Genomic DNA, 576,716 nt, shown 5'->3' on the forward strand with positions numbered 1-576,716 from the left:
CCAAAGTAGAATTGCAATCCATATTAGGGATGTTGAATTTTGCAGTGCACATTATCCCACAAGGACGGACCTTCATTTCCTGCATGCTAAGTCTGTTACCATCAGCACCTGAACAAAATAGCATGATTTTCTTAGATCAACAGGCAATGGCAGACTTAGAAATGTGGGAGTCATTTCTAGACAACTGGAATGGAATATCATTTTTTATTCCAAAAGTATGTGTCACGATGCCGGCTGGCAGGTGGTGGATCCTCTGTGCCAGAGAGGGATTGGCGTGGACCGTGCTAGAGGATCGGTTCTAAGTCACTACTGGTTTTCACCAGAGCCCGCCGCAAAGCGGGATGGTCTTGCTGCGGCGGTAGTGACCAGGTCGTATCCCCTAGCAACGGCTCAACCTCTCTGGCTGCTGAAGATAGGCGCGGTACAAGGGAGTAGACAGAAGCAAGGTCGGACGTAGCAGAAGGTCGGGGCAGGCAGCAAGGATCGTAGTCAGGGGCAACGGCAGAAGGTCTGGAATCACAGGCAAGGAACACACAAGGAACGCTTTCACTGGCACTAGGGCAACAAGATCCGGCGAGGGAGTGAAGGGGAAGTGAGGTGATATAGGGAAGTGCACAGGTGTAAACACTAATTGGAACCACTGCACCAATCAGCGGTGCAGTGGCCCTTTAAATCGCAAAGACCCGGCGCGCGCGCGCCCTAGGGAGCGGGGCCGCGCGCGCCGGGACAGAACTGACGGGGAGCGAGTAAGGTACGGGAGCCGGGGTGCGCATCGCGAGCGGGCGCTACCCGCATCGCGAATCGCATCCCGGCCGGAGGTGGTAACGCAGCGCCCCGGGTCCGTGGAACCGACCGGGGCGCTGCAGTGAGGGAAGTGTAGCGAGCGCTCCGGGGAGGAGCGGGGACCCGGAGCGCTCGGCGTAACAGTACCCCCCCCCTTGGGTCTCCCCCTCTTCTTGGGGCCTGAGAACCTGAGGATCAGACTTTTGTCCAGGATATTGTCCTCAGGTTCCCAGGACCTCTCTTCTGGACCACAACCCTCCCAATCCACTAAAAAAAAAGTTCTTCCCCTGACCTTTTTAGAGGCCAAAATCTCTTTGACAGAGAAGATGTCCGAGGAGCCGGAAACAGGAGTGGGAGGAACAGATTTAGGAGAAAAACGGTTGAGGATGAGAGGTTTAAGAAGAGAGACGTGAAAGGCATTAGGGATACGAAGAGAAGGAGGAAGAAGAAGTTTGTAAGAGACAGGATTAATTTGACACAAAACTTTAAAAGGACCAAGATAGCGTGGTCCCAACTTATAGCTCGGGACACGGAAACGGACATATTTAGCGGAGAGCCATACCTTGTCTCCAGGGGAAAAAATGGGAGGAGCTCTTCTTTTCTTATCTGCGAATCTCTTCATGCGAGAAGAAGCCTGTAAGAGAGAATTTTGGGTCTCTTTCCATATGGTGGAAAGATCACGAGAAATTTCATCCACAGCGGGCAGACCAGAGGGCAAGGGGGTAGGGAGGGGGGGAAGAGGGTGACGGCCGTACACCACGAAAAACGGAGATTTGGAGGAAGATTCAGAGATTCTGAAATTATACGAGAATTCGGCCCAAGGTAGAAGATCTGCCCAGTCATCCTGGCGGGAGGAAACAAAATGTCGTAAATAGTCACCCAAGATCTGGTTAATTCTCTCTACTTGTCCATTGGATTGAGGATGGTATGCAGAAGAAAAATTTAATTTAATCTTGAGTTGTTTACAGAGAGCCCTCCAGAATTTAGACACAAATTGGACGCCTCTATCCGAGACGATCTGTGTAGGCAACCCGTGAAGACGAAAAATGTGTACAAAAAATTGTTTAGCCAACTGAGGCGCTGAAGGAAGACCAGGAAGAGGGATGAAATGTGCCATTTTGGAGAATCGATCAACGACCACCCAAATAACAGTGTTGCCATGGGATGGGGGTAAGTCAGTAATAAAATCCATACCAATCAGAGACCAAGGTTGTTCGGGGACAGGTAGAGGATGAAGAAAACCAGCGGGCTTCTGGCGAGGAGTCTTATCCCGGGCACAGATAGTGCAGGCTCGCACAAAGTCCACCACATCAGTCTCTAGAGTCGGCCACCAATAGAAGCGAGAGATGAGTTGCACAGATTTCTTGATGCCCGCATGACCTGCGAGATGGGAGGAGTGACCCCATTTGAGGATCCCAAGGCGTTGGCGTGGAGAAACAAAGGTCTTTCCTGGAGGAGTTTGCCTGATGGAGGCTGGAGAAGTGGAAATCAGGCAGTCAGGAGGAATGATGTGTTGAGGAGAGAGTTCAATTTCAGAGGCATCTGAGGAACGAGAGAGAGCATCGGCCCTAATGTTCTTATCAGCAGGCCGAAAGTGAATTTCAAAATTAAATCGGGCAAAGAACAGAGACCACCTGGCCTGACGAGGATTCAGCCGTTGGGCAGACTGGAGGTAGGAGAGGTTCTTGTGATCGGTGTAAATAATAACTGGAAATCTTGATCCCTCCAGCAGATGCCTCCATTCCTCAAGTGCTAATTTAATGGCTAGAAGCTCTCGATCCCCGATGGAGTAGTTCCTCTCCGCCGGAGAGAAGGTCCTGGAAAAAAAACCACAAGTAACAGCATGCCCGGAAGAGTTTTTTTGTAGAAGGACAGCTCCAGCTCCCACTGAGGAGGCATCAACCTCCAATAGGAAGGGTTTAGATGGGTCAGGTCTGGAGAGCACGGGAGCCGAAGAAAAGGCAGACTTGAGTCGTTTAAAGGCGTCTTCCGCTTGAGGAGGCCAAGACTTGGGATCGGCATTTTTTTTTGTTAAAGCCACAATAGGAGCCACAATGGTAGAAAAATGTGGAATAAATTGCCTGTAATAATTGGCGAACCCCAAAAAACGTTGGATGGCACGGAGTCCGGAGGGGCGTGGCCAATCTAAGACGGCAGAGAGTTTATCTGGGTCCATTTGTAGTCCCTGGCCAGAGACCAAGTATCCTAGAAAAGGAAGAGATTGGCATTCAAACAGACATTTCTCTATTTTGGCATAGAGTTGATTATCACGAAGTCTCTGAAGAACCATACGGACATGCTGGCGGTGTTCTTCAAGATTGGCAGAAAAAATCAGGATATCGTCCAGATATACAACAACACAGGAGTATAGGAGATCACGAAAAATTTCATTAACAAAGTCTTGGAAGACGGCAGGGGCGTTGCATAGACCAAAGGGCATGACCAGATACTCAAAGTGTCCATCTCTGGTGTTAAATGCCGTTTTCCATTCATCCCCCTCTCTGATGCGGATGAGATTATAAGCACCTCTTAAGTCCAGTTTGGTAAAAATATGGGCACCTTGGAGACGATCAAAGAGTTCAGAGATGAGGGGTAGGGGGTAGCGGTTCTTAACCGTGATTTTATTAAGACCGCGGTAGTCAATGCAAGGACGTAGAGAGCCATCTTTTTTGGACACAAAGAAAAATCCGGCTCCGGCAGGAGAGGAGGATTTACGGATAAAGCCCTTTTTTAAATTTTCTTGGACGTATTCAGACATGGCAAGAGTCTCTGGGACGGACAGAGGATAGATTCTGCCCCGGGGTGGAGTAGTGCCCGGGAGGAGGTCAATGGGACAATCATAAGGCCTGTGAGGAGGTAGAGTCTCAGCTTGTTTTTTGCAAAAAACGTCCGCAAAGTCCATATAGGCCTTAGGGAGACCGGTTACATGAGGAAGCACAGGGACACGGCAAGGTTTACTGGGAACCGGTTTTAAGCAGTCCTTGGAACAAGAGGGCCCCCAACTCTTGATCTCCCCAGTGGACCAATCCAGGATTGGGGAATGGAGTTGAAGCCAGGGAAGTCCAAGAAGGATTTCAGAAGTGCAATTGGGGAGGACCAACAGTTCAATCCTCTCGTGATGAGATCCGATGCACATTAGAAGGGGCTCCGTGCGGAAACGTATAGTACAGTCCAATCTTTCATTGTTTACACAATTGATGTAGAGGGGTCTGGCGAGACTGGTCACCGGGATGTTGAACCTGTTGACGAGAGAGGCTAAGATAAAATTTCCTGCAGATCCAGAGTCCAAGAAGGCCACAGCAGAGAAGGAGAAGGCAGAGGCAGACATCCGCACAGGTACAGTAAGACGTGGAGAAGCAGAGTAGACATCAAGGACTGTCTCACTTTTGTGCGGAGTCAGCGGACGTCTTTCCAGGCGGGGAGGACGGATAGGACAATCCTTCAGGAAGTGTTCGGTACTAGCACAGTACAGGCAGAGATTCTCCATGCGGCGTCGTGTCCTCTCTTGGGGTGTCAGGCAAGACCGGTCGACCTGCATAGCCTCCACGGCGGGAGGCACAGGAACAGATTGCAGGGGACCAGAGGAGAGAGGAGCCGGGGAGAAGAAACGCCTCGTGCGAACAGAGTCCATATCCTGGCGGAGCTCCTGACGCCGTTCGGAAAAACGCATGTCAATGCGAGTGGCAAGATGGATGAGTTCATGTAGGTTAGCAGGGATTTCTCGTGCGGCCAGAACATCTTTAATGTTGCTGGATAGGCCTTTTTTAAAGGTCGCGCAGAGTGCCTCATTATTCCAGGATAATTCTGAAGCAAGGGTACGGAACTGTACGGCATACTCGCCAACGGAAGAATTACCCTGGACCAGGTTCAACAGGGCAGTCTCAGCAGAAGAGGCTCGGGCAGGTTCCTCAAAGACACTTCGAATTTCCGAGAAGAAGGAGTGTACAGAGGCAGTGACGGGGTCATTGCGGTCCCAGAGCGGTGTGGCCCAAGCCAGGGCTTTTCCAGACAGCAGGCTGACTACGAAAGCCACCTTAGACCTTTCAGTGGGGAACTGGTCCGACATCATCTCCAAGTGTAATGAACATTGGGAAAGAAAGCCACGGCAAAACTTAGAGTCCCCATCAAATTTATCCGGCAAGGATAGTCGTATTCCAGAAGCGGCCACTCGCTGCGGAGGAGGTACAGGAGCTGGCGGAGGAGATGATTGCTGGAGCTGTGGTAGTAACTGTTGTAGCATAACGGTCAGTTGAGACAGCTGTTGGCCTTGTTGCGCAATCTGTTGTGACTGCTGGGCGACCACCGTGGTGAGGTCAGCGACAACTGGCAGAGGAACTTCAGCGGGATCCATGGCCGGATCTACTGTCACGATGCCGGCTGGCAGGTGGTGGATCCTCTGTGCCAGAGAGGGATTGGCGTGGACCGTGCTAGAGGATCGGTTCTAAGTCACTACTGGTTTTCACCAGAGCCCGCCGCAAAGCGGGATGGTCTTGCTGCGGCGGTAGTGACCAGGTCGTATCCCCTAGCAACGGCTCAACCTCTCTGGCTGCTGAAGATAGGCGCGGTACAAGGGAGTAGACAGAAGCAAGGTCGGACGTAGCAGAAGGTCGGGGCAGGCAGCAAGGATCGTAGTCAGGGGCAACGGCAGAAGGTCTGGAATCACAGGCAAGGAACACACAAGGAACGCTTTCACTGGCACTAGGGCAACAAGATCCGGCGAGGGAGTGAAGGGGAAGTGAGGTGATATAGGGAAGTGCACAGGTGTAAACACTAATTGGAACCACTGCACCAATCAGCGGTGCAGTGGCCCTTTAAATCGCAAAGACCCGGCGCGCGCGCGCCCTAGGGAGCGGGGCCGCGCGCGCCGGGACAGAACTGACGGGGAGCGAGTAAGGTACGGGAGCCGGGGTGCGCATCGCGAGCGGGCGCTACCCGCATCGCGAATCGCATCCCGGCCGGAGGTGGTAACGCAGCGCCCCGGGTCCGTGGAACCGACCGGGGCGCTGCAGTGAGGGAAGTGTAGCGAGCGCTCCGGGGAGGAGCGGGGACCCGGAGCGCTCGGCGTAACAGTATGTGATCAGTCACCCATGGTTTTCTCGGACGCAGCCTCTACACTGGGTTTCGTAGCAATATGGGGCACGCATTGGTTTTCTAGTCCTTGGCCACCAGAAATATTGCAGTTGGAAGGTTTCAGACAAAACTCTGCACTGTTTGAATTGTACCCCATAGTGGCTGCAGCTCAGTTGTGGGGTCAAGTGTGGCAGAAATTTACAGTACGATTTGTTTCTGATAACATGGCTACCGTAGAAATTCTTTTAAAAGGTAGATCTAGATGCACGATAATCATGTCACTAGCGAGACGCTTAGTGTGGATATCACTACAATATTCCTTTAATGTCACATGTGCCCATATCAGTGGAATTCAAAATATTGCTGCCGACGCATTATCTAGACAAACTTTTCACGTTTCTTTCAGATCATCCCAGAGGCCAATATCATGGGAGCTCAGGTTCCCCCATACCATTCTCTGATCCTGAACTAAATGAACACTTCCATGCGGCACAACATCTGATCACTAACTCATTATCGATTAATACCCGGAGAATTTATGATGTAGCTTGGAATTCATTAAAAAAAATTCAAGCTAATCATCCTGAAGGGAAGAGGCATTCAATTTCTTTCATACTGGCATATATAGGGTTTTGCCACTCTACAATGCACCTTACTTACAATACCATAAAGAGTTACTTAGCAGGCATTCAGCATAAATTATCCTTAACTCTGCCTAACAGTCATTCATTGTTTTCTTCTCATCTAATTAAGGCAGCATTGAAGAGTGTTCAGAAAGGTGAGGTTCCACGAAACACAGTAAGGCAACCTATTTCAGGGGAACATTTTAGGAAATGATCAGATGTTCTAGACACATCCCCATTTGGCTTCCACGATAGTCTATCTTTGAAGGTAGCCATATATCTGGCATATTATGGTTTCTAACGACCTGGGGAATTTACTGCCAGGACCATTAACGGACCTTACCTGAAGGTTAAACAATTATCGAAGGTAGCAGAGTATTATGAATTATCGTTGATTAATACGAAAACGTCTCGGCCAGGAAAGATTGTGACCGTACGGTATTTTGCTACATCTCATAAGTGGTGTCCAATTAAAGTGTTTGATACATTGATGAATGTAGGTTCAGGTCGTAGCCCTGAGGCACCTCTATTCATTTTAAAGCATGAAGCATTAACCACATCACTGTTTATTAAATATCTTCGTATTCTCATTAGACCTTTAGGAGGTGATCCATGCGCCCTTTCAGGGCACTCTTTCAGAATTCGTGCCGCTACAGCCGCTTCCCAGAACGGAGTCCCAGCACATGTTATCAAGAAAAAGGGACAATGGAAATCTGGGTGCTACATGAGATATATTCCGAACCCTCGCAAAGAGATGGCAAATGCATTTCAATCTTTAGTTATGTAAAATGTTGTAATAAACAAATCTTTGTTTACATACCGGTTTTGCCCTCTTTTTTCAGGTATATCCGATACACGGCAGTTATGGCACAATTCAGACTGCATAGTTAGGATAAGGGGTTTGGGAATTATGGTTTGCTATAGGGGAGGTAGGTACGCACAACGAGTCATGCGCTCTGACCACAAGTGGTAAGGCAGACGTAGTCTGCCTGAGTTTGTGGGAGGAGCAGGATGACTAAGAACCCACGGAAGCTACCACCATGACGCGCGGGTTCTTCATTCCTGCCCGCCCTCCCCAAAACATTTACTCACTTACAGGGTATGCCCTCTTTTTTCAGGTATATCCTATACACGGCAGTTATGGCACAATTCAGACTGTATAGTTAGGATAAGGGGTTTGGGAATTATGGTTTGCTATAGGGGAGGTAGGTACGCACAACGAGTCATGAGCTCTGACCACAAGTTCATTTAAACTGTGTGGCATCAGAGTGCACAATTTGTATATCCAAAAGTTTTCTCTTCTTTTTAACCCCTTAAGGACCAAGGACATACCGGTACATCCTGGGTCCTTTCCCTTTCTATAACATGGGGCCACAGCAGGACCGGGACCCGTGGCTAATAATTCAAAGTTGAACGCCGTGTCTAAAGTGAAAGTAAACCAATGCCGATTAGCTCAGGGAGCTGTTCGGGATTGCCATGGTGAAATCACGGCATCCTGAACAGCTCTAGGACAGCAGGAGGGTCCTCTTACCTGCCTCCTGTTATCAGATCACCGAATGACTGCTCAGTGCCTGAGATCCAGGCATGAGCAGTCAAGCAGCAGAATCATTGATCAATGGTTTCCTATGAGAAACCATTGATCAATGTAAAAGATCAGTGTGTGCAGTGTTATAGCCGCCTATGGGAGCTATAACATTGCAAAAAAAAAAAAAAAAAAGTGAAAAAGTTAATAAAGATCATTTAACCCCTTCCCTAATAAAAGTTTGAATCACCCCCATTTTCCCATTCAAAAAAAACCAGTGTAAATAAAATAAAAATTAACATATGTGGCATCACCGCATGCAGAAATTTCCAAATTATAAAAATATATCAGTTAAACCGCACGGTCAATGGCGTATGCACAAAAAAATCCAAAGTCCAAAATAGTGTATTTTTGGTCACTTTTCAAAAAGTCCGATCAATACAAAAATGGTACAGCTAAAAACTTCAGATCACAGTGCAAAATGAGCCCTCATACCACCCCATACGCGAAAAAATAAAAAAGTTATAGGGGTCAGAAAATGACAATTTTAAATGTATAAATTTTCCTGCATGTATTTATGATTTTTTCCAGAAGTACGACAAAATCAAACCTATATAAGTAGGGTATCATCTTAATCTTATGGACCTATAGAAGATAAGGTGTAATTTTTAGCAAAAAAATTTACAGCGTAGAAACGGAAGCCCCCAAAAGTTACAAAATTGTGTTTTTTCTACAATTTTGTTGCACAATGATTTTTTTTCCCATTTCGTCATAGATTTTTGGGTAAAATGACTGAAGTCATGACAAAGTAGAATTGGTGGTGCAAAAAATAAGCCATCATATGGATTTTTAGGTGCAAAATTGATAGAGTTATAATTTTTTAAAGGTAAGGAGGAAAAATGAAAGTGCAAAAACGGAAAAACCCCTGGTCCTTAAGGGGTTAAAGTGGAAAAGCAATGGGGGTCGTCTTTGGATATTCCTTCTATGGGTGTGATGATAATGCCCCCAAAGTTGGAATTGTGGACCTCTATCAAATGTCGGGAGACACTGTATAGCCGAAATCCTAGGTTTGTATTGCTCCTATGCTTGTTTACCCTGTCCCTGAGGCACTGTTTTGTACGACCAATGTACTGCAGGCTGAAGGGACATTGGAGCAAATATATAACAAACTTAGAGTTACAGTTTAGAAAAGATTTGATGGGAAAGGATTCATTAGTGATCCTAGATGTGAAATTCTTGGTTCTGTTGGAAATATTCTCACACCACTTGCACCTAGAGGTACCACATTTGTAACTTCCAGCATCTAAAAATGTTTTTAGAGTTTTGTGGACTCTCAGCTTACTGGGAGCAACTTTCTCAGCATGCAGTTTCTTCTGAATGTTATGCCTGGTCGAGTTGGTAGCACCTTATTAAGAAAGGGGTCTTGTAATAGAATCTGCCAGTGTTTTTTGAGGATCCTTTTAATATCTTTGTTTTCTCTGCAGAAACTAGTGATAACGTTGATGGACCAATCTTTGTTGTTTGCAGCTTTTATTCTTCTGGTGCTCGTGTCATGTTTCCCTGGTAACAGACATTCCTCTTGAGTTAGCTTACTTGCTTTCCCGTATGATGCGTTAATAAGACTCTTTGGATACTTCTTGGCGCGAAACCTATCCTTCAAAATTTTACTCTGTTCTTGGAAGTCAGTATGTAATGAAAAATTGCATCTAATGCACTTGAACTGGCCAAACAGTACATTAGTAATCCATTTTTTATAGTGAGCGCTAGTAAAATCAAGATAGCTATTGCTATCTACAGTTTTAAAAAAAAAGTTTCTGTTTGTAATTTGTTCGGCTCCCCATGGAAGATGATCACGGTCAAAAAATTCTGCATGGTTTTTAAAAACTGATTGTGTAAAACTTAGGTTATTTAAATTATTATATTCATTTATTTATTATATCCATTTACGATACTCACTTATCCCTCGATTTGATTATTATCTTTTTCTTCACTATTTCTCGGCAGGACTTTTATCTATTTGCCCACAACTGTCCACTGATACAATTTTATATATAATTTATGTATGTTTTTATTACGTAACTCTTACATGTATATTCATTCTCAATATGTAACATATATGTATATTCATTCTTTCCCATACTCTATCTACAAAGTAATTCGATACCAGCCACCACACACAGGTAAGTGGAGTATATTAGTAACTAGACTAACTTTTCTGCCCCTGTCTTGCATTGCAGCTCAGCTACAAGAAAAAAAGGCTTATACATAGTATAAAGGCTGTTCAATCTGAATGAAATGAAATTTCAATGGCAACTATGCTACTCAATAAACTAAATTTGTTTGCTCAATGTCAGGAGTCTGTATTCACACTCAGAAATGCACATTGCCAAAATCAGGTCCTTCACCTTGCACACAGTCTATAGAAATATCCCTATTCTGATTTAAAGAACAGGCTATTTACCTCACATCACCCATATTGTACCCCCTAACTGCCAAAGATCAGCCACAGTACTGGGAATCCTTTAAAATAATCTTAATTAGAAGTTCCACTGAGTGATGCTAAAGTGGTAGAGTTTGAATGTCATGAAGTAAATACCCCAATCATGGTTGCAGATCAGGGATTATATGGGATTATAAGAAATCTGTCATCAGTGTTTCCTGCACTAACCTGTCGGTATAGACAGGTAGTGCAGGTGACACTGATGACAACGGTACTTACCTTGTCCTGTGCAGTTGTTCTTCGGTAATCTTCTCCGGTATCTTCAGCTCTGGGCCTGACTTTGAGCATGGGCGGAGCTTAGTGAGGTCACTGTTTGCTAGCAGCGGGACCCAGCAGAGAGTAGCAGTGGTGACATCACTAAGCTCCGCCCATGCCCCAAGCTGGGCCCAGAGCTGAAGCTACCGGAAAAGATTGCCGAAGAACAACAGCACGGAATGGGACAAGGTAAGTACTGTTGTCATCAGTGTCACCTGCACAACCTGTCTGTACCGACAGGTTAGTGCAGGTGAAACTAATGACAGATTTCCTCTAAAGGGGTTATCCATTATTTTAGTACATACCTGCCAGGCTACCTTTTTGTGAACTGGGTATTTTTTGTTGGAATTTGGTCTCTTAAACTACACATCCCATAGTTCCATGCTTATAATTTGAAGTTACATTCCTACCTCCCACACAGCCACCCCTCCCATTGCAGCACATATGAGCTGCATCCATTTAAAAGAAGAGTGTTTTCTAACCAGGGTGCCTACAGATGTTGCTAAATGATCTCTCTCCCACCCAGCGGTCGCTCCACCCATTGAAGCAGACAGGCTCCCTTGCACACCTGACTAGTGATGTCACATCTCAATGCACTGTAACCTGGGAAAAACCAAGACCTGAGTCATTTTGTATGCTGTTAAAAATAAATATTGGAGCAAAAATCACAGAAAAATTGAGAGACCACACAGGTACAGACACTATATTATGAACTACACTAACTTTACAGCCCCTGTAGCATAGCTTTCACGCTGTGTTCAGTCATTCAGTTTACAATGAAATCTGCAGCAGAAAATCCTGTGCATCAAATCTGTGCAGAATACTGTACGTATGAATAGACCATTAACCTTCTGGGACCATGAATACAAATACCGAAAAAAGGACGTATAAAATACAGGGTTGTCCACTCCCTACTTATAAAAGTCAGGAGGTAGCAGCAAAGGAATCACCGAAGGGTAACCTCAGTTCCATACAATAGTTTAGGCAATTAAAACAAAACCTTTAACGCAATACTGGTTAAAGATCAATTCAAAACTATCAACACATATTTATTACAACAGAAAACAACTCAAAACTGTCCCGCAACCCAAATAACCATGGAATACAGATCAAAGAGTGTCAAGTTAGTCTCAAAATGCTAGATGCCAACTCTATGTATAGAGTAGATTTAAAGACAAAGGGGGAGATTTTTCAAAACCTGTCGAGAGGAAAAGTTGCTGAGTTGCCCATAGCAACCAATCAGATTGCTTCTTTCATTATACAGAAATGAAAGAAGCGATCTCAACTTTTCCTCTGGACAGGTTTTGATAAATATGCCCCAAATAGGTGTATACCCACAGATGAGGGTTAACGGATATAGTCAAGAAAAGAGGGGGATATTGTGCCCCCTTATGCTAATGACACCCCTACTGCTATCCCTACACCGCTCCTTAACAGGATGGCCTCAACCACAGTGACGTTCCCTTGCGAGGGAAATGAGGGAGAGAAAAAAACAAACCAAGACCAAAGAAAGAATAGATTTATAACAGCATTAGAACTTGTCTATGTTCTGACAACTGACACTCCAAGACTGTGCATCCAAACCACCAGCAAAAATTATACACACAAAACGATATATTAAAAATCAGATATAGCATGCGCTATTAAATACCCTGAAACTCCCTTGAAAAAATAGATAACACAACAGGTCACCACAAGATTAAAAAAAAGTATTATTATTATTATAGAAAAAAAAGTAAAAATACCAGCAAGATATATGGTGCCTATAGTTATGGTTCACACAATGTGCATATAATCATAAATCAAGTAGTTTCGTCATCCAATTATTATGACAATCAAGTCCTTAGAGGTACAGTTCCAATATATCAGAGTCCGATGCATTTCGCCCATATAATACAACCGGTTCATCAGGCAAGAAAATAAACAGATGAATATTCACTTAATAAGATATCCATATCCTAGGTAAAATTATTGAATCAGACCTAATAACAGCAATACATGATAACACAGAATGTCATAATATATATATATATATATATATATATATATATATATATATATATATATATAGAGTCAGGATAGGACAAAGGCTTACAATACATGATTGGTAGGATAAATATACTAAAGATGACTTTGTTGCCTAAACTACTTTATTTAATTCAAACATTACCGATCCATATCCCTTTACCGTTTTGGCGGGCTCTGCAGGGGCGTTTCGGCTCTTTTGTCTGGGCGTCGGGTCGACCTCGGATTCAGCAAGAAACACTTATTCGCCCGAAGGAGGCTGGTGGTGTTGGCCTACCCGATTGTCGCTCATATTATATGGTGGCTATGCATGCTCGTCTGCTGGATATTATACATAACTCAGCTTCTAAACTTTGGGTGCGTATTGCGCCAATGTCTCCTCCCTCTGGCTGGCCTTCCTTGGTCTTGTGCTCCATCCCCACCCTCCTTGTCCCTTCTATCATTCACCACCCGTCAGATGTTTTCGGCTCTTTATTGCTCTCCCTCTAGAGGGTTTTTAGGGGATCCCACTGGTTCCATGCTGCCCATCACAGACCACCCGGATTTTCCTCTGGGTGCTGCTTCCTGTTGCTTTTTAGGGGGGTTAAATCTGACCCCTCCGTTTTTACCATGTAATTTCGGCCAATGGCCTGCTACCACTTTCGGATATCCGCCCTGATGGTAATCCCTGACCCTGTGGTCCTTTTGAGTACATCCAGTTGCGGCATTTCTATTCCTCGGTGGCTCACTCAACCCGCTTACACCGTGAGTTGATTCCTTTTGAACGGCTCTGCCTTGCCCCTCCTCTACCTCCTCATACTATTGGCTTTCTGTATAGACTATTGCTTTCTCGCTACACTTCTATTTTGCCCTCTTTCTGCACCACTTGGGAGGCAGAGCTGCATGCTTTAGTTTACCACTGTGCAGTGGCAGAAATGTTTCTTTCTCTGCCATAAGTCTTTTATAGCTAGCAGATCGAAAGAAACAAACTATAAGATCCTTTCTCGCTGGTACCGAACTCCGGAGCAGTTACAACGATTGTTCCTGTCAGTATCTGAAGCCTTCTGGCGATGTGGCCTCTCTGTAGGCACGATGTTGCACATTTGGTTGGATTGTCCCACCTTGCGTCCGTTCTGGACCTCTATACGTTCCATTGCACATAGGGTCACTGGTGTGGCTGTTCTGGACTCCCCTGAAGCGGCTTTGCTGTTTCTGTTTGACATTTCAGCCTCTTCGTATAAAAAATTCCCTCTTACGTTATTTTCTGCAGGCCGCTAAGTCGGTCATCCCTCGTAAATGGAAATCACCTGCACCTCCTACTGTTGCGGAATGGCTAGCGGAAGTTAATTACTTCCAGCATATTCTCTGACCCCTGCAGAGAATGATCGCTACATTAAAATATGGTCTGACTGGTCATCTTTTCAATCAACTCCTGAGTACCGGGCCCCATTAACCTCAGCGTCCTCTGTGGACCCTTAATTTCGCCCTAGACCTGCCTTCTCTTTCCTTGATATCCTTTCCCACCCCCCTCCTGTCCTCTGCCTTGGTCTTCTCCTTTTTTGTTTGTTGGTCTGTCATGCTCCTTAGTTTTATTTCTCTTATCTCCCCCCTCTTTTCTCTCTTATTTCTCTACTTTACTTCCTTTATTCTCTGGCTACCTTTAGTCTGTTTTAGCATTTCTGCCGACATAGTTATGTCATGTTAAGCTCTGCTACCAGGCGTGAAATTTTTTTCATATGCTTTTTTTTTGTTTGTTCTCTAGGGTTGTACATGGACATGTACTTGCACTGTTTCCATTTCGAGGTGTATGTTATTTTATTATTGAAAACTTTTAAAACTTTTCAATTTGAAAAAAAAAAAAAAAAAACAAAACAACACTCCCCCCAACTGGAACCCCCCCCCCCCCCCCCCTCCCTACATTCCCCTTCTGTCTCTGGATTAAAAAACAAAAACTCACCTATCTGCCCCTCTGCCCCCCCCCCCCCCCCCAAACTCCCTACAAAAATGGAATATTGCACTAGTTAATTCTTTGTGCATCCAGCTTGTAATAGAGATAAGTGCAGTATGTACATGTAGCAGAGACGGATGTATAATCTACATATAACAATGATAAATGTGTAGTATATATGTGACAGACATAAGAAGGATAAACAATATACTCATAACAAGGATGAGAATGTAGTATGAATGTATCAAAAGTGAGTGTACAATACACAGTCATGGCCGTAAATGTTGGCACCCCTGAAAGGTTTCAAAAAAATGAAGTATTTCTCACAGAAAAGGATTGCAGTAACACATGTTTTGCTATACACATGTTTATTCCCTTTGTGTGTATTGGAACTAAACCAAAAAAGGGAGGAAAAAAAGCTAATTGGACATAATGTAACACTAAATTGTGGATAAATAAGATTGTTTCAAGCATGTGATGCTCCTTTAAACTCACCTGAGGCAAGTAACAGGTGTGGGCAATATAAAAATCACACCTGAAAGCAGATAAAAAGGAGAGAAGTTCACTTAGTCTTTGAATTGTCTGTCACACTAAGCATGAACAACAGAAAGAGGAGAAGAGAACTGTCTGAGGACTTGAGAACCAGAATTGTGGAAAAATATCAACAATCTCAATGTTACAAGTCCATCTCCAGAGATCTAGATTCTCCTTTGTCCACAGTACACAACATCATCAAGAAGTTTGCAACCCATGGCATTGTAGCTAATCTCCCTGGGCGTGGACGGAAGAGAAAAATTGATGAAAGGTGGAAATGCAGGATAGTCCGGATGGTGGATAAGCAGCCCCAAACAAGTTCCAAAGATATTCAAGCTGTCCTGCAGCAGGGAGCATCAGTGTCAGCGCGAACTATCCGTCAACATTTAAATGAAATTAAAAGCTATGGCAGGAGACCCAGGAGGACCCCACTGCTGACACAGACATGAAAAAGCAAGCCTATATTTTGCCAAAATGAACTTGAGTAAGCCAAAATCCTTCTGGGAAATCGTCTTGTGGACAGATGAGACCAAGATAGAGCATTTTGGTAAAGCACATCATTCTACTGTTTACCGAAAATGGAATGAGGCCTACAAAGAAGAGAATACAGTACGTACTGTCAGGGACCGACCGGGGGGACAGGGAGTGAGATCCCTAAACTGACCCTAAAACATCTCTCCCTGCCTACTTGCCCACTCACCCTAAACGGTGAGTCGACAACTGGGAGCCGGTCCCTTCCTGCGCTAAAGTCCCTTCCTGCACTAAAGTGCAGTGGCGTAAAAACAAATAATAAACATAGTCGGTCACAAGCCAGAAACCTACTAGACAATACAAATACTAACAGGGCAGAATATAGTGAATTAACGAACAGTTCACTAAACCAGATATCAGATAAACGGCAGACATGATAAAATGAACAAGACTAGGCATGATAGGGGTATACAGCATAATCCAGGAGATGAAGGGGATGGCGGAAGAACTGAGAGCCAAATTACAACTCAACAGGTAAGTTACTAAGAACTATCACAAGCAGGTACAAGTACAAAGGATCGGATCAACCAAACAGGATAGAAAGACACTGTTCACACTGGGACACAGAACCAAGATACCAAACAGGAATATAAAATACAGGAGCACAGGTGAAAAGCAAGACTCAGACAGTGTGAACACCGACAAAGCAGAACAGACATAATACTAAAACCGACTAATATAACACAGACTAAAATCTACAATAAACAAGACTATTTAACCATGGCTAAAACTCAGATAATATCACAAGATAAGGTACGAGCTCGAGCAGACATGGAAGTGTATTGCACACACAGACATTCTCGACTGAGGTTTTCACTCAATAACCAGCCCAGACTGCAGAGAAGTCTGGCTTGAAATAGACACACCCTAGTTATCATTCGTCCAGAGCATTAACCATTCCCTATCCAGGAGGAATAGCCAACTGCTCTGAACAAACTAGTGTGTGAATGCACACCTGAATAGAAAAATGCAAAAACAAATAAACAGACATTACACATACAGTGAAATATGGTGGAGGTTCAATGATGTTTTGGGGTTGTTTTGCTGCCTCTGGCACTGGGTGCCTTGAATGTGTCAAAGGCATCAGGAAATCTGAGGATTACCAATGGATTTTGGGCGCACTGTAAAGCCCAGTGTCAGAAAGCTGGGTTTCCGTCTGGGGTCTTGGGTCTTCCAACAGGACAATGAACCCAAACATAGGTCAATGAGCACCCAGAAATGGATGGCAACAAAGCGCTGGAGAGTTCTGAAGGGGTCAGCAATAAGTCCAGATCTAAATCCTATTGAACACCTGTGGAGAGATCTTAAAATTGCTGTTGGGAAAAGGCGCCCTTCCAATAAGAGAGACCTGGAGCAGTTTGCAAAGGAAGAGTGGTCTAACATTCCTGCTGAGAGGTGTAAGAAGCTTATTGATGGTTATAGGAAGTGACTGATTTAATTTTTTTTTTTCCAAATTGTGTGCAACCAAATATTAACCCCATAACGACCCAGCCAATTTTAAGTGTAGGACCTGGCCATTTTTTGCACATCTGACCACTGTCACTTTAAGCATTAATTTCATTCTGATTCCGAGATGGTTTTTTCGTGACATATTCTACATTATGTTAGTGGTAAAATTTTGTCGATACTTGCATCATTTCTTGGTGAAAAATTCAAAAATTTTATGAAAAATTTGAAGCTCTCTTTTTTATGAAGTTTTTATGAAAACTTTGAAGCTCTCTGCTTATAAGGAAAATGAATATTCCAAATAAATTATATATTGATTCACATATACAATATGTCTAATTTATGTTTGCATCATAAAGTTGACATGTTTTTACTTTTGGAAGACATCAGAGGGCTTCAACGTATAACAGCAATTTTCCAATTTTTCACAAAATTTTCAAAATCGAAATTTTTCAGGGACCAGTTCAGTTTTGAAGTGGATTTGAAGGGCCTTCATATTAGAAATACACCATACATGACCCCATTATACAACCTGCACCGCTCAAAGTATTCAAAGTGACATTCAAAAGGTTTGTTAACCCTTTAGGTGTTTCACAGGAATAGCAGCAAATTGAAGGAGAAAATTCTAAGTCTTTCATTCAATCATTTTACACTGGCATGTTCTTGTAGACCCATTTTTTTTTATTTTTACAAGGGGTAAAAGGAGAGACATCTTCCTAAAATGTGTAACCCAATTTCTCTTGAGTAAGGAAATACTTCATATGTGTATGTCAAGTGTTTGGCGGGTGCACTAGAGGGCTCAGAAGGGAAGGAGCAACAGTGGGATTTTGGAGAGTGAGTTTTTCTGAAATGGTTTTTGGGGGGCATGTCACATTTAAGAAGCCCCTATGGTGTCAGAACAGAAAAGAAAAAAAAAAAACACACACACACCTGGCATACTACTTTTGGAAACGACACCCCTCAAGGAACGTAACAAGGGGTCCAGTGAGCCTTAACACCCCACAGGTGTTTGACAACTTTTCGTTAAAGTAGGATGTATAAATGTTTTTGTTTTGTTTTTTTTCACAAAAATGCTAGTTTTCCCCCAAATTTAATTTTTTTACAAGGGGTAATAGGAGAAAATTTGTAACCCCATCTCTTCTGAGTATGGTAATACCCCATGTGTGGACATCAAGTGCTCTGCTGGCGCACTACAATGCTCAGAAGAGAAGGAGTCACATTTGGCTTTTGGAAAGCAAATTTTGCTGAAATGGTTTTTAAGGGGCATGTCACATTTTGGAAGCCCTATGCTGCCAGAACAGCAAAAAAAGAAAAACACATGGCATACTATTTTGGAAACTATACCCCTCAAGGAACGTAACAAGGGGTACAGTGAGCCTTAACACCTCACAAAGTTGGATGTGTAAATGAAAAAAAAAATTCAGTAAAATGCAGTTTTTTCCCCCAAATTTTACATTTTTACAAGGGGTAATAGGAGAAAATGACCCTCAAAATTTGTAATCCCATTTCTTCTGAGTATGGAAATACCCCATGTGTGGACGTCAAGTGTTCTGCTGGCGCACTACAATGCTCAGAAATGGAGGAGCGCCATTGAGCTTTTGGAAAGAAAATTTGTTTGGAATGGAAGTCAGTGGCCATGTGCGTTTACAAATCCCCCCGTGGTGCCAGAACAGTGGACCCCCCCACATGTGACCCCATTTTGGAAACTACACCCTTCACAGAATATAATTAGAGGTGCAGTGAGTATTTACACCCCACTGGCGTTTGACAGATCTTTGAAACAGTGGGCTGTGCAAATGAAAAATTACATTTTTCATTTTCATGAACAACTGTTCCAAAAATCTGTCAGACACCTGTGGGGCCCTTGTGAAAATGAAAAATTTAGGGTAACACCAAAATTTTAGTGAAAAATGTTTCTTTTTTTTCCAATCCAACTTTGAAGAATTTTCATTAAAGGGGTACTCTGACGCTTAGACATCTTATCCCCTATCCAAAGGATAGAGGATAGGATGCCTGATCACGGGGGTCCCGGCTCCGGCCCCGTGATCGACAGTAATCAGACCCGGAGCGATCACGCTCCGGAGACTGATTATAAACGGGGTGCGGGACCCCTGCGATCAGGTATCTTATCCCCTATCCTTTGGATAGGGGATAAGATGTCTAAGCGCTGGTGTACCCCTTTTAACACCTGTGGGGTGTTAAGGCTCACTATACCCCTTGTTACGTTCCATGAGGGGTGTAATTTCCAAAATGGGGTCACATGGGGATATTTATTTTTTTGCGTTTTTGTCAGAACCGCTGTAAAATCAGCCACCTCTGTGCAAATCACCAATTTAGACTTCAAATGTACATAGTGCACTCTCACTCCTGAGCCTTGTTGTGCACCCGCAGAGCATTTTTCACCTACATATGGGGTATTTCCATACTCAGGAGAAATTGCGATACAAATTTTGGGGGTCTTTTTTTCCTTTTACCGCTTGTGAAAATAAAAAGTATGGGTAAACACCAGCATATTAGTGTAAATTTTTTTTTTTTTTTTACACTAAAAGGCTGGTGTAGCCCCCAACCTTTCCTTTTCATAAGGGGTAAAAGGAGAAAAAGCCCCCCCCCCAAAATGTGTAGTGCAATTTCTCCCAAGTACGGAGATACCCCATATGTGTCCCTAAACTGTTTCCCTGAAATACGACAGGGTTCCGAAGTGAGAGAGTGCCATGCGCATTTGAGGACTAAATTAGGGATTGCATAGGGGTGCCTCCAGGGTGCCTCCAGCTGTTGCTAAACTCCCAGCATGCCTGGACAGTCAATGGCTGTCCGGAAATGCTGGGAGTTGTTGTTTTGCAACAGCTGGAGGCTCCATTTTGAAAACACTGCCGTACAATACGTTTTTCATTTTTATTGGAGGGGGGGGACAGTGTAAGGGGGTGAATATGTTGTGTTTTACCCTTTATTATGTGTTAGTGTAGTGTAGTGTTTTTAGGGTACATTTTCAGTGGCGGAGGTTTACAGTGAGTTTCCCGCTAGGAGTTTGCACTGCGGCGAAGAATTTGCCGCAGCTCAAACTTCAAGCAGGAAACTTACTGTAAACTCCCCCATGTGAATGTACTCTGTACATTCACATGGGGGCAAACATCCAGCTGTTTCAAAACTACAACTCCCAGCATGTACTGACAGACTGTGCATGCTGGGAATTGTACTTTTGCAACAGCTGGAGGCACACTGGTTTGAAAACCTTAAGTTAGGTTATGTTACCTAACTCAGTATTTTCCAACCAGTGTGCCTCAAGCTGTTGCAAAACTACAACTCCCAGCATGTACTGATCGCCGTAGAGCATGCTGGGAGATGTAGTTATGCAACTGCTGGAGGTACGCAACTACAACTCCCAGCATGCCGAGACAGCTGTTTGCTGTTTGGGCATGCTGGGATTTGCAGTTTTGCAACATCTGGAGGGCTACAGTTTAGAGACCACTGCACAGTGATCTCCAAACTGTGGCCCTCCAGATGTTGCAAAGCTACAAATCCCAGCATACCCAGACATGCCCCGCCCCCGATCTGCTATTGTTTGTTGCTTCTAGACGACCAATAGCAGGGATAGGAGGGGTGGCACCCCTGCCACCTCACTCCTATCCCTTCAGGGGGATCGTGGGTGTCTTGGTCAACCCCGATCCCCCTTATTTTCTGGTTCACCATAGACCTGTATTACCCGGAATAGCCGCAAATCGCCGACATGGGGGGGGGGGGTCTGATGACCTCCCTGGGTATTTGCGCGGGATGCCTGCTGATCGATATCAGCAGTCACCCCAGTTTGGTCCCCGCCCCCTGCGCAACGGGGACCGAAATTCCCACAGGCGTACATTTAAGTCCTGGGTCCTTAAGTACCAGGGTGTCAGCGTACGCCCTGGGTCCTTATCTGGTTAAAGGTGCCAATAATTTCGTCCAGACCATTTTTGAAGAGCCAAGAACGGGGCCGGCGCCACCTATAGGATAGGCACCTGCCTAGAGCACCGCTCCTCAAGAAGGTGCCGCCTAAGGCTACAGTATTTATGTGAAGCTGCAAATAAGTAAATTACTGTGTGACAGTGCCTGTGCCAGTGCCAAGCAGCCGGCAGCCACATAGAGGAGCGCAGGGCAGCATTGCTACTGCACCTGCATGCTTCTAAAATGTATTGATGTGATTGATAGTTTGCCTCTGATGTTTTAGGTCCGGTGGGAAAAACGCATACGGGGCAAAAATGAGCCTACCGGAGTCAGTGTTTAACTCCGGTTGGCACATTGAAATGTATGGCATACGGCAGGGATACAGGAGCGCAAGGTTTTAGCTCCCCCCAGCCGTATGCGGTCCCGTATTGGTAAAAACGTGATGTGAACCCAGTGCAGCCGGAAGCCGGATATTGGAGCGCAGCTCGCTTGCATGCTCCTACAATGTGACAGTGCGCTCCCAGCAGCCAGAGAGAAGAGCAGCACTGCTGGTGCTGCACGCGCCTCCTCCACACAGCACAGGCACCCTTATCACTCACCTCCAAGGCCACAGCCAGACTGAGATCCAATGGTTCCAGTTCCCCCTCCCCCTCCTTGTGAAGTAAATGCAGCTCTAATTGATGGAAGAACTTCTCCTCTAGAGCACTCACTGTTATCAGCCTGTCAGCTGCCTGCATGGAGCCTGTTCAGCTTAACCCTCTCCTGGCTGTCTGGAATACAGACACAGTGACCAAGTTTGTGTAAGTACAGTACAGTCACTGATACTGCCCTTGTATGTCTTCATATAGAGGGGGCGAGTATACTGTGGCACAGAAGGCTTCTGAAAACAATGGCTGATGGTAATACTAGTTTTGTAAAAGTCAGGGCCTTTGTGTTTAACAGCTGAGTATTGTAGTTCTTCAGGACAGGACTGTGTTTCTCAGCATTTCAGAGGGTAAATTCTGTGTTTTACCTGTGCTGCCTGTACCCCCTTCAAGTTTGACCCTTGGAGGGGGGGGGGGAGCAGTTAGCACAGACAAATGGACCACAATGGGAGTTGTAGTCCCCACAGTATTTATCCTCTGAAATACAAAGTTACCCAATGACTGCTGTCGAACTAAGGGTACGTCCATATTTACGTATTATTCTGCAGAGTATTTGCAGTGGATTTGTTACCCATTGACTAGCAGAATAAGCTGCGGAAAATCTGCTGCAGAATATGCACCCATGAACTTAATAAATAAATAATAAATAAAGCAGAATGATGGCTTGTGCAAAATAGTCTATACATGAAGTAAAAAAAAAAAATTTTAAAATTATACCTCATAAAATTTAAATTACTTCCTTTTTTCCAATTTTTTTAATAAAAAATACAAAACTACAAAAATAAAAGAATATGGGAATGTCCAGTTTATTAAAATATAACATTATTGATCGCACAAAATATCTGTCAAATTTTTTTTGTTATATCCCATCCTACAAAAATAGTACAGATAAAATCTACAGATGCCAGCGCAGATAATGACCGTCATACAACTCCCATAATAATTTTCCTTGTCTGCAGTGTGGTATTGTTCAGTTCTGGTATGGTGGTATTCAGTTCTGGTATGGTGGAGTTATTCAGTCATGGTATGGTGGTATTGTTCAGTTCTGGTATGGTGGAGTTATTCAGTCATGGTATGGTGGTATTGTTCAGTTCTGGTATGGTGGAGTTATTCAGTCGTATGAAGTATCCAAGCAAGATACAGCTCACTCCTGCTGTGCGCACACCTGTGTCTCGGACCCGCCAGCACCGCCCCGGCTTCCACAATAGATCCAACACAAATGAATGTCCAGCACTAGGTATGCGAATAAATCTTTTCGTTTATTGAAGTTGCACAGGACAAACAGGTTCTATGACTAAGCGCATCTAAGCGCGAAACGCGTCAGAAAGACTACTTGTACCTGTTTGTCCTGTGCAACTTCAATAAACGAAAAGATTTATTCGCATACCTAGTGCTGGACATTCGTTTGTGTTGGAGTTATTCAGTCATGGTATGGTGGTATTGTTCAGTCATGGTATGGTGGTATTGTTCAGTCATGGTATGGTGGTATTGTTCAGTTCTGGTATGGTGCTGTTATTCAGTCATGGTATGGTGGTATTCAGTTCTGGTATGTTGGAGTTATTCAGTCATGGTATGGTGGTATTCAGTTCTGGTATGTTGGAGTTATTCAGTCATGGTATGGTGGTATTGTTCAGTTCTGGTATGGCGGTGTTATTCAGTCATGGTATGGTGGTATTGTTCAGTTCTTGTATGGTGGAGTTATTCAGTCATGGTATGGTGGTATTGTTCAGTTCTAGTATGGCGGTGTTATTCAGTCATGGTATGGTGGTATTGTTCAGTTCTGGTATGGCGGTGTTATTCAGTCATGGTATGGTGGTATTGTTCAGTTCTGGTATGGCGGGGTTATTCAGTCATAGTTACATAGTTAGTACGGTCGAAAAAAGACATATGTCCATCAAGTTCAACCAGGGAATTAAGGGGTAGGGGTGTGGCGCGATATTGGGGAAGGGATGGGATTTTATATTTCTTCATAAGCATTAATGTTATTTTGTTCCAGGAATGTATCTAATCCTGTTTTAAAGCTGTTAATTGTTCCTGCTGTGACCAGTTCCTGAGGTAGACCGTTCTATAAATTCACAGTCCTCACGGTAAAGAAGGCGTGTCGCCCCTTGAGACTAAACTTTTTTTAGTGCCCCCTCGTCCTTTGGGGGGGTTTAACCTGGAACAGTTTTTCTCCATATTTTTTGTATGGGCCATTAATATACTTATATACGTTTATCATATCCCCCCTTAAACGTCTCTTCTCAAGACTAAACAATTGTAACTCCTTTAATCGCTCCTCATAGCTAAGATGTTCCATGCCCCATATTAGTTTAGTCGCGCGTCTCTGCACCCTTTCCAACTCCGCAGTGTCCCTTTTATGGACAGGTGCCCAAAACTGAACAGCATATTCCAGGTGAGGCCGTACCAATACTTTATAAAGGGGAAGTATTATGTCCCTGTCCCTTGAGTCCATGCCTCTTTTTATACATGACAATATCCTGCCGGCCTTGGAAGCAGCAGCCTGACATTGCATGCTATTTTGTAGTCTGTGATCTACAAGTACACCCAGATCCTTCTCTACCAGTGACTCTGACAGTTTAATCCCCCCTAAGACATACGATGCATGCAGGTTATTAGTACTCAGATGCATTACTTTACATTTATCCACATTGAACCTCATTTGCCAAGTGGATGCCCAGACACTTAGTCTATCCAAGTCATCTTGTAACTTATGCACATCCTCTATAGACTGTACCGTGCGACAAAGCTTGGTGTCATCTGCAAAGATAGAAACAGAGCTGTTAATACCATCCTCTATATCATTGATAAATAAATTAAACAACAGCGCGCCCAGTACTGAACCTTGGGGTACACCACTAATAACCGGGGACCAATCAGAGTACGAATCATTGACCACCACTCTCTGGGTACGATCCATAAGCCAGTGTTCAATCCAGTTACAAACTAAAATTTCCAAACCCAAAGACCTTAACTTACCTGTCAGACGTCTATGAGGGACAGTATCAAATGCTTTAGCAAAATCCAGAAACACTATATCCACAGCCATTCCTCTGTCAAGGCTTCTACTCACCTCTTCATAAAAGCAAATTAGATTGGTTTGACAACTTCTATCCTTAGTAAACCCATGCTGGTTATCACTTATAATACAATTATCCCCTATGTATTCCTATATGTAATCCCTTATAAGTCCTTCAAACAATTTACTCACAATGCACATTAAACTTACCGGTCTATAGTTTCCTGGGGAAGACCTAGAGCCCTTCTTGAAGATTGGTACCACATTCGCCTTGCGCCAGTCGCTTGGCACAATACCAGACACCAGAGAATCTCTAAATATCATGAACAGGGGTACAGATATTACTGAACTTACCTCTCTAAGAACTCTTGGGTGCAATCCATCTGGCCCTGGAGATTTGCTTACATTTATATCACTTAACTTACCTTGTACCATCTCTACATTAAGCCAGTTCAGTACATTATATGATGTGTTACCAGCACTGACCTGGCCAATGTCAGCTCCTTTTTCCATAGTGTATACAGAACTAAAGAACCCATTCAGTAGCTCCACCTTCTTTTGATCGCCTGTGACAACCTCCCCATTATCATTATTAAGGGCTCCTACATGTTCTGTCCTTGTTTTTTTTGCATTTATATATGTAAAAAAATATTTAGGATTAGTTTTGCTTTCTTTGGCCACCTGTCTGTCGTTTTGAATTTTTGCTGTTTTTATTACATTTTACAGATTTTATTAAGCTCTTTGTACTGTTTAAATGTTATCGCTGACCCATCAGATTTGTATTTTTTGAAGGCTATTTTTTTGTTGTTTATTGCTCTTTTAACATCATTTGTCAGCCATGTAGGATTTAGTTTTAATCGTTTATATTTGTTCCCCTTTGGTATATATTTAGCTGTATAGTTATTTAAAGTTGATTTAAAGATGTCCCATTTCCCTTCTGTATCAGTATTTGACAACACCTCCCCCCAGTCTATGTCCTGTAGTGCAGCCCTCAGCCCAGGGAAGTTTGCCTTTTTAAAGTTATATGTTTTTGCCTTCCCCACCTGTCTTTGTTTTCTACATTTTAAGTCAAAAGTAACTATATTGTGGTCGCTATTACCAAGGTTTTCCCGCACAGTTACATTACCAATCAGCTCTGCGTTGTTGGAAATGATCAGATCCAACAAGGCATCACTTCTTGTTGGGTCCTCCACAAACTGGCCCATAAAATTATCCTGCAATAAATTTAGGAATTGACGCCCCTTTGTAGTTTTAGCCAACCCCGGACCCCAATCTATATCTGGATAGTTAAAATCTCCCATTATTACCACTGTACCTGCCCGGGCGGCCCTCTCTATTTGTTTATGAAGCCGAACTTCTCTTCAGTGATATTAGGGGGTCTGTAGATTACCCCAAATTTTATTTTTTCAGTATTTCCCTCCTTTTGTAATTCTACCCACAGTGATTCCACCTCCTCAAAATCATCACACACTATGGCATCGTTCACACTGACTTTCATACCACTTCTTACATACAGACAGACTCCACCACCTTTTCTTTTCATTCTATCCTTGCGAAACAATGTAAACCCCTGCAGATTGACAGCCCAGTCATGCGAGGAGTCCAGCCATGTCTCAGTGACCCCAACTATATCAATATGTTCCTCTAGTATCAAGGCCTCAAGCTCCCCCATTTTATTTGCTAGGCTTCTGGCATTTGTGAACATACACTTTACATTTCCATCCTTTATGTTATTGGGGTTAATGGGATTCAAGGGTGCAAGTTTTATTTTCCTATGAAGCCTATTCCTATTAACTATTCTAACCCCTCCCTCCGCTCCACCCCCAGGTACATTTATAATTATAATTCCCACCTCTCTATCTACACTATCTTCCCCATCTTTGATGTAGGTTCCCTCCCCCCAAGTCCCTAGTTTAAACACTCCTCCACCCTTCTAGCCATCTTCTCCCCAAGCAAAGCTGCACCCTCCCCATTGAGGTGCAGCCCGTCCCTACGGTAGAGCCGGTAACCGACAGCGAAGTCAGCCCAGTTCTCCATGAACCCAAACCCTTCCTTCCTACACCAGCTTCTGAGCCACTTATTTACCTCCCTGATCTCCCGCTGCCTCTCTGGTGTGGTTCGTGGTACTGGTAGTATTTCAGAAAATTCTACCTTGGAGGTCCTTGCCTTAAGCTTGCGGCCTAAGTCCCTGAAATCATTTTTAAGGACACTCCACCTACCTCTTACTTTGTCATTGGTGCCAATATGTACCATGACTGCTGGGTCCTCTCCAGCCCCGCCCAGCAACCTGTCAACCCGATCCGCGATGTGCCGAACTCATGCGCCAGGCAGACAACACACTGTTCGGCGATCCCGGTCTTTGTGACAGATTGCCCTGTCTGTCCCCCTAATAATTGAGTCCCCCACCACTAGTACCTGTCTGGCCTGCCCTGTACTCCTCCCTCCCTCCTTACTGGAGCAGACACCCCCCTGGCGGTCAGAGGCGGTATCCTGCTGCAGTTCTGCTAGCTCTGTAATGGCATCCCCCTCATCTGCCAAGCGGGCAAACTTGTTGGGGTGTGCCAGTTCAGGACTAGCCTCCCTTACACTTTTTCCCCTACCCCTCTTTCTAACTGTAACCCAGCTAACTGCCTGACTGTCCTGCAACTCCGTCCCACTGTCCTCCCCCACCTCTATTCCCGAGAGTGCCTGCTCAGTGAGCACGAGACTCCTCTACATGTTGTTAATGCTTCTCATTGTTGCCAGTCGCCCCTCTAGATGCAGGATCTGGGCTTCCAAACGGACAACTAGCACACATCTCGCACAACAATATGCACCCTCAAACTGTTGTTCAAGGATTGCATACATTGAACAGGATGTACATTGGACTGCATTTTCCAACATGGAGGCCATCTAGTTATGGGGATTTCACAAATGTATTAGGAAAAAACAGACAGTCAAAATTACACTTAAATTTTTTTGTAGACCTTGTGGGTTCAGACATTAACACTCACAGCGATCTCAACCTCCTGCTTTCAAACTCCTGTTTTTGTAACTCCTCTTTCACGCCCCCTCTTACACAGCAACACTCAGAAAGAGCAAGCTCCCAATAAGAGTCCCAAGCTAAGATTTATACACCTGTGCCCAATCTACTCCTCCTCCCCCTAGAGGTGGAACAGAGAAAAAAAAATTAAAAAGGGTGTTTAAACTCTAACAGTTATCCCACTATGTGCAAAAGAGAAAGACTTACCCAAAATATGAATGTGGACTATAGGCAGTCGCACCCACTCCACAGATTCACTCCGCACAACAGATAATCACAGTTTGTGTAACTCCTCTTTCACGCCCCCTCTTACACAGCAACACTCAGAAGAGCAAGCTCCCAATAAGAGTCCCAAGCTAAGATTTATACACCTGTGCCCAATCTACTCCTCCTCCCCCTAGAGGTGGAACAGAGAAAAAAAAATTAAAAAGGGTGTTTAAACTCTAACAGTTATCCCACTATGTGCAAAAGAGAAAGACTTACCCAAAATATGAATGTGGACTATAGGCAGTCGCACCCACTCCACAGATTCACTCCGCACAACAGATAATCACAGTTTGTGTAACTCCTCTTTCACGCCCCCTCTTACACAGCAACACTCAGAAGAGCAAGCTCTCAATAAGAGTCCCAAGCTAAGATTTATACACCTGTGCCCAATCTACTCCTCCTCCCCCTAGAGGTGGAACAGAGAAAAAAAAATTAAAAAGGGTGTTTAAACTCTAACAGTTATCCCACTATGTGCAAAAGAGAAAGACTTACCCAAAATATGATTGTGGACTATAGGCAGTCACACCCACTCCACAGATTCACTCCGCACATTAGATAATCACAGTTTGTGTAACTCCTCTTTCACGCCCCCTCTTACACAGCAACACTCAGAAGAGCAAGTCATGGTATGGTGGTATTGTTCAGTTCTGGTATGGCGGGGTTATTCAGTCATGGTATGGTGGTATTGTTCAGTTCTGGTATGGCGGTGTTATTCAGTCATGGTATGGTGGTATTCAGTTCTGGTATGGTGGAGTTATTCAGTCATGGTATGGTGGTATTGTTCAGTTCTGGTATGGTGGAGTTATTCAGTCATGGTATGGTGGTATTGTTCAGTTCTGGTATGGAGGTTTTATTCAGTCATGGTATGGTGGTATTGTTCAGTTCTGGTATGGCGGTGTTATTCAGTCATGGTATGGTGGTATTGTTCAGTTCTGGTATGGCGGGGTTATTCAGTCATGATATGGTGGTATTGTTCAGTTCTGGTATGGTAGTATTGTTCAGTTCTGGTATGGTAGTATTGTTCAGTTCTGGTATGGTGGAGTTATTCAGTCATGGTATGGTGGTATTGTTCAGTTCTGGTATGGTGGAGTTATTCAGTCATGGTATGGTGGTACTGTTCAGTTCTGGTATGGCGGTGTTATTCAGTCATGGTATGGTGGTATTATTCAGTTCTGGTATGGCGGTGTTATTCAGTCATGGTATGGTGGTATTGTTCATTTCTGGTATGGCGGTGTTATTCAGTCATGGTATGGTGGTATTGTTCAGTTCTGGTATGGCGGTGTTATTCAGTCATGGTATGGTGGTATTGTTTAGTTCTGGTATGGCGGTGTTATTCAGTCATGGTATGGTGGTATTGTTCAGTTCTGGTATGGCGGTGTTATTCAGTCATGGTATGGTGGTATTGTTCAGTTCTGGTATGGCGGTGTTATTCAGTCATGGTATGGTGGTATTGTTCAGTTCTGGTATGGCGGTGTTATTCAGTCATGGTATGGTGGTATTGTTCATTTCTGGTATGGTGGAGTTATTCAGTCATGCTATGGTGGTATTGTTCAGTTCTGGTATGGCGGTGTTATTCAGTCATGGTATGGTGGTATTGTTCAGTTCTGGTATGGCGGTGTTATTCAGTCATGGTATGGTGGTATTGTTTAGTTCTGGTATGGCGGTGTTATTCAGTCATGGTATGGTGGTATTGTTCAGTTCTGGTATGGCGGTGTTATTCAGTCATGGTATGGTGGTATTGTTCAGTTCTGGTATGGCGGTGTTATTCAGTCATGGTATGGTGGTATTGTTCAGGTCTGTTATGGTGATATTATTCAAAATCAAATGTGGGAATGCAGCCGAAGATCATGTTCACGCACCAGACAAAATTAAGCATTTTTTGACCAAGGGGTATGGCCAAGGAGGGGACCCAAGGGGGGCAGCAAAATTAGGTTTTGCCTAGGGTAGCAAAAATCTTTCCACCAACCCTGGCTAAGAATATAGAATATGTGTAGCAGAAAGAGGTAAATATTATGCGCATAACAAATGTAGATGTGTAGCTTACATGTAGCAAAGCAACATGTGTAATGTGCATATAGCAAAATATAGTGTCTATAGCTGTGGTTAATGTATAATATCCATAAAAAATAAATGCACATTTAGTAGAGAAAAGTGAATAAAATACCTAAAACAAACATGAACATAAGCCGACATAACTGAGCTAAGCAAGTAGTGTACATATTGCAACAATGGGTCCCCAGAAAACCAGTTTTATAACACATCCAGAGACAGGGGCCTCTAACTTATGGGATAGTTAATTACAGGGAGTCTCTTCATTATGGATTACAAATGGATAGTGATATTACTTTACAGAACGTATCCCCCATAGCATTTTAAAACCTCCATATTGTCCAGGTTCTTATTTTTCAGACAAAGCCATTCATAGCCCTTGAAAGGTTACTCCACTGCTCAGCGTTTGGAACAAACTGTTCCAATCCATGGAGCCGTGTCGGGAGCTCGTGACGTCATAGCCCCACCCCCTCATGATGTCACACCCCACCCCCCTCAATGCAAGTCTATGGGAGGGGGCGTGACAACTGTCACGCCCCCTCCCATAGACTTGCATTGAGGGGGTGGGGCTTGACATCATGAGGGGGCAGGTATGATGTCATGAGGGGCGGGGCTATGACATCACACTCTACCGGCATAGGCTCCAGCATTCGGAACAGTTTGTTCCAAACGCTGAGCACCCCTTTAATGAGCCAGTACTGTCCAGGGCTATAAAGCAAGGGAGTTATGCAACACACTTGAGGATGAGGAACTCCATAGACATAGTCTCTGGCATTAAAGGAGTAGTCCAGTGGTGATTCAGTGGTGAGCAACTTATCCCCTATCCTAAGGATAGGGGATAAGTTGCAGATCGCGGGGGGTCCGACCGCTGGGGCCCCCTGCGATCTCCTGTACGGAGCCCCGACAGCCCGCGGGAAGGGGGCGTGTCGACCTCCGCACGAGGCGGCGGCCGACACGCCCCCTCAATACAACTCTATGGCAGAGCCGAAGCGCTGCCTTCGGCAATCTCCGGCTCTGCCATAGAGATGTATTGAGGGGGCGTGTCGGCCGCCGCCTCGTGCGGGGGTCGACACCCGCTATCTCGGCGGAGAGCCGGGGCCCCGTACAGAGAGATCGCGGGGGGCCCCAGCGGTCGGACCCCCCGCGATCTCAAACTTATCCCCTATCCTTAGGATAGGGGATAAGTTTTTCACCACTGGACTACCCCTTTAATATCAGGTTTCACACCATAAAAGATGTCAGTAAGATAAAAAGAATGTTCCATCTCCTCCCGGACAGTGTTAGGGTGTATGCACACTACGTTTCTTAAGATACGGGACCGTATACGGCTGGGGAGAGGGGGGCGGAGAGTCGGGGGCGGGGCAACCGCACGCTGCCGTATGCGGTCCCATATCTAATGTATTTCAATGAGCGGCCGAAGTGAAACGCTGCTTCCGGTTGGCTCGGTTTTCCCCCGTATACGGTTTCCCAACCGGACCTAAAAACGCTGTTGACTACATTTGTAGGTCCGGTCGGGAAACCGTATACGGGCCAAAACGGAGCCGACCGGAGGCAGCGTTTCACTCCGGTCACTCATTGAAATACATTAGATACGGGATCACATATGGCAGCGTGCAGTTGCTCCGCCCCCTCTCCCCAGCCGTATACGGTCCCGTATCTTAAGAAATGTGGTGTGCATGCACCCAGTTGTCTCCCAGGCTTCAACCTCTCACTGTACTGTAGCCCTGCAGAGTAGTGGCATTGAATCAGCGTCTCTCTCTGCACAAGGCTGATAGGGATCCAGCTGGGTGGAGGAATCTTCCTGTGCATAGTGTCCCAGAGCCTACAGCTGTGAGGTTAACCACCATGCTGCTGGCCAGAGCAGACTCTTCACAGTTTGCATAGTCAGGAACCCTGCCATTCCACCTTTCATCATAGCCAACTGTCACCTAGACTACTGCAGCAGAGGGGGGCTCCCTTCACAGCCGGGATTCTCCTCACCAAAGAAGCTCCAAGTCCTCACAGAGGGAGACTACGTTACTCGACTCCACAGGACTCGGGGGTTACTCAGAAGCTTGTTCAAAGCCTGAGACACCGGAGCAGCCAACAGACAGAGTGACAGAGCGACGGCTAGCACGTCATGCCGTCCAGGTGATCTATCGTCCAACTCTGAGGTTCTTAATAAAATCCTCAAAGAGGGGAAGAAGGCGGCCTGAACCAAAGAACGTACTTGCAGCCAGGCAATATGCCATGAAACTTTGGCGTGTAGGGGTTTGACATGCTGTGGGACCGAGAAACCAGGGTATCCCTAAAGTAATCGCCCTCGTCATTACTGTCAACCCTCTGGATGAAGGATAAGGCTTAACTTTCAACTTCTAATTGCTTATCCATCATCCGGAGGGTTCAACGGCCACGACGCTTGCTTCCTTGGGAGGAGGGAGGTTCAGATTGCTGTGCTGATGGCTGTTTCTCTGATTCCCCTGGAGTAGCTTCAGACCCAGCTTCCATGGAGTTTCAGGAACAGCAGACGTACTGGCAATAGGCTCTTTGGGGTGTACATGTTGGGGCTGCTCAGATCTGGCTGGTTGCCGAGTGGCTTAGAAATTTCCACTTGTGCTGTAGAAAGCAATCAAAGAAATAATAATAAAAAATTAGGTAAAAACAAGCAGGAAAAGATTAAATATGATACTTACGGATGAAATTTCTTGGTCAGGACAAGAAAACGCTGTAGATCTTTATGGGGGATTTTTGGTCTTTTGGACAGTGAAGATCCACTTGTCTCCTAATTTCTGTAGGTTTTCATGAAATAGTACCTGGTGAACGCTGGTGGTTGTAGTTCTGCAACATATGGCTGGCCACAGTTTATTGAGCACTATCCGGCGGTCGCCAAACTGTGGCCAGCCTTATATTGGAAAACTACAACTCCCAGCATGCACAGACAGTGAATAGCATCTAACCATCAATTGATTTTTTTTTTATTTACTGTAAGAACTAAAAGAAAAAAGTAATACTTATATCATCTTGCACACGTTGGCTTATTCTTTCAGTTGTTGTACATGGCGTGTGCAGCTTCCTCCCAGGCAGATACATAGGCGGTTGCTGTGATTGGCATCTGATTTATCCCAAAATAATGGACGAGACTGAATCAAGAAATGAAGAGGAAAAATGTAATATACAAAAGATGACCATTTACCAAAAAATGTATAAATAAATAAAGGACAAGGTTATAGCAAAACAACAAGACCCAGCATGTCCATGAAGGCTAGGGGAATGCAGCCATGTTGAAAGTTGAAGTTTTGCAACAGCTGGAGGCACACTAGTTTGATATATAGGGGCTTATAGGGGAGGGGGATAAGGTATTAGCACATTGATAAAATGTGAATACTAAACTAAAACTTACCTGTTATCAGGTCATCCAGGTCCACACGCATTTTTGCAGCAGCCCTTTTCTTAGACATGGAGGTCTTTATTATGGTTCTGAGGGTCCCAAAATGGCCGATTACCCCTCCCTCCGTGAATTCCCGTGATGGTAAAACAGCAAATGATGTGATTTACTCGTCAATTATTCAGTGTGAACATACCCTTAAGTGATTAAAAAAAAACTAAACAAAAAAAAAACTTTAAGTAAGAATTGTAGTGGGGTATAAATATTACTATATGTTAAGCTTGGAATGACATAATAATTTAGTGTTTATTATTGATATAGCTGACTGTTTATAAATACATAACCTAAACGTTACAGCTGTGTCTGTTTCTATGTGTAACTGTAATGTAATGTTGCTGTAGCATTTTCCCGTGATTCTAGTTATAGACACCAGGGGGAGCTCTTCCATGGCTTCAGTAACTGTTTGTGTGCCTGATTTCACTGACTCTGCACTGTAGCCGCTCTGAGGTTCGCCTGCTGCTGCACACAACTCATTAACCCCAATCCCTTCAGAGAGCCAGCGGCAGCCAATCAGCAGCGAGCTGGGAGGGGCCATGACGAGACACACGGGGGGTAGCAGTTCTACATTGGGTTGCGCAGCTTTGCAGGTGTGACAGCGAGGAGACAGGACCTGTGTGATCTGCCGTCTACCCCCCTGCACACTTGTCTGTTAGACCCGGCCGGAGTGTGCACGGATCTCGCTGCCCGCTGTCACTTTCAGTCACTTGTGTGAGGAGGTCTGGACGGTGCATCCCTCAGGTTAGTCCAATGGTTCCCACGTATGTAGCTCACTTACCCCCCACTTACCCCCTGCACACACTATGGGGGTTGCAATGATTTGCTGCCCCTCTCCGGTTTGCATTGCATCACTGCAGATGGAGGTGTCCCGGTGCTGCCAGGCAGAGGTACTGCAGCCCAGACAGTGCACCTTCACCAGCAGCTTGTCTCTTCTGCATAGCATCCTCCATGGAGAGCCAGTGCCCAGCATAGGACATTCTGATGGGGGGCAGCATAGGACATTCTGATGGGGGGCAGCATAGGACATTCTGATGGGGGGCAGCATAGGACATTCTGATGGGGGGCAGCATAGGACATTCTGATGGGGGAGAGGCATAGGACATTCTGATGGGGGGCAGCATAGAACATTCTGATGGGGGGCAGCATAGGACATTCTGATGGGGGGCAGCATAGGACATTCTGATGGGGGGCAGCATAGGACATTCTGATGGGGGAGAGGCATAGGACATTCTGATGGGGGGCAGCATAGGACATTCTGATGGGGGGCAGCATAGGACATTCTGATGGGGGAGAGGCATAGGACATTCTGATGGGGAGAGGCATAGGACATTCTGATGGGGGAGCAGCATAGGACATTCTGATGGGGGGCAGCATAGGACATTCTGATGGGGGGCAGCATAGGACATTCTGATGGGGGGCAGCATAGGACATTCTGATGGGGAGAGGCATAGGACATTCTGATGGGGGAGCAGCATAGGACATTCTGATGGGGGGCAGCATAGGACATTCTGATGGGGGGCAGCATAGGACATTCTGATGGGGGGCAGCATAGGACATTCTGATGGGGGGCAGCATAGGACATTCTGATGGGGGGGGCAGCATAGGACATTCTGATGGGGGGCAGCATAGGACATTCTGATGGGGGGCAGCATAGGACATTCTGATGGGGGGCAGCATAGGACATTCTGATGGGGGAGAGGCATAGGACATTCTGATGGGGGGCAGCATAGGACATTCTGATGGGGGGCAGCATAGGACATTCTGATGGGGGAGAGGCATAGGACATTCTGATGGGGGAGAGGCATAGGACATTCTGATGGGGGAGAGGCATAGGACATTCTGATGGGGGAGAGGCATAGGACATTCTGATGGGGGAGAGGCATAGGACATTCTGATGGGGGAGAGGCATAGGACATTCTGATGGGGGAGAGGCATAGGACATTCTGATGGGGGAGAGGCATAGGACATTCTGATGGGGGGCAGCATAGGACATTCTGATGGGGAGCAGCATAGGACATTCTGATGGGGGAGAGGCATAGGACATTCTGATGGGGGAGAGGCATAGGGCATTCTGATGGGGGGCAGCATAGGACATTCTGATGGGGGAGAGGCATAGGACATTCTGATGGGGGGCAGCATAGGACATTCTGATGGGGGCAGCATAGGACATTCTGATGGGGGAGAGGCATAGGACATTCTGATGGGGGAGAGGCATAGGACATTCTGATGGGGGAGAGGCATAGGACATTCTGATGGGGGAGAGGCATAGGACATTCTGATGGGGGAGAGGCATAGGACATTCTGATGGGGGAGAGGCATAGGACATTCTGATGGGGGAGAGGCATAGGACATTCTGATGGGGGAGAGGCATAGGACATTCTGATGGGGGAGAGGCATAGGACATTCTGATGGGGGGCAGCATAGGACATTCTGATGGGGAGAGGCATAGGACATTCTGATGGGGAGCAGCATAGGACATTCTGATGGGGGAGAGGCATAGGACATTCTGATGGGGGCAGCATAGGACATTCTGATGGGGAAGAGGCATAGGACATTCTGATGGGGGCAGCATAGGACATTCTGATGGGGGAGAGGCATAGGACATTCTGATGGGGGCAGCATAGGACATTCTGATGGGGAGCAGCATAGGACATTCTGATGGGGGGGGGCAGCATAGGACATTCTGATGGGGGGGGGCAGCATAGGACATTCTGATGGGGAGAGGCATAGGACATTCTGATGGGGGCAGCATAGGACATTCTGATGGGGAGCAGCATAGGACATTCTGATGGGGGCGGCAGCATAGGACATTCTGATGGGGGGGGCAGCATAGGACATTCTGATGGGGAGCAGCATAGGACATTCTGATGGGGGCGGCAGCATAGGACATTCTGATGGGGGCGGCAGCATAGGACATTCTGATGGGGGGGCAGCATAGGACATTCTGATGGGGAGAGGCATAGGACATTCTGATGGGGAGCAGCATAGGACATTCTGATGGGGGAGCAGCATAGGACATTCTGATGGGGGGGCAGCATAAGACATTCTGATGGGGAGAGGCATAGGACATTCTGATGGGGGAGAGGCATAGGACATTCTGATGGGGGGCAGCATAGGACATTCTGATGGGGGAGCAGCATAGGACATTCTGATGGGGGAGCAGCATAGGACATTCTGATGGGGGAGCAGCATAGGACATTCTGATGGGGGGCAGCATAGGACATTCTGATGGGGGGGGGGTAGCATAGGACATTCTGATGGGGGGGGCAGCATAGGACATTCTGATGGGGAGAGGCATAGGACATTCTGATGGGGGACAGCATAGGACATTCTGATGGGGGGCAGCATAGGACATTCTGATGGGGGAGAGGCATAGGACATTCTGATGGGGGGGCAGCATAGGACATTCTGATGGGGGGGCAGCATAGGACATTCTGATGGGGGAGAGGCATAGGACATTTTGATGGGGAGCAGCATAGGACATTTTGATGGGGAGCAGCATAGGACATTTTGATGGGGGAGCAGCATAGGACATTCTGATGGGGGACAGCATAGGACATTCTGATGGGGGGCAGCATAGGACATTCTGATGGGGGGCAGCATAGGACATTCTGATGGGGGTCAGCATAGAACATTCTGATGGGGGAGCAGCATAGGACATTCTGATGGGGGGCAGCATAGGACATTCTGATGGGGGAGAGGCATAGGACATTTTGATGAGAACTGGTAGCACTATCCCAGTCAGGGCTCCAATGACATTCCTGACATGCCAAGTTTCCTGATCTGGACCCTGCACTACATGGATCTTTCATGTTGCACCCTATAAGAGCAAACTTTTACCATATGTGACTGGATGGAAAAACCGAGTCAGCATAAATTAGTGCAAACTCCTGCCAGCATGACATTGATCACCATAGCAAGGCCGCACAATCTGTTATGTTCATATGTGTTATATGAATAAACTGACTTTAGTCTGATGTCTACGAGGGCTGTAAGATATCTCCCTGGGATATGTCCTAAGCCTGTATAATCCTGCTTACAGTATAGGGCTGTGACCATATAGAAGTGCCCTTTTATTTCCTGTGCATTCATCACTGTAAGAATACTGCAGTTGGAAGCCTGAATAATGGGCAATCCCTTCAAATGTATTATCTGCCTCCATTGTTATGTGAAATGATGCAGTAATGACCACCCATCCATTATCCTCACTTAGCCCCCCCCCCAAATAATAAAAAATAAAAATCACCTACCACCTGCCTGCACATAATACCACCCACCTTCACACAGTATTAATACACCGTGGTTTCTAAAGCCAACTACTTTTTGGTGTTTTACCTGTAGGGGTTTATTTTAACCCCCCCTTGGCATCGTTCAGGACATCATCTATAGATCTATGCAGACCTATCTATAAGTTCTCAGGCTGTCCCCAACCTATGAAGCACCAGGTATTACACCTGCATTGCCATTTCACTCCCATCCTCCGCAGACCAGCTCGCCCAGTGTACCATTACAGCACACAAGTCCACGCACACATTTAGATGGTACTTTGCATGCCTGTCATGTTAACCAGAGCCTCTGTGATGAGAAAGCAGCAGCAGATGACATTTTTCCTTTCTCTCCGGAGGGCTAAATGTTGATCAGGGACATATTTCATTATCATATGTTCATAGTTTACATTGGGATAAAAATGTCAATAGAGGGAAGTTGATACTGGGATGAGTGGATTTGGTGCATAGCAATGTAATAGCTCACAGCTTTATGTGTCACTTGTTACCTATGGATGGCAACTTATAGATAGAGATGGGAATTCTACTATTTGCTGATTCACTGCTAGAATGTGATGGGTATATGATCCATTCACTCTATGTATAGTGATCCCTATGATCACTTCTGGATCTGGGAAACTTGATTTAGTGAATCGATTGCTGTGACGGGGTTCATACCTTGGAGATTCAGAACAGTTAATTCTGCATAGGTATCTATAGAAGAGCTCTGGTGCAGCCACACAGGGATGCTTGTTGTCCATATCACCAGAATTTCGGGCTGCATTATTACCTGGACTCTCATTAATATGGACATGTGTATATGTGTATATGGGCATGGGTATGTGTATATGTATATGGGCATGGGTAAAGGGCAGTGATCAGAAAATGCTCAGACACCTACAGTTCCTGCTATCAAGTGTAACCACCATCATGAGCTCCACATTAAAGGGGTTGTCCAGAATTAGAAAACCGCTCCTTTATTTTTTATTTTTTTTGTAAAACCGGCCCTATTCCTGTCCAAAGGTTGTGTGTATTACAGTGTTTTCCAACCAGGGTGCCTCCAGCTGTTACAAAGCTACAACTCCCAGCATGCCCGGACAGCAGAAGTTATAGTTTTGCAACAGCTGGAGGCACCCTGGTTGGGAAACACTGGTGTAGTACTACAGCTCAGTCCTACTAACTTTAAGGCTAGGTTCACACTGCAGAATCTCCGGGCAGAAAATTTCCGCCCGGAGATTCCGAGTGCGGCCAGCACCGACTGAATCTGTTAGCGCCAGGACCGCGCGGACACTGCAGTCTCCAATAGACTGCAATGTTTTCCGCGAGTATTTCTGCCTGAAGAATGAGCAACGCCATTCTTCAGGCAGAAATTTTCAAGCAGATTTTCCCGTCACAAATTACACTTCACAAATTCCGACGTGTGAATTTGTGAACGGAAAACCCATTCACTATCTTATACATTTTAGTAAGAGGAATTTCTGCCTGCAATGTCAAAGCGGAATTGCAGCCGGAAATTCCGTAGTGTGGACCTAGCCTAAAGAAACTGAGTTGCAATACCAGACACAACCTGTGGACCGGAGTGGTGCTGTTTCTGTATAAAAGAAGCAGCGCTTTTCTAATACTGGACCTTCCCTTTAAAGGTGTACTTCCGTGGAAAACTTTTTTTTTTTTTTTTTTTTAAATCAACTGGTGCCAGAAAGTTAAACAGATTTGTAAATTACTTCTATTTAAAAAAATCTTAATCCTTCCAGTACTTTTTAGGGGCTGTATACTACAGAGGAAATGCTTTACTTTTTAGATTTCTCTGATGTCACAACCACAATGCTCTCTGCTGACATCTCTGTCCATTTTAGGAACTGTCCAGAGCAGGAGAAAATCCCCATAGCAAATATAGGCTGCTCAGGACGGTTCCTAAAATGGACAGCAGAGGTCAGCAGAGAGCACTGTGGTCATGACATCAGAAAAATCTAAAAAGTAAAGCATTTCCTCTGTAGTATATAGGCCCTAAAAAGTACTGGAAGGATTAAGATTTTTTAATAGAAGTAATTTACAAATCTGTTTAACTTTCTGGCAACAGTTGATTTAAAAAAAAAAATATACGTTTTCCACGGGAGTACCCCTTTAATTCTGACATCTTCCTGATCAGGTTCTTAGAAACCATGCAATGTGCTCAATGCTTCTGTTTTTACCCTAATGTATTTTGGGGTAAAAATTTAAGGGGTACTCCGGTGAAAACCTTTTTTTTTTTTTTTTTTAAATCAACTGGTGCCAGAAAGTTAAACAGATTTGTAAATAACTTCTATTAAAAAATCTTAATCCTTCCTTTACTTATTAGCTGCTGAATACTACATAGGGAATTATTTTCTTTTTGGAACTCAGCACTCTCTGCTGACATGAGCACAGTGCTCTCTGCTGTCATATCTGTCCATTTTAGGAACTGTGCAGAACAGCATATGTTTGCTATGGGGATTTCCTTTTACTCTGATCAGTTCCTAAAAATGGACAGAGATGTCAGCAGAGAGCACTGTGCTCATGATGTCAGCAGAGAGCTCTGTGTTTCAAACGGAAAATAATTTCCACTGTAGTATTCAGCAGCTAATAAGTACAGGAAGAATTAAGATTTTTTTAATAGAAGTAATTTACAAATCTGTTTAACGTTCTGGCACCAGTTGATTTAAAAAAATAAATAAATAAATAACAAAGTTTTTCACCGGAGTACCCCTTTAAGTTTTCCTTAATTTTTTTTGGGTTGCAACTAGAGATGAGCGAACTTACAGTAAATTCGATTCGTCACAAACTTTTCGGCAGTTGAGGACTTATCCTGCATAAATTAGTTCAGCTTTCAGGTGCTCCGGTGGGCTGGAAAAGATGGATACAGTCCTAGGAAAGAGTCTCCTAGGACTGTATCCACCTTTTCCAGCCCACGGGAGCACCTGAAAGCTGAACTCATTTATGCAGGATAAGTCCTCAATTACCGCGCCGAGAAGTTTGTGACTAGAGATGAGCGAATTTACAGTAAATTCGATTCGTCACGAACTTCTCGGCTTGGCAGTTGATGACTTTTCCTGCATAAATTAGTTCAGCTTTCCGGTGCTCCGGTGGGCTGGAAAAGGTGGATACAGTCCTAGGAGACTCTTTCCTAGGAATGTATCCACCTTTTCCAGCCCACCGGAGCACCTGAAGGCTGAACTAATTCACGCAGGAAAAGTCATCAACTGCCGAGCCGAGAAGTTCGTGACGAATCGAATTTACTGTAAGTTCGCTCATCTCTATTCGTGACGAATCGAATTTACTGTAAGTTCGCTCATCTCTAGTTGCAACTATAAAAGTGTTCATAAAAAATGGAGGAATTAGCAGGGAAGAAGATGGTATAGAATGTCAATGGGTTTCTAATATTGGGCTCTCTTTCCTATCATAGCACAGGCGAGTACGGTGTTTCCCAACTGGGTGCCTCCAGCTGGTGCAAAACTACAACTCCCAGCATGCCCGGACAGCCTTCGGCTGTCCGGGCATGCTGGGAGTTGTAGTTTTGCAACAGCTGGAGGCACCCAGTTGGGAAACAATGGGCTAGTAGGTTCCTATGTGTGTTCTCTGTGCCCCACCACACGGTTCTGCAGCATAATATGAGGCTATGTATAATGCCTCAGCTCCTGCAGTCCAAGTTCATGTCACCAGGAGCTAGTGTAAAGATGCACAAGGATGGGGGGATGGGGCTTCTAGCAAAGATTAACCAGCTCAGGCCCCTAGCACATACTGAAGCTTACCATCCAAGCTGTGCTGAGCTAAAGATATTCAAGGAGTCGATTTGTGGTGCTTGAGCATTGATGACTAATGGAAAGATCACAGTGCAAAGTTTATATCTGGCGCTGCAAAAATGAGGAATTGGCTTAAAGAAGAACAACCAGCTATCGTGTTAACCCTTGCTTTCATACAGACCTTTGGAAGAGCGGTATACATATGTTTTACCTTATGTGAGTATAAGAAATGATATGTGCATAAAGCCATGATCTGATGATGCCTTTGATCTGGTGGAATCTGATTTACGATTCCATTTTATCATCCCCAGATTAAAATACTTTAATCTGAAATACATTAACAAAGTCACAATGACGTGTATTCCCATTGTAAATCGAAATGAGTTACACTGTTGTCCGGTCACGGTCAGTAAGTGAAATATGGGGGAACTCTATGAATTGTAACAGCCATGAATGGGTAGACATGTGTTAAATTTTATTTAATTTAATTTTTTTTAAATTTTTTTTATAAGGCTTTTTTTTTTTTTTATGTGGCGTATAATCTCTCGGTGCAGATGTCCTTTTGCCTTGTTTCCCATTTACGGTTTATGGCATAAATCTGCTTTGAAATACAGAGATGTGCTGATGTGCAGTGATGTCATGGAGTAAGACGAATAACCATCAGTACATTTGCTTTCCCTTTAAAGGGGTACTCCGGTGAAAACCTTTTTTCTTTTAAATCAACTGGTGGCAGAAAGATAAACATATTTGTAAATTACTTCTATTAAAAAATCTTAATCCTTCCAGTACTTATTAGCTGCTGAAAGCTACAGAGGAAATTCCTTTCTTTTTGGAACACTAATGACATCACGAGCACAGTGCTCTCTGCTGACATCTCTGTCCATTTTAGCAACCATGCATAGCAGGTGTATGCTAAGGGCAGCATGGTGGCTCAGTGGTTGGCACTGCTGCCTTGCCGTGCTGGGGACTTGGGTTCAAATCCCACTAAGGACAACAATAAATAAAGCGTTATTATTATTATAATAACGTCTGCATAGAGAACTGTGGTCGTGATGTCATCAGAGAGCATTCCAAAAAGAAAAGAATTTCCTCTGTAGTATTCAGCAGCTAATAAGTACAGGAAGGATTAAGATTTTTTATAGAAGTAATTTACCAATATGTTTAACTTTCTGCCACCAGTTGATTTAAAAGAAAAAAGGTTTTCAACGGAGTACCCCTTTAAGGTTACCTTTAAGAAGAATTTAAAAGCAGATAACATGATCAGGCTTAAACCAGCCTGATACAGTGCAATAGGCATCAATTGAGAAACGCGTTGAGCACTTCCCATGATAAGAAACGGGATATTGTGCAGATGTTTTGCAATGTGTTAAGAGAATCTTGCAGTTTTTTAATCCTTCCCTTTTTTTTATGTATATAAAAAGTTGAACAATTGGATTTGCACTGTATGGGCAGCTGCCATGGTACATGTGTATGACTAATGGGACTTATGAAGCCCAGACAAGCTGACTAATAGGGATTTTTTTTTTCTACAGAAAAGGCTACTTTCACATCTGCGTTTGGGGCCTTTATTGCAGATTCTTTCCAAATTACTGGAAAAAAGTAGCTAGAAGTATTTTTTTCCCAGTAAACCTGACATAAACTATTAAAGGGGTACTCCAAAGTAAGGATCAACCGATTATCGGTTTGGCCGATATTATTGGCCGATATTCATGATTTTGGACATTGTCAGTATCGGCAATTACCTTGCCGATAATGCCCGGGGCAGAGACCACCACCGCCACCGCCACCGCCGCTGCCCCATTGCCTCCCCCATCCCCAGTTTTATAATTACCTGTTCCCGGGGTCCGCACTACTTCTGGCTCCTGCGCGCTCTGCAGCGCAATGGCGAGTGATGTCCTCAGCGTGATGTCACCGCGCACAGTGACAGCTCAGGACGCCGCCAGAAGTAGCGTGGCCCCTGGGAACAGGTAATTATAAAACCAGGGATTTGGAGGCAATGGGGAAGCGTTGGTGGTTGGACTAGGGAGGACCCCAGGACAGGCAGGGGGAGAGAAGCGGCAGCGGTCTCTGGCCTCGCAAATGCCGCTTCAGTTCATTGATTTAAAGCGCCCGCTTTAAATCATTGATCTGCAGGGGGAGGGGGGGAGTAGTCGATAATTTATACGGGAATATTGGTATAAGTTATCGGCTATAGGCCTGAAAGGTCGCAGATTATCGGTATCGGCCCTAAAAAATCCATATCGGTTAATCCCTACTCCAAAGGATAAGGGATAAGATGTCTGATTGTGGGGGTCCTGCCGCTGGGGACCCCCGCAATCTTCCTGCCGCACCTGGCATTCGTTTAGAGCATCAAGTGCAGCGCCAGAGGCTCGTGACAGCTCACCCGCACCGCGCTTGTGATGTCACGGCCACGCCCCCTCAATGCAGGACTATGGGAGGGGTGGGATGGCTCTCTCGCCCCCTCCAATAGACTTGCATTGAGGGGGCATGGCTGGGACAAAACAAGCGGTTCGTTACCGTGAGGTCACGAGCCGCTGCCCCGCATTGAAGTCATCCGGCATGAAGCAAAATTCGCTCCGTGCACTGGATGTTTGGGATGATGCAGCCAAGATCACAAGGGTCCCCAGTGGCGGGACCCCATGATCAGACATCTAGATGGGGCCCATCAAACAAGCATATCCACCAGCTGCGTTTCTTTGTTCTTCTGCGCCCCATGTTGGAGCAAGTGAATGGAAAGACAATGGAGACTCCAATGCAGATGTGAATGTAGCCTAAGACCACAAACCTTTAATAAAATACAGTATTGCATCCTATTAAACTGATGCAATGTCTGATGTATTGGTCTCCATAAGAACAACTTATATTATTGACTCGGTAAATGAGGCTGGAGTCCACAGATGTTGGGATTTATTGTTTATAATTTTGTATCCTTTCCTACGCCAATACTGTAGCAATATTTTTGCCTTTGTTATATTTGAAAATATAAAACATAAATGCTTGTTGTCTATTGTATTTTGTGATTCATAGTATATTTAACTCCTTTATTTTTGGAGGATGTGAGTAAAGAAGATCATCAGGCCCTATAGTATTACTAAAATCACATGCCTGTGGCTGAGACTTCCCCATGCAGTAGTAGAAATTGAAACTTAAGTTTCATAAAATCAGCAGAATGTTGCAGTTCTGTCCGCTAGGAATGAAACCTCAGTAACATCCTGTGTAGAACTATTCTACTGCTGTTATTTTTCATATGAGAGACTTGGCACTACAGTTGAAACGGCTGTATAAGATGCATAAAATGTATTTGATCGAGTAACCAAGGTAACGGCGGTGGGGGAGGGGGGTTCAGATTTCAGTAAATTAAATGTTAAACAACTTTCTAATATACATTCTGTATCAATTCTTCATGGTTTTCAAGGTTTCTCTTAAATAACAAAGGGACTTGTGGAATTGCAATCTGTCCAGGTCACATGATGTTTTCTGAAATCAAAATACACCTATATAGACAAATGATTTGCTTTAGGTTTTGCATTATTATGCACAGTGTACATTTAACCTAATGGACATAATATGCGCTGGGATAATTTACTATGCAGAGTCCATCACCTTTGAGCCAGGTCCCCTCATCTTAAAGGGGTTCTCCCACCCTAGACATCTTATCCCCTATCCAAAGGATAGGGGATAAGATGTCTGATCTCGGGGGTCCCGCCGCTGGGGACCCCCGCAGTATCGCATGCGGCACCCATCTGTTTTTTGTGCGGAAGCGCTGGAGGGTCTGAGTCGCGACTGCGGGAATGGAAGTCAGTGATGTCAGGACTCCGCCCCTGTGTGACGTCACACCCGTCCCCTCAATGCAAGTCTATGGGAGGGGGCGAGAAAGTTAAACAGATTTGTAAATTAGTTCTATTAAAAACTCTTAATCCTTACAGTACTTATTAGCTGCTGAATACAACAGAGGAAATTATTTTCTTTTTGGAACACAGAGCTCTCTGCTGAATCACGAGCACAGTGCTCTCTGCTGACATCCCTGTCCATTTTAGGAACTGTCCAAAGTAGGAGAAAATCCCCATAGCAAACATATACTGCATAGACTTACATTGAGGGGGCGGGACGTGACGTCACTGGGTGGGGCATGAAGTCACGAGGGGTGGGCATGAACACGGAAGGCCGCACCCAGCGTTCGGAACTCAATGTTCCAGACCCTGGGGAGCGGAGTAACCCTTTAAACTAAGGCCCTAGTTACTGTTTGTGACCAGTTCTAATGAATGAATATTTTGTGATCTTTTCTGTAGAATTCTGACTATATTTCTCTCTTTTTTTCCATAAACCACCATTTGGAATTATGTTCTTCCATCATTTGCTGCGGCTTTGCCCTTCCTGTGGGGACATAATGTTTTTGGTAAGTGCCTAACCTTTTTCTTAAGTATTTAACATAGGGTTCATTTCATTTAGTGTTTGTTGTCAGAAAACTGTATTAAAGCTTTTACTGATAATTATGTTATCATAAATTAGATTATTAAACTGTCAGTGTAGCCAACATCATTTTATTTTAATTTAATCTCTTGTGTGATGTCATAGCCAGATATTTAGTTGGCTGAACTAAATGAATTCTATTACCTCATTGGGCTTTAAATGTTCTTTCTGTCTTTTTGACGTTAAAGGGGTACTCCGCTGTTCAGCGTTTGGAATTTATATATCTGTAGTGATGTTTTACGTTTTTATGAAGACAAGGTGCTACCCCTTAAATGGTGATATGTCAGCTCTATCGGACACATGTCTGTTTTAATAAATACTTGGATTCCTAATGTTCCTAAAACGAATGCTTTGCGTTGTTCCCCAGTTAGTCTTCCAGACACTTATGAATAAATTGACAACTGGGTGTTACCAGTTGGGGGTGTATACTTTCTAACCGTGTCTTTCCAATCACTCAAAGCATCATACTGTGTAGCGACACCTGCTGTTGATAGAAGGAATGGCAACACCTAATTGTCAATATATACATTTTTTTCAGAAGAAAGATGTAATATAAATTTTCAAAGAATAAGGAATCAGAATAAAAGTAGTAATACAAGTGTTTTACTATGACATGTTAGGAGATGGGACAGGCCCTCTTTAAGTAAGATTTATCACAAGGGAACAAGTTCTTTTTAAGGTTTTGCCTCTTTTGGAAAACATAATTTTAAAGACATCTCTGGGATGAACAATCATTTGGTCACTGATACCAGAACACCATTCAGTCTCTATTTGCATAAACTTAGTAAAGGATCTCTCTCTATATTTAGGGTGCGTTCCCACCTGGCGTATACGCAGCGTATTTCACGCTATGCAAAATTTACGGCAGCAGCGGGAAATACGCTGCGTATTCCTTGCTCACTATACACACAGGGCTTTCCGATGGCAGCCCTATGTGTGCAGTGAGTTTTGGTGGCGGAGCCACACGTCACAGTCACGCCGGCACACGGCCCCGCCTCCAAAACTCACTACACACATAGGGCTGCCGTCGGAAAGCCCTGTGTGTATAGTGAGCAAGGAATACGCAGCGTATTTCCTGCTGCTGCTGTAAATTTTGCATAGCCTGAAATATGCTGCGTATACGCCAGGTGGGAACGCACCCTTAGATTGATGAGAGGTGGAAGCTTTTTTTTTTTTTTTTTTTTTTTTTTAAGGGGAGGATTCCCAGGATAATCTGTGACAGAAATTGGCATCTTGATATTGGCATCTTGATATCTTTTGTCCAATTTAATATTAATGGTAAGACTACTACCTGCTGACCTAGAAAACTGCAGGCTGGATTTTCCTATTAATATTGACGCTTGTGCTCCCCTGACTTGGAATATCACTTCCTGGGCCTTTTTTAGGCTGTATGTAATCTGTGACTCCCTTTTGTGTTATACTGCATGAATAATGGCATTTTTATGGTGATAGATGCTGGAACAGATGTTGCACTAAGGGTAGACCCCATATCCCCCTGTATACTGTTTACTTTATGCACAAGGACTGGATGTTATAGGGTTTGTGGAGAAGAAAATGATCAACAACCTTGCAACTTAATTTAGCTAGAGAATGAGGCCCAAAATGTCTGGGGCACATGTTTCATAAATACAACTTGGGCCTTGTGACAGATCATCTCTATAGGAATCATTGTGGATCAGTTAATAGTAATTTCCTGACTGATCTGAACTCTGAACATGTAGTAAGAAATATGATAGTATTATCGTCAGAGGTGAAAGTTTTACACTTTTACAATCGATAAGTTGTTGCATGTTTCTTCCATTTATTGCACTGATACGTTCATGTAGTGTGGAGATTTACAATGTGTTTATTCTTCAGTGATAACAGCAATAATTGCATTAATCGCTTACATCAAATGAATTAGTGAAATGCCTTGTAGTGTTTTTTTTTTGGCTTACGTGTGCCTATCATTGCCAGAAGTAGGGAATGCTGAACACAGTCTCCCTACCAGTCCTTTTTTATAGATTTCAGACTCATGCAGGAGTCCTAAATCTCAGACTGCAGCCGGGACACAGACAAGCACAGCACTGCTCCCTGGCAGTGAAAGTTATTCTGCATACATTAATCTATAATCTATCAAAAGTTTTTTTGATGAAAGGTACCCTTTAAGCCAAAGACGTGAAAGTTAAGCTGTTTTTATTTTATTATGTTGATTTCCTGATTTTAAGTCTTTTTTTGCTTTCAAATGTGCGCATAGTATCCCAGACAAAGATCTATAGGGGAAATGTATCAAAATCTGTCCAGAGGAAATGTTGCCCAGAGCAACCAATCAACTCGCTTCTTAAATTTTTAACAAGACCTCTGTAAAATGAAAGAAGCGATCTGATTGGTTGTTATGGGCAACTTTTCCTTTATACAGTTTCTCATAAATCTCCCCCTATGTGTTCATTCCATGTGGGCCAAAATATATTATGCTATGTTTACCATGTTTAGAAGAATTTATGCCAACAGACGGCTAAATGAATCGTACCATACTATTAATTGTGTGCAAAACTGTTAATACTGTACAACATCTGTAATAAAGCCCTTGCATAAATCCTGTAGACATCACAGAATTTGCCATTTATAACATTGGTTGCATATGTTACCTATGACATTTATTGACTTAACATATCATAAAAAATGTGTACATAATAATAATAATTTCCTTTGGCTTGTTTATGTAGGCACTTAATTCAAGTGTCTACATTCTACTGCATTTGTAAGACCCCATGCTGCACCTTTATTTCAGGTTTCTTACTCTCTTTGTGTGTGTGTGTGTGTGTGTGATCTTGTTTGCTTGTAAGGCTATTGCCATTGCACTCTGTCCCGTTCTGGGTCTGGCTCTTTTTATTGCTCCGAAATGGGTCGGAACACAACTTTCTCCCCCAGGTCCCAATGGATCCCATTGACTTAAATGGGGTCTGTCCAAGAATTGTTAGTGCATGCATAATTTTTTTCTCCTATAGATACAAAGAAAGGACAGAAGACTGCACTCACCATCCAGGTGTCTTCCACGCTTGTTATGCATTGCTAGCTTTCAATAAAGCAGACACCTGGATGGTGAGTGCCGCCTTCTGTCCTTTCTTTGTATCTATATATGATCTGATTGTTCAGACTGATTGTTCCACTATACTGCCATCGTTACGACAGAATGACCTACAGAGCTCCATTTAGTGGAGCCGGACAGCTATATGAACGAGACCTTAAGTTTTGTACTTTTATTGGTCTCTCTTTCTATGATCATTGGTATTTACTCATGAATTAATAAATGTTGTTTTATATTCACATAATTACTTTAGCAGGTTTTGTGTTTTTTGTTCTCTGGTCAATATGCAAGACATTTTTGCACATTTTCTAATTGGGGGCCTATATATATATATATATATATATATATATATATATATATATATCACATCATTTGAAGGAATTTTACAGTAATTATGGATAGTTGTAGGGCCTTTCCCGTTTGTTTGATGCATTTATCCCTATTCATACTATAAACCACAGAAAAATTGGAGTCATTTAAGATAAGAAAATAGACACTTTATTGTTTAAGTTTAAAACAGGGAATCAAATACATGGGGGAAAAAACTCACACAGGGGTGGGGGGGGGGGGATAGGACAAAAATGGGTGCCACTACCTGCCATCACAAGTAAACATAGACATTTTGTGCAAAGAGGCATAAATATGTAGTGCACACTAGTAAACAGACATAAGTCTTGTGGTACATAAAGAGCCGCATATAATACTGACCTATTGCGAATAAAAAGTGCAGAAGTGCAGCAGGAGTGGCGCCACTCTTGCTGCATTTCTGCACTTTCTATTTGCAATAGGTCGGTATTATATGCTGCTCTTTATGTACCACAAGACTTATGTCTGTTTACTAGTGTGCACTACATATTTATGCCTCTTTGCACTGAATGTCTATGCATACTTGTGTTGGCAGGTAGTGGCGCCCATTTTTGTCCTATTCCCCCCCCCCCACCCCCGTGTGAGTTTTTTCCCCCATGTATTTGATTGTTTTAAACTTAAACAATAAAGTGTCTATTTTTTAATCTTAAATGACTCCAATTTTTCTGTGGTTTATATTACAAGGTGGTCATGTATGAAGTCCTCAGTGTGCTAGATTCTAACCTTTTATAGGGGAATACAATTACCCCCTCCACCCAATATAATATATATTTTTATTTGGCAGAACCTCCAGCCATTGTGCTATTTTCTAACCATCCCGAATGATACTGCACTCTGCCTTCTATTTCTGTGTGGACTGCTGTGGTCTCCACTGGATTTATGTGGAGTTGTTGTTCCATTATATTACAGCAGGCTCCGGCCAGGCAGCGTTGTAAAATAGCGTAGCACATGTTGGCTGTAAGCAAGTAGATAAGTCACTGGGGTTTTATATATATTTTTTACACTAATAAAACTAGCAAAGATTACATTTCTTGTTTCGGATAGTAACTCACACTTTGCATGAACGGAGCCGTAGTTGTCCGTTTCTAATATGAGGAAATGCACTTAAATCATCTTCATTATCCATATGTTTAAGAGGTGATATTTATTCCGCATTACAGTCTTCCACACAAACAGCATCAATCTCAGTGAAATGTTGGTTTATTTGGCGCAGTAAAGTGCTGGCTGAAGAGAGCTGTAATAAAGTAAGATCGAATAGTCTTTTGTGATTTTACACATTAGTAGTGTTTTCTGCTATAACATATACTGAGCCTGGTGCTTTCCAGCTGCTACAGAACTACAATGCCCATTATGCTGTCACATCTAAAGATTTCCAAATGCAGGGAAGATTCAGGCCGCCCTTTCCCGTTGTCATATGTCGAACATTTCTGTGACCTGTTTATTTGCAGTGATGTCTAGGAGTGACATTTTGACATGTCAATGATAACTTAACATTGCGCAATGTTTTCTGATTGCCAGGAAGCAAACTTTTACCTGAATATTTCCCATCACTGTCGTAAGTCTCTGGCAAGGAAAAAAGATCTGTGTCTGAGGGAGACATATGGATGTGACATGATTTGTGAGAGAGCTAAAAGGGCAGCTGCCATCTGCTCTAATATAATCCAGCAAAAAAAAAAAAAAAAAATTATAAAAAAAAATTTAAGTAAAATTCTACTGAATTTGCAGGATAGGAAAAGTAAAGTCAAGCTTGTAGGGAAATCAATGAACCAGACAGAGGATGAAAGGAGAAATGAATTAACAATTATTTATCTAGTATTAATAGCTGACATATATTATACATTATGTTTCATTAAGCATCAGAGGGTGTTTTATTTAAAGGGGTTATCCAGGAAAAAACTTTTTATTTTATATATCAACTGGCTCCAGAAAGTTAAACAGATTTGTAAATTACTTCTATTAAAAAATCTTAATCCTTTCAGTACTTATGAGCTTCTGAAGTTAAGGTTGTTCTTTTCTGTCTAAGTGCTCTCTGATGACACCTGTCTCGGGAACCGCCCAGTTTAGAAGCAAATCCCCATAGCAAACCTCTTCTAAACTGGGCGTTTCCCGAGACACGTGTCATCAGAGAGCACTTAGGCAGAAAAGAACAACCTTAACTTCACAAGCTCATAAGTACTGAAAGGGTTAAGATTTTTTAATAGAAGTGATTTACAAATCTGTTTAACTTTCTGGAGCCAGTTGATATACATATATATATATATATATATATATATATATATATATATATATAAGTTTTTTTCCTGGAATACCACTTTAATTTGTAACCATTGTAAAAAAAAATTTTAAAAATTACATTTAAAATAATAAGGCTCTGTTCAGATGGCTTCCGATGGTGACTATTGACAAATCCATTATCCAACAATTGACAGTCTTTGTTTTAATAAAAAAAATTCCCTGATTTTAGTAAAAATGGTGGTGAGGGCTTTCATAATAATCAGAGGGGTAATATGAAGGTCTGCGGTCCTATCACGTGCTATAATATTAGTGTCTTCTTTTGTGGCATGGGGACTCTGAGCTCTCTCAGGGCCCAGGTATGACTACTACCAAAGCTCCTAATGCTATAACATCTTAATTAAAAGAATATGGGGGGGTATTTATCAAAGGATTTATGTGTTTTTTTCACGTAACTTTGGCTCAACACTTTGGCGCAGTGTCTTTTTGCGCCAAAGTTTGGCGCATCTTCTCCACTGTCATTTTTACAACTTTCTCAAAATCACACGGTCCTGTGTGTGATTTTAACTTCAGTCAGTAATTCATCATTTGCGCCAATCGATCTTTGGCGCAATTTTGCGCCTTTTAGGGTTTGTTTTTTTTTTGGCGCAAATCACCGCCAAGTAATTTTTCACATGGAAAACACACTTAGCAATGTCAGAAAATGTAAAGGCGTCAAAATACATTAAAAAGGGCTGCTCAATACTATCCTGCGACATAGTTGTCTCTGAGGAACCTTCACCCTCCGTTGAGCCAGCATTGGACATGGCCGCACAGGTTCAGGAAAGGTAAGCACTAAAGCAGTGGTCTCCAACCTGCGGACCTCCAGATGTTGCAAAGCTACAACTCCCAGCATGCCCGGACAGCCGTTGGCTGTCCGGGCATGCTGGGAATTGTAGTTTTGCAACATCTGGAGGTCCGCAGGTTGAAGACCACTGCACTAAAGTAACATAAAAAAAAAAAAAAAACTACTCAAGTTGAAAATAAAATTCATTTCACATGGTGACTATAAACCCCACAAAAGAAAATAACTCACATCGCTTGCTGATATACTGCAGGAGGGACACCGAAATGGCTGCTCTACAGGGTAAAATACGCGTCCTCTGTGGGGGTAAGTTCTGTGTAAAAGGCGCCGAACAGCTGATTTCAACATTTCAGCCAAAATTACTAACAACTTGCATTCATATCTCTACAATTATGAATTTGGCTAAGTCCAGGTCAGCTGCCTCTTTTTATGTCTCTGCTCAGTAGGGAGCATTATGACCTTTTCCTAGACCTGTTCTACAAAATAGGGTCAGCGGGGGGTATTTATCAATTTTGCCTGTTGACAGTTTCTTTTTACCCTTTTTTTTCACTTTGGTTTTCGTGGACATGCACCAAATTTATCATTTTTGGCTGAAATGTTGAAATCAGCTGTTCGGCGCCTTTTACACAGAACTTACCACCGCAGAGGACGCGTATTTTACCCTGTAGAGCAGCCATTTCGGAGCCCCTCCTGCAGTATATCAGTAAGCGACATGAGTTATTTTCTTTTGTGGGGTTTATAGTCGCCATGTGAAATGGATTTTATTTTCAACTTGAGTAGTTTTTTTTTTTTGTTACTTTAGTGCAGTGGTCTTCAACCTGCAGACCTCCAGATGTTGCAAAACTACAATTCCCAGCATACCCGGACAGCCAACGGCATGCTGGGAGTTGTAGTTTTGCAACATCTGGAGGTCTGCAGGTTGGAGACCACTGCTTTAGTGCTTACCTTTCCTGAACCTGTGCGGCCATGTCCAATGCTGGCTCAACGGAGGGTGAAGGTCCCTCAGAGACAACTATGTCGCAGGATAGTATTGAGCAGCCCTGGAGGCGTCGCTGCTTTCACAAAAAAATAATTTTTAAAGTATTTTGACGCCTTTACATTTTCTGACATTGCTAAGTGTGTTTTCCACGTGCAAAATTTCTTGGCGGGGATTTGTGCCAAAATTGCACCAAAGATCGATTACTGATGAATTACTGACCAAAGTTAAAATCACACACAGGACCGTCCGGCCACAGCATTTTATTGTAACTTTTATAGTTTTAATATCAGTAATAAATATCCTCTGCTACGGACGCCTGCGGTGAACATTACCCATCTATACACCGGAGCTTGGATTGATCCGGTGCAAAGAACCCGTGATAAGCGGACGTGGAGGGGGGTACCAAGTTTTAAAGTTTTTGGTCCCCCCAAAGAGGAGTGAGTAATAACAAGTGTACACCCTGAGTCCTTTTAAATTACCTATTGAAGTGCTATCTCTTGAGCACTAGCCCTATTTTTTCTTGTTTTCTTTGTATGTACTGAGGTGTAACAGTCACTCAGGGTTTTTGGAGCTGCGCCCTCCTCAGGGATTAGGGATCTTGTATGAGAAGAGATAGGAGTTACTTTTGATATGCTTACTTGGCTGACGGTGCTGTGGAGAGCCGCCTAACCTTATGGTGACCCTCCATCGCACCAGGTAAGTCAACCCCTGACCCTAACTGGTTTTTATTGTATGATTCTGGATGAGCGCTGCAGGGTTTTTTACATTTTTTTTTAATTGTTTCTCACACAGGACCGTGTGATTTTGAGAAAGTTGTAAAAAATGACAGTGGAGAAGATGCGCCAAACTTTGGCGCAAAAATACACTGCGCCAAAGTATTACGCCAAAGTTACGTGAAAAAAAACCCACATAAATCCTTTGATAAATACCCCCCAGTGTGATTGCCAGTTCTTGCTGCTGCCTGCTTCCTCTGCTGTGTCAACCCTTCAGAAAATGCCTACTCAGTCAGAAGTGACTTACCCAAGTGAGCATTTCCTGCAGAGTTGACTAGTCAGAAGACGCGTGGAGTGGAAACCACTTGAATGGCCGCTGGGAGGGGGGTGGAGATCAAGGCGGGTGAACTTGAATTCTTTTTCATTTTTTTAAGCAACCAATCTCCATTCAAAAAATAGAATATTCCTTGCCGGAATATCCCTGTTGAAAAGGACTGGGTTATTCAAGCAGCATATTATTAGGGAATTCTGGGAATGGAATTACACGTCAGCCTGCTTTATAAGAACAGTGCAGAAGTGCTGCTGAAGGGATGAACGCTCGCTACCAGGTTCCCTCACAGCAGATCTCTCCGTTTCTCTTTGATGCGAAAATATCTGTTATAAATATCTAATCCAGAAAGGGATTGTCTAAAGCAGTCAACCTTAATAACATAATGGACCTGCTGGGAAGTATTATTTATGCAGATCACTGAGATGTATTAGGTCCATTTATAAGCCAGATCTTCTATCATTCTTATTTATATTCACTGGATGTCATTGTCTCCTCATAGTTTGTGTGTAAATCTCACACAATGCTTGAATTATCCATTACTAAATCTATTTTCTTGACTTTGTGAAAGGTGAATGTCTTGCACTGTTCAAAGGTTAGAGTAATAATCAGCAATCTGTTAGCTAACAGATGAAATTTGTTTAGCCAGGATTTTCGAGCTGGCTGTAAGCAAGTTTATTGCCTAATATCCTCTTGATGTGATAAAAGCTTTGCTGGCTAAAGGATTTCTGATTTGGGGCAAGGGTTAAGTTTAAATGCTGCAGAAGTGGCAGACTTTGCTTTTAGAGATAAGTAAGGTAGTTTTTATTTTTTATTTTTACTGACGTCCTTATTTGGTAGCGCTATGCCAAAAGTTTTCTTTATCATCTTTTCTCTGGTGCCACTTGATCATGCCGGCTATTTTTAGGCAGGAGGTTACTTGTAGGGGAGCTGTCCTGCATTATAATAGTGTGTCAAAAATACTTCTGCTACCTCTACAAAATAATGATTCCAAACAGCCACAAGAGGTAATTCATCTGTCTATGGCAGTGTTTCTTTTTTTTCCCCCGTCTTCAGAGATGTCTCTCATTAAAAGGGTATTCCAGGAATGTGTTTTATTTGACTATTCTACAGGGGCTGTAAACTTAGTGTAGTTCATAATATAGTGTCTGTACCTGTGTGTGACGGTTTTTCTCACAATTCTTCTGTGAATTTCACCCCAATATTTATTTTTAACAGCATACAAAATGACTGTTGTCTCAGATTTTTCCCAGGTTGCAATGCGGCCGAGACCTGACTCACTAGTCAGCTGATGGGTGGAGGGATCGCTTGGTGGGAGAGAGATTAATCTGCAGCTAATGTAACAGCTGTATGCACCCTGATTGAAAACCACAGGTCTTTTGAATGGATGCAGCTCCATTTATGTTTCAATGGGTGGGGTGGGTGATGTGTGGGAGGGGGGGAAATTGAATTATGGGATTTGTAGTCAAAAAAAGAAAACTCAAGCAGGAAATACCAGATCACAAAAAGCTAGCCACAGTGTTATGGTAATCTCACAACATAGCCATGTATATCCAAGACAAGCACAGATCCTTCCTAAGCATGTCTATTACTTCCTACCAGGTACATACTAAAATCACCTTATGGTGGATAACCCCTTTAATTTAAAGAAGCACTCTAGTAATTTATTTAGTTCTTTATGTAACTAGTCATAAAGTATAAATAATTTAGCTAGTATTACCTTTTTAGTAATGCCATTCCATGAAAACTCATGTAATCCTTTCCTTCACTAAGATCATGTTATTTTTACAGCAGCCCCTTGGAAATGACATATTCTTCTGTGCTCTGTGGGGTCATCATCTCGGTTGTTGTATAATAAAACTGCATGGCCTGTTTCTCACAAACAAGATTTCCATAGCTATACTTTATGGTATCTTTTCTTTTCTATATTATTCTAAAAAGCTGAGTTATGACTGTGTCCTCCCAGGCAGCCAGAGACAATACTGGATTTTGCTACCCATGTGTAGCTGTGCTGATGCATCATGGGATTGATAGCAGAGCACACAGCAGACCGAAATATGAAAGTGAAGATGTTAGCTGATCGAAAGTCACATGACCCAGCTGTAGTAATGAAATGGATGCATGCCTCTGAGCTGGGATGAAACAGATGACACTGCAGATATAGTAGTGTTATGGGCAAAAGAGAAAAAAAAAACAAAGTGATTCTTTACTGGCATAAATAGGTGTATGAAGTAATTTTACAGAAAAACTATGGAGTCATTTTTGTTACATTATGTTCTGCTTTGTCAATCATCCTCATGTGTGACCTTGTAGGATGTCACATAGACTCACTGCACAGAGCCCTGCTTGTCCACCCTCACTTCTGTATTTGAACTTCTCATAGAGAAACACAGGCAATAGCTGCCGGGAAAAAAATATACATATTTTTTAACTAATGTATATTACAAATATACATATAATGGTATTATCTACATTATATAAAACGTTTTTGTTCATGACAAGTGCACTTCAAAGTAAGTCAATGATGTATTTTTCTTATAACCAGAGTTTTATATGCTAACTGGCCCAACAACCACTCCTTCTTATCAATTAATAGAATAGACACAATAAGTGATAGGGTAAGTGGATCTCAGCTCCTTCCTTTGCCAAAACTTAGAAGATGGTTCAGTAGTTTAGGAGCAGGGATGCTGTAACTCGCCAATAGCAATAAACAGTTGAGAGTATAATTGGAAAAGCGATAATGTCATTTTCATAGAAGAAGCAGAAAATTAGTAGATGCACTAAAATGGATTTATTTAATTTGTCTAACATAACACCTCTGCAGTGCCACAATGTGGGAAGTGGATTATCAATTCCATTTCCCAGGTGACAAACTTGGCAGCTTATAGCCATGTCTCATCATTCATCGTATGCCTTATTATTCAAACTGATATAAAAGTAATAAAACTGTCCAGACAAATTTGACTTAAGAGACTAAGAGAAAATGAAAAAGTACATTTCTATCTCCAGTCTATGTCATTGCAACCCGAAAGCTGAATCCATAGGCAGGTATCCAACTTTGGTTTACTTGTATATGGGTATAACGGGGCATTATATAGAAATTCTCTTAGATTAGGTAGCATAAGAACAAGACGTTATTAAAGATGTCATATCATGACCTGTAGACATTCTACCTTGAGGGCCTATCCTTAAAGGGGTTCTCCGGTGCTTACACATCTTATTCCCTATCCAGGTCTGATTACTGTCGATCACGGGGCCGGGCCGATGGCGTGTGACGTCATGCCTCTGCCACCGTGTGACCTCACACTCCGACCCTCAATGCAAGTCTATGGGAGGGGGCGTGACAGCTATCACGCCCCCTCCCATAGGCTTGCATTGAGGGGCGGAGCGTGACATCACACAGGGGGCGGAGTCGTGACGTCACACGCCGTCGGCCCTGTGGTCGCCACTAATCAGACCCGGAGCGAACACGCTCCGGGGACTGACTACAAACGGGGTGCCGAGTGCAAGATCACGCGGGACTCCCGCGATCAGGCATCTTATCCCCTATCATTTGGATAGGGGATATGATGTCTAAGCACCGGAGAACCCCTTTAAGAGTATTCATTTGGGATGTCATCCTTAAAAAGAACCTGTGGCCAACCCCCAAATATTGAGATTTTACAATCATTACATAGCTTTTTACAATTTCTTGATATCACCTCCCATTCCCGAGATATGAGGGTTTATAGCTTGTCTGACAATTTAGGGAATCAGTCATATGGGCGTGACCTAATTTTAATAAAGGGAATAAAATTCAGGTGATGGATGGAATTATACAGTATGAAGGTGTGAATATCTTACTTTGAGAGGCATGTATGCCTAATACACACCCCTGACTGTATAATCCCACCTTATATTTACTCTCATATCTCAGGAATGGAAGGGTATATTAAGAAATTGTAAAATGGTGTTTAATCATGAAACCCTATGCTATTAAATAATGATGCAATCTCGTTCTTTTTGTGTTGGCCACAAGTCCTCTTTAAATGCTACATAGTAAAGACTGTCTATGTACTCGGCTACATACTGTATATTGTCACATGTGTTGTTGCAGAAGAATCGTGCATTACCATATTTTTCGCCATATAAGACGCTCCGGCATATAAGACGCACCCAATTTTAAAGGGTGAAAATCTAGAAAAAAAAGATTCTGAACCTTCAACCTGCGGACCTCCAGATGTTGCAAAACTACAACTCCCAGCAAGCCCGGACAGCCATTGGCTGTCCGGGCATGCCGGGAGTTGTAGTTTTGCAACATCTGGAGTTCCGCAGGTTGAAGACCACTGATATAGGAGGTAATACTCACGTGTCCCCGCCGCTCCGGACCCGTCACCGCTGTCCTGGATGTCGCCCTCCATTTCTGTCTCCTCGTCCCTGGGGTGTCCCCGTCGCTCCGGAATGTCTCTGCTGCCGGGTATCCTCAATCACCTTTGCCGCCATCACATCGCTGCGCACGCCGCTACGCACGCCGCTACGCACGCCGCTCCTATTGGATGACGGAATGGCGTGCTCGACGAAGTGATGACGACGAAGGAGAGTGCCGGCCATGCAGGGGATCCCGGCACGGAGCAGACACAGAGGAGGCAGGTAAGGTCCCTCCCGGTGTCCTGTAAGCTGTTCGGGACGCCGCGATTTCACCGCGGCAGTCCCGAACAGCCCGACTGAGCAGCCGGGTTAGTGTCACTTTCGCTTCAGACACGGCAGTCAGCTTTGATCGCCGTGTCTGAAGGGTTAATACAGGGCATCACCGTGATCGGTGATGTCCTGTATTAGCCGCGGGTCCCGGCCGTTGATGGGCGCAGGGACCGCTGTGATAGGACAGGTTTTAATGTGTATTTGCCGTATAAGACGGACCAATTCCCCCCCCCCCCCCCCCCACAGTTTTGGGGAAGAAAAAGTGCGTCTTATACAGCGAAAAATACAGTACTGATGAGGACTCTTCCTAGGTTTTTCAGAGGCCAGCCAAAGGACACGTGACCTAAAAGCTATTTAAATTCATATCCTCATATCTTTTTCACTGTAAGTAACTGATAAAATGTCCTTCTGAGAAAAACATCTCTCCTTACAATTTCTCAGCTAATAAATATTTTAGCAGTTTTTTTGTAGTTATCTAATGTGTCAGAGTAATATCATGATATAACTCAAATTCTCTGACCTTGATGGTTACTAAGGAAAGATTATTGGAGTCAACAGGGAGTCATAAGTTGAAGTGATTCCCAGTATGGAAAAAAATGTTATTTAGAGCGGGAGGAGGCCATTTGTGCACCATTAAAGCTGTCTGCCCTTTATATAATGTAAATAATAATCAGAGTATTTGGGGATAGTAAGAATTATGCATTGTTGATGTAGAGTTGTGTATTTTGACTAAAATAACGGATAAATCAGGTACCTTGGGGCTGTCGGTAACACATAAAGATGAAATTCTGCATTCTTTACTTGTCAATTTTAGCTATGTGCATATTTAAGTTTAGAACCAGTTCATAATCCATTATTCATTTTAATGTATTTGCAAGTAAGAGGGACACATTATGTGTATCTGCCAACACAATTTGCTATGATTGCTACTAATGCAGTAATTCCTGGCAAACATAGATAGGTTGCTTGAAGGTCAACATTGTGTTGCCTACGTAGCTCAATGAAATGATATGCTACAACTGTACTATTTTAAGGTGGTGCATATTTTTTTTGTTAGCCTGTGTCAATTGGTAAATAAAGAAAACCCCAATAAGTAAATACTGTACTTTCTACAATCATCAAAAAGGGCAAGCTTACCAAAAAGTCCACTAGGGATTGGATTTTTATCAGCCAAATGGTGGTAATCTCAAGGATTGACCATCAGCAACTTCTTCCCGCCCTACCTATATTGATTGATAGATGTCTCCCTATGTGCAAGTATAGAAAGATCAGTCAAGGTTAATATGGCTGGGAAAAGCTGTCTTGGACCACCCCAATGACTTAAAGGGGTACTCCGCCACTAGACCCCACCCCTACGATAGACATGAATGGAGGGGGTGTGGTATGATGTCACAAACATGACCATCAGAAGCCGACGTTCTGAACATAAATGTTCAGATCACCAGGATGCCAGGCCGGAGATCACGGGGGTCCAATGATAGGGGATGTCTAGGGGTGGAGTACCCATTTAAACCATGTTCACAGATGGTGTTTTAACTTTGACTCCTCTGAATGCTGCAGTGTTAGAGTAAATGAATAAAACATCATTGGACTAAACAAGCATGCTGTCTGTGGTTCCCTTTTTAAGGTCTAAAAGAATTATATTTAACCCCTTAAGGACCCAGCCCATTTGGGCCTTAACTATCTTATATTTTCATCCACAGATTAGTATGAGGGCTTGTTTTTTGCGTGACCAGTTGTCCTTTGTAATGAAATCACTCATTTTACCATAAAATGTATGGCGCAACCAAAACATTTTTTTTTTGTGTTGGGAAATTGATAAGAAAACTGCAATTTAGCAAATTTTGGAAGGTTTTGTTTTCATGCTGTACACTTTTACGGTAATATAGACATGTTTTCTTCTGTGGGTCAATACGATTAATATGATACCCATGATTACATACTTTTCTATTATTATACAGCTTATAAAAATCGCAAACTTTTTAATCAAATTAGTGCGTTTTAAAATCCCTCTATTTTGCTGACCTATATTTTTTTCATTTTTCCATATAAGCGGCAGTATGAGGGCTCATTTTTTGCACCGTAATCTATACTTTTTTTTAATACCATATTTGCATATATAAAACTTTTAATACTTTTTAATATCAATTTTTTGGGGAATAAAATGTTATAAAAAAAAAAAAAAAAAGCAATTTTGGTCTTTATTATTGATTTTATATTTTATGTTCACGCCATTCACTGTATGGGATAATTAACATTATATTTTAATAGTTCAGATATTTATGCACGCGGCGATACCAAATATGTTTATAAAAAAAAAATGTTTTTTTACACTTTTAAATGGGGGTAAAATGGGGAAAAACTGATCATTTACATTTTTATTGGGGGAGGGGATTTTTCAAATTTTTTTACTTTTATTTTTTACTTTTTATTATAACACTTTAATAGTCCCCATAGGGGACTATTTATAGCAATCATTTGATTGCTAATACTGTTCAGTGCTATGCATAGGGCATCTCAAGTAAGCTTATCCTAGGGCAGCAGGGGGCCCACAACAACAAATACCAGCCATTGCCACTATTGCCTCTTGAAAACGCTGTGGTAGCGGCGAAACATGTAGAGGCTGGCAATAGAGTTGCTTTTTAAGTGATACCTGACTGGCCAAATATAGTGCCGTCACTGCAGGACCATATACGTTCTAGAGGGAGTGATTACTCCCAACACCATTATATTTGTATTTACTGGCCAGTTGGTGATCAGTTTTAATAAATTTTCTGTTGGAAATCAATAAATTTAACATTTAACTTGACACAATAAAAGTGAAGGGTTGTATATCTAAAGGTTTTTTTTTACCCCGGGCTACCGCCCAGGGGTTTGAATATTTGATGCATAGGGCATAGCACTGATCAGTGTTATCGGTCGTCTTCTGTTCCACGGGTCTTCTGCTCGATCACAGACCAGAGCAGAAGAACCGTGGAAGGCAGCGGAAGCAGGTGAGGGAGGGGACCTCTGTCTGCTGTTCTGGATGACCGGATCACCGTAGATGCCGTGATCTGTATTGATCACAGTATCTGAGAGGTTAATGGCGGACATCTGCGCTATCACGGATGTCCGCCATTACCGGCAGGTCCCTGGCTGCTATCAGCAGTTCGTTCCGATGCTCGCGGTTATGTATAGGACCTAAATGTACGTCCTGGTGGGTTAAGTACCACCGTACCAGGGCGTACATTTACATCCTGCATAATTAAAGCAGTACTCTGGTGGAAAACTTTTTTTTTTTTTTATTAACTGGTGCCAGAAAGTTAAACAGATTGTTAAATTACTTCTATTAAAACATCTTAAACCTTCCAGTACTTATTAGCTGCTGAATACTACAGAGAAAATACTTTTCCTTTTGAAACACAGAGCTCTCTGCTGAATCATGAGCACAGTGCTCTCTGCTGACATTTCTGTCCATTTTAGGAACTGTCCAGAGCAGTATATGTTTGCTATGGGGATTTTCTGCTAATCTGGATAGTTCTGAAAATAGACAGAGATGTCAGCAGAGAGCACTGTGCTCTTGATGTCAGCAGAGAGCTCTGTGTTCCAAAAAGAAAATAAATTCCTCTGTAGTAGTCAGCAGCTAATAAGTACTGGAAGGATTAAGATTTTTTTTTATAGGTAATTTCCAAATCTGTTTAACTTTCTGGCACCAGTTGATTAAAAAAGAAATAATAAGTTTTCCACCGGAGTGCTCTTTTAAAGAGGACCTGAAATGGGATCAGAGCACCCTAAGCTATTCATTGACAGGAAAATCTCAATATTTTTGGGTAGGCCACAGGTTCACATTTCCCCATGTCCTCTATTTAAAGTGTGTCTAAACTTTAAAACAACTTCAGACAAGTCATAAAGACATGTTATAAGTTGTGATCAGTTTGGGTCTGGCTGCTACGACTGCCAGGAAAACGGCACTAGAAATTCACTGCTCATTACATGGCGCCTCTTACAATAACAAAAGAATGATAATAAACAGAACACAACTAAACTACTGGTGTGAAAAGCAAACGTTCTCCTGAGAACCATTAATGGTGGTGTGTATGTGCGCGTTTGTGGGTGAGGGGGGGGGGGGGGTCGCTATCAAATTTAAAAAATGCCCAGCAAATCTAATCTGCTGCATTGGTACTCAACCTAATATCATAGCTAATTTTGTGGACATTCTTACCAAGAAATCACATTACCCATTAGTGGACTAGGTTGTATGGTGTTAACAGTGTCAAGTCTTTCTGACAGTAAATAGACATAATTACAGATATCGAATTATTACACATGCATAATAATAGACAGGATAAGTGAAAGAAATGTGAATAAATATAAGATTTTATATGAATACAAACTGTGATTCCCTTCACATCAGAAGTTCTAACTACTCTAAGGATTAATAAAGGAAGGAGGTACAAAGGGCAGAGTGTGATAAGATTTAGTTCGATCATCTGTCTAGACAATGGGATGTGTAGCCTGGTTTGACTTGCAGATTATCCCATGCAAATACGTCTGCCTAGGTGGAATGCGAGATGGTCTTCACTTAGATGACAGATTCAATACTAGGAAATAATGCCAAAGATTAATGGATCCAGTAAAGAATAACATTATATGGTTATGGACTCTGAAGTAAAATTGGGGGAATCCTTTATTTTCTGCACCCTTTCCATACTAACTGCTCTAGTGCTGGTGAGACTATATATCACAATTAGTAAAATGCATAGAATAGTGATCTTGTGTGTTTACAAGTAATACAAAGGTAATTTTTTAAAGGGGTACTCCCGTGGAAATTTTTTTCTCAAATTAACAGATTTGTAAATTATAATGAATAAAGAAATACGTAGATGCACTCACCGCTCGGCGGAGACAGCTGCGTGGCGGGGTCCGGTTCACGGGGAGCTGGATCTAAGCATGGGCGCAGGAAATGTGGCGCTCAGAGGCTACACTGGCAGTTTCGCATGTAAGTGCGTGCTTCTTCCTGCCGGAAGAAGCACGCACTTATGTGCGAAACTGCCGGCGTAGCCTCCGAGCGCCACACTTCCTGCACCGATGCTGAGATCCAGCTCCCCGTGAAGCAGACCCCGCCACGCAGCTTTCTCCGCCGAGCGGTGAGTGCATCTACGTATTTCTTCGTTATCGTTGATAATTCATGCTTGTGTGTATGCACCCCCCAGGAGACCCACAGTTAGGTACCGGCACCTAGCCGCATTCCAGTGCAGGTTAAGTTCCTTTAGTGTGCTCTCCCTTTTCTCGCCTTATTTTTATTTAGATTTGTAAATTACTTCTATTAAAAATTCTTAATCCTTCCAATACATTTTATGGGCTGTATACTACAGAGGAAATGCTTTTCTTTTTGGATTTCTCTGATGTCACAACCACACGCCAGGTAGGTGTGTTTGTGTGGGTGTCTGTGTGGGTGTCTGTGTGTTGGGGGGGAGGGCTATGCTACCTAATGCGGGGAAACTGCTACCTAATGTGGGGAATATATGCCATCTAATTTGGGGAAACTGCTACCTATTGCGGGGAAACTATGCTATCTAATGTGGGGAATCAATGCTACCTAATGTGGGGAAACTGCGGTACCTAATGTGAGGGAATCTATGCTACATAATGTGGGGAAACTGCGCTACCTAATGTGGGGAATCTATGCTACCTAATGTGGGGAATCTAGTCTACCTAATGTGGGGAATCTATGCTACCTAATGTGGGCAATCTATGCTACCTAATGTGGGGAAACTGTGCTACATAATGTGGGGAAACTGCGCTACCTAATGTGGGGAATATATGCTACCTAATGTGGGGAATCTATGCTACCTAATGTGGGGAATATATGCTACCTAATGTGGGGAATCTATGCTACCTAATGTGGGGAAACTGTGCTACCTAATGTGGGGAAATTGTGCTACCTAATGTGGGGAAACTGCGCTACCTAATGTGGGGAAACTGTGCAACCTAATATGGGGAAACTGCGCTACCTAATGTGAGGGAATCTATGCTACCTAATGTGTGGAAACTATGCTACCTAATGTGGGGAAACTATGCTACCTAATGTGGGGAAACTATGCTACCTAATGATGGCAAACTATGCTACCTAATGTGGGGAATCTATGCTACCTAATGTATGGAATCTATGCAACCTAATGTGGGGAATATATGCTACCTAATGTGGGGAATCTATGCTACCTAATGTGGGGAAACTGTGCTACCTAATGTGGGGAAATTGTGCTACCTAATGTGGGGAAACTGCGCTACCTAATGTGGGGAAACTGTGCAACCTAATATGGGGAAACTGCGCTACCTAATGTGAGGGAATCTATGCTACCTAATGTGTGGAAACTATGCTACCTAATGTGGGGAAACTATGCTACCTAATGTGGGGAAACTATGCTACCTAATGATGGCAAACTATGCTACCTAATGTGGGGAATCTATGCTACCTAATGTATGGAATCTATGCAACCTAATGTGGGGAATATATGCTACCTAATGTGGGCAAACTGCGCTACCTAATGTGAGGAAATATATGCTACCTAATGTGGGGAAACTAGCTAGCAGTGTTTCCCCACATTAGGTAGCAGTGTTTCCCCACATTAGGTAGCATAGATTCCCCACATTAGGTAGCATAGATTCCCTCACATTAGGTAGCGCAGTTTCCCCACATTAGGTAGCATAGATTCCCTCACATTAGGTAGCATAGATTCCCTCCCATTAGGTAGCACAGTTTCCCCACATTATTTAGCACAGTTAGCCCACATTAGGTAGCATAGACTCCCCACATTAGGTAGCATAATGTGGGCAAACTGTGCTACCTAATAAATGATTAATAATTGGGGGGGCCCCCCCTGAGCAAGTGACATATGGGGGTCCACCTGAGTAAGTGACATATGAAGTGGGGGGGGAGTTCCTGAACAATTGATGTATCCTCGATCTGTGGTTCTGTTCGGCTGTTATCTTTTTTTAATCTGGCAGCAGGCTTGGTGCACAGACAGAGCTTCAACAGCACTCTGACATCTCTGCTGCTGGTCCCCCAAGCTCGCTGGCACATCAGTGTGTTCCTGTCCTGTATCAAGCCCACTGCTTAGAGAAGACAATGGTTGGACTGGACCACTGATCGGGGGTAGGTAAGTATTGTTATAATCAGTGTCATCCAATACTACCTGCATGTACCAACAAATTAGTTCTGGTGACACTGATGACCATGACATGATTTTTTTTTTACTATTTGATGTAATGGCATATTGCAAAGATAAGCCATCATTTCCTAATCAGTGGGGGGGGGGGGTCTACTACATGAACTGGCATCGATCTTCAGAGTAGCCTGCAGAGTTAAATATCATATTCATTTGTAGAGATAATTAATTTACAATATGTTAGAGGTATAGCACCACCTGGTGTTCAAAGTGTATAGCAAGTTGTACATCCACCTAATGTGTCAGTCTATCCCCAGCAATGCATAGCATGGAGGGATATAGATAAGCAAAAAAGAAGAGATGGTTGTATATAAGCTTGAAATACTGAAAATGTGCGAACGCTGGGGTAGTGGAGTACCCCTTTAAAAGGAGTTATGCAGGAGTAAAGAGCTTAGCTGTATTACAACTCCATTCATTTCCAATAGATCCAATCCAATAGCTCTGTGTTGCAATAAGACAATCAGAGGACAAAATTATGTATGTTTCTGGAAGTAAGCAGCTAGGCTTTTCTTATCTTGGATAACCTCTGAACTGAAGTCCCTTCATTGATGTTTCATGCACAGTGATGTTCCCTACCACCTGCTATGCAGAGAACTAAAAGACTTCAATGGACCTGAATTAGAGTCTTTTTAAAAATCAAAAGGGCTATCCAGGAATATAAAAACAGAAGTATTTTCTTTCAAAAACCACACCCTGTCTGTCTCCAGTTTGGGTGCAGTATTACAACTTAGCTCCATTCACTTCAAGCAAACTGAACTGCAGAACCACACCCAACCTGGAGACAGACAGGGCGTGTTTTTTTAAAGAAATGATCTATGTTTTTTCTATTCCTGGATAACCCCTTTAAAGTGGGTATCAGGTTAATAAAAATGTATTCACTATCCTATCTGACCTTTAGGACTCCCCACGATCTCCAGAACGGGACTCATCTCTTACATTGAGCGCTCTAACCCCCACCTTCCGAGATGAACTGGTCTCTACACAGTGACGACCCTCTGGTGTGGTCCCAGAGACTGATAATAAAGTCATGGCATATTATTTTCTGAGACCGTACAGGGCATCCACTCTTACTCTAAATTTCGATAATGATTGTGGATCAATATTGCTTTTTTCCTTTTCTTTTGTTCTTGGCCATAGTTATATGGGAACCTAATGATCACAGGGTTAACAAAGCGCTTGTAATTTTATAGGTTTTGAGTTCTTGCTGAGTGATGTGGCCTTCAATAAAGAATGGAGCAGGTGTTATCTGAAAGCCACATGGCATTTTTCCCCATCATCAAAACTTGGCAGCTATGCATAGATCCATGCATATGTAGATACATACTTGTGTGTATGAATGGTTGATTATGTGTGTATGTTGTTTACATGTACAAAGGTATAGTATTAAGAAAGGATCTGGAAAGAGTAGGTCCAGGTGCAGCAAATTACAGTACAATATAAGTGAATAGGCTTTCCACAAAGAAATAAGAGTATAATGAATTTTCAAATCCACAGCACTGCCATTCTGTTGTGGAAATGTTGCATGCTATTACGGCATGGGGTGAAATCCAAGACAAAATCCATAGAAAATGCATAGAGTGAAATCCAAGACAAAAGCCATAGGAATACTCAGATTTCTTAACAGACACATACAAATCCAAAGTAGAAATTATCCATCTCTTCTGGACCCAGCTAAAAGCAGAAATGCCTTTTGGCAAAGCTTTACATTTGTCTCTGCCAGGTCCAAAATCTGTTTTGGGATTCAAAATAAAGATAGGGAGAAGACTTGGTTACCAGGTACGTGTGTCTATACATACCTCATTGAACGTAAGTGTGGTCTTTGATTACGTCAGGGGCTTTATTGAAGGCCACCATAAGGAGTCAGCCAGGTACAATAGTTATGTTGTGATTCTATTTTCATTTATTTTATTCATTAACTTTGTCAGTTTATTTAATTAATTCATCAATTAGTAATTAGGTTTTGAGCCTTGGCTCGTCCAGCCAAATCACGGACATAATGTCCTGTCCAAACCTTGAGATAATTATTTAACATCTTTTCCCTCTCTGGCTGCTGTCCTCCCCACAGTGTGCAGATTTTGACAGGTGGCGTATAGTATTTCTCTACTTATTAAAGAAGTATCTTGGGACAGTCTACACTATTAATATAATGGCTAATACAATTTTCTGCTGCCATGGATTCATTTTGCCGTGCCATCCTTTTAATCATCTGAGTCGACTGGAAATGATTACTGAGATGCCGTATTTAATGTCATTTGTTATTAAAGTTCTAGAGTGTTCTCGCAATAATTGTTTAAACAATAAATGTGTTGATTCTGCTCTCTTCCAGTTATCTTCTGCTTTATGTTAGCCTCGTAATTAGCGATTGTTTGATCGTCTTTGCGGCTTCAAACTTACAATAGGTTCAGTCTATGGAAACAAATAGCATAAAACGTCTGAAAACAGAGACAAGGAATAAGGATGTAAATATGTTCAAATATTGTGGAGTTTAGTGTTTAATTAGTGAGAATGACAGATGGAAGGGAAAACTACTCATCAAGCCTGGAACGCAGGACTTTAGAGGGTTCCCTTTTGGTTCTGCTCTCTTAAATAGCATTGAAATAATGTCTAAAAGGCAATGTCTGGTCAAATAAAAAAAACTCTTAATGGTGTAAAATTTAAAAAAATTAAAAATAATGTAGAAGCAATATACCTTATCTATGCCCGTCAATTTTATTGTAAAGCTTCCCAGGTCCCCGCTGGTACTTAATACTCGATCCCACTCAACACTAACTTGTGACTACTGTAGCTGACCACTGTATTAGGTCACCATTGTGGACTGGTAGGGAACTAGGAAGTTTTGGAACTGGAGTCAGAATAGGCTGCAGGTCATCAGTATCAATGGATTTTATAGCTTGTTTTTTATTTTTTTTTCATTTTATTTTTTTCCCTCACACTTTCTTGTATGAAGAAAAGCTGTGGTCAGAGGTTAACTAGCACTCAGTAGGAAAAAAAAATGCTATACCTACAATGCTTTTTAGTTTTTTTTGCCATGTTTTTCCTCACTCTGATGTGCTTTAGGGGGTCAGTGGCTCTTGAAAATGCAGCATGTAGCAAGTTTCTTTTTCAGCCAGTTTGTTGCATTTTTCTGTTTCTCTCCTATAGACATATACAGTGATCCCTCAACTTACAATGGCCTCAACATACAATAGTTTCAACATACAATGTTTTTTTTATGGACCATTGTAAGTTGAAACCAGGCTCAACATACAATACTACAGACCGTCCAGATCTGTGAGACATGTCACAACTGGAGGAACTGACCAATCAGAATGGGCATTTTACTGGTAAATCACCTGTATTACTGAAGTGCATGCACTGACTGGCTGTCTGGTAGCGCCCCCTACAGTACAGGGAGGAACTACATGTTTTGTACTACTCCTTACCTGTGCCAGGGTTAGCTGCTCCTTTGGACACCAAGTAAGGGCGGCTCCATTTGGGACACTGTGTGTACTGTATAGGACCCTGAAGAAAATCCTGTCCTCTACAAAAACCATTGTTCCCCAACCAGGGTGCCTCCAGCTGTTGCAAAACTACAACTCCCAGCAAGCCCGGACAGCCGTTGGCTGTCCGGGCATGCTGGGAGTTGTAGTTTTGCAACAGCTGGAGGCACCCTGGTTGGGAATCACTGACATAGACAGAGATATACAGCTCCCAGTAGCTCTTTCTTACTTTTATATGTAAGGACTTGTTTTATCTATATTAGTTATCTACTTATTTTTCTTTAATTCTCACTTTTTCCTATTTTTGATGACATTTTGGGGCTTCAGAACCAATTACCAGGTTTCCATTGAGTTATGGTCTCAACATACAATGGTTTCAACATACAATGATCGTCCTGGAACCAATTAATATTGTAACTTGAGGGACCACTGTATATATGTGTGTGTGTATACTGTATAGCCTTCCAGGAAAAAAGCAACAGCTACCAAAAAGCCATATATTAAACGTTAAGCTGCATTAAATAGAAACAAAAAATGCCTAAAGCACAAAATAAAACTTATAGTTTTATCAATGAATGAAGGTATGAAGGGGTTACCAAAAACAATATCAATTCTGTGTATTTTATTCAATTAGTGAGGAAGTAAATGGTGTAGGGAGGTCCACTAAAAGGTGCACTTTGGGATAAATGGACTTACGGTAGCATCTAGTAAAACACCTGCTTACACCATCTGCTTGCCCTATCTAGTGTATGTAATGTTGGAATCTTGTTGGAAATGTGAGCTTTTTCATTATTTGCTTTTGTATCCCTTTCAATGCTTTTATTCTCCTTGGAGTAAAGTGTCAAAGAGGCGTTCTCAAGCCCCTTAAAAATGCTTTGTTGCTCCCCCTCCCATCCTTCTTCCCGCTTGATTGACAGCATGGGGTCAGCTTCCAGTTTACAGTCAGGGATGGGGTTGGGAGAGCGATTTAGCCTGCAGTACTTTAGCCTCTTTGACACTTTACACTAAGGAATAAAATAATTTTCTATATTAATGAAGCACAGACATATGAAAGGTAGCATGTGTCTCCTTGTCCTAACAGCTATATAACCGTAAGCAATTTTGAATGTGACGGTAAAAGATTACCTTTAAAGGGGTATTCCGCCCCTAGACATCTTATCCCCTATCCAAAGGATAGGGGATAAGATGTCAGATCGCCGCAGACCCGCTGCTGGGGACCCCTGGGATCCCCGCTGCGGCACCGCGCTACTGCACGTAATGATGGGTGGTACAGGGGCCGGAGCATTGTTACGTCACGGCTCCGCCCCTCGTGATGTCACGGTCCGCCCCTTTCAATACAAGTCTATGGGAGGGGGCGTGGCGGTCGTCACGCCCCCTCCCATAGACTTGCATTAAGGGGACAGGCCGTGATGTCACGAGGGGCAGCGCCATGACGTCACGCTGCTCCGTCCCCCCGTATCGCCCGTCATTACGCACAGAGCGAACTCGCTCTGTGCTGTAATGATAGCGGGGTGCCGCAACGGGGATCCCGGGGGTCCCCAGCAGCGGGACCACGGCGATCTGACATCTTATCCCCTATCCTTTGGATAGGGGATAAGATGTCTAGGGGCGGAGTACCCCTTTAATGGGAACCAAGCATTATATTTGAACATATATATATATATATATATATATATATATATATATAAAACTTTGGCAACGTGTTATATATGGTAAAATCCTTATCCTCACCATCTTGGAGAATGTTTCTGCTCCTAGGGCGTTTCTACCCTCTGGCTGGTCACGCCCCCTCGGTGTGACTGACAGCCCACGTCATCGCTCTGCTCCGTCTGTTTAGGGAGCAAAGCGGTGATGCGGGCCATCAATCATGCCGAGGGGGCATCACTCCAATCGGAGCAGTGGCACTAGGTAAGCATAGCTTTCCACCCAGGGAACTACTTATGGTGCGGCAGGGGAATCTTACAAACTTTATATCCTCACCATCCCTCCGGGCAGAAACGTTCCCCAGGGGTGATGGTTGCCAAGTGTTAAATATGGTAAATTCAAATGCTTGGTTCCCCTTAAAGGGTCTTAGTCAGACTCCCTTAACCTTCCTTCATGTGACAAGAGGCTGGTTAGGTATCATATTTTTTATTAATGTTTGAGTAGCCAAAAAAGCAGCTTCCTTGATTCAAATTATCTAGACGGATTGTTTGAAGACCTGGATTATGACAGTGGTGATTTTGAAGTGATATATGTTCCTCGTCCCATCTAGCGATTTCTTTGATGTACAGTCAAGGCCATAAATGTTGTCACCTCTGAAAATTTTCAAGAAAATGAAGTATTTCTCACAGAAAAGGATTGCAGTAACACATGTTTTGCTATAAACATATTTATTCCCTTTGTGTGTATTGGAACTATACCAAAAAAGGGAGGAAAAAAAGCAAATTGGACAAAATGTCACACCAAACTCCAAAAATGGGCTGGACAAAATTATTGGCACCCTTTCAAAATTGTGGAAAAATAAGATTATTTCAAGCATGTGATGCTCCTTTAAACTCACCTGGGGCAAGTAACAGGGGTGGGCAATATAAAAATCCCACCTGAAAGCAGATAAAAAGGAGAGAAGTTCACTTAATCTTTGCATTGTGTGTCTAGGCATGGACAACAGAAAGAGGAGAACTGTCTGAGGACTTGAAAATTAAAATTGTGGAAAAATATTTTTTCCAAAGCGTGTACAACCAAATATTAAGGGTGCCAATAATTTTGTCCAGACCATTTTTGGAGTTTGGTGTGACATTGGAATTTGGTGTGTTGCTTTTTTTCCTCCCTTTATTGGTTTAGTTCCAATACACACAAAGGGAATAGCAAAACATGTGTTAATGTAATCCTTCTCTGTGAGAAATACTTAATTTTCTTGAAAAATTTCAGGGGTGTCAACATTTACGGCCATGACTATATGTCCCTGGAGTCTGTCTGGCTTCATGTACTTATCCTTTTTGTTAACATCCAGGTATCCTGGGTCTCATACAGAGAAACATTTGGCCTTAGTGTCTACTTGCAAATACATATAATTATCTTTTAAAATGAAACAAATTTTATGGTGAAATACTAGTGCAAAACTATTAATACTCCCTTGACTTCTCTGGGAGGTCACTGACAACTGAGCTTATTGAGTACTAGTGGTTTAGTAGCTACATTTTTACTAGTAAGTTATATGCATCTTATCCCCATATCCTTTGGATAGGGGATAAGATGTATTTTGCCGGAATACCCCTTTAAGTGGAGTTGTTTTGCTCCATGTCCATGAATTTCTGCAAAACACAGTCATATGAATAGCACAGTCACAGAAATATCTGTAACAAATCTGCCACATTTGAATATCCTGTACCATTAGTTTTTTCGTTCTTTGTCTCCATTTATTATGAATAACAAAGGAGTTTATCTTAATAATTTCAGACTATTGTCCCAAAAGATAATGCTGAAAAGCTAACTATAATGTGGCATTTTATAGTCTTTTCTCAATGTTAGTTCAAGCATGAAAAGATTCAGATATTTGTATTACTGACCGTCCCTTGTTTCCTAACCATGAAATGTAGTTTTCAAGTGTTTGTTTTATGTTATTTACTGGCTGTTCTTCGTAATGTTGCTCAAAATAAAAGCCTTAGGGCAATGTCACTAGTGAGGCTTATCCACATGGCACATGGTATATTACCAATACAGCGATCAGCTTTTGTTCATATTTTGTATCTTCATCTTTTGTGGCTCTGAATAATGTGCTTTTGAATAGGTAGGAACATTGCAAAGCAAACAATTAGAAAAAATATTGGTAAAGGGAGCTGTTTCCTATATGACCATTCAATTTAAAGCTGTTTATGAGTATGTTCACGCGTACAGTATCTGCTACATATTTCCTATAGACGATGTTGCTACCCATTGACTTCAATGAATCTGATCTCTATGAGGGAGATTTATCAAGCTCTGTAGTAGATTTTTTTTTTGCCTAAAAAAGTGGCACGTACTTGAACACATGCGACTTTTCTATACATGCTGCGACTTTTTGATTTTTGCTTATTCCAAAGCACATTTCTGAAATTTGCTCATGTAGTAATTTTAAAAAAATGTTTTTTTAACTTTGCAGTGGTCATGTATTTATCAAATGCGATAGTCAATATTTATGAAGAAAAAAAGTTGCATCTCTATTTAAAAGTCGCAAATGTATTCCAGGTCCAACCTGGCTTACAGAAAGTGCATACATGTGCAGAATAGGACATTAACACCCACTTTAACAACTGTTCTTGTTCTGCATCATGAAACAAAACTACAAAATTAATGGTAATTACAGCATTGAAAAAATAAATTATATAACTAATAACTATTAATTTTAGCTGGCATACCGACAAAATTTAAAAATGAATGTTGTGTTCAAATAATTGTGTAAGAATTTTTACAGACTACGTAAATAACCCATATGTGGCACAAAAATGTTTCCTTAAAAAAAAAAAGAAACCTCCATAGTAATACAGCTTCATGCATATTTTGGGGTGGGTAACGTACCCAGACGTTTTTTTTTTTATAATGTGGCTTCACTATTGTTTATGTGCCTGTTGGTGCTGCGTTGTTTTCCTTCCTGACGTAAACTCCGGCCTCAGTGCAGCGACACAAGACTCCGCCCACCAACGTCACAAAATGCGGGCTCAAAATTAAGCAAAAATCCCTCCAGAGTACGGCTATTCATGGTGTGACCTAGTATGTTTTTAATATTTTTTAATTTGTGAGGAGGGTTGATGGATTGTTGCGGGATAGTTGGAATGCAGCTATTTAGTGTCAGGCAGGGTGTCACCCGCTGCGGTACGCCCCCCCCCCACTCCCCGTCACTCTCTAGCAACGCTACTGGTAATAAAGGGTAGATAAAGAACTTCGGCTATTAACTTAAGGTAAACTTTTCTGCTTTAAAAAATGCTTTTGTAAGCGGGTTTCCCACGTTTTGCTTCCGTGCGATTTGCTTATCAAGTTCGTGTGACTATTTGATAAATAGGTCGCATCTAAGCAAAAGTAAGTAAAAAAAAATTGTCATATAAAAGCCATACTTTTGAAAAGAATGATAAATCTCCTTCTATATGATTACTTCATAGTGGTATTATGTGTTTATATTGATACATTCTTGCATAGAGGTAGCGCTAACAGCGTGCGGCACCAATCGTTGTGCCGCGCGCTGTTAACCACTTCAGACGCGGTGATCAAAGTTGACCGCCGCGTCTGAAAACGAATGTAAACGGTTCCCGGCAGCTCAGTCGGGCTGATCGGGACATCGCAATAAAATCACGATGTTCCGATCAGCTGGGACGCAGCTCTCTCCACGGCGTCCGATCGGGGATTGATTGCTCCAAGCCTGAGCTACAGGCCCCTATCTGACTGATCCCTGCAAAGCTATGGCTTTGCAGGGATCAGCATAGGAGATCAGTGTGTGCAGTGCTATAGGTCCCTATAGGAGCTATAACGCTGAAAAAAAAGTGAAAAAAAAAAAGTTAACAAAGGTCATTTAACCCCTTACCTATTAAAAGTTTGAATCACCACCCTTTTCCCATAAAAAAAAAACAGTGTAAATAAAAATAAACATATGTGGTATCACCACGTGCTAAAATGTCTGAACTATACAAATATATTGTTAATTAAATTGCACGGTCAATGGCGTGCGCGCAAAAAAATTCCAAAGTCCAAAATAGTGTATTTTTGGTCACCTTTTTATATCATGAAAAAATGAATAAAAAGGGATCAAAAAGTCCAATCAATACAAAAATGGTACCGATAAAAACTTCAGAACACAGCGCACAAATTGAGTCCTCATACCGGCCCGTACACGGAAAAATAAAAAAGTTATAGGGGTTAGAAGATGAGAATTTTTAACATATAAATTTTCCTGCATGTAGTTAGGATTTTTTTCCGAAGTACGACAATATCCAACTTATATAAGTAGGGTATCATTTTAACTGTATGGACCTACAGAATAAAGATAAGGTATTATTATTACCGAAAAATGCACTGCGTAGAAACGGAAGCCCCCAAAAGTTACAAAATGAAATTTTTTTCTTCAATTTTGTCGCACAATGATTTTTTCTTCCGTTTCGCCGTGGATTTTTTTGTGAAATGACTAATGTGACTGCAAAATAGAATTGGTGGCGCAAAAAATAAGCCATCATATGGATTTTTAGGTGCAAAATTGAAAGCGTTATGATTTTTAGAAGGTGATGAGGAAAAAAAGAAAATGCAAAAATGGAAAAACGCGGAGTCCTTAAGGGGTTAAGTCCCAATGCCATCCTTATGAGGGATGCAATTCTAAGAGAATCCTTTACCGATTTGCTCATAAGTTTCATTAGGACCCAAAGATGCTGTTTTGCCGCAAGGGGGATAAGACTTGCCTGTCGGCTTCAGCTGGCAATAACAAGTGATTCTTAAATGGCTGTGAGATCCCAATCAGTAACAGTCCAAAAAAATGTCACAGGAATCAGGAAGAACAATACAGCAGCAGGGACCGGACACCAGGAAAACTGCAGTGGCGGTAGATCGTGGAAGGTGAGTATAGCTGCTTTTTTAATTTTTAGTGCAAACCGAGTGATGTAAGTTTAGAAGCAAATTTTTTTAACATTACATCTGTAGACAATTATAAAAATGCATGTTCTGTTCAGAAAGAAGTGCCTAGGATTTACAAAAGAATAAATATTACACAAAATGTATAAAAGCAGTAAATAATAATTGAAATGTTGTAAGAATTCACTGACCGTTAATATAATTAGATGTAACTTACAATTTTGATTTAAGTTTAGACCAGGAGGTGCTCGGGTGTGCACTAAATAGGTAGCAACCAGTAGATGGTACTAGAGAGCCAGTTTTCATCCATAGAGGATAAATATTTTGCATACTTCTTCCCACAAGGCATTGCCCCAATGACTCCTTTACTAGCTGGATATCTACAAGGAGAATCGGTACCTCCTGGCTGGTGGATACAGCAATATATTGCAATTCAGGCCTTAAAAATGATTCAGCTAGAAATGTATTTGTGAAATGGCAGAATGCAGACTTGGCAGAGCTCAGGAAGCGCATACTACTGGCAAATGCTTCTGATTTACTGTAATAGCTTGTGTGGCAGACTGATTGTTTATTCTGCAAGTAGCATGACCCAGTGGCTGCTTTCTGAACATAAGCTACTTTTGCTTTATCTAGTAGATCCGTTAACTTGTCAAGAGCAGTGGCTCAGTTTAATGCAATGTTTTCTTGCTTCTAACAACTGCTTTTCATGTTGGTTTAGCCCTGATTAGTACATATGACATTTCATTTTGACACGAATGTTATCTAAAGCTTCAGATATTTTCCTGGCTAAAGCTTCAGCTATAGCTTTGATCATTTTTGTGTCATACCAGGTGTTTGAATAAAATAAAATAAAAATCTCACATAATACCACAAGGTATTTTAAACTGCTCTGTACATTTTAAGGCTTAAGTTCTCTTTAGTTCTCTTCATTGACAAAAAAAATAATGTACCAAAAAGGAGTTGTTGGAATCAAATGAAAATGTGTATGTGTGAATGTAATGATAATATATGTGATATATTAGAAAAGAAAAGGAAATGTTTATTGAGGAAAACTGAACAATTAAAAGGAATACCCTGTCAGGCGCCTCTAGATATGGTTGGGTATTGGGGCGTACATGTTCTGGATGGCGTCCTGCAGCATATTTGTCCACAGATGTTTCAGCTGGACCTGTAGATCCTTTGTAGGTTGCCAAAGCTGGCTCACCAGAAATGCTCAATTGGTGATAATTATGGTGTCTGGGCAGACCTAGAAAGTGTTTCAATATGGCAGACATTCCTGGGAAGTACTTACTGTGTGTGGATGAGCATTATCCTGCTGAAAAATGCCAGTTGTAAGCCATACCATGAGAGGCAACACGTGACTGCAGGATGCCCTGCACGTATTGCTGAGATGTTAGTGTCTCTCGTATCACTACCAGGGGTCACTGACTGTCATGTGTGAGGGATTCCTAAATAATTCTACAAACGGTTGGGGCAGTATGTGGCTCCACAGCATTGTCAGAATTGAAACGCTCACCACAAGGCCTTCTACTCAAACCAGACAGTTGTCTGATCTTAAAGAGAACCTGGATTGATTGTTAAAGGGGTACTCAGGCCCTAAGACATCTTATCCTCTATCCAAAGGATAGGCGATAAGATGCCTGATCACGGGGGTCCCGCCACTGGGGACCCCCGCAATCTCTCCTGCAGCGCCCACCTGTGTGAGCTGCACGCAGTGCTGGAGGCTTCAAGTCTGAAGCCTCACGACCACAGGGCTGGAGTATTGTGACTGCGCTGAGTGGAGCTAACAGGTGGGTGCTGCATGTAAGATATAGGGGGTCCCCAGCAGGACCCCCGCGATCAGATATCTTATCCCCTAGGGGATAAGATGTCTTATGGGCGGAGTACCCTTTTAAAGATGTTAAGGTTCCAGTCTGATGCAGTCCAGGTTTCTCATTCACAACACTGCTTCAGACAAAAGCATAGCTGGCTGGCGGTCAATGGTAGAACACGTAATAGGCGCTGTGACACCAAATTTCCTTGTGCTAATTGCATGGAAAAGAGACAGCCGGAGCATGTTCACCGTATGTACTTTCCCTCAGTAACCACTGCTCCTAACACCTCCTAACAGTCTGGTCAGAATGGCCTTGATAATGGGAAGTTCATCAAACCATTCTGCTTCTTCCAGTCCAGTGATGTTCCGCCTCTCAAAGTCTGTCAAAATGTCTTTGAGTGTGTCATAGAGGAATGTCTACAGTCAACAATCTCTGATCAAGAGGTACACTACCAAAAAGGCAGCAAGGGAAGCGCTCTCACCACTCTCACATACTGCATGCTGGGCTCTGCAGCAATCTAACATTTCTATTATAGCACGTTATTTGTATCAGTGTCTTAGAGGAAATTTCATAAAGAATACACCCTTTATTGATGCTTGTTTACTCCATCATACATGGCCTTCATCTGGTAGTCCAGTGCCTGTCTGACCTTACCTTTCAGTGCAGAATATTAATGAAGTAGAGGAGCTGAGCGTGTTGGCTCCCCGCCACTAATGCACCAGCAGCGCAATAAAAATGCAGTTGTAACGGGCAGAACTTTGTACTTACAGCACATACAAATGTAAGTGACCCTTCCTTTTACAGCTATTCACCTGCACTATCACCTAGTATATTGGGTTCAGTGCGGGTGAATAGATGTCAGATTCTCTTTAAGGGTCTCTTCACACGTACATTATTCTGTGCAGATTTGATGTGCAGATTTGATGCGCAGGATTTTCTGCTGCAGATTTACATAGTTACATAGTTAGTACGGTTCAAAAAAGACATACGTCCATCAAGTCCAACCAGGGAATTGAAGGGTAGGGGTGTGGTGCGATATTGGGGAAGGGATGGGATTTTATATTTCTTCATAAGCATTAATGTTATTTTGTTTCAGGAATGTATCTAACCCTGTTTTAAAGCTGTTAAATTTTCCTGCTGTGACCAGTTCCTGAGGTAGACTGTTCCATAAGTTCACAGTTGTCATAGTAAAGAAGGCGTGTAGCCCCTTGAGACTAAACTTTTTCTTCTCCAGACGGAGGGAGTGCCCCCTCGTCCTTTGGGGGGGGGGGGGTTTGGGTTTAACCTGGAACAGTTTTTCTCCATATTTTTTGTATGGGCCATTAATATACTTATATACATATCCCCCCTTAAACATCTCTTCTCAAGACTAAACAATTGTAACTCCTTTAATCGCTCCTCATAGCTAAGATGTTCCATGCCCCATATTAGTTTAGTCGTGCGTCTCTGCACCCTTTCCAGCTCCATAGTGTCCCTTTTATGGACTGGTGCCCAAAACTGAACAGCATATTCCAGGTGAGGCCGGGCCAATGCTTTATAAAGGGGGAGTACCAATGCTTTATAAACTGAATGACTTGAAATCTTGCGCAACAAATCTGCACAGAATACTGTACGCGTGAATAGGCCCTAACGCAACTCCTTTTTAGGTAGAAGGCAGCCTTTTCTGGAATGATATTTCCCCTGCAGTAGTTACTGTCTGGATGTGATGTAAATGTAATATTACATTCTGGCCCTTTAGAACGACCTTGTGATTCGTGGACAGGCTGCCTTCTGCTCTTGCCCTTATAGAGGAGATCCGAGCATCTATCGCTATAACATCTGTATGTCCTAAGTGAGAATATGGAAAATCTGTTGTTCTTATTAGACAACCTCTTTAAATAAAGATGTTACCTATAGACCTGAACTATCTAAAGATTTATCTCTAAAACTGAAATGTTAAATCATTTGTGGCTGGGGAATGAACACTTCTGAAACTAGTATGAACAGACATAGTAGACGTCTTTGTGAGCGGCTTAGATGCTTTCTTGAAGCAAAATGACATAAATGCTTATGTAAATGCAGAACAATTCTTTGTGAAATGTTGATGCAGTCTCATCTCTAGGCAAAGTCAAGCTTAGAATGCATATGTTCTTTGCCTTCCTCTAGATTCTTTCTTCCATTCTACCCAACTGCACGTTTTCTTCTGATATCATGTGACCATGTACTGTGTGCTTGTCCGTCATTATAGAATAAGGAAAACCTATTTTAGCATGGATGACAGAACAAGTTTTTCAGTAAATAACAATTTTAAATACCAAGGCATGGAAAGGAACAGACAGCCACATTATTAACAAATATAAATATACACATTTACATACACAGTAGATACCATGGTTTAGATAACCAATATAATAGCAGATATATCAAATATTGATGGAACAATTGTTGCAATTCTAAATCCTCCTTTTATTCCTTGTCCTAAAAAAAATTCGGACAGACGTCTAGCCATTATCTGGATCCAATCTTTATTTTCAAAAGGTTATATGTATTGTCGACCTCTTTACTACTTTTGTTATCCATAACATTTCAGCATTTTCATTGGTGCTCATTTCAAAGGGGTACTCCACCCCTAGACATCTTATCCCCTATCCGAAGGATAGGGGATAAGATGTCTGATCGCGGGGGTCCCGCTGCTGGGGACCCCCTCTCAATATAGCATGCGGCACCCACCTGTTTCCGGAAGCGCTGGAGGGTCTAGGTACCGACCACGGTAACGGAAGATCGTGACGTCACGACTCCGCCCCTGTGTGACGTCACACCCGCCCCCTCAATGCAAGTCTATGGGAGTGGGCGTGACGGCCGTCACGCCCCCTCCCATAGACTTGCATTGAGGGGGCGGGCGGGACGTCACACAGGGGCTGCGATGGCGCTCCCAAGGAAGTAACCCGAAGTCGTGGGTATTGGTATAAATAAATACATTATTTATTTATACCAATACCCACAACTTCGAGTTACTTCCTTGGGAGCGCCATCGCAGCTTTTTTCCTATATTTCTGCATTCTCCATACGAACCCACCCCTGGGCTCCGTCCACACGCTGCAGGGCTGCATACCAAGCTACCATCACCGGCAAAGGATACGCTACCACCTACCCGGGTACCTACCTACATCGGCTAAGAGACCTACACCGCACCAGGAGCCACCTCCGCTTTTTTCCTCCATATACTGCTCTGTCACACAGGGGCGGAGTCGTGACGTCAAGATCTTCCGTTACCGTGGTCGGTGCCCAGACCCTCCAGCGCTTCCGGAGCAGAAACAGGTGAGTGCCGCATGCTATATTGAGGGGTTGAGGGGTTCCCCAGCGGCGGGACCCCCGCGATCAGACATCTTATCCCCTATCCTTTGGATAGGGGATAAGATGTCTAGGGGTGGAGTACCCCTTTAAGAGCCTTCACACAGCCCAACTATTGGGCAGGTAGTGGACTGGATCAGTCATGCAGCCCTTTACTGCCATCATTTGTTGGTCGCACATGCCCTATTACATGGGTGGCCGGGCGAGCACCTCATGAACAATGTTTTTTTGTTTTTAACCTGCTAAAACGATGCGTTAGAAGGCTCCATTTGGTTTTCCAATACTTTAGTGAATAAATATGTTATTAATATAAATGTTATCTAATTACACATAATATACTTACAGCGACCGCCCCCTGCTGCAGGATCTGAATGTCAATGTATTGAGGACTTTTGTGATAAGTGGCTGCAGGCGTTTTATGCCATTTCCAAAATACATTTTTTAGTAAGCCTATGCATAATCTATTCTAATACCAGAAATCATGCACAGAGATAAATAAGAGCTAAGCCTCCTTTGTCAGGTTCTGTAACAGATTTCTTATGGTGCTGATGTAGTGGCGCAATGTACTTGCATCTCTAAAGCTTTTTACTGTGAACCTTAATCAATACCATTTTTTCACACCAATTAAAGTAAATTTATAGTAACATCTTGTAATATTAATCACTAAGTGATCTATTTTTGGTGACTGTGGTCAGTAGAGGCCTTACTGGCAGCATCTGCTTAGTGTAGGTTCTGCACAAAGATGATGTGTAATCTTGTGTTGCATAGTAATGAATCTATTGATTTAGACACCACGCATGCATACTGTTGTATATGGCAGCACAGTTTAGGGTCTACCCTATGGGATTTGTCGCTTAAAGGGCTTCTTTAATGTAAGAAAATGCTTTAAAAAAAAAAGCACATTTTATTCCTTGCTGTGTTTAGTATTGTTACCTGTTTTAACCCCCTGAGGATGCAGCGATTTTTCATTTTTGCATTGTCATTTTTTCCTCCTTGCCTTTTAACTCTTTCAGGACTCAGCATTTTTCTGTTTTTGCACTTTAGTTTTTTCCTTCACACATTCTAAAAATCATAAAGCTTCCAGTTTTCCAGCAACAGACCTATATGAGGGCTTGTTTTATGCGCTACCAATTTTTCTTTGTAATGACATCAGTCATTTCACCACAAAATCTATGGCGAAACCAAAAGAAAAATGACTTGTGCAACAAAATTGGAAAAAAAAAATGCCATTTTGTCATTTCTAGCGGCTTACGTTTCTATGCAGTGCTCTTTTCGGTAAAAATGACACCTTATATTTATTATGTAGGTCCATACGGTTACAAGGGTACCTAATTTAGGTAGGTTTTATTTTATTATACTACTTAAAATTATACCGACATGCACAAAATTAGTATGCTTAAAATTGTCATCTTCTGACCCCTATAGCTTTTTTATTTTTCTGCATATGGGGATGTATGATGGCAAATTTTTTGCGCCGTAGTCTGTAGTTTTGATCGGTACCATTTTTGTTTTGATGGGACTTTTTGATCACTTTTTATACATTTTTTTTAGGGTATACAAAATGACCAAAAATACATGTATACGCCATTGACCTTGTGGTTTATTTAACACAATATTTTTAAAGTTCGGACATTTACGCACGCGGCGATAACACTTATGTTTCTTTTTGTTTTACATATTTTTAAATTTTTTTTAATGGGGAAAAGGGGGTGATTCAAACTTTTATTAGGGAAGGGGTTAAATCCTATTTATTAAATTTTTTCTATACCATTTTTTAGCCCCCATAGGGGACTATTATATGCAATCTTCTGCCATAGCATAGCATTGATCAGTGTTATTGGCGCTCTGCTGCTCCATCCTGATGAGCAGGTATGGAGCAGCAGATCGCCGATCGGATGGCAAGGAGGAAGGTAAGTGCCCTCCCCCCGTCCTCTCAGCTGTTCGGGATGCCGCAATTTCACCATTATATGTTATCTCGAACAGCCCGACTGAGCTGCAGGAAGCGGTTTTACTTTCACTTGAGACACGGCGATCAACTTTGATCACCGCATCTAAGGGGTTAATGCCGGGCATCACCACGATCGATTATGTCCACCATTAGACACGGATAGCCCTGCGTCCTTAAGAAATTAATAGTCATAAGTCTTTCAATTTTTCACCAAAATGGCCAATTGTACAGTGGTGCCAAAAGTTACAGTAATAATTGTTTCAAGGATCACCATTGAATGTTGAAACCATTGTATGTTGAAACCATGACTATTGAAATCTGAAAATTGATCCAAAAATAGAAAAAAGTGAGGATTAAAAAAAAATTTGTAGATAACTAACACAGATAAAGCAAGTCCTTACATATAAAAGTAAGAAAAATCTGCTTTAAGCAACAGGAGCTTCTTTAGGGTCCTGTACAGTACACACAGTGTCCGAAAAAGTAAAATGGAGCCGCCCTCACCTTGTGTACAAAGGAGCAGCTAACCCTGGCACAGGTCAGGAGGATACAGAACATGTAGTACCTCCCTCTACTGTAGGAGACAGCCAGTCAGTACATGCACTTCAGTAATACAGATGTTTTACCAGTGAAATGCCCATTTTGATTGGTCAGTTCTTCCAGCCTTGACACGTCTTGCAGATCTGGACTGTCCATACATTGTATATTGAGTCTGGTTTCACGTTACAATGGTCCAGAAAAGACCATTGTTCGTTGAAAATATTGTAACCTGAGGCCATTGTTAGTTGAGGGACCACTGTACTTTGTAACAACATCACAAATTTTATCAAAAAATCTACAGTGAAGCCAAAAAATATTTGTGGGGTGAAATTTAAACAAACCCCACAATTTTGCAACTTTTGGGGGGTTTTGTTACTATGCAGTGCACTTGACGGTTAAGATTGTTATATATTTATTTGTGTTTAAAAAAAGCTGCCACTAGGTGTCTCCAAACATGTCCAGAGCACATTTCCTCCCATCTCTTGAACAGACTTTGGATACCTGCTGGCCTGGCAGAAGTCCAAAATCAGTAAATGCAGTCTGGATTGCTGAGGGGGTGTGTGTGCAACCTTAGCCAATCATAGCTCATCTCACACACTGAACTGCTCAGGGCTGTCTTTAGTAGAGTGAGGGAGGAAGTTCTCCACTGTATGGCTTCGGATGATGTCACACCTGCTGGGAAACGCCCCTTCCCAGTCTATGTGCAGAAAATACAGAGCAATATCAAGGTAGAAAACTAAAAAACTAATAAAAATAAAGATAGGGGGTGGTTTATCATGATGGGGGCAGTGAACTGGGAGGATTATAAAATGTAACAAGATCATGAGAGGTACTTTAATGCTGGGCATCGGCGACACCCTATTAGAGAAACTGTCAGCTAGTTCACCCAATAGACTGGATTATAGTGCGGGTGAATAGCTGTAAAAAGAGCAATTATTGATGTATCTAGGTGCAGTATTTCCCAAGTTGTGCCCGTTTCTAAATCTGCTGCCATTGCGCATCTTTGCCCAGTGGAGGCAGGAAGCTGGCTCGCCCAGCTCTCCTTCCCCATCAATATTCACTCGCCAGCCCGCTCTCTTCCCTGACGTGATGTGAGAGCCTGGGGGGGGGGGGGGGATTTTAAGGCTTGAGCGCAGACACCCCTGCCACAACAAGCAGACCACCCCTCCCCCAAGCAAGCTCTCACATCAGGGAAGGGGGTAAGCCGGGGAGTGAATATTGATGAGGCAGGGGAGCAATGCACAACACCAGCGGATTTACACGTGGGCACAACTGAGGAAATGCTGCATGTGAGTAATCCCTCTTTTTACAGCTATTCACCTGCTCTAGAACTCAGTATATTGGGTTTAGTGTGGGAAAACTAGCTGTCAGTTTCTCCTAATAGAACTTTCTGATTAGAGATCATGGGCACAGTTAGAGAGAGATGTGTCCAGGCGTTGTACAAGATATATACTCAAAAAGTTGATACCAAAGTAAATTTGTCAAGCAGTGATATCTAAGATCTTCTCATTGGGACTGCTCGGAAACATGTAGTATATTATAAAACTAGTGTATGGTTAAGTTTATAGTTTTGGTTAAGCTATAGATCCCCTTTAAAGGAAAGCTGCAGCATTGAAAATGCAGTCCAATGTGTGGGTGACATGTTATAGAATGAGAGAAGCTGAGCAGATTGAAATATACATTTGTGATTATAGATTCTGAGGATCTACTAATTTATTTACAAGAATAGGGAAGAGTCTGCACCGTATGCCATCTATCTTTGCACTTGATGAAGCCGACTGCCACCCTAAAACACAATCAACATTCAGGAAGGAATCACAGCAAAGTCAGGAGGCCCAGATAGTGAAATAGTGCTGAAGTTTTATTCCTCAAAGTCATAAATGCGGCATTTCTACAAATACGGTGCCTTTGTCAAGCAGAATTTGGTGGCATAAAACTTCAGCACTATTTCACTATCTGGGTCTCCTGACTTTGCTTTGATTCTTTCCTACACAAATGGGTTGATTTACTAAGAGTGGAGTGTAGTTTTCTGTGTGGGTTTTAACCTTAGTAAATATGTCTGGGACAAGCCCCTTGTGTCATGGCCATGTCCCTTTTGTTGGGGACACACCCGTTTCCCCAAGCAGACATGCCCCTTTTAAGGATTATTTTTTTTAAATGGAGTTATGGTCGGGTTTGAAGCGTTTTTTGGGTGAAAATTTTGGCACACATAACGTCCGCCTAAATTCAGCCACAAATCCCAACAAAAAAACATTGGAAACCCATTAGTTAATAACCCCCATTGTAATGTATTTGTTTTTCTGCTCTTTCTGTCCAGTAGTTGGCCCTAATCAGTTATTTTCCACTGTCTTCGTATGCATTATCATACAAGGAGAGCTGTCAATCACAAAGTAGGACCTGCTATTGGACACTAAGCCTAGAATGAACAGATATTTAGATAAATAAATTGTTAGGTACAGTAACCCAAATATAGATAGATAGATATATCAATCTCAAGAATAAATTGTATTTGTGTATCGGCGCACATAAAAGGAACACACATATGGGAACAAACTTACTAATGCAGTTGGTTTATTAGTATCTGGATGAAATAAGAAGATATTGAGGAGTGAGCTGGTGTTGGTTTCGTTCACTAGGCAGAAAAAATAAATAAAGGAACGGTTTTTAAGTAAATACTCCAGATACTATATCTATGTCATAGAATTGTGTTGATTTGGTAAATACTGTAGCAGGTAGACTTACTTCTATCTTTAGAGTTGAGCTATGATGCAGATAGATGCCGACCCCCCGCCTCGATGACCGTAATTGGCGGAAAACTTCTGTCTCACTCACTGCATATATTTATAAGATAATCGTGATTGAGTGATTCGATTGTAATACAATCTGCTTGCATATGCACTGTAATAGTAAAGTAAAAATCTACATATGGTACCATGTAATAGACACTATGAGTGGTTGAAGGTACCTGTGATCTGAAAGCTGGTTTGCATGGATAGATCCACGGGGCGTTGTTTGTCCTGAGTTGCGGTGAAAAGTACCAGTGTGCACGATACAATCCACGGGGTGTATCGTGCACACTGGTACTTTTCACCGCAACTCAGGACAAACAACGCCCCGTGGATCTATCCATGCAAACCAGCTTTCAGATCACAGGTACCTTCAACCACTCATAGTGTCTATTACATGGTACCATATGTAGTTCAGAAGCAAGAGTACGGAATTGTATGGCGTACTCGCCAACGGAAGAATTACCCTGGACCAGGTTCAGCAGGGCAGTCTCAGCAGAAGAGGCTCGGGCAGGTTCCTCAAAGACACTTCGAATTTCCGAGAAGAAGGAGTGTACAGAGGCAGTGACGGGGTCATTGCGGTCCCAGAGCGGTGTGGCCCATGACAGGGCTTTTCCAGACAGAAGGCTGACTACGAAAGCCACCTTAGACCTTTCAGTAGGAAACTGGTCCGACATCATCTCCAAGTGCAGGGAACATTGCGAAAGAAAGCCACGGCAAAACTTAGAGTCCCCATCAAATTTGTCCGGCAAGGACAAGCGGAGGCTAGGAGTGGCCACTCGCTGCGGAAGGGGTGCAGGAGCTGGCGGAGGAGATGGTTGCTGCTGTAGCAGAGGCAGAAGTTGCGACTGAAGATGCTGCACCGTGGTGGACACTTCCGACAGCTGGTGGGTTAGATGGGCGATCTGTCGGGATTGCTGGGCGACCACCGTGGTGAGATCAGAGATATAAGGCAGGGGAACCTCAGCGGGATCCATGGCCGGATCTACTGTCACGATCCCGGCTGGTAGGAGGTGGATCCTCTGTGCCAGAGAGGGATTGGCGTGGACCGTGCTAGTGGACCGGTTCTAAGGCACTACTGGTTTTCACCAGAGCCCGCCGCAAAGCGGGATGGTCTTGCTGCGGCGGTAGTGACCAGGTCGTATCCACTAGCAACGGCTCAACCTCTCTGACTGCTGAAGATAGGCGCGGTACAAGGGAGTAGACAAAGCAAGGTCGGACGTAGCAGAAGGTCGGGGCAGGCAGCAAGAATCGTAGTCAATAAGGCAAGCAGGAGGTCAAGTACACGGTATGGATAAACACAGTAACGCTTTCACTAGGCTCTAGGCAACAAGATCCGGCAGGGGAGTGCAGGGGCAGAGGTAGGATATAGTCTGGGAGCAGGTGGAAGCCAATTAAGCTAATTGGGCCAGGCACCAATCATTGGTGCACTGGCCCTTTAAGTCTCAGAGAGCTGGCGCGCGCGCGCCCTAGAGAGCGGAGCCGCGCGCGCCAGCACATGACAGCAGGGGACCGGGACGGGTAAGTGACCTGGGATGCGATTCGCGAGCGGGCGCGTCCCGCTGTGCGAATCGCATCCCCGACGGCCATGACAGTGCAGCGCTCCCGGTCAGCGGGACCGACCGGAGCGCTGCGGAGAGAGAGACGCCGTAAGCGCTCCGGGGAGGAGCGGGGACCCGGAGCGCTAGGCGTAACAGTCACTATTCATGTTACCAGATACATTCAATACATTTCATCCAATACATTAATATTCAGGAACAATTGCAGTAATCTGCCTGTCATTTAATGACAAAACTACAAATAATTAAAATTATTAGGTTTGACATTTGACTTCCGACTATGCCAAGTGTGACCTAGCACATAATAACCATCCTTGTCTACCATAAATTACCAGCTTGTTATACTTCACAATCTCAATCACAGTTCAATCATAGAAACCTCATATTTATATATTCTGGTTAAAAATCACTGAGAAAAAATATATAATATTCATGATTAATCTTATTTAGTAAAATATGAACTTGGAAACTTGGTCCTTGGAAACCTGTATGCATACAAAATACTTAGTGAAGCCCTTAAATCTTTTCATGTTACAACACTGTAGAAAGGAAATTACACTGTTACAATGTAAAGTAATAAGTCCACAGTGTCCAACAATGTTTAAAGGTATTCCAGGAAAACAACTTTTTTTTATATATCAATTGGCTCCAGAAAGTTACAGATTTGTAAATTACTTATATTAAAAAATCTTAATCCTTCCAATAATTATCAGCTGCTGAAGTTGAGTTGTTCTTTTCTGTCTGTCAACAGTGCTCTCTGCTGACATCTCTGCTTGTTTCAGTAACTGCACAGAGTAGAAGAGGTTTGCTATGGGGATTTCCTTCTACTCTGGTCCCGAGACAGGTATCATCAGAGAGCTCTTTGACAGAAAAGAACAACTCCTGGATAACCCCTTTAACCACTTAGGGACCTAGGGCGTACAGGTACGCCCTGGTACTTAAGGACCACGGGCGTACCTGGACGCCCGTGGGAATTCTGGTCCCCACCACTCACCATGCGGGGATCGGGATGCCTGCTGAAATCATTGAGCAGGCACCCCGTGCAAACCCCATCCATTCAGACCGGCGATCTGAGGCAATTGCAGGTCATACGGGTCTCCAGTGACCCGGAAAATAAGGGGGATCGGGGTTGTCAGAAGAAATGGGGTTACAAATTTTGAGGGGCATTTTCTCCTATTACCCCTTGTAAAAATGTAAAATTTGGGGAAAAAACTGCATTTTAATGACTTTAAAAAAATCATCAAACACCTGTGGGGTGTTAAGGCTCACTGTACCCCTTGTTACATTCCTTGAGGGGTGTAGTTTCCAAAATTGTTTGCCATGTGTTTTTTTTTTGCTGTTCTGGATAGCATAGGGGCTTTCTAAATGCGACATGCCCCACAAAAACCATTTCAGCAAAATATGCTTTCCAAAAGCCAAATGTGACTCCTTCTCTTCTGAGCATTGTAGTTCCCCGCAGAGCATTTTACATCCTAACATGGGGTATTTCCATACTCTGAAGAGATGTGGTTACAAATTTTGGGGGGCATTTTCCCCATTACCCTTTGTAAAAATGGTAAATTTGGGGAAAAAATGGCACTTTAGTGAAACAATTTATTTTTTCATTTACACATCCGACTTCAACAAAAAGTCATCAAACACCTGTGGAGTGTTAAGGCTCACTGGACCCCTTGTTAAGTGCCTTGAGGGGTGTAGTTTCCAAAATAGTATGCCATTTTTTTGCTGTTATGGCACCATAGAGGCTTCCTAAATGTGACATGCCCCCCCAAAAACCATTTCAGCAAAATTCACTCTCCAAAATCCCATTGTTGCTCCTTCCCTTCTGAGCCCTCTACTGCGCCCGCCAAACACTTTACATACACATCAGGTATTTCCTTACTCGAGAGAAATTGGGCTACATATTTTGGGGGGCTTTTTCTCCCTTGTAAAAATTCACCCCTTGTAAAAATTCAAAAACTGGGTCTACAAGAACATGAGTGTAAAAAATAAAGATTTTGAATTTTCTCCTTCACTTTGCTGCTATTCCTGTGAAACATCTAAAGGGTTAACACACTTACTGAATGTCATTTTGAATACTTTGAGGGGTGCAGTTTTATAATGGGGTAATTTGTGGGGTATTTCTAATATGAAGGCCCTTCAAATCCACTTAAAAACTGAACTGGTCCCTGAAAAAGGCAGATTTTGAAAATTTTGTGAAAATTTTGAAAATTGCTGCTGAACTTTGAAGCCCTCTGATGTCTTCCAGCAGTAAAAGCATGGCAACTTTATGATGCCAACATAAAGTAGACATATTGTATATGTGAATCAATATAAATTTATTTGGAATGTCTATTTTCCTTACAAGCAGAGAGCTTCAAAGTTAAAAAAAAAAAGCTAAATTTTCTAATTTTCTCATAGGAAACCATTGATCAATGATTCTGCCACTTGATTGCTCATGCCTGGATCTCAGGCACTGAGCAGTCATTCGGCGATCGGACACTAGGAGACAGATAAGGGGACCCTCCTCGTGTCCTATAACTGTTCAGGATGCCGCGATTTTCACAGCCCTCTGAGCTAACCGGCATTAGTTTAGTTTCACTTTAGACGCGGCGATCAACTTTGAATGCCACATCTAAAGGGTTAATAGCACGCAGTGCCGCGCGCCATTAGCCACGGGTCCCGGCCGTTGCTAGGTGCCGGGCCCGACCCGCTAGAACAGTAGCCAACTCATGACGTGCCGGGCCGGTACGTCATGGGTCCTTAAGAGGTTAATGTTGTGTCCCCTCAAAATAACTTAACACACTGCCATAAGTGTCTAAACAGGTCTTAGGTGTAAATGGGGAGCAGGCTGAGGGGGGGGGGGGTTGTCCAGCCTCATCCAATCATAGCTCCTCTCCCACTTAACTGCCATATGCTGTTGGTTGGACACACCCCTCAGCACTCCAGGCTGTACTTCCTGCATTTGGGCTTCAGTCCAAAGTCTGTGGATGAGATGGGGGAAAATGTGTTCCTGAGCTTTTTTTTAAGCACAAATAAAACATAGAAAACTTCATTTTTTTTTCAAACAAAGTATATTAGAAATATGTTTTATGTACCATTAGGAGTGCAATAGCTGAGGGTAAAGGAAATGGACTGGCTAAGCGTGTCTCAAGACCTAAACCCTATTGAGCAACTGTGGGGAATCTTAAAATGGAAGGTGGGGGAGGGTAAGGTCTCTAACATCCACCAGCTCCTTCATGTTGTCATGGAGGAGTAAAGCTGTGGTGAACTCCATGCCCAAGAGGCTTAAGTCAGTGCTGGATAATAATGGTGGTCACACAAAATATTAACAATTTGGGCCCAATTCGGACATTTCCAAGGGGTGTACTCACTTTTGTTTCTGTATTGAGTTATTTTGAAGGGGACACGACATTTAACACTGTTATACAGGCTGTGCACTCACTCGTGTACATTGTAGCAGATTGTCATTACTTTAGTGTTGTCTCATGAAAAGATAATAAAATAATATAAAAAATGAGGGGTGTATGCACAAGCAATGAGTATGATACCAGGGATTGATACAGTATAACCAATACTATTTAGGCTACATATCAAAAATTTGTTGACTTGCATCATGTGATGGCAGGACAGAAACAGACGCAACACCAATTTTCACTGGAGCTTTTATGGGGTAGTGTGTTTATTTGGGCAGACTTCTAAACATAGGAAGTCTTGCACAATGTGTTCTCAGTTATAAAAAAAAAAAGTATGCAAATTATCTCTCCTCGAAAAGCTACCTCAAGATAGGGTGCTTACTTCCTTTTGGAGGAGAGCGAATGTGCAGGAGGTTCAAGTCCATCTGAAAAAAAAAACGGATAAAGAGATAAACATTAGAAAGTTAATTTGCAAAAAGGTTTTGTATCATTGGATCATTGGCCCATTAATTTAATAAAACAGTATTGTTAAAGTCACAATAACATGTCTTGTTGTAAAATGCATTTTGTGAATGTGATAGGCAGAGCTATGTGTAATTGCCCATGTGCGCGGGGTCATTAATGTAGGATCTGGTTGCTCTTTAAAGAAGGGCAAAAAACATAGAGGTCTGCTTGTTTGTATTTACTGGAGCTGCTTGCGCAATTATTTAATACTGATCAATCATTAGACAGTGATTTCCCACAGAGCAGTAGGCGCTGTCCTGGTGGGAAAATAGAGAACTGTTTGGATATGTTTTCTGAAATTGATTTAGCAATTTTCCCTTTCAGCCCCTCCAATTCTGTTATTCCCTGATTTAGAAATTTTAGGGAGATGCCTTTTTCTGTTGATGTTTTTTACTTACAATTCAAGTTGTTTATAAGCCAGGCCAGCAGCATAGCGCCTACACATCTCGTAAATATCTTGAATTTTAGGGTGAAAGATTAAAAAAATCTCTGATATCAAGGCATATGCCATTTCATGTCTTGTATCATTAAGCCAAGCAAAATTGCAAGGTGGTTTCTATCACACAGGTTTTTTTTTTTATCCTTTATTATATCCATTTTCTTTGAAAATAATATTGGTATTTGTTTCTACTTATCAACTTGTTAATGGTTGGAGAAAGCATTAAAGGGGTACTCTGGTGGAAAACTAATTTTTGCTAATCAACTGGTGCCAGAAAGTTAAACAGATATGGTGGGTGTTTTTCCACCATGGATGTGTTTCAACCAGTTACGTAATTAAGTTAATGCAGATGAGTATTTATTTTTAGGCTTTGTTAACACTTCAGTTATTTTTTGTCAGTTTTCCATTGCTCTTTTGACAGCCAGGATAGCTAAGCATGCTGCACTATTCTATCCAGTTAAAAACAAAAAAATAAAAATAAAATAAAAATTATTATGGTACATTACAAATCAATAGGGAGTGGAAAATACTGGGATGATAACGCATATAACAGATCAGTTTTGATCTGTTTCATGGATTTATCATGGCAATGGTTGTATTGTCTAACATATAAGAATCCAATAGAATGAAATAAAAATAAATGGTATCAATGTAAACAAGTACTTTATAATTGTGTTTGCTTTGTGTATTGGTAAGATATTTGCTCTGCTTGCAAAAGTGCTAACATCTCATATATTATGCCATTTATTATGGGCTACAAGTGCGGGTTTCATGATTTCTAAAATAGTGATGTTTTAGGTAATAAGCTTGTTCTTTTATTGATGGCTTTATTTTATTTGCTTATAATTATTGCTGTTGACACACTTCTGGTTATGTTTTTATTACAACATTTCCTTAGATAGATACGCCCAAAAGTATTATGTAATCTAAGCACAGATGTGTCAAAAATTGTCAGCGCTTCCTATAGCAGCCATTGATATTCCAGTTCTCAAATGTCAAAACTATTAAAATATAATGTTAAACTGCATGGTCAATGGCGTAAATGTAAAAAAAAATAAAAAAAATACCAGAATTATTACTGAAAAATATTAATTAAAAGCTATCAAAAAGTTCTACCAAGACAAAAATGCAAGAGAAGCAGAATAGCAGCTCACCCCATCCCATTCAGTACACCAGTGTCTTGGACACGCCAGCAAGGGCTTTACAGAAGAAATCCAAGCAAAGCACAATTATCCGGCATCAAGGTGTTAAATATAACATCATGCTTTTATTAATGGATCATCATTCCGGTAGGACAAGTACCAAATAAGAAACACTGATGCGTATCACACAGAAATGCTCTTTCATGCGTGAAACGTGTCAGAGTTCCTTATTCTGTATTTGTCCTACCTGTATGAAGATTCATTAATAAAGCATGACCTTCAACATCACCTTCATGATGATTCAACACCTTGATGCCGGATAATTGTGGTTTCCATCAAAACAAAAATGGTACTGGTAACAACTACAGATCATGGCGCAAAAAGTGAACCCTGTATACAGAAAAATAAGAGTTATATAATGTCATTTTTTTTAAAGTACTAAAACGAAAAACTATATAAATCGGATATCCTTTTAATTGTATGGACCTACAGAAAGAAGGAAATGTGTCATTTTCCCCAAAAAGTGCACTGCTTAGAAACGTAAGCCCCCAAAAGTTGCAAAATTGCCTTAAATTTTTTAACATTTTTCCCCCCAAATATATTTTTTATGGTTTTACTGTAGATTTTGTGGTAAAATGACTGATGTTATTGAAGTACAATTGCTAGCACAAATAACAAGCCAGTCTGTAGGTAAAAAAATATTTAATTGTTATGACTATTAGAAGGCAAGAAGAAAAAAACACCAAAAAAGCGCAAAAGTACTATGTAACATAGTTAGTATGGTTAAAAAAAATGTCATGCCCACCCGCCCGACCCCAAACCCCTCCTCTCTGTTTTGCTGTGACCAATTTCTGAGGCAGACTGTTCTACAGATTCATATTTTCTGTACTTGAAGCTTATAAACCCATGCACACTTTTCATATACATACATATTTGCCATTTGTGTGCTCGGCTGTTTTGAGAATACAAATTCTTGTCCTTATGTATATGTCTTCGGCAAAGTAGAAATAACACATCTTGTAACAACAGGGAACTTACTTAGGGAAGAAGTGACAACAAAATAATAGATAATTAAAGGATAATAGTCCCCTGTAACAAACATATCTATGCCAAGACAAAGCTTCTTTCGCAAACTACATGTTTAGCAAAGTTCAGGCATTCATTTTCATAGTGGGAGACTGTTATTCTGACACATAGCTCTTCTTTATTGACACAGTTTTCAGCAATAACAAAGAACAATAAAATTGTATGTCCAATTAAGAAAAACCTCTTTACAGAAAAGCATCTTGCAGATGTAATTGTTACATAAGTGATGTTTATTTCCGATGAGATAATGCTGCAGCAAGCAGTGTAGGGATGCAGGGCCTAGAGTTATTAAAATATTGCTGATATTCAAATAAATCTAGGCCTCATAGGCAGCTATGACAATGGCGATTACAACCTACCGCACCATCATTAGATCTTCTGTGCGCAAGAACAGGTGTTTTTTATATCCATTATAAATGGTACATTGCTAGTGTTTTTCAGCTAGGAATACTGACATTTTGGTAAGAAGTAATATACTCTATGCATATTCCACATATTTCTTTTTCGGCTCAACATTTAATGTCAATAAAAGTACAATACAAAATTATACTAATTCTATTACACTAAATGACCTCTGAACACTCATGAAGCTGCATGTATTTCCCTTGGATAAACTTCAATTCAATCAGTTTCACTTGTCTGGACGTTAAGGCAGGAAAAGGAGTAGGAATAAAAGAAAAAGATGAATGCACATATAAGCTCTCCAAAATGAAGACCGATATAATGTAAAGCAGTGGTCCTCAAACTTTTTTACCTTGAGAAACACATTTAGCACTGAGAGGTGATTGTTAGCCACATTCAGTGCAAAAGATTGTAGAAGCCATATAACTGAAATAAAAGAGGAAACTACTGGAAATGGTTCGATGTCACAATACAGTGAATTTAGGAGACTTACAGGATCCGGATGAGGACTACTTAGAGTGGAGCGCCCAGGACACTGCAAAGGGAGGGTCCATTGTCAGAACACTTGAACATTTACTCCTCACCTATCTAATCTGCTTTTTTTTTTTTTTTTTTTTTTATAGCCTCTGCAAAAAAAATTTTTGTAACTATTTATAGGTACATCTGCCTGATCTGGCATTGGACATAGAGAGTCGCTGGTGCACACATGCTCTGATCTCCCTATACCTCAATGAGCACTTCCCTCTTTCTACTGCTAATATCTCTTCCTATACACCCAATAATTCTGCTAGCATTTCCTGCTGCTCTATGACATGGTCTACCTACCTTTAAAGGAGAACTATGGGATTGAAAAATGTATCCCCTATCCTAAGGATAGGGGATAAGTTTCAGATCGCGGGGGGTCCGACCGCTGGGGCCAGCCACGATCTCCCGTACGGGGCCCCGGCTCTCTGCATAGAGAGCACATGTCGACCACCGCACGAAGCGGTGGCTGACACGCGCCCTCCATTTACTGCTATGGGAGAGCCGAAGCGCTGCCTTCGGCAATTTCCGGTTCTCCCATAGCAGTGTATGGAGGGGGCGTGTCGGCCGCTGCTTCTTGCGGTGGTCAACACGCCCTCTCTAACCAGAGAGCCGGGGCCCCGTATGTGAGATCGCGGGGGGCCCCAGCGGTTGGACCCCCCGCGATCTGAAACTTATCCCCTATCCTTAGGATAGGGGATACATTTTTCAATCCCATAGTTCTCCTTTAAGGCTATGTTCACACCTCAGAATTTCCATGCGGAATTCTGCATTGGAATTCTACACAGTGATTCCGAAGCAGCAGAGTCCCGTTGAATTCAACAGGATTCTGTTGCGCTGTGCACACAGCGGAATTTCCATGCCAGATGTTTCTGGTATGGAAATTCTTATTTCCGTGTTCGCAGAAAGAATGAACCTGTTTATTCTTTCTGCGGACTTCACACGGAATGCATAGCCATCTATGAGATGCATATTATGCCAGCACCTGCAGTCTCCGGAATGTACGCACTGAGATTTTCCGTGTGGACATTCCAAAGTGTGAACATAGTCTAATGCGGAATTCTGCACGGAGATTCTGCTGTTGAATTCAAAGGCATTCCTCCTGTTAAGGTTGGGTCTAAAATCCAAAGACTGATGTATTTTGGGAGAAAAGAGCAACTTCTACTCCAACTACATTCCACTCTCCCCTGGAGCCTGAAGTCCAGTGATGAACCACCCGTGGAAGCTCTATTAGGCTATATTCACACGCTGGAATCTCCGCACAGAAAATCTCAATGCAGACATGCCGATGTGAAGACTACACAGGAATGCGCCGTCTCATAGATGCATGCTATGCATTCTTTACAGAGTCTGCAGAAAGAATAAACATATTTATTCTTTCTGCGGACACGTAAAACGGAATTTCTATTCCGGAAACATCTGCCACGGAAATTCCGGCAGCGGAATTCTGCTGTGCACATTGAATTCAATGGGACTCTGCTGCAGCGGAATCTCAGTGCCGAATTCCAATGCAGAATTTGGCACAGAAATTCAGACGTGTGAATATGGTCTCAGAGTGGGTTCAGAGCTTCCAGGTGAAGGCTCCCAGAGTGAGAAGACACAGACAGGACCAGGGCTGTGGGAGCTATTAGTAGTTAGAGACACTGGCCCTCATTTACTTAGAAAATCGGGTTGTAAGTCTATGTTGCTTTCTTACCCGACTGCTTTTTTCCCCTGGTATTTATTATTATGTCGCATCCTGTTTGTCGCACGTGCGTTTTGTTGGTTTTGGTTTCCAACTCCTCTGAGCTGTCCGGAAAAAATCCACAACAATTCAACAAATTCGGGTTGGAAACCTTTATAAATACGTGGGAAAGCTCAGAAGTGTCGGGTTACGCCCCTTTTTCGGGTTTGGGAGAATCCACATCGGGTCCGTCTGGAAAAAATGTTGCATCGTGTCGCAGACTGGCGCATGATGTCTGCGACATGGCGCAGACAAAGATGCGACAAAAAAACCTGACAAAAGAAGTCGGGTTTAGAATAGTAAATGAGGGCCACTGTGGTTGATTTCTCAAAACCTGTGCATAGGAAACGTTGCCCAGTTACCCATAGCAACCAATCCGATTGCTTCTTTCATTTTGCAGAAGCCTTGTTACTAATGAAAGAAGCGATCTGATTGGTTGCTATGGGCAACTTATCCTCTGGACACACTGAATGTGGAATTTCTGCAAGTCCCATTTAGATAAATAACTTTCTGCAACAAATCTGTGAATATATCCTTAGTAGGATAGGAATTAATTTAAAACCTGAAGATTATTAGCTACTTCACAGTGAACACTGCGCTCGGTAGTCTATTCACAAGTCATATTCCAAATTATTTGACAGATTCTGAAAGCAGAGTTACCCTATTTTAGTTCTTTACAGAAAGTGTTGGGTCAAATTATTTGAGAATCAAGAAAACCAGATAGGGGTCTCAATTTCGAATTTATTTCTCAAGAGACAAACAAGGTAGCTGCAGCTTCAAGCCGATTTGTCATATTTCTCATCATTATTCGCAGGATTTTAAGAGGTGTTTCATTACATAGAGTTAATAATCTGAGAGCAGTATGCAAGAAGATGTGTCAGATAATAAGAATTTGGACTTGTGAGGGCCTCATGTCTGACATGTACAGCAGGACCCAGAGGCAGCACTCTAGTACTCTGAAGACTAGAAGCTTTGATGAGGAGGTATCTAATGCGATCTTTGCTATTGGCAAAATTCTAAAATGCTGCAACTTTGGTGCCAGCTAGCAACAGAGTTTTGTAGTTTGCTGCTATCAGCATTCGAATAAATGAAGTACAACACCCAGAGTGGTATTCATCTATATGAACACATATTAGTACAAAATAATATTATCTAGTTTGATGACCATAGTTACTTAAAGTGTAGATGTAATTATCACTATATCCTCAGTACATCATCAGATTGTACCACAAACTTACAGTCCATTAAATTACTGCAAGTTTAATGGCATTCTTCAGAAATTAGAGGGGAATGGTTTTATATTTTTCGGCCTCAATTCGACAATGTCCGTCCATTGCATCAAGCTGAAACTTTCAACCACAGCTGTTTCTGTCTGTAGATGTTTTGCTGGTCTTTGCAAAAATGTATTAGCACACACCAACAATCATTCCCCCATTCCAGCTTTGTCAGGCAGGGGCAGTCCAAGGATTTTCATCTACACAAGCGAAGGGCATTTTAGCGACCTCCCCTCCCACCCCCCCCCCCCCCCCCCCCCCCACAATTTGGTGGATGACCCCAGTAGGTAGGTAGGGAATACTTCAGGTAGATAGGTAGGGAATCCCCAGGTAGGTAGGGAAGCACACAGTACTTAGGTAGGCATTGCATCCACCCAGCAGTTAGGTCTGTATTGCAGCCCCTCAGTTGTTAGGTAGGTATTGCAGCCTCTCCATTAGTTTGGGCTTGGGGTTCAGAGTTTTCTGCCCCTCCACTGCCTGCGCCCTAAGGCAGCTGCTTGGGGGCATTCTAGTTACTTGAGCTAAGCTGCAGTAACCTAGTACAGCTACTACACATTGAACCCAGATTGATCAATTTGCCTAAAACCAAAACTGCTAGTTTTGCTTATAACAACCAATTATAGCCCAGTTTTTATATTGCTAAAATGGAAGCTGAGCTGTGATTGGTTGTCAAGGGCAAAACCAGACAGTTTTGGTTACAAGAAAATTGAGAAATCTGGGCTATTAATGTGTTAAAGGGTTAGTCCAGCCCTAATATATCTTATCCCCTATCCAATGTCTGATCGCGGGGGTCCAGCTGCTGGGGACCCCTGCAATCTGTCATTGCACACCCACCTTTGTGAGCTCTCTGCAGTGCCTGAGGCTCTGAGTGTGCAACGTGACAACCACGGGGCCGGAGTATCGTGACGTCACGACTCCACCCCCGTGTGACGTCACACCTTGCCCCCTCAATGCAAGTCTAGACCCCTCCCATAGACTTGCATTGAGGGGGCGGAGCATGACGTCACACGGGACGGAGTCGTGATGTCATGATACTCCGGCCCCGTGGTCATCACGCTGCACACTCAGAGCCTCCAGCGCTGCAGAGAGCTCGCAAAGGTGGGTGCGCAATGACAGATTGAGGGGGGTACCCAGCAGCGGGATCCCCTCAATCAGAAATCTTATCACCTATCCTTTGGATAGGGGATAAGATGAATTAGGGCTGGAGTACCCCTTTAAGCTGCCTTCTTCCTTTTCTTTTACAGTGTATCCAAGCAATGCAGTTCTGGCAAACAGTTCATTGATGGCGAGATATTGATGGCCTTTCCTAAGGAGTTAAAGAAAAATGGGAGAGCGCTCCATAGCGTAAAACCGCCAGTGTAAGGTTCAAAATAGATTAGGAGGAACTCTTACCAGAGGTGGTTGTGTGAGCTCACACACAACAATGGTCAGCGTGAGTGAGTGTTAGGCCCGGTCTGCAGCCTCCCCAACCATAAGAGCAATATCGGGTGAAGACTTCCAGAAAGCGGTGGGTTTCAGCGGCGCTGACCAGGATAGGACACGTCAGGTGAGCGAAGAAGGGTTTTATTAAAACAATGCAATTCGTTTCACCGCGCATGCACGGTTCATCAGGCAATGAAACCATGCATGCGTGGTGAAACGTGTTGCATTGTTTAAATAAAACCCTTCTTCACTCACCTGACGTGTCCTATCCTAGTCACCGCCGCTGAAACCCACCGCTTTCTGGAAGTCTTTACCCGATTTTCCTAAGGCGTGGCCATCGGTCAAAAATTCCAAAAAACGTTAACCTATTTTTTTTCAACCTAATTTGATGAAATAATGACTATGCCAAACCTAGTCTTGCCTTATACACTGTTTCTTTCTGTATTTTTTTTATGGGAATTTCAAAGTATTCTTTCAGCTGTTGTTGTGTGATGTTACTTCAGTTAAGGTGGCATTTGTTTGATTAATGTTGGTATTGATCTTGTTTGCTTCTTGTACATACTGTAGCATAGTACAGAATGTCTGTGATTTTTGAAGTTAATCTCTGATTTAAGTTTTTGTTATAAGGTCACAAGTGCTATGTCAAAGCAGACATCCGCAAAAGCTAGTTCATCACACATGACAATGAGTTCAGTATACTCAAATATCCTTAAGAGGTACCAGATATCGCTCCCATAGAGACAGTTTTTTGTGATGTGCTGGTGAGTTATAAATGTCCTCTCATGTCTTTATAACCCAGCATCTATGTGAAGTATTCAGGTAAAGGGAATCTATTCAATACAAGTAAGGTTTATCTATTAAAAGGAACAATTTGTGTATGGCAGAACACAGTTAGGCTAGGTTCAGACTACAGAATCTCCGGGCAGAAAATTTTTGCCCGGAGATTCCGAGTGTGGCCGGCGCTGACTGAATCTGTCGGTGCTAGGACCGTGCGGACACTGCAGTCTCCCATAGACTGCAATGTGTTCTGTGCGGATTTCCGCCTGAAGAAAGAGCAACCCCTTTCTTCAGGCGGAAATTTCCAAGCGGATTTTCCGTTCACAAATTCCGAAGTGTGAATTTGTGAACAGAAACCCATTCACTACACTATACATTTTAGCAAGCTGAATTTCTGCCTGCAATTTCAGAGAGGAATTGCAGGCAGAAATTCCGCAGTCTGAACCTAGCCTTATTGTAAGTACTTTAAAACAATTCAGGATTTACTTGAATATTTCAGATACTCCCTTTTCCCTTCATATTTTACATTGGCATGTTATGAAGGATGTGATACTGCCCTATCATGTTCTATATGGTGATCCGGCAGTATTTTGTTATAATATATAAAAAGATATAAAGCTGGTTCTAAGGAGTTGGAAAACACATACATCATATCCTTACTTGGTGATATTACTGTATAAATGCTGTATAATTTTATTTGCTATATCTGCTGTCAAGAGTTATAAAGAGCACACATTTTCATTACATTGCAGAAACCTTATCAGCATTTTGCACAATCCTCTTTATCATATGTCTAAATTCCATTATGCAGAAACTGTTTCATTTGCATCCTTAAAAACCATTTAGTTAGAAAAGAAAAAAAACTAAATTGTCTGTGTAGTTTATGTTCAGCCATTTTTGAGGTATCTACAGTGCAGGTTTGTACATGTTATTGAAAATGTTTGGGACAAACCACACTGGACGTTCCGGGGCTGCTGTTAGATGTTGCCAATCTGGATAAGGCCAAGATAAATAAGAACAATTGGGAGATCTCCATTTTTTGGTTGAACCATAGTTTTATGCACATGGCAGGGATCTGTGCCTTAATCCTTGTGAAACCAGACATTAGCCCTATAGTTTCCTAGTACAGAGTTATGGGTATAGTTTGACTCCCCTAATATGACATCCCAAGGAATATGAGATCTAAATTCATATATAACAGTATTTTTCCATATATTTTGGTGTTGTATTATGCTACATACAACTGTGATCTTGTTTTGAGCCATAATATGCTCATATCCATGAGGCCTGACATATTTTGCCATGACATTTTAGTGGGATGAAACACTGCTATCTCTTAAGCCCAGTTTGTAACTACAACAGAAACTTTTTTCCTCATATATTCTAATGTCACCTTTTTTTAAGCTAATTTTGACCCTTCATTTGAAGCCTCATAGAGCATGAATGAGGCACTGGTCGCACGTACATGCTGCTGCTCCATTTATAAGCAGGACAACATACGCCATGTTCTCAGTATTGGTGGTGTTCAGGGCATTGCCAGGATCTAAATAGATCTGGGGCTGGAGCCCTAAGGCATGTTTAGCCCCTTCCAAAAAATATATTACGGACAACATCGCTTTAAAACACAAACGAGGATACACCCCCTCATCAGTATTCTTTCCATGGATGTTACTTTATCATGAAACATGTAACTATACAGCAGCCCTGCCTCAAATAAATTGTACAGCCCACACAACAGCATGCCTTCATTATACAATCCTGCACTTATTAACAGCACTATACAAGGGCCATATAATCTGCAGAGGATGATGCCCCAATTAGTGTACTATTTGGCAATAATGTTGTCATCTGTAATGCCCCAACTGTGCCCCACCCACTCATTATAATGACCAAACTGTGCCCCACCCATTTCTCAAGTAATACCCTAACAGTACCCCCTTTCATTAATAATGCCCCCCCTGTGCACCTGTGTAATGCCTCCACTGTGCCCACATTCATGTAATATATTCACAGTGTTCTCATTCACTGATAGAAAGCTGAATTTACACTCTCCCCATGGTCCTGTCACAACTCAGAACTGCTATGTAACTTTATTCCATTCGTGGCAGTTGGTGCTAGGACCGCTCGGACGTGCGCCGCCTTCATTGACTGCAATACATGTCCGAGCAGATTCTGCTGAAAGAATGAACATGTTCATGAGTCCGAAACTTGAATTTCTGCGGCAAAGCAGCAGCAGAAATTCTGCTGTCTGCATGGTGCAAAAGAATCAGATTGAAAACAAGGCAGCATCGGAATTTTTTTGGATTCTGCTTGGAAATTCTGCTCTGCGAATGGGGCCCTAAGTACTGTTGTTTCCTATTTTATCCTGTGTTCTCATTTCCTGTTCCGTGTCTAATTCTTATTCCTCGTTCATGTTTTCCTTATTTTTTGCATTTGGAAATCATTAACCCCTTAAGGATGAGCACCGTAAATGTACGGCGCTGCTAAGATGTCCTTAGCGCACAGCGCCGTACATTTACGGCGCTGCGTTCCTTGATCACCGCGTTTCCGGACACGGTGATCGGGCCAGGATGGCTGCTGTTATCTAACAGCAGCCACCCCAGCATATCACCCAGGGTGGCCCTGAGACCCCCCCCCCCCTGATTTGTCAATCAATTCTGACTGGCAAATCACAGCTTTTCCGGGTCAATCGGGTCACTGGTGACCTGGAAAATAATGGTGATTGGTGCAGTCAGAGACGGCATCAATCACCCTTGCCCACCAGGAGTGAGGTGGCATCGGTGCCACCTCACGATCCCTGTGATTGATCATCCGACATTGGCTGACCAATTATGGGTCTTGCGGGGCACTTGATCGACGGCAGAGTCACTTTACGGGCCGAGTCCAGTGCGGCAGTGGGGTCCGGAGCGATGGCGGCAGGATCTGGCAGCAGCAGGAGGTGAGTCTGTGTGCCTCCTGCTGTTGATTCGCAACAACTCTCAGCATGCACAGCCAAAGGGCTTGCTGGGAGTTGTAGTTATGCACAGCTGGAGGCACAACTACAACTCTCAACAGGCCCTTTGGCTGTCTGTACATGCTGAGAGTTTAAGTTTTGCAATAGCTGAAGGCACACTGGTTGCAAAACATTGGGTTAGGGTTTGTTACCTCACTCAGTGTTTCGCAACCAGTGTACCTCAAGCTGTTGCAAAACTACAACTTCCAGCATGGATGGACAAAGCGTGCATGCTGGGAATTGTAGTTTTTCAACAGCTGGAGGTACACTGGTGCAGAAACACTGAGTTAGGTAACAGACTACCACAGTGTTTCCCAATCAGTGTGCCTCCAGCTGTTACATAACTACAACTCCCGGCATCCACGGTCTGTCAGTGCATGCTGGGAGTTGTAGTTTTGCAACAGCTGGAGGTTTGCCCCCCATGTGAATGTACAGGGTGCATTCACACGGGCGGGGGGTTTACAGTGAGTTTCCCACTCCAAGTTTGAGTTGTGGCAAATTTTCCACCGCAGCTCAAACCCCCAGCGGGAAACTCACTGTGAACCCCCGCCCGTGTGACTGTGTCCTTTAAACACTACACTACTTAAATTAAAAATCAGAACACTACATATACACATTCTTACACTGTACTCCCCTGTAAGAATGAAAAATGCCTCATATGGCGCTGTTTCCAAAATAGAGCCTCCAGTTGTTGCAGAACAACAACTCTCATTATTGCCGGACAGCCATTGATGGTCAAGGCATGCTGAGAGATTTGCAACAGCTGGAGGCACCCTGTTTGGGGAACACTACCGTAGGGTATTTTTGGTGGAGGAGGCAAACACCATGCTTGCATCTGGGTCCGTCCCTATGCAAATCCCTAATTTAGACCTGAAATGCGCATGGCGTTCTCTCACATACTCGGGAGAAATTGCGTTACAAATTTTGGGGAGCGTTTTCTCCTTTAACCCTTTATAATAAGGTAAAGTTAGGGTTTACACCAGCATGTTAGTGTAAAAAACATTAAATTTTTTACACTAACATGCTGATGTTGCCCCATTATTGTCATTTTCACAAGAGGTAAGAGGAAAAAAATACCCACAAAATTTGTAATGCAATTTCTCCTGAGTATGTAAATAACCCATATGTGGACGTAAAGTGCTCTGCGGGTGCACAATAGGGCTCAGGAGTGAGAGCGCACTATGCACATTTGAGGCCTAAACTGGTGATTTGCGCAGGGGTGGTAGATAGTTACAGCGGTTCTAACAAATGCAAAATAAAAACACGCACATGTGACCCCATTTTGGAAACTACACCCCTCACAGAATGTAACAAGGAGTATAATGAGCCTTAACACCCCACAGGTGTTTGAAAAATTTTAAGTTGGACGTGAAAAATTTGGGTTTTTTTCACTAAAATGCTGGTGTTACCCCAAATTTTTTATTTCCACAAGGGCTAATAGTAGAAAAAGCCACTCAAAATGTGTAACCCCATTTCTTCTGAGTAAGGAAATACCTCATATGTGGATGTAAAGTGCTCTGCTGGCGAACTACAAGGCTCAGAAGAGAAGGAGCGCCATTGGGCTTTTGGAGAGAGAATTTGGCTGGAATCGAGGGCCATGTGCGTTTACAAAGCCCCCATGCTGCCAGAACAGTGGACCCCCTCACATGTGACCCCATTTTGGAAACTACACCCCTCACGGAATGTAATAAGAGGTGCAGTGAGTATGTACAGGCCACAGGTGTCTGACAGATTTTTTTGAACAGTGGTCCGTGAAAATGAAAAATTTTATTTTTCATTTGCACAGCCCACTGTTACAAAGATCTGTCAAATACCAGTGGGGGTGTAAATGCTCACTGCACCCCTTATTACATTCCATGAGAGTTGTAGTTTCCAAAATGGGGGTCACATGGGGGGGGCACTGTTTAGGCAGCATGAGGGCTTTGTAAACGCACGTGGCCCCCGACTTCTATTCCTACCAAATTCTCTCTCCAAAAGCCCAATGGAGCTGCTTCTCTTCTGAGCCCTGTAATGCACCTGCAGAGCACTTAACATGCACATATGTGGTATCTCCATACTAAGAAGAAATGGTGTTACTAATTTTGTGGGGCTTTTTCTCCTAATACCCCTTGTAAAAATGAAAAATTTGGGGTAACACCAGCATTTTAGTGAAAATTTTTTTTTTTCATTTTCATGTCCAACTTTAGCAAAAATGTGTCAAACACCTGTGGGGTGTTAAGGCTCACTGTACCCCCTGTTATGTTCCTTAAATAGTTTCCCAAATAGTGTGCCATGTTTTTTTTTTTTTTGCTGTTCTGGCACCATGGGGGAATTTTAAATGAGACTTGCCCCCCCAAAAAAACATTTCAGCTAAATTCGCTCTACAAAAGCCCAATGTCACTCCTTCCCTTCTGAGCCCCCTAGTGCACCCACAGAGCACTTTACATCCACATATGAGGTATTTCCTTACTCAAGAGAAATAGGTTTACAAATTTTGGGTGACATTTTTTTGAGGGTAACACCAGCATTTTAGTGAAAAAAAATCTAATTTTTAATTTTCACGTCCCACTTTAACAAAAGTTCGTCAATCACCTGTAGGGTGTTAAGGCTCACTATACCCCTTGTTACATTCCTTAAGGGGTGTACTTTCCCAAACATGTGGGGTTTTTTGTTGCTGTTCTGGTACCATGGGGGCTTCCTAAATGTGACATGCCCCCCAAAAATCATTTCAGCAAAATTCGCTCTCCAAAATACCATTGTTGCTCCTTCCCTTCTGAGCCCTGTAGTGCGCCAGTAGAGCACTTTACATTCACATATAGAGTATTTCCTTACTCGAGAGAAATTAGGTTACAAATTTTGGTGGGCTTTTTCTCCTTTTACCCCTTGTAAAAATGTAAAAAAAAAAGGGTCTACAAGAGCATGTTAGTGTAAAAAATGAAGATTTTGAATTATCTCCTCCACTTTACTGCTATTCCTGTGAAACACCTAAAGGGTAAACAAACTTTCTGAATGTCATTTTGAATACTTTAAAGGAAAACTGTCATATGTTTTGTCCCGCACTATCCACAGGTATCTGTGGATAGTGCGGGAGACGCTGAACATATTGAGTCCTACCTTGCCCGGATCCGCTGCGCCATTCACCCGTTATAGCTGGCTTTCGGTATATTCAAATTAGCTGCTAACTGGCATGGGTGGGGTTACTGCCTTCAACTGGCACTGTGACGTAACCGCCGCCAGGCCCGGCTAATGAATATTCATACGTTGTCTTACACTCTCCGTCTCATCTCGGCCGAGTCCTGGACGATACTGCGCATGCGCGGGATTTCCTACTATACCCGGAAGCTGTCTTCAGCGTTGCTTCAAATATATACCGAATACCGAATATACCGAAAACCAGCTATAACGGGCGAACGGCGCAGCGGATCCTGGCAAGGTAGGACTCAAAATGTTCAGCGTCTCCCGCACTATCCACAGATACCCATGGATAGTGCGGGACAAAACATAAGACAGTTTTACTTTAAGGGTTGCAGTTTTTATAATGGGGTACACTATGGGGTATTTCTAACATAAAGACCCTCAAATTCACTTTGAATCTGAACTGGTACCTGAAAAATTCCGATTTTGAAATTTTCGTGAAAAAATTGGAAAATTGCTGCTAAACTTTGAAGCCCTTTTAATGTCTTCAAAAAGTAAAAACATGTCAATTTTATGATGCAAACACAAACTAGACATATTTTATATGGCATGTCCAATTTCCTTACAAGCAGAGAGCTTCAAAGTTCGAAAAATGCAAAATTTTAACATTTTTCATTACATTTGGGAATTTTTCACCAAGAAATTATGCAAGTATTGATGAAAATTTGCCACTAACATAAAGTAGAATATATCACGGAAAAACTGTCTCTGAATCAAATCAATAAGTTAAAGAATCCCAGAGTTATAAATGCACAAAGTGACACAGGTCAGATTTGCAAAACACAAACGTGTCCTTAAGGTCAAAATGGGCTGGGTTCTTAAGGGGTTAAAGGAGATCTGCAGCGGTATATAACTTATCCCCTATCCACAGGATAGGGGATAAGTGTTTGATCGTGGGGAATCCGACTGCTAGGACTCCTGCGATCTCCTGTACGGGGCCCCGGCTCTCCTCGTGCAGGAGGCATGTTGGCCGTAGCATGTCCCGCGGCTGACACGCCCCTTCTATGTATCTCTATGGGAGTGCGGAGATGCAGCGTTCGTGCATCCCCATCTCTCCCATAGAGCTGAAAGGAGGAGACATGTCTGTTGACCTCTTAGTTCGGCGACTTTTCCGGTGCCTTCTGCCTTATTTCTTTTGTATTGTTTACACTAGGGCTGGAGCAGGAATATTACAGGGGCAGCTATGTTTGCTTTCTTGTTTGTTTAGGGTAGGGCAAGATAGAGGGAATAATAAAGAAAGTTAGTCCGTCCAGTGTTGTCCATTTAAGTCACCTGTCAAACTATTATCTCTAGTTCCAGTCACCTTCTAAATACATAACTAAGGGTGTATGCACACTACGTTTCTTAAGATACGGGACCGTATACGGCTGGGGAGAGGGGGGCGGAGAGTCGGGGGCGGGGCAACTGCACGCTGCCATATGCGGTCCCGTATCTAATGTATTTTAATGAGCGACTGGAGTGAAACGCTGCCTCTGGTCGGCTTCTTGTTGCCCCGTATACGGTTTCCCGACTGGACCTACAAACGTAGTCAACAGCGTTTTTAGGTCCGGTCGAGAAACCGTATACGGGGCCAAACGGAGCCGACCGGAGGCAGCGTTTCACTCCTGTCGCTCATTGAAATACATTAGATACAGGACCACATACAGCAGCGTGCGGTTGCCCCGCCCCCGACTCTCCGCCCCCCTCTCCCCAGCCGTATACAGTCCCGTATCTTAAGAAACGTAGTGTGCATGCACCCTAATAGAGATATGAACTAGGGCCACGTGAGTGAGGCTTCATGGTGTGGCTGGGCAGCCTCAGCAGCCTGGCTAAGGGTACATTCACACCATGTTTTTGCCATTCAGTTCCCGTCTCAGGTTTTTGATGAAAAACGGATTCCTCAAAACCTGACTAAACTGTATCAAAATGTGTGTACAAATTTTAACCCGTATACAGTTAAAAACTGTATACGGTTTGAAAAATTATGTCCGGTTGCATCCGTTTTTTAAGAAAAAACTGTATACATTTTTAACTTTTCACTCCATTATGAATAAAGTTTCACTTGTTTGATTGAAATTCCAAGAAAAAAAAACCTGTGAAGATTCAAAAACTGTATGGTGCAAACCGGATGGAACTGTATGCACATACGGTTCCTATTGACTCCCATGTTTAAAAAAAAGTATGCGGTTTAATACATTTTTTCACCCGGACCAAAAACCATACTAGGCTATGGTTTTGGGTACGGGGGAAAAAAACGGACAAAACCGTACAGGATGCACAACGGATACAACCAGATGCATACGGTTTTCAATGGAGAGTCAATGCATACGTTTTCCAATACAGTTCCATACTGTTTTCACATTGAAAACGTATACGGGAACTGTATTGCAAAAACGTGGTGTGAATGCAGCCTAAGAGCCACAAACAGAAATGCCATTTATGCTGCACTGCTTAGCTGTGTAAGGCTGGGTTCACACCACGTTTTGTTAAATACGGTTCCCGTATACGGCTGGGAGGAGGGGGGGGGGCTTAATCTCGGCGCCCGCACTCAGCCGTATTCGGGAACCGTATTTAATGCATGTCTATGAGCCGACCGGAGTGAACCGCAGCCTCCGGTCGGCTTAGTTTTTGGCCGTATGCGGTTTCCCGACCGCAGGCAAAAACGTGGTCGACCGCGTTTTTGCCTACGGTCGGGAAACCGCATACAGCCGAAAATGAAGCCGACCGACGGCTGCGGTTCACTCCGGTCGGCTCATAGACAAACATTAAATACGGTTCCCGAATACGGCTTAGTGCGGGCACCGCGATTAAGCCCCGCCCCCCTCCTCCCAGCCGTATACGGAAACCGTATTTAACAAAACGTGGTGTGAACCCAGCCTGATCGTTGTAAACAGATACAATGTACATTATACAGGTTAGGGGAGTTAGTACTGTTTGGGCTACCTTCCCTTATCCCTGTCTAATAACTAAATAAATGTCCATTACACATCATCAGTGTATTGGCATTCAATTTATGAAACTATCAGACTGCAAAATATCATTCATCTATGACATATTTTGCAGTCGGATATTGCATAATCTGACTGCAAAATACTGCATAAAGTTCCGGCTGACATTTCTCTGGGACTGCTAAGGTAATCTAAGTAAGGTCATTTGCAATTACCAGAAACCTTTGTATAGAAAATGATATCTGCAATGCAAAGATAATGGCTCATATGGCGGAAGGGGAACATGTTGATCATTAGATATTATGCGACAGGCAGGTTTTATATCTTTTAATAGTCTGACTTTTCAGCTAAATTTATCATGTATATAAATATATAAATAATCATGGCTACAAATCTGTGTAAACAATAGAGATCTAAAGACGGGTAATAATATACAGTGGTCCCTCAACATATGATGGTAATCCGTTCCAAACGGACGATTGTTTATTGAAACCATTGTATGTTGAGGGATCAGTGCAATGTAAAGTATAGGACAGTGGTCTACAACCTGCCGACCTCCAGATGTTGCAAAAGTACAACACCCAGCATGCCCGGACAGCCGTTGGCTGTCCGTGCATGCTGGGTGTTGTAGTTTTGCAACATCTGGAGGTCCGCAGGCTGTAGACCACTGTTAGAGGAAGTTGTACTCACCTGTCCCCTCCGCTCCGGACCGTCACCGCTCGTCACCGCTGCCCTGGATGTCGCCGCGTCCCTGGGGTGTCCCTGACGTTCCGGTATGGCCTCTTCTTCCCCGGAATCCGCGCTCTCTGTCGCCGCCATCACGTCGCTACGCACACCGCTCCTATTGGATGACGGGACGGCGTGCGCGGCGACGTGATGACGACGATGGAGAGAGCCGATGATGCAGGGGATCCCGAAGAGGACGCTCCGGAGCCCCAAGGACAGGTAAGTGATCGTCAGCGGACCACACGGGGCACCGTAAACGGCTATCCAGTGGCAGCTGAAGCAGTCTGCACTGCCGGATAGCCGTTTATGCGATGGCCCCGACATACAAAAGCATCGTATGTTGATGCTGCCTTCAACATGCGATGGCCTCTGAGAGGCCATCACATGTTGAAATTATCGTATGTCGGGGCCATCATAGGTCGAGGGGTCACTGTATTTAATAGAGTGAATGGACTCCCAGCTTATTTAGCAGATATTAGATGTGTGAATTCATAATGGCAAATGTATACTCATGACCGATTTGCTCACAACTGGCAGGCTAGCTATATTGTATTCTGACACAAAAACATGTCTATAGTATGTGTTGTTTTCTGTTAGTGTATGTGTTACACAATGATCACCCCTTTACATGTAAGTGTATCCATGCTGTAATATGTATGATGTCTAAGTCAGAAATTATGAATAGTATCGTACTGTATATTGACCTATCCATTAAAGGGGAACCATAGGCAATAATGATAAGTATAGATGTAAGTCAGTAGATTACATTTGCGGAGTCGGTGAGCTTAGATCACCACCCTCCATTGAAGAGAGCATTAGTATCCCTGACATGTTTGCATTGCACAGCACATTAGCATTGACTGTAATGCTTGTGAATGAACAGTGCCCCAAAGCTAAAGGGAGGGGGTTGAATAGTGTGCAGAGTACACAACAGTAGTATATACATACATTCTGTGCTGTCGGTTGCTAAGCAGCTAGTGCTGAGATTTTAGGATGTTCCCACGGTATACTTCTACTTTAGACCAGTGTTTACCAACCAGAGTGCTTCCAGCTTTGCAGAACTACAACTCCCAGCCTTCGGCTGTCCGGGAATGCTGGGAGTTGGAGGTCTGCAACAGCTGGAAGCACCATGGTTTGGAAACACTAGACAATGCAGTTTCCTGACATATAAAGCTTTGGTTTCTCTAATCTTAGATTCATTTTATGTCCCTTACTGCAGCACTTACTGTAACTATACCCATGGGCACATGGGAGCTGGCACCATTTATTGCGTGTTGTGCACATATTGGCGGAACTTTTCACATTCGTATCGGGGATTGTGATTTTGATGGTTTTGCTTTTTTTTTTTTTTTTAAAGGGAAACAATGGATCTCCGTTGTGAAATCCATTTTTACATACCATCATAGATGCAGGAAAAGAGATTTTAAAGTGGTGTTCTCATTATCATAAATTTTCTAGAACATCCGACTGCTGGGACCCCCACTCATCCTGGGACCCCTATTCTCTAAGGGGATTCAGAACATTGTCAAGCACTGAGATAAAATGAGTGCTGGCCGTGCGTGCATGCTCCCATTCTCTTCGTTCGGAGGACATTTGTTCTCAGAATGTCTGGGAGTCCCAGTGGTCGGACCCCCAATGATTGTTATTGCCTATCCTGTAGACAGGGATCTAACTTCCAAAAAGAAAATAATTTCCTAGGTAGTATTCACCAGCTAATAAGTACTGGAAGGATTAAGATTTTTTAATAGAAGTCATTTGCAAATCTAAAAACAAAGAGATCAGTCCTCAGTGCCCCACCCACAACTATGAGTGTGTAGTGGATATCTGGTATAAATACTAGTAAAGCCAGTTACGAATCAATGTCTTGTTTAATATACAATATTAAAATATTATTCTAAAATATCTCTAAACTGCATAGAAAAACCTGTAAAAAAAATAAGTATGTTGCCAAAAAATGAAGTCCTGTAATGAATTATCCTGTGAAAGTAAAGTCCTGAAACATATATTGCAAAAAAAAATCCAAAATGTACAATGTGGAATCCAATTAGTGTATCCTGAAAAAGAAAAATGAGTCTTTTCAATGATTCCTAATTATTGCAAATCCTGTAAGTAAATAATAATGTGTCCGGTTTTGAATCTCTAAAAAATTGATACAATATAATTTTTCCCAGCAGACACTGTATCTTTAGTTGTAAATATGTCTCTGTGAATATCCTGTTGGAAAGAAGTTTTGGCACACTGTGCCACTCGCCGCCCTTTAGTCAGATGATCACAGGGACTCGATGTATATCTCCCCGGGGTGGTGACTTTATGACTGGAGGTGGCGACAACCAGTAGTGGAGTCAGGCCCCTTATCACAGTCTACTACCGCTGCCGACAGAAGATATCAATGCTGGCTTCGGCGTGGAGCTGAATACCACCCGATGTAAGCGGCGTGTAGAGGCAGCAGCGTGTGATGTAATCGGTCAGCTGACCTCAGTTACACTCAATCCCGGTATGTCCCGTAAGTTGGAGTTTACCCTGACTTCGGACGGGAGGTTGTAGAGTGGCTGAAAGATCCGGACGTTCGGACGTCCTTCTGGTGGAGATGGTTATAGTCCTTATTTACTAGTTGTCCCGGACAGTATATAAATTAACTGGCATTCGTTCCAATATAGTCCCTTTATATCATATAATGCAAAAAATGTAATCGGGTGTGAACTTGTAGCAATACCAAACGCGTTTCGGGGTATCTGTGGATGATATCCTGACCCCTTCCTCAGTGGTGCATACAAAGAACTGAATCTCTGAAGCTCCACGCCGAAGCGAGCATTGATATCTTCTGTCGGCAGCAGTAGTAGACTGTGATAAGGGGCCTGACTCCACTACTGGTTGTCGCCACCTCCAGTCATAAAGTCACCACCCCGGGGAAATATACATCGAGTCCCTGTGATCATCTGACTAAAGGGCGGTGAGTGGCACAGTGTGCCAAAACTTCTTTCCAACAGGATATTCACAGAGACATATTTACAACTAAAGATACAGTGTCTGCTGGGAAAAATTATATTGTATCAATTTTTTAGAGATTCAAAACCGGACACATTATTATTTACTTACAGGATTTGCAACAATTAGGAATCATTGAAAAGACTCATTTTCTTTTTCAGGATACACCAATTGGATTCCACATTGTACATTTTGGATTTATTTTGCAATATATGTTTCAGGACTTTACTTTCACAGGATAATTCATTACAGGACTTCATTTTTTGGCAACATACTTATTTTTTACAGGTTTTTCTATGCAGTTTCTTTGCAGGTTTTGCACATGATTTTTATGTAACTATCTGTACAGGGGTGAACCGCAGTATTATATTAGAATACCATTTTTATCATTTGTGAAGAATTGTGTTAGTATATTCTCTCAAGTGAGCCTTATACCGCAAGGGCCCTGCGGAGGCAGAACTTTAGAGATATTTTAGAATTATATTTTAATATTGTATACTAAACAATACATTGATTCGTAACTGGCTTTACTAGTATTTATACCAGATATCCACTGCACACTCATAGTTGTGGGTGGGACACTGAGGACTGATCTTTGTTTTTACATTTTCATTTATCTATATTCCTTGAGTGAAGGAATTCAGTTAACCTCGTGTCCCTTAGTGTGAGCTCCACATACCATTTTTCCTTCCTTCCTCATTTACAAATCTGTTCAACTTTCTGGCACCAGTTGATTAAAAAAAATAATAAAATTCCACCAGAGTACCCCTTTAAGGCTAAGTTGTTGCTGTTGTGCTCCAACAAGCTGGAGCACAACTGACACCATAGGGACCCAACGGATCCCATTGACTTAAACGGGGTCCGTAGGATGTCCGGCATTGGCATAGCCCCTTAGCCACATCCACAAGACCTGTCTGTCCGGCAGCAGCGGAGTCTGTATGAGGACCTGGGGACAGCGCGGTGGGACAGCATGGTGGCATCAACATGCCGTGACTGTCCCACCCCTGCCTTGCCGCCGCATTGAGTGGAGGGGCAGGACACGTACGAGTCCAGGAAGCCCTGCCCCTCTCCTTCCTGGACTCAATGCCGTGACTACCCGCTCATCCACCTGACCACCCGCTCGTCTGCCCGGCCATTCAGTGTGGACCTTTTCCTTCCCTCTGGCCAACCGATCCCGCTAACCCGCCAGGTATGACTGCACAATGTAAATGTATGGCGCTGCAGCGCTGTTCATTTACTGCATGGCTATGAAGTTAACGCAGGAGCTCCTGTGCTCACTTCATAGTAGTTGCACAAAGTGACATCCTCAAACACCTTAAGCCAGTGGTTTCCAACCATGGTGCCTTCAGCCATTGTTAAACTACAACTCTCAGCATGCCTGGACAGACCAAGGTTGTTTGGGAATGCTGGGAGTTGTAGTTTTGCAACAGCTGGAGGCGCCATGGTTGGTAAACACTGGCTTACAGTAAATGTCTTAACTTATAGAAAAATAAATACGGTATATAAATATAATGTGTTATTATCATCAAACATTTTGTAATGATTAACATCAGATCCGCCGATGACCCGAACATATAGGGTGCCTCCAGCTGTCTTCTCCCCTGTGTGCTGCTTGCAGCAGCAATCTGCCGCTACAATCAGCCACACAGGGACCATCGTGGAGCAGCTCATAGTGGCAGATTGCTGCTGCAAGCAGGACATGGGGAAAACAGCTGGAGGCACACTATAGGGTCAGGTCATAACATACACTGCTGATGCGTTATGTGTGACCCTACTCTAAGGGTACGTTCACACGTGTATTTTCTGCTGCAAATCTGCTTCTGCAGATTTTATTACCCATTGAAGTCAATGGGCAGCAAAATCTGCAGAAGCAGATCTGCAGCAGAAAATACACACATGTGGCGCACCTATGCTATGGCGAACCCTGTCCCCGCTAGGAGCGCACACCTGGTGGGGCGCAGGCCGCCAACAGTCCTTGGTTTCAGGAGCGCAGGGGGGCCCCAAGGCATTTTTTTTGCATTGGGGCCCTGTGGTTTCTAGCTACGCCCCCCCCTGATGTCCAGTATTTTAGGGGAGTTGATTGGACATACAGGGGGACATTTATCAAAACCTGTCCAGAGGAAAAGTTGCTGAGTTGCCCATAGCAACCAATCAGATCCCTTCTTTCATTTTTAAAAAGGCCTGTGAAAAATGAAAGAAGGGATCTGATTGGTTGCTATGGGCAACTCAGAAACTTTTTATCTGGACAGGTTTTGATAAAACTCCCCCACAGTATTTTTTTCTCTGTTCAACTCCCGTACTTCCGATGGACTGAATGGCAGTGCTTCCTTTACCGGAGCACAATGGCTGTGGCCTTAGGCCCTGTTCACATCTGTATTGAAGCTCTGTTGGCAGAATACATTGAGCAGAGAAAAAAAATACTGCAGATCAGTTTTTTCCCCCCCGCTCAGATCCTACAAAACAATGGACAACAGACGGAAAATCATACAGCGCCCATTCAAGACAATGGGATCCATTGTTGTCAATTTTGCTACAGACTGTCTATCTTTGGTTTTAAATGCCAGGAACGGACTCTGACACAAATGTGGACTAAGGCTAGGTTCACACTGCCTTTGTGCTCAGGGTCCGATTGGCCCTGTTTTTTATTTATTTATTTTTTGCGCCAAACGATTCGGAGCACATCTGACATCACTGGTTCCGACAGATCCTATTAACTTGAATAGGGTGAGTCAGTGTCCGGTATTTTACAGTATTTGGTCAAAAATTTTTTACATGCATCTGTCAGGCCCAAGGCCTGATTATTAAAATCCTATATGTGTATTATAATTATAACTGTGTGATGTATTATCCAAGCCATGGGTGAGAGGTCATTCAGACTGTGGGCTTGTGTATTGCATTTTATTGGGGGTCTGGCTGTTTGTTTACATCTGCTTTGAAGTTAAAGGCTTTTTTGAAGTCATGCACTCTGGTCCCATCATATAATCAAACAGATAAGGGGCCAGGAAGAGAGAAGACCCCCAGGTGAGATCAGAGGGGAGGGGGAATGGAGTATCCCTTCCAAAAAGGCAGATATATAATATTTAACAATGCTAGACTCAGGGTGTTCAAGGCTGTGCCCCAAGCTGACAAGACCATCCTAAGAACAGCACTCTCACTCTCATGGACTGCTATATCATCATGCTGTAAGAACGTCATCTTTTGTTTTCTGAACTTGTCTTGCTAAACTCTTTTATATATTGTTATACCTGTATGTCATTTGTTTCTGTATTTATATATATATATATATATATATATATATATATAGCACTGTGATACCTTTTATCAGATTAAATGTTTAATTAATCAGCTCTGGTCTTTGATCTCTAAACATATGAGCTCACCTTTCTGAAGGAGGCTCTGGTAAAACACGTTTATCTAAGGGTTAATTTGGTGACTTGCTGGGACTAGTAGTGGATACCCAGAGGTCTGGCGGCTTTAACCCTTGCACCATCACACTCTCTCTAGCGTCTTGGCAGGACCGATAGGGTGTGATCGGGACAGAATCCTCCTGTCTTGCAATGGAGCTCTCTTTAGGAGAGCCAGCCTGCAGTGTGAACAAGGCCTTAGCCCTACCTGAGACAGAATTGTCACGAGACACCAGCAGCCCCTGACAGACTCCACTGACTTCTATTGGGGGGTGTCTGGTTTTATTCTGTCATTTGTCTTGTTGATGGGAAGAGCAGTGCTGCATGCCGTGTAGTCCTTCCTGTCACATATGACGGAATCTGCAGCAAACGCACATGTGAACACAGCCTTATCAGATAAGTTTGTATATATATATATATATATATATATATATATATACACATTGGTAGAACTGCAGACTATACAATAATTGTGTGTCTTCAGTAACGCGCTGTACAATTATGGCGATGATAATAATGCTTGGTTTCTATCTATATCATTATTATAACCTATGGAGAAATATGACTGGAGACTTGGTGCAGAACAGGCCATGCCAATGGGCAGCAGGGCGGTACATGGTTACTCATCAGAGCAAAGTCAATACCCATTGAAGTTCTCCATTGCAATGCCCTGCTGCCACCATTCTGCCCAGGGTGAGCCGCCTCCTCACTGCAGCCAGATGCTGTGTAGCAGGGGGAGGCGGAGGGATATCTAGGATGTGGAGCACTGCAGGCATTGCCGTCCATCTCGCCATGACTGGCCCCCTGTGATGGTAAGGGACCCGGGCGGCTCCGTTGTTTCCCTCAGAGACGGTGTCATCTGTAGGGACAGCTCGTCTCCTGGCTCCTTGTCATTGCGGTAATTGGTGGGCTTTCCGTCCGGTGGGCGGGGCTGCCCGCGCCGCGTGGGCTCCCATTGGCCGCCGCCTGCAGTAGAGGGGGCGCGCGGTGTGCGGAGGGGGATCCGCCGCTGCTGCAGCTGCTGCTGTGCTGTGTGCTGGGCCGGGCAGCTGACGCGTGGCTGCGCTCTGTGCTCATCCGATTATTCCTGCGGGCTCACCCGGGCGGCTGTGGTGCTGAAAGCGAGGTAGGTGCCGTGCCATGCGTCCGTGCCCAGGCTGCAGCCGGAGGAGCGGGCTCTTCCTGCGGCTCCATGTTTGACTTTCTGCAGGGTAATGTGAGGTGAGGGGGCGCTGCAGAATGGCATGGGGGCTGCCCTGTTCGCCTAGCATATGCCGCTCTCACTTTCCAGCTCTGCTGCTATCGGGTTACCTCCTGGCTGCGGGAGAGAAATCACATCATGAGGTGAAGGGGGGGGTTGAGCGCCAGTGGTGTCTGTGGGGTGCACTTTACCTGCCCTCCACATTGGGGGAGGGGCGCTGCTGCTCCCCCTTATATGTATGGAGCCCTACTGGTCACTGAGCTCCATCCAGCTGGTGATCATCCCCAGCAGCAGCCCCTGGCTTCTGCAATGCGGTGGGTGTGGTGATGTAGTAAAGTGGAGATGTGGACCTCTGCAGTGCCAGGCTTCTTCACTAGGGAACCTTGAGGTCCCTTCCAGGGTCTTGGCTGCTCCCCTCCTCACAGTGAGTACAGGACATATGGCTTTCATTATGCACAGCTGGATGGAGGAGACTGCAGTGTGAATGGGGGTGCAGGGAGCCGAGCACTGCAGCTCAAGTCAAGAACTTTACCCATCATAGGACAGGCGGAAAATGGGGTAGATATAATATATACTGTAATATATATATACCAACTTAACCCAACACTGGACTGGTGGATACAGGGTATATATAATATACCAACTTTACCCAACACTGGACTGGCAGAAAATGGGGTATATATATATATATATATATATATATAATTATACCGGTGCCAACTTAACCCAACACTGGACTGGTGGATACAGGGTATATATAATATATACGAACTTTACCCAACACTGGACCGGTGGATAGGGGTATATATAATATGCCAACTTTACCCGACGCTATACTGGTGGACATGGGGTGTGGGTGTGTGTGAGATATATAATAATATATATATATATATATATATATATATATATATATATATATAAAATTACCAACTTTACCCAACACTGGACTTGTCGATACAGTTTGTGTGTGTGTATGTATATGTATGTGTATATATATATTATATATATATATATATATATATATTAGCAGTGTTTCCCAGCCTGTGTCTCTCCAGCTGTTGCAAAACTGCAACTCCCAGAATTTCTCCAGCTGTTGCAAAACTACAGCTCCCAGCATGCCCGGACAGCCTTCGGCTGTCCGGGCATACTGGGAGTTGTAGTTTTGCAACAGCTGGAGCTATGCACAATCATAGAGAATGGTCTACTTTCCCATTCTGGATATTCATCATTCCATTGTTTTGGTCTCCATCCTAATTGTTCCTCTATGATCCAGTATAGAGTGGGTCCCTTCTCGTTGTAGAGACGATGCTGTGGTACTTGCAAGTTCACCGAGCAGCCTGTAGGGTTGGGCTTTGCTCCCCAGTGTTACCCTATGGCATGATTTAACAGAACGCTCTATTGGCCTGTGCAGATCCTTGGAGCATACCCTCATTCCTGCTGACCTTTGCAGCCCCTCCCCAGCTCTTATGGTCTCCTGGGAACACTAGACCCTCTTTTAACTCCTTCAGCCCTGCTTGGCTATGTAGGAACTATAGACTTGGATGCAGACCACACGCTTGATGTGTCGATTGTAGGATTGATATGATTACATTTACTTTTATGGAAATACATTGCTGACAGAACTATTAGGAACATGCAAATATGAGAATGCAGGAGCGGTTTTGTTCGATGTAGATTTGCATATAAAACAATGTATCAGAAATCTATATACTTATCTAAAAAAAAAAACAATTCAATGCAGCGCTCCAAAATAAAGTGAAAAAAAAATAAACAAAATTTATTCCATCATAATGTGCAAAAACAGCCTGCAACATTATGATGGAATACATTTTGGTTATTTTTTTTCACCTTATTTTGGCGTGCTGCATTGAATTGTTCCCAACCTTTTCCTGCACGCTCAACTTGGCTTATATTGCCTGGAGTTCTGAATTTTCAGAGTGCTGCTATTTTTAGATATCTTATCTCGTCTTAGTGCCTATATATCTTTATTTATATAGCGCACACAGATTCCGCAGCGCTGTACACTCAAATTGGTCACTGCACCATCGGGGCTCACAATATAAACCTATGAGTATGTTCTGACTTCTATCTAGTTGTATATTTGATAATGGATGTATATTATTGTTTATTCCTGCACATATTACGATTTCTTTTAGCTTTGGCACGTCGCCCCAGAGAGTTGTTTATTACAGTTGCAGGTTGGGATGGTCCAGTAACCACACCCTGTGAACAGTGTCCTATTGTTTTATGGGTGTTTTTTTATTTTTTAATTGTCAAATTTTCTTACATGCTTATTACAGTGCTCAAAAAAGTAAAGGGAACACTAAGATAACACATCCTAGATCTGAATGAATGAACTAACTGTATGAAATACTTTCGTCTTTACATAGTTGAATGTGCTGACAACAAAATCACACAAACATTAGATTTCCATTGATAATTTATCAACCCATGGAGGTCTGGATATGGAGTCACACTCAAAATCAAAGGGGAAAACCACACTACAGGCTGATCCAACTTTGATGTAATGTCCTTAAAACAAGTCAGAATCAGGCTCAGTAGTGTGTGTGGCCTCCACATGCCCGTATGACCTCCCTACAATGCCTGGGCATGCTCCTGATGAGGTGGCGGATGGTCTCCTGAGGGATGTCCTCCCAGACCTGGACTAAAGCATCCGCCAACCCCTGGACAGTCTGTGGTGCAAGGTGGTGGTGGATGGAGCGAGACATGATGTCCCATTCAGGTCTGGGGAATGGGCGGGCCAGTCCATCAATGCCTTCCTCTTCCAGGAACTGCTGACACACTCCTGCCACATGAGGTCTAGCATTGTCTTGCATTAGGAGGAACCCAGGGCCAACCGCACCAGCATATGGTCTCCCAAGGGGTCAGAGGATCTCATCTTGGTACCAAATGGCAGTCAGGCTACCTCTGGCAAGCACATGTAGGGCTGTGCAGCCCCCCAAAGAAATGCCACCCCACACCATTACTGACCCAGCGCCAAACCGGTCATGCTGGAGGATGTTGCAGACAGCAGAACATTCTCCACGGCGTCTCCAGACTCTGTCACGTTTGTCACATGTGCTCAGTGTGAACCTGCTTTCATCTGTGAAGAGCACCGGGCACCAGTGGTGAATTTGCCAATCTTGGTGTTCTCTGGCAAATGCCAAACATCCAGCACGGTGTTGGCCTGTAAGCACAACCCCCACCTGTGGATGTTGGGCCCTCATACCACCCTCATGGAGTCTGTTTCTGACCCTTTGAGTGGACACATGCACATTTTGCAGGGCTCTGGCAGTGCTCCTCCTTGCACAAAGGTGGAGGTAGCGGCTGCTGAGTTGTTGCCCTCCTACGGCCTCCTCCACGTCTCCTGATGTACTGGCCTGTCTCCTGGTAGCGCCTCCATGCTCTGGACACTACACTGACAGACACAGCAAACCTTCTTGCCACAGCTCGCGTTGATGTGCCATCCTAGATGAGCTGCACTACCTGAGCCACTTGTGTGGGTTGTAGACTCTGTCTCATGTTACCACTAGAGTGAAAGCACTGCCAGCATTCAAAAGTGACCAAAACATCAGCCAGGAAGCATAGGAACTGAGAAGTGGTCTGTGGTCACCACCGGCAGAACCACTCCTTTATTGGGGATGTCTTGCTAATTGCCTATAATTTCCTCCTGTTGTCTGTTCCATTTGCACAACAGCATGTGAAATTGATTGTCAATCAGTGTTTCTTCCTGAGTGGACAGTGTGATTGACTTGGAGTTACATTGTGTTGTTTAAGTGTTCCCTTTATGTTTTTGAGCAGTGTATGTAACATGCACAGCGCAAGCGCTGTATTATCAGATGACTCTGCACAATGTATGCAGGCAGGGGTGCGTTGCCGTTGTGCTGGTAGGAGTACTTGACCATGTAGTGTGACATCATTACAGCACTGGGAGTGAAGGGTGGGGCACCCAGTGACTGTCTGGCTCTTCTGTATGATTTCACATCGCCAATTAAGTGAATATGACTGGTCCCATAGTGGGTAGAGCAGGGAAGGGTTTTCTACAGAAGACGGCATCTTTTCTGCATGAGTGAATAAAAGGTCGCAGTCAGTGCGTCTCCATAGTCATATCTTATTCTATCATATTTTTTTTTCTTCTTCCAGCGTTGAATATTTATAATACAACATGGAAACATTTGATAGTTTTCATTTCCACAATATTTGTTTTATTGAAATGTTAAACACTAACAACACTTCCTACACAAACCTTTTAAACCTTTGTATCTACAAGCAAATAGTCATCTGTAAATAGAAGTTCTTGAAAGGAGTTGCTAAACCCATCCCTTAAACCTGTGTTTTCCAAACGGTGTGCCTCCAGCTGTTGCAAAACTGCAAATCCCAGCATGCCCGGACAGCCGAAGGCTGCCCGGGCATGCTGGGAGTTGTAGTTTTGCAACAGCTGGAGGCACACTGTTTGGAAAACACTTATTAAGACAATGCAGTTTCCTTACATATTTAACTATGTTTCCTCTATGTCATTTACTGCAGCACATACTGTTACTATATCCATGTGCCTATGGCTGTCTGGGCATGCTGGGAGTTGTAGTTTTGCAACAGCTGGAGGCACTCTGTTTGGAAAACACTTCTTAAGACAATGCAGTTTCCTTACATATTTAACTATGTTTCCTCTATGTCATTTACTGCAGCACATACTGTTACTATATCCATGTGCCTATGGCTGTCTGGGCATGCTGGGAGTTGTAGTTTTGCAACAGCTGGAGGCACCCTAGTTGATAAATACTGCTTAACACAATGCAGTTTCCTTACACTTATAACTATGGTTGCTCTATGTCACTTACTGCAGCACATACTGTTACTATATCCATGTGCCTATGGCTGTCTGGGCATGCTGGGAGTTGTAGTTTTGCAACAGCTGGAAGCACACTGTTTGGAAAACCCATCCCTTACACCAATGTTGCAGCATTAATAAGTTGATATATCAAATTAAGTGATCTTTGAAAGCCCCAATAGTGGCTGGCTATAATGGTGGTCTGTAGATTGTGACATTTTTGAGAAACACGAATGAATAAAAAAAAACAAAACCATAATATTTATCCATTTATCAAAGAAAAGATTTAGAATTTTCCTATTCCATTCGGCTGCTCTGGTATATTGAATGTTGCTTTTGTGCCACAATGTATTGCAGCGACTGTCACAAAACTGCGGTAAAGTGTTTATTTTTATTTTTTCTTGTTTACTATCACTGTGAATTTTGCAGTAGTTCTAGCTACACTTGAATATACCCTTATTTCTCTCCCCTCGACCACCTCCCCCCTTAATTATATCACTTATGTATTCAGAGTCTTGTATCAATTTCTGCTCTTCATATAGAACCTTTTTTAAAAATATTTGTTTGATTCCGAACTGAATTGTGGTCATACGATGTTTTAGTAGTAAGTTATTAGTAAGTATTTGTATCGTGTGGTAGATAAATATATAAGTAATATTATGGTTGATAGCCTAGGGCAGTGTTTCCCAACCAGTGTGCCTCCAGCCTTTGCAAAACTACAACTCCCAGCATGCCCGGACAGCCTTCGGCTGTCCGGGCATGCTGGGAGTTGTATTTTTGCAACAGCTGGAGGCACACTGGTTGGGAAACACTGGCTTAGGGCACCACTCGCATTGCACCATTCAGTGTTTTGACGGATTTTCTGACTAAACAAAGTGTAGCATGCGGCACTATTGATCCGTATAAAATTAAATAAATAAATCAATGAAATTGCCCTTGTCTTAGACTAAAACAAGGGGACGGATGGATGCGGGGTAAGTTTCTAATGCACGCAGGGGGGCATTTGTGTTCATAATTGTAACAGTGTGTCTTCAAAGTTCCTTATATACAGTTTATAGTCTTCTTCTTACATTAATGAGACATGGAAAGCTGATAGGGATTTGGTGGACTGTACTGGTTTCTTGAGTAACGTTTTCCTTGTGTTCCAAAATATTGGGGTGTATTTATTAAAATGAACCTGTCATCTCTTCTGACCCTGTACAACCTGTTAGTATCGTTCTGGGGTGTGTCCATAATCTGTCCAGTGTGCTGCCTGTGAGGGTGCTCTTACATGTAGCACTAGTGGCCACAACTAGTGCTTGCGATTCAGTGATAACTCGAGGCGCGATCTGGAGTTTCAAATGGAAAGACAAGATCCTGCCCGCAATTGTCAGAATTGCCAATGCTAGCCAGTAGTGCTTTTGCTTGTGTAAAGAAATGCCCTATTGATAACGGGATTGCTAACATCTAGTTGTTAATGTATTCCTAATTTTCAGGGAGGAATATTTGGAATGGCACAATGCAGAGTGTAAGAAACATGCTCCATAATGCTTATTTCATACAAGTGCTAAAATGAAATGATCCGGAGTGGGGGACAGCTGCTTTTAATACTGATACCCTATAAAAGTCATTATCTTTGCCCCATGTGGAATACGCCCTGTAGATGAATCAGACACTGGCTGCAAAGTGCCATACTTCTAAATTTCGGGCACAGCTAGGAAGCATCAATTGCTTTTTCTGACACATTTGTATGTATAAAGTGTAGTGGTGCAGTGACTCCATTAACTCATTAAGGACCAAGCCCATTTTAGGCTGCTTTCACACTACAAAGTTCACCTGTTAATAAACGGACGTTATAATGTATTGTTAACAGGCGTTTAATAACGGGTGAAGTAACGGATGCTAACGGCTGAATAATGTCTGTCCAAATAACGGGCATATTCATCCGTTAAGACCCATTATAACATCTGTCATGTACGGACGTTTTAACACCTTTGCCTACAGACTCCCACAGCCAAGACTACTACTACTCCCATCATGGAACAGACTTGTTTCCATGATGGGAGTAGTAGTTCTCCGGCTGCGGGAGTCTGCCTGTGGCTGGGGAGGTTACATTAGTGTTTGTACTACTACCCCCATCATGGAACAGTCTGTTCCATGATGGGGGTAGTAGTACAGGGGCTGAGTGATTGATCGCACTGGGCCTCACTTCTGACATCCGATCAGAAGTTATTAAGCAGGGGAGCGGGCGGCATGCTCCGCAACCCTGCGATGTACACAATGTATTTTTTACTTTAATTTTAAATTCCCCGCCGGGAGCCCTGAATGGCCGGTACTGAAGAGCCATTCAGGGATCCCAGAGGTTTTTTTTTTTTAAATGGACAATGCGGGGGGACATATGTTTATTAAAAGTGTTATGGGGGGGGGGGGTGTGGGGGTGGCATAGAGCTCTATATATCTAGCCCCCCAACGCATTAATAAAAATATGACCCTTGCCAGCGCATTTATATGTATATATCTATACCCCCCTCCAGCACATAATGTGACCCCGCCGGCGCATTTGTCTTAAAGGGGTATTCCAGGCAAAAACTTTTTTTTATCTATCAACTGGCTCCAGAAAGTTAAACAGATTTGTAAATTACTTCTATAAAAAAATCTTAATCCTTCCAATAGTTATTAGCTTCTGAAGTTTTCTGTCTAACTGCTCAATGATGATGTCACGGGAGCTGTGCATGATGGGAAAATATCCCCATAGGAGCTGGACAGCTCCCGGGACGTGAGTCATCAGAAAGCAGTTAGACAGAAAACAGCAACTCAACTTCAGAAGCTAATAACTATTGGAAGGATTAAGATTTTTTAATAGAAGTAATTTACAAATCTGTTTAACTTTCCGGAGCCAGTTGATATATAAAAAAAAGTTTTTGCCTGGAATACCCCTTTAATTTTCCATTGCAGCGCTATATGTGAATGGTATATCTATCAGAACGCATCGAGCAGCCGCCCGGCCGATGATGCTGACAGATATACTATTGATTCATAGTGCGCAGGCTGCATATGTATATAGTTGTGCTGGGGGGGGGGCAGACATATAGCGTTATCTGCCCCCCACATCGCATCTATATAAATATGCAGCCGCCGCTCTATGAAGAAGTATATCTGTCAGCATCATCGGCCAGGCGGCTGCTGGATGCGCTGCTGACAGATATCACATATAGTGCTGCACAAATGCGCAATTTGTGACAAGTATATCCGTTAGCAGCGCATCCAGCAGCCGATGATACTGACAGATATACTATTCATTCATAGAGCGGCGGCTGCATATGTATATAGAAGCGCTGTGGGGGGCAGATAACGCTATATGTCTGCCCCTCAGCACCTCTATATACATAAGAGTACAAAAGAATCCCGGCACACCAGTCTTTGATGCAAATAGTTTTCTTTTTTATTAAGGCATAAGTTAACGCAGCACGCGTTCCGGCCTATACAGCCTTTTTCAACTGCATAATAATACAATGAACAGTGGCGCTATTTAAAGGCACGCCTTTAAATAACGCCACTGTTCATTGTATTATGCAGTTGAAAAAGGCTGTATAGGCCGGAACGCGTGCTGCGTTAACTTATGCCTTAATAAAAAGGAAAACTATTTGCATCAAAGACTGGTGTGCCGGGATTCTTTTGTACTCTTACTGGATCTCTTATCCCTGGCACCCACACCGATCCAAGTGCCGACCGAACATACTTGGAACCTCTATATACATATGCTGTTGGCGGCGCTATGAATGAATAGTATATCTATCAGGATCATCTGGCCAGCGGCTGCTGGATGCGTTCTGATAGATATACCATTCACATATAGCACTGCAATGGAAAATTTAGACAAATGCACCGGCGGGGGTCATTTTTATTAATGCACTGGCGGGGGTATATATTTTTATAAATGGGCTGGCGGGATGCATATTATAAATGCGCTGGGGGGGGCTAGATATATAGAGCTCTATGCCCTCCCCCCCCCCCCCCTGCAGCACTATATATCTTGCCCCCCCCACAACACTTTTAATATACATATGTCCCCTCACATTGTACATTTTAAAAACCCTGCGGGAGCCCTGATTGGTTTCTCAGTACCGGCCACTCGGATCCCAGCGGGGAATTTAAAGATGAAAGTAAAAAATAAATCGTGATCGCAGGGTTGCGGACCATCCCGCCTGCTCCCCTGCTTAATAAATTTTGATTGCATCGGGTGTCAAAAGTGAGACCCGGTGCGATCAATCCCTCAGCCCCTGTACTACAACCCCCATCATGGAACAGACTGTTCCATGATGGGGGTAGTAGTACAAACACTAATGTAACCTCCCCAGCCACAAGTCTGTTCCATGATGGGAGTAGTAGTAGTCCCTCAGCACTGCAGGAGTCTGCTGATGTCAACTCTTCTGCGCATGCTCAGAAGTAATAACAGATATTTTAAAACAGGGTGCAAACGGATGACATAAAGGCTCATCCGTTTGCCATAGACTTCAATGTTAAAAATAACGTCCGTTAATTTACCTGTTTCTTGTGACTGGCAAAAAACGTGTGATAACGGGTAAACAAAAAACCCATTGACTTCAATGGGGTTGTTTAAAGGGCGTTAATAATTATTTTTCAGACGTACATTTATTAAAGGGTGAACTTCATAGTGTGAAAGCAGCCTTAGCCTTAAGAAACAGGCCAATTTTCGTTTTTGCATTTTTGTTTTTTCCTCCTTCCCTTCTAAAAATCATAACACTTTCAATTTAGCACCTACAGACCCAAATAAGGCCTTCTTTTTGCATCACCAATTGTAATTTGTAATAACCTCTTTTACTTTTTGGTAAAAATTACACCTTATCTTTATTCTGTAGGTTCATACAGTCCAATTACAATGATACCCAATTTATGTAGGTTTAATTTTTTTTATTTTACTACTTTAACCCCTTAAGGACCACTGTCGTAAGAGTACGCCCTGATATCCTGGTACTTAAGTCTACACCCATTGATGCACCTCTCTTTCTGCCCATTTCCCAGCAGAAGATCTCAGAATCATCTTAAACACTAATAAACATCTGCATTTCATTCACTTACCCTTCAGGACATTACTGTATAGACTAAATTTAAATAATCATTTACCTCTTGGGGATGAAGAGCGTACAGGTACGCCCTTGCTCCCTGGTACTTAAATGGGCACTGTCAAAACAAAAACTTTTGATATGTTGTAATGCATGCAAAACCAATAGGTTTTGCAATTGCTTTCATTAGAAAATATTTCATACTGAAAAATCCAGTCAAACAACTGCCCCCCCTGCCTGCTTGGACACATACTAGTCCTGCTGTGTCCATGTGTCATCACCTATGTCATGACCCACTTCCTTGATTGACAGCTGTGAGCGCAGGGCTCACAGCTGGAGGGAAAAATCCCCCCCCCCCCACTGTCAGCTTGTGTCCGGCTACTGTCAATGAGGACAAGCTGGGAGTTGTAGTTTTGCTAATGCTAGGGGAGATGTGAGCAGACAGCATACTGAGGGAGGGGGCGGAGACCTGCACAGTGAGGCCACACCCCTCCCTTTGAGAGGAATTCAAACTAGTGAGCTAAATTTAAAGTGAAAAATAAATAAATAAAGGTGCTAGACACATAAAAATTAGATGTACTTGGTAAGGATTAGGTACTGAGTGATATATTTAAAAAAGTTTATATTTTTTTGTTGGATCTGACGGGTATGCTTTAAGGTCCAAGGGAATACCTGTATGCTCGTGGAAATTCCAGTCCCTGCCGCTCGCCAGGCAGGGACTGGACCAGGATGCCTGCTGAAATCCTTCAGAAGGCACCCCGTGGAAACATTGCCCCCATGTCAGCGATCACTGCATATCTCTGGTCAATACAGACCGGTGATTTGCGGCGATATTGGGTGTCCGTTGACCCGGAAAAAAGGGTGAAAATTACCCTTACCCAGCAGGAGTGAGGTGGCATGGGTGCCACCTCACGATCACTTGACCAATCACTACCCTGCTGCCCGACCAAGCACTACCCTGCTGGGTGGTGATCGGCACGGGGGTCCCCTCAGGAGCGGTGGCAGCAGCAGCGGCGGTGAAAGGGGCAGCATACAGCAAGGGGGGAGGCCTGTTCACCTCTTGCTGTTGCTTAGCAACAACTCTCAGCATGCACAGCCAAAGGGCATGCTGGGAGTTGTAGTTTTGCAACAGCTGGAGTCCCAACTACAACTCCCAGCATACCCTTATGTAATCTGTGCATGCTGGGGGTTGTAGTTATGCAACATCTGGAGGCACATTTTATTTTCCATGAAAAATTGTGCCTTCAGCTGTTGCATAACTACAACTCCCAGCATACACAGACAGACGAAGGGCATGCTGGGAGTTGTAGCAGTGTGCCTCCAGCTGTTGCATAACTACAAGTCCCAGCATGCCCTTCAGCTGTCACTGCATGCTGAGAGTTGTAGTTTTTGCAACAGCTCAAACTCTGAGAGAGAAACTTGCTGTAAACACCCGCCCATGTGAATATACCCTAAAAACACTACACTACACTAAACTACACTTACACATAACAAAGGGTAAAACACTACATATACACCTACATAGTTACCCCCCTCCCCCCCCCCCCCTCACCCCCTGAAATAAAAAATGTCTCGTACAACACTGTTTCTAAAACTGCGCGTACAGCTGTTGCAAAACAACTCCCAATATTGCCGGACAGCCATTGACTGTCCAGGTATGCTGAGAGTTTGCAACAGCTGGAGGTACCCTGTTTGGGAAACACTGCTGTAGGGTTAGTCTAATTCTTGTATCCGGGTCCGTTCCTATTAGGGATCGACCGAAATTGTTTTTTTTTTCTAGGGCCGATAACCAATAATCTGTGGCCTTCCAGGTTGATAGCCGATAACTTATACCGATATTCCGGTATAAATTATCGGCTATATACCGCCCAGCACTAGACCATTGTTCTGGTAGTATGGGGGCTTTGTCAACGCACATGGCCCCCGACTTCCATTCCGAACAAATTCTCTCTCCAAAAGCCCAATGGCACTCCTTCTCTTCTGAGCATTGTAGTTCGCCCGCAGAGCACTTTACATCCACATATGGGGTATTTCCATACTCAGAAGAAACGTGGTTAAAATTTTGGGAGGCGCTTTATCCTATTACCCCTTGTGAAAATGAAAATTTTGGGGTAACACCAGCATTTCAGTGAAAAAAATCAAACTTTTCATTTTCATGTTCAACTTTAGCAGAAATTTGTCATACACCTTTGGGGTGTTAAGACTCACTGTACCTCTTGTTACATTCCTTAATGGGTGTTGTTTCTCAAATAGTATGCCATGTGGGGCTTTTTTTTTTTTTTTGCTGTTCTGGCACCATAGGGGCTTCCTAAATGCGACATGCCCCCATTTCAGCCATTTCAGCCAAATTTGCTTTCCAAAAGCCAAATTTGGCTCCTTTTCTTCTTGGCATTGTAGTGCGCCAGCAAAGCATTTTACATCCACACATGGGGTTTTTCCATACTCAGAAGAAATGGGGTTACAGCATTTTCTCCTATTACCTCTTGTAAAAATGGTTAATTTAGTGAAAAAAGTTATTTTTGTAAAAAAAAATTTTTTTCATTTACACATCTGACTTTACTGAAAAGTCCTCAAACACCGGTGAGGTGTTAAGGCTCACTGTACCCTTTTTTACGTGCCATGAGGGGGGTAGTTTCCAAAATAGTATCCCATGTGTTTTTTATTTTTATTTTTTTATTTTTGATGTTGTGGCACCATAGGGGCTTCCTAAATGTGACATGCCCCCCAAAAACCATTTTGGTTAAATTCACTTTCCAAAATCCCATTGTCGCTCCTTCGCTTCTGAGCCCTCTAGTGCACCCATAGAGCACTTAACGTTCACATATGAGGTATTTCATTAATCGAGAGAAATTGGGTTACACATTTTGGGGGGGCTTTTTTTTTTTTTTTTTTTTTTACACCATGTAAAAATTCAAAAACTAGGTCTAAAAGTACATGTTGTTGGTGTAAAAAAAAAATTGAGATTTCTCCTTCACTTTGCTGCTATTCCTTTGAAACACCTAAAGGGTTAACACACTTTCTGAATGTAATTTTTAATACTTTAAGGGGTGCAATTTTTATAATAGGGTCATTTATGGGGTATTTCTAATATGAAGACACCTCAAATCCACTTCAAAACTGAAGAGGTCCCTGAAAAATTCGGAAACTTTTGTGAAAAATTGGAAAATTGCTGCTGAACTTTGAAGCCCTCTGGTGTCTTCCAAAAGTAAAAAATGTCAACTTTATGATGTAAATATAAAGTAGACATATTGTATATGTGAATCAATATATAATGTATTTGGAATGTCTATTTTCCTTACAAGAGCTTCAAAGTCAGAAGAATGCAACATTTTCAAATTTTTTTATGAAATTTTTAATTTTTTCACCAAGAAATTATGCAAGTATCGACGAAAATTTACCACTATGTTAAAGTAGAATATGTCACGAAAAAACATTCTCTGAATCATATTCATAAGTAAAAGCATTCCAGAGTTTTTTAATTCTTAAAGTGACAGTGGTCAGATGTGCAAAAAATGCTCTGGTCCTTAAGATGAAAATAGGCTTGGTCCTTAAAGGATAAAAAAAAAATTATAACTTCATGCACCAAAATTTGTATGTTTAAGATTGTCCTCTTCAGACCCCTAAAACTAGCCATCACGCCCTCTCCCGTAGGCTTGCATTGCAGGGCGGAGCGTGACGTCACACAGGGGCCGAGGTGTGATGTCACACGCCGCTGGCCCTGTAGTTGCCCGTAATCGGACCTAGAGCCAACACACTCCGGGGACTGATTACAAACGGGGTGCCGTGTGCATGATCACGGGCGTCCCCAGCTGCAGGACTCCCGCGATCAGGCATCTTATCCCCTATCCTTTGGATAAGGGATAAGATGTGTAAGCAACGGAGAACCCCTTTAACCTGCTGTATCATATGCAAACATTTTTTTTTATTACAGTGCCTATTAGGGATCGACTGATTATCGGTATGGCCGATATTATCGGCCGATAATCACGATTTTGGGCATTATCGGTATCGGCAATTTCCTTGCCGATAATGCCTCACCCCCCCCACCCCACCCCCATTGCCTCCCCCATCCCTGGTTTTATAATTACCTGTTCCCGGGGCCCACGCTACTTCTTGCTCCTGCGTTGCGCTGTGCGCAATGACGAGTGACGTGACGTGCACGACGTGACGTCACCGTCAGTGCGCACAGTGACGGCTCAGGAGGACGCCACCGGAGCCAGATGTAGAGTGGACCCAGGGAACAGGTAATTATAAAACCAGGAATGGGGGAGGCAATGCGGTCGCGGTGGGTCGGGGGGGCGGTCGCGGTGCGGTGGGTCGGCGGTCGCGGTGCGCCGCGCCGTGGTGGGAACGGTGGCGGTGATAGGTCTCAGGACCCCCGGACAGGCAGGGGGAGAGAAGCGGGTGGCGGCGGTGGTCTATGGCACCGCAAAAGCCACTGCAGTGCATTGATTTAAAGCGCCCGCTTTAAATCAATGATCTGCAGTGGTGTCGCGGGGGTATAAATAGCCGATAACTTATACCGGAATATCGGTATAAGTTATCGGCTATCGGCCTTAACCTCCACCGATTATCGGTATCGGCCCTAAAAAAACGATATCGGTCGATTCCCTAGTACCTATTTAAGTTCACTTTTGCCAAACAATTCTGCCAAGGCCTTGGAGCCACACCCTCTTTCCCAAACTAGATTCCCAAGATCTAGATAAAGTCCTGTAGGAGGGAGAAGGGGTACGAGTCCCTGGGGGGCTAGAGCCCACGCTCTGAGCATAGCCTCCGACTTTCCGAAGTTTATGTTTGCTCCTGAAGCCTGGTTGAATTCCTTGCGGGTCTGAATGAGGGCTGTCACCAAATGCTAGTCAGTGCAGAAGACTGTCGCCTCGTCCATGTACAGCGAACACTTAGCCACTTGACAGTTTGGTCCCGGTACAATGATCGCTCTGACCTCTGGATTTTACCGAATAGACTCTGTGAATAGTTCTATAACACAAAGAAAATGGGCAGCCCTTCCCCAACACTGTGCTGAAAATGTCTAAGTAAATGAGGTCATTATAAGTGCAAAACATTTTCCCCAGCCTGAACCTCCACAGCACCTTGCAATGAACACATGTGAAACACTATCAAATGCCTTTTCCTGATCTAGACTGACCAGGGCCGCAAACACAAGGCCGTCTTTGACGTAATGCATGGTGTCCCTGATGAGGATGAGGCTGTCTCCAATCCTGTGGCCAGGAATGCTGCATGTTTGATGCTGGTGGATGATCTGTCCGATGACTACCATCAGCATTCTGCCCTCTGCCATCAACTCCCTGTATGGCTCCAACAGGAGCTGGCCAATGAGGTCCCACAATGCTACATAGAGACTGTCACTGCCTGGGGTCCTGAATGACCTAAGATAGGCCTCCACCATCAAGGGAGCATCCATCTCCTCTTAACCTGAAGGACCAAGAGTGTTAGTGATACCTGACAGGAACTTATTGGTGGTCTGCAGTAGAGGTCGCTGTAGTAGTCTAAGGACAGTCTCATTGTGCAGCCTTGTCAGAGGTGTGTGGCAGGCGTGGCTCCATTAGTGGGCATAGGCTGAGTATTTGTTGCCCATGTAAACACTGCATTGCCTGCTGTTGTTCACCAATTGACTATTGGGAATCATAATGTACATTTATATAGTTCACTTAGATCGGGGTAATACAGATTTTTACAATTACACATCCTTTTATACTTTGTAATTGTCATTGCTGTGTTTTTTCTTAGCACTGAATGCTTATAAAAATAATACTGTTACAATATGGGTACAAGATATGTGCATACTTTGATCCTTTCTTTGGTGGAATTGAGATGTTCCCCATGTATTCATTTGTAATCTGCTGATGTGTGCCTTTTCATTATACTCCATGAACCTTTCGATATACTGTATGTTTAGCATTCATCTCAAGGCTTCATGGTCTGACCCTTTAGACTGTGTAACAATGGATCTGTGTTTTAGGTTTAATGAACAAATACAAGTCAACCAGTAGTAAAGAAAAAACCCAGTGCCATACCCAACCAGTTTATGAATGCAGGATTTGAAGTGTCGCTTAGTATTAGTAAGTGTGTGTAACATTGCAAGTGACACCCGTGCTCAGTGAACACAATGGATTACATTTCTTTCTCCCTTTCTCGCCAGTAATGACAGACTTAGTATTCCACTCCGCTGTAAGTTTCGTTGTCCTTTGTACAGAATTTGCTGGAAAAAACAACAATTCATTGCAAATGATCTCTGCTACGGATCCGTTACAGTACTTGGTTTAACAACCATAGTGAGACAAAGAGTTGCTCCAAGGCATTCTTTGAGCCATTAAGGAGAAAAGTTTAGCTTTCCAGCAACAAATAATAGACTTGGAACATGACTGCACCATTAAAATCGTGACATGAAATCTGATAGCTTGTGGCTTTTTCAATTTGGCTGTCCCCAGTATATGGTAAAGGCAACTACTATGCTGTGTCTTTACTAGAGGGAAGGAACAGCAAATGTTAAGTTCATCAGGGTAGCGGAGGTCATCTGTCAGACTTTGCATGAAGTATTTGTCTTCTGGATACAAAGTTAAAATGGTAAGGCCACATGATGATGACTAGATGAAAGTGTGTTTGTTATCTTGCCTACAGCGGTCAAATGAATAGGGACTGTAAGGTCACTGCTTATACAGTGCATGACATTGAATTCTTTTACAATCTTAAGAATTAAAGTGGTATTCCAGGAAAAAAATCTTAACTACTGGAAGGATTATCAGCTGCTGAAGTTGTGGTGTTCTTTTCTGTCTGACAACAGTGCTCTCTGCTGACACCTCTGGTTGTCTCAAGAACTGTCCAGAGTAGGAGCAAATCCCCGTAGCAAACCTCTAATGCTTTGGACAGTTCCTGAGACAAGCAGATGTTTCAGCAGAGAGCACTGTTGTCAGAAAGAAAACAACAACTCAACTACACCAGCTGATAACTACTGGAAGGATTAAGATTTTTAATAGAAGTAATTTACAAATCTGTTTAATTTTCTGGAGCCAGTTGATATATTTTCTGGAGCCAGTTGATATAAAAAAAACATTTTTTTTTCTTGGAATACCCCTTTAAGTTCTATATGAATAGGCTAAAAGACTCAATTTTGCAGGTCTCTTGTCTGTATACTTAGCATCTATCATTGTGATTAGCCTGTATTCACACTGAACAAGCACTTACCATGTTTCTCCAAAAATAAGACCGGGTCTTCTATTAATTTTAGTCACAAAAAAACTCACTAGGGCTTATTTTCAGGGTATGGTATATGTACATTGAACAACATGGCGGTTCCACAGTATTTAAAGGGGTATTCCAGGCCAAAACTTTTTTTTATCTATCAACTGGCTCCGTAAAGTTAAACAGATTTGTAAATTACTTCTATTAAAAAAATCTTAATCCTTCCAATAGTTATTAGCTTCTGAAGTTGAGTTGCTGTTTTCTATCTAACTGTTTTCTGATGACTCACGTCCCGGGAGCTGTGCAGCTCCTATGGGGATATTTTCCCATTATGCACAGCTCCCGGGACGTCACATCATCACTGAGCAGTTAGACAGAAAACTTCAGAAGCTAATAACTATTGGAAGGATTAAGATTTTTTTAATAGAAGTAATTTACAAATCTGTTTAACTTTCCGGAGCCAGTTGATATATAAAAAAAAGTTTTTGCCTGGAATACCCCTTTAACGGTATTTACACCCCCCCCCCCCCATTATCATCATGTGATGGGCGCAGCTCTGCCCCCCATTGTCCCCCGCCCCCCCCCCCCCCCACCCCGGTTTATCAGCCCCATGTGGCACCCCACATCGGGGGAGTAATCGTATGTCACCCGCGGGCGCAGCTTCTCTCCCCCCCCCCCCCCCCCTGCCAAATAATTATCAGCCGCTGCGTTGTACTTTTGTATTCCTGTGCCCGGGCTGCAAATATTAAAAAACAAACTTTAACTTACATTCGTCCTCCGTTCCCCCGTTGCTAAGGAACCGGCCTCATGGTCCCTCCGCAGTTCTTGCTGCTTCCTGGTGTTGGGACGTCACGGAGCCTTCAGCCTATCACCGGCCGCAGCGATGTCCCGCCTCTGCCGATGATAGGCTGAGCCCACTGTCATGCAAGGAGCCGGCCGGTGATAGGCTGAAGGCTCTGTGACGTTCCCATCCCCAGGACCGCAGCGAGAACAGCGGAGGACAGTGAGGCCGGTTCCTTAGCAACGGGGGTACGGAGGACGAAGGTAAGTTAAAGTTTATTTAATATTTGCAGCCCGAGCATTGTCTAGGTCAGTGGTCTTCAACCTGCAGACCTCCCAGATGTTGCAAGCATCTGGAGGTCCGCAGGCTGGAGACCACTGGTCTTAGTCTTATTTTCGGGGTAGGGCTTATATTGCAGCCCACCCCGATAATCCAGCTAGGGCTTATTTTCGGGGTAGGGTGTAGTTTAGGGGAAACACGGTACTGCAGGCAGTCATAAAACAGTAAAATAATGCTAGGTAGAAAATGATAACTGGCAGACCAAACATTGCTCTATTACAATGTCTGAGTTGGATGCATAATGACGTGTTATAAACTGAGTTATTTTCTGTTTTAGTCTATGCATTTTTAATCTGTATGTTTTGTCTCTTTCCACTGCATTTCATTTAATTATTTAGCATATGCCTTTACAAGTTATTCTGTTATCTTGTGTCTAACGTCTGGATTATTAAAGTCAATGGATACCCTTTAAAAACTTCTACTGTACCCCTTATGGTGCTGTGGTGCCTTGGTAATTAGTCCCCAAAGTCAGAGTCCCTAGGACTGTCGGGGTTCGCTTCCCTAATTAACCCCTAGTCACCCCTTAGTAACTTGATATTTGAAAAGCACCCCTAAATCCAGCGGATCTGTGCAACGGAATCTTTCTAAAACTAAACTGAGCTTATCTGATCTCAACCAACTGTCAATCGCTGCTCAAATGCAAATAGACTTTGTTCATGGACTGTTATTGCTATTGTCTGCTTCAGAAAATCTTCAGTAAAAGTTTCTGCAAGTTTCAGTTGACAGTGGTTGTGGACAATCCATTTATTACGCATTCACCTATCGTTCTTGGGAAGGGTAGCGATAGGCCCAGCACTATTACAGTATTTAACCCTCATCCTGGCGTCACGAGTGACAAGGGTTAACAGCGCCCTTTATAATTCAGGAAAAGCAACACCCCAACTACCCTATACCCCCACCAAGGCACAAATTCTCTCCAAATCTGTATTCAAAATTACTTTCATTTGCTTCTACAGTCTCTATTACCAAAATGTGAGGCCGTCTGAGAGGCACCATACCTCTGGTCAATATGAAACATATACACCAAACAAAAAGACCAGGGTACTTATTGGTAGACATGATAAAAAATACATAAAACTTATACTGAGAGGTAGATGAGTTGTACAGGTAGAAAAGTGGAGGATGAGAGGGATAACATCAACTATAGCTGCACTGGTATTACCATGTCAATACAGCAAGTCATCTAGATAAGCAAAAAACAAATGCTAATAGAAATATATATATATATATATATATATATATATATATATATATATATATAATAAAGGTACTGTAACTAGAACTGACAAGCTTAGATAAATATATAAACAACAAAGTACAAGATTCAGCAGTAGCAATAAATGGTCATGTACCTGTAAGGACTCCTCTCACCTCCTCCCCAAACACACGTTTTGGCACCAATGCTTCGTCAGGGTGTGTGTCTTGTGAGTATGTGAATAGAGATTATATATATATATATATATATATATATATATATATATATATATATGCGACCAATCACATTGCATGTAGATACATCAACAATTATTATCCCCATCTGTGCGCTGTATGTACAAATTACCTAGGGATGCAAACACTGCATGGTAGCTGACATCATACCTGTGCACCGAAGCGCTCATATGGCTTGCGTCCTACGTCGTGGGTGCCCGCAATGCTGGAAATCCGCTTGCGGCGGATCAGGCCATGTGATCACCGTCACATAATCTGCCACGTGAGCGGACATCTAGTGACGTCCGATCTCGCGATAATGCGCATCGACATGCAGTGATCATATGATCGCGATCATGTGGTATAGGTCTTGTGGGTGTACACAAAGCATCCGTTGCTAGGTGACACCTGCATATAGGCTCACGCAGGCGCAGTAGAGCATTAAACAGTACATATGGAGTGAATAGATAGAAAAAGAACACCCTTGCAGGTAAGTGAGCAATGTGAAGTGTCAACAACTGAAAATTTATAGAGCTATAACAGGGATGTGGAAATCCTATCGCCCGACGCCCGGGACAAGTAGTTTTGGACGCCGGGCAGGTGAATTGTTTATAGATTTAGCCCTCTATTGGGCTAGCAGGGACAGACCGACTTCCCCCGTATTTTTCTTTAATGGCGCTCAGGGTGTATGGAGGGGGCAGCGGCTTAGAGAACCCCTGCCCCCCTCCCCCCCCAAGTCTGCTCTTAGCCCCTGAGGTGCCGGTGTGAGGTGAGATTTCCGAACCAGCCGGTGCTGTGCAGTCTGTCCTCCTTCACACACAGAAATACTCCCCAGCCCCGTGCAGTGCGTCCTCTCCTCTTCCCCCCCCCCCCCGCTCTGTGTTTTCCCCGTGCAAACTTGCAGCCTCCCCGTGGTAGATTAGGTCCTGGGGAGACAGAGCAGGGGGAGGGGGATGGAGCTGTGTGCGGGGGAGGAGCTGTGTACCGAGCTGTGTTCGTCCTCGCTCTCCCCTGCTTCTTGTGTAATGTAGAGCGGGGGGTGTGAAGCTCAGGTGAGGAGGCCGAGCATGCAGGCGGCGGGAAGGGTGGTTGTATATGTATGTAATGTATGATTAGGGGGGGGTGTATCAGCGGCGGATGTATGTATGATGTGTGTATGATGTCTGTGTATATATGACGTGTGTATGGTGTATATGTATGTGATGTCTGTATATATGATGTGTGTATGTCTGTATATATGATGTGTGTATGATGTCTGTATATATGATGTGTGTATGATGTCTGTATGTATGGTGTGTGTGTATGTAATGTATGATGGGGTGATAGCGGCGGGTGTATGTATGATGTGTGTATGTAATGTATGATGGGGGATAGCGACGGGTGTATGTATGATGTGTGCATGTATATGGTGTATATGTATGGTTTGAGTGTGTGTATGATGTGTGTTTATGTAATGTATGATGGGGGGGGGGGCAGCAGCGGGTGTATGTATGATGTGTCTATGTATGTAATGTATAATATAGGGGTCAGTGGCCGGTGTATGTATATGTGCATGTATGATGTATGTATGTAATGTATAATATAGGGGTCAGTGGCCTGTGTATGTTTGTATGTATGCATGTATGTTTTGTACAGGGGCGGACTGACAAGTGCTGCCGCCAGTTGTGCTAATTTTTTTTTTTTTTAGTGGCTTCTGGCCACCCACACTAAATTGCACCCCCAGAATCCCGCCCCCTTCATACTCTCCCACCGACCAAGATCCCCCACGGATGCACGCAAACACACCCAAACCAAAACTACAACTCCCAGCATGTTGCACCATAACCGAAACTGTAGAACTATAAAGTGCAACATTCTGGGAGTTGTAGTTTTGGTTCAGATCAGCTGCATAGCCATAGGCTGCATCAGGGCATGCTGGGTGTTGTAGTTTTGGTTCGGATCAGCTGCATAGCCATAGGCTGCATCAGGGCATGCTGGGTGTTGTAGTTACTAACTGCAATTCCCAGTATTCCTTGACACAGCCTATGGCTCTGCAGCTGACACGACCCAAAACTACAACTCCCAGCATGTTACACAATAACCTTAACTGTACTACTATACAGTGCCACATGCTGCAACACCCACACAACCATAGGCTGTATCAGGGCATGCTGGGTGTTGTAGTTATCTAGTAACTAAATGCAACGTAATGACACATAAATTAGAGTAAATAAATAAAATGCAGCACATAAACTGAAGAAGCAGAACACCCCCCCCCGCCCCCAGTAACACAGCGCTGTTCAGTGTTTTCCAATCAAAAGACTCCATGTATAAGTCCCTATGAAGACTGAAAAATAGTGATTAAAATATTTTTAAAAGTGCGTAAATATGTGAATAAGCCCCTTTCCTAATAAAAGTTCTGATAATAAATGGTTCCGATAAAAACTACAGATCACGGCACATAAGATTACCCTCATACATCCCTGTATATGGAAAAATTGGAGTTATATGGGTCAGATGGGTGGGGCTTGCCTCGGGTGTAAAAGGAGCTACAGCCCGGCATGTTGTGATCGCCGTGGCCGCTATTAAACCATTAGATCACCGCTGTCTAAGTTGACAGCAGTGTCTAAAGGAATCTTATATCCATCCCTGGTGGTCTAGTTGGGGGGGGATCAGACTATTTTGGTTGAAATTATTTCATCTACCAGGACAAGTGGATTTCCTTGAGGGACAAGTAGATTGTGTTCCGCTTTAGTCCCTTGGACAAGTAGTTTTTTTTTTTTTTTTTTTTTTATTTCCACACCCCTGTATAAACGTACATAAATCACACTTGCCACCACCGAAAGGAGACTCTCTATATAAAATGCAAACTGAAAATATAAGATCAAAAAATATGCACACAGAAAAAATAAAAGATGAAATGATAAAAAAAACACTAATTGCAAATATTATATGTAAGTGAAAATAACAGATGACACTAAATGTCAATGATACTGAATAAAAAAATCTAAATGAAAGACCGTGTATTAATAAACCTATCATATATTCTCATATATTATGTATAAGTGAAGATGACAGATGACACTAGTTGTCAATGATGGTAAATTAAAAATCCAAACCATGTATTAACATATCATATATATTATCTCATGTACAGTGATATGAGTGAATGTGAGTGAGTGTGTAATAAAGTAAAGATAAATATGTGGAGCAGTACGTGCAGTACATACAGTCATGGCCGTGAATGTTGACACCCCTAAAATTTTTCAAGAAAATGAAGTATTTCTCACAGAAAAGGATTGCAATAACGCATGTTTTGCTATACACGTGTTTATTCCCGTTGTATGTATTGGAACTAATCCAAAAATGGTCTGGACCAAATTATTGGTACCCTTTCAAAATTGTGGAAAAATAAAGTTTTCAAGTATGTGATGCTCCTTTAAACTCACCTGGGGCAAGTTACAGGTGTGGGCAATATAAAAATCCCACCTGAAAGCAGATATAAAGGAGAGAAGTTCTCTTAGTCTTTGGATTGTGTGTCTGTGTGTGCCACACTAAGCATTGACAACAAAAAAAGAGAACTGTCTGAGGACTTAAGAACCAAAATTGTGGAAAAATATCAACAAAGTCCATCTCCAAAGATATAGATTTGCCTTTGTCCACAGTGCACAACATTATCAAGAAGTTTGCAACCCATGGCACTATAGCTAATCTCCCTGGGCGTGGACGGAAGAGAGAAATTTTTGAAAGGTGTCAAAGCAGGATAGTCCGGATGGTGGATACGCAGTCCCAAACAAGTTCCAAAAATATTCAATCTGTCCTGCAGGCTCAGAGAGCATTAGTATCAGCGCAAACTCTCTGTCGAAATAGAATGGAATGCTATAGCAGGAGACCCAGGAGGACCCCACTGCTGACAAAAAGACATAAAAAAGCAAGACTACATTTTGCCAAAATGAACTTGAGTAAGCCAAAATCCTTCTGGAAAAACATCTTGTGCACAGATGAGACCAAGATAGAGCTTTTTGGTAAAGCACATCATTCTACTGTTTACCGTAAACAGAATGAGGCCTACAAAGAAAAGAACACAGTACCTAGAGTGAAATAAGGTGGAGGTTCAATGATGTTTTGGGGTTGTTTTGCTCCACTGGATGCCTTGAATGTGTGCAAGGCATCATGAAATCTGAGGATTACCAACGGATTTTGGGTCGCACTGTACAGCCCAGTGTCAGAAAGCTGGGCTTGCATCCGAGATCTTGGGTCTTCCAGCAGGAAAATTACCCCAAACATATGTCAAAAAGCCCCCAGAAATGGATGGCAACAAAGCGCTGGAGAGTTCTGAAGAGGCCAACAATGAGTCCAGATCTAAATCCCATTGAACACCTGTGGAGAGATCTTAAAATTGCTGTTGGGAAAAGGCGCCCTTCCAATAAGAGAGACCTGGAGCAGTTTGCAAAGGAAGAGTGGTCCAACATTCCGGCTGAGAGGTGTAAGAAGCTTATTGATGGTTGTAGGAAGCAACTGATTTCAGTTATTTTGTCCAAACGGTGTGCAACCAAATATTAAGTTAAGGGTGCCAATAATTTTGTCCAGCCCATTTTTGGATTGACATTCTGTCCAATTTGCTTTTTTTTCCCTCCCTTTTTTTTTGGTTTAGTTCCAATACACACAAAGTGAATAAACATGTGTATAGCAAAACATTGTTACTGCAATCCTTTTTTGTGAGAAATACTGCATTTTCTTATAAAATTTCAGGGGTGTCAACATGTAGATCCATTACTGTATATCTATTCACATACTCTCAAGACACCCCCCCTGACGAAGCATTGGTGCGAAAATGCGATTTCGGGGAGGAGGTGAGAGGAGCCCTTACAGGGTGCATGACCATTTATTGCTACTGCTGAATCTTGTACTTTGTTGTTTATATTTATCTAAGCTTGTCAGTTCTAGTTACAGTACCTTTATACTCTATATATATATATATATATATATATATATATATATATATATATATATATATATATATTTGTATGCACATGGTAATACCAGTGCATCTATATTGGATGTTATCATCCCTTTCGTCCTCCACTTTTCTATCTGTACAACCCATCTACCTCTCAGTATAAATTTTTTTTTTTTTTTTTTTATGTCTACTAATAAAGATTGATAATTTTTGGAAAATATATACCCTGGTCTTTTTGTTTGGTTTAAGTCTCTAATATGTGTCAAATGAGCTTTATTTTCTTCATGATTTGTACACAGCCTATATGACTCTCCCCTGCATACTACCTTTCATGTGCTTTTCCATCTTTCTCCAGCCTTTTTGAGCTGTCCCCCCAAGGATTCTCTCCCCCATATCCCCTCTCTGAGCTGGTGTGTAACTCGCACCCCCTCCTTTTGTTGTTATTTCTGAGAGCAAAAAGTCTGATGTAGCAGCTAAATGGAAGAAAATATTAAAGAAGACTGTTTGGAAAGTTGCTTTATTTTGCATTTAGGAAATAAAAACGATAGAAGAAAAAAATCAGTGCATAGTCTTTATGTTTTTATCTGTAATTACCAGTTGTATACATAGACTACACTACTAAAAAAAATTTGCTGGAAGACATTATTCGTGGTCCTCGCAAGCTATTTCTAATGAAACATTATTTAAAAAAAGACCATTTGTAATGCTGCAAATAATACACATGCATTGTCTTTTTCATATAGTGGGAGTATTTGGAGTCTTGTACAAGAATACATATGTATTTTTTTTTTTATTGCTTTTTTTTTTGCACTTCTGACTTCCCGACTAGGTTTCTATTAGTGGAAATGAACAGAGTCCTACTTACTACATCAAGATCGCAAGCCATAGTTCATGGCATCCTTGTGTATTGCATGAGATCTTTTTTTGGATTCCTGTTTTTGAATAAACTGCACAGAGGAAAGAGCAATAAAATTCCTCTGTGGGCATAAAGTGGATTTGGTACTTATTTACATGTGTACTGTAGCTATGTTTTTCATTTGGCAGCTTATTCTTTAGGGATGTTAAGGGCTGGAAAAGCATTGTGTACTTAGCTCCTCTATTGGTTTTCATTATTTTGTTGAGATGGTTCTGAATCCGTATTGTGGTTAACAATTATTTTATTATTAATCTCCAGTGCAATGGATGCTAAAACGGTGGATTATATTAAAGGGTATAAGGCACCAGATAAACCCTTCAATTTCTTTATATGCCATCTATATAATGCTTTAATGAGGAGCATAAAACGCATTATTCACTTTTCAAACAGACTGTTTGCCTAAGAGGCACCGCTAATCTTAATAAACTCTATGAAGGTTAGTATTACCAGGCCCGCAAAAGGGTGATAGGAATTATATTTAGACTATAGTAAGCAAAACTGAAGCAAAAATCTAAGCAAAAGAGGCATAACTCTACAGAGATGTCATGAGGCCATTTCTACTGGACCAGTGGAGAGATGAGGAATGGAAAAAGTTTTTTTGTTTTTTCTTACCGTCCCGTGCCCAATCTAATTTTTTTCATTTGCCCAGAAAACTCCTTTAAATGGTGGCTCTTGTTTCAAACCACACTCATCCATTTAAAAGTCTGTGATTCCTAACCTATTTGTATATCACTTATTTTACCAAAAATGACTCCTTACTCCAGAATAAATGCTCTGAAGTCTATGCCACTAGATGTCTTATTTCTGTGCAATCTGCTGATAACCATTTGCTGTTGGGTTCAGTCTGACTTAGCCTGGACTGTGTAAATGCAAACTGGGCCTGTCTGCCTCCTCAAGAGGGTTCACATTGTCTCTGAAAGGTAAATCATGGCTTTTTTTTCCCTTTGTCTTTTGACCACCTATACACTTCTGGACAGTTATCTCTTGTGGTCCTACTACTGTATGTGCAAAGTTCACCCCTCCTAAATGTGAACTCCCATCTCCCCTTAGCTTGTTGTCTTCATGCTCAGCAGCGGTTCAGTGCTTAGTATAACCCCTATCCTGCTTTTCTAGCGTGGAAATTCTGCGGGGTGTGTGTGGTGCAGCAGAGTCCATTTGAAAATAATGGAACTCCAAGCGAAATTTCCGGGCAGTTTTTCCGCAGGGTTTCTCTTTCAACTTTTGCTGTGTGAATGAGGCCTTGCATAGGAAATCCTATTGTAATGATATAGCAAAATGATCCATTGTTAGCAAGTAGACAGTATCAAAAATGTGACAGAATAAGTCAGCTGTAATACTTTGCTGTAGCTAAAGGGGAAGAGATTGTAATGGGCCAGTGTTAAAATTTCTGCAATGAAGTGTATTTACCTATGCATTTCATTTGTATTGTACACTAGTGGTGTAGGCGAAGTGCCCTCAAGGGGAAGGTTATCGCAGAATTTCTTTTACTATGTTTACACCTTGATTTCCTTCCAAGGTTTGACCATGTCTGTAACTTACAGCCAGTTTTATTAAGAACGAGCTAGTTTTTGTGTGTTATCTGTCACAGTTGTGCTGCAGATTTGGCACAGGTTTTCCCCAATTTGTCTTCAGCATAGAAAGGAAAGCATGAACAAAGTATGGTTGCTGATTTACATGTACTACCATTAAAGGGGTACTCCACTGTAAAAATTTTTATTTTTTAATAAACTGGTGTCAGAAAGTTAAACAGATTTGTAAATTACCTCTATTAAAATATCTTAACCATTCCAGTACTTATCAGCTGCTGTATTCTACAGAGGAAGTTCTTTTTCTTTTTGAATTTATTTTCTGTCTGACCACTGTGCTCTCTGCTGACACCTCAGTTACACATCCGACTTTAAAGAAAAGTCGTCAAACACCTGTGGGGTGTTAAGGCTCACTGTACCCCTTTTTTTTTTTTTTGCTGTTATGGAACCATAGGGGCTTCCTAAATGTGACATGCCCCCCAAAAACCATTTCAGCAAAATTCGCTCTCCAAAATCTTCTTGTCGCTCCTTCCCTTCTGAGCCCTCTAGTGCACCCACAGAGCACTTGACATCCACATATGAGGTATTTCCTTACTTGAGAGAGATGTGGTTACACATTTTGGGTGTATTTCTCTCATTTTACCCCTTGTAGAATTTAAAAAAATTGCTCTGAAAGAGCATGCGAGTGTAAAAAATGAAGATTTTGAATTTTCTCCTTCACTTTACTGCTATTCCTGTGAAACACCTAAAGGGTTAAAAAAAACTTTCTGAATGTCATTTTGAAAGAAAGTTTTTATAATGGGGTAATTCATGAGGTATTTCTAACATGAAAGCCCCTCAAATCCACTTCAAACTGAACTGGTCCCTGAAAATATCCGATTTTTAAACTTTTGTGAACAATTGGAAAATTGCTTCTGAACTTTAAAGCCCTCTGATGTCTTCCAAAAGAAAAAAAAAATTCAACTTTATGATGCCAACCTAAAGTAGACATATTGTATATATGAATCAATATATAATTTATTTTGAATATCTATTTTCATTACAAGCAGAGAGTTTCAAAGTTAGAAAAAAATGCAATTTTCATGAAATTTGGGGATTTTTCACCAAGAAAGGATGCAAGTATTGATGAAAATTTACCGCTATGTTAAAGTAGAAAATGTCACGATAAGACAATCTCTGAATCAGAATAAACGGTAAAAGCATCTCGGAGTTATTAATGCATGAAGTGACAGTGGTCAGAATTGCAAAAAAGGGCTCAGTCCTTTAACCCCTTAAGGACTCAGGGTTTTTCCGTTTTTGCACTTTCGTTTTTTCCTCCTTACCTTTTAAAAATCATAACCCTTTCAATTTTCCACCTAAAAATCCATATTATGGCTTATTTTTTGCGTCGCCAATTCTACTTTGCAGTGACATTAGTCATTTTACCCAAAAATGCACGGCGAAACGGAAAAAAAAATCATTGTGCGACAAAATCGAAGAAAAAACTGCATTTTGTAACTTTTGGGGGCTTCCGTTTCTACACAGTGCATATTTCGGTAAAAATGACACCTTATCTTTATTCTGTAGGTCCATACGGTTAAAATGATACCCTACTTATATAGGTTTGATTTTGTCGCACTTCTGGAAAAAATCATAACTACATGCAGGAAAATTTATAAGTTTAAAAATGTCATCTTCTGACCCCTATAACTTTTTTATTTTTCCACGTACAGGGCGGTATGAGAACTCATTTTTTGCGCCGTGATCTGAAGTTTTTATCGGCATGATTTTTGTTTTGATCGGACTTTTTGATCACTTTTTATTCATTTTTTAATTGTATAAAAAGTGACCAAAATACGCTTTTTTGGACTTTGGAGTTTTTTTGCGTGTACGCCATTGACCGTGCGGTTTAATTAATGATATATTTTTTATAGTTCGGACATTTACGCACGCGGTGATACCATATATGTTTATTTTTTATTTTTTTTCTGGGAAAAGGGGAGTGATTCAAACTTTTATTAGGGAAGGGGTTAAATGACCTTTATTAACACTTTTTTTTTTTTTTTTTTTACATTTTTTTTGTAGTGTTATAGGTCCCATAGGGACCTATAACACTGCACACACTGATCTTTCATCCTGATCACAGGCGTGTATTAACATGCCTGTGATCAGTGTTATCGGCGCTTGACTGCTCCTGCCTGGATCTCAGGCACGGAGCAGTCATTCGCCGATCGGACACCGAGGAGGCAGGTAAGGGCCCTCCCGGTGTCCGCGGCGGTCCCGAACAGCCCGACTGACTAGCCGGGTCACTTTCGCTTTAGAAGCGGCAGTCAGCTTTGACCGCCGCTTCTAAAGGGTTAATACCGCACATCGCCGCGGGCGGCGATGTGTGGTATTAGCCGCGGGTCCCGGCTGTTGATGAGCGCCGGGACCGACACGATATGATGCGGGATCGCGGCGCGATCCCGCTTCATATCGCGGGAGCCGGCGCAGGACGTAAATATATGTCCTGCGTCGTTAAGGGGTTAAAGGGGTACTACGGTGCTTAGACATCTTATCCCCTATCCAAAGGATAGGGGATAAGATGCCTGATCGCGGGAGTCCCGCAGCTGGGGACGCCCAGGATCATGCACGGGGCACCCAGTTTGTAATCAGTCCCCGGAGCGTGTTCGCTCCGGGTCTGATTACGGTCGACCGCAGGGCCGGCGGCATGTGACGTCACGCCTCCGCCCCCGTGTGACACCACGCTCCACCCCTCATTGCAAGCTTACGGGAGGGGGTGTGATAGCTATAACGCCCCCTCCCGTAAGCTTGCATTGAGGGGCGGAGTGTGACGTCACACAGGGGCGGGGGCGTGACGTCACACGCCGCTGGCCCTGCGGTCGCCGGTAATCAGACCCGGAGCGAACACGCTCCGGGGACCGATTACAAACGGGGTGCTGCGTGCATGATCCTGGGCATCCCCAGCTGTGGGACTCCCGCGATCAGGCATCTTATCCCCTATTCTTTGGATAGGGGATAAGATGTCTAAGCACCGGAGTACCCCTTTAAGGTGAGAAAGGGCACCGTCCTTAAGTGGTTAAAAAATAAAATAAATTTCAGTGGAGTACCTCTTTTAAAGTAGTTCAATGAACCTTTACTTGGACTGTTTTTTTAAGTTCATGACATCTTAAAATATTTTGAGAATTCCACGCATGCTCAGTTTTGTAGCATTTCTAGTGACTAAGAACTATCGTATAGTTTGTTTTTTTTCTGGGGTTTTTTTATGCTAAGAAAACATCAAAAGGTAAAAACATCTGGCCATTTGTGTTGCAGTTTACATATGCAGTAACTTTTGCTGTTAGTCTGTGTTTTTTCCCCAAATCCTTTTTTTCCCCCCTCAAACTCTGTGTGCAAAAATAATGTGACACTTGGCTGAGAGGGGCATGAAGGGGTTGTTGTTGCACTGTGCACTAGAACTTGAAACAACATTTGCCTGCTAATGGGCAAAACATTTAATGGTAATCTCTGCCATCTCAGAGCTCTCTGTTATCTGTGTTATAGTGTAAATATGTGGCTTAAAAACCCTGGCAAAAATCATGGAATTACCACATCTAACTCAGGTGAAGTCTTCTCTTGATTGTTGACTTTGACACACATACACCTACCTCCTGGAGAGTGTTCTTGATCTGGCCAACTGTTGTGAAGGGGGTTTTCTTCACCAGGGAAAGAATTCTTCGCTCATCCTCCACAGTTGTTTTCCTTGGTCTTCCGGGTCTTTTGGTGTTGCTGAGCTCACTGGTGTGTTCCTTCTTTTTAAGAATGTTCCAAACAGTTGTTTTGGCCATGCCTAATGTTTTGGCTATCTCTCTGACAGGTTAGTCTTGTTTTTTTCAGCCTAATGATGGCTTGCTTCACTGAAAGTGACAGCACTTTGGATCTCATCTTGAGAGTTGACAGCAACATATTCCAAATGCAAAAAGCACACTTGAAATGAACTCTGGACCTTTTTTATATGCTCATTGTAATTGGGATAATGAGGGAATAACACACACCTGGCCATGGGACAGCTGAGAAGCCAATTGTCCCATTACTTTTGGTCCCTTAGCAAGTGGGTTGCACGTATGCAAACTGTTATTCCTACACCGTTCACCTGATTTGGATGTAAATACCCTCAAATTAAAGCTGACAATCTCCAGTTAAAGGGGTAGTCCAGTGGTGAAAAACGTATCCCCTATTCTATGGATAGGGGATAAGTTTGAGATCGCGGGGGTCCGACCGCTGGGGCCCCCTGCGATCTCTCTGTACGGGGGCTTGGCTCTCCGGCCAGATAGCGGGTGTCGACCACCGCACGAAGCGGCGGCCAACACGCCCCCTCAATACATCTCAATGGCAGAGCCGGAGATTGCCGAAGGCAGCGCTTCGGCTCTGCCATAGAGTTGTATTGAGGGGGCGTGTCGGCCGCCGCGTCGTGCGGAGGTCGACACGCCCCCTTCCTTAGGATAGGGGATAAGTTGTTCACCACTGAGTCACCACTGGACTACTCCTTTAAAGCACATCTTGGTCATTTCATTTCAAATCCATTGTGGTGGTGTATAGAGCCAAAAAATGTTAGAATTGTGTCCATGTCCCAATATTTAGGACCTGACTATATCTCAACTTGTCTTTTGTTGCTGCTCCTTGGGCTTTCATGGAGGCCCAAAGTCATGGACATTAGTAAAGATAAACAATTTGGAGCTTTGTCCTGGACCAATTATTTGTTTCCTTAATACAATTTCAGTCTGATTGGGATGAAGACCCTTTTCTGGCCATGACTTTAAATGCCCTTTCTGAGAGAACATTTTAATGCTCTTTGCTCTGTTTGGAAGATGCACTATCATCCTAAAAAATACTTTAACCATCACCAAAGCTATTTATTTATTATATATTTTTTTTTTTTTACTGATTTTTTGACTGATACTTGAAAACTGTCCAAAATGTTTTATATACATATGTTCATTAAGTGTAGAGATAATGATGGTCATCTTTTATCTGACATGAAAGCTCATATCAAATAGAAGTGGGAAGTGTCATTGTTCTCCAGCATCTTCATATGTCACATTAGAAATGCACCAGATAAAAGTTCCCGCATCATGTCCTTGGTCAATACTGTATAGATTGATGATTCATCCCTAAATACCACTTATATACAAGCATACACACTCCATGATTCATTCTTTATAGCCCATTATAGCCTTGTTTTATTTGTTTAGGTATAAGTGCTGTTTTTCCTTTAGCTTTTTTGTATGTACAATATATCCCATTTCAGAGTATTACAGTTCTGTCACCTATTTCCTCCAATTTGTTTGGTGCATTATCGATTTTCTACCCTAATGCTTATGTTTTCCTTGACCTACCCTTATGTTTCATTTTATATAACATTTCCGTTTTGTTTATATTTTCACCAAATGATATACCTTTTTGACTGGGAACAACCAAATAGTGTCCCCAATGAAGTATGTACAAAACTTCTATAATTCTATGGAGCATGCATTAATACCACAAATATTCTGCACCCAAGAATAGAGCATCACACTATATAAAACATGAAAATATATTTTATTATGCTTAAATGGATACAATGTACAATCTAATTAGAAAATGTTAAATAAAAAAATAAAAATAAGAAAGGTTGGAGGATCGCTAGCTACTTATCACTCCGGATCAAGCAAGCACACCAAAATACAGTTTCATATATGTGCACAAAATAATTCATAGATCAAACCCAATCAATAATGCGCAACAATAAGTGGGCAGGTTACCTTACCAAGTCCCCCCCCCCCCCCCCCCTAGTGAGCATGTGAACAACTGTAAATACCAGTTGGTAAATATTAGGCCTGCATAATATATCATGAACGTATTACGTCTCTGGCCAGAGGATAGTGGGTTGTGGGGATAGAGGGTGGGGGAGGGGTTTGGGGGGCAGCAGCGGTGGTTGGACTCAGGAGGACCCCAGGACAGGCAGGGGGAGAGAAGCAGGTGGCGGCGGCAGTCTCTGGACCCCGAAAAAGCCACTGCAGTTCATTGATTTAAAGCGCCCGCTTTAAATAATTGATCTGCAGCGGCTTCTGCAGGGCCGGGGGGGTTGGAGAAGTGGACGATAACTTATACCGGAATATCGGTATAAGTTATCGGCTATCTACCTGAAAGTCCACAGATTATCGGTATTGGCCCTAAAAAATCAATATTGGTCGATCCCTACTGAATATGTACCACTTATTAGTTAATTGACCCATCCACAGAGCACAGAGTTTAAAAAAATATGCAGATTAGGCTTTGGAGCCCACAAGTTGTTCCTCTCAGCTGCTAGAGCCCAGCATGGTTCAGCCCTTCCCCAGATAGTCACTCCCCTCTGTGTGCTGGCCACTACCTTTTACCACCCTGATTGACAGCCATTAGTGTCTACTGTAATTTTCACCCCTCTCCTGTCATTTAGCAGCCAAGGGGAATGCCCAATGGGTTTCAAATCCTAATTTGCATATTTGTTTAAACTTTAATGTCTCAACACTGGAGGTCAACTAACTAATGAGAGGCATGCACTGATTCAGGGTTAAAAGCCCTATACAGCCATGGCCTTACTTAATACCCTAAAAACCTGCTGGAGGTCCACTAGTCCACATTAGCATTAGGACTAGGATACATTGGTATACAGTATACAGTTAAAAAAAAATAAAAATAAATTGTGTGTGTGTGTATATATATATATATATATATATATATATATATATATATATATACCATGTGGTACATGTTTTATATCTATCTTTAGTGGAACCCTGACATCCCTCAATATACCCATACAGTGTGATGTGGTGCAAGCATGTGTCAGGTAGCATTGAAGCTTTTCACAATTTTTGTGATGTGCCAGGGCTTGACTTCAGTAAACATTGTAGTAAAAATATCTGCCAAGGAGTTGATTGTAGAAGAGAGCAGTGAGTCAGTGAGATTGTATATCTATGTTCTGGGCCCGAGGGGTCAGATACTGTTGGTGGCATGTGCATGGGATACCACAGGGCATTCCATATCTTGGATACTTTCTCTTAAAGTGATAAGAAGCAGGTGTTTAAGTATTCCTCTTTGCCTGTGATGTTGCTAGATTTAACCCTTTCATGTACATGAGTTTTCAGGGTTAAAACTAGGAGACATACATTACCAGGGCAGCAGCTGGAAAGTTTAATTATAGGGTCGGAGGCCTTTTAGGGATTAAGAGTAGTGATCGCAGAAGGGGTGACTCTCAACGACAGCTGTGAGCCACAGACGTAGGAAATTGCATCTGAAAGCATTAATAAAGCTAAAATATAGGGTTCTCTGGAGAGCGTGCATTATATTTATACTAAGACACTACCCTGCCCATTAGGATATCAGAATACAATCTGCTCTGTTGTCTGTGTTTTGGTAATTTATTTATCAGGATAATTTTAAGAAAATAAGATTTTGGTTGTCATAAAAATATATTAGAAATAGATCAATTCTAACTGCAAAAAGTGGGTGCCATTCATTTGTCATCCTATTGAAACCAAGAGCATTTGATGCAGTAAAATATATTACAACTATGTGTAATTCTAAAAAACAAATAATTTAGATTCAATCTATATACTCAATGGCCCTCATTTACTATTGCAAATCCGACATGTTTTGTCGGGTTGTGCGCCAGATTCCGTCGCATTGCGCCAGGAATTCTGTCTGTGCCAGATTTTGCGCCAGAATTGGAAGCAACCCAGACTAACTCTCCATTTTTCTAAGAAAACCCCAAAAAGGGGCGTGGACGCCGGGAAAAGGGGGCTTGGTCTCCAAAAAGGGTCGTGTTCCCGACATTTTCACAAAAACCCAACATATTTACTAAGGTTTCCATATAAGATGTGGTGGATTTGAGCTGAGGAAAACCAGACAGATCAGAGCATGTGTAAGGCTGGGTTCACACTACGTTTTTGCCATACTGTTTTCAATCCGTTTTTCTAAAGAAAACCGTATGGCAAAAAAACGGATGGAACAGTATGGGAAAAAGTAAACCTTCTGCGTTTTTTAAACCGTATACTGTTTTTAAAAGTGCATACAGTTCCGTCAGTTTTTATAAAAAAAAAAAAAAAAATACGTTTTTGGAAATTTTGTCCATTTTTAATGGGAGGGGTCTTGGGTGGGGACTTAAGGATTCAAATGCGCATGTGCAAAGTAAAAACTTATACGTTTTTCCCGTATGGAACCGTATACATGTGCGTTTCCCATTGACGATGTCCATGTTAAATAAAACTTATGCGGTTGCAGTACGGTTTTTAAACCGGAGTCAAAACCGTGGTTGACCACAATTTTGTCTCCGGTTTAAAAACCGTACTGCAACCGCATACGTTTTTTTTAACATGGATGTCAATGGAAAACGCACATGTATACGGTTCCATACGGGAAAAACGTATACGTTTTTACTTTGCACATGTGCATTTGAATCCTAAAGTCCCCACCCAAGACCCCTCCCATTAAAAATGGACAAAATTTTCAAAAACGTATGGTTTTTTTTTTTATATAAAAACTGACGGAACTGTATGCACTTTTAAAAACAGTATACTGTTTAAAAAACGCAGAAGGTTTACTTTTTTCCATACTGTTCCATGCGTTTTTTTGCCATACGGTTTTCTTTAGAAAAACGGATTGAAAACCGTATGGCAAATACGTAGTGTGAACCCAGCCTAAGAAAGGGGGGGGGGGGGGGGAGGCAAAATGTAGGGAAACCTTAGTAAATACCTTGGAAAATAAATTGTAGGGAATTAAAACCCACAAAGAAACTTACACAACAGTCTTAGTAAATAAGGGCCAGTGTGTGTGTGTGTGTGTGTGTGTGTGTGTGTGTGTGTGTGTGTGTGTATGTTCCAGCATCACGTCCAAATGGCTGAAGATATTAACATGAAACTTGGCACACGTTACTTATATGTCAACAACAAACATAGGATAGGTAATATAACCCTTACCCACCCCCATTTGCCAGGGTCGGGGGTTTTGTTTAAAGTCCCATACAAGTCTATGGGAAATATATGTTACTGCATAACTTCCAAACAGCTGGAGATATTTCAATAATACCTGGTACACATATTACTTATATGTCAAATAAAAAGATATGATAGTTAAATTAACCCTTACCTACACCCTTACATAAAAGATGGTTTTTTGTTTCAAGTCCCATGCGAGTATATGGGACTTCCAGTACCTTACTCCACAAGCTCCGCTCTGCATATCCTGTTGAATGTGCCAATCTGGCTTGCAAGCCACACCCCGTCTCACAAAGAGAGGAGGTCGGGATAGGAGGACGGGATATGACAACAATATATGGGGATGGGATATGAAGTCAAAAGCTTCCTCCCTTGTTGATTTTCCTCCCAAACAAGGATGAGCTCAGCTAGTTAGTTATAATAATGTAATTGTATTTTTATATTTTTTTTCAAATTCAAAAAAGTTTATTAATAAAACCAGGGAAATACAAAGCAGATGTGAACCAACCATACATCAGTCAGTGGCCTGGTAGGCCCAAATAGCAGTGAAGCAAGATATATGACTATACAGAGCAATGGAAACATAGCAGAACTGCAATAAGTAAAAAAAACATGTGGTCATCAAAAATCCATCTATTTGCCAGGGCAGGAGGATGAGAGGGAAAGTGAGGTAGCAGGGTGATGGACAAGAACGATCAGGGAGGAGGAAGAACCCCCCCTAGGCCTACAAAGTGGTGAAAAAAACAACAAAGAAAAACCATAGTAATAAAGTAAGGACAGTGTTTACATCAGATCAGAATGAGAGAGGAATAAACCAGCATAACTACACAAGGACAAGCAAAGAGTGACAACGAAAGGACACATTACGGGAATGTAATCGTATTTTAATGTAAATCACTCAATTCGGTTGATATTAAACATTGATAGTTGTTTGATATCAACCTAATTGAGTGATTTAAATTATATTATGATAGTATATTTATGTATATACAGGGGTGTGGAAATAAAAAAAAAAAAAAAAAAAAAAAAAAAACTACTTGTCCACAGGACTAAAACGGAGTAAAATCTACTTGTCCCTCATGACGATCCTCTTGTCCGAGCCAATTTTCGCTTTTACGCTCTGATTTTTTCCTCCTCACCCTATAATAGCCATAACTACCTACTATAATGATACCTTTTAAATTTTTCAATAACATATTCTCCCAAAAAAAAAAATATAAAAATATATATATTAGGCAAACTGAAATAGTAAAGGATAATTTTTCAGATTTGGTGGTTTTCTTTTTTTTACGCCATTTACCTTGTGGTCAGATAATATGTTGTTTTGATACTTTAGGCCGGCCTGATTCCAGTAATACCAGTTTTCTATAGTTTACGTCATGTTTTACAAATTTAAAAAAAATTCTGAACTCTTTCGGATTTTTTTAATTTCCATTTTTTGACCCCCGTAGCTCCCCCCCCCCGCATACAAGGCTGTATGAGGGCTCATTTTTTGCGCCATAATCTGTTTTTTGTATCGGTATCATTTTGGAATTGATTTGACTTTTTACATTTTGCAGTTCTGCAAACTTTGCAATTCTGTGGTTTGGTATATATTTTTTTTTATTTTATTTTTTTTACATTTACCATACGGGATACATAATGTTATATTTTAATCGTACAATTACGCAGGCAATTACTACTAAATGTTTATTTTTATTATGTTTGCATGTTTTTTTTTTTATAGGAAAAGGGGGTCATTTTAACTTTTAACATGGAAGGGGTTAAGGTGTGTCTTCTTTTAAACTTTTTTTTTTTTTTTTTTACCTTATTAGACTTTTAGGAGGAATCATTAGATTCCTCATACAGATTAATAGAGTTCTATTGAACTCAATTGATCTGTGTGCTCTGCGATCCATTGATGGAGCCTAGTCAAGCCAGGCTTTATCAATGACAGAGCCACAGGACAGCAGGAAGCAGAGGTAAGTCCTCCGGCTACCTGCACAGTGGATCGCCCGCCCGCGATCGCGCTGCGGGGGGGGGGGGGGGGGGGGGGAAATCCTCCCCACTAGCCCACCAGGGAGCATTCACATTTCCCTTTAGACGCCGCTGTCAGTTTTGACAGCGTCGATCTAAAGGGTTAGTAGCCCGCCGCGACTATCGCCGCATGCTGGCTATTAGCGGCGGCCCCCGGCTACTGAAAACAGCCGGAGGCAGCAGAGTAGGGAGTGGGCAGGAGTCCGGAGCCTGCTCCATAAATACTGCTGAGCGCCGCATGCTGGCTGGAAACTTGCGCGCCGTGCAGATGTGCGTCCGCTCCTCCCCTCAGCTCTCCGAAGCTAGAGCTGGGGGGGAGCGAGGGCAGAGGACGCAGGTCTGCACGGGGAGCAAGAAGGCAGAGCAGGAGAGATAGGATGTTCACAGCTTCTAATCTCCCCCTGCTCTGCATTTGGAGGACGCAAGTTTTTACAGCCGGGGGCAGCAGAATACGCAGCGGGCAGGAGTCTGGAGCCTGCTCCATACAGACTGCACGTCCTCTCCCCTCCCCCTGCTCTGTTTCCCCCATGAAAACTTGAAACCTCCCCGTGAATAATGGGGTCCTGTGTAGACAGAGCAGGGGAGGGGAGGAGCCATGTACGTCCTCTTTCTCCCCCTGCACTGTCCTCTTGTATTATGCAGAGCTGCGCTCTCCATCCTCCCGGAGGGGGGATGAGGGGGCGTGGCTTAATTATCTCGTGCAGACGTGCAGTGAAATAATCAAACCCATGGCTCTGCCCTCGCTCCTCCCCGCTCTGCCCTCGCTTCTCCCCGCTCTAGCTTCGGCAGACTTTGGAGAGCAAAGGGGAGGAGCGGTCTGATGTTTTCACGGGTTTCATTTTTTCACCGAGCCGGGCTAAGGGCCGGAAAAATGTACCTGCCCGGGGCCCGGAACTGCATGTCCCGGGAGTCGGGCGATAGGAATTCCACATCCCTGGTATAAGGCTATCACTAATAAGAATACCTTCCTCCTAGATGTTGGAAATTCAAGGTCAATGAAGCTAAACTAATTTATTGCTTGTGGAAATTTGTGATGATCAAAAGGTTTTTGGGACAAGTAGTTTTTCATAAAATTTCCACACCCCTTCAGAATGAGAATTAAACAAAAATATACCAGGTGTGGCCTATCCATATACAAGCCAGTGTGCTTAAAAATGTGCAACTAGTGCATATTTTTGTCTGTTTTTAAATGTTGTTTTATATTGATATCTCAAAATTGCCCGACTACTTAAAGTCACTCCCAGGTGGTCTTTCTGGCTCTTAAAGTCTACAGATAATGTCAACCCTTAAACGAAGACTTAGTTTGTGTGTGACAACACAAGTATGTAAATATGAATGTAATAAATATTGCATAAATGTGGTTATCCATACAGTGTTGAATAAATATTGTGCCAACATGTCTTGTTGCCTTTATGCTTCCATTATTGCGTGGAAGGAATTCATATTCATGTTTTTATCTTGCTGGCATTATGAAGTATACACATTTCATGTCAAATTCCATGCTCTTACAAGTTTGTTTTTACTGTTCTTCATATCTTATATATAGATTCCAGCTAATTGATGTGTTTTGTTATATTTTTGTGTTGCTGAAATACGAGTGTAATTTGACCTGCTCGTAATGTTGTTTTCTTGTAATGTTGTTCATTAGCCTTCTGTTCACAAAGGAAATGAGCTGGAATGTGCTGTAAATGAGCATTTAACTGCAGATTTTACAGCACATTTTTCCATAAAACTTTGCCAAAGTTACTTGATGATTTTCCAATATTAATAAGGAACCAGTTTTTCTGTGTATATCAGATATTTCTCTGTATCTTTTGTAATATATGTATTGTGTGGAAATAAAGAGTTCAACCAAAGCCTGTACAGTTTGGGCACATTAATTTGATCCACACATTATTTTACTTGTAAACATGGAAAGCAGATTGTTGTATAAATGTTTGTAGACTGCTGGTTACCAATAAAATATATAATACACGATGAGCAGAGAACAACACAGATGTTCATTTTGTGTTATAGTAGAATTAGGTTATGTTGGTACATTGCATATTAATGTAAAATAAGCCATTCCAGCACTGCTAGATGAGGTAGTAATTGGACTGCTTTGAAGATCTGTCATCTCTTGGCTTTTGTCCCGTGGCTTTCTGGGTTGCCTACCCATGACTTAGGACACTAATGGCTATTACTGAATATTTTTGGTTGATGGAGACGTTTTTTTCCCCCCATTATTTCCAATTAGTTGTTGATGGTATTCCATGAAAACTCTGAAAGTCTGACATATTTACATAATTAATTTGGTTATTTAAGCATCAATAACTACTTGTCATAATTCTTTACCCAGGTCAAAGTTAGATAATTGGCTTAGTGTCCTGTTCACATGTGTATTTCCAGCCATATACGTGCTGACAGAGCTTTATTTTGTATTACTTAAAGCATAGAATATTTAAAAAATGTGCATTTTAAATGGGCACTGTCATGAAGTAAAAAAATTGATATGTTGTAGTACTTAAGTACTACAACATATCTCTAATATACTTTAATTAAAAAAAGTGATTTTAAACAAGTTTAAAATCACTTTTAAATTCGGCCACTAGGGGTCGCCCTCCTAGTGGCCGAATGCATTCAGCAGTGACGTCACTACTGGATTTCGACTCATTTCAGCCTGGCAATGAGTCGAAATCCAGGCACTGCTGTACTCGCTCCCGCCTGTCAATCAAACAGGCGAGAGCAAGCACACTGATAACTGGGGCTACGCGCATTGGCCAGCTCCACTGGCCTCGTGCGCGGCCCCGCCCGCCCCCGTTACCCTGTCCGGAGGCAGCGCTCGCACTCATTGCTGCGCTGATCCTCCGGATGGGTAAGTTATTTAGAATAGCTACCATAATTGTAATCGGTCCCGGGTCTCGGCAGTATTATCGTGCACGGCAGGCCGGCGATGCTCCTCTACTCCTCCTCCCTGGATAGCACATGCACAGGTAAACAGGGAGGAGGAGACCCCGGAGCTGCCTGCCGTGCTATTGGCAGATCATCTATGCGCGCTCCCGACAGAAGCGCTGCATAGACGATCTGAGGGCGGAAGCAAGCGCCCAGCAAGGCATCAGTGACGTTGCGCTTGCTGGGACGCGCTGCTTCCTGCCCTGCTTTATAGAGCAGATTTAGAAGCACTAAATCTGCTCTATTAAAGCGATTTTATTTTTTTTTAAAGCCAGGTAGGGGGTTAGGGCTAGATTACTAATAGGTAGGGACAGATTATATTATATATTACTTGGTGGGAGCTACACTTTAAGTATATTTTAATATATTTTGATAGACAATTGGATGCCATAAATTGAACACTTTAATGATTATTGAAGTTTAGTCTACAAAGTAATGTCCTGAGTGAAATGCAGATGTTTATTAGTGTTTAAGATGATTCTGAGATCCCCTGCTGGGAAATGGGCAGAAAGAGAGGTGCATCAATGGATGTAGACTGTAAGCATAGCTCCTACACACACCACTATACACTCGACTTAGATGGGCTGCATCAAGTCTTTACCCTATTGGCCCTAATTTACTATGAGTGGAGTTTAGTTTTCTTTTAGTTTTGATTCCTGACAAGTATCTTTCCACGGTATTTACAAATTTTTCCCTACATTTTGCACTTTTCCCTAGATTTTGCTGCCGGGAATTTAGTTTAATATGTTGGGATTTTTTAACCCCTTAATGACGCTGGACGTAAATGTACATCCTGGTGAGCTGGTACTTAATGCACCAGGACGTACATTTACATCCTATGCATAACCGCGAGCATTGGAGTGATGCTCGGGTCATGCGCGGCAGGTCCCGGCTGCTGATAGCAGCCAGGTCCCCTCACCTGCCTCAGCTGCCTTCCATTGGTCTTCTGCTCTGGTCTGCGATCGAGCAGACCAGAGCAGAAGATGACAGACAGTACTGATCAGTGCTATGTCCTATGCATAGCACTGAACAGTTCTAGCAATCGAATGATTGCTTTAAATCAGGGGTCTCAAACTCAAATTATCTGGGGGCCATTGGAGGTAGCAGCTGGATGAGGCTGGGCCACATGCGCCCCTTACATATAATGCCCCCATCATGCACTCCCCAACATCCACCAGCCACCCCCCCATTCCCCCTACCCCCGTGTGGTAATAGCATGAGCTGACCGATGATGGGGGGTGCTACTTCTGGGGGTTCCCCACATTAGGTAGTAGCAGGTTCCCCACATTAGGTAGAAGCAGGTTCCCCGCATTCGGTAGCATTGTCCCGGGCGTCTTGCAATACAAATTACACATACCTGGTGCAGGAATGCCGAAAATGTGTACCAAACAGTGCACACAAAAACATGAAATCATTATAAATCCATATACTTTATTAAATACAAAAAGTTAAAAATATACATAGAAAGGTGCAGAATACATAAAAAGGGCACTGAATCACCATGGAAGGGTAGGTATAAGTCATAAAGCAGAAAAATAACAAATAAATGGCAATACGGGTTATGAATGCAAGGAAACCTCGGTATAAGACTATGACAAACATAAGTCAATTGGAAAAAAAACACAGGGCCCAATGCCTTATCAAGAATGCCAGACCATACCTACCAACCCCAACGATCGTTTCGCTTCTAAAGTGCTTCCTCAGGGGGTGTGCCGTTCGTTCCGCGGGCCGCAAATGGCCCGCGGGCCAGGAGTTTGAGACCCCTGCTATAAATAGTTCCCTATGGGGACTATTAAAGTGTAAAAATAAAAGTAATAAAAGTAAAAAAAAAACGGGAAAACTCCCCCCTCCCCCATAAAAAAAACTTAAATGTTCCCTATTTCGCCCCCCAAAAAAGAAAAAAAAATGATATACATATTTGGTATCGCCGCGTTATATCCGAACTATTAAAATAAAAGTTAAATGATACCATACGGTGAACGTAAAAAAAAAAAATCTAAAGCAGCTATTTTGGAACATTTTATCCCCCCCCCCCCAAAAAAAAAGTATAAAAAAATGTATTAAGTTTTATATAAGCAAATATGGTATCAATAAAAAGTACAGATCACGGCGAAAAAAATGAGCCCTCATACCGCCGCTTATACGGAAAAATGAAAAAGTTATAGGTCTTCAAAATAGGGGGATTTTAAATGTACTAATTTGGTTAAAAAGTTAGCTATTTTTTTTTTTTTTAAAGCACAACAGTAATAGATAAGTATGTTATTATGGGTATCATTTTAATCATATTGACCCAAAGAATAAAGAACACATGTCATTTTTACCGTAAATTGTAAACTAAACCTTCCAAAATTTGCTAAATTGCGGTCTTTAATTTCCCCACACAAATAGTAATTTTTTTGGTTGCACCATGAATTTTATGGTAAAATGAGTGATGGCATTACAAGGGACAACTGGTCGCGAAAAAAAACAGCCCTCATACTAGTCTGCGGATGAAAATATAAAAGTTATGATTTTTTTGAAGGAGAGGAGAAAAAATGAAAGGGGTACTCCCTTGGAAAACTTTTTTATTTATTTTTTAATCAACTGGTGCCAGAAAGTTAAACAGATTTGTAAATCACTTCTATTAAAAAATCCTTCCAGTACTTTTTAGGGGCTGTATACTAAAGAGAAATCCAAAAAAGAAATGCATTTCCTCTGATGTCATGACCACAGTGCTCTCTGCTGACCTCTGCTGTCCATTTTAGGAACTGTCCAGAGCAGCATATGTTTGCAATGGGGATTTTCTAAATTCCTCAAATGGACAGCAGAGGTCAGCAGAGAGCACTGTGGTCATGACATCAGAGGAAATGCCTTTCTTTTTTGGATTTCTCTTTAGTATACAGCCCGTAAAAAGTACTGGAAGGATTAAGGTTTTTTAATAGAAGTGATTTACAAATCTGTTTAACTTTCTGGCACCAGTTGATTTAAAAAAAAAAAAGGGAGTACCCCTTTAAGGCCCAAATGGGCTTAGTCCTTAAGGGGTTAAACTGTCTGACACGCCCCTTTATGTCTTCCATGTCCTTATACCCTGTAGGCCACGTCCCATCTTCAGGTTTTCCGACTAAAATGGAGAGGTGGTCAGGGTTTTTAATTATTATTATTATTATTATTTTTCTTATTACTACATTTTTTTTTTTTTTTTTTGTAGCACAATTTTGGCGCACAACTCAACAAAACAGATGGAGTTTACAATAGTAAATCAGGGCCAATATATAGTTTGTGTTTCATAATAATTAAAGGGTACCTCTCATCAAATAAACTTTTGATATATTTTAGATTAATGAATGTTGAATAACTTTCCAATAGCATGTTAATGAAAAATATGCTTCTTTCTTTTGTATTTTTCCCGATCAGTCCTGTCAGCAAGCATTTCTGACCCATGCTGGAGTCCTAAACACTTAGAGGTGCCAGCCTGCTTTGTTCACAGCCAAACAGGCTGTGAACAAAGCAGGCTGGCAGCTCTGAGTGTTCTCCTTTGTGAACAAAGCAGACTGGCAGCTCGTAGTGTTTAGGACTCCAGCATGAGTCTGAAATGCTTGCTGCCAGGACTGGTAGGGAGACCCCTAGTGGTCATTTCTTCAAAATGGAAAATTAAATAGAAAGAAGCATATTTTTTAATAACATGCAATTGTAAAGTTATTCTGCATACATTAATCTATAATATATCAAAAGTTTTTTTGATGAGAGGTACCCTTTAAGTAAGAAATATGACAGACGGTAACATTTTTCTTTTGTTGTAGTTCAGCTAAACACAAGCAATCGCATGACTACTTGAAAGGAAATGTTAGTTTATGATCTACAACCATATAAAGGATATCTAGCCGTCTGAACTTTGCAAGAGCTTTAAGCCCCTTATAGTTTTGGATTACCCCACCCTTAAAAAAAAAAAAAAAAAAAAAAAACAGTGAGGCAGAACCTCTGTTAGGCCCCTTTCACACTACAGGTATCATCCTGCTTTTTTACTGCCGTTATTTTACAGTAACTTAAAAGTAACTTAAAAAAATAATAAAAATGAAAGCTTCAATAACGGATGATACCTGATGACCATCATCCGTTATTTTTAATGTTTTTTTTTCTTAAACCTAAACCTGATCATCCGTTATCAATAGTTACATACATTTTTTTTAAATCTGTTTTTTAACACTTTTTTTTGTAAAGCTGTACTGAGCATGCTCAGTACAAAAAAAACGGATGTTATAAAACAGATACCGGATTTTATTTTTTCAACATCAGTGTCCCATAGACTTCAATGTTTTCAGGGCTTTTTTCACCTTAAGGACTCAGCCGTTTTTTTGCAATTCTGACCACTGTCACTTTAAACATTAATAACTCTGGAATGCTTTTAGTTATCATTCTGATTCCGAGTGTTTTTTTCGTGACATATTCTACTTTAACATAGTGGTAAAATTTTATGGTAACTTGGATCCTTTCTTGGTGAAAAATCCCCAAATTTGATGAAAAAAATTAAAATTTTGCATTTTTCTAACTTTGAAGCTCTCTGCTTGTAAGGAAAATGGATATTCAAAATAAAAAAATTTTTTGGGTTCACATATACAATATGTCTACTTTATGTTTGCATCATAAAATGTATGAGTTTTTACTTTTGGAAGACATCAGAGGGCTTCAAAGTTCAGCAGCAATTTTCCAATTTTTCACAAAATTTTCAAACTCGATATTTTTCAGGGACCAGTTCAGTTTTGAAGTGGATTTGAAGGGTCTTCATATTAGAAATGCCCCATAAATGACCCCATTATAAAAACTGCACCCCTAAAAAGTATTCAAAATGACATTCAGTCAGTGTTTTAACCCTTTAGGTGTTTCACAGGATTAGCAGCAAAGTGAAGGAAAAAATTCACAATCTTCATTTTTTACACTCGCATGTTCATGTAGACCCAATTTTATAATTTTTGCAAGTGGTAAAAGGAGAACATTTTTACTTGTCTTTGTAGCCCAATTTCTCTTGAGTAAGCACATACCTCCTATGTCTATGTAAAGTGTTCGGCGGGCTCAGAAGGGAAGGAGCGACAAGGGGATTTTGGAGAGAACATTTTTCTGAAATGGTTCTTGGGGGGCATGTCACCTTTAGGAAGCCCCTAGGGTGTCAAAACAGCAAAAAAATAAAAAAAACACATGGCATACCATTTTGGAAACTAGACCTCTCGTGGAACGTAACAAGGGATAAAGTGAGCCTTAATACCCCACAGGTGTTTCATGACTTTTGCAAATGTAAAAAAAAAAAAAAAAAAAAAAAATGTACCTAAAATGTTTGATTTCCCCAAAGTTTACATTTTTAAAAAGGGTAATAGCAGAAAATACCCCCCAAAATTTGAAGCCCAATTTCTTCCAATTCAGAAAACACCCCCTATGGGGGTGAAAAGTGCTATGCTGGCGCACTACAGGTCTCAGAAGAGGAGTAGTCACATTTGGCTTTTTGGAAGCAAATTTTGCTCTGGGGGCATGCAAGACAGTAAAAAAATAAAATAAAAACACATGGCATACTATGTTGGAAACTAAACCCCTTGTTACGTTCACCGAGGGGTCAAGTGAACCTTTATACCCCACAGGTGTTTCCCGACTTTTGCATATGTAAAAAAAAAAAATGCTTGTTTTCCCAAAAATTTGACATTTTTAAAAAGGGTAAAAGCAGAAAATACCCCCCAAAATTTGTAACACAATTTCTCCCGAGTACGGCGATACCACATGTGTGACCCTAAACTGTTGCTTTGAAATACGACAGGGCTCCAAAGTGAGAGCGCCATCCCCATTTGAGGCCTAAATTAGGGATTGCATAGGGGTGGACATAGGGGTATTCTACGCCAGTGATTCCCAAACAGGGTGCCTCCAGCTGTTGTAAAACTCCCAGCATGACTGGACAGTAAGTGGCTGTCTGGTAATACTTGGAGTAGTTGTTTTGCAACAGCTGGAGGCTCTGTTTTGGAAACGGTGGCGTACCAGACATTTTTCATTTTTATTGGGGAGGGGGGCTGTGTAGGGGCATGTGTATATGTAGTGTTTTTTACTTTATTTTATTTTGAGGTAGTGTAGTGTATTTAGGGTACAGTCACACGGGCGGGGGTTCACAATAGTTTCTCGCTGGCAGTTTGAGCTGCGGCAGAAAATTTGCCGCAGCTCAAACTTGCAGCCGGATACTTACTGTAAACCTCCGCCCATGTGAGTGTACCCTGTACGTTCACATTGGGGAGGGGGGGGGGGGGGGGGGGAACATCCAGCTGTTGCAAAACAACAACTCCCAGCATGCGCTGACAGACTGTGTACATGCTGAGAGTTTTAGTTTTGCAACAGCTGTAGTCACAAATATACTATACGAAATACTTTCGTCTTTACATAGTTGAATGTGCTGACAACAAAATCACACACAAATTATCAATGGAAATCTAATTTATTAACCCATGGAGGTCTGGATATGGAGTCACACTCAAAATCAAAGTGGAAAACCACACTACAGGCTGATCCAGCTTTGATGTAAATATCCTTAAAACAAGTCAAAATGAGGCTCAGTAGTGTGTGTCTCCTCCATGTGCCCGTATGACCTCCCTACAAAGCCTGGGCATGCTCCTGATGAGGTGGTGGATGGTCTTCTAAGTGATGTCCTCCCAGACTTGGACTAAAACATCCGCCAACTCCTGGACAGTCTGTGGTGCAACGTAGCTTTGGTGGATGGAGCGAGACATGATGTCCCAGATGTGCTCAATCGGATTCAGGTCTATGGAATGGGCGGGCCAGGCCATAGCATCAATACCTTCCTCTTGCAGGAACTGCTGACACACTCCAGCCACATGAGGTCTATCATTGTCTTACATTAGGAGGAACCCAGGGCCAACCACACCAGCATATGGTCTCACAAGGGGTCTGAAGATCTCATCTCTGTACCTAATGGCAGTCAGGCTACCTCTGGCAAGCACATGGAGGGCTGTGCCCCCCCTCTAAGAAATGCCACCCCACACCATTACTGACCCACCGCCAAACCGGTCATGCTGAAGGATGTTGCAGGCAGAAGAACGTTCTCCATGGCGTCACCAGTATGTCACGTGCTCAGTGTGATCCTACTTTCATCTGTGAAGATGTGAAGAGCATAGGGTGCCAGTGGCGAATTTGCCAATCTTGGTATTCTCTGGCAAATGCCAAACGTCCTGGATGGGGTTGTGCTGTAAGCACAACCCCCACCTGTACGTCGGGGCCCTCATACCATCCTCATGGAGTCTTTTTCTGACCGTTTGAGTGGACACATGTACATTTGTGGCCTGCTTTTGCGGGCTCTGGCAGTAGTGCTCCTGCTTGCACAAAGGCGTAGGTAGCGGACCTGCTGCTGGGTTGTTGCCCTCCTACGGCTTCCTCCACGTCTCCTGATGTATTGGTCCATCTAGTGGTAGCTTGAGACGGAGTCTACAACCCACACGAGTGAAAGCACCGCCAGCATTCAAAAGTGACCAAAGCATCAGCCAGGAAGCATAGGAACTGAGAAGTGGTCACCACCTGCAGAACCGCTCCTTTATTGGGGGTGTCTTGCTAATTGCCTATAATTTTCACCTGTTGTCTGTTCCATTTGCACAACAGCATGTAAAATTGATTGTCATTCAGTGTTGCTTCCTGAGTGGACAGTGTGATTTCACAGAAGTGTTATTGACTTGGAGTTACATTATGTTGCTTAAGTGGTCCCTTTATTTTTTTGAGCAGTGTATTATCTCTGCATGCATTAATCTGTCCCTACTTTGGAGGGGAATGCATCATGCTGGTATAACTGAGATGTAGTGCAGTATATATAGCTGTGCTTTAGAAACTCAGTCAACTAATGTACCATGTCAATTTATTTGTAAGGCCAAGTGCAAGTATCCCATTGATAGTATTGAAACCATATATGTTATTGAGCTTTCTGGTATTACAGATGTCCCTAAGGTTGGATGGAAGCATTACATTTTTAGTTGGCGTATCAAGGACAGCAATGTTATGTCTAGGTGGTCTGGCAGACACTTGGCTAATGGTTTTCATGAAAGGAATGAAGAATATATATTTTGCTGTTCTGTTCTTTCCTGTGTACTGTTTATAGTCTGTAGTAGAGATGAGCAAAGTTGCAGTAATTCAATTCACCACAAACTTCTCGGCTTGGCAGTTGCTGACCTTATCCTGCATAAATTAGTTCAGCTGTCAGGTGCTCCGGTGGGCTGGAAAAGGAGGATACAGTCCTAGGAGAGAGTCTACAGCCCACCGAAGCACCTGAAAGCTGAACTCCTTTATGCAGGCTAAAGTCAGCAAGCGCCGAGCCGAGAAGTTTGTGACGAATCGAATCACTAACTTCACTCATCTCTAGTCTGTAGCATTTTACTAGCAGAGCTAACCTTTTTATGTGAACTTGTGAAGGTTTTGTTTAGTCTCATAAAATTGATGGCCTATCCAAATTGGAAGAGTTGGTCCCCTGCTGATCTGGTAAGCCTGAGGATAGGCCATCCATTTTACAAGGCAGGATAACAAAGTTTAAGTCTTAATTCCTTAGACAAGGTAAAGAAAGTGGTAAGAATAGCTAGCTAGACTCTGTGTTTTGTCCTGAAGCATCACTATGGTTTCTATCTGACCTGCATGCATTATGAGCAGATTCAGCTTCTTTTCCCATCAGGCTTGGTTGCAGGCTGTACATGTTAATCCCTGTAATGCAATAGAAGCATTGTAATTAAAGTAGATTGAGCTAACCAGTGAAATATTGTTTCCTACACAATAAAGATCACTCTAAAGACTGGGATGAAAAAACTAGGAAACTATATAAAATATATTAGAAGGGGGAGCGGGTTGTTTTTAAAGGGGTATTCAGGGAAAAAAAAAATATATTATCCCCTATCAAAAGGATAGGGGCTGTGACAACAAACCCCCCCCCCCCCCCCCCCCACGATCTCCCTGCAGCACCCGCATTCTATGCAGGGCTGCATCTCTAGTTTCGGAAACCTACGGGACTGGAGACGTGACATAATGCCACGTCCCCTCCATTCATGTCTATGAGAGGGGGAGTGATGGCCGTCACGTCCCCTCCCATAGACATGAATGGAGGGGGGGTGGCGTCATGTCACATCCCCAGTCCCGGAAACACGGAGGTTTCCAAAACTAGAGACGTAGCCCCACATAGAACGGGCGTGCTGCTGGGAGATCACGGGGGGACGGGTGGGGGGGTTGTCCAAGCAGCAGGCCCCCCGCGATCAAACATCTTATCCCCTATCCTTTCGATAGGGGATAAGATATTTTTGCCCGGAATACCCCTTTTAATAAAAATAATGTTGTAAAACAGATTTTTAAAGCACATTATTGTTGAATTATCTGTCTAATAATACTTTCTCTGTTTTTTTTTTCTTCTGTTTTTCAGCCTAGTTGCGCCTTAAAGTAACAAATTTAGAATTGCATTTTAAGATATTTTTGTGTAGCGCTAGTAACAATAATGGTGCTATGATGCCCTGTCTGTGGTATAAGAAAGGTGTTACTGGTTAAATTGGTTTTCTATTATGGATTCTTATTACCTATCTATAGGATCTCTTAGGGGACTCTCTTAGGGAATGGATTGGTAATGCACTTACTCTACTGCCGCTCCATTCATTGTCTATGGGAGTATGGAAGATAGCCAAGTAAAGTGCTCATATATCTTCAGCACTGCTATGGTGAATGGAGCGGCAGTAGAGTAGAAAGGCTGAGCGCACTGTCATGTAAGGAGCTCTGGCCGCCACGCACACGCACTAAATGTTCCAAACGCTGGCCAGTGGAGTACCCCTTTAAGAACATTTTTGAGAACTGATTTCCAATTCTAAGGAAACATCTCCAAAAGACCCCCTCTTTGAAATAGGCACCATATTTCCTCTGAAAGATTTTCAGCTCTACTATATATAATGCATACTGACCATCTTCTTTGAAAAGACCACTCCCATAGAAGACCTTTTAATGCAATTGACGTTGTTGTCTCAATGAGATTTTACTGTGTTTTTCTATAGTTCCCAGTTCTTAAAGGGTAATTCCAGCCTAGAACACTAATACTAAGTGTCTGATTGCTGGGGTGTCCAACTGATAGATAAGTATTATAGGCTAGAATATTCCCTTCAACTTAGGGCTGGGCGGTGTGACCAAATGTGTGTATCACGGTATTTTTCAAACTTTTGGCGGTTCGACGGTATATAACGGTATTTCCTAAACCCCCCATATTAATTATCAGCCCATATCCCCATCGGGGAAAATACTCGCATATCACCCGCATGCGCTGCCTCCTCCTCCTGTTAATTGCGGCCGCCAGTGCTGCCACTCTGTACTGTGCAGTATCCATATGCCCGGGCTGCAAAAGGTAAACAAAATAAACTTTAAACACCTACATCGGCCTTACGCTGGGGACGGGAACGTCGGAGAGCTGTCAGCCTATGACCGGCCGCAGCGATGTTCCGCCTCGACCGGTGATAGGCTGAGCCCACTGTCATGTAAGAAGCTGGCTTCTGATAGGCTGGTGATAGGCTGATTGCTGTCCGACGTTCCCGTCCCCAGGAAACAAGTGAAGCCGGTACCTGACTAGCAAGGGGAATGTTTATTTTGTTTATTTTTTATTTTATTTGTTTATTTTTATTTTATTTTTTGTTTATTTAGTTTTTTATAGTTTTTTTTTTTTGTCTGTTTTTTGCAGCTCGGGCATAGGGATACCGCACAGTATAGACCAGTGGTCTCCAACCTGCGGACCTCCAGATGTTGCAAAACTACAACTCCCAGCATGCCCGGACAGCCAACGGCTGTCCGGGCATGCTGGGAGTTGTAGTTTTGCAACATCTGGAGGTCCGCAGGTTGGAGACCACTGGTATAGAGTGTCAGCGCCGGCGGCCGCAACAAACAGGACGAGGAGGGCAGCGCATGCGGGTGATATGTGAGTAGTACCCCGATGGGGACGGGGCTGGGCTGATAATTAATTGGGGGGCAGAACAGCGCTCGCAGGTCACATAGGATTAGTTCCCCGATGTGGGGGCAGCACTGGGCTGATAATACATTCATTCCCGAGGGGGAGGGGCCAAACCGGTATTGCGGTATGGGTTAAAATTCATATCTGCAGCACAGAAATGTCGGTATTCGGTATGAACCGGTATACCGCCCAGCCCTACTTCAACTCTTCTAAAACATTGTATAAATCTTCCCCCCCATTTTAGTCAAAACATCGATGTTTTAAGAGAACTGTGATTCCTTGCACTTTTCTGTATTTTTCAGCTGTAAGATTTGCTGCTTTTTAAGGTGTCATGAAAGATGTCTATACTGTGGAAACTGCATTTATTTCTTCTATGTCAGCAGGTTTTTAAGGTGCATCAGCTGATCACTGGGATTTTCAAGCTCAGCAATACTCTGAGATGATGAAACCACTTTAAATTGAGATATAGATTAAGATTTTAGTGCATTTTGAACCAAAAATCTAGCGCATTTTGGATTTGTAGCTCTGCCTGTATGTATTTTAGGAGAATGCTTTTTATTTGTAATATGTATGCAGATATTACTATGAATATTTACAGTAGATAGTTTATTTAATGTATGCAAAAATAAGTGGGTTAACCCCCTAAGGACACAGCCCATCTTGGCCTTGAGGGCACAGCCCATTTTAATTTGTGTTTTTTCATTTTTTCCTCCTCACCTTTGGGGGTGCTTAAGAACTGTGCTTGGAAAACCCACCTCTATGGGTTAAAAGCTGTATATAGTAATATCCATGTCAGTATCTGCATTATATTGTTCTGTTCACATCTGTGTAGCAGATAAAAATAGCGCAGGTGTAAACAGAGCCTTATTACAATCAGGGATGTTCAGAATAAGTAAATTATTTACCATACCCTGGATTATTTTCATCATGCATCAAATTACAGGCTTTTCCAAAAATAAAAAAAATAATTAAAATTCCTGCATCTAAATTTAAACATGTATTTCAGTCCTCCTGTATGTTTCTCATCTCAAACAGTAGGGATGGATTTGGTCTTAATATCTGTTACTATAAAGCTTAAAGGAGTTATCCAGGAATAGAAAAACAAAGCAACATTTTTTTTCAAAAACTGCTCCCTGTCTGTCTCCAGGTTGGGCGTGGTTTTGCGGTTTTAGTTCCATTGAAGTGAACGGAGCCAGGTTTTAATACCATACACAACCTGGGGAAAGATGTGGTGCTGTTTCTGAAAGAAATTGGCTCTGTTTTTTTTATTCCAGGATAACCCCTTCAAAGGGGGTTTACTACCAGAAACTCCAAGATCTGTAAAAAAAAAAAAAATGCATGTAAAAGGTGGCTTATAAAATCATGGCTTTGTGCAAGTGAAGCACATGCATGGAGAAAAACTGAGGGTGGGCTAGCACTCCTCTGTGCTCTCTCCTGTCCTATCAGACAGGAGAGAGCTTGGCCAACGCCATGATTTTATAAGCCATGATTTGTATAAAAATGAAATAAATTTTTCTTATGAAGTATATTAGAAAAGTTAATGTTTTGCCAAGACATACAACATATAAAACGTTTTTGAATCTGACAGTGTCCATTTAAAGGGGTTTGGAAATGACTTCTATTAAAAAATCTTAATCCTTCTAGTACTTATCAGCTTCTGTATACTCCACAGGAAGTCCTTTTCTTTTTGAATTTCCTTTCTGTCTTACCACAGTGCTCTCTGCTGACACCTCTGTCCATGTCAGAAACTGTCGAGAGCAGGATAGGTTTGTTATGGGGATTTGCTCCTACTCTAGACAGTTCCTAAATCGGACAGAGGTGTCAGTAGAGAGCACTGTGGTCAGACAGAAAGGAAATTCAAAAAGAAAAGAACTTTCTGTGGAGCATACAGAAGCTAAGTACTAAAAGGATTGAGATTTATTAATAGAAGTAATTTACAAATCTGTTTGAAGGGGTACTCAGGCCCTAAAACCTCTTAATCCCTATCCAAATGATAGGGGAGAAGATGTCCGATCGCTGGGGACCCCCGTAATCTGGCTTTCCGCACCCACCTTTGTGCTCTCTGAGTGTGAAGCGTTACGACCACGGATGGAGTATCGTGAGGTCACGACTCCGACACAGTGTGACATCACGCCCCGCCCCTCTCAATGCAAGTCTATGGGAGGGGGTGTGACTTTGGATAGGGAATAAGATGTCTTAGGGCTGGAGTACCCCCTTAACTTTTTGGCACCAGTTGAAAAAAAAAAAAAAAGTTTTCCAGTGGAGTACCCCGTTTAACTATAGAGGATATCCTCCTAGATGACTTCTGTAAGTGACATCACAACTCTCATGTCCCCACATCGCCAGCCATCAGGCACGGAGCGAAGTTCACTCCGTGCACCAGATGACAGGGGGTGCTGCAGGAGAGATTGCGGGGGTTCCCAGCAGAGGGACTCCCGCAATGAGATATTTTCTTCTATCCTTTGGATAGGGGATAAGATGTCTAGGGCCGGAGTACCCCTTTAATGCCATTTAATGTGAACTTTACCACTGTTTTTATTGACAAAACCAGTGTTTGGTTATATACATTTAGCCCATTCTGTAATAATATCAACCATCTTGACATCTATGCTTCTCTATGACGAGTTAAGATAGTTTTGTAAGTTGCAGAGCAATTCTAGCGTGTCCTTGATAAAGTTAAGTGCACACCTCAGTCAGAACCCCCCTCTAGAAGAGAATGTTGTTGGATGAATGTACTGAGTGACGGCCTCCATAGTTTACAGTGTTCCAGAATGTCGGATGATTACTGACACTGATGGCTAAAATTCTATTCTAAATAAACACTGTTATATCAGACAAGTGAAGCGGAAGGGGAGATGTTTACTCTTCCACCTTTTGTGCTGCACAATGGGGTTGAAGCAGGCTTTTGAAATTTAATTTGTTTTGTAGATGTCACATCCCAGAGTACTGACTAATGCGTTTTCCCAGGCGAGAGCTGAGAAGAGTGCTTATCTCTGCAGTATTTCATTCTGATACCAATTGCAGGCTCCATTTCTGTTGCAAAGCACACAACAGAGTGGATTAATACCACAGATTGTTGATGTGACTGTTCTGCTAGAAAAATCTACCTGTTTCAAATAATAAACCAACTCATCTGATTTTTGCTTTAAAAAATAAATAACCCCCCCCCCTTTTTTTTTTAACCCCATAAGGACACAGACAATTTATTTTTTGCATTTTCGTTTTTTCCTCCTCGCATTTCAAAAATCATAGCTATTTTTTATATTTCCATCCACAGACCCATGTGATGGCTTGTTTTTTGCATGACCAATTATACTTTGTAATTACATCACCCATTTTACCATAAAATGTACGGCAAACCCCAAAAATTGTGTGAGGAAGTTGAAAAGAAAACTGATAATTTGCACATTTTGGAGGGTTTCCTTGTTACGCTGGACACTTTACGGTAAAAATTGTCTTTATTCTGTGGGTCAATATGAATAAAATGATACTCATGATTACATACTTTTCTATTGGACTGCGTTAAAAAAAAAAAACAACTTTCAAACTTTTTCACAAAATTAGTATGTTTTTTAAAATTGCCCTATTTTGACCACCTATAACTTTCTCATTTTTCTGTATAGGGGACTGTATGAGGGCTATTTTTTTGCGCCATGATCTGTAGTTTTTAGGTATATCTGAGTATTTTTTTATTTTTTTTTAATGTGATTTGACAAAAACGCTGTTCACCATAAGGGATGATTTACATTATATTTGATTAGACAATTACCTATGCATGTGGCAATACCAAATATGTTTTATTAAAAATTCTTATTATTCTTTTTGGGGGTAAAATTGGAAAAAGGAGCAATTTACATATTTATTGGGGGAGGGTCTTTTTCACATTTCTTTTTACACTTTTTCTGTCCCAAAGGGGACTATTTATAGCAATCATTTAATCCCAGTGGGTCAGGACATATATTTACATCTTATGTCCTTAAGGGGTTAAGCTGTATGTCACTTATCGTAATTTTGTTTTCGATCCCAGTAGAATTTATTGCTGTTAACGTAAAACATGGTTCCAGTTAGGGTAATTTCACACTGCCGTTGGGCTCCGCCACAAATGGGCCTTAAGGCTTTTTTTTTTCTCTCTCTCTCTTTTTGTTTAGTTTTTTGCCTTTAACGGCCGTTATCGGGACGGGGCACAACAGTCAACAACCGGGCCCGATGAATCCAATTGACTATAATTGGGTTTGTCGGGCGCCGTTGTTTTTTAGCAGGAGTATCGTGAAAAAAAAGTCATTTTTCTTCCGCTATTCTCCCCTCATTTTGGAACAGCCGATGCACTGCCGGGTCACAACGGCAGTGTGAAAGGGGCCTTAGAAGTTTTCATATCATTAGGTTTGTGGTTGTGATTTTGAAGTGCGTTGTAAATGAAGATCCTTTGTAATGGATTTCTTAAAGGAGTACTCCGGAGCGCTGGTACTTAAAAAAAAAAAAAATAAATAAATAAAGTTTACCTCATCTGATAGCTCTTTCAAAGACCTTTCCAATGATACCTCATTTGTCAAATTTGGCCCAGCCATTCTCTTGTAATTGCCACTTGTAGCAGTAAGCAGCCATGTCATAAAGACTACATTTCCCATGACTCCCTGCGCCAGCTTCCTGTTAGCTGCTGCTCTCTCCCCCCCTCCTCCCCCCCCCCCCAGGAAATTATAATAAAGTTCCTTCCCTCCTTCCATGTGCCCACTAGCGCACTGTTTCCCAACTAGGGTGCCTCCAGCTGTTGCAAAACTACAACTCCCAGCATGCCTGGACAGCCGAAGGCTGTCCGGGCATGCTGGGAGTTGTAGTTTGCAACAGCTGGAGGCACCCTGGTTGGGAAACACTGCACTAGCGGTGTCACAAGAATGCCTACCATCACCGCTAGCGGGGTTGCATGCGGCTAACGTAGTACTGCCGAAGGCTGTCCGGGCATGCTGGGAGTTGTAGTTTGCAACAGCTGGAGGCACCCTGGTTGGGAAACACTGCACTAGCGGTGTCACAAGAATGCCTACCATCACTGCTAGCGGGGTTGCATGCGGCTAACGTAGCACTATGCAAATGGCATAAGGCTAACGTAGGCAGCGATAGGAGCCTAGCGTTAGCCCTACGCTATTTGCGTAGTACTGCGAATGCGCAGAATAAATTAACTTTGGGGGAGTAGCCGACTCCGGGCTGGGAGGCTGGCACAGCCCGCAGTGACTCATGGGAGTGATGAGTCACCGGGCTAAGATGGCGGCGGTGCAGAAGAAACAGCGGTCGAGCGTCATAGATTGAAGAAAAAGGAGCCAGCTTCCGTTAGAAGGAGAAATGCGAGAAGACCAGGAAAAGAGCGATATGGATAAGGTAAGTAATTTACAATCTTATATAACTTTGCTTTAGGGTTAGTTTACCATAAAAAAACCTAACATCGGAGTACTCCTTTAAGAATACAATTCACATCTCCACCTACCTTTGTTAAAGGGGTACTCGGTGGCTCAGCGCTTGGAACAAACTGTTCCGAACGCTGAAGCCGGGGCCAGGAGCTTGTGGCGTTATAGCCTGCCCCCTCATGACATAACGCCCTGCTCCCTCAATGCAAGTCTATGGGAGGGGGCGTGACAGCCGTCATGTCCCTCCCATAGGCTGGCATTGAGGGGGTGGGGCATGATGTCATGAGGGGACAAGGTTATACTATTTATTATGTGTCATTCCTTGTTGGCCATTTGCAAGTTAATCCTCTTTCCCCAGTATCTGGTTATGTAGATCCTGTATCTGCCATGTTAGGAGGTATCCTTGGCAAAGGAAGGTGGGGAGAATTTTTTTTATTTGATTTAGTTAAACTTATGTTATGACTTGAAACTTTTACATAAAAAAGCACACACATTATATATGTGTGTGTGTATATGTGTGTGTGTGTATATATATATATATATATATATATATATATATATATATATATATATATATATAATATATATAATGTTGTGATGACTCGCTCTTGCAGACAGATGCGGTTGCAGTATAGAGACAAGGAAGTAGTATTTTCCAAATCAAAGTTCAGTGTTTTATTCACACTTGTCACACAGCAAACAGTCTTTAAATGCAGAATGAAGTAAAACATAACAAAAGTCCACCTGTATTCCTTAAGTGTTTGTTCACACCTCAGACCATACCATGCGGCATCAAACAAGTCTTTTCCAGGCCTCCAGGCAGACTGTTCACCAGTTTCCAAGCGTAGGGAAGAACTCCACTCTCAGCTCTCTCTGGCAGTGTGAGCTGCAACTAGCCAATCCCCCTCAGCTGGTGAAACAGGTAGCCTTTAAGGCCAACAAAAGGCGGCCTGGATTGTGGGGAATGGCCCCCACCCTGGACTTGGTCATTCCCAGTAAGAGCCATCCCGGATTGGCCTTCCAGCCATACTACGGCCATAGTGTCAGTCTGTATCGCAGCACAGACGCTGAATAATACCGGCTCTTACTTCACCAAACCCAAAGGTTGAAGACCACTGCGGCCTTCGTCATCATCCAGCCCCCCCCTCTTTTGTTTTGCACTCACCTCCCCTTGGCGGGACGTTAGGGTGAGCTGGTCCGGGCCATCTATGCAGCAGGGACCGTCCGGTGGGGATGGTTAGTCATTGTGGGCTGTCCTTTTTCACCCGGGTGGCCTCTTTTCCGCGCTTCGGCCCCGCAGTAGTGACGTTGCCTTGACGACACCGCACAGGGACGTTCATGCGGTGAAAATGGCCGGTGAAAATGGACAGCCCGCAACAACTAACCATCCCCACCGGATGGTCCCTGCAGCATAGATGGCCCGGACCAGCTCACCCTAACGTCCCGCCAAGGGGAGGTGAGTACAAAACAAAAAGGCGGGGGGGGGGGGGGGGGGGCTGGATGATGACTACAACTTCCAGCATGCCTGGACAGCCAATGGCTTCCCGGGCATGCTGGGAGTTGTAGTTTTGCAACATCTGGAGGTCCGCAGGTTGAAGACCACTGATGACGGGGGTCTGGATGATTACATGGGGGGGATGATGTATTTCCCACCCTAGGCTTATAGTCGAGTCAATAACTTTTCCTGGGTTTTTGGGGTAAAATTAGGGGCCTCGGCTTATATTCGGGTCGGCTTATACTCAAGTATATACGGTGTGTATATGTGTGTGTTTGTGTATGTGTGTGTGTGTGTATGTGTGTGTATATATATATATATATATATATATATATATATATATATATATATATATATATATAAAATATAGAATTTTTTTATTAGTATTTCAAAGTTTTAAAGAATTATTTATTATTATTATTATTTTACATTACTTATTCTATAATGATATCTATGCAAATTAGCATTTAGAGGCACTGCATATCTGACAGGGTCATTCTAGCTTATTAAACTTAGAGGCCATGAGACATCAGTTTTATGTGCATTAATAATATTTTGCATTATATCACAGTAATGTCTTGTCAGGTGGATGTCATTTGCTGTAGATCTCACTTGATCTACTTAGTGCCTTTGCCTGACAGCTGCATCTCCCAGGGCTGTTAGTTAGCTTGAGGACTCTCTTGCCATTGCTTCGTGTGTTATCAGTACACAGCATGAGGAGTACTCTGCTGTGACAAATGGCAGCCACTCAATTGATGAAACGCTTTAAAATAGCCTATAGTCCACACTGTACATCCCGCTATGCTTTACATGGCTAAATCCTGTAATGAGTGACTGTCAAATGTAATAACAGGGCTCACTTCATATTGTATACTGATCAGCACATGACAACGGAGGCAAGCCATCACTGCTGCAGTGTGATTGACAGCCTTTACTGAGTCCTGTACTGGGGAAATTATAAAACACACACATACTCATGGCAGTGCTGATAGTCTCAACGTTAAAAAGACTTTAGAACACAATATAGAGTTAGTGCAAGGGGAAAAAGATTCTGCAAGGGGCCTATGAAACATGAGAATGAAGATCTGATTAGTTCTTGTGGCAAATGCTGTTTTTCTTGTCAATAATTTTGAGAACACTCTCCACATGTATGCCCTAGTATGTTGTAGTGTCCCGGTACCGTATGGTATACTGTACCTTGTATGGTGGTCCCCAAAATCAGAGTTACTTCGTTCCAGTAGCATCCTCCTGGTGGGATAGCCCCTAGTCACCTCTTCCTTCTTTAAAGGAAAACTGTCACTTGTTTTCTCCCGCACTATCCATAGGTACTGGTGGATAGTGCGGGAGATGCTGAATAAAATGAGCCCTACCTTGTCCGGATCTGCGCCGCCATTCTCCGACAATTATAGTTTTATTATCTGTTGAAATCTTCCTGTAACTGGCACAAGCAGGGCTTTGGCGCTTAACTGGCACTGACGTCAGCGCCGCTTATGAATATTCATAAGCAGCACTGATGTCAGTGCCAGTTAAGCGCCGAAGCCCCGCCCGTGCCAGTTACAGGAAGATTTCAACAGATAATAAAACTACAATTGTGGGAGAACTGCGGCGCAGATCCGGACAAGGTAGGGCTCATTTTAAACAGCATCTCCTGCACTATCCACCAGTACCTATGGATAGTGCGGGAGAAAACAAGTGACAGTTTTCCTTAAATTTTATGATGTTTACATGTATAAGTAATTATATATTTAATTGTCTATGTAGTGTCGGAGGACCTTAGGTCACATGACTAATGTTACTACTTTAGGTTATGCTTAAGGACCTTCCAAGGTCACATGGTATAGTCACATGTCAGACCATAATCCTTTGTTTGGAGAATTGACACATGGTATGGACCAACGAGCTTAAGACCAGCCCCTGCCTATATAAGGGAGCTGCCAGCCAATCCTCGCTTTCTTGTTCCTGTACTGCAAAGCAGTAACAACTCTCTTGGGTTCCGGACTAGCGGAGAGGGAGAGTGGATCCGTGCAACTTACAAAGACAAGACCAGGCCAGAAGCCTGCAAATCCGCAACTTGCGAAACCTTGAGTTTAAATATCAATCCCCGCTAAAGCAAGTGTGACTACTGGACCTAATATCAATCCCCTAAATCCAGGGGAACAGCGCAGATAAATCTCCTAAACTCTAGAAACTCACGAGGTTCCAACCAACTGTCAAACTCCAAATAGACTTTGTTACATGGACTGTTCCTGTTTAAGTCTGCATAAAAGCTGCAGTAAAAGTTCCGACAGTTTTCTGAAAATCTCCGGTTGTGGACAATCATTTATTTACTATCTCCCTATCGCTCTTGGGACGGGTGGCGGTAGGACAAGCATACAGAGAAAATCCTCACCCTGGCTTCACGACAGTTAAGGGTTAAACCAGCACCCTTTCATCACTGAACAGCTACACCCCATATACCCTACACCCCCATGCTACCACAATGTTATTAAATGAGTACTTTGGTGGAAAACAATAATTTTTTTTTTTTATTCTTCTTCAAATCAACTGGTTTCAAAAAGTTTAACAGATTTATAAATTATAACTTCAGGATGAGAAAGATTGTTACAGGGCACTCACCAATGCTGCAAAATGTGTCCTTTATTTCACGGTTCCATACATCAGTGCGGAGACGCTCATACAGGTGTGCTTCTACAAAAAACGGTCCGTTTCTCGCGATAGTTTGCGCTTCAACAGGTTTGTATTTCAATGTACAAACCTGTTGAAGTGCGAACTATCGCAAGAAATGGATCGTAGTTTCTAGAAGCACACCTGTATGAGCGTCTCCGCACTGATGTATGGAACCGTGAAATAAAGGACACATTTTGCAGCATTGGTGAGTGCCCTGTGACATTCTTTCTCATCCTGAAGTTATAAGTGAGCTGTCTTTTTGCCTGTGCGGTGAGCACCACCTGTATGCTGAATAGTTATCACGGGACCTGTGGGAAGGTGTCAGCGAGCATTGAACTGTTGCTTGAGCCGGGCAGTGCCGGGTGCCTCTTTTTGATTACGTTAAGATTTGTAAATTGCTTCTATTTGGGACTTTAGGTATTCTGTGTGTTTTAGGTAAGGGATGCATTTTGTGGTAAGAGAGAGTTTGTGGGGTCGGCTAGATGCTGAGCTTTGCGGAGGCTGAGATGAGTAGTTTTTTATTATATTTAAATACATATAATAATTCTTTTAAATATAATTTTCTTATTTTTTTTTTTCTTTGTAAGGGCTATTCCATCTCCCTGTTTCTTACATGTGGCCAGATAGGAGGGGCAGCAAATTCCCTGGTTGTCCATCCTACGTTCCCCCAACAGCCTATTTAGTGAAGAGGGGGGCAGCACACATAATCTTCCACTTCCTGCATCTTCTCTCTACAACTATTGCGATTCTGGCCATAAGCACAGAGCCTGACAATTGGGGACTCATGATAGCTGCAGAAAGGTAGCAGAACACTGTGTGTGCTGGGCCCCCTCTTCACTAAACCTGTCTGACTAATCGACCATCTGATTAATCAATTCAGAATATAGTTGACAACTCTCTTAAAAAAAAAAAAAAAAAATTATTAAATATATATAATATAATATATAGTCAGTCCATCAAAACAAGAGGTGCTGCACTCCACATAAAAGGTGTGAAAAAATGTATTTACTTTGTGTCAGCAGCTGCTGACATGAAGTAAATAAAATGTTTTGCTAATATAATTATATTTATGTATAATAATATATATTTTTTTTTTCCTACTTTGGAGTGTAAACTTTTTAAAATGCTGGTAGCTCTTCCATGTTTTGATAATCTTAAAATCCATTTCCAGAGAAAGCTTAAGGGAATCATTTCAGCTACTAGTAAACCTCTCAGCTCATACAGATTTGTGTAAAGTGATGAGAGGAAAAGTCAGGTTCAGTTGAGGGCAATCTGTTGGGAAGCAAACTAAACAAAAGAGGAATGTGTTAAATTATAATGCTGAAAAGCTGATGTGTGAGACAGCCTATATTTTCATATTTACACCTGACAGCACTAGCCATGAAAAACTCACAATTTACATATCAAACTGGAAGGCTGAGGCCTACCTTGAAATGTTCAGAAAAACAGGTTTAAAGGAAAACAACCCCTGACAAAAAAATCCTGAAATCCCTACACTTTTAGAGGATTTTTACCCAGGTTCTTGACTTTGGAGCAAACCATAGATAGCACACTAATCTGTTTTGAAAGGAAATCTGTCATCAGTGTCATCTGCACTGACCTGTCATACAGGCTTGTAGTACAGGTGATACTGACCAAAATGATACTCAGTGTCCCAAACCGTCCAGCCGTTCCACTTTATATGTAAAGGAAGTCGTTGTGCATGGGCGGAGCCATGACTGAACCTCCGGGCACCCCTACATCATCTTCAACTAGGCGGGCTGCGCCCACCTCTTCCATATGCATAATCCCCCTCCCTGCTCGTGCGTCAGGTTTACTCTATGGTACATGCGCCGTAGAGTAAAAGGACGCAAATATAAAAATGGGGCTTATAGACCTTACTGAGCTTTGGACTTGGCTAATTAAAATAAAATCTATCACCAACAAGAGAAACAATACATGAAATTCTAAAACTTCTTTGGCATGGAAATTAAGCACAAAAGGAGAGATTTATCAAATCCCATAGCAACCAATCAGATTGCTGCTTTCATTTTTAAAGAGGCCTGTGAAACATGACATAAGCAATCTGATTGGTTGCTGTGTGCAACTGCTCCACTCTTCCTCTACACAGGTTTTCATCAATCTCCCCCAGAGTGTGGACAAAGTTGTGGGTTGCTTCCAGTCAGCTGTGTGTAGCTTTGATGTATAAAGTATAAATAAAATGGATCTAAAGGGAAATCAGGCAGCAGACCAAGGAAGACTACAATGCGTCTGGATAGAAAGCACAAATGAGTATGTTTTGAAAAGACAAACTGCACAGCAAAACAATTAAAAACTAATGGGTGAAACAGGAGTCAATGTTTATGATAGAGGAGTGGGAAGCCTATCAGGCTGAATTTGTGGGAGGGGCTTTGGCTATTTAACATCCATCGGCCCCTCCCTCTGGGCATATGCTGGGTTGGCGAAATTGCGGGGGTTCTTTCGTTGCGTACGCTGGGTCAGGTGTGTGGTGGTGCAGGTAAGTGCCGGGTGACCGGCAGGTTTCTTTACTGGGGCCCTGGTCTGTTGCTATTGCTCCCCTCGTTTGGCGGGCAGGCTCCGGCACCCAGCGTGTTATGTAGGCGGCGGTCCGTCGGTACAGCGCGTGCCCGGGCTGGCCGCAGTGAACACGGCCTCTGGATCCAGCGGCAGCTGGCGGCATGGCAGGCGCGGGGAGACGCGACCCACGTGGGTCTCCCTGTGCTGGCGTCTCACGTGTAACACGGGGCTCTGAACGGGCGGAGTCACAGTATGCCAGTGAGCCGGCGGTATAGCTCCACGGATGGCCAGCAGGTGGCGCTGAAAAAAATAATAAAATAAAAATGTGTGTGAGGAAATGTGTTAGGCTTACAGAGTGTATTGGTACCATGCAGTAATAAGGGGCTGTCTCATGGTGCACCGGTGTCAGGCCACAGTCCTGACACATGCACTGTCGCAAACAAGGGGCAGCTTGTAAGTCAATAATACTATAATCCATGTTACGGTGGCTTCGGTTTAGGGGGGGGGTGGTCATGCATATCGGGGTACCGGGGCAGAGGCTTGGGGTAGGCAAGTAATTAGTGGGGTTGGGGTAGTTTCAGGCATAGGGGGGGGGGGTTAGGGGGTGCCAGCATGTATGGATCAGAGGTGGTAGGTGGCGCGTAAACCATATGGTTAGTACACTGTTAGTTTCTCTTGCAGATTAGGTGGGCTGTATACAGTTAGGTGGTCGTTATGTTCCTGGTCATTGCAAACTTGGCTACGGTCAGTACCAACCGTACGGCGTTTGTTCATGTTATTTATTCACGTTTCACGGTGGTCATCACTTTCGCTAGCAGACGCTAGTTCACGTCATTTCAGTCAAATGCTTGATACTCCTGTTACATTAGTTAATGTTACGCACTACTGCTGTTACACATAGGCCCTGAATCACTGTATATCTGACTCGACATGGCAGATAGGGTTCAAGGCGTCATTGCTACTGTCACGCATACAGAGCATTTCGTTTACACAGGTAGTGGTCACTGCGATCTTGACTCTTCTTCAAGGGTGACCACTCGCCTGCGGTGGTTGCTGACACGTCTTCAGAGCCATCGCTAGTTAGTTAGAAACGGTGCACACTGTAATCTTGACTCGCAGTCAGGAGGTGTTCACGGTTTAATTATTCATGACTATACGCGTCATGCACACGTTCTCGGTCAGACACACGGTCAGGCCTCGTTTCAAACTATTCAGGTGGTACTCTGGGTCGCACTGGCACTACGGTCAGCACTCTTGGGTTCGGCCACATTGCACAGGCAGTCTGCAGCTGTAAGCTAACATTAAGTATGTATTCGGTTGTTTGCAGGGTTACAGTCGATTGCTGTTCGTTTCAGACGTCTTACTGTTGTGTTACAGTGGTGGTAAGGTCAGTCAGTACTCAGCAAGAGGGGTACACGTTTCTCATATCTGGTGACTCACGATTACCGTTTTCCCCGGCACCCGTTACGGCCCGGACAGGTCATGTCTCACGTGTCAGACATAGAGGACCCGACGTCCATCCCTGATACACCAGCTAGAAGCTCCGTGCGAGGGACGCCCTCCTCTGCAGTTTACAGGGCTTGGACGATCCCCAAGTTGATGGAGGAGTTGCGCAAGAGGGCAATTCCATTTCCAGCAACCGCCCGAAAGCAGAGTTATACAAACTCCTCATGGCGGATCAGTGGGCTGGCGACAGTCAGGAGGGGACCTCGGGCCAGTCCACCCTCTCGGAACTGCATGCAATGATGACTTCCATGTTGGGCAGGCTGGTTTCTCTGAGGACATACTGTAAGGGAAGGACATCAATTTGGCGGCCCTGTTGCTATCTGCATTCGACGTTGAGGACACTAGAACAGTAGCATGCGCTGACTTATCTGTTGTCCTTAAGAGTAAGGACACCAGGCTGAAACGGAAGCTAAACATCCACGAGTTTGTGATTGCCTTCAGCAAATGCAGGGAGGTGATATGCTCAGCCAGGCCGGAGCGCAGAGAGGAGCTCAACCTGTATTTGCTGAGGGTTACTGAATACGCATACAAATACGATGGTACCCATTTCTACGATTATCATAGAAGTTTCTCAGCCATGGCAGCGACGGCCTTCAGCCAAGATGGGTACCTCACGGACTGGAGCATCGAAGATTCACAGATGTTCCGCAGCAACTTCGCAAATCTCAAATTCCCCGCACGTGCCGCCTGTCAATCAATCACGCATACTACGGCGTGGTGTGTAGGGCTGGCTCAACAGGGCGAGCAGGGCGCCACCAGACCATCCACTTCCACGGACAGTTTCAGCAGGTCCGCACCTTCCGTAGATAAATTGGGCCGTCCAGTACACTATCTCGGAGACTCACAATTTATAACAACTATAACATGTCTTCGTGCAACTTCAGCAATTGCAGGTTATTACACGTCTGCTCCTAGTGCTTCAGGGCACATCCGGGCTCTGCATGTAGGCAGAAAGGGCCAGCATGACTAGGCGGGGTACGTACCCCAGTCCTGGCCGCTCTGCTCGCGGATCACCCGGACCCAGATTGGGTCCAATGGTTGATCAATAGTTTGATAGAGGCTTCCACGCCGGCATGGTCATACTGCCGCAGGCCACATTTGAATGCGACATTCTGCTGTCTGCCGTAAACGATCCCGCTGTTGTCACTGAATTAATAAATGCTGAGCTAATGAAAGGTTATATGATTGGCCCCTTGTTAGTTTCTCCATTCAGGTCTTGGAGGGTCAGTCCGGTAGGGGTGGTAACAGGCAAGTTCAATGGGAAAAAGAGACTGATATTTGACTTGTCGGCTCCTCATGGGTCACTTATTCCCAGTATCAACTCTCTCATTCCATCCGAGGAGTTTAGCATGCATTATTCTTCCATAGACCAGGCTATTCAGGTCATCTTGGCGCTCGGCCCAGGGACTTGGATGGCGAAGGCGGATATCACTGACGCCTTCAAGTTGCTGCCATTGCACAGGGACCAGTGGCAATGGTTTGGGCTCAAATGGCAAGGGGCATATTACTTTGCTTCCAAGTTGACTTTCGGATGCAAGAGCAGCCCGTGGCTGTTTGACCAACTGGCCCAGGCATTGCACTGGCTGCTGGTTAATGTCTCTGGATGCAGCCAGGTCATCCATTACTTGGATGACTTTCTTCTGCTCAGTCGCCCGAGGGAAGAGCCGGACCAGTTGGTCAGATTGCTGAAACTGTTCACTGATATTGGGGTGCCAGTGTCTCCCAAGAAAACGGTCGGTCCAACTAAGTGTCTCACCTTTCTGGGAGTAATCCTAGATTCAGTCGCAATGCAAGTCAGCTTGCCCACTGACAAACTCAACCGTATCAGAGACACTATCCACAAGTACACGGTCTCCCAGGTCACGACCAAGGGCGAGTTGCAGAGCTTGCTGGGAATGCTGGCATTTGCTATGCGAGCAATCCCGCAGGGCAGAGCGTTTGTATCCAGAATATTGTCTTTGCTGCATGGTGTCCCTCATCAACACAGTAGGGTTTGGTTAGATTGCCAAGCCCTGGCTGACCTGAACATGTGGGATAAGTTCATGGCACAATGGAATGGGACGGCTATGTTTGTCCCGCCAGCCTCCGAGTTGTCCCCCAAGATCTGCACCGATGCGTCATCTTCCATCGGTTATGGTGCAGTGTGGGGCAGCAGGTGGATGGCGGGCCAATGGTCCAAGCAGGTAATGGCTCTGGCAGGCTTCAGCAGCACTTCGGCACTTTTTGAGGTTTTCCCCATTGTAGCAGCTGCAGTGACATGGGGCGACAAGTGGTCAGGGCAGACGGTGGAGTTTCAGTGTGACAATCAGGCGACAGTTGCCATAGTCAACAAGGGCAGTTCCGGGCATGCTACTGTCATGTCATTCATGCGCAGACTAGTCTGGGTGTCCTTACAACACAACTTCAATTTTGTAGCCAGACACATACCGGGGGTAGACAACACGGCCGCAGATGCTCTGTCCAGGGCTAATTTCCATCTCTTTTCACAGGTGGCTCCGCAAGCAGACGCAGTAGGAACACAACCCCCTTGCCTGGCACAATTAATCTTGGACTGAATCATTACACACAGGTGGCCCGGGAGTTAATGTCGGACGCCTTAGCCCCCAATACCAGGAAGGCCTATCATGCAGCACACGACACCTTCAGGGCATATCTGACGCAGCATAGCATCCCCTTTTCTTACGACACCACTATCATTCTATCTTTCATCGGTTTCTGCCACTCTTCGCTGCACCTGTCTCATAGCACTATCAAATCTTACCTTTCGGGCATTCAGCATTTCATTTCTTTATCCCACCCAGACAGGCTATCTATCTTATCATCTCAGGCTGTCAAGGCTGCGCTCAGAGGGGTGGTGGCTCGTAGCGCCACAGCGCCAACTCTCAGGAAACCGATCAGCGGCGAGCTGTTCCGAGCCATGTCTGACGCATTAGCCAATAACCCGTTTGGCTTCGAGCGCAGTCTGATAATCAAATCTGCCATTTATCTAGCCTTCTATGGCTTCCTCCGGCCGGGTGAATTTTCATGTGTCAGGCGGGGAGCGACACATCCACGGAAGGCTCATTTAAGGTGGCAGGGTTCTTGGTTCGAAGTTTCACTGTCTGTCACAAAAAAACTTGTAGGTGGGGGGCGGTGGTTAAGTATTTTCCTTCAGGCAATAACTGGTGCCCGGTGGCAGTGTTGGCACAACTGGTTGAGTTCCTCCATGATAAGCCTCCGGAGTCGCCACTGTTGCCTTTCGGTGGAGGTGCTCTTACCACTTCTCTTTTCACATCGCATGTCCGCACGCTGCTTGGTAATTTAGGACACAACCCCAGAGAGTTCTCAGGTCACTCATTCCGCATAGGAGCAGCATCGGCGGCCTCCAGGCACAAAGTGCCTGTACATGTCATCCAGAAGTTGGGGAGGTGGCGGTCTGATGCATATACCACTTATGTCCCAGATCCCTCAAGGGAAATGGCAGAGGCATTTCAATTTTTGGCACTATAAATAAATGATACTTAATTACCCTAACTGGTGGTGTATTTTTGCCCTCTATAGGCTGACCCTCGACGCGGTTTTCAGGCACACCTCAACCGCTGTTCTATGTTATAAGCAGAGTTTTGGGTTTAGGTCTTGGTAATCTAGTTTCTTGCAGGTGGCCTTGGCAGGAGATAACAGGTAAGCCCATGCACGGTTCAAAGTCCTGACCACAAGTGGGAAGCCTATCAGGCTGAATTTGTGGGAGGGGCTTTGGCTATTTAACATCCATCGGCCCCTCCCTCTGGGCGTATGCTGGGTTGGCGAAACCCACCCTCCTCACCCTTTTCTTCATCATCATACATAAGGGAATGCCCTCTATAGGCTGACCCTCGACGCGGTTTTCAGGCACACCTCAACCGCTGTTCTATGTTATAAGCAGAGTTTTGGGTTTAGGTCTTGGTAATCTAGTTTCTTGCAGGTGGCCTTGGCAGGAGATAACAGGTAAGCCCATGCACGGTTCAAAGTCCTGACCACAAATATAGAAAAGCCAAAACAAAAACAAAGTTACAGTGAGCAAAAATGGCATCCTGAAATGTGGAGAATTGGTTGAAAGTGATGAGTGATTAATAACCATTCTGCATTGGCCAAGGAGATAATTAGAGATGAGCGAAGTTACAGTGATTCGATATGAACTTCTCGGCTCGGCAGTTGATGACTTTTCCTGCATAAATTAGTTCAGCTTTCAGGTGCTCCGATGGGCTGGAAAAGGTGGATACAGTCCTAGGAGACTCTTTCCTAGGACTGTATCCACCTTTTCCTGCCCACCGGAGCACCTGAAGGCTGAACTAATTTACGCAGGATAAGTCATCAACTGCCGAGCCGAGAAGTTCGTGACGAATCGAATTTACTGTAAGTTCGCTCATCTCTAATTCTAATGAAACCCATAAAGATGACACCTGAAGAAAATAAAAATGTTCCCAACTTATTTATGACATAAGGTTGCATGTCCGTAAAAGGACCAGGGCCGATAGCATTTATTACTTCTGCAATCAATAAGCGGTTGTACATAGGAATGTTTTTACACATGTTGCCACAGAGCGGAGTGTTAAAGCCTTTTTATCGGGAAAGGTATATAACAGCGGTCTTCAAACTGTGGCCCTCTAGATGTTGCAAAACTACAACTCCCAGCATGCCCGGACAGCCAACGGCTGTCCGGGCATGCTGGGAATTGTAGTTTTGTAACATCTGGAGGGCCACAGTTTTAAGACCACTGGTATATGAACTCAAGGACCTGGCAAGCAAACAATCAGGGAGTAAATCTGGTTTAAAATTTATGGCAGAAAATGGTCAATAAGTCTCTCTCCTAGAAAGTTGATTTGTCACCATTCTTTGAGAATGTTGGAACCAGTTTTGGTGTAACACATGAAAGAACATTTATTTTAATTTCTGGCATATATGTTTCATGTAGTCCAAAGGTTCCCTAATAATAAACATAGTTTTGTGTCATATCTGTAATTTGGGTATCAGTTATGAAGTATTGTAGACTTTTAACAGGATGGGCCATCAATAGCTAATTGGTGGGGTGCTTACACCTTGTGGGACTTTACAGTATGCACAATGTTTTGGAATATTGTTCTTTATAACTCATCCAACATTAACTTTGCCTATCCCATATAACCTATTTCCTGAATGGCTACCACCCTGATGAATCCACTTAACAGTAGGAAGAAGTTCAGGAATTTCTAGGATGGAACGGGACAATCGTCCCATTTGCCCAGACAGACTTACAAGTGCTTTTGTAAAGGGAACATAAATACCTATTGTGGGGTGCACAATAGTCTAGGATTCCTGTGACACTGGCCTATTAACATGTAATGTTGTATTCCCTATTTTGACACTAAGGTATTAGTGTTTTTTTTTCCCCCCAGATATATTCCAAAGTTATATATTAGCACTCGCTTCTGGTTTGATCCATAGTAAAAATTATGCAACATTAATTTCCTTATCAGTTAAGCTACACATAAAATTGAGTTCAAAATACCACCTTTTAATGTTAAAAAAAAAAAAAATAATTTCTAACATAGAATCTGTGACCAGATGAGTGATACTGCAGAGAAAGATTTAGTATGTGACAAAGATATACATAATAAACCCATACTAATATAATTATGTGTATCTTCCAAACTGATTACCACCTCATTATGTGAACCCATATACTCCATAAATGTAGCAATATATATTACCTAGGGAGGTGTTTAGTAATACCAGTAACCATAATACATACACACACCCAATAAACCACACCTAAGGGTGCATTCACACGCACCTAAGCGGGTTTCCCTGCTGGGAGTTACGCTACCATTTAACGGATCCACTGGCCGTCTGCAATTCTTACACTATTGCGGACAGTCTGTGGGTCCATTTAAGTCAATTGTGAGGTAATTTGCAGTGGATTTCCTGCAGCAGGAAACCTGCTACTAGTTACAAGTGTGCGAGTGCACCCTAAGGGTATGTTCACCCTGCGGAATCTCCACTTGCGAAATTCCACGAGTGAAGATTCCATCTGGCGACCACCGCCGGAAATACTTCGGTAGTAGGATGGCACTGCGCTGCCACCATTGACAGCTATGCAGTGCTCGTGGAATTCCAAGCAAAGACAGAACATGTTCCTCAGTGTGAACGGGTCTCGCGGAAGACCCATTCACACTGATGATGATTTTCATCAGTGTGAGCATACCATAATGCTAAGTTTCCACTTCTTGTGTTTTTGCCTTTTGAGTGGAAATTGCATTTTTGGCCGTTTTCACGTTCATTAAAAAATGTATAAAATAAAAAAAAGAATGCAGAAGGGATGGTACTTTATGTTTTTTATAATGACATTTTAACAGGGATCAATTTATGTGGGCGAGCAGGGACCTTAAAATGTAGCCGACAATAATAAAAATGTAGAAAGGGGCCATTTAAATGTAAAAATAATATATTTTTATAATTATGTTAAACTTTTTATTAGTAATGTATTTTATCAATGTGTTTGATAAAGTGTGTGTGTGTTTAACTTTTTCCACTTTTTAATTTTTTTAGGTAGTACTACGACTCCCAGCATGGAACAGACTGTTCCATGCTGGGAGTAGTAGTACCTGTACTAATAGACAGATTGCCCCCGGGTGTCAGAAGTGATATCATCATCCTTTATAATCCAGAGATGCAGAGCAGCTTTTTCCTGCGCTCGCCAATCACCAATCTCAGCAGGAAATATTAATCATTGAATTTCTGTGAATTTCTATTCACATGACTGGCCGGCCTGCAGTATTGTGCTGAGATGGGAGCGCAGGAGAAATCCGCTCCGCATCTCAGAAGGATGAAGGACGATCCCAATGGGTGTCAGGAGTGACACCTGCTGTGATCTGACCTTAACTGCAGGTACTACTGCAGTGGGTGTCACTTCTGACACCTGTTGTGATCTGCCTATTAATGCAGGTACTACAGCTCCCAGCATGGAGCAGAGTGTGCTCAATTTTGGGAGCAGTAGTACCTGCAGTTAAAGGGGTAGTCCAGGCCAAAACTTTTTTCTATATTTCAACTGGCTCCGGAAAGTTAAACAGATTTGTAAATTACTTCTATTAAAAAATCTTAATCCTTCCAATAGTTATTAGTTTCTGAAGTTGAGTTGTTGTTTTCTGTCTAACTGCTCTCTGATGACTCACGTCCCAGGAGCTGTGCAGTTCCTATGGGGATATTCTCCCATCATGCACAACTCCCGGGACGTGACATCATCATTGAGCAGTTAGACAGAAAACTTCAGAAGCTAATAACTATTGGAAGGATTAAGATTTTTTTTTTTTTATAGAAGTAATTTACAAATCTGTTTAACTTTCCGGAGCCAGTTGATATGTATATAAAAAAAGGTTTTGCCTGGAATACCCCTTTAAGAACAGATCACAGAGGGTGTCACTCCTGGCCATCTGGCCAATCACAGCTCTCTGCAGAAAATATGAATCTGTAATGTGAAGAGAACTTCACATCACAGAGAATGTAGTGCAGGGGAGCAGAGAATTGGCCATGCCGCCCGCCTCTATAGATTATATAGGAGGATCGCAACAGGCGTCAGAAGTGACACCCGGGGCGATCTGTCTATTAGTAGAGGTACTACTACTCCCATCATGGAACAGTCTGTTCCATGCTGAGCGTAGTAGTACTACCTAAAAATGTTTTTTTTTTTAAACACATACTTTATTAAACACATTATTAAAATAAATTACTAATAAAAAGTTTAACAAAATTTTAATTATATTATTTTTAAATTTTAAATTGCCCCTTTCTACAAATTTTTTTTATATTGCCAGCTACATTTAAAATTTTTTTTTCCCTGCATGAGTGCCCACATAATTTGACCCTGTTTAAATATTAAAAAATTTATAAAAAGTTTGTTATTAAAAATAAGTATTTCGTTAAATAGTATTTTTTCCATCCCTACTGTATCTTTTATTTTTATTTTTTTTATGGAACCCTATGAAATTTTATTAAAGAGAATTTTTTTTTGTATCGCTGAAGTCCATAAAAGAATAAAAACCGCCGCAAAAACGCCAAAGATAAAATCCACTCGCTTTTTTTTACTCCCATAGACTTCTATGGGAGAAGAGACGCCACAATTTCAGTGAAAAAAAACTCCATAGGCTCAACATGCTGTGATTTTGAAAAACTGCAAGGGAGCTGAAAAACGCCAAACTGGAAAACGCAATGTGAAGGCATTTAGCGTTTTTCTGTGGACTTGCAGCTGACTTCTGGCCGCAGCGTTTTCTCACTGAAGAAAACGCCCCCCAAAAAACCCAAGCGGAAATTAGCCTAAGAGTACCGTAATTTGCTTACATGGGAAGAGGTTATAAAGGATACAGGCCCAGATTTATCAAACTGTGTGAGAGAATTAACTGGTTTTTCTACAGCAGCCAATCACAGCTTAGTTAACTGGCTCTGGTAACGTGAAAGCTGAGCTGTGATTGGATGCTATGGGAAAATCACTCCACTTTTTCTCACACAGTTTGATAAATCTGGGCCACAGTGTATTGTAAGATTTACATGACAATTTGCTTACCCATTGTAGCAAGGGGTATTCCTCCAAACACCCATATATACATTTCATTCAACAACTCTAGTTTCTACTTTTTTTTTTTTTTTGGGAAAAACACCAATTCTGCTGCATGGCGTTTTTTCGGCCAAATACGCTGCGGACAGATGTTGGCTATAAATCAATTAAATTGTGGCTGTAAATCAATGTAATTGTGGCATTTTTCTCCCAAGAAAAACTCATGTGGGTTTTAACTTTGGTGTTTTTTCAGGCGGTTTTTATTCTCTTTTCGACTTTAGCGATCCAAAAAAGTGATGAAGATACCTTTTTTTTAATAAAAATTTTGTAGGGTACCATTAAAAAAATTAATAAAAAAGATACAGTAGTAATGGAAAAAAATGTATTTAGCTAAATTTATCTTTTTTATAACAACATTTTTATAACATTTTTAAATCAATTTATGTGGGCGGGCAGGGCGCTAAAAATGTAGCCGACAATAATAAAAATGTAGTGTGTGTGTGTGTGTGTGTGTCACTTTTTTAGGTAGTACTACTACTCCCAGCATGGAACACACTGTTCCATGATGGGAGTAGTAGTACCTGTACTAATTGACAGATCGCCCCGGGTTCCGTTGCGATCCTTCTGTATAATTTATAGATGCAGCCGGCCGCTCTTCTATGGTCCCCTGCACTGCTGTATATATATGCACATATTCAGATTTCCTGCAGTGAGCTGTTATTGCCCAAATGGTTCCAGACAATCACAGCTCTCTGTGGGAAATATGAATGTGTGTATATATAAGTCAGTGCAGGGGACCATAGAAGAGCGGCCGGCCGCATCTATACATTATACATGAGGATCACAGCAGGTGTCAGGAGTGACACTCGCTGTGATCTTTCCTTAACTGCAAGTACTACAGCTCCCAACATGGAACAAAGTGTGCTCCATGATGGGAGTAGTAGTATCTGCAGTTAAGGAAAGATCTCATCGTGTATCACTCCTGACATCCGCTGCGATTGTCCTATCTATTTAAGAGATGTGGAGCGGCTCTATACAGTGCTGGCATCTCTGCACTATACTCTGGACGGCCAGTAAAATTAATATTTCCCTCTGAGAGCTGTGGTTGGCTGCAACCATCCAAAAATATGAATGAGCGATGTTATGATATTCACATCACTGGCTGGAGTATAGTGCAGAGATGTGAGTGCTGTATAGAGCCGCTCCGCATCTCTGCTATATTCTGGACAATTGCATCGGGCGATAAGTCTATTAGTACAGGTACTACTACTCCCATCATGGAACAGTGTATTCCATGATGGGAGTAGTAGTACTACCTAAAAAATTTCAAAAAAGAGAGAGGGAAAAAAAGTTAAGTGAAACACACACTTGATAAAAAAATTAATAAAATTTTGTTATAAAAAATCTAAATTTTGTTAAATACATTTTTTTCCATTACTACTGCATCCTTGTTTGATCTGTCAGTAAATGTAAACAATTATTTCTGCATTTAATGCATCTTAGCTCTCATTCACATTAATGGGAATTGAGATGCAATAAGCCAGCATGGCCACTACACAATGAATGGAGCAGTCTGCTTCTTCCTCTCTATATGCGAGTCTAGCACATTTGATTGGCAGGGATGTTGGGTGTGGGAACCCCCCATTGTTCAGATATTAATGGCCTGCAATTAATAAATAATGAAAAAATAGTCCTGGAAAATTTTTACAGTGCACCTTTCATGAACAAAAACTTTTTATATACGGAGATAATACCATTATATGTATGTTTGTAATATACATTGGTTAAAAAATATGTACCGTATATATTTTTTTCCCTGCAGCTATTGTCTATTTGTCTCATTGAGGAGTCCAAATACAGGAAGTGAGGGTGGACAAGCAGTGCTCTGTGCAGTGAGTCTCTGTGACATCCTACAAGCTCACACATGAGGATGATTGACAAGCCAGGAGCCTGCACAGAGCCCTGCTTGTCCTGTCCTCACTTCCTGTATTTGGTCTCCTCACAGGCAACAGCTGCAGGGACAGCACTTTTTCACCTATAAATATACACAGTTTTTAACCAATGTATATTACAAAGATATATATAATTGTATTATCTACATTATATACATTTTTTTTGTTGACTACAGGTACACTCAACATAATACTATGTAAAGATAAACTGTGTCCATTTTAGAGAGGCCAAACTAATACTTACATTCAGTATACAGTTCAGGCAATTGGGGGGAGGGGGAGAGAGGCAATTACTCTTCCTTTTGGTGGCAGAAATCTTTCTTTGATTATGTGGGAGATTTTACATATCAAGAAGAGGATTCTAAAGTCCTATTGGGGGAAGTGAAGGCATCCTCCAGTGCTAAACTAAATATGCTTTTGCAGTTATGCTAGTTATATTAAAATCTGAAATGAATTTTCAGAACACATTGCTACAAAAAAGGCTTCTGGCGGCATTGAGCAGCACAAGCTCTTTGCAGAAGAGTTAAAATCTTCAAAGAGATTTTTTTTGTATCTACACTGATTGCCTGATTGAAAGTCCATTTGGGAATACTTTCATGGTTACAATCAGTTTTAGATATTCTTTTTCTGTGATTATACCTTTTTGGTATGATTATTGTGTTTTTTTTATTTCCACAACAAAAAAAGTGTAACCCACTTCTTGTATAGTCGTTTTTTCTTTATTCATCCTTTCTTTCCAAGAGCCTTAACAGGGTACTCTGCCCTAGGTATCTTATCCCCTTTCCAAAGGACTATCCTGCCTTGTTCAGAACGCTGAGGTGCCGGCCCCCTGATCTCCGGGCCGGCACCCCGGCGTTCTGAACATTATGTTCATAACGCCAGCTATGGGCGACGGCCGTGGTCGTGACATCATACCGCGACCCACTCCATTAATGTCTGTGAGGGGATATGACTGCTGTGGTTGCTCGCCACACCCTCTTACATAGATATGAATAGGGGGGCCTGGCATAACGCCACGGCCGCTCGAAGTCGGTGTTCTGAACATAATGTCAAGAACACTAGGATGCCAGCCAGAAGATTGCAAAGGTCTCAGCGGCCGGACCTCCTCGATCAAACATCTTATACCCTATCCTTTACATAGGAGAGAAGATGTCTAAGGGCGGATTACCCCTTTAACTTTTTTTTTTTTTATGGTTTTTGACATAGTTGTAGAAGAGTATGTTATTTTAAAAGATTAGTTATATTTCTTAATGGACCTATTCACTACACCACCTAATGTTTGAAAAACCTTTTGAATATTTCTTTGTGGGATTGGAAAACCCACACCAATTCACTGTTGTGTTTTTTTTATGAATTCATTAGAGCATATTTCCTCATCATCCCTACGTCAGCACAGAAGGGTAATTTGGTCTCCAGACCACTCACTAGGACCACCCATCTAGAAATTAACATAATTAATTACCACGAGGCCCTAAGGCCCCATAAAATGACCCTGCATACTTCCGCTGTGTTTTTTTTTCCGGTCCTCCTTGCTGCTATGGGACTTCACTATCGTTCTGCCCATCTTGTTAAATTTGGTGTATCAGCCTTGCGGGGTCCTGGCTGCATCTTATGTGGTAAGTATATTGCCAGTGTGGGGTCCTGGTGCTCCCTGCCATCCATTTGGTGCTGGTGCGGGGTCCTGGTGCGCCCTTATCCTTCGGGCAGATGGCAGGGCTACAGCCAGTGCGGGTCCTGGCTCATCTTTTAAGGTACGTGGGGATTATCACCAGTGCGGGGTCCTTGTTCCCTCTTGTCTACTTATATGCTAGTGGTTATCTTAGTTTTATCAGTAAGGTGTGGCAGCTGTTCTTACCAGTGCGGGGTCCTGGTACTTCTGGATGCTGGTGAAGTATCCTGGCTTCCTCCGCAGCATCTCTGGAGTCTGCAGTAGGTGCCTGTTTACTCCATGACTTTGTCCGGCAGTCTGTTGCGCTTCTTTGCTTCTGGTCCCTGCCCTTACTGTAAGGTTCCGGTCCTCCGGCACATGATTCCTCTATGCGACACCAGCTGTTTGCGCGGTTATCGGGGCCAGAGCGCGCACTGCTGATGACGTCACCCTAGTCCTTCTCTGCGGGTTGCCGGTGGGATTCCTTATTAAATCGAGAGCTCGGTGCAGTCAGCCTCTTGCTGGGCAGCCGGGCTTTTCGGTCTGATAAGGTAAAAAATACACGACTTTTTTCTGCTGTCTATCTTGCTGTGGGCTGATTTCTTCATCCTGTATTTTGCAGATGTCTTTAGAATCTGTCAGGAAGAAGAAATGCAAGTCAAAATATAAATGTTGTGTATTCTGCAATGAACCCTTACCGGATGGGTTCCTCTTTGACGATTGTGACTACTGTTCCAAAAATGTGAAGCCTGAATCGCCAACAGTTAATAAAACGAAAAGATGTATCAATTGCTTGCAACATCTGTGTGACTCCTGTTCTCCACCTGATAGAGGTGGTTTTGAGGATGGGGTAAGATTTTTTTTTTTTCTCTTGGAGGCTTGAGCTTGTGTCGGAACCTGGTCCGTCTGGCCTAAGAAAACATCGCTATAAGAGAGAGATCCTGCTCTTCATCCTCATCTGACTCTTTACTTGTTTCATCTAAGAAAAAAATACAAATGTGTTTAAAAAGATGTTGTCTTCTTCCTCTGATAGCTCTTCTAATCCGTCTCATAAAAGGAAGAAGAAACACTATAAAAGAGAGAGGTCATCCTCCAGCTCTTCATCTGATTCGGATCATGTATCCGAGGACTATTATCTGTTTAAAACAGAAGCTGTGGATAAGCTTATTAAGAAAGTAAAAAAGAGCATGGAGTCTGGGAAACATGAATGTGATATGAGAAAGAAAGTCTTTTTTATTTTCCTAAGAAAAAGTCTAGATTTCTTCCAGGCCATCATGATTTACAGAGCATAATGGATAAGGAATGGGAAAAAGAAAACGGACAAATGGCTTGACATGTGTTCCAGATTCAAGGCTATGTATAAACTCGATACGGCAGTTTAAAAAAAATTGGGAACAACCTAGTAAAGTGGATCCGGCTGTTGCCAGAGTTGCCAAAAAATCCTTCTTACCAGCAGATGACTCTGTGGTACTGAAGTATTATATGGATAAGGAGGCGGACATTTTGCTGAAAAGAATACATGGAAATATGTCTTCTTTGAATAAAGCCGCACTCTCCTCTGTTCCAGTTCTAGAGCCATGAGACTATGGTTAAGTCAGTTATCTTAGGACCTTCAAGAGGGAGGCTCTAGACATCGTCTCAAGGATCATCTGTCTTCTCTTAAATCTGCAGCCGATTTCCTGTGTGACTTCTTGCTGGGCGCTCTGAAGATGGCAACAAAATCCATGGCAGTTGCCAATTCAGTGTGCAGAGTGGTCTGGTTAAGACCATGGTCGGGTGATTCATCTTCGGAAACTCTGAAGATGAATCAGTAAACAGCTTGACAGGAATATAAAAATTTGCCTCATTCCTTTTGGAAACCATTCAAGGGAATGCGTGTCCAGGGAGGAAAAGGAATTTTTCGTAACTGTCCTTTCCAAGAAAGGCCAGACAGAAAGTTCCAGTCAAGATTGCAGGATAAAGGGGTGAAAAAGAAGGCTCCAGGTTCCCCCTGTTCCTAAACCAGAATTCTGATGCCAGAAGTTCGGATCCGGTGGGTGCAAGCCTATTGAGGTTTGCAAGTGAGTGGGAGAAGATCACCTCCGATGTCTGGGTACTAAGCATTATCCATTCAGGATACGCTCTGGATTTTCATCATTTACCCAGAAACAGTTTTTTTTTTTTTTGAAACCAAGATAAGGATCAACGGGTTCTCTCATGGCATCACTCAACCTGAAAGATGCTTACTTGCACATTCCCATCAAAAAAGAAGAAAGGAAGTATCTCAGAGTGGCCGTCGCTTCTGGGATTCAAATTCTTCACTTCCAGTTTTGTGCCTTACCTTTTTGTCCTGTTGCTTGTGCCCATAATCTTAGCTGTGAACAAAGCAGGCTGGCAGCTCTGAGTGTTTAGGACTCCAGCATGAGTCAGAAATGCTTGCTGACGGGACTGATCTGGAAAAATACAATAGAAAGATGCATATTTTTTATTAAAATGCTAATGTAAAGTTATTCAACATTCATTAATCTAAAATATATCAAAAGTTTATTTGATGAGAGGTACCCTTTAAGGAATTCTGTCTTATTACAGACCACGCCACCGCGGCTTTCTATGTCAACAAGCGTCAGACACTTCAAGATGTATGTGCAGAAACTATGAAGTGGTGCAGAGCCAGTGGTAGCGGATCTACGAGCAGTGCAAATAAGAGGGGATGTCAATCAGCAAGCAGATCTCCTCAGCCATCAGATTCTCCAAGCAGGAGAATGGTCTCTGAATCAGAAATACTTCAGGAAATTGACAGACAGATGGGGAGTACCAGAATTGGATTTAATGGCCACCCGGGAGAATCGCAAGTTGAGATTCGACTCTCTCAGGAAACAAGACCATCCGGATGTTCTAGATGCATTTGCATTACCCTGGAACATGAGATTTGTGTACCTCTACCTGCCTCTCCCTATGCTACTCAGCAAGATTCTGGCAGACTCGCCATCTGTGATCCTAGTTACTACTTTTTGGCCCAGGAGGCCCTGGTTTCCAGTGCTATTATGTCTGTCGGAAGGCAACTTTTGGAAATTTCCAGCAGTACCAGATCTTCTCCTTCAGAAGGGGTTCCTTCATCCTCAGCTGGATCGCCTACATTTGATGGCCTGGTTCCTGAAAGAAAAGATTGAAACAACTCAGGTTGTTGGATGAAGTTGAAAGTCTTCTATAAACCTTATATATTCCAGATTGGGAAAGCCAAGCTTGACATTTTTTCCACAATCAAATCTACAAACCTCTCTATCCTCTTCTTACAAGCGGGACATGACAAAGGCCTAAAAGCTAACACATTAAACTGCGATAAATGCTAAACAATCGACAATGTTGAACAATCAACCGCTGATTTATAAGATTTTATTTTTATTTTTTTAAAGCTTTAAGAAGACTGGATCCAGCAGTCCGCCCACCAGTAACGTCCTGGGACCGGTCGCTAGTGTTAAATGCTTTTAACTAATCTGCCTTTTGAGCCACTGGATGAAATTGATTTTAAATGGCTTTCAATGAAAGTGCTTTTTCTGGTCGCAGTTACCTCTGCAAAAAGACTAGTAAAGATTCAAACTTTGTCTTTAAAGGAGCCATATCTAAAAATTTTGCCCGATGACGTGCAGCTTAGAACTATGCCTTCATTCATTCCCAAGGTGCCATTTGCTGCCAATATTAACAGAGAATCTAACTTGCCGGTTTTCTTCCCTGATCCCAGCTCAGAAGAACTAAAGTTTCACACATTTGATATCAAGTGTGCTCTATCCTGTTATCTTGCACGTGTTCAAGACTTCCGGAGGGAGGAAAATCTATTCATCTTGACCTCAGGCACCAAGAAAGGATTTAAAGCATCTAAAGATACATTGGCACATTGGATTCGTACCACCATCGTTGAAGCCTACTTGAAAGAAGGGAAAGAGCCACCTCATCCTCTAAAAGCCCATGCTACGTGATCTACATCCTGGGTGGAGATAGAACAAGTATCTTTGAAGGAGATATGTAACGCTGCCTCTTGGTCCTCCTCATCTACCTTTGCCAGACACTACCGTTTGAATCTACAGACCAAGAGGCCAGCCTTCAGCACCTGGGTGTTGTCGGCAGTTCACAATTATTGATATCCCCCCCCCCCCCCCCTTGTTGTTCTATGTTATATCCCTTCTGTGCTGCCCTAGGGATGGTGAGGAAAGTGTTTTGCATCATGCGGTCTATTTTATTACACAGCGTGCGGGAGTATGCAGGGTCCCTTTATGGGGCCTTAGGGCCTGGTGGTAATTAATTAATCCCTTAAGGACTCAGCCCATTTTGGCCTTAAGGACTCAGACAATTACATTTTTATGTTTTCATTTTTTCCTCCTCGCCTTCTAAAAATCATAACTATTTTATAGTTTCATCCACAGACTAGTATGAGGGCTTGTTTTTTGCGCGACCAGTTGTCCTTTGTAATGATATAACTCATTATATCATAAAATGTATTTTTGTGGGGAAATTAAAAAGAAAAATGCAATTTTGCTAATTTTGGAAGGTTTCGTTTTCACGGTAAAAATGAGGTGTGTTCTTTATTCTGAGGGTCAATCCGATTAAAATGATACCCATTATTACATACTTTTCTATTATTGTTGCGCTTAAAAAAAATCAGAAACTTTTTAACCAAATTAGTACGTTTATAATCCCTTTATTTTGATGACCTCTAACTTTTTTATTTTTCCGTATAAGCGGCGGTATGAGGGCTCATTTTTTGCACCATGATCTGTACTTTTTTTTGATACCACATTTGCATATAAAAAACTTTTAATACATTTTTTATAATTTTAAAAAAAATAAAATGTATTAAAAAAGTAGCAATTTTGGACTTTTTATTTTTATTTTTTTTAACGTTCACGCAGTTCACTGTACGGGATCATTAACATTTTATTTTAATAGTTCGGACATTAACATACGCGGCGATACCAAATATGTCCATTAAATTTATTTTTTACGCTTTTTGGGGGTAAAATAGGAAAAAACTGACGTTTTACTTTTTTGGGGGAGGGGATTTTTCACTTTTTTAAAACTTTAACTTTTACATTTTTTAACATTTTTTTTTACACTTGAATAGTCCCCATAGGGGACTATTCATAGCAATACCATGATTGCTTATACTGATCTGTTCTATCGGTCATCTTCTGCTCTGGTCTGCTCGATCTCAGACCAGAGCAGGAGACGCCGGAAGGAGGAAGGTGAGGGGACCTCCGTGCGGCGTTCTGAATGATCGGATCCCCGCAGCAGCGCTGCGGGCGATCCGATCATTCATTGAAATCGCGTACTGCCGCAGATGCTGGGATCTGTATTGATCCCGGCACCTGAGGGGTAATGGCGGACGCCCGCGATATCGCGGGCGTCGGCCATTGCCAGCGGGTCCCTGGCTGCGATCAGCAGCCGGGATCAGCTGTGCATGACACGGGCATCGCTCCGATGCCCGCGGTTATGCACAGGGCGTAAATGTACGTCCTGGTGCGTTAAGTACCACCGCACCAGGACGTACATTTACGTCCTGCGTCCTTAAGGGGTTAATTATGTTAATTTCTAGATGAGCGGTCTTAGTTAACTTTCGGTTTCCCCATTCTGCCCACCCACTGTAAGCTGGGCAGAACGGGGAAACTGAGAAGTCCACTTTCCCATCAGTGGTGGCGGAGGCGACGATCGGCAGCAGCAGGGGACGGCGATGCGGCTCCCTGTATCCTACGGAAGCCAGTGAGTTGCCTAGCAACACCTGGAGGGCTACAGTTTGAGACCACTATACAGTGGTCTCTAAACTGTAGCCCTCCAGATGTTGCAAAGCTACAACTTCCAGCATGCCCAGACATCTGTTTAGGCATGCTGGGATTTGTAGTTTTGCAACAGCTGGAGGGCTACAGTTTGGAGATCACTGTGCAAATCCCAGCATGCCCAAACAGCTATCTCGGCATGCTGGGAGTTGTAGTTGCGTACCTTCAGCTGTTGCATAACTACATCTCCCAGCATGCCCTTCGGCGATCAGTACATGCTGGGAGTTGTAGTTTTGCAACAGCTGGAGGCACACTGGTTGGAAAATGCAGAAGCTAACTGAAGGTTTTCCTAACAGTGTGCCTCCAGCTGTTGCAGAAGTACAAATCCCAGCATGCACGGTCTGTCAGTACATGCTGGGAGTTGTAGTTTTGAAACAGCTGGAGGTTTGCGCCAACCCCCTCCCCCCATGTGAATGTACAGGGTACATTCACCCTGGCGAGTTTACAGTGAGTTTCAAGTTTAAGCTGCGGCAAATTTTTAGCCGCAGCGCAAACTCCTAGGGAGAAACTCACTGTAACCTCATAGGTGTTTGACAAATTTTTGTTAAAGTTGGATGGGAAAATGGAAAAAAAAAATTCACAAAAATGCTGGTGTTACCCTAAATTTTTCATTTTCACAAGGGAAAATAGGAAAAAAAGCCCCCCAAAATTTGTAACCCCATTTCTTCTGAGTAAGAACATACCCCATATGTGGATGTAAAGTGCTCTGCGGGTGCACTACAATGCTCAGAAGAGAATAAGCTCCATTGGGCTTTTAAAGAGAAAATTTGTCCGGAATTGAAGGCCCCGTATGTTTACAAAGCCCCCATAGTGCCAGAAGAGCACCCCTTATTACATTACGTGAGGGGTGTAGTTTCCAAAATGGGGTCACGTGTGTGTGTGTTTGGGGGGCGGGGGGGGCCACACACACACACGACCCCATTTTTGGAAACTACACCCCTCACGTAATGTAATAAGGGGTGCAGTAAGCATTTACGCCCCACAGGTGTCTGACAGATTTTTGATCAATTATATTAACCCCTTAAGGACCGTGGGTTTTTCCGTTTTTGCATTTTCGTTTTTTGCTCCTTGCCTTTAAAAAATCATAACTCTTTCAATTTTGCACCTAAAAATCCATATGATGGCTTATTTTTTGCGCCACCATTTCTACTTTGTAATGACGTCAGTCATTTTGCCCAAAAATCTACGGTGAAACGGAAAAAAAATCATTGTGCGACAAAATTGAAAAAAAAAACGCTGTTTTGTAACTTTTGGGGCCTTCCGTTTCTACATAGTACATTTTTCGGTAAAAATGACACCTTATCTTTATTCTGTAGGTCCATACGATTAAAATGATACCCTACTTATATAGGTTTGATTTTGTCGTACTTCTGGAAAAAATCATAACTACATGCAGGAAAATTTATACGTTTAAAATTGTCATCTTCTGACCCCTATAACTTTTTAATTTTTCCGTGTATGGGGCGGTATGAGGGCTCATTTTTTGCACCGTGATCTGAAGTTTTCAGCGGTACCATTTTTGCATTGATAGGACTTATTGATCATTTTTAAATGATATAAAAAGTGACCAAAAATGCACTATTTTGGACTTTGGAATTTTTTTGCGCGCACGCCATTGACCGAGCGGTTTAATTAACGATATATTTTTATAATTCGGACATTTCCGCATGCGGTGATACGATATATGTTTATTTTTATTTACAGTTTTTTTTGTTATTGGAAAAGGGGGGTGATTCAAACTTTTAATAGGGGAGGAGTTAAATGATCTTTATTCACTTTTTTTTTCACTTTTTTTTGCAGTGTTATAGCTCCCATAGGGACCTATAACACTGCACACACTGATCTTCATCATTGATCACTGGTTTCTCATAAGAAACCAGTGATCAACAATTCTGCCGCATGACTGCTCATGCCTGGATCTCAGGCACTGAGCAGTCATTCGGCGATTGGACAGCGAGGAGGCAGGTAGGGGCCCTCCCGCTGTCCTGTCAGCTGTTTGGGATGCCGCGATTAGCCGCGGCTATCCCGAACAGCCCGACTGAGCTAGCCGGCAACTTTCGGTTTCGCTTTTAGCCGCGCGGCTCAGCTCTGAGCGCGCGGCTAAAGGGTTAATAGCGCGCGGCGCCGTGATCGGCGCTGCACGCTATTAGAGGCGGGTCCCGGCTTAACTATGACGCCGGGCCCGCCGTGATATGACGCGGGGTTACCCGCGTGATATGACGCAGGGTTATTTTTGCATTTTCGTTTTTTCCTCCTCGCCTTCTAAAAATCATAACTCTTATATATTTCCATCCACAGACCCATATGAGAGCTTGTTTTTTTGCGTCACCAATTGTACTTTGTAATTACATCACTTATTTTACCATAAAATGTACGGCGCAATCAAACAAATATTATTTATGTGGGAAAATTGAAAAGAAAATCGCAATTTATAAAGTTTTGGAAGGTTTTGTTTTCACGCTGTACGCTTTCCGGTAAAAATGACATGTTTTCTTTATTCTGTGGGTCAATACGATTAAAATTATAGCCATGTTATATGCTTTTCTATAATTGTCCCGCTTAAAAAAAAAAATATATCAAACCATTTAAACAAAATTAGTGTTTGAAATTGCCCTATTTTGACCACCTATAACTTTCTAATTTTTCCGTATATAGGGCGGTATGAGAGCTCCTTTTTTGCGCCATGATATGTAGTTTTTATCAGTACAACTTTTGCTTAGGTTTTACTTTTTATAGATTTTTTTTTTTTGGAATAAAATGTGACAAAAAAGCAGCAATTTTGGACTTTTTAAATATATTTTTTTTTTTACGTATATGCCGTTCACTGTACGGGATGATTAACAATATATTTAAATAGTTCAGACTTTTACGCACGTGGCGATACCAAATATGTGTATTAATTTATTTTACTTTTTTATTGGGGGAGGGGATTTTTCACATTATTTCTACATTTTTATTTATTTTACACTTTTTATATCCCCATAGGGGACTATTCATTGCAATCAGTTGATTTCGAATACTGTTCAGTGCTATCGGTCATCTTCTGCTCTGGTCTGCTCGATCTCAGACCAGAGCAGAAGACCCCGGGAGACGGCCGGAGCCAGGTGAGGGGACCTCTGGCCGCAATGCTGGATGATCGGATCCCCGCTGAAGCGCTGCGGGCGATCCGATCATCCATTCAAAGTACCGCAATGCTGCAGATGCTGTGATCTGTATTGTTCACGGCATCTGAGGGGTTAATGGCGGACATCCACGCGATCGCGGATGTCCGCCATTATCTGTGGGTCCCTGGCTGCTGATAGCAGCCAGGACCTGCTGGGCATAACGCGAGCACCGGAGCATGGCGGCGCGTAAATGTATGTTATGGTGTGCTAAGTACCACGTCACAATGACATACATTTATGTCCATTGTCGTTAAGGGGTTAAATACACTCTCCCAATGCCCTGAATTTCGGGGAAGTTTTGCTAATCCCCTTTATTTCTTAGACAATGTAAACTACACAGTCTAAGGAGGCACTACATTTTTTAGTGGTTTGATAAATTTGACATTATACTTATCCAGCTTATTGATAATTAGACTATTGAATGGCTTCATTTTCTATGCCAAAATCTTGGCACTAGTTTGGCGCACCTTGTCACAATTTAAGCCATGCCAAAACTGCAAAAAAGTGTCCTAAATACACAAACATGTTTGAAACGAGACACCAAAATTCACAAAATGTATACACATTTTACTCCAAAATTGAGGTGCATAGACTTTGGTAAATTTGTCCAATTGCATCCAGGCCTCCTGATTAAGGGACATTTATTCATACTACTTATTTCCTTGATATGCCTATTTTGGTCAGAAAAATGTAATGACCCTTAAGTATTGCAGCTATTAGTTTTTTATTAAATAATAAATGCTTGAAGCAGAAGTGCTCTTTTTATTAAATATTTATGTTAAGTTCTAAAAGCCCTTTCTGTCTAGTCTTGTTTTATGTATTCACTTTTTTTTTTATAGGTTTTTTGGGGGGAGGGGGAGCGCGCTGAATTTGTACCATTGTGTTTTCAAATTTTTTTTTAATCAAATATTAGTTGTTATTCTTATTGCATTATGTTTAGCTGAATATCTTCTCTTTTCTCAGAAAATAAAACAACATGACTTTAGAAACGGGTCCTGATTCTGAATCCAAACAAGACCAGGAGAAAGACCAGAAAGGGACAGGTGGAACACAACCTGGGCAGCAGCCCGATGAAGATCATCAAAGCGCATTAGAACATTTCCCAGCTGCAGCTGCACATAGTACACCCTTGAAAAGTGACAAGGTAAGTGCCATTTATTTTTCCATCTCCTCATACTACAACCATTACCAATATCATTCAACCGTTTTTCATTTATGAAAAGTGTTCTTACTTTGAGTGCAAAATCAATGTTACCTAATGATTTCCAGTTCACCTTTTAAGTGCTCAGCTCAGAATAAATGTGAAAAGACTTTTGCCGTTTCAGAAAATCCTATTAATGTATTATAGGGGGCATATTCTACAAAAGTAGAAATGTCTGGACATTTGGGCAGCCGCTTCATTCGGTTTATTGGGGAGGTCTTGGGGTTGGACCCACTTCAATCAGATAGTTTATCCTAACTAGTTAGGGCAGCATATTAGGATAGACTGACTAACTAAGGAAAGGCAAATTAATATGGTGCACATACCTTGCCCAGAATATTGATCAGACACGAGTGGTATAAGCTCTGCCCAGCCTTTGAATACTAGACCTACTGTTTTCTTTGAGTGCCCCTAAACTACCTAATTCCCATAATCAATTTCTATATTATGAATCGGTATGTACAGATGAGCTTTTATACATGTCTACCCTATGTGTTACTTCCATGTGCGTTTTTTTTTTTCTAGAGACAACAGCCGATCTTGGTGTTCGGTAATAGAAAGTTTCCTTTGCGGAGTTCTGACTTTTTTTTCATCTATTGCTGCGTTCCCGATCAACTGTGAGGACGGAGGGAAGTTTCTTACCTGCTTCCCTGCTGTCCGATTGGGGGTCCTATGCTGCAGCTAGCCATGGCAGACTGTAGTAAGGGAGCGCCGATAACATTGATCAATGCTGCTTGATAAAAACAGCATTGTTCGGTGTGTGCAATCTGAGTATTGCATGTAATATTCCCCTATGGGGGCAAAAAAAATAGTCTAAAAGTGTTAAAAAAATAAATAAAAATAAAATGGGAATGGACCTACAGAATAAAGATACTGAAAAGTCTAAGACCTTGAAACGGAAGCCCCACAAAGTTACAAAATTGTGTGTTTTTTTTCTAAATTTTGCCCCACAAACACATTTTTTTCCCTCCGTACTTTGGGGGTGAAATGATTGATGCTATTGTAAAATGCAATTGGTGGCACAAAAAAACAAGGATTTTGGGTCTGTATAAGGAAAATTAAAAGCGTTATGAAGTTGAGAAGGAAAAAACGAAAATGACCCATTTTTTACCTTAACCCCTTAACGAACAAGAACGTATATTTACGTCCTTGGCCGGCTCCAGCAATATAACGCGGGTCACGCGGTGACCCCGCGTCATATCGGGTCGGTCCCGGGATGTATCTGAAGCCGGGACCGGGGGCTAATAGCGCGCGGCAGTGCTATTAACCCTTTAGACACAGTGTTCAAAGTTGAACGCCACATCTAAAGTGAAAGTTGCCCGGCTGCTCAGTGGGGCTGATCGGGACCACCGCAGTGAAAATGCGGTGTCCCGATCAGCTGGGACACGAGCGGAGGTCCTCTTACCTGCCTCCGGCGTGTCCCCTCGGCGATTGATTGCTCCAAGCCTGAGATGCAGGCTTGAGCTATCGACCGCCGATAACGCTGATCACTATGCTGATCACTATGCTGATCACTATGCTGATCACTATGCTGATCGCTATCGCACTGCTTTGCAGTGAACAGTGCTGGCAATCAGTGTTTGCAGTGTTATAGGTCCCTATGGGAGCTATAACACTGCAAAAAAAAAGTGTAAAAAAAATAAATAAATTAATGTGATTTAACCCTTTCCTTAATACAAGTTCAAATCACCCCCCTTTTCCCATTTAAAAAAAACACCATGTAAATAAAAATAAATATAAACATATGTGGTATCGCCACATGCGTAAATGTCCGAACTATAAAAATATATAATTAATTAAACTGCACGGTCAATGGCGTACGCGCAAAAAAATTCCAAAGTCCAAAATAACATATTTTTGGTCGCTTTTTATATAATGAAAAAATGAATAAAAAGCGATCAAAAAGTCCGATCAATACAAAAATTATACCGCTAAAAACGTCAGATCACGGCGCAAAAAATGAGCCCTCATACTGCTCCATACGCAGAAAAATAAAAAAGTTATAGGGGTTAGAAGATGACAATTTTAAACGTATAAATTTTTCTGCATGTATTATGATTTTTTACAGAAGTACGACAAAATCAAACCTATATACCGTATTTATTGGCGTGTAACACACACTTTTTAGGCTAAAATTTTTAGCCTAAAGTCTACCTTCGTGTTATACGCCGATAAGCCGCTGCAGTTCAATGATTTAAAGCGGGCGCTTTAAATCAATGAACTGCAGCGGCTTTGCAGGTGCAGAGACCTGCCGTCGCTGCCGGCATCTCTGCCCCGGCCTGTCCTGGGGTCTAGAGCCCTGCTGCCGGCCCTTCTCTCCCCCTGGCTATCGGTGCCGCTGCCTGTTCTCTCCCCCTAGCTATCGGTGCCGCTGCCCCATTGCCGGCGCCGATAGCCTGGGGTAGAGAAGCGGCACCGGCAATGGGGCAGAGGTGCCGACAGACAGGGGGAGGGAAGGGGCGGCGGCACCCATTGCCGGCGCCGCTGCCCCGTTGCCTCCCCCATCCCCGGTTGTATAATTACCTGTTGCCGGGGTCGGGTCCGCGCTGCTTCAGGCCTCCGGTGTGCGTCCCCTGCGTCGTTGCTATGCACTGCGAGATGCAATGACGCGCCGTGCAGTGCATAGCAACGACGCAGGGGACCCCGGCAACAGGTAATTATACAACCGGGGATGGGGGAGGCAACGGGGCAGCGGAGCGGGCAATGGGTGCCGCTGCCCCTTCTCTCCCCCTGGCTATCGGTAGCCAGCGGGAGAGAAGCGGCAGCAGCAGGGCTCTAGACCCCAGGAAAGGCAGAGGGAGAGAAGCGGGCAGCGACGGCCTCTCTCCCACTGCCTTTCCTGGGGCTTCTGCTGGGTCAGAAACAGTGTATTGGGGTATACGTACACGCACACACGCACCCTCATTTTACCAAGGATATTTGGGTTAAAAACTTTTTTTACCCAAATATCCTTGGTAAAATGAGGGTGTGTGTTATAGGCCGGTGCGTGGTATACCCCGATAAATACGGTAAGTAGGGTATCATTTTAATCATATGGACCTACAGAATTAAGATCAGGTGTCATTTTTACCGAAAAATGTACTGCATAGAAACAGAAGCCCCCAAAACTTACGAAATGGCGTTTTTTTCTTCAATTTCGTCACACAATGATTTTTTTCCCCCCGTTTCACCGTATATTTTTGGGTAAAATGACTAATGTCACTGCAAAGTAGAATTGGTGGCGCAAAAAATAAGTCATAATATGGATTTGTAGGTGCACAATTGAAAGGGTTATGATTTTTAAAAGGTGAGGAGGAAAAAACGAAAGTGCAAAAACTGAAAAAAAACGTGGTCCTTAAGGGGTTAAAGGACAACTGTAGTGGTACACTTTTATATATGCCCCATGCCCGGGCCTCAAAAATAAACAAAATAAACTTATATATACCTTCCTACAAGTCCCCGTTGGTCCGGCACAGGCCTCAAGGTCCGGCAGTGCTGACGGCATTCCACTTCCTGGGGACGGGGACGCCGCAGAGCCGTTGGCGTAACACCGGCCGTAGCAATGTCCCGCCCCGGTCGGTGATAGGCTGAGCCCACTGTCATGTAAGAAGCCGGCCAGAGCTCTTTACATGACAGTGGGCTCAGCCTATCACCGACCGGGGTGGGACATCGCTACGGCCGGTGATACGCCAACGGCTCTGTGGCGTCCCCGTCCCCAGGAAGTGGAATAACGTTAGCACTGCCGGACCGTGAGGCCTGTGCCGGACCAACGGGGGCTCGTAGGAAGGTATGTATGAGTTTATTTTGTTTATTTTTGAGGCACGGGCATATATAAAAGTGTAACACTAAAGTTGTCCTTTTAATGACCAGGCTCTTTTAAAAAAATTTTTTTTTTATTTGACTGGGTCTTTTAAATGTTAATAACTTTAGAACGCTTTTTCTGAGTGGAGCGATTCTTAGATAGTTTTTTTCGTGACATATTGCACTTTACATAAGTGGTGCATATTTGTTGTCACATGCAACATTCTTTGTGAAAATTTGTGGCGTGTTTTTTATTTTTTTTATTTTTTTTTAAAGTTTTTTTGATTTATGGTGTACACTGTGCGGCAAAAGGGATGTTCTATTCTTTCTTTGGGTCACTATGATTATGGCGATACCCATTTTATATAGCTTTCTATGTTTTTTCCTTTTCTGAGCAAAATTATTTTCCTAGCATTCATTTCCCAACATCCGTAACTTTTATATTTTTCGTCTGACACCATTTAATGAGGGCTTATTTTTTGCGGGATGAGCTGTACTTTTTATTGGTATCAATTTTGGGATACCTGCTACCTTTTGATCTTTTTTATTCCGCTATTTGTACCAAAATTGTCAAATATTTGTTTTGTCTCTTGTTGTTGTGTTTTATTTATTTTTTTTAAATACGGTGTTCACCGTGCTGGATAATTTATATTATAGTTTTCTAGTACACATCCTTACGGACGTGGCAATAACTATTATGTATATGATTTGTGTTTTGATCTTTTTGATGACAATACAGGGTTTTATTGGAAAAGGGCCATATTTATTTATTTATTTTTTTATTTTACATTTCGTACATTTATAGAACCTTTTTTATTATTTTACTTTTCACTTTTTACAGCAGGGGTCTCAAACTCAAATTATCTGGGGGCCACTGGAGGTAGCAGCTAGGTGAGGCTGGGCCGAATGCGTCCCTTACATATAGGGTAGGCAGCAGGTTGCCCACGTTGGGTAGGCAGCAGGTTGCCCACGTTAGGTAGGCAGCAGGTTCCCCACAATAGGTAGTAGCAGGTTCCCCACATTAGGTAGGCAGCAGGTTCCCCACAATAGGTAGTAGCAGTTTCCCAACATTATGTAGTAGCAGGTAGTGCTGGGCGGTATACCGGTATGAACCGGATGCCGTTTTTTTTTCTCCCACGGTATGGATTTTTGCCCATATCGCTATACCGGTCGAGCCCCTCCCCCACCCTCCGAGTCAATAAAAAAAATTAAACTTACCCGTAATGGGGGTGGTCCGGGCTATCCATCCTTCCTGTAGTGTCCGGCGGCATTCCGGGTGGAGAGTGAACCGGTCCGGGCTCTCCTTCTTCTCCGGGGATCCTCTTCTCCACTCCGGGCAGGCTCCGGCCTAGTACGCTGCATAGACGCCGCTACGCCGTGACCTCAGGTGCGTCGCTGTGCACGGACGTCACTGTGCAGCGGCGTCTATGCAGTGTTACTAGGCCGGAGCCTGCCCGGAGTGGAGAAGAGGACCCCCGGAGAAGAAGGACAGCCCGGACCGGTTCACCCTCCACCCGGAATGCCGCCAGACACTACAGAAAGGATGGATGGCCCGGACCACCCTCCCCAGACGGTCCCTGCAGCAACTGGGAAGGTGAGTCAGGGTTCTGGGATGGACAGGGGTCTGTATAATATACTATACCTACAGTAGGCCTCCAGCTGTTGAGGCCCTCCAGCTGTTGAGGCCCTCCAGCTGTTGCAAAACTACAACTCCCTACAACTCTTCTGGCATGCTGGGAGTAGTAGTTTTGCAACAGCTGGAGGTACCCCTAGTTGGGAAACACTGACCTATACTATACACTACTATATAGTAGAACATGCTGGGAGTTGTAGTTTTGCAACAGCTGGAGGCTGTAGGGTTGTTACATTGTTACATCTATTTAAAAGGGTACTCCACTGCCCCAGTGTTCAGATCATTTAGTTCCAAAAGCCCATTTAGTTCCGCTACGCCACCTCAATGCAAGTCTCAATGTAAAAAAAAAAAAATACTGTGAAGTACCGTGATACAGTGATACTTTAGAAAAATACTGTGATACTCATTTTTGGTCATATCGCCCAGCACTAGTAGCAGGTTCCCCACATTAGGTAGAAGCAGGTTCCCCACATTAGGTAGTAGCAGGTTCCCTACATTAGGTAGAAGTAGGTTCCTCACATTAGGTAGCATTGTCGACCCCCCCCCCGACTCTCACACAGACACACGTACATACCTACATAGACACACTTACCTGTCCTGCGCTGCGCTTCTCCTCTCCGGCAGCGGCCTGACGAGTGCGGGTCTGCGGAGGGACGTCACATGCGCGACGTCCATCATCAGGCTCGGGCCAACCGGAAACCGGGAGGAGGAGAGCGGGGTAAGTGAAGCCTTCCGGCATTTAGCACTGCTTGCCCGAAGCAGGGCTAAATGCCTGAAGTTACCTGCTAGGCGCCCGGAACTGCATGTCCCGGGCGTTGGGCAATACAAATTACACATACCTGGTGTGGGCCACAAACTTTCGTTCCACGAGCCGCAAATGGCCCGCGGGCCGAGAGTTTGAAACCCCTGTTTTACAGGTTATACTATGCTACATTACATTTGTACTGCAGCACAGTATGACCTTATGACCTGATGAGCTGCACACACTACAGCCTGTGTGATCCAGCCTCTGGCTGGATCTCACAGGCTTCCGCAGCAGGCAGACAGGAGGCCATGATCTGGCCTCCTTCTGCCATAGCAACTAACGGCGACCGCGATCGTATCGCTGCGCTGGTGAACCGGGGCGAGCACACTCCCCCTGTCAACACCATAGATGCCGTGATCAGGATTGATCACGGCATCTATGCGTTAAAGCTGCCGGGACCGGCACGATCGCAGCCCCGGCAGCTGCGGCAGGTCCCCGGCTGTCAATCACAGCCAGGTCCTGCCGCTGATCTCCCGCTTTGCCCGTGGCAGTGCAGGAGATCGCTAGGACATGTACATACGTCCAAGTGCGCGAACGTGTCGAGTGCTGGGACGTATGCATACATCCTATAGCGGGAAGAGTTTAAAGGGTTAATAAAACCCAAACAAGTGAAGCATGGCATTTACTACCAAGAAGGTTTGTCGTGAACTTAAGTGACTACATGATTATATGAGATAAGGGGGCCTTCTGCAACTTCTTTGATCTCTTAGGATGGGTTCCGAGGAGCTTCCGAGTGTGATCAGCGTAGTGTGAATCCGTCGGCGCTTGCACAGCACAGACATTGCAGTCTCCATAGATATGGCAGAATTTTTTCAGGCTGAAAGTCTGTCTCGAGAACTCTGCAGTGGACACTGTGTAGCGGAATCCCATTGCTAACAATGGGACTCTGCTGTATTGAAATTTCCGAGTGAAATTACAAAACTGAATTCTGATATAATCTCAGGTCTGCCACAACGCCTTTAAATCTTCCTGGCTAGTATTTACACTTGAAGGCTGAAGACAGCCTTAAGCAACGGGGGAGATGGTGTCTTGACCAACGCTGGGACCTCCCGATCTCCTGCCTGGCGCCCCGGTGTTCTGATCATTTAATTCAGAATTCCGGTTTTCCTAGTGTTTAGAGCAGCCGTGGTCTTCATCTCTATGGGAGAGCTGAAGATACAGCATTTGTGTATCTCTAGCTCTCCCATAAAGATACATGGATGGGGCATGTTGACCCCATTTTTATGGGCAGGGCATTGAAGGGATTTTTTATCTTGTGGATATTGGATAAAATACCCTGTACTGGAGTTCCCCTTTTAACTGTAAATTGAATAAAACATTGAAGGAATCAATAATAAATGGTAGACTGTTCATTTTAGTAAGAAGATAATAATCCTCAAAAAAAGTGACAATTGTCTTAATTTTGGGTGATTTAATAGCCTGACAGTGCTTCCCCCATTTATATCAGCTGGGTCCAAATGATTGCTTATCAGCATGACCATCGCTCTAGCTAAATGCCTGCTGTCATGTAATCATGTTGCATGCGTATAAGAGATTCATTTCTTATACGGAATGCAAAAGTAGACGAGAACTTGCCAATTGAGGTACTTTATGTGATTTTTGACAATAAATTAAGTTTTCTAGATATGAGGTCAAAAAGAAATCTCATTAGGTTAAGTAACAAAATCAAACTGAGTAGCAAAACTTTTCATGATTAACCCCTTAACGACGCAGGACGTAAATGTACGTCCTGGTGATGTGGTACTTAACGTGCCAGGGCGTACATTTACGTCCTGAGCATAACCGCGGGCATCGGGGCGATGCCAGCATCATGCGAGGTAGGTCCCGGCTGTGGATCGCAGCCAGGGACCCGCCGGTAATGGCGGACACCCGCGATCCTGCGGATGTCCGCCATTAACCCCTCAGATGCCATGATCAATACAGATCACGGCATCTGCAGCATCGCGGTCACTTAACAGGATGATCGGATTGCCCGCAGCGCTGCCGCGGCGATCCGATCATCCTACACAGCAGCCGGAGGTCCCCTCACCTGCCTCCGCTGTCTTCCGGGAGTCTTCTGCTCTGATCTGCCTTCCCGCAGACCAGAGCAGAAGATGACCGATAACCCTGATCAGTGCTGTGTCCTATACATAGCACTGAATAGGATTAGCAATCGAATGGTTGCTATAAATAGTCCCCTATGGGGATTATAAGAGTGTAAAAATAAAAGTAAAAAAATAAAGTAAAAAAAATGGGAAAAACCCCCTCCCCCAATAAAAACATAAATTGTCCCATTTTCCCTATTTTACCCCCAAAAAGTGTAAAAAAAAAAAAAAAAAAAAAAAAATAATTTTATATACATATTTGGTATCGCCACGTGCGTAAATATCCGAACTATTAAAATAAAATGTCAATGATCCTGCACGGTGAACGGCGTGAACGTAAAAAAAAAATGTAAAAAGTCCAAAATATCTTCTTTTTTTTATAACATTTTATTGCAGAAAAAATTAATACAAATGTAATAAAACATTTGTATAAGCAAATATTGTATTAATAAAAAGTACAGATCACAGCACAAAAAATGAGCCCTCATACCACCGCTTATACGGAGAAATGAAAAAGTTATAGGTCTTCAAAATAGGGGGATTTTAAGCGTACTAATTTGATTAAAAAGTTTGCAACTTTTTTTAAGCGCAACAGTAATAGAAAAGTGTATAATCATGGGTATCATTTTAATCGTATTGATCCAGAGAATAAAAAACACGTCATTTTTACCATAAATTGTACGGCGTGAAAACAAAACCTTCCAAAATTTGCAAAATTGCGGTTTTCTTTTTGATTTCCCCACACAAATAGTATTTTTTTGGTTGCGCCATACATTTTATGGTAAAGTGAGTGATGGCACTACAACGGACAACTGGTCACGCAAAAAACAAGCCCTCATACTAGTCTGTGGATGAAAATATAAAAAGAGTTATGATTTTTTGAAGGGGAGGAGGAAAAAAACGAAAACGTAAAAATAAAATTGTCTTAGTCCTTAAGGTCCAAATGGGCTGAGTCCTTAAGGGGTTAATTGAGCTCAAAATATGTAATAGCATATACGGTAATAAAAATTCCATCCATAAATGGTCATAGAGCTTTACAACAGTATAACCTGTAGAGTGCAGCTGAGGTGTGTCAATTCGGAATGAGAAGAAATAGTCCAAACCCCCTACTCCCTATAATGTTTCCTACAATAGAACTTGGAAAACAGCCCAGACTGTTGTTGCTTCTGAATAGTGTTGTAGTTCTCACTTAGTTGTCTACAAGATACATTAATGGAGACATTACTGGCTAGAGGAGTTTATCCACATTTGGACCAACCTTAAGAACTATATCATAAAATCATAATATACATTTTTCAGTATGCCACACTGAACCAGCAGTGGAAAATATAACAAATCGCAACATAAAAGGAAAGCATATTACTTAAGATTTTTTTTAGCTTCGTAATATGCTGAGTAAGGCTAAGTTTCCACTTGGTTTTTTTTCTGGCAGTTTTTGGAATACTGCCACTGCAGTTTTTGAGCCAAAGCCAGAAATGTATTCAAAAGGAATAGGACATATAAAGGAAGGACTTACACTTCTCCTCCCTTATGGATCCACTTCTGACTTTGGCTCAAAAACTGCAGTGGCAGATATCCAAAAACTGCCAGAGAAAAAAACAAGTGGAAACTTAGCCTTAGTATGCCATTACAAGGGGCATCTAATTTATAGGGGTTTGCTCCATTATAACAGCCTCTGCCTGTATGACTTATTAGTATTGCACATGGACATTTCAGAGTAGGAGCCTGTTCACACTGAGAATTTCCACTTGGAAATTCCAGGCGGAATCCTTTTTGCAGCAGTTTCCCATTGCTGTCAATATGATTCTGCAGTGGAATTTTTTTGGGGAAATTGCACAGAGAATTTTAGCTGCAGAATTTTCACCAAAAAGAATTAACATGTTCATTCTTTTGGCAGAATACCATTGCCCTCAATAGTGATGGTTGAGATCTGCGCAGTCCTAAAGCTGGGAGCACCTGCTGCTCTGAGAATCTAGAATTTGTCAGGGTGGAAATTCTTAGTGTGAACAGGCCCTAAGGAGTTCCAAGGAGGAAAATTACTTTACAACTCAAGTTCTACAAAAAGGAAAATACAGTTCTTTTAAGTAGCTGATCATTGGGAGTCAAACCGCTGGGACTCCCTACTTTCTCCCGAACGGGACCCCCCAGCATTTAGTAAGCAGCACATACTCTATACATTTCTGTGGGAGCTCTGGAGATGTCCGAGTGCTGTACATTACTCTCATAGGGGGACATTTATCAATGTTTGCTTATGTATTCCTTTTTTTAGCTATTTTTTTCTTACAATTTTTTTGCTTATGTGTTACTTATTTATCAACTGCTTTCAGCCTGTTGATAAATTTCTTTCATGTAAGCAATTTTTCTTTTTTTGCTTTGGTAGTGGCTTTTTCTGTTCCATGTCTGAGCTGGAGTAAATTTAGTAGGTTTTTTTCATGTAATGAAATTTTTTTGCGACTTTCGCACTTGATAAATCTCTGACCACTGTAAGTCAAAAATAACTTTTTGCTTTGGTAAACAAGATTTTTATTTTTGGCTTAGGACACTGCACAATCAAAAAGCCGCAGAAAAAGAGAGTAGTCGCAAGTGTGACTTTTTTGCGACAATTTTAGCCTACTAAATGCTTTGATAAATGTCCCCCATAGTCTTTTCATCACTCCCATAGAAATGAATGGAGCGGGTGCGTCTACAGCACACACTACTCACTGAGAGCCAGGGTCCTGTTTTGGAGAGGTCGCAGTTAAATAATATTACATTGTAGGAACCTTCATCTATATAGATTAAACTCAATGTGTGTGTGTGTATGTGTGTGTGTGTGTGTGTGTGTATGTATATATGTGTGTATGTATGTGTATGTATGTATGTTCCACAAAAACTTCCAAACAGCTAAAGATATTAACATGAAACTTGGCACACATGTTACTTATATGTCAACAACAAACATAGGATAGGTGATTTAACCCTTACTCACCCCCATTTGCCAGGGGTGGGGTTTATGTTTAAAGTCCCATACAAGTCAATGGGAAATATATGTTACTGCATAACTTCCAAACGGCTTGAGATATTTCGATAATACTTGGTACACATGTTACTTATATGTCAACAACAAACATAGGATAGGTGATTTAACCCTTACTCACCCCCATTTGCCAGGGGTGGGGTTTATGTTTAAAGTCCCATACAAGTCAATGGGAAATATATGTTACTGCATAACTTCCAAACTGCTGGACATATTTTGATAATACTTGGTCACATGTTACTTATATGTCCACTTAAAATATAGGATAGTTAATTTAACCCTTAACTACCCCCATTTGTGAGGGTTGGGGTTTTCGTTTAAAGTCCCATGCAAATCAATGGTAAATGTATGTTCCCACATAACTTCTGTACGGCTGGAGATATTTCAATAACTGGTACACATATTACGGGACGGGATAGGAGGTCAGGATAGGAGGACCGGGATAGGAGGACGGGATAGGAGGTCGGGATACGATGACTGGATAGGAGGTCGGGATATGAAGTCAAAAGCATCCTCCTTTGTTTATTTTCCTCCCCAACAAGGAATAGGAAGGAAAAACCAGGCAACGCCGGGTACTCAGATAGTTGTACTATCAATAATAGACCCAAGCTTGGAATGTGCTTTTCTGTTTCCATTCCACCCATTACATTTATTAAATGTTTGTCAGTAGCTGTCAGTGGAATCCTCTTTTGTACGTGTTTGTTTGGGGAAACCTCTACTGATGATCGCCAGCTTTTGATACCGTTATGTACTAAAAATAGCCAGTCCTGCTTTTCCAGCAATGACATGTAGTGATTGTGGGCTGTTTACCATGTAATGTAATCTGATGCCATTTTTGGACCAGCTTGCTAATGTATACTCTTGACAGCCTTTGGGGAGGGCAGGATTACACACAAGTTTATTTTGGAATACAAACGCTTAGTTGCAATGCTGAAGCCATTCAGGTGTGCTGTGCCTTAGAAAGAATGGTACAGAAACACGTGCATACTAGTCTTGGATATGTAACTTCATGAATGATGTTGCAAAGTCCTTACATTTTTATCACTGTGGTATAATGATCCAACACTGTAAGGGAGATTTACAAAATGCTGTATAAAGGAATAGTGGAGCAGTTGCCCATAGCAACCAGTCAGATTTCAGCTTTCATTTTAGGAGGCCTATGTAAAATGGAAAGCTGGAATCTGGTTGCTATTAGAGATGAGCGAACTTACAGTAATTTCGATTCGTCACAAACTTCTCGGCTCGGCAGTTGATGACTTTTCCTGCATAAATTAGTTCAGCTTTCCGGTGCTCCGGTGGGCTGGAAAAGGTGGATACAGTCCTAGGAAAGAGTCTCCTAGGAATGTATCCACCTTTTCCAGCCCACCGGAGCACCTGAAAGCTGAACTAATTTATGCAGGAAAAGTCAGCAACCGCCGAGCCGAGAAGTTTGTGACGAATCGAATTTACTGTAAGTTCGCTCATCTCTAGTTGCTATGAGCAACTGTTTCCCTGCACAAGGTTAGATGAATCTCCCCCTTAGCAGTGCATTGCAAAACAGCAGATCAAAGGAGATGTTCTGTAACTTGGACTAATGAATTATCTATTATTTACCCTTAAATGGGTAATTCACCTCTAAATATTTCATTCCCTATCCAAAGACATCTTATCCATTGGATAGGGAATAAGATGTTTAGTAGCGGAGTACCCCCTTTAAGATATGTGCGCACACATTATGTTGAGCCTTATTTTTTATTTTTTATTTTTATTTTTTCTTCTTTTTTTAACTTTTATGCTGGTTGCCGTACAGTATCATTATTAATGATTCTGTACAGAAACCAGCATAAATTTGATATTGCAGCATGGATAACTATCTGAACTGTTAAAATAAAATGTTAATGATTTACTAACATTTAATTTTAATAGTTCAGACAGCCGTGCGGCAATATCAGATATGTAAACATTTTTATTTTATTTTATTACTTTTTTTTTGTATAGCAAAAGGAAAAGGGTGAGCAAATTTTTATTGGTGGAGCGGTTTATTTACATTTTTTACATTTGTTTTACATTTCTTTTTATATAGCACTCCTATACACATGGGGGTATTTGCAGACTGCAGAGCATTGCACCTGACCCATGTTTGTAGTACAGACTCTAGTACTACAAACAGTAGAATGCAATGCTCTGCACATACTACCATGTCTATGTGTACTACATACACACTGCTTTACCCATGGGGGTATGTGCAGAGCATTGCACCCTTGTGTCTGTACTACAGGCGCAAGGGTGCAATGCTCTGCACATACCCCAATGGGTAAAGTGGTGTACACTGCACACACGTTATTAAGTAGGGCCATTATATTATCCCCCTCTGATGCCCCTGTGCCACTATATCCCCCCCCCTCTGATGCTCCCTGTGCCATTTTACCCCTCCCCCTCTAATGACTCCTGTGTCATTATATTCACCCCCTCTGATGCCCCCTGTGTCATTATATTCCCCCTCTGATGCCCCCTGTGTCAATATATTCACCCCTCTGATGCCCCTTTCATTATATTCCCCCCCCCCTCCCTCTCTGATGCCCTGTGTCAATATACCCCTCCTCTGATTCCCCCCTGTGTCATGTCATGATATTTCAGCCCAATTCCCTCCCCTCTCCTGTACCACATTATTACCAAACCTCCCATCCTCTCTGATCCCCCGTCTACCTGTACTCCGCCCCCATGTGCGCTCCGGCAGGCTCAGGGGCTCTACGGTCATTGTTGGCACTGGACCGCATACTCGGTCCGGACAAAGGTGCACGCGATGAGTGACGTCTCAGCCTATAGGAGTTTAGTTACAGGGCAAAACGGATTGCCCTGTTATATGTGAATTCCTCAGGCATGTGGCCCTGCTTGCCCGAAGCAGAGCTAAATGCCTGAAGAATTCACCTGCCCGGCACCCAGAACTGCATGTCCCGGGCGTGGGGCGATACAATTTCCACAGTGACTCACTGTCACTGAGGCTTCTGTGGGATTTTAGGGACTAGCACCTGACCGCAGCAGCCTCGGGACAACGAATCGGGCGATTATTCTAGAACTGGATTCGTTGACAACGAATCCTGTTATCAAATGTTATCGATTTATCATTGCAGCTCTAGATACCATGCATTAGAAAAATGTAGCCTTGACCCTAAGGTACTGCATTACTTTAAGGATAGGGTTACACGTGCCGTATTTTGCTGCTCCGTATTTTTCTACCAATTAAAGTATATGGGGGAGATTTATCAAATCCTGCCCAGAGGAAAAGTTGCCGAGTTGCCCATAGCAACCAATAAGATCGCTTCTTTCTTTTTTGAAAAGACCTCTGAAAAAAAGAAGTGATCTGATTGGTTGCTATGGGCAACTCAGCAACTTCTCTGGGCAGGTTTTGATAAATCTCCCCCCAATGGGTAGCCAAATCAGCTGTAGAAAATATGCTGCAAAATACTGCACGTGTAATTTGTATGATCTTCCCATGTCACTTTTTACAGGTAGGAGTGAAGCTCGCTTCTTACACTCATTCAGATTAAAGTCATTCAGAAAAGAAACATGCATTTTCAGGTTCTCAGCCACCCACCGATAAAAAAAAAAAAAAAAGTGTTGCAGATCAGGGTGTATATCATCAATATCTGCTGGAAATGAACCTTTCCTTCACTGCAGGCAGTTGTACTGAATGGTGAGAGAAGCAGGTGAAGGAGTAGAGGGAGCACAAGAGATGAGGGGAGTGGAAGATGTGGAGGTTCACAAGGGTTTGTCAGGCAGGATTCCATGATGTTACAGTACTGAAGCCACTGATTTGTGTTACTCCTCCTACGTGAGCTATTCAGAGTAAACACCATCTGGATACTGATTTTGTTCTGGTACCAGATGCCCAATTCCACATAAGGAGACCTGGATGCATAAGAAAATAAGACTGCATTCTAGTGCATCTTTTGTAGTATATTGAAAAAGTAGTACCATATTGTTAGAACTGTAGGCCATACCTCATATTAAACAAAGTTATTTCTAAGCTTATAGTATATGTCTAATACTATGATACATTTTCAGAAAAATGGCAGTACTGTGCATGCTATTGTTTTTTCAGTGTGACTTCTATTTTGAATTTGGCGCCTAAATCCCTGAATAAATTCCATTCTCGCCGCCATAAATAAATATGCACTGTGAGACCGCTTCTCACACTATCTCCACAGCACCCATCTCCACAGCACCCATCTCCACAGCACCCATCTCCACAGCACCCATCTCCACAGCACCCATCTCCACAGCACCCATCTCCAGCGTAAGATCCAGTTAAACCCCTTAACGATGCAGGATGTGTAAAATAAAAAATATATATATATTTTTTTTAATGCAGTACAATAATAGAAAAGTATCTCTAAATATAGGTATGATTTTAATCAGATTAATCCACCCACGGAATAAAGTAAACATGTAATTTTTACCATAAAGTGTACAGTGTGAAAACTAAACCTTCCAAAATTTGCATGTGGGAACGCTGCCTTATTCCACTTGCTGAAGGTTTATTAAATGGCTTTCAAAGTGAAATTAGTAACACCTGCTAGAGAGAACGGTCGCTGAACCCCAAGCCAAGTCCCTGAATGGTTCCTGCTCTGGGTAATTACACCTTTTTGATAAAGGGAAAAAAAAAGAGAAGTCTGATGTTGAGACAAAACGGAACACTTGTCTCCCATGTAAAACAAGTGCCTCCAGCAGAGAGAGACATCTTTTCATGAGTTTTGACAGGTACAGATCTACTCATTTGAATTAGGGTATCGTAAGGGAAAGCTTGAACAGCTAAATGAGTAGACTTAGTATAGAATTCTGGCAAAGGGCTCATCTTCAAGATGTTCATTGTCAGTGAAGATTTTGAAATAGTTATTTACTAAAGCAGTTTTGGGAAACAGGTTCTTGAATGTCGAGTGTTTCTATTACAAATGGAAAACAGATGTTGAAAAACCTAGATTTCCCATAGCAGTTCAAGACAATACCCGTAGAGTGTGATACAATAATGAGATGCAGATCCCTGGGTACGCTCTGCCAGTTGTCTACTGCTGCTCCTAAAATGTAAATAAAAGCAATGCTTACAACTGGAAAAAGGGTCATTATTTTCCTTTTGTGTTTTTGTATACTGCATGCATATTTAGCCTTCAGTTACACTTTTTTAGTGGCATGCTTTCTTGTGACATTCTTTTTCTTAATTTTTATTTGTAAGCATATACAGGGAGATAAATAAATCTGTGTGTTATCCTAGAAGATCATTCTGTCTCTTGTCTATGTATAAAGCTCCCACTGTTCATTTTATGTTTTTGAGTGGTGAACTCCTGTCTCATTTTGAGTCCCCCCCCCCCCCCCCTCCGCCGCAAAAAATAAAATAAAAATAATAATAATAATAATATACACACACACACCTATTTAAAGGGCTTATCCAGGAGTAGAAAACAGATCTAATTTCTTCAAAAAACAGCCCCGCACCTTGGCTGCAGGTTGTCTGTGGTATTACAACTTGGCACCATTCACTACAATGGAACGGAGCTGCAAAACCACACACAACCTGCAGACAAATGTGGTGCAGTTTTTGTTAAAGAAAAATCTGTTTTGTTTCTCTAATGCTGGATAACCCCTATAAGTATATATAAGTAATACAAGCACAACAGACTGCACATTCTGAACACAGCCTTGGGCAGTTTTTTTCTAATCTGTCATATAGTGTGGTTTTTTTATCTGACTGTTCCTATAGGACTTTGAAGGTGTAGTAAGGCAGTGAGCATTGCTCAAGCATGGTCCTAAAGTACCCCCAACAGGTCATGTTTTCAGGATTTCCTTAGTCTTTCACAGATGGTAGAGCTGTGGTGATGCCTGGTTTACTGACCAGAATTATATCACCTGTGAAAGAATAAGGAAATCCTGAAAACATGACCTGTTGGGGGTACTTGAGGACCGCGCTTGGGGACACATTACTGTAGTAAGGTCTCCTCATAGCAATGTCTGCTCTTGCAGAGACTAATCACTGGAGAGTCTAGATAACTACCTATGGACTCTATTTCCAAATTAGGTACTATGTTTAATCAAAGTATTCTATGGTTTCTCACCATATTAGTGCTATGGAAAAAAAATATTTTGGATGGTAGCTAATGAAAGTCTATGAAAGGAAGCCCCAGGAGAAAATGTAAAAGAGGGTCTCCTCCTGTCATTTGTTTTTCTTTTAAAGTGTACCCGTCAGATCCAACAAAAAACTTTTTTTAAATAAATCGCTCAGTACTTAATCCTGACCATGTACATTTTTATGTGTCTAGCAACTTTATTTATTTTTTTATTACACTTTAAATTTTGCTCACTAGTCTGAATTCCTCTCAAAGGGAGGGGGCGTGGCCTCACTGTGCAGGTCTCCGCCCCCTCCCTCAGTATGCTGTCTGCCCACATCTCCCCTAGCATTAGCAAAACAGGACACAAGCTGACAGTGGGAGGATTGTTCCTCCAGATGTGAGCCCTGCGCCCACAGCTGTCAATCAAGGAAGTGTGTCCATGACATAGGTGATGATACGTGGACACAGCAGGACTAGTATGTGTCCAAGCAGGCAGGGGGGGCAGTTGTTTGACTGGCTTTTTCAGTATGAAATACTGACAATTTTCTAATGAAAGCAATTGCAAAACCTATTGGTTTTGCATGCTTTACAACATATCAAAAGTTTTTGTATCTGACAGTGCCCATTTATGCTATTAAATAATGATAGTCTAATTCGGGTGGTTAGCTACGGGTCCTCTTTGAGTAAAAGTACCAAGTTAATACAACCTTTTGATTGTTTGATTTTTCACTTGTTTTGCTCTATCAGGTTGCACAAAGGGTAATTTTGTTTTATGCCCAGACAAAGTATCCTAACAGTTTGAATGGCTTACACTGGGCACTTTTCAAAGCTGGACAGAAATCTGAAAAATTAGCTTAAGCCACAAGCTTAAGTTAATTTTTAAAGCTTCTATGGCCCATCATATTTTATTTTTTAGATGTCACATTTTTTCTTTAACCCCTTAAGGAAATAGTGTTTTTCTACTTTCATTTTTTCCTCCTTACCTTTTAAAAATCATAACCCTTTCAATTTTGCACCTAAAAATCCATATGATGGCTTATTTTTTGCGCCACCCATTCTACTTTGTAATGACATCAGTGATTTCACCCAAAAATCTTCAGCGAAACAAAAAAAAAATATTGCAACAAAATTTAAGAAAACATGCTTCCGTTTCTACGCAGTACAATTAAAATGATACCCTACTTATATAGGTTTGATTTTGTCTTATTTCTGGAAAAAATCATAACTACATGCTCGAAAATTAATACGTTTAAAATCTTCTGACCCCTATAACTTTTTTATTTTTCTGCATACGGGGCGGTATGAGGGCTCACTTTTTGCACAGTGATCTGAAGTTTTATCGGTACCCTTTTTGTTTTGATCGGACTTTTTGATCGTTTTTTTTTTTTTTTTTTATAAATTTTTAGAAATTTATGGTATAAAAAGGGACCAAAAATATGCTATTTTGGACTTTGGAATTTTTTTTGCGCGTACGCCATTGACCGTGCAGTTTAATTACCAAATATAATTTTATAGTTCGGACATTTACGCACGTGGCAATACCACATATGTTTGTTATTTAGAGTTTTTTTTTTTTTTTTATGGGAAAAATCAGCCTGACTGAGCTGCCGGGAAGCTTTCATATTCACTTTTAGATGCGGCGATCAACTTTGATCGCCGGGTCTAAAGAGTTAAGGCCAGACATCTGCTTGAACGGCGATGTCCGGATTTAGCCACGGGTCCTGCGGGGGCCATGCGGGTATGATGTGAGCTCAGCTCCTTAGCTCACTTCATAACCCTGCCGTGGCGCAGCACCATTTATAAACTGCGTTTTAAGGCAAGGGGTTATTGAATACCTGTCATCCTACGAAAATGGTATATGTTACTCAGTACCTAACCCTGATCATGTGCATATACTTTTTAGTCTAGTACTTGTATTTCTCTCACAAATTCCTTCTTTCTGTTGCTCACTTAGTTTTTCATATTGTGCTTTTGCTGTGGGCATGTCTCTTGCCCTCACTCACCATGAATTCACTTCCTCCATGAGTCTGCTGTGCCCCTTTTAAATATACTTCTGTGTTTTAATAGCTGTAAAGCAAAATAGGGGAGATGTGTCAAAACCTGTCCAGAGGAAAAGTTGCCCATAGCAACCAGATTGCTTTTTTTCATTTTGCAGAGGCCTTGTTAACCCCTTAACGACCAAGGATGTATATTTACGTCCTTTGCTGGCTCCCGTGATATAACGCAGGGTCACGCGGTGACCCCGTGTCATATCGGGTCGGTCCCGGCATGTAACTGGAGCTGGGGCTAATAGCGTGCGGCAGCGATCGCGGTGCCGCACGAGATTAACCCTCAACTTTGAACGCCGCATCAAAAACGAAAGTAAAAGCTTCCCGGCTGCTCAGTGGGGCTCATCAGGACCACCACAGTGAAAAGAGCGGAGGTCCTCTTACCTTCCTCTGGCGTGTCCGTTCGGCGATTGATTTCTCCAAGCCTGAGATGCAGGCTTGAGAAATCGACCGCCAATAACACGGATCAATGTAAAGCTATGGCTTTGCAGTTATCTGTGTAAAAGATCAGTGTGTGCAGTATTATAGTCCCCTATGGGAGCTATAACACTGCAAAAAAAAGTGTAAAAAAAAATGGTCAATGGCGTACACGCAAAAAAAAATTCCAAAGTCCAAAATAACGTATTTTTAGTCACTTTTTATATCATGAAAAAATTAATAAAAAGCAATCAAAAAGTCCGATCAATACAAAAATGGTACCTTCAGATCACTGCGCAAAAAATGAGCCCTAATACCGCCCCATACGTAGTAAATTAAAAAAAGTTATAGGGGTCAGAAGATGACAGTTTTAAACATATAAATTTTCCTGCATGTAATTATGATTTTTTTCAGAAGTCCAACAAAATCAAACCTATATAAGTAGGGTATCATTTTAATTGTATGGACCTACAGAATAAAGATAAGGTGTCATTTTTACCGAAAAATGTACTGCGTAGAAACGAAAGCCCCCAAAACTTACAAAATGGCGTTTTTTCTTCAATTTTGTTGCACAATGATTTTTTTTCCCATTTTGCCATAGATTTTTGGGTTAAATGACTGATGTCACTGCAAAGTAGAATTGGTGGCGCAAAAAATAAGCCATAATATGGATTTTTAGGTGCAAAATTGCAAGGGTTATGATTTTTGAAAGGTGAGGAGGAAAAAACGAAAGTGCAAAAAATGGAAAAATCTGTGGTCCTTAAGGGGTTAAATATGAAAGAAGCAAGCTGATTGGTTGCTATGGGCAACTGGGCAACTGTTCCTCTGGACAGGTTTTGATAAATCTCCCCGATATGTTTTCTCTATTTTATTTTTTTCTTTCATATTTTTAAAGCGTTTGTGAACTTACATGTTAACAGTTTAGATCCCATCAGGTCTCCGTTTTGAGACCTGCTACAATTGTATTAGTTGGCTAAATTGTGCTGTAGTGTAGGCTTTACTCCCTGCTTGTCAGTCAAATCAGACTTATTCACTGCATTAGTCTATTGAGTGGCTGGCCGGGCACTGAAGTGAGCTGCTGTGCACTTCAGCCAGCTTCTACACGTTTGCAGTAGTTCGATTGATGCGTTCTAAACTTTTGCTATGTCATGACAACAATTTCAGGAGTTTATATTAATAAAACTAACACTTTAAGTCTCAGGAATACAAGTATGGGTGGTGTCATACACCTGAGCTCGGTTCCTGATTAACACCTTCTAAGCGAAACCTGATCTACTAATTTTCTCTATCCAGAACTCAGACAAAGACTGGCTCAAAGAAGCTTCTGCAAAACAACTTGAGTATCAGCAACTTGAAGACGACAAAATCTCCCAGAAATCTGCTTCTAGCAAGCTTTCTAAATCTCCTCTGAAATCTGCTAAAAGACCTAAAAACATGCAGGCTAAAGTCACGCTTCTTGATGGATCCGAATACTCATGTGAGGTAGAGGTAAGACCACTTTAATTTATGTGTCCTTTTTCATGGAGTAGTTGCATTTATATTATGGCTGCAAATCAATTCTGTCCTCTAGACCAGTCAATTCTGGCCTCTAGACCAGTGGTTCTCAACCAGAGAACTTAGCAGTTCTCCAGGGGGTACTTGAAAAAAAATTCAGTAATGGCAGTCACAGCCATTTGGTTACTGGTCTGGACCACTTTGAAAGAAATGTTAGGCTCACATCACTGCACCGAGGAGCAGAGCAGGAGGACAGCAAAGTGGAAATGCGTGCACTAGGTTGCTGTGGTCAGTAACTACCATCAGCTTTGTTGCTTCACTGCCCCTGCAGATCGGGGACCTACTGCTATGAGCCATAGCAATAGGTCCCAAGACGGCCGTCGCGCCCCCTTCCCGTAGGCTTTCATTGATGGGGCAGGCCTGAACACGGATGCCCGCACACAGCGTCCAGGAACTCAATGTTCCGGTGTGAGGTGGAATTTTGTGGACGTTGGGGAGCGGAGTAACACTTTAAGTCTAAGAAATAGTAAGTCTGAGGATTAGAAAACATGATTGCTATTTTGTACTTGAAACCAACCATATTTGCATAATTAGCTCAAATAACATGTTCTCTAACTTTGGCGTCAGGTTTTTTACACATTTAGGCAGCATGTTGGCTGACTGGCTTAAAATGCCACCTTGAAGCACTGTGGTCATAGATATGGATTTGTTCAGAGCTATTGTAGGAATTTTTTTTCACTGCCAATAACCCACTCAAGACAAGACCCTAAATTAACTCAATGTTGAAGTAATGTTAATATAAGTGAATTTACAGGTCTATGAAATTGTCAAAATTTGACCACGTTAATAGAGTGCAGGTTTCAAAATGTATGAGTGCAACTCATTAGGTATGTCAGACACTTGCCATGCATTCGGAAAGTTTTCAGACTTTCACTTGTTTTGCATTTTTTTATGTTGCGGCCTTGTGCTTTAACAACTTAACGACACTGGACGTAAATGTACGTCCTGGTGCGGTGGTACTTAACGCACCAAAGCGTACATTTACGTCCTATACATGATCGCGAGCATCTGAGCGATGTTCGGGTCATGCGCGGAAGGTCCCGGCGGCTGATAACAGCCAGGGACCCACTGGTAATGGCAGACATCCGCGATTAACCCCTCAGATGCCGTGATCAATACAGATCACGGCATCTGCAGCACTGCGGTCACTAAAATGGATGACTGGATCGCTTGCATCGCTGCCGCGGAGATTCAATCATCCAGAAAGGCAGACTGAGGTCCCCTCACCTGCCTCCGCTGCCTTCCACGGGTCTTCTGCTCTGGTCTGAGATCGAGCAGATCAGAGCAGAAGATGACTGATAATAGTGATCAGTGCTATGCCCTATGCATAGCACTGAACAGTATTAGCAATTGAATGATTGCTATAAATAGTCCCCTATGGGGACTATTAAAGTGTAAAATTAATAGTAAAAAAAGTGAAAAATCCCCTCCCCCAATAAAAATGTAAATTGTCCCATTTTCCCCATTTCATGCCCCAAAAAAGTAAAAAAATTAATACATTTTATAAACATATTGGGTATCGACGCGTGCGTAAATATCTGAACTATTTAAAATATAATGTTAATGATACAGTAAGGTGAACGGCATTAACGTAAAAAGAAACAAACGTCCAAAATTGCTGCTTTTTTATAGCATTTTATTTAAAAAAAAATTATAAAAATGTATTGAAAGTTTTTATATATGCAAATATTGCATCAATAAAAAGTACAGTTCATGGCGCAAAAAATGACCCCTCCTACTGCTGCTGATACAGAAAAATGAAAAATTTATAGGGATTTCAAACGTACTAATTTGGTTTAAAAATTTAGCGTTTTTCTTTTCTGTTACTGTTGCGCTAAAAAAAAAAAAAAAAAGTATGTAATCATGGGTATCCTTTTAATCTAATTGACCCAAAGAATAAAGAACACATGTCATTTTTCCCTAAATTGTACAGCGTGAAAACAAAACCTTCCAAAATTAGCAAAATTGCGGTTTATTTTTTTATTTCCCCACACAAATAGTATTTTTTTGTGTTGCGCAATACATTTTATGGTAAAGTGAGTGATGGCATTACAACTGACAACTGGTCGCGCAAAAAACAAGCCCTCAAATACTAGTCTATGGATGAAAATAAAAGTTATGATTTTTTGAAGGCGAGGAGGAAAAAACTTAAAAATAAAATTGTCCTTAAAGCGTACCTGTCATAGTGCAAAAAAAAAAGAAAAAAAGTGATATGTTACTCAGGACCCAATCCTGATCATGTGCATATAATGCTGGTGAGTTACTTTTTCATTGTGCAGGCTGGAGGGGGCATGTCAGTCTGTCTCCCTCACAGGAGCAAGCCTGGGCAGTCAGCCAATCAGTACTCTCTACTCTGTAACCCTTTCCTCTCTGGTTTTATGCTGTGTCATGTGTCAGAGGAGGATGCTTGGAGCTTGCCTGCAGTAATCAGAACACATTATGGTGAATTCATAACAGGATAAAATGTATAAATATAAGAATAGATCTTTATAAAATGAGTGCAAGGATTTTTTTGATAAAAGTACAGCATTTTTATGAATACATGTTCTATCTGTTTTATCTTCTCCTAGTAAAGCTGGATGCTAATCAGCATAGCTGTCACTATGTGTGTCATTCATCTTTCACAGACTCATGAATGTCTGATCAACTTCTTTGTCATTCAGGAGTCCGAGAAAGCTTTGACTATTTCAGCATGCTGGGATTTGTAGTTTAGTAACAACTGAAGCTGCAATGTTTTTAAATAACTGTTAGAGCACTGTTGCCTCCAGCTGTTTTAAAACTACAGCTCCCAGCATGTCCACACATCCTTTATCTGTAGTTTGGCATACACAATAGAAATCTCCTATACTGGATACCGGTATGCTTTACGGATGGTATCCAGTATGCTGTAAAATTTAGACTAGTCTGTCTGGCTAAAAGACAGGCGACCCCTAGTGGTGGCTATTTTGAGCTTGAATTTCAGGTGAAATTTTTTATTTTTTTTTAACAGGTGTATATTGTGAAATGTCATATTATAATGAGTCCTGCAATATATGAAAAGTTTTTAACAATGACAGTGTCTCTTTAAGGCCAAAATGGTCTGCGTTCTTAACCCTTTAAGAACTGAGCCCCTTTTCACCTTAAGGACTGAGCCCTTTTTTGCAATTCTGACCGCTGTCACTTTATGCATTAATAACTCTGGGATGCTTTTACCAATTATTCTGATTCCGAGAGAGTTTTTTCGTAACATATTCTACTTTAACACAGTGGTAAATTGTCGCCGTTATTTGCATCCTTTCTTGGTGAAAATTCCCCAAATTTCATGAAAATTTTGCATTTTTCTAACTTTGAAACTCTCTGCTTATAAGGAAAATAGACATTCCAAATAAATTATATATTGATTCACATATACAATTTGGGAGATTTAGCAAAACCTGTCCAGAGGTAAGTTGACCAGTTGCCCTTAGCAACCAATCAGATCACTTCTTTCATTTTTAACAAGGCCTCTGGAAAATGAAAGAAGTGATCTGATTGGTTGCTATGGGCAACTGGGCAACTTTTCCTCTGCACAGGTTTTGATAAATGTCCCCCAATATGTCTACTTTTATGGGTGCATCATAAAGTTGACATGTTTTTCCTTTTAGAAGACATTAGAGGGCTTCAAAGTTCAGCAGCAATTTTCCAATTTTTCACAGAATTTTCAAAATCTGAATTTTTAGGGACCAGTTCAGTTTTGAAGTGGATTTGAGGGGTCCTCATATTAGAAATACCCCATTATAAAAACTGCACCCCAAAGTATTCAAAATTACATTCAGAAAGTGTGTTAACCATTTAGGTGTTTCACAGGAATAGCAGCAAGGTGAAGGAGAAAATTCTAAATCTTCATTTTTTTACTCTCGCATGTTCTTGTAGACCCAGTTTTTGAAATTTTACAAGGGGTAATAGGAGAAAAATTTGTAACCCAATTTCTCTCTAGTAAGGAAATACCTAATATGTGGATGTCAAGTGCTCTGTGGGTGCACTGGAGGCCTCAGAAGAGAAGGAGCGACAATGGGATTTTGGAGAGTGAGTTTTCTATGAAATGGCTTTTAGGGGGCATGTCACATTTAGGAAGCCCCTATGGTGCCAGAACAGCAAAAACAAAAAACACATGGCATACTATTTTGGAACACCCCTCAAGGAATGTAATAAGGGGTACAGTAACACCCCTCAAGGAATGTAATAAGGAGTACAATAAGCCTTCACACCCCACAGGTGCTTGACAAATTTCTGCTAAAGTTGGACGTGAAAATGAAAAATTAGATTTTTTTTTCACAAAAATGCTGGTGTTACCCCAAATTTTTCATTTTCACAAGGGGTAATTGGAGAAAAAGCCTCCCAAAATTTGTAACCCCATTTCTTCTGAGTATGGAAATACCCCATATGTGGATATAACGTGCTCTGCTGGTGAACTTCAATGCTCAGAAGAGAAGGAGCTTCATTGAGCTTTTGGAAAGAGAATTTGGTTGGAATAGAAGTGGGAGGCCATGTGCGTTTAAGCCCCCCGTGGTGCCAGAACAGTGGACCCTCCCCTCCCCCCGCCCCCCCACCATGTGACCCCATTTTGGAAACTACACCCCTCACAGAAGGGAATAAGGGGTGCAGTGAACATTAACACCCCACTAGCGTTTGACAGATCTTTGGAACAGTGGGCTGTGCAAATGAAAAATAAATTTTTTCATTTTCGCGGACCACTGTTCCAAAAATCTGTCAGACACCTGTGGGGTGTAAATGCTCACTGTACCCCTTATTACATTCCGTGAGGGGTGTAGTTTCCAAAATGGGGTCTTATCTGGGTATTTTATTGTTTTGCGTTTGTCAGAACCGCTGTAAAATCAGCCACCCCTGTGCAAATCACCAATTTAGGCCTCAAATGTACATAGTGCACTCTCACTCCTGAGCCTTGTTGTGCGCCCGCAAGGGGGGCAAACTTCCAGCTGTTACATAACTACAACTCACCGCATGCACTGACAGACCATACATGCTGGGAGTTGTAGTTATGCAACAGCTGGAGGCACATTGGTTGCGAAACACTGAGAGTTTGTTACTTAACTCAGTGTTTCGCAACCAGTGTGCCTCCAGCTGTTGCAAAACTAGAACTCCCAGCATGTACAGTCTCTCAGTGCATGCTGGGAGTTGTATTTTTGCAACAGATAGAGGCACACTGGTTGCAAAACACTGAGTTCAGTAACAAACTCTGTGTTTCGCAACCAATGTGCCTCCAGCTGTTGCAAAACTGCAACAATCAGCATGCATTGACAGTCGAAGGGCATGCTGAGAGTTGTACTTTTGCAACAGCTGGAGGCACACTACTACAACTCCCAGCATGCCCTTTTGTAGTCTGTGCATATTGGGAGTTGTAGTTATGCAACAGCTGGATGCACACTTTTTCATAGAAAAAAATGTGCCTCCAGCTGTTGCATGCACAGACTACCAAAGGGCATGCTGGGAGTTGTAGTAGTGTGCCTCCAGCTGTTACAAATGTACAACTCCCAACATGCCCTTTGGCTTTGCCTGCCGAGAGTTGTTGCTAAGCAACAGCAGGAGGTGAACAGGCCTCACCTCCTGCTGTATCCTGCCGCCGTCCCCACCACTGATCCTGCTGCTCCTGTCGCCGCCACCGCACCAGAGGGGACCCCCGCCGGACCAGGGCAAGGTAGGAGACCCCCGGCCCTGATCGCCACCAGGATCACCGTCCCGATCACCGCCCAGCAGGGTCGTGATTGGTCGGTCGTTCCGACCGATCAATCAAGTGATCGTAAGGTGGCACCCATGCCACCTCACTCCTGCTGGGTAAGGGTGAATGGGGCAGTCTCGAACAGCCCCATTCATCCTTTTTTTCCGTGTCACCAGAGACCCGATTGACCCGGAATAACCGCAAATCCTCGGTCTGAATTCAGACTGGCAATTTGCAGTGATCGCCGACATGGGGGGGTCTCAGGACCCCCCCATGGGTTTGAACTGGGTGCCTGCTGATAGATTTCAGCAGTCACCCGGTCCAGTCCTCGCTTGGCGAGCGGCAGGGACCGAAATTCCCACGGGTGTACATATACTCCTATTTCTCTTGATCATCTTTAAGATGTGTTTCAACTGCTTGGATAGGGGTACTGGTCAGGGTTGAGGGAAAAATGAATGAAACAAAATACAGAATTATACTACATGAAAACCTGATTAAAAGTGTTCTGGACCGCAGACTGGGCCTAGGGTTCACCTTCCAAAAAGACAATGACCCGAAGTACAGCCAAGACAACACAGGAGTAGCTTAAAGGGGTACTCCGGTGGAGTACAGAGGAAATTCTTTTCTTTTTGAATTTCTTTATCGTGTCTACAGTGCTCTCTGCTGACACCTCTGTCCGTGTCAGGAACTATCCAGAGCAGCATAGGTTTGCAATGGGGATTTTCTCGTGCTCTGGACAGTTCCTGATACGGGCATCAGGTGTCAGCAGAGAGCATTGTGGACAAGACAAAAAAGAAATTCAAAAATAAAAGCATTTCCTCTGTAGCATACAGCTGCTAAAAAGTTCTGGTAGGATTAAGATTTTTTAATAGAAGTAATTTACAAATCTGTTTAGCTTTCTGGCTCCAGTTGATTTAAACAAAAAGTTTTCCACCTGAGGACACCTTTTAAAGTGTGCAAAAAAAGGTACACCTAGTGGCGGCTATTTTCATTTTCGATTTTTTAGTAAAATTGATTTTTTTTTTAAATAAATGTATTTTAAAAAGCCGTCTTATCAGTAGTACTACAAAATATAAAACATTTTTCATAATGGCAGTGCCTCTTTAAAGACAATTCTGTGAATGTCCTTGAGTGGTCCAGACAGAGCCCTCACTTGAACCCAATTGAACATCTCTGGAGAGATCTGAAAATGGCTTCCCCTGACTGTTCCCATCTAACCTGACAGAGCAGAGAGGATCTGCAGAGAAGGGCAGAAAATCTCCAAATCCAGGTGTGCAAACCTTGTTGCTTCACACCTAAGGAGACTGGAGGCTGTAAATGTGCTTCCACTAAGTACTGAGTGAAGGTCCTGAATACTTATGTCAATGCAATATTACATTTTTTTTTTGAAAAAATTTGCAAATATTTAAACTTTCTGCTTTCACTTTGTCATTATATAGTATTAGGTACAGAATGATGGGGGAACACAATATGAGAAAAGAGAAATAGTCTGAAGACCTTTCCAAATGCACTGTAAAAAAAAAAGCATACATTTTTAGGGTGCGTTCCCACAGGGCGTATACGCAGCGTATTTGACGCTGCGCAAAATGTATGGCAGCAGCGGGAAATACGCTGCGTATCCCTTGCTCACTATACACACAGGGCTTTCCGGCGACAGCCCTATGTGTGTAGTGAGTTTTGGAGGCGGGGCCGCGCGTCACAGATACGCCGGCACACGGCCCCGCCTCCAAAACTCACTGCACACATAGGGCTGCCGCCGGAAAGCCCTGTGTGTATAGTGAGCAAGGGATACGCAGCGTATTTCCCGCTGCTGCCATACATTTTGCGCAGCGTCAAATACGCTGCGTATACGCCCTGTGGGAACGCACCCTTCAATGTTTTATGCTTGTACTCACATGCAACAGGTTTGTTCCAGAAATTGTGTGGCTGTCCCATTCACCTGTATAGCGATTACCAAAATCAATGTGGTTGCTGTCAGAATAACAGCAAATTGCTACATAAAAAATGTTTTTGAAGTAATGCCCTATTCCACATTGGTGAATCGCTTGCATTAGTGATTGTTTGCCTTTATGTTTCGATTACTTGCCGACACTAGGTGGCAGCCTGGAGTATTGCCTTCCGATTATTTTCTTGTATGTAAATGTTGGAAGATAACAGTAGAACAAAGACATTGGATTAGACGACCTTGTCCTAGTAAGCCATGCTCTTCTTATTAGGAAGCTGGAAATACACATTTTATTCTCATAAATAACAGCCTGCACGCTACATTTTGCACATCCTAAAAAAACATAAATTTTTCATTATTTTTATATTAAAGGGGTTATCCAGGAAAATTTTTTTTTTTTTTTTTTTTTTTTTTTTTTTTATATATCAATTGGCTCCAGAAAGTTAAACAATTTGTAAATTACTTCTATTAAAAAATCTTAATCCTTTCAGTACTTATGAGCTTCTGAAGTTAAGGTTGTTCTTTTCTGTCTAAATCCTCTCTGATGACACCTGTCTCGGGAAACACCCAGTTTAGAAGCAAATCCCCATAGAAAACCTCTTCTAAACTGGGCATTTCCCGAGACAGGTGTCCTCAGAGAGGATTTAGACAGAAAAGAACAATCTTAACTTCAGAAGCTCATAAGTACTGAAAGGATTAAGATTTTTTAATAGAAGTAATTTACAAATCTGTTTAACTTTCTGGAGCCAGTTGATATATATAAAAAAGTTTTTTCCTGGAATACCCCTTTAATGTTTTATAGATTGGATAACTGATACAAACATGCATTATTTATGGTGCTTACTTTCTGCTCCGAAAAATCCTCTTAAATAAGGGGTTGTACACATAGGCCCTGATTTACTATTGTAAACCCGACAAGTATTGTTGGGATGTGCACCAGAATGTGCACCAGAATTGAAAAAAACCTGACCAACTCTCCATTTTACTGAGAAAACTGAAAAAGGAGTGTGACTGTCAGGAAAAGGGGGCATGGCTACCAAAAGGGGTGTGTCCCCAACATTTTCTCAAAAACCCAACATAGTGGCCCTGGAGAACCCGAAAAACAACCCCCAACATTTTCACACAAAAAACAACATATTTACTAATTTTTCCACAGAAAATGTGGTGGATTTGAGCTGAGGAAAACCCCACAGATCAGTGCATGTGTTAAAAAAAAAAAAAAAAAAAAAAAATTTTGGAAAACCTTAGTAAATACCATGGGAAAAAAATTGTGGGGAAATAGAACCCACAAAGAAAACTACACTCCACTCTTAGTAAATCATGGCCATAGCCTTACTTTGCGGTCACTGGGTTAATCAGATTTCTATAATTTTGAGAGTATGTGAGTTCTTTGTTAGAGTGACCTAAAAGGGGGAAAAAAAAACCTAGGAATGATATTGCCTCCAGGGAAGACACTTTTTTTTTTTTTTCCAGAAGTTATACTTTCTTGGCCCTGGCCATTTGAAGATGATAAAACTTGAATCAAGACCCCTGTAGAATGGTGCTGCAGACTCCTAGGGTAAAGATCATATTAGACCAAGGTAATGGTATAAAGGTTCTCAGCAGAATCGTTTATTAGAACAGAAAATAAAAAACAGGGGATGACACGTTTCGGGAGGATCCCTCCCTTCCTCAGATCAGAAAACAGTATCATGGACAGCAGCACATATAAATAGTTTAATATTGGCACCAAGTACAAAAAGGGGGCGTGGCTTAGAATGACCTCATACATTCAGCATACTTTCTTGTACCGAAATCCAGAGATTAGCATTGAAAAATAATAAAGTACATTGATCCATAAACAGCTAATATAATTGCAGGGAAAAGGTACATAGTAATACATAAAAACAGTGTCTTTCATAAGATTTAGGTTCGGTGCAGGACCGGAAGTGCCCACCAGCTTGTATCTGCAGTCGCGGAGATCATCAGCGTGTCACGGCACCCGGTTTCCAGGGACGCGTTGCTAAGTGCAGGAGGTCACGTGATTTTTATATATATATATATATATATATATATATATATATATATATATATATATAATATATATATATATATATATAGCGCAGGATAGACACCAGCACAGTGTAAACAGTGAGCTCTGTGTCCTGAATTCAGTACCGCACTGAACTCTGTCCAAGGAGCTCAGTGTTTACACTGTGCTGGTGTTGATCATGTGCTTTTGGCCGGCGCATAATCACGTGACCTCCTGCACTTAGCAACGCGTCCCTGAAAACCTGGCGCGGGACGCGCTGATGATCTCCGCAACTGCAGATACAAGCCGGTGGGCACTTACGGGTCTGCGCGGAACCTAAATCTTATGAAAGACACTGTTTTTATGTATAACTAGGAAAAAGCCGAAATATTTACATGCATAGAGGATCACTTTAAACTTTTAAACTAAAACTTCTTTTATTATGTCTGCACGAATGACTTTGTTCCATTTTTGTGCTGTGGGTTGTTCACAGCAGTAAGATGACTCATTTCTCAATTATAAGGTATGAGACTGCAGATGAACTGATTAACTGGAATATCACCTTTACTGCAAGTTGTGCTTTTAAATAAAGATGCTATAAAAATTAGTGTGACATTCCAGAGGTGGAACTTATGGTTTATTGGGGCCTTTAGGTGCCATATACATTTTGTTTTAGAAGTAAAAGCTATTCTCTAGAGCTGCAAATAGGTTTTGCTCACTATCCATCTATCTTCACTTTTGTTCTATTTGGCACCGTATTCTCACTGTATAGGATAAAGAAGCTGAAGTATAGATCCACAGTTAATTTACTGTCTAAAATGGGAGTAATGTGGCTTCATAATAGCAAATGATCAGATTCACAAATCAGCAAATTCTCCATGTTTTTCTTTATTGCTCTTTACTGCTGCAAACACTATTTAAGATTGTCCCTGATTCAATTGTTTTCTTGCTCTTGTATAGTCTCACCTTGTGAATTCTCCAATGAACTATAACACTAAAGCCAAATTCATAAGGATTCATAAGTCTTAGTTATGTCCTTCTACTAAAATAATGGTACCACAGGAATGAATGTAGTCATCAATATAAGCAATAAAGTTTTTATTTTTTTTTGTTATTTTGGTACCCCTAGCTAAGTCCAGGTTTATTTATATAGTTCCATATCTATTTGATTACATTGTGTAATTGTATATTAGTCCATCTAATATAAATTGCAATGTATCATACATAATATTTAGTAATCTCACAGGTTCTTATACAAGATCAATAAAAAGAAATTGAGTAAAGATGAACATGTCTCTGGGCATAGTCATAACAATCAGTGTATAGAAACATCCATTGTTGTCTCTGACAGTGTAAGGGGACACCCACACATAACTTATCTGCTGCAGGTTACCCTCAGCCAAAATTCTGCTTGGTGAATTTCCGCAGGAGAAAATCCGCAGGCGGATTATGTTGCCACTCATTGACTTTAATGGGTAGCAACATAGTCCGCTTGCAGATTTTCCACTGTGGAAATACCATTTGCGGAATGTTCCTGCGCTGAGGATATTCTGCAAATTAATTTTCGCTACAGGAAATCCACAGTGGATATGTTGTGTGACCGTAACCTCTAAGGGGTACTCGGGGGAACTAAACCCATAGCCCATCCTTTCCCTCTCAATTCATTAGCTATATAGAGCAGTTTCTCTCTTTCAGCTGTCACTTACATGCAGGGAGTGAGAGAAAGAAGTCATTCTCAGACCCTGCTTGCCTTGGTGTAAACCACTCACTGAGACATAACCCCCACCCTTCAAGACAACCCCACATGATGATTTCTGTCTGGTCTAGTCTTTCTTCTAAAGCATACAGAGATACTGTACATAGACGTCAGTGTGTGCTGTATTATGGTTCTGTACAATGAAGGTGTTATACAGCTATGTGCATTCTGCTCTTACTTGCATTATCCTCACACCTCCACTGGATGTTTATTTAGGAACAGTTATCACAGGTTATATTAAAAAGGTTGCATGATCTTCTATTATGTCATGTAATATGATTCACCATGCAGGCAACACGACTGACCCTGTTATAGACAATAGGGTACATTAGGGCAATTGGCATTTGTCATGTGATATCAACACTGTTTTTGTTGTTCTGCCTTTATGTTGAAGTTTAACAATGGATATCACAAGGCAGATGTGAGCGGCCATGTTTATATTATAAAACCATTGTAGTTATTGTTACAAGAAACAGGGAAAACTATGAAGAATAAAAATCCACAATCCACAACACAGGGTTTAATTTATACCCTAAACCCCAATTTTGATTCTCTCTCCAGTTATTGCAGTCCACCCATCCCAATTACTACTTTGTTTTCCCAGTTCTAATCTTTCGCACTTAGAAAATACGGCCGTCACACCGAGTCGTAACATCATGATACTCTGGCCCCGTGGTCGTCACACTTGGAACCTCCGGCCAATGGTTGTGGAATGGCAAAGGTTGCAGGGGTCCCCAGCGGCTAGGGGATAAGATGTATGTGGGCTGAAGTACCCCTTTAACAGATGTAATTTTTACAGATGTTAAATTTATTGCCTGGCTGTGCCAAAATAGGTTTGTAAATGACCTCCCAACTGAAAATAACCATTTCAAGGGCTATAGTTTTTGCTCGATCCCAAAAACGGCTTGAACTGTGTCCTGCAAAAATGCCTAAAAACGAAAAGGTGAGAAAAAATAGCTGATGTTTCTTACTATTTTAAAGAAACATTTTTCCAGATTACTGTTCCGTCTCAGTCAACACTACCTGCATGAGGGACTTGGACACAACTATTTCTGTCCATGCAATTTCTGAGCGTAAGTACACTTAAAAATTGTACTTGGGAAGCCAAAGAAATACACCCAAATTTCTAAGGAAAAGAATTAGGACAAGAGTAGTAGCCCTGATCATAAATACCTAGAAATATTGTAAACAAGAAATGTGATAAGGATGGAAATCTTAGGTGGGCTCTGGGTTCGACCAGTGTAACATCAGATACATTCTATACATTAGCATTTCTTTGTGATCTGGAATCCTACAGAGATAATTGTGTGGTCTTTCTGTAGTCTTTTGTCTCATGCCTAATGTAGTTCACTCTGTTTAAAAGGACATACTGATGATTATAAACTCGTTCTGTCCACTAATATATAGTGTGGATTTTGACGAAGTCCACATTTAAACATAGTACAGAGCTGTTATCGAATCCCTGAAATGTGGCTCATTTTTGTTATATTTGCAAAACAAATATAGAGAAAAAGAAACACAGCCACACATCCACAATTTGTATTTTGATCTACTTGCTTCTCAGCATAAATTCAAAAACTAACATTTTGATCAAAAAGTACAAGCTCACTCGCCTCATCAAGGCCACCTATTTAGAGTGGGTCCCTAACCTAACATTGGCATAGCGCCGGGCGGCGGCCACCACCACCGCATCTAAATACAAATGGTGGATATGCGGCTATGTTTCTCTATTTGTGTTGTACATTTGTAGTCTCTCCCTTCTTCCATGGCCAGCACTCCACTCCACCCATTCAGCCAAGGCATTTTTAATTAGCAGGAGACTGCAATAGGGTTTCCTCCTTACATTCTCCCAGCCCTGTAGTAGGGAGCACATGTTAAGTGTTCACACTTGTGTGGTGCTCTGTGGCGGCTGTTGTTTTTGTGATGCTTTGTCTGTGGGGTGGTGCGGCCCAAAGCCAGGGGCTTGGTCTGGCAGCAGTGGGGCCCTGGCCACTGGGTCGTTCCCCCTGTGGGCATGGTGTCTCGGAGGCAGTGGTCACCATCTGGCGCTACACCAGTGTTAGGTTAGGGACCCACTCTGACTAGGTGGCCTTGACGTGGCGAGTGGGCTTGTACTTTTTGATCAAAATGTATTCTTACAGCCTGTTAGTTTTTTTTTATTATGCTGAGAAGCAAGTAGATCAAAATACAAATGGTGGATGTGCGGCTATGTTTCTCTATTTGTGTTGTACATTTGTTGTATTTGTATTTGCCGAATTTCCATGTAATACTGTGATGCTTATACACACGTTTTGTGTACAGATTTAAGTTGATGCTTATTAGACATTCCAGCCATGATGAGTCACTTGTTCATGACCTCATTCCTGAGGCTTCTGCTCTGTTCTCTCAGCTGCATATGTACTTTAAACAAATGTCATGCAGTCTGTCTATACGCTTGGAATCATCATCTGACAAAATATTAGTAGATTGTAAGTTTCACAGTATCAAAGTGTTTTGGAATTTGCATGAATGAACCCAGCTAATGTTCTAGTTTAATAATTAGGTTTGACATCCCCTTTTGTCCTTATTCATCATCTGCATGCGTGCACTGACTGTGCTGAGAATTCTCCGAGCTGAGCGGCACTATGGTAGATAATCCTGCATTCACATGTACTGTCCCTAGTTATGTGTCCAGATAAGAATTCTATATTTAGTATTCGTAATTGCTGTATTGTGTTTTCAGAATAATTTTCGAGGCACTAAATGCTGGAGATGTTATGCAACAACCATATTGGGCACTACATTAAATGCTTTTCCCAGTTTATCTTCCAATCCAAAAAAGCCAGCACTAATCTAAAAATAAATTAAATAAATTGGGTTAGTTAAACCCTTTTAAGAAGATTGTTGATCTAGTGCTGCTTTTGGATGCAAATCAAATCACGATTTTGCTTCTGAACTCTAGCTCAGAGGGTAAAATATGGCTTTTCTCGGTCTTGATTTGGCTGTGTATCATAGAATGATTTTTCTTTAGTTTTCCACAGGCTACTCTTCAGATTGTGTTTTGGATGAAGCCATGGCACCCCATAGCCTGTTGATAAACAGTTATTTTGTCTATATGTATTTGAACATTGTGCAGTAAACCCTATCTCTACATAGTAGAACAATACAGTCTACATTGTAATAAATCCCTCGGCTTACTGAGTATTATTGTCTTTATTACAAAATAGTGCAGGTACAGAAAACAGTGCAGCAGGGAGTCATAAAACACAAGGGACCGTTGGCCTGAGGAAGTGTGTTTTGATGCTAGAAACTGCTGTAGCCACCAGGTAGTGATCCCTTGTTTTTTTTGTCTCCCTGCTGCACTGTTTTCTGTACCTGCACTATTTTGTAGTAAAGACAAGACGATTGCTACAGAAGGGTGAGTGCTGCTGTCATTTTTCTACTTCATCAAAGTTACATATGCTCTGGTCTCAAGTGTGCACCTCCTATAGTAGTGTCCGTGATGGCTGCTTGACGTGTTTGATTTAGGTGTGCCAGCCTCTATGAGGATTGGCAGTGCCGGAACTGCTCTATTTTGATTTTGATCAGTTAAGTTAAATCCTCATCCCTTCCCCAGTCATGTGACCATTGGCATTCAGTTAGCAATAGGCTTACATAACACCCATAGACTAGCAGACTATAAATAATGGCATGTTTCCAGCCGAGATGATACGTAAAAGGAGTTTGTTGTATTGAAAGCATATAGCTTGTAGATATGGATATACTGACATATTATAGCCAGTGTTGGTTAAACCTTACAAGGAAAATCTGCAAACTATCCAATGTCACCTATAAAAACTATTTACCAAAATGATTTTTTTCACCAATCTCAACAATTTTTTCAAAAGCCTTACCAGTGTCATTCAATATTTTAATTTCTGCAGGAAAAGCACACTTCCAGTGGTCCTTAACACTAAATTAGGCTTGGTCCGTAAGGAAATAGTAAACATACACACACACACACTAAGTTGTTAGAAAGATAATGAAAGGCTAATCTGTTTGTCAGTATATCCATACTTACAAGCTACGTGCATTTTAATACAACAAACGACTTTTTCGTATTGTTTCACCTGGAAACAGGCCTCTTTTATTTTTATTTTTTTTTATTCTTCCTCTTACCAGTCTGGGATGTCCTTAAACTTAAATTGTCAGATTGTGTAAGGACACACCCTTTACACAAAAGGGAAAAGGTAACACCCACTTGACAATTAAAATGTTTTTTCCGGATGAACAACAGAGGAACAGCACAATGCTAGGCTTTAAAAAAAAAAAAGATGCTTAGAGTGCATCTATTTATTAGGACAGACCTGTCTGGAGAGCCGACAGATACTCTTTAAAGGGGTACTCCGGCCCTAATACATCTTATCCCCTATCCAAAGGATAGAAGATAAGATGTATGATCGCGGGGGGCGGTCGCCGCTGGGGACCCCCATAATTTGTCATTCCCAACCCACCTTTGTGAGCTCTTAGCAGCTCTGGAGGCTCCGAGTGTGAAGCGTGACATCACCACTCCACCCCTGTATGACATCACGCCCTGCGATCCTACATTTTATCCCCTATCCTTTGGATAGGGGATAAGATGTGTTAGGGCCAGAGTACCCCTTTAAATACAGTTTTATTTCTAGACTACATATAACAAGGTTGCAGTTCATTGCATTGAAGTAAGTTCACGCTGTTTGAAATTTTTCACGTAGTTTTCTCACTGTGCAGTTGAAATAAAGTAGTCTGGACTACCCTGCCATTTCTCTCTTCGTGACCCTAGGTTAAGCAGTATGTTTGAGTGATATTGTACTGTATGAAATGCTGCACGCTGGTTAGCAGTTTGAAAGATATGTAACTCAAAGTGAAATTTCTTCTAGAAGTTCCGTGATGTGTTGACCTAGTTTAGCGTTTGTACTGCATTATCTGGGGAATCAAGTTAAAAGAACGCATCCACTTTGTTGTCAGAGAGTTGTCATGCAGGATTTTCTGTAAAAGAACTTCTCTGCATTTTCATGCACATAAAATAATTTAATACTAAATGACTCTTGGCTACAAAATAGGTGTTTTGTTGGATCATTTTGAGATCGGAATTGGGTACAACTTCTTTGAAACAGTTTCCTCATTTGCTGTGATGAAAAGAATTTATATTATAGTTAATTTACATTTTCAAAATAAATTTATATCTTAAAAAAAAAAAACTTTTATTTATTGAGGGAGAGGTCAACCTTAAAGGAGTACCCCACACCAGAATAGGAAAATTGTACTCCATACTGCCAGCAGTAATAAAAATAAAGAGGTACATACCTTCCTCCGGTAACCCACTCCGGTCTCCGCTGCGAACCTCTTCCTGGTTTCCGGTGGTCGGCGAGTCATACTGCACTCAGCCAATCACCGGCCGTAGCAAAGTCCCGACTCGGCCGGCGATAGGCTGAGTGGCAGTGTGACTTTTTCCTCCCTGGCACCTGCTGCCGGGGCCGAAAACGTCACACTGCCGCTCAGCCTATCGCCAGCCGAGTCGGGACTTTGCTGCGGCCGGTGATTGGCTGAGCGCTGTATGACTCGCCAACCACCGGCAACCAGGAAGAGGATCGCGGCGGAGACCAGAGCAGGTTGCTGGAGGCACCGAGGGAGCAAAGGAAGGTATGCATCTGTTTATTTATTTTTTTTTACTACTGGCAGTATGGAGTAAAATTTTCCCATTCTGGAGTACTCCTTTAAGGTTAACTTATTTGTCAGTCAGTCCATCTGAAGGCTGAATTATGAAAAATAGTGTATAGCAATGGAACTAGCACCAGTCATGTGTCCCTTCTCTTCAACCCTCTTTTGCTGTTGGTAGATTACGAAAAGAAGGAGCAACTGGGAAGAGTAAGGGCTTGTTCATACTGCTGTTGTACTTTGGTAAATGGAGTTCCGTCAGCTGGTCCATCGGCACAATGAGAGTTGAGCAGAGAAAAAAAAAATACTGTCCTGTTTTTTTCCTCTGCTCAAAACTAGTAAAATATCGGTTCCCAGATGGACCACATTCATGTCAATGGGATCCATTGTGACCTGGTGGAGTCAGTTGTGCATTGACCCATTTTGGGTCTGTTTAGTGCGAAAAGACAAATGGACGGAGCACAGTGGCAGTGTATACTTGCCCTACCACATGACTTCTGGATTGGATTACCTTAAGAATTACGAGTAGTCATAGAGATACATAGTTCTGCATAAGAGATTTGGGGGGGGGGGGGGGGACCTAGGCTGTTAAAGGGGTACTCCCGTGGAAAACAACTATTTTTTTTTTTTTTTTTTTTTATCAACTGGTGCCAAAAAAAGTTAAACAGATTTGTAAATTACTTCTATTTAAAAATCTTAATCCTTCCAGTCCTTATCAGCTGCTGTAAACTTTAGAGGAAATCATTTTCTTTTTGAATTTACTTTCTGTCTGACCACATTGTTCTCTGCTGACCCCTCCAGTCTGACCACAATGTTCTCTGCTGACATGTCCATTTTAGTAACTGTCCAGAGTAGAAGCAAATCCCCTCTGGACAGTTCTTAAAATGGACAGAGGTGTCAACAGAGACAGAAAATAAATTTAAAAAGAAAAGAACTTCCTGTGGAGTATATAGCAGCTGATAAGTACTGGAAGGATTAAGATTTTTAAATAGAAGTAATTTACAAATCTCAAAAAGAATATATAGCTTATACCTCTAGGACCTCACCAAATTGGTGCATAATGATAAGGGTAAAAATGGAATATGGCAGTGTTAGTCAAAATTTTTTTTTAATTTCATTTCAGTATAGTTTTTAATTCAGTAAAATATAAATAAAACAACCATACTTTGAACCATCTCGCACAGCCTACACTTCCCGCAACTCAAGCCTCCACGTGGGACCCATCCCTGGATTATCCACCGCTCCCGAGCGTACCATTGCCGCCAGACCCATTGTCGCTCCCGAGCTGACTGACACTCTTGCCGGATTGTCAGAACAGTTCCATCTACAGCAAGCCGGGAAGCAAGTGTGGTCTTCAGCACAGAACATCGCTGTACGCTCTTCTGACATTGGAGCCAGCGGTACGGAACATCATTTTGCGCCCACCTGCCATCGGGGCTGCTAGGGAGATGGAAGAATTAGCGCCCACTATCTGGGCACGAGAGCAGTGAAAGGCTGCGATCCACAGTAAAAATCCATCAAGCCGCCAGAAGCAGTGGTGATCAATCTGATCATTGACTTTGTTACAAGCACATTGACTTTATGTTACAAGCACACTCTGCCACAAAACTGATCATTCATTGATTCTATTTTTGTTTGCGGATTCCATTTTTTGCTTGCAGATTAATGGACCATATTCCACTATTTTATATTTTTTGATATCCCACTAGGGCCCAGTGGGATTATCACTAGATAGTGCCAGTTTAATGTGTTACTCTGTCATTGTTTTATTTATTTATATTTATTTATTTATATTTTACTGAATTAACCCCTTAAGGACTCAGGGTTTTTCCGTTTTTGCACTTTCGTTTTTTCCTCCTTACCTTTTAAAAATCATAACCCTTTCAATTTTCCACCTAAAAATCCATATTAAGGCTTATTTTTTGCGTCACCAATTCTACTTTGCAGTGACATTAGTCATTTTACCCAAAAATGCACGGCGAAACGGAAAAAAAAATCATTGTGCGACAAAATCGAAAAAAAAATGCCATTTTGCAACTTTTTGGGGCTTCCGTTTCTACGCAGTGCATATTTCGGTAAAAATTACACCTTATCATTATTCTGTAGGTCCATACGGTTAAAATGATACCCTACTTATATAGGTTTGATTTTGTCGCACTTCTGGAAAAAATCATAACTACATGCAGGAAAATTTATACGTTTAAAAATGTCATCTTCTGACCCCTATAACTTTTTTATTTTTCCATGTACAGGGCGGTATGAGGACTCATTTTTTGCGCCGTGATCTGAAGTTTTTATCGGTATGATTTTTGTTTTGATCGGACTTTTTGATCACTTTTTATTCATTTTTTTAATGGTATAAAAAGTGACCAAAATACGCTTTTTTGGACTTTGGAATTTTTTTGCGCGTACGCCATTGACCGTGCGGTTTAATTAATGATATATTTTTATAGTTTGGACATTTACGCACGCGGCGATACCACATATGTTTATTTTTTTTTTTACACTGTTATATTTTTTTTATGGGAAAAGGGGGGTGATTCAAACTTTTATTAGGGAAGGGGTTAAATGACCTTTATTAACACTTTTTTTAACTTTTTTTTTGCAGTGTTATAGGTCCCATAGGGACCTATAACACTGCACACACTGATCTCCTATGCTGATCACTGGCGTGTATTAACACGCCTGTGATCAGCATTATCGGCGCTTGACTGCTCCAGCCTGGATCTCAGGCACGGAGCAGTCATTCGTCGATCGGACACAGAGGAGGCAGGTAAGGGCCCTCCCGGTGTCCGATCAGCTGTTCGGGACGCCGCGATTTCACCGCGGCGGTCCCGAACAGCCCGACTGAGCAGCCGGGTCACTTTCAGTTTCACTTTAGAAGCGGCGGTCAGCTTTGACCGCCGCTTCTAAAGGGTTAATACCGCACATCGCCGCGATCGTCGATGTGTGGTATTAGCCGCGGGTCCCGGCCGTTGATGAGCGCCGGGACCGACGCGATATGATGCAGGATCGCGGCGCGATCCCGCTTCATATCGCGGGAGCCGGCGCAGGACGTAAATATACGTCCTGCGTCGTTAAGGGGTTAAAAACTATACTGAATTGAAATTAAAAATAATTTTTGACTAACGCTGTCATATTCCATTTTTACCCTTATCATTATGCACCAATTTGGTGAGGTCCTAGAGGTATAAGCTATATCTTCTTTTTTTTTTGTAATTTATTTGTGTTGCCGGTGGGGTCCAGCTATAGCTTTAATTACCTCAGTACTTCTGTTGTGAGCTGCACCTAATTTCAAGTTTTAATTTACAAATCTGTTTAACTTTCTGGCACCAGTTGATTTAAAAAAAGATTCCAAAGGAGTACCCCTTTAAGTAGTTTACATTGGAGAAATGACAAAATGATTGCAGAACTGTACACACACCTTTTAATGGCCTTTGGTTAAATAGAGTTGTTAGGGAATGTACAATAAGAAAAAGATCTATTGTTTAAATCAAGTATTTGTTTTTGAAGATTTTTTGGTGTTTTTTTTTTCTAATTTTCCATTTTACTGTCTATTATAAAATAATCCTTAAGGGGGCACTCCGGTGAAAAACTATTTTGTTTCTAATCAACTGGTGCCAGAAAGTTTAACAGATTTGTAAATTACTTATATTTAAAAAATCTTAATCCTTCCAGTATTTATCAGCTGCTGTTTGCTCCAGAGGAAGTTGAGTTCTTTTCAGTCTGACCCCAATGCTCTATGCTGACACACCTGTCTGTGTAAGGAACTGTCCAGAGCAGGAGAGGTTTGCTATGGGGATTTGCTTCTACTCTGGACAGTTCCTGACATGGACAGAGGGGTCAGTAGAGAGCATTGTGATCAGACATAAAAGAGCAACTTAACTTCCTCTGTAGTATACAGCAGCTTATAAATCCTGAAAGGATTAAGATTTTTAAATAGAAGTAATTTACAAATTTGTTTAACCTTCTAAAACCAGTTGATTTGCTTAAATTTTTTGCCACCGGAGTACACCTTCAAATCTTGTAATTTTTATTTTCAACACTGTCTTAAATAAAATTAAGCTGAAACTTCCTGTTCTGTTTGTGATAAGAAGGAGGCTGCTGAAAGCTTATCTGTACAGGATTACAGTGATGACACCAGTAGATAGCGGACACAATAGCAGCTCAGCCTCCCTCCTCCCTTTAAAATAACCTCTGCACGGTTCACATAAAATGTCCAGTAATGTCCCAATCATCTGAATGGGACAGCTGCTGTCTAATATTGCATTTTCATGGGGCTTGCTGTAAAGCATTTCTATGGCTGCCCCATAATATTGTACCAAAAAATGAAAAAGAAAAATGACACTAAAAAATATAACTTTTTTCAGTATCTGGCTGTAATCAGTAAAAAAAAAATCTAGGTGATACATTCACTTCAAACTGCTGTGTTTAGGCTACTCTACACAGTCCAGCATTATATTCTGCCCTGTGGAAATTTGATGTACTATAAAACTTAGCCCTTTGCCTAGTACACAAATATTTTATTATTATTTTTTTTTTTTACAGTGCCTTTTTTCAGCAGATATTTTTCTGTTTTGAAAACATTCTCTAATATCCGGTAATATTTTTCCAATTTGTATCGATTGAGCTCTCTGCACAAAGTGTATTTCATGGTACTCAGCTGAGACCAAGAGCAGAAAAGCCATAGCCATGGTATAGTTACGTAACAGAGTTAATGATGCCTTTTATAAAGAAAATCACAGTTTTTTTTTTTCCTTTTAAATAGAAGAGAGGATGTTATTAAGTAGTGACTGTTTTTAGAGATAATTTCCTAGATACATCAGACCTCACATCCTGACATCCAGTGGTAATGTCTTATCGTAGGAAGACTGGCTGAAACATTATGTAGTAATATATTCTTATATACAAAGCAAATTATTCCTACAATTATTAAAATTTCATTTCGTGTATAATTCTGCATTCAAATACCTTGTTTAGTTGTATTTAGGATAGCAGCCCTTTGGGTACTTGTCTCAGATAACATAGACTCTTTCGCATTGTCTCATGTTCATATTGAAGTTAGTATTGCAAATAGACTAGAGCAGTTTTTAAATCAATTATCCATCGATGACGCAGTAGAGCATATGTTAGAAATAATAAGAAAGCCTCTTTTACAGACCTGGACAAAATTGTTGGTACCCTTCCGTGAAAGATAGGAAAACCTGCAGTGCTCCCTGAAATAACTTAAAAATAACAAAAGTAATAGTAAATAAAAATTTACTGAAAATTTACTGATGAATATCAGACCTTTCTTTTAAATTGTGTCTCAACTGAATCATTTTGAAAAACAAAATAATAAAATTGGCCTGGACAAAAATGATGGTACCCTAACTCTTAGAATTTGAGGCCATGTTCACACAACAGAATTCCGCAAAAAAAATTCCAGAGCCCCATTGATTTTTCGGAAATGCATTCTTCTGCCAGCACCCTCTGTCTGTGAACTGTCCGCCTGGAAATTTTCTGGGCAGACATTCCGCTGTGTGAACATGGCCTGAGATTTCTGCACTTTTCTACAGGTATCCTGTGAAAGGTGCCTTTGGCAAACTGCATGTTTTAGTAGGATTCAGTTCAAGGCTAGTTGTGTGTTTTGGGTCATTATTCGGTTCGGGGACCTATGACCTTTGACTGAGAACGAACTTTCTTACACTGGGCTGCTTATTTTGCCCCAGAATGCTTTGAGAAAGTCTTATGCTTTCATTGGACACTACATATTTAAGACACCCTGTGTAAGATGCGGCAAAGCAGCCCCAAAACATAAACAGGCCTTCTCCTTGCTTCACAGTATGTACAATGTTGTTTTTTCTTTGTATGCTTTTATTTTTTCTTCTGCGAGCATAGAGCCGATGTGATTGCCAAAATGCTCCAGATCTGTCCAAAGGACATTTTCCCAGAAGCTTTGTGACTTCTTAATATGCATTTTGGCAAATTCCAATCTCTCTTTTTTATGATTTGTTTTCATGACAGTATTCCATTAAATTCTTTTTAGCTTAAACAGCTGATATATGTTAACCTTGGAGTTCACCTTTAATGTCTTTGGAAGTTGTTTTGGGCTCTTTGGTTACCATTTGTATTATCTGTCTTTTCAATTTGTCAACAATTTTCCTTTTGCAGCCATGTCTAGCAGGTTGGTTACAGTAATTTGGACCTTAAACATCTGAATATGTGAAACTGTAATCACAGTCCAGTTTTATAATTCAGCTTTTCAAATGGATTTTATTGAACCACAATACAAAAGCAATGTCTGAATTAGGGATCGACCAATATTGATTTATTAGGATCGATACTCTGTGGAGGTTAGGGCCGATAGCCGATAACTTATACCGATATTCCGGGACAAGTTATCGCCTGTTTATCTCCCCACCCCCGGCGCGGCGTGGTGGGATGTGCGGCACGGTGGTGGGGGCGGTGCGGGGGGCGGGGCATTATCGGATTATAGGCAAAGTGATTGCCGATAACGTCCAAAATCGTGAATATCGGCCGAAAATATCAGCCAAATGATAATCAGTCGATCCCTAGTCTGAATTTCATCTGGTAATTTTCAGTAAATTTGTATTTATTATTACTTTTGTCTCTTTTAAGTTATTTCATGGAGCATTGTGGGATTTATCATCTGTAAAGGGTACCAACAATTTTTTCCACGTCTGTATATCACGAGGGAAATCTGTTTTCCGGTTTGTCTTAGGGGGAAACATTCCCTAAGGAAATTGTCATCACTCAGGGAGTGGCAGGGAGAAGTGAGCCCTAAGACCTCTCTCTGCCTACTTGCCCAGACACCCTAGCGAATGACAACTTGGAGCCTGTCCTTTCCTTGCAATAAAGTGCATTGGCGTTGAAGTCAAGAAAACAAACGGAACTGTACAAAGTCGGGGAACAAGTCAGGAACGTAACGAGAATACAATAACCAACAAACAGATATCTAAATACAAACAAGGCAGGAAATAGCAAACTGATATAAAACGGGTCAGGAAATCAAGGGCACTGTGCACTGTTCACACTGGACTCAGAACAATGAACACACTAGACACCCCACACCAGGGGTGTGGAAATAAAATAAAAAAATTTAAAACTACTTGTCCAACTACTATCATCAGCCTCCGGAGCGAACCTGATGAATCATGATCACGAGGCCAGAGTAATGTGATGTCACGGCTCCACCCCTGTGTGACATCACACTCCGCCCCCTCAATGCAAGCCTATGGGAGGGGGTGTGACAACTGCCATGTGACAACTACCACGCCCCCTCCCGTAGGCTTGTATTGAGGGGGCAGAACATGACGTCACTCGGGGTCAGGGCCGTGACATCGCGATACTCTGCCCCTGTGATCGTGATTCTTCAGACCCGGAGCGATGTTAGCTCCGGAGGCTAATGATAGCGGGGTGCTGCATGAAAGATTGCAGGGGGTCCCCAGCGGTGGGACCCCACTATCAGACATCTTATCCCCTATCCTTTGTACCATAAGCCTTCCTTGCATGAAGGCCATGTACTTCCATTATTACTGAAAAATGATTTTATATTCCATGTACTGAATTTGAGAAGTATCTGCAGCTACAACATTTTTTTGGGTCAATAAATTCTTAACAAGAAATAAAAAGTCTTCACTTAGGGCAAAGTTCTTTTCAGATAACACATTGCAAAGAGGGATCTCACAAATTTATGTAGCCCTATAACCTGATGTGAGTATTTTACCCCCTTGTAAGAAATGGGAAAGAGATATGGGAAATAGTTTTACTATAAAGGTCTCTAAGTGTTTTTCCCACCTGGAAATAGCTAGGAAATTATTATTTAGATGGTATCAGACACTGTATATATTAGCTAAAATGCATAGGTATCGGACATATGCTGGAGATGCAAAATGGAGGCTGGCACATTGTATCATATATGGTGGGGCTGCGAAGCTATTAAACCCTTGTGGAAACAGGTATTTACAACCCTGCAGAATATATTGGGGAACACACCCCCATGGGGACCTGAAATTGCACTACTGAATCTAGATTTAGAAGATAGACACTTAGCAGATATAACCATACTGTACACATGCTGACAGTAGTTAAAATAAAGATAGCTACACGGTGGAAAAATTTAGAAGTCCCGAACATATAATCAACGAATTAAACAATAACTACCTCATGGAACAGTCTATAGCAGCTGCCCAGTACCAACTCCCGAAATGTTTTAAGTTATGGGAGAAATGGGCCCAATTTATGGATAAACTAACAACATAGCAAGGTTAAGAGAAAATGGGGGTTTAAGTGAGTAAAGTAGAGGTATGCATGGGGACTCAGAGACAAAAGTTATATGAAGAACAGGCCAATTCCATACTTGACAATTTCTTTCTCTTTTTCTTCTTCATCTTTTGCTACTTTCCTTTCCTTTTATGTTCTTTTTTTTTTTATTGCTCTCACCTACCCATAGCTTATCCTCTTAGGTACGGGAGTCCAGAATTGAGATGGGAGATACAGAAAGGGAAAATATAGATCTAGGTGAATTATATTGGTTGATTTCATTGTTATTTGATTTTTTAAGCTGTGGAATTAGTTGAATCCTACTGCTTGATTTCTAGTGGTCGCCCGACATACGATCATTTCAGCATACAATGTCCTCTCAGAGGCCATCGTATGTTCAAGGCAGCATCAACCTACGATGCTTCTGTGTGTCGGGGCCATTGCAAACACGGCTATCCGGCAGGGCTGACTACTTCAGCTGCTGCCAGCTAGCCATTTAATGTGCCCCGCTGAATGATACTTGCATGTCCATGCCGCTCCAGCCCGTCATTTCATCGCTCCACTGCTGCCCTGTGGCCGTTTCTCTCTGTCGACGTCATCACGTCGTCGTTCACGCCGCCCCGTCGTCCAACAGGGGCGGCGTGACCGTCAACGTGATGACTGAGACAGAGCAACGGCGCAGGGCAGCGGCAACGTGGTGGTACGGCAGCACCTGATGGACCAGAGCGGCGGGGACATGTGAGTATGATACATGGTACGAATCCCTCAACATATGATGGTTTCAACAAACGATGGTCCGCCTGGAACCAATTACCATCGTATATTGAGGGACCACTGTACTTTGATATGCCATGACATGTAGGGAGAGGAAACGCAGAATGACTCCAAAGAGATGATGAACACAAAGCCAGAGCAAAGAGTCTGGTCACCACTTCTATCAGCTGTGACAAAACGGAGTCATACTTTTATTGGAACAGTGATTGAAATAGATGTGAAAGGGTATGAGAAAAAAACGTAGCTGTATGTTGGTAGTAGAAAATAGATAATTCCCTGTAGCTCGTTGTAGACTATACTGTCAAATACTAAAATATTGTTTTCTCATATGTAAAGCTTGACAGCACATGTGATTTGCAATGATAATCACTATAATTATAGCATTTAGTCTGTGCTGATGGCCTTGTATGAAGGACAAAACCGTTCAATAACACCAGGAGTCTGGGTTAATTTTAATGGCCCTGCTATCCCACAGGAAGACTTTCAAGAGTCACCATCCCTTATGTAATTGTCAGCAGATACCCACAATCTGTAATATTGAATAACATTTAACTCCTTGGGGACAGGGCCCATTATGACCCTAAGGAAGGGAGCATTTTTTTCTCCAAATCTGACCTATATTACTTTATGCATTAGTAACTCTGGGATGCTTTAACTTATAAATTTGATTCCGAGATTGTTTTTTAGTGACATATTCTACTTTATTTTAGCGGTAAATTTTCGTTGATACTTTCATCATTTCTTGGTGAAAAATTCCAAAATTACAAGAAAAAAAATTTAAAATGTAGCATTTTTCTAACTTCGAAGCACTCTGCTTGTAAGGAAAAGGGACATTTCAAATAAATTACCGTATATACTCGAGTATAAGCCGAGTTTTTCAGCACGATTTTTCGTGCTGAAAACACCCCCTCGGCTTATACTCGAGTGAACTCCCCCCACCCGCAGTGGTCTTCAACCTGCGGACTTCCAGAGGTTTCAAAACTACAACTCCCAGCAAGCCAGGGCAGCCATCGGCTGTCCGGGCTTGCTGGGAGTTGTAGTTTTGAAACCTCCGGAGGTCCGCAGGTTGAAGACCACTGCGGCCTTCAACATCATCCAGCCCCCTCTCACCCCCTTTAGTTCTGAGTACTCGCCTCCGCTCGGCGCTGGTCCGGTCCTGCAGGGCTGTCCGGTAAGGAGGTGGTCCGGTGAGGAGGTGGTCCGGGCTGCTATCTTCACCGGGGAGGCCTCTTCTAAGCGCTTCCGGCCCGGCCTCAGAATAGTCACGTTGCCTTGACAATGACGCAGATGCGTCGTTGTCTAGGCAACGGCTCTATTCCGGGCCGGAAGCGCGGAGAAGAGGCGCCCCCGGTGAAGATAGCAGCCCGGACCACCTCCTCACCGGACCACCTCCTTACCGGACAGCCCTGCAGGACCGGACCAGCGCCGAGCGGAGGTGAGTACTCAGAACTAAAGGGGGTGAGAGGGGGCTGGATGATGTTGAAGGCCGCAGTGGTCTTCAACCTGCGGACCTCCGGAGGTTTCAAAACTACAACTCCCAGCAAGCCCGGACAGCCGATGGCTGCCCGGGCTTGCTGGGAGTTGTAGTTTTGAAACCTCTGGAGGTCCGCATGTTGAAGGCCGCAGTGGTCTTCAACCTGCGGACCTCCGGAGGTTTCAAAACTACAACTCCCAGCAAGCCCGGACAGCCGATGGCTGCCCGGGCTTGCTGGGAGTTGTAGTTTTGAAACCTCTGGAGGTCCGCAGGTTGAAGACCACTGAGGGCGAATGATGAGAAGAGGATGATGAAGGGGGGTGGGGATGATGAAGGGGGGGGGGTGTGGGATGATTACAAGGGGATGATGAAGGGGGGATGTGTGGGATGATAAGGGGATGTGTGGGATGATGACAAGGGGATGATGAAGGGGGGATGTGTGGGATGATGACAAGGGGATGATGAAGGGGGGATGTGTGGGATAAGGGGATGTGTGGGATGATGACAAGGGGATGATGAAGGGGGGATGTGTGGGATAAGGGGATGTGTGGGATGATGACAAGGGGATGATGAAGGGGGGATGTGTGGGATGATAAGGGGATGATGAAGGGGGGATGTGTGGGATGATGACAAGGGGATGATGAGGATGTTAATGACGGGTCTGGATGATGACAGGGGGGGATGAGGTATTTCCCACCCTAGGCTTATACTCGAGTCAATAACTTTTCCTGGGATTTTGGGTTGAAATTAGGGGTCTCGGCTTATACTCGGGTCGGCTTATACTCGAGTATATACGGTACATATTGATTCATGTATACAATATGTTAACTTTATGTTGGCATCATAAAGTTGACATGTTTTTACTTTTGAAGACATCAGAGGGCTTCAAAGTATAGCAGCAATTTCCAAATTGTTCACGAAAATTTCAAAATCAGAATTTTTCAGGGACCAGTTAAGTTTTGAAGTGAATATGAGGGTCTTTATGTTGGAAATTCCCTATATTGGACCCCATTATGAAAAGTGCACCCCTAAAAGTATTCAAAAGGACATTCAAAAAGTTTGTTAACCCTTTAGGTGTTTCACAGGAATAGCGGCAAAATGGAGGAAAAAAAATCTAAATCTCAATTTTTTTACACTAACATGTTGTTGTAGCCCCATTTTTTTTTTTTTTTTTTTTTTTTACAAGGGGTAAAAAGGCCTCCCAAATTTTTTTTTTCATTTTCTCTCACGTAAGGAGATACCTTATATGTGGATGTAAAGTGTGGGTGCACTAGAGGGCTCAGAAGGGAGGGAGCGACAATGGCATTTTGGAGAGTGAATTTTGCTGAAATGGTTTTTGGGGGGCATGTCACATTTAGGAATCCCCTATGATGCCAGAACAGTAAAAAAATTAAAAACCATATGGCACAATATTTTGGAAACTACACCCCTCAAGAAATTTAACAAGGGGTAAAGTGAGCCTTAACACCCCACAGGTGATTGACGAACTTACGTTAAACTGGGACGTAAAAATTAAAAAATATATTTTATTTTTCACTAAAATGCTTGTGTTGCCCCAAATTTTTCATTTTCACAAAGGGTAATAGGAGAAAAAGCCACCAAAAATGTGTAACCCCATTTCTTCTCAGTATAGAAATACCTCATATGTGGATATAAAGTACTCTGTGGGCAAACTACAATGCTTAGAAGAGAAGGAGCCCATTGAGCTTTTGGAGAGAGGATTTGATTGGAATGGATGTCGGGGGCATGTGCATTTACAAAGTACCCCCCCCCCCCCCCCGTGGTGCCCAAACAGTGGACCCGCCCACGTGTGACCCTATTTCGGAAACTACACCCCTCACAGAATTTACACCCCACTGGCGTTTGACAGATCTTTAGATCAGTGGGCTGTGCAAATGAAAAATAAAATTTTTCATTTTTACGGACGTCTATTCAAAAAATCTGTCAGACACCAGTGGGCTGTAAATGCTCACTTTACCCCTTGCTACATTCCGTGAGGGGTGTAGTTTCCAAAATGGGGTCACATGTGGGGGGGGGGTCCACTGTTCTGGCACCACAGGGGGCTTTGTAAACGCACATGGCCTTCAATTCCAGCCTAATTCTCCCTCCAAAAGCCCAATGGCGCTCCTTCTCTTCTGAGCATTGTAGTTCTTCACACCACATATGGGGTATTTCCTTACTCAGAAGAAATGGTGTTACAAATTTTGGGAGGCTTTTTTCCTACTATCCCTTGTGAAAATGAAAAATTTGGGGTAACGCCAGCATTTCAGAGAACTTTTTTTTTCACGTCCAACTTTATTTGTTAAAGACCTGTGGGGTTTTAAGGCTCACTATATACCTTGTTACATTCCTTGAGGGGTGTAGTTTCCAAAATGGGGTCACATGTGGGTGTTTTTGCGTTCATGTCAGAACTGCTGTAACAGCTACCCCTGTGCAAATCACCAATTAAGGCCTCAAATGTACATAGGGCGCTCTCACTCCTGAGCCTTGTTGTGCGTCCGCAGAGCATTTTATCTCCACATATGGGGTATTTGCGTACTCAGGAGAAAAGTGTTACAAATTTGGGGTTCTTTTTCTCCTTTTACCTCTTGTGAAAATGAAACGTATGAGGCACCTGCATGTTAGTGTAAAAAAAAAAAAATATATATATATATATATATTTTTTTTTTTACACTAACAGGCTGGTGCAGCCCCTAACTTTTCCATTTCATAAGGGGTAAAAGGAGAAAAATCCCCCCAAAATTTATAACGCAATTTCTCCCGAGTACGGAAATACCCCATATGTGGCACTTAACTGTTGCCTTGAAATCCGACAGGGTTCCGAAGTGAGAGAGCGACATGCGCATTTGAGGCCTAAATTAAGAATTTGCAATAGGTGCGGACCCGGATACAAGGATGGCGCTTGTCTCCACCAAAACCATATGGCAGGGTTTCCCAAACGGTACCTCCCATCTGTTGCAAAATTCCCCAGCCTGCCAGTACAATGGCTGTCCGGCAACACTGGATGTTGTTGTTTTGCAACAGCTGGAGGCTCCGTTTAGGAAACACTGCCGTATGACCCATTTTAAATTTCTATTTGGGGGGGGGGGGGGGGAGAGACGACGTATGTAGTGTTTGTTTTTAGGGTAGATTCACATGGGCGGGGGTTCACAGTGAGTTTTCCGTTGGGAGTTTGAGCTGCGGCGGAAAATTTGCCGCAGCTCAAACTTGTAGAAGGAAACACACTGTAAACCCTGGCTCCTGTGAGTGTACCCTGTACATTTACATGGGGGGGGGGGGGGGGGCAAAACTACAACTCCCAGAATGCACTGACAGACCATACATGCTGGAAGTTGTAGTTTTGCAACAGCTGTAGGCTCAGAGGAAACGCCCGTGAGCGTGAAACTGTGCGGTCGTCCAGGAGAATAGCTCCTGCTGCTCCAGCTCTACACAGTGGTCTCCAAACTGTGGCCCTCCAGATGTTGCAAAATTACAACTCCCAGCATGCCCAAACAGCCTTTGGCTGTCTGGGCATGCTGGAAGTTGTAGTTTTGCAACTTTCAGTAGGCCACAGTGGAGATTACTTCCTAGCAATCTTCACTGCAGCCTTCTCCACCGCTGCACTTTCCGGCCTGTTTCCTCCTGCCGCCGCCCGATGTCCCTGCCGACGCCTCTGCTCCGGTAAGCCATCCATGCTCCCCCCTCGCCGTACTTGTCCCCCCCCCCCCCCCTCTCTCTGCCCGGATTTCAGTCGGTGGGCTGAGCGGGGGAAATGACCTTTAACTCCCCACCCCCAACTGCCATTGGTTGGTAAGTCCTGATCGACCAGTGGCAGGGGATAGGAAGAGGTGGCACCCCTGCCAACTCGCTCCTATCCTTTAGAATGGTTGGAGCTCCAATCCCTATTATTTTCCGGGCGATTGGGTCACCATTGACCCGATTGGCCCAGATCGCCGCAAATCTCCAGTCTGAATTGAATAAAAAATTTAAAACTGAATTTGCAGCAATCACCGACATGTGGGGTAGGGGGGTTGCCTAGGGGGGTAGGGGGGTTATCAGCAGTCATCCCGGTCCAATCACCTCTGTATTGATCGGAAATATGAGGGCGTATAGGTACGCCCTCCGTCCCTAAGTACCAGGACACGAGGGCGTACCTGTACGCCCTCCATCCCAAACAGGTTAATGGCTTCTTGCTGCGATAAAAATAGCTATGGCATTGGAAATCTGGAGAGCAGCACCATACTCGTTACTTTTTCTCTTTCTAAAGCAAATTTCCCTGATTAAACCATGAGGTAGTTCATAAACTTTGTTCATTATGGGCAATCCAGTGCGGGTTGCTGAGTAGTTCATGAAAACTGTCATGTGGACTGAAAATACCTGAACAGTTAAAGGGGTTATCCAGGAAAAAACTTTTTTTTATATATATCAACTGGCTCCAGAAAGTTATACAGATTTGTAAATTACTTCTATTAAAAAATCTTAATCCTTTCAGTATTTTTTAGCTGCTGAAGTTGAGTTGTTCTTTTCTGTCTAAGTGCTCTCTGATGACACCTGTCTCGGGAACTGTCCAAAGTAGAAGCAAACCTCTTCTACTCTTTGCAGTTCCCGAGACAAGCAGAGATGTCAGCAGAGTGTACTGTTGCCAGACAGAAAAGAAGAAGTCAACTTCAGCAGCTGATAATTATTGGAAGGATTTTTTAATAGAAGTAATTTACAAATCCGTTTAACTTTCTGGAGCCAGTTGATATATAAAAAATGTTTTTCCTGGAATACCCCTTAACTACTAGTAGTATTTAATTGCCCTGCTTTCCACTATAGGAAAGGCTCTTTGATTGCATGCAATTGCAGAATTGTACTATTGTTTGCTCAGCCCTGAGAGGTGTGTACAAACACATAGCTCACTCGAGTTAAGGAAAATGGACTACATTTTTTGCTTAGAAGTAACTGCAAATTTTAGACTTCCATCAAGGACTGCTCCAAATGTTTTTTTTTTTTCCATTGTACTTTTTATATTGCGTGTGCTTTTATGTTGGATGACAGTGTATATACAGTGCAGGTACAATAGTGTATATATGTTAAACTTTGAAATTCCAAAACTCCACAATACCTATAGCCATTAATTTAATATAAATTCAAGAGAAATACAGTTTGGTGAGAAAAGCTCCAGTATGACTTATTTATTGATCCCTCCTTTTTTTTTTTTTAAACTTATGAGTTCAGTGGGTGGTCTTACTACCAATATGAAGGTGCATATAGAGAGCCGTCAGTCACTGATTAGGACCACCCACTATTGAATTTCTAAATGTGTGTGTATATATAATGTTGTGTTATAACATCAAATCTGTCATCAGTTTTCATCTGCATGAACCTGATAGTGCAGATGACACTGATGACATCCATACTTACCTGATTACGTTCCATGCTTCAGTACTCCTGCCATAGTCTTCTGTATCTTCTGTTCCCGGGTCGACTTCAAGCATAGGCGGAGCTTTGTGACATTATCCCTCCTGCTTCTCTGCTGGGTTTCACTGCTAGCAAACAGTAGAGGTGACATCACAAAGCTCCGCCCATGCTCCAAGTCAGCCCCGGAATAGAAAATACGGAAGATGATTGCGGGAGAAACGGGAGCACAGAACGGGATCAGGTAAGTATGATTGTCTTCAGTGTCACCTGCACTACCTGTGTGTACCGACATGTTTGTCCAGGTGAAACTGATGACATGTTTCCTTTTTAAGCGTTTCTGTCATTAGTAAGAAAAAAAAAGACCTAAGACCTGTTTGCATAGTAATATGCATATTTTTATATGTGAAACACCTTTTGAGCTATGTATTACTAAGCTCATTCTGTTTGCAGACTTCCTAAAGGCTGGGGTGTTTCTTCAGAACCATGACAAACTTGCTCCTTTCCTCTCCCTTCTCTCCCCTCTCCCTTGCCATAAGGTCTGCACAAACATTTTTACATTTGCAAAACTTTGTCCCTAAAGTGCTTGCTTTTTATAATTCCTAATACAGCCTTATAACTTTAATACAGCCACATGAACCTATATGGTGCAAATTCACAAGAAATAAGGTCATAAAATTGAAAGTGAAACTATTTTGCATATAAGTAATAACTTGCACCTTTGTATTGCTTGTCAGTGTGCATGGAAATACTCTTATTCTGAAAAGACTACAAGCTGTCTACATCTTATCTTGATCTCACAGGTGTTGAGCTCCTACTGTTAAAAGCTTGATAATACACTGCTCTGAGACACAGCAGGGAGAAAAGTGCACCCCTCTCCTCTCAGAAAATTGGTCCAAAATATCTAGTTGCAAGGACAAGACTTGGTTACCAGGGTTTGTTTGCAAAATTAAAGAGACAAAGGGGGAGGTTTTTCAAAACCTGCCCAGAGGGAAAGTTGCTGAGTTGCCCATAGCAACCAATCAGATCGCTTCTTACATATTTCAGAGGCATTTTCAGAAATGAAAAAAGCAATCTTATTGGTTGCTATGGGCAACTCAGAAACTTTTCCTCTGGACAGGTTTTGATAAATCTCCCCCATAGACCCCTAATTGCTTAAGTAAACAAATGGTTTCAAAAACGGCAATCACATTTTTAATGACTTATATTTGGAAAATGCTTTTTGTTTTTTAAGGAAGTAGTAAATAAAAATAAAAAAGGTGTTTCTAACGACCGTTACTCTTTAAACTACCCAGCTCTACATATATGTTATGTGCTATGGTCATCATATTTTTGTCATTAAGTGAAAATTGTTAAACATATCTTGGGGGGGGGGGGGGACTTCACAATAAATTTGGATCCTAATGTATAGTGCCTCTGTGGAGCCTTTTACATCCTCAGCATTATAGGGTGCAACGTTTCTGCGGTCTCGCACTGCCATATTTTAAGCATAACAAGTGAACACTCTTTAGGTACTTAAATTCTACCATTTACATAATTCAATAAAAAATAAATATGCATATCAATAAATTAATAAATGTTACAATACATCATACCAAACACTGTATACATAGGCCGAGGATACACATATTATTAAATAGGGACCCATATACATGGCTCATCAAAGTGCATTGTGCAAAATTGTGTAAAAATATTAAAAACATCTAGTTAATAATGCTTAATCAACGGCGGGCACTCATCACAGGACTGGCGTTTGGTACTGTAACTCCACGTTAGCGTGGGTAAAAAAACACAGCGCAGGTGTCGGCAAAAGCCGGTGTCTACGTCATGAGGAAGTAGGATGACGTATACAAGTAAACCAATAAACATAAAGCATCAGTGTTACGCTCCCCATCCTTAGTATGGCCATTCCGCCCCAATACAGTAATGTTGTATAGTACATCTTGCGGCAGTAATAATATATATTGCTGCACCTCCTACGTCCATATCTAGGTATATACCCAATCCCTGAACCTCACTAATGCCCGGATGGGTCACTGTGCGGCCAGGGTGAGCCAGAGCAGCCGGACAAATGTCAAATCGACATTATCCCCTGCTCAGCTTACAGGGTATCACCTTATTGGATCCCTGGTTGGGAGAGGTTTCGCTGCAAATGGATTGGGTATATACCTAGAAATGGTCATAGGAGGTGCTGCGATATATTTTATTACTGCTGCAAGACGTACTATACAACATTGCTGTATTGGGGCAGAATGCCCATACTAAGGATAGGGAGCGCACGGCTTGACTGTGCCAATGCACATGCGCTGAGAACCTCCTCCATGGTTACACAGATGCTTTGTGGTTATTGGTTTACTTCCTCCTGACGTGGAAAGTTTTTTTTTTTTTACCCTTGTTACAATACTAAACGCCAGCCCTGTGGTGAGTGCCGCCCTTGATTAAGCATCATTAACTAGATATTTTTTTATATTTTTGCACAATGCACTTTGATGAGCCATGTATATGAGTCCCTATTTAATAATATGTGTACACAATGTATCCTCTGCCTATGTACACACAGTTTTTTATGATATATTGTAACATTTATTAATTTATTGATGTGTGTATTTTTATTAATTAAATTATGTAAATGGTAGTATTTAAGTACCTAAAGTGTTCACTTGTTATGCTTGACAATGGCGGTGTGAGACCGCAGAAACGATGCACCCTGTCATGCTGAGAATGGAATAAAATCACCAGTGTTTTTTCACAAAACCTGTGTGCTGCGGTCTTGTCTATGTGGGTTGAAGTCTTGGATTTTGTGACCCGGAACCAGATGAAGGCACCTATTTATAAGATTATTTGAAGCGGTTGTGCTGTTCTTTTGGATTCTATCTATCTATCTACTTATTTGTCTTACATGCCACTATCATTCAGTGAGAAGGAAATAAAGGATTACAGTAGTTCACTTTTTCATCCTTCTTTGCCCCATATTAAAATGGGCCGTATAGCCAGCAATTTGAAGCTAATAAACAGAGCTCCTTTTTTTTAAAAACCTGACCTCAACGCACCAAGCTGTTTTTATGCACTCTTAGTAAAAACATACTAGTACCATTGTTTTGCCTAGAACTCAGAGGTCCATTTCACCACACAGAGCTTCGAATCCCTTGTTTTCTCTGCACAGGTGGCATAGTTATATGTAAAGATTCCAGCACCTGCAGCTAACATTACAGGGGGAGAGTGCATATTAATAAAAATATCACTCAAATATGATGCATTGACTAATTCAGCCATAATATTGCCAAATACTAGCAAATACTGTAAACAAAGAAAGAAAAAAAAAATCAATTAATGTGCCAAAATCAGAATCAAATGTTATTTTGTGCCTTAAATCTTTAAGTGTGCTTGAGGCTTCTGAAAGTTTGTTTGCTATTTTTGCATTACTGTACATTAGAGGGTACAGAAATGTTTGAGAGTTTGTATTGATGTAAATTCTATTTTTTTTCTTTTTGCAGAAACGGTCGAAAGGTCAAGTTCTATTCGATAAAGTGTGTGAACATTTAAACCTACTGGAAAAAGACTATTTTGGCTTAGTGTACAGAGACTCGGAAAATCAAAAGGTACAAATTTGTCTGCTCAGAGAGCTTTCAGATGTGATCTGTAAGATAAAAATAGCTTCAATTACTTGTCTGGTAATAAGTCTCCAGGTACAGTGGAACAAAAAAGTATTTAGTCAGCCACCAATTGTGCAAGTTCTCCCACTTAAAATGATGAGAGAGGCCTGTAATTTTCATCATAGGTATACCTCAACTATGAGAGACATGAGATAAAAAAAATCCATAAAATTACACAGATTTTTTTTAAAGAATTTATTTGCAAATTATGGTGGAAAATAAGTATTTTGTCACCTACAAACAAGCCAGATTGTAACTTCTTCTTTAAGAGTCTCCTCTGTCCTTCACTCATTACCTGTATTAATAGCACCTGTTTGAGGTTATGGACAGGTGTCTTTTATACTGATAACAAGTTCAAACTGTCACACTCCACTATGGCCAAGACCAAAGAACTGTCGAAGGACACCAGAAACAGAATTGAAGACCTGCACAAGGCTGGGAAGACTGAATCTGCAATAGGCAAGCAGCTTGGTGTGAAGAAATCAACTGTGGGAGCAATTATTAGAAAATGGAAGACATACAAGGCCACTGATAATCTCCCTCGATCTGGGGCTCCACACAAGATCTCACCCTGTCATGTCAAAATGATCACAAGAAAGTGAGCAAAAATCCCAGAACCACACTGGGGGACCTAGTGAATGACCTGCAGAGAGATGGGACCAAAATAACAAAGGCTACCATCAGTAACACACTACACTGCCAGGTAGTCAAATCATGCAGTGCCAGACGTGTCCCCCCTGCTTAAAGGGGTACTCCCGTGGAAAACTTTTTTTTTTTAAATCAACTTGTGCCAGAAAGTTAAACAGATTTGTAACTCCCTTATATTAAAAAATCTTAATCCTTCCAGTACTTTTTAGGGGCTGTATACTGAAGAGAAATCCAAAAAAGAAATGCATTTCCTCTGATGTCATGACCACAGTGCTCTCTGCTGACCTTTGCTTTCCATTTTAGGAACTGTCCAGAGCAGGAGAAAATCCCCATAGCAAACATATGCTGCTGTGGATAGTTCCTAAAATGGACAGCAGAGATCAGCAGAGAGCACTGTGGTCATAACATCAGAGGAAATGCATTTCTTTTTTGGATTTCTCTTTAGCATACAGCCCTTAAAAAGTACTGGAAGGATAAAGATTTTTTAATAGAAGTGATTTACAAATCTGTTTAACTTTCTGGCACAAGTTGATTAAAAAAAAAAAAAAAAAAGTTTTCCACGGGAGTACCCCTTTAACCCGTACAGGACCTAGGGCGTATGGGTACGCCTTCTGTACCTGGGTCTTAAGGACCCAGGGCGTACCTGTACACCCGTGGGAATTTCGCGGCAGGGACCTGACTGGGGTGACTGCTGATATCGATCAGCAGGCACCCCGTGCAAATGCCCAGGGGGGTCATCAGACCCCCCCATGTCGGCAATCGGCGCAAATCGCAAGTGAATTCACAATTCACACAATTCACCCGGAATATAAGGGAATCGCGGTTTTCTAAGACACCCACGATCCCCCTGTAGCAATAGGAGTGAGGTGGCAGGGGTGCCACCCCTCCTATACCTGCTATTGGTGGTCTAGACGCGACCACCAATAGCTGATCGGGGGCGGGGGGGTTTACTTTCGTTTTCCCCGTTCTGCCAACCCACAATAGGCGGGGCAGAACGGGGAACCCAAGGGGACCGAACGCCGAAGATCCACTTACCCGTCGGTGAAAGCTGCGGGACAGGATCGGCGGCGGTGATCGGCGTGGGCGGCGATGTCGTGCGACAGAAGAGGACGGCTCCCTGGATCCGACGGAAGCCGGTAAGTTGCCTAGCAACATCTAGAGGGCTACTGTTTGAGACTGTAGCGCTCCAGATGTTGCAAAACTACAACTCCCAGCATGCCCAGACAGCTGCTGGGCATGCTGGGATTTGCAGTTTTGCAACAGCGGAAGGTCTACAGTTTAGAGACCACTGCACAGTGATCTCTATACTGTAGCACTCTAGATCTTGCAAAACTACAACTGCTAGCATGCCCGCACAACAGTTTGCTGTCTGTGCATGCTGGGATTTGTAGTTTTGCAACATCTGGAGGTCCACAGTTTGGAGATCACAGTGCAGTGGTCTCTATCTGTAGCCCTCCAGATGTTGCAAAACTGCAAATCCCAGCATTCCGAAACAGCTGTCTCGGCATGCTGGGAGTTGTAGTTGCGTACCTCTAGCTGTTGCATAACTAGATCTCCAAGCATGCCCTTCGGTGATCAGTACATGCTGGGAGTTGTAGTTTTGCAACAGCTATAGGCACACTGGTTGGAAAATACTGAGTTAAGTAACAGAACATAACTGAAGGTTTTCCAACCAGTGTGCCTCCAGCTGTTGCACAGCTACAACTCCCAGCATGCACGGTCTGTCAGTACATGCTGGGAGTTGTAGTTTTGAAACAGCTGAAGGTTTGCCCCCCCCCCCATGTGAACGTACAAGGTACATTCACACGGACAGGTTTACAGTAAATTTCCTGCTTCAAGTATGAGCTGCGGCAAATTTTTCGCCGCAGCGCAAATTTCTAGCGGGAAGCTCACTGTAAACCTGCGCTCGTGTGAATGTACCCTAAAAACTACACTAACACATAATAAAGGGTAAAACACTACATAAACACCCCCTTACACTGTCCCCCCCCCCCCAAGAAAAATGAAAAACGTATTGTACAGCAGTGTTTCCAAAACGAAGCCTCCAGCTGTTACTAAACAAAAACTCCCAGCATTTCCGGACAGCCACTGACTGTCCAGGCATGCTGGGAGTTTAGCAACAGCTGGAGACACCCTATTTGGGAACCACTGGCGTAGAATACCCCTATGTCCACCCCTATGCAATCCCTAATTTAGTCCTCAAATGCACATGGCGCTCTCTCACTTCAGAGCCCTGTCGTATTTCAAGGAAACAGTTTAGGGCCACATATGGGGTATCTCTGTACTCGGGAGAAATTGCGTTACAAATTTTGGGGGGCTCTTTCTCCTTTTACCCCTTATGAAAAGGAAAAGTTGGGGGCTACACCAGCCTGTTAGTGTAAAAAAAAATAAAAAAATTTACACTAACATGCTGGTGTTGTCCTTTACTTTTTATTTTCACAAGTGTTAAAAGGAAAAAAAGACCCCCAAAATTTGTTACACAATTTCTCCTGAGTACGGAAATACCCCATATGTAAGCGTAAAATGCTCTGCGGACGCACAACAAGGCTCAGGAGTGAGAGCGCACCATGTACATTTGAAGCCTAAATTGGTGATTTGCACAGGTGTGGCTGATTTTACAGCGGTTCTGCCATAAGCGCAAAAAAGAAATACCCACACGTGACCCCATTTTGGAAACTACACCCCCTCACGGAAAATAACAAGGGGTATAGTGAGCCTTAACACCCCACAGGTGTTTGACGAATTTTCATTAAAGTTGGATGGAAAAATGAAAAAAAATATGTTTTCACTAAAATGCTGGTGTTACCCAAAATTTTTCATTTTCACAAGGAAAAATAGGAAAAAAGCCCCACAAAATTTGTAACCCCATATGTCGATGTAAAGTGCTCTGCTGGCGCACTATAATGCTCAGAAGAGAAGGAGCACCATTGGGATTTTTAAGATAAAATTTGTCCGGAATTGAAGGCTAAGTGTGTTTACAAAGCCCCCATAGAGCCAGGACAATGGACCCCCCCCCCCCACATATGACCCTATTTTGGAAACTACACCCCTCATGTAATGTAATAAGGGGTACAGTGAGCATTTACGCCCCACAGGTGTCTGACAGATTTTTGGAACAGTGGTCCATGAAAATGAAAAATGTAATTTTTCATTTGCAAAGCCCACTGTTACAAAGATCTGTCAAACGCCAGTGGGGTGTAAATGCTCACTGCACTCCTTATTAAATTCTGTGAGGGGTGTAGTTTTCAAAATGGGGTCACGTGGGGGGGTCCACTGTTCTGGCACCACAGGGGGGGCTTTGTAAACGCACATTGCCCCCGACTTCTATTCCAACCAAATTCTGTCTTCAAAAGCTCAATGGTGCTCCTTCTCTTCTGAGCATTGTAGTGCGCCAGCAGAGCACTTGACATCCACGCATTGGGTATTTCCATACTCAGAAGAAATGGGGATACAAATTTTGGGGGTCATTTTCCCCTATTACCCCTTGTAAAAACGTGAGGTGTTAAGGCTCACTGTACCCCTTGTTGTGTTCCTTGAGGGGTGTAGTTTCTTAAATAGTATGCCATGTAGTTTTTTTTTTTTTTTGCTGTTCTGGCACCATAGCGGCTTCCTAAATGCGACATGCCCCTCCAAAAACCATTTAAGCAAAATTCGCTTTTCAAAAGCCAAATGTGACTCCTTCTATTCTGAGCATTGTAGTGTGCCAGCAGAGCACTTGACGTCCACACTTGGGATATTTCCATACTCAGAAGAGATGGGGTTACAAATTTTGGGGGGCATTTTTTCCTATTATCCCTTGTAAAAATTTGAAATTTTGAGGAAAACTAGCATTTTAGTGGAAAAAAATAAATAAATCATCTACACATCCAACTTTAACAAAAAGTCGTGAAACACATGTGGGGTGTTAAGGCTCACTGGATGCCTTGTTACGTGCCTTGAGGGGTGTAGTTTCCAAAATAGTATGCCATGTTTTTTTTTTTCCGCTGTTCTGGCACCATAGGGGCTTCCTAAATGCGACATGCCCCACAAAAACCATTTCAGAAAAACTCACTCTCCAAAATCCCATTGTCGCTCCTTCCCTTCTGAGCCCTCTACTGCGCCCGCCGAACACTTGACATACGCATATGAGGTATTTCCTTACTCGAGAGAAATTGGGTTACACATTTTAGGAAGATTTCTCTCCTTTTACCCATTGTAAAAATTCAAAAACTGGGTCTACAAGAACATTCCAGTGTAAAAAAGGAAGATTTTAAATTTTCTCCTTCAATTTGCTGCTATTCCTCTGAAACACCTAAAGGGTTAACAAACCTTTTGAATGTCATTTTCAATACTTTGAGGGGTGCAGTTTTTATAATGGGGTCATTTGTGGGGCATTTCTAATATGAAGAACTGGTCCCTGAAAAATTTTGATTTTGAAAATTTTGTGGAAAATTGCTGCTGAACTTTGAAGCCCTCTGATCTCTTCCAAAAGTAAGAACATGTCAATGTTATGATGCAATCATAAAGTAGACATGTTGTATATGTGAATCAATATATCATTTATTTGGAATATTCATTTTCCTTATAAGCAGAGAGCTTCAAAGTAAAAAAAAATGCTAAATTTTCAGGTTTTTTCATCAAATTTTTGAATTTTTCACCAAGAGGCGATGCAAGTATCGACAAAAATTTACCACTAACATAAATTAGAATATGTCACGAAAAAACAATCTCGGAATCTCAGAATGAAAGGTAAAAGCATCCCAGAGTTATTAATGCTTAAAGTGAAAGTGGTCAGATGTTCAAAAAATGGCCGGGTCCTACAGTGAAAATTGGCTGGGTCCTTAAGGGGTTAACCCCTTAAGGACCAATACAAATAAACCTGTACGCCCCTGAAAGGCCAGGCCTGTTTTTTCACATCGGGGATAACTCTGGTAACGTTTTGCCAATCACGATAATTCTGACATTGGTTTTTTGTCACAAGTTGTCCTTCATATACATAGTAAAAGTAAGCCGATATAATATATATTTTTTTTTTACAATGCAGACAATCATGACATTTTTGAAAAATATTTAAATTTTTTGCTATTTTAACACTAATAGGCTGCATATATTTATACTTCCTGACCAAATAGTTTATGAAACTTATACTTTCAGATGTCTACTTTATTTTGACAGCATTATTTTTTTTAATTAACATTTTAAATTAATTAGAAGCCTAACAATTGAACTTGAAATTTTGAAAATTTGAAAAGTACATATTTTTTTATGTGCAATGCAAGGTTTGCAGAAATTTGAAGGTGGTAGAACATAGGAACACCCCACCAAATGACCCCATTTTGAAAACTAGACCCCTCAAGGTATTCACTAGGGGGTACAGTGAGTATTTTAACACCATAGTTTTTTGGCAGGAATTATTACAAAGTCAGTGCAAAAAATTCGATATTTGCTATTTTTCACAAATGCATCATTTGTGGGGCATATTATTTGTACATCACTTCTGATATTGCAAGAAATGCACCCTATATTTTACTAAGCTGCTCGGCCCGTGTTTGGAAATACCCCCGCTTAGGCCATATTTGGTTCCTTGGCCGCTTGGTAGGACCCCAAAAGAGAGGAGCCCCCTTTGGCTTTCAGGGCATCATTATATGAATAGTCCCCATTCATACTGCGTTTCTGCAGTATAGGTGTCCGTTGTCATGTCAAAAAAGGGATGCCAATGTATATTGTACCGTCTCATTCAGAAATGAATGGAGCTGCTACAGGATACGTCAGCATCACTCTTTTTGACATGATGCTGACTGATACCAGTGTAGGGTCACATAGAGCACATCCGCAGCATATTTCACACAGTGGATGCCCCCCAGCAGTCACAAGGGCGAGATCACTGCTGTGGCTGGGTAGCTCAGTGTGTCCACTCATGACTGCCGGCGTGAAATCCGACGCTATTAGTGGACACACAAAGCTACCCAGCCGCAGCAGGGAGCTCATTATTGTGACTGTTGGTGGGCATCCGCAGCATGTAATATGCTGCGGATGTGCGCTGTGTGATCCTACACATACATTTTTATTTTTCATTATATTTAATAAATGTATTTTTAATTTTTTTTACACTTTTTTTTACACTTTTTTTTATCCTTATTGTTGTTGCACTTTTTTATTTATTTTATATTTTTTCACTTTTTTTTAATGTTTTGGAATACTTAGTATTCCAAAGCATTGCAGATATATGCTGCCTGCTAGTTTTACACTAGCAGGCAGCATATGAGGACTTGCCTCTGGCACGTCCTCACAGGCAATAACCGTAGCAGACCTGAGGGTCCTAGTAAAGACCCCCGACTGCCCAGGTAAGCAGCAGCACCCCGCAATAGTTGCGGGGTGTTACAGGTGAGAGACAGAGGGAGTCCCCTCCCTCTGTCAAAACTCCTTACAGCTCGCGGTCGCTTCCGACCGCGGCTGTAAGGGTTAAACTGCCGGGACCGAAGTTTACTTTGTTCCCAGCAGTGCTGTAGGTTCCCGGCTGTGTGTTACAGCCGAGTCCCCGCCGCGATCTCGTGGGTGCACTGGGCAGCACCCACGAGAAGCATGGACGAGTATAGGCGTCCAGGTGCCGGAACGGCCGCCAACCTGGACGTCTATACTCGTCCTTGGTCGTTATCGGGTTAAGCCAGTATTTGTCTGGGCCCGTCTGAAGTTTGCTAGAGAGCATTTGGATGATCCAGAAGAGTATTGGGAGAATGTTATATGGTCAGATGAAACCAAAGTAGAACTTTTTAGTAGAAACTCAACTCGTGTTTGGAGGAGAAAGGGTTGCATCCAAAGAACCCCATACCTACTGTGAAGCATGGGGGTGGAAATATCATGCTTTTGGGCTGTTTTTCTGCTAAGGGACCAGGACAACTGATCGGTGTAAAGGAAAGAATGAATGGGGCCATGTATCATGAGATTTTGAGAGAAAACCTCCTTCCATCAGCAAGGGCATTGAAGATGAAACGTGGCTGGATCTTTCAGCATGACAATGATCCCAAACACACTACCCCGGCAATGTAGGAGTTGCTTCGTAAGAAGCATTTCAAGGTCCTAGAGTGACCTAGCCAGTCTCCAAATCTCAACCCCATAGAAAACCTTTGGAGGGAGTTTAACCTCTTAAGGACCCAGGACGTATGGGTACGTCCTTGGTCCCGGTCCTGCGATATAACGGTGACCCCGCATCATATCGTGGCGGGCCCGACGTCATAGTGAAGCCGGGACCCGCCGCTAATAGCGCGCGGCACTGAACGCGGTGCCGCGCGCTATTAACCCTTTAACCCTTCAAAGCTGAGCCGCGCGGCTAAAAACGTAAGTATAAGTGCCCGGCTAGCTCAGGGATCTGTTTGGGATTGCCGTGGTATAATCGCGGCATCCCGACCAGCTGTAGCACAGTAGGAGGTCTTTTTACCTTCTCCTGCGCTGTCCGATCGCCGAATGAATGCTTCAAGCCTGAGATCCAGGCTTGAGCATTCAATCGCCGAAAACACTGATTGATTCATCTCCATAGGAATGGATCAATCAGTGTAAAAGATCAGTTAATGCAATGTTATAGCCCCCTATAGGAGCTATAATATTGCATAAGAAAAGTGTAAAAAAATCATTAACCCTTTCAATTATCCCTTCCCCTAATAAAAGTTTGAATCACCCGGCATTTCCAAGAATAAAAAAAACACAGTGTAAATAAAAATAAATATATGTGGTATCGCCGCGTGCGGAAATGTCCGAATTATAAAAATATACTGCTTTTTAAACCACACGTTCAATGGCGTACGTGCAAAAAAATTCCAAAGTCCAAAATAGCGCATTTTTGATCACTTTTTATACCACTAAAAAGTGATCAAAAAGTCTGATCAGAACAAAAATGGTACCGCTAAAAACTTCAGCTCACGGCGCAAAAAATGAGCCCTCATAGCGCCCTGAACACAGAAAAATAAAAAAGTTATAGGGGTCAGACCATTTTAAACGTATACATTTTTCTGAAGTAATACAAAATTAAACCTATACAAGTAGGGTATCATTTTAACCGTATCGACCTACAGAATAAAGATAAGGTGTCATTTTTGCCGAAAAATGTACTGCGTAAAAACGGAAGCCCCCAAAACTTACAAAATAGTGTTTTTTCATCAATTTTGTCGCACATTGATTTTTTTCCCCGTTTCACCGTAGATTTTTGGGTAAAATGACTAATGTCATTACAAAGTAGAATTAGTGACGCAAAAAATAAGCCATCATATAGAATTTTTGGTGAAAATTTTAAAGAGTTATGATTTTTTTAAAGTTGAGGAGGAAAAATTGAAAATGAAAAAATGGAAAAAGCTCGGGTCCTTAAGGGGTTAAAGTCCGTGTTGCCCAGCGACAGCCCCAAAACATCACCGCTCTAGAGGAGATCTGCATGGAGGAATGGGCCAAAATACCAGCCAGAAAACCTTGTGAAGACTTACAGAAAACATTTGACCTCTGTCATTGCCAACAAAGGGTATATAACAGTATTGAGTATTGAGATGAACTTTTGTTATTGACCAAATACTTATTTTCGAACATAATTTGCAAATAAATTCTTTAAAAATCAGACAGTGTGATTTTATGGATTTTTTTCTCATTATGTCTTTCATAGTTGAGGTATACCTATGAGGAAAATTACAGGCGCCTCTCATATTTTTAAGTGGGAGAACTTGCACAATTGGTGGCTTACTAAATACTTATTTGCCCTACTGTTTGTGACCATTGTGTTAGGATAAAACTACAGACAGATTTAGATACAAGTCCAACTGCCATTTATCAGTCCAATAATAAGTGTCCTCTGGCCATTTTTTATTATTCATAGATTACAAAGAGTAATTAACCTTATTTTTATGGATGATGAGTAACTATAAAGCATATTTAGTTCTATTGCATACTGTACAAATGCTGTGACTGACATTGTCAATACAATAACTTATAGTAATGAGGTTATTAATAAATACATAGAAACACCTCTATACTGAAGTGCTTTTAGTCTTGTTTTTTTTTTTTACTTAAATCCATCTATTACATATGCTGAATCCCTGTGACATCCCAAGTTTGAGTAAAACATTTAAGTAGCTTAAATTAGCATGCTCATCTGCAAAAACTTTTTATATATTATAACATTGCATGTATATTTACATTACACATTGATTAAAAAATGTGTGTTTTCTTTTTGGGTGAAAAGATTACTTACTAAAAGACTTCTTACTACTAGGGGTCCCTCCGCTGTCCAGAACACGTGCTGTCCCCTCAACTATTGCCTACGTTTTTCTGTACCGAGAAATACAGGAAGTGTAGGCGAGTCTTTCATGAAATGAAATGCAGTCAGCATACTCTTCTTCCTATATACACCTCAGGGCTTTCATCAGCAGTTACTGGAGATTAGGATAGTTTAGGGATAAATACATTTTGCATTATAGTGACACTATATCAAAGTTTACTACATTATACAGTTAAATATAATCTACTGCTCCCATTAAGAAGTTATTTAGTTGAGGATTGTTCTTCAGTTCTATTGCTACAAGAAAGGTCAGACTAGTGGTTACAATATATAATTGTATCTTCAGAATCTCCATAAATATTTTGATACATGTTAGTGTTTGATGGTATCCATTTTTAATATAGTTTTTGATTTTTACAAGCTGCATATTTTGTGTAGGAAGGTCTGGTGATGATGATAATTTGAGAAATCTACTCCAGATTTATTTTCTATTAAATCATCCGAGGGCTTGTTCACATTGCCGTTGGGTTCCGTTCTGTTGTTCCCATTAGTGAGATCCATTGTTGACTTTTGCTAACGGATTTAAACGGAGGCCAGTGGTGTCAACTGTATTGTTTTATAATCCATTAACATCTGTTCTGTTATTTTGGTGGGAAAAAAAAACTGTGTATGCAGTATTTTTTTTTCCTGTCAAAAGTAAGGGAAAAGAAACGGATAATATAAATGTAACTTTGAAGTCCATGGATGACGAATGTCATTTATTTGCTTCTGTTATTTACTATGTATGTTGTAATCCGTTATTATATCTGAGTATGGCAAGAAGTGGCTCTGAACCAGGAAATCAAATTGCAGACAGGGGAGGAGTCTTTTCAAGCACATTGTGCAGCCAGCATCTTTGATGAACACTGAAATTCTGGCATCTGCACATCAGCCCTTTAGTGTACCCCAACATAATTTTAAAAAGGTGGGTGCAAGGATAAATAAGATTCAGCAGCAGGACCCAGCGAAGAACTAGTGGTGGTGCAATCATGGTGCTCCTGAAGCCCTGCACATGCACCAAGCCTGCTGCCCAATCAAGGAAGATCACAGACCAACAGGACTATGAAACGGGGACAGGTAAGTATAGTTATCATCAGTGTCACCCGCACTACACGCCTGTACCAACAGGTTAGTCAAGGTGAAACTGATGACCATACAACCAGAAAAAAAAACTAAAATTTTTTTTTCAAAGGGTTGAAAGAAATACAGACATAAATGGACAGAAAATTATGCAAAGGGATGAAATAACTGAAGTAAACCGTAGTAGAAGGATGCAAGTTGTCCGATAAAATACCGGACAACTTGCATCTGTTTACATCAATTATTTAATCTGTTTATGTATGCTCTATTTATCAACATTAACAGACCCAGAACAGGACTGAAGACAACGGCTGTGTGAACTTAGCCTAAACTGACTGGCCTGGCATCCTGGTGTTACATACAAAGGTTTACCTTTACTTATTCCCTACACTTGTATGTTTATTAGCAGGAACAAATTGGGAAATTAAGAATTCCAGCTCCAACAGCAGAATGAAGGCTGCCATCAAGGCTTTGTATAACGTGAACAGAAAAAGCACACAAGATTTTTTTGACATTGTCTTCCAACAAGAGCACCTGTACCCTTTTGATGATATTTCAGGTGTCCTATTTGAAGCGTATTCGAATTAATTGATCTGTGTACGAAAGTCAAGTCAATTGAAGGAGCAGAATAGACATAGATGTTTTTTTTTTCTAAAAAAAAAAAAAAAAGTCTAATTCTATCATTTAACCATCATCTATCATCAGACCCCCCCCCCCATGTCGGCGATCGCGGCAAATCGCAGGTGAATTCTCACCTGCGATTTGCGCTATTTTGGGTCATACGGGTCTATGGTGACCCGGTAAATAAGGGCGTTCGGGGTTGTCCAAGTCACCCCTGGTCCCCCTGAAGGGATTGGAGTGAGGTGGCAGGGGTCACACCACTCCTATCCCTGCTATTGGTCATATAGACGCGATGACCAATAGCAGATCGGGGGCTGGGGTGTTAACTTTCGGTTTGCCCGTTCTGCCCACCCACTGTAGTCCACTTACCCATCCGTGGCAGCGGAGCGACGATCGGTTACGGAGATCAGCGGCAGAAGAGGACGGCGACGCAGCTCCCTGGATTCTACGGAAGCTGTTGAGTTGCCTAGCAACATCTAGAGGGCTACAGTTTGAGACCACTATACAGTGGTCTCTAAACCGAAGCCCTCCAGATGTTGCAAAACTACAACTCCCAGCATGCTCAGACAGCTGTTTGGGCATGCTGGGATTTGTAGTTTTGCATCAGCTGGATGGCTACAGTTTGAGACCACTATACAGTGGTCTCTAAACTGTAGCCCTGCAGATCTTGCAAAACTACAACTCCTAGCATGCCCACACAGCTGCTTGCTATCTGGGCATGTTGGGATTTGTAGTTTTGCAACATCTGGAGGGCCACAGTTTGGAGATCACTGTGCAGTGGTCTCTAAACTGTAGCTCTCCAGATGTTGCAAAATTGCAAATCCCAGCATGCCCAGACAGCAAACAGCTGTCTGGGCATGCTGGGAATTGTTGTTGCGTACCTCCAGCTGTTGCATAACTACATCTCCAAGCATGCCCTTCGGCGATCAGTACATGCTGGGAGTTGTAGTTTTGCAACAGCTGGAGGCACACTGTTTAGTAAAATACTGAGTTAGGTAACAGAACCTAACTGAAGGTTTTCCAACCAGTGTGCCTCCAGCTGTTGCAAAAGAACAACTCCCAGCATGCATGGTCTGTCAGTACATGCTGGGAGTTGTAGTTTTGAAACAGCTAGAGGTTTGCCCCTCCCCCCCCCCCCCATGTGAATGTACAGGGTACATTAACACTGGTGGATTTACAGTAAGTTTCTTGAAGTTTGACCTGCGGCAAATTTTTCGCCGCAGCTCAAAGTCCTAGTGGGAAACTCACCGTAACCTAGCCATTGCGAATGTACCCTAAAAACACTACACTAACACATAATAAAGAGTAAAACACTACATATACACCCCCTTACACTGTCCCCCCCTCCCCCTCAATAAAAATGAAAAACGTAGTGTTTCCAAAACGGAGCCTCCAGCTGTTGCAAAACAACAACTCCCAGCATTTCCGGACAGCCACTGACTGTCCAGGCATGCTGGGAGTTTAGCAACAACTGGAGGCACCCTTGTAGGGGTATTCTATGCCAGTGATTCCCATTGTCCACCCCTATGCAATCCCTAATGTAGTCCTCAAAGGAAACAGTTTAGGGCCACATATGGAATATTTCCATACTCGGGAGAAATTGCACTACAAATTTTGGGGGGCTTTTTTTCCTTTTACCCCTTATGAAAAGGAAAAGTTGGGGGCTACACCAGCCGGTTAGTGTAAAAAAATAAAACATTTTACACTTACATGCTGGTGTTGCCCCATACTTATTTTCACAAGCGGTAAAAGGAAAAAGAGACCCCCAAAATTTGTAACGCAATTTCTCCGGAGTATGGAAATACCCCATATGTGGGCATAAAATGCTCTGCGGGCATACAACAGGAGTGAGAGCGCTCTATGTACATTAGAGGCCTAAATTGGTGATTTGCACAGGGGTGGCTGATTTTACAGCGGTTCTGTCATAAACACAAAAAAATAAATACCCCATGTGACCCCATTTTGTAAACTACACCCCTCACGGAACGTAACAAGGGGTATAGTGAGCCTTAACACCCCACAGGTGTTTGACGAATTTTCGTTAAAGTTGGATGGAAAATGAAAAAAAAAAATGTTTTCACTAAAATGCTGGTGTTACCCTAAATTTTTCATTTTCACAAGGGAAAATAGGAAAAAAGCCCCCCAAAATTTGTAACCCCAATTTTTCTGAGTAAGAACATACCCCATATGTGGATGTAAAATGCTCTGCGGGTGAACTACAATGCTCAGAAGAGAAAGAGTGCCATTGGGATTTTGAAGAGAAAATTTGTCCGGAATTGAAGGCCATGTGTGTTTACAAAGCCCCCATAGTGCCAGAACAATGGACAGTGGTCCGTGAAAATGAAAAACTGCCCACTGTTCCAAAGATCTGTCAAACGCCAGTGGGGTGTAAATACTCACTGCACCCCTTATTAAATTCTGTGAGGGTTGTAGTTTTCAAAATGGGGTCACATGTGGGGGGGGGGGTCCACTGTTCTGGCACCACGGGGGGCTTTGTAAACGCACATGGCCCCTGACTTCCATTCCAAACAAATTCACTATCCAAAAGCTCAATGGCGCTCCTTCTCTTCTGAGCATTGTAGTGTGCCAGCAGAGCACCTGATGTCCACACATGGGGTATTTCCATACTCAGAAGAAGAAAATGACCCCCAAAATTTGTAACCCCATTTCTACTATTACCCCTTGTAAAATTTGGGGAAAAACCATCATTTTAGTGAAAACATTTTTTCTATTCATTTACACATCCAACTTTAACAAAATGTTGTGAAACACCTTTGAGGTGTTAAGACTCACTATACCCCTTGTTACATTCCTTGAGGGGTGTAGTTTCCAAAATAGTATGCCCTGTGTTTTATTTTTATTCATTTTTTATTTTTTTTTTTGCTGTGCTGGCACCATAGGGACTTCCTAAATGCGACATGCCCACCAAAAACCATTTCAGCAAACTTTTATTTCAAAAAGCCAAATGTGACTCCTTCTCTTCTGAGCATTGTAGTTCGCCCGCACAGCATTTTACATCCTAACATGGGGTATTTCCATACTCAGAAGAGATGGAGTTACAAATTTTGGGGGGCATTTTCTCCCATTACTTTTGTAAAAATTGTAAATTTGGGAAAAAAACCTGCACTTTAGTGAAAAAAAATGTTTTTTTTTTCATTTACACATCCGACTTTAACGGAAAGTCGTCAAACACCTGTGGGGTTTTAAGGCTCACTGTACCCCTTGTTACGTGCCTTGAGGGGTGTAGTTTCTAAAATGGTATGCCATGTGGGGGGTTTTCTGCTGTTCTGGCACCATAGGGGCTTCCTAAATGCGACATGCCCCCCAAAAACCATTTCAGAAAAATTCACTTTCCAAAATCCCATTGTCGAGAGAAATTGGGTTACAAATTTTGGGGGGCCTTTTCTCCTATTACCCCTTACAAAAATTCAAAAACTGGGTCTACAAGAACATGCCAGTGTAAAAAAAGAAGATTTTGAATTTTCTCCTTCAATTTGCTGCTATTACTGTGAAACACCTAAAGGTTTAACAAACCTTTTGAATGTCATTTTGAATACTTTGAGGGGTGCAGTTTTTATCATTTATGGGGTATTTCTAATATACAGGCCCTTCAAATCCACTTCAAAACTGAACTGGTCCCTGAAAAATTTCAATTTTGTGAAAAATTGCTGCTATACTTTGAAGCCCTCTGATGTCTTCCAAAAGTAAAAACATGCCAACTTTATGATGCAAACATAAATTAGACATATTGTATATGTGAATCAATATATAATTTTTTGGCATATTCATTTTCATTATAAGCCGAAAGCTTCAAAGTTAAAATAAATAAAATAAAAAAATGCAAAATGTTTAATTTTTTCATAAAATTTTTGAATTTTTCACCAAGGAATGATTCAAGTATCGACAAAATTTTACCACTAATATAAAGTAGAATATGTCACGAAAAAACTATCTTGGAATCAGTATGAAAGGTAAAAGCATCCTAGAGTTATTAATGCCTAAAGTGACAGTGGTCAGATGTGCAAAAAATGACGGATCCTACAGTTAAAATTGTATGGGTCCTTAAGGGGTTAAAGTAAGATTTATTAAAGTGGTATTCCAGGAAAAAACTTTTTTTTTTTATATATCAACTGGCTCCAGAAAGTTAAACAGATTTGTAAATTACTTACATTAAAAAATCATAATCCTTCCAATAATTATCAGCTGCTGAAGTTGAGTTATTCTTTTCTCTCTGGCATCAGTGCTCTCTACTGACATCTCTGCTTGTCTCTGGAACTGCACAGAGCAGAATAGGTTTGCTATGGGGATTTGCTTCTACTCTGGACAGTTCCCGAGACAAGTGTCCTCAGAGAGCACTTAGACAGAAAAGAACAACTCAACTTCAGCAGCTCATAAGTACTGAAAGGATTAAGATTTTTTTAATAGAAGTAATTTACAAATCTGTCTAACTTTCTGGAGCAAGATGATATATAAAAACATTTTCTTTTTCCTGGATAACCCCTTTAAGTGCGGAGCTTTATTTTGCTTGTGTACAAGGATGCATTATGCACCTGTAATTGTGTTGTGTGTATGTATCATATGAAATGCACCTGAGTTATTAGTTACTATGGGCTTGACATACTCGTAATCTGCAGGCTGTCCATGTACCTTTCATCTTCGGTAAGTGATTAGAGGAGTACAGAGTCTAAGGCGAGCTGTTGTAGCTGGCAGGTGCATACATAATTGCTATATAATTATAAGCTGGCCTTTTGTTGTTGGAATCTCTGCAAGGCACTCCAACGTTCAAGCAGATATTAGGTATTCATTCACATAGTGAGAACACCTTGTTACTAATTGCATTTACATATGTATGAACCAATAAATAGATTTTTTTTACAAATCCATTTTAGAAGGACAAAACATTTTTTTAATCTTTTAGTTTCAGTGCTGTAACCCTCTTTCCAGGACATCTGTTGCACTTTGCTACAAAAATATTGCAAAAAACAAGCAAAATGAAATTAGATTGTGGATGATCAGTTTTTTGTGAGGACAGTCAGAAATGACATGTCACTTCACAAAAAATATACTTTGTAATGTCTTTTTGATGTACTAAGCGGTGGTCATGTTGAGAATTTCTTTTGACCTATTGACACTTATTCATTTCCAATCATTTTCATCCCACACATCTTCCGAGGAACTAAAGTTGGCTGATGACAATGTGTATAGACAGGTTTAGGCTTGTCTAAACATGTACAGTATTTGCCTTCAGCAACATTTTATGTTGGCGACTAGAATTTGTTGTGTTATTTTTTGTGAGGCAATAACCCCTTTAAGTGGAGCTTCTCAAGTGAACGTTCATCCACTTACTACAGTGCCTTGCAAATGAATTCACCGCCCTTGACTATTTTCGTCTTTTGGTACCTCACAACCTGGAATTAACATGGATTGTTTGAGGATTTTGATAATTTAATACAGAACATACCCACAACAGACATTGTTTGTTTTTTGTTTTTTTTATTGTGAAGCAAACAACAAATAGGACAAAATAACAGAAAAAGTAAAAGTGCATAACTATTCACCCCCCCTAAAGTCAATACTTTGTACAGAGCTCCAAGTCGCTTTGGATAAGTCTCTATGAGCTTGCCTCCTCTTACCACTGGGATCTTTGCCCATTCCTCCTTGCAAAACTGCTCCAGCTCCTTCAAGTTGGATGGTTTGTGCTTGTGAACAGCAATCTTTAAGTCTGACCCCAGATTTTCAATTGGATTGAGATTTGGGCTTTGACTAGGCCATTCCAACACATTAACATGTTTCCCCTCAACATCACAGGACGTATATTTACGTCCTGTGGCCGGCTCCCGTTTTGTGAAGTGCGCTCAGGGTCTGAGCGCGCTTTATACCCGGCAGGTCCCGGTTGCTATCAGCAATCAGGACCCGCGGCTAATACCGGATATTGCCGATCTGGCTGTCTGGTATTAACCCTTTAGATGCTGCGATTAAAGCATCTAAAACGGGAGAAAAGTATCACCGATTAGCTCAGTGGGCTGTTCGGGACTGCCGCGGTGAGATCCAGACTTGAGCAATCGACTGCCAATAACACTGATCAATGCAATGCTATGGCATAGCATTAATCAGTGTAATGCATGTTATAGTTCCCTATGGGGGCTATAACATTGCAAAAAAAAAGAAAAAAAAAGTGTAAAAAAGAGTTAATAAATGTGATTAAACAGCTTCCCTAATAAAACTTTGAATCACCCCCCTTTTCCCTTTAAAAAAAAAAATAAAAATTTTAAATCAAAATAAACATGTGGTATCGCCGCGTGTGTAAATGTTCGAACTAAAAAAATATATAATTAATTAAACTGCACGGTAAATGGCATGTCCATAAAAAAATTCCGAATTCCAAATTAGCATATTTTTAGTCACTTTTTATACCATAAAAAAATTTATAAAAAGTGATCAAAAAGTCAGATAAAAAAAAAATTGTATTGATAAAAACTTGAGATCACCACACAAAAAATGAGCCCTCATACTGCCCTGTATGCAGAAAAATAAGATATAGGGGTTAAAACATGACGTTTTTAAACATATTAATTTTCAGGCATGTAGATGTGATTTTTTTTTTTCCAGAAGCAAAATCAAACCTATATAAGTAGGGTATCCTTTTAATTGTATGGACCTACAGAATAAAGAGAAGGTGTAATTTTTACCGAATAGTGCACTGCGTAGAAACAGAAGCCCCCAAAAGTTTTAAAAAAATGTCTATTTTTTTCAATTTTGTCCCACAAATATTTATTTTCCAGTTTTGGCATAGATTGGGTGGTAAAATAATTGATGTCATTACAAAGTTAAATTGGAAGCGCAAAAAACAAGCCCTCATATGTGTCTGTAGGTGCAAAATTGAAAGCGTTATGATTTTTAGAAGGTGATGAGGAAAACTATGAAAGTGCAAAAACGGAAAAACCATGTGTCCTTAAAGGGGTACTCTGCCCCTAGACATCTTATCCCCTATCCTAAGGATAGGGGATAAGATGTCAGATCACCGGGGTCCCGGGTTCTCGGCTGCGGCACCCCGCTATCATTACTGCACAGAGCAGACTCGCTCCATGCGTAATGACCAGCGATACAGGGGCTGGAGCTCCTTAATGCAATTCTACGGGAGGGGGCGTGATGCCCGCCACGCCCCCTCCCATAGACTTGTATTGAGGTGCGGGCCGTTACATCACAAGGGGGCAGAGCCGTGACGTAACGATGCTCCGGCCCCTGTATTGCCTGTCATTACACACGGAGCGAGTCTGCTCTGTGCAGTAATGATAGCGTGGTCCTGCAGCTGAGATCCCGGGGGTCCACAGCAGCGGGATCCCGGCGATCTGACATTTTATCCCCTATCCTTTGGAAAGGGGATAAGATGTGTAGGGGTGGAGTACCCCTTTAAGGGGTTAAATCCAAATGTTGCTGGAAGGGGAACCTCCATCCTAGCCTCAAATCATGCACAGAGTAGTACAGGTTTTGCACAAGAATATCCCTGTATATAGCACCATCCATCTTTCCCTCAACTCTGACCAGTTTCCTAGTCCCGGCTGCTGAAAAATGGTGTTCTTTGGGTGATGTGATGTGTTGGGTTTGCACCAGACATAACGTTTTCTTTGATGGCCGAAATTTTTTGTCTCATCAGACCAGAGCACCTTCCTCCATACATTTTTGGAGTCTCCCACATGCCTTTTCGCAAACTCAAAACGTGCCTTTTTGTTTTTCTGAAAGTAATGGCTTTCTTCTGGCCTCTCTGCAATAAAGCCCAACTCTATGGAGCGTACAGCTTATTGTGGTCCTATGTACAGATACTCCAGTCTCTAATGTGGAACTCCAGGGTTACCTTAGGTCTCTGCTGCCTCTCTGATTAATGCCCTCCTTGCCCGGTCCGAGTTTTGGTGGGCGACAGTCTCTTGGCAGGTTTGCTGTTGTGCCATGTTCTTTTCATTTGGTTATGATAGATTTGATGCTCCTGGGGATCATCAAAGATTTGGAATTTTTTTTATAACCTAACCCTGACTTTTTGATTCTCAACAGCTTGTCCCTTACTTGTTTGGAGAGTTCATTGGTCTACATGGCAGTGTTTGGTTACTGATGCCTCTTGCTTAGGTGTTGCAGCCTCAGGGGCCTTTCAAAAAATGTGTGTATATGTAATGACAGATCATGTGACACTTAGATTGCACACAGGTGGACATCATTGCACTAATTATGTGACTTCTGAAGGTAATTGGTTGCACCATGGGCTTCCTAACAAAGGGGCTGAATACATATGCACATGCCAATTTCTATTTCTAAACAATAGTTTTATTTATATATTTTTCTCATTGTCTATTGTGTTCTGATCCACCACATAATATTCAGATTAACAAAACATTGAACTTGACATTGGCTATAATGTACCAAAATACAAAAAAGTCAAGGGGGGTGAATACTTTTGCAAGGCGCTGTACATGGATAGATCGGGTCTACCATAATGTGAAAGTGAGGTGGTCACAAGCTAATAACCCAACTCTCCATACAAAAAATATACCAGACATGTGAACATTGCCTAATATAGATTTTTTTTTGCTTTTATGTTTATGTAAAGCCACTTATGTTATCTTGAATGTGTTTATGGTCTTCATATGTTACAGAAATAAACATATGTTTTCTTTAATAAATGTGTGCATTGTAGCCTATATTTTTACAGTTGCTTTCTCTGTAGTTACATTTTGTTCATTCTATATTTTCTCTTTTAGAACTGGTTGGATCCTGCTAAAGAGATCAAGAAACAAACCCGAAGTAAGTGATAACAGTTGCAACTTTCTGGAACCTTCGATTACAGTTATTGTAGCATATAAGTGTGCCACCTATTAAACTCATTGGAAATTGCTATAAATAAGACTGAGTGGGTAGCAGTTATTGGACCGCTTAGCCAGGCAGAAGTGAAAGAAATTGAATTTGTTTTAGGAGTGACTGCACAGATCTGGCAATCATGGCTACACAAAACGGTAAAGTGTCTTTAAATTTGTATTTTTGACTAGATTCTTTGAGCCATCCTCGAGTACCTAATATTTTATATTTGAAACCATTCACAAGTAATTTAATGTACTTGGTCAAATAAAAGCCTTTATTCGTTGAACAACAGTCTCCTAAGTGGTTGTCATAATGGGATAAAATTAATGACACTCAAATGCGCACAACACATTAATATTTTCAGGTCATGAGATTATAAGAGGTAGGTAAGCGAAATCTGTTTTGGCCAATTGACCATTATTTCTGGAGTACATCAGAAGTAAGGTCTTTCTCTAAATTATATTGAATTTAAATTGATTACCTTGCTTTAAAACTACAATTGTGTTATGAGTGTCACTACTTAAAAAGAAAGGAGGGAAAGAATAAAAAAATTGCCACTGTTCCTCTTAAAGGGGTATTTCGGACAAAGACGTTGTATCCCCTATCCAAAAGGACCCCTATAGGCATTGCCATGGGATTCCTGCTGAATGATTTCAGCAGGCATCCCATTCCATTCAGCGCCCAGTGAGCGGCAGTGACTGGAAAACACTGATGAGTCCCACAGCAGCATGAGTGTGTCCAATAGTCATGGACACGAGATGTCTGATTGACAAGGCTGCAGGAGGAACACAGCCTGCACCAACACTGCTGTAACATAGTTTTACCAATCATGTGCCTCCAGCTGTTGCAAAACTACAACTCCAAGCATGTCTGGACAGTTAAAGTATGTCTGGGCATGCTGGTAGTTGTAATTTTGCAAAAGCTGTAGGCACACAGCTAAATGCAACACTGTACCTCCAACTATTCCAAAACTACAAGTTCTAACATTACAGGACTGGCAAAGGATGATACACATGAATGACATAGGAACTTATAGAAATGTATGCATAAAAAAACCACTGTACTTTTAGCATGAAATCTTTGCACTAATTTAGGAAGATGTAAGTTATACACTCACCATATTGTCTTTGGTAGAGTACAGGCAATCTCCATTAATCAGTTTGTGTGTGTGTGTGTGTGTGTGTACACAGCATAAAACCAGAGAGAAAAGGGTTACAGAGCAGGGCTGCCAGGCTCCCTGCTGAGAGCAGTGAGTCAGCAGAGTGAGGGAGGGGAAGGAGTAATCACAGCGCAGGCAAGAGAGGGACACGCCTCCTCCCTTTGGGAAGATGAAAAAGACAGTGGGCAGTTGTAATATGCGTTGTTTTTTTCTTGTAGTGAAATATCTTTCATAGATACATAAAAGTTACATGTACAGGATTAGGATGAGGTACTTCGTAACATACAGCAGTTTGTTTTTTTGTGTGATATGACAGTACCTGAATTGGTCCCAGCTAGAGACTTACGGTAATATATATTTGTGAAGTATCCTTAGGCTGAATTCACATCACGATTTGAATGTCCGCTGCACAGATACGATTTCAGAAGCTCAAATTGCCTGAAATCGTATCTGTGCAGGGACAGGTACTGACAGATACGGAGCCATTAACTATTATGGGGCTGCGGACCCGATCGTAGTCTGCTAGTGACTACGATCTGGTCCTTTTCTCAGAAGGTCAGATTTGACACAGACTGAAAATCGTGGTCTGCTAGTAACCGGGAAGGCCTGATGGGTTTTCAGGTGACTTTTATAACATTTCGAAGAACAAAATATCCTCCCCTTTGCTATCCCTGTTCAAAATATGAACACAGCCTACATTAAAGTTTAACCTAAACCAGGGAAGGACTTACTCTCTCCTGACGAGATTGCCCGATATCTCTTTATTAACGTTGACTTTAAACTTATGTCCAAGATTCTAACGGACTGGCTAGCCAAACTATTGCCCCGTCTTATCTCTCCTCTGCAGGTGGGATTTGTCAAGGGACGCTCAGCGGTGCCTAATGTACGCAAGGTAATTGCAGTTTTGGATGAGATCCATCTGCGACCGGCCCATCACACTTCTCCTGCCATTTTATCAACTGATGCAGAAAAGGCTTTTGACCATGTATGGTGGGAGTGGTTGTGGTCGGTCCTGTCGCAGATGGATTTCAAGGTCTGTTTTTGACGTACCTCCTTTCCTTATATGCTACACCGATAGCTAGGATAGCTACACCAGGTTTTCTCTCATCTCCTTTCTCTCCTCAGAAGGGAACAGGCAGGGGTGCCCCCTTTCCCCCTTCTGTTTTAACCTGGCCATAGAACCCCTCTCTAGGATTCTGGCGTCTGATTCAACAGTGTCCTGGGGGGGGGGGGGGTAAAGGTGGGAGGTGTGATAGTCTCCCATGCTTTATTTTCTGATGATCTCCTACTATTCTTGGAAGACCCAGTGATATCTCTCCCCATAGTCTTTGATATTTTGTTGGGTTTTGGTCTAGTGTCTGGCTATAGAGTTAATATATCCAAGAGAGTTCTATTGAATCTCTCACCACAAGGGAATCATTTAATGGCTGCTGACTTCCCCTTACCTATAGCGCTTTCCACCACCTCTTTGAAATATTTAGGAATTTGGGTAGGGAAAACTGTGTCTTTCCTGTATAAATTGAATTTTCCTCCCTTAATACATAAAATTACCCCAGAATTACATAGGTGGGAGTCGAAACTACTTTACCCATTACAAACTATTGTGATGTGACGACCCTTACTTCATCCTTTACTAGGTTTTTATGGGCTAACAAACGTCCTCGCATCGCGCTAAAGAAATTGATGCTGCCCAGGGCAAAGGGGGGGTCTAAACTTTCCTGATATTAGACACTATAACGTATATACGAAGAAAATATGTCCCCCCAGCTGTCTGTTGCATTGGGAAACAGTAATAAGACGGCTGACAGTCTATCTAGACACTATAATGTGGCTTGCCATTTTCGTCACAGTATTGATTGGCTTAGAGGAAGTGATATATACGCAAACACGACTTTAGAGGCTGCCCTACTGTGCCCATTTAAAGCGCTTCCCTATCCTGTTAAACATAGTGTTATTCTCTGTGATACCATAGCGGCCTGGAAGATTTGTAGGGCGGCCATGAGACTTCCCTTCGCCCTGAGCAAACATAAGCCCATTTGGGGTCACCCAGAACGTCCCAAAGGCAGAGAGAACAGCATGTACCAGCGGTGGAGGGAGGCGGTATCCACAAGGTTAATCACCTTCTCCATCAGTCAGATCCCTGTTTTCTCATGTTCGAGGAGGTGCGTCAGAGGTATGCCATACCGGTAGGACATTACCTACCTTACTGTCAGGTCAAAGCCTTTCTGTCTTTTCACCTCTCTGATTTATCTAAAGAACATGCACCTACTTCAGATTCGGCATGTCACTCCTTATTTACTTTGTATCAAAGGAAGGGAATGGACGGTCTACAGTCCTCTATTTTCCGATACTGGGGAAACTAAATTGGAATCAGACTCCTTAATTCTACCAATTTTAGAAGGTTTGAGCAAGGTGTGTAAGGCAGTGATATGTGAATCATGGCGAGAAACACAGTTCAAAATTATGCACCATCCTACAAATGGGTTCTCTTTCCCACGTACTCCAGACCACCCTGACCGGATAGAGCATTGTCCTAATTTTGGTGCGTTTCGCACTCACTGTTTACATGGCCTAGTGACTTGCACACGCTCTCACGCCTTTTGGGCAGATTTGTTCGCCCTCTTTCATAGGAAACTGTCCATCTCCCTTTCTCTTAACTGCAAGCTAATTCTCCTGCACATAGCCTCAGCTGGAATTACATTAACTCTTTTACTGCATACTATTATACTAGTGGCAAAGCACTGCCTCCTGTCACACTGGCTAGTCCCCACTATGCCTACAATCACTGAAGTCCTTACCCAAGTTAAACGTTATGTTTTTTTTATGTCACAGAGTTAGGCAGGACTAAAAAATCGGCAAAACGTTTTTTTTAAGAAGTGGTGAACCATTATGGTCACGTTTCCTAGCGATGCTGAGATTCTGCAAGTTATGTCTTTAATGACACCATATGGTACCTCAATGGGGGCAATAGCGGGTACATTGGGCATACTTCTGATCACTTACGTGAAGGAAGCTGGAGGTCTTCTGAGGCTATATGGATCCGCCTCATATCCATTTAATGTCTATTGTTGCCAAGACTGGGGTGAACCATGCTACGTTTCTACACGATTTCTCATATGATTCTGGTTTCATTACAATGCTTGATTATGACCTTCTGACATTTTCCTCTCGAGAGGAAGGGAAGCTATTTTGTGGTTGGGCCCGGGGGTTATTGTTTTGTATCCCAGATGGTTTACATTGCCATGGCTGCTCTTGCAACATTTCTGTTTTATTATTTTTCTCCTCGGGTAATGCCTTGAGATTTTGTCTGTTAAAATGTAAACCTCAATAAACATATATTTAAAAAACAAAAAGAAAAAAATGAAAGGTGTCATTGCGAAGTACAATTGGTCCTGCAAAAAACAAGCCCTCATTTGGCTCTGTGGATGGAAAAATAAAAGTTCTCTCTTTAAAAAGAAAACAAAAGCGCAAGAATTAAATGGTCTGTGTCCTTAACCCCTTCCCGCAAAATCGGGTACATGTACGTGGTGATTAGGGACGACTTCCCGCCGGGCGCTGTGACAGTTTATTGAGCTCTGCTGTGCTGCACAGTCGAGCCTCCCTGAAGCCGGCCAGGGACCAATCGCAGCGGTCCCCGGCCGGCGATCGGTGCTATTGGTCAGTCAGTACAGATGGACCAATAGCAGGGATCTGGTGCGGGTCTCCTCCTTCACCCTCTCCTCAGTCGTTTCACTGTGTGAAGCGATCGGTGGTGAGGGGGGCCTCCATTGGAGGAGGTCACCCGAAGGTACTGCGCTCCGATCTTGGGTTAACCCTGTAGATGCTGCGGTCACTAAGACCGCATCGTCTATTAGGGCAACAGAGGGAGGGTGCTCTGTCACGGATTGGCACTCTGCAAAGTTAAAGCAGAGCGCCGATGGTTGCCATGGCAACTGGAGGACTGACTGGCCTCCGTTGTTATGGCAACGTGAGTGATCAGTCCCTACCTAAGGTGAAAACAATAACAAAATATATAAAAAAAATATAAAAAATAATAAAAAAATTATATATGTGTGTAATACACCCACACAAATAGTCCCCCCAAATACAGCAACATGTCCCGCAAAAAAAAGTACTCTCACAATTGTCAGTGAAAAATAAAAAAGTTACAGCTCAAAGAATGCGGCGACTTACAAACATGATTTTTGAAAAAAAAAAGAGTTTTTATGCCATAAATGAACTAAAAAATAAAAAAAAGTATATACATTTGGTATTGCCATAATCGTATCAACCTGCAGTGTAACGTTAACGTGTCATTTATACCGCATGACGATCGACCTAAAAAATGTAAATAAACAACCACAGAATCGATTGTTTTATGCATACCACCTCATAAAAAATAAAATTAAACTAAATGGATGCCCCAGAATCCACACAGCATGCCGTCATGTCTGAGGCCTGTATGAGAGACACCTAGCGCACAAAGGCCATATATGGGATATTTCTAAGTACGTCAGAATTCGGGGAAAAATCTTACGTTTTATTTCTTTAAATACACCAACAAAAGAACAGAATTATAATATAAAAAATAAAATATAATTTTTATTCAGATCATAAAGACATGATAAAATGTGTACAGCAAATAGTACAGAAGAGAAAAACAAAGGCACCAGGATACAGCAAAACCACGGTGGGTATATGGGCAGGCAAAATTGTTACATGTATAATATCAGAGGCAGCCAAATGAGGGCTACAATATAAGTGTGCGGCATCAAGCCAAAAGCTTGGGCCTGATTCAACAATAAAATCCTAAAGGACTGCCAAAGATAAATCATATAGAGGATAAACAAATTGCAATACAGTAAAGGGTGCCAGACCATACCCACCAAACCCCAACAATTGTTTCGCTTTCTAAAGTGCTTACTCAAGGGCCCCTCAGGAAGCACTTTAGGAAGCGAAACAATCGTTGGGGTCTGGTGGGTATGGTCTGGCACCTTTTACTGTATTGTGATCACGTGGGGGGGCTGATCCACTGCTGAGGTAGCCAGAGGGCTTACCTCACGTCCTGTGCTGGCTGCTGCACTGTGAATGATAAAACCTGGCAGGACCAGGCTTTATCAATCGAGCGAAGAGCACACAGATCAATGTGGCTCTATGAAACCACATTGATCTGTATGAGGAAACTAATGATTCCTCCTAAAAATCCCCTAAGGGACTTAAACGTGTGAAAAAAAAAAAAGTTGAATAAAAAGTAAAAAAAAAAAAAGTCCATAAACCCCTTCTTTATTAAAAGTTTAAATTACTCCATCCCCCCCCCTTCCCAAATTCCATATTAAAAAAATGCCGGTATCGGCATCCCATTGGTCCAGCCCTGCTTGGCTCCCTGTTTCTTCAGCGTATCGCCGGCCTCGGCCAATGAGGCTGAGCCCATTGTCATGTAAGGAGCCGTCCTGATCATCCTATCACCGGCCTATCACAGGAACGGGAAGCTGATACCGGCGCAACGGGGGGAACGTAGGAAGGTGGGTTAAAGTTTTGTATTTTTTTTTGTTTTGTTTTTGCAACCTGGGCACAGGGAAATGCATTTCTCCTTTAAAGGGAGTAGTCCAGTTTAAAAAACAGGGCACGAAGCTGTTGCAGACATGCCCCCTTTCATGCATCTGAATGGGAGAGCTGGAGATACATTGCTTGTGTATCTCCAGCTCTCCCATAGATATGCATATAGGGGGCATGTCGGCCACTGCTTCATGCTGTGGAGATAAGTTTTCTAAACTGGATATGTTCTTTAATATATTTGGTCATGTGTCAATGTATTCTAAGGCAGTGTTCACACAGTGTAAAATTTTGGGGCATATTTTTTGTGCACATTTCGTCCATAATTGTCAAAAATGCGGGCACAATTTTCTTTGCGGACACAGATTTGCTAATTATGGACAAAAAAACATTAAAGGGGTACTCCGGTGAAAACCTTTTTTCTTTTAAATCAACTGGTGGCAGAAAGTTAAACATATTTGTAAATTACTTCTATTAAAAAATCTTAATCCTTCCAGTACTTATTAGCTGCTGAATGCTACAGAGGAAATTCCTTTCTTTTTGGAACACTGATGACATCACGAGCACAGTGCTCTCTGCTGATATCTCTGTCCATTTTAGCAACCATGCATAGCAGATGTATGCTTAGGGCAGCATGGTGGCTCAGTGGTTAGCATTACTGCCTTGCAGTGCTAGGGACTTGGGTTCAAATCCCACTAAGGACAACAATAAATAAAGCATTATTATTATAATAACGTCAGCAGAGAGAACTGTGCTCGTGATGTCATCAGAGAGCATTCCAAAAATAAAAGAATTTCCTCTGTAGTATTCAGCAGCTAATAAGCACAGGAAGGATTAAGACTTTTTAATAGAAGTAATTTACAAATATGTTTAACTTTCTGCCACCAGTTGATTTAAAAGAAAAAAGGTTTTCACCGGAGTACCCCTTTAATTAAAATATGCCACTTAATTTTTCACTGTGTAAACATAGCCTTAGGACTACTAAACTACTAAACCTTGGTACATATCCACTTGTTTTTTGTTTAATACCGTGCCAATAACATTAACATAGAAACATGGAATGTGTTGGAAGATAAAAACCATTTGGCCCATCTAGTCATCTAGTCTTTCCAATATTCTGAATAGTTCTTGGTGGTCTTATCTTAAATGAAGGATAGCTTTATGCTTATTCCATTCATGCTTAAACTCTTTCACTGTATTTGCAGCTACCAGAAGGCTATTCCATGCATCCATTACTGTCTTCCTGGTATTACTTTTAAAACTTTGCCCAATTGACCACACTTGTATAACATATACACTATAACATATGTTTTAGCTACATATTAAATTGTGCTTCATATGACAACATTGAGAATATATTATGCAAAAGGCCAAGATTACAATCAAGTATTTCATGTTAAAAAATACTGCAAAAAATTTCTAAAGGAGGAATAAAAAAAAAAAAAAAAATCTCAACTGTTAGTCTCTTCCCATAGAGTTAATACATCTTGTAATAAGCACATTACCGTAATTGAAATGTCATGCATTTTGTATTGTCTTCCCTTTCCCAACCCCAGACCTTTGCACGGGCACAATTCTAATTACACTGCTGCTCTATGTCATATTATCTCTATTATTTTTAGCTGAAATGTGCCTGGATGTCTCGCACTCTCTGCATCCTTCCCAGCAGCTTTCTCACCCATCACTTTTATTTTCACTCAGATCTGGATTTTACTGCTTTTCTGCACAATGTAATGACCTTGTGTCTTCAAGCATATCCCTGCTGCAGTCCAGATAAAAGTAGATTTTTAGCATGCTGGGTCTCAAATGATCTAATATTTGCAGAAATCTTGTGTCTGCAGACATCTCTGTATTCTGCTTCTTATAAAGTTAACACGGAAATGGGCAAATTGCTTGTTATCAGGGTTCTAAGGTAATGTTCTAAAATATGTGTCAACTTATTTACTGTCTTTTTTTTCCCCAGATGGTTTGTGGCAATTCTCCTTTAATGTGAAATTCTACCCACCCGATCCTTCTCAGCTTTCAGAAGACATAACCAGGTATTTAAGCTTTCTTCCTGAGTACTTTGTGCTAAAGCTTTTTTTGTTCCCTTTTAGCCAGTGCATCAGAGATATTCAAATTGCTGTAAAATTGGCTATATATATATGTATTTGAAGAGGGGGGGGAGGGAGGTGTGTGTGTGTGTGTGTGTGTGTGTGTGTGTATATTATAGGAATCCACTCCTCAGAAAAAATGGACTACTGATAATACAAAAAGAAAAATAGCCAGCACAACTACCTAATACACGGGTGCACGCTGGTGTGGCAAATACATAGTATACAAAAAAGTAGGTTGCAGCAGCACTCTTAGTCAAAAAATGTAGGCTCTTAGTGCAAAACATGTCCCCCATCCACCACATGAGGTGGCCTCATTTCAGATGGGACCCTAACACTCATTTCACTCACCTCTGCTGGGCATATGGCCTCTGACTGGGTGACATGCTGGATCCACTATCAATTTAGAGTAGCTCCAGCACAGCACTAAATAGTTTAGCCCATTAGTGGTGGCACTGCTGCCCTTAATAAAACTTTCAACTCTGTACCAAATGTACACAAATTCAATAGGTCATAAGTTACAGGCCATCTATTCATTAGAATTACCACCATATTCTTGTGATTGTTCCCTATGCTCGATTAATAACCATTCTGACTGATTTATTATTGTACATTAGTTATATAATACATTATAGTTGTATGTCCAAGTACTACATTAGGAGTGTAAAAACCTACATGAAAGATTACTCCTCCAAACAAATGTGAAAAAAGGGAAAACAAAGGCATATGCACTTATTGTACCCTTATATAAATTTGTTCACCCATCACACCACATTTTTCAATAAATCCTAAAATAAGTATTATTAATAATTCTAAAAATAAATTATCCAGTACCCCTAAAAATCATATACACTCCATAGGGCAAATATACAACTGGGTTAGCTCAGGGCATACAGTTAGTTGTTCACCTAATGATAAATCAGTCACCGGGCAACAATCAGATTGTTTGCATTAGAAATACATTTTCTTCAATACATGTTCAGTGGAAACAGTATGTACTAACTACCCCCTTGATGGACAAAAATGCTGAACAATTAACAGCTGTTTTACCAAAATGTTAATATAATTAGAAGATTTTACCTTTTTTGAGGCATAAATTATCTGTTCATATTCAGTTTTTTTTTACGGAAAAGGACTTCTTTTGAGTTGTGAATCTGTCAAAAAATAGCCAGGTTTTATGGCAGGTGTGTTGGGACGTTTTTGGGAATGTGAAAAAAAAAAAGTAAAAAAAAAAATGGCTGGAAATTTTTTTTTCCTGAATTGTTAAGAAATGGGTGAAAGTTTAAGACCTTTTTGACTGTAAAATGTCCCAAATTTGTCTGGTGTATATATCATCTGTGATTATTTTGCTATCTGGCAAAAATTTCCAATTATCACACAATTTGTGTGCTATCTGCAGATATTAGCCCTGATTTACTAAGAGGGGAGTGTAGGTTTCTTTGTGGGTTTTAATTCCCTACATTTTATTTTCCACGATATTTACTAAGGCTTCCCTACATTTTCCACTTTCCCTACATTTTGCTTTTTTTACTCATGCTCTGATCTGTAGGGTTTTCATCAGCTGAAATCCACCACATTTTCTGTGGAAATTTGTCAAGTTTTTGTGAAAATGTCAGGAACACGTCTCTTCGGTGACCACGCCCCCTTTCCCTGACAGCCATGCCCCTTTTCTGGGTTTTCTTAGTAAAATGGAGAGTTAGTCGGGTTTTTTTCAGTTCTGGCACAGACAGAATTTATGGCGCACAACCCTACAAAACATGTCTGGTTTGCAATAGTAAATAAGGGCCATATATATATATATATATATATATATATATATATATATTTTTTTTTTTTTTTTGCAGTGCACATAAAGGTTGTAACTTAGTGAAAGAAAATTGTGGTTTCGGGTGAAGGGGGCATGCCTGCTCTATTGCCGGTATTGCTGGCAAACCAGCTTAAACTTCTACTGAAATCTCCATTAGCTCAGAGCTCCCAGAGACTGCATTCACCTCTACATACATTCAGCAAGTCTGTGAGCTGAGGGAGGGTTGATAAACACCCCCCTTATAGATCTCTTAGCTTGCACTTGCTAATTTAGCATTGAAGAGGGTTCCATAGTGATTTGACCCATCTGATTGGAATATGTGAATTGGAGCACATCAGTGTTGTTCGTACATAGTGACTCCATTAGACTGGTTAAACGTGATGCTACAAGAATAACATGTTAAGCATTTTTTCACTATTTTGTAGCATCTATTGGTTTTTGCTTGTTGTCCACATTTGAATTATACATTTTTTTGTTCTAGAATTAGAAATTTAGTTATGTTCATTTGTTATTTTCTGTAAACATGGTACACAAATTCTATTACTGCTTTCCTATTTAGCAGTATGTGTCACCATGGAAAGCAAATACAGTGCTGCAGAGGATCAAGTTAACAGGTTCTGAATTTAGATAGCATTCATTATGGCTTATTTAGTCAAATACTGGAGACAAGATAATTGCGCTGTTGTGAATAGCACCCAAATGTGCCTTTCCCAACTGTGAATATTTAAACCAGGGACACATCACTGATAATATACACTATTGCAGTTGAAGGCACTGTCAACACCTTGTTTCCCCCTTTACATTCTTTCAAAAAAATTTCCAAACATCTCGCCCGATGTATGAAATTGTATTCCACAATGCTGAATATATAGCCATGTGGCAATCTTATCATAAAATCCTGTATACCATGTAGTATATTTGTATGTGGTATCCCCAGTATTGGAAACTAGATTAGTATGATTTTTCAATAGAGTGCTTACCTATGAACAGAATTCATTATCTTGCTCCCCCATCCAATCTATCAATCACAATCAATGGCTCCATTCTCTCCCCAGCCCCACAAGTCCACAGAATTTAGGTTACCTTAGATTTTGCACTTTCTTTCAAGCTACACATGTAGACCCTAACCACCTCCTGCTGCCTATGCGTGTCGTGAATCTGCACATTCCTCAATTTTGCCTCAATTAAACTTTTGCTACATACCATCATCCTCTTCCACTTGGGACTACTACACCATCCTTCTAAGCGGCGTTCCTCTATGGGAGCTGTTTCCAGAAGCTTCCATAGAGTGGTAATGTGCATGCACAACTTACCACTCCATTGTAACAGGAGACTGGGGTCCCAGTTATCGGGATCACGGGAGGCCCCACCAGTTTGACCCCCAGCGATCATCTAGTTATCTCCTATGCTGTAGGTAGGGGATAACTTTAAAATATGGGACAACCCTGTGCTTCAGCTGGGACAAAGATGATGCTACAGCCAAACAGGATTATGTTCTGGATGGTATAGGGACCCCTAGTGGTCTTTTTTTATAGGCCATGATTTCTTAAAAAAAAAAAAAAAAAAAAAAAAAAAAAAAAATATATATATATATATATATATATATATATATATATATATATATATATATATATATATATAAAATTATGAAGTATGGTATATTAAAAAAGTTAATGTTTTGCCAACATGTTAAACACATAAAATATCTTGGATTCTGACAGTGCTCCTTTTAATCTGGCATGTTATATGGTGATCATTTTGTCTGTGGCTTATATGCTGTGACTTGTTTTTAATCCTCATACAGGTACTATCTGTGTTTACAATTACGGGATGACATTGTATCTGGTCGTCTCCCTTGTTCTTTTGTCACACTGGCTCTCCTGGGATCTTACACAGTGCAGTCAGAACTTGGAGACTATGAACCTGATGAATACGGTAGTGACTATGTCAGTGAATTTCGCTTTGCACCAAACCAGACAAAAGAACTGGAAGACAAAGTTGTTGAGCTGCATAAAAGTTATAGGTGAGATAATTGTAATAATGTAAAAATGTACTTAAAATTTTAACCAAAATGATGTTAACTTGTGTTTGATGCTGTAACAGATGTGACAGTAGCATCTTCTTTCGGTTTTCTCCAAAGTTTGTTTAACCTCTTAAGGACCAAGCCCATTTTAACCTTAAGGACCAGGCCAATTTTATTTTTGCGCTTTCGTTTTTTCCTCCTCGCCTTCTAAAATCCATAACTTTTATATTTCCATCTACAGACCCATATAAGGGATTGTTTTTTGCGTGACCAGTTGTACTTTGTAATGAAAACTCAAATTTTACCATAAAATGTACGGCGAAAATTTTTTACACTTTTTGGGGGTAAAATTAGAAAAACTGCCAATTTTTATTGGGGGAGGGGATTTTTCACTTCTTTTTTACTTTTTATTTTTACATTTTTCAATTTAATTAAATTTTTTGTTTTATTTTTATGTCCCCATAGGGGACTATCTATAGCAATCATTTGATTGCTAATACTGTTCAGTGCTATGCATAGGGCATAGCACTGATCAATATTATCGGCTATCTTTTGCTCTGGTCTGCTTAATCTCAGACCAGAGCAGGAGATGCCGGGAGACGGACGGAGGCACTGAGCACATTCACGGAACACATTTTATTTTGGGGAAGATATTTGGATGATGTGTTGATTTTTTTTTTGGGATGGGTCACAGTCGCTATTCTTGGAATTCATTGAGTTACTAAATCAAAATGAAATAGGGAAGAAATTCACCCACGAGATAGGAGGCAAATCCATAAACTTCCTGGATTTGAATATCTTCATAGACAGAGACAGGAAAATACAGACAAGAATATTTAGGAAACCCACGGCTACGAATAGCTTCCTACATTGGAAAAGTTGGCACCCAAGCTAACTCCGTAAGAGCATTCCAATAGAACAGTACTTAAGGGCAAAGAGGAACTGCTCACAAGAACAGGAGGACTATGAGGAGGAGAACAGGGAATTGATGTCAAGCTTTTGTGCACGGGGTTACCCTAAGAAATTTATGAGACAGGCAAACAATAAAACTCAGATAAGATCGAGAAACGTATTATTAGAGGACAAAAAGGAAACAACAAATACACCAAATACAATATGATGCATTGGAATAATGGAACGATATTGGCCAATTCTGAAGGCGGGGATGGAGACCTGAGAGAGGTAATTAGTACTAGGCCCAGTATAACATACAAGAGAGGCTCCAATTTGAAAGATATTCTTGTGCATAGCCATCAGAAAGCACCAACAATGGAAAGTAACCAGACATGGTTACCTACACCACCACCTGGGTCATACCCTTGTGGACATTGTGTAAACTGTAAGTTTATGCCTAAGGTAAAATCATTTACGAATCCAACAGATGGTAAAACATATACTATAAGGGAATTCATAAATTTTAACAGTAAAAATGTGGTATATGCATCAAAGTGCGGATGCCCCAAAATTTACATAGGAAAAACGATACAATATCTGAGAAGACATGTGGGAAAACATTTGAGCACCATGCGCACTAATGTGGACAACCCACTATGTAGACATATAAAAATAGTACATGGAAGAAATTTGAAATCCCTAAAATTCTGGGGGATAACAACAATTAAATTGGGACCCAGGAAAGGAGACATGGATAATTTATTACAGAGGCGAGGTGGATTTTTCGCCTAAAAAGTAGATCACCAGTTGGCCTAAGTGAAGGCTTTTCATTCTCTGCATTCCTAACAGACACACGGGTTGGTAAAAAATTGAATATACTAGGAGAAATAAATAGATGAATGAAAAAATACAGAAAGAAAGGCATTCATAATAAATAATTTATAATAAGAAAAATTATATCATAAAGAGAAATTAAAAAAGAACAAGAAAAATCACACTTAGCGGTTACCTTGGTGTGTTGTGGAAGCCCTTGTAGAAATGGAGCGAGAAGAAGGGGGAACAATTCCAACCTAAGAACAAATAAGAAGAAAAAAAGAGGAAAAAAAGAAAATGCATGAACACAAAATACAGAACCAACTTATAAAAAGAACAGTAATAGTGGATACCTTAAACAAAGGACATTAGTATCTAGTCCCAGAGTAAAGGGGGGAAATAATCTTCCTCACCCTCCTTTCCCCACTCCCCTCCCTCCTCTCTCAATCCCCCCCCTCTCCTGAAGATAACTCCCTACATCCCTTACTATGAGAAAAATATTAAAATATCACAATAAGGTCTCCTTTACAATGACTGGTAGGTTATAATATACTATAATAGTCAATTACAACATCATATATACCATATTAAACCATATACTATATGACGTTATGTCAGAAGATAACATACCAGAATAACTTACAATAATAAAAGAATAATAAAATTATTGAACATTAATGATTCAGCTTCACCAATAATATCCTCGGAATTCTAGGACAATATAACAGAAGTATAATAACAATATAGAATGAAAAGAGAGAGGAAACAACACTACCTAGATAGTTGGGAATAGAAGAATCCACCTATCAGAATTGGAATTAAGAAAGGGGGTGGAGAGAGAAAGGGAATAGCGAAGCAGACTGCGGTAATTCACACATCACAAACTAGGAGGAATATTCACATAGCGGAACTGGTGATTTGCAGTCCCATGATGGAACATGTGGCCTTAGAGTCGCGTGACCAAACACGGACGTCAGAGGAAACCCGGAAGGAACGAACAAGAGGCAGGCATAACTGGGTGATGTTGAATGACGTCCTGTCCACTGATTGGAGTTGCATGAATAAAACAACACAGTACATATGGGGAATGACGTGGAGCCTCCCCATAGGCTAACACACACTCGGGAACAAGGAACGCCTACAAACAGATATAAACTCCATTGAATGCCTGCACCCGGCATTAGTGCCCTGCACCTTGTGAAAGCCCGTCTCTATCGACGAAACGTCGGGGGGATACTAAAGATTCTATTTTAACTAGCAACCAGGGTTGGAATAAGAGGAGAATTAGAGGACCCTATTGAAGGAAATTATTATAATATAACTCATAGAAGATCCTATATCAATATCTCCAATCTAATAGAGGTTCAAGGAGGACCTAAAACCAACACCTAGGTTGTGTTTTTAAATACACGTTGGTATTATTTGCACACTACTGGGAATTTTAAGGAAAATAATAAAAGTGATATTTTAAGGGGTTACCCTAGTACAGGGCCTAGTCCCGGAGGGGCTTTATGCCTTGCGGGGAATTGTATTAGAAATCCTCATACCCTGGGTACTCTATGGGGGAATTTAATAAACAGGAATTTCCTCTCAACCCCCAAATTGGACCTTACTAAAGCCTCCTCTAGGTTTAAGCACTCCACTGCTTGCCTCTTACAGGTTACATATACCAGTCTTTTTTTCCCTCACAGCTCCAGCATACTACCCAGAGCTAGCTACTCACAGGCTGACCTTGCACTCAGCCTATACAAATTGTGCAAAACACTGAAAGACACCATCTACAACAGAGATATTTATCTATCTCCAGGCTAATAGTAATGAACACTTTGCTAGCTGTTAGCTCTGTGACACCCAAATGATGCTTTGCAAACCAACCAAGACATTTGGCCTGTAAAGACTCTTTCATCATTGCACAGATAACCCTCCTAATCACCTTTACACAGGCCAACATCATGTCTGTAAATACAGTTTTCTCACCTCTAAAGGCTGTTATTGACTAATGATGACACTGTATACACAGTAGGCTCTGTTACATAAACACTCCTGTTCCAATAGGGTTCCTGTGTTTTTGCCATTAAGAATATCATGGCGAGCAGCACCAGAAATTTGATGGACTTAGTCAGAGGAATTTGATAGAATTCATTGGGACCTGTTTAACCCTTTAGTGACTGCCTAACATATAAAAACAGTGGTCACTAAGAGGCTTTAAGTCTTTAACCCCTTAAGGACACATGACGTACTGGAACGACATATGTCCGCTCCTGATCTATAACGTGGGGCCACGGCGTGGCCCCGCGTAATAGCGGGTCGGGCCCGGCCTCTAACAACGGCCGGGACCCGTGGCTAATAGCGCGCGGCATTGATCGTGCCGCGCGCTATTAACCCTTTAGACGCCGCGTTCAAAGTTGAACGCTGCGTCTAAAGTGAAAGTATGCCGGTTAGCTCAGTGGGCTGTTCGGGATAGCCGTGGCGAAATCGCGGCATCCCGAACAGCTTACAGGAAAGCAGGAGGGTCCCTACCTGCCTCCTCGCTGTCCGATCGCCAAATGACTGCTCAGTGCCTGAGATCCAGGCATGAGCAGTCAAGCGGCAGAATCATCGATCACTGGTTTCCCATGAGAAACCAGTGATTAATGTAAAAGATCAGTGTGTGCATTGTTATAGGTCCTATGGGAGCTATAACACTGCAAAAAAAAAGGGAATAAAGATCATTTAACCCCTTCCCTATTAAAAGTTTGAATCACCCCCCTTTTCCCATAAAAAAAAACCACAGTGTAAATAAAAATAAACATATATGGTATTGCCCCGTGCGGAAATGTCCGAATTATAAAGATATATTGTTAATTAAACCGCACGGTCAATGGCGTACGCGTAAAAAAAATTCCAAAGTCCAAAATAGTGCATTTTTGGTCACTTTTTATATCATGAAAAAAAATGAATAAAAAGCAATCAATAAGTCCTATCAATGCAAAAATGGTACCGCTAAAAACTTCAGATCACGGCGCAAAAAATGAGCCCTCATACCGCCCCATACATGGAAAAATAAAAAAGTTATAGGGGTCAGAAGATGACAATTTTAAACGTATTAATTTTCCTGCATGTAGTTCAGATTTTTTTCCAGAAGTACGACAAAATCAAACCTATATAAGTAGGGTATCATTTTAATCATATGGACCTACAGAATAAAGATAAGGTGTCATTTTTACCGAAAAATGTACTACGTAGAAACAGAAGCCCCCAAAAGTTACAAAACAGCGGGTTTTTTTAAAATTTGATTTTTTTTTTCCGTTTCCCCGTAGATTTTTGGGCAAAATGACTGACGTCATTACAAAGTAGAATTGGTGGCGCAAAAAATAAGCCATCATATGGATTTTTAGGTGCAAAATTGAAAGAGTAGTGATTTTTTTAAAGGCGAAAATGCAAAAACTAAAAAACCCTCGGTCCGCTCGGACCATTTCCCCATGACAAGATCATGGGAGCCTGGCTGTCAGGATGACAGCTGGTACCCCGCAGAAATCTTTATTCCTGGAAATTAACCCATTGCACTGCAGTGTCAAAACATGACCCCCTGCATGTAACGAGATTGAATGGTGCTCTTACCTGATCTTTAGCCTGGGTAAAAGATCACCGGGTGTAGATCGATCTACATGGCAGCTGGAGTCTTTCTAAAAGACACCAGGTCTGTCATGGATAAGTTTCTATAAATCTGTGGCATAGCTGTATAGATAAAGCGGTCTGCATAAAGCTGACAATACACTGCACCTCAGCAGTAGTTCAATGTTTTTTATAAGCAATCAGAAGATCGTTGGTGAACATCCCCTAGTGCAATTAGTAAAAAAAAAGTTACGTTTACGTAAATAACCCCCATCCCAATAAAAATGCCAAAATTCTTTGTATAGAATACATTTTAATGAAAATAATCATAAACTATGTAATTGATTTTTAGAATATAAAAAACTAAATAAATGCCAAAAATAGCATCTTTTGTAGGAGAAATTCCCTTTGGTAAGCAGACTATTGTTGTACAGAAATTTACAGTAAAGAAGCTTATTAAATTAAAAAAATCCTCTTAAATGGGTTATCCAGTGTTTTATATATAACACAAAAAATATGGGCACAGAGAAAATAAAAAAAAAAACAGTTCCTGTTCAGCTTCAAGATGGGACCCACTGCGGCCAATACTGCGGCTATATACTGAAAAGCCATAAAAATAAAAGCACTGACAGATGAAGTGAATAATATTAATTTTCTTAAAAATTGGGAAGCTGTGAGTGACAAGGGCCAAATTATTATAGCTGCACAGCTAGCATCTCTAAAACAGCAGGTCTTATAGAATGTTCCCAGTATGCAGTAGTTATTACCTATCCATCGTAACATATGAGCATCAGAACTGGAACAAGGAGCGATGGACGAAGGTGACCTGGTTAATGAGTGACAGTTTTGTTTTTGAATTTTTTTAATCTTTTTTTTTTTTAGGAAAAGCAGAGCAGCGCCCACGGGTCATATATGATTAGTTCTCCAGCGCACTGTGGCTGACAATTCATTTGGGCTGATCATTCATTTGAGGGGGGGGGGTTAGGGGGAAATGAGTGGGAAAAAAAATACACCATCAAATACCGTGGAACCGTGGAAGTTTGAAAAATACCTTATGTACATTTGTGGTCATACCGCCCAGCATTAGTGCCTTGCTTACCTGGGAAAGAGATAACATCAGAATTAAAGGAAATCTGTCACCTGCACTAACCTGTCGGTACCGGTGCAGGTAACACTGATGACAATGGTACTCTTTGTCCTGTCTACCTTGTCCTGTTCTGTGGCAATGATCTGCGGTAGTCTTGTCCATTAGCTCCAGCTCCGGGAACCCGGGTTGGGCCACGGGCGGAGCTTACTGACCTCACCGCTGCTGTTCTCTAGCAGCGGGACCCAGCAGGAAGCAGCAGGGGTGACGTCACTAAGCAATGCCCATACCCCAAGCCGCTGCTGCTCTCTGCTGAGTCTCGCGGCAGCGGTGACGTCACGAAGTTCCGTCCGTGTCCCAAGCCGGGTGCCTGGAGCTGGAGCTAACGGGCAAGATTACCCGAGATCCCCTGAACGGAACGGGACAAGGTAAGTACCTTTGTCATCAGTGTCACCTGCACTACCTGTCTGTACCGACAGGTTAGTGCAGGTGACACTGTTGACAGATTTCCTTTAAGCTCTGGGCAATGTTCTGCTCGGAAATTGGGTAGCAGCATTTATGTGGGTGTTAATTTAACATGTAAAAAACAGGAATATGGGGGGCCCGCACTATATAAAATGTATAAATAGGTTATATATCGAGGTGCTGTGTTGCACGTACCCTTCGTGCCAAAACAAATAGAATAAAGACAATGTAGGAATACAGACCTCTAGCTATAAATATAATGTTAAATAATTAAATTAAATAGCTAAAAACAAGTTTATTAATGTAATGGTATATCAATAGAGAAGTCCAAGCAGGGCCCTTGCTATGGACTGCATACAATTAAAACACTCTGTGCTCTGCACCACTCACCGCACCGCTGTGTGAAGATCTCTGGAAAGTGAAAGTGTCAGGGCAGACTTCGCTTCTGTGGACTGGCACGGCTAGGCGACCGGCCTGGGATGGTATAGATGTCCGTATGAAGGTCTTACTGTGTCCGGAGTTGCACAAATCTGCGTCCGGCCATTAACCACGGTGGAAGGCTTGCAGTGGTCCGGCGGTGAGTGGGAGCGACGTCCTCGTGTATCAAGCGCTGGCAGGCGCGCGTCTGGGCGGTGAGCCTCAAACTAGGGGGTTCCAGCAGTTGAGAATGGTGGATGTAGGTTCTAGGATGTAGTTCTTCTGGTGGGTGGTCTGTGTTGCTGGGTCATATATCAATTCTAGACGTGTTTCGGGGTGTCCCCTTCCTCGGTAGCAGTACAATGATATAGTAGTTACCCCATGTGGGTATTGGTCTTATATAGTCCATAAAATGGTGATGTTAATTAGTATTAATTGTTGTCTCAGATGATTAGTGTTTCAGATAAATTGTGGACCGGATTTTTGGCCTGGAGAGACTCAAAATGCGGACCAGATTGACATTAGTGACTTGAATACAACTAGCTAGTTGATTTAACATAGTATAATAGATACATAAATATATATTGTTTAGTAGTATGGATATGGATATATATAAATAGGACATAATAAGTTAATAATAATGATTATTTGAGGTAGTGTACGGGTGTATGGAGTATAAATAACGGAATCGGTGAATGTGAAATGCATTATAATAAAATGGCATAAATGAATATAAATAAAATTAAAATGTACATAATCTGTATAAATTAGAATATCAGATGGTTAATATGACATTAAATGAATGATCTATATATATAAAAAAAAATTAAAAACTAAAAAAAAAAAATATATATATATATATATATATATATATATATGTCTATAGTCTATATATAGATCATTCATTTAATACATTTTATGTCATAGTAACCATCTGATATTCTAATTTATATAAATAGATTCCGCACATTTTATTTTATTTATATTCATTTATGCCATTTTATTACAATGCATTTCACATTCACTGATTCCGTTATTTATACTCCATACACCCGTACACTACCTCAAATAATCATTATTATTAACTTATTATATCCTATATATATATATATATATATATATATATATCTCCATATCCATACTACTAAACAATACATATTTATTTATCTATTATACTATGTTAAATCAACTAGCTAGTTGTATTCAAGTCACTAATGTCAATCTGGTCCGCATTTTGAGTTTCTCCAGGCGAAATATCCGGTCCACAATTTATCTGAATCACTAATCATCTGAGAAAGGGGACACCCCGAAACGCGTCTAGCATTGATATATGACCCAGCAACACAGACCACCCACCAGAAGAACTACATCCTAGAACCTACATCCACCATTCTCAACTACTGGAACCCCCCCAGTTTGAGGCCCACCGCCCAGACGTGCACCTGCCAGCGCTTGATACACGAGGACGTCGCTCCCACTCACCGCCGGACCGCTGCAAGCCTTCCACCGTGGTTAATGGCCGGATGCAGATTTGTGCCACTCCGGACACAGTAAGACCTTCATACGGACATCTATACCATCCCAGGCTGGCCGCCTAGCCGTGCCAGTCCATAGAAGCGAAGTCTGCAGAGCACCAAACCTTATTACAAAATTTGTTACAAAACAACTGCAAATCTGTTACTAACTATCTATAACAATACTGGATATAACAATACCTTGTTGAATTTACACAGGACTATGGGTGGCTGCAACTGCTGATATCTATGTATCCATTCATTCATTTATTTATTTTATGTATACACGTACAGAGTGTTTTAATTGTATGCAGTCCATAGCAAGGGCCCTGCTTGGACATATCTATTGATATACCATTACGTTAATAAACTAGTTTTTAGTACAACTAGCTATTTAATCTAATTATTTAACATTATATTTATATCTAGTGGTCTGTATTCCTACATTGTCTTAATTTAACATGTATTACCTTCGCTAAACATTGTTGATGACCAAGTTTACTCCTTTATAACAGCAGTATTCCCTTTATAGAATTAACCTCTTTCAGCAATAATTCCTTATGGTGCATTGCAAAAATAGTTCAGGAATGGTCTGAAGGAAATGCCATGAGTTTAAGTTATTGACATGATCTCTTAATTCCATAGATCTACAATTTCATCCATAAAAGCGCCCCATGCATTTTACATAATTTGAAGTGCACCTGTTCTAGAGACATGTCAAAAGTTTGGATTGGCAAGGTTGGGGATAACTAGCTGATCCCAAGAATGAGGACCCCAGTCTCCCATTAGAATGGAGTGGTGGGTCATGCATGCTAGTTACTGCTCTATCTTTATTCTCAAAAATAGCTACCAAAACAGCCCAGTACAGTGTTAGGCTGTTTTCAGAAGCTCACATAGAGCACAAATAGAGCAGCAACTTGCTTGCACAACCCGCCACTCAATTGTAACAAGAGACTGGGGTCCCCGTTATCAAGATCAATGGGGGTGCCGTCAGTTTGACCCCCAATAATCAGCTAGTTATCCCCTATCCTGTGGATGGGACAACCCTGGAACAACCCTTTTCAAAAAGGTTAATCCAGGAGGAAAGGAATAGTTTTCCTTGTTTCTAGTGCTCTGCTTCCCCTTCGTCTCGGAAGTATTAAATCTGAGATCAGGGCCTTTATTGCATAGTGATCAACACATGCGAATGAAAAACCTGCCTGCATGGAGTGACCAATGATTGCTCAAGGTTTCCGATATTGCGGCTAAATTATGTGGCCATTAGTCACTAAATCTTGGAAGTTATGTTTCTGATACAAGGGAGGTAGAAATAGTGCACTGGGAGCAAGAAAAAGTATAACTGGATAACCCTTAAAGTATCAGCTGCTAATATTGTGGTGCCTGATAACACAGGCTGATAAAATATTTTATGGTGGCATGACCAACTAAAATTTGTAATTTAGTTTAAAAATAAACTTATACACTTTTGAATTTTAATTAGACTACAGGTCTTTTAGAACTATTAAGCTTTAAAGGGGTACTCCGGTGAAAACCTTTTTTCTTTTAAATCAACTGGTGGCAGAAAGTTAAACACATTTGTAAATGACTTCTATTAAAAAATCTTAATCCTTCCTGTACTTATTAGCTGCTGAATACTACAGAAGAAATTCTTTTCTTTTTGGAATGCTCTCTGATGACATCACGAGCACAGTTCTCTCTGCAGACGTTATTATAATAATAATAACGCTTTATTTATTGTTGTCCTTAGTGGGATTTGAACCCAAGTCCCCAGCACTGCAAGGCAGCAGTGCTAACCACTGAGCCACCATGCTGCCCTTAGCATACATCTGCTATGCATGGTTGCTAAAATGGACAGAGATGTCAGCAGAGAGAACAGTGCTCGTGATGTCATCAGTGTTCCAAAAAGAAAGGAATTTCCTCTGTAGCATTCAGCAGCTAATAAGTACTGGAAGGATTAAGATTTTTTAATAGAAGTAATTTACAAATATGTTTAACTTTCTGCCACCAGTTGATTTAAAAGAAAAAAGGTTTTCACCGGAGTACCCCTTTAACAAAAATATTGTATCATTTTTGCTTTACCATAGCCCATATTTGCTATTGTTTTCTCATTTTGTAGCACTTTTTTATTTATACTCATAACACATACTCCCGCACGCTAACAAATACCTTGGAAAATAACACAATATTGCAAATTATTGCCTTTTATTTGCTTGCTCCTTTGTGTACAGGTGTCTTCATATGTGAGAGATCTTATTTTTATGTTTTTTTTTTGTTTAAGCTGGATACATATAGTTTTTATTTCCTGGTTATTAATATGCTGTTGACATTTTATTGATGTCAGTGCTACCATTTACTATAGTTGTAGATGGCAGCTTATGTTTACACTATACAACCACTATGTATGTTTTCACCAAAAGTTATTTTCAAAATAACATAAGCAGTCCAAAAGCTTAAAAATGTTTTAGCATGATTGACAAATTCTAGATGTCATCTTCTTGCCCGGATGTCTCATTGTGAAGAACAGGAGTTGAACTAATTATGTAGTCTGAACATGCTGCAAACATATCTCAGCAGTAATATATTTTAAAAGAAATAAATTACAAAATCAATTTTTTATTCTGCAGAGGAATGACTCCTGCTGAAGCTGAAATGCACTTCCTGGAAAATGCCAAAAAACTATCAATGTATGGGGTTGATCTACATCATGCTAAGGTACTAAATATAATAATATGTAGTAATAATATAAGTTAAAGCGTACCTGTCAGATCCCGCAAAAAAAATATGTTGCTCAATACCTGATCCTGACCGTGTACATCTAAATTTTATCACCTATATTTATTATAAAAATGTCTTTTCATTAGCTCACAGTGTTAGAAATCGGGAAGGGGGCGTGCCCCTCCCTTGTGATGGGAGTTGATTGGTGTGTCTGCTCATGTAGCCTTGTCCCTGACTTTTGGACAAGCCTGATGCTGCTGCAGGACTGGTTAGTGTCCCAGTAGGCATGGGGAACCTTGTGGTGGGATTTTAGGGAGCCAATTTCCTTATTAAATATTCTAAAAAATTGTTAAACAACCATATTACAAAAGGTCTTTAATTTTCATCAGTAACAACATATCAAAAGTTATTGGATTCGATAGTGTCCACTTAAAGTGATAAGTCCAGCCATAAATGTTATTTCATTAGAGGCAATAGCAGGGTGAGGCTAAACAGCACCCCTGCTACCCAAAATACTGTGCGGCTCCATTCCCCCGTATCACCCAGTGATTCAAGTCCTAGAGCTCTGTTTTGTGATTAGTAATTTCACATGTGGATTTGTAAGTGGAAGTTATCTTATCTATGAAACTCTGAGATGCTCTGCCAGACATGTTTGTTTGTTTCTTTTTTTTTAAATTTATTTTTTACTTGTTTTCTCTCTAAATATTATAGTTTTCAGTGTTCCTTGTAAATATGTCATTTCCTGGTGTTAAAGGGGTATTTCTATGTGATAATGTTGTGGCATATCACTATGGTGTTCTGTAAGATTATGATTGATGGTTGACCTCTGAAGTCTTCACCAATAACAAGAATAAGGGGAACAAATTCCCTTTTAGCTTTCTTTCTGCTCATTGTGCTCCTGCGGGGATCTACGAGGCAGTTTTGATGTCCCTTGCACAATGCGTAGTAGGCAGCATCACTAAGCATGTAGAAATTCTGTGAAAGAGTAGCGTCTTAGCTAACTATGTGGTCTCTTTGTTCTACAGGAATGGTGGGGTTGTCACAGCAGGACCCTGACAATAGTTTAGTGATGGTATTTTTAAGCAATATGCCATCACTTATGAGTGGGAAAACTCATTTAACATTTACATTAAGCAGTGTCTATATTTAGTTTTATAGGTTTAATGTGTTGTATCAGGGTTTTTTTTTTCGTCCATGTGCTTTTCTGAGAAGTGGTTTTAGGTTAAATATGAGGATTTTGCTATAGCCACAAAAGCAGAAATATTCCCTAGAAAAACATAGGGGAAAATTCATCAAAACCGGTCAAGAGGAAAAGTTGCTGAGTTGCCCAAAGCAACCAATCGGATCGCTTCTTTTATTTATGAAAAGGCCTCTGAAAAATAAAAGAAGCAAGCTGATTGGTTGCTATGGGCAACTCAGCAACTTTTCCTCTGGACAGGTTTTGATAAATCTTCCCCATAGTGCTTGTTCATACTAATGTCTAAAGGTGCCCATACATCTTCATTAGCTGTGAGCTGATAAACACTTATTTTGGTGACAGCTGTTTTTCCTAAACCACCCATATACATGACTATTTATCTTGGCCAAATATGCATATATTCTTAATGGGGAAGGGAACTAGCTACTTCCAGACACCCTTTAAAATCAAAATGCAGCATGTCTAATCCTATTTTCCCTATACTTGTACAACTTTTAACCTCCTTCTGGGGAACATGGGCTTATGGATCTGTTTGGCTCATGTGCTGGTAGTTAGATCACTAAAATGCAGTGGGAAAAGACCCTTTCATAAAAATCCAAGGAAGGGAGGCTGAGGTGCAGTCCATAGATCGCAGGGGTCCCAGTGGCCAGATCCCCCACGATCACGCATCTTATAAGATGTCCAGGGGCGGAGTACCCCTTTAAGGCTAAGTTCACTCCACAGGAGGGCTCTGTCACAGGGTCCATTTGGCGCCACATAACAGAGCCGAACGGGTCATTTGCATAATAGACACCAACGGGTAAGCGAACAGAGCTCCACTGGATGTTGCTGAGCAGTAGTGAGAACAAAGATCTAATGAGGACATTAGGTCTCACAACTTTTGGATGGTACCATACCACATGGCATGGGGCCCACACAGTGGAACAAACAGTCCCTCATGACTAAATATGTCTTATTATCATTCTGTATTTGTTGCTGCATACATACAGAATCTGATAGGGCCTTCCATTAGTTTTTCTCTTTAGTTAATAGTTTTTTGGGTATTTTTACTTAAAGGACATCTGCAGTGCTGGGCAAAAAAACATTTTTTTACCTCATTTAATAGGTCTTTGAAAGACCTTTCCAACAATGTCTCCCCCATCAAAATTGGCCCAGTCTTTCTCCCGTTATCAGCACACGAATTACGGAGGAGAAGTGAAAATAAAACTACATCTCCCATCATGCCTTGTGCTTACTTCCTGTAAGCTGCTGCCCTCCCCCTGTTCTATCCCCCCGAGCAAATTATTATATTGTAACGCCCACATCTCCCTCCCCTTCTGCTCATCTCCCCCTCCCCATGCTGCTCCTGTCCAGTGATGAAGCAGCTGCCTCCGTGCTCACTGTAGTGTGGACACTGGAGAGTGGAGAGTGAAAGGAAAAATGGTAAAAAAAACATAATTGTTTGTCTATAAAACTGTCCTGATATTGGTCCCTCCATCTTTTTCACAACTACAACTCCAAGCATGCCCAGTTATTTTATATGCTGTTCGGGCATGCTGGGAATTCCAGTGGTGCCTCCAGCTGTTGCAAGACTACAAATCCCAGCATGCCCTGTCAGCTTTCTGCTGTATGTGCATGCTTGGAGTTGCAGAGGTGACTCCAGCTGTTGTAAGACTATACATCCAAGCATGCCGTGTCAGCTTTCTACTGTTTGAGTGTATAAATGAGTTGTAGTTCACCAACACCTCTACTGTATCAGGAGACTCCTGGGAGTTGTAGTTCACCAACACCTCTATTGTATCAGGAGACTCCTGGGAGTTGTAGTTCACCAACACCTCTATTGTATCTCTGTAGTCTCCTGGGAGTTGTAGTTCACCAACACCTATATTGTATCTCTGTAGTCTCCTGGGAGTTGTAGTTCACCAACACCTATATTGTATCTCTGTAGTCTCCTGGGAGTTGTAGTTCACCAACACCTCTACTGTATCAGGAGACTCCTGGGAGTTGTAGTTCACCAACACCTCTATTGTATCTCTGTAGTCTCCTGGGAGTTGTAGTTCACCAACACCTCTACTGTATCAGGAGACTCCTGGGAGTTGTAGTTCACCAACACCTATATTGTATCTCTGTAGTCTCCTGGGGGTTGTAGTTCACCAACACCTATATTGTACCTCTGTAGTCTCCTGGGAGTTGTAGTTCACCAACACCTCTATTGTATCTCTGTAGTCTTCTGGGAGTTGTAGTTCACCAACACCTCTATTGTACCTCTGTAGTCTCCTGGGAGTTGTAGTTCACCAACACCTCTATTGTATCTCTGTAGTCTCCTGGGGGTTGTAGTTCATACACCAGTGTTTCCCAACCAGGGTGCCTCCAGATGTTGCAAAACTACTACTCCCAGCATTCCCTGGTTGGGAAACACTGGCATACACACACACATAACAGGGACTACAACTCCCAGCATGTGTCATTCAGTAGTCCCCCCCCCCCCCAGTCTGATATTTATTCCCTGTAGTCTATACACCACCAGCCCGTGCAGTGTAATATGTCTCCTTCACACACACGTCCTCCCCCTCCCTGCTCTGTGGTTTGCTCTGTGTTTTCCCCCATTGAAAACTTGAATCCTCCCGGTGATAAGTGAGGTCCTATGTAGACAGAGCAGGGGAGGGGGGAGGAGCTGTGGACGTCCTCATTCTCCCCCTGCTTGAATCTTACAGATAGGGGCGTTTCTGAGGATGAGCCTATGGCTGCCTCAGAAAGCACCCGCTCATGCATATGCATAAGCAGGGAGGACCTGACAGAGGCTAGGGGGAGCACAAACACTGCTGGGAGGAAGAGATTTCCGTCCCCAAGATGGTGGCTGCAATGTAATGAATAGGGGACGGACGCAGGACTACTGGGCTATGCTGGCAACTCTAATATCTCAGAAACGGCTGCATATAGGTAAATAGGACTAATTGACTGAATTGTATAACTTTTGTTTGGGGAACATTTGGGCAGGGATTTTTGACCAATACAGTTGTCCTTTAACTAATAATGTGAATAAGATGTATTTTTTTTGTGGTAAATGTTTTAGAAAGTAGATTTAAAAAAAATAATAATTAAATAGGAATTCCACATCCCTGTATCATTTCTTATCATCCAACGCCCGGTACAGGCAGTTCCGGGCGCCATGCAGGTGAAATTTTCAGGCCCTTAACCCTGCTTCGGGCAAGCAGGGCCGGACCTGAAAGTCCCCGACAAGCATGACGGCGCTCAGAGCCGCCGCTAATAGCCAGCACCACGACTGGCTATTAACCCTTTACATTGCCGCTGTCAAAACATGTGAATGCTCCCTGATGGGCTAGTGAGTTAGATTGTGGGGGATCGCGATCCACTATAGAGGTAGCCACAGGGCTTTACCTCTGCTCCCTGGTGTCCGTGGCTTGGTCATTGATAGAGCCTGGCTGGACTAGGCTCTATCAATGGATCGCAGAGCACACAGATTAATGTAGTTCGATAGAACTCTATTGATCTGTATGAGGAGTCCTAATGATTCCACCTAAAAGTCCCCTAAGGGACTAGTAAAGTGTAAAAAAAAAAAAAAAAAAAAACACAAATTTTTTAAAATAAAAGTTTGACCCCTTCCATATTAAAAGTTTAAATCACCCCCTTTTCCTATATAAAAACATGTAAACATAATAAAAATAAATATATTTGGTATCGCTGCATGCACAATTGTACGAAATATTAAACATAACATTATGTATCCCGTATGGAAAATTATGTAAATATAAAAAAAAACAACAAAAAAAAAACACAGAATTGCAATTTTTATAATATCCCAGAAAAAAAAGTTAAAGGGGTACTCCGCCCCTAGACATCTTATCCCCTATCCAAAGGATAGGGGATAAGATATCAGATCGCAGGGGTCCCGCTGCTGGGGACCCCCGGGATCTCAGCTGCGGCTCCCCGTTATCATTACTGCACAGAGCAGACTCGCTCCGTGCGTAATGACGGGCAATACAGGGGCCGGAGCATCGTTACATCACGGCTCCGCCTGCTCGTGGCGTAACGGCCCGCCCCCTCAATACAAGTCTATGGGAGGGGGCGTGGTAGCCATCACGCCCTCTCCCATAGACTTGCATTAAGGGGTGGGCCGTGACATCACAAGCGGGCGGAGCCGTGATGTAACCATGCTCCGGCCCCTGTATCGCTGGTCAGTACGCATGGAGCGAGTCTGCGAGTAATGATAGCGGGGTGCCGCAGCCGAGATCCCGATCAGACATCTTATCCCCTATCCATTGGATAGGGGATAAGATGTCTAGGGGCGGAGTACCCCTTTAAAAGAGATTAAAAAGTCAGATCAATACCAAAATGGTACCAATACAAAAAGCAGATTATGGCACGAAAAAATTTGCCCTCATACAGCCTCGCAAAAAAATAGGCTTCAGGCTTCAGAAAATGGCGATTAAAAAAAAATCTAAAAAGTTGAGTTTTTTTATTTATTTATTTGTAATACATGACAGAAACTATACAAATCTGGTATTGCTGTAATCAGGTGGCCTAAAGTACCAAAATAACATTTTATCTCAACCACAAAGTAAATGGTGTAGAAAAGAAAACCACCAAATTTGCTAAATTATCTTTTACTATTTCACTTCACCAATATTTTTTTGTTTCGGAGCATATATTATGGAACAATTAAAAGGTATTATTATAGTAGTTAGTTATAACTATTATAGGGCGGGAGGAAAAAGCGAAACTTGCCCAGGACAAGTGGATCGTCTTGAGGGACAAGTAGATTTTGCTCCATTTTAGTCCCGTGGACAAGTAGTTTTTTATAAAATTTCCGCACCCCTGGATAAATGCGAGAGTCCCATTAACAGGTTGGTGACAATGGATAGCTGGTTTTATTTCTTCTAATGGTATTTACATTTTTAGCTTTTGGATTTATAGTTGACTTTAGTGAACTAAGTAGAGCTGACAGGTGCTCAAATTGCTTTAACTGGCACATGATAAGAAGCCTTTAAACTGTTACAGCTTACTCGCTATAGTCTAGCTTCTGCTTGCTGGTGTAGCATTTTATAATGGCCTGCCTCCCCACAGACATTATTATATAGTGTGCAAATGACCAGCTCTAAATATTTTAATATTTATTTCATTTGTATGTACATAATTTGCTGCTACCAGTCCCATGGCTTATTGGATCACAGACAGCGCATCCAATAATAATATTAATCTGTCTTGGTACTCGATTAAAGGCTTTTTAAAGCATAGTCTGGGATTGTTCCTTAGTTACCGAGTTCTACGAGGTATATCGAATTGATAGGAAATTGTTGTTTTACAACAGAGACGCTAGGATGGATGTGCATCTTAATAATGGCTGGCTGTACCATTGTATCCTTGTATTGATCAGCTTTGGATGCTGCAGTCCTGCACTGCTTCCTGTGCACCACAGGGACGGTGATAAGTGAGGGTTATTTTACAGCCATGGCTCTTATTCTCAGACAGTGTTGTAAGACGTACAGCTCCAATCCCATTTCTGTGGAAAATCACTAAAAGGCCGGATCTCTGAAGATTAATTAAGTAGTTCTTGTTATATTACGTTATCTTAATCATTCAGAGTGAACCTCTAAATTAACTGTGCAAAAGAAAAATGCTGTCGGCGAAGAAAGTATTACTTTCATTAAATCTAATGTTTTGTCACTGTCAGACCTTTGTTTTATGCAATAGACTAATTCAATTCAGTAAAAAAAAATATATATATTGTCACAAGCAGAGCTGTTTTTTTTGCCCCCAACCCCCTACAGCGCAAAAAAAAAAAAAAAAAAGGGCAAGATTCACACTGTTTTCCCTGCACATTTACTGTTTGTGCCCTTAGGCTTTCATGAGACAGATGTTTACCAAAAGAGTTTTTTTTTTTTTTTTCTCTGGTATATATTTTGCCTGCGTATGTTGGTTTATCTTTACCTCAACCGTACCTATAAATGGATACTGGGTGATTGTCAATTTTTTTTTATGGGAATAAATGACAGATTGATGCATCTCGGGCAAGTGTTCCAAACAATCTCACAGAATGTATGGCCGAAACATAGTTAAAGGGCTACTCCGTTGCTCAGCGTTTTGAACAAACTGTTCCGAACGCTGGAGTCAGCATCGGGAGCTTGTGACATCATAGTCCCAGCCTCTCATGATGTCACGCCCCTCCCCCTTAATGCAAGTCTATGGGAGGGGGCGTGACAGCCATCACGCCCCCTCCCATAGACTTTCATTGAGGGGGCTGGGCGCGACGTCATGAGGGGGCAGGGCTATGATGTCACAAGCTCCAGCGTTCGGAACAGTTGGTTCCAAACGCTGAGCAGCTCATAAGATTCAACAAATTAAAAAAAATTTTTATTGTTCAATGAACGATTACTTTCAATTTCAATAATGGCTTTCAATATCTCTGCTTGCTTACTTGCTTACTTTTAGGAGATACAAATCTATCCAGGTCCTGTGATGCTCATGCACGTGCAGTGTATGTGTACGAGAGCTGTGTCTTGTAGCACTCCATGTGGCATGAACCTATGTGTCCAGGGTAGGGCTGCAACGATTAATCGATGTTATCAATAAAATTAAATAACTGTATTCGTTGTCGACGAATCCCGTTATCGAATAATCGTCCGATTCGTTGTCCGGGTTCCGGCTGTGATAACACTGCTGCTGGCGCGCGGTCAGACGCTAGTCCGCACCGCTGCAGCCTCTAAGTTAGTTTAGTCCCTGTCCCACCCTCCGCTACCCACTGCTCACCAATCACGTGTGCGGCTGCTTCTCTGAACTCCTCCCATCCCCCGCCGCTTGTGGACGCTCTACACTTCCTGCCGGTAGGACAGTTTCCTGCAGTTTAATGCGCCCTGCCCCTGTTACTGCCGCATTGCTTATTGACACACACATGGGGGGTATCTGCAGAGCATTGCAACCTAGTGTCATCTATAGACACTAGGATGCAATGCTCTGCACATACCCCCATGTGTATAGTAGTGTAAGTGTGTACTACATACACAATGCTATACACATGGTAGTATGTGCAGAGCATTGCACCCCTGTGTCTGTATTACAGACACAGGTGCAATGCTCTGCATATACCCCTATGTGTATAACAGTGTGTGCAGAGCAATTTCACCCCTGTGTCTGTAGTACAGACCCTAAGATGCAATGCTTTGCACATACTACCATGTGTATAGCAGTGTACATCTAGTACACACTTACACTACTATACACATGGGGGTATGTGCAGAGCATTGCACCCTTGTGTCTGTACTAGACACAAGGGTGCAACGCTCTGCATATACCCCTAAATGTATATCGGTAGAAGTGCACACCGCTTTACCCGTGGGGGTTTGATCATTTTCAGTTCATAAGAGGTATAAGATGTCTAAAGCTACATAACATATGTCACTAAAACACAGCATTTTCTTTTCTTTACATTATATTGTAGGGCAACATTGAGGGAAAGTTCTAGACCCCAGGGCTATTGCCATTACTAAATCTCAACGGGTGATAATTACGCTAAATGTTGGCATATTCTGTCCTAGTTCATATTCTCTTTTACAGGATTCTGAAGGAGTCGAAATTATGCTGGGTGTTTGTGCCAGTGGTTTATTGATATATCGAGATAGACTACGGATAAACCGGTTTGCCTGGCCTAAGGTCCTAAAAATTTCATATAAAAGGAATAATTTTTACATCAAGATCCGCCCAGGGGAGGTAAGTTAAACAGATAAAACAGGAAGTGCTATTTTTTCCTCTCCTATCAAAACATTTTACACAGATGTTTCTGTTTAATGTGTAAAATTATACTTTCAGTTAACATAATAAAATATTAATTGAAGTAAAATATGCAAAATCTGACCAGACATAAGAATATAAGAATAGGGTAAATGGAAATGACTGGTTGTACTTCAACTATATAATTGCCATTGATATAATCAATATTGCTATGAAGGGAAGAGTTTAAGGTTTGATATATATAATTTTTTTAGTCTTCTTGGGTGCCCTTATTTTACTTATATGTTTTTCCTTTTGTTCCTGAAATAAAGGAATTTTACTCTTTTGGTTGACTAGCTATTCTTTTTACTGAATTGTCAGATGTGTGTTTAGAAGGCTAAGTGGGTGTGAATCATGTTCAGGTGAATGTGATTATGAGGCTCCTAATCACCCACCCCTTTAGCCTATGCCCAACCCAATTTGCAATAAAGTTTCTGTGCATCTGATTATTCATTGAAGAATACAGGTAGTCAATCAAATAGAAAATAAAAACACTGATGGAATCTGGGCACCTGATGGCTACAGAATGATATGGAAAAACTCCTATTTCTTATGGACCGCTTGAAATAATGGGAACAACCCTTTATTATGATCACGTTATAGCAGATGTTAGAGTATGCAGCCATATTGGTTGTTGTTTGAATTAGCTTCATAGAAAAGTGTCACTTAATATTGATTGAACAAGTTGACTGTGACTAGAGATGAGCGAACTTACAGTAAATTTGATTCGTCACAAACTTCTCGGCTCGGCAGTTGATGACTTATCCTGCATAAATTATTTCAGCCTTCAGGTGCTCCGGTGGGCTGGAAAAGGTGGATACATTACTAGGAAAGAGTCTCCTAGGACTGTATCCACCTTTTCCAGCCCACGGGAGCACCTGAAAGCTGAACTAATTTATGCAGGAAAAGTCATCAACTGCCGAGCCGAGAAGTTTGTGACGAATCAAATTTACTGTAAGTTCGCTTATCTCTAGATGTGACCATCATGAGATTATAAGCAGCTAATTCAGTGTTGACAATTAATATTGCTGTTTCTTCCTTTTTTACTATTTTTCCAAAATGATCCATCCTATATAATTAAAAAAAAAGACAATATATTTTTTATTTTAAAAAAATTACCAAATTTCGCCTTGTGCTTTGCCTTCTGGTTTACAAACATATTGCCAACTATACTCTGGGTTGGAGATCTTCTTTAATTGGCCAGGCAAGCAGTATATTAGTATTCTCATTGCTAATGCAGGTTCTTTATAAACTAAATTTTATTATTGCATATTTAACTGACTGTAAAATATTTGTATTCCTTTCAGTTTGAACAGTTTGAAAGCACCATTGGTTTCAAGTTGCCAAACCACCGGGCTGCCAAACGCTTATGGAAAGTATGTGTGGAACATCATACTTTCTTTAGGTATACCAAATAGTTTATTTTACATGTTGTATTTTGTTTTGACTTTTCCTGGTATAGTATTATTTGCAGGTTTGAAGTCATTGCTTTATTTTATGAGCTTTACCATTTCTTACATAGAGCACCGGTTCTAAATTATATACATGAAGCAATAGATGTTCAAAAGTAAGTGTATTAAAATACATTGTCTAGATATAATTCTCCTTTATAATCTATTCACATGTAGAGTATCCAGCGCATAATTTATGTCAATGGGTAACAAAATACACAACTGATTTTGCTACCCATTGACTTCAATGAGTAGGAAAATACGCAGCAGCAAACACTCAGCAAAATATGGCATTTGTGACCCTACCTTAAGGGTGTATTCACATGTACAGTATCGTGCGTATATTTGATGCACAGGATTTAGAACTACAGATTTTATGCTGCAGATTTCAATGTAAACTAAATGACTGAACACAGCTTTAAATCTGCAGCTTTAAATCTTGTGCATCAAATAGGCACAGGATACTGTGCATGTAAATATGTCCAAAGGGTCAGCTCGCGCGTCCTTATTTTTGTTGCAGTTTGCTGCCAATTGACGTCAATGGGCAGCGAAATCTGTTACAGCAAAAATATGCACATGTGAAAAGACCCTAAGGCTATATTTTGCATTGATGCAAAATATGGACACACAGACTGAAATTTGCTTGTCAAATGATTCTTTAATCAAGATGTGCACGTTGATCTTGTCTGACTCTTTGTTTTAAGACATGTCTAATCCAAGACCAAGCTTAATTTGTCCTGTTAAAAACGAAAACCTCTTTATTTACTGATGTGTTGTCATTTCTTTATATTCCAATATATATCCATGTTATAGGCTGCTTTTGCCAGAGGCACCTCCCAAAAAATTCCTTACCTTAGGGTCGAAGTTCCGCTACAGTGGGAGGACGCAAGCTCAGACGAGAAGAGCAAGTGCACTGATTGATAGGCCCGCACCCTATTTTGAACGTTCTTCTAGCAAACGTTATACAATGTCCCGAAGCTTAGATGGAGGTAGGAATCATGTACTTGAATTACATATGTAATAAGATGTTAAACCATATCTAAGAGCAGAGCAAAGACATTTTACTCTTATATAGTTTAATTAGAGCTGAAAATTTTGAAGCAGTTATCATTTTCTTACCCTATGTGACAGTATCACAATTAAATGAACAAAGGACACCCACTCATGACTCCTACACTCTGCATTTAAGTAGTAAAGTTCATGCTTTTGCTTTAAAGCGTCAGATTACGCCCATAAAAAGGGGTGCGTTCTGACTCTGATTATTACATAATATATATAATTCCCGCTATCTGCATTGTCTGTGCGTTCACATGTGTCAGGTTCTTACATTCTTTTTTCAGCCACACTTACACTTGATTTCTTTAATATATGTCTATATGTAATTTGTGTTAATTGGGACAGTTAGGCTTTTTTCTTTTTATTATTAATCATGTGTACCTACCTTATGAATACCATCATACCAGAATGGGCATAACTTTATGGCTCATTTAGCTTTTTGAGGCAGTATGTAAGGGGCTTGATGAGACAAGGTGATGGCTAGCAAAATCATCCTGCAGGGATGTTTTATATGATGCTGAAGCAGATTATGTCCTATTAACAATGACCTCACAAATGACTGAACTATTGTTTGTGAACTCATTCACTTCCATTATTGTATGTAGCACATACCTTATTTGAGGTGAGATGTGCTGCAGACAAGCGATGCTTACACTAAATATGCAATTGTCCTATCAATGAGCATTTGGTAGTTCGGTGACTGCTCGGCCGTTTACATGGGTCAATAATAAGGAATAGAGTTTTAGACCCCAGCACTTATATTGGTAACATTGGGGGAGGTTTATCAAAACCTGTGTAGAAGAAAAGCTGGCCAGTTGCCCATAGCAACCAATCAGATTGCTTTTTTTTATCTTTTAAATTTTTTAAAAATTAAAGGGGTATTCCAGGATTTTTTTTTATTTGACGTTGCTACTAGGGCTGTAAAGTTAGTGTAGTTAATAATATAGTGTCTGTACGTGTGTGACGGTGGTGTCACAATTCTTCTGTGATTATCGCCCCAATATTTATTTTTAACAGCATACAAAATTACTCATGTCTAGGGATTTCCCAGGTTGCAGTGCGCTGAGACCTGACATCATTAGTCAGGTGATCAGAGGGAGCCTGTCCTGCTTCAATTTTTCAACAGCTGTAGGCCCCCTGGTTAGAAAACACGGTTTCTCGGTCGCTCTTCATTGGGGGACACCTTACTGATGGTATTTTTCTTGCCACTAGGAGACGCTGACACTAGAAAGAAAAAAAAAGTCAGCTCCTCCATGGCAGGATATACCCTCCCACTGGAAGTGAGGTAATCAGTTTTAGCTAGTGTCAGCAGGAGGCAAGACACAGGTATGGGAGCTCCAAAGAACTGGTCTTTTTTTAATTATTTTTTAGTAAGTTCTGTTTAGTTAGGTTCTTTACTCCCTTTTGTTTCCTTTTTTCAGGTGGGGGTTCAGGAGCATGGCGCTACCTGTTCCCCCATATGTGGCGAAGGGGCACGGGACATTAATGAATGCACCGTTAACCCCTTCCCGCCAACAGCCAGTGCCTGGATTGCTTCTTGGGTCCAGGTCCCCCTATTTCCCTGCTCGTCCCGCTGTCGCAGCCTGACGTGATGCAGGTGACTTAAAAGCTGGCTGAAGACATCTCTAGGTGAGTATATGAAGATGGAGTCCCTGGGTGAGTATGTCCCACCCCCTCCTCCCTTCCGACACAGGAATTATGGGGTTAATATGTGCCCGTGTGTCTTTTGGGGCAGTTTTAGGGGGTCATTGGCCTGATCTTTAATGGGGTCTGGGCTCTCACTTGAAGTCTCTCCTGTCTGTTATGTCCAGGGCAGCCGCCGGCTTTTGCGGCAGCTCCCTGTACTTATTGTGCCACAGTCACTGCTCTCTTCTGCTCCGGCGCTGTGCTGGCCGGCAGGAGTCAGAGCGGGAATCTGGAGTTCAACTGTAGGGAGACTCTCACCCTGCTCTGGCGGCGCTGCCTTCAGAGCGCCGACAGGGGAGAATCTGTGCCTCTCCTTACGGAGCTTAGCTCCGCCTCCCCGCAGCAAGCTCTCCAGTCTGGCGTGCCACAGGTGTGTTTATTTTTACCAGGGATGTCAGAGGCTGTATACATCCTCTGACTACCTGGTTCGGGGCCGTAGTCTTCTAGCCTGCGGGCACCGCTGCTCTCCCTCTCCTACCCAGATGGATGGGGACTCGGAGCTTTGCTCCCTTTCGCTTTCAGAGTGGGACCCATTTCTCTCATCTCCTGCAGCCTTTCTGGTGTGGGGAAGACACAGCTCCGCCAACCTTCCCCTCACAGGTGCCGACGAGCGTGTTGCTGTCGGCGTCTCGGTATATATCTCCGTCCCCTCTTACATTAGTAAAATGGGGTTCTATTCCCCACCCCGGCTGGTCGCTCTTTTGGAGGTGGGGGAGTGGGCATAGGGCGGCATTTCCCTGCTTCGAGCGTGCCTGGTGCACTTGTCAATTCCTCCTCTACAGGGGGAACGGGATCAGGGGCTGGTGTGGTCTGTGCCGGGGTTTTTTTTCTCTCTCTCGGCCACCCCTTGTTTTTCCCCTCCGCTAGGGGGATTATTTCGCTGAGCGCTATCTTCTGCTTAGATGGAGGTCTCTCTCTCCAGTTTTTTTGTTGTTGTTGTTTGTTCTCTACTGTTGCTCCTGCAGCCTTGGCACTCTCCTCTGTTGGAGGAGTTTCCGCACTGATATATGGCTCAGCATCAGCCAGTTTAGCCACTGCCTGTTGTTTGGGTCCTGCCATTGCTCTCCGCATCCCTTGATGTATCTCCCTGGGATTTCTCCTTGACTGTGTCGATTGTGCGACACTGACACCACTGTCTCCTAGAGTGACCTCCCTGTGCCCCGTACCGGGGGTCTCTGCTGGGTGAATTTTAGTTTTTTTCCCCTCTGTTCCATCCTGACGGGATGTTGCTTTGGAGTGCTTGGGTCTCCTCGGACCACTAGGGTCCAACACTGGTTAGTATTAGACACTATCCTAGACTGCTGTAGTGTGCCTTCCTTTTTTGGGTTGGCCCTCCTGGTTCTTTGGCCCTCAGTGATTCCATTGTGGGCAGTCCTTCTGTACCACACTTCTGCTTGTCTCGACACCCAAGTTTGTCTCCTGGAGCATGTCGCGGCCGTTGGCTTTCCTTCCCCTTCCGGTACAAGTCTTTGAGGAGCTGCAGGCACCTCCAACTTACCATGTTGGCCGTTGTGGTGTTCTGGGATGCTTCTTTTTAGGGTCTTTCGCTCCTTCTTGACTGTTTATACTTCTGTGTAAATCTTCCAGGTGATTCAGGAACCTCCAGTTCCCATGTCTGTCTCCTTCGGGGCCCATGTACTCCCAGGATGGGGGGTGTTCGGGTCATCCGGATTACACCTTTCTAGCTACTTTCGCCTTCTGGGTGCTCATGGCGGGCCCCTGGGACAGGGGTTTTGGGTCTCCAGATGTTTTGGTCATTGCTCTTATGCTCCAGCCCTCTCTAGAGCCGTTTTCCCCTCTAGAGAATTTTTCCAGTGTTGTTCAGGTTTCCACCTTCTGAGCTCACTTTCTGCTCAGTCGTACGCTGCTCTTCCTGGTGTTTTTTCTCTGCCATGTTCTCTTGAATCAGTCAAATCTGGACAGGCTCTCTTGTTGTGCCCTTTTACATTTTTGTTTTCCAGCCGGGCTCGCCCTTGGTCTAGTTCTGTGTTCCATGGGGTTGATTTCTACCCTCTCCCCGGGATGGTTCTGGCCTGGCGTCTCCTGCCATGTAGGACACGAGCACCCTCTCGATGCTCACGATCATACACAGGACGTAAATGTACGTCCTGGTGCGGGAAGTCCCGCCAAACCAGGACGTACATTTATGTCCGTGGTCGTTAAGGGGTTAAAGAAGCCATCTGGTTGCTATGGGCAACTGGTCAACTTTTCTTCCACACAAATTTTGATAAATCTTCCTAATTGTGTTAATATATAGGCAAATGTTTTCAAGATCATCAGTGGGATCAAAATGTTAATGTATTGCACATTATAAAGTTAAGTCATATCTATTTAATTAGCCATATGTCTTAAAAGCGCACAATTGTTTAACCCTTTAGGGACTATTTTCATCTTAAAGACTCAGCAAATTTTCGTTTTTGCATTTTCGATTTTTCCTCCTTCCCTTCTAAAAATCATAACGCTTTAAATTTTGCACCTACAGACCCATATAAGGGCTTGTTTTTTGCATAACCAATTGTACTTTGTAATGACATCACTTATTTTAGAATATAATCTGCGGCGAAACAAAATGAATTGAAATGATTCAGCAGGCACCCCGTGCAAACCCACAGGGTACATTCTCACGGGCGGGGGTTTACAGTGAGCTTCTCGCTGCAAGTTTGAGATGCAGCAAATTTTTCCGCTGCAGCTCAAACTCCCAACGGAAACTCTCTGTAAACCCCAGCCTGTGTGAATGTACCCTAAAAATACTACACTACACTACACCTACACAAGGGTAAAACACTACATATACACCTACACATTTATCCCCCCCCCCCCCAATAAAAATGAAAAACGTAGGGTTTCCAAAACGGAGCCTCCAGCTGTTGCAGAACAACAACTCCCAGTATTGTCGGACAGCCATTGACTGTCCAGGCATGCTGGGAGTTTTGCAACAGCTGGAGGCACCCTGTTTGGGAAACACTGCCGTAGGGTAATTTTAGTATCGGAGGCAAGTGTCATTTTTGCATCCAGGTCTGTCCCTATGCAAATCCCTAATTTAGGCCTCAAATGCACATGGCGCTCTCTCATTTCGGAACCCTGTTGTATTTCAAGGCAACAGTTTAGGGCCACTTATGGGGTATTTCGTACTCTGGAGAAATTGCCTAACAAATTTTGGGGGGGCTTTTTCTCATTTTATCCCTAAAGAAAAGGTAAAGTTGGGATCTACTCCAGCATGTAATTGTAAAAAAAAAAAAAAAAAAAAAAAAAAAAATTTTTTACACTTCACATACTTTTCATTTTCATAAGAGGTAAAAGGAAAAAAAGACACCCAAAATTTGTAACACAATTCCTCCAGAGTACAGAAATACCCCATATGTGGGGCGTAAAATGCTCTACGGGCTCGCAACAAGGCTCAGGAGTGACAGTGCCATGTACATTTGAAGTGATTTGACCTGGGGTGGCTGATCGTTACGTTTCTGACATAAACGCAAAAAAAAAAAAACACCCACATATGACCGCATTTTGGAAACTACACCCCTCACGGAATGTACCACCCCACAGGTGTTTGAATAATTTTCGTTAAAATTGGACATGAAAATGAGCAATTTGTATTTTTTCACAAAAATGCTGGGGTTATCCCAAATTTTTCATTTTCACAAGGGGTAATAGGAAAACACCATTTCTTCTGAGTATGGAAATACCCCATGTGTGGACGTAAAGTGCTCTGTGGCGCACTACAATGCTCAGAAGAGAAGGAGCGCCATTGGGCTTTTGGAGAGAGAATGTGTCTGGAATTGGCTTTTTTTTTTTTTTACTGTTCTGGCACCATAGAGGCTTCCTAAATGCAATATGTCCCCCCAAAAACCATTTCAGCAAAAGTTGCTTTCCAAAAGCCAAGTGTGACTCCTTCTCTTCTGAGCATTGTAGTGTGCCAGCAGAGCACTTGACGTCCATCCAAGAGATGGGGTTACAAATTTTGGGGGGCATTTTCTCCTCTTACCCCTTGTAAAAATGTAAAATGGGGGGGCTGCATTTTAGTGGAAAAAATAATTTACACATCCAACTTTAACAAAAAGTCGTCAAACACCTGTGGGGTGTTAAGGCTCACTGGACCCCTTGTTACGTTCCTTTGGGAGGTATAATTTCCAAAATAGTTTGCCATGTGGGTTTTTTTTTATTTTATTTTTTATTTTTTGCTGTTCTGGCACCATAGGGGCTTCCTATATGTGTCATGCCCCCCCAAAAACCATTTCAGAAAAATCCACTCTCCAAAATCCCATTGTCCCTCCTTCCCTTCTGTGCCTTGTAGTGCACATTCAGAGTACTTGACATCCACATAAGAGAAATTGGGTTTCAAATTTTATGGGGATTTCTCTCCTTTTACCCCTTGTAAAAATTGAAAAAACTGGGTCTACAAGAACATGCGAGTGTAAAAAACGAAGATTATGAATTTTCTCCTTCATTTTGCTGCTATTCCTGTTAAACACCTAAAGGGTTAACACACTTTCTGAATGTCAATTTGAATACTTTGAGGGGTGCAGTTTTTTTTATGGGGTAGTTCTAATAAGAAGGCCCTTCAAATCCACTTGAAAACTGAACTGGTCCCTGAAAAATTCTGATTTTGAAAATTTTGTGAAAAATTACTTTGAAGCCCTCTGATGTCTTCCAAAAGTAAAAACATGTCAACTTTATGATGCAGATATAAAGTAGATGTATTGTATATGTGAATCACTATATAATTTATTTGGTATGTCTATTTTCCTTATAAGCAAAGAGTATCAAAGTTAAAAAAAAATTTTTAAATTTTCGAATTTTTCACCAGGAAATACCAGTATCAACAAAAATTTACCACTGACATAAAGTAGAATATGTCACGAAAAAACTGTCTTGAATCAAAATAAAAAGTAAAAGCATTCCAGAGTTATTAATGCTTAACCCCTTAAGGACCAAGGAAGTACCAGTCCTCTCCCTTACTATAACGCAGGGGCCACGGCGTGGCCCCGCATCCCAGTGGGTCGGTCCCGGCACCTAGCAACGGCCGGGACCTGTGGCTAATAGCGCACGACACTGATCGCGGTGCCGCGCACTATTAACCCTTTAGACGCGCCGTTCAAAGTTGATCGCCGCGTCTAAAGTGAAACTAAACTTCTGACGGTTAGCTCAGGGGGCTGTTTGGGATTGCTGTAGGACAAGCTGTAGGACAAGAGGCGGGTCCCCTTACCTGCCTCATGGTGTCCTATCGCCGAATGACTGCTCAGTGCCTGAGATCCAGGCATGAGCAGTCAAGTGGCAGAATCATTGATCTATGTTATCCTGTGGGATAATAAAGATCAATGTAAAAGATCAGTATGGGAGCTATAACACTGCAAAAAAAAAGTGAAAAAAAAGTTAATGAAGATCATTTAAACCCTCCCTAATAAAAGTTTGAATCATGCCCCTTTTCCCAATCAAAAAAACCCAACTTTGTAAATAAAAATTAACATGTGATATCGCCACGTGTGGAAATGTCCGAATTATAAAAATATATCGTTAATTTAACCCACGGTCAATGGCGCAAAAAAATTCAAAAGTCCAAAATAGCATCAGATCAATACAAAAATGGTACTTCTAAAAACTTCAGATCGCAGCACAAAAAATTAGCCCCAATACCGCCCCGAGTGCAGAAAAATTTAAAAGTTATAGGGGTCAGAAGATGACAATTTTAAATGTATACATTTTTCTGCATGTAGTTATGATTTTTTTCCACAAGTACGACAAAATCAAACCTATATAAGTAGGGTATCATTTTAATCGTATGGACCTGCAGAATAAAGATAAGGTGTGATTCTTACCGAAAAATGTACTTCGTAGAAATGGAGGCCCCCAAAAGTTACAAAATGGCGTTTCGCCATATATTTTTGGGTAAAATGACTGATGTCATTACAAAGTAGAATCGGTGGTGCAAAAAATAAGCCATCATATGGATTTTTAGGTACAAAATTGAAAGGGTTATGATTTTTAAAAGGTAGGGAGGAAAAACGAAAGTGCAAACACAGAAAAACGCTCGGCCCTTAAGGGGTTAAAGTGACAGTGGTCAGATTTTCAAAAAACGCTCTGGTCCTTAAGGTGAAAATGAGCTGTGTCCTTAACCCCTTAACGACACAGGACGTAAATGTACGTTCTGGTGATGTGGTACTTAACGCACCAGGACGTACATTTACATCCTGAGCATAACCGTGGGCATCGGAGCAATGCCGGCATCATGCACGGCAGGTCCCGGCTGTGGATCGCAGCCAGGGACCCGCCGGTAATGGCGGACACCCGCGATCCCGCGGATGTCCGCCATTACAACCACAGATGCCGTGATCAATACAGATCACAGCATCTGCAGCATCGCGGTCACTTAACAGGACGATCGGATCGCCCGCAGCGCTGCTGCGGCGATCCGATCATCCTGCACGGCAGATGGAAGTCCCCTCACCTGCCTCCGCTGTCTTCCGGGAGTCTTCTGCTCTGATCTGCCTTCCCGCAGACCAGAGCAGAAGATGACCGATAACCCTGATCAGTGCTATGTCCTATACATAGCACTGAACAGGATTAGCAATCGAATGGTTGCTATAAATAGTCCCCTATGGGGACTATAAGAGTGTAAAAATAAAAGTAAAAAAATTAGAAAAAACCCCTCCCCCAATAAAAACGTAAATTGTCCCATTTTCCCTATTTTACCCCCAAAAAGTGTAAAAACTATTTTATTAACATATTTGGTATCGCCGCGTACGTAAATATCCGAACTATTAAAATAATATGTAAATGATCCCGTACGTTGAACGACGTGAACGTAAAAAATAAAAAATAAAAGTCCAAAATAGCTGCTTTTTTATAACATTTTATTCCAAAAAAAATTAATAAAAAATTTAATAAGAGTTTTGTATAAGCAAATATGGTATTAATAAAAAGTACAGATCACAGCGCAAAAAATGAGCCCTCATAGCACCGCTTATACAGAAAAGTTAAAAAGTTGTAGGTCTTCAAAATAGGGGGATTTTAAACGTACTAATTTGGTTAAAAAGTTTGTGATTTTTTTTTAAGCGCAACAGTAATAGAAAAGTGTGTAATCATGGGTATCATTTTAATCGTATTGACCCAGAGAATAAAAAACACATGTCATTTTTACCATAAATTGTACGGCGTGAAAACAAAACCTTCAAAAAACAAATTTGCAAAATTGCGGTTTTCTTTTTAATTTCCCCACACAAATAGTATTTTTTTGGTTGCGCCATACATCTTATGGTAAAGTGAGTGATGGCATTACAACGGACAACTGGTTGCGCAAAAAACAAGCCCTCATACTAGTCTGTGGATGAAAATATAAGAGTCATGATTTTTTGAAGGGGAGGAGGAAAAAAAACGAAAGCGTAAAAATAAAATTTTCTGAGTCCTTAAGGTCCAAATGGGCTGAGTCCTTAAGGGGTTAATGAACTTTTATTTAAAAAAAATAAAATAAAAGTGATCGGAACATCACGATTTTGTCGCGATACTCCCGATCAGCTCCGCTGAGCTGCCGGGATTCTTTAACTTTCGCTTTAGACGCCGCAATCAACTTTTATTGCAGCATCTAAAGGGTTAATGCCGGGCATTGGTCCGATCGGACGTGCTCTGGATTAGCTGTGGGTCCTGGCTGCCCGTAGCAACCCAGTGAGACCCACCGGGTTTAACCCGTTCTCCACTGGTGAGAACGGTTTAAAGACGTTAAACTTGACCAGGGTGTACAGATAAGTCCTTAAGGATCGGGGAAGCAGGGCATACGCGTACGCCCTGCATCCATAAGAGGTTAATGGATAAGATTAGAAATTAGAAGTTTAAGTTTGGATGATATTTTTTGTCTCTATTGGAGACATGTACATGTTATTCCATATAATGGCAAGTTGACCAAGAGGAAATTAGAAACACCTCTCTCCCTACTTGTGACAAAAAAGATCCTTGGATAAACATTTTACATTATTTGTCAAATCCAATTGGCCCTGTACATAGTATATTAATCTTTCTTAAATGCACTTCGTGATCACTGGATTAGGAACAGATTTGACTGCCTTTTTGGGCAATCACAGCTTGCAAACATTGGGAATTAGATTCCATAAGGTGCCAAACATCTTGTATACCAGGCCATACTTACTGAAACTTTTAGTAAAACTTTGCCCTGCATGCATATAACTTTCAGCTTACCCTTTTCAGCTGGAATTTTAGTTGTGAAAATTGACAAAAACCAAACAAGTGAACAGCATTGTAGCCCATTGCTTTCTTTGTGTATACTTGATTCTACTCAGTGTTCTGATGATACAATTTAGGCATAGGAAGTAGTTACCTAGTAATAATAATATTTATTTATACATTTGTGGCATGTAACATACCTTTCAAAGTCTATGGTATTTTAAAAGGTGTTGTTTCCTAACCACATCAAAAATCCCTTCCTTCAAGTCTACATTTATAATTTGGTATATTTCCGACTGATCAGATATGTCATTATTCTACCAATATATTTCATTCTCATGCAGTAATAAAAAGGTGCCTAGGTAACTTATCACCTAAATGTAACTTGTTAGTTAAAGACTTGCTTTTCATTTGATAAATGATAAATGAATATTACAGATTTTGCTAAGGTATGTGTTAAAAATTGCACATGCACAGTCTTATTTATCTCCACATGTATCTATGAGTTCATTATATCCAAAGTCGGGATTTAAAAATCCATGTATTATGCTTGTCTGAAATTGACCTTACTAATCTGGGCTTTGCTACATTGTGGGCAAAATGTCCATGTTGTTTAGCTCAGAAATGACTGCGTAGACTGAATACAATTTGTAGAAAACTCTGATGTAAAAACAAGAATGCTCATTCATTGACAATGAACAGTTTGAAAATGGTGAAGCTTTGAAATAAACATTATGTTGGATTAATACATTTTACAGTGATTATACTCTATTAAAAGTCTTGAAAACTTCTTAACCTTGTGCCTATATACATTCACATTATTTTTGCCTGTCTAATAATTCTGAAAACAGAATGCTTTTTTTTTTTTGTTACTGTGATTTAAAAAAAAAAATGCCAAAAGTTTTGATCGGTCAGGATCTGTGTGCCAAGACCCCCACCGTTCAGGAACAGGAAAAAGTGCTCAGCTAAGCACGTCTCTTTCCATCTCATTCCTTCCTGCAGGAGACTGATGTTATAGAAAGTCTGTAGAGCCCATCTGATTCAGAGAGTAGAGAACCAGGAAGAGCCTAGTTGAGTGCTTTTCCCCACTCGTTCTAGTGATCAATAAAGCCCCTAACCAATCAAAACTTTTGACATGTCTGTATGACATTAGACAATTTTTTTTGTTTTGTTTTTTAAATCACAGTAACAATTTAGTCTTAAGAGTTAATAAGTTGCATTTAAGTTGTTCTTGCTCACCTCATCAACTAACAGATCTGCAGCTTTCCGCCTAACATTAATACTTATATGTAGTGTATGTATTTGAGTAGTATAATCTAATTGACTATTTACATTCATGCAGTTGTATAGACAATCTTCACATATGTAACTATTGTAAAGGGTTTGCCATTTATTTCTCAATCTGTGCATATTCAGCCCTTTTTGGTTGCTTGCTTTAAATAGACCATCCCATACTCAGTTATTTTTCCCAAATATCATCTTTTAGCATCAGTGAATGAAAACCATGACTTGTATATGAAGGATTCTGTGTCTGCCACAGAGGTGGGCACTGGCCCATACATCACCACAAAGGGTGCATCCCAAACAAACTTGATTGCATCGGTAACCCCTGAGAAAAAAGTTGAGGAAGAGAAAAAGGAGGAAGAAGAAAAACACAAGAAAGTAGAAGTTGTCACCACTGTAATTACAATACGTCATGATACTAAGGTACTTACAGGTTTTTTGTTTTGTTTGTTTTTGTTCTTTTTTAAAGGGGTACTCTGGCCCTAATACATCTTATCCCCTATCCGAAGGATAAGGGATAAGATGACTGATTGCGTGCGTCCCGCCGCTGGGGACTCCCGTTATCTGTCATTGCGCACCCACCTTTATTAGCTTTCTGCAGCGCTGGAGGCTCAGAGTGTGTAATGTGACATCAGGCTCCGGAGCGTGACGTCACATGGGGGCAGAGTTGTGACGTCACGATACTCTGGCCCCGTGGTCGTCACGCTACACACTCGGAGCACCCGGCGCTGTGGAGAGCTCACAAAGGTAGGTGGTGAATGACAGATTGCGGGGGGACCCCACGCAATCAGTCATCTTATCCCTTATCCTTTGGATAGGGGATAAGATGTATTATGGCTGGAGTACCCCTTAAATAAATGTTTTAGATTAGTATTTACATTGTACATCATTTACACTATTGCCTGAGCTTTTGTTATCAGTACAATGATGTTTTTCTGGCATATATTTAAGTGTTGTACAGGATTACACAAGCATGTCTGCTCTCTTTTTGCCTCTCCACAGGTTGTGTGTGGTATTACAGTTCAACCCAGTTCACCAGACACAACCCATAATATAAGCATGGTCAATTTTTTATGAATCTTGTACATCCACTTTAAATGTTTTTTGTTCTTTATTATCTTAGATTAGAGCATGTTGCTCGATATAGTAAAGAGAGATGAGCACTAAAGTAATACATAATGAATTGTGCATTCAGGAAGCTTTCAGACCTTTTCTTTTTCTTTCAAATTTATTTTGCAGACTCATTCTAAAATTTTCTAAAATAAATGTTTTTTTCCCCATTATTCTGCACTCAAGACTCCATAATGACAAAGTGAAAACAGGATTTTAGAATTCTTTGCTAATTTAGCCACTTAAGGACAAAGGGCGTACCAGTACGCCCTTGTCCCGCTACCCTCCTGCAACGCAGGCTCAGGAATCGGCGGGACCCGTGGCTAATGCCAGACATAGTCTATCACAGTGATGCCTGGCATTAACCCCTTAGACACCATAATCAAAGTTGATCAGGGAATGTAAAATGTTTAAAAAAAACATCCCGACAGCTCAGCGGAGCTGATGGGGATCACCGTAGTGAAAATGCTCTTTGAGGAGGGCCCTTACCTGCCTCCTTGCCGTCCGATCACTGGCTCTACGCTCCAGGAAGCCTGGAGCAATTGAGCACTGATAGCCTTGATCAGTGTTATGCTATGGCATAGCATTGAACAGTGTATGTAACCTGAAGACTGCATGTAATAGTCCCCTGTGGGGATTTTAAATTGTGTATTAAAATGATAAAAATAAATGTGATTTAATCCCTTTCCTAATAAGTTTGAATCGCCCACCTTTTCCCATTTAAAAAAATAAATAAATATGTAAACAAAAATAAACATATGAGGTATCGCCACATGCATAATTGTCCGAACTATAAAAATGTAATGTTGGTTTAACTGTATGGTCAGTGGCGTATACGTAAAAAATAACCAAAGTCCAAAATTGCTTATTTTTGGTCATATGTATATAAAGCGATAAAAAAGTCCCATGAAAAGTACCGATTAAAGCTAGACACACTGCGCAAAAAAATTAGCTCTCATATAGCCCCATATATGGAAAAATTAAAAAGTTATGGGGGTCAGAAGAGGACTTTCTAAAACATAATTTCCATACAATATAATTTCTGAAAAGAAGTAAAACAAAATAAAACCTGTATAAGTTGGGTATCATTTTAATCCTATGGACCTACAGAATAAAGATAAGGTATCATTTTAGCAAAAAGTGCTCTGCGTAGAATCGGAAATCCCCAAAAGTTACAAAATGGTGTTTTCTTTAAATTTTGCCCCACAAATATTTTATTATTAGTATTCATTTATTCGTAGATTTTGTGGTCAAATTATTAGTATTTGTCATTAAAGTAAAATTGCTGGTGCAAAAAACAATCCCTCATATGGGTCTGTAGTAGAAAATTGAAAGTTTTATGATTTTTAGAAGGTGAAGTGGAAAAACAAAAGGGCAAAAATGAAACAAAAACTGATGTCCTGAAGGGGTTAATAAAAAGGAAAAACTTAAATATTCCATTGCCATAAGTATTCAGACCCATTACTGAGTGCTTAGTTGAAGCGCCTTTTTTGCAGCAGTTACAGCCTTCTGGCCTATAGATATTGCTACAAGGCTTGCACATTTAGATTTTGGTATTTTCTGCCATTCTCCTTTGCAGATCATCTTAAAGGGGTACTCCGGCGCTTAGACATCTTATCCCCTATCCAAAGGAGCGTGAAGTCACACGGGGGCGGAGGCGTGACCTCACACCCCACCTGCCCTGTGGTCACTGGTAATCAGACCCGAGCGAACATGCTCCGGGGACTGATTTTAACTGGGGTGCTGCGTGCAAGATCACGGGGGTCCCCAGCGGCGGGACCCCCGCGATCAGGCATCTTATCCCCTATGCTTTGCATAGGGGATAAGATGTCTAAGCGCCGGAGTACCCCTTTAAGGTTTGTCAGTTTGTATGGAGACCCTACGTGCATAGACTTGTTCAGCTCTGAAAGAGATGATAGATTTGGTTCAAGTCAGGGCTCTGGCTGGACCACTCAGAGACATTCACAGAGTTTCCCCTAAGCCACTCCTGTGTTGTCTTGGCTGTGTGGTTAGGGTCATTGGACGACATTTATCATTTGCATTTCTAGCTGTTTTGTTGTCTATATTTGGCGCAGTGTGGTTTTCAAATAGACATTGTTCACAATGTTGACTTGCAGTCAAGCTGAATAGAGAGGTCTCCACGTACCAGTTGCTCAAAAACATCCCCTTTAGTATGATTCTGCCAACCCCATTCTTCACCGTAGGAATGGTATTGGGTAGGTGATGAAGAGTGCCGTGTTTTCTCTGGACATGACATTTAGAATTGAGGTCAAAAACTTCAATATTGATAAATTTTTATCAGACCAAAAAAATAATGTTTCTCACAATATGAGAGTCTTAAAGGGGTACTCCGCCCCTAGACATCTTATCCCCTAAGATGTCAGATCGCTGCGGTGTCGCTGCTGGGGAGCCCCGGGATCCCCGCTGCGGCACTGCGCTATCATTACAGCATAGAGCGAGTTCGCTCTGCACGTAATGACGCGCAATACAGGGGCCGGAGCATCGTTATGTCACGGCTCCATCCTTCGTGACGTCATGGCTCCACCCCTCGTGACGACACGGCCGGCCCCTTTCAATATAAGTCTATGGGAGGGGGCGCGGCGGTCATCACGCCCCCTGCCATAGACTTGCATTAAGGGGACGGGCCGTGATGTCATGAGGGGCGGAGCCATGACGTCACGCGGCTCCGTCCCCTGTATCGCCCGTCATTACGCACAGAGCGAACTCGCTCTGTGCTGTAATGATAGTGCAGTGCCGCAGCGGGGATCCCTTTAAGGGTTCTTTTATGTAAACTCCATTTGGGCTTTCATGTGTCTTTTACTGACAAGAGGCTTCTTTTTGGCCACTCTGACCTAAAGCCCCAGATTGGTGGAGTATTGTAATGATGGTTGACCTTCTGGAAGTTTCTCCCATCTGCACACATTATCCTTGGAGCTTTGGGGTGACCATTGGGTTCTGGGTCAGCTCTGTTGCCAAGGCCCTTGACCCCCCGATTACTTAGTTTGGTCGGGTGGCCAGCTTAAAAAAAATAATTTCCATTTAAGAATTATGGAGGCCTCTGTGTTCTTGGGAACTTTCACCAGTGCAGCAAGAATATTTTAACTAGGTTTTTCCTGATATACATTGTCAGCTTTGAGACCTTACACAGACAGGGCTGTGTCATTCTAAATCGTGTCCAATCAACTGAATTTACCACAAAGGGACTCTGTTTACAGTGTAGAAACATTAAAGGTGTAGTCTGGGGAACAACACTAATCTTCAATCCACAGGATGAGGGATAAATTTCTGATCATCTCAGCCGGGCGAACCTCCAGTGATCAGACCCTTATCATGGGATAAGGGTCTGATCATCCTGTGAATAGGGGATAAGTGTAGTTCCCCGTGCTACCCCTTTATAAAAAAAAAAATAAAAAAAAAGAGGACCCCATAGCTAAATTTCATAGCAGCTGGCCTAAATTTTGATGGCCATGTCCATTTTAAATACTATTTCCATACATACATGACAATTAAAAAAAAAAAAAAATAATAATAATAATCACATTCTCATTATGGGGTATTGAGTGCAGAATAATAGGGAAAATGTAGCTTTATTTGATTTAAGCACAAGGCCACATAACAAAATGTGAAAAAATGAATAGGATTGAAAACTTTCCATGTTCCTTGTAAATGCACTGTAAAGTCCACATTTTACCACAGATAAACATTTTAGTTACCATAGCACCAAAGTTGATGCTGATGATTTTTTTTATACAGTGGAGGAAATGCAGTAAATAAAAAGTTGACTAGTCTGTGTGCAATTAAACCAGATACATATCAGTGACTCTGGCTGTTTGAAATTCTGGCACATTTTTAGACTGTCTAGTGTAAGCTTCTATAAATTGGCTTAGTTTTATGGTAAAAAAATGTTTACCAAAGTCATGCCCCCTTTCTGATGGTTTTCTAAAGCTATGCTCTAATTTTTAATAAGGCGAAAAAGTGTCTAAAACATAAAAATGTGGCACAACATGTTTTAGCCTTTTATTAAACTTTTTCATTGTGGTATTTTCAGTTGTTTGCACGAAATACACAATAAAAGGGTTCTCTGAGTTTTAAAAAATTGATGGCCTCCCGAACTGTATCAATATTAGATTGATGTGGTTCCCACTCCAGGCAGCCCCATTAATCAGCTGGTACAAGACGGCACAGCACTTGGGTGAGCAGTGCAGCCTCTGCAGTTTCTGCATGTGTTCAGTAGCAATGCTAATTGTAGCGACAGTGAGACAACACAGCGACCCCTTTAGTCATCTGATTAGTGGAGGTGTCAGGAGTCAAACCTCCACTGAACTGATATTAATGACCTATCCTGAGGATATGTATTGAGTCCCACTGGGAGGATCAATATGGATAACCACTGGAGCAAACCACTGTATTTTTACAATTGATTCTACAATTATCCTTTTATTGATTGGGTATCATAGCAACTCATTTCTAGGCAAATCATAGCCTCGTTCTCAGATATGCGATGCAAAATAATGTCCCTTAAGTTTACTATACCAAGAGTGAACCGCTGTGTTTGGCAAGAGGCGTTGATACAGTAGTGTTTACCACCAGGTCACTGCTTGCCGCACACAGGAGTTTTCACAAGGTATAGTGATACAGAGGGACATCATACATCCGAGGAAGAGGCTATGATTGGCCTATAAACGCATTATGATGATAACCATTCAATAAAGGAGATTTGTCAAATCAATACTGAGAATACAGTGGTTTAAGCCAATCATCCACATTCTTTCTCCTGTTGGGAATACATATTCTGCATATCTGCAATCTTGTGATATCCCCCTAGTGGAGGCAGCACCACGTAGTGTACTATTAATTGTACAAAGCTCTTTGAAGTTGTTGTGGCTAAACGAATTAAGGTCAGCAGCTCCCTGCAAGGGGTTACCCTTTATCGCTAACTTGGATTGCCGTACTGCTTTATGAGGAGCTTTACTGTTTTTATTTTTACAGGATATTCTTTCCTGAGGATAGGACATCAGTTTGTAAAACTGGATAACTATTTTAAAGGGAATCTGTCATAAGTGTCTCCCGCACTAACCTGTTGGTACAGAGGTGTAGTGTGGCTGCCACTGACAGCGATAATACTTACCTACCCCCAATCCCTGGTCCTGTTTGTCTGTTATCTTCCTTATTCCAGCTGCAGGCTTGGTACATGCCATGAGCATGCTGACTTCACTGCTGCTGATTCTCCAAGCCTGCTCACAGCGGGTCCCAGCGGAAGAGCAACAGCGATGATGTCAGCATACTCCTGCCGTGCACCAAGCCTGGAATTTGAAAGGTAACAAACAATTGGGACCACAGATCAAGAGTAAGTATTGTAATCATCAGTGTCACCCACACTAGACCCCTGTACCAACAGGTTAGTGGAGGGGGGACACTGATGGTGGATTCTTAAGTTCTGCTGATACATAGGGATCCAGCAACCTTGTTTTTTTTTCTTTTTTCTTGTTTCTTTTTATTTTTTTTACTGTAAGGTACTTTCTAGTCTGCAGATACTTTTATGAGATTAGCAAGGGTTTTTTGTAAAATATTCATCTTCACTCATGAACACTATATGAAATAGAATGAAAAAAATTGTGATAAAACCAAAAGGGGCCTCTAAGAACGTTGCAGCTTTAAAGAATGTTCTTTATAGTCCAAAAGATGTCTTTACTGTAAACCAACTTATAACAGCTTGCTTATTGATCTACAATTAGTGTATTCATTAGTGACTTAGTTTACTGTATATCACTGTGAAGACAGGATAGTAATTATTCTTTTTTGCACCTATGATAATGCTAAGACATTACATTTTATGAAGAGGACACTATCTGAACACCATGATCCCTCAGCACATAGCAGAATATTCTTGATTAAAAATGAATCATGCACGTTAAGCTGCATCTACCCAATGAGTTCACCACAACCTGAGGGCCCCGTCAATGAGGACAACAGGTCTAGATACATAAGTAAAACCAGAAGGCAGCCATTACCTTGACAGGTACTGGACCTGCATCTAGTATTTAAAAAAATATCTTTAAATGGAGAGTCGAAATAAAAAATAAAAACTTTTGACATTCCCTAGAGACATGTCAAAAAATGTTGTTCGGCCAATGTCTGGATATTTATACTCTTTCGCTAAGCGCATTCTCTCCAAGCTATGCCTTGTAAACCAATGAGCCCATCTCCTGCAGGAAGCGAAGCGCTCAGCTGCATATTTTTCTTCACTCAGACCCTGTGTGTATAATATATATATATATATATATATATATATATATATATATATATATATACATATATGTGGTTAGACTGGTATGGTTGCAAAAAAAAGTCCATTGTAACAGCATCCAAAATGCAGTTGGGCAAATGAATTAAAAAAAACTTTATTCCCCATAGCATAAAATGGGATTACAATGTTGTATGTTTTCTGCTATGGTAAATTAAGTTTTTCACTTGATCTAACCCACCCATGTCCCGAATGCTGTGAATTTGGACTTTTTGGCATTGAGCTGCATTTTAAATCATCAATAAATGTTGCAGATATTGTTTTGTTTTTTTTTGTTTTTTGCTATAGTTTGGTTGTACAGTCATGACCAAACGTTTTGAGACTTACACACATATTGGTTTTCGAGAAGTTTGCTGCATCACAGTTTTTATATTTTTGTAGAAAATGTCTAATGGGCTCAATAACCATAAACTAATAACCATAAAATAACTAGAGTTGAGTGAATCTACAGTAAGGCATCAATTCATTTAGTCGTGTAAAAGTCATTCTGTTTTCCAAGTGTCTCTTTCAATTCCCCATAGAAGTCTAGAATGAGACAATCCAGAGTCTCATTCTAGACTGTTGGGAATTCAAAAGGGCTTTTGCAGGCTGAATGGCTTTTGCAAGACTCGCGCTGGGTTCACATCACGTTTTATGCAATATGGGACCACATATGATGGTGGGGGAGCTAAAACCGGGCGCTCCCGTATCCCTGCTGTATGCGGCCCGTATGTGATGTATTTCAATGAGCCGACCGGAGTGGAGCGCTGACTCCGCTCGGCTCATTTTTGTCCCGTATGTGGTTTTCCCACCAGACCTAAAACCATGGTCCACCTCTGTTTTAGGTCTGGTGGGAAAACCGCATACCGGGCAAAAAATTAGCCGGCCGGCGTCAGCATTTCACTCATGTCGGCTCATTGAAATACATTACATACGGGCCGCATATGGCAGGGATACGTGAGCGCCCGGTTTTAGCTCCCCCCCAGCCGTATGCGGTCCCGTGTTGAATAAAACGTGATGTGAAACCAGCAGTATTGCATAAAACATGGTGGACCCAGCCTAATAAAGGACAATTCATAACATACGAGTTTGGAAAACCTTATTGAAGATTCACTCATCTGTCATGAACATAGGCTTACTAGACTTTTACTTCAATGTCTTAACTACTTCTAGGTCAGTTTAAGTTCATAACTTGGTTATAATGAGAATGTTTGTAGTTATCTTATTTTGGGGTACCATACTACAGTCTGACCTACTTAACTCTGTCATCAAAGGTTTGTCCCCTTAAAGTGAAATATCAGGTAAAAACCAACCAATGTTTATACCTAGTTTATTGTTCACTTATCCCTCAAAACTTTGTGTCATTGATTTTCCCTACCTGCTATAGCATAGTCTGAATATTGTCATGATCATTTCAAGTATCAGTACTCCATATGGACTATGACACCCATGTAGATGCTGAAGATTTCATTTTGTTAAGAAAGAAGATTACTGGGATCCGATGATACAAACATCTCCTAGTCCATGCTGAGTAAGGTTGAGTTCTACATAATACATTCTCCATGGGATGCTGCTGAGAGAGTAGTGGATGCATGGAATAGTCTTCCTGCGGAAGTTGTCGCTGCAAATACAGTGAAGAAGTTTAAACATGCATGGGAAAGGCATAAGGCTATCCTTCATATAAGATAGGGATAGGCATAAGGCTATCCTTTATATAAGACAGGGCTAGGAACTATTGATAGGATTCAGATTATTGGGCAGACTAGATGGGCCAAATGGTTCTTATCTGCCGATACATTCTTTGTCTCTGTTTAAAGTAATTTCCTGTTATGTGCTTCTGATGTATTGATTAAGATTGTTAATATCCATACTAAATAATTCTGGATGAACAATGTGAATTGATAAACTGTGTAAGATGACAGTATATCCACCCATAGAAGATTGAAGTAATTGTTATGCTTTTTTTAATAAAAATTTATGCAGAATACCATTTAACTAATTACAGTTTTCTTTTTGTCCTTTTGATCTTACACCTTGTTTGCTGCTTTCTGCCTTCAGCCATCTTGTTTTGCAACTGACTCATTTCACTCCCCACCACACCACTCTAGCCCCTCCACATCATCAACCAATTTGCGTAGGAGATGTAAGCAGAATTCCCATACATCATTGGCATGTAAGCCAAGTGCAGACTCAGTTCAGATGGCTGAGTCTGAATGGGACTTGGAGCAAAAAACTATGTTGTACCCCAGCGAAGATGAGTTGGCCCTGAGCTATAAACAGCAAGCTGGCAAAGGCGGGACAATGTTTTCCTTCTCCTTGCATCTTCCAGATTCATTCCCTTCTCTTTTGGATGATGATGGCTACCTTTCTTTCCCTAACATTTCAGAATCCAATTTCCTGCCTGAAAGTATACAGCATTATCTTCCAATTCGGTCTCCTTCTCTCGTCCCATGCTTCCTCTTTATCTTTTTCTTTCTGCTTTCCGCCTCCTTCTCTGTGCCATATGCCCTTACGCTCTCTTTTCCTTTGGCTATGTGCCTCTGCTACCTGGAGCCCAAGGCGGTCTCCTTGAGTGCCTCACTTGACAATGACCTGAGTGACAGTTCAGATGATGAGGTGTGTACCTCGGCATAGAACACATCTTACTTTGTGTTCAATGTTAGTCCTAAACAGTGCTAGAATGCTACCATACTGGTCCAACTTTCAGAGCCTCATTTATGTCTGCTTGCTACTATTTGGAAGTTTTGTTCATAGGCTAAAAGGGTTAGGCACAACACCTTTAAAACAATTCTGTACTAGTATTAAATAATTCTAAGAATGGTTAGGAGCCTATTAAAATTATATTCTGTAGAAATGATTTTTTATCTACTTTGTTAGTAAGGCTATTCTTATGATCAGAATCATAGAGTCCACAGAGATGTCAAAGAGTTGCCAAATAAAAAAAAACAAAAACAATTAATGCAATACTAAAGATAATATAATGTCTTCTTATAAAGATGGTTATTTTGGGAGTTATATAGGTAGAAAGGGAAGTTGCTAGGAAGTTTAAAATATGCATTGGCATCCCTGCAGACCATCTACATGAACAAGTTTTATACTATAATAAGTGGCAGATCTGTAAACTACAGTAAATGTACCTTTCATGTAGATCTCAGTGCTGAGACCCCCACACTCAATAGTACAACAGGAGCAAAGGGCATGGTAGCATATTCACTCCACGCCTCGCTGTGATCCCCGCCCAGCTTTACTAGACTGCCTCATTATAAGTCTATGGGACCATCTAGTAAAGGTGGACGGAGATTGCTAAGAGCCAGTGAGTGAATTAAGCATGTGCTTCTCCTGGTTCGTTCTAATGATCAGGGGAGATCTCAGCACTGGGGACCTTTCAAAACTTTTGAACTGTAAATGACAGAAGCACTGCTGAAGGTGCAACAGATAGTTAGACTATCCTATATATACACTTCTCTAGCTGTAAGAATGATCCATCTTGCATTTAAATAAGTTGAAAGAATATTGGGGCATTACTGATCATGTAATTTCCCAGTAAATAAATCTGTGTACACTTTAAGTATTTCATAACTAGTTTTTTTTCCCTAGTAAACAATTTTGAAAATTATAACCTACAAATCCAGTATATTTTACTGATTCTTTCCCATCCCCCAATGCACACACTGCATGTAGTCAAGTTTGTATACAGAGAGTACTGGCGGGCTGATTATAACTAGTTCGGTTTATTTAGATTTTGCTGCGAAAGTTAATGAAATTCCCAGAAAATCCCCTTAAGCAAACCAGCTTTAGTATTGCATGTCTGAGGCAATATGTAAGTCCAATGCAATATTAAGTCTTCTTATCAGTAATATGTACAGAATATTATATTTTTTCATACCAAAATAGCCCAAAGAGACAGAAGAGTGAATTATGATACTAAAATGACAGTTAAGTTTTTTACATATAAATAGCTTGTGCCTGATCCTTTCTATTCATTGTGTACTACATACTGCATGTTCTGTGTCTGACATGTCTGCATTACATTTGGCTATATACATTGTCAAAGCCAAAAGTGTTGTGTAAATCATTTTGTAATCCCAGAGCATGACGAGCAGTGCCAAGCTTGTTATTAGAAAGCTAATGAATGGAAGATAGGCGATTGAAATACACAGCTATTTAAATCATGTGCACATTATTTTGACCGATCACCGGTAATGGTGCAATTGATTAAGTTTTCCAGTATTGAAAACGACATGACTTCAGAACTCACTCAGAATCATTTAGTGTGTTCCCATTTTTCTTCAATAGATTTATTTTTGTTTTGCCTTTTTGGTAATGCAGACAGATCGGGCAGCTAGACACAAATCTGCAATTACAAATGAGGAGCTGAAAGTCAGGAGGCTGTTATAGTAGTCTCATCCAAGTATTTTACACCAAAAGACATATCTGAGAACAGATTAATATTACATGAGGAATATAATATTTCTAGCAGATTATAATACATCTAACATATAGTAATGTACACAAAACTATGAATGAACTCACAAAATGTATATGCCTTGCGTATTCCTCAGAATCTGTTCTGTTTGTGTTGTTATGCTTTTCTTTTATTTTCTTTCTTTTGGCTTCTGTTATTTTTATATATATTTTTTTTTTTTTTACAAATGGCAAAATGGTTTTGAGGTAAACATCATTACAGTTTCACAACATGGATTTATTCTTTGTTTCCGCTTCCATTTTGGAATCCATATCTTGTAAAACTAAATAGACTGACAGTGAACAGACGGATACAGCAGCTGATGGGGAAACCACTGCCACTGAGGTGTGTAAAATGCAGAGTTTATTCCCTAATGTAGTGTTTCACTCTGTTAGTGAAGTCTACGCAGAGGCTTCATTCTGTCAGTACAATATAAGCTTCTGTTATAAGGATATGATGTGCTGAGTCCACGTTTGGGAAAATATGGTCGTTTAGATACTTCACATGAAATCAGATGCTTTCCAAACATTGATAGTAATTTTCCATTAAAATTCAGAACTATTGGATCCGGTATAACAGGTGCAGATAGAAATTGTGTTGATCACATCAGAACTTAGAGCAGAAAAGACGTAACAGGCATGGGAAACGCCATCATTTTCCATTATTTGCTGTTTTTATACATAGACTCTTGCATATGTTTTGTCATTTTAACACAAGTCGTTATTTAAATCTTAACAGACAATTTTTAGACATATTTGCCCGTGATGTCCTCTTCAATGGCCGATTCAGAGCTTTCTTAAGATGTTCTTTATTATGTGATTCAGTGGGTGCTACAGCTGGAGTCTGTGGGTCACATGCAAAAGCATATCATATATTGCAAATATAGCACCTACAGGGCAAAAATTGCACCATGTGGTTATGGCTGCAACTCCTTTTGGAACAATGACCCTTCGTTACCACTTGGCCAATGTAGTGCATTCACGTACACCATTTGTAGATCCTCTTTATAAAGAATTATTTTAACAAAATGTTATGATTATTTTTCAAGGCTTTAAAGCTGTATAGAGCAACACAATTTAAGTTTAAAGGCACATATTTACATACACTTAAAATTGAACAATTAAGATACCATAAAATGTTCAGCAACCAAAGTATAGCATATAGAAGCCCTATTAACCTATAACAGCATTACAGAAGTTGCTCAGGTGTTGTATGGAGCTGTAATATGCCCATAGGCAGAGTTTAGCAAATTAGGTTGGGGCAAGGATGACTCTTCGGGTGAAGGTTCTGGGAAACAAAGATGCAGCTTGTTTATTTATTTATTTTTCATAGGAAGGCAGTATAAAGGTTTAACACTAATAATGCACAAATTACCAGTTTGGACATTCTGCCATTTAATGTTCCTGAATGCTGCTCGACAGTACCACCTAGTGGAAAATCCTTAGTAAAATCCTTAGAATTATTAATATTAAAGTTATGTTAGAACTGATATAAAGAATACAAGAATCATTGATTATCATTCTCACAACAAATGGTTGCTGTTTGGGTAGAGTTTTACACAGCACGCAAAAGGTGTAGCCAAGTTCAGCATTGTATATTTAATGCTTTTGTAACCTTGTGTAGTCCATGTGTACCTAGCTTAGTTTAGAAAATAATGTTGGAGCGAACCTTGAAAAAAAGTTCAGATTCTTTATCATTACACCAAAAACAATAACATTGCAACATATTGGGCAAAAGTCCATAAGACACATAATGTATGTGTAATAATGGTCAGTAATATACAGACTCTGATATAATTGCAGATACTCTAAGCCCAGAGAACAAAAAACGCTTCTTTTTTTTGTCCATCTCATACAGCTTGATAGGGGATGAAAATGTGAATAGAAGTAAGGTGTTGTTGGATTGTCTTTTATTGTGAATGTATGTCAATGTATTGAACTACCTGAGATCAAGAAAGGATATAGAGCATTAAGCCCCAAGGGTTCTCCTGAGCAGCACATTCTCTGTAGATACAATGTAATACAAAGTTACCAATATACTGTCATTTTTGATATTTTGCAATGCCTGCAGTCGGATCAGGACGAAGATGCTGATGTAAAAACTCAGGTAAAAACTCTTCAGAACTACAGATCTCTACAATTGTGTTTTTATGTTGTTTAGTGCCTGTCTGGTATCTGTGGAACATGAGGAAAATCATCATTGTCCAGTGTTTTGTGTGTATCTTAATGTTCACTCTCTTCACTTTTTCAGAATAGTCTCATTAAACGAATAAAGGGTGAAAATGTTTATGTCAAACATAGTAATCTTATGTTAGAGGTTGGTATTGATACATACCACTGCATGCACTTGTGTGTTGGATTTTTGGCATGGACTGAGTGTCCCCCACCTCCTAGTGAACTAAGTGGATTTTTGGTGTTCTTTATGCCAGACAATGTTTAGTTTCTATTTCTATATATTTTAAACTTTAATCTTTTTTAAAGTAGCTATATATATTGTGGTGTTCTATTAGAATTCACTTAAACGATCACATCTCACTATGGTAATCCCCTTCAAACTCTCACTCTTCACCAAATTGTGTTGTAGCTTTGTGGCAATAGTGACAGCCAGCTCTCGTTGGTAAGCCTGATACTAACCTATCTACTTTTTTTTCACACATCTTCCATGGCTGGAAAAGCAAACCACTAAAACAGAAATTCTCTTATGTTTTTTTATATATCTGTTGTTAAGCAGGCTTCAAAATACATTATTTGTCTGCAAATGAAGTTTCTGTTGCTTGTTTTTCCAGCTATATATTGTTCTGAAATTTCTTTTGAAAAATATATATTTTTTTTATATATAGGAGTTTGACAAAAATCAGGAAGAATTAATGAAACACCAGACGAACATTAGTGAGCTGAAAAGGACATTTTTGGAAACGTCAACAGAAACAACAGCCACCAGTGAGTGGGAGAAACGGCTGTCTTCTTCTCCAGTCCGACTTGCAGTGAGACAGGATGAAGCTCCTATGATTGAACCACTTGTGCCTGAAGAGGTCAGTGGCTGTGTGAATTTGTGTGTATGTGCTTATGTGCATCTGTATCTATTAGGGCTGCACGATATATCGCAATTGCAATCGAATCGCAATAATTGTGGATTGCAATATAGCGATTTGGCCCTTCGCAAAATTTGCGATTATCTAACAGTGGGCTGTACAAATGAGGGTCGGGGCTGGGTCGCACAGGAGCTGACACTCAGGTGAAATACGGGAGCAGAGCCTGGCTCCGGTGCAGCGCACTCCGACCCCTCCATTGTTCGGGCCGCTTACACGATTGGCCGCCGTACGTATTCGGCACACCCGTGCGGCGGGTCTATGAAGCAAGCTCAAGAGCTGAGCTTGCTTCGTAGTGGCTAATGCCGGACATTACCAATCCAGGTGATGTCTGGGATTAACCCTTTAGACGTGGCGATCAAATTTGATTGTGGCGTCTAAAATACTGGAAATAAGTAGCGATAGCTCAGTGGAGCTGATCGAGACAGCTGATCGGTCCCTACCTGCCTCCTTTCCGTACGATCAGTGCTTCCAGAATGCAAACAGCCTGTAGTAATGGAGCACCAATAAAACTGCTCAGTGCTATAGGCTTTTATGGCACAGCATTTATCAGTAACTGCAATCACAAGATTGCAAGTAGTAGTCCCCATTGCAGTGTTTTCTGAATAGTGCGCCTCCAGCTGTTGCAAAACTACAACTTCCAGCATGCCCAGACAACCAAAGGCCGGGCATGCTGGGAGTTGTAGTTAGGCAACAACTGTACACACTGTTTGGAAAACACTGCCCTATGGAGGACTATAAAATCGTTAAAAAAAATAATGAATGTTAATAAGCCCCTCCCCTGATAAAAGTTTAAATCATCACCACCTTCCCCATTTTTTAATAAAATAATGTAAACAAAAAAAAAACATGTGGTATTGCCGCATGCGTAAATGTCCGCACTATTAAAATACAACCTTAATGAAACCGCACAGTGAATGGCGTAAACATAAAAAAAACACAGCAAGATTGCAAAGTTTTGGTCACTTCACATACAAGAAAAAAATTCTAAAAAGTGATCAGAAAGTCCCATTAAAACAAAAATGGTACCGATAAAAACTACAAAACAATGTTCCAAAAAAAAAAAAAGCCCTCACACAGTCCCATATTTGGAAAAATATGAGTTATAGAGGTCAGAAGAGGACAATTTTAATCATATTCATTTTTCATACAAAAAAGATCTAATTTTTAGGTAGTAAATGAAAACAGAATAAAGATAATGTAATTTGTATCGAAAAGGAAATGTGCACTAAATTGTTGCTGAAATTGAAAGCTCTATGGCTATTAGAAGGCAAGGAGGAAAAAAAACAAAAAACCCTCCCCCTTCCGGTCATTAAACAGTACCTGTCATCACAAAAACTTTTTATATTTTGTTAATTAATGTAGTAGAAACAACTTTCTAATACCATGTCATTAAAAAAAATGATATTTATATATTTATTTTGACCACTAGGGGTCTCCCCACATGTCCAGGCCGCAGAGTTCAGACTCATGCATGAGTTCTCTCATAATGCAGCCTGGACACTGATGAGCACAGCTCAGCTCCCTGCCTGTCAATCAGACCCTGCCTGTCAATCAGGCAGACAGGAGCAAGTGCTTTCCATCCTGCATGGCGCACCTCAGCTACATTGAACACTGCCTGCAATGAGCATGTTTTGAAAGAGCATTATGAAGGAAATACTGGGCGAAAATGAAAAAGGAAAACTGCGTGGGGAAGGTAATGAAGAGGGCAACATATCAGCAGCATAATATAAAGCAATGGAGATGGTGGCAGGTACTCTTTAAAGAAGGTCACTTACTCCCAGTGCTCCCTCCCAGGTGGCTGCCCTGCATGATAGAGCAACACAACAAGGGACATGAAATGCTAAAGAGGTATTAAAGGGGTACTCTGGAAGAAGAAAATAATTTTTCATATCAACTGGCTACAGAAAGTTTATTTGCTTAAATTACTTCTATTAAATAATCTTAATCCTTCTTGTACTTATCAGCTGCTGTATGCTTCAAAAGAAGTAGAGTTGTTCTTTTCTGTCTGACCACAGCGCTTTCTGCTGACACCTCTGTTCATGTCAAGAACTGTCCAGAGTAGGAGTAAATCCCTCCTGCTCTGGACAGTTCCTGACATGGACAGAGGTGTCAGCAGAGAGCACTGTGGTCAGACAGAAAATAAAGACTCAACTTCGTCTGGAGCATACAGCAGCTGATAAGTACTGGAAGAGTTAAGATTTATTTATTTTTTTAATAGAAGAAATTCACAAATCTGTTTAACTTTCTGGAACCAGTTGATTTGGAAAAAAAATTGTTTTTCCACTGTAGAACCCTTTTATCCCCCATTTCATATCCAATCCCCTCCCTTTTTTTGTTCAGTAAGTGAAAATGAAATTGGGAGAGTTGGCTATATGGAATAGGGGGATTGGACATTAAATAGGGGGATTTCACTATTGATTTGTTATATCGCAATCGCATACCGAAATCACAATATTTACTTCCATAATTGTAATCGCACATTTTCCCCATATAGTGCAGCCCTTGTATCTATTGAACTGCAATATGTATTTTTTCTAGGATATATATATAACCTAACATAGAAAGGGTTCCTTACAATAATAGTCTTTAACCCCTTAAGGACACAGCCTATGTTGGCCTTAAGGACACAGTCAATAACATTTTTGCATTTTTTTTTCCCTCCTGACATTCCTACAGACTCATATGAGGGCTTATTTGACCGATTGTACTTTTTAATTAAACTTTTTCATTTTACCATAAAATGTTTGGCACAACCAAAAAAATATTATTTGTGGGGAGAAATTACAACAAATCAGTATGTTTAAAATTGCTCTTTTCTGACACCCTAAAACATTCTAATTTTTCTGTATACAGGGCTGTATGAGGGTTCTTGTTATGCACTGTGATCAATAGTTTTTCTTAGTACCATTTTTGTTTTGAGGGAACTTTTTAATGGCTTTTTATTACCTTTTTTTTGGGACATATAATGTGACCAAAAATGAGCAATTCTGGGGTTTAGTATTTTTAGGCCCCTTGACACTGCTGTTGTGCCCCGTCTGAAAAGGTTTGTTATGCACTTTTTTGTGCCTTTAATGTCAGTTATCTGGACGGGGCACAATGGGCAACAACGGGTCACGACAGATCACATTTACTATTATGGGGTCTGTCGTGTGCCGTTGTTTTTTGTGTGATGGGAATAGCGGGAGAAAAAGACAATGCATGATGTATTTTTTTCTCCCGCTATTCTCCCCATTTTTCCTGACATCCGTCGCAGTGCCATGTCACAATGGCAGTGTGAAAGAAGCCTTACACGTTTATACTGTACACCATGTGGTATAATAAACATTATGGGGGAGATTTATCAAAACCAGTGCAAAGGAAAAGTTGCCCATAGGAACCAATCAGATCGCTTCTTTCTTTTTGCAGTGGTCTTGTTAAAAATGAAAGAAGCAATCTGATTGGTTGCTATGGGCAACTTTTGCTCTGCACAGGTTTTGATAAATCTCCCCCTATATTTTAATAGATCGGAAACTTACGCAAGCTGGGATACTAGATATGTTGTGGTTTTTCTTAATTTCTTTATTTTTTTATTTTTTTATAATGTGAATTCCTCAGGCATTTAGCCCTGCTTGCCTGAAACAGGGCTAAATGCCTGAAATATTCACCTGCCCGGCACCCAGAACTGCATATCCCGGGCGTCAGGTGATAACATTTCTACACCCCTGATTGCAAGACCAGCCATAAACACACAGGTACAGGCACTATATTATGAACTACATTAAAGTGTAGATAAATATAATGAAGAAATTATATGACCAGTCCTCAAGGATATTGAAAAGAGTGAAAAAGAGAAAGAATAGAAAGGAAGAAGCAAAAAGATGGAGATAAAAGATGTGGACAAATTGACAGATAGTAGATCACAAATAAAAGTATGGAAATTAAACTGATGCTGACTATAGTAAGCCTATCTTTATTACAGTGATAATAAAAGTACCTGCAAAATAAACTTAAACAATCATGTACATTTATTAAGTGAAAATAATAATAAAATAATATTAAAACACCTGGGCAGGGCCCTTGCCCAGGTATTAGAGATATGCTTAAAAACAATTAACTTATAACATTTCTTGTAAATGATAGATTGCCAACCTTCTTATAAAAATAATTGTTTATAAAATATTGTATATAAAATAGCAGCCAATGACCAAAGTCAATGTGATAGTTCTAGTCTATTTTAGCAGCCACAGTAGTTGGGATTGTTCATCTCATGAAGCCAATGTACTGTATTGGTAACAGAATGGATACAAAGTGTCCGTTAAATATAGCAGATGAGATGAGCGATACAGTTATGTCTCCCACTTTACTTCAAAGAACGATCACAGTATAGGACATTCAGAGCAGTACCTTATTTGTAGTCTTCACCGTGTTGCACGGCAGCTGACTGTCTCCGGAGCGGCAGACTCCTGGAGACTGGGATGAATCAGCACCCGCACGGACTAAAACGAGGGCAACCACCAACCTGGCATAGGTGCAGGGGTTCCTCCGGGAAGGCGTATGTGAAGGTACGTTGGTCCCAAATGATGCGCTGTTGTTCTCTGAGATGTATGGAGCCGGCATCCAATATGAAGCAGTGGGTGAATGGAGTTATGCTGGGCACTAGTCATTCGCCCGTCTGCCTAAGGAGTAGCGATCGGCTGTGAGCCGGCGTCCTCGTGGTGTGAATAGCGCGCTATTCAGTAGTGGGCCACGAGTCTGGGTACTGCAGCGCTGGCAAGGCGGTATTGGCTGACTTGGTGGCTGATATAAACAAAAGATGGATGTGGCAATACTTAAAGATTGAGGCTAAACGCGTTTCACCACAATTGTGGTATTCCTCAGTAGCCTTAATATATTAGAAAAAGCTTTTCTAATATATTAAGGCTACTGAGGAATACCACAATTGTGGTGAAACGCGTTTAGCCTCAATCTTTAAGTATTGCCACATCCATCTTTTGTTTATATCAGCCACCAAGTCAGCCAATACTGCCTTGCCAGCGCTGCAGTACCCAGACTTGTGGCCCACTACTGAATAGCGCGCTATTCACACCACGAGGACGCCGGCTCACAGCCGATCGCTACTCCTTAGGCCGACGGGCGAATGACTAGTGCCCAGCATAACTCCATTCACCCACTGCTTCATATTGGATGCCGGCTCCATACATCTCAGAGAACAACAGCGCATCATTTGGGACCAACGTACCTTCACATACGCCTTCCCGGAGGAACCCCTGCACCTATGCCAGGTTGGTGGTTGCCCTCGTTTTAGTCCGTGCGGGCGCTGATTCATCCCAGTCTCCAGGAGTCTGCCGCTCCGGAGACAGTCAGCTGCCGTGCAACACGGTGAAGACTACAAATAAGGTACTGCTCTGAATGTCCTATACTGTGATCGTTCTTTGAAGTAAAGTGGGAGACATAACTGTATCGCTCACCTCATCTGCTATATTTAACGGACACTTTGTATCCATTCTGTTACCAATACAGTACATTGGCTTCATGAGATGAACAATCCCAACTACTGTGGCTGCTAAAATAGACTAGAACTATCACATTGACTTTGGTCATTGGCTGCTATTTTATATACAATATTTTATAAACAATTATTTTTATAAGAAGATTGGCAATCTATCATTTACAAGAAATGTTATAAGTTAATTGTTTTTAAGCATATCTCTAAAACCTGGGCAAGGGCCCTGCCCAGGTGTTTTAATATTATTTTATTATTATTTTCACTTAATAAATGTACACGATTGTTTAAGTTTATTTTGCAGGTATTTTTATTATCACTGTAATAAAGATAGGCTTACTATAGTCAGCATCAGTTTAATTTCCATACCTTTATTTGTGATCTACTATCTGTCAATTTGTCCACATCTTTTATCTCCATCTTTTTGCTTCTTCCTTTCTATTCTTTCTCTTTTTCACTCTTTTCAATATCCTTGAGGACTGGTCATATAATTTCTTCATTATATTTATCTACATATTTCTTGGTCTTGGGGTAATCAGACCTTACCAGTTAACCTCATGCTATTTATTGATTGAGCTGCACTGCTCTTGATTTTATTATACATTAAAGTGTACTCCTCTCCTAGACATCTTACAATACCCCTTTAAATGCATACCACATATGCATATCGTTTGTCCAGGAAGAACCTGTGACCTTTTGTCCATCACTGAAGGTTAAATGATGCAAAATTCTAAATCAGCCATGCACTGAAGGGGGTAACCAGTCATTGTTCTGTTTTACAAGGTTAAATGCCCAAGTGCATTTCTGCATTTTAGCTCATATTCTGACCTTGCAGTTAATAAGTGAGTAATTAATGTTCTTTTTCTGGATGTTTGAAGGGGGGAGGAATAAGTCATATCAGTGATACTTTTATCTCTTTTACAATGCAGACCAAAGAAGAAGTAGAAAGACGTGTTTCTTTGGAAAGGACAAGCTATTCAATGTTAGAATCTCAGGTAAACGGTTATAATCATCTATTCATTGCAATATGTGTATCTTGGTTATTAGGAGTCACCTTCTGTTGTTTTTATTTTCAGGTTGATAGATTATTTATTTATGCTGGGCATCAGCAGCCAATGCCAAATATAGAAGACCATGCTGACTAAAGGGGTTGGCTCAGTTTCCCCCAGGCATACCATAACTCCTTTAGATACTACGTGAAATGCAAGCCACTGGGGGTACCACCTACAAAAAGCTGGGATGCTATTTTTATTGTTCTGCTAATGATTAGTTCAGGGATAAACACACTTTTCTATAGTTTTTACAAAGTTGTTGATGCTAAAGAACAATGTGTTATAGGTTTAGAATGTATAAAACGGTACACGTGTCCAGTATTTTGTGCCATCAATGACAGGTTGGAGGTGATTAAAAATGAAAGATAAAAAAAGGAGGTATTCGTGAATAATTAAACATTTTGGGGAAGATACATATCTGTTCCAGCAAGTCCATAAAGGAATGGTTGGGTGATTTTGGTGTAGAAGAACTTGACTGACCCTCACAGAGCCCACAACCCCATTGATCATCTTTGGGTTGAACTAGAAAGGAGATTGTGAGCCAGGTAAAACTGATTTTATATGAAGAAGGAATTGATTAAAGGGCTGCACTCTCTGAAATGTTCAGTGCAAATAGTTCTTACCATCACGGTCTGTTTCCTGGGTGAAAAGATATTGAGTGCCTAAAGTAGACCTGTATTACAGTTCAGGGTTGCACTGTTAAAAAAAAAAAAAAAAAAAAATGTGTTTTTAAATGAAACTGAAATTCTTCTGACTCTTGGATCTTATTGGTTTTTCTTCTGCTAGCCAGGGGACATAGTGAAGAAACTTCGGGAAGCAAGAGCCACCAGCCCTGTGGCTACTTCTCATCAAATCATTATGCAGAAAACTATTCCATCATCCCCAGAGGTTATTTTTTATTCGTTTAATCTAGATATAATCCTCCACTTAAAACATAAATCAGGTCCATGAGTTATGCTAGATTGCCGTAAACAGCATCTGAAAAATATTTTAAAGAGGATTAGTCAATTGCTTAAGTGTCCTCAGTGTAAGCTAGGGACGAATATATAACACACTCTGTTTATTGCATATTTAACACTGAGCAGTGTGATATTTGATAAAGCGGGTAATAGGGGGCACATTTATCAAACATAATGTGCCAGAAAAGTCATATAAGTGCGTGATGTTTTACACCATGTGACAAACTTCTCGCACGAATTGTTGTGCTAGACCTATTATGACTAGCACTATTTTAGGTACATGAGGTAAGGAAGAGATGTCGCTGTGGTATACTGACTCACTCATCCTTTGTAAATGGCATGCTTACACAGTTGATAAATTTGCCCCTGTATTCTCCTGCAGTTCCATAAAAATAAACTTAAGAGTGTCTGATTCTAATTTAGATTTTATATCTCACTTAGGGCACTGAGGATTGGGTTATTGTAGACAAAGTACCCACTAAGGTAGTTGATGGTGAAACAAAAAGCATTATGACTTACAAGGTGACAACTGTGAGCAGTGAAAAACCAGCTGGAACGTTTAAAACCAGTCCTATCAAAACTGAGAGTCTGGATGCCTTGAAAATGGAAATTAGAGCAAGAGAAGAGGAAAGCAGGCAGAAAATGTATGCATTAGGAAAAACTTATGACACTGGATCTGGTAAAATTGTAACAATGACAAGTAAAGGTAAAGAAGGTGAAAAGATATCATCTCCTGAAATCATTCAACAAGCAGAGAAAGACATTTCTGAAACAGTGAAACGCCTTCCAGTTGCAGGCGAGTTTGAGATCCTAGAATCTATTAGCGATGACAAGGGTAGGAAAACCCAGGAGGGACTGATCATAAAGCGAAGAGTGTCAGAGTCATTGACTCCCATTAAGGAGTCAGACTCTCAACTGGCAAGTCCAATGGAAGATGGTCAAACAAAGGTACAGGATGTGGATACAGGAATGAAGATAATTGAAAGAGTGATCACTGAGAAGACTGTGGGATTTCCTGAATATGAAGTCATTAAAACAGAGGTTCCAGCTTGGAAAGATAAGAAGCTGTCTGAATGGAGATACACAAGAGATCAACCATTTACCATTGCTACTGCTCACTATGTCACAGAATCGTCAGCATCCAAAGTGGTGGTAACAAGCGGCAATAACTTTGTGCCCCATCCTAATGATCACAAGCATGACTTGCAGACATCCCCTGCTTCACAATCCCCTTTTGATCACTTGCAGCTTTACTTTATTTTGGCAGGCAACATTTATTTATCAGTTTTTTTTTTTTTTTATAAGCACTGCAACCAAAGTAGGCATCGTAAAGCTTTAAAACCAGACATGAACAAATAACTACGTCTAATGATGCAGCTTGCCATTTCTATGTGTGTGCTTCAGCAATTTCTGAGATCTAACAGCCATGGGCCCTATTCAGCAAAGTCTCACAAAGCGTTGTACATAGTCAGACTATAAACACAGTGGTAGGGAAACACATTGTATCTGCTCAGTAAAAAGAACAACAGGGTTTACAAACTAAGCGGTTTTACATCTAAGATTAATTATTATTACCACTTGTATCCTCTTCTTAATGGTGGCATCTTTCTTTTTGTCTTTACTTACATATCCAGCTATTCCTGTACTTGCAAATTACGACTTAAGCTCAGTCTGTTATGTACATGTCATGCACCTCCTTTTAATTTTTCTGTCCTGCTTATATACTTTTGAGCGATAGGTGATAACAACGCAGAGATCCTCTCCATCTATATGTTAACAACAACAAAAGGTCCTTTTATTTCAGCATACCCATGCCCTATATGATTTCAGTGATCAGTGCTTGTCTTATGAGCCTTTTACATGACTCAATGACTGTGCAGCCCGAACGTATCATTCATGTGGCCATTCACTTACATTATTGTCAGCAGCACACACCGTTTACACAGGGAGATGTGTAGTCCAGCAACAATGATTTCTAGGGCCCCACCATCCCAGCTGATATCAGCTGACAATCGGTTGCTTGTTTATTGGCAGATTGCTGGGTCTTTTTGAAGGTTTAATGATTGGCCTGTTTGGGTGGTAATTGCCCTACGTAAAAGTCCTCCAATTGTGTGCTAGCCCAAGATACTGGAAGGAGATGCGGATTAGACAAGCACAGAGGTCATCTGTCCTATTTGGTATAGTAGTGATAACTAGCACCAAAAAATGGGCCTTGTGTTAGTTTGCAATGCCCAACATATTATGATGTGCAGGGTTTTGTGGAATTACTGGCTAAGGGAGTAAAGATTAAAAGTTATTTGCCATTGTTTTTGGTGGAAATTTAGAATGTACGTTGAGTGGCCTAATTAATTTGAATATGTGAACCACTTACTTTGCAATGTATGGTCTATAGACCTTTTGGGTTTTATGGCTTCTGCTAGTTGGAATAATTAAGGATAAAATTATTCCATTAATATTTGTTATGCAAAAAAAAAAAAATTCTAAACAACAATTTTCAGTTGTTTAATTATAGACATTTATGATAGGTGAAAGTCTGGGAGAATTAACCCATGCTGTATTACCTTATTTCTTACAATTAAAGCATCCCAGGCCTACATATAAATGCCTGTCACTACTATAGAAATGAGGAGGACAGTCATTAATAATTTTATCTATGTCATTTAAATCACAGTTTTACAGCTTAAAATAATGTTACGTACATTTCATTTAGGTACTGCTGCCTGGTGGAAAAAGTAGCAACCAGTTCATTGGGTACCACATTCTTGTTGTTAGCATGTCCTGTTTCATATTTTCAAAAAGAGAACTTTTCTTTATTCAGGTTGTTGAATAGGGCCCTCTGCTTTCCAGCATTTCTTACAGGCAATAAAGATGAATGCTACTTTTATGTTCCTTGGTTCTGCCACGTCCTTAACCTTCATGGCTTTTTCTTTCCCAGATCTTCCTGTGTTGTATCTTTATCCTGCTAATGTTTATATTTATGTGATTTCGCTTTCTTTTACTCATGCTGTCAGTTCTTTTCTTTTTACATCTTTTGACTAAAACACACTACAGAGATGTATACATACACACACACACACACACACACACACATATATAAATGGATGAGTATTTAACTCGGGGAGAGTTCACCACTCCTGGTGTGACTGAGCTTTCAAGGGCCCCTAAGCACTCCGCAGGCATTCTGGGTAGGGGAATATGCAAATCAGCTCATTACATCACCTTTTCAGGCGATGTTCCCTGGTATCAGCTTAGCTCCAGTTACGGAATATAAAAAGCTATTCGGGATTAATGCCAAGCCAGAACTCTCTCTCTCCAGAAAGAAAGAGCACCCCGAAACATCTGTCTGCAGATGGGTGCTCTTTCTTTCTGGAGAGAGAGAGTTCTGGCTTGGCATTAATCCCGATTAGCTTTTTATATTCCGTAACTGGAGCTAAGCTGATACCAGGGAACATCGCCTAAAAAGGTGATGTAATGAGCTGATTTGCATATTCCCCTATATATATATATATATATATATATATATATATATATATATATATATATTATATATATAATATGCTGTAATCTCTCAGAGGCTGTCTAGTAGGACTTGTGACCCAACCTCTGTTTTTAGAGATATGCAATTTATATTTTAGCATTAGTTTTACCATGTTCCCATAGTCGTTGAGAAAAATTTTTTTTTTACATAATTCAAAACCTGATCATTTACTTGTGGCTATAGTTAAATGGGCACTGTCAGATACAAATAGGTTTTACAATTGCTTTCATTAGAAGATTTACAGTATTTCATACTGAAAAAGCCAGTCAAACAACTGCCTCCCCCTGCCTGCTTGGACATATACTAGTCCTGCTGTGTCCATGCATCATCACCTACGTCATGGACACACTTCCTTGATTGACAACTGTGAGTGCAGGGCTCACAGCTGGAGGAAAAATCCTCCCACTGTCAGCTTGTGTCCCGCTATTGTCAGTGAGGACAAGCTGGGAGTTGTAGTTTTTCTAATGCTAGGGGAGATGCGAGCAGACTGCATACTGAGGGAGGGGGCGGAGACCTGCACAGTGAGGCCACGCCCCCTCCCTTTGAGAGGAATTCAGACTAGTGAGCTAAATTAAAAGTGTAATAAAATAAATAAAGGGGCTAGACACATAAAAATTATATATATATATATATATATATATATATATATATATATATATTAAAATGTTTTTTTTTTTTTGATCTGATGGGGACGCTTTAAAGTGGTATTCCAGGAAAATAATTTAAAAAAAATTCTGTCAACTGGCTCCAGAAAGTTAAACAGATTTGTAAATTACTCCTATTAAAAAATATTAATCCTTCCAGTAGTTATCAGCTGCTGAAGTTGAGTTGTTCTTTTCTGTCTGACAACAGTGGTCTCTGCTGACATCTCTTGTTGTTTCAGGAACTGTCCGAAGCATTAGAAGTTTGCTATGGGGATTTGCTCCTACTCTGGACAGTTCCTGAGACAAGCAGATCTGTCAGCAGAGAGCACTGTGGTCAGACAGAAAAGAAAACTCAACTTCAGCAGCTGATTACTGGAAGGATTAAGATTTTTTTAATAGAATTAATTTACAAATCTGTTTAACATTCTGGAGCCAGTCGATATAAAAAAAAAAATTAAAGAAAAATGTTTCCCCCCCTCCCCTAGAATACCCCTTTAATATCCCCCTCCTTCATGCCATGCCATGCCATGTTGATGGAGTTATAGAAAATGTGAGAAGTTGTTTGTATGTCACAGAAAGACTACCTACATTTCATACATATGTCAAGTTTGAGAACGCCACAAACAACTAACCATATTTGGAGGTAGGGGGATATTGTGGGTTATCAGAAGTCACACACAGAGTTTCAAGTTCAGAGTGGAGTTATTTTAAAGTACCCCTGTCATCTAAAAAAAAAAAAAAAAAAAAATAACTTATGACATGTCACAGAGACATGTTAAGTTTTGATTGATTGGGGTCTCAGTGCAGAGATCCCCACCAATCATTAGAACGAGCTGTGCGCTTCACTCCTGGACTGCCATCTCAATCCAGTTGCATTAGACAGACTCCATTATAAATCTATGGAGCCCATATAGTGCGAATAAACTTAAATTGCATGGAGTGGTAAGCCGCACTTCTTTCTAATGATTTGTAGTGGTCTCAGCCCTGAACAATCAATACTTTTGACATGTCTCTGGGAAATGTCAAAAGTTATGTTGTTGTTTTTTTAAAACAGGGACACTGTATTGAACCTGTTCAACAAAATCTGGTCAGAGCTATAAATTAATCTATAACATTTCCTATTTTTTCACAATGCCACATATTTTCTACTTTGTTGTCACAAATTTGTGTCTCTCTGTCTGTCAGTCCTTTCACTCTGTTTATGTCTCTGTCCTCCCAATGTGACATTTCATTTCTTTGTCTGTTTAGACCAAACAGTCCTCTGGTGACAAACTCATGGATGGTTCTGATATCTACAGTTTGTTAGAGTCTACGAGAAAGCCAACTGAGTTCATAGGAGAGGTTACAACTGCTTCACAAAACTGGGCTCAGGTGGCTGCTTATTGGATGTATTTATATGTTGTATTATCCAACTTTTGGTTGTGATTTTCTTATGCTTTTAAAAATTGGTGCTGAGTGAAATCGGTAATATAAGGCTGGTGCTTCTGTAACTGCTGTGACACAATGGGCTACAATCACTGCTACACTTAGAATCATTTAGATAATACTCTGAAAATGATACAGATAAAGTGTGACTAGAAATATATATATATATGCTGAATATAGCTTGTAGGTCAAAATGATGGAACTTCCTGGCCATTTGTGCCTAGTAATGGAAATTCTATTGCTAAGCAGTTTGCATTTAATGGAACATAAAATGAACAGTAAGAAAGAAATAAATAAAATACTTTTATATATGACAGGAAAGCTTAAGTGCTCTTTTATTATAGCCTAGAGATGGGCTCCAAACATGTATAAAGCGTAAACAAATTCACTTTCACTACAACACTTAATTTGGTGGCTCATTAGGTATTCCGAAAATACAGATAGTGCTTCATATTAGGTTACAAATGTGCATTTGGGCATTGTGCTAGATCAAATAGCTTAGTGGTCCAAATTGTTAATAAATATAAATAAAAAAAATTACATTATATACAAACTTAAAAATACAAATCCGAAAAATCGTATTTGAATTTAGATATGTTTTTCGGCAATTTTAAAAAGTACAGATTAAAAAATAAATAATGAAAAGTCTGAATTATATTCTATCACTACATTGGAGGTTTCCAATGGGAAAAAGTCTGCAGAGGTTTGTAATGGTTTATCTATTTGTTTTTGAAAAGTTCTATTAATAATAAGGTACTATTTTTGCAATTTTCTAAATAAATAAATATTTCTTCCTGTTAGAACGTATGCTTTTTCGTTGGCTAACAATGTACCTTTCTCCTTGCAGAAATTTGAAACAAATACAGAATGGGAAACCAGTGGTATAAAAACTGAACACGAGGAGATCGAGCACAGAACAACAGAGAAGGTTGTGCAGGGAATAATCAGTTTGGAGGAAACGGGGGATATGCATGCGAGTGGGGATACTGTCCATCTGACTGCAGAGCAGGTGGATGGTGCAGGGCAGCAAAGCACAATCATTGCTTCTGGCTTAAAAGGGAGCGAGGGCGCTGCATTAACAGAGGAAGCTGCTAAAGAGGAAGATGGGGCTGCTGATGCTTCTGCTGCTAGCTATGCTCAAGGAGAGCAACATGGCAATATGACTCATGACGCAGAGTTGTTGGATGGCAAGCCTCTTAATGAGGTAACTGGCTGATGTAACGTGTTATATTGTGTGTTTGTGTGAACTGTTTGGCAACCCATGCCTATGCTTTTTAGAGCTTTGCACATTAAGCATTCCATTATTTTTTCTTGCTAAATTTAAAGAGTTGCTTCTCGTCTTGTGATGTTGATCAAAAATGATTTTGTTTATAACTCCTTTTTAGATTATCGTAAGACAGGTGCACTTGTAAATCAGGCATCTTCAGTATCTCACTAGAGATAAACTAGTTGACAGAATAAACATCCACTTTTGAACTAGCCACCTACAGATAGGGTTCTAGTCATGCTAACAAATACATTTGGACAGCAGAAGTAGGGTTAATACCTATTTTCTATCCAGTTACAGTGGCTTCATATTGTGTGCTCTTACCATCCACTAGTTTGACTCTTTATAGATATTTTGTAGAAGTCTTAGTTTAAAGTGCATCTGCCTCACATCTGATGTATTTTATTGCATACCTTTATTTCTTACTAAGGGTCTATTCACAGGATTTGATGCTGCAGATTACAATGTAAACTAAATGACTGAACACAGCTTCAAATCCTGTGCATTAAATCTGTGCAGGATACTGTACATATTAATAGACCCTAAATGTATGTAAAATCTAATCTGACCATAAAGGCTAAATTGAGTAACCTTTACAGGATCAAATAGTGAGTAAATAATCTTATATAGTGTTCACAATTGTTTAGATCAGCTGAGTAACAAAAAAAGCTACCATAATCTGTACTCATTCCCACATAAGTTTCCACTGTAATAATGCATAAAAGGAACCCTCATTTTTTGCTTAAAGGGGTTATCCAGGAATAGAAACACAGAGCTAAATTCTTCCAAAAACAGCACCACCTCTGTCTTCAGGTTGTGTGTAATATTGCAGCTCAGTTTCATTGAGGTGAATGGAGCCAATACCACAGACAACCTGAGGACAGGGGGGGGTGCTGTTTTTTGAAATAAATTAGCTTTGTTTCTATTCCTTTATAACCCCTTTAACATATAGGAGACATTTATCAAAACCTGTGTAGAGGAAGATGCCCATAGCAACCAATCAGATCGCTTCTTTAATTTTTCAGAGGCCTCTTTGAAAATGAAAGAAGCAATCTGATTGTTTGCTACGGGCAACTGCACCACTCTTCCTCTACATTGGTTTTGATAAATCTCCCCCATATTGTCCATGGCATCAACACACAAATAAAAAGAATCTATTAAATATTGTGATATGTTTCTTTTAAATGCATCATATTCAGGCATGATGGAATTCATAATAGATTTCATATTGTAAAATGAACGTAAGAGACACATAAAAAGTTGAATACCATGTAACGTTAACATATAAAATATACCTGATATATTTTCACAAGTTAAACACAAGACATCGATCATGTGCATGTACAGTGAACCCTGAACTTACAATCACTTCAACATACAGTATTTTCAACATATAATGGTCCATTGTAACTTGAATTATTACTCACCATACAATGCTACGGACAGTCCAGATCTGTGAAATGCATCAATGGCTGGAAAAACTGACCAATCAGAAGTGGCATTTCACTGGTAAAACACCTGTATTACTGAAGTGCATGCACTGACTGGCTGTCTGGTAGCGCCTACCTACAGTACAGGGAGGTACTACATGTTCTGTACTACTCTTTACCTGTGCCAGGGTTAGCTGCTCCTTTGGACACCAGGTGAGGATGGCTCAATTTAAATTTGTTGGAACACTGAGCACTGTACAGGACCCTGAAGAAGCTCCAATCCTTTGCATAAATCTCACTTTTTCCTATTTTTGGATGAAATTTTGGGGGCTTAAAAACCAATTCTCAGGTTTCCATAGAGTTATGGTCTCAACATACAGTGGTCTCAACATGTAATGCAAATTCATTAATTTAGCAAATGATAATTTTCATCAGTGATCATGTTATTGATGATTGTCCTGTGCATTTACACTGGGCAATTATCATTGCGATCACTGGAATTTATTTGAATGTTACTGGTAATTGTTAGGTGTAGACAGGTCTTTAATGAAATTGTTGCAGGATTTTTTTCTTGCCTGTTTACTATGATACCGTTTTATTTTGTGAGGAAACATTATTTAAATATGTCCTTTCTTTGTCTGCTCTCAGTCTCCGCTTGTGAAAACCGAGATCATCACTTTTGGCACTATTGCAGAAGGAGAAAAGACTGACATTTCTACTAAGGATGTACCTGTAGTACATACAGAAACAAAAACCATTACTTATGAATCCTCAGAGGTAAAAAACAAAACTAAACACAGTGAAGATTCAGACAGGCCTCATGATTTCAGTAGCTTCCCTACTTACAGTACTGTACAATTATTTATGCTTTTTAAATGCTGTTTAAAAAAATATAAAATGTTAGGGGATGTGCAGATGAATTAATTAGGGATCGACCGATATCTATTTTTTAGGGCCGATACCGATACACCGATATTCCGGTATAAGTTATCGGCTATTTATACACACCCTACACCCCCCCTGCTGCAGATCATTGATTTAATGATTATCGGATTATCGACAAGGTAATTGCTGATACCATCCAAAATTGTGAATATCGGCCAATAATATCTGCCAAACCGATAATCGGTCGATCCCTAGAATTAATCTCACTTGGTATCGTGTTGGTCACACTTAGACTACCCATGATTACTTAGTTGTTGACTTTGGAAAGAACTGGTTGTTGACTTTGGAAAGAATGGATTAGCAATACTTATTGGTTCATTGAATTTTATTTGTTTGCAGTCTGTGTCATTAGTTTTACCTGTCGACCTATCGTTGTCATGAATATTCTAGTCAAAAGTCATTTTACTCAAAATACTTTTTATGTAAATGTATTTTTTGCCCTCACCTCCGAGCCCCTCCTTGATTCATACCCAGAGCTCTGTACATCATTCAAGGAGGGAAGAGGCATGTCAGGCTCTGGTACTTAAGGAGTTACTTGACTGGGAAATAAAAAGGCAATTTTATATATTTGCAACCAACAGCTCCAGGAAAAGTACACTTTGCTTCTATACCCTAACATTGGTGTCTGTGGTTTCTAGAAACAAATACAGCTGACAGATTCCCTTTAAAGGGGTACTCCTCTGGAAAACATTTTTTTTTTATCTACTGGTGCTAGAAAGTTACAGACTTATAAATTACTTTTATTAAAAAATCTTAATCCTTCTAGTACTTATAAGCTTCTGTATGCTCCACAGGAGGTTCTTTTCTTTTTGAGTTCCCTTTCAGTCTGACCACAGTTATATAGTGCTAGGACATTGGTGTACACAGATTTCCTTCTGAAACATCTCCTGGGTCCAGGATCTTGATAAATCTTTAGAAATTCTGTGTAGATGTGTCTCCTTCATTGAGAAGATCCATGGAATAAAATGAAAAATTCCTTTTGGATGCTTTAACTGTATGCTGCTGGTCCAGAACCCCATTGTGTGACAAAGATACATATTTTTATTCACACAGTGCAGTTGTTGTGTGTATGTGTGTTTCCGTCAATCCTAGTTTTAGCTTAAAATAATAAACTCAGTGGTAACAAGGTCATTCACACTTTACTGCAGTTTGGCTGCTACATTAATTTACAGCAGCTGTCAGATGTTACATTTAGAAAACCTTCAATTTCCCAATGTGGCCAGAAGCCTCACATTTTTAAGCTATGCGATGATTTAATCAGAAAAGCTATAGTACAGCTGCAGTCATGGCACCACCCATGTAGTATTACAATTTAGTGCCTAGCGGGAAAAAAAACCTGCACATATTAAATAGAGGATTTTATTTGAGTGGACTAGTAGTAAATCTTTTTGCTTCCGCACTACTAGCACATGGAAAAGGTTTTTCCTTTAAAAGGGTGTTCCCGACATCAGTTGATTATCTGAAACCTATTAACTATTTAAAATAACCTGTATGAACACCGACTGTATGTTCACCCACCTCCTATGTGGATTCACCCTGTGTTTCTTTAAAGGGGTACTCTGCCTCTGTCTGATCGCGCAGGACCTCCGTGATCTCTGCTGCGGCACCCCAGTTATCCGGAGCATGGTGGAAACTTAGCTCCGTGCCTGATGACTAGCAATGCGGTGCCGGTGGCTCGAGACATCACGGCCACGCCCCATCATGATGTCACGTGCTCCCTTTCAATGTAAGTCTGTGGGAGGGGACGCGATGGCCGCAACGCCCCCTCCAATAGACTTGATGGCTGCCACGCTCCCTGCCATAGATAGATTGAGGGGGCATGACGTCACTAGCCTAAACGAACTCCGGGTGCTGCAGGGAGATTGCGGGTGGTTCCAGTGGCGGGACCCCTGTGATCAGACATCTTATCCCCTCTCCTTTGGATAGTGGATAAGATGTCTAGGGGAGGCGTACCCCTTCAACCTTATTGTCTGCTTAGGACAAAACGAGCAGGGCTGAGCATTGAATGAGGCTGTACAGAGTGTGCGCAGATAATAACACTGGTAGTCATACAAAGGAATTCTAAGGTACTGCACATCCTTGTCCTGGTTCACTACAGGAGGATGGAGTTATCGGCAACAGGGCTCAAACAATGGTAGGCAAAGATGTATTTTGGTACGGCTTTTTTTTAACACCATGTACACTTTGGCTAGTTTCTTCTAATAGGAAAAATGAATAATGTTTTTTTTTTTGTACTACATTCTGTGCTGAATTTCAGTTTTCTTCCAATGGGAGGTTGCTGCTCAGTTCACACAGCAGAATTACGCCAAGGATCAGGGTTTCACCAAAAGAATGAACGTGTTCATTCTTTTTGCGGAATCTGCGAGCAATGTCCCCTAAATCAATAACACTTGAATTTCTGCACTTTATTTTGTCAGCAAATTCAGCACAAAATGAGCAGGTATTTGAATGCCCCAGATCTACCAAGAAAATTTCTTGTAAAATTTCCACAGTGTAACATACCCTTGCTGTTTTAGCAGTCCATCTGGAAAGAGTTTGCGCCTCTGTAGGACCCAGCCTATTAAAGCATTACATGTACAGCCAATTCATTTTAAAAGGTGCAGACTAACTCTTTTAAGGGTGTGTTCACATGTGCATATTTTTTGCTGCAGATTTGCAGCATTGACTTCATTGGGCTGCAAAATCTGCTAAAGCAAATCTGCAGCAGAAAATACGCAGATGTGAACGCGCACCCTAAGGTTACGTTCACACAGCGGATCCACAGCGTACTTTACGCTGCGGATCTGCCTCTGAAGGACCGCTACATGCTGCCTTTAGATACGCCTGCATGGAGCAGCAATACGCCACTACGAGCAGACACATTGCGATGTGCGATTCGTAGCACGCGCAGTATACTCGCACATTGCGGCTGCTTTCAGCTTAGCTCATGGAGCAGGGGGAGCGGCCGCGATGTGTGCTAGTAAAACGGCAAGCGAGGCGACTCGCACATCGCTTCAGTGTGTCTGCTAGTAGCAGCATATTGCCACTCCGACCAGTCACATCTAAAGGCAGCATACAGCGGTCCTTCAGTGGGGGATTCGCAGTGTAAAATATGCTGTGGATCCGCCTGTGTGAACATACCCTAAGGGTATTTTCACACGGGCGGATTTTTTTGAGGGTTTTCCGCTGCCTATATGAAAGAAGGCAGGCTCTTCTTGGCTGTCCGCAGCAGATTTTCCGCGGCAGAATTTACGCCGCAAGCCCCCTTGAAGTCAGTAGGGACTGCGGCGAATTTTCCGCAGCGTAAATTCCACCACCGAAAATCTGCTGCGGACAGCCAAGAAGAGCCTGCCCTCTTTCAAATACACAGCTGAAAACCCGCAAAAAAAAATCCGCCTGTGTGAACGTACCCTTAAGGTACATTCCCACAGCTGGATCCACAGCATATTTTACACTGCGGATACGCCACTGAAGGACCGCTGTATGCTGCCTTTAGATGTGCCTGCTCAGAGCGGCAATATGCCCGCCAACTTTCAAATACGCAGCGGAAAACCCTCAAAAAAATCTGCTCGTGTGAACGTACCCTAAGAAAGAGAACTGAATGTGGATTCAGATGGCCAGAAACAGCTATCACAGAGCAAGCAGTTGTGTCTTTGCTTAAAGGAATTATCCAGGATTAGAAATACAGAGCCAGCACCACATTTGTTCCCAGGTTGCATTTGTTATTGCAGCTAAGTTTCATGTAAATGAATGGAGTCAAGTTGTAATTCCACACAGCACCTGAGGAAAGGTGTGGTGGTGTTTTTTTTGAAAAATTAAGCACTGATTTTCTATTCCTGATTAAAATTTCTAAGGGAGGTTTTACATACAGCATTTTGTGGCAGTAATTACCAGACATTAAAGATATAACATGAATGTTTTTAACGTGAATGTAAAAGTCTTAAGTATTTTTGCATTATCCAGAGCGCTGTTTCATGCTTTGTATGTGGCATATCCATTACCCTGTGTTTTTCATGTCATGGAATGTGTCTTGAGTATAAAGGTTGCTGCTATGTCTTTGTATAGAATTATTCATACACAATGATTTTCATCATGCACTTATCCAGGGTTGATCATTTAACTGCGAACCATAGGCTTGATGGCAGTGTTAGCTGATATCAGCAGAGACCTTTCATTGTGGACCCCAGACCTCCAGATAGCCCTGTTAGAGTCTTTGAAGCTCTTGAAATATTTTGGCACATAAGAAGCAGTATCAGGAAAGCTGTATTTTAACTGATTTTTTTTATTGAAATGTTATAGTTTAACTTTTTATTTCCCAGGACTTTACTTCTGCCTACCCGATGCAGTAAAATATATAAAGCTACATATTGCAAACACATTTAGGCTGGGTTTACACGTAGTATTTTGGGCAGTATTTTTAGGCAAAACCAGGAGTGGATGCAAATCTTTTGATTATAGTGTTACTCGGTATCAGTGCCACTCCTGGCATACTAAACAAAATACTGCATGAACCTAACCCTAAAGATATGTGTATCAAATGATTTGTACGGTTCAAGTCATTACCTTGTGTACATTTTCATTGCCATTTGAATACAACAGAGTTCATATACTGAAACTGCATTTATCATCTGATTCTTTTTACATGATGGTCATTAACTTAAATCAGCCTTCAAATTTTATTGATTTATGTAAAGTAATGACTATTATCATTATGAAGTGTAGATTTATTCAAATGGGTGCTTTACATTCTGCTTTTGTTCTATGAAAAGTGGCCTCTATTACATCTGGAAGCGGCCTGGTAGCATGTAGTGCAGTTAGCCTGGGGCATGTCCCTTACCATTATGGTATAGAATTGATTCTAATGGATGGGAAAAGCAGTGGTTTTATTACTTTGCTCTGATTCTCATTTACTTCACTGCATATGTTCTCTGTCCAAAAATGATCCTAAAGAGCTGTGCATACCCTGTATAGCTGTAGAAATCAACCAAATCATATTGGCTGCTTGTAGCCACCATTACAGGAAAATGGAAGCTTAACGCATAGCTCAATAATAAAGAAGTATGCAGTAAGCTCCCTATAGTGGTGACCGCAGGCAGTCAGTATGGTCATTTTTTAATTTATGTTAGTTCTGGGGATTTGGATCTCTGTGTCAGAAAAACAAAGCTCCAAATGCTATCAAGATGGAAAAAAATTGACATTTCCTTTAATCAGTAGTTGCCTCTAAGTAATGTTCCCAGAAATATTCACAAGTTCATGTGTACTTTTCAGGGCGGAATTCTGTAGGCCACCTGGCCATGTGCCGTTGCGGTACAGGGGTACACAACCATTTGTGAATATTAATAAACCTCTTTCTTGGTTAAATAATTCATGTTTTAGGTCTAGTGTCCATAATATACCCCAGAATGCAGAGGTCCAAAAAACCTTTTTTCTGTTGCTATTAAATCCAAGTCCTTGCATCACTTTGTTTTTAGATGGTATCCCGTCCTGATACAGATCCTGGTGTATTAATGAGCGCTCAGACAATTACTTCAGAAACTCATGGCACTACAACTACTACACACATTACCAAAGTAAGTTCTTACTGTGTATTTCTGTTTGTTTACACCTGGTAAGGATGAAGCCCTCTAAGGAAATGATATGTGCCCAGTGGAAAACACGTTATAATCTTTTGAGGCTACAAAGCAGAAAACTAAAATAGGTGTAACATGGAGAATTCATTCCAATTCATAGCAAACATTTATAGAGCAAAGCAGAATCTACCTAATATTAATAAAATAAAAACACAATATAATATTATGCAGCAATTTTACCCCAGTTTGATTTTGCTCCGTCTCAGTAATACTCAACTTGTCGATATAATGTTATTCACTGTACTATATTTTGATTTACTCAGAGTTGATCTTTGTCTGCAATTCCCACCATCTGTCCACTCGTTTTTGTATATGGCCCACGCCTTACATTTATTTAGGATCACCTCTCACTATAAAACTCAAACTGTGAAACTTTTAATATTTCACTGATTAAGTTAATCACCTAGCTATGTGTATGTCATTCCACCATGATTCAGAACAAGTGCTCATATCAGATTGCTTATGACACGCTTCTATAGGTCACCATTCATGCTCTTCATATTGCAACTGAATAATAGTTGATTGTTGTAGTGGTTTGGTGTGTATATTAATAGGTGAGTAAAATGTGATGAATGTTTTATTATACTTGTTATTCATTTTTTAAAAGAAAGAATAGTCATTTAAAAAATAACAGAGTAAATGGACAGCCAGCTCCTCTCCCACCCAACTTCAACAAGGTTCTATTAGAGGTTTAAGACTTGTCATTACTTTGTTGCTGCCTGAACCACGAGTCATCGTGCGGTCCTTGGTTGGCTCTCCTCACCCCAGCCTTGAATATTAAATCTCTCATTGTTTGGGTATAGGAAGAGGCCTATCAATCAAGGCTGCCGGGGCAGGCAGAAGCCGATGGGGACCACACAAATTACACCTTTTAAGCAGTATGAAATTGTTGCAGGTTCCCTTTAACCTAAGTGCAGGACTTTTTCTCTTCTCACATATCTTGGTTGCCTATAATTCTTCTCTTTAGTGACAAAAATATGCTACTCCAGCATCAGCATTGCCACAATATGTATTTATCATTGGTACATAATATGTTCCCCAAGAGATCTCCCCCTGGTAGAAATTCACAGTTTATAATGTTTTTCTTCCAGGTCATTTGCCAATACCTGCACCCTTTACCCATGGCTGACAGCGAAAAAGACATTGGGGGAGATTTATCGAAACCTGTCCAGAGAAAATTTGCTGAGCTTCCCATAGCAACCAATGAGATCACTTCTTTCATTTTTGAGAAGGCTTCTGGACAGGTTTCAATAAATCTCCCCTTTTATTCCTGTTGTTAGTCACAGCAATCTAACATGGTAGCACTGCTGGCTATTATGACCCGACCACCCAGTAATCCTGCAGCTAATCAAGGGTAGATCTGTGTTACACAAGGCATTTATTTTTAGAACACTGCCACTTCAGTTTTAGTGCCAAAGCCAGAAGTAGATAAAAAAGCAATTGGAAATATAAGGCCCCGTTTACACAGTGGAACTTTCTGAACAGAAACCAGTGGAAAAATTCTGCTTGAAAATGTTGTTGCAGCAGACTTCCATTGCTTTTAAAAGGATTCTGCTGCACTGCACACATGCTGGAATTTCTGATTATGGACTCTGTATTACTGGTCTCCATAGACTGCAATGCAACCGGTTTGTCATGCTGGTGCCTGCAGAATGTCCTCCGAAAATTTTCTGGGTGGACATTCCATCATGAGTATTATTTACTAAAAGAAAAAAGTGCTTATTAGGATCAAAGTATACCTTTTGTTGAAAACATGTATGCAAAAACATACATTTAAAATCACTGAAATACCGTATATACTCGAGTATAAGCCGACCCGAGTATAAGCAGAGACCCCTAATTTCAACCCAAAATCCCAGGAAAAGTTATTGACTCGAGTATAAGCCTAGGGTGGGAAATACCTCATCCCCCCTGTCATCATCCAGACCCGTCATTAACATCCTCATCATCATCCCCTTGTCATCATCCCACACATCCCCCCTTCATCATCCCCTTGTCATCATCCCACACATCCCCCCTTCATCATCCCCTTATCATCCCGCACATCCCCCCTTCATCATCCCCTTATCATCCCACACATCCCCCCTTCATCATCCCCTTGTAATCATCCCACACCCCCCCCTTCATCATCCCCACCCCCCTTCATCATCCCCACACCCCCCCCCTTCATCATCCTCTTCTCATCATTCGCCCTCAGTGGTCTTCAACCTGCGGACCTCCAGAGGTTTCAAAACTACAACTCCCAGCAAGCCCGGGCAGCCATCGGCTGTCCGGGCTTGCTGGGAGTTGTAGTTTTGAAACCTCCGGAGGTCCGCAGGTTGAAGACCACTGCGGCCTTCAACATCATCCAGCCCCCTCTCACCCCCTTTAGTTCTGAGTACTCACCTCCGCTCGGCGCTGGTCCGGTCCTGCAGGGCTGTCCGGTGAGGAGGTGGTCCGGGCTGCTATCTTCACCGGGGGGCGCCTCTTCTCCGCGCTTCCGGCCCGGAATAGAGGCGTTGCCTTGACAATGACGCAGAAGTACGTTGGCAATGAACGCACCTCTGCGTCGTTGTCACGGCAACGTGACTATTCTGAGGCCGGGCCCGAAGCGCTTAGAAGAGGCGCCCCCGGTGAAGATAGCAGCCCGGAACCACTATGCCACCAGACCACCTCCTCACCGGACAGCCCTGCAGGACCGGACCAGCGCCGAGCAGAGGTGAGTACTCAGAACTAAAGGGGGTGAGAGGGGGCTGGATGATGTTGAAGGCCGCAGTGGTCTTCAACCTGCGGACCTCCGGAGGTTTCAAAACTACAACTCCCAGCAAGCCCGGACAGCCGATGGCTGCCCGGGCTTGCTGGGAGTTGTAGTTTTGAAACCTCTGGAGGTCCGCAGGTTGAAGACCACTGCGGGTGGGGGAGTTCACTCGAGTATAAGCCGAGGGGGGTGTTTTCAGCACGAAAAATCGTGCTGAAAAACTCGGCTTATACTCGAGTATATACGGTAGCTCTACAGAATTGGAGATATTCACAAGTGCAGTCATGAAAGAAATCAAAACAAAGATGGTGGCTGACTCAAAACAACAGGGTATAAATTGTTAGTCACATGGGAATGCACAAATTGCAAAAATTAAGAAAATGACCTGTGAATGAGAAAAAAAAAAACTCAACCCAAACAGTAATGAAGAAGTGGCAAGTGCCTACTCAGCCACACACCACCCAGGTGCACTGCATGTAAACAAAATTCCCCCAAAATGCCAAAATTGATGGTTTATTTTCAGATTTTCCCTACAAATGATATCTTTTTTTAGTTTCACTGTACATTTTATGGTAAAATGAAAGGTGTCATTTCAAAGTACAATTGGTCATGCAAACAACCCTTATATGGATCTCTAGTTGTAAAAAAAAAAAAATACAAGAGTTAAGGCTCTTAAAATGCGAGGAGGAAAAAAAACAAAAATGGAATTAGTTTGTGTCCGCAAAGCCAAAGTGGGCCATGTCATAGTAATAAATTACACCTACTGGGAATAGTGGTGTGTGTAGTGTGACATTTCCTATGGGAGACATAAACGCTTTAGTGTCCGATAGGTATACTATAGGGAGAGTATGCTTTGCTTTATTACAAATACATAAACAAGGGAAGGGGTCTGGGACTCTGATCCTGGTAAGTATAAAGTAAATTTAAACAGGAAAGCAGGGCCAGGTGGGTGTAATAATGGCGGTTTTGGAACACTATGCCCACCTCATGCTGATGGATTAGTGTCACAACACTAGCTGACAGGTTTCCTGACAGGCAGACTATTCATTGTACAGATTGCAGCTGTAACTGGTAAGCTTGTGGCTCTTGTGTGAACAAAGCCCCGGGGTTGTTTCCCTACCATGTCACAGCTATCAAATTATTATAATTTTTTTTTCTTGAGCAAACGTACAAAGATATCATATATTTATACAGTGGGGCAAAAAAGTATTTAGTCAGCCACCAATTGTGCAAGTTCTTCCACTTAAAATGACGAGAGAGACCTTTAATTATCATCATAGGTATACCTCAACTATAAGAGACATAATGAGAAAAAAATCCATAAAATCACATTGTCTGATTTTTAAATAATTTATTTGAAAATGATGGTGGAAAATAAGTATTTGGTCAGTAACAAAAGTTCATCTCAATACTTTGTTCTATACCCTTTGTTGGCAATGACAGAAGTCAAACATTTTCTGTAAGTCTTCACAAGGTTTTCACGCACTGTTGCTGGTATTTTGGCCAATTCCTCCACGCAGATCTCCTCTAGAGCAGTGATGTTTTGGGGCTGTCGCTGGGCAACATGGACTTTAAACTCTCTCCAAAGTTTTCTATGCGGTTGAGATCTGGAGACTGGCTAGGCTACTGCAAGACCTTGAAATGCTTCTTACAAAGCCACTCCTTTGTTGCCCGGGCTGTGTGTTTGGGATCGTTGTCATGCTGAAAGACCCAGCCACGTTTCATCTTCAATTCCCTTGCTGATGGAAGGAGGTTTTCACTCAAAATCTCACGATACATGTCCGGGTCCCTTAGCAGAAAAAACGCCCCAAAGCATGATGTTTCCACCCCATGCTTCACAGTAGATATGGTGTTCTTTGGATGCAGCTCAGCATTCTTTCTCCTCCAAACACGACGAGTTGAGTTTTTACCAAAAAGTTCTACTTTGGTTTCATCTGAACATATGACATTCTCCCAATACTCTTCTGGATCAACCAAATGCTCTCTAGCAAACTTCAGATGGGCCAAAACATGTACTGGCTTAAGCAGGGGGACACATCTGGCACTGCATGATTTGAGTCCCTGTCCCTGTCGGTGTAGTGTTTTACTGATGGTAGCCTTTGTTACTTTGGTCCCAGCTCTCTGCAGGTCATTCATTAAGTCCCCCCCCGTGTGGTTCTGGGATTTTTGCTCACCGTTCTTGTGATCATTTTGACACCACGGGGTGAGATCTTGTGTGGAGCCCCAGATCAAGGGAGATGATCAGTGGCCTTGTATGTCTTCCATCTTCTAATAATTGCTCCCACAGTTTATTTCTTCACGGATTCAGTCTTCCCAGCCTGGTGCAGGTCCACAATTTTGTTTCTGGTGTCCTTCGACAGCTCTTCTTGGCCATAGTGGAGTTTGGAGTGTGACTGTTTTAGGTTGTGGACAGGTGCCTTTTATACTGATAACAAGTTCAAACAGGTGCCATTAATACAGGTAAAGGGTGAAGTACAGAGGAGACTCCTTAAAGAATACGTTACAGGTCTGTGAGAGCCAGAAATCTTGCTTGCTTGTAGGTCACCAAATACTTATTTTCCACCATAATTTGCAAATAAATTCTTTAAAAATCAGACGATGTGATTTTATGGATTTTTTTCTCATTCTGTCTCTCATAGGCGAGGTATACCTATGATAAAAATTACAGGCCTTTCTCATCTTTTTAAGTGCAAGAACTTGCACAATTGGTGGCTGACTAAATACTTTTTTGCCCCACTGCATTTAGTAAAAATGGATATAGGTTATAAAGGCAAGCCCAAAGACTCTTCTTCAACATAAAAGGACTGCAGTAGTATAAATAGATATTGTTGATACATCATGATAACTGTACAGTAATGCAGTGCTGCTAGAAAAAAGCAGTCTTACTTACTATACCGATACAAACTTACGGTTTGAAAGAATATGTATGTTTCTTCAAGCTGCTGCTGCCAGATACTCATGAGGCCAATGAGGCCACTTATCTCCAGAGGATACAATCACACAGTGAAATGGAACGATATCTGATCTCTGTTTCTACCAAAAAAAGCCAAGGGATCTGACAGCTCCAGTAGATGTGGTCATGCTCTTATCAATCAATTTATAAAGTAGAAGCATTTCCATTCAAAGAGGAACTGGATGATAAGATGATTTTTAGCATGCCTATTAGTTCAGAGTCTTCTCATCAGAAAGTGCAGAATGTAATGTAAAAAGTAAATGCTGGAATGCAACTTCACTGCCATTGACAGTAACATGAATAGTTAACAGAACTTTGATTCTGCATATTTTGTATTTAAAGGGGTACTCTGCCCCTATCCAAAGACATCTTATCCCCTATCCAAAGACCCCCACGATTTTGTCTGCGGCACCCCAGACATCCGGTGCATGGAGTGAACTAGGCTCGTGACATCACGCTAGTGACGTCACGTGAACGCCCTTCCGTCATGCTTCCTCCCATAGACTTGCATTGAGGGGACGTGGCCGTGACGTTATGAGCCTCTGGTGCTGCACCCGACACTCCAAACAAACACTGGCGCCGCAGGGAGATCGTGGGGATCCCCAGCAGTGAGACCCCCGCTATCAGACATCTTATCTCCTATCCTTTAGATAGGGGATAAGATGTCTAGGGGCGGAGTACTCCTTTAAAGGGGTTATTCGTTATTAGAAAAACACGCCTGATTTTTGCTGAAAACAGAGCCACACGTTTCTTCAGGTTGTGTGGTATTACTGCTCAGCTCTGTTCACTTCAGTGAAACAGAGATGCAATTTATTTGTACACACAAAATAAGAGTGGCGCTGCTTCAGAAAGAAAGCAGACGTGTTTTTCTTATGCTGGGAAAACACATTTAAACAGCCTACATGTAAATATATACAGTATAGTATATTGTGTTAATGGGGTACTCCGGTGCTTAGACATCTTATCCCTTATCTAAAGGATAGGGGATACGATGCCTGACCGCTGGGGACCCCCGTGATCTTGCACGCGGCACCCCGTTTGTAATCAGTCCCCGGAGTTCGCTCCGGGTCTGATTACGGGCGATTACAGGGCGGGCGGCGTGTGATGTCACGCCTGCGCCCCCGTGGTGACGTCACGCTCCGCCCCTCAATGCAAGCCTACGGGAGGGGGCATGATAGCTGTCACGCCCCCTCCCATAGGCTTGCATTGAGGGGCGGAGCGTGACGTCACCACGGGGGCGCAGGCGTGACGTCACACGCCGCCCGCCTGTAATCGCCTGTATTCAGACCCGGAGCGAACTTTGGGGACTGATTACAAACGGGGTGCTGCGTGCAAGATCACGGGGGTCCCCAGCGGCGGGACTCCCGCGATCAGGCATCTTATCCCCTATCCTTTGGTTAGGGGATAAGATGTCTAAGCACCAGAATACCCCTTTAAGATTTGGAAGTTTGTTAGCTGTTGCTATGTGCTTCCTGGAGTGGGAAGCTAATTCAAACCCAGTGCAGGTAAACTGCACAAGCACTTGGCAGATTACATAGAGAATCATTTCAATTACCTTGCTCAGGTGCATTGCACACACCGTGTTTCTTATCTCTACCTGCACAGAGTGTGTCTGAGTGTGAAACATCAGGCCCAGCTACCATGAATTAATGGTCAGCCCTGATAAGAGTAAGAAATTCTTGCATGAACACATTTTTGAAAGCTAACTTTTTTTTGTTATTTTCTCTGCGTAGACTGTGAAAGGAGGCATTTCAGAAACCAGAATTGAAAAGCGGATAGTGATTACAGGAGATGCTGACATTGACCATGATCAGGTAAAGTAGCCTGTGAGGAAACATTCTATATATATATATATATATATATATATATATATATATATATATATATATATATATATACTTACTAGGGTGCTGCAGTAACTTGATGTGAGTGATTCATCAGCATAAAAGGGTAACCAGAGGTCATACTTAACCCTTTCACCTTTAACCACAAATAACCTGGTCAGAACTTGTTTACATCTGGTTTCCATTGCAAACTCATTCAACAGAAAGAGTTTAATTAAACAATCTCTTATGAATAATGGGCTAAGTGTAAACTCTAGTGTGCCTCGTACATGGAATTTACAAGTAATTCATATTTAATTGTGTCTCCTCATTTGTAAGTGGTGTAATTTTCTCATGAATATCCACCTTCCCACTGATCATGCATGTTCCACCTCCTTTTTGTTTCCGTCCCTTTTGGTTCTTCTTGTGTTAGGCGCTGGCTCAGGCAATTAAAGAGGCCAAAGAGCAGCACCCTGACATGTCAGTGACCAAAGTAGTGGTACATAAAGAAACAGAGATCACACCTGAAGATGGGGAGGACTGACCAAAGGTAAGATGCATCCATTGCTTTCCTGGACCAAGCAGGCTGGCATGTGCAACAAGCATTCTCCCCTTTGCTTTTACTGTTGGCAAGGTGTATTTATTTTTTTGCATGAATAAAACACATTTATACATATTCTTATTTTACTATGGATTTTCTGCATGCTGATCATTGAATGTTGTCAATAGCTGGAGGGTATAAGGCTAGGTTTCCACAAAAAAAAAAAAATTCTGGCCAGAAAAACTGCCACTGATTTTACCCTGCGTTTTTTCTGGTGTTTTTTGCCTTGGAGTGGAAATTGCATTTGTGGCTTTTTTTTTATTTTTATTTGTTGGGTACCAAAAAAAAAAAAAAAAAAAAAGATGCTGTAGGAATGGGAAAAAAAATTATTTAACGAAATGTTTATTTTTTATAACAAAATTTTTATTTATGTGGGTGGGCAGGGACCTAATAATGTAGCCAACAACAAAAATGTAGAAAGGGGCCATTTAAATGTAAAAATAATATATTTTGTATAATTAATTAATTTTTTTATAATTAATATATACATTTATTAGTAATGTATTTTAATAGTGTTTAATAAAGTGTGTGTGCGTATTTCACTTTTTTTTTCTCTATTTTTTACATTTTTAGGTAGTACTACTGACTGTTCCATGATGCTAGTAGTAGTACCTAATAGACAGATCGCCCCGGGCATCACTCCTGACACCTGATGCGATCGTTCTATATAGTGCAGAGATGCGGAGCCACTTTATCCTGCGCTTGCATCTCTGCACTATACTCCGGTACATCTAAAAAGACAAGAAGCGCTCCATAGTGCATTAAAAGGGTAATATAACTAAGCCGATATTATCGGATGCGCTTACCCAATAGGTTGTGCAAAGTCAGGCACAACACTGTAAAAGGTATTCCACAATGCAGCCAGTCCCACCACCGCAACGGTGTAGCAAATGTAGCAAAAACCTCCAAACTCCACAAGGACTTGAATCGGCGCAGAATGGATGAGGAACAAGAAGATCACTAGGCGATTTATTTGGAACAACGCGTTTCGACGCCAGGACAGGCGTCTTTTTCAAGTTCACAACATGTTGTGAACTTGAAAAAGACGCCTGTCCTGGCGTCGAAACGCGTTGTTCCAAATAAATCGCCTAGTGATCTTCTTGTTCCTCATCCATTCTGCGCCGATTCAAGTCCTTGTGGAGTTTGGAGGTTTTTGCTATACTCCGGTACACCAGTGATGTGAATAGAATTCACATTATTGATTCATAGTTTTCGCCCAGAGTGGTGATTGGCCAGATGGGGGCAGCCAATCACCGCTCTCAGCAGGAAATATGAATGAGTTAATTTCTGTCAATTTCGATTCCCATCACTGGCCGGCCGCAATATAGTGCCGAGATGCGATCACAGGATAAAGCCGCTCCGCATCTCTGCTATAGATAGAACGATTGCATCGCATATCAGGAGTGACACCCGCTGTGATCTGATCTGTCCTTAACTGCAGGTACTACTGCTCCCAACATGGAGCACACTCTGCCCCATGTTGGGAGCTGTAGTACCTGCATTAATAGACAGATCACAACAGGTGTCAGAAGTGACACTCTCTGCGATCTGTCTATTAATGCAGGTACTACAGCTCCCAACACGGAGCAGGGTGTGCCCCATGTTGGGTGCAGTAGTACCTGCAGTTAAGGACCGATCACAGCGGGTGTCACTCCTGACACCCACTGCGATCGTCCTGTATAATGTATAGATGCGGGCGGCCGGCCTCTCTTCTCTGATCCTACTGTAGTATGAGTATATGCTGTATATATACCTGTTGTTCATATTTCCCACAAACAGTTGTTATTGCCTGGAACCATCTGGCCAATCACTTCTCTCTGCGGGAATTATGAATCTGTGATGTGAATAACTACACATCACAGAACATAGTGAAGGGTGCCGTGCCGCTGGCTTCTATACATTATATAAGTGGATCGCAACTGGTATCACTTCTGATCTGTCTGTTAGTACAGGTACTACTACCCCCATCATGGAACAGTCTGTTTCATTCTGGGAGTAGTAGTACTACCTAAAAAATTTAAAAAATAAATTGAAAAAAGTTAAAAACACACACTTTATTAAACACATTATTAAAATACATTACTAATAAAAAGTTTAACAAAATTAATTTTAAAAATGTATTATTTTTACGTTTAAATGGCCCCCATCTACATTTTTATTATTGTCGGCTGCATTTTTAGTTCCCTGCCCGCCCACGTAAATTGATCCCTGTTTAAAAAATTGTTATAAAAATATAAATTTCATTAAATACTATTTTTTTCCATCACTACTGTATCTGTTTTTTAATGGTACCCTACGAAATTTTTATAAAAAAGGTATCTCCATCCTGCCTGCAAAAACACCAAAGTTAAAACCCACATGGCGTTTTCCTTGGTGTTTTTTCACTCCCATAGACTTCTATGGGAGGGAAAACGCCAAGATTTTCCCGGAAAAAAAAACGCCAACATCTTAACAAGAAGTCGGTTTTTAAAAACTGCCAAGGAGCCAAAAATAGCTGAAAAACGCCAAAAGGATAAAAAAAAACACCAAATTGAAAATCTACAAGAGGATCTGGCATTTAGCAGTTCCCTATTGACTTGCAGCTAACATCTGGCTGTAGAAACCTGGCTGAACTGGATTGAACTGCTTTAAAGAGGCAGTTCACAAAGACATGAATTTAAAGGGATATTCCAGGAAAAAACTTTTTCATATATATCAACTGGCTCCAGAAAGTTAAACAGATTTGTAAATTACTTCTATTAAAAAATCTTAATCCTTTCAGTACTTATGAGCTTCTGAAGTTAAGGTTGTTCTTTTCTATCTAAATCCTCTCTGATGACACCTGTCTCGGGAAACGCCCAGTTTAGAAGCAAATCCCATAGCAAACCTCTTCTAAACTGGGTGGTTCCCGAGACAGGTGTCATCAGAGAGGATTTAGACAGAAAAGAACAACCTTAACTTCAGAAGCTCATAAGTACTGAAAGGATTAAGATTTTTTAATGGAAGTAATTTACAAATCTGTTTAACTTTCTGGAGCCAGTTGATATATATAAAAAAGTTTTTTCATGGAATACCCCTTTAATGATGTTTAATTGAATCCCTGCAGTGACTTTTAGGGCAGAATATCTACCTGACTTCACAGTCTTTGTACCATCATACAATTTTACTAATTAAAAGCAATGGAAAATGAAAATGCCTCTTTAAAGGATGTTGTTTCATACAATGTTTACTGCTATCACATATCCATTAGCATAGCATCCTGTCATATTGTGTATGTTTACATAAGTATCAATAATAAAATAACACATTACAGCATATGCTAACATAAATAACATTTTTAGGTGTATTACTGATTGGTCTCCTTTATGTGATGCAGTTAAAAAAAAACAAAAAAAAACAAGAATGGATCCCAGCAGAACATACAAAAGGAAACTTGCCCCCCCCCCCCCAAAAAAACATATACAACTAAACTTGCACCCTCATTGGTGTTTATGGGTCCATAGTTTAAGTCTACATTTAGTTTACATTATATTTACATTTCTTCTTAAACTGGATCTCCACCCTTGAATATTATATTTTCTTATCTGAAAAGGTAAAACATTCTACACTGATCTCTGTCATTGTTCCCGTGCAGTCAGCACCGGGTTCACAGCTATAGTACACAGCCTAGATCCTGTCACCACTGCTAGGATTGAAGACAAATCCAACCCTGGCAATTGAAAGGCTATGGACACCTTTACAGTAAATTTTTATTGTTAAACGGGTATTCCAGGAAAACATGTCTTTTTATACATCAACTGGCTCCAGAAAGTTAAACAGATTTGTAAATTATAAAATAAATTTTGGGGAGTGCAGCTCACAATTCTCCGAGGCGTACTATGGTTTTACACCTATACCTCAGGTGTTAAATGTAAAATATAGTAACAAATTTGTAACCATATACCTTAAGGGGAATACCAGGGTTACTGGTACATGATAGAAATAATAAAAATATTAATGTATAAGACCGTGCTTCAATTAATATATTTTAATAAAATTCAATATATATAAAGTTAGTGCTTCCTGTCACAGGGCCCATGTGGCAGGGATAAGTGCACTACTATAAAACCATAGATTGGCATAATTATTAACACATAAAATAAAAAGGGACACTAAGTGTCCAGCATATGTAGAAATAAACAGTTCAATGAGTTGTCTTAATAGACAGTTTTTATACAGGGGTTTCCCTGTAGATGTTAGATGGTAAGTAATAGTTGTCTGCCGATTACTACCATCTATAGGGTAAACCCCTGTATAAGAACTGTCTATTAAGACAACTCATTGAACTGTTTATTTCTGCATATGCTGGACACTAAGTACTAAGTGTCCCTTTTTATTTTATGTGTTAATAATTATGCCAATCTATGGTTTTATAGTAGCGCACTTATCCCTGCCATATGGGCCCTGTGACAGGAAGCACTAACTTTATATATATATATATATATATTGAATTTTATTAAAATATATTAATTGAAGCACGGTCTTATACATTAATATTTTTATTATTTCTATCATGTACCAGTAACCCTGGTATTCCCCTTGAGGTATATGGTTACAAATTTGTTACTAGATTTGTAAATTACTGCTATTAAAAAATCTTAATCCTTCTAATAGTTATCAGCTGCTGAAGTTGAGTTGTTATTTTCTGTCTGACAACAGTGCTCTCTGCTGACATCTCTGTCTGTCTCGGGAACTGCACAGAGCAGAATAGGTTTGCTATGGGGATTTGCTTCTACTCTGGACAGTACCTGAGACAGGTGTCATCAGAGAGCACTTAGACAGAAAAGAACAACTCAACTTCAGCAGCTCATAAGTACTGAAATGATTAAGATTTTTTTAATAGAAGTAATATACAAATCTGTTTAACTTTTTAGAGCCAGTTTTTTTCCTGGAATACCCCCTTTAAAGAGTTTAAAATAACAGCACCGCACCTGTCATCAGGTTGGATGGGGTATTGCAGCTCAGTTCCGTTGAAGTGAATGGAGCCAAGTTGTAATATTACACACAACCTAAGAACAGGTGTGGTGCCGTTTTTGTAAGGAAATATCTTAGATTTTCTGTTTCCCTTTGTTTTCTGAATGCAAAATTGAGCACATTCCTAAACAGTCTTAATTATACTTGTGCTATATTTTATCTTCTACTTAAAGTAACATAAGACATAGACTTCAGATGTCTATTCTGTCCTCTGTTGGAGTGTTTGAGATAGCAGCAGGGAGAGTAAGGAGGTGTTCCTTGGAGGCAGTGTCTCAGCATACAGGATGTAGAATAGGAGGAAAGAAGATGCAATGCAGTTTGCAGGGGATAATCACATCAGCCGTGTAGAAGGAAAGCAGACCTCACACAGCAAACTGGAGAGGCTGGAGTAGAGCAAGATTTTAAATGAAGATCTATATAGTATTTTTTGTTAAGTACAAGATAATTAAAAAAGGTTTTCAAAGGTGTCTTTAACCCCTTAGATGTGTTTTGACAGAGGTAGGGGGCTCCCTTTGTTAGCCATTGGCTGCCTGAACAAGCATTTAGGAGCCCCTATGCTTGCTTGCCATAAATGGTTAGCTGTATTCCAAGTGTACTAAAGCATTATAGCAACAATCAGAAGATTGCGTTGTGAAATTAAGAAAAATAATCAAAAAAAGCTAAATAAAGTTTTTGTAACTTAACATGTCACTCTACTACTGATGAACTGCAGAATAAGTGTAAATATATTCATTTATACTTACAAAACAAACAATTGCTTCTAGAACATTACCTTTTGTAAACATTTGTCAGTTTGTTTATGCTTATTAAGCTGTCACAAGTAGGCGTTGCATACCTCCTGCTGGGATCCAATCTATTAAGCCCTCAGGCTAGGTGCAAGTAAAGTTATGATACCATTTGTAGAAGTGTTGTCTGTGAAACATAGACTTTCTGAAAATGTTTGACAGGATTAGGGATCGACGATATCGATTTTTTTAGGTCTGATACCAATTATCTGTGACCTTTCAGGCCGATGGCTATTTCCCCCCACCCCCGCAGAAGCCGCTGCAGATCAATTATTTAAAGTGGGCGCTTTGAATCAATGAACTGTAGCGGCATTTGCGGGGCCAGAGACTGCCGCCACGCTTCTCTCCCCCCCTGCCTGTCCTTAGGTCCTCCCTAGTCCAACCACCGCCGCTGCCCCATTGCCTCCCCCATCCCCGGTTTTATAATTACCTGAGCTGTCACTGTGCGCACTGACAGTGATGTTGTGTTGAGGACGTCACTCGTTATTGCGCTGCGCAGCACGCAGGACGCTGCAGGAGCCGGAAGTAGCGCGGGCCCCGGGAACAGGTAATTATAAAACCGGGGATGGGGGAGGCAATGGGGCAGCGTCAGCAGCAGTCTCTGGCCGGCAGGGCGGGATATCGGCAAGGTAATTACCAATAATGTCCAAAATCGTGAATATCGGCCAAACCAATAATCGATCAATCCCTAGACAGGATCCTCATATTAATACCCAGACATCTTTTCCACCTGTTTTTCTACACTGGTCAAGGACACACAAGTAGTTTTAACAAATGCTACCATTGTTCTGAATCTGCCATATCAGCTTTAGTTACAAAAATAAATTGCTCTGGTGGCACTGACAGTCGGGCACCATGCCTGCCCCTGATTCCCCATAAGAAGTCTCATCCCAGAAATAAGCCTCTAACCGCCTAATGTTAAAACATGTACAGGCAGTTGTTATAAGGAGTCAAAAAGTGTTTTTTGTTCCACAAGTGTTCATTGACGGAATAGTGTTTATTGTAAGTGTAAAGTCTGAGTCTGCATATCTCATCCACGTAACAACATGCTATCTAAACCATTGTGTGCTGGGTGCTGAATGACCTATAGTTGCTGCAGTTTGGCTTTTTCTTGCTGTGCTATGTGCATCTGATACCATTGTGAACGTATAATAAAAGAAAATGTATTATTTTTGGTGTCACAGCCTGTTTCTATTTGCAAAAGACACAGTTTGAAAGCTGTGTCATTATTGAAATTGTTTTGGCACTGGAAGCCTGTCAGTCCTCTCGATAAAGATCATCTGAGATGCTAGATGTGTGTTTTCCCACTGTGATTTATCTAGAGCACGTACAGTATGCTGATGTCCTACTGTGCTTTTATAACTGTGCCTTTCTCTTGCCTGCAGGAATAATGGAGCTTGAAAACAAGCTCAGTCATGTACACCATTAGGAATATGAGCACCTCTGCGGAGCAACAGACAGAACCTGGCTGACTTCTGTCTGGGGAAATTACAGCCCTGAAGGATTTAGCTTGACCATTTACAAAGTCATCGGCAGACATATCTTCCCATTTAAAGCAATGCAATTCAGCATATTTAAATCAGTATTGCATGAAGCAAATATTAAAAGGCAGCATTTTTTCTTTTCCATGTATAAGTTTCCAGTTATATCTGCACGTACACACTCACAACAATATTAGACTATGTGAACTTAATGTACTATATATACAGTCCATGCCTTCTTCTGAACAAAGTTTCATTTGTTAGGTGGTAAGCCTTTGTTTACAAAAAGAAAAAAGAATTACCACAAGACCCTAGAAACTGTATAGTATTAGGACCACACCTTATACGTGCCAATAACACAACTTTCAGTACACCACTTGAATATTACATTTGTTTTACTTGGTTTTATTACTATGCCGGATTAAAAGGAGACCCCTTGAATCTTAAGACTATTTAACTGCTGATGATGTGTGCTTTGCGTATCCCATCTAATTACACATGGGGTAGTCATTCTTTTAGAGTTTTAACTTGATTTTTTCTTTGTTCATGTTGTCACCGTTGTTATTGAGTTGAACCCTGCTGATCAGCAATCAGCATTGACATTCTTTACTGTGTACAGTATGTGTACTTCCTCGAGAGAACGTGTCCTTAGATTATTTACACAATCATTTGACATCATATTGTTTTCTTTGTGTGTGTATTTAATGTTGATTTTTCTTTCCATTCTCACTGAAAACTGCTTCATTGACTCTGCTTCTGATACCTATTAGAGAGCTAAGCCTTAAAGGGGTACTCCTGCCCTAAGGATAGGGGATAAGATGCCTGATCGCTGGGGCCCCCCCCCCAGCTATCTGTCATGCAGCACCCCGTTATCATCAGCCTCCGGAGCAAACAATGCTCCGTGTCTGATGAATCACAATCACGGGGCCGGAGTATTGTGACATCATGGCTCCGCCCCCCCCCCCGTTTGGTGTCACGCTCCGCCCCCTCAATGCAAGCCTATGGGAGGAAGCGTGGCAGCTGTCACGCCCCTCCGATAGGCTTACATTGAGGGGGCGGAGCATGATGTCACAATACTCCGGCTCCGTGATCATGATTCATCAGACCCGGAGAGATGTTCGCTCCGAAGGTTGATGATAGCGGGGTGATGCATGGAGCCCCCGCAATCAGGCAACTTATCGCCTATCCTTTGGATAGGGGATAAGATGTCTTAGGGCCAGAATACCCCTTTAACCTGTACAGAGTACCCACCGTATATATTGTTACAAACTGTGCAAATTATTCCATTTTGCTGTCACAGCACTTGTTGAATGTTTGTTAGAGTGAAATAAAAATGTATTGGCCTTGTTAAGAAAACAAAATAATCTGCTTTTCTAATTTGCACCAGCCATGGTTTACAGCCAAAATATATTACAAAATGAAGTAGGAAATCTCTTGGAAGTCTATTAAAAATCAGTTTTGCCGCTAATAAAATTAAAACACTTTTATTGTGCAATTATGTTTGTTGACCTTATGATTGCTTCTGAACCTTCATCATTTCTTTTTTTTCTCTTTTTTTTTTTTTTTTGGTTTTGCCAATAAACGCTGTACACCACACCTTGAGCTGCTTCTGTTTTTAAATCTCAACCTTTTTATTTTTAGGGGATCCTCAGTGTTTTTGTCACATTTTTATTATTTTGCAAAGGCAGGAAAATATTTTTAGGTAGCGGAGCACAATGGTTAACCACTTATGTGAACAAGTGTGTTTAAGATTCAAAGTAGATCAAAATGTGTTATTGCATTACAGTGTAGCTAACCATACCATACTATGTGTAAAATAGCATGGCAAACTTACTTAGATTCTTACTTTGTGTTCAAATGTTTTTCGATATTTCTTTCTTTAAGATGTATTCACTCGTAGAGTATCCTGCGCATATTTGATTCGCAGGATTTGAAGCTGCTCATCAATGCAAACTATATGACTGAACACAGCTTAAAATCTGCAGTTTTAAATTTAAAAGGATTTTGTGTTGCTACGTGGAAAACACTGCCAGTATTCCCACAGATCACAGCTGACCACTGAGAATTCCAGAAGGGAACAATTTGCTATCTTATTATTAAATGGTTGTTGTGTTAGGAACACCAGGGATCATTAGTGGACATTGAGGGGAATTTATACAGTCATTTAGACTGCTTATTTCGTCTAAATTTGTTGCATGAAAAGTCACAGGCTGGCCCCATGCAACATTTTCTGCAACATTTTATTTAGAACGTATAAATTTCATTACCATGAAGTTTTCTTATTTAGAGAATTTTGTGCAGCGGTAACTGATTTATCATGTGCAACTTTTTGTGAAATATTGCACGGACCAGATTTCGAAGTTATCACAGGGCAAGTCAACCCTGCCCTATAGAACTCTCTGTGACATTTAACCAAATGAAATAGAACAGTTCTATAGGGATTCATCAAAGTCTGTGCGCTATTTAATCAATTTAACACACGTCCACCACACAAGTTCAAAACTCACACCAGTTTTCGTAAATGTCCCTCATTGTTACTGATTGGGGGGGGCACTGAGAAATGTTTTGATCTAAACCTACTGATTAAAATAGTCTGTGAACCCATGTGTATCATCAGTTGCTCCTATTCTGTCTGGAAAACATTATGGGGCAGTATTTGTTTTGCCATTCTTATTCTTAGGTGACTTTTTTCAGGGATGTCACTCTTTATGGTGGCCTTTGCAAGAATAGAAAGGAAGGAAAAGTTAATGACTGATCAGAGAAGACTTCGCCTGAGAGTAGATTTGTCTATGTAAAATTATCTACCACAGTGTGGTCATTGTAGTAACATAGTAACATAGGGGGACATGTATCATTATTTGTGTATGGTAGAAGCATTTTACCCCTTTTCCCGAATTCTAAATTATGTGCAGAAGTGCTAAATTTATCAATCAAGTGCAGTGAGCTTCATAAATTGTGGGTAAATATAGTAATCTCCTAAATCCACTCTTTGGAAAATAGAATCAATGATTTAGAGCATCTTGCTACGTTAAGTCCAAGATGGCTTATATTTGCGCAAAAAAAAAACAGCTCTTGCGGCAAAATTTTTGGTGTAAAAAAAAAAGTACGCAGTTAATAAATCCATGTGTACTATAGATGTCACTCCAAGGTACCCTGATTCAGCCACATCTGGAGGACATGCTCTACCAAAACGTGCGCAAAAAAAGGGCTTGCGCAAAATTTTGCGCAAAAAAATACACACAAAACAGGGGTAAAATCTTTGATACATGTCCCCCATAGTTCATAAGGTTGGAAAAAAGACCAGAGTCAATCAAGTTCAACCTATAACCCTAATGAGTCCCTACTGTGTTGATCCAGAGGAAGGCAAAAAAAAACTCATACTCGAGGTGTGACTCGTCAACATCAGCAACAAACCACGATTAACCTGTAAGACCGCCTTTGCAGAATGCATGCGCTCCACAGTACATATGAGTGGAATGGCATAGTTAAAGGTGGTGTTGGCCTTTTGACGAACCAGGTGACCCTCTTCACACCACCAGTTACTGTCTTAGAGATACAGTACCAAATCTGCAAATGTATTCATCATCAGCTTTGTATGGCAGCAGCTTTCTGGATTCACAAAACACATCTTGAACATTTTTATTTGGAGGGACACATCTAAGTTATAAAAGTATTAATGTAGGAATTTTTATTTAATTTTAGAGTACAAAAAACATCACAGGACTGGTGAAGAACACAGAATTAATCATACTGACCTCTGGTATTAACAGAATTCCTTTATGTGTGGAGGTTAGTTGACCTGACTGGAAACACCAGTCAAAATAATGCTAAGGCATACTCAAAAAAAAGTGTGTATATATAAAGAATAAAATTGACTATATAATAAAATCTTGCTGTCAAGCACATATAAAGTGTACCAGTCAGATCCCACAAAAAAATAAAAATCTTACTTGGTACCTCATCCTGACCTCTATCACCTATATATATATATATATATATATATATATATATATTTTATCCCTTTTTTTTATCCTCTAGGGGGAAAGGGGCATGTCTCTCCTTTGTGGTGGGAGGTTATTGGTGTGTCTGCTTATGCAACCTTGTCCATGAGTCATCACTTGTCTATGACTCATGGACAAGGCTAATGCTGCTGCAGGATTGGCTAGTGTCCCAGTAGGTATGGGGACCCCTAGTGGTGGGATATTCAGGAGCCGGTTTAATTTTCATCAGCAACAACATATGAAAAGCTTTTGGACATGACAGTGCCCATTTAACAATACAGTGGTCCCTCAACGTATGTTGAGGGATCTGTGCAATGAAAAGTATAGAAAGTTATACTCACCTGTCCCAGCCGCTCTGGACCGTCACCGCTGCCTTGGATATCGCCCTCCATCGCTGTTGTCGCGTCCTCGGGGTGTTCCCGCCGCTCCGGACCATCTCTGCTGCCTGAGATCGTCGCTCTTCATCGCCGTCATCACTTCGCTGCACATGCCGCTTCTATTGAATGACGTGATGACGACGAAGTAGAGCAACGGCGATGCAGGGGATCCTTAAGAGAATCATCCGGAGCGCCGGGGACAGGTGAGTGATCAAACTGAAGCAGTCTGCGCTGCCGGATACCCGTTTATGCGATGGCCCCGACATAGAAAAGCATTGTATGTTGATGCTGCCTTCAACATGCGATGGCCTCGGAGAGGCCATCGTAGGTCGGGGGGGGGGGGGGGGGGGGGTCACTGTTCACCTTTAAAAAAAAGACATAATGTACAATGCATCCTAGAATAAACATAATATCCAGAGTGCACTGATACTTAAAAAATGCTAGATAGGCATGGTAGTAGCAGAAATACAAACATCCAATATGGCCTAAAGAAATGGAAAATCACATTACTCAAATAAGAATGAATGATAACTAATTATCCATCCCGGATAGCTCAGGGGTCTTATCTGACCCCTGCAATGTGATTGTGGGGGTCAGAAAAGGTTAAATGGCGACGGAAGGTCCCCCTGCTGCCTGCTCGGCTCTCCAGTGTTGCAGCATGGGAAATCCAGGCTGTATCAGTGGAGTGCCGATCTCACTGTTCAATGCTATACAATAGGAAAGCATTGAACAGTAAATGCAATCTAATAATTGCATGTAAAATAAAGAAATAAAAAATTATATAAATCCCCCTCCCCATATAAAAAATAAAAATAACCCTTATTTTCTCATTCAACCCCCCCCCTCCCCCCCAAATTAAAAAAAAATATATTAGGTTTATTGATCCAGTGTGGTAAATGTAAAAAAAAAAAAATAATACTGTAAAGTAAATAACGGAAAATAAATACAGATTTTTTTATCGCATCGTATATCAGAAGAAAAATGAATACAGAGTGATCAAATATGCCCATTAACCTCCCTGGCGGTATGATTCTTTCTGGAAATTTGTACCAAAAGCGGTACAATTTTTTGCACTGAATTTCACATCTCCCCCCCGCCCATTTCACATCTCCCCCATCACATTCCCCCTCCCTTGTCACATTCCTCCTCTCCCTTGTCATATCCCCCCGTCACATTCTTCCCCCCCCCCCCCTTGTCACATTCTTCCCCCCCCCTTGTCACATTCTCCCCCCTTGTCACATTCCCCCCCTTGTCACATTCCCCCCCTTGTCACATTCCCCCCCTTGTCACATTCCCTCCCCTGTCACATTTCCCCCCTGTCACATTCCCCCCCCTGTCACATTTCCCCCCCCTTGTCACATCCCCCCCGTCACATTCTCCCCCTTCATGTTACATTCCCCTCCCCCTTGTCACATTCCCCACCCCCTTGTCACATCCCCCCCCCCTTGTTACATCCCCCCCTTTGTCACATTCTTCCCCCCCCCCCCCCCCTTGTCACCTTGTCCTGCAGCAGTATACACTGGGTTTGCCGGGCAGATTTCAAACCTAGTGTATTTGCTGCAGAACAAGCCCTTCCCCCTTCAGCCAATCACAAGCTTTACACCACTGCGGCCTGTGATTGGCTGAAAAGTGAAAGGTCCTGTAAGATGAATAGAGCAGGGCCAGAGCGCACGGAGGGGAACAACATCTGCAGGGACCGGGACTAGGTGAGCAAAAGGTTTTTTTATTTTACTACTTTTATCTTTTACATTTAGCTCAGTGTTTTTCTAACAGGGTGCCTCCAGCTGTTGTGAAACTACTACTCCCAGCATGCCCGGACAGCCTTTTGCTGTTCGGGCATGCTGAGAGTTGTAGTTTTGCAACAGCTGGAGGCCCTCTGGTAGGGAAACACTGACTTTTAGTATTTTTCTTTACCTGCTCTGGCCGGCCCCCCCCCGCAACGGGAGCCGACCAGAGCAGATAATCGCATGTTTTCCCGGGGGCCGCATCGCTATATCGCACTGCTTTTGCGATATATCGTGCAGCCCGGCCGGGAACTCAGCAATTCTACCCCGAGCGTGACTCGGGGTTACCGATCCTGGCAGGGAAAATTAACCCCAAGTCACGCTTGGGAATACCGCTCAGGAGGTTAAAACAAAAGTGGTACCAATAAAAACTACAGATCATGGCACAAAATATGCGCCCGCATACAGAGAATAAAGTTATAGGGGTCAGCAAAAGGATAATTGTAGGCTTACGGATTTGTTTTATTTTTTTTTTTAAAGTAGTACACTAATATTAAAGCTATATAGATTGGTTATCGTTTTAATCATATTGACCTACAGAATAAAGAGAACGTCATCTTTACCAAGTGCACAGCGTATAAACCAAAAGTTGCAAAATTGTGATTATCTTATTAATTTCCCCCAACAATACATTTTTTTTTAAATTTTTTTTTTTTTGCGCCATACATTTTATGGTAAAATAGTACAAGCCCCCATATGAGTCTGTGGATGGAAAAATAAGAGTGATAGCTCTTAGAAGACGAGGAGGAAAAAACTAAAATTAAAATTTCATGTGTCCTCAAGGCCAAAATGGGCTGTATCTTTAAAGGGGTACTCCAGTGGAAAACAATTTTTTTTTCCATATCAACTGGCTTCATAAAGTTAAACAGATTTGTAAATTACTTCTATTAAAAAAAATCTTAATCCTTTCAGTACTTATCATTCCAGTACTTAAATGCGACATGCCCCCCCCCCCCCCCCAAAAAAAAAAAAAAAAAACATTTCAGCAAGATTCTGAGCCCTCAACTGCACCCACAGAGCACTTTCCATCCACATATGAGGTATTTCCTTACTCGAGAGAAAATTAATTACAAGTTTTGGGGGGCTTTTTTACTTTTTACCTCTTGTATAAATGAAAACAATGGGGCTACAATAACATGTTAGTGTAAAATATGGAGATTTTGATTTTTCTCCTCCATCTTGCTGCTATTCCTGTGAAACACCTTAAGGGTTAACAAACTTTTTAAATGTCATTTTGAATACTTTGAGGGGTGCAATTTTCATAATGGGGTCCATTGTAGGGGATTTCCAACATAAAGACCCTCAAATTCACTTCTAAACGTAACTGGTCCTTGAAAAATTCTGATTTTGATATTTTCATGAAAAATTGCTGCTATACTTTGAAGCCCCCTGATGTCTTCAAAAAGTAAAAACTTGTCAACTTTATGATACAAATATAAAGTTAACATATTGTCTGTGAATCAATATGTACTTTATTTGACATGTCCCTTTTCCTTACAAGCAGAGAGCTTCAAAGTTAGAAAAATTTTACATTTTTAAATTTTTCCTGAAATTTGGGGATTTTTCACCAAGAAATGATGCAAGTATCAACGAAAATTTACCACTGACATAAAGTAGAATATGTCACGAAAAAACAATCCCGGAATCAAATTTATAAGTAAAAGCATCCCAGAGTTATTAACTCCTTAAGGACACATGACGTACTGGAACGTCATGTGTCCGCTCCCGATCTATAACGCGGGGCCATGGCGTGGCCCCACGTCATAGCAGGTCGGGCCCTGCCTCTAAAAACGGCCGGGACTCCTGGCTATTAACCCTTTAGACGCGGTGTTCAAATGTCCGAATTATAAAGATATATTGTTAATTAAACCGCACGGCGTACGCGCAAAAAAATTCCAAAGTCCAAAATATTCTTTTTTTCATGATATAAAAAGTGACCAAAAATGCACTAAGTCCTATCAATGCAAAAATGGTACCGTTAAAAACTTCAGATCACGGCGGAAAAAATGAGCCCTCATACCGCCCCATAGGTGGAAAAATAAAAAAGTTATAGGGGTCAGAAAATGACAATTTTAAACGTATTAATTTTCCTGCATGAAGTTATGATTTTTTCCAGAAGTACGACAAAATCAAACTTATATAAGTAGAGTATCATTTTAATTGTATGAACCTACAGAATAAAGATACGGTGTCATTTTTACCGAAAAATGTACTACGTAGAAACGGAAGCCCCCAAAAGTTACAAAACTGCGTTTTGTTTTTTTTTTTTCAATTTTGTCTCACAATGATTTTTTTTTTCCGTTTCACTGTAGATTTTTGGGTAAAATAACTGATGTCATTACAAAGTAGAATTGGTGGCACAAAAAATAAGCCATCATATGGATTTTTAGGTGCAAAATTAAAAGAGTTATGATTTTTTAAAGGCAAGGAGCAAAAAACGAAAATGCAAAAACGGAAAAAAAACCGGTCCTTGAGGGGTTAATGCACAAAGTGATAGAGGTCAGATTTGAAACAAATGCTCCTGTCCTTAGGGTCATAATGGGCTCCATTCCCAAGGGGTTAATAATCTAAAAACCTTGCCATCTAACGGTTTTTGATTGTGGTCACCTCCTCACCTTCATATGAACTCTCTCGATCCTTTGCACATTAATTGAAGAGAAATTGCAAGTTGTAATGCTTTGTTAAAATGTTACTGTTAATGAAAAATGTTTTAAACATAAAAACATGTAATAGGTTTCGATAGTTGTGTCTCTCAGTGCCAAGATCCCTATTGATCACTAGCACGTAGGGGAGACCCCCTAAGTTGGGTGCTTTTTCTTCCTGCTGTCACCTTGCTGCAGAAGACTGTCTAAAAAAATAAAATAAAAAACAGTCTATGAGCCCCGGGAGCAGAATTAAAACCTCAAAACTTTATTAAGCCCTCTTGTCATCTATTTTGAGTTGCCTTCAGAGGGTGGGTTAAAAGCTTCAGTCGAGAATGTATGTCTCCCCTCTTGCTGGAGATCATATGGAAGTCTTTATTCTTCACGTTTACTGGAGCTGATCCGAGATCACCTACTTTTGGCATCTCTCCTCTAATGTACTGCCTCTTTCCCTTCTCCTCAGCATTGTCCTACATAACTCAAATATAACTTTCAAAACTAACCGTGTGGCTTTCCTATGGCAGTCAATGCTGCCAGAACTCTGCTTTGTGGAAACATCCGGAATCTCCCACCACAAGTCTTTGGTTTTAGAAAATAGAGGCTATAAGACAGATTTAAATAAATAAAAAATACCTGTGCCACTGCACAACCGCTTTTTCTGGACCTGGTTTTATTGGTTCCAACTTCAGGATTAGGCATATAAATCAGTGATATCCTTACATTTTTATTAATTTTTTTCCTCCTCCCCTTGCCATGTTCTTTTTTTCTCATTCCTTCCTCTTGTTACTGTGCCGATCTTGGTGACAGGTGGCCTTCCCGTTACTACTTTGTACTGTACCAGTACAATTTTAAGAAATAACATCAGGTAGTAAGTATACCTTCATGGCAACCTGATTTAAGTGGGTCCCTAACTTAAATGGCCTGGTGCCAGACAGTGAACATATTCCCAAAACACCACTGCCTATAAGGGGAGTGACCCAGTAGTCTGGCGCCCAACTGCCAGACCTAGCCCCCTGGCTCTGGGCCACACCAACCCACAGACACAGCAACAATGACCACCATGACCTTCTCATGGTGGTTACTGCGTAGAACTATACCATTTAAATTAGAGACCCACTTAAATCAGGTGACTGTAAAATGAGCTGATACAGTTTGATCAAGATGTATACCAACTACAGGGTGTTGAAATTGTGCTGAAAAGCAATAATTCAAGGAATAGCATGTGAATATGCGGCCATATCTTTTTTAATTTGTGGTACTTCACAAAACAATGGCACATCACAAAACTATGCAGCAACTGTTGCAATTAATGTCAAAATGGTAAGCACTAAAAGGGAACATAACCTGATCATAGACACTCATAGGGGCATTTACCATAAGCATCACAGAATCTTTAATATGACATTACGATGCAGCATTTTTTTTTGTACTATCAGTTAAACTGATATGCAAATGAGGCAGTTTGGTGTAATGGGGGCATTCCTTTACCCCACCCACTTATTGTCCTCTCAAGAATACTAAACCGCCCCTCTGCTGTGTCATTGAGTAAAATCCAACAAATCAAAAGCAAGGAAATCTGAAAATATCATGCACCACTTTCCACTTATAGCCAAAACAATCCACCATGGTACGGAAAAGAGGCTAAGACTCGTTCAGGTGTGCAACAACAAAGGTATAAGGGACCATTCAAATTTACAAAGAAGAGAATGAAGTCACACTCACCCAGTTGATATCTTGACGTTATTCTTTTATTGAAAGTATAAGCCATTTTACTGAATGTCAGAGCAGCCACTCTCTGGAGCGGGAGCATACCACTAAAGGCAACTAGTTTCACGTCGGTGTGGACGCTTCTTCATGCCGAGTACTCGTACCCTGAAGTTGTACATGTTTTCCAGATTCTGACTCTCATAGCTTATAAATTTGCTTATAATGGTGAGATATTGTCTAAATTGTAACCAGCCTTTGAACTGTACAAGGGATTAATTTATTGCAATGCTTTTTAATATATTTTTATGTATACATTTCACAACATTTTAGGGTAAAATAAATTAAATATGGGACACATTTTATAAGTGTCAAAGTCTGGATCATTTAAGGTTGTGCACTGCAAGTTATCAATGCAGTGTAAAAATTTAGGAATTCACTTAAATCTTCTGGACATTGCAGTGCAATACAAGGGTGTATGATGCAAAACATCTGTTGACTAGTATGACCGCAATTTCAGTTTTTTGTTATAGCCATATTTATGAGCAACCTTCACAATTTCAGAATTTCAGCTGCATCAATAGAATGTTTGGCCTAACATAAAATGATTGCAGATTTGCTACAAAAATTTTTCAATATAAACGTTAGTTTGTTTAACCATTAAATTAACTATTTTTAGATTCATTAAATTCAATGCGAATCCACAATAAAGTTAAATTCAGGTACTTGAGAACTATAGTTAACTAGGGGTAACCAGAAGGAGGAAAATAAAATTTGATGTACATAACATTATATATTCCCTAAAACAATTTCCACTGCCGAAAATCTGCAGCAGATAGCCCACCCCGAAGAGCAGCTGGAAACACGCTGCTCACAATTAAATTCACCAGTGTGAAAGAACCCTAACAAAACAAAATCAATCAGGCATTACTTTATTGAGGTATTTGTGCAACACATAACGGAAATAAAGACTGTTCTAACACAGTAGGTAAGAGCACCTGTCATATCTCATTAAAAAAAGTTACATTTTACTCAGTACCTAATCTTGATCATGTACATACAATTTATGTGTCTAGCACCTAATACCTTCTATCTGTTGCTTACTTGGTTTGCTCTGAAGGGGGTGTCTCCTCACTCTTTATGACAAATCTTCCTCCATAAGTCTGCTGTGCTGAGTCTCTTCATCCAATCCCTGCAGGCTACTCTGTAAGGACAGGAGTGAGGACAGAGGAGTGCTAGTCCTGCCCTCACTGACTGGGCATTGTCCATGCCTGTGCTTTAGCTTTGACAAAGATAATGCTGCATGGTCTTTTTTTATAAGCCATGATTTCTACAAAAAGATAAAGATACATTTTTTTCCATTAAGTATATTAAAGTCAATGTAATCTGCTGCAGATTTTCCGCAGGGGAATATCCTGCTGCTGAAAATCTGCATTGAAGAGTCTGTCTCCTTTCAAACTTCAAGTAGGAAACACAATCATATCTCTCAATTAAATCCTCCTGTGTGACCGAACCCTAAGGGTACGTTCACACATGCAGGATCTGCTGCATATTTTTGTTGCATATTTTGTGCAGCTGATTTTGCTACCCATTAACTTCAATGAGTAGCAAAATCAGCTTCAGAAAATATGCAGCAGATCCTGTACGTGTGAACCTAAGCTACAGTGGGGATAAAAAAGTTTGGGCACCCCAGGTAAAGATTTGTATTAATGTGCATTTTCACTTTCAAAATAACAGAAAACAAAAAAAAATGGCGTCTTCAAAAGTTTGGGCACCCTGCAGAGTTAATATCTTGTACTGCCCCCTTTGGCAAGTATCACAGCTTGTAAACGCTTTTTGTAGCCAGCCAAGAGTCTTTCAATACTTGTTTGAGGTATCTTTGCCCATTCTTCCTTACAAAAATCTTCCAGTTCTTTGAGATTTCTGGGCTGTCTGCCACGTACTGCTCTTTTAAGGTCTATCCATAGATTTTCAATTATGTTGAGGTCACGAGATTGTGAAGGCCATGGCAAAACCTTCAGTTTACGCCTCTTGATGTAATCCCCCGTGGATTTTGAGGTGTGTTTAGGATCATTATCCATTTGTAGAAGCCATCCTCTCTTTAACTTCAGCTTTTTCACAGATGAACATCAAGTTAGCATCCAATAATTTGCTGAAATTTTATTGAATCCATTTTTCCTTCTACTCGTGAGATGTTCCCTGTGCCACTGGCTGCAATACAACCCCAAACCATGATTGATCCACCCCACCCCCCCATGCTTAACAGTTGGACATAGGTTATATTCATTAAATTCTGTTCCCCTTCTTCTCCAAACGTATTTTTGCTCATTCCGGCCAAAAAGTTCCATTTTAACCTCATCGGTCCACAGAACTTGTTTCCAAAATGCATCAGGCTTGTCTATATGTTCATTTGCAAAGTTCAAACACTGATTTTTGTGGTGAGGACGTAGAAGAGGTTTTCTTCTGATGACTCTTCCATGAAACCATGTTTGTACAAGTATCTCTTTATAGTGGAATAGTGTACCACAACTCCAGTGTCTGCCAGATCTTTCTGGAGGGATTGTGCAGTCAAACGTGGGTTTTGAATTGTTTTTCTCACAATCCTGCAAGCTGTTCTGTCTGCTATTTTTCTTGGTCTTCGAGATCTTGCTTTATCTTCCACAGTTCCTGATGTCTGCCATTTCTTAATTACATTCCGAACAGAGGATATTGACATCTGAAAATGTTTTGCTATCTTCTTATAGCCTTCTCCAGCTTTGTGAGCGTCAACTATTTTCAGTTTCAGATTTCTAGACAACTGCTTAGAAGAACCCATGGTGCTGATTGTTGAGGCAAGGTCAGATGAGTCTGGGCATTTAAAAACCTTTGAGATTGACATCACCTGGTCTTCCCAGATGATGATTGAGAACAATCCATGACACTGGCAGGTCTCAGCTTTGCAAAGTGGGCAGTGCATGCTATAAATTCTGCAGGGTGCCCAAACTTTTGCAGACACCATTTCTTTTTTCTGTTATTTTGAAAGTGTAAATGATGGAAATAAAATCTAACTTTTGTTGACATATTATAAGAATGTCTAATCTGTAATTTGATGCCTTTTGGAGATTTTTCCATCTTTCCTTGCCTTCTTTATGCACATTAATACACATTTTTACCTGGGGTGCCCAAACTTTTGATCCCCACTATTTTGATCCCCACTATGAATTTCTACTTGCAGTTTTTGAGCCAGTGCCAGAAATGGATACAGCTGGAAGGAGTAGTATAAGTCCGTCCCTTATATTTTCTATTCCTTTTGAATACACTTATTACTTTGGCTCGAAAAAGGTTGGGATGAGCGGAAATATGACCAAGGAAGACAAATCTTTGTGAATTTATCTGTGGTATTATGGTCAGAAGCTATTAAAGGGGTATTCCGGGAATTTTTTTTATTTGACTATGCTAGAGGGGCTATAAAGTTAGTGTAGTTCATAATATAGTGTCTGTACCTGTGTGTGATGGTTTTCTCACAATTCTTATATGATTTTTACCCCAATATTTATTTTTATAAGCATACAAAATTACTGTTGTCTCAGATTTTTCCCAGGTTGCAAAACGGCCGAGATCTGACTCACTAGTCAGCTGATGACAGGGAGCCTGTCTGCTTCAATTGGTGGAGCTATCACTTGGTGTGAGAGAGATCAATCTGCAACTAATTGTATTTTTGCAACAGCTGTAGGCACCCTGATTGAAAAACACAGGTCTTTTGAATGGATGCAGCTATTTTTTTTTTTCAATGGGTAGGGTGTTATGGTAATCTCACAACATTTAGCCCCATGACAAGAGCAAATCCTTCCTAAGCATGTCAATTACTGTCTGGAAGGTACGTACTAAAATCACCTAATGGTGGATAGCTCCTTTAAGTCCTTCATTCTAATAATATCATTAAAACTGGAGGCCCGTTTAGCCATTGAAGAAGGAGTTGGAGTTTTCCACAATCTAGGTATATAGATCCTAATTGACAAAAAAGTGTCTAAGAAGGCCTTTTTTGAAGATTAATGTGGAATTTTGTGTAAAGAAAGGGATATTATCTATTGAACTGGAACATACAATGTTATAAAGGTAGACAATTTCAGCCCATCTCTCTTGGTGGCTTTCCATGTGTCTGCTTGGAGCGGCAATACGCCGCTACGAGCAGACACACTGCTATGTGCGAGTCGCAGTGCGAATGCACAGTATACTTGCAAATTGCCTAGCTCATGAAGTAGGGGGAGGGGCCGTGATGTGTGTGAGTACACTGCGCATGCACAGCAAATCGCACATTGCAGTGTGTCTGCTCATAGCAGCGTATTGCCACTCCGAGCAGGCACCTGTAAGGCCACCATGCAGCGGTCCTTCAACGGCGGATCTGCAGCGTAAAATACACTGTGGGTCCGCCCGTGGATTCGGCTGCTATTATTCTATATGGCATTTCTGGACATAAGGGACAGGATCCTTTCCTTGCAGGCTACTATGTCTGTGTATCTGTTTTCCTTACAAGACAATTAGGGATAGACTTTTTCTTCACAGCAACTATATGCTATTGCAATATTAGAGCCAATGCCTATATACAGTCATGGCCGTAAATGTTGGCACCCCTGAAATATTTCTAGAAAATGAAGTATTTCTCAAAGAAAAGGATTGCAGTAACACATGTTTTGCTATAAACATGTTTATTCCTTTTGTGTGTATTGGAACTAAACCAAAAAAGCTACTTTTTTAGGCTGAGAAAGACAAGGCAGGCACCAAAGCTGGGATGTCAGGGGTTAAAGACACGGTGTGGAGCGTGGAACAGCGCAGAGGTGATGAATGCGTGTACTTCAGGGGGTGCTAATCAGAAGTTCAGCCTGAGGCTTGAGAAAGCGGGCTGAACCGCGAAAGGAGCGCTGCCTCGCCTCGGCCGGTCAGTCAGCTCACACTGACCGCATCTCTCTACCCCTCCCTTCAGCTTGTTTTAACCATGTTCCAATAAAGAAGAGGTTTTAACTTCACTAGTGGGTGAGTGCAATCAACTTTTTTTCTACTTGCATATTGTAAACCAAAAAAGGGAGGAAAAAAGCAAATTGGACATAATGTCACACCAAACTCCAAAAATGGTCTGGACAAAATTATTGGCACCCTTTAAAAATTGTGGAAAAAGAAGATTGTTTCAAGCATGTGATGCTCCTTTAAACGCACATGGGTGCACAGGTGTGGGCAATATAAAAATCACACCTGAAAGCAGATAAAAAGGAGAAAGGTTCACTTAGTCTTTGCATTGTGTGTCTGCGTGTGCCACACTAAGCATGGACAGCAGAAAGAGGAGAAGAGAACTGTCTGATGACTTGAGAACCAAAATTGTGGGAAAATATCAACAATCTCAAGGTTACAAGTCCATCTCCAGAGATCTAGATTTGCCTTTGTCCACAGTGCGCAACATTATCAAGAAGTTTGCAACCCATTGCACTGTAGCTAATCTCCCTGGGCATGAACGGAAGAGAAAAAATGATGAAAGGTGTCAACGCAGGACAGTACGGATGGTGGATAAGCAGCCACAAACAAGTTCCAATTATATCCAAGCTGTCTTGCAGTATCAGCGCGAACTATTCGTCGACATTTAAATGAAATGAAACGCTATGGCAGTAGACCTAGGAGGACCCCACTACTGACACAGAGACATAAAAAAGAAAGACTACATTTTGCCAAAATAAGCTCGAGTAAGCCAAAATCCTTCTGGGAAAATGCCTTGTTGACAGATTAGACCAAGATAGAGCTTTTTGGTAAAGCACATTATTCTACTGTTTGCAAAAAACGGAATGAGGCTTACAAAGAAAAGAACACAGTACCTACAGTGAAATATAGTGAGGTTCAATGATTTTTTGGGGTTGTTTTGCTGCCTCTGGTACTGGGTGCCTTGAATGTGTGCAAGGCATCATGAAATCTGAGAATTACCAGCGGATTTTGGGTTGTACTGTACAGCCCAGTGTCAGAAAGCTGGGTTTGTGTCCGAGATCTTGGGTCTTCCAGTAAGACAATGACCCCAAAGATACGTCAAAAAGCACCCAGAAATGGATGGCAGCAAAGTGCTGGAGAGTTCTGAAGTGGCCAGCAATGAGTCCAGATCTAAATCCTATTGAACACCTGTGGAGAGATGTTAAAATTGCTGTTGGGAAAAGGCGCCCTTCCAATAAGAGAGACCTGGAGCAGTTTGCAAAGGAAGAATGGTCCAACATTCCGGCTTAAGAATGGTCCAACATTCCGGTGTAAGAAGCTTATTGATGGTTATAGGAAGCGACTGATTTCAGTAATTTTTTCCAAAGGTAAGGGTGCCAATAATTTTGTCCAGCCCATTTTTGGAGTTTGGTGTGACATTATGTCCAATTAGCTTTTTTTGTTTAGTTCCAATACACACAAAGGGAATAAACATGTGTATAGCAAAACATGTGTTACTGCAATCCTTTTCTGCGAGAAATACTTAATTTTCCATGACTGTACATTGTATATTCTCTTGTGGTCATTCTGGTAAATTATGCTTGTTATGATATAAACGTAATATCTTACCTCCCTGATGACCCCATTTATGAATTAGTGGTAGAAACGCGTTGGCGGTTAGTTTAATATTTGCATTTAGCAACACTAGGCTGGCTGGGCCCAGCAGAGCCTGTTGTGTGCTATACTTGTTATATCATAATTGGACCACATAATATTTGATACTTTGGTGACAGTATTTCACAGGCACTTCTTTATAGAGAATAATATAATTTTATTCAGACTCAGTAAAAGGTATATTTTAGGCACACCCTGAGCACCTGATGGTTGTTCTGTTATATTTATGATTTATGCTGGGTGGCATTTATGCTTAGCGTGGTTTGACGCAGGACCGCGAACCCTTGCTGTGCCATATTAATCCCTACTCTAGGTTTTTTTTTTCTCAAGCCTGCAGAGGCCACAGCTTCACCGTCACATGCTCTTGAACTGATCAGGCCAATAGCCCTGCTGACATCCCCACCATCAAACTCCTCATCTTCCCCACCATTCCTCTCAGTATGAGCTTTTGATGTCTGATAATAGGCTCCTTGCTCCCCCTCAACATATTCTTCATGATGCCTTGCAGTTTCCCCACCACCAGTCCCACTAGTGCTATGCTCGGCCACTGCTTCCATCTCTACAACACACTCCAAAAGTTGATTGTTTACTTACACAACTTCTCCTTGTAGCTAATACTATCCTTCTGCTTAGCACTAGGGGGTCAAAGCAAAGACAGATGATGGAACAGACCGTTTAGACACTGTGAGCCGAGTACCCCTTTAAGGGGTTAAACCCAGGTAAAAATACTTTGATTCAATCCAGAAAATATAAGTAACTGGTCCTTAGATGGATATGCCTCATTCACAACTATTTTAATACATATTGTTAAAATACTGGTCAGACCACTGCTTTGCTCAGTTTTCTAGGTATTTGTAATATGCTTTTATGAGCTGGTTTACTGCTGCCTGGGATTTGTAGTGCACCAACTGTACTGCAGGTGACAGGAGGACTCTGTCTGATGTCAGCCAACTAAACAATACTTTGCTGTGCTTGTAATGTGATTGATTTCATGGGCTGGTTCACTGCTGGCTGGCATTTGTAGTGCACCAACTGTACAGACTACAGCAGGTAGTGACAGGAAGTCCTTGTCTGACATCAGCCCACAGATTAATGCTGTGTTCAGTTTGCTATGGAATTGTATAGAATTTGTTAAGTCTTTTGGAATCAGCAGTCCTTGCTCTCAGCTCTCTCCAAAATGGTTGGCGCAACGCATTACATGGGGCTTTTTTAGTGTCTTAATCAGCTAAGAGGATGGGCAGATGGTCCCTACCTCCCTCCATCATGTCTGACCGGCGCTCCAGTGCCTCAGGAAGCCATGGCAGCCTGTAGCAATGAAATGCCAATAACACTAATCAATGCTGTACTGTGGAACAGCTTTGTTCAGTGTATGCAATTAAAAGAATTCAAGTAATAGTCCCCTATGGGGATTAAAAAAATAGTAAATGAAGTGTTAACATTTTTTTTTATAAATGCCCCTTCCTTAATAAAAGTTTGAATCACTCATTGTTTTCCTATTTTTAAAATAAAATAATGTAAACAATAAATATAAACATTTGTGGTATCGCCATATGCGAAAATAAACTATTAAAATATAGGCCCGAATTTATCAAACTGTGAAAGAAAAACTGGAGTGATTTTTCCACAGCAACCAATCACAGCTCAGCTAACGAGCTCTGATAAAGTGAAAGCTGAGCTGTAATTGGCTGCTGTGGGAAAATCTCTCCATCTTTTCTCTCACACAGTTTGAAAAATCTGGGCCATAATGTTAATTAACCCCTTAAGGACTCAGGGCGTACCTGTACATCCTGAGTCCCACTATCAGGGTTTAAACCGTTCTCACAAGCAGAGAACGGGTTAAACCCTGTGGGTCCCAGTTGCTACGGGCAGCCAGGACCCACGGCTAACGCCGGGCACCACCGATCGGGCCGATGCCCAGGATTAACCCGATCAAAGTTGATTGTAGCGTCTAAAGTGAAAGTAAAACTATCCCAGCAACTGATCGGGACTATATCGCGACAGAATCATGATGTGCTGATCAGCTTTCTAGATGACAGGAGGGTCCTCACCTGCCTCCTGGTTGTCTGATCGTCGATCTACTGCTCCATGCCTGCTCAGCAGGCTGGAGCAGCAGAGTGCCGACAACACTGATCACTAGTGCTATGGTATGGTATAGCAGTGATCAGTGTATGCAATCAGAAGATTGCATGGTATAGCCCCTGTGGGGGCTAAAAAAAAAAAAAAATAAATAAAAAATAAGAGAATACATGTGAGTAAGCCCCCCCTTTCCTATTTTTTAAATAAAATAACGTAATAAAAAAATAAAATAATCATATGTGGTACCGCCGCGTGCGTAAATGTCTAAACTATTAAAATATAAGGTTAGCTAACCCACACGGTCGATGACGTACACGTAAAAAAATACCAAAGTCCAAAATTGTGAATTTTTGGTCACTTCATTTACCTGAAAAATATTAATAAAAGGGTTCAAAAAGTCCCATCAAAATAAGCCCTCATATAGCCCTGTATGCGGAAAAATTTATAAATTATTGTGTCAGAAATGAAAATTTTTAACACAAATTTTGGTGCATGTAGTTATAACATGTAACACTATGGACCTACATAAAGATAATGTGTCATTTTTACAGAAAAGTGCACTGCATAGAAATGGAAGCCCTAAAAATTAGCAAAATGGCATTTTACAATTAGGAGCGGCAATACTTATACTGTTATGTTCTGCTGTTACAGGGAACGCCGCGTCTAAAGTGAAAGTGAAACCATGCCGGTTAGCTCAGTGGGCTGTTCGGGATAGCCGCGTCGAAATCGCGGCATCCCGAACAGCTTACATGACAGCACAGCTTACGCCATCGGCCCTGTGGTCGCCGGTAATCACACCCGGAGTGAACACGCTCCGGGGACTGATTTTAACTGGGGTGCCGAGTGCAAGATCACGGGGGTCCCCAGCGGGGGGACTCCCGCGATCAGGCATCTTATCCCCTATCCTTTGGATAGGGGATAAGATGTCTAAGCACCGGAGTACCCCTTTAAACATGACTATGGGATTCTACTAGGGAAATCATGTTTTATAATAAATGCCCCTTCCTGGATCCTCCCACTGCCCTATCTTCAGCAGCAGATCAGCATACAAAAAGGAGAAGGCAGCAGCCCAACTACCTCTCTCTGCTAGAAGAGCTTAGAAGAACTTGGTGGAACAGCTTCTTGGATGCAACTGTAAGTGTTTATAAATACATTTGCATATTAATACAGAGGAGTCGGAAGTACAAAAAATTGTGGAGTCGGAACATTTATCTACCGACTCCACAGCCCTGCATACGAGTATGGAATAGATGTGAATCTGATGTACGGTTAAAACCATAATGTAAATGCAGCCTTATATACTGTCTATATAACCCTTCCCCGACCCCCTGAATTTTTAATTTGCGGCTTACGTTTTCTTCCTCGTCACCCATAATTTTTTTTCATTGACCGTTTTATTAGGGATTATTTTTTGTGGGAAAAGTTGAACTTTTTACTGGCACCTTTTATTGTACCATATAATGTAATATGAAGCCAGAAAAAATTATTTGCTGGGCAAAATTTTGAGAAAAAAAATATTCATTTGCGCAGTTTTGTGACACAATTTTTTAGGAGTCTACCATACAGTAAAAGCTACATGCTAACTTTATTCTACAGATCAATAGGATTACAGTGGTACCAAATTCTGATTATTTTTGTTTTACAATAAAAAAAAGCTACTTTTTTTAGTATACAACTGTAAGGGCTCATTTGCCGTGCTGTGGGCTGTAGTTTTACCATTATTACTTTTGCATACGATACACGTTTTGATCACTTTTTATTTTACTTTTCCTAGGATGTTATGTTATCAAACATCTGAAATTTTCGTGTATGGAATCTTTTTTCTGTTGACCATGCGTCGACATCAAGGTAATAATTTAATATATCGGACAATTCTGCTTGTGGCAGTACCACATACATTGAAAGAGTACCTGTCATGATCTTGTTAAATGTTAAAATCCTCCCAGTTCACTGCTCCCATCATGATAAACCACCCCCTGCCTTTATTTTTATTATTTTTTAGTTTTCTACCTTGATATTGCTCTGTATTTTCTGCTCAGTCTCAGGGACTGGGAAGGGGCGTTCCCTACCAGGCGTGACATAATCTGAAGCCATGCAGGGGAGAACTTCCTCACTCTGCTACACACAACCCAGAGCAGTTCAGTGGGGGATGAGCTATGATTGGCTACGGCAGCACCCCTCCCTCCTTAGTACTCTGGACAAGTAGGGAGACAACTAGTGGCAGCTTTTTTTTTTAAACACAAATAAAACATAGAAAACTTCATTCTAAACTTAAGAAAGTTTTTTTTAATCACCACAAGGGGTGCAATAGCAAAAATGATCTTTAATGACAGTGCCCATTTACATTTTTTTTGTGTTTTATTTGGAAACTGGGAAAGAGAAGGGGGGGGGGGTTACATTTTATGCAGCCGTATGCCCTCTTTAACTCATGATGTGCATGTATGTCATAGGTTGAGGAGTTATAGGAAAAATGTGTATGTGAACGGGTGCTTACATCTAGGTTTTTATGAGGCGTACAGAATAGTGTAGTTGATGTTTTTGCATACAGCAAAATGAAACATGCTGTAATGGAAATGGGGACAAATAACGCATCATGACCTCAGCCTTATATCTGTGTCAGGCTGCATTAACATCACGATTTAACCTTCCGATGCACAGATACAATTCCGGAAGCTCAAATCGCCTGAAATCGCATCTGTGCATGGATAGGTACGACAGATACGGAGCCATAAACTATTATGGTGTGGCGAACACGATCATAGTCAGCATGTGACTACGATCTGGTCCTTTTCTCAGGGGATCCAATTTTTGACTCTGACTGAAAATCACGGTCTGCCACGATATTCAGGCCAAGTCAAAAGTTGGATCCCCTGAGAAAATGACCAGATCGTAGTCACATGCTGACTATGATCGTGTTCACCACACCATAATAGTTAAAGGGGTACTCCGGTGCTTAGACATCTTATCCCCTATCCAAAGGATAGGGGATAAGATGCCTGATCGCGGGAGTCCCGGCGCTGTGGACCCCCATGATCTTGCACGCGGCACCCCGTTTGTAATTAGTCACCAGAGCGCGTCACGCCCCTCCCATTGGCTTGCATTGAGGGGCGGAGCTTGACGTCACACGGGGGCGAAGGCGTGACGTCACACGCCCTGTGTTCGCTCCGGGGACTGATTACAAACGGGGTGCCGCATGCAAGATCACAGGGGTCCCCAGCAGCGGGACTCCCGTGATCAGGCATCTTATCCCCTATCCTTTGGATAGGTGATAAGATGTCTAAGCACCAGAGTACCCCTTTAATGGCTCTGTATCTGTTGTACCTATCCATGCAGATACGATTCGGGAAGCTCAAATCGCCAGAAATCGTATCTGTGCATCAGAAAGTCAGATCAGTGTGAATGCAGCCTTAGGCTGTGTTCACATCACGATTTCTCCATCCGACTTGAGTAAACGATTTTATAACTTAAAATCGTATGAAATCGTATATAAAGTCGGATCCATTACACACATCCGTTTTGATCGGCATCCGATTTCACACGATTTTTGTTCAGGTCTAAAATCGTGGTCAAACCCGATTTCAGACCCTAACAAAAATCTTGTGAAATCGGATGCCGATCAAAACGGATGTGCGTAATGGATCCGACTTTAGATACGATTTCAAGTTATAAAATCGTGTACTCAAGTCGGATGGAGAAATTGTGATGTGAACTGCAGCCTTACTTTCCACACATGAAGAGAGCGTTACGTTTCCCCGTATGTCCTGTAAAGCTCGTGAACACCTATGGAGTAGTGGGTATACTATGCAGCAGTCATGACTCGTGTTACCGCCATCTCCTTCTCTACCACAGGAGGGCCCCCACATCCCTCAGGCCGCCTCAGTCATCACCGCACGAGGTCAGGCACGGAGCAGCTCGCGCAGAGCTGACGTGACTTCCCGCGGGAGCCCGCCTTTACCGCTCCCGCTCGGTGGTGCGCATGTCTTCGTGTGAGCTCGCCTCTAATGTCGCCGACCTACGTCCATCGGCTGGCGAGCGGCAATACCCCCTTTGTATTGTGTGAATAAGTGTAACACATGTGCTTAACGCTCCCTTCACACCACTGTATCCGCCATACTGTTCGTCCTGTGACAGAGGCGTGAATGGCGCCCCCGCCCCGGGACTGGGCCGTCCTGTGCCTGCGCGGCGCGCCCTCTGCTCACGGCGCATGCACAGGAGCCTGACAAAGACGTGCACAGCTCACGTACCCTGCCCGCTGTAGTTCCCCAGTCATAGAACGACTAACGGCCGGCCGCAAGGTAAGCGCCCCCACCGCGTAATACCGCCAGACGGCGGACGCGGGTTGCGCCGCCGACCGCGAACGGGTGGCTGTGCGCGCGCTCGGTGTTTTCCCGCATATTAATAGCGACTGCCGCCAGAGCTTGTAGTTCTGCGTTTTACTTCGTGTTACCGTGAGGATAAGAAGTTTAACGGCGGGGATAGGGGAGCGGGCTGAGCGCAGGAAGCCGCTGCTGTGAGCATGCACTGCAGCTATCATGGCGGCCGCCCGCCCGTGTGTGGGGATGTGCGGGTGCTTGTTGTGTCGGTAGGGGCGCGCAGCAGTGCTGGAGAGTGACCCGGAGTGCGAGGACGCCTGACGTTACCGCTCCGCGCCGTCACAATGGTGAGGGAGAGACTGCAGCCTGCTCACCTCTACAGCTGTGCACTGCGCCGTGTGTGTACACTCACCAAGGCGCGTTATACTGTGTACACGCAATGCTTCTGCGCTCTAGTGACGATATGGACAGTGTGACGTAACGAAATCTTTATTTTTCTATACTACTACTACAAGTGTGCAAGTTTAATAAAGAAATAAGAAAATACAGTTTAACCCCTTGGGGATGGAGCCCATTATAACCCTATCACTTTATGTATTAATAACTGGGATGCTTGTACTTATAAATTTCATTCTGAGATTGTTTTTTTCGTGACATATTCTACTTTATGTTGGTGGTTAATTTCGTTGATACTTGCATCATTTCTTGGTGAAAAATTCCAAAATTTCAGTAAAAAGAAAATTTAGCATTTTTCTAACTTTGAAGCTCTCTGCTTGTAAGGAAAAGGGACATGTCATATAAATTATATATTGATTCACATATACAGTATGTCTATTATGTTTGCATCATAAAGTTGACATGTTTTTACTTTTTGAAGACATCCGAAGGCTTCAAAGAATAACGGCAATTTAAAACATTTTCCTGACAATTTCAAAATCACAATTTTTCAGTAACCAGTTAAGTTTAGAAGTGAATGAGGGTCTTTATGTGGGATTTCCCCCATAATGGACACCCTTAAATGACATTCACAAAGTTTAACCCTTTGGGTGTTTCACAGGAATAGCAGCAAAATGGAGGAAAAAAATACAAATCTAAATTTTTTTACACTAAAATGTTGTTGTAGCCCCATTTTTTTTCATTTTTCAAGGGGTAAAAGGTAAAAAGGCCCCCCAAAACGTGTAATTTTCTCTCGAGTAAGGAAATACCTCACATGTGGATGTAAAGTGCTCTGTGGGTGCACTAGAGGGTTCTGAAGGGAAGGAGCGACAAAGGGCTTTTGGAGAGCGAATTTAGCTGAAATGCTTTTTTTTTTTTTGGGGGGGGGGGGGGGCGCCATGTCGCATTTAGGAAGCCCCATGATGCCAGAACAGTAAAAAAATAAAATAAAACCCACATGGTATACAATTTTGGAAACTACACCCCTCAAGGAACGTAACAAGGGGTTCAGTGAGCCTTAACACCCCACAGGTGATTGACGAACTTTCGTTAAAGTGGGACATGAAAAATTAGATTTTTAACACTAAAGTGCTGGTGTTACCCCGAACTTTTCACAAGGCGTAATAGGAGAAAATGCCCCACAAAATTTGTAACCCATTTCTCTCTAGTAAGGAAATACCTCATGTGGATGTAAAGTGCTCTGTGGGTGCACTAGAGGGCTCAGAAGGGAAGGAGCGACAAAGGGCTTTTGGAGAGCGAATTTTGCTGAAATGGTTTTTGGGGGGCATGTCGCATTTAGGAAGCCCCCCATGAGGCCAGAACAGTAAAAAAAAAAAAAAAAAAAACACATGGCATACTATTTTGGAAACTACACCCCTTAAGGAACGTAACAAGGGGTGCAGTGAGCCCTAATGCCCCACGTGTGATTGACGAACTTTCAGAAAATTGGGACATGAAAAATTAAATAAAATGCTTGTGTTACCCCAAATTTTTCATTTTCACAAGGGGTAATAGGAGAAAAAGCCCCCAAAAATTGGGTATGGGTATTGAAATACCCCATATGTGGATGTAAAGTGCACTACGGACAAATTACAGTGCTCAGAACAGAAGGAGCACCATTGGGCTTTTGGAGAGAAAATTTGGTTGGAATGGAAGTCGGGGGCTATGTGCGTTTACAAAGCCCCCCCCCCCCGATGTGCCAGAACAGGGGAACCCTCCCCCCACACGTGACCCCATTTGTGAAACTTCACCCCTCACAGAATTTAAAAAGGGGTACAGTGAACATTTACACCCCACTGGCATTTGACAGATCTTTGGAACAGTGGGCTGTGCAAATGAAAAATAAAATTTTTCATTTTTACGGACGACTGTTCAAAAAATCTGTCAGACACCTGTGGAGCGTAAATGCTCACTGTACCCCTTATAACATTCAGTGAGGGGTGTAGTTTCCAAAATGGGGTCACATGTGGGGGGGGGGGGGTCCCACTGTTCTGGCACCAATGGGGTTTTGTAAACACACAGCCATCAATTCCAGCCTAATTCTCTCTCAAAAAGCCCAATGGTGCCCCTTCTATTCTGAGCATTGTAGTTCGCCTGCAGAGCACTTTACATCCACATATGGGGTATTCCCTTACTCAGGAAAAAGTGGTGTTACAAATTTTGGGGGGCTTTATTCCTATTACCCCTTGTGAAAATGAAAAAATTTGGGGTAACACCAGCATTTCAGGGGAAAAAAATAATTTTTAATTTTCAAACCTTCAGTTGAGGCAAAACTACAACTTCCAGAATGCACGGACAGACCGTACATGCTGGGACTTGTAGTTTTGCAACAGCTGTAGGCACACTGGTGGGGAACCACTGAGTTAAGAAACAGACTCTAGCTTAGAGATTCCAACCTGTGTAACTCCAGCTGTTGCAAAACTACAACTCCCAGCATGTACGGTCTGTCAGTGCATTCTGGGAGTTGTAGTTTTGCAACAGATGGAGGCACAGGGGTTGGAATCACTGAGTTAGGAAACAGACTCTAGCACAGTGTTTCCCAACCTACAGCTGTTGCAAAACTACAATTTCCAGCATGGCCAGACGGTCAGGGATGCTGGGTGTGTAGTTCTGCAATATCTGGCACTTCAGATGATGCAGAACTACAACTCCCAGCATGCCTGGACAGTCTGGGCATGCTAGGAGTTGTAGTTATGCAACAACTGGGGAAGAACAGTTTGGAGACCGCTAAGTAGTGGTCTCCAAACTGTAGCCCTCCAGATGTTGCAAAACTACAATTCCAAGCATGCCCAGACTGTCTAGGCATGCTGGGAGTGGTAGTTCTGCAACATATGAAGGGTCAGATATTGCAGAACTACATGCCCAGCATCCCTGACTGTCTGGGCATGCTGGGGATTGTAGTTTTGCAACATATGGAGGGATACAGTTTGGAGACCACCGTATAGTGGTCTCCAAACTGTGCCACTTCAGATGTTGCAAAACTACGACTCCTACACCCCCCCTGTTGCTCGCGTTCCCCCCGCTCTGCCTGGACTTCAGTCGGGAGCAGAGCAGGGAAATGAACTCTAACCCCTCTCGCCTCCAACTGCCATTGGTGGTCGTACTGACCGACCAATGGCAGGGGATAGGAGGAGGTGGCACCCCGCTCCTATCCTTTCCAGCTCCGATCATCCTTCTTTTCTGGGCGAATTGACCATCGATTTGCGGCGACATGGGGGGGGGCGGGTTCAGGACCCCCCTAGGCATTGCCACGGGATGCCTGCTGATAGATATCAGGTACAGGTACGCCCTCTGTCCTTAAGTACCAGGACACAAGGGCGTATCCATGCGCCCCCCGTCCTAAAAAGGTTAAAGAGACACCTACCGGATTTATCGGGGTATACCACAGACCGGCATATAAAACGCACCCTCATTTTACCAAGGATATTTGGGTAAAAAAAGTTTTTTACCCAAATATCCTTGGTAAAATTAGGGTGCGTATGTGTGCATGTGTATACCCCGATACACTGTTACCCCGCAGAAGCCCACAGGAAAGGCAGGGGGAGAGAGACAGTCGCTGCCCGCTTCTCTCCCCCTGCCTTTCCTGGGGTCTAGAGCCCTGCTGCCGCCGCTTCTCTCCCCCTGGCTATCGGCGCCGCTGCCCCATTGCCTCCCCCATCCCCGGTTTTATGATTACATGTTGCCGGGGTTGGGTCCGCGCTGCTTTTGGCTCCGGTGTGGCGTCCCCTGCGTCGTTGCTATGCCCTGCCCTGCGCAATGATGAATGACGTCACGTTGAAGACGTCACTCGTCATTGCGTCTTGCAACGCATAGCAACAATACATGAGACGCCACACAGGAACCAGAAGCAGCACGGACCTGACCCCAGCAACAGGTAATTATAAAACCGGGGATGGGGGAGGCAATGGGGCAGCGGCGCCGGCAATGGAGTAGCGGCGCCGATAGCCAGGGGGAGAGAAGCGGCGGCAGCAGGACTCTAGACCCCAGGAAAGGCAGGGGGAGAGAAGGGGCAGCGACGGCCTCTCTCCCTCTGCCTCTCCTGGGGGCTTCTGCGGGGTCAGAAAAACCGGGGGGGATGGGGGAGGCAATGGGGCAGTGGCGCCGGCAGTCTCTGGACCCCAGGACAGGCCGGGGCAGAGAAGCCGGCAGCGACGGCAGGTCTCTAGACCTGCAAAAGCCGCTGCAGTTCATTGATTTAAAGTGCCCGCTTTAAATCATTGAACTGCAGCGGCTTATCGGCGTATAACACGCAGATAGAGTTTAGGCTAAAAATTTTAGCCTACAAAATGCGTGTTATACGCCGATGAATACGGTAATTTTCTTTTTTGCATTTTTTTTTTCCCCTCCTTGCTTCTTAAATGCCATAACTTTTCCCACCTTCAGACAAATATGAGGGAAGGACCCAGCCCATTTTCACCTTAAGGACCCGGACATTTTTTGCACATCTGACCACTGTCACTTTAAGCATTAATAACTCTGGGATGCTTTTACTTTTCATTCTGATTCAGAGATTGTTTTTTCGTGACATATTCTATTTATGTTGGTGGTAAAATTTCGTCGATACTTGCATCAATTCATGGTGAAAAATGCCAAAATTAGATGGAAAATCTGAAAACATTTTTTTACATTGAAACTCTTTGGTTATAAAGAAAATGGTCATCCCAAATAAATTATAAATTGATTCACATATACAATATGTCTACTTTATGTTTGCATCATAAAGATGACATGTTTTTTCTTTTGGAAGACATTAGAGGGCTTCAAAGATCAGCATCAATTTTCCAAATTTTCACAAAATTTTCAAAATCTGAATTTTTCAGGCACCAGTTCACCAGTTTTGAAGTGGATTTAATGGGGCTTCATATTAGAAATACCCCATAAATGACGCCATTATAAAAACTGCGCTCCTCAAAGTATTCAAAATTACATTCATTAAGTGTGTTAACCCTTTAGGTGTTTAACAGGAATAGCAACAAAGTGAAGGAGAAATGTAAAAATCTTAATTTTTTTACACTCGCATGTTGTAGACCCAGTTTTGGAATTTTTTACAAGGGGTAAAAGGAGAGATATCACCCTAAAATTTGTAACCCAATTTCTCTCGAGTAAGGAAATATCTCATGTGCATGTCAAATGTTCGGCGGGTGCAGCAGAGGGCTCAGAAAGGGAAGGAGCGACAATGGGATTTTGGAGAGTGAGTTTTTCTGAAATGGTTTTGGGGGGGGGCATGTCACATTTAGGAAGCCCCTATGGTGCCAGAACAGCAAAAAAAAACAAACAAAAAAAACGGCATACTATTTTGGAAACTATACCCCTCAGGGCACATAACAAGGGGTCCAGTAAGCCTTAACAACCAACAGGTGTTTGACTACTTTTTGTTAAAGTTGGATGTGTAAATTAAATTATTTTTTTTTTTCACTAAAATGCTGGTTATTTCCCAAACTTTATATTTTTACAAGGGGTAATAGGAGAAAATGCCCCCTAAAATTTGTAACCCCATTTCTTCTGAGTATGGAAATACCCCATATGTGGACGTCAAGTACTCTGCTGGCACCCATTGGGCTTTTGGAGAGAGAATTTGGTTGGAATAGAAGTCAGGGGCCTTGTGTGTTTACAAAGCCCTCCGTGGTGCCAGTGCAGTGAGCATTTATCCCCCCCACTGGCGTTTGACAGATCTTTGGAACAGTGGGCTGAGCATTTACACCTGTGGGGTGTAAATGCTCACTGTACCCCTTATAACATTCTGTGACTGGTGTAGTTTCCAAAATGGGGTCATATGTGGGGGGATCCAGTGTTCTGGCACCACGGGGGGCTTTGTAAACGCACATGGCCTTCAATTCCGGACAAATTTTCTCGCCAAAAGCCTAATGGCGCTCCTTCTCTTCTGAGCCTTGTAGTTCACCCGCAAAGCACTTTACATCCACATATGGGGTATGTTCTTACTCAGAAGAAATGGGTTTACAAATTCTGGTGGCTTTTTTCCTATTTTCCCTTGTGAAAATGAAAAATTTAGGGTAACACCAGCATTTTAGTTAACTTTTATAATTTTTTTTTTTTTTTCGTTTTCCCATCCAACTTTAACAAAAATTTGTCAAACACCTGTGGGGTGTTAAGGCTCACTATACCCCTTGTCACGTTCCGTGAGGGGTGTAGTTTCGAAAATGGAGTCACATGTGGGTATTTATTTTTTTTAGTTTATGTCAGAACCACTGTAAAATCAGCCACCCCTGTGCAAATCACTAATTTAGGCCTCAAATATACATAGTGCGCTCTCACTCCTGAGCCTTGTTGTGCACCCGCAGAGCATTTTACGCCCACTTATGGGGTATTTCCGTACTCAGGAGAAATTGCGTTACAAATTTTGGGGGTCTTTTTTGCCGTTTACCGCTTGTGAAAATAAAAAGTATGGGGCAACACCAGCATGTTAGTGTAAAATTTTATTTTTATTTTTTTTTACACTAACAGGCTGGTGTAGCCCCCAACTTTAACTTTTCATAAGGGGTAAAAGGAGAAAAATCCCCCCCAAAATTTGTAGTGCAATTTCTCCCGAGTATGGAAATACCCCATATGTGGCCCTAAACTGTTTCCTTGAAATACGACAGAGCTCTGAAGTGAGAGTGCCATGCGCATTTGAGGACTAAGTTAGGGGTTGCATAGGGGTATTCTATGCCAGTGATTCCCAAACGGGGTGCCTCCAGCTGTTGCTAAACTCCCAGCATGCCTGGACAGTCAGTGGCTGTCCGGAAATGCTGGGAGTTGTTGTTTTGCAACAGCTGGAGACTCCGTTTTGGAAACACTGCCGTACAATACGTTTTTAATTTTTATTGGGGAGGGGACAGTGTAAGGGGGTGTATATGTAGTGTTTTACTCTTTATTATGTGTTAGTGTAGTGTAGTGTTTTTAGGGTACATTCGCACTGGCGGGTTACCGTGAGTTTCCCCATAGGAGTGCGCTGCGGCGAAAAATTTGCCGCAGCTCAAACTTCAAGAAACTTACTGTAAACCTGCCCGTGTAAATGTACCCTGTACATTCACATGGGGGCAAACCTCCAGCTGTTTCTCTGACAGACTGTGCATGCTGGGAGTTGTACTTTTGCAACAGCTGGAGGCAGACTGGTTTAGTTAGGTTCTGTTATCTAACTCAGTATTTTCCAACCAGTGTGCCTCCAGCTGTTGCAAAACTACAACTCCCAGCATGTACTGATCGCCGAAGCGCATGCTGGGAGATGTAGTTATGCAACAGCTGGAGGTACGCAACTACAACTCCCAGCATGCCCAGGCAGCTGTTTGCTGTCTGGGCATGCTGGTATTTGCAGTTTTGCAACATCTGGAGAGCTACAGTTTGAGACTATACAGTGATCTCCAAACTGTGACCCTCCAGATGTTGCAAAACTACAAATCCCAGCATGCCCAGACAGTCAGTGCATGCTTAGCGGTCTTCAAACTGTTCTTCCCCAGTTGCTGCATAACTGCAACTCCAACAGCTGGAGGCACACTGGTCTGGAAACACTGAGCTAGAGTCTGTTTCATAACTCAGTGGTTCCCCACCAGTGTTCCTACAACTGTTGCAAAACTACAACTTCCAGCATTCACGGTCTGTCAGTGCATGCTGGAAGTTGTAGTTTTGCAACAGCTGAAGGTTTAGCCTACTGAGCGCTCACGTGACCAGCGCTTATGAATATTTAAATCTAGCCAGCAGGCTCGCCTCAAAGCGCAGGTCAGCGCTGGAAGAGAGGATCTTCGAAGGAGTGGGACTCCGGACTGCAGGTAGGTATAGCAGTCCGAGACCCGCATCGGTCTCCTGCTCACCCACACTATAACCCAGTGTATCGGGTTATAGTGCGGGGCAACTGGAGACCGTTTCCCTTTAAATACAGAGAAAAATTAGGACATGCAAGGTTTTTATCTTCTCTCAACTTCTATAATTTGAACTGATGTACTTAACTCCTTAAAGGAGTACTCAGGTGGGAAACTATTTTTTCCCAATGAACTGGTGCCAGAAAAAACAGATTTGTTATTTACTTCTATTTAAAAATCGCCTGCCAGTACTTATCATCTGTTGTATGCTGCAGAGGAAATTGTATAGTTCTTGTTAGTCTGACCACAGTGCTCTCTGCTGACACCTCTGTCCATGTCAGGAACTGTCCAGAGTAGGAGCAAATCCCTATTGCAAACCTTTCTTGCTCCGGACAGTTTCTGACAAGGACAGAGGTGGCTGCAGAGAGCACTGTGGTCAGATTGGAAAGAACTATACAACTTCCTCTGTAGTATACAGCAGCTGATAAGTACTGGAAGGATTAAGATTTTTAAATAGAAGTAAATTTACAAATCTACTTAACTTTATAGCACTAGTTGATTTGAGAATTTTTTTTTCCACCAGAGTACCCTTTTAGAGGGGTACTCTGGTGGAAAACTTTTCTTTTTTAATCAACTGGTGCCAGAAAGTTAAACAGATTTGTAAATTACTTCTATTAAAAAATCTAAATCCTTCCAGTTCTTATTAGCTGCTGAATACTACAGAGAATTTTTTTTTCTTTTTGGAACACAGTGCTCTCTGCTGACATATCTGTTCATTTTAGGAACAAACCCTAACTAGTATAAGTGTGGATAGGGAAAGGATATATATATATAGACCACAATTAGATAGATATCAGAGTGGTAATAATATGTGCAGAATTTCTCATGCTTCTTATCCTACGCGTTTCTCCCATCTGATATAAATGGGTTCATCAGGGTTGAAAGAGAAATTCTGAACAAGAAACGGATAGTGTTGTGCAGTTTGCTGAAGAGAAGATAGAAAATAGTGATAGAAAGATAATCATTAACGGTCACCGTCACAATGTCAGATCTGTCACCAATGGTCCTAGAAGAATAGATATGGTGGGGAAGTCTAATGTACCTATACAGATAAATGTACAACATTTATAATGCAAGATTGACACGTTACAATCAGAGCTCATAAATTTTAGATATTAGAGCTTAGCACACATATATTAAAATTGATGGTAGTCTAATAGACCCTTAACCTACCAAAATAGATGATATATTAAACAGATGATAGGTACCTTTAATAGGTCAATACGTAGCATACGATGACCTAATGGACCACGATTCAAAGGGCATACCTCCCAGATACCCAAGACCCAGATAACTGAAGGGCTATATAAAGAAACAGAAAAAGATATATAGCTAGACTAGTTACAATGTTTCAAGGGGGGGAGGAGAACTGATATCAATGTTGTCACAACCCCTAAAAAGTATAGAAACATTCTTACCCTAGAGGGAGGGTTAGTGCCAATATGAATTGATAAGGAATGCCACCCTCAATAGGATCCCGGGTAGTGTAGTAGATGAATGGCCAGTAGTAGATAGGAGGGATTAAAAGATGAATATCATCAGATTGAGTATGCGATTACCAAAAGAGTGTGCCGTCAGTCATTTAAAATAATCTATGGATAATGAGGTAATGCAGATGTTTCTTAGTCCTTTTGTCAGAAAATGAAAAACCCCTACAAACAAAGTGAGGGGAGTAATGGACCAGAACCAATAATATAACAGATGATAAGAGCTCACCAAACGGAGATACTGCATGTGAATGATGATGGTGACCGGCTCCATGTGTGAGTGCTTGGCGTCTGCCTTATATGGGGTGCCGACTGGAAGCCCGCTAAGTTTTCTGCGTTCCACACCTCATTGTGGATGTGCATGAGTGGAACGCATATGAATGGGCTAGCCGGAAATGGACAGCGAATTTGTGAAGTGATGTTATATTTGTGTTCCACGCCTCAGTGTGAATGCGCATAAGTAGAACGCACATAGGTGCGCTAACCGGAAGGTGAATGACGCCCGTGTCACGCCTCAATATGGATATGTATGTATGTATGGATGGAACGCAAACATGTACACCAATAGGGAGTGAGCAGCAGCCGTCTCCCAATGGTCAGTTTTGATATAGTTGCGTTGCAAATTACAGTAAAGGTGCACAATTTGTTAGAGCCTGATAATGCTAAAAAAGATCCAAACAGGGATAAGTATATATTATCAAATATGGTATTACAGACAATGTTGCGTCTGTAACAACTGATAATAAATAGTGAAACATAAAAGAAGAAGCTAGATAGTTGACTGCGGGGCACAAACTAATGCACAAAAAGAAAAGCATTAATGTAGGGTAGTTAAGGAATCATGATGAGTAGTCCTATAAAGGTTTTTGAAATTCTGCTATCAGGACCAAAAGTTGACCTGACGTTACTCAAGATGGAACATGTATTCGACCAGGACGCAATTGATATTTGAATTACAAATATTGATAACTAGAAAGATATACATAAAATAAATATTATGGCAAAAACAAAGTTGATTAAGAAAGATATGGCTAAATGAAAGAGCAGAAGGATATCATTTCGTTTAATCCTTTTGGGGCTATAGATTTCAAGCGGTATATACACTTTGCCTCCTTTTGAAGGAGTATTTTATCAAAATCACCTCCTCCGGTCCATTTTCAATATTGCTATCACCTGGAATTGGATGGCATAGATGTTGTTCGCATGGTGGCTATGCATATGGATTGAGATTGGAGATATAAAACACAAAAGAGAGAAACCAATGTGTTCCAAAATTCGGCGTCTGAATTCCCTTGTAGTTTTGCCGATATAATTTAAGGGGCATGTAGCCATATAGACTATCATACGAGTCTTGCAATTAGCATAACTTAAACACTTATAGACTTTTGTGGATCCTGTTCCTTTGAACTCTTTGGAGACTTTTACATACTGGCATGCTTTGCAGGAGCTGCATTTTTAGGTCCCTTTGTTTCTATGATCAAGCCACGTGTCTATTGGCTTCAGTGGTGTATAGTGGCTATGGACCAAAAAATCATTAAGGTTTTTTCCTTGCTTATAGGTAATGATAAGACTAGCTTCCACAAATTTCCCAATCAGACAATCAGTCTTCAAAATAGACCAATGCCTAGATATGATTGTCCTAATATCTTTCGCAGCTCCATCATATGTGGCAATGATCCTTAGTATGTTCCTTTGTATTGGGCAATAGAAGGGAGGCTCTTTCTGATTGACCTACAAATGCGGCTCCATCTTGAGTAACATCAGGTCAACTTTTGGTCCTGATAGCAGAATTTGAAAAACCTTTATAGGACTACTCATCATGCTTCCTTTACTACCCTACATTAATGCTTTTCTTTTTGTGCATTAGTTTGTGCCCTGCAGTCAACTATCTATCTTTTTCTTTTATGTTTCACTATTTATTATCAGTTGTTACAGACGCAACATTGTCTGTAATACCATATTTGATAATATATACTTATCCCTGTTTGGATCTTGTTTAGCATTGTCAGGCTCTTACAAATTGTGCACCTTTACTGTAATTTGCAACGCAACTATATCAATATTGACCATTGGGAGACGGCTGCTGCTCACTCCCTATTGGTGTACATGTTTGCGTTCCATCCATACATATCCATATCGAGGCGTGACACGGGCGCCATTCACCTTCCGGTTAGCGCACCTATGTGCGTTCTTCTTATGCGCATTCACACTGAGGTGGAACGCAAATATAAAATCACTTAACAAATTCGCTGTCCATTTCCGGCTAGCGCATTCATATGTCGGCTTCCAGTCGGCACCCCATATAAGGCAGACGCCAAGCACTCACACATGGAGCCGGTCACCATCATCATTCACATGCAGTATCTCCGTTTTGTGAGCTGTTATCATCTGTTATATTATTGGTTCTGGTCCATTACTCCCCTCACTTTGTAGGGGTTTTTATTTTCTGACAAACGGACTAAGAAACATCTGCATTACCTCATTATCCATAGATTATTTTAAATGACTGACGGCACACTCTTTTGGTAATTGCATACTCAATCTGATGATTTTCATCTTTTAGGCCCTCCTATCTACTACTGGCCATTCATCTACTACACTACCCGGGATCCTATTGAGGGTGGCATTCCTTATCAATTCATATTGGCACTAACCCTCCCTGTAGGGTAAGAATGTTTCTATACTTTTTAGGGGTTGTGACAACATTGATATCAGTTCTCCTCCCCCCCTTGAAACATTGTAACTAGTCTAGCTATGTATCTTTTTCTGTTTCTTTATATAGCCCTTCAGTTATCTGGGTCTTGGGTATCTGGGAGGTATGCCCTTTGCATCGTGGTCCATTAGGTCATCGTATGCTACATACTGACCTATTAAAGGTACCTATCATCTGTTTAATATATCATCTATTTTTGGTAGGTTAAGGGTCTATTAGACTATATTGTTATGTCAACTCTGCTAAGTTACTCTTATTTTGTATCTAGACATCCTTTTGGTGGCATAGTCACCTATACAGTATTTTCTGAACCATTTCCAACTGTGATTGTTTCTCTTAGCCATTTGGCTTCCACTTTACAAGGTACGAACTGAGTTTATATTGGGACCTATCTTCTCTATTTGTTACCTTTTTGATCTTTTAAAGATGTTCCCCTTTCTTTAATCCTAGGTTACCATCAGAAGGACACATCCATCAATTTTAATATGTGTGTGCTAAGCTCTAATATCTAAAATTTATGAGCTCTGATTGTATCTTCTCTTCAGCAAACTGTACAACACTATCTGTTTCTTGTTCATAATTTCTCCTTCAACCATGATGAACCCATTTATATCAGATGGGAGAAACGCGTAGGATAAGAAGCATGAGAAATTCTGCACATGTTATTACCACTCTGATATCTATCTAATTGTGGTCTATATATATCCTTTCCCTATCCACACTTATACTAGTTAGGGTTTGTTTTGTAGAATAGGTAGGGACATCTAGTATTATTTAGGGCACTCACCTGTATCCCATTTTCCCTCCCTATTATACATCAATAGGCTTTTATGTGGCCTACAGGTCTACACTAAGCCTACAGTATACAATAAGTAATGGAAATGTACAATTGCTGAGGATATGACATTTATTTGTGTTTTTTTTGTATTTGTCACACATTTTTTACATTATTTAAGTAAAAGTTATATTTTAAGCATCTATGTCTTATTCGTTGAGTTTCAATATATACACTGAGCAGCATATGTTTGCTATGGGGATTTTCTCCTACTCTGGACAGTTGTTAAAGCGCAACTGTTCCGAAATCTGGTTGCAATAACCTGCAACACAGCCTTTGTACTGTGTTCAGGTGGTGGGTATAGCAATGTTTTTACCTAATATTGTGTCAATCACATAGCGGTCCCAGCGCTGACATACAGGGGGTGGGCGTAGCAGCGGTGGGGCATCGCGTACCTCGCGCCACACCTATCCGACCGTCAGTGGTTTTGATCAAAAGCATTTTTGGGGTCATGAAAGCCTGCAAATATAAGGTAAAAACATTGCTATACCTACCACCTGCACACAGTACAAAGGCTGTGTGCAGGTTATTGCTCCAAAGATTTCATGACAGTTGCGCTTTAACCCCTTAAGTACGCAGGGTTTTTCCATTTTAATTTTTTCCTCAACACCTTCTAAAAATCATAACACTTTAAATTTTGCACCTAAAATTCCATATTATGGCTTATTTTTTTGTGCCACCAATTCTAATTTGCAGTGACATTAGTTATTTAAAGAAAATATCCACAGTGAAGCGGAAAAAAATTCATTGTGCGACAAAATTGAAGAAAAAAAATTCCATTTTGTAACTTTTGGGGGCTTCTGTTTCTACGCAGTGCATTTTTCGGTAAAAATGACACCTTTATTCTGTAGGTCCATACGGTTAAAATGATACCCTACTTATATAGGTTTGATTTTGTATTACTTAAAAAAAAAAAAAAATCATAACTACATGCTGGAAAATGTATACGTTTAAAATTGTCATATTCTGACCCATATAACTTTTTTGATTTTTCCGTGTACGGGCCGCTATGAGGACACACTTTTTGCACCGTGATCTAAAGTTTTTATCGGTACTATTTTTCAGGGCTGTTGAGTCGGTAGATAAATGTTCCGACTCTGCAGTTTTTTGTACTTCCGACACCGAAACTCCTCTGTATCAATATGCGAATGTATTTATAAACACTTACAGTTGAATCCAAGAAGCTGTTCCACCAAGGTCTTCTAAGTTCTTCTAGCAGAGAGAGGTAGTTGGGCAGAAGCTGCTGCCTTCTCCTTTTTGTGTGCTGATCTGCTGCTGAAGATAGGGTAGTGGGAGGATCCAGGAAGAGGCATTTATTATAAAACATGATTTCCCTAGTAGAATCCCATAGTCATGTTTAAAGTTTAAGCTAACAATCGGAGTTTACAAGTTTCTATAGCCTTAGCTGAATGGTAGCAGTTTTTCCAATGGTTTACAGCTTCAGTCTTGAACTTTTGACCCTCCATTCCCTTCACTTATACAAGTGTCTCTAGTCCTGCAAAAAACATATTTACTTAAAGGAGAACTCCAGAATATAAAAATTGTCGCCCATACTGCCGGCAGTAAAAAAATAAAGATGTACATGCCTTCCTCTGCTCCACCCGGGTCTCCGAGAACCGGCTCTGGTCTCTGCCGTGATCCTCTTCCTGGTTGCTGGTGGTCGGTGAATCATACTGCGCTCAGCCAATCACCGGTCGCAGTGAGGTACCGACTCGGCCGGCGATAGGCTGAGCGGCAGGGACGTGCACACATAGGAGTGAAAGGGGGCTGGAGCCCCTGCCCTTTTCCTCACCTGCCCCTCTAGTGCCCTCACAAAAGGAGCTGCAGACTCAGGGTGACAGGTGAAGTAAAAAGGATCCATTGCTGGGGAGATTTGTATGTGGTTTAATGTAGGGTGCTGTGCCCTCCCTGCAGCAAGGGGGCGCCATTATCTGCCATTTCTCTGCTTCTCTCCACGCGGAGGAGACAGGAGCAAAGGAAGCAGAGAGAAGCCCCGCCCACAGCCTGTCCGGCCACAAACTTCAGTCTATGCTGCCCTTACTGTAAGTAACTGTAAATATATGTGAGTGATTGTATGTCAGTATGTGTGTATGTATATGGGTGTGTGTGTGTGTGCCTGTGCAGAGAGGGATTGCTGGGGCCTTAGTGTAAGTGACTGTGTATATATTGAGTGACTGTATGTCAGTGTGAGGTGTATATATGTGTGTTTGTGTGTGTGTGTCTATCTCTATGTATGTGCCTATATATGTGAGCAAGTGAATCTACGTATGTGTGTGTGTGTATATGTGTGTATATATATATATATATATATATATATATATATATATATATATATATATATATATATATATATATGAACAAGTGAATCTGTGTGTGTGTTAGGGATCGACCGATTATCGGTATGGCTGATATTATCGGCCGATAATCATGATTTTGGGCATTATCGGTATCGGCAATTACCTTGCCGATAATGCCCCGCCGCCCGCACTGCGTCGCACCCCCCACCGCCCCGGCCCCATTGCCTCCCCCATCCCCGGTTTTATAATTACCTGTTCCCGGAGCCCACGCTACTTCTTGCTCCTGCTGCGTCCTGCGTTACGCTGTGCGCAATGACGAGTGACGTGACGTCACCGTCAGTGTGCACAGTGACAGTTCAGGAGGACGCCACCGGAGCCAGATGTGGAGTGGACCCCGGGAACAGGTAATTATAAAACCGGGGATGGAGGAGGCAATGGGGCCAGTGCGGTCGAGATGCGGCGGGGGGAGCGGTGGCGGTGATAGGTCTCAGGAGCCCCGGACGCAGGCAGGGGGATAGAAGCGGGTGGCGGCGGCGGCGGTCTCTGACACCGCAAAAGCCACTGCAGTGCATTGATTTAAAGCGCCCTCTTTAAATCAATGATCTGCAGCGGTGTCGCGGGGGTATAAATAGCTGATAACTTATACCGGAATATCGGCATAAGTTATCGGCTATCGGCCCTAAAAAAAACTATATCGGTCGATCCCTAGTGTGTGTGTGTGTGTATATATGTATGTATGTGTATATATATATATATATATGCAAGTGAATCTATGTATGTGTGTGTATATATCTGTGAGTGATTGTATGTGTGTACCTGTATGTATGATGTGCTTATTGGCTATATCTTTTAGTATATATTCCATGTTATATGTGTGTCTGTGTATTTATGTTTCTTAATGTATATTTGTACCTGTATGTATGTGTCAAAGTGTCTCTATGTATGTCTGTATATTTTAGGGGTGTGAATCGCCAAGAATTTGGCGATACGATTCGAATCGCGATACCAGTGTGGTGATTCGATATATCCCGATATATCGCGATACCGTCTAGGTGACGATACATCGCGATATATCCCGATACATCGCCCACCAGGGAGCATTCACAGATCCCTTTAGACACCGCTGTCAGCTTTGACAGCGGCGATCTAGTAGTCCAACGCGCACTTTTCTCATTTTATCCCGTCCGGGCTGCAAAATAAAAGAAAACACACTTTCTCTTACCTGCCAACGAGCCCCCGGAGCTCCGGTACAGGTGTTCGGTCCCCGGGCTGTATTCTTCTTACTTCCTGTTAGCCCGGCACGTCACACGGAGCTTCAGCCTATCACCAGCCGAGGCGGGACATCGCTGCGGCCGGTGATAGGCTGAAGCTCCGTGTGACGTGCCGGGCTAACAGGAAGTAAGAAGAATACAGCCCAGGGACCGAACACCTGTACTGGAGCTACGGGGGCTCGTTGGCAGGTAAGAAAAAGTGTGTTTTCTTTTATTTTGCGGACGGGATAAAATGAGAAAAGTGCGCGCTGGACGACTCCTTTAATAGCCAGCCGCGGCGATTGCCGCATGCTGGCTATTAGCGGCGGCCCCCGGCTACTGAGAACAGCCGGGGGCTGCAGAGTATGGAGCAGGCACGAGTCCGGAGCCCGCTCCATACACAATGCAGAGCACCGCATGCTGGATATTAGCGGCGGTGATGCATCAGCGGCCCCCGGCTACTGAAATCAGCCAGGGGTCGCAGAGTACGGAGCGGGAACGAGTCGGAGCCGGGGGGAAATACTGAGCAGGGGGAGGGGAGAGGACGTATGTGTGTGTGAAAGAGACATACTGCACTGCACGGGCTGGGGATTTCACCTCACACGGGCGGCGGGAAGGGTCGTTGTATATGCATGTAATGTATGATTAGGGGAGGCTGTATCAGCGGCGGGTGTAAGTATGATGTGTTCATATGTATGGTGTATATGTATGATGTGTGCATATTAGGGATGCACCGATATATCGGCGGCCGATACATATCGGCCGAAAATAGCTATTTCAGGGAAATGCCGAAACAACAAAAAATGTGCCGATAATGACCCACCTCCCCTGCCCGCCCACAGCACAAGTTACAAACACTGCCAGTGGCAGAGGCACTCGTGGGGGGTGCAGGGGGGGCCGGGCGCAACATCTGGGGGGGCGCGCTCTCCGGGATAGGAATACTTCTTTTTATGTGCCCGGGCCAGCTCCCGTGTGTGGCTGCAGGCAGGGGCCGACCAGAGCATATAAAACCTAATACTGTATACTAAAAACCAGTGGGCCTCCAGCTGTTGTGAAACTACAACTCCCAGCATGCCCGGACCAGCAAAGTCTGTCCGGGCATGCTGGGAGTTGTAGTTTCACAACAGCTGGAGGCCCTCTGGTTTTTAGTATACAGTATTAGTTTTTATATGCTCTGGTCGGCCCCCGCCTGCAGCCACACACGGGAGCCGGCCCGGGCACATAAAAAGAAGTATTCCTATCCCGGACATCCCTGTGTCCCGAAAAATCTTTTCGGGACATAAGGATGTCCGCCGGTCACTCACCATTCCCCGGTCCTGTTCCTCCTGCGATTCTCCTTCGGTCCCTCGCTTCTCTGCCTCTATGGTCGTACGCACGGGACGTCACTGATGTCCCGTGCGTACAACCATAGAGACGCAGGAGGACCGCAGGATCGTCACAGGAGAACGTGCGCTGGCCGGGGCCTGGTAAGTGACTGCGTCATCTTCTTGAGTGTTCCGGTCACCGCTCCTCCGGTCCCGGCACCTACTGCTATGGTCCATAGGCCATAGCAGTAGATGTGACCCCGAGAGGAGTGGTGACCGGATCACTGTGGGGGCAGCAGTACAGACATACAGCCTCCAGCCATACACTGTATATGGCTGGAAGCTGTATGTCTGTGGGGTGGGGGGGAGCTGCCTACAAATGTGGGGGGAGCTGCCTAATATTGTTGGGGGGGGGAGCTGCCTAATATTGTGGGGGGGGAGCTGCCTACAAATGTGGGGGGAGCTGCCTAATATTGTTGGGGGAACTGCCTAATATTGTTGGGGGGAGCTGCCTAATATTGTTGGGGGGAACTGCCTAATATTGTGGGGGGGGGAGCTGCCTACAAATGTGGGGGGAGCTGCCTACAAATGTGGGGGGAGCTGCCTAATATTGTTGGGGGGAGCTGCCTAATATTGTTGGGGGGAGCTGCCTAATATTGTTGGGGGGAGCTGCCTAATACTGTTGGGGGGAACTGCCTAATATTGTGGGGGGGAGCTGCCTAATATTGTTGTGGGGAACTGCCTAATATTGTGGGGGGGGAGCTGCCTACAAATGTGGGGGGAGCAGCCTAATATTGTTGGGGGGAGCTGCCTAATATTGTGGGGGGAGGTGCCTAATATTGTTGGGGGGAGCTGCCTAATAATGTGGGGGGAGCTGCCTAATATTGTTGGGGGGAGCTGCCTAATATTGTTGGGGGGAGCTGCCTAATATTGTTGGGGGAGCTGCCTAATATTGTTGGGGGGAGCTGCCTAATAGTGTTGGGGGGAGCTGCCTAATAGTGTTGGGGGGAGCTGCCTAATAGTGTTGGGGGGAGCTGCCTAATAGTGTTGGGGGGGCTGCCTAATATTGTGGGGGAGGGGGAACTGCCTAATATTGTGGGGGGGAGCTGCCTACAAATGTGGGGGGAGCTGCCTAATATTGTGGGGGGGGAGCTGCCTACAAATGTGGGGGGAGCTGCCTAATATTGTTGGGGGGAGCTGCCTAATATTGTGGGGGGAACTGCCTACTATTGTGGGGGAACTGCTGACCTAATGTGGGGGGGAGCTGCCTACAAATGTGGGGGGAGCTGCCTACAAATGTGGGGGGAGCTGCCTAATATTGGTGGGGAACCTGCCTACTATTGTGGGGAACTGCCTACTATTGTGGGAGAGCTGCCTACTATTGTGGGAGAGCTGCCTACTATTGTGGGGAGCTGCCTACTATTGTGGGGGAGCTGCCTATTAATGTGGGGGAACTCCCGACCTAATGTGGGGGAGCTGGCAATCTAATGTGGGGGAATCTAATCTAATGAACGGCGCGCTCCATTTTACCAGAAGACGGGTAGAAGTCATTTTCGGTATCGGTTTCGGCCGGACATTTTTTTTTATTTCGGTTTCGTTTCGGTTCTGAAATTTATATTTCAGTGCACCTCTAGTGCATATGTATGGTGTATGTGTCATGTGTATATATGAAGTGTATATGTGTATGGTGTCTGTGTCTGTGTATGTGTTGTGTGTATGATGTGGGGTGGGCAGCGGCAGGTGTATGTACGATGTGTGCATATGTATGGTGTATATTTATGGTGTGAGTGTATGTGTATATATTATGTGTGTATGTAAAGTATGATGTGGGGGTGGGCAGCGGCGGGTGTATGTATTTTGTGTCGATGTATGTACGTAATGTATGATATAGGGGGCAGTGGCCAGTGTATGTATATGTGTATGTATGATATGTGTATGCATATGTAAGTTTTGTACAGGGGCGGACTGACAAGTGCTGCCGCCAGTTGTGCTATCTAATTTTTTAAATTTATTTATTTAGTGGTTTCTGGCCACCCGCACTGAATTGCACCCCCAGAATCCCGCCCACTTCATACTCACCTGCTGACCAAGATCCCCACGGATGCATGCAAACATGCCCAATCCAAAACTACAACTTCCAGCATGTTGCACCATAACCGAAACTGTAGAACTATAAAGTGTAACATGCTGGGAGTTATAGTTTTGGTTCGGGTCAGCTGCAGAGCCATAGGCTGAATCAGGACATGCTGGGTGTTGTAGTTAACTGCAATTCCAAGTATTCCTTGACACAGACTATGGCTCTGCAGCTGACACGACCCAAACCTACAACTCCCAGCATGTTACACAATAACCTTAACTGTCCTACTATACAGTGCAACATGCTGCAAGACCCACACAACCATAGGCTGTATCAGGGCATGCTGGGAGTTGTAGTTATCTAGTAACTAAATGCAACGTAATGACACATAAATTAGAGTAAATAAAATGCACCACACAAAATGAAGAAGCAGAACACCCCCCGTAACACAGCGCTGTTCAGTGGTTTCCAATCAAATGACTCCATGTATAAGTCCCTATGAAGACTGAAAAATAGTGATCAAAATATTTTAATAAGTGCGTATATATGTGAATTATCCCCTTTCCTAATAAAAGTTCTGATAATAAATGGTTCCGATAAAAACTACAGATCACGGCACATAAGATTACCCTCATTCATCCCTGTATATGGAAAAATTGGCATTATAGGGTTCAAATGGAGGGGTGGCGCAATTTTCTGGGCTTGCCTCGGGTGTAAAAGGAGCTAGCTACAGCAATCGCCATGGCCGGCTATTACCTATCTGACAGTATCCTCCAAATAAAACACCCTTTGGTAAAGTAAATGTGATACACACATATAGTAACAATTGGTTATCGCATAAATCACATTAAACTCATGATACATATATATACATTAGGGGTGTGAATCGCCAAGAATTTGGCGATTCGATTCGAATCGCGATACCAGTGTGGCGATTCGATATATCGCGATATATCGCGATACCGTCTAGGTGACGATACATCGCGATATATCGCCCACCTGGGAGCACTCATAGATCCCAATAGACGCCGCTGTCAGCTTTGACAGCGGCGATCTAGTACTCCGGTGCTCACTTTTCTCATGTTATCCCGTCCGGGCTGCAAAATAAAATAAAACGCACTTTATCTTACCTGCCAACGAGCCCCCGGAGCTCCGGTACAGGTGTTCGGTCCCCGGGCTGTATTCTTCTTACTTCCTGTTAGTCCCACGTCACATGGAGCTTCAGCCTATCACCAGCGGAGGCGGGACATCGCTGCGGCTGGTGATAGGCTGAAGCTCCATGTGACGTGCCGGACTAACAGGAAGTAAGAAGAATACAGCCCGGGGACCCAACACCTGTACCGGAGCTCCGCGGGCTCGTTGGCAGGTAAGAAAAGTGCGTTTTATTAAAAATTCCACATCCCTAAAAGAATCGATTCAAAAATATTTTGAATCGATTCTGTATCGGCAAATGAAAAATCGCGATTATCGCGAGAATCGATTTTTTTCTTACATCCCTAATATACATACACACACAAAATCCAACATGTTTCGTTGTTTCGCGTGACAAAGCGGCACAACTCTCAGGGAGTGAAATGGAGTAGTATGGAGGAGCTGGGAGTAACAGTAGATTGCCAGTAGCTCCCGTCCCTTCCTACACACAAAGTAAATATCACAGTGCGATAACGAGGAGGTATTCATACTGTATATACATAAGCATTGGTCTAGAATAATTTAAGAGATCCCATATTGATGTCCCATAACTTGTCCACTTCTGGTAATAATGTGGAAGTGTGTGGCTATAGGCTTGAAATGCCACAAATATAGCTAGTGGGCCTATGGTATGTTCAGTTGTTATGGTCTTCTGGATAGACATCTGGATTTACTATATGACTAAGTAAGGTAAAATGCGATGTGATTTTAGGCCCATGTGGATTACCCTCAGACTGATTCTCTGCACAAGGGATGATAAAAATCCATCCAGGCTAATAAGCAGGGGTCTCTTTATGCCAATGTCCTATGCCGAAATATAGTCTCCTGGAACCACAGTCAGGATAAATATGGTGACCAACAGGAGATTTGAGGAAGCAGCGATAAGGCTCCAGTCCAGCACTCAGTATCGCCTTGTGCAGAGAATTGGTCTGAGGGTAAGCCGCACGGGCCTAAAATCACACTGCATCTTACCTTACTTGGTCATACAGTAAATCTAGACGTCTAAGACCATAACAACTGAACATAATACCATATGCCAGTTAGCTATATTTGTGGCATTTCAAGCCATGTCCACGGACTACCAAATTATTACCAGAAGTCGACAAGTTATGGGACATGATTATGGGGTCTTTTAAATGATACTAGACCAATGCTTATGCATATATGAATACCTCCTGGTTGTCGCACTGTGATATTTACTTTGTGTGTAGGAAGAGACTGGAGTTACTGGCAATCCACTGTCACTCCCAGTCCCTCCATACTACTCTTTAACTTCCTGAGGAGTTTTGCCGCTTTGTCTCACGACACAACGAAATGCGTTGGATTTTGTGTGTGTATATATATCATGAGTTTAATGTCATTTTATGTGATAACCAATTGTTACTATATGTGTGTATCACAAATACTTTACCACAGGGTGCTTTATTTGGAGCACACTGTCAGATAGTATTTTGGTAACCCCACCTCCTCCGCCTGGTTCTCGCACCAGAACTCTTCCCTTCCTGCTATCATAGGGTAAGGTAGGAGGTTCCGGTTGCAGGCAGGTCCTCTCAAGGAAGGCCTCCCTGCAGTAACAGGCAGGGGGTCCTTTGACCAGCAGGGTGAGAATATATGAGAGGAGTGTCAAAAGGCTATCCATCCTTGGTTACCTACTTCTGACGTTGTTGTTTTAAAATTATATATTATTTGCTATTATTTAAATTCTTATAATTGTCCACGATCACATATATTGTGCTTTTTATCTCTTGAATAATGAATAAAAGCTATGTTTTAAGACTTATTTTTTTCCTATTCCATAATATTTTTTATTTTATTTTCCTATTCCGTCATTGTTGCTGTAAAAATTGTCAGGACACTTATCACATATTTGACACAAATAAAACCAAAATTTTTCATTAAAAAGTCATTTCTAAACACATGCATTGTTAAATTCCATAGTTAATACAGTTAAAAAAAACTATTTTTGCCAAGTTGAATCAAGGGTTGGGAGAGGAAGTGGATATATTGTCTAAAAGCTGACAACTGGCGCATTCTGAAAATGTTACCCAGCACTTTTCATATGTGGGCTAGTGCTGGGCGGTATACTGGTATGAACAGGATACCGTTTTTTTTTTTCCCCACGTTATGGATTTTTGCCCATACCGCTATACCGGTCGGGCCCCTCCCCCACCCTCCGGATGAATTGTAGAGCCCAGCGCGGCGCCTTCACTTGTCCCGGTGTGCTTCTGTGGCCCCCTGCTGCACCTGTCAGCCAGTGTCCCCGCGAGCACGATTAATCCCCACCCCTAGCGGGATCCATGTGCCCACTAGCGGTGTCACAAGAATGCCGAGCGCGGCTCTGTTCCCCGTCCCTGTCAGCTCTCAGGGTACAGGAACAGATTTAAAAGCCTCGCGCGTGGCTAACGTAATACTGCGCAGGCGCAGCACTACGCAAATAGCGTAGGGCTAACGTAGGCAGCGCTAGAAGCCTAGCGTTAACCATACGCTATTTACGTAGTACTGCGCATGCGCAGTACTGCGTGCGATGCTTTTAAATCTGTTCCCGTACCCTGAGAGCTGACAGGGACGGGGAACAGAGCCGCGCTCGGCATTCTTGTGACACCGCTAGTGGGCACAGGGACCCCGCTAGCGTTGATGGTAGCGCTCGCAGGGGGCACATTTGACACCGCTAGTGGGCACAGGGACCCCGCTCGGGGGGGGGTGGGGGGCACAGGCGGTAATACCGTGATACAGCGATAATAAAAAAATATTGTAAAAAATACTGTGATATTCATTTTAGGCCATACCGCCCAGCACTGATGTGGGCATCTACAAATCAAACCATAACATTTTGTAAATCAAAAATAACAGTTAATATTAGTGATTTAAAGTTTCTGAGTGATTCACTCACTAGAATAGGCCATCAATATTAGATTAGTGGAGGTCTTAATCCAGACACCTCCACTATTTAAGGAATACTGTCACCAAATTCCCCCCGCACTAACCAGAGGTACTGTCTGGTAGTTCGGAGGACGCTGATCAATATGCTGCCTACCATGCCCGTATCCGCCCCGCCGTTCACCTGTTATCTTCGTTATTCTTGATATGCAAATGATCTTCTAACCGCCCAGCTTATGAATATTCATCCCCTCCCTCTGCCTCTCCCTCTTCTCCCCGCTCTGTACAGGACTCCACTGCGCTAAGGCCACTTCCGGGTACCTCTGGTTAGTGCGGGGGGAGTCCTGATGCCTACCTACTGTACAGAAAAAACTATAAGGGTTAAAACACACGATCCAGTGGCTGCATGCAGCTGAAATGCTGCAGCCATATAGCGCATTCAATGATTGGTTGCACTGGCACTGGATTGTATATTTTCACCATAATGGAAAGAATTGCACTTTTATCTGTGTTTTGGTCCCACTCCTGGTTTTAGCTAAAAATACTGACAAAACTTCTACACGTGAACCCAGCCTAAAGCTACTGCCGCAAGTGACATCCAGTTTAGAGTAGCTGCAATGTAGATGAGACTTTAAGAAACATCATCCACATGCTAAAAAGAAATCCATGCAGAAATTGACCTGCTCTGCAGATGTTACATTCCCAGTAATGTCAATATATGTTGAATTGCAAATTTATGGTGAAACGGTGTCATGTACATTCGAAGGTTGTATAGTTTATAATTTATACAATGATAAAGCAATATTAACCTTAAACCAGAAAATCCTTTAAAAGCAGCCGTACATGTACATCATAAATATTTATATCAGCACTAATTGTATTTTCCATGTGTTTTTTTCATATAGGTTACTTTATACTTTGAACTGCCAGCCTCCAGGAAGGACATCTTTGTTCATGGTATGAATTCTGATAAAAATAAAGTGTGTACAATTGTCTAACATAGTGATTGAGAAAAAGATACACTTGTTCTGTCAAGGAAAGTAAACAAATACCAAATTCCACTGGTACATGAACTGTAAAACAGCCCATAAATAAGTACTGGGTCAAACAACTGAAAAAAATTTGTTACAACCAATACCGACAATTATAGTAGGAGAATAAAAACTTCATTATTTTTGTCATACTGTAACAATACATATGTGGATCTGAAATATCACTCTTAATATATGACAGTTAAAAGTACATTCCGAACTGATCTATATTATAATAATGTTACATGAGGTATTACCATAAATATAACAAGTTCTTATAGTATTTACATACATCAAAAAGCATGGCTAATTAAGCTTGCCTATGCAACCAAAGAGTTTCAAGCCACCTGCTATGCAAAATATAGGAATTATCACAACAGATTCATAGCTGATGTCACCACATTTGGTTGCCAGTGATCTGCATATAAACATTACGTATATAGCCTGTATTGCACTGTTAAGATCATGCTTTCTCATTAAAGGGGTACTCCGCCCCTAGACATCTTATCCCCTATCCAACGCTTATCCCTGTCACGCCCCCTCCCATAGACTTGCATTGAGGGGGCGGGGCGTGACATCACACAGGGGGCGGAGTCGTGACGTCACGATCTTCCATCCACGTGGTCGGGAGGAATTAGCCTGAGATCCTCGAGCGCTTCCAGAAGCAGTTACAGGTGGGTGCTGCTTGCTATATTGCGAGGGTCTCCAGCAGCGTGACCCCGGCGATCTGACATCTTATCCCCTAACCTTTGGATAGGGGTTAAGATGTCTAGGGGCGGAGTACCCCTTTAAGGGTCTATTCACACATACAGTTTTCTTCGCAGATTTTATGCGCTCGATTTTATGCTGCAGATTCCAATGTAAACTAAATGACTGAATACAGCTTCAAATCCTGCACATCAAATCTGCGCAAAATACTGTACATGTGAATAGACCCTTAACAAGGTAAACTTATTGGTGTATTTTTTTTAGAACAATTTAAGATAGCCAAATACCTTACATTCATCTAATGGTCATCAATGCCAATTGGCACTGAATCACTTTAATTCTAACTTATGAGAAACTACATTTTACATCAAGTGGCTTCATATAGAAATTGTGTTGACTTTCACTTATTTTCTTTCTTTTTATAGGATTTTTTTATAAGCATGTCTGAAACGCTGAAATATAATGATGATGATCATAAGACTGTATTTTTAAAGACTCTCAATGAACAACGACTAGAAGGGGAATTTTGTGATATCGCCATTGTTGTTGAAGATGTAAAGTTCAGGGCACATAGGTGTGTACTTGCTGCTTGTAGTACATACTTTAAGAAACTTTTCAAGAAGCTAGAAGTTGATAGTTCATCTGTCATTGAAATTGATTTTCTTCGGTCTGATATATTTGAAGAAGTTCTCAATTATATGTATACATCAAAAATTGCTGTCAAAAAGGAGGATGTGAATTTGATGATGTCTTCTGGTCAGATATTAGGCATAAGGTTTTTGGATAAGCTATGCTCTCAAAAGCGTGATGTTTCTGCAGCTGATGAGAATCCTTCATCTCCAAAAAATAAATATACTTATGAGACAAGCCTGAAAATAAGTCGTCAAGTTGGAGAGCCCAATGAGAATCATGATGATGAAGTAGAAGAGATTGGAGATCATGCTGATAGCCCTTCAGATGACACTGTTGAAGGGGCTCCTCAAGTCCATGAAGAGGAAAAGTTACCTACTTCTACACTGCGAGTTCAGGAAGCAATCCTCAAAGAGTTAGGGAGTGAAGAAGTGCGCAAAGTTAATTGCTATGGTCAGGAAGTTGAAGCGATGGAGACAACTGAGCCTAAAGAGTTGGTACCACAAACCCCACAATCTCTGACTTTTAACGAGAGCATTAATGAAGTAAAAGATGAGCAAGCACCAGCCTGGACAACAGCAACTGGAGATATGAAATTTGAGTATTTGCTGTACGGTCACAGGGAACAGTTTGTATGTCAAGCATGTGGTAAGACTTTTACTGATGAAGCTCGATTACGAAAGCATGAGAAATTGCACACAGCTGATAGACCTTTTGTATGTGAAATGTGTGCCAAAGCATTTACTACACAGGCTCACCTAAAAGAACACCTGAAAATTCACACTGGTTACAAGCCCTACAGCTGTGAAGTGTGTGCCAAATCCTTTATCCGAGCACCAGATCTTAAAAAACATGAAAGGGTGCATAGTAATGAGAGGCCATTTGCATGCCACCATTGCGATAAAGCTTTCAAACACAAATCTCATCTTAAAGATCATGAAAGAAGACACAGAGGAGAAAAACCATTTATTTGTGCTTCATGCACAAAAGCTTTTGCCAAGGCATCAGATCTGAAGCGCCATGAAAATAATATGCACAGTGAACAACGTAAGCAGGTGACAACCAGTGCCATACAGAGTGAGACAGAGCAATTACAGGCCGCAGCGATGGCTGCTGAAGCAGAACAGCAACTGGAAACCATAGCTTGTAGTTAAAAATAAGAAAGTTTGTCATCCTATATTGGTATGTTTACATTACACTGTTTGGGTACATATGTGTCTGTTTCCTGTTTTTAGCTAAAATGTTACACATGACGGGAGGGCAGAGAAGTCATTAGAGATTTTTTTTTATAATAGATTTTTACGTATTTTAACATAAATATATGGGCTAACATGCTTTAGTTTCATCTGATAATTTCCAAAAATATTTATATAAATATGTAGCAAATAAAATACAATCTCCACCTTTCTAAATCATCTAAACTTTTTTTTTTTTTAAACAAGAAGCAAAAATGGTCATGTACAAACGGTGTAATGTGTGTATAGTTAATGGTTATTTTACATTCTAACCAATTATGAATTTGAATGCTAGTACTGAATTGTTGGGGCTTACTATGTAAACAAGAACTATAGTGTTAGAATATTCTTACTAATGTTACAATTAGTTTTGTAAATTTACATAAGGTGTGTTTAAGCTTTATGAAAAATAAAGGACATGGATGCAAAAACAAAAAAAACATGTAATAGTATATCCTACACGGTACCATGGAGTCATATTTTTTACATAGGTTTTGGCAGAAACATTGACATTGCAGGCAAAATGGTTGCACTTTTATGAGCTTTATATTTTATTTACATTATATTGTAACTTCAAAGGTACAGAAATAAACTTCAATTGAGTTTTACAATACAGTTCAAATATGTAGGCAGAAATATTGGATTATCACTGAAAGTTTATTATGCTATTTGTATACAAGATGTGTTTATATCAAAGCCATACAGGAATGTAGCATGCTTATCGTAATACAGTAACTACAGTGTATTCGCATGTTGAAAATTGTCCGTATTGCTTTATTTTTCCCTTCACACCAATGCACCTGGACACCCAACTGGGTTAAAAAAAAAAGTACAGTCAGCCCCATTTACCTGGAAACGGAGAGCCGCCCTAAACCACCACCCCTGGTTTTCCATATAATTTTGTTTTAAATCAACTGGTGCCAGAAAGTTAAACAGATTTGTAATTTACTTCTATTAAAAAATCTTAATCCTTTCAGTACTTATCAGCTGCTGTATGCTCCAGATGAAGTTAAATAGTTATTTTCAGTCTGACCACAGTGCTCTCTACTCTGACCTCTGTCAATGTCAGGATCTGTCCGGAGAAGCATATGTTTGCTATGGGGTTTTGCTCCTACTATGGACAGTTCCTGACATGGACAGAGGTGTCAGCAAAGAGCACTGTGGTCAGACAGAAAAGAACAACTCAACGTCCTCTGTAGTATAAAGCAGCTGATAAGTACTGGAAGAATTAAGATTTTTTAATAGAAGTAATTTACAATTCTGTTAAACTTTCTGTGTGTGGAAACAGCCATCTGTGACCTACTGTCCATATAGTATATCCATATTGGTTGTCTAATCGGTAGAAAAACATGTATGATGAGGTCTGTTTACACCCAAAATAATCAATGGTTTGATTTTTTTCTGAATATCTGATGTTTTTCAGAGTAGTCACTGTAACAGCAATGAGCTATGTGCTAAGCAATGTTAGTGTAAATTCCGCTTCTTGCATCATTTACTTACTTATTATACTGCTGGCATGTAACAGACATTCAAAATGCAAAATAAATTGTACCAATATAACTAATCAGGAAAAGTGTATTTGGGTGCGTTTCTACACTGAGGTGTTCTAATTCATTTTTTTCAAGCCAAAGACTGACTGGATACAACAAAAAAAAAAAAATCTCAATACATTTTCCATTTATGATCCATTCTTGGCTTCAAAAACAGCATAATAACCTTGAGTGAGAACACACCCTTGTTTGGATATCTGCTTACATAGAGCAGGGGTGTTTCACCCTTTTTCTGTGTTAAACATACTGGATATTGTTCAATGTTCTTCCCAAGTTATCTAATGCTTAGTAAATGATTCCAAAAACTTTTATGGTAAACCCCTTATATTTTAGGCAATCTTACTTTATTACTTTTACATTTGAACTGGTACTTATTTTATGCAGATCTAAAATTATGAGCATCACTTTTGTTTGTTTTTTATGTTGCTGGGAAATAATAACGTATTTGTGTATGCTTAAATTAATGTGATCACAAAACAACCTGTAGACCAGGTTTATCTTGGAGGCATAACGTTTATAAAGCCAGCTGTGTGGTTTTTGATAAATCTTTCCAATATCCTGTTCAGAGCAGAGCTAGAGAAAGGGGTGGTGGAGGGGGTCCCTTTAACCCCTTCATGACCCAGCCCATTTTCACCTTCATGACCTGGGCATTTTTTGAAAATCTGACCACTGTCACTTTAAACATTAATAACTTTGGAATGCTTTTACTTATCATTCTGATTCCGAGATTGTTTTTTCGTGACATATTCTACTTTATTTTATCGGTAAAATTTCACTGATATTTGTATCCTTTTTTGGTAAAAAATCTAAAAATTTCATGAAAATTTTGAAAATTTTGCATTTTTCTAACTTTGAAAGTCTCTGCTTGAAAGGAAAATGGATATTCCAAATAAATTACATATTGATTCACATATAAAATATGTCTACTTTGTGTTTGCATTAAAAAATTGACAAGTTTTTACTTTTGGAAGACATCAGAGGGCTTCAAAGTTCCGCAGCAATTTTCCAATTTTTCTCAAGATTTTCAAAATCTTAATTTTTCAGGGCCCAGTTCAGGTTGGAAGTGGATTTTAAGGATCTTCATATTAGAAATACCCCATAAATGACCCCATTATAAAAACTGCACCCCCCAAAGTATTCAAAATGACATTCAGTAAGTGTTTTAACCCTTTAGGTGTTTCACAGGAATAGCAGCAAAGTGAAGGAGAAAATTCTAAATCTTCATTTTTTTACACTCGCATTTTCTTGTAGACCCAATTTTTTTGTTTTTACAAGGGGTAAAAGGAGAGAAATCACCCTAAAATTTGTAACCCAATTTCTCTTGAGTAAGGAAATACCTCATATGCGTATGTAAAGTGTTCGGCGGGCGCAGTAGAGGGCTCAGAAGGGAAGGAGCGACAATGGGATTTTGGAGAGTGAGTTTTTCTGAAAGGGTTTTTGGGGGGCATGTCCCATTTAGGAAGCCCCTATGGTGCCAGAACAGTGGACCCCCCCACATGTGACCCCATTTTGGAAACTATACCCCTCATGGAATGTAATAAGGGGTGCAGTGAGCATTTACACCCCACTGGCGTTTGACAGATATTTGAAACGGTGGACTGTGCAAATCAAAAATTTTATTTTTCATTTTCACAGACCACTGTTCCAAAAATCTGTCATACGCCAGTGGGGTGTAAATGCTCACTGCACCCCTTATTACATTCCGTGAGGGGTGTAGTTTCCAAAATGGGGTCACATGTGGATATTTATTGTTTTGCGTTTGTCAGAACTGCTGTAACAATCAGCCACCCCTGTGCAAATCGCCTCAAATGTACATGGTGCACTCTCCCTTCTGGGCCTTGTTGTGCGCCCCCAGAGCACTTTGCGCCCACATATGGGGTATCTCCGTACTCAGGAGAAATTGCGTTACAAATTTAGAGGGTCTTTTTTCCCTTTTACCTCTTGTGAAAATGAAAAGTATAGGGCAACACCAGCATGTCAGTGTAAAAAATTTATTTTTTTACACTAACATGCTGGTGTAGACCCCAACTTCACCTTTTCATAAGGGGTTAAAGAAGAAAATACCCCCCAAAATTTGTAAGGCAATTTCTCCCGAGTACGGCGATACCCCATATGTGTCCCAAAACTGTTGCCCTGAAATACGACAGGGCTCCAAAGTGAGAGAGCGCCATGCGCATTTGAGGCCTGAATTAGGGATTTTCATAGGGGTGGACATAGGGGTATTCTACGCCAGTGATTCCCAAACAGGGTGCCTCCAGCTGTTGCAAAACTCCCAGCATGCCTGGACAGTCAATGGCTGTCCGGCAATACTGGGAGTTATTATTTTGCAACAGCTGGAGGCTCCGTTTTGGAAACAGTAGCGTACCAGACGTTTTTCATTTTTTGGGGGGAGGGGGGCTGTGTAGGGGTATGTGTATATGTAGTGTTTTTTACTTTTTATTTTAGGTTAGTGTCAGTGTAGTGTAGTGTTTTTAGGGTACAGTCACATGGGCAGAGGTTCACAGCAAGTTTGCCGCTGGAAGTTTGAGCTGCAGCGCAAAATTTGCGCCATCTCAAACTTGCAGCACTCACTGTAAACCTCCGCTCATGTGAGTGTACCCTGTACATTCACATTGGGGGGAGGGGGCAAACATCCAGCTGTTGCAAACTCCGAGCATGCCCTTTGGCTGTCCGTGCATGCTGGGAGTTGTAGTTTTGCAACAGCTGGAGGAACACTGGTTTGGAAACACTAAGTTAAGTAATAAACTTTCAAGTGTTTTGCAACCAAACTTAGTGTTTCCAAACCAGTGTGCCTCCAGCTGTTGCAAAACTACAACTCCCAGCATGCATGGTCTGTCAGTGCATGCTGGGAGTTATAGTTTTGCAACAATTGCAACAGCTGGAGGCACTGAGGTAGGAAACGGACAATGTTTCCCAACTAGTGTGCCTCCAGTTGTTGCAAAACTACAACTCCCAGCATGCCCAGACTGCCAAGGCATGCTGGAAGTTGTAGTTCGGCAATATCTGAAGGATCAGATGTTGCCGAACTACAACTTCCAGCATGCCTGGGCAGTCTGGGCATGCTGGGAGTTGTAGTTTTGCAACATCTGGAGGTCCACAGTTTGGAGACCACTGTATAATGGTCTCCAATCTGTGCTCTTCCAGATGTTAGAGAACTACAACTCCCAGCATGCCTGGACAGACTGAGCATGCTGAGATTTGTAGTTTTGCAACATCTGGAAGAGCACAGATTGGAGACCATTATACAGTGGTCTCCAAACTGTGGACCTCCAGATGTTGCAAAACTACAACTCCCAGCATGCCCAGAAAGCCAAAGGCTGTCTGGGCATGCTGGGAGTTGCAGTTTTGAAACTCTCAGAGGCAGCAGTGAGATCGCTTTACGGCGATCTCACTGCTGCCAATGAAGATGCTGCACTGCTGCCGGAAACTCACCTCCGGGACGCAGCGCAGCCAGGATCGCATGGAGGACGTCGGGACCGCACGGAGGACGCCGGGACCGCTCGGGACACCGCTCCGACGGGTAAGTGACGCCGGGGGACGGGACAGGGACACTTAGCAGAGCGGTGTGTGTCCCGATCCCCGTGATCGGGACTCACACACCGCGCTGCTAAGTATTCTGATAGCGAAACGCTGCTATCAGCTAGTCAGATTTGACCAGCTGATAGCAGCGATCGCTGGGGGGGGGTGGGGGACGAAACCCCCCGTGGTCGCACGGTAAGATGGCTGGCTATCAGTGATAGCCACCATCTTTCCGGGCGCTGCGGGATGCCGCGAGTAGCGGCAGTAATGTCCATGACGTACCTGTATGTCATGGGTCGGGAACACCTTGCCACCCATGACGTACAGGTATGTCATAGGTCGGGAAGGGGTTAAGTGAGTTGATGTCTGGTTTGTCAGAGTATGCCAAATCATGACACTAAGGGGAATTGAATACACTTGCATTATCTAAACACTTGCATTAGTAAACACAGATGTCAGATTACAAGATGTTCTGCATTATCATGCAGTTCTAAAACAGATTTATATGTAAAGGTAGAAAACACCATAAAAAAAATCACATACAGTTTTGATGCCATCCTGTTGTATTTTAATTGAAATAATTTGGTTATATTTGGTTATTACCTGTCTTCCAAAGAGAAGTGCCAGGGTATGAAAGTTTTGGACTGCTGAATTTAAGAAATTTTACTTACCTTTTACTTTGCCTCAAGGATAATTATACCTGATAATGTTTCCTGTGACTAGAGGGTAGTGTTTAAACTGCCAATACAGACCGTTTGTCAAATTGATCTGTGTTTATATTCAGATTTTTTGTTTTCATAATAAAGGAAAATAATCATTGTACTATAGAAAACTCATAATTTGTGCATAAACTTTCATAGTAATACTGTATACAAGTCTCATATCTAATTAAGGATGCTTATGCAGAATACTTTTGCATATGTTCTGTGATTTCATTTTGATATAGATGCTCTAAATTCCTTGTATATTTTCAAATAAAACTGTAAATTATTAACAATTGTTTTCTTTTATTTCATCTATTGATTTAGTTACATGTAAGGTACACAATAGTCAATAGAAAATTATAACTGTAAAGCTATTGCCTTGTTTTTCTTTACAGGAAAAGGGATTCACATTCCATTGTAAATTATACTTGTTTCTACACATCTGATTTTAGTGGAATGCCATGTAAGAATTGTTTTACCTAGCTCCCCTCATAGTCTTTGTTTTGAAATGTTACACAACGACTGATTTGTAGAAAAGCTTTAAAGGGGTACTCCGCCCCTAGACATCTTATCCCCTATCCAAAGGATAGGGGATAAGATGTCAGATCGCCAGGGTCCCGCTGCTGGGGACCCCGGGGATCACCGCTGCAGCACCCCGCTATCATTACTGCGCAGAGCGAGATCACTCTGCACGTAATGACGGGCAATACAGGGGCCGGAGCATCGTTACGTCACGGCTCCGCCCCTCGTGGCGTCACGGCCCGCCCCCGTCAATACAAGTCTATGGTAGGGGGCGTGGCGGTCGTCACGCCCCCTGCCATAGACTTGCATTAAGGAGACGGGCCGTGATGTCATGAGGGGCGGAGCCGCAACGTCACGCTGCTCCGGCCCCTGTATCGTCCGTCATTACGCACAGAGCGAACTCGCTCTGTACTGTAATGATAGCGGGGTGCTGCAGCGGCGATCCCCGGGGTCCTCGGCAGCGGGACCGCGGCGATCTGACATCTTATCCCCTATCCTTTGGATAGGGGATAAGATGCCAGGGGCGGAGTACCCCTTTAACCCCTTAAGGACCCAGCCAATTTTCACTGTAGGACCCGGCCATTTTTTTGCACATCTGACCACTGTCACTTTAAACATTAATAACTCTGGGATGCTTTTACCTTTCATTCTGATTCTGAGATAGTTTTTTCGTGACATTTTCTACTTAATGTTAGTGGTAAAATGTTGTCGATACTCGCATCATTTCTTGAATTGAAAATTGAAAATTCTGAATTTTTTTTACTTTCAAGCTCTCTGCTTATAAGGAAAATGGATATTCCAAATAAATTATATATTGATTCACATTATACAATATGTCTACTTTATATTTGCATCATAAAGTTGACATGTTTGTACTTTTGGAAGATCTCAGAGGGCTTCAATGTATAGCAGCAATTTTCCAATTTTTCACCAAATTTTCTAAATCGAAATTTTTCAGGGACCAGTTCTGTTTGAAGTGGATTTGAAGGGCCTTCATATTAGAAATACCCCACAAATTACCCCATTATAAAAACTGCAACCCTCAAAGTATTCAAAATGACATTCAAAAAGTTTGTTAACCCTTTAGGTGTTTCACAGAAATAGCAGCAAATTGAAGGAGAAAATTCAAAATCTTCATTTTTTACACTGCCATGTTCTTGTAGACCCAGTTATTGAATTTTTACAAGGGGTAAAAGGAGAGAAATCTTCCTAAAATGTGTAACCCAATTTCTCTCGAGTAAGAAAATGCCTCATGTGTATGTCAAGTGTTTGGCGGGCGCAGTAGAGGGCTCAGAAGGGAAGGAGCGACAGTGGGATTTTGGAGAGTGAGTTTTCCTGAAATGGTTTTTGGGGGGCATGTCACATTTAGGAAGCCCCTATGGTGCCAGAACAGTCCAAAAAAAAAACACATGGCATACTATTTTGGAAGCTACACCCCTCAAGGCACGTAACAAGGGGTCCAGTGATCCTTAACACCCCACAGGTGTTTGACAACTTTTCGTTAAAGTTGGATGTGTAAATGATTTCTGAGTATGGAAATACCCCATGTTAGGATGTAAAATGCTTTGCCGGGCGCTCTACAATCCTCAGAATAGAAGGAGTCACATTTGGCTTTTGAAAAGCAAATTTTGCTGAAATGGTTTTTGGGGGGCATGTCCCATTTAGGAAGCCACTATGGTGCCAGTACAGAAAAAAAAAAACAAAAAAAAAAACACATGGCATACTATTTTGGAAACTACACCCCTCAAGGCATGTAACAAGGGGTCCAGTGTGCCTTAACACCCCCACAGGTGTTTGACAACTTTTCGATAAAGTTGGATGTGTAAAGGATTATTATTTTTTTTTCACTAAAATGCTAGTTTTCCCTCAAATATTTTTTTTTTACAAGGGATAATAGGACAAAATGCCCCCCAAAATGTATAACCCCATCTCTTCTGAGTATGGAAATACCCCAGGTGTGGACGTCAAGTGCTCTGCTGGCGCACTACTATACGCAGAAGAGAAGGAGCGCCATTGAGCTTTTGGGAAAAAAATTTTGGGAATGGAAGTCAGGGGCCATGTGCGTTTACAAAGTCCCCCGTGCTGCCAGAACAGTGGACCCCCCCACATGTGACCCCATTTTGGAAACTACACCCCTCACAGAATTTAATAAGGGGTGCAGTGAGTATTTACACCCCACTGGCATTTCACAGATCTTTGGAACAGTGGACTGTGCAAATGAAAAATTACATTTTTCATTTTAACGGACCACTGTTCCAAAAAATCTGTCAGACACCTGTGGGGCGTAAATGCTCACTGTACCCCTTATTAAATATGTGAGGGGTGTAGTTTCCAAAATGAGGTCACGTGGGGGGGGGGGGGTTCCATTGTTCTGGCACTATGGGGGCTTTGTAAACACACGTGGCCTTCAATTCCAGACAAATTTTCTCTTCAAAAGCCCAATGACGCTCCTTCTCTTCTGAGCATTGTAGTTCGCCAACAGAGCACTTTACATCCACACATGGGGTATGTTCTTACTCAGAAGAAATGGGGTTACAAATTTTGGGGGGCTTTTTTTCCTTTTATGGTAACAACAGCATTTTAGTGCAAAATTTTTTTTTTTTTTCATTTTTCTATCCAACTTTGAAGAATTTTCATTAAACACCTGTGGGGTGTTAAGGCTCACTATACCCCTTGTTACGTTCCGTGAGGTGTGTAGTTTCCAAACATGTGGGTATTTTTTTGCGTTTATGTCAGAACCACTCTAAAATTAGCCACCCCCTGTGCAAATCACCAATTTAGGCCTCAAATGTACATAGTGCACTCTCACTCCTGAACCTTGTTGTGCACCCACAGAGCATTTTACGCCCACATATGGGGTATTTCCGTACTCAGGAGAAATTGCGTTACAAATTTTAGGGGGCCTTTTTTTTCCTTTTAACTCTTGTGAAAATAAAAAGTATGGGGCAACACCAGCATGTTAGTGTACATTTTTTTATTTTTTTTACACTAACAAGCTGGTGCAGCCCCCAACTTTTCCTTTTCATAAGGGGTAAAAGTTGAAAAAGCCCCCCCAAAATTTGTAGTGCAATTTCTCCCGAGTACGGAAATACCCCATATGTGGCCCTGAACTGTTTCCTTGAAATACGACAGGGCTCCGAAGTGAGAGAGCACCATGCGCATTTGAGGACTGCATAGGGGTGAACATAGGGGTATTCTACACCAGTGATTCCCAAATAGGGTGCCTCCAGCTGTTGCTAAATTCCCAGCATGCCTGGACAGTCAATGGCTGTCCGGAAATGCTGGGAGTTGTTTTGCAACAGCTGAAGGCTCCGTTTTGGAAACACTGCCGTACGATACGTTTTTCATTTTTATTGGGGGGGGGGGGGGGACAGTGTTAGGGGTGTTTATGTAGTGTTTTACCCTTTTATTATGTGTTAGTGTAGTGTTTTTAGGGTATATTTGCACTGGCGGGTTACGGTGAGTTTCCCGTTAGGAGTTTGAGCTGCGGCGAAAAATTTGCCGCAGCCCAAACTTGAAGCAGGAAACTTACTGTAAACCTGCCTGTGTGAATGTACCCAGTATGTTCACATGGGGGGGTGGGCAAACCTCCAGCTGTTTCAAAACTACAACTCCCAGCATGTACTTACAGTCCGCACATCCTGGGAGTTTTATTTTTGCAACAGCTGGAGGCACACTGGTTGGAAAACCTTCAGTTAGGTTCTGTTACCTAACAGTATTTTCCAACCAGTGTGCCTCCAGCTGTTGCAAAACTACAACTCCCAGCATGTACTGATCACAGAAGGGCATGCTGGTAGATGTAGTTATGCAACAGCTGGAGGTACGCAACTACAACTCCCAGCATGCCGAGACAGCTGTTTGGGCATGCTGGGATTCGCAGTTTTGCAACATCTGGAGGGCTAGCGTTTTAGAGAACACTGCAAAGTGATCTCCAATCTGTGGCCCTCCAGATGTTGCAAAACTACAAATCCCAGCATGCCCAGACAGCAAACAGCTGTTTGGGCATGCTAGGAGTTGTAGTTTTGCAAGATCTGGAGGGATACAGTTAGAGACCACTGTATAGTGGTCTCAAACTGTAGCCCTCCAGCTATTGCAAAACTACATATTCCAAACAGCTGTCTAGGCATGCTAGGAGTTGTAGTTTTGCAACATCTGGAGGGCTACAGTTAGACCACTGTATAGTGGTCTCAAACTGTACCCTCCAGATGTTGCTAGGCAACTCACCTGCTTCCATAGGATCCAGCCGCATGACATCGTCGCCCGCCGATCTCCGTCGCCTGCTGCCTCCGGATGGGTAAGTGGATCTTCGGCGCCGGTCCCTGTAGTTTTTCCCCATCCTTCCCCACCTATTGTGGGTGGGCAGGACGGGGAAAACGAAAGTTAACCCCCCTCCCGCCCCCGATCTGCTATTGGTTGTCGCTTCTGGCGACCAATAGCAGGGATAGGAGGGGTGGTACCCCTGCCACCTCGCTCCTATCCCTTCAGGGGGATCGTAGGTGTCTTAAACAACCGCGATCCCCCATATATCCCGGGTCACCATAGACCTGTAATGACCCGGAATCGCGCAAATCACAAGTGTGAATTCACTTGCGATGTGCCGACATGGGGGGTCTGATGACCCACCTGGGCGTTTGCACTGGATGCCTGCTGAATGATTTCAGCAGGCATCCAGGTCCGATCCCTGCCTGGCGCACGGCGTGGGCCGGAATTCTCCATTACGTACACGTACGTTATGGGGTCCTTAAGCACCGGGTTGTCATGACGTACACATACGTCAAGGGTCCTTAAGGGGTTAAGGACAAGCACCGTAAATGTACGGCGCTACTTAGTGCATCTTAACGCACAGCGCTGTATATTTACGGTGTGGTATTTCGAGATCGCCACGTCACCGGGCAGGGTGATCGGGACGGCTGCTGTTATCAAACAGAACAACCCCCCCCCCCCCATGCCGTCGATCTCCGCAAATCGTAGGTCAATTCAGACTGGCAATCTGTGCCGATTCCAGGTAAAACGGGTCTCCAGTTACCTGGTAACCTGGAAAATAAGGGGGATCGGGGGTGCTAGGTGGCAGGAGTTCCACCCCTCTTATCCCTGCTATTGGCGGCCTACCAATAGCAGATCGGTTAAAGTTCAGTTCCCCTGTTCTGCCCACTGACAGTAATCTAGGCAGAACGGGGAACTGTCCGGCGGCGGTGGACTTCCCTTACCGGTGATCGGCGGTGGGCGGCGATCCTCTCTCCGCCCTGGTGCGGCGTGCAGCGATCCTACGGAAGCCGGTGAGTTGCCTAGCAACATCTGGAGGGCTACAGTTTGGAGACCACTATACAGTGGTTTCTCAACTGTAGCCCTCCAGGTGTTGCAAAACTACAAATTCCAGAATGCCCAGACAGCGAACTGCTGTGTGGGCATGCTGGGATTTGTGATTTTGCAACAGCTGAAGGGCTACAATTTGTAGATCACTGTGCAGTGGTCTCTAAACTATGGCCCTCTAGATCTTGCAAATCTACAACTCCCAGCATGCCCACACAGCAGTTTGCTGTCTAGGAATGCTGAGATTTGTAGTTTTGCAACATCTGGAGGGCCACAGTTTGGAGATAACTGTGCGATGGTTTCTAAACCGTGTCTCTCTAAATCTTGCAAAACTACAACTCCCAGCATGCACGAACAGCAAACGGCTGTCTCGCCATGCTGGGATTTGTAGTTGCGTACCTTCAGCTGTTGTATAACTACATCTCCCAGCATGCCCTTTGGCGATCAGTACATGCTGGGAGTTGTAGTTTTGCAACAGCTGGAGGCACACTGGTTGGAACATACTGAGTTAGGTAATAGAACCTAACTGAAGGTTTTCCAACCAGTGTGCCTCCAGCTGTTGCAAAAGTACAACTCCCAGCATGCACAGTCTGTCAGTGCATGCTGGGAGTTGCAGTTTTGCAACAGCTGGCGGTTTTTACAGGGTACATTCACACGGCAGGTTTACAGTGAGTTTCCTGCTTCAAGTTTGAGCTGTGGCAACGTAAACCCCTGCCAGTGCGAATGTACCCTAAAAACACTACACTAACACATAATAAAGGGTAAAACACTACATATACACCCCCTTACACTGCCCCCCCCCCCCCCCCAAATAAAAATGAGAAACATCGTACGGCAGTGTTTCCAAAACGGAACCTCCAGCTGTTGCAAAGCCACTGACTGTCCAGGCATGCTGGGAGTTTAGCAACAGCTGGAGGCACCCTGTTTGGGAATCACTGGCGTAGAATACCCCCACGTCCACCCCTATGCAATCCCTATGTAGTCCTCATGCGCATGGCGCGCTCTCACTTTGGAGCCCTGTCGTAATTCAAGGAAACAGTTAAGGTCCACATATAGGGCATCTCCATACTCGGGAGAAATTGAGTTACAAATTGGATCCATTGGGGGACACAGACCGTGGGTGTATCTTGCTGTCTCTAGGAGGTGTGACACTATGGTAATAAAAAAGTCAGCTCCTCCCAGCAGGATATACCCGCTAGTCAGTTAAAGCTTAGTGTCTGAAGGAGGTGGATGGGTCTGGTTTGCTCCAGACCTGGTATTCTGTTTTTTTTGTTTTCCTAGTATAGGGACGTGTTAGTTTTTTTTTATTGTTTTTTTCTTTCTGTTTTCAGGTGGGGACTCAGGAACTGCGGTTCACTGTTTCCCATTGCGAGTAAGGGGGCACGGACATTGCGTATATGCGCTGTTAACCCCCTCTCGCCAACGGTCAGCGCCAGGGTGGTACCTCATCGGTCCAGGTCCCCCTATGTCTCTGCTCGCATCGCTCGCGCATAGCAGCCAGGCGTGATGCAGGGACCATAAGCTGACTGAAGACTTCACTGAAGACTCCATTAGGCAAGTTCTTCTGACTGAGGTAAGTACTTTTTTCCACAGGTACAGCCTTGCAACCTCTGGAGACCCCCCTGTTTTGGCCCACCCTCAGCTTTTGGGGCTTGTTTAACAGGGGCTGCACTATGCTGGGGGAGCAATTACACTAATGGGGCATGTTTTTATAAAGGCACATGTTTTATGAAAATCCTTTGTGTGTGTGTGTGTTTTGGCCACTAATCAGCGCCTTATATGCAACTGTCAGCCGCGGCGCTTCTTCGGCTCCAGCGCTCTCAGCGCCGGCTTCTGGCATATCTTACAGCGCCTTATACGCGTCTGCAGCCGCGGCGCTGTTATGAGCTGGGTGCTTCAGCGCCGGCTTTCTTTTTACTTTCACTTCGCCGGCACCCTCTGCCGGCACTCTGGCTGCCCGCTCCGTTCCCCTGGGACGCTCTGGACAAGGAGCAGGCGCCATGACAGTTCTTCCTCAGCGGCTGTACCTCTGCCCACTGGGCGGGGGAGCTCTCAGAGGCATGAAGCAGCGCCCAATCAGCGCCGTGGGCGCGATTTTCTGTGTGTAGGGGTCAATTACTACGTGCCTTGCTTCAGGCACGCCTCTCCCTCTCTATTGGCTGGCCTTTTTCAGCCTAGCTGGCTGCACGGAGCAGGTTCTCCTCTCTGCAGCTGAGAAGGGGACACAGATCTGAGTGAGAAAGTGCCTGTCTTCTCTTTTTTACCCCATTATGTCTGTACCCAGGGCTGTTCATCCCTCTAAACAGTAACCTGTGTATTTAGTGACCTACTATACCTGTAAGCACTGTAATACCAAGATGCCCGGCTCCGCTGAGCCCGCTTGCTTTGCCTGCCCCTCTGCTCCCCCAGTCCCCTGATGCCCCTTCGGTGCCTCCCGCGAGATGGTGTCCGCTTTGAAGGGGTCATCCCTGCGCAGGACCTCTGAGAGGGCCCGCTCTTCGTCTCCTCATACTTCACGCTCTCACAAGCGTGCTAGGGGTGCCTCGTCTGACTTCCACTGAGTCTTCGGATAGACGTGGGCGTTCCCCTCCTGGGTCCCGCCCCCCCATCATCTGGGCACAAACGTCGCTCCTCCAGAGGACGTTCTCGCCACGCCAGAGCTGCGTACCCGGTCTGGATTGCCCCCCTCCAGGACTGCCGCTACTCATTCACATTCCCCTGGTGAACCAGTGGACGAGGCTTCCGAACTGGCATCTGACCCAGTGGACCGCTCGGACTCAATTGCTATGGTTAACTCATTGGTGACAGTCATAAGAGACACCTTTCACTTGGAGGACCCAGGATCTTCGGATATCAATCCGGGAGTATCCTTTCATCGTGCTAAGCCAGCACCTCAAAGGTTCAGCTCTCACGCTGACTTTGACGACATTCTGGAATCTGCATGGAAACATCCAGACAAGAGATTCCCGGGAGTCAAGACAATTCAAGAATGTTATCCATTTGACAAAGACTTTGTCGCTAAGGTGGCTTCCCCTCTCTCTGTGGACCCACCAATCTCCCGGATCTCAAAGGCGGCTACACTGCCTCTGGCAGATGCCGCTGCCTTCAAGGATCCCGTGGACAAAAAGGTAGAATCTTTAGCGAAGTTCGCTACTGAAGCAGCTGGCTCTTCTCTTCTTCCCATCTTCGCCTCAACATGGGTGTCCAAGGCCCTGTCGGAGTGGTGTCAACAGTTCCATCAGGATATTTTAGTAGGATCCCTCCCCCCAGAGGATCTGTCTGCTCTGGCTCTCCGTTGCGCTAAGGCTGGTGACTTTCTGTGCGCAGCTTCCATGCAGGCAGCCCGTTGTTATGCCTTTGCTGTGGGTCTCCTGGCAGCCCTCCGCCGCTCTATGTAGCTTAAAGCTTGGAATGCGGATGCCGCTTCCAAAAGGTCTCTATCTGAGCTTTCCTTTACGGGTGGTGGTCTTTTTGGCAAACGCCTTGATGTGATTATCTCCGAGACAACGTGAGGTAAGAGTTCCTTTTTACCTCAAAATAAGGCTCGCCCTACTTCCCAAAAGGAGTCTTTTTCCTTTCGGTCCTTTCGAACCTCTGGCTCCAAGAAAAGGTCTGGGCAGGCGCCCTCGAGGGACAAGAAGGCTCCCTCGATCCGGGCATGCCCGCCTTGGAAGTTGGACTCCAACCGCTCTGGCCGTTTTGCGCCCAGATCGGGCAACCGCAAACCCACTTCTGCATGAAGTAAGGCCTCCACCCGCGATTTCTTTGCGGGTGGGAGGTCGTGTTTTCTTTTTCCGAGACATCTGGTCCTCACACATTCAGGACTCTTGGGTCAGGGACGTGGTGTCCAACGGTTACCGAATCGAACTTGCCTCCCTCCCGAGGGATCACTTTTTTCGATCCCGGGCCCCCCGGTCTCCTCCCCTGGCGAAGCAATTTTGTGCGGCTCTCCAGTCGCTGCTTCTCCAGGGGGTGATTGTTCTCTTTCCCGTCCCCCTAGAGGAACTTTTTCTGGGTTTCTATTCAAATCTCTTTGTGGTCCCCAAGAAGGACGGTTCTGTACGACCTATCCTAGACCTCAAGCATCTCAACCGTCATCTTGTCATCCGCCACTTCCGGATGGAATCTCTCCGCTCGGTGGTGGCGTCCCTGGAACAGGGGAACTTCCTCTCCTCAGTGGACATCAAAGATGCCTACCTCCATGTGCCAATATTTCCGTGCCATCTTCGGTACATCCGCTTTGCGGTTTCGAAGGGGCACTTTCAATTTGTTGCTTTCCCCTTCGGTCTAGTCACGGCTCCTCGGGTCTTTACGAAGGTCCTTGCGCCAGTGATGGGCCTGTTACGGTCGAGAGGCATCTCGGTGATACCCTATCTGGATGACCTTCTCATCAAGGCTCCAACCAGAGTGTAAGGTGTTGCAGGCGGCAGTGGATCTTCCCACCAAAGGGACGGCTTTGGTACGTCCCAGTGGGGTGTAAATGCTCATTGCGCCCCTTATTGAATTCTGTGAGGGGTGTAGTTTCCAAAATGGGGTCCCATGTGGGGGGGGGGGGGTCAACTGTTTTGGCACTATGGGGCTTTGTAAACGCACATGGCCCCCCGACTTCTATTCCAACCAAATTCTCTCTCCAAAAGCCCAATGGCGCTCCTTCTCTTCTGAGCATTGTAGTGTGCCAGCAGAGCACTTGACGTCCACACATGGGGTATTTCCATACTCAGAAGAAATGGGGTTACAAACTATGGGGGGCATTTTCTCCTATTACCCCTTGTAAAAATGTTAAATTTGGGGAAAAATCTGCATTTTAGTGAAAAAAAAATTCATTTACACATCCGACTTTAACGAAAAGTCGTCAAAACACCTGTGGGATGTTAAGGCTCACTGTACCCCTTGTTACGTTCCTTGAGGGATGTAGTTACAATAGTATGCCATGTGGTTTTTTTTTTCTGCTCCATAGGGGCTTCCTAAATGTGACATGCCCCCCCAAAAAACATTTCAGAAAAACTCACTCGCCAAAATCCTGTTGTCGCTCCTTCCCTTCTGAGCCCTCTAGTGCACCCACAGAGCACTTGACATACACATATGAGGTATTTCCTTACTCGAGAGAAATTGGGTTACAAATTTTAGAAAGATTTCTCTCCTTTTACCCCTTATAAAAATTAAAAAACTGGGTCTACAAGAACATGCGAGTGTAAAAAATGAAGATTTATAATTTTCTCCTTCACTTTGCTGCTATTCCTGTGAAACACCTAAAGCAGTGGTTCTTAACCTTGTTGGAGGTGCTGAACCCCGCCAGTTTCATATGCGCATTCACCGAACCCCTCTTAGTTGGAAAAATAAAATATGATTTTTTCAAATTCAAAACATAGGAGGTATATATTAATCTATACATTTATACATAGGTGCCCAAAATCAACAAAACCATTAAGAACAAAGAACAAAACCATGAAAACATGATTTTCACACAAAAACATAATGAATATTTACTGCAAATCAGTGTGACTTCTGCTGTTGTCTTTCAGAGACCAGGTCAGAAATGCGCGGCTTTACCTTGGTAAGTGTCATTTTCGCAACAATGGCAGTGTTCCCCCACATTAGGCAGGCAATGTTCCCCCACATTAGGCAGGCAGAGTTCCCCCACATTAAGAAGGCAGTGTCCCCCCCCACATTAGGCAGGCAGAGTTCCCCCACATTAGGCAGACAGTGTTCCCCCACATTAGGCAGGCAGTGGTCTTCAACCTGCGGACCTCCAGATGTTGCAAAACTACAACTCCCAGCATGCCAGGACAGCCAACGGCTGTCTGGGCATGCTGGGAGTTGTAGTTTTGCAACATCTGGAGGTCCACAGGTTGAAGACCACTGATGTAGGCAGTGTTCCCCCACAGACATGCAGCCTCCAGCCATATACGCAGGCCGGGAGGGGTTAAATGGTTATAGTGCACCGGATTGTTCCCGGCCGGCCTGATCTTACCCGGCTCCCACGCAGAAGGATGGCTCAGCTTAATTAAGGTAGTGCACCCTCTCCCCTCTGTCACAACTGTCCACCGCCCTTTGTCACTCCTCTGTTACCCACTTTCACCCTTGTCCTCTTTCCTGTCATCCATGTCCACCTTGTCCGCCCTTGTCACCCATGTTCACCCCCCCCCCTCTGACAACCCCCCAATCTACCCCCCTATCACCAATGTCCAACCCCCACTATTCATCCCTCTGTCCCTTTGTCACCTCTGTCCACCCCTCTGTTACCACCTTGTCACTCCTGTCCACCCCTCTTTAACCCCTACACCCCCCTTGTCACCCATGTACACTCTTCTACACCCCTCTGTCACCCATGTACACTCTTCTACACCCCTCTGTCACCCTGCACCCTGCAGACCTATCTGGTGCTGACCAGATGGAGAAGAAAAGGAAACAATGCGGATTTTAGAAGACGTTACGTGTGAGTTGCTGTAATCTACATACCCACAGATAAATTGATGTTGTACATTGCGGCTTTCTTTTTTTTTTTTTGCTCGTCAACTTTGGTAGGGGTTCCCCGAATTTATTTATTTTTTTTTTCCGAAGGATTACCCCAGCCGAAAAAGGTTGGGAAACAGTGCAACAGTGAATAAAATACTGACTCTAGCTCTTCTTTTTACGGTAGATTTATAATAGTGATAAAAAAAACTTGACAGATTCAAAATAGAAAATTCAACAGCTCCTTAAACAACACTTAAACAACACCATGTAACTCCAAGTCAATCACACTTCTGTGAAATCACACTGTCCACTCAGGAAGCAACACTGATTGACAATCAATTTCACATGCTGTTGTGCAAATGGAACAGACAACAGGTGGAAATTATAGGCAATTAGCAAGACACCCCCAATAAAGGAGTGGTTCTGCAGGTGGTGACCACAGACCACTGTGTTCCTATGCTTCCTGGCTGATGTTATGGTCACTTTTGAATACTGAGGCGCCAAGGAGAACGTTCTGCTGCCTGCTACATCCTCCAACATGACCGGTTTGGCGTTGGGTCAGTAATGGTGTGGGGTGGCATTTCTTTGGGGGGGGGGGCTGCACAGCCCTCCCTGTGCTTGCCAGAGGTAGCCATACTGCCATTAGGTACCGAGATGAGATCCTCAGACCCCTTTTGAGACCATATGCTTGTGCGGTTGGCCCTGGGTTCCTCCTAATGCAAGACAATGCTAGACCTCATGTGGCTGGAGTGTGTCAGCAGATCCTGCAAGAGGAAGGCATTGATGCTGTGGACTGGCCCGCCCATTCCCCAGACCTGAATCCGACTGAACACATCTGGGACATCAAATCTTGCTCCATCCACCAATGCCATGTTGCACCACAGACTGTCCAGGAGTTGGCGGATGCTTTTGTCCAGTTCTTGGAGGACATCCCTCAGGAGACCATCCGCCACCTCATCAGGAGCATGCCCAGGCATTGTAGGGAGGTTATACGGGCACGTGGAGGCCACACACACTACTGAGCCTCATTTTGACTTGTTTTAAGGACATTACATCAAAGTTGGATCAGCCTGTAGTGTGGTTTTCCACTTTGATTTTGAGTGTGACTCCATATCCAGACCTCCATGGGTTGATAAATTTGATTTCCATTGATCATTTTTGTGTGATTTTGTTGTCAACACATTCAACTATGTAAAGATGAAAGTATTTTATACGATTAGTTCATTCATTCAGATCTAGGATGTATTATCTTAGGCCTTCATTAAAAAAATTAAGGGAACACTATGTCACTTTTTCATGCTTTTACAACCAAGGCCAGTTTTTTTTAATCTTATATCACAAAGAGATTTGCTCTGTTACTTAAAATTGGTTTGCAGCTACTATATTCCTTAGATTAATAGTCTAATGTGTGTCCAGGAAAATCATTTATAAAATAAAGTTGTGCCCAGTTTTACATTTTTAGTTCTAAAGCATTGAAGACTTTTGATTGAACACTGGGTTATACAGTTAATACTCTTGTAGAAAACTTTTTTTTTTATCAACTGATGCCAGAAAGTTAAACAGATTTGTAAATGACTTCTATTAAAAAAATCTTAATCCTTCCAGTACTTATTAGCAGCTGTATACTACAGAGGAAATTCTTTTCTTTTTGGATTCCTTTTCTGTCACAACCGCAGTGCTCTCTGTTGACACCTCTGTCCATGTCAGGAACTGTCCAGAGCAGGAGCAAATCCCCATAGCAAGCATATACTGCTCTGGACAATTCCTAAAATGGACAGAGGTGTCAGCAGAGAGCACTGTGTTCGTGACGGAAAAGATATCCCAAAAGAAAAGTATACAGCCGCTAATAAGTACTGAAAGGATTAAGAATTCTTAATAGAAGTAATTTACAAATCTGTTTAACTTTCTGGCACCAGTGGATTTAAAAAAAAGTTTTACACCAGAGTACCCCTTTAATGGTTTTCTAATGTTCTTGAATATTTATTGAAGTATTGAAAAATGATTTCCCCATCCTAACCCTACCTATCTTACATTTCTAGCTGTAGATTTGTCTCTCCTTTTAAAATGCAATTTATAAACTTACAAACATGGTTTTGTTCCTGCCAGTGGTGGTGCAGCATGTGTGTCTGTAAATTCTTTAAATTGAAGCAGTGATTGCTTTGGAAAGTTTAGGTTGCTGTGAAAAGTAGTGTATATTTTGTTTCCATTCAATTTTGTTGAACAGAAATCTTGTCAGATAACTACTGGAAACATAGCATGCAAGCTGGGATTTTATGTAAAATTTTAAGAAAAATCTTACAGTGATTGGCACAGGCTAAATACATGAGAGATAAAGTCATTTTCATTTTAAAAAAATGATTCCCTTTTCACTGCAGTGCTCTTAAAAAGTGATTTACCCATTTACAGGTGCCCATTTTATTTTTAAGAAATACACATTTGTTACAATCAATGATTTTTGATCTTTAATTTAATAAGATCGTGGTGCTGTTTTGTTTTTTTGTGCCATTACAACATTAATAGTCATACATAATTTTTTTTTATTTTTATTTTTTTATCACCAGGCATATTAATTGTATGTATCTAAACCATTAATAAACTGCCGAGAAAGCTTATCTGTAGTAATAGATAAGCCAGGCTTTTTTTAGATATGCTTTAATATGAAATGTCTGCCCATGCAAACTTTTGCTGCATGTTTCCACTGTATTTACAATGCAATTGCAAAGTTTTCAGACACATTCACTCTTATCTTATTTTATTTTGTGCTTAAGGGTGCATTCCCACAGGGCGTATACGCAGCGTATTTGACGCTGCGCAAAATTTATGGCAGCAGCGGGAAATACGCTGCGTATCCCTTGCTCACTATACACACAGGGCTTTCCGGCGGCAGTCCTATGTGTGTAGTGAGTTTTGGAGGCGGAGCCATATGCCGGCGTGTCTGTGCCGCGCGGCTCCGCCTCCAAAACTCACTACACACATAGGGCTGCCGCCGGAAAGCCCTGTGTGTATAGTGAGCAAGGGATACGCAGCGTATTTCCCGCTGCTGCCATAAATTTTGCGCAGCGTCAAATACGCTGCGTATACGCCCTGTGGTAACGCACCCTAAAATAACCAGGGTGCCCCTAGCCTTTGGCTGCCCGAGCATGCTGAAAGTTGTAGGTTTTGCAACAGGTGGAGGCACCTTGGTTGGGAAACATTGACTTAACTATTCATATCCTTTAATTAGCTCTGGGGCCTCTTATTTCTCTTGATCATCTTTGAGATGTTCCTTTACCTTGATTAGAAGCACCTACTATATGTTGAGTTGGTTGGGCATAATTTGAAAATAAACATTCCTGCCTATATAAATTCTCACAGCTGACAATACATATCAATGCAAAACCCAAGCCATGAGGTGGAAGGATCTGCCTGTAGACCTCAAAGACAGGGTTGTGTAGAGGCACAGATCTGAAGAAGATTACAAAAAAAGAGAAGAGGGCCTTACTAAGATTCATGACCATAACCCCAGTGGTCACTTTGGCTGAACTCCAAAGATTCTCTGTTTAGATGGGAGAAACTTCCAAAAGGTAAACCATCACTGCAGCGCTCCACTAATCTGTGCTTCATGGCAGAGTGGCCAGAAAGAAGCCTTTCCTCAGTAAAAGACACATGAAAGCATACCTAGAGTTAGCAAAAAAGGACCTAAAGGACTATCAGACTGTGAGAAACAAGATTCTTTGGTCTGAGTAAACCAAAAACAGTCAACTTTGTTGCCTTAATTCAAAGTATCATGTCTGGAGGCAACCAGGCACTGCTCATTACTTTCCCAATACAATTCCTACAGTGAAGCATGGCGGTGGCTGCATCATGCTGCGTGGGTGTCTTTTAATAACTAGGTCAGGGAGACTGGTAAGGGCTAAGGGAAAGCACTAGACCTCAGACTGGCCTGTAGGTTCACCTTCCAACAAGACAGTGAACCTACATACACAGTCAAGATAACGCAGGAGTGGCTTAACCCCTTCAGGGCATCAGGTTTTTTCATTTTTGCACTTTCATCTTTTCCACCTCACCTTCTAAAAATCATAATGCTTAAAATTTTCCACCTACCGACCCATATAAGGGCTTGTATTTTGCGCCAACAATTTTACATTGTAATGACATCAATGATTTCACCACAAAATCTACGCCAATATATATATGTAAATACATATTTGTGGGGCAAAATAAAATAAAAAATGCAATTTTGTAACTTTTTGGGGCTTCCGATTTTACGCAGAGAACTTTTTAGTAAAAATTATCTTTATTTTGTAGGTCCATACAATTAAAATGTATAAAGGTTTTATTTTGTTTTACTTCTTTAAAAAATATATTTTTTGTACGAATATTACCATGTTTAAAAATGTCCTTTTCCAACCCCTATAACTTTTCAATTTTTCCATATACAGGGCTATATGAGGGCTTATTTTTTGCACAGGGATCTCTAGATTTTATCGGTACCATTTTTGTTTTGATGGGACTATTGATCACTTTTTATACATTTTTTTAAGGTATACAACGTGACCAAAAATGTGCAATTTTGGAACTTGGTATTTATTACGTATACGCCATTGACCGTGCGGTTTAATAAACATAATATTTTTGATGATCGGACATTTACACATACAGCAATACTACTTATGTTTATGGTGTTATTGTTCTTTTCATATTTTTTTATGGGAAAAGAGTGGGTCATTCAAGCTTTTATTAGGAAACGGTTTAAATCCCATTTATTAAAATTTTTTTTGCACTATTTTATAGTCCCCAAGGGGACTATTACATGCAATCTTCAGAATGCATACACTGTTCAATGCTATGCCATAGCATAACATTGATCAATGTTATTGGTGCTTGATTGCTCCAGGCTGCAAAGGCTTCCGATCGGACTGCGAGGAGGCAGGTAAGGGACCTCCCGCCATCCCCTAAGCTGATCAGGACACAGCATTTTCGCTGTGGTGGTTCCGATCAGCTCCGCTGAGCTGCTGGGATGTTTTTTAAACCTTTTGGATGCCACAATCAACTTTGATCGTGGCGTCTAAGTGGTTAATGCAGGACATTACTGCGGTCGGTGATGTCCGTCATTAGCTACAAGTCCCAGTGGCTAATAGCCATTGGGACCACCCCGCTATGACGTAGCTCAGCCACAGCCTTGACTTGAACCCAATCAAACATTTCCTAAACCCCTGAACAAGTTTGTTCATCAACAGTCCTCATGAAGTTTGACAGAGCTTCATAAAATGTGCAAAGAAGAGTATTAGAAAATGCCAAAATCCAGATGTGCAAACCTTGTGGCATCATTCCCAAGAAGACTGGAGGCTGTCCTGTTTCAGCTAGTGATTGGCTGAGTGAACTGTCACTGCTGTTCAGCATGAGCATGACTGGGGACCAGAGTGCTCAGGGGTAAATGATTGGTGAGTTTACTGTTGAGAGACGGCCCCCCGTTCCGAAGACAGTGGGTATTCTCAATGGTCAAACGCTTATCCCCTATCCTGTGAGGCAAGAAGGCCTTCCTGTCCTATTCTCTCTCAGGCCCCTATGGGAATGGTTGTCCATGGCCACAACAATAAGGCCCTTTGTATAACTACATTTTGTGGTTGTAATTTGTCCTTCATTGCACAGTGGGGGACAAAGGGGCTTCACAAAAGAAAAATGAATGCAGCTATGTTACACGGCACATAATATCTGTTACACAAGTCATATAGAGTGACACCTGAGGGCACCTGAAGTTGTGTCCCAAAACTGCTGCAATTAAGCCTCCTGTCCTGCTATAATATTGTGGTTGAATTTTTACTCAACAGGAACATGCATCCCCAGTTTTCGGCGCTTGTACTGGTGAAGCTGAGGACAGTATACCTTGCTTCATTACACATGATGATGATCTTTTTAAAGAAAAACATACAGAATACAGGTTACAGTTCCTAAAAAATAAAGCAGACATGTACAGTAAACGAATAAACAAAGCTAATGATATCATGTGTGGTGTCCCAGTACCGCATTTCATACGGTGCTTATTTATCTATGGGTCCCCATAGCCAGAGTCCCTAGGACTTAGTAATCTCTGTTAGTCAGTCCGCCCCTAGTCGCCTCTATTATAGTATATAGATTTCTAATTTGTCCATAGAATAATGTATATAGTATTATTTCTGTATATAAATGGTTAATTACCTGTTTCTATTAGCGTTGCAGGACCTGCATGTGACATGGTGAACTCTATGGTTTTAGTTTAAGGACCTTTGGAGGCCCTCTTACGTCAGTAATCCCATCACACCATGTACTGTGAATGGCAGACGTTCGGACCAATCAGAATCGCCACACCCCCTGCCCATATAGGGGAGCGGCGGCCATCTTCTCGCTCTCTTTCTCCTGGCTCTTGATGAGAGAAGACCTACATCGCAGTAAACGCAGTGAGTTAGGCCTGAGCCTTGCGGCAACGGCTGAATGATCTAAATTATAGAGTGTGTCATCCCCTAAGCACTCTGCAGTATCACCGGACCCAATATTTCCCCTAAATCCGGACGGATCTGCACATCACTCCCTAAATTCAGAGACTACAAGTTTAATGCAAGGTCCGCAACTTCTGCCAGTCGCTAAGCACCCTAAGAACTGTTATATGAGACTGTTACTACGCATTGGATATTGCAAGCACTGCAGTAAAGTTATTCAAGTTCAAGTTAAATCTGCTTGTGGACCTTCAGTCATTTCATTGCACCTATCGCTTCTGGGAAGGGCGGCGATAGACCGGAACATAGATTCAGCATACCAGCCCTCACCCTGGCATCACGAGTGACAGGGTTAATATTAACCCCTCATATATCAACATCATACCATTCCCACCATACACCCCCCAAGGGCTACCACAAAGCCTTTTTGGCGTCACGAACAGGATTCGGGGGTGTGCCTACTATTGCCACTAGTGAAATTGTACTCCCCCTATATAAGAGACTGTGTTTAATTTAAAAGAATGGCGCGTGTGGCAAACGTTACAAGGAGGCCACACGAAAAGTAAGGGGGGAGGCGAAGAATACAGCGGAGCTGCAATCCGCATTGAAAAGAGTTAAAACCGGCGCGAGGCCTTCCCGCGCGCAGGATTCAGAAACTCCGCCCACCGAAGTCTGCGGAGCGGCAGCCATCTTGCCGGAGCCCAAAGTCGGGGACATACAGATACAAGCTTCATTTAAAAGGCCAGCACACTCAATAATAGAATGTCAGAGCCTGCCGTCCGGCCCAATCCCCCTAGATCTGCAACACTCCCACCTAAGAAATCTTCGGGTTTTATGCACTCCCTCCTCATCAACAGGTACAGTTGTTTCTAGGACAGCTCCAGGGACCTGCCTTGGAGGAACTCCGCACCTGGCCAGTGGCTGACAAGGCCACAGTGGGACAGATTTTCGAGGGGCTCTCTCAAGTGTTTTAATCTCATTCCCCCTCTGAAATACGCCTCAGACTATATGAGCGACGTCAGAAACCAGGTGAGACTCTCAGAGCATATGCAGTAGCTTTACAGAACGCATTAGAGGCGGTGCAGAAGCTGGATGGCATCACGCCCGATCAGGGTAACCGAGTGCTGATGGACCGTTTTATAGAGGGAGCATTGAATAAATGGGACAAGGCTCAACTTAGAATGCTAGCTGTGCAAAATCCCGATATGGCCTTCCCAGCTTTTAAGAGACTGGCGGTTAAAGTGATCGAACCCCTGGGACCCTCGCCCCAGTCACCTGTCCCTTCTCAGCCTGCCCTTACAACACCTCCTCCTAACCCTGGGACAGCTGATTTGCGAGACATTAAGCAGGACATTGAACAGTTAGCCGAGGCCTTTAAAGAAATGGCCATCCGGCCCAATCCCCCTAGATCTGCAACACTCCCACCTAAGAAACCTGACCCCCGCCCTGCTGATCCACCTAATACCCCTCCTGTGAGACTGCCTGGTAATCAGAGCCCTGCCTGCAGCCATTGTGGTAAGATTGGCCATTGGAAGAGCCAATGCTGGGCTTTAATGGAAGAAGGTCCAGAATCAACCGTTTATACACAGACCCTAGCTTTGAAGGTCTGGGGGCGGTCTTATCTCAAGTGCAAGATGGCAAGGAGAGGGTGATTGCTTATGCCAGCCGGCATCTACGAGGTGCTGAGAAGAATGATGCTAACTACAGCTCCTTCAATCTGGAACTCCTGGCCCTGGTTTGGGCTATTACTGAGAAGTTTAAAGACTATCTGGCTGCTACTCCCTTCACGGTCTACACTGATAACAACCCCTTGGCCCATTTGAACACTGCTAAGTTGGGAGCTCTTGAACAGCGTCGGGCCTCTCGGTTGGCCAACTATGACTTTAACATCAAGTACCGCAGCGGAAAAACCAATGTCAATGCGGATGTTCTTTCCCGCATGGCCCCGGGAGAAGCACTCCTGCTGAAGATGTGTGGGAAGATGTAGAAATTCCTCCCTTCTACCGAAGGTTCGTGAGCCAGAATGCTCTAACTGCCCAGACGGGTGATGGACCTGAATTTCCCAAGGTCTCTGAAGATCTGTCTACCTGGAAGACACTTCAGGATGAGAGCAGAGTTATTGGGGACCTCCTCGACTATTGCCTCCACAAGAAAGTGCCTACTCGGGTGCGCAAGGCCCATGGAGACTTCTAATTGAAGCGGCTGTGGCAGCAGAGAAACCGCCTGTTCCTGCACAAGGGTTTGGTCTACCGAAATTCCCTGGACCCAGTCTCCGGAGACCGCATACACCAGATTGTGGTTCCCAGGAGGGATGCAGCCATGGTTCTAAATGCCTATAATGATCAATCCGTACACTTCGGGGGCAATAAGACAGAGATCACCGTCAGAAGGAGATTTTACTGGATTGGGATGCAGGGAGACGTCGAGAAATGGTGTGCCCAGTGCTCCGTGTGCAACGTGATAAAGAACCCCCGGAGGGACGCAAGAGCCCCTTTACATCCCATCTGTACAGAAAGACCGAATCACATTGTTGCCTTGGACCATATGAAGCTGGCCCCCACTCGATCTAGCTATTGTCATGCTCTAACAATGGTGGATCATTATTCCAAGTGGGTGGTCGTGGTCCCCGTCAAGGATCTTACCGCCAAGACTGCTGCTCAACTCTTCTATCGGCATTGGATCAAACCGTTGGGGTGTCCCGAATCGGTCCTCACGGATCGGGGAACCGCCTTTGAAGCCCAGTTGTTCCAGGAACTTTGCCGGTTGCATGACTGCAAGAAGCTCCGGACAACGGCCTACCATCCCCAAGGGAATGGACTCTGTGAGAGGATCAATCAAGTGTTCATCCAGATGCTCAGAGCAGCCTCTGTCTCGAAGCACGAAGAGTGGCCTCATCTGCTGCCAGAACTCCTGGAAATCTACAACAACACTGTTCACTGCTCTACGGGGTATACGCCCTTTTTCTTGATGATGGGCCAACACGGCCAATTGCCAAAGGATTGATCCTTTGGCCTACAGGCACCTTTCAACAATTCTCAGGCTTCCCAAGGTTGGGTGTTAGAGCATCGACGAACAATTGAGGAGGCCAAGGACATGAGACTTGAGAAGAAAATGGGTGAAGTTCATGAGCCCCAGCAGAAAGACTATAATCGACTTGCTTCCGCTCAGCCCTTGCAGCTTGGAGATAAAGTGTGGCTCAGAAAATTTCCTAGAACCCATAAATTGGACTCCCTGTGGGAAACGGAGCCATACACCATCACTGCAGTTCCTTATCCTGAAACGGACGTGTATGAGATACAAAAAGACGGGTTCGAGCCACAGGTGGTTCACCGGAATAGGATAAAAGTGTGCCGGAAAGAAGATATGCTTGGCCCATCTCCTCCTACTCCTCCTGATCCTCCTGCTACTTCTACTCCACCTCCGACAAGGCGGAGAAGGAATTCATCCCACTATGGACGTTCCTTTGTTCCCATCTCAGCAGCCTACCATGTGTTGGGGCATACCGTTCCCAGCTCCATGCAGTCAGCCGACACTGGTCGCACCAACCAGACAGTTGCCAGTAGCTGTTGCCCCATGTCAACCACCATTGGACGCTACACCCAACCTCAGTCCTACTCCAGTGACCGCTCCGGTCGTTGAAGCCACTCCTCCATCTGTTTTAAGAGAACCCCTCAGTTCTACTAAAGAAGTTGCTCCTGTTTCCAGCCCTCCAGCTGGTCCCTCGGGGACTGAAGTTCTTGAAGAATCCTCAAGTGAAGGAACTCCTGATGACTTGGAGGTGGTGTTGCGGCGGTCTCAAAGGACTACACAGGGCAAATTACCCATCAGGTATCAGGATTCACATTTAGTACCTGCACACATAGTACCTTTAATAACCCACTTCAATGCTCTGCTGATCACTTTTCAATACTCTAGATTACTCACTAGTGTTGAGCGGCATAGGCCATATTCGAATTCGCGAATATTCGCGAATATATGGACGAATATTTGTCATATATTCGCGAATATTCGCATATTCGTTATATTCTCGTTTTATTTTCGCACATGCGAAAATTCGCGTATGCGAAAATTAACATATGAGAATATTAGCATATCCAAAATTAGCATACGCGACAATTCGCATATGCGAAAATTAGCATATGCTAATTTTCGCATATGCGAATTTACGTGCGCCAGTCTCACACAGTAGTATTACAGCCTTCTTTACACCACACAAGCTGGAAGCAGAGAGGGGTGATCACTGTGATGTGTACTGTGAAAAAAAACAACAACAAAAAAAGAATATTCGTAATTACGAATATATAGCGCTATATTCGCGAAATTCGCGAATTCGCGAATATGCGATATTCGCGAATAATATTCGAATTGCAAATATTCGTGAGCAACACTATTACTCACTTAATGTACTACCTCAAAATTTCTCAATCACATAAATCAAAATAAATATCTCACTTAAGAAAACACTTAAGGAATTGTAGCATATTGATACCCAATTCCTGCCACTGTTAGGTACACTTCTTCTCTTCTTTATTCATTGCGTGTGTGAGATGCTCTGCCTGGCCAGTAGAAGCTCTTGCTACTACAAAAGTAAACACGTAATTTTCAGAATAACCTATTAGGTTGTGAGAAGTGCTCTAGGGGTACGTAGCGTGTAGTCGATAGACCCTAGCAGCCACCCTTACTGTGACCTAGCTTAGGGCTAGCCAGTATACCTTTCGTGTACTAACTAACAGGTAACTTTTATTGTTGGCATAAAATGTGTGAGATAACAAAATGTCTAGTCAGCTTGAAGCTAACAGTATAGAGAGCTGAACTAATGTCTAGTAAGCTTAAAAAAATGTATAAAAAGTTTTATAAAGTTATATAGGAAGCTAGAAACTAAAGTATAGATAGCTCCTTTTAGTGTCTATATAGCATTTAAGTGTCTAGATAGCATTCCAATGTCTAGATAGTATTCAAATATCTAAGTAGGATGTCTAGCTTGAATGTAAATCATCCTGTTCTAATTCTCGTCCTAGTCCCTCTGTCTCAGGGGACAGATGTCGAGGCCGACTTATGTTTAGTAAGGGGGTTTGTGGTATCCCAGTACCGCATTTCATACGGTACTTATTTATCTATGGGTCCCCGTAGCCAGAGTCCCTAGGACTTAGTAATCTCTGTTAGTCAGTCTGCCCCTAGTCGCCTCTATTATAGTATATAGATTTCTAATTTGTCCATAGAATAATGTATATAGTATTATTTCTGTATATAAATGGTTAATTACCTGTTTCTATTAGCGTTGCAGGACCTGCGGGTCATGTGACAAGGTGAACTCTATGGTTTTAGCTTAAGGACCTTTGGAGGCCCTCTTACGTCAGTAATCCCATCACACCATGTACTGGTGAATGGCAGATGTTCGGACCAATCAGAATCGCCATGCCCCCTGCCCATATAAGGGAGCGGCGGCCATCTTCTCTCTCTCTTTCTCCTGGCTCTTGATGAGAGAAGACCTATATCGCAGTAAACGCAGTGAGTTAGGCCTGAGCCTTGCGGTAACAGCTGAATGATCTAAATTATAGAGTGTGTCATCCCCTAAGCACTCTGCAGTATCACCGGACCCAATATTTCCCCTAAATCCGGACGGATCTGCACATCACTCCCTAAATTCAGAGACTACAAGTTTAATGCAAGGTCCGCAACTTCTGCCAGTCGCTAAGCAACCTAAGAACTGTTATATGAGACTGTTACTACGCATTGGATATTGCAAGCACTGCAGTAAAGTTATTCAAGTTCAAGTTAAATCTGCTTGTGGACCTTCAGTCATTTCATTGCACCTATCGCTTCTGGGAAGGGCGGTGATAGGCCGGAACATAGATTCAGCATACCAGCCCTCACCCTGGAGTCACGAGTGACTGGGTTAATATTAACCCCTCATATATCAACATCATACCATCCCTACCATACACCCCCCAAGGGCAACCACACATGTATTTTATAATGTGTTTAATTCCTGGTCTCCATCATGTCTCCTTCTCTAACACCTGATCTAATTTCTTTTCCCAGGCCAGGCACCCCTCCCATTCCTATTTCCCAGCAAGGCTCCACCTCCATTCTTGGCTCCCCGTTATTACGCACTTGTAGTAACGGTGGGTCTACTTTTTCCAATGGCACAGACTTGATCAGATGCATGGTCTAAAGGTGCCCATGCCAATAATTTTTCTTGCTCTCATCTCTTTTCTGCAGCATGGCTCCCCATTTAATTTTTTTTGTCTGAGCCAGACTCCTCTCTCATTCCTGTTTCCCAGCTTCACTTTCATCCCTAGTGTCGTGTAGGGCAGGAAATAGTGCATCCCTGAGCTCACTCAGAACCCTTTTTTCCCTGCCTACTTGCGCATTCCACCCTAAATATCAGATCCACAACTGCTTAACTGTCCCTGTGCTGAAATTAAGTGTAGGGGTGTCAAAAGCCAAAAACAATGTACAGAACTGTACAATGGTCATGGAAATCATGTCAGAATATGAAGCACTACAGGTGAAAAAAAAACTAGATATAAGACAGACAGGGAAAACACAAACAAATGTAAAATTGGAGTCAACAGGCTAGGTCTTTACCAGAGAGAACAACGTATAGATATGGATAACAGGAAAAAGGTCAGGTGTCAATAGCCAATTATACACAGTATAGCAATTTAGGAGCAAGTGCTGGGAGAAACATGAACAATGAATGGCAGGCTGGATAGTGATTTATATGCACCTGAGGAGGGGGTGGATACAGGTAGCATATGTGACATGTGGTAGCATATGTGAAGTCTAAGCTTTCTGATAGGACCAGGCATCACCACAGCTATGCATGATGCTTTAGCCAAACACCAGAAAAGTTAACCCTTCAGCCAAAACCAGGTTGAGTCATTACACCTGGCTCACCATTGTTACACACTTGTAGTAGTGGATCAAATTATAAAGTATAATCAACAAGTGGAGGGTGGTAACAAGGAGACAGCAAAAAATCTGTAGAGTCGTAAGTCACGGCAAGGGCTAACAGAAGCAAAGTCAAGTAAACAATCCAGGGGTCACAGCAAGTAAGGGAACAAGCTGAAGAATAGTCAAACAGTCAAATGTCAGCTGCAGTAGTTAAACAGGAATCACTATGACAAACTAAAGTACTATTACTATCCATATTGCCTATAATAAAGCAAAGACATACAAGACAGGAAATGGTTTTGAAGGCTGCGCGGTCCATGACATCACATTATGACGGCTTATCTCAATCATTGTCCGCAGCATGGCTCTTTATATCATTCCCTGTCCTAAGCCAAAGTCCCCTCTCATTTCTGGTCCCCAGCATGACCCCCCCCCCCTCATTCCTAATCCCCAGCATGGTTTCCCCTCTAATTACTGGTCCCCAGCATGGCTTTTCCTATAATGAGGCTGGATAATTGTTAGACTGCAGAACTTGGCTTCACCTACAGCAATCAGGCTCCAAGTAAAGTCTTACTTTATTAATACATCCATAAACCAGAAGACAGTAGAAACACCCATAAAGATAATCTGGCGTTGTTGTTGTGTGGCATGCATCCTTACTTATGACATATAAATATCAGAAATTTCAAGAACAAATCGGCAGTTTATCAACAGATGAATGGTATATCCACGCACTATCCCTAGACTAAACTATGAAAAAGAAACAAGACACAGACTTAAAAACACCTCTGAGGCAAAATGGTGAAAGGCCATAGGTGCATACAGGCACACAGGTTCAGTACCAAAATCAGAATGATTTTAACAGGGAACAAGAAATAAATAAGGAACTCCGCCCCTAGACATCTTATCTCATATCCAAAGGATAGGGGATAAGATGTCAGATCGCCAGGGTCCCGCTGCTGGGGACCCCCGGGATCTCCGCTGCGGCACCCCGCTATCATTACTGCACAGAGCGAGTTTGTTCTGCGCGTAATGACAGGTGATACAGGGGCCAGAGCATCGTTGCGTCACGGCTCCGCCCCTCGTGGTGTCACGGCCCGCCCCCTCAATCCAAGTCTTTGGGAGGGGGTGTGGCGGTCACCACGCCCCCTGCCATATACTTGTGTTAAGGGGGCGGGCCGTGATGTCACGAGGGGTGGAGCCATGATGTCACGCTGCTCTGTCCCCTGTATCGCCCGTCATTACGCACAGAGCGGACTCGCGGTGCCCCAACGGCGATCCCGGGGGTCCCCAGCAGTGGGACCCTGGCAATCTGACATCTTATCCCCTATCCTTTGGATAGGAGATAAGATGTCTAGGGGCGGAGTACCTCTTTAAGTTCCTTATTTATTTCTTGTTCCCTGTTAAAATCATTCTGATTTTGGTACTGAACCTGTGTGCCTGTATGTACCTATGGCCTTTCACCATTTTGCCTCAGAGGTGTTTTTAAGTCTGTGTCTTGTTTCTTTTTCATAGTTTAGTATAGGAATAGTGCGTGGATATACCATTCTATCCTTTGGATAGGGGATACGATGTCTAGGGATGGAGTACCCCTTTAAGGCAAGAAAATAGATAACACTAACAAATGGACATTCAGACCTAAACAATAAAGATACCAGTTACATTACTCTGGAATAATTAAAGGAGTACTCTAGTGCAGAGTATTCCTGCTCCGTCCTGCCCGGGCTGCAAAATAAATGAAAATGAATCATCACTCACCTCCCTGAGTTCCCGCGGAGCGTCACTACAGCTGATCGGTCCTCCGGTCCATCTCCTTCATACTTCCAGGTGTAACGAAGCGTCACATGGCGCTCAGCCTATCCCCGGCCGAGGCTGAACATCGTGGCGGCCGGGGATAGGCTGAGCGCCATGTGACGCTTCGTTACACCCGGAAGTATGACGAGGATGGACCGGAGGACCGATCAGCTGTAGTGACACTCCGCGGGAACCCAGGGAGGTGAGTGATGATTCATTTTCATTTATTTTGCAGCCCGGGCAGGATGGAGCAGGAATACTCTTCACTAGAGTACTCCTTTAATAATAACAAGAGGCTATTGTATAACAACTAGCTTAGTGTTTTGAACACAGGAGAAGAAGAAATAGCAGGAAGATTCCTGCTAAAAGTAACCTTCCCTTTTGTTTCTACAACTTTATAAATGACTACTAAATAGTATGTTTTCTTTTATCATATAAGAAGGTGTCTACTAGTGGAGCTACAAACACATTGAACTTCAGGAAGGCTAATTTACACCAACAACAAGAGGACCTTAGATTGGGACATAGATTGGCTTACTTTGGGACTTTGTCCTCAGTAATAAAAGTGCACAAGCTAAATAGAATATGTTTAAGAGAATGCTAAATAAATCTCAAAAACAACACATACTCTATGGGAACAAATGTGTTAGTAATAGGAGAAAACCAATCTTGTTAACCAAAACAATTCGGGATGCAATAAATAATAAAGCATTCAGACTATTGAAACAGAAAGAAAGAAAAAAAAAAAACGCAAATAATCTTCACCTACATAAATAATAACAAACCTAAAACTTAAAAAGTTGGCCTCCTAAGAAATATTCTGGCTGTAATGGTGGAGGAGGAGGATGAGGAAAAGGCAGGAAAATCCAATGCCAGATGACATAAGAAGGGATAATGTAAATTCTTCAGCAAATCTCACCTGTTAAAGTTATCAAGAAGTGTGTCACTACCTTATTAACATTTAAACACCACAAAGAAATGTAGCTTCAATTAGGGTCCTACGTATACTCACGCATAGTGTAAAAACTCTTTCAGCATAGAATATGTAAATGAAAAACAAATAGTGCTCAGGAAATGCCTAACAATTTACTTATATTCTAAACTATTAAAATATGTAGAACAATGTGCCTAAAGTGTCTATAGCATAATTAGGAAGGTAATCAGACTACGGTCAAGTATAGATAGAAACACAGCACAAACCGGGTTTTGCAGGGCCCAGCCAGCCCAGTGGTGCTACATCACAAGCGTGTACAAAGTAAAACCGCCAACACATTTCTTCCACTATCAATAGTGCCGTCATCAGGGAAACTTAATACAGTGCCGTCATCAGGGAAACTTGCAAACTTAATACAATTATAGGTAGGCAATGGTGGCCAGCAAGTCATGTGGAGAGAAACTTTCCCTAAACCACCTGTGGAGGAAACAACAGGGTAAAGGCCCAACTGATCCTGTGGAGAAAATTCTCTCCCTATTGGTAATCAGGTGAATAGTCATCTTGTTACACGGTTTAGTTGGTTTAACTAAAGAGCCAAGAAAAAACCTGCATATCGCAGGGAGCCAGAGTTGTCCAGCAGGTTTCATCTCAGCTCCTCATAAGAATTCAGGGCCTGGCACTCTGTGTAGACTATACCGTGAAATTTACCTAGGCCTGTCCAAAGCAAAGGTTGGGGGGCATGTCACATTTAGTAACATAGTTCATAAGGTGGAAAAAGTCCATCAAGTTCAACCTATAGCCCTAATGAGTCCCTACTCTGTTGATCCAGAGGAAGGCAAAAAAAAAAAAGATACTCGAAGTAAAAATTCCCGACTCCAACTATGGCAATCAGAATAGATTCCTGGATCAACCTTCTGTCCCTATAGATCTAGTATACATAACCAGCGATGTTATTACTCTCCAAAAATGCATCTAGACCCATTTAAAACATTTTTACAGAGTTAACCATCCATGACCACCTCCTCAGGCAGAGAATTCCACAGTCTCACTGCTCTTACAGGAAAGAACCCCCATCTCTGCTGGTGTAGAAACCTTCTTTTCTCTAAACATAGAGGATGCCCCCTTGTTATAGATACAGCCCTGGGTATAAATAGATCATGGGAGAGATCTCTGTAAGGTCCCCGGATATATTTATACATAGTTATTAGGTCTCCCCTAACCCTAATTCTGATAATCTTTCTGGGTACTGTAGTCCTCCCATTTCACGTATTACCCTGGTAGCCCATCTTTGAACTCTCTCCAGCTCCACTATATTTTTCTTGCACACTGGTGCCCAGTACTGTACACAGTATTCCATGTGTGGTCTGACTAGTGATTTGTACAGTGGTAGAATTATTTCCTTGTCATGGGCATCTATGCCCCTATTGATGCCCCATGATTTAATTTGCCTTGGCAGCAGCTGCCCGACACTGGTCACTACAGCTAAGTTTAGTATTAACTAAGTCTCCCAAGTCCTTTTGTCAGTCGTCCCAAGTGTGCTCCCATTTAATACATAATCCCAACCTGGATTTTTCCTCCCCATGTGCATAGCCTTACATTTATCAGTGTGTAACCTCATCTGTCACTTCCCAGCCCAAACCTCCAACCTATCCAGATCCATTTGTAACAGTGCACTTTCCTCTATAGTGTTTACCACTTTAAAGAGTTTAGTAATCTTCTTCAAAGATTGCTACTTTACTATTCAACCCCTCTACAAGGTCATTAATAAATATATTAAATAGAACAGGACCCAAGACTGACCCCTGTGGTACCCCACTAGTAACAGTCACCCAATCAGAGTAAGTATCATTAATAACCACCCTCTGTTTCCTATCACTGAGCCAGTTACTTTCACACATTCTCCCCAGTCCAATTCTTCTCATTTTATGCACCAACCTTTTATATGTCACCATATCAAATTCTTTGGAAAAATCCAGATATACGACAACCAGCGATTGCCCCTGGTCCAGTCTGGAGCTCACCTCCTCATAAAAGCTGATCAGGTTAGTTTGACAGGATCGGTCCCTCATAAAGCCATGCTGATATGGAGTCATACATTTATTTTTATCAAGATACTTTAAAATAGCATCCCTTAGAAAACCCTCAAACAATTTATATACAACAGAGGTTAAACTAACAGGTCTATAATTCCTGGGGTCACCTTTTGACCCCTTTTTTAATTATTGGCACCACATTTGCCATGCGCCAGTCCTGGGGAACAGTCTCTGTTACTATAGAGTCCCTGAATATTAAACATAGGGGTCTGTCTATTACATAACTTAATTCCTTTAGAACACGGGGGTGAATGTCGTCTGGACCTGACGATTTGTCTATTTAGATTTTTTGTATGAAGCCCCTATGGTGCCAGAACAGCAAAAAAAAAAAAAAAAAAAAAACAACCCCACATGACACACTATTTGGGAAACTAGTTGGATGTGACACTAAAATGCTGGTGTTACCCCAAATTTTTAATTTTCACAAGGGGTGAAAGGAGAAAAAGCCCCCCAAAATTTGTAACACCATTTCTTCTGAGTAAGAAAAATACCCCATATGTGGATGTAAACTGCTCTGCAGGCACACTGCAGGGCTCAGAGGAGAAGCAGTGCATTGGGCTTTTGGAGAGCTAATTTTGCTGAAATGGTTTTTGGGGGGCATGTCACAATTAAGAAGCCCCCATGGTGATAGAACAGCAAAAACAAAACAAAAAAAAAAAAACACATGGCACACTATTTGGGAAACTACACCCCTCCAGGAATGTAACAAGGTGTACAGTGAGCCTTTACACCCCACAGGTGTTTGACGAATTATCGCTAAAGTTGGGCGTGAAAATAAAAAATTTGATTTTTTTTCAATGTAAATGCTCATTGCACCCCCTTATTACATTCCGTGAGGGGTGTAGTTTCCAAAATGGGGTCACATGTGAGGGGTCCACATTTCTGGCAAGATGGGGGCTTTATAAATGCACATGGCTTTCAATTCCAATCAAATTCTCTCTCCAAAAGCCCAATGGCGCTCCTTCTCTTCTGAGCCCTATAGTGTGCCCGCAGAGCACTTTACATCCACATATGGGGTATTTCCTTACTCAGAAGAAATAGTGTTACAATTTATTTTTATTTTTTTGGAGGGGGGGGGGCTTTTTACCTATTACCCCTTGTGAAAATGAAAAAATCAAATTTTTCATTTTCACGTCCAACTTTAGTGGAAATTTGTGTGGGGTGTTAAGGCTCACTGTACCCCTTGTTACGTTCCATGAGGGGTGTAGTTTCCAAAATGGGGTCATGTGTATTTATGTCAGAACCGTTGTAAACATCAGCGACCCCTGTGCAAATCACCAATTTAAGTCTCAAATGTACATGGTGCTCTCTCACTCCTGAGCCATGTTGTGCGCATGCAGAGCACTTTATGTCCACATATGGAGTATTTCTGTAGAAATTGCATTACTTATTTTGGGGTTCTTTCTTCTTTTAGCACTTGTGGAAATTAAAAATATGGGATAACACCAGCATGTAAGTGTAAAAAAAATATATTTTTTTACACTAACATGCTGGTGTAGCCCCCAATTTTTCATTTTCACAAGTGGTAAAAGGAGAAAAGCTCCCCAAAATAAGTAATGCAATTTCTCCTGACTACAGAAATACCCCATATGTCGACATGAACTGTTGTCTTTAAATATGAGAGAGCCTAAATTAAGGATTTAAACAGGGGTGGCTGACCGTTGCAGAGATTGAGAGGTTCTCGTATGGAGGGGGTGTTCCCAGGGCGCGCCCTGCTCACATGCGACTTTATGGCTGACTAGTGACATGTATATTTCTGCACCCAGCGCAATGGCTGCCACAAAGCCACTTGAGTTGCTGCATTGATGGGGGCCTAGCCAAAAAAGCATTGGGGTGCTGAGTCGCAAACTGTTGGGCAGACAAGTTCTTATGAGCCACTATCAAGTCCTTACTGGAAAAAAAAAAAAGAAAAAGTCAGTTTTAGTGAGAACAGTGGGGTCAATTTGGATTCCTGGGTTTCCAACAAACCCAGGAATCTGTGGCTCATAATCATCTGGAACTGGGGTCCAGATGGGGTCACCTATATGGGGGACAGGGACTGTACAAGAATTGTACAAGGGAAAAAAAGTTAAAAATGTTATAGGGGACAGGGACACTAGATTAGGGGGGAGGGTTCTACTGCTCTACTGACATTGCCCTGTGGCGCCACCTTCTAGGGGGCTCATCATCACTGGATGATGACCAGAGGGAGGAAGGAAGAAAGGTTGGGGGTCTGCCTCATTGGTGATCTTAGAGGCAAGAATTGCATATTCCTCCTCCACCAAAAAAGAGCCTTATGACCATGCTGGGAGTTGTGGTTTTGCAACATCTGGAGAGATGCAGTTATGAGATCACCACTTATTTAGAAGCCGACAGCAGTACAAGGTGCTGCAAAATAAAAAAAAGAAGGTTTGCAACATCTGAGACCACTGGTCTAGACTGGTGACCACTGGTCACAGCTCATGTCACCTACACTGGATCACTAGGAGGGGTAACGGGGAGTTTAGGGGTCTTTTCTGAGGAGATCGGGTGCTGTGAAAGGCAGTTTTTTCAACTTCCCTTGCTGTGATTGCTCAATCTGTATTGACTGGCCAATCACAGCGATCAGGGGGGCGGGGCCATCCACGGGGGGTCCTGCAGCTGATGTCTGTGACAATCAGCTGTCTATGAAAGCTGATGTTATTCCTACAGTTAAGCTTCAGGACGAAATGGCTCGTTCTAATGCGGTAAGTACCTGCTGATTAGGTCGAGCCGGCTCCTCCTGTATTGACAAGCAGTTAATAGGAAAATGGGGTGATCCAAACTTTTATTAGGGAAGGGGTTAAATCACATTTACTAAATGGCCACTGTCAGATATTAAAACATTTTATATGTTGTACATCTTGGCAAAACAAAAGTTTTTCTAATATACTTCTTTAACAAATTTTCTTATTTTATTAAAGAAAACTGCCTTTGAAAATCCCACTACTAGGGGTCCCCATACCTCCTGGGACACTGATGAGTCCCACAGCAGCATGAGGGTGTCCAAGGGTCAAAGACATGAGATGGCTGATTGACAAGGCTGCAGGAACACTGCTGTAACACAGAGTTTTGCCAAACATGTGCCTCCAGATGTTGCAAAACTATATTGTCTGGGCATGCTGGAAATTGTAGTTTTGCAAAAGCTGTAGACACAGAGCTGAAGGGAACACTGCTGCAAAAAAGAGTTATCCAAACACTGTACCTCCAAGTATTCCAAAACTACAAAGTCCAGTATGTCAGGGTGGGCTAGAACTTCCCTGTGCTCTCTCCTGTCTGATAGTACTCCTCTGTGCTCTCTCCTGTCTGATAGTACTCCTCTGTGCTCTCTCCTGTCTGATAGCACTCCTCTGTGCTCTCTCCTGTCTGATAGCACTCCTCTGTGCTCTCTCCTGTCTGATAGTACTCCTCTGATCTCTCTCCGGTCTGATAGCACTCCTCTGTGCTCTCTCCTGTCTGATAGTACTGCTCTGTGCTCTCTCCTGTCTGATAGCACTCCTCTGTGCTCTCTACGGTCTGATAGCACTCCTCTGTGCTCTATCCTGTCTGATAGCACTCCTCTGTGCTCTCTCTTGTCTGATAGCACTCTGTGCTCTCTCTTGTCTGATAGTACTCCTCTGTTTTCTCTCCTGTTGGATAGTACTCCTCTGTGCTCTCTCCTGTCTGATAGCACTCCTCTGTGCTCTCTCCTGTCTGATAGTACTGCTCTGTGTTCTCTCCCATCTGATAGTATTCCTCTGTGCTCTCTCCTGTTTGATAGTACTCCTCTGTGCTCTCTCCTGTCTGATAGCACTCCTCTGTGCCCTCTCCTTTCTGATAGGACTCCTCTGTGCTCTCTCCTGTCTGATAGTACTTCTCTGTGCTCTCTTCTGTCTGATAGGACTCCTCCGTGCTCTCTCCTGTCTGATAGCACTCCTCTATGCTCTCTCCTGTCTGATAGTACTCCTCTGTGCTCTCTCCTGTCTGATAGCACTGCTCTGTTCTCTCTCCTGTTTGATAGTACTCCTCTGTGCTCTCTCCTGTCTAATAGCACTCCTCTGTGCTCTCTCCTGTCTCATAGTACTGCTCTGTGCTCTCTCCTGTCTGATAGTACTCCTCTTTGCTCTCTCCTGTTTGATAGTACTCCTCTGTGCTCTCCCCTGTCTGATAGCACTCCTCTGTGCTCTCTGCTGTCTGATAGCACTCTGTGCTCTCTCTTGTCTGATAGTACTCCTCTGTTTTCTCTCCTGTTTGATAGCACTCCTCTGTGCTCTCTCCTGTCTGATAGTACTGCTCTGTGCTCTCTCCTATCTGATAGTATTCCTCTGTGCTCTCTCCTGTTTGATAGCACTCCTCTGTGCTCTCTCCTGTTTGATAGCACTCCTCTGTGCTCTCTCCTGTCTGATAGTACTCCTCTGTGCTCTCTCCTATCTGATAGCACTCCTCTGTGCTCTCTCCTGTCTGATAGCACTCCTCTGTGCTCTCTCCTGTCTGATAGCACTCCTCTGTGCGCTCTCTTGTCTGATAGTACTCCTCTGATCTCTCTCCGGTCTGATAGCACTCCTCTGTGCTCTCTCCTGTCTGATAGTACTGCTCTGTGCTCTCTCCTGTCTGATAGCACTCCTCTGTGCTCTCTCCTGTCTGATAGCACTCCTCTGTACTCTATCCTGTCTGATAGCACTCCTCTGTGCTCTCTCTTGTCTGATAGCACTCTGTGCTCTCTCTTATCTGATAGTACTCCTCTGTTTTCTCTCCTGTTTGATAGTACTCCTCTGTGCTCTCTCCTGTCTGATAGCACTCCTCTGTGCTCTCTCCTGTCTGATAGTACTGCTCTGTGCTCTCTCCTATCTGATAGTATTCCTCTGTGCTCTCTCCTGTTTGATAGTACTCCTCTGTGCTCTCTCCTGTCTGATAGCACTCCTCTGTGCCCTCTCCTTTCTGATAGGACTCCTCTGTGCTCTCTCCTGTTTGATAGTACTTCTCTGTGCTCTCTTCTGTCTGATAGGACTCCTCCGTGCTCTCTCCTGTCTGATAGCACTCCTCTATGCTCTCTCCTGTCTGATAGTACTCCTCTGTGCTCTCTCCTGTCTGATAGCACTGCTCTGTTCTCTCTCCTGTCTGATAGTACTCTGTGCTCTCCCCATTTGATAGTACTCCTCTTTGCTCTCTCCTGTTTGATAGTACTCCTCTGTGCTCTCCCCTGTCTGATAGCACTCCTCTGTGCTCTCTCCTGTCTGATAGCACTCCTCTGTGCTCTCTCTTGTCTGATAGCACTCTGTGCTCTCTGCTGTCTGATAGTACTCCTCTGTTTTCTCTCCTGTTTGGTAGCACTCCTCTGTGCTCTCTCCTGTCTGATAGTACTGCTCTGTGCTCTCTCCTATCTGATAGTATTCCTCTGTGCTCTCTCCTGTTTGATAGTACTCCTCTGTGCTCTCTCCTGTCTGATAGCACTCCTCTGTGCCCTCTCTTTTTTGATAGGACTCCTTTGTGCTCTCTCCTGTCTCATAGTACTTCTCTGTGCTCTCTTCTGTCTGATAGGACTCCTCTGTGCTCTCTCCTGTCTGATAGCACTCCTCTATGCTCTCTCCTGTCTGATAGTACTCCTCTGTGCTCGCTCCTGTCTGATAGCACTGCTCTGTTCTCTCTCCTGTTTGATAGTACTCCTCTGTGCTCTCTCCTGCCTAATAGCACTCCTCTGTGCTCTCTCCTGTCTGATAGTACTGCTCTGTGCTCTCTCCTGTCTGATAGTACTCTGTGCTCTCCCCTATTTGATAGGACTCCTTTGTGCTCTCTCCTGTCTGATAGTACTTCTCTGGGCTCTCTCCTGTCTGATAGGACTCCTCTGTTCTCACTCCTGTCTGATAGCACTCCTCTGTGCTCTCTCCTGTCTGATAACACTCCTCTATGCTCTCTCCTGTCTGATAGTACTCCTATTTGCTCTCTCCTGTCTGATAGAACTGTTCTGTGCTCTCTCCTGTCTGATAGCACTTCTCTGTGCTCTCTCCTGTTTGATAGTACTCCTCTGTGCTCTCTCCTGTCTGATAGGACTCCTCTGTGCTCTCTCCTGTCTGATGGTACTCCTCTGTGCTTTCTCCTGTCTGATAGTACTCCTCTGTGTCTAATAGGACTGGAGAGAGCACAGAGGAGTACTATCAGACAGGAGAGAGAAAAGAGGAGTGCTATCAGACAGGAGAGAGCACAGAGGAGTACTATCAGACAGGAGCACAGAGGAGCACTGTCAGACAGGAGAGAGCACAGAGGAGTGCTATCAGACAGGAGAGAGCACAGAGGAGTGCTATCAGACAGGAGAGAGCACAAATGAGTGCTATCAGACAGGAGAGAGCACAGAGGAGTGCTAACCCATCCTCATTTACTGGACTTTGTCCATGCCTGTGCTTTAGCCTAGTTCCTCCTTTCATACCTACTGTCCAGCCTGTTTCCAATATAATTTCTGGTCTCCAGCATGACTCCCTGTTCATCCTTATATGGCTTTCCTCATTCTTAGACCCAAGCCACGCTCCACTGGATCTGTGTCCACATAATTCACTATGTATGCAAGTCTGCCTATAAAGGAGCAGCTTCCATGCTCTGCCCCTTTGTAGGTAGAATTAAGCTAAAAGGAGGGGGTTGCTTCTCAAATGAGTACTGTTCCCCTAAATGTGGGCTTTTAATGGGCATTGTCAGATCCAAAAACATTTTATATGTTTTTACTGATGAAAATAAAAAACCTTTTGTTATAAGGTTGTTTAAAATATTATAAAATATTTAATAAAGAAAACTGCTCCTAAAAATCCCACCATTAGGGGTCCCCATACCTACTGGGACACTAACCAGTCCTACAGCAGCATCAGGCTTGTCCAGAGTCACAGACATGAGATGAGTCATGGACAAGGCTGCATGAGCAGACACACCACTTCCCCTGAGAGGATTTCTAACACTGTGAGCTAATGAAAAGAGGGATTTTTATAATAGATATAGGTGATTGAGACATAAAAATTAGATGTACATGGTCCGGATTAGTCATATATATATATTTATTTTTTTGTGGGATCTGACAGATACGCTTTAAGTACAATCCTGTCAGAGATCCAAGCATTGTCAAATAAACAATAGCTATTTTATAAGCTCCTTAATGATAACTCACTTTTGCTGAAATTAAAGTGGTTGTTCCTAGGTCATAAGCCTTTGTAATTAAATTGTTTAATTGGTTCTCAACAAGATAATCATATAATTAGGCTAGCCAGCTTATGAAAGCTTTGTAAGACCAATAGCTGTCACATAAATTCTGATTCTTTACTAGTGTTGCTCGCGAATATTCGCAATTCGAATATTATTCGCGAATATCGCATATTCGCGAATTCGCGAATTTCGCGAATATAGCGCTATATATTCGTAATTACGAATATTCGTTTTTTTTTTTTTCTTTTTTTTTTTTCTTCACAGTACACATCACAGTGATCATCCCTCTCTGCTTCCAGCTCGTGTGGTGTAAAGAAGGCTCTAATACTACTGTGTGAGACTGGCGTGCGAAAATTTGCATATGAGAAAATTCGCATATGCTAATTTTCGCATATGCGAATTTGCGCGTATGCTAATTTTGTATTTGCTAATATTCACATATGCTAATTTTCGCATACGCGAATATTCGCATATGCGAAAATAAAACGAGAATATAACGAATATGCGAATATTCGCGAATATATGACGAATATTCGTCCATATATTCGCGAATATTCGCGAATTCGAATATGGCCTATGCCGCTCAACACTATTCTTTACTTCCCAGATCCCTGGACAACAGCATAACTATCTAATGTCTGAGCCATTTAATACAGTGTATCAAATATTGAACTGTTTTCATCAATAATGAGGCAAATGATAAACTTGTGTTTTTGAGAGGGTAAAGTTTTTATTTGGTTTTCTGTAGAGAAAACCGCTACATGTGTCTTCACAAAAATTAATATAAGGTCTGGAAATGAACTGCAGAAGCTTGTGAACCCTTCTATCCTTACAAGAAGTATGTGGCAGAATGTATTTTCTGGTATGGGGATACTTAGACAATTGCCTTCTTTTGTGTGTGGGGATCAGTGTTAATTTGGGTAGCCAATTTAATTTAACCCCTTAAGGACTCAGCCCATTTTGGCCTTAAGGACTCAGACAATTAAATTTTTACGTTTTCATTTTTTCCTCCTCGCCTTCTAAAAATCATAACTCTTTTATATTTTCATCCACAGACTAGTATGAGGGCTTGTTTTTTGCACGACCAGTTGTCCTTTGTAATGACATAACTCATTATATCATAAAATGTATGGCGCAACCAAAAAACACTATTTTTGTGGGGAAATTAAAACGAAATACGCAATTTTGCTAATTTGGGAAGGTTACGTTTTCCCGCCGTACAATTTATGGTAAAAATGACATGTGTTCTTTATTCTGAGGGTCAATACGATTAAAATGATACCCATTATTACATACTTTTCTATTATTGTTACGCTTAAAAAAAATCACAAACTTTTTAACCAAATTAGTACGTTTATAATCCCTTTATTTTGATGACCTCTAACTTTTTTATTTTTCCGTATAAGCGGCGGTATGGGGGCTCATTTTTTGCGCCATCATCTGTACTTTTTTTTGATACGACATTTGCATATAAAAAACTTTTAATACATTTTTTATATTTTTTTTTAAATAAAATGTATTAAAAAAGTAGGAATTTTGGACTTTTTTTTTTTCCGTTCACGCCGTTCACCGTACGGGATCATTAACATTTTATTTTAATAGTTCGGACATTTACGCATGCGGCGATACCAACTATGTCTATAAAAAAAAACATTACGCTTTTTGGGGGTAAAATAGGAAAAAACTGACGTTTTACTTTTTTTATTGGGGGAGGGGATTTTTCACTTTTTTTTTACTTTTACTTTTACATTTTTTTACATTTTTTTTACACTTGAATAGTCCCCATAGGGGACTATTCATAGCACTACCATGATTGCGAATACTGATCTGTTCTATGTATAGGACATAGAACAGATCAGTGTTATCGGTCATCTTCTGCTCTGGTCTGCTCGATCACAGACCAGAGCAGGAGACGCCGGGAGCCGGACGGAGGAAGGAGAGGGGACCTCCGTGCGGCATTCTGAATGATCGGATCCCCGTAGCAGCGCTGCGGGCGATCCGATCATTCATTTAAATCGCGCACTGCCGCAGATGCTGGGATCTGTAGTGATCCCGGCACCTGAGGGGTTAATGGCGGACGCCCGCGAGATCGCGGGCGTCGGCCATTGCCGGCGAGTCCCTGGCTGCGATCAGCAGCCGGGATCAGCCGCGCATGACACGGGCATCGCTCCGATATCCGTGGTTATGCACAGGACGTAAATGTACGTCCTGGTGCGTTAAGTACCACCGCACCAGGATGTACATTTACGTCCTGCGTCCTTAAGGGGTTAAGTTTTAGTCATAGTCTTTTGACTAATATTCCATTTATTATTCTAGTCATGTCATCTGCTTAATTTTTGTCTTAGTCACATTTTAGTTGACAAAAATGTCCCATAGATTTTAGTCAACAAAATCTCCAGCACATTTTAGGCAAGTAAACTTTAATGTGTTTAGGAACTACACTGCTCAAAAAAATAAAGGGAACACTTAAAAAACACAATAACTCCAAGTCAATCACACTTCTGTGAAATCACACTGTCCACTCCACTCAGGAAGCAACACTGATTGACAATCAATTTCACATGCTGTTGTACAAATGGAACAGACAACAGGTGGAAATTATAGGCAATTAGCAAGTCACCCCCAATGCTTCCTGGCTGATGTTTTGGTCACTTTTGAATGCTGGTGGTGCTTTCACTTTAGTGGTAGCATGAGATGGAGTCTACAACCCACACAAGTGGCTCAGGTAGTGCAGCTCATCCAAGATGGCACATCAATGCGAGCTGTGGCAAGAAGGTTTGCTGTGTCTGTCAGCGTAGTGTCCAGAGGATGTAGGCGCTACCAAGAGACAGGCCAGTACATCAGGAGACTTGGAGGAGGCCGTACTAGGGCAACAACCCAGCAGCAGGACCGCTACCTCTGCCTTTGTGCAAGGAGGAGCAGGAGGAACACTGCCAGAGCCCTGCAAAATGACCTCCAGCAGGCCACAAATGTGCATGTGTCCATTCAAACGGTCAGAAACAAACTCCATGAGGGTGGTATGAGTGCCCGACATCAACAGGTGTGGGTTGTGCTTACAGCCCAACACCGTGCAGGACGTTTGGCATTTCCCAGAGAACACCAAGATTGGCAAATTCTCCACTGGCACCCTGTGCCCTTCACAGATGAAAGCAGGTTCACACTGAGCACATGTGACAGACGTGACAGAGTCTGGAGACGCTTTGGAGAACGTTCTGCTGCCTGCAACATCCTCCAGCAGGACCGGTTTGGCGGTGGGTCAGTAATGATGTGGGTGGCATTTCTTTGGGGGGCCGCACAGCCCTCCATGTGCTTGCCAGGGGTAGCCTGACTGCCATTTGGTACCGAGATGAGATCCTCAGACCCCTTGTGAGACCATATGCTTGTGCAGCTGGCCCTCTGTTCCTCCTAATGGAAGACAATGCGAGACCTCGTGTGGCTGGAGTGTGTCAGCAGTTCCTACAAGAGGAAGGCATTGATTCTATATTCTGGCCCGTCCATTCCCCAGATCTGAATCTGATTGAGCACATCTAGGGACATCATGTCTCGCTCCATTCACCAACGCCACGTTGCGCCACAGACTGTCCAGGAGTTGGCGGATGCTTTCGTCCAGGTCTGGGAAGACATCCCTCAGGAGACCATCCACAACCTCATCAGGAGCATGCGCAGGCATTGTAGGGAGGTCATACGGGCACATGGAGGCCACACACACTACTGAGCCTCATTTTGACTTGTTTTTTGGGCATTACATCAAAGTTGGATATGCCTGTAGTGTGGTTTTCCACTTTGATTTTGAGTGTGATTTCCATTGATCATTTTTGTGTGATTTTGTTGTCAACACATTCAACTATGTAAAGATGAATGTATTTCATACGATTAGTTCATTAATTCAGATCTAGGATGTGTTATCTTAGTGTTCCCTTTATTTTTTTGAGCAGTGTATTATGCAGCGGCAGTGATGAGAACGGGGCTGCGGAGCGGCGACACTGGACAATGAGCAACTACAAAGGGGGCTGCTGTCTATCGGGGGGGGGGGGGTCCTGCTGGCTACAAAGGGGGTCCTGCTGTCTACAGGGGAGTCCTGCTGGCTACAAAGGGGGACTGCTGCTACAAAGGGGGACTGCTGGCTACAGGGGGGGGGTCCTGCTGGCTACAAAGGGGGACTTCTGGCTACAAAGGGGGGCTGCGGTCTACAGGGGGGTCCTGCTGGCTACATAGGGGGACTGCTGACTTCATGGGGGTCCTGCTGGCTACAAAGGGGGGCTGCTGTATACAGGGCGGTCCTTCTGGCTACAAAGGGGGGCTGCTGTCTACTGGGGGGGGTACTGCTGGCTACAAAGGGGGACTGCTGGCTACAAAGGGGGGCTGCTGTCCACAGGGGGGGGTCCTGCTGGCTACAAGGGGGGTCCTACTGGCTTCAATGGGGGGGGGGGGGGCTGCTGGCTACAAAGGGGGTCCTGCTGTCTAATGTCTGAAACTATCTATACTATCTACAAGGGAATACTACCTACTATTAAAGACAATCTTACAGCAGAGTAACCTGCACTAACGGTGAGCAGGTGACTTGGTTTCTACTGCTGCTCACCATGTAAACATCAGTGCAATCGCTCCAGAGACATCAGTCTTGCCGCCTATGCAAATTCCCTGTTCTGCTGCCCATTGGAGAAGAGATAAATCTTTGCTCATACTACAGCAGCCGCCTCCATTGTACACAACAAGGAACCCACATATCAGCACGGTAATCAGCACCAGAAACCGGGTCACCCTGGTGTGAGATTCGCTTTAAAATAAAAGTACTTGTACTTGATATTGGTGAGTCCTAGAATGAAAGTATCGGTACTCGTACTTGGTCTTAAAAAATGGTATCGGGACATCCCCAGTTTTCATCATAGGTATACCTCAACTATGAAAGACTTAACGAGAAAAAAAATCCATAACATCACATTGTTTGATTTTTAAAGAATTTATTTGCAAATTATGGTGGAAAATAAGTATTTTGTCATCAACAAACAAGCAAGATTTCTGGCTTTCACAGACTTGTAACTTCTTCTTTAAGAGTCTCCTCTGTCCTCCACTCATTACCTGTATTAATGGCACCTGTTTGAACTTATCAGTATAAAAGACACCTGTCAGCAACCTCAAACAGTCACACTCCAAACTCCACTATGGCCAAGACCAAAGAGCTGTCGAAGGACACCAGAAACAAAATTATAGACCTGCACAAGACTGGGAAGACTGAATCTGCAATAGGCAAGCAACTTGGTGTGAAGAAATCAACTGTGGGAGCAATTATTAGAAAATGGAAGACATACAAGACCACTGATAATCTCCTTTGATGTGGGGCTCCACGCAAGATGTTACCCCGTGGTGTCAAAATGATTACAAGAACGGCGAGCAAAAATCCGAGATCCACACGGGGCGGGGGGGGGGGGGATGGGGGTTGGGGGCTAGTGTATGACTTGCAGAGAGCTGGGACAAAAGTAACAAAGGCTACCATCAGTAACACGCTGCCAGGGACTCAAATCATGCAGTGCCAGGCATGTCCCCCTGCTTAAGCCAGTACATGTCTGGGCCTGTCTGAAGAGCATTTGGATGATCCAGAAGAGTATTGGGAGAAGGTCATATGGTCAGATGAAACCAAAGTAGAACTTTTTGGTAAATACTAAACTCGTCATGTTTGGAGGAGAAAGAATGCTGAGTTGCATCCAAAGAACACCATACCTAATATGAAGCATGGGGGTGGAAACATCATGCTTTGGGGCTGTTTTCCTGCTAAAGGACCAGGACGACTGATCTGTGTAAAGGAAAGAATGAATGGGGCCATGTATCACGAGGTTTTGAGTGAAAACCTCCTTCCATCAGCAAGGGCATTGAAGATGAAACATGGCTGGGTCTTTTAGCATGACAATGATCCCAAACACACTGCCGGGCAATGAAAGGGTGGCTTTGTAAGAAGTATTTCAAGGTCCTGGAGAAAATCTTTGGAGGGAGTTATAAGTCAGTGTTGCCCAGCGACAGACCCAAAACATCACTGCTCTATAAGAGATCTGCATGGAGGAATGGGCCAAAATACCAGCAACAGTGTGTGAAAACCTTGTGAAGACTTACAGAAAACCTTTGACCTCTGTCATTGCCAACAAAGGGTATACAACAAAGTATTGAGATTAACTTTTGTTATTTACCCAATACTTATTTTCCACCATAATTTGTAAATATATTCTTTAAAAAAATCAGACAATGTGATTTTATAGATTTTTTTCTTCTTATTATGTCTCTCATAGTTGAAGTATACCTATGATTAAAATTACAGACCTCTCTAATCTTTTTAAGTGGGAGAACTTGCACAATTGGTGGCTGACTAAATACTTTTTTGCCTCATTGTACATCTAGTGACTTGCAGGAGACGTCCCTTTTAAGTGAATGACAGGTGGCGCTTCTTTTTTTGGTGTTCACTTTTCCTTCTCCATTCAGCTCGGGGTATCTAGATGACTTCTCCCGGCCACAACTCGTCTCCATAGAACCTGCCAAACATGTTAGGTTCCTCACTTAGAACAATCCTGTCTCTACACAAACTTCCCATGTGTATTGTCCAACAAAGAAACAGTGCCCACTCTGTGCCCCATATAGTAGTGCAAGCTATACCCTGCACACTCATATAGTATTTATGCACCCTCTGTGCCCCCAAATTGAAGTTTGACCCCTCAGTGCTCCCATATGGTAGTTAAAGGGTACCTCTCATCGAAAAAACTTTTGATATATTATAGATTAATGTATGCAGAATAACTTCACAATTGCATGTTATTAAAAAAATATGCGTCTTTCTATTTAATTTTCCACTTTGAAGAAATGACCACTAGGGGTCTCCCTACCAGTCCTGGCAGCAAGCATTTCAGACTCATGCTGGAGTCCTAAACACTATGAGCTGCCAGTCTGCTTTGTTCACAAAGGAGAACACTCAGAGCTGCCAGCCTGCTTTGTTCACAGCCTGTTTGGCTGTGAACAAAGCAGGCTGGCAGCTCTGAGTGTTTAGGACTCCAGCATGAGTCAGAAATGCTTGCTGACAGGACTGATCGGGAAAAATGCAATAGAAAGAAGCATATTTTTCATTAACATGCTATTGGAAAGTTATTCAACATTCATTAATCTAAAATATATCAAAAGTTTATTTGATGAGAGGTACCCTTTAAATACTCCAGAGTGTTCAGCCACATTGTCCTTTTATAGTAGTTAGGACCCCACACTGTCCCTATAGCATAGTTATGTCCTCGGAGCATAATTATGTCCCCCCCCCCCCCACACTGTCCCTATAGCATAGTTATGTCCCCCACACTGTCCCTATAGCACAGTTATGTCCCTCCCACTGTGCCTATAGCATAATTATGTCCCAAACACTGTCCCTATAGCATAATTATGTCTCAAACACTGTCCCTATAGCATAGTTATGACCTTCACACTGTCCCTATATAATAGTTATGACCCTCACACTGTTTGTATAACATAATTATGTCCTTTCGAAAGTTCGGCCCCTTCTATGACTTCTGAGCAATTAGCTGGGGGAGTAAAATGCTGCTTGCACCAAAAGTCCCGGCGGGTGGTGTGCAGTTTAACCCCTTAAAAATGCAAGTGACTCCGTGTCATATCAGGTCGGTGGGGACCCGTGGCTAATACCGGACATCATCAATCGCGGTGATGCCTGGTATTAACTCTTTAGACTCGGCGATCAAAGTTGATCGCCGCATAAATAGTTTCCCTCATAACTCCTCATCCAAGACTCCAAATAGGCAAATCAGGGGGTCAGCAGATAAGAGAGGCTGAGCAAGGATGGCGAGAAGTTGGATAACCTCCCTCCAAAATGCCTCAATGAAGGGGCAGGCCCAAATAAGATGCCAAAAGTCTGCTCCGGCAGCACCACAGCGATGACAGGCATCAGAGTGAGAGCGACCCATTCTAAGCAGCCTGAGAGGGGTGACATAACTGTAGTGGATAATATTCAATTGAATCAGTTTGTTATTAGCCGCTGCGGACACCAGCATGTGTGAGGAGAAAACCTCTTCCAAGACATCCTTAGACATATTGGGGATGTGAGATTCCCAATGCCGGACCGCCGGCAACTGGGATCTGGAAATCTTGGCCTGAATTAGATACGTGTATAGGATGGACACCAGCCCCCTAGGACCTTGCGATCGCAACACACCTATCAGAGGGAAAGCTGATATTGGTGCGCTTCCCGTAGGGAACTGAGCATTGAGTGCGTGGCGTAGTTGTAGGTACCTAAAAAAACAGTGTCTAGGCAAAGCATAAGTAGATTGCAATTGATCAAATGAGCAAAGCACATTGTCACGGTACACATGTTCCAAAGTAAGTATCCCCAGTTCCCTCCAAAAGGACGGGTCTAGAGTGTCAGTAATATGTGGGAGTTGGGGGTTATCCCATATCGGGGGGTGTCCGATGGCACATCAGTATAACCATATATCACCTTGGTGGCACGGCAAACCTTGACCGCTAGTTTATGAAGGGGTAGATATGAGCACCCACCAAGGGTGGGGCTTTGTAACAGGAGTCTCGGGGTCAAGGACGGGACAAAGCTAGTTAATGACCGCTCAGAACCTGGCCCAACATCCTCAACTACCCACTGCCTGATGTAGCGTAACTGGCCCGCTAAATAGTAGAGGTAAAAGTCGGGTAGCGACATACCTGCTTCCAATTTGGGGCGCTGCAATGTAGAGAGGCGAATTTAGGGTCCATTAGGGCCCCAAATAAAAGGGGAGAGGAGGGAGTGAAGGGAGTCAAAGAAATATTTAGGAACAGGCCCAGAGGCAGGATATTTGGGCAGGATAGTAAGTTTGGGCAGGATAGTAAGTTTAATAAGGTTAACGCGTCCAGTAACAGACAGCGGCAGCGTAGCCCAGACTCGAAATTTGGATTTGACATATGGGAGCAATGAGAGGATGTTAGTCAACAGGTCACGAGCAGGGTCCCTGTGAATAGATATCCCCAAGTACTTAAACTCAGTAACAACCGGGAGGCCACACATAACAGGGGGCCAGTCTTTGGATAAAAGTGGCATAACCGCGGATTTGGCCCAGTTGATAAATACGCCGTAGAAATATCCAAACCTATCCATCAAAGCCATGGTATACGGTAGCATAGAGACCGGGTCTGAGAGAAAAAGCACCATATCGTCGGCGTATAAACCTATACGGTCCTCCCTATCCCCCACAGACATACCACGGAAGCCAGGATCCTGGCGGATACGCAGGGCAAGGGGCTCCACGGCCACCATAAACAGGAGCGGGGACAGAGGGCATCCCTGGCGCTTACCCCTGCCCAAGGTAAATGGGGGAGAGCAAGTACCATTAACCAGGACCTGAGCCAGCGGACATCGGTAGAGGAGAGAAACCCACTTCCGGAAGGCAGGACCGAAACTAAACCTAGAGAGCACTTCTTGTAAATTCCCCCACTCCCCCGAGTCAAAGGCCTTGGCGGCATCTAGAGAAGCCAAGGCCCAGTCCCCTCCCAGAGCACATCCCACCTGGACAACAGTTTGAACTCTACAGATATTGTCCGACGTGGATTTACCTGGCATGAAACCTGTCTGGTCTGAATGTATGATGGACAATATGACCCGATTCAACCTGTTAGCTAAAACTTTTATGAGGATTTTATAATCTAAGTTTAACAAAGAGATCGGCCGATAAGAGCCGCACTCCATAGGATCCTTGTCGGGTTTTAGGAGGACATCTATGGTCGCCTCGTACATAGAATCAGGCAAAGTAGCATCCGCAAATGCCCTGTCGAACATGGCAAGCAGGGGAGGGAGGAGAAGCTCAGAGTACCTAAGGTAAACTTCTAAGGGGAGGCCGTCTGGACCCAAAGATTCTGGTGCCAGAAACTTAAACAGATTTTTAAATGATGTCACCGATACTGAACAAACTACATACTGAACCCTACAATTTACTGTAGGTAGCGATGCACATAGAGAATGCCACACAAAAAAATGAAAAAAACTGCACCAAACACAAAATATCAAAAACATATATATCTTTATTAATTCAATAAAAAAAAGATAAAAACACATACAATGACATAAAGGCACCAAAACACATATAGAAAGTAGGTATGAAGGCTATACCCATGAAGACTGGGTATGAAGTGTTACAATAAACGTAGCTATGCATAATACAAGTATTCAACAGAAAAAAAGACCACAAAGGAGAACCTGGACATGCATAGTACAAGTTATCATTTAGGGTGCCAGACCATACCTACAGATCCCCAACGATCGTTTTGCTAACAAATTGCTTCCTCAGGGGTCGTGAAAGTTAAAGGGATACTCCGGTGGAAACTTTTTTTTTTAACAACTGATGCCAGATTAGTAGATTTCTTCTATAAAAAATCTTAATCCTTTCAGTACTTATTAGCAGCGGTATACTACAGAGGAAATTCTTCCAGTACTTATTAGCGGCTGTATACTACAGAGGAAATTCTTTTCTTTTGGGATCTCTTTTCTGTCACTACCACAGTGCTCTCTGCTGACACCATGTCAGGAACTGTCCAGAGCAGGAGAAAATCCCCATAGCAAACATATGCCGCTCTGGACAGTTCCTAAAATGGAACAAAAAGACAGGACAAGATACGCTCCGTAGTGTAATATCTCAGGGTATACAGGTATCGCAGCTTGTGAATTTGCGCTTACCAGATGTGGTTGTACTGTGTCCAAGTACAACCATGGATGAAAGTATGTATGGTATGGAGTTCCAGCAGCTGCTCCACCTTTCAAAGACAAAGATCCAACACAAAATTACTCCAAATTTGGCAGAGTCAAGAAGGCGATTGAAACCATGGTAAACAGATAGCTTCTACTTTACTCCCACAATGCAACGCGTTTCACTGAGGTTCCGCTTCATCAGGCATATTTTTTGTGTTGGATCTTAGTTTCTAAAATGGACAGAGGTGTCAGCAGAGAGCACTGTGGTTGTGACAGAAAAGAAAATAATTTCCTCTGTAGTATATAGCCGCTAATAAGTACTGGAAGGGTAAAGATTTTTTAATAGAAGTAATTTACAAATCGGTTTAACTTTCTGGCACCAGTTGATAAAAAAAAAAAAAAAGTTTTCCACCAGAGTACCCCTTTAGCCCCTTCCCTAATAAAAGTTTGAATTACCCCCCTTTTCCCATTTGAAAAAAAAACTGTGTAAATAAAAATAAATATACACATATGTGGTATCGCTTATTAATGTCTGAATTAAAAAAAATGTTATCATTAATTAAACCGCACAGTCAATGGCGTACACGTAAAACAATTTCCAAAGTCAAAAATAGCATATTTTTCGTCCCTTTTTATACTATAAAAAATTTATAAAAAGCAAACAAAGAGTCTAATCAAAAGAAAAATGGTACCGGTAAAAACTTCAGATCACGGCACAAAAAATGAGCCCTCATACATCCCCATATGCAGAAAAATAAAAAAGTTATAGGGGTCAGAAGAGGACATTTTTAAACGTATACAATTTTTGTGCATGCAGTTATGATTTTTTCCCAAAGTACGACAAAATCAAACCTATATAAGTAGGGTATCATTTTAATCGTATGGACCTACAGAATAAAGAGAAGGTGTCATTTTTACCAAAGATGCACTGCCTAGAAACGGAAGCCCCCAAAGGTTACAAAATGGCGTTTTTTTTTTTTTTTTTTTTCAATTTTGTCACACGATGATTTTTTATTTTATTTGTTTCACCGTAGGTTTTTGGGTAAAATGACTAATGTCATTACAAAGTAGAATTGGTGGCATAAAAAAAAAAAAGACATCATATGAGTCTGTAGGTGCAAAATTGAAAGAGTTATGATTTTTAAAAGGTGAGGAGGAAAAAACTAAAGTGCAAAAATGGAAAAACCCTGAGTCCTAAAGGGGTTAAACTGCGCCATTGGAGGTGGTTCCCTTTCGTCTTTCAGGGCTAAATGCCTGACCTGTCAGTCTGCAATTTTTTATTGCACCGATATTAGTCATAATTTTCATACGAGAACAGATTTTTTGTTTATGTAAACGCTTTGTTACGAAAATGAAAAAACTCAGTGCTATACCCCTATAGCTTCTGTAAAATCTATATAGAAAAAACGCTGTATGCTATCAGTTGTCACCCTACATATTTTACATGAAGTTGCCAGAGAGCGAATTTATCTGAGCCAAAATAAGTTGCACAGATAGATCAGGGAAATGTTATTACACAGGGATTACTCTGTACATATTTTGGATAGAGCTCCTGGTCTAGCAGACATACAAACTAGAGAACAGCTGTTGCATGAGATCAAAAAGCATCCAAGGGACTTAATTACATAGTAAAGTTGTGCTTATAATGAGGTAACAAATATGATCAAAAGGTGTTTCTGTCTACCGATGCAAAGTTAAGACCAATGCTAGTAAGAGGCTGTTAATTCATTGCCCATAAAGCCAAAACTGTTGGAAGTGTAAAGTACCTCAGCTCATATGTTTTATGATTGTCTAAACATAGTGTGAAGCTGTGGTGATATCTCTGGCTCAAGAGTACTGAAAGTAGATGTGGGCTATGTGACTAAATATTTCTTCTATCCACTTGGACAAACAATATTAGCTATGCACTTTCTTAAACAGTGAATCTTCTGGCTTGGCTGAGGATGAGAGACCTGTAGCAACTTGCGGAGTATTTTCCTCAGGATGAGGCACCGCTTCCGGTGTAAAATGGAGATTCAAAAAGGCCATTAGCACTCTGCGGGCTTTCTGGGTAAGAAGTATGCAAAGTTTCTCATCACACCACCATATAAGGTAACGGGCCCTCTGATCAGCTCTGGCTCTGGTTACAAAGTCTCAGAAGCTGATTGGGATTTATGCCAAGTCAGAGCTCTCCCCGCTCTCCCCAGAAGGGAATAGAATCCATCTGCAGACAGCTGTTTCGGGTCATCTTCCCTTCTGGGGAGAACTCTGACTTGGTATAAATCCCAATCAGCTTCTGAGACTTTGTAACCAGAGCCAGAGCTGATCAGAGGGCGCGCTACCTTATATGGTGATGTGATGAGAAACTTTGCATACTTCTTACCCAGAAAGCCCACGGAGTGCTAATGGCCTTTTTGAATCTCCATTTTACACCGGAAGCGGTGCCTCTCCCTGAAGAAAATACTCATCTCTTTTAGCTAGTCGCTACAGGTCTCTCATCCTCAGCCAAGCAAGAACACCCTGCTCTGTACTGACGAGGGGCAAGCACCCCGAAACAGCTGTCTGCAGATGGGTCCTCTTCCCTTCTGGGGAGAACTCTGACTCAGCATAAATCCCAATCAGCTTCTGAGACTTTGTAACCAGCCAGAGCTGATCAGAGGGCACGCTGCCTGATTTACAGTACACCTGATTCAAATTATTTTCTTCTTTTTTTTTACATTCTTTTTTTTACATCTTTTTACAGAATGCAAGGTTTCCAGGTCACCATTCTGGTTTTATGCCAGCCTGATGTCTACTCAAAGGCTAAAATTATACCTATTTGGCCTCTGCTGGGTAATGTGGGTCTATAAAGACATTAGGTAATGTATCACCAATATTATTTCCCCCTGATTAGAGGCAGATGCGGAAACAGGTTCTTTTTTGTCTAGTTTATTTTTTTCTGATTTCTTAAAGACATGTTTTACAGCAGGACCCATGGACATAGACAACAATGGACAGGACCTATCCACTTTACATGAATTGAAGATGCTACTGAGCAATGTCTGAGTTAGCTCAAATATTACTTACAGAAAAAGCGAATGCTTTAAATGTCCCAGGGGTTCAGATAGTCATTTGTGACTCCCTGTGATCAGACAGTTATCCAAAGGATAGGAGATTCATTTTAGTAAACCGGAGTACCCCTTTAAAAAGGGCTCAGAATAGGGCCTCATTCCGTTAAATAAAACATTTGGATAAAACAGAGCTCTGTAAATCTGTCCAAAGGCTGCATTTTCAGCTTTTCTGAAGATTTTTGTTTTATGCATTGCTTTTTTATTTGCTTTTATTTGCTAGCAACATTACATCCATGAACAGAAGTTCCCTGAATTAGTCCGCACTGTTCATGATGAAGGTTGATAGGACATGTCTCCGTTCTTGCCCCAAAGCAGTCAAAAGTGCACACAATGGCCCTCATTTACTAAGAGTGTCGGGTTTATCTCTGAGTGTTTCCTCATTTACTCTGTGTATTTTTCTCCCTGATTTACTAATGTGTCACACGGGGGAAAAAAATTGTGTTGCACGGGTTGGAAATTGTGTCGCAGGGTAAATTAAGTATATATACCCCCGCACAGCGCTATATATACCCCCCGCACAGCGCCCGTGTATATATATATATATATATATATATATATATATATATATATATATACCCCCGCACAGCGCTATCATATACCCGTGTATATATATGTATATATATATATATATATATACCCCCGCACAGCGCTATCAAATACCCCCCGTAGCACATGTAGATATATATTATATATGCCCCCCTCACAGCGCATCTATATACGTATGCCTCTGAAGCGCTATCAATGACTAATGCAGTGATCTCCAACTTGCAGACCTCCAGATGTTGCAAAACTACAACTCCCAGCATGCACGGACAGCCGTTGGCTGTCCGAGCATTCTGGGAGTTGTAGTTTTGCAACATCTGGAGGTCCGCAGGTTGGAGACCACTGGCTAATGCTTGTCAATGATAGCGCTTAAGAGGCATACGTATATAGAAACGAAGTGGGGAGCAGACATATAGCGTTATCTGGTCCCCACTTCGCTTCTATACACAATCCTCAGCAAACACCACAGCTGCCCCATCGCCTCCCCCATCCCCGGTGTTATAATTACCTGTTGCAGGGGCCCGGGGTCCGCGATCATGCTGGCTTCGGCGCTGTTGCTGTGCGCTGTCACTGACGAGTGACGTCCCCAACACACGTTGTGACTTCACCGTCAGTGCGCACAGTGACAGCGCACAGCAACAGCGCCGAAGCCAGCATGATCGCGGACCTGGGTCGGGAACAAGTAATTATAACACCGGGGATGGGGGAGGCGATGGGGCAGCTGTGGTGTTTGCTGAGGATTGTGTATAGCAGCGAAGTGGGGACTAGATAACGCCAAAATGTCTGCTCCCCACTTTGCTTCTATATACGTATGCCTCTTAAGCGCTATCATTGACAAGCATTAGCCAGTGGTCTCCAACCTGCGGACCTCCAGATGTTGCAAAAATACAACTCCCAGAATGCCCGGACAGCCAACGGCTGTCCGTGCATGCTTGGAGTTGTAATTTTTCAACATCTGGAGGTCCGCAAGTTGGAGGAGACCACTGCATTAGTCATTGATAGCACTTCAGAGGCATACGTATATAGATGCACTGTGCGGGGGGCATATATAATATATATCTACATGCGCTGTGATAACCACGCCCATTTTGACGGGTTTGAAAAACACTCGGAGTGATGATAAATTTTTGTCGGGTTGTGCGACCAAATTTGTGTCGCATGGGCTATGCGACACAAATTTGGTCGCGCAACCCGACAAAAAAAGTCGGGTTCACATTAGTAAATGAGGGATATTATTTGTAGACAAAAAAAAAGGATAAACTGGGCAGTTAAAAAAAGATAACAACAAAAACATATGTGCTCAGGTCTTATTAGGCATTCTGTTATAGACCATTTACAAAATTTATCTTGTGGCTCCAATTCCATAACTGTTTGCAATATATGAATGGTTGCTAAAGGTCAAAGCTTAACAGCAATAATAATACATTACAAATTGGTATGATCATTTCACTCCTCGCCAAGTTGCGTATGTGTGTGTTTACACATTCATTTTCCTAACTGATAATATTCAGTCTATCCAATGTTTTCTGCTCACGTCATATATCTGCAATGACAGGGGTGGGGTAAGGAATAAAGATAAATGTTGTATACGGGTGCTTATCTTTAAACCACACAAGCTGTGTTTTGCTCTACATTTGTGCTGTCTTTTTTGGAAACTGTGGCAATACAAGCAGATATTTTTACCAGTGACTGCAAAGTATTTGCAATGAACCTTGTATATTAAAACTGTTCTGCAAAAAGCGTTTCACTTTTGCCCACAACAAATGTTTAAAAACATGAATGATGACAGATTCACTGGTTGTTGTAAAGCCAGTATATATTATATGGGCACTGTCAGATACAAAAACTTTTAATATGTTGGACATCTTGGCAAAACATTAACGTTTCTAATATACTTCATAATAAAATTTTATTTCCTTTTTGTAGAAATCATGGCTTAAAAAATCATGGCGTTGGCCAAGCTGAGGGACAGGCATGGACAAAGTCCAGGATGTGTGGGTGGGCCAGCACTCCTCTGTGCTCTCTCCTGTCTGTTAGTATTCCTTTGCGCTCTCTCCTGTCTGATTGTACTCCTCTGTGCTCTCTCCTGTCTGATAGTACTCCTCTGTGCTCTCTCCTGTCTAATAGTACTCCTCTGTGCTCTCTCCTGTCTAATAGTACTCCTCTGTGCTCTCTCCTGTCTGATAGTACTCCTCTGTGCTCTCTCCTGTCTGATAGTACTCCTCTGTGCTCTCTCCTGTCTGATAGTACTCCTCTGTGCTCTCTCCTGTCTGATAGTACTCCTCTGTGTTCTCTCCTGTCTGATAGTACTCCTCTGTGCTCTCTCCTGTCTGATAGTACTCCTCTGTGCTCTCTCCTGTCTGATAGTATTCCTCTGTGCTCTCTCCTTTCTGATAGTACTCCTCTGTGCTCTCTCCTGTCTGATAGTACTCCTCTGTGCTCTCTCCTGTCTGATAGTACTCCTCTGTGCTCTCTCCTGTCTGATAGTATTCCTCTGTGCTCTCTCCTGTCTGATAGTATTCCTCTGTGCTCTCTCCTGTCTGATAGTACTCCTCTGTGCTCTCTCCTGTCTGATAGTACTCCTCTGTGCTCTCTCCTGTCTGATAGTACTCCTCTGTGCTCTCTCCTGTCTGATAGTACTCCTCTGTGCTCTCTCCTGTCTGATAGTATTCCTCTGTGCTCTCTCCTGTCTGATAGTATTCCTCTGTGCTCTCTCCTGTCTGATAGTACTCCTCTGTGCTCTCTCCTGTCTGATAGTACTCCTCTGTGCTCTCTCCTGTCTGATAGTATTCCCCTGTGCTCTCTCCTGTCTGATAGTATTCCTCTGTGCTCTCTCCTGTCTGATAGTACTCCTCTGTGCTCTCTCCTGTCTGATAGTACTCCTCTGTGCTCTCTCCTGTCTGATAGCGCTCCTCTGTGCTCTCTTCTGTCTGATAGCACTCCTCTGTGTTCTCTCCTGTCTGTTAGTATTCCTCTGTGCTCTCTCTTGTCTGATAGTACTCCTCTGTGCTCTTTCCTGTCTGATAGCACTCCTCTGTGCTCTCTCCTGTATGATAGAACTCCTCTGTGCTCTCTCCTGTCTCTTAGTACTCCTCTGTGCTCTCTCCTGTCTGATAGAACTCCTCTGTGCCCTCTCCTGCCTGTTAGTACTCCTATGTGCTCTCTCTTGTCTGATAGTACTCCTCTGTGCTCTCTCCCATCTGATAGGAGTCCCCTGTACTCTCTCCTGTCTGATAGCACTCCTCTTTGCTCTCTCCTTTCTGATAGTACTCCTCTATGCTCCTACCTGTCTGATAGTACTCCTCTGTACTCTCTCCTTTCTGATAGGACTCCTCTGTACTCTCTCCTGTCTGATAATACTCCTCTTTGCTCTCTCCTGTCTGTTAGTATTCCTCTGTGCTCTTTCCTGTCTGATAGCACTCCTCTGTGCTCTCTCCAGTCTGATAGAACTCCTCTGTGCCCTCTCCTGCCTGTTAGTACTCCTATGTGCTCTCTCTTGTCTGATAGTACTCCCCTGTGCTCTCTCCCATCTGATAGTATTCCTCTGTGCTCTCTCCTGTCTGATAGTACTCCTCTGTGCTCTCTCCTGTCTGATAGTACTCCTCTGTGCTCTCTCCTGTCTGATAGCGCTCCTCTGTGCTCTCTTCTGTCTGATAGCACTCCTCTGTGTTCTCTCCTGTCTGTTAGTATTCCTCTGTGCTCTTTCCTGTCTGATAGCACTCCTCTGTGCTCTCTCCTGTATGATAGAACTCCTCTGTGCTCTCTCCTGTCTCTTAGTACTCCTCTGTGCTCTCTCCTGTCTGATAGAACTCCTCTGTGCCCTCTCCTGCCTGTTAGTACTCCTATGTGCTCTCTCTTGTCTGATAGTACTCCTCTGTGCTCTCTCCCATCTGATAGGAGTCCCCTGTACTCTCTCCTGTCTGATAGCACTCCTCTTTGCTCCTACCTGTCTGATAGTACTCCTCTGTACTCTCTCCTGTCTGATAGTATTCCTCTGTGCTCTCTCCTTTCTGATAGGACTCCTCTGTACTCTCTCCTGTCTGATAGTACTCCTCTTTGCTCTCTCCTGTCTGTTAGTATTCCTCTGTGCTCTTTCCTGTCTGATAGCACTCCTCTGTGCTCTCTCCAGTCTGATAGAACTCCTCTGTGCCCTCTCCTGCCTGTTAGTACTCCTATGTGCTCTCTCTTGTCTGATAGTACTCCCCTGTGCTCTCTCCCATCTGATAGTATTCCTCTGTGCTCTCTCCTGTCTGATAGTACTCCTCTGTGCTCTCTCCTGTCTGATAGTACTCCTCTGTGCTCTCTCCTGTCTGATAGTACTCCTCTGTGCTCTCTCTTTTCTGATAGGACTCCTCTGTACTCTCTCCTGTCTGATAGTACTCCTCTTTGCTTTTTCCTTTCTGATAGTACTCCTCTATGCTCCTACCTGTCTGATAGTACTCCTCTGTACTCTCTCCTGACTCTGATAGTACTCCTCTGTGCTCTCTCCTGTCTGATAGGACTCCTCTGTGCTCTCTCCTGTCTGATAGTATTCCTCTGTGCTCTCTGCTTTCTGATAGGACTCCTCTGTACTCTCTCCTGTCTGATAGTACTCCTATTTGCTCTCTCTGGTCTGATAGTACTCCTCTATGCTCCTATCTGTCTGATAGTACTCCTCTGTACTCTCTCCTGTCTGATAGTATTCCTCTGTGCTCTCTCCTTTCTGATAGGACTCCTCTGTACTCTCTCCTGTCTGATAGTACTCCTCTTTGCTCTTTCCTGTCTGATAGTACTCCTCTGTGCTCCCTCCTGTCTGATAGTACTCCTCTGTGCTCTATCTTGTGTGATATTACTCCTCTATGCTCTCTCCTGTTTGATAGCACTCCTCTGTGCTCTCTCCTGTCTGATAGGACTCCTCTGTGCTCTCTCCTGTCTGATAGCACTCCTTTGTGCTCTCTTCTGTCTGATAGTACTCCTCTGTGCTCTCCCCTGTCTGATAGTACTCCTCTGGGCTATCAGAGATGACTTAGTCAGGGCCAGCGTTTGGTGTAGGTAAACAGGGCATTTGCTCAGGGCCCCCATCCACCCGAAGGCCCCCTGCAGCTTCTCTGACTCACATGGGTTGGGCAGAGTGCATCAGCCTGCAGCATTCGGGAGTGCACCTCATTGTAGCTGATTACTGCTAACAGCAGAGGTTCACTCCACACTGCAGTGTGTGCTGCCGATTCTCTGCTCCTTTAAGAACCTCCCTCCTCCCCTTCTCCTGTCTCCTCTCCTCTTCCGTCTCCCTGCTGCTGGTGTAACACAGCTGAGCAGTCGAGACGAAGAGGAAGGGAGGTAGTGTACAGCACCATGAAGCTTATAGCCCTGCCCCCATAGCTGCTTCTCCACTGCACATGTATTTATGTATGTGTGAATATCTTTATGTGTGTACAATAGTAGGACTGGTCTGGCATCAGTGTAATCAGGCAGTGTTCACATAAAGGGTGTGGAAAAACATTTACCACAATCTACATTCAGGGTGGTGCTCAGTAACAGGACATCAAGCAATCAAAAGGCAGATTGAAATAACGGCACTCAGCCACTGTAGATGATTATTACACTTTTTTCATTTTCGGTGCATAATAAAAATGCAGCGGGGATCTGCGTACCAATGGGCAGGGGAGCCGCAATCAGCGTACTGCAGCAGCTCTGCCATCTGAAACCCAGTGGAGCGATACTGCACTACCCTGTAAGGCCCATTATCCTTACAAATCACACGTATGTGTGTATGTAAATTTAAGAACAGGCGTGATTACACCATAAATATTATCAGTGAATGTAAATGCTGCTTATCGTGATATTCACGCAACTCCCTTTAACCCCTTAAAGGGGTACTCCGGCGCTAAGACATCTTATCCCATATCCAAAGCATTGTGACATCACGGCTCTGCCCCCCATGTGACATCACGCTCCGCCCCTCAATGCAAGCCTATGGGAGGGGGCATGACAGCTGTCACGCCCCCTCCCATAGGCTTGCATTGAGGGGGCGGAGCGTGACATCACAAAGCTCCGTCCCTGTGATTGCCAGTAATCAGACACGGAGCAAACACGCCCCGGGGACTGATTATAACGGGGTGCTGCGTGCAAGATCACGGGGGTCCCGAGCGGCGGGACCCCCGCGATCAGGCATCTTATCCCCTATCCTTTGGATAGGGGATAAGATGTCTTAGCACCGGAGTACCCCTTTAAGGACTCCGCGTTTTTCCGTTTTTGCATTTTCATTTTTTCCTCATCACCTTCTAAAAATCATAACGCTTTCAATTTTGCACATTATTTTTTGCACCACCAATTCTACTTTGCAGTGACATTAGTCATTTTACCAAAATATCCACAGTGAATCGACCAAATTGAAGAAAAAATTTCATTTTGTAAATTTTGGGGGCTTCCGTTTCTACGCAGTGCATTTTTTGGTAAAAATTAGACCTTATCTTTATTCTGTAGGTCCATACGGTTAAAATGATACCCTACTTATATAGGTTTCATTTTGTTGTACTTCTGAAAAAAATTAAAACTACATGCAGGAAAATGAATACGTTTAAAATTGTCATCTTCTGACCCCTATAACTTTTTAGTTTTTCCACTTACGGGCTGGTATGAGGGCTCATTCTTTGTGCCATGTTCTGAAGTTTTTATTGGTACCATGTTTGCATTGATCGGACTTTTTGATCACTTTTCATTCTCTTTTTTTATGATATTAAAAGTGACCAAAAATACACTATTTTGGACGTTGGAATTTTTTTGCGCCTACGCCATTGACTGTGCGGTTTAATTAACAATATATTTTTTATAGTTCGGACATTTAAGCACACGACGATACCACATATGTTTATTTTTATTTTTATTTACAAAGTTACATTTTTTTTATGGGAAAAGGGGGGTGATTCAAACTTTTATTAGGGAAGGGGTTAAATGACTTTTATAAACTTTTTTTCCCACTTTTTTTTTGCAGTGCTATAGCTCCCATAGGGACCTATAACACTGCACACACTGATCTTTTACCCTGATCCCTGCAAAGCCATAGCTTTGCATGGATCAGCGTAATAGGGGCTTGATTGCTCAAGCCTGTATCTTAGGATTGTAGCAATCAAATGCCTATCGGACGCAATGGAGCAAGGTAAGGGGGTCTCCGCTCGCGTCCTAGCTGATCGGGACATTGCGATTTTATCGCGATAGTCCCCATCAGCCCGACTGAGCTGTCGGGAAGCATTTACTTTCATTTTCAACGCAGCAATCAACTTTGATCGCCGTGTCTGAAGGGTTAATAGTGCGTGGCACAACGATCGGTGCTGCCTGCTATTAGCCCAGGGTCCCGGCTATGAATAGCAGACGAGACCGACCCGGTGTGATGCGGGGTCACGGTGTGACCCCGTTTTAAACACCGGGACCGGGCGCAGGGCGTACAGGTACGTCCTGTGTCCTTAAGAGGTTAAGCAGGGCGTCAGCTGTATAATACTGCAGGAACCTGCAAGTAATGGTGCAGGTGTAATTGCTATTCTCACTCTGCACTATTATAGTATAGCAGTATGCAGGAACAGCCCACTTACTGTAAGGTACTATTACAGTGCTGCGTCTGCTCCCAATAAATTTCTGACGATTACTGTCTGCTCCCACCATGTGTGTCCAATCGTGCCCATTCCCTGCAACATGTGTGTCCAATATCGCTAGCTCTTGCTATTATTTATGCAAATAACACCATTTATATTATCCCCCAACTTTTCTAGGCTTCTGAATGGCACATCTGCTTAGTACAGCAACCACAGACATGGCCACCATTGCAGGGATAATTATATGATTTCTGAAGTTTGCATGTGCATAAAGGGATTCAGCTGTAAGTAAATATGCCATTCGGGAGCATTGAAAAGCTAGGTCATATATTCTCATCTAGCTTTTCCATTCTCCTGAATTGCATGTATTCATATAGCTGGATCCATATATTCACATGCAAACTTCAGAAATCATATGATTCCTTAAATAGCAGTCATATGGTTGCTGTTCTAAGCAGAGGTGTGATTTAGGAACCTAAGAAAACTGTGTGTGACAGTCAGACCCTGTAAAGACTCTTTACTCTGTAATCATTAAAGGGTCTGACTGTCCAACACTGCTTAAAGCAGAAGTGCCATTCAGGAGCCAGGAAAAGCTGGGTAAGACAGCTCCCACTGCTGAAAGGCAAATCTGCACCACTATAGAAATGTCACTGCTGTAGTCAGTGGTCTGGTCAGTGGGCAGTAGGAAATTGTATATATATATATATATATATATATATATATATATATATATATATACATATGCATATATATATATATATATATATATATATATATATATATATATATATATGTATATATATATACACTAGCTGAGTGCCCAGCGTTGCCCGGTTTTTCCTTCCTAATCCTTGATGGGGAGGAAAATCAACAGAGGAGGAAGCTTTTGACTTCCCATCCCATCCTCATATATTGTTGCCATATCCCGACCCCATATCCTGTCCTCATATCTCAACCTCATATCCCAACCTCATATCCTGTCCTCATATCCGTCATCATATCTCGACCTCATATCCTGACCTCTTATCCCGTTCTCCTATCCTTTCCTCATATCCTGACCTCCTATCTCGACCTCATATCCCGTCCTCATATCATGACCTCCTATTCCGTCCTCCTATCTCGACCTCATATCCCGTCTTCATATCCCGACCTAATATCCCATGCTCATATCTCGGCCTCCTATCCCGACCTCCTATCCCATACTAATATTTCGTCCTCATATCTCAACCTCATATCCCGACCTCCTATCTCTAAAACCGTTGCCCGGTTTTTCCTTCCTAATCCTTGTTGGAGAGGAAAATTAACAAAGGAGGAAGCTTTTGACTTCATATCCCATCCTCATATATTGTTGTCATATCCCAACCCCATATCCTGTCCTCATATCTAAACCTCATATCCCATCCTCATATCTTGATCTCATATCCCGTCCTCATATCTCAACCTTATATCCTGACTTCCTATCCCGTCCTCATATCTCAACCTCATATCCCATCCTCCTATCCCTTCCTCATATCCCGACCTCCTATCTCAACCTCATATCCCGTCCTCATATCCCAACCTCCTATCCCGTCCTCCTATCTTGACCTCATATCCTGATCTCATATCCTATCCTCATATCTTGTCCTCATATCCCGACATCATATCTTGATCTCCTATCCCGACCTCCTATCCTGACCTCCTATCCCAACCTCCTATCCCGACCTCATATCCTGACCTCCTATCTCAACCTCATATCCCGTCCTCATATCCTGACCTCATATCCCATCCTAATATCTCGACCTCCTATCCCGTCCTCATATTCCATCCTCATATCTCAACCTCATGTCCCACCCTCCTATCTCAATCTCATTTCCTGTCCTCCTATCTCAACATCATATCCCATCCTCATATCCCGACCTCACATCCCGTCTTCATATCCAGACCTCATATAACATCCTTATATCCCGTCCTCATTTCCTGTCCTCCTATCTCAACATCATATCCCATCCTCATATCCCGACCTCATATCCCTACCTCATATCCTGTCCTCATATCCCATCCTCACATCCCATCTTCATATCCCGACCTCATATCCCGTCCTCATATCCTGACCTCATATCCCATCCTAATATCTCGACCTCCTATCCCGTCCTCATATTCCATCCTCATATCTCAACCTCATGTCCCGCCCTCCTATCTCAACCTCATTTCCTGTCCTCCTATCTCAACATCATATCCCATCCTCATATCCCGACCTCATATCCCTACCTCATATCCTGTCCTCATATCCCATCCTCACATCCCATCTTCATATCCCGTCCTCACATCTCGTCTTCATATCCAGACCTCATATACCATCCTTATATCCCGTCCTCATATCCCGACCTCATATCCCATCCTTATGTCCCATCCTCATATCCTGTCCTCAGGTGGGACTGATTTGTGATGAAGATATTGTAAGCTAAAAATAGAAGGGGATGTGGCTTTTTGGAACTAGGCATGATTTGCAAGCCAGACCGATGCACAAAAAGGGTAGATAATAAAATGGGTTGGGCTTAAAATGTGGGCGTGTCTTTGTGAGTTGAGTGCGGCTTGCAAGCCGGATTTACACATCCACCTGAAGATGCAGAGCGGAGCTTGTGGAGTACGGTACTGGAAGTCCCATATACTTGCATGGGACTTGAAACAAAAACCCATCTTTTATATAAGGGTGCAGGTAAGGGTTAATTTAACAATCATATATTGGCCTTGGACTTCCACCAGATACAGCAACAAATAGACAGCGGCAACTCCAATAAAATGAAAATAGTGGGTGTCTTTATTCACATAATGTAATGCAACGTTTCGGCTTGCTCACCGAGCCATTTTCAAGCAAACTTTTTTGCTTGAAAATGGCTTGGTGAGCAAGCCGAAACGTTGCATCACATTATGTGAAAAAAGACACCCACTATTTTCACTCTATTGGAGTTGCCGCTGTCTATTTGTTGCAATATATATATATATATATATATATATATATATATATATATATATATATATATATTTATCTCTAGTCAGCGGCCCTTGTACAATGTCACATAACATTTTGATACACTAGTACCAGATGATGGCGGGTAGAGGAGACAGCGAGAGGATGGACACAGCATGATGCCAGCCCCGGGTGAGCTCAGTCAGCTGGCACTCTGGACGAAAGTCTGAGGGCAGGAAATAACGTATAGAGGCCAGATCTGTGGTGTGGGAATGTGAGTGAAATTTGTGGGACAATATGCCATGTGTGTGGGCAGGTGGACAGAATGACAGATTCTGTACTGGGCCACCACATTACCCTGTGCTACTTAAAGAAAGTAGTAAATTAATCCCACACCTGTTGAACATCACTCCATACCCTCTAGGCCAGTAATCTTTTGTGGAGGGGGCAAGCAGGGATAGCTGTGGCTGTAAGGCTATGTTCACATAGCATAAAATGTCCGGAATGGCCGTCTGGAAAACACACGCAGACTTTTCGCAGATTTGAATAATCCGCTATGGCTGCTCGGAAATAGACGGCAATGCATTTCCAAGCTAAATCCACAAAAAGAATAGACACGTCTGTTATTTTTGTGGACTCCAGAATCGAGATTTCCATGGCAGAAACATGTTTTTGTCGCAGAAATTCCACCATGTGATCAGAGCAGCAGAATTCCGTTGAAATCAATAGGAATCTGCTGCAGCCCAATGTCCGTCCAGAATATTCCTGCAGAATTCCGTACGGACATTCTGCTGTGTGAATGTACACTAAATATGTTTTACAGCTGCCACTGGCCTTCTGTCTGGCACTGCAGCTTGCCTGAAGCAGGGCTAAACATGAATAAAATGCACCCGCCCAGTACTCAGAACTACATGTCCGGGATGTTAGGTGATATCAATGCCACACCACTGTAGTGTTATTATTTGATAACTATGCATGTAAATATTTTGTGTGATTTTAGAGGGGACATATTTCTTGTGGCATGTGCCCCTGATTGTTTAAGACAATAGCAACGTTCCTAGCATGCCACTCTACCTGAATTGGCTGAATGTGACCGTATTGTTGTTACAATATTTTAACATTTGGGGCCCCACTTTTAGTTATGCTCAGGGCCTCACTTTGCCTAAAACCGGCCCTGGACTTAGTGTGTGGTCTGTGCATTCATTTGTTTTTTATCCTTGTATTTTAGAGTAGTTTCCTTCTGTTTCTTGCAGTGCGGTGTTAGTTAACTATTTACAGGCTAATACGTTTATAATATATATATATATATATATATATATATATATATATATATATATATATATATATACACCGCCTGACAACTGTCTCCAGTGACATTCCTCCACTCTGTTTGTCCTGTGGTACATATGTGGAATTATACATATATAGAGTCATAATGGATTTGAAACATTTTCTCTAATATTATTCCTATGTACCATCTGACAACATTAATATCACTTATTTGGTGATAGACAATTTTTTTTATTGCTATTACATATGCATGTTTTTATACCAGTTCCAGTCTATTTTTTAGTCTTGAAATCTGCGGGTGGAGAGTTGATCCATCTGGGACAGGTATTTTTACCTGTTGTGGGTGGAGCTCCTCCCCTATATAGTCTGGACAGATCATTTGTGAATGTAGTATGACTAAGGCGGACGAGTCTGCTGAAACACGTCATTCTGTTGTCCATTCCTGTTGTTGCTGATGTCTAAATGAAGCTTGAATAAATAATATGTTTTTACTGCATGCTGCTGTGCTGGACTTCACCTTCTTTCTTCAGTCTATTAGACGTGTGGTCCACACGTGTCCGTGACACAGCAGACGTTGTGGTGAGCTGGACTTACCTGCATTTACCATTTGCACTTACAAAGTTGTATTAGGGCTTATTATTGGTGGGGCAAGTTGTAATTTTCACTGGTATTTTTTTTTTATCATATAATGTATTAGAAAGGCAGAAAAAAATTATTCGTGGGGCAAAATTGAAAGAAATATGAAATTGCGCAATTTTGTTGGGCAATAATACATTTTTGGAGTTCACAATACGGTAAACTGACATGCAAACTTTAATGTATGGGTCAGTACAATTCCAGTAATACCAAACTTGGATAATTTTGTTTAGTTTTATGATTAAAAAAGAATAGAAAATTTTAAAAATGGTAAAAAAAAATGGTTCATTGCCATGTTCTGAACCCTATAACATTTTTATTTTTCCACCTACGAAGCTGTGTGTTAGGGTCTATTTTTGCACCATGAGCTGTATTTTTTCAATGGTACCACTTTTGTTTAGTTCTGGCTTTTTGTTCACTTTTTAATCATTTTTTTTCTGCAATGTGATGTGACCAAAAATCAGCAATTTTGGAGTTTGGAATTTTTTTTTTTGCTTTTACGCCAATGACCATAGAAATGTAATAATTTAACAGTATTTTATTTGAAATTATAATAACATTTTTACAATGTTTTATTTGAAATTGGAATAAGGGAGAGATTCAAATTTTTATTTGAAAAAAAAAATGGGAAAAGGGGGGGGGGATTTGATATATTTTTAAAGACCCTTTTTTAAAAACTTTTTTCTTACACATTTTTGGGCCCTCCTAGGGGGCTATCATACGCCATCATTAGATGGCTTACATAGATCACTGTAATGTTATTGCATCACCGGAGTACCCCTTTAAAGTGATCTATGCTATCTGTGCTTGATTTCTAAGGGCCTCCTAAGGCAGCCTTCAGCAATCACCGAGTGGGGAAAGCCTGAGGAGCAGAGGTAAGGCTCTGGGCTTCCCTAGCATCCCATCGTCAACCCTCGTCACCCTAGGATTATGGGGAGTTTGGGCAGGCAATAGGACCACTAGACACCAGGGAAGAGTGCCATTTAATGGTTAAATGCTATGATCTGTATATTGTCATTCACTTTACATTATTTTGCACATGGCCTGCTAAATATACAGTGTACAATAGTGAGCTGCAATGTATACACTGCCCTAAATTTATTAATCTCCACGAGACAAAAATGTGTCTACCCATAGCAACCAACCACACACAGCTCAGGTTTCATTTGTCAGATTGTGAGCCAGTATTTGCTGCAGAAAGTTAGAAACATAATACTGCTCTTGGCCTGACATTTTTGGTGGGCCAACCATCTTAAACCCAGAGGATAGCAATCCATATGAGCAAGTGACCCTGAGAAGGATGACTCCGGATACCAAAAGAGCCTATTCATCTGTACTAACATCCCACGATAAACAGATCTTCTGTCAGTAACATTTTTGGCCACATGTCATGGCAATACCCATATCATTGCATTTCTAATATCATGTTAATTGGCTGCATTGCAACATGACATTTTTAAAATTTCATCCACTTCCCTGTATTTTTAATACTGAGAACCAAAAAATTACCCCAATAGGTAACTGATCCCACGCTACTTACAAGAGCATAACAAAGACAAGAAAAATGCTTTGTAGAGATCAAACAATACTTTATTAAATACACAAATACACAGAAACATTAAAAACCCATAAAAGGGATTGAAAGAAGTACAATAAACATTATGATAATGGCCACAATGGACCAGACTAAAGAATGGTGGCTACCAATAGTATAAATATAATACACAGGAATGTATGTAAAGAAATCCTTATTGTTGGGCCTAAACCCACATATAGAGATATGACATGATAAGACAGGTTACTCTAGTGCTGAATAGATTATAGCAAAATATAAAACAACATATAGAAAACCACAGTGGGACAGAGTATACCTGGGTAACCAACACCTAACCCAACGTTTCGCTACTGCTTCATACCGTTCCGCCCCGGATGAAGCAGTAGCGAAACATTGGGTTAGGTGTTGGTTACCCAGGTATACTCTGTCCCACTGTGGTTTTCTATGTGTTTTTTTTTTTTTTTTTTTGCTATAATCTATTCAGCACTAGAGTAACCTGTCTTATCATGTCATATCTCTTTATGTGGGTTTAGGCCCAACAATAAGGATTTGTTTACATACATTCCTGTGTATTATATTTATATCATTGGTAGTCACCATTCATTCTTTAGTCTGGTCCATTGTGGCCATTATCATAATGTTTATTGTACTTCTTTCAATCCCTTTTATGGGTTTTTAATGTTTCTGTGTATTTAATAAAGTATTGTTTGATCTCTACAACACTGTATTTTTAATACTGCAGATTTTTTACAGAGTAATTCCATGCAAACAATTTGCAGCAAATATTCCACTTGTGAATATACCCATAGGCCACCTTCACATAGACATATTTATCATCTCTATTATTTATAATATTATTTATATTTTGTAGGTTATAATATGGAGTATACCAATCTTCAGGGTTTAACAGTCACTGACCCTCTATTTACAGAACTGATGCTGCAGTAAGGAATCATCCACCCAAGCTGCCCTTCATAGAGTAAATAACCTCATTTTATTTACATGAAAAGAAAAATCCACTGGGATATAAAGATATTTGTAGAGATTTATGAATAAAAGAGAAGTTTTATTGGGGTCGTCTGGGGACAGATATTTTCTCTTTGGCTGTGGGCATGTTAAACATAAATAAGAAGCTATACTTACCCTGATCCGCTTCAGCTCCAGGTCTGATGGCTCCCGGTCCCAACTGATCACAGATGCTTTGTGGTTCCTGGTAATGTGTCGTCCCTGCAGGAACTCTCCATCCTGACTGAGTCAGGATACCATTGTAGCCAGTATGTCTTTAAATATATCCGGATGGCACCAAAGCATTGCTACTAGGTCTGGAAAACATTAGAAATAAATGGATTTTCAGTTTTATTTAATGGATACATGAAAATGGATGTTACTGTATAATATATTAATTACATGAGAGTTATGAATTCTCATTTCTTTGCATACATTTCTGGGGTGTGCTGATTCACCCGATAGTTGAACAATGAGTATTGTACATGAATTTGTGAATGAACCATGTGTTCAGCCTAATATACAGAGATGCATGTGCTGTATACTATAAATGAATTAGTAGGGGGGGGGGGGGAGTGAATTAAACTTAAGTTTTAATTAATATGCTGTTAAAAAAACATAGATCAACAAGTGCATGATATCTTGCCAAGAGATGCTGATAATGCTCCCCTCGCCCCAACAACACAGGAGATAACTCGCAGTTAAAAATTACAGTTATATTGTTTTATTTCATATGGGCCAGTTTAGACAGTCACAATCAACTCTAGAAATACCCCTGGCCATATAACCTAAATTTATGCGCAATGCCCTACGCGTTTCAGTCCACCAATGTCGGTGGCCTCATCAGGGGTTTTTTGCAGAATGCATGTGCAAAGGGAAAATCTGTCCTTGTATATAAACCATAATTGCCAGGGCCACCGATACAGTTACAGCCCTGGCAGCAAATTGTTGACAGTATATGATCTCCCACAATCAATATGTTTCTAGTCCTGTGGAGAGAATAGCATCCGAGGATTTATTTCAGATGTCCTGATCCTAACTCCATGTGCACGCCCGCAGTGGCGGGGAGGTGTATGATACTATCGGCTTCCAGCGCACATCTGGGTAGATACTCTATACATCTACACTAATTACATATAAAGGAATTAAAAAATATCCATAAAATGGTCTAAAAAAATAAAATTTGGTAAAATGTTTTGTTTCTTTTTTGTCCTGATGAATTATTTATTTTAGTCCTTGACTAATGTACATGATATTTACACCAGATATGCCCACAGACTTCTATGTAAACATGTAGGTAGGTATCTATTTACACTGCATTTGCAATTAATACCCTCTAAAGTGCACTTATTGTCAGTCCCTCCATAGGCAGCAGATGGATGAGAGATGGCTGTAGTGTAGCCCAACCTGTACATGCATGCATCTCTTTTCTTTCCTTTGCTAATATGTGTAAATGCACATTTTCTCTCTCCATGCTTGCTAAAGTGGGTGGTTATTTCCTTATACAACATCAGAGCTGGGCTGCGTTGCTTTAAACCAATCATGTTCTCATATGATCTCCTTCCTTCCTCCTCCCATCTTACAGCTTGTTTTAGCATCTCACTGCTGTAATTCTAGCTTCCTCCTCTCTTTCTTAATATAGATGGAGTTTTTGGTGAATGAAAAGGTTTCGGAACCAATAGACATTGAAAAAGGGAGCTACAGAATGCTGGATGGTGAAAAAGAGGTCACTCTACCCTAATAGATATATTAAACAGAGTTTAATAGATTTACATGTAATGATAGGTCATAGCACACATCTTGTAGACTGATATCATTTTGGACAGTGACCCCCCTGACCTACGATGGCCCCGACATACGATAATTTCAACATGCGATGGCCTCTCAGAGGCCATCGCATGTTGAAAGCAGCATCAACTTACGATGCTTTTGTATGTCGGGACCATCGCATAAACGGCTATCCGGCAGCGCAGACTGCTTCAGCTGCCGCCGGATAGCCGTTTACGGTGCCCCGTGTAGTCCGCTGACGATCACTTACCTGTCCTCGGGGCTCCGGCTCGTCCTCTTCGGGATCCCCTGCATCATCGGTGCTCTCCTCCCACGTCATCACGCCGCTGCGCACGCCGTCCCATTATCCAATAGGAGCAGCGTGCGTAGCGACGTGATGGCGGCGACGGAGAGCGAGGATGCCGGGGAAGCAGAGGCCTTGCCTGAGCGTCGGGGACACCCCGGGGACGCGGCGACAGCGATGGAAGGCGACATCCAGGGCAGCGGTGACGGTCCGGAGCGGCGGGGACAGGTGAGTACAACTTCCTCTACCAGTGGTCTTCAACCTTTGGACCTCCAGATGTTGCAAAACTACAACTCCCAGCATGCCCGGACAGCCGTTGGCTGTCCGGGCATGCTGGGAGTTGTAGTTTTGCAACATCTGGAGGTCCGCAGGTTGTAGACCACTGTCTTATACTTTACATTGCACGGATCCCTCAACATATGATGGTTTCAACAAACGATGGTCCGTTTGGAACGGATTACCATCGCATGTTGAGGGACCACTGTATTTTTTTTAGTTTTTCAAACAAACAAGTGAATAGCATAGGGAGTGAACATACAGACGGGTATGGAAAGGGATCTGGGCTGGGGTGGTGGGTTCACTAAGAGTATGAGTAAGTGGGAAGTTGTTTTTTTACTGACTAATGTTGGTAGGTCTGAATAAAAAACCTCTATGGAAGAGATCGTGAAATTACCTTAAAGGGGTACTCCGCCCCTAGACATCTTATCCCCTATCCAAAGGATAGGGGATAAGATGTCAGATCGCCAGGGTCCCGCTGCTGGGGACCCCCGGGATCCCCGCTGCAGCACCCCGCTATCATTACTGCGCAGAGCGAGATCGGCAATACAGGGGCCGGAGCATCGTTACGTCACGGCTCCGCCCCTCGTGACATCACGGCCCGCCCCCCGTCAATACAAGTCTATGGGAGGGGGCGAGGCAGTCGTCACGCCCCCTGCCATAGACTTGCATTAAGGGGACGGGCCGTGATGTCATGAGGGGCGGAGCCACGACGTCACGCTGCTCCGGCCCCTGTATCGCCAGTCATTACGCACAGAGCGAACTCGCTCTGTGCAGTAATGATGGCGGGGTGCCGCAGCGGCGATCCCCCGGGTCCCCAGCAGCGGGACCACGGCGGTCTAACATCTCATCCCCTATACTTTGGATAGGGGATAAGATGCCAGGGGCGGAGTACCCCTTTAAAGAATATTAATGTGTTTTAAGGCATCATTTTTTTAGGAGGTTGATAAAAAATAGCTTTTGGCCCTTTGGTTTGTGACGTCACGATCACTGGCCCCGTCATCAAACCCAGAGCAGATGTTCGCTCTGGGGCCTGATGAGAGCGGGGTGCTGCGTGCGAGATCGCGGGGGTCCCCAGCGGTGGGACCCCGAGTGACCAGGCAACTTATCCCCTATCCTTTAGATAGGGGATAAATTGTCAGCACGGTAGTACCCCTTTAAGCTAGGTTTACACTACGGAATTTCTGACCCAAATTCTGCTCAGGAATTTCGGTCGGAAATTCAGGTGCAGCAAATCCCATTGCTGTCAATGAGATTCCACTACACAGTGCACACTATGGATTTTCAACGGCGGAAATTCCACCGTCAAAAGAATGGTCTTGTTCATTCTTTAGGTGGAATCCCCTCCTTAGACATTGCTGACTATGGGGTCGGCACTGGAGATATTGTCATGTGAAAGTAGCCTAATTCTCTCTAATGTAATATTGTTTTTTAAAATGTTTAAGTATAAAGAGACTGGATAGTAACTTTTAGGTTCTGTGAGGATATTTAGTTGAAGTGAAGATATATAAAACCTAGTCATATATGCGAAATTATAAAGTGACATTTTCAAAACTTCCCAGCAACCTGTGTTTGTACTTTCTGACTTGGAGATTCAGATCTGTACACGTCCAAATATCTCCTCAGGATCCAAAATATTCATCTAGTGTAAACACTGTAATCTAGTATAAACCAGTAGTGTTGCTCGCGAATATTCGCAATTCGAATATTATTCGCGAATATCGCATATTCGCGAATTCGCGAATTTCGCGAATATAGCGCTATATATTCGTAATTACGAATATTCGTTTTTTTTTTTTTTTCTTCACAGTACACATCACAGTGATCATCCCTCTCTGCTTCCAGCTTGTGTGGTGTAAAGAAGGCTGTAATACTACTGTGTGAGACTGACGTGCGAAAATTCGCATATACGAAAATTCGCATATGCGAAACTTAGCATATACTAATTTTCGCATATACGAATTTACGCGCGTGTTAATTTTGTATATGACAATCTTCACATATGTTAATTTTCGCATACGCGAATTTTCGTATATGCGAAAATAAAGCGAGAATATAACGAATATGCGAATATTCGCGAATATATGACGAATATTCGTCCATATATTCGCGAATATTCGCGAATTCGAATATGGCCTATGCCGCTCAACACTATAAACCAGTAAATAGGCAATAAGGAGAAGGAAGAAAGAACAGCAGAGGAAGACATCTGATTGGCTCCGGGCTCTCAGAACAGATCTTACATCACACCGGGAAGAGCACACATACTCAGCATGCATGCAAAAGAAATATGCATTTACAGAAACAACGTAGCAAAGGGAAGGAGAAATACCCAAAATATAAAGGTTTTACACATTTCTGGCTGCACTGCACAGAACAGTCATCTACGGGTTTTTAAGGAAGAACTGTTTTGTTTATTATTAGTTTTGTTGCCTTTTTTGAATTATAGATATGTTTTTTTTCAGTGTACTACCCTGCCAGCACCCTAAGGGTATGTTCACACTATGGAATTCCCGTGGACAATTCCGCCGCTGAAATTGTTCCGTGCAAGGAAAGAACATGTTCATTCTTTGCATGGAAGTCCGTGAGTACTGCATAGCTGTCAATGGTGATGGCGCAGTGCCTCGCGGTCCTACCTCCGCTGTCGGCTGCCAGGCTGAATCTCCGCTCGCGGAATTCTGCAAGCGGAGATTCCGTTCACACTCTGTAGTGTGAACATGCCCTAAAGATAGTAGCAATGTATATTGCTGTAAAATGCAGACTCTTATGCTATGTTGATGCAAATTTCATATTTATTTCAGGCAGGCATTTTAACATGGCATTGTTCCCACTTATGGTTACATTTGGGAATTGTATTTTATGCAATCTGTCTGTATCAGGTCTTCGGTTTAATAACACCATGTTTGCTAAAAGGATAGAAAAAGAAAACACAAAATGCTGATAAACATCATAGACATGTAGAATAATTATACAATTATGACATTCCAGTTCTTTTGATGACTGCCAGACTAAAGGTCAGTGTACCACACACACACAGTAATTGCATATTAATAGTTAATATCCTCATTCTGTACATACGTCTGATTATGAATGTTTGGTCAACCTAGGGTGTTAAACATTTAAATGTCACACTTTGCTCATAGAATCCTGGTGCCTTGGTATAATTAGAAACAATTAACTGGCTTGCCGACTGAGGTATCTCGGCACTCAACATAAGCTCGTTTTACAACTTAATCTTCTCCATCACCTTCGTCGTGCAGAGATGTGAGGTCTGTGTCTATGTAATGTGATGGTGCTTATTGCTTCGGTAAGCGTTCCCCAGAGCACAGTGAATCAGGGAAGTGCTGAAGCAGGCTGAGCCATAGGGGTGTAACAGTATTTCTGGGAACTATCCGAGGTGCTGAAAGTCACTTCTACGTGAGCTTCCCTTCCTTTCCGATACCCTTGTGAAGGTCTTCTTTCCTCCTCAGTCTCTGGCTTCCAGGCGGATAGTAATAACCATGGTCTATTCTCCAGGTAAAACGCATTTTCATTGTGGCCTTTGCATTTCTGCTCTCCTTTTTTTAGTGCCCGGTAAAGGAATGAAGCAGCGAAAGGCAGATAACAGAGAAGAAGGGGAGTTAACCTTTTGCAGACTAGAAGCTATGAGCTCGTGATCTTCTAGACTCCCAGTGGAAGGAGGAGAGTACAGCAGAAAAACAAAAACAAGAAGCCTTTCTATATCAGGAAAAGAAAGACTGGGACTGCTGCTGAGGAAAGCTGTCTCTTGCCTGCTCACCAATGTATAGGAGTAAGTCTATCACTAGCTATATTGTGACATCATGTCCATATAATGGGGAAATGCATAAAGAAAGCAGATTATAATTAAGATCAGTTGTATCGATTAATTTTGCCCAATGCTTTATACAGAGGTGAGTTTGTCATTTAACTCTTTACATTGAGGTTACGTTATATCCAAAATAATGCAATAGGCTTAGCTGTATGCAACACCACTCATAACAATATCATTATAAGTTATACAACATGGTAACGTCAGATTTGCTACAACTATAGGTCAGCATTTTGTATCTTTGACATAAAAAGCTACACAGAAGACAGACAGGTAGTTTTATAGGTTATATTCTGAAAATTATAAATTGAGCTTGTCATTGGATAGTGACACTTCCGAAACGTAACTTTATTGAGTGAACAGGATTTAATAAGTAGGTTCCTTGAAATGGTACATGGTGGCTGATATAAAAGTAAAATAAACTGTTCTACAAAACTTAAGTGCCTTGCTGGCATTTAGTCTAATGGTTTACTGCCAGTGTTAAGTCAGTATTTTTGTTAAGTAGTATTTATCGATAATGTTAAATGAAATGACTTGGTTCCTGTAAATGTACTATCCATGGATTTCAAGGTCATAGTGAATAGTAAATGTATAATATTGTTCATTCGGCATAGATTTTAGATGAAAACAAACTGTTTACAAGTAAATGTCTTCTGGATTCTTCTGCTTTCCCAAAGTGACTATGTAATCTGTCTTATCTGGAAAACCAGATCTTTCTTACAATTACGCATAGCCATTTGTACTTACTTTTGTGAGTGTGTTCTTGCACTGCAACACAAAATTACACTTGAAATATAATACGTGCATATATGTGGCCAGATACAATACTTTTCAATACATGTTCATTGTAATTAAAAAGGAAAACACAAAAGAAATGACTACATTACATTACTACTTGCTGTCCCAAAAAGGAAATGACAGTATATGATGAGATTCTGCACTGATACTAAAAACAGGACAGGTGGATGACATTTCTTATTTTTAGAGGTTGGCACCTGTCAATTACATTACATTACAGGGGTACATTAACCCCCTAAGGACGCAGGGTTTTTCCGTTTTTTGCATTTTCATTTTTTCCTCATCACCTTCTAAAAATCATAACAATTTCAATTTTGCACATAAAATGCCATATGATGGCTTATTTTTTGCACCACCAATTCTACTTTGCAGTGACATTAGTCATTTTACCAAATAATCCATGGCGAAATGGAAAAAAAATTCATTGTGCTACAAAATTGAAGAAAAAATGCAATTTTGTAACTTTTGGGGGCTTCCGTTTCTACGCAGTGCATTGTTCGATAAAAATGACACCTTATCTTAATTGTGTAGGTCCATACGGTTAAAATGATACCCTATTTGTATAGGTTTTGATTTTGTTGTTCTTCAGAAAAAAATCATAACTACATGCAGGAAAATTTATACTTAAAAAATTCTCATCTTCTGACTCCTATAACATTTTTATTTTTCCGTGTACGGGCCGTTATGAGGACTAATTTTTTGTGCCGTAATCTGAAGTTTTTAGCAGTACCATTTGTATTGATCGGACTTTTTGATCGCTTTTTATTCATTTTTTCATGATATAAAAAGTGACCAAAAATACGCTATTTTGGAATTTTTTTGCGCGTACGCCATTGACCGTGTGGTTTAATTAATGATATATTTTTATAATTCGGATATTTCCGCACACGGTGATACCATATATGTTTATTTTTATTTACACTGGGTTTTTTTTATGGGAAAAGGGGGGTGATTAAAACTTTTATTAGGGAAGCGGATAAATTACTTTTATAAACCTTTTTTTCACTTTTTTTGCAGTGTTATAGCTCCCATAGAGCTATAACACTGCACACACTGATCTTTTACACTGTTCACTGCAAAGCCATAGATTTGCATTGATCAGTGTTATAGGCGGTCGATTCCTCAAGCCTGCATCTCAGGCTTGGAGCAATCAATCGCCGATCGGATGCGACGGAACAAGGTAAGGGGACTGCCGCTCGCGTCCTAGCTGATTGGGACATCGCGACTGAGCTGCCGGGAACTTTCTCTTTCATTTTGGACGCGGAGATCAACTTTGATCGCCGTGTCTAAAGGGTTAATAGTGCACGGCACAACGATCGGTGTTGCACGCTATTAGCCCAGGGTCCCGGCTATTATTAGCCGCCGGGACCGACCCGGTATGACGCGGTGTCACGGCATGACCCCGTTTTATTTATCGGCATCGTGCGTAGAGCGTACAGGTACGCCCTACGTCCTTAAGAGGTTAAAGGGGTACTCCGGGGGAAAACTATTTTTTTCATATCAACTGGTTCCAGAAAGTTAAACACATTTGTAAATGACTTCTGTTGAAATTTTTTTTATCCTTCCAGTACTTATCAGCTGCTGTATGCTCCAGAGGAAGTTTAGTTGTTATTTTCTGTCTGACCACAGTGCTCTCTGCTGACACCTTTGTCCATGTCAGGAACTGTCCAGAGCAGGAGAGGTTTGCTATGGGATTTGCTCTTACTCTGGACAGTTCCTGAGGAAATAAAATCTATGGAACTCATTTGGCTTTAGGAACATCTAAAAAACTACAGAAGCTACAGTAGTTGAATGATATAACAAATGTGTTGTCTTGCATGGGAATTATGTGGAAAAGTGATATGTTTTATTGCACACAGTTAATTCTGTTTAGTCTGTTCCATTGAATTTATTTTGCCTTAATTTCTGGTTTTACTTATATATAACTTTAACTTTCAAGCCTATTGGTGATTTCTTTGCCTATACAGGGGTAAATATTGCAACCTTTGATTTGAGAATCTCTAGATGTATAACTTTGACAGAAGGTTCAAACTCAATGTGAGCAAGGTTTAACCAGATGACATACCAGATGGGTAGGACCCATTATGTATGAATGTTGCATGGAGAGCTCATTGAAAATAATGCTTAACCCCTTAAGGGCTCAGGGCTTTTCCGTTCTTGCACCTTTTTTTCTTCCTTACCTTTAAAAAATCATAATTCTTTCAATTTTGCACCTAAAAATCCATATGATGGCTTATTTTTTGCGCCAGCAATTCTACTTTGTAATGAAATCAGTGATTTTACCCAAAAATCTATGGTGAAATGGAAAAAAAATCATTTTGAGACAAAAATTAAGAAAACATGCCATTTTGTAAATTTGGGGCCTTTCGTTTCTGCACAGTACATTATTCGGTAAAAATTACACCTTCTCTTTATTCTCTAGGTCCATTCAATTAAAATGATACCCTACTTATATAGGTTTGATTTTATCGTACTTCTGGAAAAAATCATAACTACATGCACGAAAATTAATACAATTAAAGTTGTCATTTTCTGACCCCTATATCTTTTTTATTTTTCCACGTACGGGGCACTATGAGAGCTCATTTTTTGCGCCGTGATCTGAAGATTTTAGCGGTACCATTATTGTATTGATCAGAATTTTTGATCGCTTTTTATTCATTTATTCATTATATAAAAAGTGACCAAAAATACACTGTTTTGGACTTTTTTTTTGCGTGTACGCCATTAACTGTACGGTTTAATTAATGATATATTTTTATAATTTGGACATTTCTGCAGGTGGCAATACCACATTTGTTTATTTTTATTTACACAGTTTTTTTTATGGGAAAAGGGGATGATTCAAACTTTTATTAGGAAAGGGGTTAAATGATCTTTAATACTTTTTTTTTTTGCAACGTTATAGGGGGCTATAATACTGCACACACTGATCTTTTACATTGATCATTGTTATCCCATAGTATAACTTTGATCAATTATAACTGATACAAGACTGAAGATGGCACTCTTGTGGTCTGGGACCTAGAATAATACGACAGGTAACTGCCTATGGGATGCGGATAACTGTGGTCTGTCACTGTAGGAGACCGGGCTCCTTGTGCCTGGGAGTCCAGGGTTGCTGGGAACCAGAAAGCCCACAGTCATATTCCAAGTAAACACATAGAAGAAACAGGTACCCACACTCACTGCTAAGCTGCTGTGACTCGACTCCTTTGGCTTCCACAGATAATCCGATGTCAGACCTGTTGCAGAGCACTCAGAGGCAACTGCCAGCGAAGTATCACGCTGATTGCGCTTTATAGAAAGGGAGCTGACTCAGGGTGTACAGGTACGCCCTGCGTCCTTAAGAGGTTAATATCCCTTGTGTGTTGTCAAGAGCAGACGACCCCCTTAGTTTCAATATAAATTGTTATTCTACTACTTTTCATCTGGACACAGTCTTTTTAGCGAAGGCTGACTTTAAAATCAAAAGCTATTTGTATCACTTCATGTATATTTGATTATGTTCTTTTAAATCTTTTCCATTTTTACACTTGATTATTTCTGTCCTAGGAGAGAAACTTGGAAAAGGATCGGAAGAAGTAAAGCTACAAAATGCCAGTAAACAGATTGTAGAAACTGTAATTTTACAAGCGGTCCAGCAAATATCTGAAGAAGACAAGAAAGAACAAAATCAACAATATAGACGTGTGGGTCAAACTCTTGCAACAAGAAGAGTCAACGCAAACCATGAAAAGAAGTAGATGATGAGCATGGCAGACCATAAAGGCTGCCAGTGTCTGAGAAGCTTGCCTTTTCCTTAGTTACAGAAGCACTTGCAGAGCAATTGTGTCCTCCAGCAAACCAAAGCAGTACTTGAATGTCAATAGCCGGACTCAGATGCAAAACATTTCTTTCTGTGTATAAGAACAACTCCCTGATGACTTTATGAAATTACTTTCATCATGAGTTCTAGATCACATGTTCTAGTTTGATATGGAGGATTTTTCTATCAAATGTCTATGTTATATTACAAACATCTTATTTTTTATCTCACCTACATGCTGCAGATAAAATGTATACACATATATATATATATATATATATATATATATATATATATATATATAGAAATATAAATTGACCCATGGTACAGTTTTTATATCCACAGCATGTCAATTTATGTTTAAGTGGCAAATCCAAACGATGTGATGCAGATTTATTTGCAAATTTGCTGGTATAGATTTTAGAGTGGAATATTAAAACATACATGGCAGATTTATGAAAACTGTCTGTATTGTCAATAACCCAACAAAGGAGAAAAAGTAGAAATCTTCAGCTCACCTCCCACTGGTCTTGCACGGATCCTCAGCCTGGCCTGGCTTGATACACATGGTAAAGAAAGAGGAAAGTCGATCCAGCAATTCCAATAAAACATCGATTTATTTGTTATTCAGCAGCATAAAATATCCCGCATGGATAGCATTCACAGCACACCACCTAGCCAGTGATACACAGCAACATGGACGTGTTTCGAGCGCATGCGCGCTCTTGATCACCATGGTGATCAAGAGCGCGCATGCGCTCGAAACGCGTCCATGTTGCTGTGTATCACTGGCTAGGTGCTGTGAATGCTATCCATGCGGGATATTTTATGCTGCTGAATAACAAATAAATCGATGTTTTATTGGAATTGCTCGATCGACTTTCCTCTTTCTTTACCAATTGTCAATAACCACCTATCACAGCACAGTTAAAAATAATGTTTACCTCTGACTAGAGGCTATGATCAGTTTTGATAGACAGTTTTCTGTCTTATATGTGCGCAATGTACTGTTTTCTGGGTATCCCAGGATTTCTTAATCCTTTGAGCCCATGATGCCAAGTTATCTTATGGTGTAGTCAACAATAAGACAGAAAGAATGTTGCACTCACAGGTCAGTGTGTTAAAAATATTCTTGGTTGCAGCTCCATTTGGACAGGACAGGAAATAAACTTCAGCTTGTACACCATTAGGAGCTGCAGGTATAGGGGCATGGACAAGGAGACAGGGGCATGGACGAGGTGACAGTGCCCGTTTCACTTCACGATGGTGCTTCTTTCAGCTTCTCAACACTATTACGTTTCAAAAGTGCTGATATACAGGTAACTTATCTGCACTATTGGAACAGGGAGACGTACAGAGGCTGAAAGACGTGTCATCTGGAAGTAAAACGGGCCATCCCCTTGGCCACACCTGCACTACCACTGCTCACTTCTTCTGACGAACTCGCCGAAGTTTGTTTGCTGTCCTGTTCATATGAAGCTGCAATAAAGAATATTTTTGACACGCTAATCAGTTCCCGCTACATCCTTTCTTATTGTTCGCTGCATGGGCTATACCTGTGTTGGATGTTTAAGACTCCTTCATGATTGTTTTGGCTAGTGCCTTGTCTCCTATACCGCTGAAGGAATAGCATACCTGCTGTGCCGTTGTGCTCTATCTTTGTTGTGCTTATGTTATTGTGTAATAAGTTTCTATTACCTCTTTGTTTGGTTTTCATGCACAGTACCCACATCCAAAAGTGTTGTAGTACATATCTTTTTATTTTACTGCTGTCTCTGACTTTTCCAAACATTAAATATGGTCAGAGACAAAATGTCATAAGTCACATGGTCTCCAGGGGAGTGTGGCTATGCAGCTGTGGGTGGATAGATAAGATAGCATTACCTCAGTAAATTCCTTTCATCATGTTATTCACCCACAAACTGCAGCATAGCCATGCCCAAATCCCCCCCCCCCTCCTCTTGAGACAATGTGACCTATGACATATTGTCTCTGGCCGAATAGAATAATGAAAAATGTCAGAGACAACAGTAAAATAAAAAGACTTGTACTACAACACTTCTGGGGGTGGATTCCATGCATGAAAACAAGTTGAAGTAATGCGCAGAGGTAATAGAAGCATAACACGGTATTATAACTTGGCATCATGGGATCAAAGGCTGAAAGTGGAAAAAATCCTGTAATACCCCTTTAAACATTCCACCCTAAAATCTACACCGCCAAATCCACTCCAAAATCTACATTATTTTGTTTGGATTTGCCACTGCGCATAGCCTACTTAAATTCTGTCGATTTTCAGCTGCAGGAAATATATATTGTATATGCCAGGTGTGGCCCTACCCTATTAATTTGTTGCAAAGATAGCGTGTAGTTTAGACAATCAAAATACATTAGTTTTACTCAATGTCAAAACTGAGATTTTTTTATTTTATTTTAAACATTAAGTATGATTTTATGTCTTCCATACTTAATTTCATTGGCACAAAGGGGTGCTCCACTGGAATTTATATATTTTTTTAAAATCAACTGATGCCAGAAAGTTAAACAGATTTGTCATTTACTTTACTTTAACAATCTTAATCCATCCAGGACTTATCAGCTGTTGTATTCTCCACAGGAAGTTCTTTTCTTTTTGCATTTCCTTTCTGTCTGACCACAGTGCTCACTGCTGACGCCTCTGTCCGTTTAAGGAACTATCCAGAGTAAAAGAAAAACCCCATAGCAAACCTATCCTGCTCTGGACATTACCTACAATGGAAAGAGGTGTCAGCAGAGAGCACTGTGGTCAGACAGAAAGGAATTCAAAAAGAAATTAAAAAAGAAAAGAACTTCCTGTGGAGCATACAGCAGCTGATAAGTACTGGAAGGATTAAAAATAAGTAATTTACAAATCTGTTTAACTTTCTTGCACCAGTTAATTTTAAAACAAATGTTTTTCAGTGGAGTACCCCTTTAAACGGAACAAAATAATATATCATGGGGGAGATTCTTTATTTCCCCCTGTAGTAACCAATCACAGCTCAGCTTTCATTTCTCAGCTTACTTTACGTCAGCTTGATAACCTCCCCCCCCCCATGTTTTCATCCCAATAACTCTTCAGGGTAAATCAATAGTTTGCACAATAAAATCTAGCTTAAAAGAGAAAATGCCTTCTGTTAATGCCACTGAAATGATAATAAAAGCTAGCTTACAAATAAAATTTGCCTGCAAATTGATTGCGTATATATGTATGTATATATATATATATATATATATATATATATATATATATATATATATTGTATACCTTCCTTCAAGTGAGGCCGTACCAATGCATTATAAAGGGGTAGTATTATGTCCCTGTCCCTCGAGTCCATGCCTCTTCTGATACATGACAATATCCTGCTGGCCTTAGAAGCAGCTGAAGCATGCTATTCTGCAGTCTATGATCTACAAGTGCACCCAGATCCTTCTCCACCAGTGACTCTCCCTGTTTTAACCCAGCTAAGAAACACGTTGCATGCATATTTTTAGTACCCAGATGCATAACTTTACATTTATCCACATTGAATCTCATATGTCAAGTGAATGCCTAGGCACTTAGTCTGCCAGGTCATCGTGTAACTTATGCACATCCTCTATAGACTGTACAAAGCTTGGTGTAATCTGCAAAAATAGAAACAGAGCTGCTAATACCATCTAGAGATGAACGAACTTTTGAAAAATTCAATTCGGCCGACTCGCGTATTTTTTCGAATTTTTTTTTCCGATCAGAATTTATTCACAACGAATCTATATTAAAAATGGCTATTTCTGGACTACAGAGAGCCTAAATAGGGGTGTAAAACACTTTGCTTTGTTCTAACACGCATATGGAGTGTGCTGGGGTAGAGACATAATACTGTTATTCAGAATGACATGCAGTTTACAGGCATCACTTTTAGATTCACTGCTGCAGAGCGGCACAATGACAGAGCCTGGAGGTGGCATCAGTATGAGGAGACCATATAGTGGCTGAATGACACAGCGTGGAGGTGTTGGCAGTATAAGGAGACCATATATTGGCTGAATGACACAGCCTGGAGTTGGCTGAAGCATGAGGAGACCATATAGTGTGTGAATGGCACAGCCTGGAGTTGGCAGCAGCATGAGTAGACACTAGGGCTTCACAATCCCTAAATTTAAAAGATTAATTTTGAAATTAAAATTCAAGATTTAGGGTAGCTAGTGCTACCATAACAACATTTTTAGGGCCAGACACAGGCCCAGCAGCATCAGTAAACCATATATTGGCTGAATGGCACCGCCTGGAGTTGGCTGAAGCATGAGGAGACCATTGAAAGTTAAGAATTTTAAATAGAAATGTAAGATTTTTAACCCCTTAACCCGATAATGACCACGGACGAGTATAGACGTCCAGGTTGGCGGGCGTTCCGGCACCTGGACGTCTATACTCATCCATTATTCTCGTGGGTGCTGCCCAGTGCACACACGAGATCGCGGCAGGGACTCAGCTGTATCACACAGCCGGGACCCTGCTGCACTGCCGGGACCGAAGTAAACTTCGGTCCCGGCAGTTTTAACCCTTACAGCCGCGGTCAGAAGTGACCACGGGCTGTAAGTGTTATGACAGAAGGAGGGGGCTCCCTCTGTCTCCTCTGCCGGCTGGCCGGGGCCTGCCGCACTGCCGGGAGTAAAGTGAACTTCACTCCCAACAGTTTAACCCTTACAGCCGCGGTCAGAAGTGACCGCGCGCTGTAAGGAGTTCTGATAGAGGGAGGGGGCTCCCTCTGTCTCTCCTGCAGCACCCCGGAGCATCGCCTTGGGCAGCTTGGGCAGCCAGGGGTCCTACAAAGACCCAGAGGCACGTCCTAATATGCTGCCTGCTAGTGAAAACTGGCAGGCAGCATATAACTGCAATGCTTTGGAATACTAAGTATTCCAAAGCATTAAAAAGTGTAAAAATAAATAAATAAATAAATAAAATAAAAGTGTAAAAATAAATAAAAATGTAATGAAAATGTAAAAAAAAATTAATATTAAAAATACATTTATTAAATGAATCTAATAGAAAAAAAATGCTTAATGTGTAGGATCTCTTTGGCGGACATCCGCAGCATGTAATATGCTGCGGATGTCCACCATGTGATCCTACACATTATGCAGCAGTCACGTCAATGAGCTCCCTGCTGCGGCTGGGTAGCTTTTTGTGTCCACTCATAGCGGCGGATTTCCCGCCGGCAGTCATGAGCGGACACACTGAGCTACCCAGCCGCAGCAGTGATGGATATATTCGCCATGAGCGGGTGCTTATTCCCACAACATGGCGGATATATCCATCAGGGACCTTAACTGTCACAGACAGACGCATTATACTGCTAGCCGACCAAGGACCAATCAGAGAGGTCCCTGGTCCAGCCATTAACTTGTAGGGGTGTGGTATATAAATGGGGTCACTTATGTGGGTGAGGGTACTGTTCTGCCCTGAAAGCCAAATGGCGCTCCTCTCCTTCTGAGTCCTACCATGTGGCCAAGGAACCATATATGGCCTAAGCGGGGGTATTTCCGAACATGGGACAAGCAGCTAAATAAAATATAGGGTGCATTTCTTTCAATTTCAGAAGTGATGTAAAAAAAAAATATGCCCCCCAAATGATGCATTTGTGAAAAATTGCAAATTTCAAATTTTTTGCACTGACTTTGTAATAATTCTTGCCAAAAAACGATGGTGTTAAAATACTCACTGTACCCCCTAGCGAATACCTTGAGGGGTCTAGTTTTTAAAATGGGGTCATTGGGGAGGGGGGGGGTGTTCCTATGTTCTATGTTCTACTACCTTTTAATTTCTGCAAACCTTGCATAGCACATAAAAAAAGATGTACTTTTCAAATTTTCTAAATTTTCTAAATTTCAAGTTAAATTGTTAGGCTTCTAACTAATTTAAAATGTTAATTAAAAACAAAAAAATTACGTCAAAATAAAGTAGACATCTGAAAGTATAAGTTTCATAAACTATTTGGTCAGTAAGTATAAATATATGCAACCTATTAGGGTTAAAATAGCAAAAAATCTAAATTTTTTGTAAAAATTTCATGATTTTTTGCATTGTAAAAAAAAAAACTACAAATGATATCGGCTTACTTTTACTATGTACATGAAGGACAACTTGTGACAAAAAAAACAATGTCAGAATTATCGTGATTGGCAAAACGTTACCAGAGTTATTCTCTAATAAAGACAGACATCCCCGATTTGAAAAAACAGGCCTGGTTTTTCAGGGGCGTACAGGTTTATTTGTATTGGTCCTTAAGGGGTTAAGGACCAAGCCCCTTTTAACATTAAGGACCAGGCCAATTTTATTTTTGCGTTTTCGTTATTTCCTCCTCGCCTTCTAAAATCCATAACTCCTTTATATTTCCATCTACAGACCCATATAAGGGCTTATTTTTTGCGTGACTAATTGTACTTTGTAATGAAACCTCTCATTTTACCATAAAATGTACGGAAAACCCTCCATAAAAATTTTTAGAGAGGAAATTTTAATGAAAACCAAAATTTTGCACATTTTGGAGGGTTTTGGTTTCACGCTATACACTTTACGGTAAAAATGTGTTCTTTATTCTGTGGGTCAATACGATTAAAATGATACCCATGGCTAGATTCTTTTATATTTTTGTACCGCTTAAAAAAAATCTAAAACTTTTTGTACAATCTAAAATCGCCCTAATTTGACAACCTATAACTTTTTCATTTTTCCATATATAGGGCGGTATGAGGGCTCATTTTTTGCGCTGTCATCTGTACTTTTTATCGATACCACATTTGCATATATAAAACTTTTAGATCATTTTTTATTAATTTTTTAAAATAAAATAAGACAAAAAAAGCTGCATTTTTAAACTTTTTTTTATGTTTTACGTTTACGCCATTCCCTGTATAGTTAACATTATATTTTGATAGTTTGGACAATTGCGCACGCGGCGATACAAAATATGTTTATAAAAAAATTTTATGCTTTTTGGGGATAAAATGGGAAAAACTGACAATTTTTATTTTTATTGTAGGAGGGGATTTTTCACTTTTTTTTTTACTTTTTTTTTTTACATTTTTCAACTTTTATTTTACACTTTTTATGTCCCCATAGAGGACTATCTATAGCAATCCTTTGATTGCTAATACTGTGCAGTGCTATGCATAGGACACAGCACTGCTCAGTATTATCGGTGATCTTCTGCTCTGGTCTGCTCGATCTCAGACCAGAGCAGAAGACCCCAGGAGACAGCCGGAGCAAGGTGAGGGGACCTCCAGCCGCCATGCTGGATGATCGGATTGCCGTGGCAGCGCTGCGGGCAATCCGATCATCCATTCAAAGTGCCACACTGCCGCAGATGCTGTGATCTGTATTGATCACGGCATCTGAGGGGTTAATGGCGGACATCTGTGCGATCGCGGATGTTGGCCATTACCAGCGGGTTCCCCGGCGTGTGGGTACAAAGGACCCAATCTAACAAGGAGTCACATGTCACATGGCAGCACAATGACAGAGCCTGGAGGTGGCATCAGTAGGAGGAGACCATATAGTGGCTGAATGACTGCCTGGAGTTTGTGGCAGCATGGGGAGACCATATAGTGGCTGAATGGCACAGCCTGGAGGTGGATGAAGCATAAAGAGACCATATAGTGGCTGAATGGCACAGTCTTGATTTGGCTGAAGCATGAGGAGACCATATAGTGGCTGAATGGCACAGCCTGGAGGTGGCTGAAGCATGAAGAGACCATATAGTGGCTGAATGGCACAGCCTGGAGGTGGCTGATGCATGAGGAGACCATATAGTGGCTGAATGAGACAGCCTGGAGGTGGCATCAGTATAAGGAGATCATATAGTGGCTGAATGACTGCCCGGAGTTTGTGGCAGCATGGGGAGACCATATAGTATCTGAATGGCGCAACCTGGATTTGGCTGAAGAATGAGGAGACCATATAGTGGCTGAATGGCACAGCCTGGAGTTGGCTGAAGCATGAGGAGACCATATAGTGGCTGAATGGCACAGCCTGGAGGTGGCTGTAGCATGAAGAGACCATAAAGTGGCTGAATGGCACAGCCTGGAGTTTGTGGCAGCATGAAGAGACCATATAGTGACTGAATGGCACAGCCTGGAGTTGGCAGAATCATGAAGAGAGACCATTGAAATTTAAGAATTTTAAATAGAAATTGAAGATTTTTAATTTGAAATTGAGGATTGTGAAATCAAACTTTTAACTCCCAAGTTTTAGTGTCTCGGGCCCTGGCGTGTGAGTACAAAGGACCAAATCTAACAAGGAGTCCCATGTCATATGGCAACAGAATGAGATAGCCTGGAAGTGGCATCAGTATGAGGAGACCATATAGTGTCTGAATGACTGCCTGGAGTTTGTGGCAGCATGGGGAGACCTTATAGTTTCTGAATGGCAGAGACTGGATTTATCTGAAGCATGAGGAGACCATATAGTGGCTGAATGGCACAGCCTGGAGTTTGTGGCAGGATGGGGAGACCATATAGTTTCTGAATGGCACAGCCTGGAGGTGGCTGAAGCATGAAGAGACCATATAGTGTCTGAATGGCACAGCCTGGATTTGGCTGAAGCATGAGGAGACCATATAGTGGCTGAATGGCACAGCCTGGAGTTTGTGGCATCATGGGGAGACCATATAGTGTCTGAATGGAACAGCCTGGATTTGGCTGAAGCATTAGGAGACCATATAGTGGCTGAATGGAACAGCCTGGAGTTTGTGGCAGCATGAAGAGACCATATAATGGCTGAATGGCACAGCCTGGAGATGGCAGACGCATGAGGAGACCATATAGTGGCTGAATGAGACAGCCTGGAGGTGGCATCAGTATGAGGAGACATATGGTGGCTGAATGACTGCCTGGAGTTTGTGGCAGCATGGAGAGACTATATTGTTTCTGAATGGCAGAGCCTGGATTTGGCTGAAGCATGAGGAGACCATATAGTGGCTGAATGGCACAGCCTGGAGGTAGCTGAAGCATGAGGAGACCATATAGTGGCTGAATGGCACAGCCTGGAGGTGGCTGAAGCATGAGGGGACCATTTAGTGGTTGAATGGCACAGCCCGGAGTTGGCAGAAGCATGAGGAGACCATTGAAATTTAAGAATTTTAAATACAAATTGAAGATTTTTAAATTGAAATTGAGGATTTTGAAATTTAACTTTTAATCTGTTAAGGACGGCGGGCATATCCATACGCCCCCGTTTTAAAGTCCTTAAGGACTGAGGGTGTATGGATACGCCCGTGGGAATTCCGGTCCCCGCCGAAATCATTCAGCAGGCATCCCGGCACATCGCTGAGGGGGGTCCTGAGAACCCCCCATATCGGCGATCGGAGAAAATCGCATGTCAATTCAGACATGTGATTTTCTCCTATTCCGGGCTGATCTCCTCCTATCCCCTGCCATTAGTCATAACTGAGTTCTGCCAATGGCAGTGCACGACAGGGGGTGGCCATGGAAACCCCCCGCTCTGCCCACCCCTGGATATCGGGCAGAACGGGGGGAGAAGATGGCGGCCGGTACCTGGAAAGAAGATGCCGTGGGGACCGCTGATCATCGCTGGAGACTGCGGAGTACAAGGGGATCTCCACGGGGGGATCAAGGAAGGGGGCAGTAAGCGATATTTACTGCTGCCCTTCGTAGTGGTTGCCAAACTGCAACTCCCAGCATGCCCAGACAGCCAAAGGCTGTCTGGGCATGCTGGGAGTTGTAGTTTTGCAACATCTGGAGGGTCACAGTTTGGAGACCACTATTACAGTGGTGCCCAAACGGTGGCCCTCCAGATGTTGCCAAACTACAACTCTCAACATGTCTAGACTGCCCAGGCATGCTGGGAGTTGTAGTTCTGTAACATCTGTCCCTTCAGATTTAGCAATTTTCATGAAAATGTTGAAAATTGCTGCTATACTTTGAAGCCCTCTAATTTTCTCTAAAAGTAAAAATATGTCTATTTTATGATACCAACATAAAGTAGACATATTGTATTTGTGAATCAATATAAAATTTATTTGGAATATCAATTTTCCTTTCAAGCAGAGAGTTTCAAATTTAGAAAAATGCTAAATTTTCAAAATTTTCATGAAATTTGGTAATTTTCCACCAAGAAAGTAACAACGAAAATTTACCACCAAACTAAAGTAGAATATGTCACGAAAAAACAATCTCAGAATCCGAATAATCGGTAAAAGCATCTTAGAGTTATTAATGCTTAAAGAGATGGTGGTCAGAATTGCAAAAAAGGACTGTGTCCTTAAGGTGAAAAGGGGCTCAGTCCTTAAGGGGTTAACTCCCAAGTTTTAGTGTCCCGGCGCCCCGGTGTTTTAGTACAAAGGACCAAATCTAACAAGGAGTCACTTATCACATGGCAGCAAAATGACAGAGCCTGGAGGTGGCATCAGTAAGAGGAGACCATATAGTGAGTGAATGGCACAGCCTGGAGTTGGCTGAAGCATGAGAAGAGACCATATAGTGGCTGAATGAGACAGCCTGGAGTTTGTGGCAGCCTGAAGAGACCATATAGTTTCTGAATGGCACAGCCTGGAGGTGGCTGACGCATGAAGAGACCATATAGTGGCTGAATGAGACAGCCTGGAGGTGGCATCAGTATTAGGAGACTTTGGGGTGACTATGGCCCCACCCACACTAAACACCCGCTCTGATGGCACACTACTGGCCAGGCAAAACAACTTTTCCAGGCCAAACTCTGCTAGTTGCGGTCACAAATCAAGTTTGGCTGCCCAGAAATCCAGCGGATCTTCAAGGTGTGTTGAAAGGGTCATGTCAAGGTATGCCACCACCTGCTGGTTCAGGTGCTGCTACAGGTGTACCTGCTGCTGATGAGTTGCTTCACCATGCGGGTGAAGAAAGCTACTCATTAGCGAATGTAGAATCAGGCTGCTGCTGATGGAGCTGGTACTGCTCCTGCCACACCATCCCTCCCCAGCAGCCATGTCAGTGGAAGGTGAGCGCAGGGGGCCCCCCGATTCAGACCTGCGAGAGCATGGACGATGGTGCCGATAGGCATCGGCCAACTGACTACATTGGATGCCTCTGTAGTAGGTCAGTTTGTCCTCCCTCTCAGTGTGTGTAAAAAAGGCCCCTATTTTGTGGTGGTAACGAGGGTCCAATAAGGTGGAGATCCAGAAGTCATCCCGCTGACGAATGGTGACAATTCGTCTTTCACTACACAAGCAAGTGAGCATGCATCGTGCCATTTGTGCAAGTGACTCGGAGGGACTCCCTGCCACCATCTTCACTGCATACTGCCATGGTGTGTCTGGGGCCTCTGTCTCGCCTTCCTCATAACCCTCTAGCTCCTCTGGCTGCTCCTGCTCCTCCACTCTTGTCAGATTACTAGAAAAGTTGCCCATTTGGCAAAACCTAAACTGTGCTCCACTGTGCCCCTCTCCCCCCTTCTCCTCCAGTTCAGCCCCCACAGGGCTCATGTCGCCGTGAGATTTAGGCGCCACATCTCCAGGGCCCTGACCAGCCATCGTTTCCAACACCTGTTGTAAGAAATTAAGCAGTGGAATGACATTGTTCATCCCGTAATAGTGGCAATTTACTAATAATGTGGCTTCCCCAAAGGGCATGAGCAAACACAAGGTGTCACGTATGAGCTGCCACTGGTTCACATTGAGGTTACACAGGGGAGTAACCCTATCCGCTTGGATCATCAAGAAATCGCTGATTGCTTTTCTCTGTTCATACAATCGGTCCAACATATGGAGGGTGGAATTCCAACGTGTGGCAACGTCACAAATCATACTATGTTGAGGGGATACCATTCTGAACCTGCAGCTCAAGGAGGGTGTGCTTTGCGGTAAACGAGTGGCTGAAGTGCATGCAAAGTTTCCTTCCCATTGTTAGGATGTCTTGCAAATGGGGGGAACACTTCGGGAACGGCCAGATTGAACACGTGTGCCATGCAGGGTGCATGGCTCAGCCTTCCCAGTCGCAGCGCATGCAAGATATTCTTCCCGTTGTCAGTCACCATGGTTTCCATTTCCAGTTTTCGTGGAGTAAGCCATGCTCCAATTTCTTTACGAATAATTTTAGCAGTTCCTCCCCTGTGTGACTCTTTTTGCCAAGGCAAACCATGTGAAGAACAGTATGACATCGCTGTGCTCTGCACACATGGTATGCTGAAGGGCCACTGAGACTTGTCTGGGCAGTGGAGGCTGAGGTCACGGTGGAGGATGAGGAGGCGGAGTCGCACACTGTCACAGGACCAATGGCCTGAGAGCGTCGAGGAGGAAGCGGCGTGACCTGTCCAAGTTGGTGATTTGGCTGTGCAGGAACCACATTCCACCAGTGAGCCGTAAAGGACAAGTATTGTCCCTGACTGTAGTTACAGCTCCAGACGTCAGCGCTGCCGTGCACTTTGGTACACACCGACAGGCTCAAGGACTGGCCCACCTTCTCTTCCACAAAATTATGCAGGGCTGGTACTGCCTTCTTCGCAAAGAAATGACGGCTTGGTACTCTCCACCTCGGTTTGGCACAAGCCATCAGTTCTCTGAAATAGTCCACCACTTGAAAAGGGAAGGACTGCGGCACCAGCAACTTGGACAGGAGCACATTCAGCTTCTGCGCCATCGGATGAGTGGGCGTATACTGTTGTCTATAGGACATAGCTTTGCCGATGGATTGTTGGCGGAATGGCTGACTAAAAGTAGGAGGAGCATCTGGAGTGACAGAAGGAGGGTATGACACACAGCTCCCTTCGGCTGAGGTGGTGGAGCCTTGGTTGGCTTAAACTGTTAACTGATTTACCCATTAACAGTCCGCACTAATTGACTGCTACTGCCACCGTCTCCAGGAACCCCTGTTCCACTACCTCCCGGGAAGGTAGGCTGCCGTGAAGCAGGTGGTCTCCCCTGGGCACGTTTGGCTCCAGAATTTCCACTTCTACCATTATGCTTACTGCCAACCATACTACCACCTTGCTGGCTCAGCTGCTGCCTCACGGGCAACCTGCAACCCTCTTCTCCTGATGATAATGAAGCCCCTTCTGCACCCAGCTCCCAATTGCGATCGGCTTCATCATCATCAACAAGTGTCTGAACGTCACTGATGTCCTCCTCAGGTTCCTCAACAGTGTCTGATTCAGGACCTTGAACCCTGGCAACACTGCCTTCCATGTCACTCTCCTCATCACTACTTGCTCGCCTAGCAGAGAAAGTGGCAGATGTTTCCTCCACTTCTTGGCTGGGCAATAGCTGCTGAATGTCCTCTATAAGATCATCCTCAGTGAATAGTGGAGCTGAACCCAAAGCATAAGATACTTCTGTAGGGGAAGGAACATCATAGGACAGAGGCAATGGGAGGACAGGGACTGCTCCTGGGCCATGCCAATTGAGGGTTGTGTCTGAGGAACCCACTGACTGTTGACTGGGGGAATCGGATGTCACTTGTGGTGAAGTGTATGGCCGTGTTAACCAATTGATGATGGCAGATGGGTTGCTGGTCGAAACACGACCGCTAACTAATACCGGGAGTGCAAGCCCCTCCCTGCGACTCCTGCTGCTCCTCGCCCCTATTCTGCTGCGACCCCTGCCTGATGAATTAAGGCCTCTACCACTCCTCTGTGCACGTCCTGGCACTTCTCTGCGTGACATACTTAGTGCATATATGAGGGGGTTACAATACGCTTCACTATGCTTAAAACAGTATTTGTCTAGAACAGCAGCAGGTGTGTACTTTTGCCTGGACTTTCACAGTATCTAGGCCCATGACATATTAACAGGTACAAAATAGTACACTACTTACATGTAGGTATGTGGTATGCATTTATGAGGGCAGAAAAAATGCGCTACAGTACACTTAAAAAAGTATCTGAGTAAAAACACAAGCCGGTGAGTAGTTTTGCCTGGACTTTCACAGGATCTAGTCCCTCGACAGATTAACGGGTTTAAAATATTACACTGCTTAGATTTAGGTATGTGGTATGCACTTACGAGGGCAGAAAAATGCACTACAGTACACTTAAAAAGGTATCTGAGTACACCACTAGCAATGACTAGTTTTGCCTGGACCGTCACAGTATGTAGGCCCTTGACAGATTAACAGGCACAAAATAGTACACTACTTAGATGTAGGTATGTGGTATACACTTATGAGGGCAGAAAATTGCGCTACTGTATGCTTAAATAAATTTATTTTAGTAAAACACCAGCTGGTGATTACTTTGGCCTGGACTTTCACAGTATCTAGGCCCTAGACAGATTAACAGGTACAAAATAGTACACTACTTAGATGTACGTATGTGGTATGCACTTATGAGGGCAGAAAAATGCGCTACTGTACGCTTAATAAACGTATTGGAATAAAACACCAGCCGGTAATTACTTTTGACTGTCCTTTCACAGTATGTAGGTCCTTTACAGAATAACAGGTACAAAATAGTACACTACTTAGATGTAGGTATGTCGTATCCACTTATGAGGGCAGAAAATTGCTGTACAGTATGCTTAAACATTTTTATTTTTGCAAAACACCAGCAGAACACAACAGTGCTGCAGCACAAAAAAGCTGTGTACTAAACACAAAATTGCACTCTGTCAAAGACTATTAGGAATGGTATTATACCATCTACAGACTAGTATAACCAGCAGATGATTTGTTGTGTAACAAAGACACAGAATTGCGCTGAAAAATTCTTCCTGCCTCCTCTGCCAAGGTTTATGAAGTTGAGGCAGCTTGCTGTAATGTATGAGGCAACACACAGCTATCTGCCCCTCTCTGTAATACAATGCTGAGGAAAGTGACTGGGAGGTTAATGGCTGCAGTAAAAATCTTTTTCAGTGAAAAAAACACTTCTCTCTGCCCACCAGAACGCTGATGTGACTGGGATGTGAAATGCTGCTAGAATGAGCTTTTCTGTGTAACACACACACACAGCAATGTCTGTCCTATCTGTATGCAGTGTAATGAATGATATGACGAGCCACAAAATGGCTGCTGAATATAAACGGCTGTGACATCACAGGGGTGACTGGCTGCTGATAGACTGCATCCTGCATGTGATTCAGGGTCATCCCACCTACTTCCCTTCCCTCCTTGCCTTCCCGCCTTCCCAGCGTTCCTTGCTCCATGTACTGACATGTGGATTCGCCATATTAGATGCCCTGGAGCCTGGACTGCAGGAAATGTAGTTTAATGAAGCGATTCGCGCAAGAATTGCGGCGATATTCGCATGAAATTCATAACGAATTTGGGTTCGTCAGCTTCGATTCGCTCATCTCTAATACCATCCTCTATAACTAATTCACAACTGATAATAGGTTCCTCCCATATGAAATTGAGGCAGACTTTACAGCTTAAGGGTCATATTTTATGCTGCGGATCCGCCGGTGACCTGACCCATAGTGTGCCCTGGCTGTTGCCCCGCCTCACCCCGCCCCCTGGCCTGCTTGCAGCGGAAATACAACGCGTCGAGCAGTATACACAGTATACTCAGACATCGTAGCTGCTCCTCCAAAGCCCTGTGTGTACAGTAACCTTATTGCACACAAAGGGCTGTGACAGGGAAGCCCTGTGTGTCTCCTCATAGTGCATACACAGCACATTTCCCACTGTCCAGCAGATTTTTGGTAGCATGAAATATGCTCTGTATGCGCTGTGCGTCAAGCAACCCTTATAGTGTATAGATAAATGGAAAAATTGCAGTAGTGTCTTTTCACGTTAATAAACTTTTGTCTTCTTGGTTATAAGGCTGTAATTCTTTGAATTCCCCTGTATTTTAAGCCACCTTCTGAAAACTTATATTGTTGCATTTAGGACCTGTTTATGACCAAAATGGAGGCAGCCCTCCTTCATACGTACAATACAAAAAACAAAGATAAACAGCACTTTCAAACAAAATTAAATAAAAGTACAGGTGTATGCTGCTATGGCTTTTGCAATTCAGTCATGGCCTGTATAGTACCTGGACAATTGGAAAATTTGTAGTAAATTTTGAAATTTATCAACACCTGTGAAAAGGAAGAATGGTGCAGTTGCCCATAGCAACCAATCAGATTGCTTCTTTCATTTTTTAAAAAGGTCTCTAGAAATGACAAAAGCAATCTGATTGTTTGCTATGGCAGACTGCACCACTCTTGCTCTACACAGGTTTTGATAAATCTACCCCATTGTACTTTACTTATCTTGTACCCATTCATGCCTAAAGCTAAAAAAAAAAAAAATGTAGTCAGATGTAAACAAGGCAATGTATCACCACTGACCTCACAATAAACAGTTTACTAATAGGTCACAGTATGACTTAATAACAATGTAGCTTCACTAATAAACATTTACTTTTACAAACCTGACCTGTCTTGTCGGGTTGTGCACCAGATTCTGACTCATTGTGCCCCAAAATTCTGCCTGCACCAGAATCTGCACCAGAATTGAAAAAACAAAACAAAACGACCATTTCTTAATTTTACAGAGAAAACCCGGAAAAGGGGTGTTGCCATCACGGAAAGGGGTGTGGTCACAGAAAAGGGGCTTATCCCGATATGTTCACCAAAAAAAAACCCAACATATTTATTAAGGGTTCCACAGAAAATGTGGTGGATTTGAGTTGAGGAAAACGCCACAGATCAGAGCATGTGTAAATAAAAGCAAAATGTAGGGAAAACCGAAAAAGTAGGGAAACCTTATTCAATTCAGTGGAAAACAAATTGTAGGGAATTAAAACCCACACAAAACCCAAGAAAACTCCACTCCACTCTTACTAAATCAGATCCATTGTTGTGATGGGAAAGTCAATAATCAAGGTAATAAGTGCCTGAAATCATTTCTCAATGAATACAATATTGTACTTTATTTCTAGATTTCTAGAATAGGGAATTTAGTTAAGATTTATTTTGATAGGCTGGAGAATATTGTAGAGGTTCTTGTGTATGTTACCTGTTTTAGCTGATGTGGCAGGTAAGAGTTAGGCTCCAAATTGGATGCAAGTCCATGACATTTCCCATGAATCCTCTGACTGTGCAGAGAGATTGGATGTGGTGTTTGATCACTGCACCTAGTCATCTAATTAGGCTGCTTGTGCTGGAGTTTACCTAGGTGAACTCATTAGACTCCTAAGTGGGTCGGGGTTAGTCACATTGGTGAAGATTTATCAAAGCCTGTGTAGAGGAAGAGTGGTGCCGTTATCCATAGCAACCAATCAGATAGTTATTTTTTTCATTTTTCACAGGTCTCTTTAACCCCTTAATGACAATGGACGTAAATGGACGTCATGGTGCCGTGGTACTTGAAGGAGTAATCCAGCGCAAAATAACTTATCCCCTATCCAAAGGATCCGAGCACTGGGGCCCCCCCGGAATCACCTGGATGGGGCCACGGCAGTCTGCCGGAAGTGAAACTGCAGACGCAACTACGCATAGAATGTGGGCTGCTGCAGGGAGATTGCGGGGGGGGGGGAGGGGGGGGCAGCTACGGCCCCCTGCGATCAGACATCTTATCCTCTATTCTTTCGATAGGGGATAAGATGTTCTTGCCCGGAATACCCCTTTAATTGATTCCAGGATGACCGTTGTATGTTGAAACCATTGTATGTTGAGACCATAACTCTATGGAAACCTGGTAATTGGTTCTGAAGCCCCAAAATGTCATACAAAAATAGGAAAAAGTGAGGATTAAATAAAAATAAGTAGATTAATATAGATAAAGCAAGTTCTTACATGTAAAAGTAAGAAAGATCTGCTGGGAGCTGTAAATCACTGTCTATGTAGAGGACAAGAGCTTCTTCAGGGTCCTATACAGTACACATAATGTCCCAAAAAAGTAACATGGAGCCGCCCTTACCTGGTGTCCAAAAGAGCAGCTAACTGTGGCACAGGAAAAGAGTAGTACAGAACATGTAGTACCTCCCTGTACTGTAGGGATGCGCTACCAGACAGCCAGTCAGTGCATGTACTTCAGTAATACAGGTGTTTTACCAGTGAAATGTCCATTTTGATTGGTCGGTTCTTCCAGTCATTGACAGGTTTCACAGATCTGGACTGTCCGTAGCATTGTATGTTGAGCCTTGTTTCAAGTTACAATGGTCCAGAAAAGACCATTGTATGTTGAAACTATAGTATGTTGAGGCCATTGTAAGTTGAGTGATCAATGTAATGAGAATTGAGTTGTTTTATGAATATTTAAAGTTCTGTGTTTGCATGTTAAATTTGTATTGCATTTCTAATATTTTTTTACTGCATTTTGTTTCTGCTGTGCTTTTCCAAAATTATTTTTTTGCATAATTTGCACAACTGCGGTAAGATAGCACTCCTTTTACCATGACTTTGAAAAAATTACTGAACCAGAAAAAGAAATGTAATGTGTGAACACAGCCTCAGGAGGGGTGAATATCTACTATATATCCTGCTTCCAGAGAGCAACACTTTCCAAACTTTTCATGTTGGTGACACCCATTTTACAAATGCATAGTTTGGTGACACACTTCTTGCTATACCGCCAATTGCATAGATCATGTTCCCTCTCCTACAATGCACAACATGATACCAGTATCCAGTATCTGTATTACAAATGTGTCTGTTACCCCCTGTGACATTTCATTTCCTTCTCAATCACCCCCTGTGTCATTTCATCACCCCCTCTTTCCCCCTGTGCCATCACATTCATCACCCCCTACTACTGCCACTTCATCCCCCTCCCTGATTACCCCCTGTGCCACTTCATTCTCCCTTGTTCTTTCCTGTGCAACATAATTTCCCCACCTGTTCTCCCCTGTGCCACTTCATCCCCCATTGATCACCTCTGTGCCACTTCTTTCCTCCCCCTTGATCACCCCCTGTGCCACTTTATGCCTCTTGATCATCCCTGTGACATTTAATTCCCCCCATGCCCCTCCCTGTGCCACTTTCCCCCCCATGCCATTTCATTTCCTCCTTGATCACCCCTGTGTCATCACCCCCTCTATCCCCCCTGTGCTACTTCATTCCCCCCCTTGATACCTTGATAATGCCCTGTGCCACTTCATCCCCCTCCCTGATTACCCCTGTGCCACTTAATTCCAACTTGTTCTTCCCTGTGCCACTTCATCCCCCCCTTGATTGCCCCCTATGCCACTTCATTCCCCCACTTGATCGCCCCCGATGTCACTTCATTCCCCTCTTGATCACCCCCTATGTCACTTCATTCCCCCTTGATCACCCCCTATGTCACTTCATTCCCCCCTTGATCACCCCCTGTGCAACTTCATCCCTCTTGAGCATCTGTGTGCCAATTTATTCCCCCCATGTTCCCCCCTGACACTTTTTCCCCCTTGTTCCCACCTGTGCTATTTCATCCCTCCCTTGCTTAACCCCTGTGCCACTTTATCCCCTCTCCTTGATTACCCCCTTTGCCACTTCATCCTCCTCCTTGTCAAGTCATTTCCTCCACTGATCCCCCAATGCAACGTCCGGACCCCCATATCACCCCCTGTGCCGTTTCATTTTCCTCCTTGATCCCACATGTGCCATTATATCCCCCTCCCCTGTTCAATTTCATTCCCACCTGGTCTCACTCTCAGGTTAGCTCCAAGCCAGATGTAGGACGGTCTTGCAACACACCTAGAACTGCCACTGACACACTAATGTATTGCGCCACCCATTTTGAAAGCATTGCCATAGAGCAGTGTTTCCCAACCAGTGTGCTTCCTGCTGTTGAAAAACTACAACTCCCAGCATGCCCGGACAGCCAGTTTTCTAACTGCTGGAGACACACGTGTTGGGAAACACTGGTATAGAGATGGCAGCAGCAATATACAGATATATCTGGAAGGAGAGGGGTCTGTGATCTAGCTGGAGCAATCTCATAGGTGATGATGTCAGCCTGTAGTTCACATGAAATTGGCTGACCCAGGACCTAACCTCTGACACATTGCAACCTTTTGTTGGTCTGACTGGATTATCGGTGTGATGGAGGGAACGGGGTGCTGGGGAGGGGGGGGGGGGTAGCGGTGTGACGGAGGGGTAGCGCTGCATGGCACTAACTTATAGTTCATCTACACAGGGTGCATCCAGCTGTTTCACTACTACAACTCCCAGCATGCCCTGACAGCCAATAGATGTCAGGGCAAGCTGGGAGTTATAGTGGTGAAACAGCTGGAGGCACCCTGTGTAGATGAACTAAGGGCGGAAGTGTCAGACAAAAAGTTATTTTTAATTTAGTAAAAAAAAAAAAAATTAAAAGCATGGAGGGGGTTAGGGATAGATGTGCAATAGGCAGGGACAGAAAAAAAAAATAGGATGGTGAGAGCTACCCTTTAAGGACCCAGCCCATTTTTACCTTAAGGACCGGGCCATTTTTTGAACATCTGACCACTGTCACTTTAAACATTAATAACTCTGGCATGCTTTTACTTTTCATTCTGATTCCGAGATTGTTTTTTCGTGACATATTCTACTTTATGTTAGTGGTGAAATCTTGTCTATACTTGTATCATTTCTTAGTGAAAAATGCAAAAATTTGATGAAAAAATAGAAAATGTAGCATTTTTTATAATTTGAAGCTCTCTGCTTATAAGGAAAATGGATATTCCAAATAAATTATATATTGATTCACATATACAATATGTCTACTTTATGTTTGCATCATAAAGATGACATGTTTTTACTTTTGGAAGACATTAGAGGGCTTCAAAGTTCAGCAGCAATTTTCAAATTTGTCACAAAATTTTCAAAATTGGAATTTCTCAGGGACCAGTTCAGATTTTAAGTGGATTTGAAGGGCCTTCATATAAGAAATACCCCACAAATGACCTCATTATAAAAACTGCACCCCTCAAAGTATCCAAAATGACATTCAGTAAGTGTTAACCCTTTAGGTGTTTCACAGGAATAGCAGCAAAGTGAAGGAGAAAATTCTAAATCTTCATTTTTTACACTCGCATGTTCTTGTAGACCCAGTTTTTGAATTTTTACAAGTGGTAATAGGAGAAAAAGCCCCCCCAAATTTGTAACCAAATTTCTCTCGAGTAAGGAGATACCTCATATGTGTATGTCAAGGGCGCAGTAGAGGGCTCAGAAGGGAAGGAGCAGCAATGGGATTTTGGAGAGTGAATTTTGCTGAAATGGTTTTTGGGGGGCATGTCACATTTAGGAAGCCCCTATGGTGCCAGAACAGCAGAAAACACCACATGGCATACCATTTTGGAAACTACACCCCTGTAGGCCTATAACAAGGGGTCTAGTTAGCCTTAACACCCCACAAGTGTTTGACGACTTTTCGTTAAAATCGGATGTGTAAATGAAAAAAAAATTTTTCCACTAAAGTGCAGTTTTTTCCCAAAATTTACCATTTTTTACAAAGGGTAATGGGAGTAAATGCCCCCAAAATTTTGTAACCCCATTTCTTCTGAGTATGGAAATACCCCATGTTAGGACGTAAAATTCTCTGAGGGCGAACTACAATGCTCAGAAGAGAAGGAGTCACATTTGGCTTTTGGAAAGCAAGTTTTGCTGAAATGGTTTTTGGTGGGCATGTCGCATTTAGGAAGCCCCTGTGGTGCCAGAACAGCAAAAATACCCACATGGCATACTATTTTGGAAACTTCACCCCTTAAGGAACGTAACAAGGGGTACAGTGAACCTTAACACCTCACAGGTGTTTTTACGACTTTTTGTTAATTACATTTTTACAAGGGTTAATAGGAGAAAATGACCCCCAAAATTTGTAACCACATTTCTTTTGAGTATGGAAATACCCCATGTGTGGACGTCAAGTGCTCTGTTGGCGCACTACAATGCTCAGAAGAGGAGGAGCACCATTGAGCTTTTGGAAAGAGAATAAGTTTGGAATGGAAGTCAGGGGCCATGTGCGTTTACAAAGCCCCTGTGGTGCCAGAACAGTGGACCCCCCACAAATGTGACCCCATTTTGGAAACTACACCCCTCACAGAATTTAATAAGGGGTGCAGTGAGTAATTACACCCCACTGGCGTTTGACAGATCTTTGGAACAATGGGCTGTGCAAATGAAAAATTAAATTTTTCATTTTCACGGACCACTGTTCCAAAAATCTGTCAGACACCTGTGGGGCGTAAATGCTCACTGTACCCCTTATTACATTACATGAGGGGTGTTGTTTCCAAAATGAGGGTCACATATAGGGGGGGTCCATTGTTCTGGCACTATGTGGGCTTTGTAAACATACGTGGCCTTCAATTCCGGACACATTTTCTCTTCAAAATCCCAATGGCGCTCCTTCTCTTCTGAGCATTGTAGTTCGCCCCCAGAGCACTTTACATCAACATATGGGGTATTTTCTTACTTAGAAGAAATGGGGTTACAAATTTTGGGGGACTTTTTTCCTATTTTCCCTTGTGAAAATGAAAAATTTAGGGTAACACCAGCATTTTAGTGAATTTTTTTTTCATTTTCCCATCCAACTTTAATGAAAATTCGGCAAATACCTGTGGGGTGTTAAGGCGCACTATACCTTTTGTTACATTCCGTGAGGGGTGTAGTTTCCAAAATGGGGTCACATGTGGGTATTTATTTTTTTCCGTTTATGTCAGAACCGCTGTAAAATCAGCCACCCCTGTGCAAATCACCAATTTAGGCCTCACATGTACATAATGAGCTCTCCTGAGCCTTGTTGTGCGCCCACAGAGCATTTTATGCCCACATACTGGATCTTTCCGCAGAAATTGCGTTACAAATTTTGGGGGTCTTTTTTGGGGGTAAAAGGAGAAAAAGCCCCCCCCATTTTGTAGTGCAATTTCTCCCGAGTACGGAAATATCCCATATGTGGCCCTAAACTGTTTCCTTGAAATACGACTGGGCTCCGAAGTGAGAGAGCGCCATGCTCATTTGAGGACTACATTAGGGATTGCATAGGGGTGGACATAGGGGTAGTCTATGCCAGAGATTCTCAAACAGGGTGCCTCCAGCTGTTGCTAAACTCCCAGCATGCCTGGACAGTCAGTGGCTGTCCAGAAATGCTGGGAGTTGTTGTTTTGCAACAGCTGGAGGCTCCGTTTTGGAAACACTGCCGTACAATACGTTTTTCATTTTTATTGGGGGGGGGGGGAAGTGTATCGGGGTGTATATGTAATGTTTTACCCTTTATTTTGTGTTAGTGTATTGTAGTTTTTTTAGGGTACATTCGCACTGGCGTGTTACGGTGAGTTTCGAAAAATTTGCCGCAGCCCAAGCTTGAAGCAGGAAACTTACTGTAAACCCACCTGTGTGAATGTTCCCTGCACATTCACATGGGGGGGGGGGGGGGGCAAACCTCCAGCTGTTTCAAAACTACAACTCCCAGCATTACTGGCAGACCTTGCATGCTGGGAGTTGTACTTTGCAACAGCTGGAGGCACACTGGTTGGAAAACCTTCAGTTAGGTTCTGTTACCTAACTCAGTATTTTCCAACCAGTGTGCCTCTAGCTGTTGCAAAACTACAACTCCCAGCATGTACTGATCGCCGAAGGGCATGCTGGGAGATATAGTTATGCAACAGCTGGAGGTACGCAACTACAACTCCCAGCATGCCGAGACAGCTGTTTGGGCATGCTGGGATTTGCAGTTTTGCAACATCTGGAGGGCTACAGTTTAGAGACCACTGCACAGTGATCTCCAAACTTTGGCCCTCCAGATGTTGCAAAACAACAAATCCCAGCATGCATAGACAGCAAACTGCTGTGTGGGCATGCTAGGAGTTGTAGTTTTGCAAGATCTAGAGTGCAACAGTTTAGAGATCACTGCACATTGATCTCCAAACTGTGACCCTCCAGCTGTTGCTAAAAACTACAAATCCCAGCATGCCCACACAACAAGCACCTGTCTGGGCATGCTGGGAGTTGTAGTTTTGCAACATCTGGAGGGCTACAGTATAGAGATCACTGTATAGTGGTCTCAGACTGTAGCCCTCCAGATGTTGCTAGGCAACTCACCGGCTTCTGTACGATCCAGCGAGCCAGCCGCATGACATCGCCGCCCGCCGATCACCGTCGCCCGCTGCCTCCGGATGGGTAAATAGATCTTCTGCCGTCGGTCCTCTTCAGTTTCCCCGTACTGCCCGGCCTATTGTGGGTGGGCAGAACGGGGAAACCGAAAGTTAACCCCCCCGCCCCCGATCGGCTTTTGGTCGTCGCTTCTGGCGACCAATAGCAGGGATTGGAGGGGTGGCATCCCTGCCATCTCACTCCTATCCCTTCAGGGGGATCCTGGGTGTCTTAGACAACCGCGATCCCCCTTGTATTCAGGGTCACCATAGACCCATATGACCGGAATCGTCGCAAATCACAGGTGGGAATTCACCTGCGATTTACGCCGATCACCGACATGGGGGGTTCTGATGACCCCCCTGGGCATTTGCGCTGGAGATATAGTTATGCAACAGCTGGAGGTACGCAACTACAACTCCTAGCATGCCGAGACAGCTGTTTGCTGTTTGGGCATGCTGGGATTTGCAGTTTTGCAACATCTGGAGGGCTACAGTTTAGAGACCACTGGACAGTGATCTCCAAACTTTGGCCCTCCAAATGTTGCAAAACAACAAATCCCAGCATGCATAGACAGCAAACTGCTGTGTGGGCATGCTAGGAATTGTAGTTTTGCAAGATCTAGAGTGCAACAGTTTAGAGATCACTGCACAGTGATCTCCAAACTGTGACCCTCCAGCTGTTGCAAAACTACAAATCCCAGCATGCCCACACAGCAAGCACCTGTCTGGGCATGCTGGGAGTTGTAGTTTTGCAACATCTGGAGGGCTACAGTATAGAGATCACTGTATAGTGGTCTCAGACTGTAGCCCTCCAGATGTTGCTAGGCAACTCACCGGCTTCTGTACGATCCAGCAAGCCAGCCGCATGACATCGCCGCCCGCCGATCACCGTCGCCCGCTGCCTCCGGATGAGTAAATGGATCTTCTGCCGTCGGTCCTCTTCAGTTTCCCCGTACTGCCCGGTATTGTGGGTGGGCAGAACGGGGAAACCGAAAGTTAACCCCCCCGCCCCCGATCGGCTTTTGGTCGTCGCTTCTGGCGACCAATAGCAGGGATAGGAGGGGTGGCACCCCTGCCATCTCACTCCGATCCCTTCAGGGGGATCCTGGGTGTCTTAGACAACCGCAATCCCCCTTGTATTCCGGGTCACCATAGACCCATATGACCGGAATCGTCGCAAATCACAGGTGGGAATTCACCTGCGATTTACGCCGATCATCGACATGGGGGGGGGGGGTCTGATGACCCCCCTGGGCATTTGCGCGGGGTCAGAGGTGTCAGCAATGGATGAGACCTAGGACAATGGACAGAGGTGTCAACAGAGAGCACTGTGGTCATGATGTTAGCAGACAGCTCTGTGTTCCAAAAAGAAAAGAATTTCCGCTGTAGTATTCAGCAGCTAATAAGTACTGGAAGAATTAAGATTTTTTAATAGAAGTAATTTACAAATCTGTTTAACTTTCTGGCACCAGTTGATTAAAAAAAAAAAAAAAAAAGTTTTCCACCGGAGTACCCCTCCAAGATGAGGACTGTACCGCATTTATCGGCGTATAACACGCACTTTTTAGGCTAAAATTTTCAGCCTAAAGTCTGTGTGCGTGTTATACGCCGATACACCCCCAGGAAAGGCAGGGGAAGAGAGGCCGTCGCTGCCCGCTTCTCTCCCCCTGCCTTTCCTGGGGTCTAGAGCGCTGCTGTCGGCCCTTCTCACCCCCTGGCTATCGGCGCCGCTGCCCGTTCTGTCCCCCTGACTATCGGTGCCGGCACCGATAGCCAGGGGGAGAGAAGCGGCGCCGACAGCCAGGGAGAGAGAAGGGGCAGCGGCACCCATTGCCGGCGCCGCTGCCCCGTTGTCTCCCCCCATCCCCGGTGGCATAATTACCTGAGTCGGGTCCGCGCTGCTGCAGGCCTCCGGCGTGCGTCCCCTCGTCGTTGCTATGCGCTGAACGGCGCTGCTCATGACGTCAGTGCGCCGCGCCGTGCATAGCAACGACGCAGGGGACGCACGCCGGAGGCCTGTAGCAGCGCGGACCCGACTCAGGTAATTATGCCACCGGGGATGGCGGGAGGCAACGGGGCAGCGGCGCCGGCAATGGGTGCCGCTGCCCCTTCTCTCCCCCTGGCTGTCGACGCCGCTTCTCTCCCCCTGGCTATCGGCGCCGGCACCGATAGTCAGGGGGACAGAACGGGCAGCGGCGCCGATAGCCAGGGGGTGAGAAGGGCCGACAGCAGCGCTCTAGACCCCAGGAAAGGCAGGGAGAGAGAAGCGGGCAGCGACGGCCTCTCTCCCCCTGCCTTTCCTGGGGGTATATCGGGGTATACACGCGCACACACGCACCCTCATTTTACCATGGATATTTGGGTAAAAAACTTTTTTTACCCAAATATCCTTGGTAAAATGAGGGTGCGTGTTATAGGCCGGTGCGTGGTATACACCGATAAATACGGTACTTGGAGCCCGAAAGTTTCAGTTTGACCACATTTAACAACGAATATAAATGCAACTTGTCTGGATTTAAAGGGATTTTCCAGGAGCATACATTGATTACCTATTATTATCCAGCTTATGAGTAGGAATTCTACAAAATTATTTCTGGAGTTTAGACAATGTTAACTTAATCCCTAAAATATACAAAAATCTGGGGATCCCTTATGTAAGTGATATATTACCTTTTTTCTATGGCAGACGTGGCAGTGTTATCAACGTTCCCGTCTAACTGTTTCAGCAGCTAATTTTCATAAAGTATTTTATACTATTTCCTATTATATCGGACAAGATGATCAGTAGAAGAGGATGATTTTTATGGAATTACATTTTAAATCTCCATAAACAGATAACAGCAAAATATATTTTGATTGGTTAATTAAAAAATTGATTATTGTTCGGCTGTGCAGGACTGAGGCTTTCAGGAAGGAAGCTCCCATAATCTCTCTTATTTGATCATTTCATGCAGAACAAGTAATCACCACAATGATGGTTACCTTCTTTGAAAATGACAGGCATATTGCTTATGTGCTTGATGCTGTCATTTCCTTCTGAGTAAAAGCAAAGATGTTTTTAATTGTTTTTGGCTGTATTCCTTGCCGATGGGTAACAATTTTGAATACTTAGATAACAGCAGTGTAGATGAGCTCAACTTCCTACTCTGCACGAACATAATGCACAGATAGCTGTGAAGAAGCAGCTATAACTTGCAAAGCACACAGAGAAATCCAGCACAAACCCCTTAAGGACAAAACTCATTTAAAGGGGTACTCCGCCCCTAGACATCTTATCCTGTATCCAAAGGATAGGGGATAAGATGTCAGATTGGGGGGGTCCCAGGATCTCGGCTGCAGCACTCACCTGCTGCGGCTTCCGGAAACACCGGAGGCTTCAGCTCCCGACCACGGTGACGTGAGATTGTGACATCATGACTCCGCCCCCGTGTGACGTCATGCCCCGCCCCTCAATGCAAGTCTATGGGAGGGACGTGACTCCCCCTCCCATAGACTTGCATTGAGGGGGCGGGGCGTGATTTCACACGGAAGCGGAGTCGTGACGTCACGATCTCCCGTCACCATGGTTGTGAGGCATTCGGATGAGAGCCTCCAGCGCTGCCGGAAGCCGCAACAGGTGGGTGCTGCAGCCGAGATCCCGGGGGTCCCCCGCGATCTGACATCTTATCCCTTATCCTTTCTATAGGGGATAAGATGTCTAGGGGCGGAGTATGCCTTTAAGGACCAGGCCAACTTTAGTTTTTGCATTTTTTTTTTCCTCCTCCCCTTCTAAAAATCCCAACGCTTTCAATTTTGCACCTACAGACCCATATAAGGGCTTGTGTTTTACGTCATCAATTGTACTATGTAATGGCATAGTTCATTTTATACCAAAATCTGCAGTAAAGCAAAAACAAAAACAAAAAAACAACTAAAAAAAAAACATTATTTGTGGGGTAAAATAATAAAAATGCAATTTTGAAACTTTTGGTAACTTTCGTTTCTATACAGTGCACTTTTTGGTAAAAATGTTTTACTTTAAAACTTTATTCTGTAGATCCATACAGTTACGGGGATACCCAATTTATGTGGGTTTTATTTACTTTACTACTTTAAAAAATTATAACTACATGCACCAAAATTCCAAAATTTGCATGTTTAAAATTGTCATCTTCTGACCCCCTCTAACTTTTTTATTTTTCTGCATATGGGGCTATATGAGGGCTAATTTTTTGTGCCCCGTGATCTGTAGTTTTTATTTTGATGGGACATTTTAATCATTTTTTATTATTTGTTTTATGATATATGAAGCAACCAAAAATTAGCAATTTAGGACTTTGGTATTTTTTCACGTATACACCAAAGACTGTGCAGTTTAACTAACCTTACATTTTAATAGTTCGGACATTTACGAACATATGATTATTTTTATTTTTCATTACATTATTTTATTTAAAAAAATGGGTAAAGGGGGAGGGGATTCAAACTTTTATTAGGAGGAGGTTAATTCACTTTTATACATTTTTTTTTACACTTTATTATTATTATTATTATTATTATTATTTTTAGTCACCTTTCGATTGCATGCACTGTTCAATGCTTTGCCATACTATAGCATTGATCAGTGTTATCGGTGCTCTGCTGCTCCAGCCTGCCGAAGCTTCCTGGAGCATCAGAGGACCAATGGGAAGGCAAGGAGACAGGTAAGGGCGCTCCTGCCATCCACTCAGCTGACTGAGACATTGCGATTTTACTGTGATGGGCCTGATCAGCTCCACTTTCATTTTAGATGCCGCGATCAACAGTGTCTAAAGGGTTAATCGATGATGCCGGCATTAACTGTGTGTCCTGGTTGCTGATAGCAGTTGGGACCCACCAGGTTTGAAGCATGCTCAGCTCATGAGCATGCTTCAAACACCGGTAACAGGACCAGGGCATCCTTAAAGGGGTACTCCGGTGGTTAAGATTTTTGGCTATATTGCATCTTCTTTTAATGTTCATGCGTTTTGCAATTGACATGTAGTATATGTTTGTGTAGCATGTGTCTTTTTTCTTACCTGTTTGTGTGCCAGGAAGTTCTGTAGTTCGGCGTTGGATCTCTTAATGTCGTCCACAGCGTCGGCCATGTTAGGATTAGGCTGTGGACAACGCATCAGGGTTTTTTTTCCCCACTGTTCTTTGTTAGAGCTGGGGGGAGCGAAGTCAGAGCTCGGAGGATGCAGGTCTGCATGAGAGAAATAAGCCAGAGCAGGGGGAGAGAGAAGACATATACAGCTCCTCATCTCCCCTCCCCCTGTTCTGTCTTCTGAGGACGCAGGTCTGCACCACACAGAGAAGATTAGAGAGAGGACGTACACTCCTCCTCATCTCCTCCCTGAGCTCTGTATTCACGGAACGGGAGGATGACAGAGTGCAGGGCTGGGGATGTATAGACTGCAGGGGCTGAGGAATAAATCTCAGACTGAGGATGACCTCTATGTGGGAAGTGGGGGACTCCTGAATGACACATGCTGGGAGTTGTAGTACCTGTTATGTGTGTGTATGCTAGTGCTTCCCAATCAGTTGTTACACCAGTGTTTACAAACCAGAGTGCCTCCAGCTGTTGCAAAACTACAACTCCAAGCATGCCCTGACAGACTTTGGGCATGCTGGGAGTTGAAGTTTTGCAACAGCTGGAGGTACACTGGTTGGGAAACACTGTTCTAGCCTATTCAGCATACACATCATGTTACACCAGTGTTTCCTAACCAGTGTGCCTCCAGCTGTTGCCAAACTACAACTCCTAGCATGCCCAAAGGCTTTCAGTGCATGCTGGGAGTTGTAGTTTTGCAACAGCTGGAGGCAGACTGGTTAGGAAATACTGTTCTAGCCAATTCAGTATATTACAAAGAGCAGTGTTTCCCAACCAGGGTGTCTTCAGCTGTATCAAAACTACAACACCCAGCATGTGCGGACAGCGTTTGGCGGCGATACCACATATGTTTATATTTATGTTTATTTACATGGTATTTTATTTTTTATGGGAAAAGGGGGGTGATTTGAAGTTTTATTAAGGAAGTGTTAAATCACATTTATTAACTTTTTTTTTACACTTTATTTTGCAGTGTTATAGCTCCCATAGGGACCTATGACACTGCACACACTGATTGCCAGCACTGTTCACTGCAAAGCCATAGCTTTGCAGTGATCAGCGTTATCGGCGGTCGATTGCTCAAGCCTGCATCTCAGGCTTGGAGCAATCAATCGCCGAGGGGACACGCCGGAGGCAGGTAAGAGGACCTCCACTCGTGTCCCAGCTGATCGGGACACTGCATTTTCACAGCGGTGGTCCCGATCAGCCCCACTGAGCAGCCGGGCAACTTTCACTTTTGGTTTAGACGCGATCGCTGCCGAGCGCTATTAGCCCCGGGTCCCGACTTCAGATACATGCCGGGACCGACTCCGATATGACGCGGGGTCGGCCAAGGACGTAAATATACGTCCTTGGTCGTTAAGGGGTTAACTGCAGGTACTATTGCTCCCAACATGGAGCACACTCTGCTCCATGCTGGGAGCTGTAGAACCTGCATTAATAGACAGATCACAGTGGGGGTCACTTCTGACACCCAATGCAATCGTCCTGTATAATGTATAGATGCGGGCGGCCGGCCACTCTTCTTTGGTCCCACTGTAGTATGAGTACATGTCGTATATTTACCTATTATTCATATTTCCCGCAGAGAGCTGTGATTGGCTGGAAACATCTGGACAATCACAGATCTCTGTGGGAAATATGAATAAGTGATGCGAGAGCAGGAGAAAGCCGCTCCATCTCTGCAATAGAAAGGACAATCGCATCGGGTAACAGGAGTGACACCTGCTGTGATCTGTCTATTAGTATAGGTACTACAGCTCCCATCATGGAACAGTCTGTTCCATGCTGGGAGTAGTAGTACTACCTAAAAAAATTTAAAATATAGAGAAAAAAGTGAAACACACACAAACTTCATTAAACACAATATTAAAATACATTATTAATGAAAAAATTATTATAAAAAATATATACATTTTTACATTTAAATGGCCCTTTTCTACATTTTTATTATTGCCGGCTACATTTTTAGGTCTCTGTCCACCCACATAAATTTATCCCTGTTTAACCCCTTAAGGACCAAGGGTTTTTCCGTTTTTGCACTTTCATTTTTTCCTCCATACCTTTAAAAAATCATAACTCTTTCAATTTTGCACCTAAAAATCCATATGATGGTTAATTTTTTGCACCAACCATTCTATTTTGTAATGTCATCTTCATTTTTTTTTAAGGTAAAAGGGGGTGATTCAAACTTTTATTAGGGGAGGGGTTAAATGATCTTTATTAACTTTTTTTCCCACTTTTATTTTGCAATGTTATAGCCCCCATAGGGGGCTATAACACTGCACACTCTAATCTTTTACATTGATCAATGGTTTCTCATAGGAAACTATTGATCGATGATTCTGCCGCTTGACTGCTCATGCCTGGATCTCAGGCACTGAGCAGTCATTCGGCGATCGGACACCAGTAGGCCGGTAAGGGGACCCTCCACTTGTCCTATAGCTGTTCGGGATGCCGCAATTTCACAGTGGTAGTCCCGAACAGCCCCCTGAGCTAGCTGGGGGTAGTTTAATTTCACTTTAGATGCAGCGATCAACCTTGAAAGCTGCGTCTAAAGGGTGGATAGCACGCGGCACCGCAACCATTGCCACGCGCTATTAGCCACGGGCCCTGGCTGTTGTTAGAGGCCGGGCCCGTCCCGCTATGATATGGGGCCATGCCGTGGTCCCCCTTATAGAAAGGGAAATGACCCAGGACGTACAGGTATGCTCTTGGTCCTTAATAGAGATGTAGCGAATTGTTCGCCGGCGAACAGTTCCTGGCAAATTTAGCATGTTTGCGTTCGCCTCGCTTGGCGAACATATGTGAAGTTCGATCCGCCCCCTATACTTTAACATTGCGGTAAATTTTGACCCTGTGAGTCAAAGTCAGCAGACACATTACAGCCAATTAGCAGCAGTCCCTTCCTTCCAGACCCTCCTACCTCTTGCACGGACACCATTTTACCCTTATTCGGCATGCTGCAGGCTTAGGAAGTGGAGGGTCAGAAAAGCTGATCCTGCTGTATAGGGAAAGAGATAGCTAGGTTGCTGCTAGGTGGTGTATTCAGGGTCCAGTTTACTCCTAAAGCACTAGTGTAACATCTGCTTTAAGGACAGCACCCAAAAAAGCCCTTCTTAGGGCTCAAATATCAGTCCGTGTGTCTTGCAACAGCTGGAGGCACCCTGGTTGGGAGGGAACCGCTGTTTAAAAGGGGTACTCCAGAATAAAACTTAAGTTCCTTCAAGCAACTAACTACTACAGTATTGAAAGGGCTGAAAGATGTCAGTCCGTGTGTCTTGCAACAGCTGGAGACACCCTGTTTGGGAGGGAACCGCTGGTTAAAAGGGGTACTCCAGTATAAAACTTAAGTTCCTTCAAGCAACTAACTACTACAGTATTCAAAGGGCTGAATATATCAGTCCGTGTGTTTTGCAACAGCTGGAGGCACCCTGGTTGGGGACCACTGCGTTAAAGGGAACTCTGCTGGCAAGCTTTTTTTTCTTTAAAGCAACTAACTACTATAGTATTCAAAGGGCTGAAATATATCAGTCCGTGTGTTTTGCAACAGCTGGAGGCACCCTGGTTGGGGACCACTGCTTAAAAGGGGAACTCCGCTGGCAAGCTTTTTTTCTTTAAAGCAACTAACTACTACAGTATTCAAAAGGCTGAAATATATCAGTCCGTGTGTTCTGCAACAGCTGGAGGCACCCTGGTTGGGGACCACTGCTTAAAAGGGGAACTCCGCTGGCAAGCTTTTTTGCTCATTTTCACACTAGTGCAAATCATATTTGGTGTGACAGTTGTGCAAATAAAAAAAAAATACCTTTTTAGGCTGTGAAATAAAATCTGTCAGTTTTTTAGCTATTGGGACACCGCAGTGGAAGGTACCCGGCCAAAATTTATTTGCACAAAAGGCAATCCCCAACCGGTACTCTATTGTGCAACAGGAAGTAATGGCATGTCTGGCACACAGTGTTGGGGCAAGGGTCCATCTGACCACTGATACCTGGTCTGAAAAGCATGGTCAAGGCAGGTATATCACCTACACTGCGCATTGGGTAAACCTGGTGACGCTGTGCAGGGTTGCCGCGGAGGATTTTGAATGAACACGGGCCTCTTGAAGCTGATTGGTCGCTCGCTGCTGGATGGTATGGGGGCGACCAATCAGGAACGTGTCGTACATGGCTGTGTACAGTTACGCTGTCATAGGAAAAAGTCGGTGAGGGGATGTCATCCAAACATGGGCATGGGGATGGTAGGCTTAACTCTGATTGGCTGTTCGGGATGTCGAGTGAGCCAATCAGAGAGGGGACGTATGAGTTCAGGTTGCAAGTCTTTGCCGCTGGTGGCGGCAGGATGTCTTTCAAATCTTTCAGCCAATCACTGCTGGGCAGGTCTGGGCGGCGACCAATCAGGTTAAAGATGTATAATTCCTCTTTGGGGGATTCCTAGAGGCATCGGCAGCAAATCTTTTTTGAAGAATTCGACCAATCGCTGCTGGGCAGGTCCGGGCGGCGACCAATCAGGGATGAGATGTGTATTTACTCTTTGGAGGATTCCAAGAGACATCTGCGGCAACTCTTTTTTGAAGAATCCGACCAATCACGTCTGGGTAAGGTGGCGACCAAGGATGACTTGCATGACTTATCCGCCACCAACTATGGTTCAAGCCGCAATGTTTTAGGGCACTTTCTGGCTGGGAAACAAACAGACATTTTTCTGGCTGCTGCTACAGCAGCAGCTGCAACAATACCAAATTTTTCAGCCATGTGTACATGCCTAATTTTTCTGGTACTCTCTGCTGACATCTCTATCCATCATGCCAGTGAGGCGCTTGATTTGCGACAGCCCAACAAGTTGGAATTCAACACTCCTAATGTTCGACCACCTGCTCCAACAAGAAGAAGCCATTAACGAATATTTGTATGACCGGGGTGCAAGGACATCATCTGCGGAGCTGGGAATTTTTTTTTCCACGTTACTGGAAGCTCATGCGCAATGCCTGTAGGCTCATGCGTCCTTTTGAGGAGGTAACAAACCTAGTCAGTCGCACCGAAGGCACCATCAGCGACATCATACCATTTGTTTTCCTCCTGGAGCGTGCCCTGCGAAGAGTGCTGGATCAGGCAGTAGATGAGTGTGAAGAGGAAGAGTTGTGGTCACCACCACCACCAGAAACAGCCTTATCAGCATTGCTTGCTGGACCTGCGGCAACGCTGGAAGAGGATTGTGAGGAAGAGGAGTCAGAGGAGGAATGTGGCTTTGAAGAGGAGGAGGAAGACCAACCACAACAGGAATCCCAGGGTGCTCATTGTCACCTATTTGGTTCCCGTGGTGTTGTACGTGGCTAGGGGGAAGAAGATGATACCTTCCCTGACATCACTGAGGACGAGGAACGGGACATGAGTAGCTCGGTATCCAACCTTGAGCAAATGGGGTCTTTCATGCTGTCGTGACTGTTGAGGGACCCATTTATTTTGAAAAGGATTTCTTTGTGTTTTTCACTGTGCTGCATTATAGAGTCTTCTGGACTTTATGATAATTTAAACTTGAATTTTCAAGAGTACTAACCATTACACAAAGGAACGCTTGTTGCGTGTTATTTTTTAACTTAAACTTTCAAAAGTAAAATACAGAGAGGGAAGAACTCTGTTTCTTTATTTGCTGAAAACACCAAAAACTCGTGGAGTCATTCAATTGTTGTTTAAAAGTTATTATTTATTTATAACATAATTAAAACAATATATGGCAAAAATATAAAAAAAAAGGGAAAGAGAGAGAAAACCAATACAGGGGGGGGGGGGGGGGGGGGGGGAATGAGACAAAGAGGCATCACCACCTGCAAACACTACATATTATCATCTAGTATTAATATGCATAGCATAGTAAATATAGGCATCAGCCTAAAAATATGACTCAAAGCAGATCCCTATCAGCCCTATGATACCTACATCACAAAGTGCAAACAGTGCAGACAGCAGGAGTGACGCCACCCCAACGTACATTTCGGTACGGTCCTTCGTCCTGCTGCCTCATGGTATAATCCTTATAGCATGAATCTTGCCCTATCATACAATATTGATATATGTAACAATATGTATGTATGTGTGTATATATATATATATATATATATATATATATATATATAACTGATAGATAGTGGCCTCATAACTTTTAGTAGGATTGTGTATACAGCTATATAACTAAATGCTGTATTCAGATGTTTAATCATATAATTGGTGTCGCCTGATGGATTAATTCATGATTAATAATCTCAGGAATAATGTAGCGTATTATGAAAATATAGTAGCCATGATACATGATATATATATATATATATATATATATATATATATATATATAGATAGATAGATAGATAGATAGATAGATAGATAGATAGATATATCCCTTATGGTGAATTTAATCATACAGCATATACTGGCTATAAATGTCAATTAATGATTAGCTGTGATGTCATGAGCTTAGACATGTGACTTGCCCTGATCTCTATACACACACCCTCCAAACATCATTGGATAATATGATATTTGTGGCGGAAGGATCTTTTAGTAAGGGGACAAGTTAAAAAGCGGGTGTGGGACAAACTCACACATCCAGACAGAGATCCAGACACACCGACAGAGAGACAGCCATACAGACAGAGGGACCCATCCTCTTCACAAAGGCTACCTGAAGGGGCGGAGCCATGAAGAGTCAGGGAGAAATACTTTTGCCCATAAGTCCATTTCTTCTCTACTCACCGGTTATTGACTTCAGGCATTTCCATGGGATCCAGGCAGCCATCTTTCTTTTATCCAGAAGTTCTCTTGGTAAGATACATTGGCTTCTTATTTGACTAAGCTACCAAATTTTTTAATGTGGACAGTTATGAGCAGACCGTCTTATTACATATACCCCATAATTGTAAGCGCTGCGGAATCTGTTGGCGCTATATAAATAAATAAATGTATGTATATATTTATTCTCCATTGTGAGATAGTAACAGTAGTGTATAAGCTACCCCCTTCTACTGCTATATGGGGATTAATGCGATAATCATATAGCATATATAGCATAGTCCGTTGGGATCCCACTCTACTTATATACATAACTAGTGTTGAGCGGCATAGGCCATATTCGAATTCGCAAATATTCGCGAATATATGGACGAATATTCGTCATATATTCGCGAATATTCGCATATTCGTTATATTCTCGTTTTATTTTCGCATATGCGACAATTAGCATATGCTAATATTCGCATATGCGAATTTATGCACGACAGTCTCACACAGTAGTATTATAGCCTTCTTTACACCACACAAGCTGGAAGCAGAGAAGGGTGATCACTGTGATGTGTACTGTGAAGAAAAAAAAAACGAATATTCGTAATTACGAATATATAGCGCTATATTCGCAAAATTCGCGAATTCACGAATATGCGATTTTCGCGAATAATATTCGAATTGCGAATATTCGCGAGCAACACTATACATAACATAATAATAATTACCATGAGAAAACGTAATTTAAGTTTTCCTAATAATTAGTATATTTTTTATACTGTATCTTACCAGGGAAAAGCTATGGTTAGGACTGGGCGGGGTTTATTCCCATTTTATATATCTATAGATAGTATGCCCATAGGATATCATATAATGTGATGAACTCTACTCATAGTAATATACTGATATCTCAACTAACCCACTTCTGTGATTAGGTTTAATCTTTTAATAACTTAATAATATATCATTATTTTATATCTGGCATTATGTCATTGATATTTTCTTTATATCTTTTTATTGATATCATGGTCTGTTTTCATTATTCCTTTATGTAACAATAAATGTATATATCATTTTTATAATAACTGCGTTATTATTTTATTATATTGCAAAAGTTACACTACCACTACTATAGAACTCATATCTGGGAAAATAGTCGGGCCCAGATGTGGTGAATTGCATTGTTTGTTTATTTTTGGCAATTCATAACGGTCATAATATTTTTCATATTTTTGTTGACCATAATTAATTATTCATAATTCATAAATGAGTTATTAACCCCCGACACTAATGGAGGCACTGCTGAGATAGTAGATTGAGCTAGAGTACTTTTACAATATTAATAACTTGTGACTATATTGTATAATTCACACTGTGTAATTCCAGTACTAGACATTGCATTGTTAGTGTGGTAGAGTGTGTCCATAGTCATTGCAGTTGGTTATAGTAAAGTGTTTTAAGGAGCATGCCACCTAGTGGTGGGAAACCTTTCTATGTAAATAAATGTTATATACATATTTACTATCATTGAAAGCAAGAGTCGACCAAAGATTCTAGTGGAATCTTAAAAAAAGCCCCATATGGGTGTGGTCAATACAGTCAAAGTCACTGTCTGGTAGTGTAGAGTTGCAGATACGTGTTAATACACATTAGCAACCGATGCATGACATGTAAATCAACGGCAGTTAGTTGTATTGTCTATGCCAAACACAATTGATGTGTTTTATAGCCAAAAATGTATTGTAAATTGGCCCAAGATAGGGATGTAGGTTTCATTAGCCTAGGTGACTGGGTCTTTGATTCTGGTCTATAGTCTGACCATGAATCTTCCTATATTCTTCCTAGCCAATTAGCTCCATTAGTGGAGAGAAAGTACCCAATAGTTACCCTTATGTATTATGGACTCAGATCACAAATAGTTGATTAAAATTGAAGTCTCAGGGAACAGGGCGTGGCAGGACAAATAGAGGGACTTTATAAATAAAGTCTGACCCCATGTTTTTAATAAAAAGAATCTACAAGTGAACCATTATTAAACAGGTAAGTAATGTTAATGCAACCTTGTTTTCTTCTGATAAGTGTTCATGATTCTTAAGTTGCATAAATGCAGGACATATAAACCGGCTGCAGGAGGCCGTATTGTCTATGAAACATAATTGCTTAATTCACCTAAAATTGATATAGTTGTCCCAAAATGGTAGGGAATCAACACAGGTTTTACAAGCCTTGGTGACCAACGGGTCTATGGTTCTAGTCTAAATGTTGACTCAGAATGTTCCTATAATTTAAGCCCAATACCTCCTATAATAGAGAGTTGACCCCATTGTGTAATGGACTCCAGTCACTAACTTGACTGCAAATGAAGTCCCAGATTACAGGGAAGTGAGTAGTATGACTCAGGGCATGATAGGATCGTTGAGAAACTGTGTAAGTAAAGTTTGACCCTATAAGTAGATTTGCAAGTGCAAGTGAATTTAAACATGTTTATTGCTATGTATGCCAACCATGTTTTCTTGCTAATAAATTCTTGCAGGATTCTACATGTACAATCTGCACTTGTCACAGATATGTTTTAACCCCCAAGGGGGGGAATTGTGTTTTTCATAACTCTGTTTAATCACTTCAGATTTTAAATATCTAGTCAATTGTTATGAATTCCTTCCAAGTGTATACCTGGACAGCAGAACGCTTCAAGCTAAGTTGTCCTGTACAGTAAGTGATTAAATAATGTCTTAACACTTACCAGCCCCGATAATTTAGAAGAGGGGGATAAAATAATTATAATAAACATATTAATGCAAAAATTTATTTAAATATACAGGTTGTAATGCTGTTGACCCCATGTTGATAGAGCAGGAGGGGGAGTTCTCTAAAGAGAGTAACTGCATTTAAATAATTTGGTTTTGTCTTTGCTGAATAATATTTTTGGGCATAGTAAATTCTTTTTGGACCATGGCATACTTTGATAGGGTGTAAGATTACTGTTATGTGTGTTAATCCCATTGTTTGTTGGAATAATGGTCTAGCTTTAACTTAAATACCCACCTGGTTGTGGATGTAAATGATAGTTTTGTCACTGTAACTTTATTAATAGATGAATGCAGATCTATTAAGGGAGACAGGATGACATTTTGATGAAGTGTTTAATTTTGAGGTTTGATGCACTATAGGTAAATTGAAAAGCTAGTAAATTGTTGTATAATTCCATATTGGGTTTGTATTATCAAAGTATTGTTAGATTGGTCATGGCCTTTTCACTCAAGGCGGATATCCGATGTATGGGTAGATATATATGTGTTGTACTTGTGTTCATATATATCCCAGCTAGTTAGATTGCCATCTAGTAATATTGTTTTCATTACTCGGTAGGCCAAGTAAAGAGTGTTTTTGTGGTGTAGACATAGGCAAATAAAGATCAGAAATCTTTTACAGATGTGACGACAATTGTTTATGCAGCATTGAAAGGTTGATACCTTCTCATAGGAATTGCCCATATAACAGAGGACCTGAAATTTATTAATTTGTTTTGTAGTAAAAATGCAAAACTGTAATGTTTCTGTTACCTAACCTTAGTGCTGCAAGAGTCTCCTAAAATAGGGGAAGGGCGAGAGAAGATTGCAGAAATAATAATCTTTGTTTCATTTTGTTTCCATTTGCAAAGGCTGCAAGCCCCATAACTTTGCCCACCTTAGGTGGGAGGGGGAGCACAATTCTCAGTCCCAGGTGCAGGTCACCTTGATGGGAGGGGGAGATTCTCTCCACTCCATTATTTGGGAGTTCCTTAATTCATGAGTTGAATTAAAGGGGAAAGAAAAGTTGTTTTATATTTAGCTGAGACAGGAGTGTCCAGTAAAGCGAAATGCTTGATAATTGTAGCAAGTAAATGATAACAATAATATGTTTATTGATTATTGTTACTAACTAAATTTCTTCACAGGATAATTATTTGAGGTTTGTGTGAGTTTTGTTTATTTTAGGGTTAAAGACAGCGAAACAAAGCAGCTGTGCCCTGTACCTTAATAATTCAGATATCTCCAAAAGATGCCAAGAGCCGGAAAAGAATCACAACATCCAAAATTGGAAGATGGAGACACATCATATATCCCATAATGGGTGGTGGTATCGTATAACTAGAAAAACTGAGCAGTTATACTAATCCATATGTGTCTAACACGTGGTCTATTGTGTGTCTCATGCGTGACTAACTTTTGTCACTGTGTTCAATGAACAATATATTACTCTGTTTAGAGGTCGTCTCAAATTTTGGATTATTATCCCAAATTGCCGTAAATCCCAGGGCAGTATTATCCTAGCAGAGGATGAATAGTAACATCTATTCCTGATAACCCTGTAGCTTATTTTTCTTTGATAATAACATAAAAGTATCCTTAACGTAGTTTCTAGCTAAAGTATGGCAGAAATCAAAGGCCTAAAAGTAGGCAGGTAGGTGTGTGCTATAGTCCATGTTGCATTTTATTCATACTGTGTTGTTTTTTCTTAAGCCTAAGGTGAGTGCCCAAGATGGGATCACGTGATTGATGGAAGGATGGCGGGATCCTAAAAGTCTTTTTATCCCGAACCAAGAGAGCCTGGGAATAGAGCAAATCGAGACGCAAGAGACGTCCAGGCGGGGCCAACCCAGATGAATCCGAGATGTATCCAGGAGGGACAAGAGATTCGACAGCTGCATCCGAAGTACATCACACCCGAGAGATTTGATATGAAAAGTTTGCAGACAAAAGGACATGATGCCAAAGCACCGCTCTCAAATTCAAGGAGACAAATGCTGGACAAGCAGGAAGCCATTACTTTGAGTTTTAACCCCTTAAGGACGCAGGACGTACTCAAACGGCCCCTTTTCCGAGTCCTTAAGGACTCAGGACGTTTGAGTACGTCCTGTCAAATCCCGGCCCCCCGCCGATAGCTGGAGGGGAGCCGGAGCCGGATGCCTACTGAAATCGTTCAGCAGGCATCGCGGCATATCGCCCAGGGGGGTCAATTCAGACGAGCGATGCGCTGTGATTCTGTTCCCCGCCGCTCGGCGGACGGGGATCGGAGCCGGATGTCTGCTGATTTCAATCAGCAGACATCCCGGCAGTGTGCCGGAGGAGGTCCGGAGGACCTCCTATACCGGCGATCGCTGCAGGACGCCGGTAACTACTTACCGGCGTTCTACAGCGGTTCCCGGTCATCAGGGTCACATGTTACCCTGTGACCCGGATATAGATGATGAATGGTGGTGTAATATACACCACCAATCATCATCAGTGCTGTACTAGGGGCTGGCATTGTTGCCACCGCCCTCACTACAGTGTGATTGGGTGGCCAAAGTGGCCACACCAATCACATAGTAATGGGAGGGGATGATGGAGGCTAGGAGCATGTTGCTCCGTTCTGCCCGCCATTTCAGAGATATCTGGTGAGCAGGACGGAGCCCCGTGCTGCCCACCATCCCCTCAGTAAAAAAAAAAGTGCCCCTTGCCCCCTTTCTTTGGCCCCTTGGCACAGAAATCCCCAGGGATAGCTTTAGATTAGGTAGGGACAGGTTAGGGTTTAAAAAAAAAGTCTTTTTTTTTCAGCGTACCTCAGTGGGTGTCCGTGGGGCCGTAGCACCTTTAGCTGTGTGACCCCGGCCCTGCTGGGTCGCTGGGGTCTGCCGCCAGCATTTTTTTTTTGGCGCAGATCTTTTTTTTTTTTCCAAAGCGTTTGTGCAGACCCTCTTAGTTATAAAAGAGCGGTCCGCCACCGTTTGTTAAAGCCCAAACGCCGCTGATCAGTTCCGTAGTACTGATCAGTGTTTTTTTTTTTGTGGTGCCGGCGCTTTTTTTCGGGTTTTCTAGCGCTTTTTTGCACCCATAGGCGGTCCGTGCCACCAGTAGCAGGCGTGTACTGTGTGGACGGACCGTACCTGTGTGTGCCGCGTGCCTCACCGCTATCAGTGATTTATCACTGATCAGCGTTTTTTTTTGTGGTAAAGGCACTTTTTTCGATTACCGCGTTCTTTTTTTGTACCCATAGGCGTTCCGTGCCACCAGTAGCAGGCATGTACTGTGTGGACGGACCGTACCTGTGTGTGCAGCCTGTCCCACTGCTGTCGGTGATTTATCACTGATCAGCGTTTTTTGGGGGGTTCAGGCGGGTGCATTTTTTCGGGGTTAAGCGTTTTTTTATTTTATTTTTCGGGTTTTTTGTGTGGGGGTCTGTATACAAGCCATCAGCCACTGTTCTGGGCTGAGTGGCCGGACCCCCCACTGACTTCTGCGCCCCCTGCCGCCACAAGCGCTAATCAGTGCGCACACCACTGATTAGATAAACGCTTTTTTTTGGCGCAGGGCTTTTTTTGTGCTAGAAGTCCCCCTTTTTTTTTTTTTAAAGTCCCCTTTTTTATATATATTTTTTTAGTTTAGTTTAGTTTAGTTAGGTTAGGTTAGGGCGGATAAGGGCGGGTTAGGGAGGTAGTATCGCCCCACACCACACGCAGCACATATACAAATAAAGTTTCCCCCCCCCACACACACACACACCCCCGTATCCACATTAGAGTAGGGAAATGGCCCGCAGAGAGTTTTTGGCGGAGGAGGCATATGCCATAATTGCCTCCGACAACAAGAGCGGCTCAGAGGACGATGAAGACCCCACCTTCCTTATTTCATCGTCCTCCTCATCATCTAGTTCAGATGATGAGCCACCAAGGCGGCTGAGACACCGCCGTGCGGCGCCGCAAACCTCCTCTGCCCTTGACCCTGTGCCCCATGCTAGTATGAGTCCCCCTGGCACTCATACTAGTGAAGCCCCCCCAGCCAAGTTCACTGGTAAATCGTACCGGAGAACTTGTCTGGACTCAGCCAGCGGACCACGAGCCCGTGATTCCTGAGTTTGTTGGCGACTCAGGAATCAAAATTAACATTGTCGGGTTCACTGAAATGGATTTTTCGGTCATTTTTTCAGTGACTACTTTGTTAATTTGATGGTTACACAGACGAATCTGTATGCCCAACAGTTCGTCGCCGCTAACCCAGGCTCATTTTTAGCTAGACCCGGCGGCTGGACTCCAGTCGATGCAGCCGAAATGAGGACCTTTTGGGGCCTCGTGCTGCATATGGGTCTAGTTAAAAAACCCAGTGTCAGGCAAATTTGGAGTGGGGACGTCCTTTACCAGACACCCCTCTACAGTAGGGCAATGACACGTCCCCGGTTCGAGGCCATTCGGAGATGTTTGCATTATGCTGATAATGCGGCATGTCCCCCCCGAACTGATCCTGCGTATGACCGCCTGTATAAAATCAGGCCGGTCATCAATCACTTCGGGGCCAGATTTTGGGAGGCCTATGTCCCGGGGCGGGAGGTCGCTATTGATTAATAGCTCATCAGCTTTAAGGGGAGACTCAGCTTCCGGCAATACATGCCGACCAAGCGAGCGCGGTATGGTGTGAAGATGTATAAACTTTGCGAGAGTACCTCCAGGCACACTTGCAAGTTTATAGTGTATGAGGGACAAGATTCCCGTTTTGAACCCCCAGAATGTCCCCCCACTCTGGGTGTTAGCGGAAAAATCGTTTGGGGCCTTTTGCACCCATTGCTAGATAAAGGTTACCACCTTTACGTGCATAACATTTATACTAGTATCCCTCTCTTCACATCCCTCGCGGCCAGATCCACGGTCGCTTGTGGGACAGTCCGGAAGAATCAAAGAGGCCTTCCGCCCCATCCCCTACATGCTCCTATCCCCCTGGGTGAGTCCCGTGCCTTTTCCCATGAGAACCTGTTGTTGGTCCGGTATAAGGACAAGAGGGATGTCCTTATGCTCACCACAATTCATGGGAATGGCAGCACCCCTGTCCCTGTGCAAGGTACCGCGGGACCGGTCCTCAAGCCCGATTGTATTCTGGACTACAATCGGTATATGGGGGGAGTTGATCTTTCTGATCAAGTCCTCAAGCCATATAATGTCATAAACACGTGTATGGTATAAAAAGGTTGCGGTCTACATGGTACAGGTTGCCATGTACAACTCTTTTATACTGTACAAGTACGCTGGCAACACAGGGACATACCTGCAGTTCCAAGAGGTAGTTCTAAGGGCCCTCATCTTTGGTGACCGCCAAGGAGCGGGTCAGAGCGCCTCTGGAACTTTTGGTCCCCGGATCATCCCGGGCCAACACTTTCCTAGTGTGATCCCCAACACTAGAAGGTCGGGACGAACCCAGAAGAAATGCAAAGTGTGTCACAGGAAGGGGAGACGGAGGGACACCACCATTCAGTGTGACACTTGCCCAGATAATCCGGGCCTCTGCATAGGTTGCTTCAGGGAGTATCACACTTCCATGGAGTACTAAATTTTCCATCCTTTGCCCTAATTTTCATTCCCCAGAATTCGGCTCCAATGTACCAGTCCAGGGTACATTGACTTCCAAATTTTATACCAAAACACCCTACCCCCCCCCCAAAAAAAAAAAAAAAAAAACCTTTTTCCCAATACCCCAATATTTTTTTTTCTTCCCCCTAAAAAATGGGTCATGGGACACAGAGTCAACAGCATTGGAGGTTTGCAGTTGCCTCAAATGCGCAATGCTCTCTCTCCCCACCTGAGCGGGTTGCGCATTTGAGGTAACAGAATAGGGATGGCCCCACACATCCCCTTCCCAGAATGATGATTCAGAGTATAGGGTTTGGGGCGGGCATCATTTTTACTTTTGGCTGTACTCTGGGTCATCATTCTGGGAAAATAATTGGCATATCAATACTAAAATTGCAATTTTCTCCCCCCCCCCATAGTACACTTCATCCATTCCTGGAAAATAAATGAAGGGAACACCCATCTGTTCCAAATCTCCACTTCACCCTATACACCTTCCCTAGGGGTAGTACTTTTTGTAGTATTCTCACATGTGGGTGTTCCTTTCTTGTATTTTCCTCTGAATGTATGTAACTGTTAGGTCCGTAACAAACATCCGCCTCAAATGAGCTGAGCTCTGTCCTATTTCCAGGCGACAATTCGGCGTCACATGTTAGTTGTTCCCAGAAAGATGAAGCAGAGCATAGGTTGAAAATTGCAATTTTCAAAAGCTACCCTTCATCCATTCCTGGAAAATAAATTTAGGAAACACCTGTGCATTAAAAATGTCCTCTTTACCCCTATACCCATTCCTCAGGGTGGGTACTTTCTGTAATGGTGTCACATGTGGGTGTTTCATTTTTGTATTCTCCTCGGAATGTATGTAACCATCAGCTACTGATATGCCATAGGCCACAAATACAAAGTGACCTCTATGACTTCTGAGCCTTGTTGTGCGCCCGCCCAGCACGTTACCCCATATGTGGATGGATTTTTATACTCAGGGGAAAAAGCCCTCAAAAATTTGTAACCCAATATCTCATATTAAACCTTGTGAAAATGTTAAAAATTGGGTAACCCCAGCATTTTAGTGTAAAAACATCTTATTTTTCAATTTATGTCCCATTTTTCAAAAAACCTGTGAAATTTTATATCCCACTGTACCCCTTGTTACGTTCATTGAGGGGTGTAGTTTCTAAAATGGTGTCACATGTATTTTTTTTTTTGGCTGTTATTGCACAATGGGGGCTTTATAAATGCACATGCACGACTTCGATTTCAACAAAATTTCACTCCTTCTATTCTGAGCATTGTAGTGCGTCCACAGATCAATTTACATCCACATATGGGGTATTTTTTTCTCAGACCAAGTTGTTCTACAAATTTTGGGGGCCTTTGCCCTATTACCCAATGTGGAAATGAAACATTTAGGGTAACACTATCAATATAGTGCAAAAAAAATCAAATTTTTCACTTTTACGGCCCACTGTTCAAAAAACCTGTGAGTAAGTACTCACTGTAACACTGTTACGTTCCGAGGGGTCTAGTTTCCAAAATGTAATGCCATGTGTTTTTTTTTTTTGCTGTCCTGGCACCATAGGGGCTTCCTAAATGTGGCATGCCCCCAAGCAAAATTTGCTTCCAAAAAGCCAAATGTGGCTATTCCTCTTCTGAGACCTGTAGTGCGCCAGCAGAGCACTTTTCACCCCCATATGGGGTGTTTTCTGAATCGGGAGAAATTGGTCTTCAAATTTTGGGGGGTATTTTCTGCTTTAACCCTTTGTAAAAATGTGAAATTTTTGGGAAACCAAGCATTTTAGGTAAAATACTTTTTTGTTTTTTTAACATATGCAAAAGTCGTGAAACCCCTGTGGGGTATTAAGGTTCACTTTACCCCTTGTTACATTCCCCAAGGGGTCAAGTTTCCAAAATGTTATGCCATGTGTTTTTTTTTGCTGTCCTGGCACTATAGGGGCTTCCTAAATGCGGCATGCCCCCAGAGCAAAATTTGCTTCCAAAAAGCCAAATGTGACTACTCCTCTTCTGAGACCTGTAGTGCGCCAGCAGAGCACTTTTCACCCCCATATGAGGTGTTTTCTGAATCGGGAGAAATTGGGCTTCAAATTTTATGGGGTATTTTCTGCTTTAACCCTTTGTAAAAATTTGAAATTTTTGGGAAACCAAGCATTTTAGGTCATTTTTTTTTTTTTTTACATATGCAAAAGTCGTGAAACCCCTGTGGGGTATGAAGGTTCACTTTATATTTCCCAAGGGGTCTAGTTTCCAAAATGGTATGCCATGTTTTTTTTTTTTTTTTTGCTGTCCTGGCACCATAGGGGCTTCCTAAATGCGGCATGCCTCCAGAGCAAAATTTGCTTCCAAAAAGCCAAATGTGACTCCTTCCCTTCTGAGACCTGTAGTGCGCCAGCAGAGCACTGTTCACCCCCATATGGGATTTTTTCTGAATTGGGAGAAATTGCGTTTCAAATTTTGGGGGGTATTTTGTGCTTTGACCCTTTGTAAAAATATAACATTTTTGGGAAACCAAGCATTTTAGGTAAATTTTTTTTTTTTTTTTTTACATTTGCAAAAGTCATGAAACACTTGTGGGGTATTAAGGCTCACTTTATCCCATGTTACATTCCCCGAGGGGTCTTGTTTCCAAAATGGTATGCCATGTGTTTTTTTTTTTGCTGTTTTGACACCCTTGGGGCTTCCTAAAGGTGACATGCCTCCCAAATACCATTTCAGAAAAATGTTCTCTCCAAAATCCCCTTGTCGCTCCTTCCCTTCTGAGCCCTCTACTGCACCCGCCGAACACTTTACATAGACATATGAGGTATGTGCTTACTCGAGAAAATTGGGCTACAAATACAAGTAAAAATGTTCTCCTTTTACCACTTGCAAAAATTCAAAAATTGGGTCTACAAGAACATGCAAGTGTAAAAAATGAAGATTTAGAATTTTCTCCTTCACTTTGCTGCTATTCCTGTGAAACACATAAATGGTTAAAACGCTGACTGAATGTCATTTTGAATACTTTGAGAGGTGCAGTTTTTATAATGGGGTCATTTGTGGGGTATTTCTAATATGAAGACCCTTCAAATCCTCTTCAAAACTGAACTGGTCCCTGAAAAATATTGAGTTTGAAAATTTTGTGAAAAATTGGAAAATTGCTGCTGAACTTTGAATCCCTCTGGTGTCTTCCAAAAGTAAAAACTCATACATTTTATGATGCAATCATAAAGTAGACATATTGTATATGTGAACCAAAAAAAAAAATTTTTTTGGAATATCCATTTTCCTTACAAGCAGAGAGCTTCAAAGTTAGAAAAATGCTAAATTTTCAATTATTTCATCAAATTTGGGGATTTTTCACCAAGAAAGGAAGCAAGTTACCATAAAATTTTACCACTATGTTAAAGTAGAATATGTCACGAAAAAACAATCTCGGAATCAGAATGATAAGTAAAAGCATTCCAGAGTTATTAATGTTTAAAGTGACAAGGGTCAGAATTTCAAAAAAAGGCTGAGTCCTTAAGGTGAAAAAGGGCTAAGTCCTTAAGGGGTTAAATATGTGGTAAACCACAAGAGCATAGTCAATTGACCAACTTATTATGAAAATTGTTTGTGGTTAACCACATATTTAACCTGTGACCTTTGCAGCTACTTTGGTCTAGTTAATGATTTTCTCTGCTCTGGCAGAATAGAATAAAATGTAGACTCCATTCTTGGGTGTTTAAACAATTATAAAGCCACGAAAACATTTTTTTTGTTAATGTTAATTTTTAAACAGGGATAAATTTATGTGGGCGGACGGAGACCTAAAAATGTAGTAGACAAGATAAAAAATTTTAGAAAGGGGCCATTTATCCACTTAGGGACCACGGGTGTACAGGTACGCCCTGATGCCCTGGTACTTAACCCCTTAAGAATGCAGGACGTAAATGTACGTCCTGGTGAGGTGGTACTTAACGCACTAGGACATACATTTACGTCCTATACATAACCGCGAGCATCGGAGTGATGCTCAGTTTATGCGCGGCAGGTCCAGGCTGCTGATAGCAGTCAGGGACCCACCGGTAATGCCCTACATCCGCGATCACACAGATATCTGCAATTAACCCCTCAGATGCCGTGATCAATACATATTACGGCATCTGCAGAAGTGTGGCGCTTAATGTGGACGATTGGATCGCCCGCTGCACTGATGCGGTGATCCGATCATCTGTAATGGCAGACAGAGGTCCCCTCATCGGTCTCCATCCATCACCTGGCATTTTCTGCTCTGGTCTGAGATAGCCGATAACACTGATCAGTGCTACACCCTATGCATAGCACTGAACAGTATTAGCAATCAAATGATATTAAAGTGTAAAAATAAAATGAAAGAGTAAAAGTAAAAAAAATTGAAAAATCCCCTCCCGCAATGAACATGTAAATTGTCCGTTTTTCCCCATTTTACCCCCAAAAAGTGTAAATTTTTTTTAATAAACATATTTGGTATCACCGCTTGCGTAAATATCGGAACTATTAAAATATATTGTTAATTATACCATACAGTGAACGAAAAAAAAAAAAAAAAAAAATCAAAAATTGCTGCTTTTTTTTTTAATAACATTTATTCCAAAAGAAATTGATAAAAAATGTATCACAAGTTTTATACACGCTAATGTGGTATACATTTTTTTTTTAAACGGTATAATAATAGTAAAGTATGTAATCATGGGTATCATTTTAATCGTATTGGCCCACAGAATAAAGAAAATATATCTATTTTACCGTAAAGTGCACAGCATGAAAACAAAACCTTCCAAAATTTGCTAAATTGCCTTTTTTTAAATCAATTTCCCCACAAAAATAGTATTTCTTTGGTTGCGCCGTACATTTTATAGTAAAATTAGGGATGTCATTACAAAGGACAACTGGTCGTGCAAAAAACAGGCCCTCATACTAGTCTGTGGATGAAAATATAGAAAATTGCCGGTGAATTCATACGGGTCTCTGGTGAAGATAAAAGGGATCAGGGTTGTCCAAGACTCCCACGATCCCCCTGAAGGGATAGGAGTGAGGTGTCAGGGGTGCCATCCCTCTTATCCCTGCTATTGGTCAGTCAGAAGTGACTGACCAATAGCAAATCAGGGGCGGGGGAGTTAAAGTTCGGTTCCCCCGCTCTGCCCACCCACTGTAGTCAAGGCAGAGTAGGGGAATCGGCAGTGACCGGCACCGGAGGTCCACTTACCATCGGCAATCGGCGGCGGGCGGCAGAGGATGGCGATGCGGCTCCCTGGTGTGGCTCCCTGGTGCTTTGATCCCACAGAAGCCGATGAGTTGTATTATATCTATACATTATATCTATACAGTGGTCTCTAAACTGTAGCCCTCCAAATGTTGCAAAACTAAAACTCCCAGCATGCCCAGACAGCAAACAGCTGTTTTGCGTACCTCCCTCCAGCTGTTGCATAACTACTTCAGCGATCAGTACATGCTGGGAGTTGTAGTTTTGCTACAGCTGGAGGCACACTGGTTGGAAAATACTGAGTTAGGTAACAGAACCTAACTGAAGGTTTTCCAGTGTGCCTACAGCTGTTGCAAAAGTACAACTCCCAGCATGCACAGTCTGTCAGTGAATGCTAGGAGTTGCAGTTTTGAAACAGCTGGAGGTTTGCCCCCCCCCCCCCCCCATGTGAATGTACAGGGTACATTTACACGGGAGGGTTTCCTGCTTCAAGTTTGAGCTGCGGCAAATTTTCCACCGCAGCGCAAACTCCTAGGGGGAAACTCACCGTATGTACCCTAAAAACACTACACTACACTACCACATAATAAAGGGTAAAACGCTAAATATACACCCCCTTATACTGTCCCACCCCCAATAAAAATGAAAAATGTATCGTATGGCAGTGTTTCCAAAACGGAGCCTCCAGCTTTTGCAAAACAACAACTCCCAGCATTTCCGAGCAGCCATTGACTGTGTAGGCATGCTGGTAGTTTAGCAACAGCTGGATGCACCCTGTTTGGGAATCACTGGTGTAGAATACCCCTATGTCCACCCCTATGCAATCCCTAATTCAGTCCTCAAATGCGCATGGCGCTCTCTCACATCAGAGTCCTGTCGTATTTCAAGGAAACAGTTTAGGGCCACATATGGGGTATTTCCATACTCGGGAGCAATTGCACTACAAATTTTGGGGGGCTTTTTCTCCTTTTACCCCTTATGAAAAGGAAAATTTGGGGTCTACACAAGCCTGTTAGTGTAAAAAATTATAAAATTTTACACTAACATGCTGGTGTTGCCCCATACTTTCCATTTTCACAAGAGGTAAAAGGAAAAAAAGACCCCCAAGATTTGTAACGCAATGCTTCATATGTGGGTGTAAAATGCTCTATGGATGCACAACAAGGCTCTGGAGTTAGAGCGAACTATGAACATTTGAGGCCTAAATTGGTGATTTGCACAGTGGTGGCTGATTTTACAGCGGTTCTGACATAAACACAAAAAAATAAATACCCACGTGTGACCCCATTTTGGAAACTGCACCCCTCACGGAACGTAACAAGGGGTATAGTGAGCCTTTACACTCCACAGGTGTTTGATGAATTTTTGTTAAAGTTGGATAGGAAGATGAAAAAAATATATTTTTTTAACTAAAATGCTGGTGTTACCCTAAATTTTTCATTTTTACAAGGGAAAATAGGAAAAAAGCCCCACAAAATTTGTAACCCCATTTCTGGATGTAAAGTGTGTGGATGTAAAGTACTCTGCGGGTGCACTACAATGCTCAGAAGAGAAGGAGCACCATTGGGCTTTTGGAGAGAAAATTTGACCAGAATGAAATACCACGTGTGTGTGTACAAAGCCCCCATAGTGCCAGAACAATGGAACCCCTCACATGGGACCCCATTTTGGAAACTACACCCCTCATGTAATGTAATAAGGGCTGCAGTGAGCATTTACACCCCACAGGTGTCTGACAGATTTTTGGAACAGTGGTCCGTGAAAATGAAAAATGTAATTTTTCATTTGCACAGACCGCTGTTCCAAAGATCTGTCAAATGCCAGTGGGGTGTAAATACTCACTGCACTCCGTATTAAATTCTGTGAGGGGTGTAGTTTCCAAAATGGGGTCCATGTGGGGGGGGGGGGGGGCACTGTTCTCGCACCACGGGGGGCTTTGTAAACACACATGGCCCCTGACTTCCATTCCAAACAAATTCTCTCTCCAAAAGCTCAATAGCACTCCTCCTCTTCTGAGCATTGCAGTTCGCCCGCAGAGCACTTTACATCCACATAGGGGATATTTCCATACTCAGAAGAAATGGGGTTACAAATTTTGGGGGGCATTTTCTCCTATTACCCTTTGTAAACATGATAAATATGGGGGGAAAAAACTGCACTTTAGTGAAAAAATCAATTTTTTCATTTACACATCCGACTTTAATGAAAAGTGATCAAACATATGTGGGGTGTTAAGGCTCACTGGACCCATTGTTACGTGCCTTGACGGGTGTAGTTTCCATAATAGTATGCCATATGTTTTTTTTATTTTTGCTGTTCTCTCCCAATAGGGGCTTCCTAAATGTGACATCCCTCCAAAACCATTTCAGCAAAATTCACCCTCCAAAATCCCATTGTCGCTCCTTCCCTTCTGAGCCCTCTACTGCGCCCGCTGAACACTTCACATACACATATGAAGTATATAATCTATTTTTTTTTTTTTACATTCTTTAGGTAGTACACCCGGTGCGATTGTCCTTTCTATTGCAGAGATGGAGCGGCTTTCTCCTGCGCTCGCATCTCTGCACTATACTCCGACCGGCCAGTGATGGGAATAGAATTCACATCACTTATTAATATTTCCCGCAGAGAGCTGTGATTGGCCAGATGGTTCCAGCCACTCACAGCTCTCAGCAGGAAACATGAACATATTGTTTAGAATGCAGGGTGCTGCACGGAGATCACGGTGGTTCCAGAGGAGGAACCCCCGCGATCAGACATCTTATCCCCTATCCTTTGGATAGGGGATAAGATATCTAGGGGCCGAGTACCCCTTTAAAGAATCCATTAAAAATGATTATACATTGATGTGCCTGAAGTAATTCATTTATATTAGGTCATAAATAGTGTTGAGCGGCATAGGCCATATTCGAATTCGCGAATATTCGCGAATATATGGACGAATATTCGTCATATATTCGCGAATATTCGCATATTCGTTATATTCTCGTTTTATTTTCGCATATGCGAAAATACGCGTATACGAAAATTAACATATGTGAAAATTCGCATATGCGAAAATTGGCATATGCTAATTTTCGTATATGCGAATTTTTGCACGCCAGTCTCACACAGTAGTATTACAGCCTTCTTTACACCACACAAGCTGGAAGCAGAGAGGGGTGATCACTGTGATGTGTAGTGTGATGAGAAAAAAAAAAAAAAAACAATATTCGTAATTACGAATATATAGCGCTAAATTCGCGATATTCGCGAATAATATTCGAATTGCGAATATTCGCGAGCAACACTAGTCATAAACATAATAAAAAACAATGTATTATTAACCCCTTAAGGACTGAGGATTTTTCAGTTTTTGCACTTTCATTTTTTCCTCCTCACCTTTTAAAAATCATAACCCTTTCAATTTTGCACCTACAGACCTCTATGATGGACTGTTTTTGGCTCCAACAATTGTACTTTTTTAATGACATCAGTCATTTTACCAAAAATGTATGACAACACCAAAAGAAAAAAAATATTTGTGGGACAAAATTGAAAAAACCCTGCCATTTTGTAACTTTTGGGGGCTTCCATTTCTACGCAGTGTACTTTTCGGTAAAAAATGACATCTTATCTTTATTCTGTAGGTCCATACAACTAAAATGATACCCATGAATAAATCCTATTGGTATAAAAAATGGATACTGCAATGCGAAAGTATACTGGAGAGTAATAGGTTAAATTGGATAGCCAGTCCTAAATAACATTAAAGTCTGGGGCAGTCTATCACAGAGAAGAAAAAAAAAAAAAGATCTTATACATGCCAATGTTAAATCGCACACCACCTTGCCAGTTAGTAGTAATGACACGTAATAGCGCTCACAGCTGGGAAGTCCAGATCGTCAGTTGCTCTGAAGGTGAGGTGGTTGACCGCACTGAATTTCGCCGGCCCCAATCGAGCCTCAGTGCGGACCGCAGCTGATCTCTCTGATATCCCGCTTGGCACAGAGCGTGTACAGCAATGGTGGCATTGGAATGGTGTCTGACGTCACGGATGTGCTGCACAGTCCACAGCTGAATTACTCAAAGCACTAGTTGCTGGATCAATCAAAAGCGCTAGTTGGAAGCGGTGAGGTGTGGTCAGAGTAAGTAACAAAATGCAATGTGAATTCACTCTAATGTATCCTCGCTCCTAATTTGCAGCAAGGATGGCAGTCCCGTGCAAGTAACAGTCCAGACCCTGTGTTATAGCACAGGAGTGGGCGCAGGGAGTACAGGTACACCCTGCGTTCCTTAGGAGGTTAAATAACATTCATCATGGTATAAAATAGAATGAAGTAGTATTAGAACATGAATAGATACTAACAAGAACAAAGAATGTAAGGTGTATAAAGCATACCTGTCATATCCCACAAAATAAAAAATCTTTATGTTAATAAGAACCTAATCCTGATTATATAAATCATTTGTATGTGTCTAGCACCTATATTTTTCTCAAAAATGCCTTCCTCACTTGGTTTTTCATCCTGTGCTCCTGAGGGGATATGACCTTACTCTTCATGACTCAGCTTTATCTATTAGTCTGCTGTACTTTGCTGGTAAATTTCCTCCAAGAAGAATGGGATTACTTGGGCACTCTGAGAACTTCAAGACAACCGTGGAAAGGTAAAAGTATGTTTAATACCCAGCATACAATGCATTTCACGTGTTAATCCCCCTTCTTCAAGCATTGATGGAGTTGGTCACTTAAAATATCCTGATACTTCTGGGTTGTTAATTTACGTTCAAGGACAACTATTTAAGTTCCAGGATATCTCACCTCAAAGCATGCAGGAACCCCCAGAAGGCTCGACAGAGGGTTTAGAGCAGTTAGCATTGTAGGCATAATCCAGTGATCTCCAGATATACACCTGGCCAGAAATGGGAAATACATAGAAATTGGGCTCATGAAACTAGATCACGTTTCATGTCTCCAGTATTAATGTTTTGTGGTCTTTTCACCATTTAACATACTATTTTACATTTTGTGGTGTCAACAAGGTTTGGCTATTGCAGCCCTTCTCTTTGCGCAGTGCACATCTGCTAGTGCTTCTAAACTTCACCAGGCACGCATCAACAATCATTTCCCTTTGAACTTTGTCTGATTATCATATCTCTAAAACAAATGGATTTTTAGAACAGCACAAGTAATAAAGGATATCAACAGTGATGAAAGCTACATGACTGAGAAAAAAGAGGGGCGCTACTGGTGATAGCTGGTGGGTCAGGAACAGGTTAACATGACTTTGGAAAAATGGGGTGTTCTAGTTACTTTGCCCACCCTCTGTACTTTACTGTACATTAATAGCACAGTATTAGGACTATGTAAACACCTCCTAGATACTTGACATGCACCCCTGTGGTATAAGCTTACAAATCAGCCAAATGATCAACATACCATAACTATCTGTGCTTCTACTATTTAAATCATAGAGTAAATAATCTTAAAGTAAAATTAGCACAAACATACATGTCAGTTGGTCATTGTATTGGCTGAAACCACAAAAAAATAAATGTCCAAATACATCAATGCGCTAACAAATAAAATTGTTGTATCTTATTGCTCCTTATGTATCTCATTATTTGGGCTCCAAACAGTAATTCCTGTTGCCTATCTATAATTGTTTACTTAACTCCTGACTACATACTGGCAGAATAACTTGTTAATAATGCATAATCTAAAGACACCTCCAATATTGAGTTTAGAAATGAAAGAACAATTGTGCCATCTAGTGTTCAGATGTATAAAGACAAAGGATTTATCCAAAAGTTACCAAAATGCGTAGATTAAGTAGACATCTATTTGTAGACAGACAACTAGAGATACATATAAGCAGACATCACCCTTTGACATTTACACAGTTTTACAGTTTTTACTTAGATGCTTTCTCACTACAGGTTTCATAGGTTAAATTTCCCAGCATTGCTTGATAGAGGCGTAGCTGGGCTTTCCTTGACCTAGGGCAAAGTTTAAGTTTGGTGCCCAATGTATACTTTTTTGGGCATACACAAGAGTGTAATTGACCACATCTTAACACAATTAAATGTACTGTAATGAAAACAGTGAAACAAAGACAACAAAACAGCATGAACCCTCCCTTATTTACATATAATTAGTTAGAATTTTTACGCAATATGAGCACGCCGTGTGTAGGTCAGCTCCCCTCCCAACTTCTCTTCATGGATCTGCCCGGACCAGGTGTGTAACAATGAAGAGCAAGGAAGCAGATAATCCAGCAGAAAAGGTGCAAAAATCTCCAGCTTTATTAGATATAAAAGCAGATCACAGAACATGTACATGTAAGAACAGCTTCTGAATGCGTTTCGAACTGCAATGCGTTCTTTGTCACAGAACGGATTGCCGTTCGAAACATGTCCAGAAGCTGTTCCTACATGCACATGTTTTGTGATCTGCTTTTATATCTAATAAAGCTGGAGATTTTTTGCACCTTTTCTGCTGGATCATCTACTTCCTTGCTCTTCATTATATACACAATACATAGTATAATAAAGTTCCAAACAGTGTTTATATTAAAATTTGTTATAAAATTTTTTGTACATACAGTAATTAGGTAAGAGATAAGGTTATTAATGAGGTAAGTGATAAGGTAAACAAAATCACAAGTAAATGAATAAGACACAGGCTCATCTAACATTAGATCCAAGAATATTCCTAATATGATAGCCACATGTTGTCAACACATAGGGGGAGATTTATCAAAACCTGTCCAGAGGAAAAGTTGACATGGGGCCCATAGCAACCAATTAGATCTCTTCTTTCATTTTGCAGAGGCTTTGTTATAAATGAAAGAAACGATCTGATTGGTTGCTATGGGCAACCAATAGACATGTCCGCACGTGCACCTTTGATAAAAAAGCAACAACTCTTCTACAGTATATCATGTATTGCTAAACCAGTTGCAGAGTGATGATACTTAATGCATGTACAATCACATCCATAGTAACAATGTTTAGTTTGTTAACCCTGAAGTGTTGTCCATGGGAAGGCAAAAAAACCCTGTGAGATAGAAGCCAACTTTCCTCACCGTAGGGGTAAACATTCCTTCCTGACTCCAAATCTCGCAATCAGAATAAATCCCTGGACAGAATGTAGTAACTATAACCTGTAATAATATTACACTCTAGAAAGTCACCCAGGCCCCTTTTGAACTCTTTTACTGAGTCCACATGACCTGTTCCTTTGGCCGAAAGTTCCATAGTTGCCCTGCTCTTGCAGTAAAGAATTCCCTTCTATGTTGGTGTAAAGGCGTATAGAATGCACCTTATTATAGATTAACCCTTATGTATAAATAGATCATAGACGAGATTGCTTAAAGTTCAGTCTTCCTAAAGGGAAAGTTATTTAAAGATGCCATTGATTGACCCCCCCCCTTTTAAAAGAGTTTCCCAGGATTAGAAAACTCTGCTTCATATTTCACAAAAACAGCATCATTTCTGTCCACAGGTTGTGTCTGATATTGCAGCATAGCATCATTAAAGTGACTGAGCTGCAGTAGACAGGAGTGGTACTGTTTTTGCAAAAAAGAACAGCATTTTAATAATGCTGGACAACCCCTCTAAGGATTTCTCTTTTAGATCCACCCCCCCCCCCCCCCAACACACATTTTTTCCAAATGTATCTGGTCTTTACTTTACTTTTAACTCTGTGTGCTACAGGCACTGAAAAAATCAGTTGGCACTTGGACAGCTTAAAATTGGACCATCTCCATAGACAGCAATGCACTTTCAACAGGATTCCACTGAAAGAATGAACATGTTCATTCTTTCCACAGAGTCCAAAATATGAATTTCTGCCACAGAATTTTCCACCATCGAAATGTTGCTATGTGTGCAGTACAGCACAATCCTATTGGAAACAGTATGAGTCAGCCTGCTGCACCGAAATTTCCAAGCAGATTTTTTTCACTGGATTCAGCTAGGAAATTGTACAATGTTAATAAAGCCTTAAGGTGTAGGTACTATCCGACTACTGCTTCCAAACATGTTTCAAAGAACTGCTAAGGCATATCATGGGGCATGCCATGTGAAATGTTAGGGCAGGTTGCCATTTCGGAGGAGGGCCCTTGGTGGTAATGTGCAGGGATAAGGCCAGTC

General features: G+C 42.2%; 3 protein-coding genes across 22 annotated transcripts; all 3 read left to right on the forward strand.

Moving 5' to 3' along the window:
• Nucleotides 1–118,083: 118,083 nt before the first annotated feature.
• EPB41L3 (erythrocyte membrane protein band 4.1 like 3) lies at nucleotides 118,084–385,834 on the forward strand. Of its 15 annotated transcripts, none has more exons than XM_056521616.1 (26): nucleotides 118,084–118,180; nucleotides 206,120–206,300; nucleotides 227,514–227,708; nucleotides 264,223–264,327; nucleotides 284,749–284,791; nucleotides 293,500–293,575; nucleotides 297,241–297,459; nucleotides 308,865–308,952; nucleotides 317,705–317,857; nucleotides 319,225–319,322; nucleotides 320,182–320,357; nucleotides 331,769–331,989; nucleotides 341,018–341,575; nucleotides 343,716–343,769; nucleotides 345,495–345,530; nucleotides 346,264–346,455; nucleotides 352,927–352,992; nucleotides 353,836–353,937; nucleotides 354,450–355,160; nucleotides 359,439–359,561; nucleotides 360,463–360,819; nucleotides 362,961–363,089; nucleotides 368,708–368,806; nucleotides 376,290–376,370; nucleotides 376,813–376,929; nucleotides 384,143–385,834. In XM_056521616.1, the coding sequence occupies exons 2-25, from the start codon at nucleotides 206,133–206,135 to the stop codon at nucleotides 376,921–376,923; spliced, it is 4,161 nt and encodes a 1,386-aa protein (XP_056377591.1). In that variant the 5' UTR covers nucleotides 118,084–118,180; nucleotides 206,120–206,132; the 3' UTR covers nucleotides 376,924–376,929; nucleotides 384,143–385,834. The 15 variants fall into 15 exon arrangements, with proteins under 15 accessions (XP_056377591.1, XP_056377593.1, XP_056377597.1 ...); XM_056521618.1 differs by lacking the exon at nucleotides 118,084–118,180 and adding an exon at nucleotides 118,333–118,494 and having other exon boundaries at nucleotides 331,823–331,989; XM_056521622.1 differs by lacking the exon at nucleotides 118,084–118,180 and adding an exon at nucleotides 118,334–118,494 and having other exon boundaries at nucleotides 360,463–360,543.
• A 21,341-nt stretch (nucleotides 385,835–407,175) lies between these two features.
• Nucleotides 407,176–438,698, forward strand: ZBTB14 (zinc finger and BTB domain containing 14). 6 transcript variants are annotated; one of them, XM_056521635.1, is made up of 3 exons: nucleotides 407,176–407,405; nucleotides 432,957–433,008; nucleotides 434,216–438,698. In XM_056521635.1, exons 2-3 carry the CDS (start codon nucleotides 433,006–433,008, stop codon nucleotides 435,572–435,574), a joined length of 1,362 nt encoding a protein of 453 aa, XP_056377610.1. In that variant the 5' UTR covers nucleotides 407,176–407,405; nucleotides 432,957–433,005; the 3' UTR covers nucleotides 435,575–438,698. The 6 variants fall into 6 exon arrangements, with proteins under 6 accessions (XP_056377610.1, XP_056377606.1, XP_056377609.1 ...); XM_056521631.1 differs by having other exon boundaries at nucleotides 407,381–407,475; XM_056521634.1 differs by lacking the exon at nucleotides 407,176–407,405 and adding an exon at nucleotides 407,489–407,714.
• Nucleotides 438,699–513,523: 74,825 nt separating this feature from the next.
• On the forward strand, nucleotides 513,524–519,787 carry AKAIN1 (A-kinase anchor inhibitor 1). Its single transcript, XM_056518515.1, has 2 exons — nucleotides 513,524–514,242; nucleotides 518,909–519,787. Exons 1-2 carry the CDS (start codon nucleotides 514,227–514,229, stop codon nucleotides 519,097–519,099), a joined length of 207 nt encoding a protein of 68 aa, XP_056374490.1. The 5' UTR covers nucleotides 513,524–514,226; the 3' UTR covers nucleotides 519,100–519,787.
• Nucleotides 519,788–576,716: the final 56,929 nt, after the last annotated feature.

The sequence above is a fragment of the Hyla sarda genome, chromosome 5 (assembly GCF_029499605.1).
Source record: "Hyla sarda isolate aHylSar1 chromosome 5, aHylSar1.hap1, whole genome shotgun sequence".
In the NCBI taxonomy this organism is placed as follows: domain Eukaryota; kingdom Metazoa; phylum Chordata; class Amphibia; order Anura; family Hylidae; genus Hyla; species Hyla sarda.

What these genes read in the sequence shown, in the direction of transcription:
- EPB41L3 (XM_056521616.1), top strand. Translation starts at nt 206,133, where the DNA reads ATGACTTTAGAAACGGGTCCTGATTCTGAATCCAAACAAGACCAGGAG. An exon ending in AATACTCATGTGAGGTAGAG is followed by an intron (nt 227,709 to 264,222) that starts GTAAGACCACTT and finishes TTCTTTTTGCAG; the next exon opens with AAACGGTCGAAAGGTCAAGT. An exon ending in CTTTCAGAAGACATAACCAG is followed by an intron (nt 293,576 to 297,240) that starts GTATTTAAGCTT and finishes ATCCTCATACAG; the next exon opens with GTACTATCTGTGTTTACAAT.
- ZBTB14 (XM_056521631.1), top strand. Translation starts at nt 407,396, where the DNA reads ATGTCTTCGTGTGAGCTCGCCTCTAATGTCGCCGACCTACGTCCATCG. An exon ending in CAATACCCCCTTTGTATTGT is followed by an intron (nt 407,476 to 432,956) that starts GTGAATAAGTGT and finishes TTTTTCATATAG; the next exon opens with GTTACTTTATACTTTGAACT. An exon ending in GAAGGACATCTTTGTTCATG is followed by an intron (nt 433,009 to 434,215) that starts GTATGAATTCTG and finishes TTCTTTTTATAG; the next exon opens with GATTTTTTTATAAGCATGTC.